The 568976-nt window shown below is 37.6% G+C and overlaps 8 protein-coding genes and 3 long non-coding RNA genes across 46 annotated transcripts; 8 read left to right on the forward strand and 3 right to left on the reverse strand.

Annotated features, from left to right (window-relative positions):
• Nucleotides 1-588: 588 nt before the first annotated feature.
• AADAT (aminoadipate aminotransferase) lies at nt 589-17074 on the forward strand. 4 transcript variants are annotated; one of them, XM_068187109.1, is made up of 14 exons: nt 589-652; nt 1535-1603; nt 3252-3420; nt 4433-4565; nt 5251-5325; nt 6640-6849; nt 7357-7422; nt 8585-8667; nt 9900-9996; nt 10814-10875; nt 13566-13630; nt 14121-14227; nt 14861-14962; nt 16152-17074. In XM_068187109.1, the coding sequence occupies exons 2-14, from the start codon at nt 1537-1539 to the stop codon at nt 16191-16193; spliced, it is 1278 nt and encodes a 425-aa protein (XP_068043210.1). In that variant the 5' UTR covers nt 589-652; nt 1535-1536; the 3' UTR covers nt 16194-17074. The 4 variants fall into 4 exon arrangements, with proteins under 4 accessions (XP_068043210.1, XP_068043213.1, XP_068043212.1 ...); XM_068187111.1 differs by lacking the exon at nt 589-652 and adding an exon at nt 802-900; XM_068187110.1 differs by lacking the exon at nt 589-652 and adding an exon at nt 880-962.
• LOC137472230 (uncharacterized) lies at nt 6646-114187 on the reverse strand. Its single transcript, XR_010998080.1, has 3 exons — nt 114017-114187; nt 45937-46050; nt 6646-8913 (listed from the first exon to the last, which is right to left on the reverse strand). It is a non-coding gene; the product is annotated as an uncharacterized lncRNA (long non-coding RNA).
• Nucleotides 59343-67753, forward strand: MFAP3L (microfibril associated protein 3 like). Its single transcript, XM_068187113.1, has 2 exons — nt 59343-59738; nt 62545-67753. The coding sequence occupies exons 1-2, from the start codon at nt 59456-59458 to the stop codon at nt 63405-63407; spliced, it is 1146 nt and encodes a 381-aa protein (XP_068043214.1). The 5' UTR covers nt 59343-59455; the 3' UTR covers nt 63408-67753.
• On the forward strand, nt 86179-137566 carry HPF1 (histone PARylation factor 1). Of its 2 annotated transcripts, XM_068187114.1 has the most exons (9): nt 86179-86191; nt 117328-117367; nt 127004-127163; nt 129052-129238; nt 129724-129822; nt 130846-130996; nt 131716-131803; nt 132461-132633; nt 134452-137566. In XM_068187114.1, the coding sequence occupies exons 2-9, from the start codon at nt 117365-117367 to the stop codon at nt 134581-134583; spliced, it is 993 nt and encodes a 330-aa protein (XP_068043215.1). In that variant the 5' UTR covers nt 86179-86191; nt 117328-117364; the 3' UTR covers nt 134584-137566. The 2 variants fall into 2 exon arrangements, with proteins under 2 accessions (XP_068043215.1, XP_068043218.1); XM_068187117.1 differs by lacking the exons at nt 86179-86191; nt 117328-117367 and adding an exon at nt 125829-125902.
• CLCN3 (chloride voltage-gated channel 3) lies at nt 136627-195910 on the reverse strand. 5 transcript variants are annotated; one of them, XM_068187101.1, is made up of 15 exons: nt 195773-195897; nt 194418-194477; nt 185529-185704; nt 158542-158699; nt 157464-157563; nt 155662-155849; nt 154886-155008; nt 153360-153566; nt 152235-152315; nt 150508-151053; nt 146344-146530; nt 144674-145072; nt 143701-143917; nt 141350-141425; nt 136627-139695 (listed from the first exon to the last, which is right to left on the reverse strand). In XM_068187101.1, the coding sequence occupies exons 3-15, from the start codon at nt 185686-185688 to the stop codon at nt 139537-139539; spliced, it is 2601 nt and encodes an 866-aa protein (XP_068043202.1). In that variant the 5' UTR covers nt 185689-185704; nt 194418-194477; nt 195773-195897; the 3' UTR covers nt 136627-139536. The 5 variants fall into 5 exon arrangements, with proteins under 5 accessions (XP_068043202.1, XP_068043201.1, XP_068043204.1 ...); XM_068187100.1 differs by lacking the exon at nt 194418-194477 and having other exon boundaries at nt 195773-195910; XM_068187103.1 differs by lacking the exons at nt 141350-141425; nt 194418-194477 and having other exon boundaries at nt 195773-195908.
• LOC137472231 (uncharacterized) lies at nt 146526-155789 on the forward strand. Its single transcript, XR_010998081.1, has 2 exons — nt 146526-146998; nt 148206-155789. It is a non-coding gene; the product is annotated as an uncharacterized lncRNA (long non-coding RNA).
• A 106-nt stretch (nt 195911-196016) lies between the features above and the next one.
• NEK1 (NIMA related kinase 1) lies at nt 196017-239874 on the forward strand. 19 transcript variants are annotated; one of them, XM_068187080.1, is made up of 35 exons: nt 196017-196156; nt 196535-196599; nt 198983-199131; nt 199208-199304; nt 201257-201354; nt 202919-203002; nt 203421-203488; nt 203611-203697; nt 204745-204799; nt 206163-206363; nt 208778-208838; nt 210292-210449; nt 212700-212759; nt 212900-212947; nt 213040-213111; nt 216098-216279; nt 216362-216493; nt 219801-219903; nt 222862-222945; nt 223474-223557; nt 224051-224143; nt 225145-225240; nt 225732-225905; nt 227360-227428; nt 227516-227750; nt 228829-228981; nt 229656-229841; nt 230424-230544; nt 230749-230831; nt 231747-231964; nt 232532-232686; nt 233529-233740; nt 235786-235919; nt 236197-236329; nt 238311-238588. In XM_068187080.1, exons 3-35 carry the CDS (start codon nt 199015-199017, stop codon nt 238322-238324), a joined length of 3867 nt encoding a protein of 1288 aa, XP_068043181.1. In that variant the 5' UTR covers nt 196017-196156; nt 196535-196599; nt 198983-199014; the 3' UTR covers nt 238325-238588. The 19 variants fall into 19 exon arrangements, 18 of the variants coding, with proteins under 18 accessions (XP_068043181.1, XP_068043183.1, XP_068043185.1 ...); XR_010998072.1 differs by lacking the exons at nt 196017-196156; nt 196535-196599 and adding exons at nt 196891-196949; nt 239251-239874 and having other exon boundaries at nt 238311-238390; XM_068187082.1 differs by lacking the exon at nt 196535-196599.
• Nucleotides 239875-255085: 15211 nt separating this feature from the next.
• Nucleotides 255086-338486, forward strand: SH3RF1 (SH3 domain containing ring finger 1). 2 transcript variants are annotated; one of them, XM_068187098.1, is made up of 12 exons: nt 255086-255218; nt 256503-256991; nt 306085-306360; nt 307080-307175; nt 313010-313312; nt 314148-314258; nt 321699-321853; nt 324198-324368; nt 324532-324791; nt 328299-328657; nt 330276-330595; nt 335848-338486. In XM_068187098.1, exons 2-12 carry the CDS (start codon nt 256605-256607, stop codon nt 336014-336016), a joined length of 2607 nt encoding a protein of 868 aa, XP_068043199.1. In that variant the 5' UTR covers nt 255086-255218; nt 256503-256604; the 3' UTR covers nt 336017-338486. The 2 variants fall into 2 exon arrangements, with proteins under 2 accessions (XP_068043199.1, XP_068043200.1); XM_068187099.1 differs by lacking the exon at nt 255086-255218 and adding an exon at nt 255252-255550.
• A 17445-nt stretch (nt 338487-355931) lies between these two features.
• CBR4 (carbonyl reductase 4) lies at nt 355932-362650 on the forward strand. 4 transcript variants are annotated; one of them, XM_068187069.1, is made up of 6 exons: nt 355932-356045; nt 358017-358158; nt 358693-358813; nt 359289-359425; nt 360020-360154; nt 361514-362650. In XM_068187069.1, exons 2-6 carry the CDS (start codon nt 358017-358019, stop codon nt 361690-361692), a joined length of 714 nt encoding a protein of 237 aa, XP_068043170.1. In that variant the 5' UTR covers nt 355932-356045; the 3' UTR covers nt 361693-362650. The 4 variants fall into 4 exon arrangements, with proteins under 4 accessions (XP_068043170.1, XP_068043172.1, XP_068043173.1 ...); XM_068187071.1 differs by having other exon boundaries at nt 358696-358813; XM_068187070.1 differs by having other exon boundaries at nt 355974-356045; nt 357921-358158.
• Nucleotides 362651-371724: 9074 nt separating this feature from the next.
• Nucleotides 371725-562761, reverse strand: PALLD (palladin, cytoskeletal associated protein). 6 transcript variants are annotated; one of them, XM_068187073.1, is made up of 22 exons: nt 562578-562736; nt 555886-556926; nt 497931-498109; nt 495539-495605; nt 494854-494959; nt 493829-493903; nt 491160-491301; nt 489563-489586; nt 481014-481133; nt 479922-480234; nt 410858-411553; nt 396680-396815; nt 394216-394317; nt 393608-393658; nt 391994-392215; nt 386733-386882; nt 382875-382969; nt 377741-377866; nt 376550-376764; nt 375681-375846; nt 374802-374935; nt 371725-373813 (listed from the first exon to the last, which is right to left on the reverse strand). In XM_068187073.1, the coding sequence occupies exons 2-22, from the start codon at nt 556923-556925 to the stop codon at nt 373641-373643; spliced, it is 4332 nt and encodes a 1443-aa protein (XP_068043174.1). In that variant the 5' UTR covers nt 556926; nt 562578-562736; the 3' UTR covers nt 371725-373640. The 6 variants fall into 6 exon arrangements, with proteins under 6 accessions (XP_068043174.1, XP_068043175.1, XP_068043176.1 ...); XM_068187074.1 differs by lacking the exon at nt 393608-393658; XM_068187075.1 differs by lacking the exons at nt 393608-393658; nt 410858-411553 and having other exon boundaries at nt 562578-562761.
• LOC137472228 (uncharacterized) lies at nt 376623-378893 on the forward strand. The gene is made up of 2 exons (XR_010998078.1): nt 376623-376764; nt 377741-378893. It is a non-coding gene; the product is annotated as an uncharacterized lncRNA (long non-coding RNA).
• Nucleotides 562762-568976: the final 6215 nt, after the last annotated feature.

A 568976-nucleotide genomic window follows, 5' to 3' on the forward strand; every position in this document is an offset into this window, starting at 1 on the left:
CTGCCGCTGCCCGGCACGCACACCCACAGCGGGGCTGCCGCTGCCCGGCACACACACACCCACAGCGGGGCTGCCGCTGCCCGGCACACGCACGCCCGCAGCGGGGCTGCCGCGGCCCGGCACACACACGCCCACAGCGGGGCTGCCGCTGCCCGGCACGCACACCCACAGCGGGGCTGCCGCTGCCCGGCACACACACACCCGCAGCGGGGCTGCAGCTGCCCGGCACACACACACCCGCAGCGGGGCTGCCGCTGCCCGGCACGCACACGCCCACAGTGGGGCTGCCGCTGCCCGGCACACACACACGCCCACAGCGGGGCTGCCGCTGCCCGGCACACACACACGCCCACAGCGGGGCCGGCCCGGCCCGGCACACGCACGCCCACAGCGGGGCCGGCCCGGCCAAACACACGCACGCCCACAGCGGGGCTGCCGCTGCCCGGCACACGCACGCCCACAGCGGGGCCGGCCCGGCCCGGCACACGCACGCCCACAGCGGGGCTGCCGCTGCCCGGCCCGGCACACGCACGCCCACAGCGGGGCCGGCCCGGCCCGGCACACACACGCCCACAGCGGGGCCGGCCCGGCCCGGCACACGCACGCCCACAGCGGGGCTGCCGCTGCCCGGCCTGCCCCGCGCCCTCCGCCGGTAGGTGTCCGCGGCCGCCACCGCACCCTCCACACAGCGGGACGCCGCTGAGCTCGGGATGGCCCTGGGGGCTCGGTGTCCCCTGGGGAGCTGGGGATGGGTGGGCAATAGGGGGGCGTCTCGGGATCGCCTCGGGGAGGGCGGCGAAGCGGCGCTCAGCTATCCCTTAAAACACAGCCCCAGCCCGCCCCTGTGCACAGGCAGCACCGCGCCTGGGCCGGGCTGCTGGGGGAGCGAAGTTAAGGGAGGTATTTTTAGGAAGCACGAGGTGTGTTTTTTCAAAGCGGCCTTGCTCGGTAGATCGTTTCTAGTGACTGCCGGCACATGCGTGTTGCTGTGGCTGCTCTTCACCCTTCCATTTCATTTCTCTGCTTGCTTTCCCTTCGAAGCAGATGCCTTCTTGTGGCCTTTCCAGGCCTTCGGGCTTCCTGCTGGACTGTAGTTCACTAGCCACTGGATAGTAAACTCTATGGGCACCAGGGAAAAGGAGGAAAACACTCATCAGATACATTTGAAAGACGTTCTTAATTATCCTTTCCAAAAAAAACCCCACCTCTAACTTGACAAGTGTTGTGACTTATAATCATGGCTTGCAATCCTAAAAGCACTTCAAATGCAGTGCTTAATACAGCTAAATAAAGCTGGATTCTCATTAAATAAAAAGAGCTGATGGGTGTTTAAGTTCCATCAAATCTTCAGATTTGTAATTTGCTGTTAAACCTCCAGAGCTGACAGTAAAGGGGCTTTTTTCCTGCTCAGTGGCATACTACAAATTACCCAGATCAAAAGCATTACTTGTGGGAGATGCACATACTAAAATCATATTGCAGATCTTACTCCCTTTTCTAGCTTCATGTCCAACTAATTAGTCTTTCTCCATAGATATGAATTACTCTAGGTTCATCACCACTGTGAGTGCAGCAAGAAAAGCATCTCCAATAAGACTGCTGAGTGAGTACATGTCCCTTCTTCCCAGTTTCTCTGAAAATCATTCTGCGTTCTGGTCTGTGCTGGAGTATCATGGCTTAAGACTTCAAAAGGTTTGAAAGAAAACCATGCTGTAAGCTGACAAAGCAACATGACTTTGGTCAAGCAGAGATGCCAAGCAGGTATAAAGAAAAATAAAGTGAATAGCCTTGAACCATTTCAGAAACCCATCCAGACAAACAAATTAGTATTACCCCTTTAACAAGCGTCTGAAAAGTCTCTGCCACTGTCTCTGAACCCAGGCTTTTGGCACTGTTTGCAACTGAGTTTATGTTGTGTGTCCAGGAACAAGCAAGTGCTAGTTGACTTGAAATTCAGTCCCAGAATGTTTATTTCCACCTGATTTTCCAGTATCCTGTTCATATCCATAAATGCCTCAGCACCCCCGCTCTCTCAGTATTACTACACTTTCCTTTTCCATATTAATCTATCTTTAGGCTACAACATTACATTGTCTTCCATGTGACAGATGAAGAAGTTTAACTGCCTACTTGTTTACTCAATTGAAACCCACAGAGACCTGACAGAATCCAAGCATTAGACATACATAACTAGTTAAGCCTTCAGGGGTCAATTTCCCCTCTTGGTAAGGGGCTGGCATTTGCTGTACTGCTTAAAATGCTTCATAGAGGTACAGCTCAGTCATGCAGTTCACTCTAGGCAGCCTCTTTTTCAAGTGATACGTTAATATGCATCATAACAAAAGTATTAAGCAGCACAGTTCCTGTAGAAAGACATACTGAGCCTACAGTTTTGATGACAAAGTAAATCTCTCTTTACCAGGCCAAAAGTCACAGGCATAACACAAACTGGTGAAATAACTGATAAGAATTAACTCGCCATGTTCAAGTCTGCTAATAATACTGGAAAATAAACTCAGTAACAGGCCACTTTTAAGTCAGATATTCTGTCATCTGTCCTCTCATATCTGATGTAAAACTGCCAAGCCAGCATGAATGCCACATTGTGAGTTCTTAGATTTAAGGCAAGCAAGTGCCCTTGCTGGATTAAGTCTGGTCTGCACTACATAGATTGGATCTGAATGGTTGTGAAACTGTGACTTAAAAGCAGGAATTAAGATTTTCTTCATATCAAATTACTTACACAGTGCCTTTACCACTAAAACTGGGCTGCCAGAAATCTTTCCATTCCCTTATAGAAAAGCTATAATCGTCTGTCAGTATAGCTGCCAGATCAGCTGAAGTGAAACTGAATGAAAAACAGAACAAAAAACAAAGCCATTCATTTCAAGTCAGTCTAAACAGAATATCATTTAGATTTTAAATTCTTGAAGCTCAAAAGACATCAGTCATGACAGTTTTTATAATAGAACTGTCCAGATTGTTTCAAAATAAATTCCAAGCAGCTTTTTTAACTTAAAATTATTTTTTAGTCTGTCCTAACAGTATCTCCTTCCTGGGCCCCCAAACACCTGTTTAATCCAAACGGAAAGCTGAGTTTAAGAAAAGTTATCCTTTTTAATTCATGATAGCTAAACAAGTAAATTGAAAAATAGAACAAGTTTTCTGGGCCATTATTAAATATTGATTAAAGGATATGATCACCATTATAATAATAAAATTGTAACCAAAGTGTTTTCCTTTTACTCTAGCTGAATTGATGCAGAAGTCTCCTCCATCTCTCATCTCTCTGGCTGGAGGGGCACCAAATCCTAATCTTTTTCCATTTAAGAGGGCAACTGTTGACATTGGACATGGAACACCTATTGAGATTGGAGAAGATCTGATGAAGAGAGCTCTCCAGTACTCAGCCTCAGCAGGGTATCTGTCACAGCTGCTTGCACTTCAAGATGCCAGAAGCTAAGGATCATAATATCCTTTATTGCATTAAGTCACCTGTGTTTTTAAAACCTGTTCATAAAGCCTTTTTTTTTTTTCAAAAAATAGGCTCTTCCCAAAACCCATAGGTTTTTTTTTTTTTTCAATTTGCCTTACTATTTACATTTGAGTTCCAGTGGAAAAGTTTGCAATGAGTTTTGTAAAAAGAAAAAAAAAAATCACTTAAATCACTTAAAATCCTAATCTTAGTATTTCTTAAGCCAGAGTATTTCCTAGCTATTCGTATTTGAGAATCCAGACACCCAAAACCGATATGTTTGTTTTCTATGTTTTGGAGTATTTCTTTTCATTTGACACCATATACTAAACTCAGTATGTAGAACTTGTGGTAGTTGAGTGGAGGTATTTATAGAATTGTCATTTTTGGTACAAAAATTGCATATTATTATATTGCTTTAGCGCTCATGTAAACTTCTCAGCAGACAGCACTGAGTCAGGTGAGGACAGGTTTGCAAAAATACTTGGGTACCTACAGAGACACATGGGGCATCAGTTAAAACTTTTCTTAATATTTAAATCAACCAGCCATTTGTGAACTTCCTACAAGATCTTACGACATTTTTTGGAAAACATGTTTTAGAAATCCTTGTAATCTGCAGCAGGTTACAAGCAGCATTAAGAACTTTGTCACACTGCCACATTCGAGTACAGAATGATAATTTCTAGGAGTGAGTATTGGTCAGCCTCCACCCTGTTTCATCCTTGGCAAATAATTTCTGCCCAGATTTCACTATGATGATTTGATGTATGGACCACAGGTGCCCATCTCATTTTCTTAATTTGAGAAGCAGTCATAACAATTGCATCTAAATGTATCTGTGTGACTGCTGAAATCAGACTCAGGACTGCATGCTAGATTTGGCAGGGATTTGGAGGAACAGGCTAGCTTTGGCCTATATAAGGTCTTAGATATGCCTTCTTGTTCATGTTTCAGGATTCCAGAGCTGTTGTCTTGGCTAAAAGATTTCCAGCGGAACTTACATGATCCTCCCACAGCCAATTACAGTCCTGAGCAAGGACAGATGGAAGTGTGTGTCACAACTGGCAGCCAGGAAGGCTTGTGTAAAGTAAGACCAAAAGATTCATGTGTTAGAACCATTTCATTCAGACAGATGTTTATTCTTCCATCAGTTCAGCTATATTCAGCATTTAGTGCCCTCTATAACTATATGCAGGGTACCATTTCATGTACTCTTCCTCCATAGATATGAATTACTCTAGGTTCATGTACAAGATAAAGGAAATTAAATAAAATTGGAGTGGCATTCTAGACTGTCAGGACTGCATGGAAGTTCAGGTAACCAAAGAGCCTGTGTAGAAAACATGCTGTAAGGTAACATATCATGTTACTCAAGTAGTGCAATAATAAGTGCATAGATGTTTTACCACAATTCTATTTTAAATATGTTTCTTCTCGTTTTTACTCCCTGATTTTTTGGGGTTTTTACTTTCCGAAATAATGACCCTTTCCAGTCCACTCTCACTGCTGTTTAGTTGTTTCTTTCTATAACTTATACGGTAAAACGGGTGGTTCAGAACACTGTCTTTCCATGTCAAGTTGGTAACCTATCTTAATGTGGCTCTAAAGCAGATTTTTCATCTGTTTGTTGCCTTTCTCAAAGACAGGATAATTATAGGGTTAGGGAATTACTAGTATCTAATCAAGATTTTTAATCCCATTAAGAAGTCAAAAGTACGAAGCACATGTCCAAAAACTGAACAGTCTTTAAAATAGAATCTTTTCTTTTGCAGGTATTTGAAATGCTCATTAATCCTGGAGACAACATCCTTTTGGATGCACCCACATACGCGGGCACACTAGCAGCTGTAAGTTATTCCTTAGCTACAAAACATTGTGAATGTTACATTTGAACTAAACAGCAGTTTAAGCACTACTCAGTGCCTGTTCTGCAGTCTTATAAAAACTGTCTATTTTTGCCATAAAAACATATCAAAGACTCAAGATTTTCGTGTCCAGCCAGTTAAGTTCATAAATATTAACTCATGGAAGGTTTTCTACTAAAAGTTCTATGAAAGCTATTTGAAGTTCCTCTTCCAAACACTAGTTCATTCAAGGGCTAAGATCACATATGGCACTGGAAAGAAAGCCATCAGGACTTAGTTTGGTTGAATTAAATTTATAACAAGTGGGTTGTGTTAACATGTCAGCATGTTTACCTGAAATATTTCATGATCAGAGTATACGATAGCTATAAATAGTATAATATTGGAATATATACTGAAACACCCATACATGAGTACGAAGATATTAATTAGTGAGAACTATACAAAAGCAGCAAAGTTTACTTCTGAAAAGTAGTTAAATCAGTATAAAATTAAATGTCAGCTCAAAATATATAAGACCTGCAAGAAGGGTTAGAATAAATGCACCACAAATTCAGTTGTCCCCCCTTGCATCAAAATAAATTGTTATTGCTTACTGTCCTAAATTTGAATATATAGTCTAATCAACTTCTTTAGGAGTATATTTTGACAATGCAGCAGCTTGCAGTTTTACCTAAAAATGCAGAGCACTTCATGGTACAAATTGAAATTCCACAGAGGAGAGACAGCAAGAATTTTCATTGGTATTTTACCTATATTTTTTCATACTGCTGTCAACATGTCACTGAAGTAGCATCATTTCATTCTCCTTTATATTGCTGAATATATCTGTTGAGAGAACAGATTCTTTGCCCTTTGTCAGGGAAGAGTAGCTTAAAGCTCTGACATTTCCACCAAAGTAGAGCATAAATTGTCAGTAGGAAACAAAGGTGCTGTGACCTTAACTGTCTGTGGTGAGAGCATGAGAAGCCCTGAGAGAACAGTTCAGATTTACAAACTACCTTTCCACTTGAAAACCTAAATCTGATTTCCTAGAGAAGAGCAGCAATTGAACATAGGACTCACCCATTTCCTCTAAGTTGACTTAGTAGAACAAATAAAGAGTAATGTGCTAAGTTTGACTAGCCTTACAGCAAATTCAGGCAAACTTTTCTTTTGCTCATGAGCAAATGGAGCTTGAGATATCTATAAAATCAAAAAGAAAGACTTTGTATTGATGAAATGTTATGGTGCCAGTGACAAAAGGAAGGCCTTTGAATTACACAATTATGACAGTTTTGTTCCTTCTATCAACAGCTGAGACCCTTGGGTTGTAATATAATTAATATTCCTAGTGACCAACATGGCATTATTCCAAAAGCTTTAAAAGAAATTCTGTCTGCTTGGAGCCCAGAGGATGTAAAAAATCATAGCAATCACCTCCCCAAATTCCTGTACACTATTCCAAATGGATGCAACCCAACTGGCAATTCGCTGACCACAGAGCGCAAAAAGGAGATTTACCAGGTACGGAGCTATGCTCTTGTGAACCTTGTAGGTGGAAGTAGATAAATATCAGCCTCATTTCAGTTGAAGGTATTCCATGTTTGGTATTTGGGCCCATTATTGGTCCAGTAGACATTCCTCCTAGAACTTGTTTCTAGCAGAATCTCTATCACAGCATCTCTTTAGAGGTAGACTATGCCTTACATAAATTATTTTTCAATGGTAGCCCATTGGCAGGTGATACCTTTGCCATGGGCTTCTAACTGGGGTTATTGCATGTTGCCTGCACAGTTTGAATGCCACATAGAACAGAGCTTCAGTTGCATACAAGGGTCCGTATACTACAAGTAACATGATGACTCTTAAAATTTTTTGATATCTAAATCGGGCACTTGAAGACTTCTCATCATTCTATGTAATTAATGTTTAATCAATAGAATCATAATATGATGCTGGTTAAAAAAAACACCTGACTGAATTTGCCATGTGTTTAACTTTTATTCCTTTTGTTACTTTTTATTTATTTAGCTTGCAAGACAATATGATTTTCTCATAATAGAAGATGATCCTTACTACTTTCTCCAATTTGAAAAGGTAGTTTTTCTTCCATAATCCTTAGTAACACCTTATTTTCTGGGGAGAAACTAAGGTTTCATAAGAGAACTAAGGTTTGAGCCCTGGATCTTACTGCATGCCTCTTCTTCATGTCCTACCAAGGCAGTTGTAGGCCTCACAGTCTGTACTTTTTCAGTAATTTTCCCCTTTTGTGGTATTTTATATCCTGTTAATTAGTGGTTGAAATTTCTAAAGCTTCATACAGGATAGAATTTTTCAGTAATCAGAAAATGATGAAGACTGCATTCAGAGCAAAGCAAGTATGTCACTGAAGCAGCACTTGAAATTTGCGGTCTCTTAATGTTCCTTTCTCCCTGTCTCTCCTTTCATTCAGCAGAAGACTGCCTACTCTGCATCTATTATACCCCATTTTTATCCTTTTGCCTTTTGGAGAAACTGGGAGTTCTCCCAGGTACCACATATAGTGCTACTGGATAGGCAGCTTCCCTTCGTGTAAATTTTCTGCAAATTTCATATGTGAATCTAAAGTTAATCAGTCTTTAAAAGTACCTAACTTCAGAAATCAAAACAGGTCTTACAAAGCACTAGAACATTGGTAGAAGATAAAGGTCACCATTTTCCCTTTTTAGATATATTTTTATGGAAGGAGGCAATAAAACTGCCTCACTTACCCATTGAATAGTATCGTGAAGCTTTGTAAGAAAATGCAGGGGAGGTGGTGTAAAAACAGAATTCTTGATAAGGAAAAAGTATGCTGGAATCAGATCTTCACAATTTGGTCATATCTTCTGATTTCATTTTTAATATAGCAAGGCAAAATGCTACAAGGCTCCATTTTAGAAATTGCAGTACCTCTTTACTCCACAAGAAATCTTGGCAGAAAAATCATTATTTCTCTGTCCTTCTTATAGCATCATACCAATACTTAAACACTTGTGTGCTGAACAGTGGGCTAAGTAATCATCAAAAACTAACAAAGCTGATTTCTTGAAGATATTCACAGAATATTGTAATCACATGTCAGAAAGCTAGGCTGAGCAATCACTTGTCAGCAAGTTACTGCAATGTTTTCCTTTGAATATGCATTTGAGAAATGAATTGTGTCTTCCTAGTAAAGAAAAGAATTCCATTACAATACTTACTAGCACCTTGAATTTTATATTTTATTTTTTATTCCAAGCCATGGGCTCCAACTTTCCTCTCAATGGATGTGGATGGCCGAGTTATCAGGACCGACTCTTTCTCTAAAATTCTCTCATCTGGGTAAGGCCAGCTGCAGACCACTTAACTATTGCCTATTCAGTTAAGATGCAAGACTTCATATGAAGTGATGAGACATGTCAGTGTTTTCTCATTTACTAACTATCCACTTCTGGAATGAATGGCTTTTCACAGTCCGCTCACTTTTCATATCATCTCTCAGCAGTCATTTTACTCCAGGTTCTGTTTCCCTTCTGATGCAGATTCTGAAGCCTCTCCCCCCAGGAAGCCCATTCTTGCAGGCACCATCTAGGCAGAAAGACAGATGCTGGATTCCAGCTCTGTTCCTGGAACTATTAGGAGCTTTTCTCTCTTCTTTTTTCCATTTCCCTTTTTATCTATCTATCTATCTCTTAGTATTCCTGTAAGCTCCCTGAACTTGTAATACAGAAAAGAAACTATCATTCTTCACAAACTGCTCATAGGGTTGTACTGAAATCTAGCCTTCCAGTTCTTTCAGTTTGTTTCCACCTGCCAGAAAAAGAACCAACTTGGCTGTTTTCCATTTCACACAAGTCAATGTATTTTTGTTTTTTTCTGTTAACCTAATAGATATAAAACATTAATGTGAATTCTGCATTGGCAGCCAGTGGATTATAACCCATCCTAGAGAAAGTGAGGAGACAACATAACGCTAAGTGTGATTGCATTTTCAGAAGTGACACCACAAAATGGCATGACACAGTATTATCTTTTCCAAAGACACATATGAGTTTACTGGTTCCATTTTTCTTCAAATAAAAACTTCAGCCAATCTGTAAAGACGGGTAATAAGAATTGAAGCATAAGTAACCATCTAGTTTATCAATCTATATTCCATTCCTTCTGCAGTACTGAAAGGGAGTGAAAGAGTAAAGCCATTTGCCACTTACCTGTTTGTCATAAAACCTAAGCATTCATGATCTTTTATTATGGGAAAACTTGTCTTTCCTTCCCTTTGATTCATGTTACCTTTATGGTTGCAGAGGACAGCTTCCAAACATAGATTTTGTCCTGAAGCCTCATAACTAAGAAGCTACTATAAGCATTAAAACCTCTTAAATATTTTCATTTAATGACTTTGATATTCAGCTTCTAAATTGTATAACCTGCGGGCAGTATTACGATATAAATAAATTTGAATGCATAAGCGATCCTTACACTATCAATAAAATCATTGCATGTTTTCCCACATATAACTAAGACAAAGTATTAGTACATTGCATTTTTGTAGTAACTTTTTGTTTGGTTTCCAGTTTACGAATAGGTTTTCTGACAGGTCCCAAGCCTCTCATCGACAGAGTTGTTCTACACATTCAGGTGTCAACAATGCACACCAGCACTTTCACACAGGCAAGTACCAAGCCACCAAATGAGTTGCATTTAGAGAAGACAACATATCCAAGTTATAGATACCACAAGCAAACAGCTTTGTACTTTCACGGTTGCTCTGAACTTTTGCAGTTTTGTTTATGTACATTCATTGTCAACTCTACCAAAGGAAGAGAGACCATCATAGAACTCGGAACCAGAGCTAAAGGGTTGTCTCAGTGCATGGATAGTACAGCTGATATCCCTTAACCCTCAGATTTCAAGAAACAAGTTTTGAAATATTTTATCTCTTCCTGGTAGGTTTTTTTACAACTCCAGTATAAACCACAGTATGGAAAAAAACACTCATTTATTATTTTTTATTCTATTTTTCAATTAAAACAATATTGGCAGCCCACAAAGACATTTCAAAGCAAGCTGACAACTACAGCCCCTTTATGGTTAGTAATAAGGAAAGGAGACACTGAACACATCTAAATATGGCTTCCGTCTTCCAGCTCCGTTAGTTTGCCACTGTTAAAGCGGAGAGGCCAATGTGGACAGGAAGGTAAAGCAATATACATTGCCTTCCTCTTTCTCCCCATTTATCATGTTTAGCTCTTCATCCATTTTTCCCTCCCCCCACCTCAGCTTCCAAAAACTGCCATGATCCTAGGAGACACCAGTAACATGGACTGTAATAACCTTGGCACCTCTGTTTATAAGGGGCTCCAAGAGACACTGCATGCAATTTCACGTCTGGGGGATGTTGAATACTTCATCTGGCTATGGATCTTTTGATGATTGTGGAGCAGTCCTGCTTAAAACATGGTACTGATGATGTGCTTTATTTCTTTAGATTATGATATCACAGCTGCTTCAGCAATGGGGACAAAAGGGTTTCTTGGAGCATATAGACAGGTAGGGTTATGTCCTGTGCTGAATCCCATCATCTGTCATTCTGCTACTTGTTACCTACATCAAGCATTCTTTGTAGTAAACAAGTCAGAGGAGGTGCACCAGTATAAGCCAAGTAGGTCAGACAGATCACCAAGACTGTTGGGTTCACACAAGAGCCCTGAAGAGAAACAGTGTGAAGTTGCAGACAAGCAGGTCAGGGCATGTCACCTTCCACTCCAGGCAGACAATCTGCCAGTCAATTGGCACAGACATCATGTGAAAACAGGGACTAATAATAAAAGGGCAGCTGGACAGGAACAAACACAGATCTAAACCAATGTGGTTAATCCTATGTTCTCCCTTTATTGTTTACAGACAGTAGTTTTTATACACTTCTAGATAGCTTACAATCGTGAGCACACTCATTGGCAAGCAAACATTGTTTGTTCCTGTCTTAAGGTGGCTAAAGTTTCACACTGCAGACCTATACTAATTCACACCTAGATAGCTCAGTAAATTGTGTTATACCTTTACATAATTTCTGACTGCGCCACAAACTTACTCAACTGCTCCACAGGCTTCCAGGCCTCCGAGACCCACTTCTGAGGCCTAGGCTGGGGTAGCTCAACCTTCACTTTAAACATATAAATCACACACATCCAGATCATGACCCATTGCTCAGAAATTCCTCTACAATCATGCAGCTCCCACTTGAAGGGAACTTCAGAGGATCCTGGAAGTTTCAAGCCAGTGAATTAAGTTTAGATCCCTGCTAAAGAGTTAGGCCCTATAGCAAAAGCTGAGATCTCTGAGCACAGAATCTATTGAGAAAGAGTCAGCATAGCCTTTATAAAGGCAGTTCACTAAGTTAGCACGAATTTACACTCTTGCCATCTTTGATCTCCTGATTGTGGATACTGATGGAAAAACAGTGAAGTTCATCTACACACACTAAACATTGCCTGAACGATGCCTCTCACTGTTAGAGAGAGAGCACTGCACTACCATCTAACTCACAAGACATTTCTTGTATACTGACTGACACACATTTAGTTTTCATTTATTATGCAGGAGCAGCATAGTTTCTCTTGACAGTCAGTGCCTCGTTTTATATGCTCTACTTGGATATCATTAGAGCCCCAAATTTCTCACTTCAGTAGGAGTGTGCTACACTCTGCAAAGGCCTGTAACAGCAACATGAGCAAAACATGCAAAAAGTTCTTACATCTCACTGTAACAGCCACTTGTGTCCCCTTGATGTTCATACTGTAAACAGCAATATTTGAAAAAAAAAAAAACTAAACCAGACACACCAGCTTTAGCATTGCTTTGTTTTAAGATTTAAGAATATAAAAATAAGTCTCACAGAGGAACTTGGACCACGCTTTAGCTCAACTTTCAGCAGTTCCCAAAAAATAAATCCCATATGTATCTCTTCACTTACCTCTTTCTTGTAGGTCAAAAAGCAGCCTTATCAAGCCTGAAGACTGTTCTTCCACTTAAACTAATGAAAATAGGGCTTCAGTGGGACAGCTGCAATGCTTTATAACCTTACTGATGAGGCCCCCACAGCTGACTGCAGTCTCTTCCAGCTGATTTCATTTGTATGAGAGTGAGGTGTTAGATCAGGTTTTGGAGTAGAAGATGGTCTGGTTTTTTGGAGTAGTTACATTTTTGGGTTTTGTCTTAGTAATCATTATGATTTCGGCATGTAATTAAAATGGTAACAGGATTTGCAATTTTAGCAAAAACTGCACAAAGGAGATTTATTCTTTCATGTAGAATGTAGCAATAGATATAGCTGAGCCCCAAAACTGTTTAAGTCTCTGTAGGTTTTGGTGTTTGTGTGTCAGATATAATAAAATACATCCAGAAATCAAAACTATTGGTTCAGAAAGTATTTTAAAAAATACAAATGTAAAATTATGTAAATTATGCAAATTACTAAGGATGTTTTCTCAAGACATGGGAACATATTTGCATTTGAATTATGAACTCAGTATCAGGCATTTCTCTTGTGTCTTCCATTGCACAGCTGTGTCATTTTATGTTGACAAAAGCCACTGCACATGACTTGTCTATGGTGAAACTTGGGTTAGGGTCCTTTTTCCCAAGAAGCGATTAAATTATTTGAAAGTTTTACTTACAGTATGAAGGAGATAGGTTCAAAAGTTTAGGAAAGTGGTAGCTGTCAAATAGCTTTAACAGGTTTATCATATGATTTGCTTTTTACCTTGTGAAATGTCATTTCCATGTATACCTGTTACACAAATTCAACCCAAATGCACAAATATTAAGTCTGTGCTTTTGCATATGTTAAAGTCCCTAATTTTCTTCAATGTGTGTGGCTTTGTGCAGTAAATACTGTTAACAGGACGTATATCCACTGCCATAATAGACAGAATGGAAGTAATATGTAAAAGGTTTCTATGATATGTGTAAAGCTGAAGAAGCAGCCACAAAGGGACTTCCTCTGTCTGGTTGATCAGTGCTCTGTTGGAGATGCAGTGAAGCAGTAAAAATTTCTTGGATATGTATACAAATATTTGTACACACAGTATACTGTGTTGTGCCCATCTAGGATATTCTTGTGTTTCTATTAAATGTGCGCTTGAGTTGTTAAAGTAGAAAGGCTTTGTTTCTACCTTCAGAAACAAATAGACTCTGAAAGGATATGAGTTCATGACTTTCAATTGATAATTTGCTTTCAGAGTGGTGGACTTCTACAGGACCCAGCGGGATGCAATGCTCACTGCTGCTGACAAGTGGTTAAAAGGTCAGAGTGCAGTACAAATAATCACTTTTTTTTACCAGCTATTTATCACCTTTGTGCTCAAGAAAAATCTCTTAAGTTCATCTCTTGACTGAAGTGACAGATAAGCACTATAAGCAAATCCATTGCATTAAATATTAAGCTCAGGACAAATTCTCTATTGCTGCATTCTTATGCTTTCTGGTAGGACAGGGAGATAGATGATGATGATGAAAAAAAGCTCACATTACTATTTAAAGCAATTTTACAAAGAAGCTATGTTTCACTTCATTATGTCCTTATACTTTCAGTGTTTAAAATCTCTGTCTTTAATAAATCTCTGAAATAGTGACCTTAATTTAAAAGAAGATACAAAAAATCACTATAGCAATAGTGATAATAATGCTTGTATCAGCAAATCTAAAACATCAATGAATCTATGATGTATCCATTAGAAGGGGGGCATAAGTTTCTTACTTGATTCCATTTTCTCTCTCTCTCTCTCTTTCTCCAGACTTGGCAGAATGGTACCCTCCTGCTGCTGGCATGTTCTTATGGATCAAAATAAAGGGTATTTCTGATACACAGCAGCTGATAATGGAAAAGGCTTTGGAGAAAGAAGTATGACATGTGATTTAATGATTTATGATCTTAAAATGAAAAAAGGGAGGGATAAAATATCTGTATCTATCCACATGTGCACATATAAAAAAGCAGGTGGACTTGCTGTGCACCATCATTAAGTCTGCAAGTCAGGCACTATGGTGTAGTTACTGATTAACAAAATATTTTCATGACTCTGTTCAAATGTTGATATTTCACCAGTTTACTTAAATTGAAACCAATATAACATATGGTACAATATGTTATTGTGTATGACACATATATATATAATACATATATACCTATATGGTGGCTGTTGACCAATTTTTTTTTAATGAGATAAATTAAATTTGGTTTTATTTCTCTAATTTATAAGATCCAGCACTGAGTAAGCTACACCCTAGATGCTTCTAAGCATTGTGATGATACGAATGAAACCTGGTAACCAAAACTGAAGACTCTTTGGTTTTATTATGAAAAGTCTGGTTACACTTTGCATATTTTTGTCTTCTCATTTAGAAAAAAACAAGATGGTACACCATGTTCACACTTATAAGTGTGTAAGCATTGAGTTTTCTCAAATTTAATTTAACATAGTGTTTTAAAAATGTGGAAGTGGTAATAACTGTGTGGTTATTCACTTTTTTGTAGGTATTACTGGTTCCTGGAGGAGCATTCAATATTGATAGTTCAGAGACTAGTTCTTATGTCAGAGCCTCCTTCTCTCTGCCTTCTCCTGCCCAGATGGATCTGGTGAGATTTTTTTACATTCTTATCAAGACGGTTTCTCACGCAGTAATTCTTTATTTTTTACATCCTTCTCCTTATATTTTTTCTTGATTGTTAGAGGTTTTAGTCTGTAGGTGATTGAGCAGTACTTTCACAGCAGTGTTAGCTGTTCTTTGAGCAAGATACTCATCCAAATGATCTGCAAGTTACCAAATTTTTAGGACCACTTAGAATTTTTCTGTGTATCTCATACATACAGTGTCTCACACTTAAACCTCCCAGACATTATTTATAAATGTTTTACTGAAGCCAAAGTATTTGCTTAAGCATTAGCAGGCATCATGTATTTTTCAGACTCCAGATTCCTGAAATTCTGAGATTGAATTACCTGTGCTGTTTTTTTTTTTTGTGTGTTGGTAATTCTTTGTAAGAAAAACTATTGTTTTCTTTTCATACAATTTACATATATGTTTTATTTATTTATTTATTTATTGTTTTATTTATTTTATTTATTTATTATTATTCCTGATATTATCAGGAACTAATATTTTATGTGTTTTAGGAGCATTTTTCATGTTATTTGGCTCTATCTATAAAATCAGTAGGAGAAAAGATAGGAGACATTTATTTGTGCAGATTTAATACTGATTTAATTGGGGTGCTTGAAACAGTTCATTATTTGTAGTTATACTTTTATGCATTTGTGAAGGCTTATAACAGATAAGTGCTTCTATTACCTTTTGAGTTCTTCTGTATTTTTTCTATTTTTTCCTTTTTCTTTATTAAAGTAATTCATAACCATACTATTGACTGTCAAGCTGTATTTTCATATGCTTCCCCACTCAACTGTTCTTTCTTTTTTTCACTTTTGGAGTCCCCAGACAGTAATATTAAGTTAAAAGAGATACTCTTTCAGGGATCACTAGTTTGTTAGAAGTTACATCTGAACTCCAAAAACCTTTGAACATCAATATATGCATTTTTCTGTTGCAGAAATATCTGCCTTTTATTTTCTATCAGAGAATTGGAAGCTTTGTGCAGTCAAAGCCCGTACATGATTTTATAAAAGGAAAAGAGAGAATATCAGCAGAACTTTACATTATAAAATATTGATTCTATATGGTTAGGGAAATTTTAGTAGCTTTACAGGTTTCATGTGTTCCCTATTCATGTAATGCTGAAATATAAATGTGAACCATATTTTTCATTGCAGGCCTTCAAGAGACTGGCTGACCTTATAAAAGAATCTTTGTGAAAAAGCTAAATAGAGCTCTTGCAGTAATAAAAATCATCTCCAGAAAATATTTATTAACATTTGGATTTCATCAGAACACTTTATAAGCAAGCACAATACAGTGGATGCTGCCTTAGATCTTTTCAGCTAAAAGAAAAGACAGAAAATTAAAGTGAAAAAAAATTTGCCTAATTTTTTTTTGACAGGGCATTGCATTACTAAATTTATCCAATTCAGAAACATTTAAAATACTCAAAACCAAAATGTTCTATTTCCTGTAAAATCTGTGGTTTTGTTAGATTTGAATTGATTTTGTTCTGACTTTTGTTTTCCATTTGAGTTGGGAAACAAAAATCATTTACTTAGAAAGTTGCACTTGAGGTGGTGTTAGCCACTATTACTCCTCACTATTAATCTCAACTCATACATTCCTTCAAAATTTTATGCTGGAATTCTCTCATGTGTCACTTCCATTCTTGTCCTACTGTATGACATCTAGTTTTAATGATTTGAGGATTAGTATTTAATTTTACTGAAGTTTTGTCAGATAAAGCTGATGTAACTCTGTTAATAAAATTGAAACTGATCCAGCAAAATGAGGCTTTGATTACAAATAAACTGAAGTGCCTTGCAATTTGCAAGGGTATTCTTGAATTTGTAAAAGGTATTCTGATTGCTGGCTTTTACTTCAGTCTGTGAATAATTACTCTGTACCTGTAGAAAATCTCTGGTATGCCAAGGCATGTGGATGTACTAAAGGAACTACTCTTGGCTATTCATTCAGATGTGGCTTTGAATGGAGAGTGTAAGTAAATGAACAGGGGACATGGCAGAATGGACACTACCCTGACACTGCCAGATGCAAACAAAATGAAAAAATAAAGAAATGTTTCAGTCTCTTATCCCTTGGTTATTGTCATTGTCATCCCAAACATTTGATACTCAGCAACAGGTACAAAATCTTCAGAAAGTTTCAACTGAACTAATTCTCCAAGGCTTCCCATTTGGATTGGTGACTTCAGTTTTACTTACTGTTTGAATGAAAGCACTGTGATTTTCCACCAATATCAGATGGCTGTTTCTTTATGTGCAACTGTTCAGAATTTCAGAGTAAAACATTGTTCAAGGACCTAGTTAACCATTCAGCAGCCCAGGCAACCCAAGCAAAACTTTCTTCATTGGAAGTTTCACAACAGAAATTATTACTATAAATTATTATTATTATTATTACAAATTATTGTAATACAATAATTTTCATTCCCTCTTTTCCCCCTAAATAGCATGTATCACAACAAACTAGCAGAGATGTATGCCTTTCCCAGCATCCCTCCCATTGGCAGGATCATTCCAGTGCCTCCAGCCCAGCATCAACTTTTCATCTCTGTCTCAAGCCTTTTAATTTAGTCACACATCCACACCATCTTGAGCAGCATATCTAAAATCAATCCTTTGCTCAATTCCCAGATTATTGCAGCTTTTAGGTAAATCCACTGGAGAGGGACCGGCATAGGTGGGTAAGGCAGTGCAGTGGATGGGGCTGGCTCCTCCAGAGTCAGGCTGTGCTGGGGCAGCCAGGACCCATGGAGTGACAAAGGGTAGGGAGAGCCTGCAGTCCCAAATCTGCTCTCAGGGTGCCAGCACTGTCTTTGAAGACAAACTTGTTCCATTTTACATGGTTTAATGGTGCTAATGGGGGATCCAAACTAGCACTGCCTCCTGTGCAGTGCCACTCAACAGGAAGTATTCACATCTCAACTCACTTTCATAAGCATGTGTAGAAATGATGAAAACTCTAATATTGCTATCAGGCAATTTTTATCTTGGGCTCAATTGCAAAAATTATTTTATACAACAACAAATTGATATGTCTTTTCGATTAGGTTTTTTTTTTAGAGGAATAAGTGTAAATATAATTTAAGACTGATTTTAGCTCTCAGGTAAATGCGATTGTCACATATTTTGGTCATATTGTCATTCATCCAAACCTGAATTTGATAAACATAATCAAAATACCATTATTAAGTTAGCCTTAAATTGGTGATGTGTTGAATAAAAGACCTCTTAATTTTCAGAGATCTAAATGTTCATTTGGTTGATTGTAAGCAAAATGCAATTCCATTTGTGCATTACATGGTCTTGCTATCAGCTAATTTAATTTAGAGGGAGGTTTTTTTTTTTTCCCCAACTGTATTGAAGCCTCTGTAATTAAATTAATATCCTGAACAATGCAAATTGAACAATGGCAGTGAAATCCTATATGCACATGCTGTTTCCATGAACCTCTTAATGCACATTTTCTGGTTTCCTGGGAGAGAGCTTTCACTGTTATTAAATGGTCATGGAGGAAGCCACTTGAGACAAATGGAAAAGGGTGGGCAACATGTTCGCGTAGGAAGAAGTGACATGGCAAATGAAAGTTTTGGGTTTCCCTTCTCATTTCATCTATCCACAAGCAAATAACCCCTCTCATTCTTAGCTGGGTTTAAGCCATCTGATGCAAGTGACACAATCTGGCACTGGGGAAGAGAGGAGACAGAGGAAGGGAAGGGCAGGGCTCGATGTGGGGAGTGCAGCCCCAGTGCTGCCCTGGTGGGGCAGTTGAGGAGGAGGAGGTTGCTGCAGTGCTGGAGAGAGCTGCCTGGCACGGGCAGCCCCCTGCAGCCTGGCTCTTACTTCTGAGTGAGCATTTAGCTGCGCATTCTCGTGTACCTGCACTCTGGTTCCACTGCATTTTCATGCTTTTGGCAGATGAAAATCACCTAGAAATTCTGGGCAAACTCTGGATATTTACAAATTCTATTTGTATTTTAAATGCAAATCAGTTCTACTTGTGTTTTAAAATCTTGTGACCTACAGATCTGCTGTTCTTTCGGTCCTGCCTTTGCAATCTGGACTGTGACCCACCGGGGTAAACATGTAAAAGAACTCCACTGAGCTGTGCTGTGCATGGCCTAATTGGTCTTGTTTTCTTTATTCTTCAATAACAGGTTTTGAGCAGCCCACTCTAGACCGTCTTATATGGGCATAGAACAGTTGCAGTATTTGAACTGTAATTATTCTGAATAAAAATGCAAAGAATGCATTTTCATTCATCTAATACTGTTCCCAGGAATAACATAGTGTACCTCACTTTTCTCCTAATGATTATGGAAACTATTGTGCAACCCTGCAAAGCACAGAAGTCACAAGGAGAGAAGAATAAGGGTCTTGCTGATTCTTTTCAAGAACTGATATCCCAGAAACATATTAACAAATCTGGCTACAGCTAGAAGATTCTCTATAGATGTATAGAATGTGGAGAATACCTTCAGAATTATATTTTCTTTTTATTTTCAAATTATAATATATCAGATCAGGATTTACATAACAAGTGGATATGCTGTAATGTGGTCTAGGAAAAATTAACATGAAAGTGTTTCTGTTCCTTGATGTACACAGAACTTTGACCTTTTTCTACATTTGGCTAATAATAAACTTAAGATACTTTCTTGCCATTTCATACAATAAATCAAGTATTAACAGAGGTGGATGAAGTTCTTCTGACAATATCAAATCATTTTATTGCCTTATATAGAATGTATAATTTAATAAACTCTCTGAGTGTCTGCCTCTCCAGAAAAACTACTAATAAAGTGGAAGAATGGAAAGACCACTTCAGTTTTCTTGGTGTATTATATGAAATCTTATTTTCAACACAGTTCCAAGAACTTGGAAGGTGTTACTTAATAAGAAAATAGGCTTGTTTCTTCTGTGAGGAAGACTGGCAAGAGTTACTGTCATAGTACAAGCCTAGCCAGGTAAATTGTAAACATTTTAGGCAACCCACTGACATGAAAGCAAACAGCTAAAAGCTTTTTAGTAATGCCTAAGAAAAAAGATGCTTTATCACCCAAAAAAATAGAAAACAGCCTTGATTTTTACAGAATTAACCAACACTTTAGCATCTTTGTTTTTTTTCTTTTCTTTTTTCTTTCCTAGATTTCTTTGTTCAGATATTTTTAAGGATGTTTCTAATCCACAGGGGCCTCAGGTGACATAATTTTTCAGTAATTAAAGCCAATTATTTTTTTACAATTGCCACCATATCTTTTTTTATCCTTTACAGATATGCTATTACCTTATTCTCTGTATTTGTTGTAGGTCACATGATACATAATCCCATCAATAATCTCTGGCTGGTGGCAAGTCTGACCCTAACACTTTTTCTTTTAAACAATCCAGCATCACTTTAGGAGATCAGCACTAATTTTAGGGAGATGTAACTCAGAAGGGTAACTATCTGAAATATAATATTGCCCCGTTCTTCAAGTAACAGCAGTTATGCCAAATGAATAAATGTGTTATTTCTTTCTGCCTTCTAATTGGCATAATGTTTCCCATTTGTATCTTTTTATTTCTTTTTATTTAGCTATTCTTGCTAAGTCTGTGATAAGCCACAGATGTTAGATTAGTTCCCACATAATAGATGTGAAGAGAAGGCTTTTAGAAAGCAACATGCACAGATGATTCAAACTCTGTGGGTATCAGTCACGCTTGCAAGGGCTGTTTCCTGTGAACAAGAATCCCAGGGACACATGAGTTTCAAAGCCAAAGGAAATCATCATCAGCTTTATAAGAAAGGCTATGTATTTTCATTTCTTCTGAGAAGGATATACTATCTTTTTATCCTGTCTTGGTTTTAAGACTTGAAATAATGGAAGACACACCAGCATAATCTGTTGGATTAAACAGCCCTTCATTTACCTGGCATTCTCTCCAGTCATGTCACTCGTATTAAAGCTGAAATTAAAGGATAAAAAGGATATATTTCAAAAGTCTGGAGCTTCATTCCTAATTAATGTTTCCAAAAGATTTTCCATAAATCTCCTCAAAATCTACCCTAATCAGGGTTATGATAATTCCCTTTAAGACAGGAAGGTTTTGTAAAGTGGATAAAACAGTGGATAGGAAAGACACCAGTGGAAATATTTCTGTACTGGCAAATCACTCTTTGTTCTCTTGTGTCAAAAATAAGGAAATCAAATTTTAGCCACTTATGATTATCATATTATCATAAACAACATAGACATCTGATGTCAGGAGCATTTTATTTTAAAAGGCCATTGGATCTGCCTTGCTTTGAATCCTGGCAATTCAGGTCTTGGGCTTCTTTGAAAAAGTGGCATTCAGGAAACTAATTTGGAGCTCCTTATCTGTAGTACCAAAGCCATGAAGGTGGCATGGGGTAAAAAGTTTATACAATCCCCTCACTGTTTCTAAAAGTAAAACTGGCTTTCAGAGTGGGTGAAGTATTTAGGGAGGGGAATTCCTATTGATTTTTTTAATATTATACTCTTGAATGATGAAGTTAGTTTTTAAAACAGAACTACAATTTCTAAGACAATTACATTGTTTTGATAAATCCCATATAAAAAGTTCCATGATTCAAACCTGTAAGAGCAAGAGGAAATCTTTGCCACATTCTTGAAAGTTTCCTGAATGAAATTTTGCAAAGCTGTGACTACATATACACCCACACATTGCATCTGAGGTCTAATAAGAGTGCAAAATATATTTACAAATTGATTACTAGTATGCACTGACCTTTCTTTCACTGTTTAAAATAAAATATCGGTGATGCTCAGGACAACTAAAGAAAGAAGGATAACACTGGAGCTAAGTTCTATAGCAGAGGAGGAAAGAGAGTAGGACAAAGCATGTAAAAAAAGTCTAGTGACAAAAGACAAGCAGAAATCTTCCCCAGAGCCAGACACAAATTGTTGAGGCTTGCTCTGTTAGACATGGTTCTAATACTCATTCACAGTTCTACCCACACTTTCTGATTATGAAATGGCCTTCTTTGTCAAGGGACAAAAATATTTTACTTCTTTAAAATTTGTATCAAATTGTATATTAAGGATGATAAACACCAAGCTAAAACAACCATATATTACTATGTAACTTCTGGCACTTTGAAGAATCTCATAGAAAATTTGGCTTACTCTGTTTGTTCCCGAGGCTGTAACAGAATTCTTCTAATAGCTTTGCTAACATCTTTGCCTCCAAACTAGGCATTCAATAGCTGTCACAGCTTGCTTCCAGTAGCAGCTTCACAGATGACAGAAAATACAATATGCTGTGATAAATGAGCTGCACAAATGTTTTGCCCCTGCCAAAAACTGAAACTCACAACAAAGCCTTGCTCTTGCACCTTAACATTACATAGGATTTAATGCAGGCCAAATATATAAATGGATCTGAAAAAGGGATTAAACACAATGATTTGGAACAGGACCATAAAAGACTTTTGAACACAATGATCTGTGTGGTCCATTACAGGATTTCCTAATCCAATGATTGCCTGAATGAGAAAGGTTATCAAGGAATCAATTAGTTCCCCATTTTTATGCTCTTGCTTTGGCCATTGAGAAAAACATTACACTGGACAAAAGAAAATTGGTCTTAACTAACACAACAATACAGATGTTGAAGTTCGTCTCTGATTTAGCAAGGACTGTTCAGGTAAGACATATTATTGTGTAGGAATATTGTGAGAATTTGAATTTAGGGCCAAGCTATAGAGCAATCTGCAATTCATGCATAGGCACTGAGTCAGTTTACTGATAAGTTCAAGCTTTTCTTAAGGCCACATCTTTTTTCCAGTCTTGTGCTCAGCTCAATGCAGTGGCTACATTATCATGCAGAGTCTATATACAATATCTCATTTCCCCATTGTAACTGAGGTTGAATACAGATGTACTGATCAGCTGCATTGGAACAACATGTTGGTTATGTACCAAAGAGAAAAAAAATCCTGATGGTGTCACCACATGGGCAGAGGACTGTAAAAGGGTTTTGCTTGAATTTCCTACTCCTTTCTGAGTAACACCAAATAAGTCCCTTTAGTCTCTGTATCCTCATGGTGATGATGATAGTTAACATCTTTTGTAAAGGACTTTGATATACAATGATGCTATTGACATTTCCAGGTACTCACATCATCAAATTACATAGCAGAATGTGACAAAGAATGCAAATTCATGTGCCATTATCTTTTGACTGCAAAGAGGAATATTATCCATTTCAGCTTTTGTGATTCAAAGAGGTAAAAATTCTTTTCTGAATGTCCTAGTGTTTGGGGGAAGGGGAGAAGACAGCAAAGATAACAGTGCACATCCCATCTTTAAGAATCTAAGCTTGTAGCCCTGATATCACTTCCATGCTAGCAGAGTTATCTCTCCAGTCACTCTGAGGGCAGTGGAGAAAGAGAGGTGCATCTGGATCAGGAGGTTTCACTGCTCTGGGTCACTCTAGCTGCACTCAAGGCCCCATCTCTCCCCAGCAAGGAGACAGAGGCCTGGGAGGACAACCTGCTGACCCAGACTCCCACACTGCCCCAGCCTCCTGTGCTGCACAGGTCTGAACACAGAAACTGTGGCATGCATTTAGGTGACCCTGTGCTAAATAAGGCAGCTGCATACTACATGCTTTCTAACCTGGCATAGTGGTTCTCACATGCTTAAGCAGACCAGCTTTGAAGTGGCATTTGCCTTAAAAGTCTTACCACGGCAGAGCATCAGAGCTGTCATTGAATCATAGTGCCTGTCATAGATACTTCCTATAAACATCTCCCACACTGGAGCTACTGCAAGAACTGGTCCTGTGTTTTCATTTCAATTCCATTTGAAGCATAGGGCAGGAAATGGGGAAAACCCATCAATATAGTACCCCTCATAACAGTAATTATGAGGGGTTATTAATATTTATAAAGCTTTTTAAACTGGCTTATTTACTAGATATGGCTCTGGGAACTCATCTACAAAAATGTCAATTTATGAAGGCCACAATGTACATATCTTCATCTGAATTATTAACATTGGTTGATACAATTAATCTTTTCTCTAGCTGAGGTTTAAAATTGGGTCAGATGAATTGTATTACTAAGGTTCCTTTTTCCTTCTGTTGCCAGTGACTCACTTCAGTACAGAGGACTTCATTTTAGTTATCAAAAGGTCTGTGAGCAGAAGCTCATCTTTTAAAGTTCTTTTCATGACCTTACATTCTTCTTCTTTCATGTCATGATGGATCTTCTGCTAGAGATGTGTGTTAGTGGCAGTCTAGTGGAAGTTTTTAGAAATTCATGCAATTTTTTTTCTTCATTAATGACAGCAGATAATAGTAGGTTTGGTGTTAATACAACTCACTCATTTATAACTTTATTTTTCCCTTCATGCCTTAAGCACTAATATTTCTGTTAGTGGAAGCTGAGGGCCTGATACATCTGCTATTTTTCCTCCTGGATAAGCACTGCTCCAGAATAGTGATGAAGAAATAACTCCACAGTGTGCAGATGGCTGTGGTTCCCAGCACTCTGTAATATCCTTCTCATGGTACAAGGTTATTCTAGTCACATTGTTAAGCTCATTTAAGCTCACTCAACCCATTATCTTTGCTACTAAGGGTACCTTTTTACTTCAGGCTAAAGAGTTCTCTTTTCTACTTAGCTGAGATTTATTAAAAATAAAATTGGGCCTTTTAGCTTACCCCAACATTCTGATTATCAGCACAGTTCTTTGAATGCAGATCTCACTTTCACATAAATGAATACCAATGTGCCCTTCCTTTCCACATATTCCAGCTTCACTTTCTTGCACGAGATTAAACAGCAGCAGGGTTACAGTGTGTAGAAACAACATTTTGCTAACAAAGGAAAATTTTAAAGGAGAAAAGCTTTTATGTTAAGTCTTATCAACATTAAGAATATGGTCCACATGGCTGTGTTAGAAGAGCAGGAATATGCAGAACCTTGGTGTGCTCATGAAAGCAATGAGTGGTCTCAAACTAGAGTGTCATTCACCACTCCATCGAAGAAGTGGAAAGATGAAATATTTTAGCAAGTCTCCAAGTGAAAAATATTTAGGTAGATCTTATCCTGTAAAACTGCTGGCCTGCCTCTCAAACTGTAGACAAGATCACTGAGTGAGAAAGCAGCATTCCAATTATTCAACAGTTATAATGATGTTTCCTGCTTGGGTACCATTATTCCAACCTTTTTGTACATGAAAAGAGTCTTCCTGAAGCAGGTGATGGGTTTATATAACTACATAAGATTTTAATTTTCCATTGCCAAAACTTAGGTACATAAAAGTCAAAGCAGCAATAAACATGGCATAGTGCTGCTGAACATGAACTGCCCTGGGTGAACAGATGCATCTGATAATGTTTTTCAGGAGAAGTTGTTTGGATTTATATTGTATTCTAGGGCCCTATTTCTCCACTCAGTCTTATCACCAAAATAAGATTTTATTTTCTCCACCAGATAGCATTAAACCAAGTCTGGATTGCTTTGGTTTGAGGTGGTAATAAGTCAATTGCTGAAACAGCTATGACTTCAGGAAGGTGGTTTTACACACGTGTATTTATTGCCTTTATTATTCACTGAAGTTATGCACTGACCTACTAGAAGAACCACCTTACACGGGGCTTTTCAAGTGAATTTACAAGCAACTGCCAACTTTTTTTTTTATTCTTGTCATTGTCTGATTTTTGATGCTAAGCTCTGGTAAGTATCATCTGTTAATATCTAACAGTATGGGTTTTTAACCAGCATGCATTTCAGGACCCGGGTTCAATAGTTACAAAATCAGTGGTCCTTTATCAGCACATATCTCTGTTTCCAGCCCAAGGGTTACGCCACTTTGCTATCTAGTTTATACAGTCAGGTGCAGCAGCCAGGAAAAATGATCGAGATAAGAGTGAAGCTAATCATGGAAAGAGAAAACATAATTAAATGCTTTATGGGAAAGGTTCCAAAACATGGAGCAGGACACTAGCATCCACTGCAGTATTTCTACAGCAGAAACAGATAGGATTTTTTTTGCCAATTGATTTGCGAGCAATATGTCAGGTTTATTGAAAACAAAGGAGCAGTCGTCCTGTTAACAACAGAGGAATTATCTTATTGAGAAAGAAAAAGAACAGAACAGTGAGAGCACAGAGCATCCAGGCAATGGGAAGATTTAGAAACCCCATCAGTAAGACATAGCTAACTTCATGAAGCCTGAAGTGAGGCCATATGGGATCTATTTCATTAGACTGTTGAAGTGAAAAGATATGCACTGTCTGGGCTGTGAAACAAATGAATACAAATTTAAGTTCCAGTTTTAATTCTCCAGAATATTTTCAGAAAATTTAGCTCATGCCTTCATGAACTTAAGGACTGGGCTCATAATAACATAATGAAATTTATTCCGTCTAGAAAGAAACACACAGGATGTCCAGAAAAATAAGCTAGATTTCTGCGCCCTATAAGTGTTGCAGAAATGAAAATTATCCTTTTTTGAAGTTCTTATGGAGAGCTTTTGCCTTACAGACCTTGATAAAGGAAGATGGAGAGACGAATTCAGCACATGGTGGGTCTATAAGGCATAATCTAGTTCAAATTGTACCACATCATAAGACTAGAATTTAAAATGTCATGAAAATTCATCTTTTTCCTCCTGTAGAAAATTTTAGACAAAAACCACAGTGAAGACAACCTCTGAACACTGAGAGACAGTAGCTGACACTGCTGAATGCAGAACTTTCTCCAGCAAGGTCATGGCCATGCTGGAAAATTTTGCTTCTATAAATTTTATTGACTTTCAGTTTCTGATAACACTAAGTGAAAGCACACTGAACTCTGGCATTGTGCCACAAGAGACTATTTAATTCTGACAGCCAAACCCCACAGTTTGCTGATTCACAGAAAACTCACAGTAGTAAGTAAATGAAAGGCACCTTTTGTCAAAGACAACTTCGTCATGTAACTTTGACCAGACATCAATTTATTTTCTGTCCCTCCTACAGGGGAATATATTCGGAATATAACTTTGAGAGAAAAATGCAGGTTCTGCATGTGAAATTGTTTGAAAACCCTCCAGCTCACCTGGCTTATAACCATTCCTTAGTTTCCCTACTGTCTGTATGGTGAAAGGAATAAAACAGCTCCAGGAGTAATACAATTTAATTCCACTTGTTCTTGTTGCATGGTCACAGGTCACACACTGTCTGTCGGTACACTTTGGTGGAATGAAGAAAATGTAGAATATAGCGACTTTATAATACATTTTCCTTTTTGCTTGCACAACTTTGATTTCCTTATGACAGAGGGTGACCCAAATTGTATTCCTCAGTAGGAATAGGCAAGTACTTGCTTCTGGTTTTTAGTATTCCTGTCACATACAATTTTTCTATCAAAATGAGCAATGCATTTTCATCTGCCCCAGTTAAAACATGCAAATAGTAAAACATGTCAAAATAATCCTTTGCTTTAAATATATTTTGGCAGTTAGAGGTGAATGACCCAGGCTGTCATTCACTACTGGTCAAATCTGATCTTACAAAACCTACTTACACTAAACCAAGAATGAACTGTATTCAATTATATATATCATAGAACCATTGAATGCTTTGGGTTGGAAGGGACCTTCAAAATCATCTAGTTCCAACCCCCCTGCCTTGGCAGGGACACCTTCCACTAGACCAAGTTGTTCATAGCCCCACCCAACCTGGCTTTGAACACTTCCAGGGATGGGAGAGCTTCAGCTTCTCTGGGCAACCTGTCCCCAGTGCCCCACCACCCTCACAGTAAAGAAGTTTTTCCTAATTTTATTTCTAAATCCACTGTCTTTCAGTTTGAAGCCTTTCCCCTATGTCCTGTCACTCCATATCTTTGTAAAATGTCCCTCTCCAGCTTCTTGCAGGCCACCTTCAGGTACTGGAAGGATGCTTAGAGGTGTCCCTGGAAGCTTCTCTTCTCCAGGCTGAACAACATCAACACTCTGAGCCTTTCTTCATAGGAGAGGTGCTCTGATCAGCTCCTCACCTTAAAACTCAGTTTCTCTGGATCTCTGTTCCCACAAAAATTAGCTTAGCATAGTGAAGTTCTTCAATGTTTCAATTGACCATCCACAAAGATACAAAGTCAAACATGCTGTCTCCTAACACCATCCCAGAAAAGCTATCCAGGCTATTTTTGTGCCATCTGGGCAATTTTTAAAAGAATATTAAAAGCCTAACATGCTTTCTTTTCTCTCCATGAACATTAATGGTAAAGAAGTTGTGTTTAATTTTTTTTTCTAAAATCATCTCTGCTGGACAAGCACAACTTAAAAATGTTTTCTCGTACTATCAACTTCCAGAATATGCTCAAGATTTCTGTACTATTCAAAAGAGCAAAAAGCCTCAAGTCTTCAATAGTCTTGTTGAAAAATTATATAAAAGCTGGAATCTCATGTTCTGTATAAAGCAAGCCTCTCATTACACAGTTGAGATCAGTGGAGAAGCAGTACTTCATTACACAGGTCTGAGAATATCTGCCTTCTCTCCCTGACACGGTGCTCCTGAGCAGTATGCTCTTTGTGGGGCTTCAAAGTACAGTGGCTGATTTCAATAGTGCTTCTCCTTTACAAGTCCTTGGGGAACCAAGCTCTTCCTCGATTCGCCTATGAGTGACCACAGAATGGCCTCTTACTGATTGTACTTTAAAAAAGCAAATCGTAGATTTGTGATTTCTTTGGAGCTTGTCCTTGCCAAGCTGGTTTTATATTATTTAGCAAAGGCAAACATTAAACCGACATCCCCTCTCAGTCTTACACTCCATGTTCATGAAAACTCCTTCTTAACTCTCCCTTAATTTTTACTTGTAATGACTAATGATAAAGCAAATTAAGGCAGAGCTACTTTACATTATGTGCGAAGTGCACGTGATGAAATAGGAGACAATCATTTAACCCACAAAGATCCACTCATCACAAGTACAGAGACTTATCAACTTCCCAAAACTATGATGAAATCTAGCTAACAGATTCTAACAAAGCAAAATCACAGCCTAATATAAACTGCTGCAGATTTGACATATTGGTTTTGATGCTTTTTCTTTATGTATAAGCACACCATCAGAGCAAAAGTAGGGGAAAGTATCTGTTTTCAGGTAAGCAAGTGAACAATCCCATGCCACAGCCCACAACTCCAGATGGATGCAACATGTTGGCAACCCAGAAAAAACATTTTATTCTAAGATCTTCTTTTAAAAAAATATATTTATGTCAAAGCATAAATATTTTTATTCTGTAGTTTGGAACACTGAGACACAAACATAATGAGTTGTCTGAAGTTCCTGAGGAAGCCTTCAACAAAGATGAAAACCTAGACCTTCTGACTTCCCATTCACTGATTCAGCCATGAGACTTTCCTTTGCCATGTAATAAAAGTGGTTTTACAGACCCAAGTCTACCAAGAGTTACACTTATAGCACACATGTAATGTACAACAGAATTTTACATTTCCCTTTATTTTACTTATTTTATTTAGGTAACATTGTGAGAAACAGCCATCGCCCAGAGGTGTACAGCTCCATCACCAGATGCAAGCAGGCTGGACAGTTTCTCCAGTGACCAGGTAATAGTTAGCTACACTTTTTTTACTTCTCCTCAAAGCCAGGCATTCCATTAACTCATCAACTACCACTAGTCAGCCATCAACTTTGTTCTTTTTCTAAAGCTTTCATGAAAAAAAAATCAAAGGACTTGTGAAAAACACAGTCAGAAGAAGTCCCATCTAGGCATCTAGGATAGCACTTAAAATTTATTTCCAATGAAATCATGGCTGGCATGACAAGGAGGGTAGTAAGGGATTCTCTCTCTGTGACTGACTCATGTGTTATGCTGTTCTTTGAAATCAAGAGCATCGATTTTTTTTATAGTTTTACTTGGGTTTGCTTCCAGCATCCTGTGATTCCCCAGGGCCCAGAAAGATACAATGCTTGACACACAGGGAAGTTGCTGAAAGGTCAGTGTGCTCAGTACACCTTGGTAGCATCTGTACTGCTGCTATATTTGCCAAGATCCAAGCAAATTCAAGGAAGAAAATTATATTTGAAGAGAATTTTACCTGAAGTTTTTCAGCCTCCTGAAAAATACTCATAATTTCTAACCTTTATTTATATATTTGTGCACAGACAGTCCACACAAGTTAAAACAGGCTGGCATCTGAGTTTTGACACAATTAGTTTAGCAAACTCACTCTCAAGTACAAGCCCAGCTTTTCCCTCTAAATTAGTGAGACCATCCAGATCCACATGTACAAACATCACAGGAACACAAACTGGCACTGACACTCAGCACAGTCTGGCCAGCTCTGTGTCACCAGCTTGTCAGCAGCATTTACTGGCACTGGCAATGGCAAATCCTAGCTTGTATCCCAACACTGATTGATCTTTTCCCCAGCCTTGCAGTTAAGCCCCAGAGCAAATGGTGGCTCAGAAACCAAATGTGGAATAATTTCTAAAGTCAATCTGAAACAAGTCATGGCTTTAGCATTGACTGAACATATCTTCCAATCCAACCTCTGCCCTTTCACAGTGAGATATCCTTGTCTGCCACTGACCTGACAGAAAAGCATCTCTATCTTCCTTGCAGACACGCTCCTTTGCCCTGGAGCTCTGTGAATTCAAGCCCCAATTTGAGCTCAAGCCTTTGCACCCCACTTCTTTTCCCCAGAGAGGGTTTTGCCCCATTTTTGTTCCAGGCCAGCTAGAAATTAGAATGTGGTGGAGTTTGGATTACTTTGTAGGTTTGCATAAATCATGGTTTTACTCAGTGTAGCTTCTCAACTTCATCCCAGCCAAAGCTGTTCATAACCTAAAAACTGCTTTAGGATCAACTTTTTGCCTGAACTCTGAAAAGCTTCCCCAGTATACTGCAATGAACTCAAGCTTTGCCTTTTTTCTTTTATGTCTTGAGGTCAAACACTACTTTATCCACCATGTTACCTAGTGATCCAGCCTCCCATTTCAGAGCTTATTTCCCCATGACACTGGTTCACATCAGCTCTCAGCTTAGTTTAACAGGCCCTGTTAATTGTTATATGACTTTATAAATTTACATAAACAACCTCCAATTCCATGCATAACCATTTGCTTCCAGAAGGCTACATAGCCTTAATTTGGAAGTAAATATACAGCCATGAGCACCAGCCTTTCATATCTGCCTACCTTGCTGAAAACTGAGACTTTTATTAAGGCAGCAGTGCCAAGAGAACTTCAAATACGTTAAGAGCTTGACAAGAATCAGAGATTTTATTGGAATTTCTATGAAAATTAACTTATTTTTCTTGTAGTAGGGATACAGTGATGTTTTGGACATGACACAATGTCTGCTGTGCACATGTACTCTCTCATATTACTCTGGATGCCACGTTTCCACTTACATTATAGCCTCAGAAGGCATTATTGACTAACTTAAAAGTAATGATTGGAGAGGTTTTGTGTGGCAAGACTATTACAATCTGATGACAAATTGACCTATTTTGTTTTATTTTATTCCTACATCTAACAAGACTAAATTATATCTAAGAGTAATTGGTAATAGCTGAAATTGTAATCTGTTAGCTGCAGCAGTGAGACACATAATCAAAGGAGGGAAAGAGGTGAGGCAGCCTCTGCCTGTCTTTGGAAATGTGAATTTGCATATGAACACTTAGACACACATGGAGCCAAACAGAAAAGGTTTAAATTAGCATCATCATCTCTGGATTTAAACTTAAAGGTCACACTAACAGTAACACCTCACCAGGCTACCAGAAATCAGCCTGTCAGAGAAGTCCCTCTTCACCTGGAGCACAAGGTCACTCCAGAAGAACAGAAGGACACTACAGAAGGACTACACACAGATGAACTCCAGGACAATTTTCACACCTTTCTGAACATGACAGTTAGAGAGAATTCAGCTGGGAGCCTATCCTGAAAGGGACACCCTGCCATGCATATTCAGTAAACTTCTCACAGGAAAATGTAGGCTGGTCAGAGGCAAAGAGCAGAGAGCCTCAGTCACTCAAGTGTTCATAGATTGTAAGTGATACCTGCAGTTTTACCAGAAGCTCTCAGAGAAATCTGCAAGCAGGAGCCAGGTATGTAAACACAGGCATGCAAAATCAGTCTGCAGTGCTCACAAGGCTAGCAATTCATCTGCAGCAGAAACGTCACGGGGATCGGAAGGCAAATCACCCTCGGCTCTGCCAAGGGTTGTCCTACTGTCTCTTAGCTTAGTGAGGAAATAAAACACTGCAAACAGCAGGAGCATCACAGAGAGAGCAGCAGCTGAAGGGACCAAACTTCGGGGTCACTCAGGTGATGGGAAGTGACTGTGCTCTGCTACATTCACCTCTTTGTAGGTAAGTCATGGCTTTCAGATAAAGCACAAAACATGAGCTAATTAGACCTTTATTTTATTTCAAATCCAGATTACGGCTTTGTCAGAGAAAACCATCAGTAACTCAGCACCCTCTCAGCTCTTGCAGTGAAGAAATTTTGTGCCTGTCCTGCTGCCTCTGGGCCAACAGCTGCTTCACTCAGAGTTGTTCTGTGTGATAAACAGTATCTCAAGTGCACAGTTAAGGGAATAGCCTGCTGTCTTACAGACTGTGAGCTTGCATATAAGTAGTAAAGACTAAACTGGCTTTATTTCCTTTAGGGAAATATTTTTTCACCTGATAAACTGTAGAGGTGGTCACTAATTGTGGAGTAAAAAAGTTCTGCAAGGTATTTGTTGCTAAAAATGCTGTCCTTTCCTTTTTAAGAACTGCAATAAATATTAAAGCAATTTAGAAATATTTCTAACTGCATCAAACAACTCTGCAGTTCAGATTTATGTTCACAGCATAATTTTATTGAGGCAATTATACAAGACATGTATGTTCCCAGGAAGTTTTTTTGCAATGCCATCTGTTTTATTTAAACAATAATTGCCATGCAAAATTGACTTGGGAAGCTGGGCTTTCCACTAAACACTTTAGCTTCTTTGACAATAAGCAGAAAATGGACAAGAATGAGGGCATAGTAAGTATTCAAACAGCTGCATATGCTGATAATGAAAAAATTGATCTGTCAATGAGCCTACAGTCCATCACTTCTGTAAAAGCAGACAATAGCTAATTAAGTTAGCAGGCCCCCGCTGAAAAGTGCCAGTTGCAAATAGGCTGTCTGGCTGTCTGGAAGGATGGAGGATTCAAGAGGGTTACAGCTTTCACAGCGAAATACAAGGCAAAGCAGTACCACGATTTGCTGCAAATATAATGACTTAGCAGCAGGCACAGATCTTGTCATGCTATGATGGAAAGAGCCAATATACCAAGCTGCTGGACTCTGAGTATATGTCCAGAGGGTCTACACACACTCCCTTGCATACACACATGCACATGCTGTGGAGAAAAGGGTGCAATTAGCATGACTAATACCAGTTCAAATGAGGACAGCATTGCTGCATTTCTCTGCATTTTCTGCCAGTATACATCTGGTAGTAATAGAAGATAAATATGCTTTTTCAGCTATTTTTAAACATTTACTTTAAAACAAACATTGATTAAGTTATGCTGAACTGTGTACATCACTGATTTGTAATATCATGGACTGACAAAAGGAAACCTAGCCCAGAGTCCAGAAAAAGACAATTGCTTGGTCATCTCATAAAACATTAGGGCAAAAATTCTGTAGTAATATACCCATGGTATTGCAGATGAGATCTTGTCCATCTTGAATCTACTTTCAGTATGACAGTGTTGGAGACCTGCAGGATCAATAAACTATTGATTTTATATCTTTTTGGTTTTTGTCAGGCTTGGCAAAGAAAAACTGCCCTTCCATTGGAATGGTTTCAAGGATTACAAATAAGGAGACATTCAAAACACCCCAGCTGATCATGAAAGAAGCTGCAGAGACAGGGGTGAGTAAAAACTGTCCCCTCGGGGGAAAAATTATTCTTCATGTAGTTTTACCTATATTGTGAATTTCTGATGTTCTGAATATGCTATGAGTCAAGTGACGTTTTCTTTCAGAAGACAAAAAAATTTCAAGGGCTCTGAAGGGGAAATCACATGGTTACTATGATGGTTTGGAACCATCATCTGATCCATTATTTGCATGTAATTTCCCTTGGGAATGTAATATAATAAAATTCAATTAAATGTGATGGACATGGAAAATGTCCACAAAGACAAATGCTTGTCTCCCCAGAATGTGTAAAACACCAGGATGGGTGAATCTCTGCATCAATCTCTTTCACCTTCAAGATTAGCAAGACTAGAGTGTGAACTTTTAGCAGTTTTACAGTTTCTACACTAAATATGTGAAACTCAAGAAGAAGCTTGAATATATTAACAGGACACCAGGAACCAGTAAAATTTGAGTAACCACACTCTTATATTCAAAAATGCTGTTTCCAACACAGTATTTCCACCAGTTTCTTTTAGCCCCAGTGAAACCTGGCCTGTACCTAGGTATGAGAAATATATTTACCCAAACCATAGAGAATTTTAAGTGGTGTAATCTTGTTGTTTTTTGTAATCCACAAAATTGATTTACTTATTACTTTTTCTTTATGAAAAAATGTGCACATTATGCAGTTTACAACTATTATGGAAAAAAAAACCCAAAGGAAACTAAGAAAATCCCTTTAGAGTAGAGGAAAAGTACAGATGTTCTAAAGGCTAGGAAGAATTCTGATGATAGTCTTAGTTTTCTTTCCATCTTTAATTTTTGTTCTAACAGCAATTATACAACTCACTTATCTTTCCAGAACAAAACACATTTCTGGTCCTATAGTCACTGTGGACCACTTTTCAATTAACAGAAAGGACTTTAGAAGAGTATTCTAGGTCTGCAGTATATTCTCTTTCACTAGAGTATTGGCAAGAGACATCCATGCAATATCCAAAGCTACACCTAATTTTTTTTCCATTATGGACCAGGAATCATTTTCAAGACCATTCAGGCAGCTGTTACAGAACACATGAGCACATAGTCACCTTTCCACTGTCAAAGAAATACTCTGAAAATACTTACCGGCCTTCAGCCTGTTGTCAGAAAGTCCATGGAATGTTAGGGTGTGAGAACCAAAGTGGTCAGTAGTAGCCAAGTCAAGGCACTGGAGATCTCAGTAGTTCCAGCCGTGGTAGCAAAAGGACTATGGATATTCCCACAGTCAGCTCAGGCAGACAAGGGATTTGTCTACACTGACCAACACCAGCTTCAGTATCAAAAAGCAAGATAACAGCACATGGTTAGATTTTTGTCTACTTAATGGGCCCATACAAAAAGACACACATCTTTAAACCCTGACTAACATGCCATTATTTTCATTATCTGTAAGCAGTCAAATGAATTTTTATCATACTGGTAAATTCATAATTGTTAATGCCTGGAGACTTTGACCTATACACATTATAATTACAAAGTTCTCTGAGCTGTTTTGGTGCAAAGCATACAGTGCAGGTGAGAAGAGTGGGACAGAATGAGCACTGGGTGTCAGAAGTGCCAAGCTCCTTTGCTCAGAATGTGCAGAGCAAAATCATGCATCTGCCCAAAAGAAGGGAGCAAATGCAATATGACTAATCAGTGCAGTTTTCCTGATATACTTTAGCATTTCCATATGCTTTTCTCTAGAGCTGAACAATCAATCTCTCACTCATATATGATTTGTGTATCTCACCAAACAGCTTTCAGAGACACTGTTGCTGTGTTTCCTGATTACAGATGTGGGAGACTGTCTCAGGCAAGTAGAAGAGCTGCCTGTTTCTCCCCCATTCCCATTCGGTTCATTTCAGAGCAGTTATTTCTGACACTGACAAGTTGCTGCATTAAAGAAATAATTCTGAAGCTTAAGACATCAGTCTATGTGCCATACTAAACCAGTGAGTCAAGTCAATTGTGACTTGAGAGAGTGAAGGCTCAAAGTCAAGTGGAACAGTGTGGAGGGAAGCAAAATGGAATGTTTGCCTGGGGCTTTTAAAATGCATTATGACTCTACTGCCTGAAGTTCCTTACCAGCACAGTATTCCAGCTTGATATTAGTGGTAAATGTGTTAGTTGCTGATATTCAGATTAAGTTAACTCCAGCTTCTCTTTTAGGACACTTGTTTTATCTGTTTTTTTTTCCTGTATTTTCAACAGCAGTATTTTAGGACACTATGGGAAACTGTGGAAGAAATTGTATGAAGTGATCAAAACAAAATTCTCTTGCAAACTGACACTTTTTGAAACCTGCATTTCTTGATGCATGGAAATTATGTATCTAATTTTACTCTGACACCAAAAAAAGTAACAATCTTACCTTCAGTAACTATGAAGAATTGCACAATAACTCTTAATAATAATACTTTGCACAGTACATGCAAACAACAGAATATCCAGCAAAGATCTCCTGAAAGTATCCCTGTAACCTGTAATGGATATACAAACCCTTCTGTTGGAGGTGTGTAAGCTGTATCTCAGAGCAAAGACTTTAAGCAATTTGGTGAGGGATACACCATACCCTCCTGAGAACCCATGAGCTGAGAGCATCCAGCCCCTTGGACATGTAACTTAAGACTATTATTGGCTCTTTGTGTGACCAAAGTGCACAATTATTTTTTTGCCTTTTAAATAAGTTTGTTTATGCTCATCAACAAAAGGCCCAGGAAGATACATTTTTTGCTCACCAGTGTCACTTCCTTGTCAGCCATAAGGTTTGTCACACCAAAGAACATAGCTGCATAAACCCAATGGCTTCATATCCTTTATATATAACTATGAGATCCTGAAATTTTGAGAGTAGATTCAAAATGATGAATTCTATATTCTCTGTGTAAAATCTGAAAGCAGCCTGAAGCCATCCAGCAGCACCTCTACATAACTCCACACAGGACCTAAGCAAGTCTGATGCATTAGCCTTACATTCCATAAAGAATTGTTGTCAAAGTTAAATCTCTTTCAAAGCATAGAAAGTGCTTCAAAAGAAAATGTAGTTTTGAAAATGTCTTCATAAACTATTTACAAATCAAACAAATAATAGGAAACCCATTCAGATAAACTGAGTTTGCTTGATGAGAATGAATGGCATTTGAGTGATAACCATTTCATTTTTATATTTTAAAAGTCTCAGTAGACTTTAAAATCAATAGATTTTTACAGCTAATTCATTTTTCTACCAATTTATATTTTCCAAATAAAATAAGAACACTGTTGATTTCTAATACATCTTCATTTCCTCTCTTTATTTTTTTAATAGTAGACAGCCTATCAAATAATTATCTCACTTTTTATTTTTAAATACTGTTCTATTTTATAAGCCATGTTGTACACATGTTAAGTTACTCTATAGACTATGATATTTTACAGCAGTTTCATAAATTCACCTTCTAAAGTGATTAAGCTGTTCTCTGGACTCCAGAAATAAACTCCTCAAACAAAATGATGTATTTTTCATCAGACGATAAACATCCACAGTGGAAGCACTTTATTTCTCCAGAGCTGCAAATATTTTGAACAACTACTTGTCATCAGTACATGAACTATATATATATCATGCAAAGAAAAACCAATTACCCACATACTAAGTGCAGTGAAGAGAAAGCCACGTGCCCCTGTTGCTGTTTCAATTATCTTGAATTACTTATGTCCTTGAAATGCACAGTTACATCTCCCACCAAATACCTGATGTGGATATCTTGAATATATTTGCCTGACTAGACCTGTGAGGTAGCTGGACATGCCTCACACCACCTGGGTTTACCCAAGATGACTTCTGGCTTCTAAATGCATTAGGAATAGGGGAAAGAGCATCTCATGGTGAACTGCCCCTGCCATGGCATTTGTCCCCTCCAAGGTGTCTTTCTCGTAAGCAAGAACTGACACCATCCCCCTGCTCAGAGTGGAGGGACAATTCATTGCTACTCAGCATAAGTGCTAAAGATGATGGGTATTTGGCACCAATGAAAGTAAGAGACAGAATAAAATTCTACAGAACACATAAGAAACACCAAATACACCCTGTTTGTTCTGCCAACTGGAATTACTGTGGTTACCCTTTCCTGACCATGCTCAATGTATTCACAGCAGCCATGCCCAGTTTGGAGCAGGAAGCGGTACTGGTGGAAGGCTGGGCAGATAGTTACTCTACTTTGTTCTTCCTGTTTTTCAAAAATGTTTAGTAAGTCTGTCTGTTCTGAAAAGTCCATAGACAGCTTTCTGCAAACAAGAATAATACTATTTAACTTTGGCAGTTTATGAGTCTTAGAATTTCTTGCAAGTTTACTTATTCTAGTAGATCATACCATTTTCTCTCTTCTAGGCAATCTATCTGTTAAGATTTCTCCTGGAGTATCTCATTAATGTAGGCTTGGGAACAATGAAAGTAGGCAGTAAAATCAACCTGTATTATAGACAAAAGGGAAGTTTTTAATGCATAAATATCTGAGTCCTGTGAAAGCGAAGAAGCAGTTTTTATGAGCTCTTAAAAGCTACCAGAAGAAAAAAGGAGGTACATATGTGAAAAAATAATGTGTTCTGACTAGAGTAGACAGGAGCTGCTCCTTCAGGATAAGAAATGCAGGGTAGGTGGAAGAGACTTTTCCTATTACTGCCACATACTCTCTGATAATGTGACAGGAGAAGCTAAACCAGAATATTTTTCATTCCCTTTAGGATTCAGCCATTACTGAAATTGTCCTTCTTTTGTTCAAGAAACACTTCAGTTTAATATGCAGAGATATATTGTAGCTGAAGGAAAAAAATAACCCAACCCACACCATTTGGTTAACTGTGAGACAGACATGGTGTTCACAGGAGGGTAGAGCAACATCACAGTAACTTGTCCCCTTCCATCCCACCCATCTCCTATCCTAAGGACAAGCAGTTCAAGTTCAGTGCTGGAGCAGAAAATTAGAACTTATTTCATTGGCAGTCACCCAAAATATCCTTCTTTCTTGTCTTCTGATCATGAACAGCTCAAGCATTTCCTGTGCCCTCTCCCTCTAAAACTATCCCCATTTATGCCTAGTGCAAAGATTCTTCTCCTAAGACCAGAGTCTGACTCCACAAGTCCCAATTGTGGTGCAGTACCTTCTGCAGCTCATCCGATTTCAGTCTAGGTAAGTCATATCCTGTATCTGGGGCTTTAAAATCTTGCCATCTATTATAGTGTAGGAGACAAGCCTCCATAAAACTAAATAACCTAAAATGGTTTTGAGCTTAAATGCAAGTGTAACACATAATCACAGTAAGCCTATGAATGTGCCAAATCTCCTCCCTTCTAATATATGGTGGGAATAAATTATTTTTTCAACAAGGTAAAACTGAAATATTATTAACATTCAGACAATGTGCTGTTACCAATTACTTTTTTTCCTCTTGATATCTGGAAGTAATATGAACCCTTATTCAAGGTCTTTCTGTGGGGAGGTGAACTGTAAAATGACAATTTTAACGGAGAGTAGATAACAATTTTGGTCTTTTCTCCTATCAAAGAGAAAGTTACGTAATTTCCTCCATAATAGAAAGGTCTTCTATCAAGGAATATAATTTCTTTTGAAAACTAGTACATGGAGGAAAGAAAGCATTAATGAGACTTTGATTGCATCTCTGCTATTGTGCGATAATCTTTAAAATTACTCACCTGTTGTATCTTTCTGTTTAATCTATTCTTAAAATGAAGACTGAATCAGATATTTAATATACTTCGTTTGCAAAGCAGTTTCGACTGAAAAGTCATTCTGGAGAAACTTCTGCTTGCAAGGGGGGGAGTTGTCACGGTTGCTACACTAGCTGTCAATAGGCACAGCTGCATTGCTGGCACACCTAACCTAGCTCCTGCTGCAGGCAGCCACATCCGCTGACGAAACCCCAGATACCTGGGAATGAGGCTGACCAAGCACTGTGTCCTGCTCAGCACAGCTGAAGTTGCTGTTGGATTTATTTGCTGGGACTGAACATGTGTTAACATGTGTTATGCAACACAAATGGCTGTACCTGAGCTGGTGAAGTTGTCTGTACTGTGTTAAGGAGTACAGACCCCTGTATGGGCAGCTTTGGCTGTGAATCAATGCACAGCAGTTCATTAAACAGGGACACAGCTTCCAGTCCTTGCAAACCAATGCAAGATGACTTATTGAATTCCTTCAACTCTTTTATGAAGCAAATTTTGCTTTACTGTTTTGCATTGTGCTTTCTCTCCCTGTCTTTCAGAGGAGATAATGTTTTGTTGAACAACTAAAGCAAAACTCATCCACAAAGAGGGTATAGGAAGGGTAAAGGAAAAAAGGGTAGAGAAAGAACATGACATGGAGTGATAATTAGAGATTGTTAGAGATATCACCTCTGATGCCTTTGAGGCAAGAGGCTCCCAGAACCACAGTGTATGTCTGACTATATTACATTAACTTCTTTGCACCTCTCAGCTACACAAATGCACAAAGCAAGAAAAACAGGAGTTCTGCAAACCAAGAAGAGCCTTTCTCTTCTACTAAGCCCAGTATTTCCAGATGCCAGCAGCTACCAGTAACTTACAGAGAAGAAGACAAAATAGGACCAAGTAGCTCCAGAGCCTATTCCACAGCATAACCTGCAAGCAGATTGGCAACACAGACACGTGCATATATCCTCTAGCACAGCTGGTCTACTACACTTGGTCTCTCCAAATGCTTGCTTCTTTTGTCCCTCCACATGAAAACCTTGTGATCTTGAGGCTACAGCTGCCTGCTCAACTAGAAATCAGACTTACACACACAAAATCTCTGAGCCATCAAAGAAGCTATGCAACCCCTGACTGCTGACTCCCAAGCTTTCTGATCATGCAGAGAACTGTGAGGCCAGGGGATTACCCAGCCAACTTCCCTAGTCCTGAGACACCACCCAAAAAGTAGTAGGAGGAGAGGATGAGAGATCTGATAACTTTTGATGGCAAAAATGTTGACTGTCTGAGAGTGAAAAGCATTTGTTTACGACATATTTGATCCCTTTCCATGTAAATCCATGTATTTCAGGTGCATATTTCCACAGAACAACAGGGAATCAGCCTGTGTGTTTCAGAGTAAAGGTGGCCTTTTCTATACATAAAACTTGTAGACATAACTACCCCAATTTTAACAACAAAAAACATTACTAAATACTTTCCAGTAGATGGCAGGGTTACGTTGTGACAATGCTGAAAGTCTGAAGTTGAAAGTGCTTCTGGATAAATGTTCAAGTACTGGTTAATTAAATTTAATTAGCAGAATGATCCAATATCTGAAAAGACATAAATATACATTGGATTAACTGATAGAATGTAGATGCTGGAAATGTAGAAGCTATATTTTAAGGCAGTGAAAGCTTAAAGCTCAACATAGTATTAAAAATGAACTTTGTTAAAAATTAGCTTCATTGAGATAACCGCTTATACCACAGGACTGACATGACACAAACCACAGTATTTAAAGTGAGAATCCCCTCAAGTTACCAGCCATAGAATACAGTCAGGAGAAAATAAAAAGGCCCTTGAAAACTACTGAAAATGATCAGCAAAAGTGGTTTTCAGGACTAAAAACAATTCAGCTGGACAGTGTAGTGTTTGTCTTTTTTCAGGGACTGTGCAAAAATGAGCACCCCATTGAGGGAATTCAGTACTGCTTTTTTCAGTTTGAGAAATCATGACCTCAGCAGGGTAGAGAACAGCTTCACAGGTTGGGACGCCCCTCAGAAACAGCCAGGAGAAAAAGCCTCTTGCACCCTGAGCATCTCAGAAATGGTTTTTCACTTGTCAGGAACCAGAAAACAAAGCCAGGATGACTGGCTGCAAATAGATGAGGTTTCAGTTTCTTAAAACTACAGTTATCTGAATCTACTTTTCCAGCCATGGCTGGAAGATGTGCCCCACTGAATTTCAAACACAATTATTCTAGTGAATGATTTCCCTTGTAAGTGTCCCAAGGTTGTATGGTTTTATCCGCCTCAAAGGACAGATGATTTACATGAGATCACTCTGTTTGTGTCAACACTGGTCTGAGAACATTTGTGGGCAACTGCTAATGTCAAACCTCTGTACACTGCAGGCAAAATGAAATGGCTGCAGTGAAAAAATACCACCCTTCTTTTTATATGTTTTCTTTGGCAGAAAATATTTAGACATCAGACACCCAAACACTTTTATTTCTCATTTGGTGTATGCCAGTTTTGACTTAATTTCACTATTCTACTGTGGAATTATAAGATTAGTTGAAATACTCTATTTATTCATAAAAATAAGTTACTTTTGTGAATATCTAATAAGAAAACAGAGGGGCTGATGACACGTGATGTCTGAATGTAAAAAGGCCCAACCTAGCACACCATCTCTGTCAGGATGTAGTCTGCATTTATTGCACTAGTGCCTCTGTGCTACTTAACTGCAGACCATGCTGAAAAGCAGAATTCTCATTCCTAATGATACACCTTTTATCTTCAAAGACACATTTCCTATTATTTCCTGTAATAATATACTCAACTTCCTCTGGTAAGTGTATAGCACTTATAAAGAACATAGCTACATCACTGAAAACAGTTTTGAGTTTTGCTTTTATTTTACCAAGTCCTTAATATTTTGTTGTCTTTTTTTTTTTTTTGTTTTGTTTTGTTTTCACATATTAATGCCTGATTATATTATATTCTTTAAAAGTTTAATCTTATAGCCACCTTATTGATAATTCACACCTATTGATTCATCTTGTTTCTGAAAGCATTTGCTTCGTAAAAAAATACAAACAAAAAAGAAATAAAACCAGTATTGACTGATGCTCAAAAATCCTATTGTATTTTTGCAGTTGGATAAAACACACAGAGCTTGACACATTCCTGAAACTCTGACTCTGGTGAGAGTGTAATATAAATGGTAATATTAACATAATCATCTTGATCTTTTCCCCCAAGAATAACATAACTCTAACTGTTCTAAGGTCACATGTCACATGTCACATTCAGCCTCATGAATAATTTGGTTCATCTTTCTCACTGACATAAACCTAGAATCTTGCTGAAGGTCATGCAACATGCCTTATCTTTTCATTCACTCACAATTCAGCCCTGTACTCTGCCTTGTATTATTTTAGACTCATGACATGCAGTTGTAGATTGTTTTCATGGTGGTGTAATGCCTGATAGTCAGCTCACGCAGTGAATGGTAAACATTGATGTTTCAAAAGCTAATTAGTGGTGAAGATTTGTTTTTTGTTGCCCTATCTCTGTTTATTCAGCTGGAAAGCCATGGGCCAGGTGAGGTCAGCAAAGGCGATTAGAGAAATGATCTTTGTTTCATACAACACAAAATTGAATTAAATAAGATTATTTGGTAAGAAAAGAAAATAATTAAAGAGTCTGATGCATCTGACATTATTAAGGTAACAGTTCTTAGGCCTTTGGCTCATCCAGCATCCCCACTAATCCATTTGTGAGCCAATATAATTGTCTAAAGACAAAAGCTCTCTCAAGTTTGACAGAGAACTGAAATTCTTCTATGTCTGGCTCAGCAACTCCATTTCCAGCCTTGAGCTTCATCTCATCAGTGTTCTCTGAAGCAATACTCTGTCTCCAGTTTTCAGTAGCTAGAAGGAAATGCACAGGAAATCATGGGGCAGGGAAGTGGTACAGGATGCAGAAAAAGAAAGGAACCAAAACTCTTTTATCTGTATGAAGTGTTCTCACTTAACCTCAGCTTATACATGGAAAGTTTTGTGCTGGGGGGAGGGATGGGGATAGAGAGGTTCTCACAAGACCTTCTTTTATTTCTTCATGTCCTAAAAATTTGGTAGCTTTTTAACAGTGGTGCCAAACCCTCTGAATCTAGTTTTCTGTAACATCACTGTGGAATTTTCCCTTCAGATCACAAGAGGTGTGGATTTCACCCTTTCCTCAGCTGCCAATAATTTATGCAGACATATCTGCCCTTGTCTTAGCACATCAGCACAGCTGGACTTTCTGCAGCACACATCACTGTAGAGCCTGAGCAACAACATTTTCAACTCAGCTACAAGCGCATGCAGAAATGGTCCCCACACATGGTGTACGACAGGGAGAGACCTTTCCATCAAGAGAATATACTGCAAAGCCAGGAGAACCTCAAAAAGAAAATTCAACCACAATAAGCTGTTAATTTCAAGAAGAATCATATATGCATTTACATAAGATAATGTTATAGTGATCACATAATCAGTGGGTTTGTTTCATTTACAGACTGTCTATGACACATTTCAGGAAAGAATTCTCCCCAGAAATGAATGACAAAAGTGGATCACTGCAGAAAATGTCATCTTCAAACAAGCTGAGAATTTTTCCTCCTCTGGGAGGAGCAAAGGAGGGAATCACAGTAAAGGTATAAAACAATTTACTTTTGTAACCCCATGTCCTAAAAAATAAAGCATAAGGAGGAATAAAATGTAACTGGTCATTCCTTTTGACTTGTAGAGGATAAAAAAGGAACCACCCCAGGAAAACAACAAATCCAGAAATGCAGAAGAGAAATAGTTAGCATTACATGTTATTATGAGGTACAAATAAAAACCACCAAAAGTTCATGAGCTTCAGGCCTAATATTTTTTAATTTATTTTGAGTTGTTTCAAAAGGTAGGGAGGAGAAACAAGAACTAAACATAACCCACAGTGCTCTGGGACGCATCAGACTAAGATATTCCTGAAAGGACTAATACAAATCTAGGTACCAAAAGAAGGGTGTTCTTGCTGCGAGAATGTATGCTGGTTAAAAGAAATGAATGAATCAAGTGCTTTGAACTAACAGCCAAGGTGTCTCTTTCAAGGTAGGAATACCTATTCCCCCCTGTGACACCTCCTCCCACACCATTCTGGCATGTTTGGCGCAGGCCAGGAGTTCCCAGGACCATATGATTTCTCCATCTCCATCCCATGATCACTTGCAAGCCTTTCAGTTGTCCATATCTTTCCCAAAAAATGGGATCATACTCAAGAAAGAAAGCAGTGTTGGTCTAGCTTGGAATTTCAGTCTTTCAGATGGGAAAAATGTGATTACAGATTATAGAGACTAAAGTACCAGTCTTGGGTAACAGATATAACTAAAACACTGTTGGTATTTCAGAAAACAATTTAAATGAGGTAAAATAGCATGCTGAAGATATGTATCCTAACAAATAAAGTTATTATTATCTCATCAGTATTCATGCAATATCTAATTACACTTGGGGCTAGAAATTTTTAAAAATAAACAAAAGAGTAACATCACCATACTGAAACAAGATATTTCTCATAATCAAAATTTCCTTTCTACTTTATGAGAAATATGGCAAGCTAATTTCTAAATGGAATATTCCCTCGTGTATTTATGTTGACTGGCATATTAATACGGCTGATTTGCTGAATACTATTTAAAAACTTCCTTTTTCTTTAGTCTCTCTGCTGTTGCCTTTCACTGTGTGGCATACAAGCTTGTCTCAGCCATTCCTGTATGCCACTCCGCCTGGTGGATGGAGGGACTATAACCACACAAAATGTACAATTTAATCTTATCTTAGATTTTTAACTGCATGATTACAAGGCTTCCCTGATTACACTGTTCAGATAAAAGTATTAGCAATACCAAAGCAGAACCAAAGTTCTGTTTGCTCTAAGGTAAAAGGCTGCCTTTAATCAAATGATGTTATAGTTTTATAGGAATAGAATCTGGTCACTGTAGCACTAAGTACGAAATGTCAGGGTTTACCTACAGCAGGCATTATAAAAAAAAATTGCCAATTCTATCATTCATGCATTTTCATGTATCTAGAATAATATTAAATAATTATTTAATCACAGGTAAATTAGGGAGCTTTTTATAGCTTAACCAGAGCTAGGGTACACATCCAGAAGATCTTGCATAGCTCCTGCACAAATCAGTGGGCCAGTCCTCTGCATGTAGCTGGTGCAAGTACTATTGGAAGTTGGGTTGGAAAAAATGCCTCACTAAATCCACATGCTCACCTGACAGATGATAGTGATCTCCCAGGAAAGGGCATGGAGCAAGTAATGTGGTGGCTGGCTCCAGCAACACAGGCTTATGTTCACCGAAACCTGAGGAGCCTGAAAGGATAGACCCTTCCAGAAGGAAAGATGTGTGACTTTTCCAAATATAAAAACTCAGCCTCATATCACACATAGATCTGACAGGCAGTGGCAGAGTGTTACCTGACTTAAAGGAGTTTGTAAGAATGGGGACTCAAGTATCTGATTTGCTCCATCATTAACTGATAAATAAATTCTACTCAATTGTGTTCAAAACCAGTACTTCAAGATAGGAAGAGGGAAATACAAGTTCATAATTAATGTGGTCACGCTGGCACAAATCACAAGTCAGTGACCAATAAGGACCTATGACTTAAACAGCTCCTCCCACCAAGTAAATGCTTTGCTGGAAGAGTTAGTAAGAAGCACATTCCTTGACTTATTCCCTCAGCTGCCAAGTTTGAAAACACCAAACATATCTCCCCCATTGTCTTCAATTTTCTCCATTCTGGAGACACTGAACACAAGAAGCCCTGGCTGTCAACAGCCTGATCTCACCAGCGCCTGCACCACTCCCAAGCACTGGATGCATCCTTGTTCAACCCCCGCACTTCTTTCACGCAAGGTGGTGGGACCAGGAGCCCAGGCCCTTGACATAACTAGCCCAGCTCCCTGGAATGGGTCTGCCTCCCTCTTTCTGAAGCCTTTGTTGCTATTCCTCTTCAGTTTCCCCTGGGCAGACTAGAGACCTGCTTTGATGTATACCACAGTTTACTTCACATACACCTCCCCCTGCAATGAAATGCAGTCGTAACCCAAGCTTTTCTGGCAGTTTCAGCAAATGCTCTCTCATCTGATTACTCCTCCATGAGCAGAGGAGCTCCAGCTACTGCTCCCCAGAAGCAATCAGAAGAGGTTCGTAAGACCAAGGTCCAAGCCTGGCTGTAAAAGTACTACAAACATCTGGAAATACAGACCTCCATGGTTTAACCCACTGCTCCTGCCACTCAGCTGAAGGTCGCTCTGCATCCTCCTCTTCTGATACCACAAGGCCAGGGACAGTGGCACAGGACAGCATCGGCACAGGTCCCTGCCAGATTCCTGCCTGCAGCTGGCCACCTACATCGTAATCCCTTTTTTTGGCAGCTGCACAGCCTGCACGAATAGCACCAACCAAATTCTAGCACTTTTGCTCAAGCTAAAAGACAGCTTTACCCTCTGCTGACAGAGCACTTAGACATCTGTAGTCAGTATCAGCTTCCCACAGGCTGGGACCTCCTCAGACTGAGCTTAAACTGGAGCTGGGTGCTGCAATCCCGCTAGGAACACAGCCCTTGGGGCAAAGCACGTGTGCCATTTCTCTGAAGCGCAGCATTTTGGTTATCAAGATTATCTAGCCGTGCTGGGGTGTTACCCCTTTCCCGCAGCGCTTGCTCCGGCAAGAAGGGATGCCATGACCAGCGGCTGCTCCGGACTGCCGGCCCCGCGCAGGCAGAGGGGGCTCGCACCCCCCGCACCCCCTGCCTTCCCCACAGCGGCCCCGCCGCCGCCGCCGCAGGGCCCCGGCCTCGTCTCAACCCCGCGGCCGAAGGTTCTGCCGCCCCCTGCGCCCCCCGCGGGCCCCGGGGCCGCCCCCCGGCCCGGCTCCGAGCATGCTCAGTGCCGCCCTGACCTACTTTCCCTGCCGGAGCCGGCAGCCGCGGGAGCGCACGGCGCGGCACGGGCACGGCACGGCGCGGCACGGGCACGGCGCGGCACTGCGGCAGCGCCGCGCTCCGCCCGCCCCGGCCCCGGCCCCGGCCGCGGCCGCGGGCCCGGCCCCGGCATGGTGCTGCGCGGGGCGCGCTGAGGGGCGCGGCGGCGGCGGGCTTTGCCGCGGGGCGGCGGCAGCAGCGGCGGCAGCGGCGCAGCGGCAGCGAGCGAGCGAGCGGGAGCAGCGGGCGGGCAGGTGAGCGGCGCGGGGGGCGCGGGCCGCGGTTCCCCAGCGGGCGGGCGGCGGCCCCGGGGAGGCGCTGCCCGCCGCCGCCTCCATCGCCTGCGCCGCCGGCACCTGCCGCGGCTGCCGGTGACCTGCGAGCTGGCCGCGGTGTCAGCGTGGCTGCGGAGCTCCGCGGTGAGCCCCGGACGCGCTGTCCCGCCGGCGGCCCCGAGGGAGCCTGGAGGGCCGGAGCAGGGTCCGGTGGCCGTGCCGGGGGAGCGCTGCAGCTCGGCCAGGAGGGCACGGCGCTTCTCCCGGGGCGGCTGTCGCTCGCGGCCAGCCCGGCGTGGAGCGCGGTATCTCCCCGCGCAATGGGAGCGCAGTAATGCTGTGTTCAGCATGAAAGTTCAGGAGATTATTTCAAATCAGCACCGAGTCTTGAAGGAAAGTGGGTTTCGTTAGGCAAAAAAAAAAAAAAAAAAAAAAAAAAAAGCTAATGAGCCCAAGGCTTTACTGGAGCCTTCCAGCTCCTGCGCGCAGGATGCTCGCTGCTGTCCCGCCCTGGGAAGGGGAATCGGAGGTGACACCTCAGTGCAGAGACCTCTTCGTTGGAGCTGACTTCAGAGAGAGGTGACATTGTGCCGCTTAAAATTTAAAATAAAGGATGCCTCCTAATATTTTTCTTTAATTACCCATTTACTTCACAGCCTAGCCTCATAAGATAACACTCAATTTCATAAGTGAACTGAGAGAACTAGAATCTAACACTTCAGAGTGGTCTTGAAATTATCTTTCGAATCCTGTTTCTTAACAGGGCCAATTGCAGCAGTATCGGACAAGGGAGCTTAAGAGAACACAGAGCGCTACTGAGCAGGCACTTTTCTAATGCATTTGTCTGGAGAGTCTTCTAAGAGACTACGCTTCCTAACAGCTCTCTTTCATTTGTTAAATTGAAGCATCTCAAATGGAGCTACCCTGATAACCCCGCTTGAGGAAATAAAAGTACTAACTGTGGCAAAATCCTAAATGCGACCTCATTTGATACATGTTTGTCTGAAGGACTGTAGAATTATTTCAAAAGGAGGAGCACAAAGGATATAAGGCGAGGGGAAATGTAGAATTTTCGTTCTTTAGAGACATGATATTGTGAAAGAGTTCCTCTTTTCACTGCAGTAGGACAAACTATGGCAGATCTTTTTTCAGTGGAGATGATGTTTTGCATGGCAGGAATCCTTTGTCTGGCTTAGCATGTACAGTAGCAAATGCACCATTGATATACTTGTGGTTGCTATACTAGAAATCCTTTTTTATTAGAAATCTGTCTCATTCAGATTGCAGCATATCAGCATCAGTTGGTGCTAAGTGCAGCTTACACAGCTGGAGTGCACATTGTACACCCATTTTTTTTTTCTGAAGAATTTGGAGTTTTCAGAGGACTGGACAAACAGCACAACAAACAAAAAAATATGTTTTGTATCCACTGCATATTTCCTGTCCTGAAGGTTCATAAAGTTTAGAGATAAAATCAGTTACTCTTAAAACATTTAACACATGGTGGGAGTGTGGGAGTGAATTCTGAAGTGATCGATACTGTACAGCTCTAGTTGTCTTCCTGCCCCATCCCATCCCCTTTCCCTCCCTGCAGTTAGACAGGTCCTGCATGAATTTGGAGGAGGAGGATGGAGTTGGCACAGAACCTGGCTAAAGTGCATTCATTGCTTTAACCAGGGGAGCAAAACCCAAATCCAGCCAACAGAGGGTCACATTTGTGACACAATGACAGGGGCTTCTGGGGAATGATTTAAATGGAAAAAAACCCAGTATCCATTTCAGTTCTTGTCTACAGAGTTTGGAATGTGGGGCTGGCATTTCTTTTATAGTTTAAGCTTCTTGCCCAGCGTAAGGCACCAGTGAGATGTGGATGCAATTTACAACAGGGAGAGTGAGCTTGCCAGCAGCTAAAACAACCTGTACCAAGCTCTGCTAGCAAGTTCTTCTTTCTCTCTCAGCAAATTGCACCTGTACTAGAAGTCTTTGCAGGCACAAGTGCCTATGATCCTACTTTGAAATGTCCTGAGTTGTAATAATATGTCACCAGAAGAATGGCATAAGACCAAGGTCTTAGATATTTCCTGGTATTATTCATTCCTGCAATTCTGAGCTGCCATCCATTCATGCAGACTTGTGTGCTTTTGCAAATATCTCTCTGTATCCTTAATTTTGTTATTTAGTTTTGACAATTGGCATTTGACAGTGGCATTTTCTGCCCATATACAGATCCACCTTAGAAACATCATTTCCAAGACAATGGAGAGGTTACCACTTTTCACCAGTTACTGTGATTAAAATCATCCATAGCAGAATTTTAAAGCATTTATCAGAAATAAAAACCTCTATACAGATATGTATAAATAACTTTATTTTGTAAAAGGGCCATTGTATGTGAAGGAATTTCTTATTGCATTAAGGATAACCTACTTAGCCCAGACCTAATATTTAATTGACATGTGTCTGCCACACTGAGAGTTTTATTCCAAGAAAAGATACTTGCTGATATTTTTATATCATTGTCATGCAGGGGCCAGGGCACTGCAGCTTCATGTGTGTGTGTGGTTCCCAGTCCTATGTGTGTGACTGTGTGGTACACACACAGTACTGGATGATGAGAAAGTTATGTGCCTTTACTATTACACTTTTCCATGTGGCATAGACATAACCGGCACACAAGTCTGAAATTACAGAGGTTCTTCAGTAAGCTCTTGAGGGCCTTCAGCTAAATTATTGCATACACACGGCAATATGCAGTCATGCTTGGGGAGGGCTAAATTGATCATGTTTGGGTACAAGCAAGACAAGCTGCTGCGTGGTGCAGGGCAAATTTGTTTCAATCCATCTTCTGTCCCCTTTGTTACTTGTGGAGGAAGGAGGCACGGACACCTTTAACCTGAAATAATCACTTTCAATTGCAATCAGTCATGAGCACTTAGATTCATTTAAATTCCCCCTCTGACAAGGTTAATCCTGTCCTAATCATGGCATCTATGTGTAACCTCTTTGCCCTGTATCCCAGCAACCAATAAACATGAAAGCCAGTCATTAAAAATTATATCCATCTTACAGTTCTGTAAGGATAGGGAAGAATAGTCATACTTAAATCTGTTTTCTCCTTTTTTCTTTTATGTTCCAAATATTATGTGAGTCTTTTGTTAAGATAGCATAATATAAGCTATATGAGTGCATCGAAAACATTCAGTTGATCAAAATTCAGAGTTTAGATAGAATTTTTAGCCTGCAAGGTTTTTCATATCTTTGTTTAAGCAAAACTTAGTTTTTAATTTTGTGTTATATTTAAATGTCCTACATCTGGAATTTTCCTTCTTCCTTTGGACAAAGAAAACCACTAGACATACTTAAGGGATGGTTAGCTTTGGCAAGCAGAGCGCAAAGGAGGAAGTGGAAGGAAGTGAGCTGGGCCACATTCTGCATTGCTATGTTCTAAGCAGAGTCTCATAAGCCTTGCCAAGAGCATATGAGATCTGTTGCATTTGCTGACTTTGGTTATTTAAACTACTGGCAGAATAATGCTTACAGAGTGCTGGAATAAATAAAAGATACAAGGTACATAAAGAAAATGAAAGATATGTAGAACTTGGTGAGGACAGGCAGAGCTCAGATGTACAAGGAAGTGTGGGAGGGATTCTCTGTGCGTCTCCATTGTTCCTCCTTTCCCAACAGGGGGAACTCTTAAACATTGATGCATCTGCATTTACTGCAGCAGCAAACCAGCAGCAATGCTGAAAGTTTGCAAGGAGTTAAGCAAGGGACTCTTAAAGCCATACAATGTTTGTGGAATAAGAGCTTTGTATACAAAACTATGTTGAATGGTACAGCCTCCATATAAATACAAACACAGAATAAATCTAGATAATCTATATAAACAAAGTTTTTATTTCTAAGAATAAAATTCCTCAAAGCATTTATGCCTAATCGAACATAAGCTGGGCCTTGAAAATCTCCACTATTGATAGTGTTGAATTTGCTCTATGATCTGGGTAACGTACAACTCAGTAGGGCATTTTCATGACAGTACCTGCCTTGATGAAAAACAGCAAGCTTCTCCACTAAATGCAGAGCTTTGCTTTTGCTGCAGTCATTAAAATACCACATAGAAAGAAAACTCTGATTTCTCAGTCCTTATAAGAGTGCATATCTGAATTACAACTTTTTAATGAGAAGTTAAACATCCAAGTTGCCTGAGTGCTTTTGTTGCTTCAGTGTATTTTGTGAAAAGCTGATTTGATACAGCAAGATACTAGAATTGCAGGAGCTGTGGCATCAAAAGGGGATTTTCCAGAGGTTTGGCATTCTTAAGGTACTTTTAAATAACCTCTCCAATAATTACCCACCGACAGTCTTCATTCTTTTTTAGGTTAATGGATTAGCATCTCTTGAGTGTTCATTGACATCAGGAGAGTGCACATCAGACCATTCCAAGACATGGTTAAATCAATGGGTCCATTCGAATATTTAAAGTGAAGCTCTAGGATCCTGTGTGCTTGCTAGTTTTGCAATATAGAGACATGAAGTAGATAAAGAGAAGCAGAGGAGAAAATTACAGTAAAAAAATTCTAAAACAGTTAAACACAGATAAAGGCAACATGAAAACTCTTCCATTGTACAGCTGCTGAATAGAAAGGCATATGCTTCTTTCCCTAAATGAAAAGTCTGGGTATAACATTAATTTTCAATTACACTTTATTGCTTGCTGCTGTCTTGCTGCAGTGTCTTATTACACTATGGAACCCTGAAACTAAGACAATAGTACCCTTATGATGCTTCTTTCCTTTGTTACCCCCTACAGTGCTGCGTGTGTTCAGACCAAAATAATTTTAGAACTCAAGAACTGATAATGACTAAGTTTTGATCAGGTTCTGCCATTAATGGTAGAATAAGCTACAGCCCTTGATTTTTAAATTTTCTTTTTTTTTTTTTTTTTGTTATTTATCATTTGTCACCTTACAAAACAGATTGAAAAATGTTTGCCTGTAAGAACTTAACCAATGCCTACAAAACAAACAATTCATTTATAGGCTTCTTTGTTGTAATTTTTTTAAGACAGGAGTGCTAGGAAAGATCTCCAGGTTGCCATACTAACAGCCCTTCCTGTTCACTGCCCAGGGTCATGCACTCAGAGGATAATGCATATACAGAAGTTAAGTTCCCACATTCATCATAGGCTGTCATAATCTATGAATCTGTACTTGTAAAGTATATACAGTCTTTCTTGAATCTTCATAGATTCTCAGCCCTTATATTACCCTGTGTCAAGAAATGGAGACAACCACTTTGAGGGAGATGATTCTCCCCCTGTCCTCTGTCTTGTGAGACCCCACCTGGAGTACTGCATCCAGGTCTGGGATCTTCAGCACAAGAAAGATGTGGACAGGGTGAAGCAAGTCCAGCGGAGGGTAACGAAGATGCTCAGAGTTCCCTTGACTGGAAATAAGTCTCTATATGGTAAAGAGGAGATGTACTGTTCTTACCACATAAATACAATGCAGAAGGCCAAATACTTTTTTTTCAGGCTGTAGTCAACACTCTCAGCCTGACTTATTCTAAAATACTGCTACTCAAAAAATTGTGAAGGAGCTCATTAAGAAAATTTCCCAGCATCCCATATAGCAATTTTTAAGATCAGACATATTTTTTCCCATTGTCTTCCCCAAGGCAATTCCTGTATTTGTGTTTCAGGAGTATTAGAGTTTCTTTAGGTTGGGGGACCACCTCTGGGGGCCATCTGATTCAACAGCCTTTTCAAAGTAGGGCCAGTGTATACCAGCTCAGTCAAGTTTTGAACTTCTCAAAGGATGGGGATTCCATAGCCCATCTGGGCAACCTATTGCAGGGCTTGACTGACCTCCTGCATAAATGTTTTTTTCATATTCATAATTTCTGTTGTTGCAGCATGTGTCCCGTGTCTCATGCCCTTTCACAGCACATCTCTCAGAGGAGCCCATGTCTGTCTTCTCTATACCCTCCCATCAGGTGGCTGAAGACAGCAAGTGTGACACCAGGTGTCTGAGCAGACATGGCCAGGGCTCAGCCCCTCAGCCATGTTGAGAGGTTTCCTAAAGTTCCCAGGCAGCTGAAGAGACTAAATAAGCATATAGCTGGGGGCTGCTGCCCAGCTGAGAAGCCCCAGTCTAGATGTGCAGAAGGAAGCTCTTCATCTTACAAACACCACCAGCAGGTCACTTATTCAACATAGCCAGGGAAACAGAAAGCCATGAAACTACAAAGGACTGAAATCCCCCACTCCAGGAGAATGAAGGGTAACTCTTCTGGAACCAAGCATTAATATTTTATCAACTGACAAATGAGTAGAAAAATAAGTCAGAAATTTTCTGCTAGTTGTAAATGAGTGACATTTCTTTTCATCTGCATGTCTGGATCCTAATAATTAGACCTTTTCAGTAGGTGGTTCTCACTCATAAGCCTATGAACTGGCAGTGAGTTTCTCACCTGTGTGGCATAAGTTCCTTCATTCGCATTCCTGTTTCACTAACCCCTGTTAACTTTTACTTTTGCCCACTCTTAAAAGACATTGCCTATGGAAACTAAGAAAAGTATCAGGTAGATTTTGAATAATAAAAAACTAGCCTTAATTTTGTTTTGTAGCATCAGCCTTTATACTTCTTTTAGACAAGGGAGAACTAGAATTAAAATAATTTCATTTTCTTGGTCACTTACAAGCCAATGAATTGGCTTTGGGATGTTAAAGCTATAGGAGCACAATTTATGCATTATGCAGTAAGCTGGCTTCTTGTGCTTCATTTATGAATTGAATAACCTCACAGTTAATAGGATTACACATTATTCCAAGAACAAGAACAGGCCAGTCTTACAGATGTGAGCAAGCCAGGAAAAGGTATGCATCACTGCCTTCCTTTTCTATTCTTTTGTGCTCTGTCGTCGTGTTGTTCTGCACAAAGGCAGCACTTACAACCATGACCCCCCACCCATAGTCATTTTCTTTGGTGGCAGTAGTATGGGAAGCAAACACATCTATGACATGAAAAAATAAATGGTCATTCAGAACTTGTCTCTGATTAATGTTCCGAGATGTGTCTGTCAGTTCTAGATGTGTCTTCTGTTTAGACTGATGCCTGATCTTGGACACAGAAGTTGTAACTGCAGCTTTTGTCCACTTTTTCACACTAATTAGGATTAAAATTATCATGCTGCAGCTCTGCTTTTTCTGGACCACATTCCAGGGGACTTCTCTGGATAGCAATACATAGAGAGCGTGCTAGAGCTGGCTGGCATGTAATTTAAAAGAAAAGATTATCATGTGGCTCAAGTCTTCTCATGTGGCTCAAGTCTTTCCTTGGAAGTTAATCTCACAAGCAGTAAATGTGTTACTTTAATATTTTCAATTTACACCATTTGGGTTGGGGAATTGAAAACCAGAATTATTTAATCTATGGACCACTGGCAAGTATTGTTGAGTGGTAAATGTTGCTCCAGATACAATACAGCAGGAAAGTTTCTTGTATGCATGTTCTAGGTGCTGGAGGAGAATTTGGGGATTCCTTTCATTCCATCTTTGGAGGCAAGCCTGAATAACTCAGAACAGTCAGAGGTGTTCTTTTGCCATTTCATGCACCACAAATTTAAAAGTAAAAAAAAAAAAAAAAAAGTTATTAATTATATTATATAGAGTTGTGTTTTTTTAAAGTATTTTAGCAGTAGCTCATATGCTTTGGTGATTACATTCTTTTCATGACCAGAAATTAGCTCTTTGTTTATAGTGTCCTTTTCATGGCAAAAATGCTCCGAGACTCAATCTGTTCCTACAAAGCGAGTCTCGGGATTGCAGATGTCCTCCTCCTTTAGAGTACTGTGTTACTCAGTCTCAAGGAGTTATTACAGGAATCTTTTTTTGTCCAGTCAATCCAGCTTTCTCTGATTTAGGTCAGATTAAAAGGTTACAGTTTTGTCTGCCTTCATCAGGTTTATCATGGGTCACAGCTAATTGCTGCCTCTCGTGGCCAAGATCCTGGGTGACACTGTACTCACTTCTCCAATACTCTGGATTCTCATGCTGCTTTGCCAGATACCACTAGCAGTCCTATTTTGTTCTCAGTCTTCTCCCCATTTTGTTGTGGTTAAACCATAACTCGTTACATCACTTACGTTTAGCAAAACAGCTGACTCCCAGATCTGTGGCCCCTGATATACTCAGGCTGCTCTTGCACCTATGGCAAAGCAGGAGGACAGGAACTCTTAGCAAATCTTCCTTTGAATCAGCATCTGGTGTGAGCACATTTTCTACCCTTTCAGTTCTCTGCTTCTTCCTGCTTTCCTAATCTGACTCTAGCATTTTCGGTCATGCCCAGCAGGTTTGCAGAGGGTCCTGGACATTCAGGTCCCAGCATGGCCACCCTGTAACTTTGTTGTGTCCACTGGGGCTAAGAAAACCTTCTTTGCTTCCTTCCATCTCTTTTTGTTTCCTGATAACATTGGAGAGGATGCACACCTAAGGAAAGATTGCCTACTGCTTCCTAGTTGTCCTGGGAGCATTTGTCTAAACTTGTATCTTAAAGCACCATTCTTCAGAGAGATCTTTTCCTTTCTCCTCAGACATACTCAGGCACTTCCCTGGATGGCATATGAAAGCAGCAACCTTCATTTCCAAACATTCTGCTTTAAACCTACTGCCCCTGATTATTCCTCATATTAGCCACCAAAGTGTAGTTACTTCAAATAGAAATGTATCTACATAGGTATTTAGTATTTTCTTAATATTCTACATTCCATGAGAGAGTACATTCCCAGGAGTAAGAAGAATGAGTAGGTAAGAACCTTACACAGTAGGCCTAAATTATTCATCTCTGTTTCCTAAGATTTACTGCAGCTATTTATGGTTCACTTCTGGGCCAGAATGAAGGAGTCACTGTTACATTCGGACAAGGAACCGACCCTTTGGCCATATTGTGGACCAATCACACTTGCTATCACTACACAAAGGTACTGTTTCTGCTTCCATATGCTCTGTGTTCAAAACAAGTAAACATATGGAATAGGCAATGCCTTTCTGCCCTTACACCTTCTAAACCTCTGCCCACATCCCTGTGCTGTGCAGAATCAGTGGGCCATCAGCTACCTTGATCAGCTTCCTAATACACTGTTGGTCCCTTCCTTACAGGTTTTCTGTACAGCTACTGTGAAGATGCTATTTCATTTCCTTCTGGAATGCAAATTGCTTTCCACAATAAACACCTTTTTTGATTGCTACTGGTTTTTCTGCTGTAAAAATATATGATAGACCCAAATACAGTAAAAGAAACCCCAGTCAGCAATTGGAACACACAGCTCAATCAGTTTGTATTGTTATGTTTTGCCCTTCCCATTGTCTTAATCCAGCCAGTCTCTGTTCCTGCTCCTTTGCCAGGAAGTGTGATTTTGGCTTTCCTGTATGGCGCAATGCAGATCTGTGACACTGTACAGAAACATTTTATAGACTGAATATGTGTAATCATGAAGAATGTCAGTCTCCAAGGTTAATGGAGTAGTAGAAATGAGATGTAAATAGTTACTGAAGTGAATAGGCAGAACTGAAGGTTTTTTCCCAAACTGCTGACTCAGACAGAGTGTACTTTCAAAAGCACAGACTCTACATGCTTTGCATAATTGGAAGTAGATTTCTGAAGTCATTGTTTGTATAGCTTTATATGACAAATGAGATTTGCTTATTAATTTAAAGTTAAAAATTATTCTGTCTCTTCAAGAGAAATACTTCCACATTTAGTATAAAAGCAGAGAAAAAACAAGGACAGGCTTGAAGCTGGGGCAGACCTCTACATCATGCCAGCAGTTTATCAAAAAAAAACATAGGTTTTCATTCTAGTAATGATTCATCCTGTAAAATGGAAGAATTCATTTGCTTTTTCAATAACACCCATATGTATTTGTATGAAAGCAAGTTCATTGCTTTACAGAGAAGAGAGGATGCATAACAAAATGACCTAAATCAGGTATTACCAATGAAAGATGGTAATGTTGCTTTCTTTCCTTTTTGAATACAAAAGAAAATAAGGATGGGGATTTTTCATTGGTTTCTTTGTATATTAGTGTTTCATTTATATATAGAACTGATCTAGGAAACTGATCTTGTCAGCAGTTACTATGTGTGCTAAGGCAAATGAGTTACCTTGAGTCAAGTGTATATTTAAGAAAATATAAACTTTTTTGAAATGGAATTTTTCATTTGGGGAAAGTTCATTAGATAGTTTCCTATATTCAGATTCCAGATAGATTCTTCTATCTAATAAATTTCACTAAGTTTCAGTTATTTACCTTAGAAACACGTGAGTAAAGCCAATATAATTGGTTACTCTGTGATTTTAACATGATTTGTGGCCTTTAGACTCTTAAGTGAAATTTTCCAAGGTGCTTTTTTGAGGCCAGCACTGTGCCTTCAGTCAGTACTGAATGCCAATTGTGTTCACTGGGAGCATAATGAAGCCAATAGAGAGCACTTTTGTAACCCCCCCCCCCCCCCCCCCCCCCCCCCCCCCCCCCCCCCCCTCTGTCCAGAAACAGAAATCACTGCTTCAGAAAGGCCTCATTGTGGGTGATTAGTTGAGGGAAAATACTGAGGGAGAATGTGCAAAAAGTACACAGGCAAAATGCTTAATGCCCCATAAGGAACAGAAAAGTCCTAACTTCATTTGTATCTCAAAGGAACATTAACCATAATTATGTTACTAGCAAGTACTCTACGAATTAGTTCTAAAAATAACAACACTGAATTTACTTTATCAAGCATGAAATACCCTCTTTTAACAATAATGTTCCATGCTAAGTTTTATCTCAGACAGCAGTAGCTTAAGAAAAGTGAATGGTCTGAGATGTTTTGCTGCTGTGATGTGATGTGATGTGATGTGATATGCTGCTGTGTTTGAGAAAAAATGTGTATATCAAAGATTCCGGCATTAGAACCAAAAGCCCTTCCTGGAATTGTTTTTCTTACACAATGTTTCACAGTTCATCTAAGACCATGCATGTGATTGAGTTGCAGCACCAAACTGGTAGTGACAGCTTTTAATGTGCTGTACCTCAGTTTTTCCTGTTGATTTTGCAAATGGTTAAAAAAAAAAAAAAAAGGAAAAAAATCTTTTGAACTTGTGGCATAAAACTGTAGCTTCTACTGTAGCTAAACTGCTGCTAAGTGTCTGGGTGATAAAAGCTTTCTCCTACGTCTGTCACTCTGAACACCATTGTCAGGAAAATGTATGCATCTTTTTCCAGTAAGGATAAGGACTGTGATAACATTAGCATTTAGACAAGACACTGCGCTGATGATTGTGAAATGCATTAATGGATGTGTCACTATTTTAAAAGAGCATATCTAATGGACTGTTTATATATGCCATCTCACTGTACTTATTTATTTGTTTTATAGGATATTTTAAGTATAAAATTGCACAGATCAAAGTAGAACTCTCCTGTGACCTGCTCACCTCAAGGACTCAACAGAATTAGTTCCCAGCCAGTCGTGTACACCACTGAAGGAAAATGGACATACTGAACAGCCGCCACTTTTTGTACTTTCTGCCTACCACACGCCTTGTCATCTTATTAGCAGCTTTGACCACTGCTGAGGATGTGAGTAACAGCACTTTCAACCGCACTGACACACACACGGGGGCCGCGCCTGTGGTCATCTCCCGCATCGACCACATCATAGTCAAGGAGGGCAGAAGTGCCTTGATCGACTGCAATGTCCAAGGGAGCCCCAGCCCACGTTACAGATGGTACAATTCCAATGGCCGCCTGCTCCAAGAGGAGGAGAATAAAGGTAGGATTTTAGTACAGCACTGATGTAGCCTGTCCAGAGACACTTCTGATTTTAGCAAGTTGACAAATAACCTGAATTTAATGGCCTGGCTGTGGTATTTTCCTGTGCGAAAATAAATGAAAGCTTAGTGGCACTTATAAATTTTTTATGCACACCGTAGAAGAAAACAGTAATGTTTTATGTGTTATTTATAGCAACACATAGCAAGAAGCTGAAGCAATTAACAGAAGGTGCAGACAGGCCTCTTTTCATTGGAAGACTTCAGGTTTGTTCTGTTTCTCATTCTGTCCTCCTTTGTTCTTCTCTGGCACCAAAAAAAGATTAAAAAGCTATTTCCCAACTCAAAGGAGGATTCTCATGACATATGAATAGTTTGTTGGCGTGAACTCAACACAGCTAACTCCCTGATAATGCCTGCTGTCTTTATGTGCAGTGCCATGGTAGTGTGAGAAAAAGGAGATGCCCCAAACTACCAACTGCAAAACCTATATAGGGGAGCAGTCAGAAGGACAGGCCAAATTTGAGCCTTCCTGGCTTTAGTTAAGACTCTTCAGTGGCATTTGCCGGAGACCATAATTACACATGAGCTTATTTTCCTTAAATGGAAAGTTTGGGTGATAATCCTAGTTATACTTCTAGGGAGCGTTTGAGGAGAGTGTGGGTATATGAAAGGTGTTTTTCTCATGTAATCCTTCCATAGTGACTGCTTTGTTCACAGAATGATGAAATAAACTGTTAGTTGTAAAATAGTGTGCCTAACTAATGATTGACCTGACAGCAAACTCTGCTGCGACAGGAGTAACAATTGACTCAGCTTGATGTGAAAGAGCAGTGTGTATCTGTAAGAGCTTGCTGCATAACTGGTTATGTTTTACAGTACAGCATGTACTCATTTTTTGAGTTAAGCTAGAGAAAGGAACTACTTGAGCTACTAAGCAGACTTTTGAACATGATTTGTGTGGGTGTGGCAACATACAGAGATTAGTGTGCTAGAGTGCTTTGCTAAGGGTCACTAATAGAAAATTTCCCCTTTAGTTAGGCATCTAATTTAGGTCTTTTTATAGTCAGCTGAGACAGGCAGCTAAAACAAACATTTAGGTAGATGAGCAAAAACTTTGACCAAATCAGTAAAAAGTGCAGATGTAGTATTATGACAACATCACTTTGACTTAGAATTTCAGCAGTGCAATACCTCCTTTAAGAGACTGTCTTTCTGTAAGCAATGTTTCCTAGCTTGAGACCTTTCTTTGTGGTGCTAAGTATGGCATTGAATTGGTATCAAAACTCAGCAATGATACCTTTTCTAATAGTTGTTTTCTTATGTGGGTCAATATGTCTGTCAGGATCCACTAGCGTAGACCCAGTCATTGAGTTCAATGCCATTATGTCATTTATAACAGCTGGAGCCAGGATACATCACAAGGCATCTTTTTATTTCACAATTAATTGAAACCTACTTTGCAAAAAGGACCAGCATTCAAATTCAAACAAATACCGAGCAGTGAATACTCTGCATTTTTTGTTATGCTGGAGGTGGAGGAAGAAGTGTCATCTGTTACAGATGCTAATATTTCCTCTGTAAAGGAGTTTTCCTCTGAATTTGCCTAACTTTAGCTGATTGGGGTGATTTTTTTTTATGTGAAGGTCTGATTTAGACTGAGCTTTTATTTGTTCTGCATTTCTTAATTTCAGGCAAAATGATTCAGCTGTTTTCAAGAATTATGCTAGGGTAAAAAAAATATGGTTTCATTTAAGTTAAAACTTCTAAGAGGATAAAAAGATGTAATTAAGAGCTGTCTGTACACATGAACTGAGGCAGGGATCTTGTGGGAATACTTTCTACATAGGCTTCATAAGCTTCTACTGGAGATAATGTAAAACAATTTGGGTAAGCCATGTTTAACTAGAAAAACTTTGAGGAACTAAAAATCCTAATTCAATACCAATGAATTAAGTGGCAAATCTTGAATCACTTTAGCAGTGAGAGGAGTAATGGCTTTTTAACATGTTGTTTCAAATGCAGTTTCATACCTAAACTGTTCTACTGTGCCAGGTTCAAAGAATATGAAGTGTTCATGTATATGAAATGTGTATTTCCATGCAGCAGACAAAGTTATCAATTATATTATCTTGATGGAAATTACTTTTAAAGGTAAAAGAAGTTCTATCGTGGTGTGTAGAGGTTCTTACCGACAAACAAGGCATTCCCTGTCATGGGTCTTCTCCTTTCCATCTATTTTACTCCTCCTATCCTATTTCACTCTCGTTAAAATTATACTTCAAAATCAATTTCTCAGTTGGGTAGGCAATGTAGTATATGATGTCTGCAATGTTACGGTTTTTAAAGGTTAACATAAGTATATAAGAAACACCAAACATAACCCAATTGTAAGCAAATGCCTTGTCAGGGAACAAAACAAGGAGAGTTTAAGTAGGTTTTTTTGCCTCACAATCCCATTGATCCTGTTCTTTGAGGAAGTGTGACCTGTGTTTGGGAGGTTCTCTGGGGTAGTCCTATCTTTTTAGCTTAACTGACCACAAGATTGAGATAGATGGGATGCATATTACCATTTTCTATGAGACCCTTTTAGGACATGCTCTGACTATCCAGAGTTGATGTCAGGGATTTGACAGTAGTAGTAACACTTCTAGGATCTCAGGCCTTTATGAAGGTAAATTCTTTGTCTTCTTGTGAACATTATTTCCTTCTTCCCAAACCTGAAGCCAGTTTGATAAAGCTGATGTTTAAGACTGTGCTGATCATGTCACAAAATACTTCTAAGTTACTCTGTTTCCTCTCCAACAGGAAAATGGTGGTTTCTTGACAATGGGCTACTAAACATTACCCGCGTATCATTTGAAGACAGAGGTAAATACACATGTGTCGCATCTAATACGTATGGCAGTGTTAACAATACTGTGACGCTGAGGGTTGTTTTTACCTCTGGAGATATGGGAATCTATTACATGATTGTCTGCCTTGTCGCTTTTACCATTGTTATGATACTGAACATTACTCGGTTATGTATGATGAGCAGTCATCTGAAGAAAACCGAGAAAGCAATCAATGAATTCTTCAGAACAGAAGGGGCAGAGAAACTTCAGAAGGCCTTTGAGATTGCAAAGCGTATCCCAATTATCACATCAGCCAAAACGCTTGAGCTTGCCAAAGTAACCCAGTTCAAGACCATGGAATTTGCTCGCTATATTGAAGAGCTTGCTCGGAGTGTACCTTTGCCACCTCTCATCATGAACTGCAGGACTATAATGGAAGAAATTATGGAGGTTGTTGGTCTAGAGGAGCAAGGACAGAATTTTGTACGGCAGGCGGCAGAAGGCCAGGAGACAACTGAAACAGATGAGCTTTATATGATCCCAAATGCTTTGACGCGCAGTGAATCTCCCACAGCTGACTCGGACGCATCGTCACTGCATGAGCCACCTCAACAGATTGCAATAAAAGTGTCAGTTCACCCATTGTCCAAAAAGGACTGCATGGATGGTCAGTCACAGGAAAGCATGCAGCTGGACGCCAAGGAAGAAGACACTCCTCAAACACCAGCACTTCCTGCAGAGCCCCCTCCTGAGCCTTCTGCTGAACTCAATTCTGATGACACAGCATTGGCAAATGACAAAAATACATGCGTTATATATGAAAGCCATGTATGATAGTTACTCCTGAATCTATGCATAGCAGGAAAATCAGGTGGAGCTCTTTTAAAAATACATATTGTACTTGCCGCTAAGCCTTACCTGGAGACTATCATAGCAAAAGCATGTAAGTGGATTATTTGGCACTTTCTTCTCAGTTTGAGTTTATTTTACCATGATGTATGGCAGAGTAATTGCTATTACACTAATATTAATTGCTCTTTTTGATTAGGAGTATTTCCAAGAAACATTTACCTCAGCATTTTCTAGGTTGGAGTCACCTGTAGTGGCTCCTGGAAGTCACTGGTAGTCTTTGGTGTAGGACACTTGAACCTACTAAACAGAAAACTGGTTTCCATTTTCCTCCTTGACTCTCATTATTTCCATCTACTGCATTTTTGCAAATATTAACTTGTGAATTTGAAATATTGCCCAATAGGCAGCACTCCAGTAGCCAAATAAAATCCTAATAGATCCCATTTACAAAGCCTGTTTGCTCAGCTGCATTGTGATTTAGAGGGCTATAAAAGAAAGTTAGAATGTTTCCATTTCATTTGAGACCACACTGCGTAGCCACACGGGAAATAGTTTTCCCTTTTTCATGGAATGAGGATGCCAGCAATTGTTTGTTTGTATGAAGAAACAGCTTTGAGGTGTATATTACAGATGGGAAAGCCATCAGAAAGTTGCAGTTCAACAGCTCTGCTGGGGCTTTTTGCATACATTTGAGTATTTTCATGTTGCCAGAAGTTTATATGGCAAACAGCTGCAAATATGCAAGATGGCAAGATGTGTTGTTTTGAAGTAATTTGGAAGCAGTAACTATGTACCACCTTACCAGAAGATATGCAGGTTCCATAACAGTCCTGCAAATGCCAGTAATCTGTTGATAACAAGGCTGAAATGGCAAAATACCCTTTTATTTGGCTTCTTAATTTTGATATTCTGAAGATCAATCCTAAATTCATATATAAGCATCTGTTTGAGAGTGTTGTATCCAAACTGAAAAAAATATAATCAAGTGTCCTATAAAATTACAAAGGCAGTCATGCAAACTGTTAAATGTGATATAATTGCATTGAGATTTTGGGAACCTCCTACATGTAGGATGTTCACTGCTCAAGTGCATGTGACTCTACCCCAGTAAAGCTTTAATGATCGTAGCAATTGTGGCGTTAAAAAGGATCGACATCTCTGACAGGAAATGCCAGGAGTGGAAGGGAAGTAATAATTTCTCTTGCAGATAGACAATAAAAAGTACCTTCTCTGCAGTGAGTCTGGAAAGAAAGCACTTACAAGGAGTTTGTGTAGGGTTAATAGCATATTACTGAATTAACCGACACATTTAGTTTGGAACTAATGAACAAACTATCACCCTATAGTGTTTAAGAAGGATTGTAGTGTAAATACAGACACTTAAATCTGGAATCAAGTATACTGTAGAAAAAGAAGTCTCTTAGGTCTATGGGGAGATGATGCATGGATGACTCTGGACATTTTAACAAAGCAGCCACATCTCCATAAGGTGTCTGTTGAAGGCAATCAGTTATATTAACTGCACAGGTAATCAAGACCAGACAAGGTCAATGTTTCAGGTACATAAAAGAACCCTTGATAATGAACTGAGGTCTTGTGTCAACTTCCTCATGTTAAAATGCAGAGCCTCACCAGCAGTGCAATACAGGAATACCCCATGACTTGCATAGGTGATGCAGAGATGGCTCCATATTTTTCTTTCTGTAGTTATTTAAAAAAATTACATGTTTAATAATGAACTTCAGATTTTACAACCAATTTGTGAGAAATTACAGCATTCAGACGTCTCATATTTTTTTGGGCTCACCACAGTGGCAGGTTTCTACACAAAATGCATTTGCACATGCCCAAAAGGAAACATGCAAGGGCAAAGTCCCATTAAGAATGTGACTGGAAATATTTGAGTTCCAACAAAGCAATATAAATGTAAGACAGAAGTTAGTTTAAAAGAACACCATAAAGAACCTCACTTCTGACCAGTGTGATTGACAGTAGTATGATGCAAATTGTTAACTTCTTGTCTCAATCCAAAGGACATTTCTGTTAAGTGTTCACATCAGTTTTTCAAGTTACTTTATTTGCTTCTGATATGAAGAAGGACAAGGGCAGAAACAAAAGCAAGAACTTGCACTAAACTCCTTTAATTCACCTTAACCTCCTGAGAAGAGGTACATTGATGTTTCTGCCTGTCCAGCATTTACAAAAACTGCCCATGCATTCTAAAGTTACCTACCTGGTGCCCAACTAAGATTGCACAGATAAGCAAGGATATTCTCCTTGAAAGCATAAAAAGAACTTTAAAATTACACTTTATATATATATATTTAAGTTATAAAAATATTTATTACAGTATTTTAATTTTAATCTTTTTAAACAACTAAGTTTTTACAGTAGAGATCAGACCCCTTCATGTATTTCTATAGTGTTCTGACCCTGACTGCTTCACTCAGGCTGTCCTCCAGCCTCTTTATTATTTATTTATTGAGAAACATTTGAGAGCAAACAATCCCCATGGATTTCTTCAGTATCACTGTGTAAACTTCCTTGAAGATACAAATGATGTTTTTCCCTAGAGGTTGCCCACAAAGGGCACATTTGAAGCACACACAAACGCACATTCCAAACCACATATAAGCAACCGGTACTTGGATTAGATTCATGCAATACCTGGAGTGCTGGATTCCTGCTGTTGCAAGGTCAGAGGGAACCCTGAATTTTCTAGAACTGGAGTCATTCAGAGATGAGAGCTCACAGGTAGGACTGCTCCATCCAGTCTGAACATTTAGCTTTGTGTTATTATCAGAATAAAAACTAAACAGCAATGTAGCTGAAGAAAATACAGATTTTATACAGAACCAATGGTTCTGGTTTATGTGGGTTTTTGGTGGTTTTGTATCTGCTGCTCAGTGTCTTATGCACCCATTATATGACACTACTAAGCCTAAAGTTTTTTATACGCTTTCAGGAACTTCCTTTGTGGAAGACAGATGGGAAGCAAGACCCAAACCTGTCTTTCCTGTTCCAAACTTTCTGGCTGTGCTATTATAAAGTATGCAATTGTGTCTTGTGGTATTTCTTAGCAAATGGCTATTTTATGGTCCAAAACCACAATTAACAAACATAAAATTAATAATGGCTCTAAGAAAATATTAATGTTTGCATTGTTATGTATTTCCATGCACCTTAAGCACTTCAGGGGCATTAACCTGTTCCCATCACTGGACTATGCACACTTTTTGTTACATTTTTCTATTTATTGTACCACCAAACACTAATGGTTCTTAAAACACTCAGAATCTGGAAAATCCATTCCAACTGAAATTGCATTCTAAAAGCAAAGGAACACCAAGCCAGGCTTAATAAGGAAAAGAGATTTACATGATTATATTTACACCATTTTCAAACAATTTTGCCAAACTTCATGAAAGATGACTAGATTTCTGCAGCAGAAGAAATCAGTGTTGGATTTGAATTTCACACATTCTTTTTTTTGGTAAATGTAAGACCATACTAATCCGACCACTTAAACATAGTATTCACTATCTATTTTCTCAACATTTTCTTTTTGAGCAGCATTTGTTTCCTGCTGATCCTTTTTTTGTTCTCTGATTTGAGCATGTTTGTGATGAAACCTACCCTTCAGGGGCTTTTTTGTCTGTCATATAAAAAATTTAAAAGAACCCACAGACCAGCATTTTGTGCAGGTTTGTTGGTACTTGGTAAGGCACAGAAGTACACTCCTGTGCTTAAAAATTACTGTATAATCATAAGACTTGTGAAATGGCATATACAGGCAGATGTTGATTTTTTTCTAAATCAATGCCTGTTTTATTCTAATGTAGATAACTATGTCAGTTCCTTGATTTGCAGTTACCTTTTGACAAAAGTACTGTAACATTTAACCAGGGCTTTCTGACTTTCATTTTGGTCAGATTAACTAATTCTAGAAAGTGTTAACAGTGTCAGATTTTCAAAGTTCTCATGGGATATCTTGGCAGCATGCTATTTTAAGAGTTGGCCTTTTGAGTATGCCATATTTAGTGGGACAACTGAAAGCTTCTTAGATGCAAAGGAAATGCTTGCACTAAAGTCTCATAAGTTATATTTCATTTATTATGAAATCCTTTTTGATTTTACAAGAAATGTAAGACAAATATGAATGTGTTCTTTTGAGAAGCAGTTGCTGTATTTTGATTTAAATAACTGTTATGATTTTATAGCTCACAGCCGTAAACCACAAAGAGAAAAGTTCATGCTGAAGTGGCAAAATGAAATGTGATGTAGCTTGTACATTGATCATTCTTTCAATAAAGAATTTGCACAGAGAATGCTGAGTTTGTATACATTCAACAAGATGTTTACAGTGCCACAACATCACTTTCCCACAGAAATGGGGACTTAATAGCCTACATCCTACACTAATTTTTGGAATAACCAGCTCAAACCTTTCCTATGTCCATTTTTTTCTCTCCCTGTCTTACCTTCCTATACCTTCTTCTGTCCCCAGCAGCTCTGCTGTGCCACTTCTCAAATAGGAACAGAATGAATTTAGTTGTCAGGGCAAGTGTTTCTGCACCCCAGGCACCTCTGTTCCAAACTGACCTTTTATAAGTTCCCAAATGGATTTTTTCCCCCCAGCTGGACCAGGCTCTAATGCTGTGTACTATATTTAGCTCTCTGGCTCCCAAGCCCAAACTGAGTCATTTTACTCTTCCAGTAAAGGCTGACTTGTGAGTCTGTGGTATGATATGTAAGTCTGTAAATTGGGCAAAGACAGTAATATTACTGATTTCTTATTCAAAATCATAATATATTGCAACAAATTATAAATGTGGCAGACTTAGGACACTCAAGTTATGGTATGAGAAGCTGTTTCATACCACAAGGCAAGGCAAAAATGAGAAAAGAAAATCCAGTTTTGCATAGCATAAAGAACACATGTAAAACCTGGCTTATGATTGAGTAGAAATTCAGCATCACTATCAAGTCATTTTGCCATTCTATAGCCAGTTTCTATTTTGAGAACAGATTCCTGCTATATCTACTTTAACCAGAACCTTGCCTATGTGGCTAAGGACCTTAAGCATGACAATAGTACCAGAATTATCTAAAAAAGGAGCCTCCTTTCCCTTAGCTGCCATTCAAAAATTATTTTCAGGACTATTTAGCTATGCATCAAATGCCATTCACGGACTACCACCCTGTCCTGTTGTGGAGACACAGAGTTTGAGATCTCATGTTGAAGATGCAGAAGCTGGACCTTCTGAAATGTATTTGCCTTCTTTTGTACAGGTTTTGATTTTACCACACAATTAACCATTTGTATTTATTAACAATTCAGGCCCAGCCATTCTCAATTGATAAAAACAGAGAAGCAAAATAAATGCCAGAAAAACTTCCTTCTTTCTGAAGCCTCTTAATGCTTCTGCCTCAAGATTAGCCCTGATTGACAGACATCTCCTGAGTTGTTTGGGTGTCATTTAATTTCTTCCTGCTGGTGAACACTACCTTAGTCAGAAAACAGAATTCCAAAAAAAAAAAAAAAAAAACTGGAAAAAGAAGCTCCCTTCTAAGGAGACACACACAGATCTTGCCTATTAAAAATGCTTTGATATCCTTCTCTCTAATATGTGCAGAGTAAACAGCCTCAGGAAAAAGCAGTAAAAAATATAGAGAGAACTTTAAGAAGATTAAGATGGAAATTTTTTTTGCTCTGAAAACATCCAGAGGTGATTTATCTTCAAAGTATATTAAACTCTAACTTGTTTTACCATAAACATACTCAAGTGAAGAAAAAAGAGATTCCTAAGAACAATGACATTTTCATTCCCATTATTGAAATAAATTATCACAAAACTATGAAACATATTTCCCAGTCCTTCTCTTAGAATGCCTTTTATCAGAGAAGATATTTTCAGTGTTTTTTATGGTTCTGCCTAGGTGACTGCAGCTTCTTTATGGCTTTAGTGGAAGTGCATTTCTTTTCTGCTGTCTTCATGGTTAAATATTCTCTACCCTGTGTGATCTCCTTTTGTGAGATCCGAAAAGAAATCAATATTCCATTGAAGATTTATCTTTTTGTTCCATTTTCCCAGTCCAAAACCTTATTTTGTGTTTTGTTCTACTGCTTGGATTTTGTTTCATTTACCCTACAATTCCTCACATTTTAAAATAAATTAGAGGATTCTAGTGTTTTTTTTCAGTTGCCTGTTTTGGGCAGGATCGCTCACCTATCTGTATCACCTATCACTATACCTATTTGTATAATTCAATTTTAATTATACAGACATAAAAAATTCCCAAGTTGGTGCAGGATAAACTAATCAAAAGACTGCAGCAGATTTTTTGACGAATGCCACCAAGAGAACAGGTAAATCCATAATTCCCAAGACGCAAGTGAAATAAATGTCATCATTCATTTGTGAGTCTATAGGCATGTTAGGTTCTTTTGTATGTTCATTTGAAAAAAGTCATATATGATACACCTCTGCCTTAAAACATTTCTTTTCCCATCATGGATGGAATAGCACATTTTGATCATCCCTACATCATTATCCACTACCTTCATTGGTTTGTCTTATTCATTGGATAGGGCCTCTCTAAATCTGGTATTTCTAAAAAGACTGCAGACAGTTTCAGGACACAGGAGGCAAATGTCGTAGATCATGTAAATTAGCAGCATCCAGGAGACTATGGACAGTGTTCCAAGATGGAATTCCCAGACAGCCCAGGTGATTGTGCTGCATCTGAAGCTCAACCCTTTTTCCTGACTAGAGATGGGCACTGGGAGCATGACCAAAGACTTTGTGCTGTGATGGCAGAACCAGACCCTTGCATGAGAACCCTATTCTTTCCTTCTGGCTTGATGTTGTGATCAAAATACCCACACCTTCTTTTTTTGCTGTAGAACTACACTGTAGTTGTTTTTCAAGAGGGACTAAACATGGGCTCTTCAGTGAGGCAACTGCTGAAGACCCTGTGAATGCATGAGGAAAGAGCTGTACTGGCAGGTGTGAGCTTACTTTTTTACTGCACCAGATAAAGACTCTCCCAGAGGCCTGCCAGCATTCAAGTTGAAAAGGACTGTGATGCTGTGCATCTGGACAAACTTGGTGCAGACAAGAACAGGTGGGTGGGAGTGAGTGATCTGGAGGCAGCCTAGGACAGTCCAATAGACATGGAATTAAGATGACCATCTCACGCTTATTACTGGAAAACACCTCCAGCAAAATCAACTCCCTGGCCCTATCCTCTACTCTAAAGAAGTATGTCATACTTTGGCAGCTCAGCAACAGCTCCTTGTCCTACCTATTCTATCTCTGACCAACCAGTTTTCACTTCTTATTGAGCAGCTACAAGGTTGTCTAATCCTAATAGATGTTTGCTGTGGTTCTTCTTGCCCTGTCTCTCACTATTACTAATTAACAAGAAGGCATGAGATTCACTTGCCAGCACACATGTAAAAAGCTGGTCCTCAGAGATCTAACAGACTGACTATTTTGTTTCAAAGGAGGATGTGCACAAGCTAGGCACATAAAGATGAATTAATAGATTTAAAGCCTCTGTCTGGTTAAGCCCTGTGTGTTTATTCATCTTCTCATTCAGTATGAAATGTGGACAAAAAATTAAAACTTTACAATTCTTATAAAGATTTGTAGGGATGGTATGTTTATTACAGCGCTGGACACATGTGGGGATTGTTTTCTTTTAAAGGACATGCGTGCCCCTGAGAACTCCTGATCTCTTTTTATTTTTCTTCACTAGTTTATATATGCATAGAATTTTACAATAGGTTCATGTATATTCATTTTGTTGATTTTGCATTACACTTACAGCTAGTTACACTTGTAGCTAGTTTTTTATCAGAAAGTACAGAAAGAACTCCTGGGTCACCCTGCCCTGTCTGCTTCAAGGTTCGAGGAGCTTCTCTTATCTCTGATTTCTTCAGCTTGGAAATTCACATTCTTTCTCTTCAGTTGGGGTAGTTCTACTAGTGCTGCAGAGTTACTAGACTAAACAGCATATCTTACTTATGCTAGTAAGCTCAAAGTGGCACATTTTACTTAAATCTAAATGGATTTCTACCCTGTTAAATTTTCACTCTGTTTCATGTAATGGAAGAATGCTGGCCAGACTAACAAAGTACAACATGACCTATTGCTGTGTTTTAACAGTGTTCTGTATTTTTTCTTTTAACCTGTAAAAATTGAGTCCTGAAAGGTTAAGAGAACACAGATTCCAGACTTAATCACAACATTTTCTTCTCACCATGACATAAGCTCCATTCTGTATCTGTTCACTATTTGCGGAACAAAGACAGGATATCCTGGAAAAATCAATATTTTCTCAGTGATGGTGGTTGTCCTCAGCTTGCCTCCAGGTAACACAATAAAGGGTTTTAAGAAGCTGTCAGTTAGCAGAATTGATAGCAAATGCTTTTGATCAGGTACCTTGTTTGGAAAGTGACTACAGTAAGGATTCCCATTTTGTAAATGAGGTCTGTTGACTTTATATTGAGTTACCGTATAATGGATTGTAAAAAGCCAATTTTACTGGAGCAAATTACACAATCTTGGCCTGCTGATGCACACTTTTTCTTTTCTTGTAACAGTATGCTATAGGATATAATATGTACTACAAAACTTTATTGCTCTACCCATGCAATTAGAGAAATTTTATTGAAATACAGAATCATAAAAAGAGAAGTCACCCCTCATATTTTTTCTTTCAAAGGCTATCATCAATAACTCTGTAGTTTGTGTCATGTTGTAGCCACAAAAAAATGAGACAGATGCTGATAACTTTTCTGTCCACTTCAGCCTGGGCCATGCCACTTCATAAGTGTTGACAATTTGCTGGCTTTGGAAAGGCTAAAGCATGCATTCTCAAGGGGCTGAAAGGAAAATGTTCCACAAATGCCAAGCTGGAACTTGGCACCATAATCATTTGGCAGACGAACAGCACTGTACATAAACAAGTAGAGAGAGGGAGCTTAAATTCTAAATACCCTCTTGAGAAAAGATAAAAAACAGTTCCTTGGAACAGTGAACAGAAGCTGTCAGAAAAACTAAGATCATTGATTTTTGTCAGGAATGACTTATGTATATAGCTGTGTGGTTGGGGTGGGAATGGAAGATTATGTAGTACAAAGTACCATGTTCTCCAGTCTCATGAGAGATTCCACTTACACTCATTAGATAACGCACCATGTCACATCTGTTAGATCTTAGGGCTTAAATTCTGTATTTTACTCATTAATCCAATTATCTTCCCATTTCACCACATCTTTAGACGACGTTCATATATCATCATCAATTAATACAAACTTTTGCTATTTCTGTGCATATCGGTGTACAGGAAAACACACAGGCTGTAGAATAGCCATTGATTTTCCACTTGAATGACCTGCTTCAAAATTAAGCTGACCAAGCTGCAGTTTTATTTCCACACCTCTCATATCTTTATTATATAAGAATATATATGGTTCAGAGTTTAGACTGCCAGCTGGCTATCTGACAAAAGAACAGATTAAGCAAGGTAGCAGGATCTCTGATCCAGCAGATGAACAGGCTGTATTCTGCCTTCTGCATATTAACACTGTTCAGATCCGAAGGGAATCTGCTGTGACCCATGTGCACTTCAGCTCTGCACTGCACAGCACTTAGGATATTCAGTAATATGTTACCACAGCCCACATCCTTGATATCTTTCGCAGTCACCATCCAATACCAAGTCAGGGTTTCTTAATGCACTCTTACAAAAGCTTTCGAAACCTTACTGTGCACTGAAACAGTAGGCATCCTTCTCAGAGACCAAAGCATAGCCTTGGTCTTTACCTCAGAAGGTCTTTAGTCCACATCCAGTCCCCCTCTCTTAAAATACAACCAAAGATTAACAGAAGGTGGGAAACGAACCTTTAAACTCACCAAATACGCATATTCAGTTTTAAATACTAACACTAAATTACTACTGTGCAAAGTGACATTCTTCTCTCTTCTCTTTTTCATGTCTTTTGCAGCTTTCCTTTACAGTCCATGACTTTCTCTATGTGGGCCTGAGCTACACCCTCCACCAAAAAAAAATCTATGCTTGTATTCTGCTTTTTCCTGCACTTACTTGGGGTTTAAAAGAAATCCAGTTGTGCAGTTAGGCCCAGATCCAGAAAAACACATGAGCACGTGATTTATATATATGAATAGTACCATTGTGCAGGATGCAGGCTCTTTCCCAATATTTGCCATCAATCTTTTCCCTGCTATTGCCTCTTTGTTCCCCATTACTGCATGTGGCCCTTCTGTTTTTTCCAAGATTTTCCTGTAAATTCAAAACAAGGTACAGTCTATGTATATAATCATGCTCAGAATGGAGGGGAGTGGGGTCTCAGATGAGCTGAGACATGAAATACACATGCAACTGCATTTAAAATGAGGTGTCAGACAGTTCTCAGCACTGCTTTCCATCTCAACCAATTAACATGTATCAGAAAAACTGTTGGATATCCTGCTTGTTCAACTTGAACTTTGGGAAGCTCATTCTGGTAGCTCATTTAGTTAGGGAAATACCATTAGAGAAGAAATAGTGAAGGTTTATGAGTTACAATATAGTTGGGACATTAAGCACTAAATATTCTAAAACAAAACTACTTAAAAACTAAATAGTGTGGGTTCTGTGATATTGTGAACCTTTAAATATTCTTTCACCTATTAGAAGTGGTGTATATTTTGAGGTGAGATAGCAATATGTTTCAAACAGTCTCCTAAGTAAAATAAACTTTTACAGTCAGGTATTAACTGATACTGATCACTAACATGAATTCTCCTGTAAATAATTTCATATACTCAAGTCATTTCAGTTATCATGCTTTTGGCTTAGGAATACCTCTTGGAGATTCCCACATGTTGAACCAGGTATTTATAAGTGCTGCTGCAATATTTACTCTAGAATGCCAGATGTGAACTCTGCAGATGTGCCCAACATGGTGAAAGTTCACTCTGGATGATTTCAGTGTGAAGGTGCACCATGGCCTGCTATACTTCTTATAGTATAACTGTAGCAGAAATACCAGTGCTGGTCAAACACTTTCATAAACCCTAATGGGAGTTAACAGCATAACTCAAGGAGGTATTTACAACCTTGCAAAGTCAAAATGCTGGCATCACATAGCAGATTTCTCAGCTTTCTGAGAAATAATCAGGAAAGAAATTTGAAAGTTGAAATACCAATTTAAAAAATAGTTGTATTGCATTAGTTGACTTGTAATGCATGCAACACCATCAGTCTGGTTCTCAGAGAAAGGGATAATGGTTTTGGTGAGAAATTTTGGTTCAGCAAGGCATACAAGGTCAAAACCAAGAAGTTGATATTACTGTAAAAGTACATTCAATACTGTTATCCTAATAAAATTAATTTCTATTTGCTCAAAAAGCCCTTTAATTCGATATTGCTGGGATATTTTGAAAACACAGATGATAAGCTTTTGTGTTAGAGCTCATTCGAGTTGAATCTTAAATCAGCTAATGCTTTGGCACTAACAACTTACTAAATGTTTCCAGGCAACAGAAAGAAAGTAGCAAAAGGTAAACAATTCAAATATGCTAAAGAGGAACAAACTGATACAAAAATAAAATCTCCTTCTGTATGAAAATCCTCACTTCTAAGCAATGTTTACTTCTTCTCTGTTTCATGCATTAAGAGGAAGTACAGAGTCCCACAATTTAAGGGTCACTGTTTTTCAGTTTTATCACTGTGGTTTTTCCTCAAAAGTTCCACTGATTATTTTCAACACTTCAGCAGAAAATTGCTTCAACCCATGAAAACCACTACAGAGTCTCCAAAGACTTGATAAAGTCACTGAGGTTGACTGAATGTCTCCCTGTGCTTTACATACCACTGTTGTGTGTATTGGAGGTTAAGTGTTTCCCTACAACTACGCTTGTGAGGCCTGCATACTGGGGTGTGGAGTCTGTATTTTGTGCCTTGTGATACTTATATTTTTTACAGCTCTGGCAAACCAGAGGTGCTGAAATTGCAGTTTGTGCCAGCTGACAGCAGTTGCTGACTGTAGTGAACTCCCCTTGGGCCAGCCAGGGTCTAAAATGCTCTCCAGTATTTTTCTGATTGTCATTGAGTTCTGCCATTAACTCTAACCCATCACCAGAAAACCCTTCTTCTCTAGACACCAATAATCCATGCTCTAAACCTGCTGCCCTTTGGATACACTGCAAAACACACAGGCACTTGCTCCAATGTCTCTGATGCCCAGGCGTATAGGTGTGATGGCTTTAGAGGTACCACAGTTCTGAGTGTGGAATGTCTCCTTATTACACAGCTACTTCAGAATCACTCTTAGCACAAAGCAAGTTAAAGATGCACATAAAAGCATCTTTCTACCTACACCTCTTTTGTCATTGTACAGTTGAATAGTTTGCAGATTTTTCTTGCAAATGGTTCCCTTGTTTAGAGACACAGACATCTCAGGTAACAATCATTAAAAAGTATCTTATCATGCTGGAGAATGATAGCCTCTATAAGCCACCTCCCATATAAAATCCAGCCAGTCATCCTAAGTCATATTTTTCCACCTTATCAGTTGACCATTTCCTCTTTGTTAAAATAAGCACTGTTTGACTCCCTTGGAGTGGAAAAAGACCTGCTTGCTAGACAAGGTATCATGTTCTTTGCTTGATGGCCTTTACCTAACAGCATGTATTGGGTTACAGGGCAAGATTTTGATAGCAGGGGGGTACAGGGATGGCTTTCTGCATGAAGCTGCTAGAAATGTCTCCTGTGTCCCATGGAGCCAAGGCTAGCCAACTCCAAGATGGGCTCGCTGCTGGCCAGAGTCAAGCCCATTGGTGATGGCAGTAGTGCCTGTGAGACAGCAAATTTAAGGGAGAAAGTTACTGTGCAATTTTAACCAGAGAGGGGACAGAGAATATGTGAGGGCAACAGCCCTGCAGACATTGAGGTCAGGGGAAAAGGAGAGGGAGGAGGTGGTCCACGTGCCAGAGCAGAGGTTCTCTTGCAGCCCATGGTGCAGCCCATGGTGAGGCAGCTCTGCTGCTGTAGCCCATGGAGGACCCCATGCTGGAGCAGGCAGATGTCCAGAAGAGGCTGTGATGCCGTGGAGAGACTGTTGGCTCCTGGCAGGAGTAGCAGAGACAATGTGTGATGAGCTGACAACAATCCCCACTCCCCCTCCATCTGCACTGCTAGTAGGGTGGAGGTAGAGAAAATTGGAAGTGAAGCTGAGCCTCGGATGCAAGAATGAGTGGCAGCGAGGTTTTTGAAGATTTGGCTTTATTTCGTATTACTCTACTATGATTTGATTGCCAATAAAGTAAATTAATTTCCCCTGAGTCTGCTCAGTCTACCATCTGAGACCCAGACAGTAGTTGCTGAGATCTCTCCCTTTCCTTATCTCAACCCAGGAAACTTTCATCATATTTTCTCTTCCCTGTTCAGCTGAGGAGGGGAGTGACACAGCCATTTTGATGGGTATCTGGCATCCAGGTAGGGTCAACCCACCATACAGCCCCTTCTATCAGCAAGGGGTAGAATTTTTCCTTTTCCCTGTTGATGACTCACTATATGGTTTAGTTTAAAGCATTTCTCAAATGAACTTTATGGTCCATGCAAATATTTGTAGATTTTTATTATAAAAAATAACTATGTATTTCATTACTAGCTCGACAGGGCAACCATGAAAATAATGTCACCACTTGGGGTTCACAGTGGGCTTGGTATGATCTTTCCCATCTTCAAACATCCAGTAAACTTATTACACTAAGACAGGAAGGCATTTTTCAGGAGGCTGATTTTACTTTACCAAATGGATATGCTCTTACTCAACTTAATGCACTTTGGAAAGGAGTTAAGCCAAAAATGAGAGTCGTTCTAAATATAGAACAGGGATACCTACATATGGAGTTACTCAGAAATAGCCATTCTTGAATAGCATTTTATAACCAAGCATGGGACATATTTTTAAGTTTTTCTTGACAATCATGGTAAACAGAGCTTTAAGAATTTAGGGTTTTTTATTTTACTTTGTGTTCCTTTCCAATTTTTTTTTTTAATTGGGTTAGCATGGCCTCATTTTTGGTAATGAGGGGTTGAATGGGGGGAACAGAGGTGGCTTCTGTGAAAAGTTGCTGGAAGCTTCCACCATGTCTGGAAGAGCCAGTCCATAGTGGTTCCACAGACATGCCTCTGGCCAAAACTGGGCCAACTGGAAACGGTGGTAATGTCTCTGTGATAGCATATTTAAGAAGAAATCAAAACAAAGGTTGTGGTGCAGTAATCTTCCAGAAAGAGAAGAGTAGAGTGAGAATATTTGAGAAGAACAACTCTGCAAACACCCAGGTCAGTGAAGAAGGAGGGGGAGGAAGTGCTCCAGGTGCCTGAGCCCAGATTCCTCTACAGCCCACAGTGAAGACCATGGTGAAGCAAACAAAATCAAAAAGTAGCAAACCTCTGGAACCTGTGGCAAAAAAATTTACTTCAGATAAATTGTTGAAAAAGCACAAGAGTATTTGTATGTCCAAGTTCTATCCAAAATTTCAGTAAAAGACACCCATTACCGTGCAACTAGGAACCCAAAGTCTTACAAAAAAATTAGGTTTACAAAAATTTTCCACATCCTTAATAACAGAAAAAGTGATAAAATTTTAATTATATCAGGACATATTAATTCAGTATGCAATGGGAAAAAGATTCTTGTCTCTTATGTTAGCTTGGTGACTCAGGCACATGGCAGGATTTCCTTGCTATAAAAATTCTTTAATTGGAGTGGATGATGAGGCATCTGTTGCCACTCCTTTGGACCCAGTACAGCTGTCTACAGAAAGACACAACTGTTTTCGTAAACGGACAATGGAAAAAATCTTTTTGACAGAGTACAAAAGGCCAACAAGCAATGGAGCCAAATCCATTCCTGAGATCCCTGAAGAATATCAGTGGCATCATGGCAGAGATTATTATAGCCTACATGCTGGATGCTCTGCAGGAAATGGAAAGCACTGGAATAAGCTCCCAAACCTGATCCACAGAAACTAGCTGTTGGGACCTCTGGCTGTGGGTTAATATTCTGCTTCTTCTAGCTAATGTTGCTAACTTTTTTCCTTAGGAAGACAATTGACTATTTTGCCTTTCTCCTTCTTCCCCTGGCCCTTCAGAAAATCTGGGTGCATGTCTAAGGAACAGGATTATATTGTTGCAGCGATATCATAATATAGTTATTATTTCTGGCAAAAATAGGAAATATTTTTAAAGAAAGATAACTTCAATTGCATAACTTTTGTCCCTCTGTATGTGCACAGAGTAACATAGGAGAGAGAGCAGGACAGGCATCTTTGAAAACACTAAGGAGCACAGAAACAATTTGACCACATGTTTAGAGGCTGCTTATTAAGAATTTTTATTAAAGGATGAAGCCTTTTAACTTCCACATATTCATAGTCCAGTGCTGAACTAACTGAATCTAAGGAGGAAAAGCTCTCCATGCAAGTGCAGGCACACACCCCCATCCCCATGTACAAGCACAGAAGAGGGGAATAGTTCTAAGGAAGGAGGAGACACACTGCAGGAGCTGCCTTCCATTACCTACCACACACTGCAGTGTGACACACTGACCTTGCCAGGAACTGCTGCAGCACCCAATTTAGCAGCTCAGGAATCACTGAAGTGTTATTTTGCCAAGGACTCTGAAGCATTTTAAGGAAAGGTAAAATTCTTCTGTTGTCTTGTGTTCAGAAGAGTCAAGAATTCACACACACACACACATTATGAGGCCCCCCAACAGAGACTATTAAATCACCTCCCTGAGATGATCAAAGGTATCTGTGTTAAAGATATCATGTATTTTTGTGTACTAAAATAGGGAAAAGTATGCATTCTAGTGAAATCTTGCGTTGAAATTGGCAATAAAAAGGTAGGTGGGAGTGTTGTAAGTCAGACACATTTTCAGACTGATTTGCTCCACATTAGCTTTTTTTCTGAACATAACAGTGCTGTTTGAAAACTGTATTAAAATTATTTCAGTAAGAATTTACTCTCAAGCATTTATTGGGAACTTTTATAATCACAAAATGCATGAGAAATATACATAATATTCAGGATCCTGAGGTCATAATACTAAGGATAAATAATTTTGAAAATTCCTGTGAAAGCCTAATTTTAGCCAATATTTCAATAAAAATAGATAAACAGAGTAAAGTAGAAGACAAAAAAAAGCATAGTTTTCCATCACTACTATTATAAATACACTGAGGGATTAGACTGCATGGAATGTCAAGCAGGAGAGGATCTGCAATATTATTCTCCACAACCCTCATTAGGAATTAACGATGCTTCAAGTAGGATTAACTCTTACAAATTTTGTCCTTCTGCTGCTGCTGTACAACTATGGCAACATCATGGCTTCTGCCCAGGCTGTGCTCTTAGGGGAAGAGATCTGCAGCAGAAACAGGGAAGCACCAATTCCTTGGGGATATCTTACTGATCTGCACATCACTCAACTCCATTAACCACATAACTGGGATTCCCAGATTTTAATGTTCCCACAGAGTGCTCCATCATCCCTAAAGCTCTGAGAGGACAGCAAATATCATCTGAACCTCATGAAAACTCCTTCTCTGTTTCCCTTCTTGTGGGATGTTGCTTTTGGGGTACAATGATAAATATGTATTTGCAAACACCTTTAACTGAGCCTATATTAATCCTGTCAGCAAAATATTGGACTTATCAGAATAAACGAGTGTGAAAACACTGCAGAATTAATGGAAGCACTCAACCTTTTCTAATTATACAGTGCATTAAACTTTTATGAAAGAAATCATATAAAGATGTTTTGCTATGAGTGTCTTCTCAGACAAGCTGATTTAGTTTGGTCAGTTGAACTGATCAGTCAAACATAAGTTTAACCCAACAAAGTAAAAATATTCATGCAAGGGTGGAATCCCTCATTAATCTCTGAACAGTACAGAAACCAAGCTGAAAACTCATTGCCCACTTCAAAAGGTAATAAAGAAATGGTTCTGTATCACAAAAAACCATCCCAAGTCTACAGCAAAAGGTTGATCTAAGGCACTGTTTCCAAACATACATGTTTGTCTTTTGTTCATTTTATTTATCTGCCTTTGATGCATCAGCTGATGCTGGATTTTATTTATATTACACCATTTATTTCTTCAGCTCCAACTCAGATGCATATCCCTGCTGTGCAGTACAAACATTCACATATTAAAACATCATCTTTGTTTCAGAAAGCAACGAACTTAAGGGCTAAACAGACAAGACAAGAAAATTGGCAGGGAAAAGGAAAACTCAGAACACCCATTTCACATTGTGCACTTGAGGCACAAGATTATGATGTTCCACTGGTAAATGGCAGCAATGTTATGTTACTGGCATACATAGGGATAGGGTTACATTTTACATGTCCCCAGGGAGATATGGAACATACATGGCAGAAGGGAGGACTGAGGCCCAGTCTCCTGCATGTCGTTCAGAGGTGCTGACATTCTTTCTTTGACTGTTTACCAACACAAAATACTTTTCATAGAATCGTGGACTCACAGAATGGTTTCAGTTAGAAGGGTCCTTAAATATCCTTTAGTTCCAATTCCCTGCCATGATGAGTAGGGACACCTTTCACTAGGCCAGGTTGCTCAAAGCCCTGTCCAACCTGGCCTTCAACATTACCAAGGATGGGACTGACACAACTTCTCTGGGCAACCTGTTCAGGGAGAAGTGCCTCACCTCTCTTACAGTAAAGAATTTCTTCCTAATATCTAAACCATTTCTTCCTAATATCTAAACCTACCCTCTGTCAGTTTAAAGACATTTCCCTTGTCCTATGACTACATACCCTCTCCAGCTCTGCTGTAGGTCCCCTTTAGATACTGGAAGGCTGCGTCTCTTCTCTAGGCTGAACAACCCTGGTTCTCTCAGCCTGTCTTCACAGGAGAGGTGCTCCAGCCCTCTGATCATCTTCATGGATGTTTTCTGGACTCATTCCAAGAGGTCCACATTCTTCTTATGTTGGGGACCTCTGGGCTCAACACTGCAGGTGGGGTCTCACAAGAGCAGAGCAGAGGGGTAGAATCCCCTCCCTCACCCTACTGGTGGCACTGCTTTGGATGCAGCCCAGGATAGAGTTGGCCTTTTGGGCTGTAAGTGCACATTTGCTGGCTTATGTCCAGCCTCTCATCCATCAACACCCTCAAGTCCTTCTCCTCAGGGCTGCTCTAAATCCATTCTCCATCCAGCCTGTACTTGTGCTTGGGATTGCCCCAACCCAAATGCAGGACCTTGCATTTGGCCTCATTGAACTTCCTGAGGTTTGCATGGATCTGTTTCTCAAGCCTGTCAAGGTTCCTCTGGATAGCATCCCTTCCCTCCAGCATGTCAACTGCAGCACATAGCTTGGTGGCATCAGCAAACTTGCTGAGGGTGTGCTCAATCTCACAGTCCATGTCACCAACAAGGATGTTAAACAGTGTCAGTCCCAATACTGACCCCTGAAGGACCCTGCTCAGGATTTTATTTTTCCTAATCTTATCCCTGGCTGCTCAGACAATCTCCCTGTGCTCCTCCCAGGCTGCCTGTTCTTGCTTTCCTGCTCTGCAAGGTTTCTTTTTGTGTTTGAGTTTGTCCAGGAGCTCCCTGTTCATACACACAGAACTCCTGGTGTTCTTGCCTGATTTCCTCTGTTTTGGGATGCATATACTTTTGTACAGAATACACGCATTCATTACATATACACCCTATACACGGTATAGAAGAAAACACTATTTATAATAGTGTATCTGTCATTTATACAGTACAATATACATTATTCTTACCTCAAAAAATTAGCCCAACAACCTCAGAGCAGTTTGATGACTGCTTGGTATTTATTAAAAAGAGTCTGTGGCTTTGCCTAGTAATTTGCAGGTGTTAATACCTGCTGGCTGCCTTTTGAGAAAGAGATAATTTCATGTTACTGATTTGTGACAGACACTGACAGGTTGATGGGTGAACAGCCACACCTCCAGGTCTTTGATGTCAGCTTTTGAGAAATAGGAGGTGTGTGCACTAGAAGAGAATATGGGTTAAGCAGACCTGACCTCCATAGCCAAATCTGGCACACAGGGAAGTGGCTGTGGGGTCAAGGAGTGTCCTGCATTACCAGCATGTGTTGTCATGCTGGGCAGATCCTTTCCAAAGTTTCCTTGCTTGGCAGCTATTGGAAGAAGACAGCAATTGCAAGTGTGTAATAAAGACTAGACCTGGATGGAAAACAGAACTTTGCCTAGCAAAATATGGTGAAATTTCAAGTTGGGAAGAAGGCCTTCAACATTTTCAAAATTCTACACAGGACAATTTTATTTAAAGAGAATAATCCCCACATTTCTGCTCCATCATTTTTACTCTTGGGGTTTTTTAATAGAAGATAAGAAAGAAATTGAAATAGATATATGATTCCAAACAACAACACAAAAATTCAACAAAACTTATTATTCTAAATGTGTCAAAACTCTTTTTTTTTTTCAAAATTAACAAAGACAAAACTAACCTTTTAAAGACTTCCAAAATCAATATTATCCCTGACGTCTTGCCAATCAGCTCTAATAAAAATACCTACTGTTGTATAATTCTCTGAAAATCACAAATAAGAGGTGGTATATACACATAATGAATAATAATAATAATAATAATAATAATAATAATAGCTTTTGTAGATAGATATAGATTTCATACTTTTTAATTTTTTAGCTAAGCTATAAATTCATAACAATAAAACAAGAACTCCAGCAAAATATAGCTGACCTCTGTTGTGGGATGAGATTGACAGAATAAAATGGTTACACTAAATACTATGTTAAATGCTGCTAGTCTGAATCAAGATCTTTCACAACATGTTGTAGGGAGTTTTCTCTGATTCTTACTGAATTTTTCTGGGGAAAATACTAATTTGTTTATAGCTTCACTGTATGTATTGCAGCAATAATTTTAAGGGACATATACTGAAACTTCAAATCATATTTTGGAAGAATGTTTTCAGGCTTACATTCCTAGAAATCCCAGATCAACCTCTGATATATTTCTAAAGAGATACACACATTTTCAAAGAGAAATATGGCAGTCAGTGCAGAAACTATGTAAAGATCTTCAGCTGTAGCATGTAGAACCTCAGACCTGATGACCATGTTGTCTTTTTCTTTACTAATATTCTATCTTTTACTCATATATCATGACGGAAATTGCTTAAAATAAAAACAGCTGCTTCCTTATTGCAAACTTTGTGGTATTAGGCACAGTCTGAATTTTGTTTTGCAACAGCATGTGTCATTCTGCTGAGGGCAAGCAATGATTAGCAGTTCTTTCCTGCAAATTTTATCAACTAACTTTAGAAACTTCTTGGTGTGGTTTAAGGCGGGTGGCCATGCAAAATCTAAGAAAACAATCTGTTTCCCTGTTCTGCGCCCCTCAGAAATGTCTGATTTGCCTATGTGCTCAACCTCTATGGCATATTGTGCTTCACACTTCAGATTCGGTGGCTGTGATTACAAGTACATGCTAACCTTGTTCAGGAACAAAGGCAACACTTTACCAGCTGATAAAGTGTAAATTTCTACTTCATGACCAATTCAGACTTTTCCAATGCTACCTGAATACACAAGCACTCAGTTGGAATGCCACAGTTCTAGCAGAGTGGAATACTGAAAAGCACTGAATTGGAATTCAGAAAACCTCAGCCTTGTAATTGGTCTGGTGAATAGACTAAAATCCTCCACTTTTGAAGCCATCATCCACAAAAAAGGAAAAATATGATCTATCCATGAAAAGTGTCATGGAAAGCCAGTTACAACATACTACTAACATGATAATGCAATTCTTTTATGAACTGGAGTTAGGTCCAAGCAACAAAGTCTGGATCCTAATGCTCCATTTGCAAGTCAGACTTTGCCTGCCTAATATTATGTCTAAAAATGTCCTCAGAACAGGCTTTATGTGTGAAAGGTAACAAACATACCATTCCTTTTCTTCCAAGGCTTGTAACATTTTCTCTTATGATTAAAATAATAGCTATTGCTTTTGTTTTTTGTGTTTTTTTCTTGTTGTTGAATTTACTCATTAGAAAGCACTCATGAGTTTAGAGTAAGGGTAGGGTACATCACCCCAAAGGAAAAATTTCTGAGCAGTTATGAGTTCCTAAATTAAAAGCACAGAAAAAGAAGAGTCTGGTTTGTTTTGTTCCTTTGCTAGGCGAATAGTCATAGCAAAACATAAAAGGTACATACTGATCTATGTGACCTGACATTATGTATATAATTCAGTGCCTTTATCTACTAGATTTTCTCCTATAGCTGAGGCACTCATTTCCAGGGACAAACAAGTGTCATTTTGTCACACAGAAAGCATATCAGATATTAAAATATGTTCTGCCTGTATCAAGACAGCAAAAGTTTATCCCAATTTCACATGATGGTATAATTAGAATGGAAAAAGTTTGAAAAAATATTAATCTATCAAATTAAAGAGTTTTCATTAGATCCTGATGGTGCAATACCATTAACAGCGCACACCTCTAGCTTAATCACAGATAAGAATGTGATTTTCCTCTATATCCAAGTTCATAGTTTTAACTGAGTCAGTAAAATCTATTTTTATGCACATAAAAAATTCTATAAGCAAGTATTATTTAAGTTAAAGTGTCATTTAAGTTATTTAAACTTGTACTCTTTTAACATTTCTGGGACTGCAGTCCAGCCTTTAAGAACTTGCCAATGCCAGGAATCAGAGTTTACAAGAGAACAAAATGTACTTTATAGAGAAATTAGTAGTAAAAGCAGATGAACTTGTTCTGAAGGTTTCAGTATGTGCCCTTTGAAAAATACATGCCCCACCATTTACAGCTACAGTGAGTCAGAGAGGAGAACTGGGCAAGGCCAACTCATCTGAGAAAAGAATGACTCACCAAAATGTGTTTAGACTGAGCACCCTCGTCCTGACTTCCTTATAATAAGAAACAACACTATGGAAGACGTGGAGGTGGTCAGATGAAGAAACATTTGTTCCAGTGGGACCACTTTTTCCTAGCCCTTTATCATCTGCCTTAACTTTAATATCATCTTCATATATAGAGCTGTAAGATGAGGAATTCTGACCTCACTGAAAAAGCAGGCACTTTTAGGGGAGGATAGGAATGATTCAAATGCAAGTAAATAAAATACAGATAAAATTAAGGATAAAGTTCCTTGAAAAAAATTAACTATTACTTGATGGTCTTAGAGATGGTCTAACTTAGAAAGAACAGAGTTTCATATGTGCCACTTTTGTAATTATCAATCTTTTACTCTGCATATGATCCTTTTTTCTCAGAAAGGCTAGAAACCCCTCATTGTGCTGCAATCAGAGATGGCCAAGGCTGGTCCTACATTTGTCCCCAACTCAGCAGAGACACACTCGTTGCAAAGAGCCCTTCAAAAGCCTGAATTATCAAAGCACTCAAACATAAAAAAGGAGTCCTTGGGGACTTAGCAGTATCACAGAGTAGGACTGGTAGTGAAATAAAATGAAGAGATAATTCTAATACCCTACTCTGTGGAGCAATGTACGCTAATCTCTGTAAAATGAATACCCAAAAACCTGTGCCCTGGAAAGAGCTCTGGCACTGGTGGGTGGGGTGCTTGATGAAGGGACTGTTGCCCAGGTGGGCCTCTGGCTAAGTATTGTATTGCACAGAGCTGAGCTATCTCTGACATGGCACAGCTTTCTGAGTCAGCACAGGGGCTGCCTACAAGAGCAGAAAGAAAAGGTTCACTCCTTCCCAGGACATCCCACCAGGGCAAACATGACCATCCTCAATATAAGTGGATTTCACCAGTCACTAGGAACAAAAAATGATCCAAGAATTTTTGTTCACACTTTTTAAAAGCTTTCTGTCCTATTCTCTGTCTATAATGAACAAGCTGTTGGATTTAATTAGTTTTATTTTAAACAGTACATGGTAAAAGAGTATCTCACAATTGCATCTTTCTTCATACTAATTTTTTTAATACTTTGGTCTTGGTGAAATCCCATTCATTCCAAATACTTCCCCCAAATATTTCTTTTTTGGGACTTTACCTGTGGGACTATGCTTCTTCTTGATAGAAATGATTTGACAGTAAGCAGAGTGAAATTAATTCTTTCATTATATAAAAGGGAATAAAAGCAAAGTTGTCATTCAATTTAGTGGCAGAATATTATGAAAGGCTTCCATAAGCTCCTGAAACCATGTTCTGCAATGAAATTCAATTTAATTTGATACGATCCTGGTCATCTTGAGAAATGCTGCACCTTTCAAGCGTCCAGTCAGCCCCAGCTAAAACACAAAACTGGCTTTTCAATACACTTGGGTTTTATATATACAAAATATATTTATTTTGGGTGCTCTGAGGTTTCTGTAGGGCTTTTTTTTTTCCCTGAAGCAGTCAAAATTATTTATATGTTGCTTTCAGAGTTGACAGGCAGTTTATTTCATTATTAGCATCAACCATACTTCTTGAATTTCCTGTCATTTAGCAGCATCCTAATTGATTACAAGCAAAGAAAGGAACAGAGTACCTCTGCAGGAGACTGTGAAACTAATGACAGGTATCTGCTGAATTTCAATACTTCTCTAAAGAGGTTCACACAGACAGTGCCTGGGGAGAGCAGAGGTCTGAAATGAAAAGTATTTCTCAGCTTTTTGCCTAGTTAATCCCCTTGTTCAGAGATCACTTTGATCAGAGGTCACCTGTGAAACTTTTAAAGTCACAATTAAAATTTTGTTACATCTCTGTAAATATTTGGGTAGAAACTGAGCCAATTTCAAAACTACAAATCCAATTAAAATATTATTTTTAAAAAATTATCCCCCAGAAATATATGTGACTTTACAATCTATGTGCATGTATCACAATTCAAATGTGCTTTGATGTCCTTTGATGCAGGATATGAATATTGATTGTACCTCTAGAATCCATGTGATTCTTGATCCACTTTTTCCCTGCCCTCTATATGATAAATAGTGGGCATAAATCTATGAAACTAACTGTACCAAATTATCTACCTTCTTGGAAGCTAAGAAGGAAAAAAAAACCACATCAGCCAGTTTATTCAAGTTTTCTCTAGAGAAACCAACAAGGAAGTTCTGCCACCTTGGAAAGGCTATTCTTCCTTACTGTTACACATAAATATGGTTTGATAAAAATGTTCTGAAATGGAAATCTCAAAAATTAAAATAAGAAAATCAACCATTTATCTCTGATAGATATAACAGTTCTGAGTTGAGAGTTGGAGGTGAGAAGTCTTGGAGAGCAAAGTATGTTGTTCTATGATAGAACAAAAGGAAATGGTCTCAAGTTGTGCCATGGGAGGTTTGGATTGGATATTAGAAAAAAGATTCCTCACTGAATGGGCTGTCAAGCACTGAAACAGGCTGGCCAGGGAATCACTGTTCGTGGAAGGAATGAAAAACCATCTGGTTGCGGCACTTAGGGACATGCTTCAGTGGTGAAGGTGACGGCGCTAAGTTAATAGTTGGACTGGACAATTTTAGCGGTCTTTTCCATCCTTAACAATTCTATGATTCTATATATTCTATTGAAGTTGGGTATTGTTTAGTTTTAAAATAAAACATGAAAAATATTCTAATGGGGAAAGGCAAAAAGGGAAAAATGCTTTGTTCCCTTCATTAAAAAAAAGAGGTTCATAGAATAAACTTGAACTTCTTAATTATAAAACAGTTTTATTTAAAAGACAGTATTTTTTGACATTCAAGTGCAGTCTGCTTTTAAAAAAGGTGTGTGTTTCAATTTGTGAGCTCAGCATCTTTACCACCCTCAGAAGAGGATGAAGAGTTGATTCTAGACCTGTTTTTGAAGCTGAGTGCTGTGAGACACATGTGACACATAAGGTGTCTTTATCGCTGTTAGACTTAATGCCAGTGACTCACACCAGGAAGCTGAGCAGGGAACTTGGCTCTTCAAACAGCCAAAGGCTTAAAGGCCAAGCTACAGTCATCATTTCCATGTATTCAGAACAAGAAGAGCTTCAACCAGAGAAAGCATTTTTGTACCATTTGAGATTCTCCTGAAATAGCACTGGGAAAAGCTCCAGGGAAGCCAATGAAATTACACAAGGCGTTCATCTGTTTGACAAGCATCATCATCTCTGCAATGTTTACCATAGCAAACAGAAAGACACCCTTAATAAAAGTAAAAATATATTTCCAAACAGAACTGTAGAAAAAGAAAATATTACCAGTCCATCAAAAAAAAGGATCATGCAACCTCAAACTTAGCAGATTTTTTGATAGTTTTTTAAATGCCCATCCGCTGTCAGGGCATTTACACTCACAAGCTTTTAAGCTTTTATTCACAGAGGAAGCTTCTTTCTTCACAGTTCCTATGGCCAGGAGCTTTCTTTAATTAAAAACAAACACTCCCAGGCTGTATATAAACCAAGTGGATTTTACAGACTGAAACCTCAGCAGTCACCCTGGGGGTGCCTGCCTAATCCACACAGCTGGGTTCACTTTCACTGAAAACTGACAAAGAGAGGAGAGAGTGTGCAATAAAATCTCATCTCAGCATGGAGATAGGGTTCCTACAAGGTCCCAGAATTATGAAGTGCTTCTCTCTATAACTGATAGAAGAACTATTGTATCTGGTAACAAATCAGTTCAAATCTCAGTCTCCAAAGTGACAATTTAAGGAAAATGTGCCAAATTAGATAAGCTGGTGATTTAAGATACAAACTGACAGTACTCAAAATTACTATTTCTTTGCAACATGTTTATGGACTGTACTATATATCTGTAATGTGGAGTCCCTATCTGGGAAAGTGATAGACTTCCATCAAATTTGGGGAAGTAATTCCATGTCAACTCCCATTATAAACATCAGGATTAGAGTAATTGCCTCGATACCACTAACAAAACTGAAATCCAAGGGTGAACAAAAAAGGAACTAATAAATCATTAGGCTGTATCAATTAAGTTCCACGTTCTTTTCTATACTTAGACAAAACTCCAGTCAGCTCCAGTGAAGGATGCAAGACTATACTGTAAACCTTAGGAGATACACTAAAGCTGTGTGAAGAACTTACAGTTCTTCATTGCCAACACTTTCACTGAAATGATTTTTCCAAGCATCAGTTACTGTACTATTGCAGTGAAAAACAGTCTGTTTAAAAACAAAATAAAGCATCTCTGTTTTTCCTTTAGGTGCATTGTTTGCTGTTCTTCATTCAGTAACCCATATCTGTTATTGCTAAGCTTTGTGCATCATTAAGAAAGTTGTTTATGAAAATGGCATTGTACAGCTTTCTGTTTGGTAGAGAATTAAAGTTATTGGAAAGATATGGAAATTTTATTCAATCACAATTTGAGCTATTGGTAACTGAAGAATTGCTTCTATGTGTCCATCTTCTACCACACCTCAATAAAATGTCCAATTAAAATGTTACAGCTTATGCTCTCTCCATCTATCAAGCAGCCTTCACAATTATATTTGCCAATACTGACTGGCCTCCTGAATCATCAGCACTGTAAAATCCCACTTTCTCATACAGACTGTTAGTCAGCTCTGATAATTCTCTTTGCTTCCAAAGATACATCAAAATTTAATGAAAATGTGGAAACTTTTTTGATAAAAAGGACAGCTGCCTATTTTGTTCTGCTCATCTTGTTATATTCTAAAACTGCAGCTTCTTGTCCTGAGGATATGGATGACGTATCTGGTATTACTAAAATTTAGCAAAGTGCTGTCACAATTCACTGTTACTGATCAGAATAATTTGCAAATGTCCAAATAGAACTGAATTTAAAAAATCCTTATCTGAATTCAACACAACTGCAAAGATAAAAGTACAAGATACATAAAAAGAAACATAATTAAAGGAACTAAAGAGAAAAAAGAAATTATTTTCTTCATTGTTTTGTAAACATTTTCCCTAACATTATTGCTCATTTCCCACACTTCCTTTATGTGCAACTACATCAGTGTAGCTGTGTGTGTGGCCGCTCTGGTCTAGTTTGGATCAGCAGCAGCACCATGTGTCATATGGCTGTGGCTGAACACCACAGTATTTGCTTTTATCATTCTGAGTAAAAGCAACTTGACCACCTCAACCCTTTACCTTAGATTTTTGCTCTCATCTTACTCTCAAAAAAAAAATTATTGACTGAGTATTTTTCATATAGGTCTTTAAAACCATATATGCTACCAAGTATTAGAGGTAGAAAAGGTAAGTATAGGAATTGCATATATAAATGCAGGACAGGGATGTTTGTGTCAGTCTAATTTCTGTAGCCATTTAGTGCCACATCTGACAGGCCTAAAACACATCTGAACATTTGAGTTTTACCTACAGAGAGCTGCACTGCATCAAGCAAAGAAAGTTAGTGATGATGACCTTTATTGAAGGGTTTTAGTTGATTGTTTAGCTATAACATAGAAAATGTTGACTACCGGGGCCAAAAGAGTGATATAATTCAAAATCCAGTGAGAATTTTACCCAAGAAAAATGAAGCTTGAATGTGGCACTGGTGATCTGTGAAGCAGAATACATTTCTAAGGAACATTTTGTACTTGGTGGTGCTTAAGTGTGGCAGACATCCCAGATAGACAGCACTGTTGTAACACTACTGCGAAAGTATAAAGGTGAAAATAATTGGTGCCACATTAAAATAATGTGTTTTAGCTACTCTCTGACAATATGGGCTTGCAGATGGGCATAAACTCCTGGTTTCTTGAAGGATCACAAAAACTGCTGTACAAAAAATATAATCCAATTATCTTCCTACACTGAGTCTCTCAGGCTGTGCAATTAGTCTAACACCTCTGCCTCTATTCCAAATAGAGGAATAAAGGAATTTATGCAAACCAAATTACTTAAGTTATTCATAGATCTTAATAATGCAAATAAGAATAAAATTCTACTTTATATGTAAACACCGGTGAACACAAATCTGAACACAGTGCTATGCTATGTATAACCATCTCTCTAGTTACTACAGTTCAGACTCAAAGTGCAGTAATTCTTTTCCCACCGCCCACCAAATGCAAAAAGACACATAAAGGGAGTACATTTTGACCCTCCACCAACAAAACAGCAATAGATGCATAATAGATGCATACTGAAGTAGGAACAATGTGCTTCACTTTTCTGATGGTGTGCCAGTAACACATCAGCTGTGCCATGGAACAAATTCTACAAACCCTGAACATTAACACTGGGAAAAAAAAAAAAAAAAAGATAAACTTGATATTTAGGAAGACAACAATGTGACTGAAATGTTCCATACCAAGCATTAAGCGCCCAGCCCAAGTTTTTCTGAAGTCAATAGCAAAATTCTCATAACTAAATGTTATGAAAAGGGGTGCAATAAGGTACAACCACTTTTAAGTCACAGTCCTCTTTCTGACTTGGGTCCTCAGTGAAAGAGAATAAAATACTATATGAAAATGAAAAAATCCTGTATGAAATAAGTTTTGACAACATTAAATTGTATATTTACACATCAAATAGCTGATACTGCTTTCATCATATTTTGTCAGTCTCTATGCCAGTTAGGACTGATGTGTAAATACTTGCTTAAACATCTTTACTTCAGCACAATGCTTCTATAAAAATGCTTTGGTAGCCAAAAATACCTATTCTAAGCAGATTCCCTTTACTGCTTTTTTTTTATTTCTACTTTTATTTAATGCAAAACTGGCAGTTCTTCAGGACTCCATGCTGCTCCCTCTCATATTCTCATCATTTATTGAAAATCTGCCTGAAGGATGAATTCACAAGCATGGCAGTAGCACTATTTATTTTCTAGCCCCTTTCCTCTGCTAATAGACTTTCAGCAATAGCACAATCTAAACAATTTATAGTAAATGGAGAATCCTAGCTCTTCCAAATAAAATATGTGACTGAAAGCAGGTAGTATAAATGGTTTACAAACCACTTGGGAGGGTGTAGCTAATGAGAGGCTGTACTACTGCCTGTTGCTGGATAGAATTAAAACAGTTTGCTTTATATCTCTGGGCCAGAAACATAGATTTCTCTATGTAATTATTTCAGGGAATCTATCTATCTATCTATCTGGTTTAGGGAGATTTTTTTCCCCCTAGGTTATTGTATTTCGGCATCCAATAATACACAACACTAGATTTGTCCTTTGCCTGGAAAAAGTCAGGGAATAGCTGATTAGGAGTGTTGATATTACTGTGTACAGACACAGGCGCTAAGCACTATCCTCCTACAGAAAACTTCACTTAGGTGGGACTGTAGTGAATTATTTACATCCTGCTTTCTATTTTACAATTCAGCTAATCCTGGGGAGAAATAAAACTCTGCCCACTCAAGCAAAACACTCTGAACACTCTTTTTTTTCCTTTTTCCTATTATTTGAACTGCTCATAAGTCATCACAGAATAACACAATACTCGGAGTTGGAAGGGATCCACAAGGATCATCAAATCCAACTCTTAAGTGAAAAACCCATAGAGGGATCAAACACACAACTTTGGTATTTATCTGCACAATGCTCTAACTAGCTCAGCTAACCTCAGTGGCATATGAAAGTTTCCATATAACATCTATAAATTCCCCTCTATCTATATTCTCTGTGTTGTCTTCTAAAGCAGTACCCAGTTTGAAGTTTCCAGGCAACGTGGATGGTTTTTTCTTCTTTTGTATTCCGTTGACCTTCCATGCATTTCTTTTATTCAGCTGAGAACATGGTGTCACTTCACATATTCAAGGTCGCAACTGGGCCCAACAATCTTCCCACTTTCTAGTTACTGTGTTTTTTCCTTTCCATTAAATAAATGTGATACTGTCTGTATATTTCTTATACTTCCTTTTTCTTTTTCAGTGCTTTATATCAATCAATCCAACTTACAGTTTCTGATGTGGCATGTGAGACATTAGACCTTTGCTTGTTCTTGAAATCACAGGTAGGAATGGGCTGCCTGAATAGCAAATGTCACTAATCTAAACTGCATAAATATATCTGCATTCAAACATCATTTCGCATTCTGTCAGAAACATGAGAAACATGGAGAATGTTTTCACTTAAGAGTCTTAGGTTGTGCTCAAAACTTGCTCATTTCACCTCTTTTGAACACCTAATATCATCAAGACATGCAAACCAAAAGCAGGCTTGGAATCTACTGTCCTTAGTAAATCTAAATAAATATTCCAGTTTTGCCTTAAAGAATGCCTTTCAGGCACTGTCTCCAAGGCTTTAAAGTTCCGATTCAAATGGAGCACATTGTGGACTTTTAGTTCATATTAACCCTTCCTCTGAAGAACATCTGCATACAGCATCATCTAGCAAATTGCTGCAAGCAGATTATTATATATCTTAAATTGCAAAGCATTTATAATAACAAGTCTCTCCAAATAGCCTTTAGACTTTTTAGGTAATAAGATACAATGGAAGGCATTTGTGGAATAGCCAGAATTTCAGCAGCAGTAGATGAAATACTAAAAATCAAATGAGTTATTAAGCAGCAAATGTTCTGTTTCCTGATATCCCATTATAATCTCCCCATCACATTTTCCTTATGTACTTCTGCTTCTTTCATTGCCAACCAGTACTTGCTATTTCAAACACATGAATGTGGGCAGGCAAAGTGGAGGTGTCCTACTATAGGTAAGGGAAAGGTTTGACTATACAGCCCTTATAGTTACGGATGATGTGTCTGCTACTGATTATTTAACCACGATGTAAGCATTTATGAGTGATTCTATAGGCAATTAGAAGAAATTTCTGGATTGGTAGCTTTGGTCCTAATGAGAGATTTCAACTTCCCAGGCATCAGCTGGGAGTATCACACTGCTATGAAGAGCAGGTCTTGGAAATTCTTTAAGTTTGTAGGAGATAAGTTGCCACAAGTACTCGGTGACAACTAGTAAAGATCCCTCCTAGACCTGCCTTCAGGAATACAAAAGGAGGATGAGATTGTATGTGGCTCTTTTGGCCACAGGGAACAGGAAATGGTTGAATGCATGCACAGCAATGGCTATACAGTGGAAAAAGAAGGAATCATTGTTTCTGGGACAGAATAAAATTTTTCTCCATAAATTCATTTTGCCTTACAGAAATCTTTAATTTTTCTTGCAAAGAGCATTTGAGGTTAACAAAAGTGGAAATTAAACGCACAAAAATCACTAAAACCCAACCATATACATCTCTATAGGATGTACAGAGCATGGATATGTATTACAATGCTCAATGGCAGAGTTTGAAAAAGAAAATTAATTACAGGTGACAGCTATTTATATAGTATAAAAAATTATTCTGATGCTCAGGGTTTTTTAGAAATAAAAGCTCTGGTTGTCTTTGGAAGAAAAAAGATGAATTTATAATAGTTCTCATCTTTAAGCTGTATTTGGTAAAAAAATATTCTATCTATAGATGAAAAAATACATAATAAAATATTCTAGTAGGACAGCTGAAGCAGCAAGATAATAATCTGCTCCTTTGTTCAATTTAGATACTTCTTAGATTACATATTAAAAACTTATTGTTCCAAAACTGCACTTAGAACAATCCATTAATAAAAAGAGCATTTATGGCAAATGCCATCTATGTTCCGTTTAAATAATTATTCTTGTTTATAAGTGTATAGGCAATTGTTTTTTCTATTTTATGAAGTTTGAAAGAAACAGTTGCTTCTCTTATATTAGCTCATGAGATAAGAAAATCAGAAAGGGACAATTAATGGTAACGTATTCCATGTTCAGCTCCTTGAGAATGCAGGTTTCACAGTAAGATTCAATTTTTTCACTTAACAGCCAAAGACAAACCCAAATCCAATACAAAATGTAACCAGGTTACAACTTGTTCCACATAATTACATAAACCCGTCACTCTCGCTGAATACTTTATTGTTGTTAATATACTGTCCAAGCTATATATTTGGGCTATTTTTTAATTCTTTTTGACTCCCTAGTCTAGGAAAAAATACTAGACACTAAGAAAGATAGTGTCTCTAGCCCTCCTGAAGACCATTGTGATTATGGCAAAATTTTTCTTCCTGTTTTGTTGAGCAAATTGGATTATTCCCAAAGTCAAATCATATTTTCCCTTCAGTTCATAGTGTCAATACTTCAGGGTAATCCTGCAGATAGTTCTAATATTCCTTTAGACTATTGGATGAGTATTTTAGGTACTGAAGCTTATTCTGAGTGGGTACATTTTAAGGCAATATAGTAGATAATTGTCTTTGCTTTTTGTGATGACTGGCTGTAGAAATATTGGACACATTAACAGATAATATTTATTGGCATTTTTAAACAGTTACCTATTATATTTTTCAGATGGTTAAATTCTATCCAGATCATCTAAGTTAAATTTTAAGAGGATTTCTCATATAAAATCTGCAATGAAATCCTGTCTGACAGTTTTTATGAGCTTCCTTTCAGAAATTCAAAACCACAGAAACACACCTCTGCGAACACAGACTAAGACATTGCTAAAAGCTAACAGTTTGCATTTTGTCTCTTCATGCTCCAACATGAATCTGGCATTCATTAAATTATTCAAATGTATGATAAAAAATATCCATGTGCCAGGCAGTAGAAAACCAGTGACCTGAAACAAAATGGGGAAAAAAGGAGGTAGTCTCAGAAAAAGGGATATGAAAGAAAAAAAAAACAAATTAATAGTTCAAAACCAGTGAGTCATCAAGCCTAAACAGTGTATGTGAGAGCACAGAAGTAGTTTATATATAATAGTACTGAATTACCAGAGAGATTTTGCTGTGCTGTATTAAAAAAAAATTGTAAGGTGGCAAAATGTCATATCATACCAAGTTACTTGAGTTTTCGCTGTCCAGAGAATATTGCTAGAAAGTGCCAAAAGACCTCAGGGCATCATGATAGTATAATTAAGTACTTATTATGCACATTGAAGAGCATATACATAAGAGAAATATATAAGCCACCTATGCAGTTTGACTGTATCCAAAGGAACATACAGAAAGCCAGATTACTACAGAAAGCCAGATAAACAGCATTAAAAAAACCTGGAGACAGTGCCTTTTATGTTTATAAACAGTAAAGTCTTATCTGGTGTATTCTGTGCAGCACTGAACACCTACTCTGTAAAAATATGTATCAGAATGAGAAATGTCTGGCTAGTGACAAAGAAAGATGATGGGATGCTTTAAGGATCTGTAGCTTACATCAGGAAGAGGAATACTAAGTGACATCAAATCTATAACATATATAATGAGTGGAACATTGACTAGCTATTGCCTCTGACTTGTGACAGAATAAGGACATACACAATCAAACAAAAAGAAACTAGACACTCCGCAGATTAATTGTATTTTTACCCAAACAGAAATAAACCCAAATAACTCACTGCCAAAGGCTGGCAGATACCTACCAATGTGCCAAAGTTAGACCAAAAATTTGCATTTTACCAAAGGTGGTAGCGTAAGACTGATAAGGATATTAGAAAGTCATTAAACTGGCAACTTCACAGACTTGGCCAACCTCTAAATAGAGATCAAAAGCCTGGAGTCTGCAAAGCTCTTAACAACTTTTCTTGAAGGATTAGGCCCTGTCCACTCATTTGATAAAGACCTAACTGACATTGTGCCTAAATCTAAATTACAACTCCTGTATTCATTAGAGGACAATCCAACTTGATTAACTCTCTGAAATACTTTCTTCTGTCGGTAAGGCACACCCATGGTCTTGCAGTTTGACCTAAGCAGAGAAGGATTTAAAAAAATGGAAGAGAAAGAAACAGTCACCAAGCAAAGTAGATGGCAGTTTAGAAATTTTGGTCTGAAGAAAGGTATGGTTTAGGTGTACCACCAAGCCTAGAGGCTATTTAATCAGCATTAAATATTCTTCAGTACAAACACAGACAGTGGTCTGGTGACAAGGTTGATCATATCTATGGTCTTAGTATTGCAGCTGAAACCAACACAGTTTTACTCCTCCAAAGACTGAAGGATGAAGTTCTCAGTAATTAAGTACAAATATTATTATCAGAGCACCTACATCAACAGAAGAGGCTGTGAAGTGTAGAAGATGCTTTTACATTGTAGCTGGCATGCTGGGATTATAAAGGAGAAGCAAGGTCAAACTGAGAAGCTGTGTGTCCTTTCCTCCTGGACTAATCCAATCCTCCGGCAATATTGCATAAAGAATTATCACTCTCTGTTCTTCAGATGGTTTGTGTTTTGGTTTGGAATGACCTAAAGAAGCCCAATGGAAAATACTTCAGAAGTACTGAAACTATGAACATTATTTTAATTCCCTGATGAAACTGATTGTAGTCATCAGTTTACAGTCACATCTATCTTGATGTGCTTGTGCACCTCCTTCCAGCTGGCTGCTTGTTTAGTTTGTTTTCCCAGTGGTTTTAGTGCTAATTAACAGAACACTGAATTTCTATGGCCTGTGAATTAATTTGATCTCTTCCCAGGTCTTCAATCAGCCAGAGACACCTCTCTTTTAAATGAGGAAGAGACAGTAAACCAAAGACCTTCAGTGCTCAAGTGGCAAAAAAAACAAAAAACCAAACCTGAAATAAAACCACCAAAATAATTCAACACCAACAGCATCTTCCTAGCAGCAGGCTGGAACTGGCAGCTTTAAGCTGGAAAAGTAAGTAGCGCACATACCTGAGCCTACGCTCACACAATAAAAGGGCAATCTCTTTCAGTGAGGAAATATATTTCAGCTTCAAACTCTCCAAGGATTGCTCCAAGCAAATTCTTATTTTAAATATTAAAAAACTAACTCCTTGATATTATTTTTTGTAACAGCACCTTAGTGCAGCCTGAAAAGACTATGAGAGAAAGTCTCTACAACAGCTTAAGAAGGAGAAGGAAGAAACAACCCTACGGAAAAAAAACCCTCAGAGTAGAAAACTCCCTCATAGTTGAGCCATCAAAGAAGTAGTAGCAGAAAAAGCTGGCAGGGAGAAAAGGAAGTCACTCACATACAGATGCAGAGTACTCATACTACTGTTAAACCAAGAAAATTAGGCACCAACCACTGACTCATCAAGTCCGGTGGATTTTTAATAGTGGTGCTATGGTCTTTGTTGGAGTCAGCCTTGAATTCCAGTGATGCAGGCAAAAGGGATACCCACTATGAGTAGATCTTCAAGTATCTCTGTCACACTGAACACACTTCTTAATCACATGATGGAATTGCATTCTTTAATTTCATTTTACCCTTTGCATTTCACCCTTTTCTTTTAATCACCTTTACTAAGGGCTAAGATGAGGGTTCTCATATTCTCCACATAAATGATCACAACTCAAGTAGGCTGCTATCACTAACCAGTAAGGGAAAAGATCAGAAGAAAGGGAGAAGAAGAGGGCACAGCACTTGGTGTTGGATCCATTCCAGAGGAATCCTCCTGACACAGGTTGTTCTCAATTAGTTTGATAACTGCTCAGTGCAGCATAGAGTGGTCACAACAAAAGGCTACACATAGATTTACAGGACACAGTAAGTTCCCCTCTTTAGAGGTATTTTCCTTCCTTTTCACATTACATCTAGAAAATCAAGTTTTCTTCTTGTTACCTGGGACAGAAGGTACACTTTTTCATGAAAAACATTTAACACATGAAAGTTAGGAATTGTACACTCCTGTGTCAAACAGAGTCAGAATATTTAGTGACAATTAGCAAAGCACGCATGAAATCATACTGACAAAGATATTTTGTCTGTAATCAAAAACTAAAGTTTAACAGCAGAGTCTATTTTCTCCTTTGCCATCAGAAGATGAAGTGCCATTTTTTTCCATGTTGGTATGATGACCAGTTTTCAAACTTAATTTCTTTAAAAGTGTATTTTGAATTTGTGAAATGTGATCTCAGTGTATCAGCCACAAAATACAGAGATGCCATTATCTGCTATTTCATTAAGCACAGCTTTCAATACTAAAAGGAAAAGTGAACCTGACTGCAGGGCAGTAAGATGCATTCGTGTAGAAATTGCTTTGTTCATGTGTTTCATCTTCTCACGTCAGGGAGTGACATCTTTGCAAAGATGGCTGCCATCACCCCGCCCATCTGCATCCTCTTGGATGATTCCCTAGAGACATGCCTGCCAGTTACACACACCCTTTCCAGGAGAGGAGATCTGCACTGGGATATGATCCCATGGTTTCACGTGACAAATTTTATTGTTATCACCTTAGTATCAGATTAAGCAACCAGATATCTGGATGAGTTGATCTAATTTAGAGTAATGTGAAGATCAAACTAAGGCTCCAGGAGAAATAATGAAGAACAGATGCACTCCATGAAACTATTTTTAATACTTTTTAATAAGTAGCTATAAAGTCATGGGCAATCAGAACCCATTACAATTGAGAAACACACAAGATCTCCTTCCAAAAAGTAAATTTTTAAAAAAATTATTGATTTTCACATGTACTATAGATTTTCAGGTTTGAACTTGAATATTTTTCTTATATTGGATAACAAATTATTCATCTTATTTGGGATTGATGATGTTGAAAAACTAGCTAATGGAATGCAAATAGCATCTTTCTAAAAATCTGAAACAGAATGAGATTAGTTATGAATATTCTGCTATTATACCTCAGATTTATTTTTTATTGTTCTTAACACCCACATTCTGTCATTGCTGGTTTTTCTACTTTTCTCTGCATCTACCTATGACTCATTTGTCACTTGCAAATCTGAAGCATTTAATTTTAGACATTTATCTTCTGAGAATCAGTCATAAATACTCTAGGAGCTGACAGTCTTTTAAGACAAAAATGTCACCTCCCTCCAGAGATGTTGAGCCTTTTTCTCCATGCTCTTATCTTCCTATTTTTCCACTTATTTCTGCAGAGGTAGTCTTAAGTCACATCAGCCCCAATGAAGAATTAATTAGATGATTTCAAGACTTAGCAAAGAATACCAGTTAACTAGGAGAAATGGATTCAAAACACTCATTTGGGCTGTAGTAATATATTTTCAGCAAATAATAATTTAAGAGAATTTGCACCTTCTGCAGTAGAAATGAATAAATGTCAGACCAAAGAGAAAATATAAAATTAATATTACCCAGTTTTACTTTTTTAGAAGTAGAAGAAGACTTTTAAGCAGGGATTAAATGTGTATAATGACTGCTCCAACCATTTGCATAATTTGTCTTATATATAATTTTAATTTTTCTATGTTGTTTTCTTTCCCCTGCTTTAAAATTGAGCTAGTGAATTCTTGTTTTGCTGTGATATCCAGGAAAAAAGCTGTTGGGATATCACAGCTATTGTGGAGCTCCGCCAAAGAAGTGAGCCCACACAAACTGGCAGGTGTCAAATGTTACCATATCAAACATTCTTGACACCTTTTAAAAAGGTACATTTAAATCATATTGCTCTTGACAAATTGCACATGGGATTTCTTTTACTGTATATAAAGGTGGTCAGGCTGGGCCTGTCTAGAAGAAATAGAACTCCATGAAAACCAAGCCCAGATCCTATTCACTCCACAGTATCACAGAACCATCTAGGTTGGAAAAGACCTTTGAGGTCATCGAGTCCAACCTTGTCAACTAGACCACACAGTGAGTGCCACATCCAGTCTTTTCTTCAACACTTCCAGGGATTGTGACTCCACCATCTCACTGGGCAGCCTGCTCCAATGCCCAATCAAACTGTCTTGAAGAACTTCTTCCTAATGCCCAGCCAAAACCTCCCCTGGTGCAGGTTAAGACTGTCCTCTTGTCCTGTCACTGGGTGCCTGGGAGAAGAGGCTGACGATCTCTCCTCCCTCCAGCCACAACCTCCTTTTAGGTAATTGTAGAGTGTGATAAGGTCTCACCTGAGCCTTCTCCAAGCTAAACTACCCCAGCTCCCTCAGATGTTCCTCACAGGACTTGTGCTCCAGACCCTTCACCAGCTCCATTGCCTTTCTCTTGACACTCCAGCACCTCAATGTCCTTCCTAAGTTGGGGGTCCCAGAACTGAACACAGTACTCAAGGTGCGGCCTCACCCGAGCTGAGTACAGGGGAAGAATCCCTGCCCTGGTCCTGCTGGCCACACTATTACTGATAGAGGCCAGCATACCACTGGCCTTCTTGGCCATGTGGACACCCTGCAGGCTCATATTCAGTTGCTGTCAACCAGCACCCACAGCTCCCTTTCTGCCTGACTGCTGTCCAGCCACTCCGTCCCCAGCCTGTAGTGCTTAATGGGGTTGTTGTGACCAAAGTGCAGGACTCGGCACTTGATCTGTTAAACCTCATATTGTTGGATTCAACTCATCCATCCAGCCTGTCCAGGTCCCTCTGCAGAACCCTCCTCCAACAGATTGACATTTGCACCCAACTTGGTGTCATCAGCAAATTTGCTACTGGTAAACTTTATCCCTTCATCCAGATCATCAATAAACTAGTGCATCACAGATTATCCTGTCTGATATTATACACATAGATTTTTCTTAAGAAAGCGTCAGTGCCTCCACAATTTTACTTAATAATTAAGTAATAACAATGTTTTGAGACCATAAGAAAAAAGGTTTTTTTTTCAAGTGGATTACCTTAGAAAAAGTTAAGTCTTGAGGGCCATGGAAGACAATAGAGGAAAAAGTACAACATCTGAGGAACTGAGAGAATGGCATCAAAGTGCATCTATTGAGGTGTTTTCCACTATTCCCAGATAGCTACAGATGTGAAGATACTGAATTCAAAGTGTTGACAAAGGAAGATGACGGAGACACAAAAGAATGGGAACAAGGGAATATGGGGAAACCAGCTGTGTGCCTATGCCAGAGTATGTAAACAAGCAAAAGAACTCAAGACAACAGGACTGAAATACCATTAATGAAGGTTAAAGCAAAATTCAGAAAGAAAGGCAAGGAAGGAGAGACTGGGAAGGTCAGAAATTTGCCCCTTCTGTTGAGAGTAGTGGGAAGACACAGGACTCTAGGGATGGACATGAACCAGCTGGCAATTTTTACATTAGGACTGGTAGGCAGACCATCATGGGTGACAATGCAGTGGGCCTCTGCTACAGCTCTCTTGTTCAAGATGTAGATGATGTGTTCTTAATGTAACTGGTTGTTAGCCCATGTGAAAATCTATGAGTTATTCAGAGGCCCTGGGTGTGTAAAATCTTGCAACTAGAGTACACTGACACTTCCATTTCAGTCACCAGTAGTGACTACATTAAAGTTATAAAAGTGATGACTACCAAGTATAAAAATAGGCCTTTTGTTCTTGCACAGTAGTCAGGCACTCTAAAGGCAGACTCAGACCTGCTCCAAATGTCTTTGCAGCCTCATGGGTATCTTTCCACTCACCCCAGCAAGAGCTGAATAATAAATATTGCACCAAAGATGTGCAAGACAAGCACATCTTGCAATATATGCATAACAGTGACATTTGACTGAGCTGCAATGGGCCATGAGTCATGTATTGCTAGATGTAACACTCTGATAATAAAAAAATGCTACCCACATAATAAGGAGAGGGGGTGGGATAGGAATACCGTGCAGGATAAGTAAAGGTTATATGCCTCCAAAAGCCACAGAAACTAAAACATTGTCTGGCCATAAATGCACTCGAAGGTGTGAAAGCAGTGACATTTTAAAGACTCAGTAAATCAAGAATGCAGGAATTGCCCACCTAGCCAGTTGAGGTAGTTATGTGATGCCTAACTGTTCTAAAGTTAAGAAATGACAGCCTGATAAAAGCTTCTTGTTTTGCAATAGATTTGATTATTATCTATACGTTTTCTAAGTACAGTCCCAAACAGATTCAATTCTCTGCTGCCGATGGCCAAGCACAACTCTGTAACAACTCCTTAAGCACAGTCTCTTGAAAGTAATCGTTAAACAAAATCTTTTTAGTTACCAGAACTAAACTACTCTGCCTCAGATTTATTTTTAATATTTCAGAAACTGATTCAACCCATGGTCCCAACATCCATGAGCAACAGCCCTTTGTCCACTGGAACAGAAGCTGAATCCAAGTTTTTCTATCTCTTTCTGTAGACAGTTACAGCAGTGTACAGTAAGGTCTGGTTGCTCCCTAAGGGATGGGAAGATGGAAGCCAAGCATGATGTCCAGCCAACAGATCAGGGGTCTTGCCAGCAATAGCAGCTCCACAGTATCCAGGCAAGGTACAGACAGGACAGACCCAGAGATGGCAGCCAAGCTCAACCAAGAGTGCAGATCGTCAGGAAAATTCCTGGTGATGAGGCAGGTCTGAGGTAAATCCATGAAAGCAGCCTTCAGTTAGGATCTTGATCAAGAGAGCCCATGGCCAGGAAGGGCTGCAGCTGAGCTAGAAACCAGCAAACCAGCTAGAAACCAGCTGATACAGCTCAGACAGGGACTGAAGACCTGGGCTAAGCTGAAATCAGGCTCCCAGGCCCATGGACAGAGGTGTAGACAGAGGTCCAACGGGAGGTTGGTCAGGACAATTAAGGTCTAGTAGTGCCCTGATTATAGAATCATAGAATTATAGAATGTCCTGAGCTGGAAGGGACCCATAAAGATCACTGAAGTCCAAGTCCTATTAAGATCCTTCACCAGCAGTAATCAATTGAATGATTCACCATGCAGTTAAAAATTTTATGTAATGAACATAGATTAATATCTGCTGGAAACTTTTTGGTCAAAGGGCTAAAAATTATCAGTATCACTTCAGTTTTCATTTAGCAATGACAGATGTGGGACCAGCTCTGTGACTAATATGAATTAGGAATGTAGCTGAGACACAATTTATGTTTTACAAAGGTTGTTTTCTTCTGTTTTTTGGGGTTTTTTTGGGTTTTTTTTTTGTTATGTATAATAAAACACTATAAAACATTATGAGCCACTACACATGAGATAATTGCAGGTTTTACAATGATGCTTAAAGGTAATTTTGAATATGTATCCATTTTTATTTTGCTACTTCAGTGGTTCAAATATAAATGCTCCATAAAATGCTGACCCTCTTAAAATCAGTGATGATCATTGTAATTCCCCTTTTTTAGAGTTAGATTTTTAGTTTTCCATTACTCAATACTTTACTGAAAATCAATGGTTAAAATAGGCAACTCTTTCTACATTGACATCTGGCTCAAAGTTTCATTAAAATATTGTTAAAATGTTGGACAGATGGATTAACTGAGACCAAACATTACCCCTTACAAATTAACCCTACAAGTATAATGAAAGCTCTCTTTCACACATGCTACTATAAAGCTTTTGTTAATAAGAGTTCCCCTTCTTGGATACTCAAAATGAAGTATTGTTCATTGCCATGTGGCTCACATTAAATACAAGGAAACAAACAAAACCACAGTAAGTCTTTGACATTTTAATGACTGTGGATCAGCTACTCCTACCAGAAGCTGCTCTATTAGCTAATTACACTCACTGGTAAAAACATTAATTTCAGCTCCTGCATTTTTCTACTAATTTTGGGTTCAAATCTTGGTGCTGGAAAAGGTTATATGTATTATCAATAGCCTGATAATTGAGATGAGAGTCCCTTTGGCATTTCATAATTAGAATATGAAAGAAAACTTTTGAATAAGATTGCTTACACAAGACAGAAATAGAGAAATGCTAAAAGTGAATGGACATACGTGCATCTCCATTTTAGGATAAGGAATTTTCTTCCATGGGGGAAAAGGCTTTTATAGGATCCATGCTGGTGGTCTAGTTGGCTCCAAGGGCCAGTCAATAAAATTTTGCACAAGCACAAGCTTCCCATTAATCTTAACTTTTGGAATTCAGGTGGATTACTGAATGATGCCAGCTCCTACTGCTACCAGAAGCATTTGCAGGTTTGCAGTAGTTCATAGGATCTCCTCTCCATCTGTATTTGAAAAGCAGAGATTTGATATTGAATATAGATGAGACAGAAAATTTCTTTTCAGTACAGTATTGTGTTAAATGTAAATTAGTTCTCTTTAGAAGGAGAGACATAGTGATCAGACTTAGGAATCACCATCTGACCGAAGATGATACTGGCTGACACAGAGTGAGAGTAATTAATTTAAGTATATGAAAGTTAAGTGAAAGACTGATGCATACAATAAGAACCAAGACACCATTGGACTACTGCCTACCACGATGTCAGGGTACTACTTTGTACCAGAAGAGATGTCCAGTGAAAAGAGGACAAACCCACAAAACCAAGTTATTACCTAATTATGAACATTCTCCTGAGATCAGGCCAACCATTGCTGGCACCTTTGCTTGTAGTCAGTCCTATATTTTATGGTGGGAAAATAATAAACCTCTGTGAATGGACAAACTGAGCTTGAGCATCATGGACTTTTGGCAACATATCACAGATACAAGAAATGGAGTACCATTAAAATATTCCTTACACTAAAACACCATTAAAAGATAATATTTTAAGGCCCTAGGTGATCCCATGTAAATATTTGGAAAGATTACAGATTCCAAGAGAAAATATACTGTTTTAAATAACAGAAAGCCATACAAGCACAATGAATTTCCTAAATACCAGTGCTGAGAAAACAAGTAGGAGATATCATGTGAATCTGATAGTGATGAAAACAACTGCACAGATACATGGCTGGGGCTCCTAAAGGCTCAGACTCTGGGTAAAACACCAACAGTAAAACACTTCCACCATGGAAGTTTTCCCCCATCATTCTCTGTACCCACATATTCACACTGATAGCTACACACAGAGACAAAAGGATCTATTACCTGTCTCCTTCTGAAAGATGATTTTGCCTGTTTTTTTCCCTAAATTATTTATAGTATTTTAAATAAAACCAATGGAACTGGAAAAGATTGCATCTGTACTTCAGAAAAGTATAGAAAAGATAAGCATACACCTCCAAGGAACACAATTACTTTCAGCACTGACTTGCTCTGCATGGAATATTACTTAGACATGATGAAGGAAACAAGCACCAGAAATGCCAGGTAGGTAAGAAACGGCCTCAACAGAACATAGTGGTATGTAGAACTACTCATTTGAGGGGCAAGTCTTAAAGGAGATCTTCAAGGATCCATTTGAGGATGAGTCTTTTCTTAATATTTTCACTGATGACCTGGACACAAAAAAATGCATGCATTAATTACTGTTTGCTGATGTAAAACTGTAAAGCAGTAACAGTCTTGGCTGAGAACCAGAATACCATACACAAAGAACTCTATGACCCTGAGAACTGAAGTAATATAAACTGGATTAAATTTTAATACCACAAAATACAGTGTTATGCACTTGAGGGCTGCTATGAAATACAGACAACTGGAGGCAGTACAGAAAAAGGATGGCCATCATAGGATACCCAAGACACCCATTTGATAAAGCTTTGAAAAAGACAACTGACATCATATGATGCATCAGGAAAACTATTTCCAGCAAAGAAAAGAAAATATAAATGCTATTGTATAAAGTATTTTTGGTGTTGCAGCATAAATGCAGTCTATACTTTGGAACACCTATGTTAAAAAAGATACAAACTGGATCAGGCACAGAGAATTCTTCAAAGATAATCAAAGGAATAGACAGCTTCTCTGTCTCTCAAAGGAAGACTTAGAGACACTGACATACACTGGGAAAAATAAAATTAAGCCAATTATGATATCACATATGCATTGGGTTTGCAGGGCAAGATTTTAACAGTTGTAGGGCTGCAAGGGTGGCTCCTGTGAGAGTCTGCCAGAAGACTCCATGTCCAACAGAGTTCTCCATGTCCAACAGAGCCAAGACCAGCCAACTCCAAGACAGACAGGCCACAGGCCAAGGCTGAGCCCGTTAGAGATGGTAGTAGCACATATGGGATAACAGATATAAGAAGGGAAGAAAACAATTCTGCAGAAAAAACAACAGCCAGAGAGAGCAACAGCTCTGCAGACACCAAGGTCAATGGAGAAGGAGGGGTAGAGGTGCTCCAGGTGCCAGAGCTGAGGTTCCTCTGCAACCAGTGATGAAGAGCATGGTGAGGCAGCTGGGCCTCTAAAACCCCTGGAGGTCCATGGTGGAGCAAAAATCCACTTGCAAGATCATGGAAAACCCCATATCAGAGCAAGGGGGATGCCCAAAGAAGGCTGTGGTCCCTTGGGAGGCAGGTTTCTGTCTGGACCTGTGGACCCATGGACAGAGGAGGCCACGCTGAAGCAGTTTTGCTGGGAGGACTTGTAATGCCATGGGGGACCCACATGAAGCAGTCTCCACCTGAAAGACTGCACACTGTGGAGGAGATTCTTGTGGAGAAGTTAATGAAGAACTGCAGTTGCTGGGAGAAACTTATATTGGAGATGATTGAGGAGAGCCTTCTCCTAGGAGGGATCTCCCATCCTCACAGAGGAGGTAAAGAATGTGAGGAGTAACCACACCCCCCATTCCTGGCCCCCCTGCACTGTTTTGGGGGAAGAAGTAAAGGAAATGGGGAGTAAAGGTGAGTCCAAGAAGATGGGGGGTTGGGAGAGCTGTTTTAAGATTTAGTAGGATTTCTCATTATTCTACTCTGATTTTTTTGGCAATAAATTAATTTCCCCAAGTAGAGTCTGTTTTGTCTTGACATTAATTGGTGACTGATCTCTCCCTGCCCTTATCTTTACCCATGAGCTTTTCATTATATTTTCTCTCCCTGTCCAGCTGATGAGAGGAGTGGTAGAGCCCCTTGGTGAGCGCCTAGCATACGGTAAGAGTCAAAACACCACAACATCAGGTAGCAGAGCACCAGCAAGAAAAGATTAATCTAGGCTAAAGAATACTGGCAAACGGACAAATGGATTCATAATGGCCACAAATACTTAGGCCAGAATTAGGAAAAGGTTCCTCGTTTAATCAGTAAAATGCATTTTTGCAAGAGCCTTCCAACAAAAGTAGTGAGCACTAGAAATAATATCACTTCAAAATGCATCTTAAGTTGTCCATGAAAGGAACTCTAATATGTTCTATAATATGATTTCTGAAAACAGCTGGAGGCTAAACCTAGTGACACAGAGATCATTTCACTCCCCTTCCTATTTTCCTATGAATATTCAGCAATTAATCCAATTAATCCATACATACGCACATGCTCCACCTTACAGGAGAGATTATGGACTATGCTTGTCATCACAGTTGGTGTAGCCATGAAAGAAATACCTGTGTTGTTCTTACAACTTCACTTGACTGGTCAGCTAAGTGAGGTAAATGTCACCAGATGACATTTAACACTTTCTTTTTCCCCCACCCAGTAGTCTCAGCCTATTTCAAATCACCTTATTGAATGAATTCACATACATTCATCAGTTACCATCTTCTATAGCTTGGTGACAAAAAACGAAATTACAGGAACACTTTGAAATAAGTAAATTTTGTGTGAAGGCAAACTTTCTAGCCCTGCACTTTGCTCACTGCACAGAAAGCTAGATGACAGAAAAAATACTACCCCAACAGTAAGAATTCATAATGACTCTCAAAATTAAATGACTCTCTTTGTAAATTCAAAGGTCATTTGGAAGGTTTCACCAGAACCTTTTACGATCTTTACTAGTATTTTCATTACTGATGAAAATAATCCAGCCTTTTCAGCATCAGGAAAGAGGGAATGAAAAGGCAGATGAAATGAGTCTAATTTCCATGTATTGCTAGAATATTCTTCACAAATAAAATTATTTCAGTTTAACTTTTTTTATGAAAAAGGAAAAATCAGCTACTTGAGGAACATGCTTTCTTACAGATAATCTGTTATGGATGCAGAATACATTTTTTATTAATCTAAATCTGTTCTGGCCTTTGTGGTTCTGCCTCTGTCATAGGATCTGAGAGTATGTTATTCCCTGGGTACAAGTGCACATGCCTGGGTCCACACTAGCATAAACATTATTCATTTTGCATGTATTGTTTCCAAGGAGTACGACATTTAAGGAAATGGTCTGGAGGACAATCACAGAATACTCCTCTCTCTCTTGGCACCAGAAACCTAAATGTGCTTAACCTGGACTTCCAATTCAGGGACTATTTCCTAATCATGTGAAACTTAGTAGAATCAATGTTTGCAAATTGTGGATTACTATACTGCTACTTCTAACTCAAAAATGTAAAATTTCTGTCATAGGCATTATTGCATACATATATATATATAAAAATACATATATATATTTATATAATACAAGGCAATGCTAAAATAATTTTATTGATGTATTGTGGAAGTGAATTCAGAGAACATTTGCATGACTGTCTTAGTATTGCTATATAAAAGGATAAAAGGAACACAATTTTTTTTTTTGTCACAGTAAAAAGATGATAAGCATGCAAGAGTGAAAAGTGTCACTTCCCAAGACATACCAATAACCCAAATATCTAGAACTGGTGGGTACTAAGAGCTACTAACACTATGAGAATCTAAAAAAAGCACAGACAGACAAGTACAGACAGAGTTGCTGACACCTAGGATCCAGGGTGAGAAACCAAGTACCTACGAAATGCCACTTACACTGTGAGCCATCACATAGCGGAAAGGAATGATAAGCATGGCAACAGTATGTTACCAACAGATTCTAAAAGACACCATTTCATAGGCTGCTTTCAGAGGACGGAATAGAAATGGGAAAAGGTCATTCATATCAGGGATCCAAAGGCACTTGGACTGATCAAATAATTTGTTTCATATGCTGATAGCTACAGAATCTGGTTTGCAGACAGAAAAGGACATTATCATATGGATCTTGACACTGTAAATGTAATCAAGGATTGAAAGGAAAATGGGAAGATAAGAAGTTCTAGAACAAATGAAGTTAAAAGAAAAAGTGCAATTTCACCTACTGTTATTTTAACAACACATATTTTCATCAGACTTTTAACCTTGCATAAGATTTATTTCCCAGCTGGTATGCACCAAGTGTGTTGCAACAGCACAGTCCATGGGAAGAGGACCTGACTGCTGGCATACAAGACAAGCAAGTAAGATGATTTTTACTACAAATGGAGTCAACATTTATTTCTACAATGCAGAAGTGGTAAGGACTAGCACAAAATAGATAAGCAGCAATAGAAGTGTCTATTTCCCCCAACTACTCTACTTTTGGGGAAGGATTTAGCTTAACAATTTATGAATATTCATCAATTCCTTAGATAGTGACTAAAGCTTAGAATATCCATATCTCAGATAATCAAAGTGTCAAAATCTAAGGCTACATTGCTAGCAATTTCCATTGGCAATATTGAATTCAGGTATCACCATAAAGTTACTGCTGCAGAAAGAATAAAATTTTAGCACAGCTTTTTTCAGATATTGACAGAATCTTTCAACTGTACATGATAATTCAGAGCTGCTCTAGTAGTATGAATTTAATTTAGCAAAAGCTAGCCTCTGTGAGATGAATACAATATTTCAAATACAACAACATATCATATTTTAAAACTGAACAAAGTCACAGCTTTTCTACTGATAGGGAGTTCAACAAATACAAAGTATGCTGTATGAAACATGTTTCTTTAGCATCAACTCCCACAGATACTCCTCCAGTGCTTCCTCATTCCTGTATCCAACTCCATAAGCCAAAAGGACATCTCTTCCTAGAACAGTGGTCACTAGAAACTAAGACAGGAATCAGAAAGTGTTGGAGAGCCTGAGTAAATTTTGAATTTATGCACATTCTATTCAGTTACCATATGCCAGAAGAGAGCCATATAAATTCTTACAAACACAATCAAATTTTGCAAGACAAAAGTAAACAAAAGAGATGTCCTCTACACAAATACTGATAGAAGACACAAATACATAAATCTTTTGGACAAATAGACAAGCAATTATGAGAATTATGAGATTATTTTTTTTTTACATTCCCAGCCCATCATAAGTTTTTCTTGAACACATGACACATGATACTTTATGAACACATAAAGATAACATAGGTAATATAAAATCCTGATATCTATAAGACAGCAGCTGATTTCCTGCAATAAACTGACAGGCTACAGTCTAGGACTTGCCACTGTGAAAAACATTTAAGCAGTTCTTTCTTATCACCTAAATAATTTTGACCCGATTTATGCAGAAGTGTCACAACTGCAATGCTTAAAATGTAAACTCAAACTAAATGATTTCTTCATTCTCTCCCAACATTCAGAAAAATTATTCTTTCCCAGTTTGTAAATAGATATGAAATTATCTCAGGCCAACATTGTACTTTTTTGGAAAACAAATCATAAGGCTATCCCTTTTTTTTTTTTAATTGTTGAAGGTTAAAAATACAATAGTGAATACAGGTGGAAGGTTAAAAATACAATAATGAATACAGATAGAACAACATTGTAAAAGGACAGAGTCTCCTTAAGACATGCAAACCAGTGCAGGATATGTGGTAGAAATAGCAGTATAGGTTTCCACAGTAATGATTCAGTCTTTATATGACAGTGAACTGCTACTCTGTTCACATTAGTGAATTATGCTGCAGTTAGAATCATTCAGTGGCTGGATCTCTCTTGGGGGACATTTATTTCAGGGCTGGGCTATTACCACAATTTATATAGAAGACATACGTGCTTTTAGCTCATTCAGATAACAAAGCAGTTTTCAAATAGGTTTGTAACCTGAAACAATTATCCATTCTAACACATAAACCTTTCATGTGTAGGAATAAACACTGTATTGAACTGCTATTTTTAATGCTCTGATGAGAGTAATAAGATACCACCTCACAAACTTTAACTGGTTTGTCCTCTAAGAGGTGTGTATTTGAGTAAGGATAGCAAAAAACAGACTCTACATTGATCCTGAGTTAAGGTTAAACAGCAGGAATCCAATCCATTTGTAGGTGAAGTCAAGACTTGGATTTTCATTTGATTATCTAAGTATCTAGGGGTCTTACAGATGATTTAGACACCCTGTTAGACTACTTGTTCTCCTCAGAGATACAACACATTTGTACACAGACCAATGTTCTCAAAAGAGGAACAACTTGGCTACATTTGTGGTTGCAGAGTTACCTTACACTCAGCCATCACAAAGATTGTTTCATGAATCTTTTACTCTCTGCAGAAAAATTACTTACAGAAGTAAACACAGACTCTTTTCCCACTCTTCCCCAGAACCTGTGCAAAAATGATTCTCCACTCCATTATTTTCTGTTCATACATGATTTTTTTTCCATTCAGTAAATATCTGTTTAAAGGAATAGTATTTAGGGAGACTTAGAGAGTACCAACCACTTGACTGGATCCACTGATTTGTCTCATGCATGCAGATATTTGACCAAAATTGCATAAGAATTAGCTTTGAAAACCAAAGCAAAGTCCCTTCTTTTGGAAGCCCTATATATTTTTAGTATTTTTGCTTTCAGAGGAAGGACATATTTACCAGGGGGCACATAAAGGAGCTACAGTTCCTGCTACAGTTCCATTTGCTCTGCACAGATTGATGTGCTCTCCATGTCATATTACAGAGGATGTGTTATGCTGTTCAACAGCACCCTTATTCACGTCCTGACTGCATCCAGCCTTGCTGTATAGCAGTACTGTGTGAACAGATTGCTTTCATGACAGTTTTGAGACTCAGAGGGAGCTGGTTTGAATTGCAATTTTATTTTTAATCATCCTACAAGGGATGTCTACAATCTAAGACACAATCATCTCCAACATGATGCCAGTGTAAATAAGTGGATGCTTCTGAATGGTTACCTTATATAGCTTTAAAGGGCAAGCCATGATCCTGGAGAGATTCAGAGTCTAGTACCCAGTTTGAAAAAAAAAAAAAAAAAAAAAGCTTTTTTTTTTAGTTCCCATCTTCTTTTTCTTGTAGTAACTACATAAAAACGTGATGAATTTGGAAAACTGCTTCAAAAACTATATGGGAGTATCCATGTTCAGCTTGAATTCCGGATTCCTGGATAACCAGAGTAGTATGACTCAGAGGACTGGATAAGCTTCCCAATCATCTGTTTCACAAGAGTACTTCAAGTACTTTTTAAACATTTTCAACTACAATTGTGTGATTATTTTAGCCATTTGCACTTGCACTGTGAAATGTTCAAATTAAACAAGACCAATTAAGCACATTCTTTTTGTACAGGATAACATTTATCTCAAGTGGTGTAATTGGCACTTTGGTTATGTGTACAGTGTGTAGTGCAGTGCAATACAGAGATATCCAGCCTAACAGGAAAGAACACAATCATGGTAATTACAACAAGAGTGCAGACAATGTGGAAGGGAGGAGAACTTTAAGCAAAATTAACTTCTGGCACAAAAGCTTCTTTAGCATCCACACACTTGGGTTCCTCTAAACAGCTTTAAAATATTTTTACCAGGGGATAAATCCAAGTGCCATGCAGTAATCATCTTTGATAGACAAGAAAAAAAGTCTGTATCTCATTACTGGGTCCTACTACAGCAGATTTCATTTTAATCAACCTATTCTAGTCTCCTTTACTAGACAGAAACCCACATCATCCAGAATAAATGGCCCCCTGATTACATGGTCTCTATGGCCTTACAGCTCTGTCCAGGTAGTTATTATCCTATCAAGGTTTCCATGACAACTTTCTTTGGTCACAATGGCCACCAAGTAAAGCCATTCATTTAAATGAACACATTTTGGTTCAAAGTGAGATGCAATGAACTTTCACTTTCCATCTTACTCTATGTATTCTGAAGGATACTCACAAGGGATTCCCAACTTTTTTAGCTGCATGTTGTATTCTCCAGTGGATTAAGAGTCCTACAAAGTGAAATCCACATTACACTTGTGGAACAGTTCAATGAAATCCAAAGATGTTGTCAGGACCAAATGGGAGAGAGGAAATAAATAAATCACATGGAAATAAGATCACATGCACCAACTACATAAGAAGTGCCAGATACCAGGTAAAAAAAAAAAAAAAAGATACCTCCTTTTTTGAAAAAGCACATGTACTCATTCACCAACTGTGCTGCATCTCTCTTGAGGCACTATCATACAGGCAGAAAGAAAACACCATCCTGGAGAAGGATTTCTGAGAAATGCAAGGAGTTAGCAATTAGCTACAAATTGCTTAATTAATAAAGAACCAAATTATTATGCTAACTAATCTTGTGATTATAGACTGATTTAAGCATTGCTGATAAGTATTATTATTATTCAGCAATGCAGCCATATCATACAGTATTTCATTTGCTTTGGAAAAGATTAAACTGTAAGAGGTTAATGCTCTGATTTATGGAAATTTAATTGCTTGCCTCCTGTTACTGTTAGTAACCATGAGGTTAAATCACCTTTCCTTATTTTAAAGAAAAAAAATGAAGATTTTTAAAAAATTATTTCAGTTCTTAATGTCTCTCATGACAAAACTCTCCATTTTGTTGACATCTTGGGTTTTGTCTCATACTACAAAAACCAGCTGGTTACCAATATCAGGTTATACTAAGATGATGAGCTGTAGGATGATAACAGTGGTCCTTTGTGCTTTATATCTGTTTCCAGGTGTATGTACACACCATAATAACTGCCTACTTAAAATAATATTTCTGCTGGTTCATTTGATTTATCCTGGATTTTAAAATATTTTTCCCCAAAAATGAAGCAAAAATCAAAAACTATTTTACATAGAATGTTAAATGTTGCAAAGATATACTTTCGGAGGGAAGATGAAAAGGAGAAAAACATATTAGTCATATCACAAAGCTAAACTAATATATTAATGGTGTAAATATGAGAGAAGACAATGGCAAAACTAAATGATAGCTTGTTACAAAGTATAAATCAATTTTTATATCATTTTCTTATGACTCTAGCAGATGGTCACCTTTCACATAACTGACTGAGCATGGAGCCTGCTTTGCACTGGAGTCCCTGCCTGCTCTGTGGGATGCTCTATTGAGCACACCCTCAGCAAATTTGCTTGTGACACCAAGCTGTGTGCTGCAGTTAACTGGCTGGTGGGAAGGGATGGTATCCAGAGGGACCTTGGACAGGCTTGAAAGGTGGGCCCGTGAGAACCCAACGAAGTTCAACACAGCCAACTGCAAGGTCCTGCACCTGGTTTGGGGCAATTCAAAGCACAAGTACAGGCTGGGCAAGAATAGATTGAGAGCAGCCCTGAGAAAAAGGACTGGGGAGTGTTTGTAAATGTGGAGCTTGACATGATCAAGTAACATGTGCTTGTAGCCCAGGAAGCCAATAATATTGTGGGCTTCATCAAAAGCAAAGTGGCCTGCAGGTCAAGGGAGTTGATTCTGCCTATTTTGTTCTTCTGAAATGCCATCTGGAGTGCTGCATCCAGCTTGGGGGTCCTCAACATTAGAAGGACATAAGACCTGTTGGAGTAAGTCCAGAGGAAGATACGCTGAGAGAGTTGGAGTTGTTCAGGTTAGAAAACAGAAAGCTCCAGGGAGGCCTTAGAACAGCCTCCAAGTACCTAAAAGGGGCCTAGAAGAGAGACAGAGAGGGACCTTTTACACAGGCATATTGCAATAGGACACGGGGGAATGGCTTCAAATGGACAGAAAGCATGTTTACATTTGGTATTGGGAACAAATGCTTTACTGTGAGGATGATGATCTCTCACACAGGCTGCCTAGAAATGCTGTGGATGCCCCATGCCTGGAAGTCTTCAAGGCCAGGTTGGAAGGGGTTTAAGTCACCTGGCCTTGTGGAAGGCATCCCTGCCCAGGGGGATGGATGCCCCCCCTGGCAGGGGGACTGGAGCTAGGTGATCTTGAAGGTCCTTCCAATACAAACCATTCTGTGATTATATGAAAGAAACACTGTTGACCTTTTCTTTGAGGACATTTTGACAGCAAATGCTTTTCTACAGGGTTTCTGAGATGTTATTCCACAATTATATATAACCAAGGTGTTTGACAAAGACTGTAGCCTATTTCATTCAATAGCTTAATGCCAGCTGGTCGGCTGAAAGCCACAGCACTTGGCACAACTGAACAAAGGTTCTTGCTAGAACCTTCTAGAAGTACAGGTGCCTACAATCTTTCCTAGACAATCAAAATAATTACTGATCACAAAGCTCACATACAGTAATGTATATAATACAATGTCTTAAAATATCAGCTATTTTAACTCAATGTATTTTTCTGGGAAGTCTTATGACATTGTGTAAACTTGAACGTACACAACTGACAACAGAAAATGAGTACCTAATAGATACCAATTTGAAAAAAATCAGTACTGTTTAAGTGGTATATTTAGGTGTTGAAGAGGGTAGGATGCACTCTGAAGACACTGAGACTTTAAAACGTTTGCATTAAAAAGGAGTGGAGTTTAGAACATTTTAGTAGCATCCAAGTTTTTTTTTTCACTATTAATGAACTATGGTCCAATTATAGTGAAAGCACAGTTAGCAGTAATTCAACAAGAGTTTTCACAAATCCTTCTTGCAACATCCATCCCATTTGCAGGTCTTCATTCCTCCCCTTTTCCTGAATTATCTCCCTCTAGTTACACAGAATTATTTGACTGATAGAATCAATGTAAGAAGTTTTGCTATTCTTTTAAGCCAGCCTTGTCACTGTAACAAAACAAAACCAGAGTTGTAACTTCCAAATAAATGAATGAGTTTTCTGTGATGAGGTCCCTGCCTAGCTTCCTCCTTTTCTTATGAACTTTTACACCTGTTGTCTCTTCTGGTAGGCAACAAGTGGGAGAGCAGATAAGTAAAAAAATAAAATGGAACAATTAAGGGAAAAAATAAGAAATTATGCAGGAGAAAAGCAGTTGTGTTATGTTGTATTTTGTGGGGTACTACAAATGCTTTAAGCTATGTCCTGCTGAACAATCCAAAACCTTAAGCATTTTTTTGCATTTAGATCTGTTGAAAACCGGGACCAGAAAGACAGGGGTTAAATAGCCAGGAAGCAGGTACAGCTGAGACCCTGCAACCCAACAGCCAGTGCTGATACCTTGGTACAAGCACACTATATAAGAGAACAAGCCTCCTCTTAAGAGGGAATACAGCTTTTTTCATAGAGTAGCAGCTTTTTGGCCTACTTTGGCTTTGTCTGTGTTTTTTGTGACCTGCAATGGTAAGAATTTTCATTGGGAGTTGTTTGTTTTCTTAATCTGCTGGCACGTGTAATTTAATAAGATGGTTTATTCCCTTTTGCTCTGAAAAAAGTAGAAGAAAAAGGAGTTTGTCTTACAATAGCTGGTGTATTTATCTTTTTGCTGAGAAAGCAACAACTGCTGATTAGCAGAGGTACTAGCTAAGTTGTATTGAGATTGAGTACTATAAAGTATGTTAAAAAAAAAGTCAAATGTAAGGGAGCTGACTGGCAAGATCTGGGTTACTCGGTAGAACCAAAACAAATTGGCTCTAAACAGAACACAAAATTGTTTGTGCCCTGAGGCATCTTGTATGTGGTATTCCCAAGCTTAAAATATATTTTTAAATAGAACAGGTAATTATCAAATTGTTTTCTTGTGTAAATACAGAATAACATGTGAAGGGGGTGAAGAGAGACACTGTCCTATATTTTTTCACCAATGCAACGTGAATATTCTTCTCCTGTTTGTTGAAAAAATGATATTGACAAGCTTAAGACAATTGTTGGTCTCTAAACTGGGAAAGTGATCTCTCTGGATGTGGAAATTTGCATCTGTGTAGTCCTGTATGAGACTCTTGATAACTTTGGCTGTTTGTTTGGGGTTTGTTTTATGGGTTTTTGTGGGGTTTTTGTTTGTTTGTTTTTTGGGGGTTTTGTTGTTGTTTTGGGGGGATTTTGGGTATTTTTTTGTTGTTCTTAGCTGGGGCTGTTTTTTAAGGCTTTTCCTTGTTTTGGGGTATGAAGGATTTTTCTTTGAGGGAGGTATGTGGTATTTTTTAAAAGCCATCTTAGCTAGCCAGTACTACTGAATGTTACCTGAAGAGTTCCTAGGAGGGGTGCCATATGAGCTCACAAGACAGAGGCAATGCCTATGTATTTTTGTCAGTATATTATGAAAAAAAGAGTGCTTAAAGCTTGGATTGTGCAGGTAACTAAGTTAGTGGCATACGAAGCTGTCAGACTACTATAAGTAGGTGACCAAATGTAGATTCATTATACTCAAGAATATCCCTAAGAGTTGTGGGCATTTGTGGCTTGTGAAAAGTAGAATATCTCAACAAAGACAAAGCTTAAATTTATAAAATCTCAACAAGGAACAGTGATGATGCTAAAGACAATATCCTACTGTGAAAGAAGTACTCATTACCTTTTAGGACTATTAAGTAGGCTCCTTGAAGTTGAGGAAGCATGTCAGAACCATCCTGTGGTGTGAAATGTTGGGCATACTGTATTTGCAAATTCCCAGTGGAATCTATCCTAGTTGGGTTACCGCACTAAGAGCAGATTCAGCGCTGTGAAAGGAGCAGAAAGCCCAAGACTACAAGGGGAAATGCCAGGCTCTGTTGTCTCCCACCACCATCCCAGTGAGAGAAGGGTTGTTTCCCAGTAATGGGCATGAGCCTGCCTTAGCCAGAGTCATTGTCTTTGCATATGCTATAACCAAGGGCGAGGGCTTTAGACAGATTTTCCTGCTGTGGTGCTTGTTTATGGTAGCTTATAGTAACAAGGCAGATGAAAGGTAAGTGGGATCACAGAAAACAGAGTAGGATGTTTTCTCAGTGCTCCCTATGCTGTGCAACAGCATGGCACAGCAATTCCAGGTGAGCATCTCAGCTGACTGGTTCCAGACTGGAAAGAGTAGAGCTGTGGCAGCTTCAGTGCTGCACCTGAATTAATTAGTCATGTTTATCGACAGAAAGGGTAACTTATTTGGGAACAGACTGTGCTAATGCTACACAGCCCTAGGCACTAAAGCTGTTAGCTGGGAATGGCACGGTGAGAATATGTGGTGTTTTGTGTTACTAGCTAGCAGAAGTTTACTGTACTGCTACGTTAGAAGCCATATGGAGTGGAAACATCTGAGCAGGTCTGAGGAAAGAATTTTAAATATGAACACAAGTCTAAAGTTGATGTTATACTTTAGTACTTCCTTTAAGACTTACATTAAACCCAGTTTTTGTTGCTTTTAATGTTTTGTGGTTGCTAGGGTGCCCGGAAAAATGCAAGCAGAAAGGTTTCTTACAGAAGTTGCTAAATATAATTGGATTGCTCACCCTAAACCATATACTCAATCCTCAAGTTTAGGGACTCTCACAGCAATAACGGCTATAAAAGTTATGATTTGCAAATGGTTTGTTGGAAAATATAGACAACTGCCCATCAGGATGTTAAAACACAAAACTGGATTTACCCTGCCCTGAAGAATTTTGCTTGTCAGTTACAGCCAGCAATTCTGTGTCTCTCAGATAACAGGATTATGATCAATACACCCAAGTGAGCTGTTAAGTTTCTGACTCACTCTATCCTAAACTGAAGTGACTCAGAGCCACAATTTTCTATCTCCTCACCACATATTTGTCAGGGGAGGAAGCCAAAGCATAGGTGCTTGAGGAAATGTTAATACCATCAGCCAGAACTTAGGGGATGCATATTATTTCATTATTTGTATTAACTGTCACCCTAATATCCAGTTACAGCAGAATGTGACTTGCTTTCAATGTGAGGAAACTGTCCCATGAAAACAGGGCCCTGAGGTTCTGACACTGAAGACTGGGAGGTGATGTGTACTAACACAATATGAAAGACATGTCAGTCTTGGGAGTTATTAATGGTAAAACAATGTATGAAGGGTTTGTATCGCTGGTAAACATGTTTATCAAGCGTTTCTTCTTGCATATCAGAAATATGAAACCTCACAAGGGGTATCTACAAAGTAGCCATTGATTTTAAATGACTTGCTATTTAGATTACTTTTATTTTTATGTATCAGACCAAAATCTTTCCTTTTTCATTTATTGCCTCCAGTGGCACCAACTTGACTTCATACTTTTTTTTTCCCTCATTACCTGAATGCAGTATTTTGTACGTATGCAGGCAAGAGTTTAAAGTCAAAATTATAGATTAAGAGAACTAGAATACCTATATATGACAAAAAACATAACCCCAGAAAAATATAGTACCTAGATTGCCTAGTTCAATCTATCCTGGGTCCAATAGCTGACCAGAAATAAAACTGGATTAGACTTACTAACTCTGTGCTTTACTTTCCCAAGGGAAAACATTGTTTTGGATAGGTATTCAGACTAGCAGCCCTTTTATAGGAGTAGATTCTTACAGGAAAACTCTTAACTTCCTGGGATAATGCATTCAGATGAACTGTGCCTCACTGTGCTTCAAACATACATGGCTGTACTTCCAAGTAAACCAGGCAACTTATAACAGTACGTCTATGGCCATCTGCAAAATTTAACTGGTGCTTGTGGCAAATGGTCCTACATAAATTGCAGTTCTGTACAACCACAGGACTAACAAGTAATTTCAATGCAGAATAGTGTAGATGCTCTGTGTTCCAAGCACTCATAATTTATGCGATCAGAATGGTTTCCCTGTATTCAAATTAGAGCAGAAAGAAAGGGTTTGGCTTGCAGTAAAATACTACTGCCACCATAAAATCAAAGTCTACTGCTAGCTGCCAGATCTAAATAATAGTGGTTCAAATGCTGGATTACAGCAGTATCAAGCTGTCAGTTTACACTCTTGTCAAAAGCAGTTACTGCAAGGCTCACCGACTTGATGCCTAAATAACATTAATTTATATTCTAAAATATTTATCTAACTTCAAGTCCTTCACGGAAAGACTACTGTGAATCTTTACCCATATTCCCTTTTAAACATTTGCAACGCAAAGTATCCTGAAGCCTCTAGGCTGTCTCAGGAAATACATGTCCTGCAGTATTCTGATCAATTTTCTCCCAGTTATGACTCTCCCCCTGCGCGGTAGTCTTTCATTTATCCTGGTGTATGTAGCCTTCCTTGCAGAATTGCAAGGGGGGCTGGCAGGGATCCAGGACAACCTGTCAGCGCAAGCAGCAGTGAGGTGATGAGTCAGCAGAGGCACTGTGTCTTTGCGCTCTGCTGCAGCACCGCCCACTCCAACCCTCCCGGAGACAAGTCTTGGCTTTGACCTTGAAAAGTGCCCACAGCTCCTGCACATCCTTATTTTGATGAAAGGGAGAATGTGTCCTTCAGTGAACCTGAAAATGTGGCGCTGCCCTACAGAAGCTAATAACCCAAGGAACAAGAGGCTCTGTGTGTGATCTGAGGATTATGTGAGGCTTAACCTGAGAACAAGGCTGGCAGTTTTGTAAAGCAATTCATTAAGAACCATCACATAAACTGCTGTGTTAAAGCTATTTTAAAATAGCGTAATTTCACTGCATTTGTGCCACACTGCATTCAGTACATCCCCAATGTGATAGCTGCACACAGAAAAATCCAGCAGGTGCTACATACACTGTGATTACATAGAATAAGACAAAATTATCTAGGGTTCAGAAATAAAAAGTCCACATTGAAAGGACATCAATGTGGCCACTGAATACCTGTATTCAGGTATTTTTGTCTTCATTCTTTATACTGCTTTTTTAATAAAAAGAATTTAAATGGCTCCCTCTTGTGTCAAGAGAAACGCAGCATCATTTTGGGAAAAAACTAGTCCTTGAGCAGAAATTCGATTTTATCTATATTTATACTGCAGAGTCTAGTTACCAGTATGTTGTGGTGCCGGAAGAGACTGAACACAAGTACCCCTTGCTGCTCAGGTACTCTTTGAAGCTACCTAAAATAAGTACCATAAACAGTTACCTTTCAGCTGCACATGATGAAGGGTAGGGAAAAATAGCTTGTCAACCATATGTATTGCATCCCATCTAATTTGCTAATGCAGTCACGACTAGATAGATATCTTGTGTTGGAGATCCCTGTCCTTAAAGATCTTTAACATCTTAGTACAGAATACCCGGATCAGTGTAGCTTAGTTTACTTGTGGTGTTTTTCACAGGTGAGCACATCTTCACCTTGTAAGGGGTGGGAGGAAAGCAATGAACTCTGACAGAAAGCTCTGGGCATGAAAGAATCGGTGAACAGCAATGAGGAAGTAAAAATCTGATTTCAACCCTGCAAGTCTTCTTTCTTTCTTTCTACTACCCGCTAACTTATAAACTTTACTGTTCTGGCTTTTGAATCATGAGAGCTTTTTTCCACAAGAATTAATACTCGTAAAACTCTGAAATTGAAAACTGAGAGGGCTGATTTTAGGTGGGTTTTTTTGTTTGTTTTTGTTTGTTTTGTTGGTTTTTTTAGGTTTTTTTTTTTTTTTTTTTTTTTTTGCATAGCACGGGGCATACTTTGGTAACTTTGGATATTAAGCAATAGTCTTGGAAATTAACATAGCAGAGGAAAAAACTTATAGGACACTAAAGTCTTGATAACCTCAAGAGGCAAATAAAATGTATCAGGAAATATGTGTGTGTGTACACAGGAAGTACCTACATTAGCTTTTGAGGAAGCAGGTCTGAAAAGCTTTGTGTCAGGGAAACATGCTTCAGTTCTGTAGTTTCTACAAAATCTCTTCCTGTAGTTATAAACTAACAGAACAAAAACAATCTAAACAAAAAGAAACTAGGCCCACTTCAGAGTGGGACTAATCATGCTACTGACTGGAGAGCTTGATAAAGCTACTTTGCAGATAATTATCTTGAGATAATCTCAGTTTATCCTGATTCAGAAGTCTGGTGGTACACACAGAGGAGGCTATGTTTTGTGGTTTGAAGGGGAGGCTTTAAAATACCGTATTATAAATTCTGCTGCAGACATTTAACCTTAGTAAAAAGTCTTCCTTGTTTCAGCCTTACAGGTTGTTACCAGAATGAATGAAAATATGACTACTAATATCAAATTATATATTCTTTTCAAATCTAGGACTTTGTATCCTCCTCCAAATAATTTCTTCTTACTTCTCATACTGAAGGAGTTACCACTTGTTCACAGACAGGAAAAAATTACTATGGTGGACAGAATGATCATTCAGTATCTTAGCATTTCTTTTTTAAGGGCCTCTGCAGTGGCATCCCACAATCTATTTCCATGTTTCAGAGAAGAACTTAACTGAGGGTAGACTTAACTGAAGAGAAACTGGAGGGGTTCATTGAATCTAAAGCATGTACTTTGGTTCCAAACTGCTGTTTTGGAAAAGATCTCATCAGCTGCCACCTGGGACTAGATACATCTAAACTAAAAAATACTCTTTTTATGTATCCAGCCATGCAAAGTTACTTTTCTGAACACAACCACCATCACAATCTCAATGGACCTGAGCTACCTGCCTCATATTCCAAGCCTGAAAAGACAGAATGAGGTAACTGGGCATTTCATTACCTATTTCTTTTCAGGTCCTCATTCCAAAATTGTTTGGAAGGTACTTAAAAAAAAAATTGAGTTGTACTATATATGTACACACATAAAAGTATTTTAAAAATCACATTTTATCTTAAGTATGGCCAAACACTGGTACTCTGAACCAATAATCTAGTGGCTGGGGTACCTGCCCGGAAAGTGTAAGAGACCAGGATTCTTAGATGGAGAGCATTTTGTATTCTCCTCCCTGGATTATGCACTTTTTTCTCTCCTGGGTTATTTCCAAACAATGGGCTGTTCTAGAAGAGAGGTGCTCTTGGAGTCTTTAATAGCTTGTGCAGAGAAAAGAATAAAAAGAATTGATTGATCAATAAAGCTCATGAGTTGTATCTTCTGTGGTAAAAATCACTCCAAGTTAGGCTTTAGGCACCTAGCACTAGCATTAAGTCAGTGTAGGAGTATTTTTCTAGTCAGTTTGCATTTTTTCCAGTATAAGTGTGCCTTGTGAGGTATTGGCATATTTTAAATGGGGCCACTACAAATTTATTTGATGCTTACTTTACTTCTGTTTCAATGCTGTAATGCAAAATATTGCAAGAGGCAAAAGTCAATCTCTTTAAAGGTGGAAAACTTTGAAAAGCTGCTGTTTTCTTCTTGACTCAAAGTAAAGGTAGAAGCTTTCATTCTGACCTTATTTACTTGTTTTTCCTTCGGGTGACATTTTCTCTAGCCTCCACTGTGGCTAAGGTTTTGTATACTAGAAATTATGAGTGAGACTCATAATTTAATTTTAGAAAGCATTTCCGAAAGAAACCTCAGGCCAGTACTCTTGACACTTTTCAGAAAGAAAATTAGGTTTGTGGTTTCTTAGTAAGCTTTTGTGCCTCATTTCTGCTTAACCTCAGGCAATGAAATGTAAATCGTTAAACAAGGTTTGGATGTGAAATTTAATAGACCTTCCTTGTGTATGCAGGATTTCGGTAAGCAAACAACAGGTATGCTGATTTAAACAATAATTTTTCCATCTGAGAAAGGAAACTTTGATGCAGACTTCATTCTGCATTTACATCATAGCAAACCTTGCTGTTTTATGTAGAGGCAGTACCATCCATCAGTCACGATCAAGTTTCCTGTGACTTATGTGTAACTCTTAAAAGTGAATGTTGTAACCTGAAGTAACATCATCGAGCTTTTGTGTGAGTCATACAACTGTCAGGTGGCTGAAACGCACTGCAGTTTATTCCTAGACCTAAGTTAACAATCTATACCATAGCAAATACTTACAGCCTTAAAAGACTGCAGGATAAAAAGATCTCACAGTAATTATTTATGCCACACATGCATCTTTCTTTCTGGCAGGCACTGTGAGCTCACCAATTCCTGTAGCGTAACTACATAATGTTTCTTTAGATAAATCCGCTGCGATCTCACTTACTGAAACAAAAAAAGGTGAAGGTTTATATATAACCAGCTTCCCACTGCTGCTTCCCGTGCTGCTGGTTTTCCAGGCCCTCTCCTATGCAAAGCACTCGAGCAGGGCAAGCGCATGTTGCATAACGTGATTATGGGCTGCTCTACACCGAGGAACGCGTCCCACCTGTGGCACCTTACACAGCTGCCTCGGGTCTTTCTCTCAACAGAAGCTGTGATGCTGCTTTTATATTCCTGGCAGCTGTCAATTGCTAAAACAGAGGATTAGGGGATTGGGGTCGGTTTGGTTTTTGGTTTTAGTTTGTTGTTTGGTTTTTTTTGTTTGTTTAATTTGTACTGAAAATCTGTATTGCTTCCTCTCTCTCATGCCTTTAGCTCTGAAGGAGATGATTACAGTTCAGGACATCTCTTCCTCTGTCTGATCCCCGTACACCACCCTAACTCGTATTACAGGAATTTGCACGTACATGTAAGCAGGATTATAAAAACTCAGCTTCGGAAGCGTATCTATGCGGTGTATCTACCGCTGAGGGAACATGGCGGTGAGTTCCCGACTCGTCTCCAGCACCAGCCGCATTCGCCATCCGGGGTGGACGGCGCCCCTAGTGATCCCGGTCGCTGTCCCCTGGGTCGCCGCAGCGGCGGAGGCGCCGCAGCCGGGGCTGCCGGCGGCCCCCGCCCCTCACGGCCCCCGCCCCTCACGGCCCCCGCCCCTCACGGCCCCCGCCCCTCACGGCCCCTCGCGGCAGCCGCGCGGGGCTGGGCCGGCCCGACGCTGGCGCGGGGCCGCGCAGGCGCGGCGGGCGCGCGGGATGCGGGCGGCGGGAGCGCATGGCAGGTGGCGGGAAGCGGCGGCCGCGCGGCGCGGCGGGACCGGCCGGAGAGCAGGTGGGGCGGGGGCCCGCCCCCGAGGGCCGCGGGCCTGCAGCGGCGCGGGTGCCTTCTGTGTCTGTCGGCTCTCCGTCTCCTTGCCCCTCGTTCTGTTTCGCTCGGTGGCTCTGGGGACAGTCACAGGGCCCCGCGTTCTCCTGCGCGGCAGCCGCTCCTCCCCCCGGCCGTCTCGCGGGGACCGCCGCGCTCGAGGTGCGCTGGGCCCGCCGGCCGCCGCATCATCCCGGCGGGACCGCGCTGGGAATGGGGACCCGCGCCGCGACCCGGCTTACCTGGCGGCGGCCCTGCTTCAGAGATCGAGTGTCCGCCGCATTGCCTTCTCTTAAGAACAGGAAAGAAACCCTGTTGTTTATTTATTTATTTTACTTCTTATATTCTTTCAAGTGCGAGGGTAACGATTCCTACCAATTCATGGAGACTTATGTGGGAATGGGGTGGTTGAGGCTACTGCCCCAGTAGATTGTGCCCGTATGGATCATTTCCTAGCCTGCTTCAGCTCACGTTACATCATTTTTAAAAGCAACTTCACCTCTAAGCTGCTTCTCAAATGCTGCACTGAAAGTTCCCGTAGTCGTGATGTTGAATAGCACAGTAGTTAAAATAAGAGACCAGAGGATTTTTGCTGTGTTCTTTAATTTGACAAGACAAAATAGTATTCCTACTTTCAACAGTCTGTAAAACACATAAACATAATGTATGCTGTCTGCAGTGTGATTGGAAATGGTCATTTTAGAACAATAGAATTAGATGAAACTTTAGGATTGCTTGATCCTTTGCTTAATTAACGGAAGTGCTTCGGTTGATTATATTGACCCATTAATATCAAAGTAGCAGTTTGCTACTGCAGACATGTTTAGTACATTTGTCAGACTGCACTTTTAATGGGTTCAGTCCAAAACAGATGTTCTAAGCTGTATATATACTGCTTTAACTAACAAACATGTCCTAATGGATCTAATCCTTGTTACTCCATTAGTATAAAAGCTTTGTAGACTCCTTTGGTAGAGCTGAGAGAAAGTAACTAGACTCTGTTTTGAGTTGTTTTTTTCTGTTTTGTTTTGTTTTTTTTTTTTTTTTTTTTTTTTTTTTAATCTACAGAGTGAAAAAAATGGAGCTGTCAAGAAGAGAAAATCAAACCAGGCAGATATTCCTGATAGTCTTTGCCAAGAGGCAGAAACATGCTATCGGCTTAGACTGCCTGAGGACTTCTACCAGTTTTGGAAGTTTTGTGAGGAACTAGATCCTGAGAAACCAAGTGGTAAGGTTTTAAATTTTGCCTCTTCTAACTTTCACTCCAGAAAGCAGCCTGAAGGCAGGCAAATTGGAGTTGGTCAGATGGATTTTAGTGAAGCTTCAGCTTTTCACTTGAGATGGAGAATATTTACATGAATGTAAACTAAAACACTGGCTATAATCACAAAGATGTACACTTCAGGCTTTATAAAATGTAACTACTGAAGTTGTGCAGTGTAAAGGGACTAAATGTGGTCTAAATATGCCTTTCTCGCAGGTGCATTTAAAATGTTTAGTATGGAACTCAGGTTTCCTCCTGTATCATGTTAAATCCCAATCAAAAACTAAGCACCACACAGGCATTTGCTCACTTCCCCTTGGTGAGACCAGGGAGAGAATCAAAAGGGTGAAAGTGAGGAAAACATGTGGGTTGAGCTAAAGACAGTTTAATAGGGAAAGCAAAAGCCACAAGCAAACCAAAACAAGGAATCACCACCTCCTGTGTGCAGGCAGGTGTTCAGCCGTCTCCAAGAAAGCAGGTCTTCCTCATGCTGAGCATGATGCCACAGGCTGTGGAATATCACTTCGGTCAGCTGGGATCAGCTGCCCCAGCTGCATCTCCTCTCAGCTTCTTGTGTACCCACAGCCTCCTCGCTGGTGGGATGAGAGGTTAAAAAGACTTTAACTCAGTGTAACCACTACTAAATCTGGATTTCAACCTCTTCAAGTTTATTATATAACAGAATGTGGCGTCGCTCTGTGCTCTAGAAATGACCATCTCTTGCAGAGTCAGAATGATTTGGGTTGGAAGGGACCTTTAAAGGTGATCTAGTTGAACCCCCTACACTGAGCAGGGACATCTTCAACAGAGACAGCTTGCTCAGAGCTGGATCCAACCCAGCCTTAAATGTTTCTAGGTCATCCACCGTGTCTCTGGGCAACCCGTTCCACCACCTGCATCATAATGCTTTTTTTTTTCTTGTATTTAGTCTGAATCTACCCTGTTTTAGTTAAGAGCCATTACACCTTGTCCTCTTGCTGCAGGCCCTGCTAAAATGCTTGTCCTTAGCTTCAATACCTAAAGTACTGAAATGCTGCAGTAAAGTCCCTCTTGTTCTCCAGACTGAACAACCTAGCCCTCTCAGCCCATCTTTATAGGAGAGGTGCTCTAGGCCTCTGATCATATTCATGACCCTATTCTGGACCCACTCCAACAGGTCCGTGACCTTGGTGTGCTAAAAACCCTGGAGCTGGATGTAGCACTGCAGGTGGGGTCTGAGCAGAGCGGCAGAATCCCCTCCCTGGCCCTCCTGGCTGCACTGCTTTGGATGCAGCCTAGAACGTGTTTGGCTTTTTGGGCTGGGAGTGCCCGTGGCTGGGTCATGTCCATCCTCTCACCTACCAGCATCCCCAGGCCCTTCTGGGCAGGGCTGCTCTCCATCTGTTCAACCCCAGCCTGTGTTGATACTAGGGGTTGCCCTGACCCAGGTGCAGAGCTTTCCAAGACCACTTGGTCTTGTTAAACCTGAAGACATTCCCATGGGCCCAATTCTTGAGCTTGTCCAGGTCCCTCAGGAAGGCATCCCATCCTTCAGGATTGTCATCTGCACCCCTCAGCTTGGTGTCATCTGCAAATTTGCTGAGGTTTGCTGATCCAATCTTGTGTAATTGATAAAGATGAATATTAAACAATACTGGTCCCGGTACACGGATCTCCATCCTGACATTGGACTGTGGCTGGATGGCTACTTTTTATTAAAATGTAATAACTGTTCAATGAAAACTATCTGGACAAAACAATTCTTAGCTTTCCTTGTCTAGTGAATAGTGTTTGACTGAATTTATCGAAACTTTCGATACCTGAGCAACACCAGAACTTCCCGGTCGAAACGTGCACCTGGTTTGCTTTTCAGATGCACTTGTGTCAAGTGTTGGACTTAAGCTGGTTGGACCATATGATATTCTTGCCGGAAAACACAAAAAAGCAAAATCAACAGATGTGAACTTCAATCTTCATTGGAGATTCTTCTATGACCCCCCAGAATTTCAGACTATACTTGTTGGGGATAGCAGAACACAGTATCACATGGGATATTTCAGGTATTTTATTTCCTGTGTGCTCTTGTTTCACTACAACTATGCATAACTTTTGTCCTCTTTTTCCACAAAACGTAACTTGTGTGCTATCACCAAGCAAGAATCTTTCTTTTTTGTAGTAGAATATTAACAAGTGGCTTTATCTTTTTATTTAAAAAGTTTGCAGGAAGTTCAAGTCTAGATTGAAATATTTATTAATCTACCTCCTCCAGCCATCCAGAGCACCTTCACTCACTAATCTTTTACTTTTGCCGTGATACTGAGAAGAAAATCAGGTTACCAAAAGGAAATGTGTATTCTCTCTGCATGTATGGATACAAGCTGTTTTCAAGGCTTACTGTAAGATTTTAGAGCTTTAAATCTAAGGGCATTTCTTGGTGGGCTTCTGAAGGAGACAGCAGCATAGTGAGGAGGCAAATTTAGTTTTACTTTGAAATAGGAGAAATGGACACAGCTTGACTATTTTGTGTGTATTTTTTCATCAATAGGGATGTGCCAGATGAGCTCCCAGTATGGGTTGGTGCAAATGAAGCGAAGAAGGGTTGTGTGATTTCACAAGTTGGTGATAATATCTTTGCTGCAGTCAAGTAAGGTTCATATTTACTTTTATTTACAAAGAACAGAATAGAAATTGTTAATTGGGAGGTGGGATGTGGAATAATGAAACTAACTTATTATATGTCTTTCTTAAGAAACCCTCACTTATTTTCTGCCCCTGTTGGCAAGTTTTAAGATGCTCTCAAAAACCTTTGTAGGCTTTTTAACGGTGCATTTCAGAACTAAAATAAATAAGTGTTAATTACGTCATTCCTTAAATATATTGGCAGTGACAGGCTCTAAATTGGAAAAAATATCCACTGGGTATGTTAAAATAATTTTGTAAGTAGAGAAAGAGCATCTCAAACAGTGGTGAAGGAAATCTGAGTATCATAGTAGATTAATAGCACCTGGCTCTTCTTGTCTACATAAAAATACATTATTTTCATATATAATTAATATCTACAAGAAGTACCATTTCTGCCCTGTGGCAGGATAACACTGACATGGATATGTAGTTCAGTCTGATCCATGGAACTTTACATGTTCTTGCATCAGGAGTGTAAACAACTGACCTCATCCCTGCTGGTTAAAAACGGAAAGCTCTCTAAGGACAGACACGTGTCAGTCAGTGAAAGCAGACTGAAGAATGGCTTCTGCAAAAGAACCCTTGTGCACTGCAGAGTTAAACGAGGACATTTGTTTTGAAAGTACCATGAGGAGGCTCATAAATATGTATTTGTGTGCATGACTTGGGTGACAAATGGTGTATGTGGCACGGGAACAGCAAACTGAATTCTTAGGATAGAAAGATGAACAGTTACTGAGGCTGGGAGAACCTTCAGCACCTGCAGATTGCATAAGCTAGATTGTAATGCAGGTACAGATAAGAAAAGTCCAAGTACTAGATGTGCCAAACTATTTTCTTGCCTCTTCTTAAGAGGCTTGCATTTTCAAGTCTCTATATAAATAAACGCAGGACTGCTAATCTTTGTGGTTAAGATCTAGAGGTTTAATGTTTAAAAGGCTATTAGTGCTTTTTTGTTTTCTTGACATGTTTCATCTGTTTGCAGATTATTTTTGTCAAAAAAACTTAAGGAAGTGGCTGATAAAAAGAAAAATGCTGTTTTGAAAGACATAGATGAAAAGCTAACAAGAACAGCAAAAGAACTGGGTTATTCTCTGGAACAAAAAACCCTGAAGATGAAACAGAGAGATAAGAAAGTATGACTTTTCTCATCTGCTGGACAGAACTATGTTGTGTTAATTTTTTTCATTTACTTCCTGTTAGTGTTTTTCCATCCTTCTAGTCAGTAAGTATGCTACATTAGGAATTTCCAAAGGCAATCAGCTCTCTATAAAACTTCAAAAGAGGGAAGATTACTACAAGTGTGTTCTGAATAATAGGATTTAATAAAAACACTTCTCTCTTATAAATCATAGCTTGACATTCAATTAAAAACAAAACAACAAGAACAAGCCACCACCGAAAAACTCAGTAAGCACAGTAATCTAAAAACTGGAGCAAATAGAGGCCATGGAGAAAACTGCTTTAAATGGAAGATTGTTCTAAATAGTGGGTTTGGATCTGTTAGAAACAGGACCATTAAGGATAATATGGATGATAATAACAGATTTTTTTGCATACCTATTAAAAATAATTATGGTAGGGGTCTAAACAAATGTGGTACAGTGCAACACAAATGACTGCAAGGGTTCCTAGAATTCAGAATGTCTCTGAAATGGCATTTTCAGTTTTTTCAAACTTCAATGCTTGAAATTAACTGCTATATAATTTGAAACTAAGTTGATGTCCTGGAGCCAGGACACCATGTTAGGTTTGACCACCAGCAGTCAGGTGTTAGTGTTGAATGAGGTGAGTTATTTTTAGGTCACAGTACTGTCTTATGGTGCTCTGTTTCATTTTCTGTCTCTTTATTCAGGTGGTGACCAAAGCATTTCATGGAGCAGGTTTAGTTGTTCCTGTAGACAAAAATGATGTTGGATACAGAGAACTTCCTGAAACAAATGGTAAACATCTTGTTTACTGTATCACTCTGCTTTTTTGGAGTACACAACCCTCAGTAAAAAGCAAACTGCATTCAAGTTTTCTGCTTTAAAAATTTGACTGATGGGAGTAAAGCGTAGAAGTCCTAACCATCACACTTGACCTCAAAGTATTGCCATTAAAGGAACCAGATGAGACTCAGTGAAACATGCTAAATCTGCAAAAAGAATACCTGAAGTAGTAGTTTAGATGATCTTTTCTTTTGTGCTGTCAAAGCCATGCAAGAAGTAGATCAAAAAGCTAATCTACATTCAGGGATGTGTGGGTTTATTTCTTATCCACCCTCTTCTTCCAGTGTCATTTTAAAGCTAATCTACATTCAGGGATGTGTGGGTTTATTTCTTATCCACCCTCTTCTTCCAGTGTCGTTTTAACCAGAACCAGTTCCTTGGTGAAATTTCATCGCACAAGTGCTTGTCTGCCTTTGTGGGGAACTGAGAGGGATGGGCATGGGGCAAAAATGAGCTTCCAAGGAAAAGGGGAACTGCTTCACCAGCAGTTCAGGGTGTGCCCCCTTACCTTACATGTAAGCGTGACACATGAGTGTAGTTTTGACACAGAATACTTGTGCAATATTTAATTATTTAAACATCTAAATATATGCTTTTGGTTTTTTGCAGCTAATCTTAAAAAAATTTGCAAGGTCATTGTTGATGCTCCAACTGATGAGGAGAGAGTGAAGGCCTTTGCACCCATTCAAGAAATGCTAACCTTTGTTCAGTTTGCTAATGATGAATGTGATTATGGAATGGGGTATGAGCTGGGCATGGACCTATTTTGCTATGGATCACATGTGAGTACTACAACAATCAAACTTGACAAAATTATGCATTATTTTATACATGGGCTAGAAGTTGTTCTGCTGTAGATTAATTATCCCTAGGAATCGTAGAGGTCTATGAGAATATTCTTAATTCATGAAGACTGTTAAAAAGTCACCCAACATCATTCCATGATGTTGAATTTAAAACTGTGCTCACGAAGGCCCAATCCTGCAATCCAGAAGTGGAGGGTGAAGGGGCTGATCCAAATACACTGAATAGCTGGAGTCCCCTGTCCCTAGCTACTTGTGTAGGCACCCATATTCAACCAGGTCAAGAAACAGCCTGATGCTTGTAGTAACCCCAGCTGGAAGAACGTGAGCCCGGGTCAGCTGCCTGGCTGTCCTGCACAGGGCACCTCCCACCTGGCGTCTCTGTCTCCCTAGTTCTCTGCTAACAGTGAACATCGTCAGTGAGGGGATTGAATTAATCGCACTTATTGCACATAAAAATTATACTTAATGCTTTTTGTTCTGTATTAGCTACTGGCCTGCTGATGAAAAGGGTCATGGCTATAATTAGTAAATAGCTAGAAAATAACACATGAAGTTTCAACATCAACCGAATATGAAAGGATCATCATAGAAACACCCCTGCAAAACAGCTGCTTCTAGCAAAACTAGTATTGGCTAAGTGGTGCTCCAGAGTGTCATGGGAAAAATAAGTTTTTCAATACTAAATGTAGGCCCAAAAAGCTGTGCTGACCACTGATTAAAATACTTAGCCATTGAAATGTGTGAATACTGACTGCTCTTGCCATATGCTGTTAAATTACTAATGTGTTTCTTAGACTTCATGCCCCGCTCTCTTAAGTTCCTTACAGTATCTGAAAATGTGTGGTATTTTTCTTCAATATCCTATTCATTTAGAACCCTTCTTTCAGAGACTAGGCTGCTTCAGCTGCTTAAGTCTTTTATGTGACTGGAAGGTCAGTGAAGGAAATGGTTCCTCCCATTTTTCTGAGTAGGTGGAGCCAAATACTCATTTTCCAAGCTTTGTGCTTCTCAGCACATGAGCCTAACCACTGACAAAGTCCTGCAGTGAAAAATTGTGTTTACAGTACTGTCATGTGTCTTGTCTGTTTCACGCTGCAGCTTGGAACGCCTGTAACTTTGCAGCTGTTTTCTAGAATTAGAAACCTTCATCTTCTAGTTTAGTAAACAGAAGAATCAGTGGCTTCACACATAAGTTTTGCTCAGTTAGGTCTCTGCCTTTCTTGGAGCTCCTACTTGGAGCTGTTTTCCAGTTTTGACTGGAGCCTTCCTGGCCATTTGCTTACAGAGCCAGAGAAACACTGACACCTTATCTGTAGCCCAAGACAGAGAAAAGAACTTGAATAGTCCCCTTTGTTTGAGAGATACAGTGGAATTACATGTACAATAATGATTGCAAATGCTAAATATGCTCTGATGTTTATACTTTTGAAGTTCTTAAATGGTTACTGTAAATACCACTGTAACACCCTCAAACTGCGGGGTGGGACAAGACATGGGACTGTGACAGGATAGGGGACTTCACCTGCAGGTTCCAGCTTGGAATGCTGTAGTGAGTGGGATCATCATCTCTTGCACTGCTAACACTCGATTTCTCTGTCACTGCGGCGGCTCGGGCATCCCGCCTGCCCTTGCTGAGGCTGTCACGGGTGTAGTAGCGTGAGGATGTGCTCGGCTGTTGTGGGAGGGGTTGAAGGACGCAGTGGAATGGGGCAGAGCCAGGAGCTGGGGCTGCTCCCGGAATTAACAAAGCCACTGAGGCCGAGGGCGGCTCTTGTTTTCGCTTCTCTCCTGCAGTACTTTCACAAGACGGTGGGCCAGCTGCTGCCCCTGGCTTACACCCTGCTGAAGAGGAACCTCTTTGCCGAAATCATCGAGCAGCACCTGGGCAACCGGCGGGAGGAGGACCTGGATCGGCTGGCGCTCTGAGCCGGGCAGGGGGCTGCAGCTGGGGGCGGCCCTGCGCGCCCGGGACTGGGCTTGACTTTGTGTCTGTGGGTGTTTTTTTGTACTCGGTGGCGGTGTCCCCCGCGGTCAGTAAAGGTTTTCTAAGGAACGCGCTGCTTCCCGATGCTGCTGCGCAGGGCGGGCCCGGGACGGGGAGCGGGGCTGAGGCGCTGCGGGGCGGCGCTGCCCACGGGCGGGGCTGTGGGACTGACACGCCCGCCTGGCCCTGCCCTGCAGGCCCCGGGAGCCAAACCCGGGCCGGGGCTGGTGCTGCAGGGCAGCACGGGGAGAGCTGCCCGACACTGCCTGGAGCGCTGCGGGCACCGCGGGGCCCCTGTGCCGTATGCGAACCGATCCCCACGTCCCTGCTCCAGGGGATGGTTCTCCCCAGTTGTGTGCCACCCCTCGGGTAAAGCATTCCCTTCTGTGGCAAAGCACTCTCCCTGCTCCTGCGTTGCTGGAGCTGGTTCAAGTGGGAGGAAACTGATGGGATGAAAGAAATGCTAACTGACATTACAAGGGAAATTAGGAATTCTACTGCAGATGCTACCTTGCTAATAAGAAGCCATCTCCAGTTTTAAGCATTTAAAAATTAAACCTAAGTGATTTTGTGCAAGGTGCAAATTAATTGTTTTCAAGGTCCTTAGCCCCCAATTCTGTGTTCTTGTTACTGCACGTGGAGGTTTATTCTCTGGCGACTGATTAAAGAAACAGTCCAGAAACAATGGAAAATAACATTTGCTCTTACTCGACAGCACTGCCACCATCCAGTGACTTGACTTCCATTGTAACAATTCACATCAGTACTAGTGACAGCAATACTAATTACTGCTGATAAAGATTATAGGCCAGTAGAACCATGCTAAAACATAAGTCGTTCCTACTCTTCAAGCAAAGGATTGTTGGTTATATGTTACTTTATGGTAGAAGGGAGCAGTGGAGGTACAATATAGGTTAGAGTGCTGCAAAAGTATTTTGAGTTTCAAATGCACAACGTAATCACATGCCACAGCTGCTAGTGTAAATTTGACAACTTTACCCCTTTCATTCAGCATATTAATATCCCAACTATTCAAGCACAGATTTACAGGTACTCATTCATAGGCCTAGAGGTTTAATACATAAAAAACAGGTACTTTCCATCTCATTCTTCTTTTTGTTTTAAGTACAGGAGCCCCGAACATCAGGCCCTGTAAATTGCACAAGTACTAAGACAGTAGAATCATGGAAAGGTTTGAGTTGGAGGGGACCTTTCAAAAATTCAACTTTTTAACTGTTATTTAAATATGAACTTAGATCTGCAAAAATGAGGACCTGAGAGGACCTATTCATGTATTAACCCCTGATGGAGAAGGAAATCTGTTTGAGCAGCTGCAACATAACTGATGTGTATCAATAAACTGGGACAGACTTTTTAGCAGGGCGTGCTGCACTAGGAGTAATGGTTTTAACTAAAAAAGAGTAGATTCAGACTAGATGGGGGGAAGATGTTTTTTTATTATGAGAGTGGCGAAATACTGAAATGGGCTGCCCAGAGGGGTGGTACCTGCCCCTCCCTCTATGTATTCAATGGATGGGGCTCTGAGCAACCTGTCTCATGGAAGGTGTCCCTGTCCGTGACAGGAGGGCTGGAATGAGGTGATCTTTAAGCTCCCTTCCAACCCAGGCCATTCTATGAGGTGTATATCATCAACAGATGGTTTTCAGACAATAAAACGATCATCCACTTTTAACTGTTTTAAATAAAATATTTTGTTTTAATTCTGTAATTAAAACAAAATCTTAAATGTTTATTTTGGAAAAATACGCCACCTAAGGCAGATCAGTTTGATGGGGTTGATTTGGCTACTGATTTTTAGCCAAATGCTAGGCAGTGCAAATACTGCATCTCCTAAACTCCATTCTTTTTGTCTTACTAGTTTTGTATGTAAAATTCCTAGCTGTTAATTTTCTCTCAGGGAAAATAAATGCAAAAATCAACACATCTTATTTGTGAAAACAATGAGAAAACATGACAGAACAATAAATGGTCATACAGAAGTTTTTAATGCTTGATTAAATCATCACAGTAATGAGAATTTTTACTGTAATGATATGCAGTTCTACCACACTATTATAAATAAAAACATTAAGATCGATATTAAATACAGCTCTAGGCAACATCACAGATTAACAAAGAATGCATTCTTCATGAACCAGTATCTGAATGATTTAAAAAATAAAAAAATGCTGACACTTTCCCCCTCCCATCCACCTTTTTTGTTTTAATTAGTAATTTGAGTAAGGCGCTGCAAGTTTCACATTAAAAATTTTTTGTTGCACAGCACAGGCACACACACTTCATTAATAGAACCTCTACTGCATGTTTACCAGAAGACATTTCAAATGTCAACAGGGAAAGCTTAGCAGGCTAAGAGTAAACAGAGATGCACAATTTATGTGCAACTCTCGGGATCCACACAGAAATGAAACACAGCAGGAGTGTGAACTGTATTTTAATTCAGACAGCAGTCTCTAGAATTGGATGCACGTTAATACAGTACACACAGCAGTGTTTTACAATAACACCAGACATGGCAGAGATTTCAAACTGATTTAAATTAATTTTTGTATGTGTACTGAGTTTCTATTCTTCCACTGTAGAAAAAAAAAAAAATCAGACAACAGAAATCAGTGTCACAGACAGCTTCCAGAGTTGCCTTCTGTAAATGGGCCTAATCCTGCTCTTTGTGAAACTTCCTCTTCTTCAAGCTTATGTAATGTAGCAGGACAAATTTTTAACAACTAGCACTGACTTCACATGGAAGTGTACAGCTGCTCCTGTTTTTACATAGCCCAATTCACTGTTTCATTTCCAAACCTGTTTTTAATACAAAGCCTGATCACTGTGATCCCCCTGGTACATTTCACTTTCTACCGGTTCCAGTTGGAACAGAAATGATAAAATGTAGATGGCAGTTTTTTACTAAGGAAAATCAGTTTAAATTCAACAGTGCACTTAAGCACAACCATTTTTGTGCAGCTCAGCAAAAGTGCCAGAATTTTGGTTCACTGTGTTATTGTACTTAAGATAAAATCATACTGAGTACTTTGTCAATAAAGATGTTTGAGGTAATTGTGATGAATGCCTTAAGAGATATTTAGGATTATTATGTTAGACTCTTAGTGTTTATATTCTTGCCATTTTTTGCAGTCTTGTGAGCATAATTGTTAAAAGAAAGACATTTTATCCAACCTCATATTACAAAACATGATTTTTATCAGCCAGATTTAGTTTTTTTTCCTTCCTAATTTAGGCTTATAGCATATTGTCATTTTTCCTCTGCATGCAGTTCTGGTGGTGGTCTGATAAAAAGAATAGGAAACAAAACAATGTTCTGTTAAGAAGTTAGGGGTCTGTCAGTTCACCTCTGAGTGTGTGTGTGTTGCTACTGAATTTTAAAGTCCTGCCAAAGTTTCGAGTGCTGGATTCAATTCTGCCCTGCTGCTCAGGTGTGACTACATAAAATTTACACCTTTATATACTTGGGAGAAAAGAAGAGTCAAAAGCAATCTAATAGTTGCTTTCTCCTATTACTTTTAAAACCCTGCAGGTTTCTTTTTTAAATAAAACCCTACTGTTACTGTTCCAGTTATCTGCGTAAAGAAAAAAGGAAATCCAAGGTAACGGCAGTGAAAGTTACATTTGAAAATGCTCTTGTATGTATGTTGGATCATAAAGAAGCCATTTTCTTGAAACCCTTCATCTAGTTGTAAACATTTGCTAATCCTCTGTTACTTGCAGAGGATTATGAATTATTCTATAAAATCACATTAAAAAGGTAATTAGTTATGTGAGATATTAACTGATTCATATTTAATAGAATTTTTAAATCCATACAAATATAAATAAAGAATGGTAAAACTTCAAGAAAAATAATATACATTTAGTGCAAATTATGAGTTACATTTCTTCCTACCATGTCAGCAGTGGAACGTCTTTTGTGAAGAAAAAATAAAAATTACCATTCTCAAATTTTACAGGGGGGGAAAAGATCTCCAGTGTTGAAGCATGCATTTTTTTACCAGATACACGTATACAGAATTGTTCCAGCTCTTAAACTAGTAGAATAGCAGTATTTTTCCTTATACTGCACAACATTGGTATATATCATAGTGTGTTCAATAATACAAAAATTGATTAAGACCAGGTCACATTATTGATATTTTCTGCAGCAAAACCAGTATTTTTCTTTAAAATACTGGTTTCACCTGGTTTTAGTTTTCTCATATCATGACAGCACACGGGTTGAAAGAAGTCTCGCATGGTTCTTGGAATCTATTACCTGTTCAATCTGGTTTTGTTGCAGTGGATCTGCACTGCCCCAAGCATTTTGTGATGTACGAACTTACACATTTAATGGCACAAGAAAACCTCCCTTCTTGTGATCACACCTCAGTAACTCATAGTACATCTCAATATGAGAAACAACTGCTTCAAAAGGGCACACCAATTTTAAAGAGGCTTTGTTACGGCTCAGGAGAGAGAGAAATAAAGCTCTTCTGGAATGTAGAAAGGTGACGAGTAATAGTTAATATGTTTCATGAGTTAACACAACAGTTTTCAATGGTAAAAAGGGCAAGACCTTTCAGTCTCCACAAGATGGCTCAATTCAGAATGATCCCTCCAGAAACAGGGATTAATAACACATCTCTTCAATGCTGAAGTACCAGGCTGGGCTGGAGAATGGCACCACTTTGCATGGCTCACCCACTGCACTATCATGGCAGACCTGATGTCTCGGGACGCATCCAGTGCAGGACAGCAGCTCTCCCTTCCCACACTCCCATCAGCCTTCCCCCTCGCCACATGCTCCCCCAGACTGACTCCTGATTGCCAGCAGCACTGTTACGTAAAAACCCAGCTCGTCTCTGATTTTAGAAGTTTTCCCCAGACTAAAGTGTTGTGCTATTCAACAAATGAACCTCCTCTTCAGTTTCCTCTCTCTCCTCAGCTATGGGTTTCAGTTGAACATTATGGAGGCGGGGTCTTGGTTTGCCGTCTGGGCCATATGACGGAGGATATCTTTTTTTGTTATAATGCCAAGGAGGCGCCTGAAAAGGACAAATGGGAGACTGATATTAATCCAAGCAGGAAAATAATGAAGTAGAACAAATCTGTAGCCAAGTCCTTTTTGTTGACAGGAATAGAGCAAAAGTAAACTGCCTGATTTTCTTATTTAAACAGAAACATTTTATTTATCAAAATGTTGAGGAACCACCAGTTTGATAAAACACAGCAATGCTGAGACACTGTATCAAATGGTCTCTGACAGCTGTAGTCCATTTTAATGAAATACAAGTCATACAAGTAGAGCCCATTACAATTTTTATTAAACTTTTTGTTTCTACAAAAATCAAATTTTCATTAGCATATGCCAACAAAAAAGTAACAAAGAGGGACAAAGAAAAGAGAGGTATGAAAAAAAGTGATAATGATCCCATTTCATAAGGGAGGCATGTTCCAACCTAGCCATCAGAAGTGATGTACTGCTTGATGGCCCCAAATCAAATAAATCAAACTCCCCTTCCCTCCTTTTTTAAACCAGAAGGATCCTTCCAGTCTGACACACTGGCTCAGATTGAATGTATTCATAGGAGCACACTGTACTGGCCATGAAACTTTTGTATGATAAACAACAGTTAATTAGTTTTTGGAATTCACGGCTTTAGAAAAAAATGAACTGTGAATAATAAAATTTTCATTTTCCAGTTTAGATACTGTGCTCTTATGACAGGGTCTTTTAAAACTACAACTGTGAAACATCAAATAGAGTGAGACTGTCCAAAAGGATAATATCACAAGAGAAGCAAAGAGCAGAATGAATGAGCTGCTGCCCTTCTTATTTTGGTTAGTACATTTCAATTTGTCTTATTAAGGATGCATGAAATACTTGTGAAATATTAGCATAAAATGAGAACATAATTAGCATGTTTTGCACATAAGCAGCTAAACATGGTGGGGATGTTTAGTAGACATGGAACTAGCAATCCATGTCCAAATTAAGACAAAGTGTACCACCTATCTAAGGGGTTAGTTCACAACATCACGGTTAAAACCATATCTAGATTCTGAAGTCAACAGTCAACATAGTAGCAGGTGACTGGTATCACTGCACATTTTGTAAGGGATTACACTGACTGCTGTAGGTATCAGCGGCAGAATCACAGATTTTACATAAAATCACAGGACTTTGCTAAAAAATAAGAATATTTTAAAAAATCGTGTTAAAGGGGTATTACAAGGAGGATCTAATGATGCAATTAAAACATGCTTATCTCTGCTTCTCAAAATACGTGATACTGTGCAGGTATTTAACAGCTATTTAAAGCTGTCCAAATCAGAAAAAGAAATTGGCATATACAAAAATCTTAATTTGCATTAGGCAGGGAAAAAGTATTCCTAGCTGCATGCCTTCCCACCTGAGGAATTCAAGAGATCAACCAGCTGGATCGATGTGATCTCATCAACACAAGTATCAGAAAGTTTACTGTTTACTTTCCTTTAATGTTGTGACTAACAGTATGTTCACATTTACAGCTTCTTTTCTACAAAAGGATTTTGCACATGTTGTTTTATGTTTAATACAATTTTTGAGCATAAGAAGATTTCATTGTTCAGCTGATATAAAAGCCCTGAACAGTTCACAAGTTTCATGCTTCCTGACTTCTACTGTGTCTAATTATGAGATCTGATATATCTAATCACCAAGGGTTCGACGTGCTGCTTTAGTTGCTCGAGATGCTCTAATATGTTCTTCTTTGTGATGATCCCCAAGACAATCCTGCAACAGATTATGTTATGCTAATAACTGTGTGTGAAATCAAATGAAAAAAAAAAGTTCTAATCATAATGAAAAAGGCTTAGAGCAAACTAAAAAAAAAAAAAAAAGAATAGAATGGTTGCAGGAAAGCTAATGAGATAATTAAATGAGAATTTAGTACCCTTTCCCAAATTTTGCTTTTTTCCTATTTCTCCCAAAATGCTGTACACAACTGGCTCTTCAACCACCCCAGAGCAGTACGTTTCTTGTATCAGGTACGTATCAGAGTAGCAAACTTTATCCTTTCACCCTAAATTCACATATTTTTGGGTTTTAAAGGTACTGAAACTAAAATCTACTTTGTATTTTCTTTGTTTAATAGTTATTTCTCCTCACACATACAGATAATTATTGACATTTTAACAAGCCACAGTAGATGAACAAAGTAATAATAACTGTGTAAAGTCGTAACAACTGAGGTTCAAAGCTGCCCTACAGAGCTGGGCTATCTGGTGTCCTTAGATACAGAGAAATTCAGACAAATTTCTGGTTTATGACAGGACAAATCAAGAGCAACTCCCTGGAATGGATATTCTGGTACAGATTTGGAGGAGTATGGCTCAGTCTTCTGTCATCTGCACCAATTTCTGTACAATCTAATCTGGACTGGAATCAGTATGTTGATGCAAGTCTTTAAACAGGTATATTCAGTTTGCAGGAAATCTGCCAGCCAAAATATAAAACAGTCCTTGATGTCCACAAGGCTATATGCCATGGCTAAACACCACCAGTACTAGTATTTATGATCTGCTCTTGCTGTAATGGACAGTGTGCTTGTGGAATGTCACAAATTTGTAAACTGAAGCAGGATAAAATAAATATTAAAGACATCCGTACTTCCTGCTACTTTATCATAAAATAGTTTAAAATTTATAGTAGAGCTTAACATAGCTTTGCACGATCAAGGTTTCTTTAGAGAAGATTTTAGTATCAATGTCATGTTTGAGCACTCAGCCACAACAGAAACTATGAAAAAAAAAAAAAATCATAGTAAGTATTTTTCAGTGAAGTTCTATTGATTCCAATTTCCCTCCCCAGAACAAGAATAAGTGCATGCCCACACTAACTTCTAAGTGTCAGATCATTATGTCCTTTCCCTACCAGAGAAAGGCTTCTGGAAACACTACTTGCCATTCCATACAGAGATACATTGAAGAAAAAAAAAATCCAGACAGGAGGACATTTAAATAATTTGTTTTAAAATACATCTGAAAAAAAACCCCAACTTGGAAACCAATGAAATATTTAAATAGTCACCACATACAGCAGCAGTCTTTTTGCCCACAGAAAAACTAAGGAAGTCCTAGTCATTTCAGATTTCTTGTCCCAAGGACATGAATCAATCCTAAACATGTGAATGAGCAGACCACTTCCCAGGTGCCTTAAAAGACATGCTAAAGGGAAAGCAAGATACCATGGTAGGAGCTTCGATGTTGCATGCCAAGTGTTTAATGCAAGAGATACAGGAAAGCAGAATGTTAAAGGAACAGCTGCACAGAAAAAGATCATGTAAAAAAAAACAAGGAGCAGTTTAGATAAGAGGCAATTACAATGAACATTTAGTTTCCATGCCGGGGGCTCAGTTATTTAGTAGATAATCACAGGACAACTCCCAAGAGTCTCATTTACAAACATTTTAAATCTTAAAACTACTTTCCTGAAATATTTTGAATTGTAGAAACAAAAGTTGCAGACTGAAGTTCCAGAACTAGCAGCAGTTTAGTTGTTAGTGTTCCAAAAAACAAAAGCTTGGTGGTAATCGCCATCACTAGACTCCAGAAGAGATACTGACTAGGTCATTTTCTCCTTTACTCTTTATGAACCCAGTACTTGTAGATGTTCAGTAACTGCTGATATGTTGCATGTTGCCAGAACACAGATAATAACCAGGAAGTATAAGCCTTAGACTCTGCAGTGCACAAGACTAAATTTCTGCAAGTTGTATCTCCTCCACAAGCAAGTTGCACAGACCAAGCTTGCTGAATGGCAGTAAATTCTTAACATCATAAAATGACTGAAATCATCTGCCTGCTTACTTGGAATACAAGGAAGGCGTAAGAATTTCAGAGAGGTGCTACAGCACTGCCCGTTCTTAATGAACAGCTGGGGTCCTCAGCTGCAAACTGAGGTTCAAATACCATGATCCTGGTGTATATCCTGGTTCAAATACTCTGACTCTGGAAGTGACAATTACTGTATCTAAAAAAATGCACAGCATTGCTGCCACTTTACTCACCCATTGTGTGTTACAAGGCACTGCCTCAGACCCAGCTTCCGGAAAATATCCACCACTATTTCCATTGGTGTGTGGTCTGTCACGGTGAAAGGGCTCATATCAAGTATGCTTCTGAGCTTCAAAGGTCGAGGGCTTTCTGCTGGAAGCGATGGGGTATGCTGGGCAAAACACACCCTGGAACTGCCAACAATCCCCTCCTGCTTCTTTCTAGCACTTTCTTTAAGAAAGACAGGGAAGGGGGAAAAAAAGCAGAGGAGGAAGAATTTACATTCTTGGAGTAAGATGTTAATGCAGACTTTACAGCTCAACAATACCAGGCTCTTGCATATATTTCCATAGCCACTGCTTTATCCCCAGAAGTGGTTGTGCAAAAATCACAAAAGCCATTTGCCATTCAGCTTTAGTCATTATTCAACTACTTTTCTCACTCAAATAAATGACTTTTATTTACTACAATGAGGTGGAAAGGCTAAAAAACCCTACTCAGCTTCTGAAGAAACTGCCAGGGAAAAGTTAGTCTCAACTGACAGCCCCCTGAACTTTTTCCTAATACCCAACTTAAACCTCCCTCAGTACAACTTCAGGCCATTCCCTCAGGTCTTATCAGTGGGCACCGCAGAGGAGAGATCAGTGCCTGCCCCTCCTCTTGCCCTCATGAGGAAGTTGCAGACTGCAATGAGTTCTCCCCTCAGTCTCCTCCAGGCTGAACAGACCAAGTGATGTCAGCTGCTTCTCATATGGCTTCCCCTCAAGGCCCTTCACCATACTTGTGGCTCTCCTTTGGATGATCTCTCATGGCTTTATAACTCTCTGACAATCTGGCACCAAAAACTGCACACAGGACTTGAGGTGAGGCTGCCCCACTGCAGAGCAGGACAATCCCCTCCCTTGCCCCACTAGCAATGCAAATATAAAATAATATAAAACAATTTAAATTGGTGTATATAATAATGCAATACTGAAAGTTAATTACCTATTGCAATAGTTAAATCTCTTCTTAGAGCAAAACCCACAAGTCTCTGAGATTCCTTTGACATAATAACAGGAAAACCATTATAGCTGGTTTCGTTGATCAAGTTTTCTATGTCTTCAACAGTCATATTATCCTGTGTCAGAACTGCTAATGGTGGGTCGCTCCTCCGAGGTCTCATGACATCAGCAGCCAGTGTGGTGTGAGTGAATTCTTCCTTTGCATCCAAGAAAGGATATCCATTCAGTCGGATGTGTGCTTCATAGATGCCTTCCCTACCAAAGGCATCTCCTACCCACTTACTGGTCATGACTGCAGCCATTAGGGGCACAATATATTCCAACCCTCCTGTTAGCTCAAAGACAATAACTACCAGGGACACAGTCATCCTTGTCACACCACCTGCAAGGAAAATAATAGCCAGTAACATTTGAGTAACAGATAACAATCATTTTAGAATTTTCTGCCTTCCTGCTGAGACCTACAAACATAACTTTGACATGAAAGGCCATCTGACAAACATCCTTCTGCGGAATACCAACAGAAGCAGACAGAAAAGAAACACAAAACTTCTAGAAGTGAAACAGTTTTAGGGAAAATTCATAGAAAGGGAGGTAATAAAGGGAATTGGAAAATATGTACAGTTATTTAATGTAAAATAAGATTAAAACTGTGTATATCTCCATACCACATCAGGGTTAAAAGCACTGTGAAATGCAAGGGAATCCAGTAATATAAGAATCTGAAAAAAGAATGGAACTAATGCAAAAATGTCATAGGTAGCAAATCAACAGCTATGTTGTCCAAAGGATTATAAATTTAATGCTGTTGCTTAATCATATAAGCTAAACAGAATTATGAGCTGATGAAAAGAAATCTCTTTCTTGGACAACAGAAGACAGGGATTGTATTTCTCTTTTGTTACTATTTAAAATAATTTTTTTCTGCTAAGGTTTTTGATGCTGTATCTTCATTCAACAAAATAACAAGAACTGTCTTTCAATTCATTCAAGAGTGATTCAATTTGCACTACTAAAAACCAGAACAACCTCTCCAAAACCTAAATTTGTATCACTAGTTTGATTGCCCAAACATACTTTTTCTTAAAGAAAAGGTCTATTTCTTGCAGAATCTGTCCTAACAGCTTTTAAGTTTAATTTCTAAGGCCACCAAGTTATAAATGAGGACAACTTAAGCCTCTTTCCATGAAGCTGATTTTCAACAATTAGACTTGTTAAAAATACCTTACACACTTCTGAAACTTTTGTTTGGATAATTTCAAGAACAATTTTTTGCAATTCATGTAGATGTGGTAGCTGATCACACCACTTCCTTCTAATAATTTTAACTGTACTTGACACTGTAAGTACTCTACTTCATACATTTCAAGGAACTAATTTTTCTGACCAATGTAGTGATGACATTTCTTGATACCAAAAAGAGAAAGCAAACACTACAAAAGTTTTCCTATTTCTCATCAATTTAGATTTCACATTATTTCTCAGATCACAAGGATTTGAGGGTCTTGTGTAGAGATGTGAATGTATTATTCTGGAGGGAAGACCCTATGAATAGGTGTTCCAAATCTACACAAGTTTATATCTCCTTTCATTTTTTAATAATTATTTTGATATATGAAGAAAACAGATACTTATTTGTTATATTTTATTTACCTAAGCATGCAGCAGCACCAACCATGGCATAAAGTCCAGGTGTAATACAGTCAGCTCCAACTTCACACCACTCCTTGAAAATGAACCAGTCATGATGGTAGTAAGCCAGCTGCTCCACTGCAATTCCTACAATCCTTCCTGCTATTGCTCCAATTGCCATACTAGGTATGAACAACCCAGATGGAACCTGCAACAAAACCAGAAGTGTTGTCATACTGCTGGGAACATACCTGACACATCACTTAACAAGTGATTTTTTGTATTTTTTTTCTGAAAAAGCAGCAAACAGTCAAACTGTCAGGTTAAAACCATTTAAAGTGACCTTGGAAGGTTAGTAGAACTTAACAGAATGCTATTGATATCTCTGATGGACCTGATTAGCAGAAACCATTTTATGAGCATGTTTGTTTATATCTTACTGTGTTTAAGAGAAAATCTACCACCAATACAGGACCAAGAATTAGACTCAGTGCCAAGAGCACAATTCTCTACCATGTGCATGTCCAGTGTGAGCTGTGCTTATCACACTGGAAAGAGTTCTTTACAACTTCCTGTCTCCCCTATTCCTTCACGTTCCTCAGAGTCAACATTCACTTACTAAACAGGACTGCCTTCCTAAACTGCTTCCTGACACTGCTATAAAGTAACTAAACAGGTGAGTTTTTAAAGAGGCTCTGTACTATTTTGCTGTTTCCTATAGAAATGAGTGTATATAGAATGCTAAACACACCAAGAGAGAAAAAGGCAAGATGATCCCCACCGCAAAAAGTAGGTAACACAACAGGTTAAAGAAAAAAGAAGCTCCTACTGTCAGTTTAGTTACTTAAAATGTTTTTCTGCTACTAACTAAAGCCTTGTCACACAGCCATGGCTTAGTAAAATATTAGTGCAAACTTGCTTTTATCAGCAGTTTCATATAAACTGTTGTGTACCTTTTCTTCTCCTTACGAAGCCAATCTTTCCAAAAAACATACTGGTACCTAAATGTCTCATTAAACTGTAAATGCCTGCTGCTTCTCCTCACAGCAGTTGTTAACATCAAAATATCTTATACTGTGACTGAGGTATAGATGTGGCAACAAAAAAGGAGTAGAATTTTTACTTTGTCTAAATGCATCTCATCCCATCTTGTTGAAATAATTAAATATTGCATTCCTGCTGTAACAGGACACATAATGTAATTTTTCTTGTACTGTACAGCTGTGAAATTTAAGTATTGTGGAATTCCAAACTATAGATTCTTGCTGTGGTAGTCAATAGCTGGTGCAGAAATGTATTTCAGAATTGTTGTTGTTAGTATTACTATATTTTGTTTTTATTTATGGTTGCAAAGAAGATTTCTAACAACAAATCAAGGAAAAGCAAACTTTGTGTTAGACAGTCAGCAGCGTGGGTTTTGAGAAAAAGTTTAATAAACCTTAATTCCTATACTGAATTACCTAATATTTCAGTGTTTATAGAGATAATATTCAATGCTAGCATTTTAGTCTAGTATTCAAATTGTGCATTTATACCACTATAACTACCTGTTATTTCCCACAATTAATTATGCATCTAAGCCCCTTCCTAACTGCTAAAATATATTTTTTTTCCTGAGTGAAATTCTTTCTTGGTGAACAGTACAACAGTACCCTGAAAAAATCCCGTATTTCCAATATAAAAGTAAATAAATAAACCTTTGAAACTGCCTCAAATCCTACTGTGCTAGGAGTATGCAACGGAAATTCAGTCTCCTTGTAGAAATTGCATCCAAATTGTTTCTGGTTCTTTGGTAATATAACTTTTTATGCACTAGCTCCTTCTCTTCTTTCCATCATATGTGGATAATGGTTACAAGTCTAACTGTAATTATGATTTTACAGGTCCATTTGTTTGCATAAGCCTGTGAATCACAAATCACAAAGGGGAGAGGAATCTTCCCAGAGAAATATCAAGGGAAAACAGCTAAGTTTTTCCTCTTCTCAGGTTTCTTCTCTGGGGCTTGCTTTTGAGCAAGCTCAAATTACACTCCAGAGGAAAAGATTTGTTGTGTGTCAGATGTGTCATCTTTGGAAGAAGCAAGAATTAGGATATAGGTACAACTTTCCACTTCTTTGGTAGTGCAGCTGTGTACCAATCATGTTCTGAGGCAAAAGTATTACTCCTTCCCCCCTGTTGATCAGCATTTAGACACAGCAATGAGTCTACTGATAATAAGCAATAGAGTTTAAGTACAAAAAAAAACCAAACCAAACCAAAACAAAAAAAAAAAAAAAAAACCCAACAAACCAAAACAAACCAAAAAATGCCAAACCCCTGCCATATCAGCCTCCTGGTAATGCATGTCCACAGCAGTACTAGCAGCAGGAATCACTTTGCCCCACTGGCAGCAGCTGGGTAGCTTTGCTCACCTCACAGGAAAGCAGTTCCTGTGGGGAAGATGTATGTTTGCAGATGGCTACAGCTCCAGGAACAGACCTGAAGAGCCCAGAGGACCTTTCTAATTATTTAAATGACAATGTAATATTATTTCTTCTCCTTTTTTCCCCTTCTATTTTGAATTTGCATCTTTTATAGAGATAAAGCCTAAAGCAAATAAGTATCATTAAAGTAACATCCTCTTCTCCAGATCCTGGCTGACATTCTAACTAACCACATGCTTTAAAGCTTCCAAGAAATTCATGCAGCACAGTTCCATCAATGACAGCAATATGACTCCTTGCCTACTGGCAAAGTAATAAATATATTCTCACAACTTCACAAAAAATATTTCCACATGCTGAAGTTCTGAGAAAATGAACCAAACTCAAATGAGGTATAAGCTCTCCCATTCTGTAAACCAGTGAATTCTATCTAATATGCAGTGTGACACCCCATGTGGTGACAACCCCATGCAAAAGAACCAGATGCACGTAAACACATGAATGGTAAAGTAATGTCCCAGATATAAATGAAACCCAGTAAGTGAATACAAAACTAAACAACGGATTGAAGCGGTCACATCACACAACACTGCCTGTATTACAGACCTAAGGAAGACTAGCTTTTGAAATATACACTCTAAGATTCCTCTTACCCACCAATCAACACAAAGAACATAACTTCAAATAACAACCTGCAACATCTTCTGAAGTTTCGAAACACGAGAAATACAACGTGATTGATGTTATTGTTCTATCAGTTACAGAATAGTCGAGGTTGAAGATGACTGTCCCAGATAGTCTACCCCTGCTCAAGCAGGGTCACCCTCAGCAGGTTGCTCAGGCTTGCAACCAGTCAAGGTATGAGTACTTCCAAGGACGTTCTCTTCCAATGATCAAACACCCTTACAGAAAGGAAGTGTTTTCCTATGCATGCTGTTACATGGAACAGCAACTTACACTGAAAAGTTAAGGCAAATTTAAACACAAATCTTGCTTAGTAAACATTCTACAGGAAGTTTACATTAAGACACATTTGATTATGATGTACTTGCAAAAAACTACGAAGGGAGCCTGACAAGACAGAAAATGATGAAGGTGTGACAGTTATACATCATCATTCAGAAAACAGCCACAGACTGGGGAGAAGCTGAAGCCACTTCCAAAACAGATCTATGAAACAACTGGGAAAACCAAAAATTATGCTGCTTGTAATGGAGAAATTTCCATTACAGTCACATGAACAAAGCCCACTTGCTCATCACAACATGCAATACTGGAAAATACAGCGGAAGAAGTCATCACTGTCTCCTTTTAACATCTGTAGTAATTAGATTTATGTGAACAATAAGGAGAGTAGATATAAGAATTACCACCAATGAATAGTGTAAGGGGTAGAGCCTGTTCTTCTTCCAAGTAACAGAGTAGGGAATCTGTGTGGTTATGCTCGAACTTTGCTCCTGGAAATTTTAGAATCATCCCTTATTGCTGAATCAGGCCCATACAAACAGCTATCCATCCACAGTTACTGCTCCCTACTGCATTTAGCACATTTCTATTCAGCTGAACAAAGGGCTATTCTGAACTTAATTAAAATCCTGTTTGCTACAGGACTTGCTTATTAACCAAAAGTAAAAAGACCTTTTTTTAAAACAAGTAAGATGAAAAAAAGTAAACAAAGCTTCTAGCTTCAAGAGATGGGAAATGAGAAAGGCAATAATTAAATGAAAACAGCAGATAAGAGAGCTACTGCATTCACACTTACCTTGATACCAAAAGTGAAGACTGTCATGATTATTTTAAATATGAGTGCTAAACACAACTGCCATATAGCTGAATAGACTCCAGTGCCTGCTGGGCGGTCCGGAATATCGTCAACAATTTTGCTTGCATTCATATCATTTCTGTAGTCACAGAGTGAGGAGGATTCTAATGGCCCACAGTCTGTGAAGAGCTCCTTAATAAGCTCACTGGTGTTTAGCCTTGTATATGGATTAGGAAACGCAATCACAGCTGTTATTGCTGCAACAATAATAACCTCCAGGACAGGGTACTTCCCAAATTTTGTAGATTTGCGTCGACGACACCATGCAATATTTGCTCGGATGAAAAATGCTCCCCAGAGCCCACCAAATACTCCCAGAAGAATAAAAGGAAGTAGTTCAAAAAGGTACCAAGGAGTGTGATATTCCACATAAAAAAGAACTAGGCGGCTATTACCAAAAGGATTGATGGACCTTAAAACAAATGCAGCTACTAAAGCAGCAAAAAACGATCTCCATAAAGTTTTCAGTGGGAAATAGTAACTGACCTGCAAAAGACAATACATGAGAATTATCAGTGATTCAATTAAAGACTAGGAAAAACAGGTTTATGCATGTGTTAGAATACTGCTGCTCACATGGTGTAAACTAAAAAAATTATTCCTATCACATGGAGGACTGGCACTCCAGCAGATTCTGCATTTTTAACAAGCTCAAAAACTCTGATTTTAAGTCAAGACTACAGTAACGTTGAAACTACTGCTGTTTTAAGACCGTTAGGAAATGATGCACTACAATTTATGCTTAGAAGCTGCTCTGCTTTGTTTCTCTTACTAGCCTTCATGAGAATCAGAATACTAGCTGTAGTCTCAGATTTCCTGCTAATATTTTCATCTCCTTTCAACCTATATTGAAAGGTTTATCACAGATCTGTTATTTTTAAGAAGTATGATTAAAACTAACAAAAAAAATTACAAGGTCTCAGAACATGCAATTTCATTCTTAACCCGCACATAGCCTGATTTGAATTTTAAGACAGTTTTCTTCTGCATTTCCTGGCAACAGAGGAAGTCCTCAAAACACCCTAAGAATATTATAAAATTACATGTGAAAGAGTATCTTCCCTATTTTTCAATTCAGAGATTTTTAGGGCTTTAGTTGTCTTTAAAAATGCCAATGATAGAAATAACATTCTTACATATTTTGAAAATTACAATTCAAACTAATTTAGCATAAAACATTTTTTGGAGAAGAGAATTTGCTTGCTTTGGAGATAAGTTTTATAGTGTATCTTCCCTTTTAATAATTATCATGTAATTGTGTTTAGTGTCTGAAGCTTTAAGTAATGTTTAAAAACTTGCTTTACAAAACTGTCCAGTAAGTATTGAAAGCCTTTCAAAAATTAAGAGCCCCATTTGTTTGTTTTTTTTCAGAATAAACTCCTAGACTGAAAAGCTGCTGTGTCTCCATCTGCATGTAAACTGTAGTTATTAACACTCAGCCCTTTTCCAGAATAAAATAAGTGAGAATAAAGTAAAGCTGACATTCACTAAAAACATATGTATCTTTAGGAGTTTGTTGGTAACAGGACTCTTGGTTTTGAAATATGGGTTAAAAATAATTTCCTTCTTTAGGAGAGACTCCATAGCTTAAAGGAGTCTGAAATTATTTAAACTAAGAGAGATTTTTTAAAACATTTCTTCTTCAAGAGTGCCATCTCTTGACATACCTCCTCCAGACTGAAAAGGACTCCTCCAATTGGGGCACCAAAGGCTACAGAAACTCCTGCTGCTGAGGCAGCTGACAACACCTGGAAAACAAAGGTGGGGGGGTGTGTCAAGGTCTATGTTGTAAACATGAACAACAAAACCTCACCATAGCTATAAGCTAAGTTTGCTGATGATAGAGCAGAGCAGATGCATGGCAGAGGAGATCTTCACCCTGCAGCCCTTGTAAGCTCCTGGGAAGCTCCTAGCAAGAGCCATGGCCTGTGAAAAGGAGCCCAAGCAGGAGCAGGTTTCTTGCAAGCACTGCAGCCTGTGAGTGATCCAGGCTGGGGCACTCCTGAATGGCTGTACCCTGTGGAAAGCACCCATGCTGAAGCTGTTTGTGAAGGACTGTCTCCCATGGGTGGGGCCCCTCACTGGAGCAGAGAAAGAGTATGAAGAGGAAGGAGCAGCAGAGACACAGTATCCCCTTGTGCCACTTTGGGATAGAAGAGTTAGGAGTGAAGCTGAGCCTTTCAAGAAGGGACGGTGAGGGCAAGATACATTTTGTTTTGTTTTCATTTCTTGCTACTCTACTACTGGCAGTCAAGTAACTTTGCTCAAGTCTGGTCAGTTTGGCCTTTAATGGTAACTGGTGAGGAATCTCCCAGTCCTCATCTTGGCCTCTGAGCTTTTCATCTTACTCTCTCCTGCTGTACTGCACAGGACAGGGGTTAGAGAACTGCTTGGCCAGCACCAAGTCTAACCCACCACACTCTCATCAACAACACTGAACTGAAATGGGGCAGAACACACAGTTGTCACCAGGAACACTTTGTTCATGGTTCAGAGTACTCTGCTGCCCTCACAATTAAAGACACTCATCAATGACCAAAATGTAGAGACAAGCACAGAAAGAACTTAAATTAAACCAAATGGCCTCTGAAGTGGAAGAAATACAAACTGACTCTGCCATAGAAATTATTTACCTGTGAGAATGCTGGGGATAATACATTGTTTTTAACATAATAAATAACAATTTATAATCACTAAACATTTTCTAAGAGAACAAAGATCATCTTTTAAACAAATCAGTGTAAATGCATCAATATGCAATACATTCTAGAAATGCTTTTTCAAGAACTTACCTCTCTTTTTTTAGCTTCATTTGTACTGTATTTTGGAAAGAGGTAGGAAAAAATATTCCCACAGCAGCAGGCAACATGTACCAAAGGACCCTCTTTTCCTAAACTCAAACCTGATGCAACAGCCAAGACTAAAGTAATTGTTTTTATCATCAAAGTCCACTTCCCCAAGTAACCTCTGATGATGAAGCCGCTCAAAATAGTTTTTATCTGGAAGAAATAAAAAACTGTATCTGTTACTGCATTCTTCAATTTTCAGAAAATAATTCATCCTTTAATTTTAGCTGCAGAATTCCAAAGCCAGCCTTTTCAAATTACTAACTTTGCCACACTTTAAAACATCTATCATTCAGATGGCCACAGTCTATCTGCTTGCCAGAAGCTTTTCAACTTTGCAAACTTTTTGCAGCTTTGCAACTTACTCTAAAACATTGGGTAATAACGTACAGCTACCGTATCCATTACACTTAGTAGAAAATTAATCTGCAGCACCTTCTAAGACTAGATTCAGTAGTTTATGATGTAAATTATTGAGCAAAAGGCAGAAAAATTCCAAACAAAAAATAAATCTGATAAAACCATACTCAAGATCATCTATTGTAGCAATATTCCAACTTGCACCAAAATCACTCCTGTTTTCTCTTCATGTTTTACCATCACTACATAAAAATCAACAGATTTCTTTACATAAAGATGGAAAAGATCAGCCTATCTCCACCAGGAAAATGTGTCACTTGCCAAAGGTACTGTTGTGCTTAACAATGCTATATTATAAGCCTGGAATATATGCCCGTGCAGAGTAAATAATATACAGCTATCATAGGGCAACATGTCCATAAATAGGATGTACACAAAATACTGGGCAGCTGTGTCTAGAAAGTAAAGACAGCTAAATTTAAAAACCAATTTAAGATGAAATGTCTTCTGGAAAAATGGTACAGAACTACTCCAGACTTAAACAGAGGCGGATTTAAAAACAATATTTACAGAAAAACTGAAGAAGTGAGACTGACCAGAATTGATTTAACTTTGGATTTTTCTCTCCCATTCTGTGGATAGTAGCAGACAGCAATTGTAAACAGTGAGTTTTTGAGGATACTACACATTTCACACTGTGACTGCCCATTGGTTTGTGCTAGTCAAGGCCACTAAAGCCATTGCAACAAAAGATTGACTGCTCTATCAAATGACCTATATTGGGTCAATGAATCACTGCTCTCATATCACCATAGAGGGGGTGTGGATTAGGGGAGGTTTGGAAATCATTCTTCAGAAGTATACTAATCCAAATGCTTCCTTAAAAAGTGGTCCTGACAGAAACAAAATCTACTAACCCAGGAGATTCTTTTAAATTTGGGGCATTTTCTCAGCAACAATTAGCAAAATTACATTCAGTTTCAATGCTTGTATTAATATATTTCTTCAAAGGCAAAGGGAGCTTCCTCTTGCCTTTCCCCTGACCCGCTAAGGCAGCAGTAATCTACACAATATGAAACACCTATAATATATATCTATTAATTAGACCTCACCTCAGGTATCCCTGAGCCACAGGCGTAAGGAGCAAATACCTTCACCAGAGAAACTGCTAAGAAGGCAAAGCTCAAAGCCCAGAAAATGTACATGATGTAGTTCATTATGTATGAACCTGGACCCTAAAAGGAAAAACAAAAAGTCAGAAAATAGATTTGACATAAGAACAAAATCACTACATAAAATAATCCAGAAGTACTCTTGCTGCAAGTACATTTATACACACATTTTGAGGCACAATAATTATTGGTGAGAGAGGTTTGTTTGAAAAGCATAAAGCCATGACACCTGCACATTAGCACAGACTGTGTTAGAAAAGGTAGAAGGTGTTCTAACACTTCATCTTATAAAGAAAAAATAAACATAGAACAAGTGTATTTTAAATAGCTAATAGCTGCTAAAATCTAGTGAATATTGAGTAAATCTTCCTTATTAAAAAAAAAAACTTGGTAGAAAAAATAAAACAAATCTATTAGTTATCAGAGAACACCATACATGGATTTAATTTATATACAGCTATGATCAAGAATAGAAATTCTTGTGTTATTAACAGCTCCATATTCTCATAACTTCCTTACATTTGCAATACTCCAAGCCCCCTTGCAGTTCATGAAATACACATTTATTACACTATAATCTAGTAATCAATTCAAATGCTGAAAAGTGGCACAGACAGTACAACCCAAATTCATGTTTAGAATCCTAACCTTAAGACCATTATTTTTTTTCCCCTATTCAGCCAAGTTGTTGAAGAAGACCATCAAAGAATACTCACTTCTGCTTGCCCAATTATTAATTCTGCCCATGTTTTCCACTGCGGACATTTATCTCTCTCTTCAAATGTGGTCTCATTTGAACCCCAACAACACTGTTCATGGTTAAACCACAAAGCACTAAGGCAAATGCCTTCCTTCAAGTCAGTCATCCAGTCAGCAGCTATGTCAATTAATCCTGCCAATGCCCCTGTTGTAGAAACAGTTTTGTATCAATGTTCTGGTAAACAGAAATAACGCACACAGCTAAAATAAAGGAATGGGCTTGTATTAACTAAAGTATTAAATATTGACTTCATTAAATGGACTTTAATATACTACTGATTTCCAGGATTATATCCTGGTTTTGTTATGGTAAGACTTATTTGCTAATAATTTGAAGAATTAAGTATTTCCTCATATTTCCCAAGTTAAATGAGATTTTTTTCCCCTTATACCACAGTTCTCCAACAGTCCACTGAAACCAAGAAGTTAAAGAGTAAAAAGAGAACTGTTACTTTTTGTGTGATGGAGCAGTTTATATGGCACCAAGCCTGCTGGAAAGAGATGGGATTGACCTGTCTAAAAGGTGGGAAAGGATTCTAGCCCATGTGTTGGCAAGTCAAAAGCAGTACTTCAGTAGAACAGAATTTCAACCAAATTATTAAAATACATAAACATAAGATCTCCTTGTCACTGAACTCAAGGTTGTACCATTTAAGATTGACTAGACATACGAGAGAAAGCATCTGAGACTGAAAAACCTACCAGTGTTCAAAACCAGAATTTGCTCGCTTTGTTACTCAAAAACAGAATAAAGGAATTTTAAAAAACAGCAGCTTAGGGGATTGGAAACACTACACTGCATGTTCCCACTGAAATTATCATAAACAATTTTCAGTAATTATACACTCCTGGTTTGTGCATCCAGAAGTATATAAACATTCTACAAACTCTGTATATGTATTAATTTATATGTGATTTGTGAAAGTGATTATGTATATACCTGAGCAGTAATTATACTGTTACCATGCTTTTTAATAGGCACAGCCTTACTCCACAACTAACTTTCCTAACATTTAATCTAAAATGTCTATTTGAAATACTTATTTTGAAAAACTGGGCACAAAGTTTGTGACCTTTCCTTACTGCAGGTTTTAGTCACTCAAACTATACTAATAGAAAAAGCAACAGCACTGCCTGACCACTGGGCCACAAACTATTGGATAGCTTTAGTTGTAAAATCCATTCGAAAATACGTTAAGAAAGAAAGAGAGAATTGAAGTATAGGTCAACAAACTTTACCTGTTAAAGTCAGTATTTTCTGTGGAAAAACCTCAGTAAACATAACCAAAGTAAACAAAACCAACAGAAAGCAACATAAACATATAGCTAGAATTCACTAATGCATAAACACATGCTTTTCAAGGAAGTGTGCTTACCAAAGGACATATATACCAGAGCTACTTTGACAATCAACACCTTCACAAGAAATCCTACAGGTAAAAACCAAAATTTTACAGAAAGGGAAGATATAAATGTCAATCACAGGATTAAAGAACATGGACAGTTTAGTAGGTGGACGTTCAAAAACACTTGAGAAACTCTCTCTAAATTCAGTAAGGATTTTGGTTCCCACTTGATCAGTAAACCCTCACCTCAAAATGGTGAAACCTGTAAATCAAAATAGTAAAATTTTTCTTCCATTATGGAATTGTTGTAGTAGACTGAACCAGCTCTTAGCTGGGTTGGTGGAGAACAAAGAAAAAACACAACTATACTTGCTGACAAGTATAAGAAAAGAACCCTTTGTGTTTTTATTTACCTGATGCCAAACCAGTTAATGTGACTACCAACCATCCTGACCATGCATCGTACAAACTTTTTGTCATCTCCCATGCTGATTCTTTCTTCTTGCTGTTAATCTGCAAAGAGAAATCGGTATGTAGTGTCGTATGTATTTCTGTAATATGAATAATGAAACAAAAGGAAGTATGATATACAAATTGCATGATGCAAACTGCAGGCAAATAAACTCTCTCTTGAAACCACAAGTGTTCTGCTCATATTTAGTGCTTTACATAGATAAATCAGCTTAATTATTTAGACATCAAGCAGCTGACAAACATATATTTGCTTAATTTAAAGAACTAAAATCCAGGAAATACATTATTAGGATAACTGAATAATTTCTATGGCATACACCTAAAATGTGAATTTTAACATTATTTTCTTCCTATAGAATAAATATTTTTTGAACCTTAATTAAACTGTTAGCATACTAATAATAAGCTATTTCAAACGATTCAAATTCTAAAACTTCTACTTCAAATATAAACATCTTTAATCTTTAGATTAAAAAACACATAAAAGTAAAATTAAAAATTGGCTATCTACTCTATAGTACTTCTAAACAACTATTAGTAATGACATCCGAAGTTACTGTGCTGAAAAAGTAGCTATTCTTATTTTATCCTTATTTACTCTGTGCACTTAGCTGCAGTGGCACAGACATACTTGTGTCAGTACAAAAGCAATATACATCACGCTTCACTTTTCTATACAAGTACCACCAAAACCACTACTCTACTATTACAAATACATCTACACTGGAAAATAGCCTTAAATATACTAGCATGCAATAAATGCAGTACTTTAAAAATTGTATTTGGGTGACAGGGACCTAGTCCCACGCTATTAAATTACTGCTTCCTTTCCAAGTTATAATGCTGCAAGACTGCAGGTATCCAGCTAAGCAGTGCTTTTTAAACAGTATTCAAGCAGTTCTAGCTGATGTAACTATGTACATATCTAAAGGACATGCCATCTCTTTGTATGTGTTACTAAATCAGACCTTAACTCCAACATCCAACGAAAAAAGCACTATTATTTATCTCAAGTACCCGTCTATGCCTTTCTCTGTCTTTGCATTTCTCTCGAACCCAGTCAATGGTATGGAAATCATCATATGTTCCTACTCCAGGAATTGGCTCATCCAGAAGGTCCAGTAAATGTGTTGAACTGTTGATATTTCCTCCATTTGTCATTGTATAATGAGTTCCTGCAGCACAGAAACACAGGAATCAATTAATTCTGCGATAAATTAAGTATTCAAACTATATTCATAGAACATAAATTTTTGAACAGCTAATTAAGACACTTTCCATAATAAGTGTATTGTATTGTCATTTAGGTCTCTCAATGCTGCATACCACTCCTCTTTACTGTCATTCAGCTGTAAGTTAAATTTGTAGATTAGTGACTTTTGTGTTTCCATTGGTTAAATAGGAATGTCCTAGTCATATTATTGTTCTGTTTTGTATGCAGATTCCAGAAAAACTTCAGTAGAAGCAAGTGGAAAAAACAACTTTGACACACATTTAATTTCAAGTTTATTACAGTTTATGAACTATCACTGGAAAATCCGTTTGTAGAAAAATAAAGCAAGGATGATTAGCTAGAAAGTTCACAGTACCTTCATATGTAACCAGTAATTTCTAAATATACATTCTATTGATTACCAATCTCTCCTATATATACAAACCAAACCTAAAATACATTATTAATATATGATATGTGCATCAAAAAAGCAACAAAAACACAAACAAATACTCATATTTTGTTTTTATGTATTTTTTCAGGTAAATCACAGAGCAGTCCTTGGTCATAAAAATTAGAAACACTGTATAAAGAAAATATCTTCTGCTGATTTGTCATCACTAGTTAGTTTCTTCACAAGCAGCTTGCAGAGCAACAGCCCCACAAATACTTACTGCACTGATCAGAATAAGAAGACCAAGGTTGGGTGGTACTGAGAATTTTTCCATTTTCAAAAGTGATTATAGTTTTTTTAAGTTTCTAATGTCATAAATGCCATAATATATTGGGGTTTTTTTCTTAGTTCTCACTTGTTTGACTAAGAACAAAATAATCTGCCCAACAATATACAGCACACCAAGGTAATCTCTATTCAAAAAGACATAGCCTCAAGTTGACCAAGATTTCTATCAGTTCACAGAGACACCAGAATTCATTTCACTAGACTGACACTGGGATGTTTAGACAGATGGAAGGGTTTTTAACCTGGGGTTTTTTGTTGTTCGTTTGTTTATTTCCAGGCTTCTTTAATTGACCTTCTTGGTATTGTCAGCCAAAATTTCCAACGAACCAAAAATCCAAAACTAACAAATAGCTTGTCAAAGGACCTACCTGTAAACTTCCAAATGCTACAAATGCTGAGTTCACCAGCCCAAGCCCTCATCATAACGCACAATTAGATTTTTATGTAAGTAAAACGTGCCTTTTCCCTTTACAAATGTGAATTCTAAGATCTAGAAGAAGCAGTGTGACACCTGGCATTACACTATGACCAAAGTGGTGCCTCAGTCATCTATTGCTTAAGAGGTCATGTTGATGCCTACTATATAACATATTGTTTATTCAGACATTTTCTTAGTGGTGAAAGACAAAACAAGAAAGCAATATAAAATTTACATTAAGACAAAATGCAATCTATAATTTTCAATATACACAAACAACTATTATTACAAATTCTATAAAGATTAAAAGTACAGAAGACAATGCAAATGTAGCAGACAGCTCCCCAATAACACCAATACCTTTCTCTTATGTGAGCCTAGCTGCCATCTTTAGCTTAATACCTTTTTCCCCCATCTATGCCATACTAAATTCACCCTCATCTATTTCCCATAGCTAAGCCCTATAAATCTCTTCCCAAAGCTGCTGCTAGTCTCTCTTAAGGCAGATGTGAGGAAGCATTCCCTGTGCTTCCATTAATAAAAGGCTAACAACAACAATTTAAATCAGATTTGCTAATACAGGTGATTGTGAAAACCTTGCTTTAGGATAAAGGATTCAATTCCCTTGCCATTTCCAATTCTCCTAACTAGAAGTATAAGATACATGCCTGGATGGCTGAAAGGGCAAGGTGATCTTGTGAAAGAGATACTAACAAAATTCACTGTGTGATAACTAGTTTAGCTCTCAGAATTAAGACAGTAACAGAATACATTATTAAAATATTCTTTTCACATGAAATCAGTTTCCTCTGGCAAAGCAAGGGGACATAAATTAATCTCACCCACAGCTTAATTATTAATCTCCTACAACGTTCCAGTGTGATGACACAGTTTCCTGAACCTGAGTGAGTAGGGTTGGGCAAAACCTTGTCTTTGCTCTGGAGGAGTTGGTTTTATGCCCTGCTATAAATGAGGCAGTACCAAACTACAAGCAGCAAGCAATCCTATGCCACAGAAGGCAAAGGAAAGTTGAGACTTATAAATGCATCACAAACAGTAAAAGATTATTTTATGCATATCACAAGGTGCTAAATTGGAATTCTCTCCAGGGGATTATCAGAGATGCCATCATCAGAGATGGCATTATACTAATTGCACCTGACCCACAGCAGAACTTGGAGTAGATTACAAATGATGGTCATTGTCTAGATACAGTAAAAATCCCACTGAAACTATGTCAGGTTTCTACTTTGCCAACAGTTGCTGGCACACCAAATACTGGAATATAAGTAATTATTTTACGATGGAGAAGAGACATAGAAGAAGATATGAAGCTGAAGAGGAGGTCTTGTTGAATGCAGAGCTGCCATGAGTGCCTGATGCAACAGCTGAATAGCCAGAATAGCTGTAATCTTGTACCAAGTGAGAAAACAGGCAGCAGTGAGTGTGGTAGAAAAGCTTCCTTAGAGCACCATGAAGAGGACAACACTACAAAATCTGATGTTCTGCATCTAAGATACAGAACTCTGAGATTACATTCCCCTGCTAGTATTATGATCTATGTAGTATACAACTATTCTAAAAGAGATGCTAGAGAAATATACTTTTACTAAGACTCCACATTTTTCCAAGTTTTTGTTTCCCTTTCTACCCTTCCTTCCCTAGCATTTCACACAGCAAGATGCTCCTTCCAGCTATGAAGATAATGATTCTCATCAGCATAAACACACAAATTCTTACTATTTATTCCCAGTTCCAAAGTGTCATTAAATGTATTTTCAATACAATGTTAAAACCCTTACCAGAATACAAATATTTCATCACAACATTCTAACAATCAGGCAGGAAAGCATCATTACATAGATAAATTGTAGCACTTAGCAAACCTTCAGAATTATTTCCCTTCCGTCCTCTCCCTCTTCCCCAGTCCTGGAGTTTCAAGATGCTTTCTCGGGCTACATGCTTGTCACCACAATAGAAGCAGTTTTGGTCTTAAAAACCACAACAAGCACTTAGCATACAAGATGTATAGGTATAGCCTCTAGCTACGATAAGAGAACACTTCTAAAGTTCATATGAGGACACCTAAGCCATTTTGGAGCTGTAAAGAAAGTAAAGCTTTTTGTTACATATGAATTTGCTTAAGTTTTTATGAGACTGGAAGCTAATGGTAAAAGTGGCATGCAGAACTTTTATTATTTCTGCTATTCCAAACTAACACATATTACTACAGAGAGGGAAACAATATATTGATCTTCTCAGAGGCTTAGTACAACTCATAACAATCCTTATAAAGCAGACACAGTCATGCCACACTTTGCAAAAATAAGGCAAAATCACAGAATAGTTTAGGTTCGAAGGGACTTAAAGATCATCTAGGGCTTGGGCAAAGACACCTCTCACTAGATAGGTTGCTCAAAGTCCCATCCAACCTGGCCCTGAAGACTTTCAGGCATGGGGCATCTACAGCTTATCTGGGCAACCTGTTTTAGTGCCTCACCACCATCATAGTAAAGAATTTCTTTCAGGATCTAATCTAAACCTCCTCTCTGTTTGAAACCATTCCCCCTTGTCTTCTCACTACGCACCCTTATAAATAGTCTTTCTCCATCCTTCTTGTAGGCTCGTTTCAGGTACTGGAAGGTAACAATTCCATCACCTCAAAACCCCTTTTCCAGGCTGAACAAACCCAACCCGCTCAGCCTTTCCCCACAGAAGAGGTGCTCCTGCTCTGTGATCATCGTGGTGTCCCTCTGGTGGACTTGCTCCAACAGGTCAGTGTCCTTCCTGTGCTGGGGACCCAGAGCTGGATGCAGCACTGCAGGTGAGGTCTCACCAGAGTGGAGCAGAGGGAAGAATCCCCTCCCTCACCCTGCTAGCCACACTGCTTTGGATGCAGCCCAGGACACGTTTGGCTTTCTGGACTGGGAGTGCCCATGGCCAGGTCATGTCCAATTTCTAATCCACCAACACCTCGGTCTTGTTAAACATCATGAGATTCCCATGGGCTCACTTCTGGAGCTTGTCCAGGCCTGTCTGGATGGTATCTCATCCTTCAGGAGTGTCAACAGCACCACTCAGCTTGGTGTCATCTACAAATTTGCCAAGCATGCACTCAATCCCTTCATCTATGTCATTAATGAAGATATTGAATAACACCAGACTCAATATGAACTCCTGAGGGACACCACTTGTCACTTATCTCCATCAAGACTCTGAGCCATTTACCCCTACCCTCTCATGTGACCATCCAAGCAACTTCTTATCCATCTAATGACTGGAAAATGGTTCATGAAATTCATCTCTGTCCAGGTGAGAAAGAAGGATGTAGGGGCCCATGTCAAATGCTTTACAGAAGTCCAGATACATGATATCTGTAACCATTCCCTTTTTCACTGATGGAATCACTCTCTCATAGAAGGCCACTGGGTTGGTCAGGCAGGAACCTTGGTGAAGCTTTGCTGGCCGTCCTGAATCTCAACACGTAACTGCTGTGAGCTGCTACAATCACAGACTGCTTCTAGACAGTAAGAGGAACATGCTTTTTCAGAAAAAGGAAACTCTTTTGGGGGAGTCAGTCACTCTAAGTCTTGAATGAACTACCTTCTAGAAAGGCAGCTGACTTTTGTTATCCTTCCATGCATGTAATTCCAAGCCTTGAGCACAATCCTTTCTCAGCATTAAGGTAATGTTTCTCAGCATTAATATAATAAGTATTAAGGTTAGCAGTTAAATGTTGTAGGTGCTTACCACAGTTAAACACTGTACTTTGGGACACCTGATGAGAATGAAGTACAACAAAAATGCTACACAAAAGAAACCACAATAAGAAAAGGGGTTTCCAACAACATTAAAAAAGCTTTTATGTCTGAAGAAGTGAAGGATTTTTTCTTCTTCTATTTTTTTAATTTTAATGAGAGTGTAAAAAATACAATCCAAAACTGTTTGAGAAGATACTATGTCTGACAAAAAACGAACAGTCCTTACCATATTACTCTCCTGCATTTCTCTTTGAACATGAAGTTACACTCAATGGCTGTTGGGTCCCAACACTGATCCAACTTCCTGCTTTGCCTAGCTAGTTTCTGCTGATGGAACCACTAGGTTAAAAAATTACAAATTTTGCTATACTCACAGAAGCTGCTTTATATATCAAGATTCCTCTCTGCCTTTTGTCCCTCGTTAAGGCAAGGAATATCTCTCCTTTCATATTTTACAGATGTACCTCATACAAGCAGTATTCAATCTCAACTGATGTTGGAACTATGATAAACATGACAGAAAGCTGATTTATGTAGATTACACACAGCAATCTTGAGGCCATGCACAGTATTCTTAAAAGCTGTCTCACCTCCTGCAGCAGTAATCCCATAATGCTTTGTCTTTCTGCAACTCAGGAGATTTCTTTCAAATTTGAAAGTAACCCTGGAACACATGCAGCTGATGAAAGATGTGTTTTAAAAGAAAAATACCTGGTAAGTTTATAGCTAATTTATTGCATACAAGAAAGTGGTTTTACAACATACATGCTGCTCCTGATTCATGCATAACTCTTCAACTATCCTCCCCAACTCTTTCACTGCATGCTGTGTTTCTTCTTTTCTCATAAAAATAATGAGAAAAGAAACATCAAGATTTAAGACAAATGCTACATCCTGCGTAGTCAAACAATGCACGACAATTTTTTATGTGGCAATCCACCACGTGATTATCTGAACAGTTACCCAGTATCACCTAGAGAACAAATCCTCACAGCTACACCCCCGCAAGAGAATAAGGTACAGAACTGAGACATGAACAGGCTTCTCAAGAGGGTGCCTATCAGAGTTAACAAGGGACCATAATCTTATGATAAAGTTTAAGACACCTTCTATATGCTACACAGTACATGACATCCATCTTCTGAAGGTACATCACAAAATACACCATTGTCTCAAACTGAGCCCATATTATCTTATTCCATTTTAAGAAATGAGACATACCTCTTGGAACACAATTATACAGTAAGACTGAGCTGATCTAACTGACTGCTGGCACACAAAGAGTAGATCTTGCTCCCCCTATTTCTCCCTACTGTTCTTGGTCACACACTCCCACTGGATCAGCTCTGTCACCCTTGATCTGACTGTACAGTAAACCAAGCCAACACGCTAGTCCAACTAAGCAGACAAACCACCAAAAACAAAACAAAATCTGCCATTATAAGGAACTGGAATCAAGTTTCTGTGGTGTTGGAGAAGAAACAGAGCCAGTGCAAGGGCAAAAACTGAGAGAATAGATGGGGAGCAACAAGTTCACCCCCTTCCATAGCAACGAACTGTCAGACTAGTTATCCTGAAATACATAAATGCACCCTTGGGATCTTGCTAGATTTTAATTATAACTTTCTGCTGGAAACAACAACTATAAATATTAATGTTCAGACACTATACAGTAACATCTATTTCACAGAGCTCAAAATTCCCTAAGGTTTAGAAACATTCCAGAGTTGTGAAAACAAAAACAGATAAACAATGTCAATGCTGTATTCAATGGCAGAGCAATAACAGGACCTAATTTCTCAAAGGTATTTCTCTACAAGCTACGTAATTGTTAAGTCTTACAGCAAGAACAGTTCCTGCTGCTCACCCATCCCTTTTTCTAAACAATGCACAACTACATAGCATTCGCCCCAGCCGCTGTCCTTACGGCTGACAGCAGTGCAACGTGTCTCCTTTGGGCTACTCCCAGCAGTGTGAAAGGAGGAGGGAAAAAAATAAATGCACCTCTGGGAGTGAAAATGAAGTTAAGTCAGATTACAGTAAAGGCTAGAATAAGCTCCCTCTGACATGACCATCCAAATCTGCTGAGTGTTAAAATCAGCAGGGGTTGTAGCTTTCCAGAGGCCAGATTCTAATCCAAGGCTTTGCTTCACCCGTGTGTCCTTGGGTATTAGGTGGCAAGGGGAGTGGAGGCAGGGAAGCACCCTGTGTGCAGCGCACACTGTAAGGATCACTTACGCTTGTAACAAAGAAGATTTGTATACGCGAGGTATGTGCTAGTGCCTCAGCTGCTTTCTGTCGCCATATGCAGACCTCAAAATATGAGGCTTTCAATTAAAAAGACAAGAAACAATCATCAGTTTATTTTAATTTGTCTGTTTGTCATTGACTCAAAAAGAGTCATTAGGCACTATTTCCTTTTCCTGGCTAGATGCAATTTTTAAATTTCAGAATCAGAAGCACAGCACACAATGCCAATCTTATTTGCTACTGTTGATGATTAACAATGTTAAAGTCTTTGTAATCGAGTAATACATTCCACCTGCAACTATGAATTTTCAGCATGTCTCTTCAGTTAGCTCTTCTAACTGCATCAAAGGCTTTCAAAGAAAAACTAGTCTCTGCATTACAATCAAAATACATATAAAATTGACACAACTGTATATACACAAACTTAAAAAAATCAGCTGGAAAAAATCTAATAAATAGGAAACAGGAAGATATGGAACAAGTTTTGAGGAACAAGGATAAGTTGTACTATTTACCAAAGTACTGCATGATACCCTCCATTTCATCTGCCTCCAATAGATCTGGGTTTAAAAATATTGTTTTAAAAAGTAGGAGTGAAATCAAAGTTCTATAGTAGCACCTCTGAGTTAAACCAAGACTTTTGAATATTTGTGTCCACCACAAATGGGCACAGGAAAAAAAACCCAAAACCCTGAGCTTTGGCTTTTCACTTTAGGTGAAACAAACATTTCTGTTTTTGTGATACAGCACTTAAAAAAAAGATTTACTGTTATAGATTTCTTTTCTTGTAGTCATAAAGGCAGATGGACTATGTTTATTTAATTATGTCTATGATGAATAGGGACCTCAGATATGCAAGTGAAAAGTTATTGAGATCCTCCCACTACCAAATTTACAACTTATATTTAAGATGAATAATGAGGAAGGAGATGAGAAAAATAGAAAGTATAAAAATATATAAAGTTAGATAAAGCAAGCATTACAAAAGGGAAGTTATCTATGATCTAACAATGACCAAGGCCATCAGAGTCAGAATGCCAGAAATTTAGATAATTAGATTTCTAAGTGCCGCTGCTGCATGTACATAAGAGCAATTTACTTATATGCTGTTTTAGAGGGCAAAGACAGGATTCAGCAAAAATAATAATTCTGTTAATATGACTATCCCAATCAGACCACATTCAGGCCCAAGGAGGCCATAATCTTGGTCTGTTTAATAGTTTTCTAATATCTCAAAAATGCATCAAAAAATTATTTCCAAAATTGAGAAACAGGCTTCATAGAGAACCTTACCAGTTATACAGCACATGCGGACAGATAACCTGTAACTACCTAAATGAACTGTATTTACATCTGATGGTACTTCATGTTAATCACCAAATATGCTAAACTCATAATTGAAAATCCTTATTCCTCTTTTATACAAGAAACCTTAAAACAAAGCACAGCAGAAATACAGTGCCATAATCATACCAAGTTTCTCCAAGTTAGGTTTTTTTCTCTAAGTATTTAAAGTTAGAGAATGATAATCTTGATCAAATTTTCTGTTATGAGCATGTAATGAATCTAGAAAAATAATTTTTTAACTCTTGCTCTGCAACCAATAAAATTTCAGGGTCAAGCTCTACCTCTGAGCACGTGTACATAACTTTCATACCCATTTATTTTGAAGTCACACTGGTATTGACTTTTGACTTATTACTAATAAGAGGACCTTAAGCAGAAATGCAGTCTAAAATACCAAAGTATAAGTTTTATCACTTAAGAGCATCTGAACTGGCTCGGTATATATCTGAATCAAAGTCTTCCTAGGCTACTACTAAATATTCTCTGCCCCACAGTTTACAGTAACAGGTGAGGCTCCAGATGGCTGAGAGGTTTCCCCTGTTACTATCAGTATTGTCTAAGCAAGAGAAGTTGAAACTTCATGGCTGGTGACTGGTGCACGATAAATGAAATTGTGACTTATTTTATCTCCCAAAAAAATCAGGTTTATAAAAACTAAGTAATCAGTATATCTGGCATGTTCTTTATACACGCAGTTTTCACATCTCCTGGCTACTGACTCTATCAGAGATTATCAGCAAAACAAAATTTCAATAATTTTGCTTGAGGACTTCCAAATCTTTAATAAATCTAAGACAGGACTTTCTTAAATCTAAAACATGTTTATGTATATGCAGAAAATAACTAGGAGTCAACACTGCTTGTGCCTACTAAAGATCAAGTCTTGCTTGATCTGGTAGCCTGGCCACTATACATGTTCTGCTACTGCTCAGATTTCAAATTTTTAAAATGGGGTAAAATGAATGCTTATTTAGGAATAATAAAAAGAGGGTCGGGGTAAAAGAATCAGTGTGAGCATGTATGTGAATTGCTGGAAGATAAGCAAGATACTGACCATTCTGAACTTTCAAAATTGTCAATGTAGTAAAAACGATGCAAAGATAAATCTGAGGACAACACAAGTAATTATTTACATATGTTGCAGTATATGGTTTGTTATATAAAAGTTCTTACAAAAATGTACATGCCAGTTACTTGGGATATATTCAATCCTACATCAGAACTTTTAAACCCTTTCTGAGTAGTAGTATTTTAAACTCTCATTTAGTAGAGAAGAGAGCAGAAGTGAATTGTGTTCCTGAATTTTTATTTGTGTGTCAGGGAGGATAAGTAGGTCTGGAACGATGCATTTAGTATCGCATAAAAAGAAATCTTAGGACAGCACAAGTCAAAGGAGCTCCTAGTAAGAATATTCAATAATATCTCTTTGGCTTTTTTTTTTTTTAAGAGACAGTAGTGAGTAATCAACATAAAATATAAATACAATTAATAAATACGCAATTTTAAATCTTTCCATTTGACGTTTCATAGTGTACTTGCATGGGAAAAAAAAAATCTTAATGCAACGGATCTAAAGCTAACGGATCAGGCCTTTAATAATAATGTATTATAATACTTCCTATTTCATCTCACTGAACATTAGTGAAGGTCGTTAATTAAACCTCATAGACCCCTGCTGATTTAAACAGTCATTTCATAATTGCTGAGGTACAGCTACTTTGGGTGAGCCACTGCAGTCAATTAGTGCAACAAATGCTTTGATATTACAAAGCAATTTTGCATGATGTGAACATTACTCGGCAGGACATGCCAGTTGTGAGTATGTGAATAAGGGAAAAAATTCACCAGCCTTTGACAATTAAGTCTGATTTCTTGGAATATCTTTACCCTATGATCTCTGAGCTTGTTATCACAATGCTGTGAAATCTACATGAGAGGAAAATAAAAATCGTGGTAGTACACAAAGTAATGTGAAGAATTTACTTTCAATTTCTGGTTTTGTCTGCTAGCATTTTGAGCTTTATTTTAATAGCTGTATCACAATAACAGATTACTGTGACGTTGTAAACCAGAAGGAAATATTCACAAATTTTGGTTACATCTATTGGAATAAACTTGTCTGGAGTCATCTTCTTATGAGACTTATTGTTATGGTTTGATAAGTACTTGAAAAATTCAGAATTGCAAAAGATTATGGTGGCACTATTCAGATTTTGTTGTTGGCTGCTTGGATTTTTTTAAATCTAAACTCACTAGAGCAAGCCCAAGAAGCACAAGTAACATTTATTTCGAAATACAGCATTAGAATATGGGAAGCACAAGCCCTAACAGAATTCAGTGGAACTGCAAAAATGACAAATCACAACTGGGAATTGTCTTGCTGGCCCCCAGCAGTGTCACCACAATGGAACTACCTAGCTGAATCCTCCACAGTCTTCATTACAGTATTTGCAAACATTGTGTTTAACAGCAATACTCCAGTGTGCCACACACCACTTTGCACTGCAAATATCTACCTTCTGTATTGTAAAAATTAACAAAAACCTGTTATTTTCCAGGAATATACAGCTTATCACATTTCAATGTCTGACTATAACTGCAGTCTGAAAGTGTCATGTTAGGACTGTTTTGCAGTTCTCATATTTAAATCTATCTACAAATCTAAACTCACTGAATGGTTGAGGTTGGAAGGGATCTCTGGAAGTTACCTCGTCCAAACCCCCTACTCAAGCAGGGCCACCTAGAGCTGTTTTCCCAGGACCATGTCCACAGCTGTTTTCCCAGGACCATGTCCACATGGCTTTTGAATGCCTCTGAGGAAGGAAATTTAACAACCTGCCTGGGTGACCTGTTACAGTGCTCAGTAAAAAACTGTTTCCTGATGTTCAGAAGGCACCTCCCATGTTCAGTCTGTGCCCACTGCCTCTGGTCCTGTCACTGGGCACCGCTGAGAAGTGCCTGTCTCCACCTTCTTTGCATCTTCCCTTCAGGTATTTATATTCAGCCTTTGTAAGATCCCAAATTCACATTTTGCAAATCTTTTAAGAAAATACTCCCCTCAATTTCTCGGAAGAGGTTCTAAAATCTGACTTAGAGAACTATCTAGCACTTGCTAAACTGTGTAAAATTTGCTTGTCTAAAATAAACTGTATTGGAACTTGTTGATGTTCTTAAGATTTGATGAAAAACATTGTAAGAATCACAAAAAGACAACAAATAACCTTCTATGTAAACTTCTAAAAGACAGCTAAAATGTCAGATGAAAATAAATGATGCTCTGATTTATTTACAAAAATAAGAGTTTGCATGGACATGCAAACCAATAAATTACATGGACAGAAGAAAATCATTTTATGTAAATCTTATCTCTGTTCTCAGCCTACCTCCTCTCTAATGCTTACGCCAGCAGCTATAAATGTTCATAACTTTCTAATTTTAGATTGCCCAATTTAAACAAAAGTAGGAATTCACTACATTTATTGTTTTAAATGCCACATTGAGACCATCCAATCCAAACAAGAAAACATACTTATATCTTCAGAATTTGAAGGCATAACTATTATTCTTGCTACAACTCCGCAGAACAAAACCAAATCTTTACAGAACATATTCTGCTTTAAATTTACAGCGAGAAACAGAATGTAAACTCCAAAGAGGATTTTTTCCCCACTCTGAACACTTTTCTTTCTAAATCTGCTTACTTACAAGCAACAGTGTAGAGAGCCTAGAGTACCAGTTCCTTATGAGTTCATGGAGATTTGCTGAGCTGACACATTACCATTGCAGAGCTTTCCCTTGGCATATCAAAGACGGCAACAACCGGTCCAGACTTAAAACCAGGTACGGAAACTTCAAAGCCAGACAAACACTGTCCCTATTCAAGCTAGTGGAAGGCAGGTAAATATTCTATTTAGTAACTCTAGCTAATTTGGTCGTAGTCAAAGACAAACACCGTTTTTGGAGGGTTTCTTTTCCTGCACGAGATGGCTTTATTGATTAGAAAAAACCCACACAAAAAAACCCGAGAGGGAGCGAAAGGCAAGCCTGCCACATATCGAAGATGGAGTCACAGGGCGATGAGACGTGAAGCAGGACTGATCTGCCCGCAGAGAAAACAATCCCTGACAACGCAGGAACCAGCCAGAACTGAATTCTCCTCCCACAGAAGGAACCGGGCAGGCGAAGAAAGGCAGTTCGATAATTAGCAAGCCTTTACGTCCCCGTTTCAAACGTGGACAGCGGTCCCGCACGTACAGCTATGCAAACAAGTAACCAAACGCCAATCCGGCATACCTCGTTTATGCAACTCCCGCAGAGGAATTCCGTCTCCTCCCCCTCCATCGTAGGGCAGATACGGATCAGAAGAGACATCCATGGACGTGACGAACACGAGGCCCGCCTGCCGGCTCAGGAGGGCCGCGGCATTGCTCACGCAAGGGCGGCCGCGGGGGCCGCTGCCATGTTCGGCCGGGCCCGGCCTGCGCCGCCGCCGTGGCTCTGCAGCGCCGGGCTCTGCGGAGCGGGCTCGGCCCCGCCGCTGATGTCAGCGCGGGGCGGCCCCGCCACCTGCGCCTCCCGCCCGCCACACGGACGCGGCTCCGGCCGCACGGCGCGGCGGCGGCACGCACCGAGCGCCCGGCGGGAGAGGGCGGCAAGCGGCCGCGGCAGCTCACGGCAGAGCCGGCCCCGCCGGGCGCGGGGTCCGGCCCCGCCGGGCGCGGGGTCCGGCCCCGCCGGGCGCGGGGTCCCGCCCCGCCCCGCCGGCCGAACGGCGGGAGGGATGCGCTCGCATAGGCGAGCCCGCCAAAGCTGCCACCCTGTCAACAGGTGAGCGGTGGGGCCCGGCTCAGAAAAACAGGCAAACCTGCCGCGAAAGAGCTGCCCGTAGTTCACGCACCTTTCTGGAACCACGCCTGCTGACGCTTCTAAACATCTATAATGGCATTTTATCTGGAAGGGCAGATTCATGCATTGCTGGGGGCTGGGGAGAAGCCTCCTTCCTAGGCATTTTATTTACTCTTTTCTAGCATTAAAACGATTACCTCAAAGGAACAACAACATTAACCTGCCAAAAGCCAACCCCTCTGCTCCACAGGATCAGCTCATCCCACTTTTATCAACCTCCTGTCCCCCATTCACGTAGAACTTTCAGTCCTACAGCAGTGACTGACAGATTTGAACGTGTGTCATCAAGAAAATTAAAACAATAATTTAATTACATATCTAGCTAAAATGGAGTAGTGTCTCAATTTGTTTTGGTGTGATTATTCTGGTATTACAACTCTGTAACATCCATACTCACACTACAAAGCTTGGGGTGGGGGTGGAAGAAAATGTAATAAACACAAGTCCACACTTAGCTTGCATTACTCTACACATTGATAAAATGGTCTGAGTCCCTTAAAAGTCACAGGCTCAAAATAGGCAACAACCCACATGAATGCTAACCAAGGCGTTCATGTGATGCATCATCAAGCCGTGGCTGTTACAGCACTGGCAAAGCCCGAGCACTTCAAACAGCCAGGATCTAAAGACAAGAAATCTTACACTGACTACATGCTTCCATTTGAAGCAGATACTATAACATACTGAATCAATATACTATTTTATGTTTAATGTATGATTGTGTCCTGGTCCTATCCTGCAATTGCTAATAAGAACAAATGATAAGAATGCTATTTTCCAGGGGATTTCCATAGTTGGTCCAGTGGTAATGAAATACATACAGAACGTATGCATATTGGTTTTCCTTCTCTTCCCCTTCAGCAGGTAGCAAAGTTAATATATTGCACGCCTACTGCACAAGGCCAGCTTCCATTTCATTCACACAGCAAAAAAGGAATGAATTTCATTGTGTATGCCTGTGCACCTCTGTAAGCATGGCAGAGCTATTTTAGTTTCTAAAAGCATTAGTTTCTTAAATAATTTTCCATATATGTTCTTAGGGAAGTAATTTCTCTTATAAGCCAATGTTACAAGCTATGTACTGCAAATGATCATTTTGAGGACAGAGTAGGACGTAGAGGACAGAGTAGGACGTAGAGAAATGTTACATTTACTTCACAGGCTTGTAAATATACTATATGTTAAAAAATACGGCTCTGATACAAACATTGAGAAAATTCTGGTATCTCTAGAGGTGGAAAAACAAGTGAGAAAAGGCGGGGGAGAATGAGCATATAGCAAAATATATTTCAAAACCTTAAAGACTACCTTATCTCCAAGATGAAGGGAACCCTTGAGCCACAGATACTCAATTCTAAAAAACAGACAACTCCATTTGCTATCACCTATACAAATGCTTTTTAAAGAGTGGCCTCCCACAACCTTTTTAACAAAAAACCCAGAATCTTTAAGATCTTGCACCTGCAAAACTCTCAGAGCCATTATGCATTATCATTATTTATTTTTGCCTGTGAAAAGACAAATCTAAGCACCTCTTAACTTCAAATAATCCATATCCCTTATTTCCAGAGAAACACAACAGAAATCCCTGAGCATTCTTAACTCCTTACCTCAACAGAACCTGGAAGTAGTCTGTAATCTTATTGTAAGGTTCTAAATAAGAAGTCATTCACAGCAGGAAGAAATACAACAGTTTCTGTAACCTGAAGCAAGAATTATTACAGAATGAACCGTTAGTGCATTTATTATATGTAGATTATAGATGACAACACTATAAATTCAACTTCATACTTGAGAGAATATGAAATAAAGGATATAAAGGACTTGCATTAACAAAGTCTGGAAGATCACCTCTATTTCAGGAGTTTGATGTCGTTACTGAAAACCTGGAATGTCTTACAACTGATAATAAAAATCAGTCACAGCAAAGAAATGGCTCGCTTGTTGGCCTAAACCTGTTCATTGGACTAAGGCAAAAGTAAAATTTCTCCCCAAGACTGAAATCCAGTTTGAGCTGGAAAAGGTCAAGGATACAACTTGTTCGAGAGCATATCTGATAAACTGTGGATATGAGGGAAAGTCGTAACAAGAAGTCTGCAGTGTAAAACAGATGACTTAATATTTGCTACGTGAAATTTCAAGAGTCCACCTAATACTAAAAAAGACAGCTTTTCAAAGGTCACTGCTTATAGACTGGCTGCCAAATAAGTCCTTTGTCTACTCTTAAAAAGCAGAGCAGTCATTTTCCCTTCTCAGTTACCAGTAGCTTGTGTTCTCATTGTTCATACCAATCACCACTGTGTGTATTCACTTACCTACAATACCATGAAAGGTGATTTGAGTTTTTGTGTTGTTTTGGTTTTCTTAAGAAAGAAAGATACTATGCATACTAACGTGACAAGCAGTCTTTTTCCTTTGTAAATATCTAAACACCTATGCAATTCAATCTTTCCAAATTACTCTTTTTCTACCTGATCTGAAAAACTTCATGGCTTGAACTGACAACTTTATATTCCAACGAGTGTGTCCGTTATTTCTGTTGTGAAGTTCTGCAAATTCCAAAATTATAGACAGTGAAATGGTGTCTCTAGTACAAAATATTATGAACACTTTTTATGAGGCCTAAAGCAAGTTTAACAATAACCTTATTTTAAATGGCTGAGAGCCCCTTCAAACTGCCAATTTACTACATAGAACAGCTCACGTGTAAACAGCAGGTGTGTATAGAAGCTTGTTTTCCAAATGTCATCACAGTAATTATAGACTAGGTCTCAACCCCAGAAATCCTCCATGCCCAAATAACTTCACACATCTGAGTGCTCCCATTGTTCTCTGCAGGCACAGGCTGTGGTTTACCATAACTTACATGCACCTGTCTTTGCAGAAGTCCATTGTTCTGAAAATACTAGAACATACACAGGTGACACACCTTTAAGGCATACTAAGAATGACAAAAGGCACTTTTATCCTCTCTCCATACTTTGTCTTTTCCAGTTTAGGAAAAGAGAAGAATCGTATTTAAGGCAAAGGATCTGACAATATAAGAACAAGTCAGAGGTTATACAAATCAGTTGCACCCAAGGAAATATGTTTTGAAGGGACAAAACAAGGCCAGTGAAAAGAAGGGAAGTACCACGGAGGTATGATAGCCTGCTTACCCAAAGCTGGAGGGAAGACCTTAACTCTGAAGCACTTCCCACCATTTCATATTAAAAGATAAGCTAGGTTTAAAGAAGACAGCCAAGCACCCTGCTGCATATAAAATAAATATGCTCTCACTTCTCCCAATTACTTGGTTTATTTTGGAGACAGACTATGTATCTTTGTTGCACTAGATAATGAAAATTAAAAACATCTCTTTTATGAAATTACAAATATAAGTTTTGGGATGCTGAATGATTTCATCAGCATAACAACAGATGCCAAAAACGTGACTGATAATTACAAATGTTAGTGTGACTGATGCAGAAGATTTTGGTGACTCTTAACTGTCATTTTCTTTCCTATTATTATTCAAAAAATGCTTCTCTTTCAGCAGAGCTAGAAGATGATGTTCTCCTGAAAAAATGCTACATATAGAGCACTCACCAAAGTAGCTACCATCTCCAACCATTCCAAAAAGAATTTAACTCGTATACATCTTCTCTTTAAGGGGGGGGATGAAAGCATCCGTTTACAACAGAGTGCCCAAAGTATACATAGAATGTCTCAAAACCCTCTGTGCTTCATCATTAGTCTTCCTTCCAGCTTCATTCTCCTACCTTTTCTCCCAGTTTCTTCTTTTATTAACCCTTTTCTCAAACCATGCAGCTAAATTAAGCCCAGGTCTAACCCCTCTACCAGGTTGACTTCTCCTAATGTCTCAGTTTACTATGTTGCATCCCCTTCAACCTGACTTCATTCATTCTGCATAAAATCATACAACTTTCTCCTAAGGGTCACATAGAGCCTGCTGCGAGAATATGAAAGATGATAAAAGGACAAGCACTGTTCTCTCAGTTCTAATTCTCAGACATGGTCCAGGATGATATAACAATGGGGAGGAAGGGAAGAGAGAGAAAAAAAAGTACAGTTATAAATACCTTCTAATTGATACACAGTAAAAAAGAAGGATAAATTATTTTAGAGGCATTGTAAATTAGAGTCTTGAACTTCATTCCTTCATTAGTAGTATACAGAATTCTGTCCTTGATCAGTGTATCAGGCTATATATAGAAGACTCTGTAACCATTGACACCTCATCAAAAGCCTCAATAAGGCAGACAGATATCAACATGAAAAATTTTAGACCAAACACAATGTAAAAGCAGAAGAAAACAAATGTATAGCATATGCTGTTGAGTAGTTTAAGGAAGATGGGGTTTAAGCAACACAGAACTAAAAAAACCACAGAAGAAAGTGCATAGCAGTAATACACAGTAAAATTTTTCCCTAATTGCATTTTATTATACAGAAAAAAATAGCTTCTTAATCACAGTTTCTTTTTTCATAATTGCTTGTTTCCCACAAAGTTGTTACCTAATTTTGCTCACAAACATTTCGCCCACCAGAGAACACTTTAGTTCAGGCTCTCACCTAATAAACTCACTTTTTACTGGCCAACCACAGGTTTTTGTATAATACTCCTAGAGTTTTGTATAACTTCCAATGGTGCTTTTATTCACTCTCTGGACACAGAAGGTGGTAACAGAAGTCAAACCCAACCAGCAAGCAGAATGCAGTAGAACAGGTCATATAGCCAAAAGCATGTTGTGTAATCAATTCTGAGACTGACTTCCCCTCAGGGAAGTTGAACCTTCACTGCCAATCAGGGACACAGCAGTTAAGGTTTCCCACTGCCATGCAAAACTTCAGGGCAGAAGAAAAAATAGACTTTAAAAAGTGGAAATAATAAAATCATGATGCAGCATTAACACCTAAGACCAAAAATAAACTACAGGGAAAAAAAAAAAGTTTGGTCCCTAAAGACTGGTTTGACATCTTCTCACAAAACACTGAAAGCAAGGCTAGTCTCTCCATTTTCTTTCTACTTCTTTCTGGGCCTGCCTATAACACTACTTAATGTGTAACCCAATGAGGCTGGAAGAAAAGACATCAACAGACTACACATAGCTACTAGGTGTGAGAGGTGTGTGTTAGTCTTTGGGTTTTGTTTTGTTTGGGGTTTTTTTTCTTGTTTGTTGGCTGGTTGGTTTTTGGTTTGTTTTTTGGTGCTTTTTTGCAATTGATCTGTTTTACACTGATACTAGAAATATCTACTTCTCTGTATTAATCATGTGAGGAGGAGTTGGAAGAAAAGCAAGCTATTTTCTGCAAACAGGTTGCTCTCTCCAATTCTCTAAGAGCCTCTTAACTACTGCTAAATTTTTTTTCTGTACTTTTTGTTTACAGGATAGGCTTTTACTAAGAAAAAAAAGTACTGCTGCATTTTCACCTTTGTATATGTGTACTCACACTCCAGTTTACTAAAGCTGTAGTTAAAATGCTTCAACAGGAAGATTTGGCATCCTTCTCTGAAGTTCACTTCTCCCCTTTCTCAGACTAGCCAAAATCCTGCTGCAGAGATTGTTCTGTTTTTCCTCATATATAGATGCATACAAGGATATAGGTCTTACCTGCTCCACTGCCCTTACTCTGTTTTAGGGTTGTTTACTGTTGGCCACTATTTCCAACTTGGTGTTCGAAGCATATTGGAAGGGATAAAAATCTAGCACCAAGGCGTATTCCTCCCTAGGCACAGCACTGTCCTGGTTCTGGCCTGGCTTAGCAGGACGGCCACCACCAAGACATTATCTTATTCCACACAACCTCATGTCATTGCCAGGGTAGGGAAATGGGACTCGCTCGAGTTTCCAAGAAGGGTATTCCTTTCCACTTGGGAACACATGGCTGCAGTAGGGTTCAGTCAGGTCAGGCTCTGAGGTGAGAATTTTTGCATGTGAATCATTCTCTTTTTTTGTACACATTTGTTATTACTGTTGTTGCTGTTACTGTTAGTTTCCTTATCTCATTGCTGTTTCCATTAAATTGTTCTTATCTCAAGCTGTGATTTTTGCGTTTTGTTCCTCCAATTCTCCTCTTCATCCACCCACAGGGGTGTAGGAAGGGGGGGAAGGTGGAGCAAGCATTATTGTTTGGAAGGTCTCAGTGGAGAACTAAACTGGGGAGTACAACTCCTAAACCACAACAGCTATATATATACATATATATGTATGTTAAGCTTACCTTCTATCTTTGAGAATATTACATCTTCTTCATAAATAAATAAGCTTTGGGAACAGTGTCAACAGCAATTCTGTACATTGTTAATACATAATACTACACTATGCCAGGCATATTTGAATTCCTTTAAGCTATGACGCAGTACTCAGTAGTGGTCAGAATAAACTTACTCCATTTCTAGGACATGTCCATCCTCTAAATGCTGTGTGAAGTTCTGACCCCTCCCTTAAATTAGTGATATTAGAAAGGGTTCAGAAAGGGGCAGTGAAGAAGATCCAAAGGATGGGATAGCTACAATGTCAAACCAAGCAAATAAGAAGACCTCAACCTGAAAAAGACATAACTGAGGAGAAGAAAAAGTAAGTAGCAATGGAAATAAAATTTTCACTATCTGTTCTAACAACAGTGACAGCACCACGTAATTCATGTGTTAATCCTTGTTAGTTTCTACATGCGTATGGCCACCACATGATAGGCTTATCAGGGTATGTGTATTTGGCACAACAATCAAGTCATCCTAGTTTCAGGTCACCCTGTCCTAGTTTCATATCAAACCTTTTCCTATTAACAGCAGTTTCACTTCAATAAGCTAATAATACCCCCCAAAACTTTTTGTATCAGCAGAAATATTTTCTGCAGTTACAACTGTAGATGAAAACTTAAAAACACAAAAGAGAGCTGAAGCATTTATGCCATACAAGGGTAAGTGACAAGGAGATCCACGTCAGTCCATGCTAACACATGGGCCAGCGCTAACCTAAGTAAGACTGGCACTTATATCTGTTCTCAGCAGTATTTATACCTGGATTTAAGTTCAAAATAAAGAAAAGAAGGTGGTGCTTTACATAAAACATAGCTAAGCTATGAGAGCTTGCAAGGGATGATTTGGGTGCTAAAGAACTGCGTTTGTGAGAAAAGCTCAGTTCAAGAAAAATACACTGAAAAAGACTAAAATTAAAACCCACCACTCAGATGAGAGGGGACATCAGCTACACAAAAACTGCTCTACAAGTACTGTGGCGCTGATCTCTTACCCTGTTATTACTCTTCCTTAAGCACTGACTTTTAACCCCTGCCAGAGACAGGATGCTAAGCTAGGTAGATTTGCGGTTTGACTCAGTACAGCTGTTCTCATTTCAGGGACATCATGATATCCTCTTTCAGAATAATATTTCTGTTTAATCCAAGCAGATGTAAAGCTTTCACTTTAAAATGCTGGTAAGCAAGAATATTCTCAAAAGCAGAAAACAAGAGTACAGCCTGACATCAATTTGGATAAAATCCTATCTGCCTTCTTTGGCTGACTTGAGAGAACAAATCAAAATTAAAATGAATAAATGAAATATTATTAAATCTGTAGAAAAAACTGTCTATTTCCTTCCTAAGGACTTTATAGGCACATTATACTGAATTATTTTATTTTACATTTCAGATTCATCTTTCTACATGTATGCCATCACACTTCCTCTGTTTTCATTCCTTCACTTTACACTATTCACACCATTTGTCTGGGAGAGGGATAAACACATACTAACACTACACCAAGCCATCAAGTTGGGAACAACTTTCTCAGCAACATCTGTTGACAAAGCCAATGTGCTTTAACCATTTCAGGAGAGCTGCAGAGAGGCAAACAAAGTACATAATATCAGAAAGATGGAAAGAATGGATTATTAGTTCTATAATTCATCTTCTTCCAAAGCATCAGGCTCATGTGCTAAATAAATCTTCGGCAGGAAGGACTGGTGAGATCATTCAAGGACTGTTAGTAGGGTTGACAAATAAGTCCTCAAAGAGCTGACCAAGGTATTTATGAGATATTGAAATTATAATTATTTGTTTTCAAACGTTTAACAGAACAAGAAACTACTTGGTTACTAAAACTCTACACACACACTGCTGTAATTTCCATCCCTCGGACAGCCTAATGTCTAAACTAACGCTATATAACATCATTACAGGCTGTTCAACTAAAACAATATCAAGTGAATTTACATTTTTGACAATAACTACAAAGAAAAACAAACATTAGAGTTCAGGAAATCACTAGCATAATAAACAGATACTCACTGAAATTCACTCATTCAATAATGACATCCCATAACTAAGAAAAGATTTTTTTTTCCTTAAACTAAGAAACTTCCTGTCAGCTGGGGAAGGGGGTGGGGGGAGAGAATGACTGTTGACAATAATTTTCAAATCCTTGAAGAAGAACCTTGTTAATTAGCCCAGTTACCCATGTAAACAGAATGTATAACAATTTCTGTTCCAGAGAGGTGGGCAAAATCAACTTTATGCATTACTAATAAAAAAAGTAGAAGAAATCATGGTTTGATACTATCAGATATCCTGTGTTTAGCTGCATTAGTAGTCTGAAACACAAGCAAAATGTCTGCAGCCTAATTACAATCCAACAGGAAAAAAATTGTAACTAGTTACTGACAATTTAATTTAATTTCATTCTGTAAGTTAGCTGTGCCTCGTGCTTGTCCTTGTGATCACAGCAAGTCATGTTATCTCATGCTTTGATCTGTATGGCATCATTTGGGGGTGAATATACTCCTCGCTTAAGAATGGCAATGAGCTCTTTAATTGCCAACTTGGAAAATACGTTATATGTAACTTAGGAAAGTGATATGTCAAACTGTCATAATGACTGTTCAGTCAAGTCAGTTTTGTAACACATGGATGGAATGGATGGATAATAAAAACAATGCCAATGGTGCAAAATTACTTCGAAGGCTCTTCTTCATATCAGCGGTGAACAATAGGAAGAATCCGTTAAGGCAATTTCCACATATAAAGAATACAACAGGAACAGTAAGTATTTCTTTCTTTTCTTTGTATTCTTCCTTCTATTTTTAAAGAGCAATAGTTAAATAGAAATAAGCATACATGTGAAACGATATTCACAAGTTGCTGGAAAAGATAACTAGCTCTTGCTCATCCCCCCTGTGGTACAAATGTCTTGATTACACTGAACTGCCCGCACTTGCTGAAAGTTGCATTCTCTTCCTCAAATAATGCCATAATATTAATTCACTACTATAAGATTTTTTGTGTCAGTATTTAAGGCACTGAAAATGGATTGTTTAGGTCTCTCTCTTTAGGCAAGGGACTCCAAATCATGGTTAAGGAGGGTTTAGGAGAGATGCAGAGTTTTACACTACGACCTGCTGGCCTACTCTTTTCTTTTTCAGCAGCAATGAGATAGTAGCAAGGAAGAGAGTAGCGGCTGTAGCAGCAGCTTTTGAATTACCAGTTTACAGGTTGTCATACTAAGGTTAAGTATTGCCAATTTTATGTTAACACCATATGTCAAATTGTAAGCTGTCTCCACACTGAACTCACAATATAAGCAACTAAGCTCCTTCAATTGAAGCGGGAATCTCTATAGCTACCAAGAAGAATGCAAGCTCATTCCCACAGACAGATCAAAGTACATCAAGATGTAAACACCAATGAGGTCATTTATTTACAAACCATTTTTACTGCAAATAAGGTTTAATCATCTAATTTCAGGAAGTGCCTTGAAAAAAACTGCAGCCTGACAACAGTACAAAAACCCACCTTCTACTGAACTTGCCCTACACTTAAATAAAAAACAGTTGAAACCAATGCAGTTTTCTTTTATCATATAAAAACCCTCAATTCTGAGCAAAATTATGGAGACCTCTGGGATGACAGGATGACAGGCAGCATCCCTTCAAGGCAGGGCTTTGGTACAGGCCATCCAAGCCTCCACATGCATGGCCATGTAATTATTTAGCATGTTAAAATACACTACGTTCAAAGAATCCACAATTTCATAATACCTACTTGTTCTCCATAACACTGCCATTGAAAATCTGTCCTTCATGCTAAGAAAACAGCTACCAGGAAACATAACAGGCATTGTACATACACAATTACTATACATCGATATGTATTTGGTTTACAATGCTACATCATCACAATTTCTGTATTTTCCTCATATGAGGCACCAAAGGACAGGTCACATACATGCTTTTAGATGGTGTTGAGAAAGGCAAGATTGCTGCACAGCATCAGTTTTAAGATAATGGTGATTATCCAACACAGAACTATCCACAGCCTTTCAAATAAGATTATACTAAAAAGACAAATCGCTATCAACTAAATATTAAAGAAACCTAAGAGTCTAGGCGACAGGACTTTCTGATTACTGGTTTCAGTTAATGTTCATTTGTTCAGTTCCATATAGTATCAAGGAAATTCTCACATAAGAAGTATATGAGGTTAGCATTCTTTCCCAACATCATCCAATTTCCACAGCCTTTCAACACAAGGCATATTCACCACTGTGTAAGAGCTCCAATGGCTTTCTAAACCTCAGTTAAGTACTTCAGTATGAGTGGTAACATGAATAGCAGTACAGTGCAGCTTTACAGAATTGCTGTCCTGAGAGCCAAGGGACCGAGCAAGCCTAGTGAAATAAGCAGACTTCTGTTAACTTACTACCCTCTGAATGAGGGGGAAAGACTACAATTACTTTAGAAATTCCATATTGTTAGACATTTATCTGTGTTATGTATATGCAACTTATGTTTCCATTTTCATTAGCTGAAAATAGAAGATAGATAAAGAAAGGCTATTTCTTAATCTTTCGTTTTCCCCTCACTGCATGGTCTTGATTTTTTAAAAAATCTGCAATTCTACATTTTATAATGTAGATAAACTGTAAAATGTTGATGTACACTCTATTGTCCATGGCAACTTATGCAGATTGCATAAATTCACCTCTGTGCTCATTTGTACTACAAGCTTACATTCTGCAGCTATGCAGCTTTGAATTTATCTACATTATTTCCACAATCATTTGAACTGCAGATACACTGTTGCCACTTTGCTAATGTTGCTAAAATACCAGGCTTATAAATTCTTCCAGTCCCACAAACTTAAACCACCATATTTTTAAATAGGGGTCCTGATTTTGGCAGGGTTCACCTGCTAAAGCACAGAGTTAGACCTGAGGCCTCTGCATTCACATCATGCTCTGGAGGGCCTGCAGTGCTGAGAAGCATGTAATCTTCCAGTTACTGGGATGGTCCTGCCCTTCCTCAGGAGGTGAGAAAGGTTCCATATTGAATCCATCTGTACTTACACTTAACAGAACAAAAATACAGCTAAAGGATAAGAGCATTTAAATAATAGTAAGAATAATAATACAAAAAACCCAAACATTTGATGCTAAGTAAGAAAGAATTACAAAATGGGCATGTGCAAGGAAGCCCTTGTTTTGTCTTGCCACTGAGATTTGCTGTATTAAAAACACAGAAGAAAAAACACCTGACTCATTTGGACACCTAAGGAACGAGAAACACAGATGTTCACCTCCTGAATGGAAGTTTATGTGTAACATTTTTCAAAGTATGTTCTTACCACCCTAAAAAGAAAACTAATATCAGATTCTGACCTACTACTCATATACTCTACTACTCATCTACTATAATCATTTATTATGATTTAGTGTACAATAAAACATTTTCCGTGTATGGAGACACATAAATCACCATTCAGTTAAATAAAATAATACAGTTTATTACTCTTGTTGCCTGTTACAGGGAGTCCAGAATTGGGGCATGCAGGTAAGTCATTTGCAAAAAATTAAAGTTCCAAGAAAGAAAATACATTCCTATTTATGTACCAACCCACATTCTGTTACTTCAGTGTTAGAACAAGATGGGAGCTGCTGGCATGTGCAGTAATTAGCACTGATTTTGACAATGCAAACAAAACAACCACCTCATCTGTCTGAACTCAATTTATGGATCTGCTTTCACAACAAGTAAAGGGCAGAACAGTGGCTCTGAAACGATTTATTTTGCTGTAAACTCATTTCTCCTTCATGCTTGAAGTGATGGAAATTATTTATATGAACAATAACCAGAGTAGCTTCAGACTTTCAGTACAGGTTGTAAATACTATGTTAGACAAACAAGGCACTCACTTTATTAGAAGTGCCAGATACTTAGAACAAAGAGTTACATACAGAAGTCAGCTGTTCACTTAATAATTTCCCAACTTTAAGCACTGGACTTTAGCATGCTGGTGTTCTCCAAGTAATGTGCCAGAAGAATATGTAGATTGAAGGTGTGCTGGCTTGTGATACCTGTATTGGTATAGAAGTTAAACAACTGCACATTCAAGATGTATCTAATTAGACAGAAGGAATACAGGTGAGAAGGATGCTTATAATGATATGGCACAACCATCTAGTACAGTGCCAACATCCAACTGATAAGTGCAGCAAAGGCAAAACATATGGAGAAGAGACATTGCAAGGAAGGAAAACAACTAATTGCTAGTGGGAGAAGAAAAGAGGCAAAGGCAGTAAAAAAGCAAAAAATACAGGAAGCAGAGTTTGATTTTAAACAAAGTGAGACTAAGTGACTAGAGTCACATTACATTTAACCAAGTTTAGTATCTTTAACACAAATTACTTTCTTTCCCTCCTTCAGTTCACCTCATTGACTATTGCTAAATGAATGTTAATACTTTCACTACCTGAACTGTTTTCTTAAACTAAAAAAAAAAAAGCTTCCCAGTTTTTTATTCTTCGTATAATTTCAGTGCTTTTATAGTGTTCACTGTAAAAAGTTTTCTTTACAACCTTTTATCTAGTCAAAAATTCAACTCATATTATGCTTTCTGTTGCTTCTAACAACACCCCTAGTTTTGGCTTTTGCCTCTCGTTTACAAAGGTGAAGCTGAATGAAGCAAAACAGATTTATCTCTAGAAGTAATGATTAAAACAGCCTGTTAATTTTTGCATCAAAGAAACATTGGAGACATTGAGACTTCCAAAATCCCACTGCAGAGAAGATAGACCAAGTAGCTGCAGAATAGCCATCCTTTTACTTGAGAACAAGTTTTACGTTTGTCAGCAGCCTGTTAGTGTCTGCCTTGTATCAGAAGTCATCCCACACAATGTAATTGTTAGGCAAGCACACAGAAGACTGTTCAACCCCTTTCAGGTTTAAAGCCTCTCTCTGAAGAACAGAGTAGCTTAACAGAAAAGGATCAGATTTGGTCATATAAAACCAAAACAAAATAAAAACCAACAAAAAACCCTCACGACACATAAAAATACAACCCAGAGAAACTTTTAAGCTGAAATTAACTTACCAATGGATGCATCACCATCCAAGAGATTGTCATCTTCAGAGGTCTGAAAATCCATAATTACACCTGCTCCATCTAAAAGCTCCTCATCACTGCTTGCACTAGTTATGCTGTTGTAACTGTTTCGATAGTAGCCTCTATGAAACAGCTGCTCAGACTCCATTTAGCTGCTTTATAACCTGTATGTATACACAAAAAAAAGTTACTTCCTATTTGAATATTCAAAAAACACTAAGAAATTTGTACTAAAATAAAATGAGTATTTCTTGCTTTGGGGAAAACTTTTTATGGTGACAATATTACAAGTTACAAATGAAAAGCTTTCTGTTCTTCAGAGAGCTAAAGCAGGATATCTTACCTGTTATGACTAGAGAGAGCAAAGAAAGTAATGAGCACTCGGGCACAGCATATAGTGGAAAATCTAATTAAATACAGTGCAGGCAGGAAGGACATTGGCAAAGGAGAACAGTGAACCAACAGCTACATTAATAGCAGAAAAAGCACGTAAGGCTCTGCAGTTTTCTGCAGTCTAGTACCACGGGCATTTTTCTGCTCTCCAACATCAGACATCCTGCTTCTCTTTGAAGCTCTACAATTAAAAGGTCAGGAACAGAAGCGAGTCAGCTGAGGGAACCACTTCCAGTGCAGAGACATGTCTATGGAAATGACAAAATAGGCCAGTAAAAACCCAGTTTTACAAGACATTTGCTGACAGCTGATCCAAGCAATCAGTAAATCTCCAGAATGTGCTCTGTTATACCATAAAAACATTTTTCTGTATCTCAAAGGAAAAACAAAAAAGGCAGCTAAGGCTTGTTATTTCCCCAGAAGGGGGGTAGAGTGAAAACTATACAGTACTCTTCCAGATTCCTAATTTGCTTTAAATAGTTCAAAATCAAAAACAACTAAAAAAAAAAAAAGTAGCAACAACAAAGAAACCAGCAAACACAATTAACACAAAAATCACAAACCAATAAAAACCACAATGATTTATCTTAACAAAAGAGCTCTTTTTCAAACTAAGAATCCTGATTAATTAAAAAATCAGTGTAAAATTCAATTTTTCTGTTCAGTACTAACAACTAAGCTAAAAGGCAGTCATCTGTCCTCTGTCATACATCTTCCAACAAGCCCTACTAGAGAACAGCACTTAGTGAGAATGCTATATGCCCATGAAGCAAACGGAGATGTAATTAAAATTATGAATACAAGCTTTCCACATAAGACTATATTCTACAGTAGAGAAAATACAGTAACAGGAACCAAAGAGTAATTTGCTGAAAATTTTTGAAAACAATATAGAATTTTAAATGGTTTAACTGTTAAGAACTTTCAAAAGTAACTATTTGTTATAAAATAGTCAGGCATTTTATATATAAATATATATAAAAATCTTATTTTTAAGATTTCAACTACTGCGTACTTTAATAATATGACAGAGACACTTTCCATACCCATTCTTAAATCAAAATTTTAACATGTATCCATATAGGTATGGAGATCTATGCCAGAACACCGGCCCAAAAAATGAAAGCAGAATTAAGCTTTTATCACTAAATTCTAAACCTCCCATATTAAATTAATTTAAAATCTTGCATTTTTTAGTTTTTAAATAAACCTGCCCATCAGAAACAAATTTTAAACTCAGAAATTACAAGAATTTTACAATAGTTCTAAAACAAAGGCCATGTTGCAGCCACTCTTTCTCTTAGTCTCACCATCATGAAAATTACATTTCCATTTTTACCACAGACTCAGCATATCTAGCTTTCCTTTATTTATTCTATCTACAACATGAAAATATTTAAGCAAGATGAGAACATCACTCATCTTCCAAACTCTTGGCTTGGAAAATGGGGGAATGAATTGTGAGGAATTTCTCACTGTATTTTTTACACCACTATCAGATTATTTATTTGCAAAAAGGCACAAAAAAATCTTAACACTTCAAGTTAAGCTTCAACCACAAAAAGTCTTAAGGACACTCAATAATTCAAACTGAAAATTTAGGGAATGCTTATGCTAACGTTTACAAAAATACATAGGAAGATCATTCTCTGTAGCACCCAAAAAAAACCACCAAAAATTTTTTTCTTTACTGTGAGGGTGGTGATGCACTGGGACAGCTTGCCCAGAGAAACTGTAGATGCCCCATCCCAGGAAATGTTTAAGACCAGGTTGGATGGGGCTTTGAGCAACATGTCCAGTAGAAGGTATCCCTGCCCATCGCAGGAGGATTGCAACTGGATGATCTTTCAGGTCTCTTTCAACCCAAACCTTTCTGTGATCCTCAGGAAAGGATCTTGGTCAATATTTAAGTCATCTTTGGAAAAACAAAGTTATGAAGAAGCATCGCCAGTTAGCTTATGCTATTTGAGTTTTAAAAACAAAAAAAAACCCTCTTTGAGTTTATGTAGTAGATTCCTAGGTAGCCTTGAAATAGAAGATAAAAAGTCAGTTTCCAAAAATATCCAGAGGTAAAGCTTAGACTAGTTTCATTCACAGCTGCTTCCAAAATATAACTGACACACATGGAGGAAAGAGACCTACTCAAATATGAACAGAACAACATAGACAAAACCACAGGAAAAAATAATATTTGTAAAGCACAGTCTTAGCTTTAAAACTGCAACAAAACCTCTCAGTATTCATATTTATGTTCTACTGAATCTTAACAATCTTAGCTATAACACTTAATATAACACCAGTCTGAAATGTTTCTTCATTTTTATGACAGATACCAGTATAGAATATCATCACTATAGACCTAATCTTCACAAAAGCAGAACCTATAGTAAATACTCATTTTGGTAGTACTTTTTATCACCTTAGCTGTTAAAAAAAAAAACCAGAAAACCAACTAAAACCTGAGAGCCTAATTACTGGATGAATACCAAACTCATGTTTCTGATCATATGATGACAAACATTAAGGGCATTCAGTTTAGTTTGTATAAAGTATTTGAAATCACTGTATCTCCACTCCCAAAAATGTCATAACCAGAGAGATTATGGCTACCCATATTGTGACAGCTAAGAATTATACCCACTGGCACAAAGATAGCAGCCTACCTGATGGAAGGCATTGCTTCTTTCACACCCAGTCACTAATGCGAATACTTTTTAATGCATTTCACATTCACCAAGTTACTAACGGGAATACTTCATAGTATTCAACCAAACTGGCTGGATCAGCTGAAAACTCCAATTTAAGGGTACTAAACTAACCCCATTTATTGATACATTAGGAAAAACTCTGCTATCAAGAGTTGCAGAGTAGTCTCCTGCACAGGCAGAGTAACAAGCAGCTCCATGAGTGGTAAACTCTTGGAGGGGTGTTCAGTCAACAGTTTAAAAAGAAGGAGAGAGAAGAAAAAGAAAAGCTAACAACATAATCCCTTAGCATGAACCTGAACTAAGTATGAAAGCAAGTATGACTCAAAAGTTTTAGCTTCACAGGCAGGTACTGATCCTTAGTCAAATCACAGTAAACAACTGTGTCCATGGCTGCTGCTTTGGAGCAAGCCTAAAATACATGAAAGATACAGTACTAATATCTAAACTAATGGGTCAGTACCTACAGTGCAAATATTCAGTCTAGGAAAGAAAAGATGAAGAGTTCCCTCGACAAAAAAAAAAAAAAAAAAAAAAAAAAAAAAATCTCGGGTGTCCCTTCTCTGATCGTATTTAGATGAGAATTAACATTGCAACTCGTTAAGACAACTGAAAGGTAAAACCCATCCTCCTCTTTTGAAGGGCAGGAACTATGACTGGAGTTTCCATTGTAGACAATGTAACTTCTGTTTGTTGAGTCTTAAGTAATTTTCTGTTTGATGAAAAGACACTAAAACAGTGTCTCTTTACAGTTTTTAAAGGCTTTTGCTCCTTTTTAATGTGGACTTGTGTTGAAGTCATCTCAGAGTTACACAATGGAGCAGAGCTTTTACACATCACCAGAAATCTCGTTAATCATACTACTTTTCTTCAACTTATCAGAAAAATGAACTGAGCGGTCCATAACTATGTGCACAGATTCCTAAGCTCAGGGTCACACCTGAGTGGAGAATCTTTCAAAAAATTTCATTCAAGTTCAATATAGTTTAGGATTGTCAAACTGGAATGTGAAAAAGCACCACTATCCTCAGTTTCACTCCAAGCATCTTCTCAATAACAGCATCAACCTCAATAACATATTTTTAAGGTCTTAATTAAAGTTTATTTAGAGACACACTAAAGCCCCTGAGATCAAGGAAAAAATCCTATAGAGCTCTCCAAAACACAGGACCACTACTTGTGAAATCTTGTGGAGACCCCTGCTGGTTCCTGGTCCTTACTCTCCCTACTAACAAATTTCCAGCTTCGAAGGAGTGAAGAAAACACCAGCTAAAGAGGAACATATCCACTGTACTCTGCTAGAAGTGACAAGCCTTTGGTGACCAGAAACAAAAAAGGCTGGGCTCTCTTCTTGGTATGTGTAACCGTAGAATCCCAGAAGATAAGGGGCTAATGTGTATGTCTCAAACAGTGATCACTGGATGGCTGTGGAGCCAACCAGGGATTGTTGGTAATAACAGACAATTGTTGGTACTAACATGAAAAAGAACAGGATTGGCTGGAGAAGCGGCCATGCAGAGGTAGGGTAGCACTTCCCCAGGACAAACATCCTTGGTCTAGTTCCAAGAGAGAGGCACAACACAGTACAGTGCAAGCACAGGAAGGAGGCCAAGCTGTGGGCACAGACTGTAGAGAGGAATCAAGACTATCCCAGACTCCTGAAGCTCTCTAGCCCATTGCCAGAAAGGTCTGAAAGAATGGACTGCACACGATGGGTAATTTGCACAGAAAACAAGAAACCTACCTTCCTGGTGAGGAAACGTATCTATTAAAAAGTACTCCCAGCAAGCCCAGGAGCGCCCCCAGGACCTTGGACATCTCATCAGCTGTACTGATGCTGCAATCAGGCTAGTGATCTCTTTTTCTCTCTTCCCTTTCACCCTATTCGTTTATTCAAAACCCACTGCCATGCACTTATACAGACTAACATAGCAACTTTCATGCCAAGTGTGTAATGCACTAACAAAACCTTCTGATTGTTTGCAGACCCTCTGACTCTTGTTGTCCCTTTTGACTATGAGCATTTATGAATCTTGTGTGCTTCCTTCCCATTAAAGGGAGAGACATCACAGTAGCACAGTGATAAACTGACAGATGCAGTAAATACAGCCATTTAAACGTCAAGGCCAGGAGTGCTGACAGCAGACTTGCTCTGCTTCTTGCACGGGATCCTCTCAAGGAACAGTGTTAAGGCAGCGAGGTGAGGAAGGACTGATCTGTAATCAACACCTGGATCTTGCTCATGGCTGACATCCTTTGCTCCACTACACAGAAGCCACCTCATTTTTTTAAAAACAGCTCTTCCAACCATTACTGGTGACCATTCTGGTAATTTTCAAAGGATGAAATAAATATATAATTTTTTTCAGAAAGACTTGTGAACCTCTGATGTTAATAAACAAGATTGTTAATTGCCTGTTCCTGCTTTTTAATAAAAACAGATATTCTAACTAAAGGAAATTTAAAAAAATATCAAAGGTAGTGAAGATGCACAAATGGCACCAAAGCAAAGTATTTCGTAAATCAAGTGTGTTAGCAGTTCAGAATGCACAGCAAGTTGCCTTCACTTGAATATTCTTCTCTCCAGCTGTAAAATCTAGTTGAAACATTGGCAAGAGCATTTCCAAAATTATGTGTATTTCATCAGGGTCTACAAATGGTAGATAAGTTTCTGGCAGGAGAGTCCAGAGAGAAACTGCTCAATAGTGGTATCAAGTTAAAAACAAGACTCATGGTGGGTATTTTATGAAGAAAAAATAGAAACTGGGCTCATGTTAGATTTTTAATATTACAAAAAAAAAAAAAAAAATAGAAATATCACCTGTACTTTACTAAAAGGCTTTCAGCTAACAGACAGCAAAGAAGGTGAGTTATCTTAAATGTGTTATATAACCACAGAGATGAAGTCAGTTCATTGAGTTCATAGATCAAATTTATTAAAAATAATCCATCCTCTACCTCTCCAGAGAAAATAAACATTCTTTAAAATCTCTTAGGAATAAAACCAGATTTTTCTAACTGTGGTAATGACATAAGTACTTAGTGCACAGATTGTTAGGTCTTCTCAGGTGTCTTAGCAGCTTTACTGCCCAAGTTAAAAGAATATTTGCGTCTCAGCACAAGATGAAAACTGGTAAGTCTGTAAGATTGATAGTAACTTAAAGATGTCTACAAGACCAGAAGCAAAAAAGTCAAATAACATTTAAAGGAATCTTCCGTTTTCTTTCCTAGATATACTCTGGAAATCTGTAGATTCAGTTTTCAAAATCAGAAAATGAATGTTTGGAAGCATATGGAAAACAGAATTTTTTTCCCCACCATATACATGTGACAAAAGCAGAAAACTCTGGGGAAAAAGCTGCAGTAGATCAAAAACTGCAGATAAAACATCAAAATCCAAGAAATTTGGCAGAGAACACTAATTTGAAGATAAAAGTGGAAGGACCTCAAACACAAACTTATCTTTCAGGAAAACAAGTACTTGAATTTAAACTGGCAGGATGTCAAATATTAAATCACCCCAGTAGCTCTATCTGGAATTTAAACAAAGTACTGAAGTGAAATGCCATTTTTACTATTTCAATTAGGAAACATTTCTTCATTGTACTTACTGCAGTATGAACATGCAAAACACACATTTGAGTACTTCATCTCCTCTGAATTTTTTAGAGAAATTTATCAAAATATATCAAAAATAAGGAGAAAAAATAACAGCAAGGGTTATTTGTATCAAAGGGTCTGTGCTTCAGGACTGAAGTTAATTCACTTTTTCATTTACTATTCCTCCTTAGCCCCACAAAGTAAGCAGAGTTTAATCCTATAACTAGAAAGCCTACGGAAAATAATTAACAAACAAAACAGCTGAATGCCTAGAAAGTTCAAGGGGAAAATACCTGACTAGATGCTCTCCAAGTTATTAAAAGTAACTGCTGGTACCCACTATGGAGTTATAAATTCTGTTCTTTACATTCATTTCCAGGAAAATACACTCAAGACCACCTACTACATAATACAAACTAATAAGGGTACTCCAGATGCAAACAGATTTGTAACCATTTTAGCAGCTTTGTCTAGAATTCTTTCTATTATGCATGTAGCCTATGAATTACTTCATCAACTCCCTTCTCCAGTAATAAAAAATATAAGTTCATTAAGTATAATTACTATCTCAACAATTTACATTTTCCAGTTTCTATGTTTTTAAAGCAGAGCACATTTCCTAGCAGAAAAAAAATCTGTTTACAACCCTCTTATCATAATCAATTTAAATAAGCATTGCTCCATCTAGACTTTATTCTCTCAGATGATCTTTTATAAAGGCTTTCAAAGTTCAAAAACAAGTTTCAAGTTAAACAACTCTAAAAATTTGTAATTGTCAACCTTCTACTATCCTGAACATCTTCAGTTTGCAAAGCATGGCACATAAACAAGCATGAAGCATTGTATTGCAGAGCCTCCTCATCCACAAGCACAGGTAAAAAGCTGACCTGACACCTGAACAGCTTTAGCAAGTCAGACAACACAGAATCTGCGCTTTAAGGTTATGATATAAGGGAACAACTGAAACAAGGAGGGCAGAATTGGGAACTTGCTCACAGGCATAAAACTGAAATCTTAGTTTTGGGAAAATAAGCAGGGAGAGTACAAAAGCAGTTCCATGCACATGATCTACCACTGCTGACAACCTTTGGAGTTTATTGGGTTACTGCTGCTGTCAAGGTGCCAAAGCAAGAAATTTAGGAACGTGCAAAATAATCTGAGAATTAGGAAATTAACTCAAATTGGTACTATCACTTCTGGCACAAATCTCTTCAGCAGTAGAGCTTCCATTCTACTTTTTAAATTTATGACCAAGTTATAAATATCCCTACTGCCAAATTATTATAAGACTTTACCCTGAAACCTTGATCTGTACAGTTACACCTATTCACATGCATATGAAGTCAGCTAAAGAAGAGCAGGAAAAAACTATCTCCATGTTCCTAGAATGCCTTTTGGCAATGACTGTCAACTTGGAACAGCTGTCCCAGCTTTAGTACTTACACTCAAGGAATGCAACTCTGCCTGCTGTTCAAGGTAAGACACACACACAGACCCCAAAGCAAAGTGTGTAGGGGGAGGAAGCCAAATTGTATATTCAGTGAACAGGAGAAGATATATTACACAGCCAGACCCATCTGTTCATAGAGTAACCAGTAGAGTGGGTTTTCACTTGCAGGTTACTCAAACATCAATTTGCTACAAATGTTTGTGTGCAAGAGACCACAATAGGAAGTATGAACATGGTCATAAGAAAAATGATGACAAATTCATAAAATAAAGTGATTCAGAGCAATGCAGTCACAAAGAACAAAGGCCAACAGCTTCAAGTGTCTTTCCTGGTCAAGAGTTTGGATAGGCTTGTTCTTATTACAAGGGGAGAAGAGAAGAGGAAGGGTGGGGGGAATTTTACCCAGGACTACTTTAACTTGCAAGTATGCACCACAGAGAGAACAGTGGAAGAGTAAACCACTCAAAAACGGCATTGTAAAAATTTGGGCATAGAAAACTTTGTAATACAACAAGTAAGATGTGTTTCTAGAAACATTACAATACATATTGTGTATGACTTCTATCATTATCAGGCAAAGAATTTTTAGGACTGACATTCCACATACCAATACTAAACAGAAGCAAACAAGAAACAAGCTCCATTTTTCTGACCATGTAAATTCTGTTTTCACACGTGTTGCAGAGAGATGCAGAGTCATTGTGTTTCAAACTATGAGTTTCAAGCTACCTGTAGTTTTCCCAGAGGAGAACTCCTTCCCACTCTGACAACTTTGCAGCAAGTTTACATCTGCTTGCCAGCCAAAGAGACAAGACATCAAATTTACAGTAGTTAGTGAAAGCCTTATTTTAGCAAAAGTGATAGTGACAGCTGGTGAGTTCTCTTTTATAATTCTTCACAAAGGTATGTTTCCTATAATGCACAAATATTTTTTTAATTTTACATTACAGCATATTGACATTTCCTCAAATAGAGAAACAGCTTTGATGACTGTCTGCTTTCAAATCTGTCATACCAACACATCCTTCATTCAAATAGCTGTATTTGCAAAGAAGTATCTCTGTTGCTAAGGGATACTGAAAATAAACCTCTTCACAGGTCCACCAAAAAGAAAAGCATCTAAAAGCACCAATTCACCTGACAACTTCTTCCACAAACTCCGGAAGAGAAATTTCAGAGGTCCCACAAACTCAAAAATGAGGTTAAAGTCTTCAAACCCAAATGACTACCATTTACCAGTATGTTGTAAAAAATATTTAAGCATCTATTCAAACTTACGTTAGACCCAGAAAAATTTTAAATTTGGTTGTAAAGCCCTATTTTACCTAGTTTAGTACTTTAAAGTGTGACACAGCAAATTTACTACACTACACAGAACACAGTTCACTATCAGCACACAATTTTCCACTGTCACATTCACAGCTATTCATTTTAAGTGAGAATTGATACACACTTGTTTTACAGCCATTTCCACGGTTTTGGCTAGGGCAGGGAACAATTTTGGACAAGTAGGGAAGATAATATGAAAGAATGCACTCAATATTCAGTTTTAACCTCGCTGACCTGCACACCCATATAATTATGAGGCCCATTACCTCTCTCCCTTGTCTAAGAGCGGCCCTACTAGCCGAACCCGTGAGCCAATATAAAGCGAGCAACTCATGCAGAATAATCCTTCCAGCGCGGGTTACATGGGGAGGAGACCCTGGACATTCCCAGGCGCAGAGCCCTCTACTTTCCCTATGAGCACAAGGGCTGCCCCGACAAACACAGGGGTGGGGTGACAGGGTGCAAACATTATGTGTTTACGCTCTGTAAACACGCGGGGCATTTTCCCCCCCGTCCTGGCCTTTCGGGGGAGGCACACGGACGAGGTGAGGGATACGCGAGGAGCCACCACGCCCGTCCGTCCCCGATCCCGGCCGGCCGGAGCCGTTTCGCAGGCGGGGATGCAGCAGCCGCTGGGCGAACGGGGGCTGCCCACTCCGCTCCCCTCCTCCCGCCGCCTCGGCCCCGCTCGCTCCCCTGCCGTGTCGCTGGGCCGCGGGGGATCCCCAGCCTGCCCGCCTCGCCCCTCCCCGTACCTGCGCGGGCGGTGCCGCCCGCGGATCCCCGGGGAGGCGCTGGCTCATCCTCCCTCCGAGCGACAGCGGGACACGGCCGCAGCTCCCGGACCCGCGGCCGCTCCGCCGCCCGGCACCGCCCCCTCGGCCCGGGGAGGGCGGGGATTCCCACCGCGCAGAATCGGCGCCCGTCGGGCCCCCGGGGTCAGCAGCGCCGTCACTGCCGATTCTGCTTCCCGCGGTCCGCCCGGCGCGGGCCCGTCCCCCGCTCCCGCGGAGGGGCGCGGCTTCCCGCAGGCGCGGGAGGGGCCCATGCCGGGCTCCCTCGCTGCGAGGGCGGGTTGAGGGCCCGGGGGGAAGCAGGACAGTCCCGCGCTTCAGAACGGGGTGCAGGCGGTTTCCCAGGTAAAGGAGGCAGAGAGTGCCGGGTACATCGCGGCATCGTTCGGCTTCGGGCTACACTGTGCCGCCTCTAAATTCCAGGCGCTGCGGAACCGAGAGGTTAAGGGTTTTACCTGCAGAGAAAACGCAGGTGTCGGGCTGAGCACGGAGCTCCTGGGTACTGCCAGCCGAGGTGCTGAGGCCAGTGTGGGGTCCACTTAACACACAGCGAATGCAAGTTCCAACAAAACGGGTCAAGTCAAGGGGTGGATTTTTTTCCCCCCTAAGTAAAGTGCCCGCCGGTCCGCTTATGTGCAAGGCTAACAAGCTTGCAAGGCGCCGTGCCCCGTGGCACTCGGACTGGGAAAGCGCGTTGTGAATCACCAGGCTTTTTGCCCATAGGTGCCATTAAGGCGCGCTTTGGACTCGGGAACGGAGGAGCCACAGGTGCGGCCCGACCCTCCCCGGTAAGCGCTGCGCTCAGCCCCGCCGGGTCACGCTTCCCCCTGGGAAGCCCGGCCCGGGGCTGTCCTGGGGCAGACACATACCGCCGGTGCGGGGCTGTACGCCGTTGCGGGTCGCTCGTGGAACACTTGTAGCTGTTTTGGGGGGATTTCCCCCAAAACGCTGACGACCGCGGCCGCGCGTTACCAGGGTGAAGCGCCGCTAACGCGGACCGGGCGGGCAGGGCCGGGGCCCCGCCCCGGTGCGGGCTTGCCCAATGGGAGCCGCGGGGCGGGGCCGCCAATAGGGGCGGAGGGGGCGGGGCCGTGCCCGGCGCGAGGCCAGGTTGGGCAGTCGTGGCCGCGGCGGGCAGGTATGGCGGGGGGGCCGGCGCGGGGAAAGCCGAGGCGGCGTGGGGCCGGGGCGGGCGGGGCCGCCCTTCTGGGAGCCGGGCCGGTAGCGGATGGTCTCTTCCAGCCACCCTGGGGCTGGCGGTTCCCGGCCGCGCCTCTCGCCCCGGTGCTGGGCTTCCTCTGGCTGTGCGGGGGCGGCGGCCTGGCGGGGCCCGCTTGAGGAGCGCGGCCCGGCTCGGCCCCTGCCCTGCCCCGGCCCTCCCCGTACGCGCGGCCCTGGCCTGGCCGTGCGCTTCGGTCGGTCGGGCTGCCTCGGGCTGTGACTTGTGCAGCTCTCCTGTGTGGCCGATGAAATGACTTACTGCCCTGGGCTTGAAAAGACCACGCCCTGTCAGCGCTGATGTCCTTCCTCTGGCCGCCTAATTTTCCCTTGCCACATGTAAAAATAAGCTATGTAACTCATGGAAGATTATATACCCGCTTTGACTGAACTGTAACTTCTCGCCCAAAGGCTGGTTACTGCCCATTTGTATTTGCAAGGGGCAGCATGCAGAAGCAGCCCTCAGCTATGCCTAATGTAGCTGTTTTAACTGTAGAACAGCTGTGTTTTTTTCATAAAGTAGGGTAGGAAGAGAACTTCAGTAGAGTCATGCGAAGTTCAAATTGTGTCACACCTGCTGTGCTTTTACTGTTGCCTGAAAGAGAATATTGAAGTTAATACCAAGACTTTCTTACATTTAGAAGTCCAGCTTTATATTAAACTATCTTTATGTACTGTAAGAAAAAAAAAAAAAACACACCAAGACACTGCAGGCCTGTAATTTTTACTTTTTACTTTCCTGGTAGTTATGCTTAGTCTTAGTAGGCTTTGCATCTCCTCTTTTGCAGAACAGATTACTTTAGATCTCTTCTTTTGTGTTGTTGTGCTTATCAGGCTTATTCATTTTAATCTGCTTTCATGGTATAGGTCCTGTTAAGCAGCATCTGTGTCTAGTACATGGTAATTCTGTAAAAAAAAAAAAAAATTCAAATTGAGCACAGACCCTGATTGTGAAACCTGTGATGTGTGTGAAGTTTGGATCTAATCTACTAGGATCTCCTGTTGGAAGGAAGCTGGATGCAGAAATGCTATTAGCTCTTGCAACTGAGGCTTAAGTGAAGAAAATATTAGGACACTTTTGTCTTTTTCAGCTTATGGAGACTTCCTCAAGGTATGGAAGCTCTTTTTGCTTTAAAAAATATAATCTTTTAGTCTACTGTGAATTTGCTTAGACATTTGTCACTTTGGTCTTTGTTTTGCCCTTTCATTGTGCTGTTCTGACACATCTGTGTATTACCATAGCTTCTGATTTTACCTCTCTAGTGTCCTGTTTTTACCAAAGTAATTTTTACTATAGAACCTTAAACACCATAAAAATTCACCTGAGTACTCCTTTTAATCTGAAAAGGTAGTCTAAATGGTCAGATAGTACATGAAAAATAGGAATTTGTGCCATTTTGTGATTGTTTTATATGCAATGTGAAAAGAGTCAGTCAGGCTTAAGGTCACATCTCTCTATTTTGAATAATGATTTGAAATGTGATGGGGATATGTTGAATTCAGGCCATTTTTGGCTTCATTATAGTGATAAAAAAAAGCTGGATTTAATGCTTCTTAAGAAACAATGCATAGGCATTCCCCTCGCCTCCACTGTGTTTCTTCCAAGTCAAGCTGAATAAAACATTTTTAACCAGGTGCTATAGCTCTATGGTGTTTGTGTGCCAGCTGAATCAGAAGCCTTGGCATGGATTGCACAGTTAAAGACAAAACAGATCCTTTTTAGTCAAAAACAGGTTTTAGTTATGCAGCCCTTGTTGGCTCAAATGAGCCAACTGTACCAAAATAGAACTGAGACTAAAAGTAGATGATTTACAGAAAATCAACTGAAGAGACAAATGGATCAACATTTTGAGTTTAAAAAAAAGTACCATGCCCTGATTAGGCTAAATCACTAAGTACACCTAGTTAAATATACTCATGGGGTTTATTGTGTTTGTTGGTTTGTTTTTCCAGTACTCAAGTAAGGATGCCTTAAGACGAGAACTATGGATAAATACATCAAAGTACGGAAGATTGGAGAAGGATCCTTTGGGAAAGCAATACTTGTCAAAGCTAAAGAGAATGGCCAACAGTATGTCATTAAAGAAATAAACATCTCTAAGGTGATTATTATTAATAAATTCCTGATACATTCTTTCTGTATTTCTGTTCTCACAAATCATTATTTTCATTCTGAAGATGTCAAATAAGGAGAGAGAAGAATCAAGGAGAGAAGTTGCTGTTTTGGCTAACATGAAACACCCAAATATTGTCCTGTATAGGGAGTCATTTGAAGGTAAGATGAACTAATACAGTAGAACCTGAAGTGACATGAGTGACTCTGTGCATTTCTTACTGCATTTGGTCTAAAAGTCAGGGAGTTTTCTCTCTTTGATCAGTATTTTTCATACCTTTATTACTTATTTCAGTTATTTTCCATATTTTTTCAGAATTCCCATCCACATTTAAAAATAATCGTAATTCAAGAAAAAGGGCAACAAATAAACAAATATTCATGACTATAACTTTACATGCATTGGTTTTGGTTGATGCTTAAATGAAAGATATTCTCTTGTTTCTCCAGAGCATAAGTCTCCTTGAATATACCCTAGCAGCTGGAATGCTTGTGTAGGTTAAATTACAGTCTAAATTTGGATATTGATAACCTAGCAAGGGCAGTTTTATGTCCAAGTCTGTTGTCTTAGAGTTCAGTCTCAAGTAGCTGCAACCATATAGTTGCTTTCAGAGCTGGGTAAATTGATGGGACTGTTTACTTCATCAGGCAGTGAAGGAAGGAGAAATATAATTCTACATTGTCTTCACAGCGAATATCTTGGGAAATGGGCAGGACAGAAAAAATATTCCAAAAGCTTATTATAAAAGTTAAAATATTATTTAAAGCCCCTAAATATTATTTGAGCTGCTGTTTAGAGATTTTGGTCTCTTCTCCTTTCCTTCCTTTCTGCTTTCTTATGTTTTCACCTGGGGCTTTCACTTTGTCTTTTCATTAAATTAGATTTTTGTGATATAATCATATTACACAGCCACTCTTCTGGTTTATAAATGCACACTGCTTTCTTCATTGTGGTAGAGGGCTGTTCTTCAAGACTGCTTTTTTCTTACAAGGCAGATCCTGTAATCCATAATTCACAAGACTTTGTGTTGCATCTTTATTGCCAGAACACATTGACTTGAAATACATTGAATATAAAGTTCCTAGAAGAAAATTATTTCAGCAATAGATGTGCAAGAAATCTAGACTTGTAGAATCATCTTTTAAAATAACACAAATTAAATATAATAACAAAATAACCAAACAGAGAAACTTTAAGGGTTTGATGTTTTGAAAGGCAGATTTCAGAAACATTCTATGGGAGTGAAATTTCAGTAACTTAGATGACTCAATTTATTTTAATTCAAAGGTTTTTAAACGTTGTGACTAACTTTTTCATAAAATAGGAGTTCTTTTTCTTTTGAGCAGCATGTGACTGATTTTCTGCAGTTATTCATCTCTTCTCAAAATCATGCCTAGTATGTGAGTAGTGTAGTTCTTACACTTTTGGCAACTTGCAATTTGCTTCTGCCTAATCTGTTTTTTCATCAGTAACTGGGAAAACCGTAACTTTGAATGAAATGTATTATGTTTGTTCATATCTCCTACTGGAAACTTGCATGGAATTTTTTTTAGTCTCATGAGATTTCATGAGAAAATAATTGTTTCCATCTCATTGTCTGCTGGAAGTTCTCTTACTGTTCTTCAGACTGAAATAAACTGCATGTCTAGTACAAAAGCTGATGGCTGTCATGTTCTAGCAAGTTCAAGTAAAATTCCAAGAAAGAAGAAGGCAAATAGAGGCAACTTAAGATCCCTTTAGGGTAGGGGGATCTATAGGATGTTTGAAAGAAGTTTTAAGATTGGTTTTATATTGCATTCATTAAATGGCACCTTTAATTTTTTAGTGGTTTTCAATACCGTGTTGGAGCATTGGTTCAGTAGATGTAATTCTTTTCCCTCCCTATCAAAATAGTCCAGTGTTACCAAAATGGAAAAATCAGGTTTTGAAACTCAAAATAATAAACATATTTTTTGCTTGAAGTTTGAAAAAATGGACTAATAAATTATATCTGAGCTGCATGTGAAAAAGTAAATGTTGCTTTTTCTGTGACTGTGGTAAAGATATTTAGAAAGTTAAGTGAAGAAGGGTCTTGCTTTTGTCCTTTTGAAATACTTTGTCTTTTACTTTACAGAAAATGGCTGTCTGTACATAGTGATGGATTACTGTGAAGGAGGAGACCTGTTTAAAAAGATAAATGCCCAGAAAGGAATCCTGTTCTCTGAAGATCAGGTAACAGCAGACTGTTGTTACAGTGTTTTGTTGCAGGATACTTTTCCATGAATTTGAAATTATTTTTGTTCAGATTATGGATGTGGTTGCTTAATCTAAAAGATGATTCTCAAACAGTCATTCTTGTTGCTCTTGGTCAATGTAGTGTCATTAAAAAGCAAAACCAAACCAAAACACAAACGAAAAAAACAACTGCACAAAAAGAAAAAACCCAGAAAGAAAATACGGTTGAAAGTCCTGGATATGTTACTTGAGATTTTGTTTCTATGTGTAAGATGCTTTTAAAAGTTGGATCTTTAGTGAAGTAAACCAAATCTGAGACATGAAAAATACTGAAAGACAACATAAGTATCCTTAAACCTCTGAAATAATTTTTAAAGTTTTTAAAGATGTAATGGCATAGGATTTTTGTATTGTAATACTGATTTTCATGTGTCATAAGTATAAAATAATACACTTTGTAAGTATAATAGTATGAAATATGGAAATATGGAGTTGGCATCATTCAAAAGTTCATTTTGCCAGTAACAAAAATTTAATATTCTGCTGATATACTTGTAATACATTTTCTTTTGCCACAAAACTGGTTATAAATTAATTTTTAGTGAAAGACAAGTGACATAGTTTGGAATAAATGAGAGGATTTCAAGTACAGATTTGATTAAATTAAATAAAAATAAGTTGTGTAGGATTCAGGATGGGTTTTTTGTTAGGACTGATATGTTTCTTTGTTTATAAATTGTTTCTATGCTTTTGTGTCTGCATCCAGTAGGATCTCAATTTACCTGGGCTCTGAAAGTCTTAGTAGGATATTAAACATTTGGGATATAATTTGTAAAACTTTTTGTTTTCTCATTTGACTTCTCTTTTACAAGAAGGACTTGAAGTGGAAAAGTAAAGTTATGCCTTGCATTATACTATAATTTTGTCATGTATATACTTCCAAGTAGTGAATGTAAAACTACTGTTCACACGGCAAAGTTCTTGTCATTAATCACTCCTTAAATTGTGATTTTTGCAAATTTACCCAAAAAAGGGCATTGTTGGCTTGTTCATAATCTTTAAGTTAGATGTTTGTTGCTTTTCTCATTAAAGTCTACTTTGTATTATTTTTCCTTTTAAGGTGAGACACACGAAATTACTGTACGTAGAATAAGTTTCTGAGAGCATCAGTGGGCTTCCTAGGTCAATTGGTCAATTAACTGAGTGCAAGAAGACTTGTATTGGCTACAGCAAAAGTACAATCTTTTAATTTGCAAGTTCCATATCTCAGGCATCTTAGCCAATCAAATCCATGTGGCATACCTCTGCTAGGTTTATAATTCATAAAGAAAATAGTGGTCTCAAGCTTAATATCAATTTGGGTAATAAGCATCTTTCATTCAAACGTTTGCATTACAGTGACAGTACTATTAAGTGTTTAATTATTCTTTGGTTTAAATGAAGTGGGTAGAGGGGAAGGAAGGTAAAATCCATAGTTAAAGTCTGACTCGATAATATCTTTTAAGTGGGGAAGTTTTCAGATAAATGATGACGTTAATGTTGCATTTTGTTTTATTAATAGATTCTGGATTGGTTTGTACAAATCTGTTTAGCACTAAAACACATACACGATAGAAAAATCTTGCATCGGGACATAAAGTCACAGGTATGTAGGTGGCAATTTTTCAACTGAGTTGTCTTTCAAAGTGATTGCATTCAGATCTTCCTAGTTTGTTTATGGAAACATTTCTAATACTGAAAGCAGTTCTTCAGTCTGCAGGAGAATTATATATTTATGCAAACAGATGAGGCTGTTTGATAAAACTACAAGTGTTACTCATGTATTTATGCGTGGGGACAGACAAGATTGTTTGACAATGTGAAGTAGTGCTTTCTCGTATTAATGAAGTAGAAGTTGTATAAGTCTGGTGTTCCATAGTAGTAAGTAACAATTACTTCAGGGGTATTGAATGGTAGAAAACTTTCTTCTTCTCAAAACATGTAGAGAACAAAAAGTGTGCAATTGTATGAACATTTTAATTAACAGACTTCTTAATGTTTCTGTTATATCTTGTCATATCAAGAATATCTTTTTAACCAAAGATGGAACAATACAGCTGGGAGATTTTGGAATCGCCAGAGTTCTGAACAGGTAACTCCTTTTTGATACTGTTTTTCCTGTGACTTAATTTCAATTGCTTTGATGAAGGAAAACACAATCTGTGCACTTCATGTGAGTTAACCAGTTAACATCCGTCCTTGTTTTTGTCTTAGTACTGCAGAGCTGGCACGCACTTGCATAGGAACACCATACTATTTGTCACCTGAAATATGTCAGAACAAGCCTTACAACAATAAAAGGTACTAATAAGGATTTTATTAAACATTTTTTGATAAAAAGAAGAAAATAAGCTCTTTTAGGAATCTAAAGCTGTTCTAATCAAATGATGGTGAGCATCTGTTAGTTTGTCTCTAACCCAAGTAGGCACTGAGCTTCACTGTAGAGGTGGTACCTTAGTAGGTCTGAAGTAGAAAGCCCTGTCATGGAGAGATGACTTAGCTTAATGCTCCAAGTTCTAGATCTAGTTGTGTCCTTAATTGTGGCTCTACTTTTGCTTATCTGCACAGTGTTTGTACTGCCTTTGCTGATGCACTTCCAATGTGAAACGCTGTTAAGGATGAAACAGTAATTTGATTATCTGAGCACATGATGTGCATAGACCGGTGGCTCAGCTTGCTCCAGATACCTCGCTTATGCCTTGCTGCCCTGGCAGCAGCCTGTACCTGGTAACAGTGTCCCCAGTGTAATTAAATGGTAATAATTAAATGTTAGTAAGTTACCCTTTCACAGCACCAAGCTGTTGCATTCATTGCTGTGAGTGACTTAAACTCATTTCAATGGATTTCTTAGGAGATAAAAATTACTACAATTTTAATTTCTTCTGTATGGGGTTTATTATCCAATGGTGTTCTAACCAAATCCTGTAATGAAGGAGGGCAAGTTTAGTCACTGCTAAACAGAATAAATTGAGTTTGAGAATTGTATGTGCTGAGTTAGGTGATGAAGGTTTTTTTGATTTTATTTGTTTAATTCAAAGACCTCAGGCAAATGTATATATTTAAACAAAAAAGGCTTTGTACATATTTTGTCTGATTTCTGTGGCTGAGATGGTTCTAAATCAGAAGCCAAAATAGCATCATCTGATTTTCAGGGTGGCCTTATTTTGGTTGATGAATTGGGTTTGCTATTTTTGTTTTGTTTCCTTGGGGTTTTGCAGGGTCAAAGAAGTCCATAAAGGGGGGCTTGTGCATACTCAAAAATCCACCCTTTTCTCTTCAGAGATACAAGTTAACTGGCAATGTTAACCTAGAACTAAGTTTTAAAGTAATGTGTTCTCTTTGTTTTAGTGATATCTGGGCCCTTGGTTGTGTTCTCTATGAAATGTGTACGCTTAAACATGCGGTAAGTAGAAACTTTGTCTATAAAAGAACAGTGATTTCAAACAGAATTTATTTCTGATGTTATGCAGATGTATTTTAGTTGATGAAATGCTTTCATGGTAGCTGTTTGAAAATTACCTTCAGCATTTTCATCTCCACTTCCTGTGCCAACCAGGACTTTTCATTGGTGTTTTGTTCCATGCCAATCTCTCAGCTGTCTTGGCACTTTTGTTTTTAATGGATTGTATTAGCTGAAAAAATTGTTAGGTGTAATAGTAAAGGATACTAGGAATAGTGGGGGGCATTTGTGGGTTTTTCTGTTTGGTTGGTTTGCTGTTTTTGTTGGTTTTGTTGTTGTTTGGGGTTTTTGCTTGATTGGGCTGGGTTTTATTCCCAAAAAAGCTTGAATTCACTGAAAGCTTCATCGAAAATCTGAATTTGGATTCTGCTTTTTTGCATATGGATAAATGCATTTCTGTTTAGAATGTAAATAGTGCTTAGAAAAAATTCCCAAGGTGGAAGAGTCGCCTTTTTCCAATTTTTCTTCTTCTGTCTATGTGTGTGTATAGTCTGAAGAGTATGTCTTCATCATCCATTTTTCTGTTAGGAAGGAAAGAAAATGTTTGGGTGTTTTTCTATCCCGTTTTGGATTTTTTTGTGGATTTTGGTTTTTTTTGGAGCTTCTTAGTAGCTATTTTTATTAAAAGAAAAAGATTATAACAACATGAAAATGTAAAGAAATATTTTCAAGGGATAAGAATTTAATTTTATTTCCAGCTTTTGTAATTTCTTCTTGGTCTTTTATGTGGCAACACTTCTGACAAGGTTTAATTTCTGAGAGTTGATGTCAACAATTTGTTTTCTGTAAGCTGGGTGATACATATTGTTTTCTTTTTATTGTACAAAGGAGTTGAAATGGTTCCCTCGGTTACCTGAGCTTAAACTGAAGTCTGAGCATTCCCTTGGATTTCATCCTGAATGAGTGTGAACACTTTACATTCTGTAATTTGAAATGGGGGTTGCTAAAAGAGGCAGAAGGCATGTTGTGGTTCAAAGCCTTTGGAAGAGGAGATCAAGCAGATAATTATTTTTTCCCTAGTTATATATATATCATTGTCAGTCTAGATCTGGAGGGAAGTAATTACTTGTTAGCAATGTTATATCTCCATAATATGAAATACCTGTATTGTGATGTATTTTTAACTGGAATTTTAATTTGGATACTTGGCAACAGATTATTTTGAACTGCTGGTGTTGACCTTGAAAATGTGTGTGTTGAGGGAAAGGAAGGTGCACTGTTAGTTTGGTTTCCTCTTCATCTGTATGTGCAGCCTTGCATGTGGACAGGCGATAAGAATAACTGTTCTGTTCCTTGTGTGATACAGTTTGAAGCCGGTAACATGAAGAACTTGGTCCTGAAGATAATCTCTGGACCTTTTCCTCCTGTGTCTATGCATTACTCCTATGACCTACGTAATCTGCTGTCACAGCTGTTTAAAAGGAATCCTAGGAATAGACCATCAGTAAACTCCATATTGGAGAAAAACTTCATAGCCAAACGGGTTGAAAAATTTCTCACACCAGAGGTATGGAGTTAGTTTTAACTCTAACTTTGCTAAAAACGTCATAGGCCTTTCCTTTTTCTTTATTTTAATGTTAATATATTACATGGAAAACTAGAGTCACGGTATTCCCTAGAACTCTTATAGACAGGTCAGTTGAGGAAAAACTAGTTTTACCATGAACTTTAAAGAAAAGTCTCAAATTATTGTTTGGTAGTTTCCATAAGTAAATCTAAAGTGACATTTTCTGAAGTATCTTGTTTTGTGTGTTTTTCTGTATCACAAGGAATCACGACTGAGATGATTTGTTTAGATATGCATCTTTTCATAAAATGCTGCTGTCAATTATTTCAGCATTGTTGCTGTATAGAATTTCTTCAATTTTTTTTTTTTTTTTTTTGTGATTTGGAATGGCCTGAGAGCCTGTTGTGGAAAATAATGCTAAGTAAAATCATCTTTGAATTTCTTGAGGCTTAAATGTATCATGCTTATATACCCTCAAAGAAGTTGCTTCCTATTCTGCTTGAAGTCTATTCATATAATTTTATATCTAATAATGTCCTTTTGATATGAATCTAGTCAAAAGAGATAAAGATTAACAAGTGAATAATAGTACTGATACAAGATAAATAAATATAGAAGAGAAAGGACATGGAGGAAGTGCAGTATAAATAATTCTTATGGATTCTAACTCACAACTGAAGAAATGTCTTGAAAAGGCCATATATAATTGGAATTTCTGAATTTCTGTGTTGAAATAGACTTTCAGCTTACTTCAGATTGAAGTCCCAAAGGTAAAATTTAGAAGTCTTTACAGATAAGTTTGTTCTGACATTTGCAACAGTAATAGTTTGATCTGATTTTATTTCCAGTAGCTAGAGTGGATATGAAATTTTTATTTGGAGTTAGTCAGTCAAAGTGTAACTAGTAATAGGCTGTCTCTATCGCCACATGGTGATACTAATTTGTCCTAGATGGAGTATGAATACTTAGGTGCAATTTTTCCAACTGTACTACTGCTGTCTTTGACTTAGAGGTGTTATCTAATATTTAAAGCAACCAAAAAAACCCCACACAGAAAGTACCTTTTATGAAATGTATCAGTCTGGTACATTCATATTCAGCAGGCGGTGGTCATTCTGTGATACAACTGTAATGTTTATTTTCTTTCAGTGTCATCCATGGCTAGTGCTGTTGTCCTCTGTTTTCCTTAGTCTAAGCTTAAAAATTATTTCATAGTTGGCATCTTCATGTTGCAACTGTTGCTGAAATCCCATTTTTAAATATCAGGAAATCAGTCTTCCAGTTTTATGTAAATTCTTTCTTTAGCTTCATAGCAACCAAGTTGTATTAAAGAGCAGATCTAAATTAGCATCAATATTTAAAAAGGAGAGGGGGCTCTTTGAAAGATCCTGTTGAGTCAGGTTTCTTTTCTGTTAGTAAAGGTGTTATCATGAAAGTATCATAATACAGTTGCTACAGCTTACCACTCAAATAAAAGCTTCAAGATAATTGAAATACCATTAGTAGGAAACTGTGTAACTTCTGGCTTACAGAATCTTTGATACCAGACTCTACAGATTAAAAATTTGCTTTGCCATCATTTGCAGAGTCCTAAGTTATGCACTTCGGTTCTTGTCTAGGGTTTTTTTCAGGTTTAACTGCTCAGCATCCATTGTAACTGGTTGGTACAAATCAAAGGAATCTGGGTAGTTCAAGATTCTGTGAAGACTATTCCTGAACTGACACTTTTCATTTATCCTTGCTGCTCTTCCTTGAATACTTGTCATTTATACTATATTGGTTTTGAGGTGTTTGGTTCAGAGCTACCTACAATATTTAAGATGATGGCCTATTAATATTTGAATATTCTTTGTCTAGTCTCAAATTTTTCACCCCAGTAAGACTGCTTTCCATATTTTATTATGCTAATTTGATATGCCTGACAGCACACCATATGTTTTTCCAGATATCATATGTGGTCATCTTCCCATCTTGAAAGGGATAGTAACACTTTAAAACTGCAAACATTTTTAAAGAACTATTTTTAACACTAGCTGTATGAAAAATTGAGGTGAACTTTGGCAGCTACTCAACTCTAAAATGAATTATGCATCAAGATTGTGTTGATGCTCACATTAACTTTTTTCTAGCTTGTTAGCTACATCATGAATGAGATAACATGTTCCACCCAAAAGTCAGACTAAATTGCTTTTTAAACTTACTTGAGTAATATGCCAAAAATGTTTGAAAACACTCTAGCTTCATATTGGTGTTAGTAATACTAGATTCAGTGCATAAAGTTGAGTATTCATTTTCATGTAATTTACAGTAAATGCTCTTAGTTAGATGCTTACTGCTAATGGCACACTTGTCTGAAAAGAAGTTATTCCTAGCTTTGGTCACAGGTATATTGACTAACTCTTCAACTTGTTTAGCTTATTGCAGACGAATTCAGTCATAAAATTTTCCACAAGTTTGGACCACATGCTTCACCAGGTAAGCTGGTGTCTACACTGCTTTTGCTTTCAGCTCTGTCAAGATCATGTATGTAGCTTTGTTCTTTTACTAGGGTTTGTTTTTTTTTGGTGTGTTCTCATACCTGACTGTAGAATTTCCAGGAAAAAAGAGAGCAGAAGCAATTTCCTCCCCTCCCCTGGGGAGCTGGACATATGTTGGGTACAAATAATGCAAATACAAGCTATGGGCCTGTAATATATTGTGTACTTTTTCCTCTTGCAGTATGCTACACTTCCGAAATTTAAGGAGACAGTGTAGACTGCCAATAATGGAACTAATTAATATACTATGATTGTATGACTTTTTATCCCTTAGGAATAAAAAATGGTTAATGAGAAGTACGATTTCTTCCAAAAAAATGTGAGACACTTCATTAGAGAGTCCAAGATAAAGCCTGGGTTCAGTCTAATTCAGTAAAATTTCTGCTAGTGGTAACAAAGAAGATTAATTCTGTCAAGACGGTCTTACTTCATTTTACTGCATTAGTTTGCCTTTTTTCCCCCCTAGATTTCCTTCAGAGTTATTTTATTTCCCTGTAATTATTTGATGCTCTGGCAAGAGCTTTGGTACCGTTTGGTAGTGTTGCTGACCTCCTGTTCTGTGGTAAGAGAGCCCTGCTAACCCAGAATCAAACTCACAATATTGGTGTAGATTCAGGAACTCTATGGGGAAAACAATCCCTGAAGGCCACTGAAGCTCTTCTAGATCTCATCTTCTGGTGACATTAGCATTACAGGTTTCAGTTCAGTGTTGTTAGTGGAGAAAGGCCTGTCTCTCCATTCCATTAGAAAACCTCTTCCCTGTGTGCATGAGCACTGTACAGTTAAGCAAGGCAGCTGAATGAAATGCCAGTTATCCAGCTTGAAGAACTAAGATGTAAAAGCACAGGAATTGTTTTCTTCTATTTCTCATCAAACTTAGACAAGCTAGTACATCAGCTTCTGTGAATGAAATGTTAGTGGTTTGTTACAGGTTCAAGAGGATGCCCATGCACAACAAACCAAAACCCAACTGTAACTGCAAAGCGAATTTGCTTTTATTACTAGCAGTAGCAAATAATAGACACTGACCCCTGGCTCCTGCAAAGCTGTTGGGCAGGCAAAGGACATGGAGAGCATGGTGCTCATGCAGGGGGCCAGGCAGGCAGTGCACCTTCAGGGCATCCCCTGGATCCACACAGTGTTCATCCAGTCCTTGTCACCCCTCCACCCCAGACCCACACCTCAAGGCTTCTCCTCAGGAGTGGAATTTTTCCAGATATGACTTCTGGCCGGTGTGTGAGATGAGGCCGCAGCAGCTCGTGATCCCACCTCCATGCTAAGAGCAGCTCCATTGCGCAAAGTCTTAGAAAGAGAAATACCATACACTGGCCAGTCTGGGTAGCTCAAACCCAGGGGTTTTTTATTGTAGGTTTTTTTTTTTTTCTTTTCAGCTCAAAGACCAGTTCAAGAACAAACACTGACTTCAGTTGCACCAGCTCAGAAAATTACCAAACCTGCTGCAAAATATGGAGTGCCTTTAACTATCAGGAAGTCTTGTGGTGCACCTAAAAAGCCTAATGAGAAGAAGTCATTGACTAAAATTAGACAGGTAAGAAGCCAAGTTAGTTGAATTTAGTTGTTTTGTTCATACCTTATCTAAATACTATGCCTTCCTTCTCAAGATGTCTCGGTATGTGGACATGCCTCATGAACCTGCAGAGAAAATAGAACTAGTAGTTTAAATGCTTAGCTTGCTTCATTATTGATTGTTTAGTTGGTTTTAATATAATTTTTGTAAATGCCTACGTTAGGCTTGGGTTTTAATTCCAAGGCTGGATTACATTGGTGTGTTTTCATTTTCTTTGTTGGTGTTAACTGCTCTTAGAAATATTGGACGCCTGTCAGGTATACCAAGATCATTGACACTGGATGGGAGCCTTTGCATCTTTTTTCTTAGTTCCAAAATAATTTCAAATTTTCAAAATAGGCAAACTTTTTCTAGGCATTTTACAAAATACTGTTTGGCAGAGAAACTGTGTAATTGAAAGAGAAATTTCCCAGATTTAATTCCATGAGCTAAAGAGAAAGTTTTCTGTATACTGTCATAGAGTACTTCTGATCTTTCTTCCTGTTGTCTTCTTTGTATTTCTTATTACATAAAATTTTTACTCTCTCTCTCTTTATTCCATTAATTACTGCATGGTCAGGAGTTGTTTTTGCTACAGCTAGTTTTGAGCTATATGGGCTATATGCCAAACTACTAGCAACCAAGGGGCTGCTGCTTCAGCAAGAGAACTAGTTCAGATTTTATCTGAATAAGTAACATGGTTGTTATTGTTGTGGGATTTGTTTTGGGGTTGTTTTTTTCCTTCTCCCGGGGCACTTCAGGAAACATAATACTAAGACCTCTATCCATCTGTCAAAGTTGTAGGTGGATAGGAAATTATCCTTGAGGTGCAAATTATCTGTGAAGTTCAACAGTTATCAGAGGTTTAGAGAAAAGTTCATTGATCACACAAGCCTTGTTGGCTCTTGAAACACAGTTTGAAAAAGCAAGAAGGGAGAGTGCAGACTTCTTGTGTGGCCTTATGAAATCACGAGGTTTATGTGTTTTAAGGCTTGATTGGAAAGCCATCTATGGGTCTTTGTCATGGGTTTCACCAGCCAACACTTATCCAACTTGCCTTGAGACTTAATGTGGCAGGGGAGTGACTTAAGAAACAACCTCTTCCCACATGGAAGGAGTCAGTAATGCTGCTATGGTAAGACAGTCTTTTTGTGAATTGTACCTAGTGATAAGATGCGGGATAGAAACAACAGCTACAACTTAGTATAAATTTTCTTCTCTGAGTCTGAGCTTGCAGATCTTAGCTGGCTTTTCAGAGGAGCATGTAACAATTGTCTCCTTTATTTAGTAATATCTCATTAACATTATATTATTACAAGTCTCTAAAGGTTTCCAACTTTTGCAATACTTGATTTTAAATTACCCATTTGACTGCATGTTGTCAAAACAAAATACTGTGAAGCTCTGTGTGTTCTAGTACGGTCAGGAAAAAATCTTTAAAGGTAGTGATGGCTCTTTTGATAAATTAAACAGCACATTTTGTTAACTATAGCTGCTTCTTTAGCAGGTATTCAGTGGTGACTGTGGTGTCATAGGTAACAAGAACCTTAGTTAAGAGTTGGAACCAAGTGAAATACCAAGCAAAAGAGCCCTAGGATAACCTTCCAAATAAGAGAATCTTAATATCTAGGCCTCCTCAAAGAGTTTCTATAAAGAAAGGGTTGTAATGAAGAGCGATACTACCAAAGAAGAAAAATTAAGACAAAACAGATTTAAAAATCACTGCCTTCAGCTTTTGAAGAACTTTTAGTACAGGATGAACAAGTATCCCTGTATCCTAGCAGTCCTTCTCACTTCAAACCTCCTGAATAATCAAGTATTTTAAACCCATGTAGTGCACACTCAGCTGTGATGTTAAGAATATGTTTTCTGATAGAATTTTTCTCTCATTCTGGCATCATGCTGTCTAATTTGAAATGTCACCTTTCATGCAGGCATTTCCAACCCCATTGATGAAAATTACTCCAGTAGAAAAAAAGAGGAAAATGTTTGAGGTATCATGAAATCATCTGTTTTCAAATTGAGCAAAAGCCAAGTCCACAGCAAGAATGACAACATACAACCTTCAAACCTCTCCTCCTCATCTTTTTTCCCAAACATTATATAGCAATGATTTCTTTTTTTTAACATTCATGGACATACATCAGCAATTGGGTCAGTAACCCATCTTGATAGAGACTTGACAGAGTAATGGCTCAGTAATAAATACCAAATGATATGCTTATTTTTCAGGAACCTTCAAAAAAGAAAAGGTTAGAATTGCCTGAAAAAGAAAAACGCCAGAGAGAGCAGGTAGACAAGAATCTTCAGATTTTTCTTTATTCCCCCATAGAAATTTTAATGACATACCTTGTGGTGTGGTGTGTTGTGTAAGAATATGCAGTAGTTTGATTTCCCAGTTCCTTAACATGTTTAATCCTTACACATTGCAGATCAGTTTACCGAAGACAGATGAAATGAGAAGATTGGAAAAAGAAAGGGTAAAATATGTTTAAAATGTGTTAAGAGTGAAGTTCAATTTTTACTTAGTGGTTCCTTGAATTTTGTTTTCCTGTATTGTTTTCTCCTTCAGATGGAACGAATAAACAGAGCCAGGGAACAAGGATGGAGGAATGTGCTTGGTTCAGGTGGAAGTGGTGTTAAGGTTGGCAGCAGATGCAGAAATGTGGTGCAGTCTGTTCTCCCCACTTTTGATTGTATGAAATGGTCTTCTCTTTTCAGAAGGATTTGCTCTTGGAGGTCAACTCTTGAGGCTGTCCATTATTAATCTGTGGATAATTTGAGATAGACTGTAACAGCTCCTCCCTGGCCTTTTGGAGATTATGTGCAATTTTAATTTTTAATGTTTCTAAATTTCTCTTCTCTTCTGCTAGTAATCTCTTCTCTTTCTGCTAGTAATGGTTTTCATGCACCACTTTCTTATTTCCACATCTGCTTTTGCTACTTTTCCTGTGCTGAGTGTATGCATGAGCAGCTTCTTTCACATTCAAGTTTGTTCTTGAATTTTTTTGTTCCCAGGTTTTCATATTATAGTAATGGACCTCTTTCCCAGTATTAAACACTTGTTTCTAAACATTCCTTGTTATTTAGCAGAGTGTTTCTATATATCAATAAGGTGCTTAGGAAGGGGCGAAAAATTTCTGAGTAAATTAATTCTTTTTTTAATGCAGTGTGCTATTTAGCCATTCACTTTGTATGTAATTTAATCTGATTCCCATGACTGTTTCCTTTTCCCTATTTGTGCATGTCATAGTTTCATGGAAACATAACTGTCCTGGAAAGTAGTCTCATCAAGTTAGTTAATTATAAGGGTCTAGGTACTTTCATCAGAGCCAGTGCAGGAATTTAAGTAGTATTATGGTAAGTCTATCTGACAATAGAAAGTTGATTGAAACACAGGGATTTGTTGTGGTGATAGTGAGTCTTATGAAAATACTGGGCATAAAGATGTTCAGTAGGGTTTTTGTAAGCAAGCTTTGACTGAGCAATAAAGTCAAAATGGATAGAGGTTTTATTGCTATTCCTTGTGCAAAAATGAGGAACACACAAACACCAACCAGGTTTCAGTAGCTGCTTATTAAATATTTCCTTTCAAAATAGATATCATCTTTGGATGTGTGCCACACTTCATATAAGTAAAGCTTAAATATAAATACAGACTTAAGCATACCAGACTTTAAAAACTACAAAGTGCTAATTTAATTTTAAAAAATTGAAAAAATTGAGTTTTCTTCCTATGTTGTCCTCCTCTCCTTCAAGATCAAACTGGCAGGCACCAATACAAGCTCCCATACAACATGATATACATGCATTCTCATATTTGGGTGAGAGCTGCATGTGTTCCTGAACAGTGTTTCTGATTAACTCAGTTTTACTGTGAGCATATGAACTGTTCTATGGTAGGTCCAGCTGCATTGTTATCTGTATTCTCAGTTATCTAGGGAAACTGAGGCCAGTGAGTGTTTCTGTTTTCACCAAGTGTCACTGGTGTAAAACATCATGGTAGGTGGAAAAAATCATTGAGATGTCTTCTTCAAACTGGCTAGTTGAGTACAAATCATACTGCAGGCTGCTAGTTTATCATCATTTCAGGTTTCCATATACTATTATAATATTCTCACTTTATTATTTTTTCCTTTCTCCAGCGTGAAAGCAGTATATCCAGGAACTCCCTGACAGTGCAGTTGCATAGCATTGTTCAAGCTTTCCAATAACACAAGCCATACAGCCTCTTACAAAGGCACAACAGAGTCATGCATTGCATGATTCTGTCCTCCTGTTTTCTTTTCTGTTTGGTTGCTGGCACCTGTTTCTGAGGAAAAGTAGAGGAAGACATGGCAAGTGTTTGGCTTTGGGTTTGTGGTTCCAGCAGGAACTGTAACTGTTCTCCATACTGTTATGAGCACCTGCTTCATTTAATTTGCCTGAAGAATGATGATGATTCTCTAGTTTCTTTAGATTTTGGAAACTGAATTCTAATAATGATACGTGAAACCTTGAATAGTGTCTAAACCAAGACTCTTCCTTCTATTTGTAGAAATCATAGTCTTGTATAGTTATTTTTATTCAGACCAACAATCTACTGTGTATTTGTTTGAATGCCTAGATAAATCCTTAATTTAGCACTCTCATCTGGATTGTGGGGAGCCATTGGTGGCACTGAACAACTGAAACTCAGAATGTAAGATAAATTTTGTTGTCAAATATAGTCTCTTCAGGAACTTCTAAACAGGCAGTCTTAAACCTGTCCCGTCTGTACACACCTGATTGAATTTATATTAAATACTTCAGACCACTCTGGAAGGTAGATTAACACTGTTGTTGAAACAAATTCCATAGATTCACTACCGTGGGCTATTTGACTGCTTCCCCCAGGCATGAAGGAAACATTTTTATGCATGTGCTGACAACCTTAACCTTATTTTGCCAGTTTCACATTTTCTGCATCCATCCTTGGCTACTACTGTACACAGCTGCTTGAAACATTATTTTCTTCATTATTTTCACTTGAAAATTCTGCAGGAATTCTAATGCTTTGAGAATGACAGGTAAAATTTGCACAAAGCAGTACCTTGTGGTAGGTGTTCCCCTGATCTGAGCTTTAGCAGAGAAGCATCTCAAGTCTAGTGAAGGAAATAAAGTGGTAGGTTGGGTGGCAGTGGGAGTTCTCAGATAAATCAGCGCTCAGTGCCATTCAGCAAACTTAAAACTATGTTTGACTGTTTCCAGCTTCATGAAAAAAATGTGTTTGTTACTACTTCAGTTGGTATTGTATCACTTTTTTTGCTAAAACTTTGATTTTGGCCATGTAATATTATCTATCTCTGTTTACACTTCAATGGAGTCATTTTCAGTGACTTCCAAAATGTGTGAGAGATGGCTCATGTGTAACTGGACTATTTTTAAAGGAAGATAAAATGGTGTTTTATTCTAGACTGCTAATAAAAAAAATTAATTTATCTATCTTGTAATTCATTAAAATAGGGGCATGCCAGGGATAAAACTAGGACCAATTTAGAATTGTTGCAGAATATGTTAATATTATTATTACTCTGCTGAAGAGGTAAAAATTGGAAGAGCCTATTAAAAGCAGTATTTGTGGTTTCCACTCTACCCCTTTTGGTTTCCAGGCACCATATTATGTCAGTGGAGGTGGTGTTGGTCCTTTTCCTGTGTCTTCCAGAGGACGCTATGAGCACTATCATGCTATTTTTGACCAGATGCAACAACAAAAGGAAAATGTCTTCAGAGTAGCTGAAGAGAGGGAAGCCAAATTGAGGGCGAAACTACAGGACCGAGGAATTGTTGAAAGGTATGGCTACCTTCCATTAGAAGCTACACGTGTTCTGCTTTAGATGAAAGTAATGAAAGTTACTGTACGTATTTATCTACAGAGGAATTCCACCTGGAACACGTCCAGGAGTTCCTAAGGGGCCTGCAGGTCATCACCATTTACCCGATGTTGGTGCAGTTAGGAAAAAAGTGAAAAGATTGAAGGAGGTGTCTAAACAAGCCAATGCAAACAGGTTGGACTATGATAATCCGTGGATCTGTCCCTCCATGTTAGATTCTTGTTCTGTGTCTGGTTTCATTCAGTAGTTGAGCATGTCTGAAAATCACTTCTATTTCTTGGTATTGTGCTGTCTGTTTGTTTGTCAGACCCTCACAGACTACAATTCTTTTAGAGCCAATGGAGATCTTGGCTTTTCCAAAAATGGAAAAAGTAGTTTAATAAGCAAACCTACCCAAAGTAGATTTCAGACAAAATTGTGCTTAGTGTGGTTGCACATAACAACATAAGCCTCCTCCTTCGCTTTGTTCATCGTTCAGCTTTTTGTGATACCTGACAAGATGCTTCTTTCTCCCATCATCTTATTCTTCCTGCCTTCTCTGCAGTGTTTCTAGTACTGCAAAGCATCTAGAATGATCCCAGAATTGTTGGCTCCTGTTTATTGATTGGTGGAAAACTTCTAGGAGCTTTCTTCATTGAGATACGAATGCCAGATGTTGTAATAGTGTGCAACCTCTAATTTGGTATTCAAATAGTGAATTAGAAGATCTAAGCCTAATTATTGTAAATAGGGTATTTAGATATATAAAAAGATTGTAAGCAAGTACTGATTTTCTTTTTAATGTTTTTGCTCTTTCAAATATCTTCTTCAAAACTTATTTGCTCTCCTTTAGATCTTGTAATATTGCCCAAAGAACTGTGTTTGCAGTTGTGACTAGTAAATGGGAAAATACCATTTTCCTTGAAGTTTAGTACTGTGAACATTACTAACTGACTTTCCAGAGGCACAAATTTTCTCATTCATTATTTAAACTTTTGCAGAGCCAATCATCTGTTTCATGGAGGAAGAAATAAATTGAGTTAATGTGAGAAAAAGGAAGTGGCCAAAGAAACAATTTATTCTTATAAACTAAATTAATTCAATTTTATGTTCTAATATCATATATATTTGCAATTATAGATTTTTTGCTATTTTAAAATTTGCAGCAATAACATCATGCTTAACACTGATATTACAGTTCTGAAAGCTCTGAGGTATATTTTATATTTTTTATAGTAGGTTGGACTGTTGTGAGATAGTTAAAATTTTTCTTTCCAGTACAGGAAGGTATCTTTTGCCAGTTGTAGTTAAATGTATTTCCTCCTCTATTTATTCTCAGTGCTTTGCACGAAATGCACAATCCCTAACTCTTGCCTAGATTAGGAAGCAGTTTGACTCATACATTTGAAAATAGTAGATTATATTTGTCTATAAATGGATAAACTGTTTTAAATGTTTTAAAATGGAGAGAAACGATAGCAGAGTGTTGCAAATTATAAATAACACAGAGACTGGGAAGAGAAACCAATTCAGCATTTCTCAAATACATGAATTTGGAAGCACTCAATGAAAACACTGTCCAGAAGTTTCAAAATAGGTAGAGATGGGGCTTTTTCTGTTTATAAACTGGATTACTGGTGGCTGTAAATTGAGGCGCTGCTTCTTAGCATCTTAAATTTTAAGAATTTGTATGTTACCTAGAAGCAATTTTATTATCATATCCAGCCTAGCTGTATTTCCATCCTGGAATTAATTCTTCCGGCTGAAGACAAGTGTTCATGATGTTTACCTCAAAGAAAGAATTTAAATAACAAGAACTTTGCCAAATATAGTCAAATTTAGTGCATATATTGAAGAACCTGAGAAATCTTCAAGTTTAAGTATTTTTCATTGTACTACCACTATTGTAAAGCTAAGTATATTCAGTGTCAACAATCTTGAAAAATTGTCTCAGGTGGAAGTGCAGCCCAGAAGAAATCTAGTTGAAATGTTGTAGGAAAATGAGTCACTCACCTTTAGTGTAAGAAAAAACATTTTCATGAAATGTTCATAAAATTTTGAGGTAAGATGTTCCTGTGAATTTGGTTTGAGCAAATAGGACTGTCTTGGTTTGAGTTTTTTTGGAAAGACCTCTCCTCCAACACTGTAAGGTTCATGATGTGTGACAAACTTCAGCTGCATGGCAGGGCTTTGCACAGATTTCACTATCCACCAATTGAGTTCATATGTAGTTAAAAGGTAGAGTAAAAATCTTTTATTGAATCAGGTATGTGTACACAAAGATTGGCAAGTGTTTGTTTCTTTACCAGTAACACCTGTGTGGATTGTCTTGCCTTTTCAGAGCAATGTTTGTTTTATTGTATCAAAGTGGTTTTATCTCTGTCTTCCTTTTAACAAATTGTAGCATGTGGGAAAAAATTAATTTCCTTTTTGACTGGGGGGTGAAGGGGCAAAATAATAAAATGCAAGTATTTTAATTAGTGTGCTAATTATTAATTACTGGAGTTTCCTGTATTACAAAATTATTCTTTCTTTAACTGTCTCAGTCTAATGGATTATTGCTATAAGCACATTCCCATTTCTTCCTGACTGTTGGCAAACCCCAATGGTCCTCAGTTAAAGGAGGCTTAGGGAACCTTGGAAATGCCTCATCATTCTACCATTTGTAGAATATCTTAAACCATTTAAACCAATTTTAGTATGAAATGTCTCTGGGTCTATTTCTAAGGAATTTGTCAGAATCTGGTTCCTCTATGATGTTATGAAGGTACTCATGGAGTTGCAGGATGCTCAGTTACGGTCAACTAAATGTAGCCTGCTTATCTTCCCAAGCAGGTCCCTGACCTAGGGTGAAACTTGTTAAAAAACAATCATCTTCTTATGGCTAATTCTAGGGTAGGAAAATTCCTTCACAGACCCTTTGAAAACAAACAAAAAATATCCCCCAAGAGTCCCTAAAAGGAATTGCCAGAACACTCTGAGAATAGTAGCAGTGTAGTAATTCCCTAAGTGGTGGAAGCTCTTACTGCAAATATAGGGCAGTCTTGAAAGGCTGTCACAGTATTGACCTTACATTTTGGCTCATGTGATGAGTTCTTGGTTGTCTCTGAAGGGAAATCTTGAAGGAATCTTCTTTTTCACAAATTATAATAGTAATGAAACAAGCCGAGACATTTCCAGAAACAATCATAGCAAGATTGTCTTTTGACATTTTTTTTCTTTTGATGACAAGGATCTGGAGGAACAACAGTACAGTGTTTTGGATTTATTTTTTTAATAGTTCTTACTTTTACTAAGCCTATTTTCCTCCATTTTGTGGAAGTCTGACTTGTATTTTGGCTGATGAAAGGCATTTTTTAAAGATGTCTTACTCATATAAAGTTACTTTTTTCTCCCCTGTGTGTTCTAGTTAGAATAAGTGCAGGGGGAGGACAGTGGGGGGGGTGGTGCTTACAGTGTCATATTTCAGAGACTTTCATCTTGCTGTGTTGAAATTACTCAGGCAAAAAGGATGGATAGCTGCAGATAGAGCAAAGCAAGTTGAAGAATTCTGGCAACGAAAGAGAGAAGCCATGGAAAATAAAGCTCGAGCTCAGGGGCACATGGTATGAAATCTGGTCTTCCTGTGTGTATTACTGTTTCAGCATGCTTTGTGAGTCTTTGAAGTAGCATCATAAGTAAAATGCTGACTAAATATTTTCCTTAAGTCTTGAAGAGAGAATGGGAGATAAGTTTTCTGCATTTTGTTGCTAATTTTAATAAAATGTAACATAATCATGTAGTATTTTTCTCATTACTTCAAGCTTATTAACAAAGGAAATTATCTTTGTTTGCATGTGTCTAACTTGCTATTGTGAATTTTAGAAGATTCATTTACATTTTTTTTCTGTTTATACTTTGGAGTGTTGTTTAAAGTTAAACTTCTTGTTATACAGTAGCTTGAACTGAAAATGAAGTCTGATTAAACTGATACACTTAATGATCAGACATAGTGGTGCATGCTAGGGAAACACATTCTGCTTATTGAAAAGGTATTATAAAGTCATCCATATCTGTCAGTGTTGACTCTTATAAAACCTTTACTCTTTAGAAATTAAGTAGAAGATAGTGTCATCAAATGTTCTTTATGCTTACGGTTCTAAATTCAGTGTTCTTTCAGGCCGTTTGTTTAAAACATATATTGGAAATTACTATGTGTTTTGATAACGTGGAGGGTTTTACTTTTTGAGTGCTTCTCCACACTATTCATATACAATTCAGTAACAATATCTTTGTCAGCTGCTGAAATTGAACTGACTGTGGTGGAGTAGCAGTGAGATGAGACCAACTGCAGATTTATAGCAGCATCTCCTGAGTTATACCTGATAACCAGATTATGATTTAAAGCCAGGTCTTAATGTCAGGGATTATTTCACTTACAGTAAGGAATTTTTAGGTGCTTTGATTCACTACTTTGATGAAGTATCCTTAGATTAGTATATATGTTGTAAAATATGAGTCTTCCTCTCTAAAACAATGGTTCTGTTTTTTAAAACCTTCAAGACCAGTAAATAATTTTTAAAAAAAATGAGCAATTTTTGTCACTACCTCTTCTTGGACAAGTTGTTGGTAGTACCATGTCTTCTTAGCAGTTAGCAGCATCAGTACTGCTTCCATTTTGTTCTTGACTTTGTTGGCATTGGTATGAATTTGAGATCAGTTAATTTAAGATACCCAGCTATTCATGTTAATGTTTTCCAGTTTTCTCTAATGTGTTCAGTGAGGCTAAATGTTTCAGTCTGTGATGGTTCCCATAATAAAACAGGGAGGTTACTGAACAGTTAAGTAAGTAACTTCCAGATGTTTAAGACTTATAACTTGAAGCCAGAGTACCAAGTCCATTTCTGGATTTGTCATTGAAAGTGTAAGTTAACAACAGCTTCCTTCTGTTTGTGCAGGAAAATAATTTGACTAGCTGGCATTTATTCTCATATAAGGATGGGGCTGTTGTTTGGACAATGTTGATCTGAAAGGAGAAATCAACAGCTAATAGTCAGCCTTTTGTCTGATGACTGGCACTAATTTACCCAACTTCTATAAAATGTAATTGCTGTCAATTTTAATTTTCAACTGACAGTCTAAATTTGACTGAGTAGTTGAGTTGATGGTACTTTCAGACATCTGTTTTTAAGACAGCTGCTGACCTAATTTGCTACTTCACTGTAGCTGTGTGGCATTGCAGAACATGAGTCCTGGTCTTTGAAAATTTAATGTAAGCAGATGAGTAAAATTAACAATCTACAAGGAAAGAAAATCAGTTCTCAGAAATCTTGCTTCCAGTTTCTTTCTTAAAAGCAGTGATATAAATCACCATCAGTGATGGAAATAGCTAAAATAACTTCAATACTAGAACAAAGAACGATGAAATTCCTTCAATAGTGCCAGTAAGCTTTTGTAAAGCTCAGGAACATGTATTAAAAAGTTAAAAATAGAACCAAATGTTTTCTGAAAAGATGAATATGGAAAATATTCTTTTACATTTTGTATGGTTTAATGCTCAAGCTGAAACCAGCATTCATGGAGCCCTTAGGAATGTATAGAAACTACTCTTCCACAAAATTACCTTAATTTATTCTCTGATCCCCTGGTCACTAAACCACTGAAGTGCAGTAATGGGCTATTTCCTTGAGCTATTAATTTTTCTCAGTCTGAGAGATTATTTAACCAGAATTTTTGGATTCAGTCAATAACCTCACTGGAGTATTTACCTACTGGTTGTTCTCTACACACGAGCTTGAGAAAGCCAAAGCCCCAGGCATTTTATAAGGCAGAAGGTCTGTTACATGTATGTGTGCTTCCTGTCTTTATTGTATGTTGCACTAACAAATCAAGGAGTTTTTAAAGTGGTCAGAAAAGAATTGTGGTATATCATTAGTAAAATAATTCAAGTATTCTTTATTTAAACCGAGCAGAAAACATAAAGTCAAATGATTCTTGTACTGTTCTATACAGAACTTTCTTAAAGGTCAAAATCCTTTTGGTGACAAGTCACAGAGTACATCACATGAACCAGCCTATGCACTGCATGTGTATTAGACATTTAGCACAGCTTGTTAGGTGTAATGAGTATATTTAAGTGCTTTTTTAGATTTTTGAGTAATCATTGTTAAAAAAGCTTAATCTAAGAACATAAAAAGATTCCACTTTTTATTTTAAGCTTAACTCAGCAATTGCAGAAATCCCAGCCCTGTGCCACCATTTTTATATAATCCAGATGTACAAAACTCATAGCCATCACAATTTAGGTTTTCTAACCTAAATTTTCTATAGCATGAGATAATTAGAATTGAAGGGAGAGGGCAACTATATTCTTAGAGCTCTTGTCTCTCTCTCTTTGGCTACTCAGAATTTTTAGTTACTGCTGTCATATGTTTCATGTGAGTGAAAAAGGCTTTTTGGTTAAATTCAGAAAATCTGCAGATCTTTGATGTATTGGGTTTCTTATAAGAGAAGAATTATTGGATACAGCAGATAATTTTACTGCCCCAGCCACCTTAAATTTGATACTATTAAATGGCAAACAGGGTACACTGCAAAACCTGGCAGATACCTATGGAGGCAGGTCCATTTCTGCAAGAGGAAGGAAATCCAGAAACAAGGAGGAAGAGGTATGCTTGCTGTGTGTTTGCCACTTTGCTCATCACAAAAATAGTACTATTTTGACCTTGACTGTGCCCAGTTTCCTTGCATGATTCCAGCTGTGTAACAAAATTAAATAACTGTCTTAATTTCTAGGAAATAATTTACTGTTAATGTACTAAAATTTGGGTGTGTTTAATTGTTTTGATTTTTAAAGTAATCAAAATAATAGTTGCTTACATCAATCTGTCTCAGAGAGGTTCTTGAATTTGATGCACCTAGGTATCACTATATCCTAATCCTGTGATAAATGCAACCTTTTCTAGCTTTCAGTAACGTAAAATGTAGTTATAATTAACAATGATAAATTCAAATTTTCTTTATTTTAATTACATGAGAATTTTACTGGAGATTAGTATTTATTAGTGAGACAATAACAATAATGTTGGGGGGTGGTTCACCTGTTTTATTTCTTTATGGAATTTGATATATTTTAAGTTACGCATACTGGAGAGAGTTTCCATAGAGCTGAAACATGTTTCATTCCATTGTGTTAGGAATATTTGGCAAGATTGAGACAGATCCGGCTACAAAACTTTAATGAACGTCAACAGATTAGAGCAAAACTCCGTGGAGATAAGGTTGGTTTAAAAATAATCTTAAATACTTATGGCAATTGAGTGTGGGTGTGTTCTTTCACCCCTGGTGGAAGACTTTTGTTTTAGGCAGTTTTATATAGACATATATTTTATACAGTATATATTGTGAAAAAACCCTGGAATTCTAGAGCATCAAACCTTTGTTGTATGCCTCACCTTCAGAACATGCAGCAGTGATGAGGGGTGGCAGGTGACAGCCCAGCATTGTAGGCTACTTTCAACAAGAGGCACATTACTTTTTTCCTGACTTATTAAAGCTTCACATCTTTTAAAACCAATCCTCGCTGAAAAACCAAACAAATAAACAAAACCCCCACTGATCTCAGAGATGAAGCTCTGTTCAAGTAGACATTGCGTTTAAGCAAGGAGTTAGTGAAACTGCCCCATGTTAGTCATACAGTCGATTAAAATATTCTGACTCGGCACTCGGATCACTTAGCTTTTAAATACATGAACTGATGATAATTCCATGAAGACTTTTACTTTGCAGAATGAAGCTGCCAGTTCTGATGGACAGGAGTCTAGTGAGGAAGCAGAACTGAAACGCAAGAAGATAGAAACACAGAAGGTAAGTGTGGAATGGGAAGAGATGGAAGTTACTGTTGTTAAATGTGTTTTATATGTCATGAGTTTTCTTATATTTCATTTTGCTATCAATAGTTTATTCATGTATCCACTATAAGGGTGATGGGGGAGGGGTGTTTAACTGTACAGAGCAAACAACTCCTTGCCAGTCAAGGTTTTTCCTATCCCAGTCTTTGAGATTTATCTCTAGCTGTAGTCCTAATGGCAATTTGGTATAACTAAAACAGCATTTTGGGACTGAACGGGTAAGGAAGATGTACCTTAGACAACACCTTTATTTTAGTTAAAGAATAAAGGAAGGCAAAACTCCTTAAATAGGCTGACATGGGTGATGTGTGGATTGGAACGTGAGTTATATAACCCTGTGGTGAATTATATTTAAAACAGATGCATTTCACAGAATACAGTGTTTAATTAGAACTTTATTCCATGTGGTGGTTTTCTATCAATAACTACTTCACAATACTATACATAGCAAGTATTGCTCTTATCTATTCTATGATGTTCCCCCACCATCTGCAAAGTACAGTGTAAAAACAAGTTAACCTTATGCCTACCCTGAAAACTAGAGGTGAAACAGCAAGTGAAGCTTTTTGTGTATGAGTAAGTTGGTAAAATTTAAACTGAATATTTAATATTTTTTGATTTAGGCATTTGTGCAAATGATTTATTATTTGATGCAAATGATTTATGATTTATGCAAAAGATAATTTTAAGTAGAGTTTCTCATTTTTTATTAGTCTGTTTAAGATTACTATGTACTCTAAAAATACAACCATCCAAATCAAGAACTGCAATTAAAGTTTGAGGAGTTGCCATTATTTCTACATAGATGATCTGTTATTATACGTGTGGTGATTTTGTCAGTGGAGTCCTCCTTTCACAGTCTGTACAGTAGTATAGAAGAATATTCCTTCTTAAAATGTTCCATGAAATATGCTGCTGATGATTTTAAGTTGATCTTTTTTTGCTTGTTTACTTTAGGCCCAAGCAAATGCTCGTGCAGCAGTTCTGAAAGAACAGTTGGAGCGAAAGAGAAAAGAGGCATATGAAAGAGAGAAAAGAGCCTGGGAAGAACATGTAAGAAAATAAATCTGTTACATGCAATTGAAATATGTAGGGCCATATCTTTGTATAAATAAAACCCTATACTGTGATTTTTTCAAAACAAGTAGTTCTGAAATCGGAGAGAATATCTTGTGTCAGTCAGAATTCCCTAATTAGAATCCTAATCTTAGGAATGCTTGCAGGGAGACTGCTGAACATCATACCTAAGAATCATTAGGATCACCCCAGCTATGTTATTAATCGTCTGTTAATGACCAAAGCTTATTTTATTTTCTTTTACATGTGTGCTATGGAACAAGTCCAGCTAGTAATACTATGCCTATAAAAAAGCAGGATGTGAAGCTGACAAACTGACATGCAATGGGCAGTTGTCCTTTGTATGAATGTGTGGCATTATTGTCCTTTTGTAGGGATTACATGAGCCTAATTGATAATACTGTGTTTAATGTGCAAAGTCTTAAAGTTAATTTTTGATCTAATTTTTTTAAATTGCATCTATACAGCTGATTGCAAAAGGGGTAAAGAATCCTAACGTGCCTTTTCATGTGGAAGCTACAGAGCACAGTCCTATGAATGGACTACAAGAGCCTGGAGCAGCTCTTCCTAAGCCACAACTTCCAGTGAAACCTGGTGTACCTGTCATCTCCATGACTTCTGCTTTGAAGGAAGTGGGTGTGGTAGGTACTTTTGTGAAGGGGGTAAAATGAATGGAAAGGAAATAAATACTGACTGGAAAGTGAATGTTTAGAGAAAATGTATAGGTTAGCTAGAAAAGAAATTGTTAAGGACACTTGTTGCTTCTAATTTCTTTTCTAGGGAAAATAAATTAAAAAAAATAAAAAGAAACCAAAGCTTGGAAGCCATTGAAACACATCTGTATGCTGAAAGGGAAATTCATGATTTGAGCAAAATAGCTTATGATGAGCCCTAGGTGGCAGTTTCCATTTTGATCAGGGCAGTTATGTTTAGTCGAAGACATCAACTTTCCAGCGTTATCATCAGCCCCTTGAAGAGAGGAGTTAATGAGTTGGTTACTTGGTGGAAGTGAGCAGATACATTTTGAATTATAGGACAATGTTATATTAATGATTGATTGTTTTCAGTGAGCTTGCATGTGCTGACTATTACTGAGAAGACAAAGCTTAAGATTCTTGAATCCATTAGTGCTGTCTCTTATTGTCTAAATGAACATCCTAATTTCTGTTCTGCATGCTCTCGGTCCTGATATTGTAAATACTTCCATGTTTAATTCAACTGCTTTATGTTTCAATTGTGAAACTAAGCAATGAGTGTAACTTTGTACAATTTGAATTTTAACACAGTCTGTGTTAAATTGAATGCTAGCTTTTGTACTTTTACCTAAGCTATTTCTAAATTTTAGTGTAGTGTGGTACTTCATACTGTATTCAACACTGAAGGGTGTAACTATGGGAATAAAGTAAAACTTACACTAAAGAATATATATAAAATATAAAATGTAATACACTGAAAGACACCAGTTGATAGCTGGAAAAATAAATCATGTTTTGGACAAATACTTAAATCATTAGCATATTTTTTCCCATTTGTCTCACAGTGATGCAAGACAGTGACTGTAACAGACTAAAAAACAGCACACAGAGCAACTGGAAATTAAGAATACGAGCCTTGTACACAGATTATAAAGTCTACATTTTTGCCTTCAATATGTAGTTTGCTTATTTACTTATCACTAAATTTGTCTCTTTTCCTTTCTGTTTTTTCTTCATAAATTATCCTTGACTCTGTGCTTGCCACTTTTTTGGTTCTCTTGTAGAATTGCTCATTTGTAGCATAGGAATTTGGAGGCATCTTGCTGTAGAGGTCGTGTCTGGCTTTATCTCTACATGTTTCGTCCTCTAAAATCTCATTTGTCTGTTTAAATTGAGTGATTCACTTGCTCATCCCTTTTAGGTAGTGATTGATTCTAAGATGGAAGGTGCTCTTGAAATTCTGTCTTTGGGACAGAATAATACAGAATAATCAAGCATTCTGTTTCAGTCTACCTGCAGTTGTCATTGGAAAGGTTTTATTTTGTCTATTACTATTCTCAAGATAATTTTTTTTCTGACATGTTCTTCTACTTTCTATTTCATGCTTCTGGGACTTCAAGGATGAACATGTAATAACTGTTGTCCAGGAGCCCGAGGAGGACTTTAAAACGCCAGATTTTGCAATACAAGTATGTCAGATTATATAGTTTCATTTTCATTTAGGTATCCTTTCAAGAAAGGCACTATTTTAATAAATATGTTGGTCCTTCTTTCAGAATAAGCGAGAAATTCTCAGAAGATTGAATCAAAATCTTAAAGCTCAAGAAGATGAGAAAGGAAAAAAGGAGGGTAAAAATACTTCTGAATCAGCTGGATCTGAAGATGGTAAGGAACAACAAGGTGACCAGCAGCCACTTCTGGGAGATCGCAAAAAATGGGAATCTGGGGCGTCTGAGTTGGTCGTTCCTCTAGCTCAGCTATCGATGGAAGAATCTTTCTCTGGAACAGAGTGTAAGTTTTTTGGGGTTTTTTTTTTGTCACTGTGGTATTAGTAAATCAGTTTGCCATGTGTAGTGTGTGTTTTTATAAACCAAGTAGTCTTTATTATTATCTTGTTATCAGTTACATGTCATGCACTTCTAAAAAGTGGGTGGTTATGTATTCCCTTAAATAAGGAATAAAGCACAGGCTGAGTAGTTAAACAGCCTGCAGGAGATTTAATAAATAATTTCTTAATTTCAACAACAAACAGTTACCTAATTAAAAGTGTGGTTACTTTCTTTGTGTCTTTTAAATAGGCACTAATTTAACAGAAAGAATAAAAAGCAATTGAAATATATGAAAGTTTCTTATTTAACTTGAAAATCCTGTTGTGTTATCAGTAGAAAAAGAACAACAGAGGGTTTTTCTCAATTTATATCTCTAACTTCTGTTAAGCCTTTTTTAGTTTTGTCCTTTCTTAAATCAAGACTTATTCCAGATTTTCTACTTGCCTTCTCTGGTCTTTTGGTTGGAACCCCTTTTTCCTGGTTTCAGTATATCTTACTAAAAGTCTGTTTCACATTGTAGAAAGAAATAATCATTGAGAATGTGACAGACTTGCATCTTTGCATAGTAGTTTTAAAGTGCTAGAATCAAGAAACTTCTTTTAGTCTGTTTTTCTTTGTCGCTTTTTATCCTGTTTTCCTTGGAGGAAGAATTAACAGAAATAAATGTCAAAGGATAGCAAGACAAGAAACTTTCTAGCTTACCATTTCAAGTAAAGTTCAAGACCATTCCATGCCAATGTTAAACATTTCTCATAATGCTTTCTTTTGGAATGCCTGAATTACTGAAAAGAGCTACTGCTGCTCTTAAGTTGCATATGTCAACTGGTATTGAATAGCTCTGTTATTGGTTGGACTTGGCAGAAGAAAAACTCTAGATAAGCACAGTCTTTAGACTGTCTGGTTTGGGGTGAGGTGACGTGTTCTGGTTTTGTCACGTTTTAAGTTTTGTGGAAATTGTTTGTTTGATTATTTGTTATATAGAAAATGAATAAAAATTTCTAATTTAGAAAAGTTTTATATTTGTGTTTGTGTCCCAACAGGTCAGACTCTGGGAGAAGTAATTAAGTTAGATATTGGTGAACCTCACAGGAAAGTCTGGGGCAAAAGCCCAACTGATTCAGTTTTGAGGATCCTAGGAGAAGCAGAGCTGCAGCTGCAAACTGACATCCTTGAGGAACAAGATGAGATAAATGGTAAGCACAGTGGGTAACTATCTGCACTGCAAGTGTAGTGACAGTTTATCTACTGAGAAAAATTTTGAAGTAATAGAAGCATATTCTTATATTCTCTCTTGCTTTCTACTTCTGGGTGTTGCCTCAGTTCTGAATGTAAGCACAAGCTGATACTGGAGGACACCAAAATATTTCAAACTCAGTGAAGTGGTAAGAAATTAACCAGGGTGTGCTGAAAGGAAAGGATCTTCATTTTGCTGAAAAGTTTTAAACTTTGCCTTTTAATAGAAACAGTCCTATTTTTTGAAAGGATGTCATCATCTGAATATTGCATTAAATGCTTCCTGTAACTTTGTTGGCAGCATGTGACTTACCATATCAGTTGATTTTTTTTTTTTTTTTTTTTCCCCACCCCCCCGCCCCGGTCAGCTCCTGCCCTTAGTTCTTTCTAAGGACAAAAAGACTTACATGGATTCCAAATATAAACTTGTACTAATGACAACGTAACATAAGAAATTAAGATTTTGATATTTCTAGCTTTCTTCTTTATATAGTTGTACTAAAAGCATGCAATTTTTTTTTTCTGTTTTCCTTTTAAGAAACAAAAATTCCTAATTTATCTTATTAGCCACATTGTAGTTTATTATCCAAATATGGTGAAGCCCTGTTTAAATAATATAATCATTTTCTGTTAGGTACTGCAGAGCTTCTTGAAGGAGATCATCAGTCTTCATCAGAGGAGAAGGAAGAGAAGGTTTTTTCTCCCGTTGGAGCTCAGTCTGCAGTACCAGTTGGTGTTACAAAGTCTGTCATGACTGTACCAGAAGAATCTCAAAGAATCGGACCCACCCTGGTGCAGAGCAAACCTATTATGCTGGATGGTAACTCATTTCATCAATAATTCTACTTAAAATCTGTTTATTGAATGCAATAAGTGAAGTAACAATCCTGTAGACTTTTCTGTCTTCCCATAAGTAATGTGCAGTTTTTTATTAAAACATTTTAGGTAGGACCAGGTACTTTCTATGCCTGTATTGTTATCCAATTCAGTAATGTATTTAGTAGATTTCCAGAAACATTTTTTGTGTCCTTGTAGACAACTTTAGAGTACAAGTAGAATTTTAAAGTGCTTCATTTTTTTTGTTGTTAGTTTGGTGGGGTTTTGGTTTGTTTCTCCCCATCAATTGTGCTGGAATCTTTTCTCCTATATGATACCAGCATCCTTTTGATCTCTTGGGGCATGTTACTGAGGTTTTTAGAAGACGTCTTTCATTGGAGCTTTACGATATTCTTCTGGTATCAGAAAAAAACCAAAACTTGAGCTCTGGGATTACAAAACTTCTGCTGTTTCTGCAAAATTATTTAAGCTGAAGGATTTAAGTGTAATCTTAAAATGTATACTCCCCCATCTTCTTGCTTGATTGGAATTAATTTTTAATAAGGTAAATGACTATTAATTTTAGAGCCTGATGATTTGGAAGCAGAGGTGCTGGAAGAAATGGAAGATAAAATGCACCAGAGTAAGGAGAATAAGGAGTTTCCTAGCACTGTTAATGAAGTGTGGGTACAAGAGAAAGAGGATGCGTAAGTACTCTCTTCTGACCTCTCTCTCTCCAGTTCAAACAACTGAGCCTTAACTGAGTTTTTTTTGGACATGTCAGTTAAAATTACACTTAGCTAAAGCTTCATTGCTTGCTGCTGTGTTAGTTTTACTGCACTTGATGACTTCAATAGGCTAATGACCATTTTTTACATGGCATTTCCCCTTGATGTGATGTGCTATAATAGGGCACAACGTGATGGAATAAATGAGGCAGCTTTGGAGAAAGAAGGGCTCAACAAGGTGCAACCACAAAAGGAAGCTCCAGCAGGTCAGTGCAAGTCTCATGTTGCATGGCTTGGCAGTGTGGGGTGCTTAAGCCATCCCTTCTCACTTCATTAACCCCAAAAAAGCAAGTTTTTATTTGCTTCTTCAGTTCTTACTTCTAAAAAGGAAATTTCTGATGGATTAGGAAGAAAAATTGTGGATATTATGTTTGCCACTTTGGAGGAAAACATGTTATGAGAAAGCTACACCGTGTATAGATCAACAGGAGAGTGGCCCATGCTGATGAACGTCAACTTTCTGAATGTTACAGCTTTTTCACATGACTATTTAGGATGTTATGAGATCTGATTATTTATTTAATAGAAGTATTGCTTTGTTTATATACATCTCAAATTAATACTGGGCTGCAGCTCAATGTTATAAGTGGCTGCTAATGACAATCTTTTATCTTTATTGCATAGAAGAATTGCTTGTTCTTGGAGGTCTGAGAAGTAACTTCAGAAAAAACATTGTCAATACTGTCAAGTATCATTGGTGATATTCTTGCATCTAGTTAAGGGTGACTTAAGCAAACTGGATGGGTTTTCCCCCTGTTTGGGCAAATTATATTGAGATAACTTCAAAGAGATCTAGTATAAGGTGATAAGCAGCAGGTAAAAATGGATGACACTGTATCAGACATGGATTGGATAATGAGAAAACAGAAGGCCTGAGAACAGAACAGGCTATAGCTGAGGGTTGTATATTCTCCAAAAGTTAAAATGGGAAAATTTCACATTGTAATTGTATTTAATAAAATAATCAAAAATATTTTAATACTTTTAAAGTGCTATCTACTTTTCCCTCTAACTGTATAACAGAAATTAGTTAGGTATATTCACAGTAGTTACCTTTTCCTTAAGTATCTTGGGGTTTTAATCTGGTTAGATTTGTAACAGGCTTTCTTTTACCACATCAGAAACTTGTTCCAGTGACTCTGGGCAAGCTGAACCCTTATTCCAGAGGGTAATACAGTCCACAGCTGTACCAACAACCTCACCAGCTCTGTCAGCTCAGTCTTCACAGGAAGAGTCTTTTGTACCTCGTTCAAGTTCCATATCACCAGCAAAAAATAAAGGCAAAAGTTCATTGTTGATTGGACTTTCTACAGGACTTTTTGATGCAAACGACCCAAAGGCAAGTTTAAATAACAAATTAGAAATAATTTCTTGTTCTGTAGTATTATTCTTACTTTCTTATTGTAGCTGAATGAGGCCAGAACAGATGGCAAAACTCTTTCAGCAGGTGTATGATTTTGTCAAGCCATGTCTGCTGTGCAGCTCAACTGCACTGTGCTCATGGTATCAGCAAGTCTCATGCAGCAGTGAAAGTCTCTGGTTTCACCATTTAGCATTCTATGTTCCAGGTGTTTTTGGAGGAATTCCACTCTTTCTCTGAGACATTACTGAGGGAGTTCATGAAGACATTCCTAACTTGTCCTATCTGCTTTCTCCCTTTTGTACAGTCTTTTAGAATTTTCACTACCTTGCCATCATAAACAATCACTGAACAGGGCATCAAAGATATCTTGTCATTTCTGCCAACCAAGTGATTTTTTTTTTCCTGTAGGATTTAATCTACTAGCACTGCTTCTGGTTGTGAAGCAGGAAACCTGAAGAACAGTGAAATCTTACTTTAAAGTATTTTGTAAACTCAAACTGTCTTTAATATTGTTACCAAGCAGGCTTTCTATTGCCTTTGTAGATGTTGAGAACATGTTCACTCCCAGATCTTTACAAACTGTACAGAACTTTAGTTGATGTTCCCAGTGTAGCAGACGTGCAGCATCAACATAATCTTGAAACAGATGATACGGAAGATGAGCAAGCCAAAGAAGGACCCTCTGACTCTGAGGACATGTGAGTGTATTAAGTTTATCAAGTATTTTAACAGGCATCTTAGTTCAAGAATGTTTTTGGTTAGACACACTATACCAGCATGGAGTTCTTACCCATATTTTAAAAATTTTCTATTGAATCACCATTTAAATATTTAAAAAAACACTTTAAATCTTGTTCCAGAGAATTGAGAAGCTAATGGGATGTACTGCATACAATAGCTGTCTAAATTTCCTTCCCAAATTCTGTTCAAGCTGTTATTCTGTCTGATGTCTGCAACTTGCATTTTGCTTAAGCAACTCAAAGTTGATTGCTATTGCTTTTCTAGAAATAAAAATTTCTTGAATATTTCCTTTTTTTCTATGTTCTGGTAATCATGCTCACTTATCTCCTCTACTGTTTAATTAGAGTGTTCTTCAAGTCCCCCAGATTCTTTCAGGGGCTTGAAAATCTGACCCTGGAATTGACTGTTCCCCACAGCTTTGATAATCTGTTGTATTTAGTCTGATTAGGTCTAGATCTCTTTGCTCGAGACATTTTTATCTGGATTGAAAATGGTTCTATGATAGTGCACAAATGCAAGAATTTTGAAATTACCATACTAATAAAGTTGAATTGAGGACTTAGTATCTTTTTATGAGACTGTGGGATATCTGTTTATTCCCTGTGTGTTGCATGATACAATGGTATCAATGCTGTAGGTCACAAATAGCTGGGGGAGGAGGGTGGAGGGTGTCTCTTTTTCTTTTCCACTCCAGCTAGACTGACTTTTCAGTTTGCTGGTCACAAAAGAAATGAGCTCTTTCTAGAGGGTTTTTCTTGCAAAGTATTAATTATATAAACTTTATATCACATTCCTTTAGTATGTTTGGAGAGACAGATACAGATTTGCAGGAGCTCCGGGATTCGATGGAACAGTTGCTTAGGGAGCAGCCTAGTGAGGAACTGAGTGAAGAAGAGGAGTCTACTTTAAAGGCTAATGCCATGGAATGCATAACAAATGGTACTGAGCTGGATGAAGGAGATGAAAATAACCCCAGCAGTGAAAGTGCTCTTAATGAAGAATGGCAGTCAGGTATAATTTCTATTATAAGTGTTTTGTAAGTTATTTATTCATGTTAAAAATTCAGATACAGAATAACTTTTTAGCTTCATTAGCTTATAACAAAATAAAGCTCTAATTGATAATTTTTATACATAAGTTATAAAAAATCAGATAATATTCAGACTTTCTGAATGTTAAGGTCAACATCTAAGCAACATTCCATGTTGCAAATTAAAGCTTGCCTGTTTGTTGGGTAGTGATGGTAAGTGCCTTTTTCTCTAAATTGTCTAAAACTTTTTTTCACGGAAGATGAAAGACAGAATGCATTGTATCTCTTGAATAATTCATGGCTGTAAGTGTGAAAAAGAAATAGCAATTGACACGACTGGAGTATCTGGGATTCAGTTTAAATTACAGATAAGGAATTTAACAGGCAATCAGAAGGAACGTGAAATTGTTCACCTTGTCCTTAGCCAAAATTAGGTGTTAATGCAGTTGGACTAAAAGTGAGACAGATAAATTAATTACCTCTTTTAGCATTTTGCATTAGCTATGCACAACTTCCTGAAGTCTCATTTTTGTATTTTAAATTCTTGTGGAAATAGAAGTATTTTACTCTTGCTGTAAAATTAAGTGCAACTAGAAACATAGTTGTGAAAAGATACAGAAAATCAGTAACTCATCTAAAACAAAGCTTTTGTGTAATTTTTATTGAAGAAAATTTTCAACAAATCGAACATACAATAATACATTCCAACCATTATTATAAGGTAAAATAAACTTTGTTGATGTCTTTAATTTTGTGGCAGTGCTGATGTTACACACTGATAACAAGCAATACTATCTGTGTCTGTGATTCTGCTATTGTTGCAAATGCTAGTGTTTAATACCAGTGTCATACTTTCAGATATTCCATAAGAATTTCAAGTTTCCCTTTTGGGACAGGAAGGAAGGCAGGCCAGCCTTCAAAAGGGTAACAGATAGAACTTGAGACAAAATCTGCTCAAGATCTAGATGTTAAATAGAGGATTAGAAATAACCTAATGGGTTTTTAACCCATATACAACTTTTCTTTTTGTTTTATTGATACTTTCTTATTGATTTGACTGTTGATACTTGAATGAAGGATGTGATTTGGTCAGGACTATACCTTAAACTTGTTATATATAAGAATTGTAAGTAATACTACCTCATGAAGTCTGTGATCTACCAGGTAATAGTATTTAATGTTTGATGTTATACACTCTGAAATGTATGAACTTTTTCCCTGGTAGACAAGTTCTCTCCAAATTTGAATGCTTATTTAAGAAAGTATTTTTTCCTGCATTTTACAGTGAAATTTTACATAGCGATTCTGTCTTGTATTTTTTAAGACATCCTTTTTTTGTTAAATTTACCTCCTGTTTTACCATTACAAACCTATTTTCAAGGTTTCTGAAGCCTATAAGCAAAATTATCTTGCTTTCTCTCCTGTATCTTATTGCACCACTTGGCATACTTAATTTGCTACACAAAGGAGATGCACTTATGAAAGAACAAGGAACTCTGTAGCTAAGTTAGTACTGGGTTTTTTAGACTTGCTCCATGGAACAAGATGCATCTCAGGGCAGAAAGCAATGGATGGGTAACATACATGTACTCATTTTTTGCTAGAAGACAGCTGCTTCATTAAGGAACTCCTTTCCCTTGTGTGGGACAGTCACCAAACCCATCATAAGTTTCACCTCAGAAATTTATAGTGTGGTGGTATGGAACTTGACCTACTTTGCTAACTAAAATTCTGCTTTAAGACCATACCTTGTTTTCCTTCAGGCTGAATACCCCTATAGCTAATTGTCAGAGTGGGGATTTAGTGGGGATAGCTGGACGTGTCCCATTTGGATTCAGGATTTTTTTCAAGAAAGGGACTATTTCTATTTTCTTGCGCATTGTCAGAACATCTGCCAACATCATCCAGTGCTCCTGAGCTTACCTGTTTGGTTGCTTTTAAAGGATATTTGTTTTAGAGATTTAGAAACAACATTAAGAGTGTAGGAGAACTGAGGGGGTTTTACTGTTGTTTTCTTTCTTTCTAGATAATAGCGATGGAGAGATTGCCAGCGAATGTGAAGAATGTGATAGTATCTTCAGCCATTTAGAAGAGTTGAGATATAACCTGGAGCAGGAAATAGGCTTTGATAAATTAATTGAAGTTTATGAGAAAATAAAGGTTTGTGGAATAAGCTCAAGTGGAAATATTTGAAGAAACAAGCACCTAGGACTGTTTGCAGTGCCAGTTAACTAATTACTTTGTGTGACTAGAGTAAAAGAGTGACTGTAGTCTTTTAATCTGTTTTGGCACACTAAAATATTATCTGAGAAAATGCCTGGCCAGTGGATTAAAGAGAAAAACTTATGATTTAACCATGAATTGCATTTAATAGATTTGAACTATTTAATTTTATACCCATTTAAATTTTGGCAACATGGTTCGTTCTTTCCACTAGGCTATACTTGAAGATGAAGATGAAAATATTGATGTTTGTTCAACCATAGTTCAGTCTGTTCTTGGAAATGAACACAAGCACCTGTATGCCAAAATACTTCATCTGGTAATGGCAGACGGAGCCTACCAAGAAGGTAATCTCAGTGTATCCTGGCAGTTACAGCTTGTCTTATGTTCTTTCTTGGTCATACACAATATATCTTCTAATATAGTTTTAAAACATCATAATATCACAGACTTTAGAACATGTCTGTGCTTTGGTATATTGATTGACTAAATTAATTAAAATTTTCCACAAAGGTTTTTTTTTATTCCTGCAACAAAATGTGGCAAACTTTGCTGACCTCTCTGATTTAACAGAATTTGCATGTACGGTCAACTGTAACAATAATTGGCGTACAAAAGGTACAATATAATTATTTAATTTCTGTAAAATAGTTTCACAGATGGGGAAAGAAAATCCAGCACAAAACTTGCAGAATCAAAAGCAATTTTATCTTAAGAATTAATGAACTTTTAGCTAAAATAATATTATGCTTTCTATAATGTTAGTTTTAATAAGTTGCACCATCACTCATTTTCTGAAAATTTCATGGAGCTCTATCCTAAAATTAGCATTTTTCAGAAGACCTTGATGTGTATGTACCATCCATCTTATTTGGTGTCTCACTAACACATGACAATAATTTGTTTTACCCTGGAGCCTTGCCCAGCTTAGCACAGGTGACAAGGCAGATGGATGTTGCTCCATCTTTCAGAGTCACGTTTATGAAAAACCACACAGACCACCATCAGTGAGGGAATGCTTTTGCTTTTTTTCATTTCTCTCACATCAAAAGTTTAACTGCAGTTACATATTTTTAGATTTCTAATGGTTAAAGTCTTCACTGGAGAGGGGAAAAATAAGAAAACTAAAATTTTAATTAGTTTTATAGAAATCAGAAGCATCACATATTGGCTTTAGAAGTACGTGCAGTGATCACCATTTAATGCTTTTCAATTTTCAAAAAAATATTCTAATGCGTGTTAACCATTATGTACTTTCTGCATCTTTTAAATTCTTTTCCAAATGTGTTGCATTAGTAGTGCAAGGTCAAGTAAGTGTACGGCTTTCTATGACTTTTATATGTAAATATTTGGGGGGGTGTCTTAAAACTAGTTAGAAAAATATAATAGTTTTTTTTTTTAATTCTAATCCAAATTACATTTTCCCGATTTTTTTTTTTTCTACTGATGTAGAACTGCTAGGTAAGAACAATCATTTCCATGTTGTTTTCATGCTGTGTTAGAGAAGTGTGACAGAGAAATGTCTGAAAAATATTTTTCAGGCACAGTTTCTTGATTTAATGACAGATTTGGAAAGATGCACCATAGTAGTCCATTTTTCAAGTGTCCAAAAGACTGGCAATGTAAAATAACAAGAAAATGGTTACTATGGTGTCACCATTTTCTTTTGCTTGCTACTCTGCTTTAAGCATAGTTTAAAACTAGTACTAAAAGGCTTAAATGAAAATTTGCTGAAATGTTGGCATATAAATTATAAGCTGTTGTCTTGAGTGAATCCTATTAAAATGAGCTGACTTTCATCTGGTAAAATGCTGATTAACAAGTGGCTATTTTTATTAGATTCAGTTGTAATTATGTATTTTACAAATCTGTGGTAGCATCCAAAAAATGATAAGAAAAAGTATTTCTATAAATTTCAGACACTTGAATTAAAAAGTGCTATGCTAATAGGGGTGAATAGAGGACAAGTGACAGACAGAAGGATCTTCATGAGCTTCTGTCTGAAAAGCCTTAAACTCTTCAAATAAGAAATGTTGGGAGAAAATATCTGTTGCTCTTTCTAAGAGGATTGTTCTAACTGAAGTAGGCCACTTGAGGTGCAACTATCTTAAATTCACTAATCCAAGATGACATGATGTTCAATATTTGTGTGTAGCGCTTTAAGGCAGCTTTGGTCATGGTCACCTCATTGGTGACAGACTTGGTGTATTCTTGTGTTATTGCTCACTGAATTGTGGTTTCTAGATGGTTTTGTAACCCTGGCTTGACTTATGTGTATGTATGTCTCTCCTTTTCACACTGTCTCTCCCCCTCTTCTACTTTGTACAGGTAATGATGAATAAACCTGACTCAGGAAATTCCTTAGTGCTTACTACATACCAGTGTCTGAAGTCCGCACAGCTGAACAAGTTGTAGTGGAGAATGTAACATGGGGCGGGAGAGGCAAGACTTCAAAAAAGAATGTTGATTGTATGAAAAAGAGAAAAAACATGCCTTTTAAACTGAGATACCTTTAGAGTTCTCTTGTGTGGATGTGCACACGTGTTCGTTAAATATTAGGTGCCCAAAATTTTAAAAAATCCACACCAACCAGCCAACAACAAAAATCAACAAAACCCAAAAAATTCAACAAACCAAACAAAAAAATCCCAAACCTATAACCTCTCAAATTTCAAAAGAAACAGGGAAAGAAATACCTCTATATATTCTCATACAAAACTGAGACCTATCATTAAAACGGAATTTCTGCCATATGAATGTATAACTGGTATGGTTGAACAGTTGGAAGCATCACTTTGTTGTGGAAGTACTCACATCTAGCTATTCACTTAAATACTTCAAGTAGCTTTTCTTTACACCTACACAAAGAAATTACTTTGTTTTTATTGACCCTCATGGTTATATTTTAATAGTATCTTAATCTAGTGGTCCAGTTCAAGCATTTCACTTTTATTGTATTTTGAAGCTGAAGGCTTCTGTCGTATCTGAAATATCTTGATGTTTTTTCTTAATTAGGTCAAACTGGTACATAAGTCATCATTGAAATGTCTGGCGCGGGGGGGGGGGGTTGGGATTGTAAAATCCATTTGGAGTTGGAATACTCTTTTTTTCCAAATTTTTTTTCTTATTTTTCTTCTTCTTCCCCTTTCCTATCCCCTTCCCAAAAATCCCAGTTGTTTACCTCTCTTGTATTTTTTAATCTGGTCACTGATGATGTACCACGCTGTTGAACTGAGAAGGGGAGGGGGTTTGCAGGTTGGCTTTGAAGTCTGAGTGTTCTAGTCATTGCTTCAGCAGCCACAGGGGAGAATGAAACATTGCAGCCACAAGTGCTGTGTAATACTTCACATTTTCTGGCTCCTGTTTTGTACTGCTGGGTTTCCACCACCCTACAGGGAAAGCCAGGTTTCTTCTGACACACATTTCCTCATTCCTTGTGTTGAAGCAGTACTATACAGGGCAGACATTAGGGATTCTGTTGTTTTCCAGTCATCATCTCTGTGTCAGCTTTACTGGTTTATGCATTACAGTAAGTCTCTTGTTATGAATTTGATGAACTGTCAAACTTCCAAGTGCCCTACTGAAGAAAAACAGGTTTGGTTTATTTTTTTTTTCAGCTACAACCAGACGCAATCTAAAGCTGTCAAAAGTTGCTTTTCCACAAAATAAAAACAAGTATATATATATATATATATTTATTATTTAAACTGTCAAAGTATGTACATGATTTTTGTATAATTGCTTTATGGTGTCATTATTAAAATTTTGCCCACTGAAAAGCATTAAATTTTTTGAGACAGGTATCAAACTTACTCTAGTCCATCAGCATTGTGGGAATCTGCGGTGAGAATAAAATTGTTAATAATAAGAATAAAATATTGCCTTTAATAGATTATTCTTTATATTCTTATATCTTTGATAAACACCTCTTACTTCATCTGGTGAGAAACTATGATTAGTTCTTGGAAACAGTGTTGATTCTGGGCTATGCTGCTTTTCTCATTCCCTTCCTTCTTTATTCCCTTTTTCTTACCACAGTAAATTTTTTCTAGGTTTTTCATCCATTCCACTTTCTACTGCTGCATAATCTATTCAGAGAGATGATCCTCGTGAGCTACATCACTCATGGCTTTTAGTAAATATACCCTAAAGGCTCTGCTAAATATGATTCTGAATTATTTTTATTTTTCAGGTTTGATTGTTCAAATCATACCTGGCCCACCTTTTGGAGAAAGAGAGGACTCAAAACCTCTAGATTTAAGATAATATAGAATAACTGTATGGATACAACAAAATACACAGCTGGTATATTCAATCCTCTATGATTTTGAATCCCCTTAAGATGATAGTCTTACTGAAGTTAAGGATTGGGCTGTGTTCACTTCTTTTAAATTGAAATTGTATCATTATTCACAGTCTTCATTTCTTATGCAGTGTACCAGCTTGTTTCTGATGAGAAACATGGCATAAGCTGCAGACTGCAAGATTTACAAACAGAGCTTTTTACCAATTAACAATTTGAAAAATACATGTAGATTGTGGACAGCTTTTTAAGAATAATCTTCAGACTTGCCACTCAAGATTGAATATCCTTGAAATCCCTCAAAAGCTAACTTAAAACTGACACCATAAATAAGTTTGTCTGCAAAGGAAATGCTTTCATCTGAAATGTTAAATCCTTATTTAATGTATTCTATAATGACATCAAGGACAGTGTGGCTGCAAGATAACTGGTCTGTATGCAGTTTATTGAAATTAGTTGAGCATTTGGCTTGTGTGCATATTACATTCACCTTGAAGAATTTTCTAGCAGCAATTTGATATATGGAATGGTGTTTTTCACACAAAACATATTCTGTGAACTATTTAACACTAATGTCTCTGTCTTCAGCCTTGCTTCTTGACCCTTGAAGCCAACTCTTAAATTCAGTTGAGGAATGTTTAAAAAAAGCCCAAAACAAGCAAAAATCCATCAGCAGAAAGGAGTAAGACCCCCAGCAGTGAGCTGGTTTGAGCTGAACAGGTACAGTACTCTACCCGAAGCACTGATGCCTAAAACCTTCTTTGAAGAACAAAGCCTGAAGAGGCGTTCACTCTTCAATTTGCTGAACTCTGCTGGGTGCATATTTGAATTTACTACTAGAAGAAACTTCATAAAAATGTGTTATCTGGTTGGGCAATGTGAACCAAAGCAGAGCACGGGTTTTTCTGTGGTCTGGTAAGTGAATGGCTGATCTAAATCGAGTTCCAGTCTACCACATTCTCCTAACAAGGCTCTTTGTGCTCTTGAGGAACCTGCATTATTTATTAGTAATTCCTACCTCAGCTTTTACTGCTTCTCTGTCCCTCTTGCTCTCCTGTGAGCATAAATGCTGTCCGTTCAGTGGAGCGCGCGTTCCCGCTCGCCTCTCTTCCCGAGTTCGCAGGAAAGCGGGCTGCGGCTGTTGTGCGGGCCCTTGACCGCCAGGTGGCGGCGTGCGGGCGGCTGCGGTCCTGCGGGGGAGCACGGCGAGGCTGAGCCGGAAAGGAATTCACAAAGCCCTGCAATTTATTTCTTTCCTTGGACAAGGCCATTTTCCGAGAATGCCCATAAATACAATTCTTTGTCTGTTTATAAATCTTTACATTCTTTTTCCTGGAGGACAGGAGGATCATAGACTATCATGAGTTGGAAGGGACATACACGATCATAGAGCCCAACTCCTGGCCCTGAACATCACACCACGAGCCTGAGAACATTGTCCAAACAGTCCTTGAACTCTGGTCACTCTCTAACCACTTCCCTGGGGAGCCTGTTCCAGTGCCCAACCACCCCGTGGGTGAAGAGACTTTCCCTAATATCCAATCTAAACCTCCCCTGACACAGTTTCATACCATTTCTTAGGTTCAACTTGAAAGCTAGAACTACACACAAACTTTTGGATCGCTTCCTTGTTTGAGTTGCAGTTGGCAAGATGAGTAACTGGAACTTAAACATTTGTTTAGCTTTTTCATCACCCATAGACAAGGGGTCTCATTTGATTTAAAAAGAGCAGGCTTTAACTCCTTTTCCCCTCACGAGGAAGTTGTAACTGCAGTGAGGTCTCCCCTCAGTCTCCTTTTCTCCAGGCTGAGCAGACCAAGTGATCTCAGCTGTTCCTCATATGACTTCCCTTCACAGTCCTTCATCATCTTTGTAGCCCTGCTTTGGATGCTTTCTAGTAGCTTTATGATATGGTATGTCCAGTTTCCCCAAATGACTAGATACAAATTTAAATAGAATAGAACACTTTTAGCACATGTGAAATGTATATTTGGGCTCGGTCCAATCTTTCTCTTTGACAGAAGCTGGGGTAGAAGCATGCCCCTGACTAAATTACTGATTTGACTTCTGTCTCCACTAAAAGCACCACATCAAAGCTCAAATAAGACTACACTCTACATAATTTTATTAGCTGTGATAAACCAAAGACGAATACAGAAATTTAACTTTTCAATCCTTTTAAATGTTTTTCTGTTCAAATAACTGTGTGCTTCTCAAATCTTATTTTACCATTTCTTCATTCGTGAACCATGCAGACTCAAATTAAGCGTGATATAGAAATCAATGGTTACCATTCCTAAAGCTTTTTCTTGCCATTTTTATTATAGCAGTTTAAATGGAGCAATTTGTATAGTTTAAATAGTAGTTTCAAAACCCATAAAGAGCTTCCTGTAAATTAAATTTGTGTGTTAATGCAATTTGCACTTCAAATGCATTTCCAAATTGATATGTTTTCCAGCTGAGCTGATGAGTTCATCAATTCAAATTGTAGCACTTAGAATGGTTGGCTTGTGCAAGAGTCTTAAAAACACTTCTTCATCAACTAAAGCCTTAATTGAGCTGCTTCCACAAAGATACATTAATTTGCAGTTACTTGTGAGACATGTATATATACATATATGTGTTTGTGTATATATATGTGTGTGAGTGTGTATATATATATATATATATATGAGTTCAGCTGCTGCTCCTAAATTGCTTGCCTTGAGCATCTCTGATGTGGTGCACTCTTCCAGATTTTATTTCCAAGACATTTTTAAACCAAGATGGGATTTAGCCAATTCCATTCACTCTCTTTTTAACAATACAGTTTAGAGAACTCACAGAGCCAAAGGCTTTTAGAGTTTTTTCACACGAGCTGCACAACACAAGCCAAAGCCATGGGCAGGCTGCAGAGTGGGAATACTCCAGCATTTGCTTAGTTTCAGGATGGCTGTGACAGTTCTTTCCCAAGTCATCCCTGAGGCTGACTGTATCAAGTGTGAGGCTGGAGCGATGTGTGATTCACTTCTGCTTGGCTGATGGATGTTCCCTTAGGGACTGTAGTCAGCCAGGAAAAAATTCAGTTCAGATTGAAATAGGACTGTGGCTTGAGCAGATGCAGACATGCTCTGAGGAGAACCAATAGGGTCTTTGACATTGCCTAACTTTTGCTGTATCTTGCACACAGTTCTGACAGTAATGTCTCCCCTAGGGGAAGGGGTGAAGTATGCATTTTGGCTGTGTCCTTGATATAGAATAAAACTTCCCTAAATTCAAATTGTAGGCTAAAAGACTGTGGTTCTATCTCTCTTGAAAAATTTTAAATCTCAAGCAATACTTCAGGGATACCATACTTTCCTCCTATTGGCTTCCCCATCAGCAGTCAAATGTTCTTATTGTTGTTTGTTTTATTGCTGCTACAACTATTCTGAATGCTGTCAGAGAAATTTTGCAAAATTAGGTTATGTAGCCTTTTTCTGAAGGGATTGATTTGATGTGGATAGAGAAAGGTCAGAAAACCTGAGGTGCATGAGCCACAACTCTCTATTGTGGAGCTCTACTGACTTGAGGCCTGCTTAAAACTGCTTTTTATAAACTGCTATAGCTGTTATATTTTCTCTAAATTCTGTTTCTTCTTTTGTATGGAAGTGTTTAAAAAAGACCAGACATGACTGCCATGTTACTGCCATGGCCTAGCTGACACGGTGATACTCAGTCAAAGGTTGGAGTCAATGATCTCAATAGGTCTTTTCCAACCTCATTTATTCTGTGAATCTGTAACAATTCTTGATAAAGATGTGTGAAAGATAGAAATTAAATGCAATAATTTGCCATAATTATAGCACAAATTAATTGATCCTTTCCCACTGACATTAATTTTGATAACTTACATAGCCATTTCGAGTATTTTAGTTCTTTTCTCTAAACATTGTAAGAGGAGCCTAAAAGATGAAGTCTGTGACAGTTGAGCTTCTCAACAGAGTATATTTGGACATAACATTGGACATATTTTGATGTTTTTTAATTATTAGAAATATGAGCATATTTTATTTTTTTATACTCAGTAGATTTTAGCCTTATTTAGTAGACCTGTATTTATTGTTACATATATGAGAATTATTTGAATGGCACTAAAATATCCCTGATGTGATTTTTAACTTAGTAATATAGCAACTTTTTTCCAGCTATGGAAAAGCCTAATTGCACTAACCTCTATATTCAGTTCCACTGTGGACTTCAGTACATCAGTTAATGATCACAGTGCCCTGAATAGCTTAACTCACTGTATTACCTTAATAGTGCTTTGTCTTTGTCGCCTTTCCTCAGACGACCACTATTGCTTTCTCTACACTGGACAATCCTCTTTGTCCAGAAACTTCAGCAAATTCTGACTCCCCAGACCATGAGGTCAAACATTGCCAGGTGGGAAAGGAAGCACAGTTCAGTCCTGGCCCACAGCCTTTGTTAACCAGGCAGTGATACTGTAGTAATTATTTTGCTCAAATCCATAATGGGCAGACTTTCCACCACAACCCCCAGTATCTCGCTGTACATTACTATAGTGGAGTGTGGACAAGCACTGTTACAAGGCCTCCTTCCTCCCAGTAAAATTAAAGGAAGCTTGAGTCAGATCCCACTGTGATTTGTTAAGCTTCTCCTGTTCACCATAGTCTGTTCTTTCCCTCTGCTGATGATTATCAGGACCAGCAGAAGCAAATGTTCGCCCACCCTCATACTTGGGCACAAAGCAGAGCGTCATTGATTAAACTGCTGAGAAGATGGGTGTGAGCCAAGGCACCAGACTCTGAGCTGCAGTTGGTGAGGATCTGAACACGTCTTCCGTTCTGCTTATTCTGCCACAGTGAACACAATCTCCATCAGAAGGATGGGATATAACAGATGGAGCTATAACTTAAACCACTTTGTAACAGTTCCTAAAGCTCATCTGTCAAGGATGGTGCCAGACTGCTTGTGCAGTGTTAGTAAGAGAAATTTATGTATGAACATACAATGTGAAATAGGCCTGCTGAGGAGCAAAAGCTGTGTAGCATATAGTGTTTATCTTGCATTAATCAAGTTGTAATGTATTGTAACGTATTTACTTAGCACTATTTTTGTTTTCACTTGCTGGTAAAATCCCCACAGATGTTTTATTCTACCTTACAGCAGTTAAAAAAGATGAGAAATGTATAACTGAAATAATTTACGAATTGTGTAATTTCCTGGCTTATCACACAATAAACCATGGGAGCTTGTTAGAGGATCACATTAATCCAAAGTATGACACAGGTCAGATCACTTCCTACAGTCACTAGCTTTAACAAAGCTATCTATGACACTTCAACTCAGGTATTTTCAGCTGAAGTTCAGAAGACTGGCAAGCCTCTAAGATGTGGGGTATCCCCTATCCCTCCATTCTGCATTTCTGTCTTAGTAGTGTCTGAAGAATATTCTGCTCACAGCTACGCTGATGGTCATGGAAATTGCAGGTACCTAATTTCTGGAAATCTTGATGCTTTTGCAACCTTAGGGAACTGTATTTTCTTGCCATAGGATAACAGAGAGGTCAGAAGGCTTTGTGATCGTTGGCCAGAAGACTGTGTAGAATAATAGAATGAACTGGGAGAAAAAATGCACTAAAAGCATCTGGGAGTTCTTGTGCATACTAGACAATATATTCTATACTAATTTTCTGTGGCTAAGTTTGCTGTTACTGAGGCCTAGAAATAGCCAAATAAAACAGCAGGGAGGCCTTTTCTATGTTTCTTGCCTCCATTTCTTACTAACATTTTTACATTTGCTCACTCCCTCTTCCAATGGAAGTGGGGGGAAAGTGCTGAGTACAGCACTAATGACATGAAGAAAAATAGTGAAGGAAGCAGCATGAAGACCATAGTTTCAACCACTCTCCCTCCTTTGCCCAGGAGAATTTCAGTGACCTCTTGACACCTCCCATGGGAAACTTTAAATTGACAAGAGTATTTGCCAAGTAAAAACAAAAAATGGCATTAAAATAGTATTGTTTCTGACTTAATCCTCCTAAAGTCAATGCAAGTGAGTTAAGGTTCCCAGAGCAGCTATAACGCACTAGCCTCAATCTCGATGGCTGGGTATGTGAATGTGTATCAGGACTGATTAAAAAACACTTCTAGGCACTTACTAATAGTCACTGGGGAAACTGAAAATAAAAATGCCAAAAAGTACGTTACAACTTATTTCTGGATTGTGCTGGTATATTGGATAAAACTAATACGGTTCATGTTATGCAACACTACCTAGAGTCAAAACATTAATTTCTCCTTTCAAAACAAAGGAGAAGGCATTTCATGTTCATTGTAAGCTGATTGGTTATTCTACAGTGTTTTTGCTGGGGTAAGTTACTCAAGAATTGTTGTGACTCTTGGAAAATATTCTGGCTTTATTATAAGGCAGTTGCCAATTTTTCCTCTGAAATCTGAAATAGAGAGACATGAGAGTATGTTGCACCTCAAATGTCTCCATAACATACTCCCCCACACCCAGAGAATACATTTGCTGCCCAGTAACACTTGCTGGTCATTATTAACTCTGATCCTGCTTGTTAATAGTAGGATTAATAGTAAGATTAATTCTACTCCAGGAGATAGGTTGCTAAACTGGACATCTGTAGTTTAGTACTTGGAGTTGTTCCTTCACTTCCTCCCCAGCTTATTATTTAATTGAACCTGTAGAGATAAATGCATCTGTGCCAGTCCTTGTCTCATTTGCCTTACCTTCTCTTATCTTTCCAGTCTTTTTTGTCACAAATTGCAGAGTCTTCCATGCATGAGGTAACTGTGCCTTCATGTTCCCCATGCCTGTCATATAGAAGAGGATCAGGACAATAAATCCCATAAATAAGAATGCTTCCAGAAGACAATACCAGAAAAAATACTCACCAATGTGATCTAGTATGCAGGAAAAGACCTAGTACATGCCATTTGCTGACAGTTCTTTAGAGCACAGCTGCCTTAGCTATATGTAAGGACTATGATGTGGATTAAATATACATCAGTTTTTTAGCACAGGTGTGACCTTAGAGAAGAATTGTGGTAGAACTGCATTAGCAGTTTGCAGGTTTTTGGCAGACTTACCCATTGTCAGTGCCCCAGTCCATCCACATACAGAGTTGCTGTTTGCATTTTCTGGGACACGTGGGAAAACATTACTTGAAAATGAGTTTGACTATAGCTCATATAAAGTGTCTTTTTAAGAGGTATTTAAGGGCTGATTCTTAGCTGGGGGATGGAATCCAGCTGCCTGTTTTCTTTGGCCCCAAGAGCCAGTTTCATGTGATTTACATTTTCAAAGCTGACTTCACAATGAAAGAGCTTGAGGCTTGGTTTTGAGGCATGACATGGTTTTTTTGGGATTGGGGTTTCTTTTGGTGGTGGGGGCATGCTAGTGAGTAAATATTTTACAGCCCACATTCCTAGTTCTACTAAATCAGTGGCTCCAGGCTTTGGGACACTATAAGTAAGCACAAAGGCTGGAATTTATTGCTAGCAATGATCTATGAGATAAGATTTTTCAGCTAAGCCAGTGCAGAGTTCTCTTGCCAGATGTGTGGGAGTGAAAGTGACACAAATCTTAAAAAAAAAAGATAAATCTTTGGCAATCCCAGAGTGATTATATAGCTTTGTACCACTAGTGGTCTCAGAGAATTCATTTTGTGTCTCAATGTCCTTATTGACTTAGAAGCCAAGTCTTAAGCTTTATGAAAGGAATCCAAAGTAGTGCCATGAATACTCCATTAATTTATCTCACTTCCTTAATCTTATTTTGAACAAAGAGAGTTTTAGGGTCCTTTTTCCTGCCTTTCTCTGTTTATAAAGAAGTATGGTAGCAGAATGATAGTGATTCTGCAAAAAATTGCTAGGGAACTTGTCCCATTGTTTCCTTACTTTCATCCCAACGTAATAAAAAACTTTCCTTCATAGTAAAGCTATATTATCAATCCTTGGTTGTTGCTTCCGAGATATCACGGATAAAAGCATGGTACATGGCTGGCACACTGATCATGTCCAAACCTCTGCCTCCTTACACAAGTGTACCAGGAAATGCAGAGAACCAAAGCTGCAAAGGAGCTTCTGTACCTTTCATACAACCAAGAGGCCTAATTTGTGCTTAGAGGGCTGCAACTTTCCTTGGAGCTGAGGGTACATTCCAAAAAGGGATACTAATGTCAAAGAAAATGCTTTCCCTTGGTATAAGGATACTGCTTTGACTAGTTTGGAATTAAAATGGTAGTGCACTTTTAATGCTGTAACACATTTTAATTTTTTATATCCTAGTACACAAACTCTTACACAGCCTATCTCATCACTTATGTATGACACCACAGCAGAACTGTTCAAGTGTGGCAGAAATGTTTGAAAAGTAAATATGCTGATAATCCTACTTGCCTGTCACATAGCTCTGCCCAGCAGGCACTTTTAGTAAGAAAATGCTATTTTAGAGAAATAAATCTCTCTTAAAAAAAAATCTAGCTGTGTATGCTTTTAAGAACTAACATGACAACTTTTTTTTTTCTGGTTTTTTTTTTTGCAAACTATCAAACTGTCGCAGCACTTGAAATTCTAAAATAACTTAGTTTAGAATTTAATCTTGTAGATTTTGCTGTAAAAACACATTTATTTAATGAAATTCATGAATCCATGAATCATGAATCCACGTAACAAGGAACGATGTCACGTATTTATCCTGGAGCATCTTACCAGTCCCTGCTCCTAAGTCTGAGAGTGTAACACAGCTACAGACTCTTTTGGGACAAAATCCAAACCAACCCTCTCTGCAAAAGAGATGTAGGTGAAGGGATTATGGTACTTTTCAACAGATTGCCTGATTTGGACAGTAGTAGGAACTGCAGGACTCATCATAAAACAACAGGAACCACACTACAGATACATTATTGCTACACATTTGTCACACTTTAGCTTTCATGACCACAAAAGCATAAGTGGTTTTAAAGAGTTATGCCTCTGTAAATGCACTTGCAATAACTTCTCTAGGAATAAGACACTTTGGTAAGGTGTTTGTTAAGACCTGCAGAAAGTTCTGAATTTTCATTATGTTGTCATGCAGTTACCCAAAGGAGGAATAAAATCCTCTACATCACCTGCTGTAGAGCCTATGCTCTGAGCGGACATGAAAATTTCTCATTTGGAAAGACTGAAAAGAATGCTTAATATGCTCTAAAGATTTATTTGGTGTGAAAATGTGAATAGATCTGAGGTTCCACCCTGTTACTGATTGGAGTACCCCAAGGCTTTGGCCATGGATGTTTGCTCTTGGAAGGTTAATTTGACTGAAGGACCCCTCTAGATAAAATAGCACAGTATTGTGAATTCTTCCCTGTATGTGAACTTACTGACCAGTTTGTCTTCACATAGGATTTTAGAGAGTGAAGCTGTAATGTGTTTCTAGAAATACAAAGTATAACAAAAGGCAGAATCTAGGAATTGTAGATCTTACATAATGGATACAGACATCTAAAACCCACAACCTCCTTCTCTCTCTGCAGCCTACATGCAAAAGTACTGCTAACTCTCCTCAGCAATTCCTTCTGCTACCTAAAATTGCAAATTTAAAATTTTTTTGGTTTTGTTTTTTTGGTCAAAAAATATACATGTCAAGTATCCAGTCTCCAATCATTTGGTTTCTTTCAGACACTTTGGTAATGAGGCGTGGTAATGAAGACTAAGTAAACTTTGATGAATGTTGAACATCCTCCATGATATTTTTGCTTATTTAAAAAGAATTGTTTGGGCCCTGCAACTCATCTTTGTGTTTGGACACACTTGGGTGTCCAAAGCTCCAAACACTTGTCACAGTGTTCCTCAAAGACAAAACTGGACTTTAGTAATTTCAGCTCACTATCACTGAAGTGGTTTATTACAGTTCTGCCTGATCTCAGTGTAGAGTGAGTAACATGATAATTTTAATTCAATATTTATATGTTTAGTGGTTTACTGTTCATATGAAAGAGCTTAACCCTGTGACTGGAATGCAGCCCTTGCAAGTGGGGAAAATACTAATGGCTTTTTAATAGCTTACAATTTGCTAGCAATATAGCAAACTATTAAAACAGCATGTAAACATTCCAAAATGTCTAGGGCAGTCAATAATTCTAACACTACATTCTGAATCACTTACAAATCTTTGGGAGACCAGACCTTAATGGGACTGGGAGATACCAAGAGCAGAACTGAACACATAATCTGGTATGCTCTGTTCCCACCAGAACCTCCCCTGTGGAGACAGCACTAATTCTAGAGGGGCAAAAAAGCATTAGGACCAATTCTGCAGCCTCACAGATTAGGTTTGTAGCTTATCAGCTGTATGCAAGGAAGGAAAAAAAAAACCAAAAAAACCAAGACAGCAAAGCAAAACCAAACTGCAATCCCCTCCTTAGTTCCCTGAAAAAAACCTGAAAACAAAATCACACACACAAGAAAAAAAATAAACAAAACAAAAAAACAAAAACCCCCAACTCTTTCATGAAAAAGGAATGAAGCCACTGAAGAACATCTTTGCTTATTTCCACTGGAGACTGAAGAAGGTTGGCCATGGGCCATCCTTCATGATGTGTTTTACATTGACTTACCAATGTAAAGCCAGCAAGATCAGTGTGACCATCAGCAGTAAACTTTCACTAAAGGGATGTCAGTGGGAATTTTGCATGGCCTTTGAAAGGGAATTGCCACCATATCTCCAGGGGTCATTTTACAAAGAAATAAGATTAACCTTTTTGATCTGTGCTTGAGAGCTGTATTGCATGGGAAAGACAGGCTAATGTGGACATTACAAATGAAAAAACATGATCCTTTCTGATTAAATTAACAACAAAAAAAAAGCTTTCAAAATATTTTAGTACAAAAATGTAGCTCAAAACAAAAAGATGCTTATGAACCTATGAATAAAATGAATTCAGACTATGACTGCTATGTTTTCTTACATAATACATCTTGTTCCATGAGTCTTAATATGTTTGAGTCTTTTGCAGTTATCTGAAGACTTTCAGGATGGAATTCACAAATAAATTAATTGTGCCTTCATATGTTTATTCTTGCAGGCCTGCATTTCTCTATATGGCACTCAGTTTTGTTTTATTACTCTAAATATATATAGTGCTAACATGACTTTTTCAGGCACATGGATTATCCCTGCTGTCAAGGGCAACAATCTTCAGGGACATTTTGTAGGATTAGAAGGAAGATTGGAGCTGGTGTTGTTCTGTAGTGTGTTGGTGTATTTAATGCATTAGTTACCAAATGTCTTTATGTTTAAGAGTTGCATATTGAAAAGCATGCAATTCTGAAATATCCCATACTACTTATCCATACAATTTCCTAAGAAACTAGATGCAGATGACTATAGAGTGCATCTCCTAGACCCTCTTCCCAATAATTCACTGGCAAAACCTGATGGAATATCTAGCAAGATATTAAGATTCTAGAGGTTTTATAGAAAACCTCTAAAAAAAAAACTCTAGAAAAAAGTGGTCATATAAAAAAATAATCTAATATTCAATGTCCCTCCTACAGCAAAGGGTACAGCAGATGTTGTTCTCTCTTCTTGTGAGCTGCCAACTTATCAATTAACCAGTGCTGGTCAAAGCCAGATACAGTAAAGACTGTCTCACATTTTAAAGACAGAGGAAAAACTAAGGGTACCTGGAAAATGTGCCAGAAACAGGAATTATTGCAGTAAGAGTTAGTTAAAATAAAAAGTGTGGCTGTTTCAACAGAGTGGGCTGAAGACATGGGAAGAGGCCTTTAGGCTGTTCGGTTTAGAGAGGAAAAAGAAGGCATTGGTGAAAGAGGAGTGCAGAGATCACAGTGGGTTTATTGCACTAAGGACGCAGACAGAAAAAAGGAAAGAAAAAGGTGTTACCAGTTCTTTCTGACGTTGTCTTTTGCTGTTCTCCCTATTGTCCTTTGCTTTTTCCTTTACTCAACAGCTTCCAGGTGAAGAGAAACAATATACATTGGAGTAAAAAAAAAAGTGTGCCTGAAAGCCAGTGACAAAAGTACAATTCATTACACAAAAATGTGTAAAATACAAATATTAATAGACATTATAATTGTAGAAATCCAGGTGGCTGAGTAACTGAAGGGCCTCATCTTTCAAATCTGTGTTTTTAAGGGATTTCTGCCCTTTGCATCATGTACTTAGTAAAAGCTGTACAAGGAACCTAATGAATTGTGCATAAGGATGGGATGATTTAAAGAAGTGAGGCCTCCTCATGTAAAAATGCCTGAAGAGTGCAATTGTGGCTGGTAGTAAGAAAGAATAAATTCTTCAGTGCAACAGCAATTCTGTTCCCTTCAGTCCTGGCATGAGAATATTGCAACCTCTCTGAGTCAAACACTTCATGTGTAAGAGGGCAGAGGCATACATCTGCACATTCTCCCACATTTTTTTACATGGATCAAAATTGTTTGAAAATTAACTACAGCTACTGCTCAGGAAGTAACAGATTTACCTGATGCTCTTCAGATTTTTTACTGCGTTGGTGTATATTCCACAATGTATTTAATATTTTACAGACTTTACATAAAACACTATCAAAGACCAGCTCTGATAAAGGGGTAATCTTTTTATCCTGCTTCCCTGAACTTTCATCTTGCTTCCCTGGTGCACCACTTGTGTTGTAAATTCCTTTACTGTTTTAATAGATATTTTACATTCCTTAGGCAGCAAACTAAGTTTAGACAACAGTAATTGTCTTGCTTACAAAACTATGCTAGAAAGGCTGGCAAATAATTACCATGAGATCTTTTGAAGAAGCCAAGTCCAAAAGTGAAATCCAACTGTGAGATGAGACTTTGTTTAGATTCAACAAGTCTCTGTTTCAGATGTACTGATTATCCTTTTTCCTGTAGTGACAGCACTGATATGGCAAGATAGAGGAATACTATGACACATAGGAATATTCTTATGTATCACATGTTTATACCCTTCTATTTATGTTACAATACTTCCTGGAAAGCACAGACATAGATCAGAAACCCATCTGTATCAGTTTTCCTAAACTCCAGAATTCATGGGGGAGGAAACCTTATTTCTTAATGAACTGTACATATATAGCAGCTTCAATATTTTCACTACTATGACTGAAAAATAAAATAAAATATTAGAGATGCACTGTGACAGAGTACTTACTTGGAAATCCTAATAATCAGAGAATATCATTACCATTGGAAACAAACAAGTTAGCATATCCAGAAAGTAAGACAGAAAAGACTGTCACACTATCAGCTTATCCAAACCTACACAATCCATGTGCGAAAAAGGAAAAGAAAAAAAAAGAAAAAAAGGCAGCTTTTTATATATATATACAGAATTCAAGTAAGGATGACAGCAAATTTAAAGTTACAGAATATCCTGAATTGGAAGGGACCCACAAGGATCATCAAGTTCAGCTCCTGACCCTGCATGGGACAGCCCCAAGAAGAACACCAAATGCCTGAGAGCCTTATCCAAATGCTTCTTGAACGAAGTCAGTCATTTGCTGTGACAACTTCCCTGGGGAGCCTGTTCCAGTGCCCAACCACCCCGTGGGTGAAGAAACTTTCCCTAATATCCAATCTAAACCTCTCCTGACACAGTTTCATACTGTTTCTTACGGTCAGCTTGAAAGCTAGAACTACACACAAACTTTTGGACTGCTTCCTTTTTTGAGTTGCAGTTGGCAAGATGAGTAACTGGAACTTAAACATTTGTTCAGCTTTTTCATCACCCACAGACAAGGGGTCTCATTTGATTTAAAAAGAGCAGGCTTTAACTTCTTTTTGGTTTATGGTAATTTGTATGTATCTTAGGGTTTACTTCTTCCTTCATTCCCACAGTCTTGCAGAGAAGTATCTCACACAAAACACCCCACAAGCAAGTGCATCATATCCTGAATACAGAGGTGTGTGGTTGTGTGTGGGGGGATTGTGTGAAGAGAGGCACTCACCAATTTTCTAGCATCATTTAATGAAGCAGTCCTATCACAAAACCGTTTAGTTTGGAACAGACCTCCAAGATCAGCGAGTCCAACTGTTAATCTAGCAGTACCAAGTCCAGCACTAACCATGCCCACGAACACGCTGCACTCGACCTTACCACAAGCGTGCCCGAGAGGGCACAGCCGCACCCGAGGGCAGCGATGGACGTGACACGCCAGCCCCGTCTCCTTCCCCGCCCGTGCCCAGCACGGCGGCCCCTGACCCCCCTGGAGCGGGAACGGCCGCGGCTTCACCGCGTCCCACCGAGACGCCGGGAGCTGCGGGCGCACAGCCGGGGGAGGCTCAGGGAGGGTTCCCCGCCCCGCCAAAGGCCGCCCAGCATGAGGAAACTCCTTGGGCGGCCAGCCGCGGGCTCCGGGCACCGCGGCTCCTCCTCCTGTAGGGCCTGGCAGCCGCAGGCCGGCGCTCCGGGTATGACTTACCACAGACAGCGAGCGGGGGCAGCCCTGCGAGGAGCGAGCGAGCGACCACCCACCCTCGTTCCCTCCCTCCGTCCCTCACCCTCGTTCGCCACTGCCTCCATGCCGACAGCGGCAGCCCCAGGTGCCCGTCCGGGCTGCCCCTAACGCACGAGGCAGGGGGGAAGCGCCTGCTCCCCCTGCCTCAGGAAGCCGCCTCCACCGCCGAGGCACCTAGCGAGGTGCGGACGGCCGGGAGGACGAGGCGGCCCCCCGCCCCGTCCCCGCCCGCGAGGGGCGGCGCCGCCGCTGGGCACCCGCCGGGCCCGCCCCCGCTCCCCGCCCGCGGCCCCTCGGCGGGGCGGTGCCGGGCGGGGCGGTGCCGCGCCTCGCGTCAGCGGCCCCTGCGCGGCGGGGCGGGGAGGGCACGGGAGTCTCGGCGCTGCCGCGGCGGGAGAGGCAGCGGTGGGGCCGGCGTCGGCTCCTCACGGGAACAAAGCGGGGGCAGCGCGGCCGCACGGTGAGAGCCGGGTGAGGGACGGGGACGCGGCGGCGCTCGAGCTCCCCTGGGACCCCGGCGCTCCCCGAGGAGCGGCGCGGCGCGGCAGAGGGGCCGCGGGCCCGACCCCTTCCTCCCTCTGCCCAGTGCCTTGGGGCGGGGTGACAGCGCCGTGCCCCCCGCCCGCCCCCGCCTCCCGGGGAGCCGTCCCCGCTCGCCCCGTGTCCCCGCAGGGACCCCTGCGCGCCGCCGCCGCGGTGTCCGCCCGCCTGCGGCTCGCTGTTCCCTCAGGGAGCAGGGGAATATAAAGCAGTGAATCGGGGAGGCGGTCCGGGCGCGGAGCCCGAGAGCAGGTAGGTGCGGGACGAGCGCCCGGGGAGCCGGGGGCGCCGCTCCCGCAGGCGGCTGCGGGGGCTGGGGGCGGCGCTCGGCTACGCCCGGCGCTGGGCACTGCCGAGGTCAGCAAACCTTTTTCTGCCCGCGAAGCATCCTTCTCGCAGAATGTTTTTTTTTAGGGGGGCTCTTTAGTGGTGTTTGGTTTTTATTCCCCCTCCCTTTCCCAGCACGTCGCTACATAGGCTGGAGCTGGCTGGGGGCTCGCCCCTGCCTCTGTGGCTGCAGACGCAGCGCTCGTGTTGTCCTAACGATATGGCAGTAGCACTTCCTGCTGTAAATCACTTCGCGATAGTTTTTGAAGCGCTTCTTAAAGGCGGCAGTGTAATGAACCCTCTTGTCAGTGCTTGCGGTAAGCTTAAAAACCTGTGAGCTGGAGGCTGTTTTCAAGGCTGAGCTATGTAATATGCTGCAGTAGTTTTCATAAAAAGGGTAGAAATGTAGTTCACTGTTGGCTTAGTGTTGGCATAAATGTAATTCCCCTTGCTATGCCCTGTTGGTGTAGGCTGTGTCGTTTTGGACCCCGTTGTAGTTACCTTTGCCATCTTCTTGTGAAAGAAAACTAATCTCAAATGTTCAGAGAGGCTGATGTATTAAGAACTATGAAAAGTAAGCTTTATCGTACAGCTGTACTGGGGATAGCTCTTTGTTCTGGAATAATTTGAGGAAATAAAATCACTCAGACTGAGATTTATGGGGACTTGAATTTAAAAACCTTAGCTGTTAGCATTTGTTAAAATATTTTAAATAAATAGATACATTAATGTAGATTGCTATTACTGTATTCATGTTTCATTTATTGAATTAGTCTAGTGATCTCTTATTTTGCTCTTTGTATGAACATCATCATATAAAATGATCTTGCTGACTTTTTCCAGCTTATTAATGTCTTTTTCCCTCAAAAAATTTTAGAGCACAGTCAGAAGAGGAATGGATGTAACATGATACCCTTGCAGTTCTCAAAACACACAAATTCTGCAAAGATCTGTTTCTTCGTTAAGTAATACAAGGAAAATGGATGAATCGGCTTTGCTGGATCTGTTGGAGTGTCCTGTTTGCTTAGAACGCCTTGATGCTTCTGCAAAAGTCTTGCCTTGCCAGCACACATTTTGTAAACGCTGCCTGCTGGGCATCGTGAGCTCTCGCAATGAGCTGCGATGTCCCGAGTGCCGGACTTTAGTGGACTGCGGTGTTGATGAACTGCCCAGCAATATTTTGCTCGTTAGACTACTGGATGGCATCAAACAGAGGCCTCGGAAGCCCAGCGCCGGCGGTGGGACTGCCGGCACAAATGCTTTGAGAGTCCCTACCAACACTGTAGCTAATTGCGGATCAAAAGACCTGCAGAGCTCGCAAGTTGGACAGCAGCAAAGGGTGCAAGCACGGAGCCCTCCTGTTAGGGTAAGTACCACGTGGTGCCAGTATTTTGTTGCATTCCTGTCTTTTCCTCCACCATTTCAAAACAGTTGATGGCCTCTGCTTTAGGATAAGGGCAGTCAGATAGTTAATACAGCAAAACAATGTAATTTTGAGAATTTCTGTAGATTTCTAGCAAAGTGTGTCAGTGTTCCAATCAGTGTTGGTTTAATGTTATATAAACACTAATAATGCTTCCTGATTGAAACTCTCAGTTTTTGAGGCAAGCAGAAGAAATCCTTAACTGTCCAATTCAAATAGAGCAAGGTAACTTATGTGGAAAGCTTATGTTATTATTAAGGATAGAGATCTTGTGAAGAGCATTTGAAATTGTTTTTAGTTTGTCAACTGCAAGACTAGAGATTTCATTTTGGCTCGTGCACTTTCTGAAATGATTCTTACAATCAGTAAATTTCCCTTAAGTTAGACATAACGAATGTTAAACATGAGCAGAGAAGTTTTGCCACTAGCTTCTGAGTATCTACATTTTTACTTTCTTTCCTTCAAAAAAGCAATTTTTGAATGCCTGCAATCTACTAAGTTGTTTGCAGTCTTAGTTCTCATCATTTCGTTATTAGTTTTTTCTCAGGTATTTTTTCTAGGGGATTTGGAAGATGTTTGTACCATGATGGGAAGACATCGCCTTCTTTGTATATTCTTTGTATATTCCTTAGAGCTATGCGACCTGTGGACTCTGTCATACCTTATAATCAAGACTCAGTGGCTTCATTTATGATTATTCATTCTAGAACCTGTGTCAGGAAATGTAATTTTATGAGATGACAGACCTTGCTCTGTTTTATCTAATGACAAAGAAGGACAGCTTCTCTGAAAGGTTTTGCTGCCCAGTTTGTTTGCGTTCCTGTGTTTGAAGTGGAGTTTCTAAAAGGTTTAGGTGGTTTCCATTTCGTGGAGTTTATTCGATTTTTATGAAATGTCTTAAGGAGTTTCAAGAAGAGGACTTGAATGTATTTTTGGCAGGACTAGTCTTTATTTTGAAGTGTGTCTAAATTATTTAGTTTACTTACCCAGTGAAGGAAGCCCAACACTGATTTTTCTCAGATGTACTTGACATGATTGGAATCTCTCCAAAAGATCTTAGATACACATTTTAAGTTTACGTAAGGATTTAAAATACAGTTGTTTTTCCACTAGGTGATATTGCTTTCTTTGCTTGCTAGAGATCTCATTAGGTTCTTTAGTATATAGAACTTATAATTATCAACTCACTTCCTGCTAATGAGTTTTGTTTTGTATATACATTAATTGGTGAGAAGGTGATCTGTGGGGTTTTTCTGTTAGTGGTTTGTTTTTGTGGTTTTGGTGAGTTTTCTTTCCAGAACATAGAATCCTTAAAAAGTAATGCAAAGAAGCATCAGGAGTATCAAAACCACTCTGGTCTTCTCCAGAACTTTAAGGTGTTTATTGTGATACCTTGCATTTGCAAATGCTCTTCAACTTAAAACAAAAAAACTCTTATAATTTTTTTATGTATTTTTGTGTTGACCTTTGTAAATAACTGTATTTTCAGAGACTGCTTCTCCTCCAAAAAGGTTTCTGGTGCAGCGCTATGCATGAAAGACTGTACTTCAGAGTTTCTCAAAGCCTTATTAGACAAAATAAATTGAATGTGGAATATTTTATCTTTTTTTTTTAATGTTCTATAATATCCTGTTTTGCAACATATGCATTTCCAGATGTTGCTCAGAGTAGAAAGTGATAACACATGGAAGGTTGCTTCAGCTTATCCTGTACCGTGTGCCATTAAAACTGTGACCGTATGCATTCCTCATACAATAACTGATCCTCATTGTATACTAGCGATAGTTTTTAGTGTTTTACAGTAAGTCTTATTCCATCTTTGGTTTTGGAGTTTTACAGGCACTCTTGTGCCTTCTTTTCTTTGGGAGACAGGGAAAGATGATGAGCTCATAATTTGTCCACTTTGCCCAGAGCCTTTTTTACTAGGAAGCCAGTACCTTTAAGAGCATGAACCAACTTTGATGGATAAGAAAGTGGAGATGTGAACTACTTTTCTGTTTTCTATATGAAAAGTGGTTATGGGAAAAAAAAAAAGTCCAGAAAGCAAAATGCCACTTTAATGGACAGTGTTGAAATGAATGCTTATTTGTTTTGCTAACTCTTAACATAAAGATGCTTGCAAATACAGTTCCTCCCTGGGAATTGAAGAGGAAAATCTGTTTCTAGATGAGTAGCAGAGTCAGATTTCCTAAACTAATTTTGGTGAAGGGGAACTAGTAAATGAAAGTTGCTGTTATGTTAAATGAAGTGAATTTGGATGAAGGCTGTCAAGTCATAAACATTCTGCTTATATCCTGAAGTAATACTAAGCTCGTAAATGCCCTTTCAGAGAATGCCTTCATTTTCAGAAAAGGTTAATACAGCATGTACTGCAGCATGATTTCCTGAACTGTATCAATGACTGTGGAGTGGCCAGCCCTGTAATTACACAGTATATTGCATTCTCTGTATGTATGTGGTGACACATGGCAATAAACAAACAAATGGTTCCTTGAGTCTTAAAACTAAAGGAGCTGGGTGGGTGGTGGGGATTAATAAATCTTGTGCCTAGTATGTCCCCCACTAGAGTAACCCTGTTTCTTTCTGTAACCTCTTTAAGCTTTCACTGTTATAACAATGGCAATTTCTCTGTGCAAATTGTTAATCTATTTTGTTCCCCTGCCGTTTGGATGTGTAAAAGCCTCCTGTGCCTTTCCCTGGTACTGGCTGGACTGCACCTGATGGAAAACTTGTGTTTGCTGTCTGCCCAGCAGCTCTGTCCCAGGCAGCCAGCTTGCCAGGGACAACAGTTATACACATACTGCAGCTTCCTCTCTGGTATGGATGCAAATTTAATGCCTTTTTCCTTGTTTTCAAGTGAAAACCTTCAGGTAGGTTGATTGCTTGGAAGAGCTGTAAAAGCCACAGCCTACTGTCAAATGTGCTTGCAACCAGTCATCAGGCATTTGAGGGACTTCATGATCACATGAGCCTTGTTTCCTTCAAAAGAGCATTCAAAAATGTTAGGGTCCATCCTTTTATATTTATGCTCATGTTATTCATTTTTTCATTTTCACAGAGTATGTCAAACAAAAATTATCCTGAGTTCCTTATGGCAGTTTTACAAGGATATGCTTATTTCAGGAGTCTTACATGTAGCTGTGTGTGTAAGTTGCTAGATGTTGGAGAGCTGTTGTCTCCTAGACAGATTTAAGATGATCCATGTTTAACTTTTCCTTGGAATTTGTATTTGCCTAAAACATACTAAGTCTTCTTCTAGTTTGTTTATAGACCAGCTTTCTGAAGTTAGGGCTATCTTTTCCACAGGACCTAGAGAAGAGTTGTCTAGCTAGTCTAAAATCTCATCATTGTTGAAAATATTATGTAATAAGGTTTTCAGCTATTTTCTGGACCAAACGTAGGCAGGAAGAGCTAAGAGAAGAATTCAAATTATCTCCATTAACAAAAAAGCATGAATAGCTCAAAAGTTGGCCATTGCTGATACAGTTGATGCTTTTGCTGAGTAAGAATTGATGGTGTAATTTGAGTATATTACACTGTAATGTCAGTGGAAAATCTTATCAAGAAATGTTACAGTGCAATGTGAAAATCCTGAAGCTTTCCCCTTGTTAGTTATTTTTATTCTGGAAAGCCTGTAGAAACTCTGGAGATATCATTCTCGGTGAAGTCAACTTGAAATGAGGGTAAAGAATCATTACAGGCTATTGGAAAATGCTCCTTTAGGTGTTAAAGGGGGCTAGAGCCACTAGTATCTGAGCATCTGAGTTGTTTGTGATAAATTCTTTTACACTGAGAAGGAAAGAAGGACCCACTAACAGGAGATTGTTTCGTGAGTTTCTGCTAATACTTAGCAGTGGTGCTGTGTATCCATGCATGCATTTTCATGTTTGTTTAACAAGGAAAGCAAAACTAAAATTTTAAACTCCTGTATCTATACTGCTGCAGCAGTGGTCATTTGTGATCCAGTAGGCTTGCCTGGGAACTGCTGAAACAGTTGTAATGTCAGAAGGGAAAAATAAATGGAGCCAGGTTTTCCACCCATAGCCATGGTGTTTGACCTTGGCACATATCTTGGGGCAATAGGGACAGTGGGCCACCTTCTGCTCTGTGTGGACTTAAGCAGGTTGGGCTCCTCTGTCGGGCTCAATGGATGATGTAAGCAATCCATTTTCTTTTTTCCTAACCACCCTGGAGAAGAGAGCTCAGAATGTAGGTCTCACAGTTTGGCTGTTGAGCATGTTGTAAAAATCTGACAGGAGCCAAAACAACTGCTGCTTTTGTAGTCATGGCACTTGCTGGACTAAGAAGATCCTGGCAGAACTTAAGTATCAAAAGAAACCTTTTAGACTAGAAGTTAACAATAGGACAGAAAATGTGCATTCACAGATCAATAACTTTATTACATTATTGTAAATAAATATGGGGATTGCCAAGCATAGCAGCAGGTGTAGATTGGAATGGATGTTTAAATCATCTTGGAACAAGAGTTAGCGGAATACAGTAATACAAAGAAATGTATCAGTAAAAGTCTGCTGGTGGGGTACTCCTAGAGGAAGTTCCCATTGTCAAAATAGATCAGATTGTAAAGTATACCCATTTAAAGGAAAAAGTAGCTATAGAAATATGCAAAAAACAGCAGCTAATGCAGATAGTTTCATGATTGTTATTTGTGATCATAGTCTGGAGAATCATTACTTGATGGTACCTGATTTTGAGCTGACACCCCTGACCAAAAGGTTATTCCATACCATATAGCATCATGCTCAGCATATCAGTCTGGGGAAAGAAGAAGGAATGGGAGGGAATTTCCCAAGTAACATTTGAGTATCTGGAGATAGACACCTATTCATGCTGTGGAGTGTTCGTTAGAAAATATTTTTTAAGTCTTTGCAAATCATATATGCACGCTTTTGTTTCATTTCATGCTTGTTGAGATACCAGATTCTGCTTTTATATGTACAGTTTCAATTACTTCTGTGTAACACTGTTGTATCCTATGTGAAACTAGAGAAAAATTTAATGGAGATCATAAATATAAAAGGAAAGTAGGCTGACTCTCCTGGTGTTAATGTGAGATAAATAATTAGATAGAGAAGGAGGATAAGCACAAGGAAGAGCTGTCTCTGTATCCAAAGGCATTGGGCTAGGATTGAGAGCTTCCGGACTCAGTTCCTGGCTTTGCTACAGACATCCTTTATGACCTTGCACAGAGTCACTCAAAGCTCTTTGTGCCTCTGTTTCCCATCTGCAGATATGACTGATAGTACTTTCTTTGTTTGACTCAGTATTTAGACTTCATGCTCTCCAGGGCAGACACTGACTTTTTTAAAATATTGGATGTATCCATGGTTGTTTCACAATGGTTCCACAGTCTCAGTTGAGGTCAGTATATCCTGCTGTTAACTCTAAATCATTGACTTCCACATTACTGGAGAACTGTTCATAATCCATTTCCTGTCCCAAAGACGGTGCAATGCTTAGTGTCACATTGTTAAGAGGATTTAATTTTGTTTGGATGTTTAATAGGAAATCACATGAATACCTCAGTGAGGAAAAGCCAGACACTTGAAACATCTGTGGAAGTCATAGTCCACTCTTCAGCTAGGGAAATTTGCATCTGACTGGCACACTGGTGTGTAGATTTGAGTGTGTTTTGAAAAGAATAAGAAGAGAAAGAAGAGTGTAAATTATGTTGATAATGCAGAAATGTTTAATTCCATACTTTGAACCTGCATAGCTATCTTGAACCTGCCAATTAACATTAATCTGCTTGATAAAATAGCTTTCAAACTAGTGTAATCCCTTTTAAAAGAAAACAATTAGGTTTTGAAGTAAACTGATCTATGAACTAAAGAAGTCCACATTATTTACATGTGATACTGAAATCTGAAATCCTTTTTAATTTGTTTACAACCTTTTTTTTTTTTGTGTGTGTGTCTTCATGTGGAAGAGGGCTGTCTCTATTTCCCTTCATTTTCCAATTTAATACTCCTCCATTTATGTAGATTTGTTTTAATCTGCCTACATGAAATAAAATGGTGTCTTTTTTCCTCCACTTTAATGTGGCCCGTGAGTTGCTTTACTCAAAAAGCTTTGATCATTCAGAAAATTTAAACTTCTGAATAAAAAGGGAAGTCTCAAGCCGTTACATTTAATGGGCTTGTAAAGGGAAGCAGTTTTTTAGAGAGAATAAAAGTCCTTGAATTTTTTCCCCATATTACCAAAAAAATCAAATACCAATAAAATTGCTTTACGTAGGTGATCCAGGATCTGGTTAGAAAAGTCAGTCAGTAGTGCTGTTGCTGTGTTTCTTTGTGCATAGTGTCTGGCTTTCTGCAAAGCATTTGGTGGCTTAATAGGCATCATGTATGTTATGAGGAGCTGGTTGGGATGGCGTCAGCTAGAAATCCTTCTTCTCTCCTGTTCTTTAACTGAGTGAAATGGTTTTTAATGGAACTTCAGTGTTTGGTGCATGGATAAGAACTGCAGAAAACAGAAAGCCTTTAACTGCAGCTGTGATAATAAAACTGGAAACTTGTTATGATCTGATGTTTGTCTTTCTTTTGGTGAACTTCCCCTTGCAGTGCATTTGGCCTTCTCCTTATGGTATGCTTAACACCTTCCTTGGTCTTTTCTTTGGCTCCACTGTTGTCCTTTATTGAAACAATCTCCGGCCTCTGATCTTACTGTACTACTTCCAAGAAAAATAAAACATCTAGTTTTCTTACTTCTTGTGTCCCATTTGTCCATGACTGTCAGACATAAGGAACAAAAAATAAGCAATAATAAAGCAAATTTTCTATTGAGGTATGTGGACTAAATACAATCTTGTAGTATATACCACTAAGATCTGCCAAATACATGAAGAACATAAAGTATAAGTTAATATTACTGCATTGCCTAACATCCTGGGATTATTCTTCCTTTTTGCTTTTTCTTTTTCTTCATCTCCTTTAAATCAATAACTATATCCTCATTCTAGTGTGGGCAAGAGTGTGTCTCAGTAATTAAAGCTGAATATCATCTGGTCAGCCCTGTTCATGCATACACCTTGTTATTGCCTTCACAGAGGAAAAGTGTGCTTCTGTTAAACCTCATTTCTTGTCAGATCCCTCTGTATTAGAAAAAATCAGCAGTGAATTCTTGGGTCAGTTGAGCTAGATCAAATCCTTTACTTTTCACATCACTAAATCGGAGTATTTTTGAAGAGTAGTTTTTTGGTTTTTTTCTTTTTTTTTTTTTTTGGACTGAGAATTGCTGCTTTGAAGTGAGCTGGATTAAGTTTAGAAAGCAAGTGGTCTTGAGGTAGGATGGTCACATGTCCAAGTGCTCTTTTCTGCACTCCTTATCTCTCTTAGGTATAGAGGGGAAAATGACAGTACTGTCCTCTGACTGTCAGACTGAACACCAGGAGCTTAGAGCTTTGCTGCATTGGGCATGCCACACACAGTCTGTTTTCACATTTGCACCCTCTAAAATGTCAGGAAATCGGTGGGACTCAGAAAGATGCTCTGGAGAGAAGGGAAATCACTCCAAAGAGGGAAATCGAGTCCAGTATTTTGAATTCTTTAGACATGTGATGCCTGTATACGTGCCTTTAAAATGTCATTCAATGTTGCTTAGAAACCTACAGATTTGGATTCTCCAGTTGAAGGAAGAGTGAAGCACAGAAGTCAATGTTTCATTTATGGACACTATTGCCAAAGTGTCTCAGAATCTGAGCCTGCTAGGTACAGGAAAGTCAACTGTGGTGTGTGTGTGTGTGCAATCAGCTGTACCCTTAGAAGCTTTGGGGTGTGAGTCTCGTTTTACACTTGTGGCACTCAAGTATGTGATTTATTGTCCACATAAAGTTTCTATAGTGTAAGAGTGTAAACAGGAATTTTAAGTAATTTCTTGTCTAAGTCTTTTTTGCTACCTTATTTGGTTCTTCATTAATCCCCTCTACCCCCTGCCCCCCTCTTCCCCAGCATAAGCATTTAAATTTTAAGTATTAAAGAGCCAGAACATGCAAGGATGTGTCTGATCTCCTACAAATGAGGACAAGATTCTGTTGTGCGCCATATCTCTCACACAGTAATTCTGTTTGAAATATTGCTGATATGCTTGGCCTTTCACATCTAATTTTTTGAATATGGTGTGAATTTCTGTTTGGGTTTTGTTTGTTTGTGTTTAATTGAACTAAAAGCTGTATCCTGGTGTTAAACTGTTCTTTCTATCTTTCTTGATTTTTCAGAGTCAAATTTAGATAGTCCATTTTTATATTCTGTAAATGTGCAAAGTATAATTTTATAGTTGCTATCTGGGAAGTATGCTATTGATCATAAATGCATTTTGATCAAAGGTAAGCATTTCAGTGTTTAAATATTAATATAGATAGAATTCTCCTCCTCTCTGAAGTGGAGGACTGCTGCCAGTGCTGTTCAGAAGATAAGCTTGGCATCAAGTGTCCTGTTGGACTTCGTAACACCTGAAGTGCTCCTCAGTCTTTAGCATTTCTTTATTAATAAAACTGATTTTATTTCATGGCATTTGTGTTGCAGAAAGATGAGATAACTCTGCTTTCCTTTTCTTGTAAAGGAAAGATGTGCATATTACCTCTCTTGACTTTCTCTTTTCAGCATCTAAGCTTTCAAAATATACATGTGCATTGAAAGCTTTTTAAAGAACTGAACCACTGTTTTACCTTGTGTGAACCACAGTTCTACAAGACAAGCTTTTGAAAAGCTCTGATTAAAGACAAAGGCATGCATTTCCTCCAGACTTTCAAGCTGCTGAACCCAAGAGAAGGAATGTAGTCTTACTTGCACAGGGGTGGCAGAACATCAATACTGAATAATTTGAAGCACGTCTCTTCATTTATTCTTTTTTGGTATGCTATCTTAGCCCTTTAGGTTATAGTCTTTATTTTATTTATATTAAGAAATGGGTAAGAATGAAGCACTTCTGACTTTAAAAATGTTAAAATGAGAAATAGTCAAAGATAATCAGATGACAATCTGAGTTGGCATATATAGGGCATAGCTGTTCTAGAAGCTTATTTTAAACAAATCCAGTAAAGTTGAGTTCACTGCACTGTGGTAAAGTGTCCCTGAGTAGTGAAGGAGCTTTTATTCTGAAGATAAGAGCTTGCTAAAAGAAAATCAATGTCTCATGGACCTTCACTTGTTCATGTGTGCCAGTGCTCTTCTATTTCACATGGTCTTTCTCAGGAGCTAGATAAAGAAAGGAGACTCTTAAATCTTATCCACTCTAGCAGACTTAAGCCATTTTCAAAACCTGTTTAATTTAACACAGTTTTAAATCCACAGCCTTATTAAGTTAACAAGCCTTCAGCCTTGCCATCAGGTTCTGTAATCCTCTTAGGTCTTGGGACTAAGCAGGGCAGGGATAGTCAATAAGCAGATGAATAGATAATCTTTCAGAAGACAGATCTTAAAGTTGAGAAATGCTGATCTGAATTTCCATTCACTATATGCACTACCACTAGTACTTACAACTGGAGGAAAAAGTTGAAATGACTATCACTTTGTTTGGGGAGAGGAGAGTGAATAAAGGATTTTTTAAAAAAATGCATTAATTCCTGGTTTGCAACCCAATAAAATTAGGTTCAATTTTAAATATAGAATAAGGTAGACAAAGTAACAGTTTTGTTTCCTTGCTATTGTGCATATGCAGATTAAAATCTTTTCATGGTTGTTTCACAAGCTATTTTTGCAAATCTTTCAGGCAATCAGAAGTCCAGAATTTAAAGACCACAAAGAACATTATGCTGATAATTTGGCCTTGGCCACCACTGCAGTCTGGATATTGCTTCTCTTCAGTTTTGACTCTTCCAGCACTACTGAGCTAAAGCTGTGTCTGTTTCCTGGGCCTAACTCCTGAGGTAGTGGAGTTGGAGGAATTTAAAAAAAGCCATATGTAGTGGAAGAATTCAGCCTAACAGGAGGATTCTTGCCAGACATTTTCACACAGCACCAGAGTAGGAACATAGGAAGTGGATCATAGAATCATTAATGTTGGAAAAGTCCCCCAGGATCATCAAGTCAAACTTTTGACTGAATATCACTATGACCACTAAACCGTATCATGAAGTGCCACATCTACTTGTTTTTTGAACACTTCCAGGAATGGTGATTCTACCACTTCCCTGGAGATCTTGTTCCAATGTAGGATTCAAAGCAGGTCCAGGAGTTGGAGAGGGTGGCAGAAAAGCTGAACACACATCTAGCCTTGAGGCATGAAAGCAATCACTTACCTCATTGAAAGGGTGGGAGAAGGCTTCTGGGAGGAGAAGGCTGAAAAGCAGAGAAATTTCAGTACTGATGGGTGAGGAAGACCCAAATGCTCAAGTAATAAGGGAGGAGGAGGGACAGTGGTTTTGAAAGAAAACAAACTGTGGTAGTAGGCTTGGAACATAGCAATAGACCAATTAGATTAAATACTAGAGAGGAAATGGGATCAAGCAAATGACTCTTGGCTCACTGGAATTTAATTAGAGACTTGGTGAGGGGGAAGTGCTGCAGGAGCAAGCTGAAGATGTAGCTTGATGTTTGAGGAAGGATTTGGAGAGTATCAAAATAGAAAAGTTGCTATGGAGGTATTGGCTAGACAAGAGGTGAGAAAGAAATGTGAATGTGTTGACTCACATGCCATCTCGTTTGCTTCAGTATGTGTGTATTTGAATACTGTGTATTTTATTTTTCATTGTTTATTTTGTAATAATGTGTCATGTATTATGTGAATTTAGACTAGTACAGTTACAAAATGGTCAAAGACCTTCCATTCAGAGCTTTGAAGATTACTTTTGTTGATTCCTTCAGTTAGTAATAATTGAAAATAAGGATTTAAACATCATGCTAGCATTGCAGAGCATGGTCACAACCTATTCTTTTGAATTCAGTTGTGATGATAAGAAGAATGGATTTTATGGTACATGTTCTTCAAGAAAAACAATGGAATATTTTCAGTATCTTTTCAATCTCTTGGAGCAGCTCACCTTTCAGTAATACCATTAAAAGAACTACCTTTCCAGAACTATGGTTTCAAAATATATTGGTTTCTATAAAGGGGGTTTTGTTTACTTTAACTAATAAGGGAATTGGTTTTTCAGTGCAGAACTAGAATAACTAGTGGGCTGTTTCTGGAAATGGGTTCCCAAGGTAGTTTAAAATTTCAATAAATGTTTATCGTCTTGTACTGAAACCTCTGGACCCAGAAAGAAACATAAGGGGCAAGGAAGACTTATTTCTGACTTCAGCTCCTATTGTGAGTTTATTTTCTTAGGGAATCATACTTTTTCATATATTCAGTTCAGAACTGTGTTGCTTGCAACAGGGAATTGATATCATTTATGCTTTCCTATTTGTTTTTTATCATCCTACAATTTAATGGAACAGCATGAAAGACATAAAAATTTATTTTAAATGGCATAGAAGAGAAACCGATTATCCTCTGCAGTCCATATACAGGAGGTGTGAGTTTTTCCATTTAAAAATAAAATATTAAGTACTATGTCTTAAATAGTTAAATAAGGAATATTCATGATTGCTTGTGTAGTGTTTAATAAGGAGACTTTTTTTTTTAAAGTATCGTACTTGTTTCAAATTTTCTGAGTTTGCACTAAAAGAATCCAGGGAAACCAGGGATATGAGTTAAGCCAGCTCAAGTGTAAGGAAGTGTTTGTTATTTTTTTTCCATGCAGAAATCATAATTTTACGTAAAAAGTGCCATTTTTAAAATATTCTCTGAGTAAAACTTTATGTAATGTGGCATTCTTCTTTCTTTTAGAGATTTTGAAATGTCTGCAGTTAGGCTCTACCACACAGTTCCTTATTTTTTGATGTTATTGGGAGTTACATGAGTTAATGAGATAGATTGGTGGATGAAGTTTGTGCCTGTTTTCTTGGGGTTTGTAGGCTGTGGTTGCCTAGGTGGGTGTATATTTTTGTCTGTAGTATACTGCTCAGTTCACAAGTAAAAGCTTGTATTAGAAATGGTTAAAAAAGAAATAAAATTATTTTAGAGACAGTTTTGTACTTGTAGTCATGGAAGATATGGACTTCCAATATTCAGAGGTACAGTCCCTGGAAAGAAACCTCTCAATGTATGAAATTTTTCGTCTTCTTACAAGGGATTTCAGTGCTGCTTCACTCAGATACAGTCAGATTGGAGCCCAGTTGCACATGGCCAGTTTGAAGTTCAAGGTAATTTATCCGAATCAAACCACATACTAACTTGGTCATTTGTAGTCAGGCATGTCTTACAGCTTGAAAAACCTTTCAGCCCAGTATGCAGTAACCGCAGCATAGTCTCACCTATTGTAAATGGAAAACACAATATTCCAGTATTCCACATTCTGTGTTTCAAGCCAACATTAAAGTTGTTGCTTTCGGGAATTAGTAAGTTTTAAGTGTGTGAGATACCTTGTGATGTTGGAGAACTCCTCTTTGTGCTTAAACAGATAAGTTCACCCTCAGATCTGGACACTGGCTGCAGTTTCGTTTAGGAAGCCATCATGTTCTCTTCTAACTGCTGCTATTTGCACTGTAAGGTTGGCACCCTGCATCTTCCTGAGAACAGCATCTCAGTCTTGGGAAGTCAAGTACCTCTGGTGCTCAAAGCCAGAAGATTAGTAAAAATTTTTAAGATTTCATATAAACCAAAATGAAGTTATGCACTAGTTTTTTAGACTTGAATACATAAATATGTTTAAAAACTGAGATTCATATTCTTTCTGCATGTTTTGTTTTTGGGGAAGAGGTAGAGGGAATGAAATTTTTGTGAGAGTATGGCTTTTTCAACTTAAGGAAAACCCTTTGCTTTTGCAAAAGAAGACCAAACTTGGCACCAAATTGTTGGGGCTTTGTCAGTACCACAGAGCTCTGGTTTTGGGTGTGGATTTCAATTACTGAAGTTTAGGCTGAACATACCATTAGATGCCTAACTGTGCTTTGTTTTTGGAGAAGGTAGTTGATTTTTATAGGCTAAATGAACTTGAATGTCTTAGTAGTGGTACTTGGTGGAATTGATTTGTTCTATGTTGTGAAACAAGAATACTTTTTTGCAGAATTCTTTCTTCTGTTCAGCATATAAAATTTAATGGATGAAATCTGTCCAAAGTGGTCTTATATAAACACTCACTATGTTTATATTTTTCAGGATCTTGTAGCTATAGAAATAAAATTGCAGTTTTGAACTTTGCTATTAAAATGTACATTGGAAAATATTCTGTTGGAATACAGAGGAGTGTTAATGGCTTCCATAAAACCAGATCTGGTAAAAATCAGTAAGTGCAGTAGATATCCTTCATTAGAGGGACACTGGTCTTAGTGTTCCTTTGGTAGCTGAAACAATAAAGCTGCTGCTTAAGGCACCGATCATCAGAATAAGTCTGGAACAAGGAAGACTACACTATGAAGATGATAAAACTGACCATAAATAGCAGAGCTGGTTCACTAGTGTGTGCCTGAAGAAAAATGGAATTTTTGAGAGAGTGTTAACAAGAAGGAAGAAACGCATCAGAGCTTTGCATGAACCATGAAGGCAACAGATGACTCTAGGGAGCACAGTAGTTTCTGATAGCCCCAACAAATTACAGAGGGTGCTGTTTCTTGGTCGTTAGTTTTGGATAAAATCATAACTTTATGAATACTCTTGGTAAATATTATTTTTAATTTCATTTTGTCTTTCTAATGAAGGTGAGTCAGCAAGGACATAGGAATGTTGGCTAGCTGTTTAGATTGAGGGCTAACAGATACTTTGTACTTTATCTCTCTGATTTTTGTTTGTCTTTGCATGCAATGTTTTCAAAAAACATTGGAAAAAATTGTACTGGATATACAAGTCCCATGTTTTCTCTGTTTTGTCATTTTGTCAATATACCTTAAATCTGCATTAAGTGAAAATCACCTTAATTAAGGCAAGTCAGCCTTTGGTTCAGTATTTAATGTGCTATGAAGATTGGTACCAGTGACTGTAGTGGCTTAATTATGTAGACTTTTGGCCCCCTGTCTAAGGGGGAACAACTGAAGTTGTTCTGCTCTGTGAAAATAAAATATTCATTGGAAAAAGGATTAAAACCCGACTGTTCACATCCCAGGTGAGTGCTGGGGTCATTGAGCCAGAGAATTGTTTTGTCATCACTTTCAGTGCTCCAATAGAGGTTAGGGGAAATCTATGCCAAGACGTCTGTGGTTTGGTGGTTAGAGCTCAAGCTGTGTTGGATCATGTATTGCAGGTATGAATGATGCTTTTTATGGAAATAGAACCTTTTTTCTTTTTTTTTTTCTTAATCTCCTTGGTTGTATCCACAGTGAATAATTTGATGAGATAAAATAATTCTGATTGCATATTTTGTCTAGAAAGCACTTAATTAACCATGGCTCTAAGTGTGGTTTTCCTCACTTTTTGACTATCAGATGGGGAACATAACATTTATTGTTTGGGTTGGCTTAGCTGTGATATTTCTCTTCTCATTTTCTTCATGTAAAAATGAGATTAATTTAGGAGAAAATTGTTTGTTTATGACTTCTGTTTTTAATGAGAAAATAGTACCGCTTGGGATAAGCTTTCAGATGTAGGAGCATTATTGTTTTGAAAGAAACTAATATTTGGCAAATCATAAATAAAGGGGTTGTTTTACAAGTTAAATTGCTTTTAAAATGGAAGCATTAGAAGCATACATAACTTTGAATTTTATGTTTAAGGTATGTTGTATCTCTGTGATCCTGTGGGGATTATATGACTGCTATTCGATTTGAAGGAAAAAATAACAGAAGCAGTAATTGTAGTTTACTGTTATTCCCTTAATGCTAGTACCAAATACTAATGTCAAAGTACATTGAGATGTATGTGGACTTCAGTTTTTCATATGACTTTGCACACTATCTAGCCTTTTTCCTATTCAAGTATGTTCTAAGTGGTAGAATAAGAAAAGCTTAAATTTTGTGTGCTTTATGTTACTGCACAAAGTGTTTGAAAGCTTAGTAGTAAATCTGTATTTGAGAAGAATCACTAAGCAGTGTAATATTACTTTCTTTTTTGAAAAAGTGAAGTAGAACCTCAGTCCTCTGCCTCCAAGGAGAGAGAACAACAGAGGTTCTACAAACGTAGTATTATTGAGAAGTACAAGTACATACTCATCATGGCTCTGATGAAGAATAACTGTTCTACTTGATGCCTACAGATGAGGAAATAAAAGGGCCTGTAATGGGCCATATAAGATGTTGGCACTAGAAAGCTGAACTGCTGGTGTGTAGAAACCATCCCTTTGTTCCCTTTGCACATTCTCCATTTGGTCTGTGCAATACTTCAAATAAAATGGAAAACTAGGGTTTTCATGGGTGTATTTTACTGCTTGCCTTGTACTTTTTTATTTATCACTTGATTGTTTTTTATTTATGTGAATTACTTTTATGTATTGCTTTAGTTTGTGTATTTTTAATCTCTTGTAATCAGGTTGCATCAGTGATGATTGTCTTAATGTAACTATAATGATTTTAAAACTCATGGCTTTGTTGCAATTTCTGTTGGTGTGAACCATTTAATATAATTTTGAGTTTGGAAATGCAGTCACCCAGCGAGTGTGCACAGAAAGGACTGCTGGACTTGGCACTCTGTGGTCTAATCTGCTCAGGGATAATTAGTACAAGCATTAGAGATAGTTCCAGCCAGGCAGCATTAACACGAAGTTTCTAAAGAAACCTCTTGTGTCTAGTTTTGTTTCATTAGTATTGGCAGTGCTGGAAGCAGAGGAGAATGCTGCCAAGGTTATTACCAGTGTATGGCCCAGCCTGTTCTTGGCTGGAGGTAGAACCCAAAACATTGGAGTCTAGCTTACATCACTACTCTGCTTTGGATGTTGCTTAGTCCAAAGCTGACAAAATTAGGAGAAATTCTTATTCCAAGTGACATTGTACTGGAAGATTCTCTGAAGTGAATCATCCTTGAACAGACAAGACTGTTAAATGCTAAGCATTTCCACCAGTATTTTCCTGTGTGTGCTTTCAGTGTTTGGATTTTCCAGTTTGTAGCTATAACATTGCAATGAAATGTGCCACCAAGGCACATCAGAGCTGCTGTCACTGTCAAAAGCTAAATTTAGCCTCCAGCATTTTAACAGTAAAAATAAGCTGTTCATGTATCTCTTAAGCTAATATGTTGCTGCGATGAGAAAGATCTGTTAATAAGCAGTAGCCTTTGTGAGTGTAGACTTAATCATAGTAGATTTAATGATAAGGTTTATTAATGGAATCCTTGCCTCACACTTGCTCTTGTTGAAATTCAGTGTGCTTTCTATGACAATTAATTGTGAGAGATCTTAATTTAAATGCTAGTTTCTGGAACTAATTTTAGGCATAGTTTTTGCAGCAGGAAGTGTAATGTATCCCGTAACACTCTTCTGCAGAAACCTGTTTTTGCCATTGGTGGGGCAACAACAAATTTTTTCTCTCTGCCCAATTGTGTTTATATTCTTACTGTCTTTTGCTGGATTGGAAAAGACTTGACTGTTAAGATGTTAGATACTGCAGCTTTGATCACATACATGAATTGTGATTTTGGTTTCCCAGTGACTGGTATTCCACAGGGATCCACTGCAGGTAGCCCATAGGTACCTCTGAAAAACAGTAAGTGTCTGAAATTCTGCCTCTTCACAGCTGAGTGAAACTAATCCTGAACTGCAGAAGACTAGTTCACTGGTATTCACAGTATGAAATTCTCTCTAGAGTGAAATGGTTACTTTGAGGATTTCTTCAAAAGTTGTTTTTTCTTCAAAAACAAACAAAAAAACCCCTCCCCTTAAAATAGGACAGTCAATTAAAATTACAACAGCAAAAACCCCCTACCCATTATTTCAGTGTCTTGAGTACTTTCCAAAATGCATAGGCTTTTTATTCTCAGAATGTGGGGCTGTAGACTCTTCAGCTCTTGTTTGTGGGAAGTGGGCACTATCCACCCAGCTGCAGGCTGAAGAACTGTAAGTCATCTCTACTCTCGTGCAGGCCATGCCAGGAAAAGAAAAATAGTTATTTGAGTCAATTGCAAAAGGTCAGTAGAAAATGAAGAGGGAATAAAACAACTACCAGGGCTACTATGCATCTCTGATTGAAGATCAGCTGCATTTAGTATTACTTTACCACAGATGCCTCCAAATCAGCACGAAGGATGGTCTTTTCTCCTTAATTTCTCAAAGGCAAAATTGCTTTAAATGCTCAATATGCTGAGCAGTGTAAGTGCCACTGGTGGCACTATGCTAAAATTATGCTATAATAGCATCAAAATAGAAATGAAGTAAGTTGAAAGTGAAATTTTTCATTGGGCACAAAAGTCTTTAGCCATAACTAAAGATCATCTCTAAACTGAACTGTAATTATAGGTTAAATGTTTCCAAAATTCCTTGTATGTTAAGCAGGTTTTAACTCACAGTAAGAAAATTATTTTTGTTGAACTTTGAAATTTTTGAGCTTTTTATTGTTCTTGCTTCTTAAAGAGCATCTCAGTGACCTGAGAGGGCACAATTTTAAGAAAATAAATTTTCAATGGATGACTGTTGGTGCTTAGATGAACCTGGATTTCTCAGATGAAGGTCAGTCTATTTCGTTAACTGAAAGAGCAGGTGGAAGGGAAAGCTGTCAGTGTGCTGGCTAGGTGAACAAGTCAGTGCCATGTGGCACTTTGAGTTCCTGTACCATCTTATTTTTTTTTGTTTAAGATGATTTATATTTGCTTTCAGTATTGTGTTTGTATTCCAAAAGAATTTGTAGTTTCAATACTCAAAATTTATTTAAGATTATTTTACTATAAACCTTTTAAAACTCAATACTGGATAGTATCAAATAATATGAAATTAAATATTCATTGACAGATGTGGAGGAGAAATCTTTCTTTTATGAAAACCTGATGTGTCAGACAGGGAGAGCTTAAGATTCCAAGCTACTGTAGAAATTGCTACTTTTGGTAATATTTCTGACTCACAGATTATTTTGGAAATTACTGGGACAGAAGCAATGAGCTATCCTGTAGTTCCTGCCCTTAAATTATTTTCAGGTGTGGCAGTGATTGATGAGACAAATTGCTGCCTTCATCTTGAATGGACTGGTCTTATTTATAAATTAATATGTAGATGAAGAAGGCTGTAAAATAAGTTAAATTGTAGTCTTAAGTGGTATAAATAAGGAAAGAATGGATCCTTCAACATTTCAGGTCTTTGTTATGTGTTAATACATTATTTAAACATGGCTCTTAAAAATGTATGACTTTAGTAGTAGTTGGAAAATATTAAGTACTAATTTCTATTGTGGCAAAATCAGTATTGTTTTCTATAAGTATATAAGTGAAGTGAAGATACTGAAAATTAGTTTCAGTGCACACATTCTATACACAACTGTGGAAAAGGCAAATAAGTTATTATCAAATAAGAATTTTTAGTTTCTTAATAGTCATTTATTTGGTGGACAAACTTATGGCAAATTATATTTCTTTATAAAAAAAGTGATGCAAATATGTATAAGTTTTTGTGGAGAAGAGTGACAACAAATAATATTTTATTAGTTTCCCCATTTTTTCTTTGTGTTTTTTTTCTTGCCATTGAAGTCTGAGCTCTTACTGGAAAGATTATATTATGATACAAAAGTACTTTCTGAAATTCAGTGTATTCAGTGAATTGCATTACCATTTGGATCCTGTTTCCAGCAGACAGCGAGTTGAGGCCTGTAATTCTCAATAAATACATTTGAGTGGATCAGGGAGAGTTGATTGAATCTGATTCACAAGACTGTCTCCTGGAGTCATGATGCATTTTACACGCCGCTCATTTGTTTTTGCCTCCTCTGCTAAAGTTTCTTACTTGAATTGCTTATCCTGCTGTCCATTGGAGTAAGTGTAGCAAGCTGTGAAAATAACATGTTTTCAGTACTGGGATGACACTCGTTTCCTTTCAAACAAGTAATAGGTTGTACTAGGAAGCTGTTTTCACTTCAGCTTGAAGGTGAAGATGGAGGCACAGCAACACCATCAGTATACTGCTATATTTAGTAACCATTGTATTCATACGTTCATAAATATTGATCAGTGTATTTTGTGTTCAGCCAGTGTTACATATGCAAGGTACCTCTGATGAATTAATGCTTTTTAAAAGAAAGGAAAATAAGCATACAACGATGGGTAAAAGAATCAACTCCAACTGAATTTACTGAAAGAGATGAGCTTGTATCAGTGTTCTAGACCAAATCTAGAAGTATTCTTACAGTTCAGGTTCCTGTGGTCAAGGTTGCTCCCCAGCCCAGCCATATGGAAAAATTCTATATTGCAAGAGACAGTATTCTTAGTAAGCTGTGGAGTTTTTCTAATTCTTTGTAGGCTTGGGTGGCGATGGACATTATGGAAAAGAGGGAAGGACTAGAAGCACTCAGAAAATAAATGAAATTTACAGGATGAATGCAGAAACTCCATTTTTTGCTCTCGCTAATGAAGTTAATGAGAGCTGTCTTTTAGTTATGACTGTAAGCTACTGTTAAGTTCCAGCTCTTGAACTGAATATATGACATTGGGCAGATCACTGTGTGTGCTGAGTCACAATCTTTGATAGGTTTATCTGTAGCAATTCCAACTGTTACCACTCCTGTCTTCTGCTGAAGGTTACTGATAAAGTCAGCTCAGGCTAATGGGCAGGTTATGAACTGTGCGTGCTGTTGAGCTAGCACGTGGGGGTTTTCCTATTGTCCTTGCCAAATGGAATCTTCAGCAGGAAAGTGGAGTAAAAAATAGAAGCAATAACATTTTAGATGCTGTAATAATGTCTTCCAGAGAGCTTGAATTAGTCTTTAGTTCTTGGTCTGTGAAATTAATATACTAATATTATTTTCCTTTAAAAAATAAAATTGTCCGCTGCTTTTTTACTTGGTACCTAAGACTAAGGGGAATCAGAAATTGTCTTGTGCTCATTTAGATATTGGAATGAGGAAACATCCATGTACCCTAAAAAAGAAATAATACATTTCTCTAGTTTGTGCAACTAGATAACTCAGTTGTTGTAATTTACAGAAAGCTTGCCAAAGCAAATTATTTTTCATTTATTAAATACATTAAATAGTATTTATTTCATGCTGAACTTTTAGCAAAAAATTACTACACCTGAAACAAGGATTAAAAGAAGTAGTTTTACACAAGCAGGTATTTATTTTTTTTTATTATCAGAGGGCTGAAAGACCTTTCCTGTGAGGACAAGCTGAGAGAATTGTAGTTGTTCAGTCTGAAGAAGAGATGGCTCCAGGGAGACATTACAGCAACCTTTCAGTACCTGAAGGAAGCCTACAAGAGAGCTGGAGAGGGACATTTTACAAGGATGTGGAGTGACAGGACATGGGGGAGTGGCTTCAGAGTGTAAGAAGGTCAATTTACATTAGATGTTAGGAAGAAATTCTCTACTGTGGGGGTGGTGAGACGCTGGAACAGGTTTCCCAGAAAAGCTGTAGATGACCCAGCACTGGAAGTGTTCAGGGACCGGTTGGGATGGGGCTTTGAGCAATCTGGTCTAGTGAAAGAGGGGTTGTAGGTAAATGATCTTGAAGGTCTCTTCTAACCTAAACCATTCTGTGATTCCTTATGGAAGTTACAGATTACTGATTTCAGTCGTGGACTTGCATTGCTATGAGTTAGCAAGTAGTAGCAAACAGAGCTGTTTTTCAGAAGTGCTATATCTAACTGTGTTTTGAGGCCCAATTTGATTTTAAAAATATAATTTTTTAAGTAGTGAGTGGAGCAGGTCTTTTCTCCATTGTATTTCTGTCTTTCCAGAAACCCTGCATATCTCTTTTTAGTGAAATGAGCATGTATAATTTGTGTACTTACAAAACATTTGGTTTCTAACACATTTGGTTTCTAACACATTTAGGTCTTCTGGGTATGATAAGAAATCTCAAACATGGAAGTACTGCATAGCGATGGCGTTTACACTAGAATATTGTGTGCTATTTTTAAAATTATATATGTTGCTCTCGAACTCTGGAATACAAGAAATTAAGGTTGCTTACTCATAAATGAGTTTTTTTAATTGTACCTCCACACTTGTTGAAATGGAAATAATTGTACTGATAAAATGGAATGAATAGAAATTTTCCAATGGCAAACAGAATTTTAAAAAAACATAGACAAATCTTGGCAAAATTGGCTACAAACTCCCTGTAGATTACAGCAATATAAATCAGATATTTTTTAGCATAAACTAGATCACCTGTATAGCATGCTGTGTTTGTGATTTTTTCTTCTAATGTTTAAGTATTTCTATTATGCATTCAGTAAACAGAAAAATGGTCTTTTGCTTATTCTAGCTGTATGTATACAGTTTTAGTAATACACAGTTGAGTATTCACTTCAGAAAGCTGTAATTAAACTAGCATAGAGTCTTGTCTTTAGCCTTTTTCATGTGCAGTCCTTAATTACTTGCATTATACGATCTTATAATACAATTTTTAAAACCTCAGATACATGTGTATTTCAGTTGACTCTGCTGAGATGGATAAAAGCTTAGAGAAGTACATACTAAATCACTACATACCATGCTGTGAGTGAAGTATAGTAACTACAGTTTTAACATTAGGTGTTCTGTTATAATGCAATTAGAATAAAATCAAACTCCTGTTTAATTTCTTAATGATTTTAAAAAATTTATTTTATGAATTTCACTTTATAATGACTGTTTCCTAAGATTTGTGTTATATTTATAGGTTTCTTCTGACTGGTTTGCTGCCATGTACCCAAATAGGACTTTTTTCTCTTTAGCGTGGTTCTTCTTTTGAAGTGTAGCTATCCTTGAATTATCGTTAATAAACATGATATCCCCACAGAGCTCAATGCTTTACTTTGGGCTAATTGGTGATATCTGGAGGTTAAGTGTAGAAAGTCTTATCCTGTGGAATAGAAAGAGTTGAATTAACCAATTGTGTACATTAGCCCCCTAGTTGTTAAAATCCTGTAGTATGATATTTGCTAAAATTCAGTGAGTATGCATCATTTCAGAGTGTGATGTTAAACATCCTGTCAAGTTTTGTTCAAGTGATCAGAGAAGTGGCATTATGTTCTGGTGCTACTAATAGTCGCAACTGTTAAAATTCAGTTTTGCACTTCTTGTTTGAAATCTATTAGCATCTCAAGCTGTTATGAGTTACTACAATTATCTAAAATAGGAATAGAACATGTTTTGGGTTGCTTTAGGCAAATTTTGATACAGCAAATGTAAACCATGAACTGTGGCATCTATTATTTTTGTTTAAAACTGAGGAGTTTTTTTAAAGTGGATTTCCTACTTGAAATAAAGCCCCATAATAACCAAAATGCACAACTTTTTCAATGGCTGCTACATTTGACTACATTTTAAGGTAAATATCACTTTTAAATTATGAAAATTAAATATTTAGAGGGTTTTTTGTAAAATTTATTCTTATTTTTATTGAAACATGGGAAAAGTGTATGATCTATCATGTATGCATGATGCTATCATCTTGGCCTTTAAAAGCAGACTTGTTTTGTACCTTTTGGAGACTTGTAGTGAGAACGTCTAAAATACATTGACTTTTTCAATTGTTTTTTCAAGTTTCAATTTGTTAGTTATTGTAAAGTATTGTGACACAGTAAATTTAATTTTTATTTCTCTCTGATGTTTTACTTTTAAAAATTGCCTATTTTAATAAAAGAGTAAGGCAAACTGAAATTGATTTCATCATTTTCCAGTTCTTCTTAATTAGACATTCTTGTGGTTTTAGTTTACATTTGTCATCTGGTGTTAGCCAGAAACCTTTAATTATATCTAGTTAGAATAGATGGGACATTTTAATGAGAAAATTGTCTACAGCCAATACAGTTGAAAAATTGAGTGGCATTTAAATCACACTAAATATGATTGGAATTGCTGTTTGTCTGATAGATGGTGCATAACTTACCTCACATGTTGAGTTGTGCAAAAATGAATTTATAATATTTTTAAGCACTGATACCTGTGCATATCTAATCCTAAATGATCATGCATGAATGTAAAATTTAAGACAGTAATTGTAAAATGTAAAATTATTTCCCCCCCTTTTAATCTGAAATGAAACCATGCTTTAAATAGAGTGACTCACATTATTGTGTTCCAGCATTGAAATGCTGAACAGTTTTCCAGAAAGAAAACTCACGGTAGAGCAGTTTTGTGTGCTGCCAGCAGCTGGGCTTTGGAGAAGATACTCACTGTTAGGCTGTTGACTGCTTCTCCTCTGAAGTGGCTGGAGATTTTCACTGCTGCATCTAAAAGATTAAAGCTGCTCTTAACATTGAGTTTTGGTGAGTACGTGGGAGGCTATTTGAATTTTTTCCCTGAAGACAGTAGTTCAAATACTCCTGCAGGAATGGGAATTGGTCCCCTTTTAACTCATGCTGTTATTTGTTGCCCTCTGATTGAAGAGAAAGATGGTAAATATTGCTCATCCCAGCAGGCAGCTGGAAGGTAGACAAGGGCATCTCTGCCAAACTGCCAAGGATTTCAGCCTGAGGAATGAGGAGCCAGTTGGCGAAGTAGTAAATTATTTGGGCTGATCTTTGCACTTATTTTTTGCCAAAGTTGAGATGTTCTGAATTGAGGGATGGATTGCAGGAGGGTCCATTTTAAATCTTGATGTTAGGCAGGAACTGGTTATCATGGCTGTGGGAAACTGGTTACTGGCATGGTGACTGGCAGCTGGGTTATTAAATGGGATTGAAAAAAATCAGAAAAGAAAAAAATATAAAAAGTGAAATACCATATGCAACATATCAGCTCTCCTTTTATAGGAGAGAGCTCTGGTTTTCCAAGTTGGGCGTGATGTGGAAGTAACTGTGATTTGACACGATGTCGCAATGTTTCCAGTGGCAGTTTTCATTGCGTGAGGCTGTGAGCTCTGGGAGGCACAGAACTATAAATGAAAGGCAAACTGGAAACAAAGACTTCATTTTTCTTGCTGGTGTGTAGCACCAGCATGGGGAGAAATAATCTGGTAAATTAAGACAAAAGGAGATTTTTTTTTTCCTGCCGGGTTGCTGGTTCACAGTAGATAGTTGTAATTTTGAATCATTTTAGTGTCGCCCCAACCATATGCTCTAGAAACCTTTCTTGTTTTGGCAATGGTTTAAATTGTGCCTATCTCATTGGGTTAACTAAATGGTCAATGTGTTGTTTATAATGTTCTGTATCATTTATGTAACAGTAAATTTTTGTAAAGGTTTCCTTGTAATGCTTGTTTTTTAGAAGAATTATTCAAGCTGCTTATTTTAAGCTTTGTTTTCCCTCTTTATGTATTTCTGGAAGTTAGCTTTGATTGCCAAAGTATATTTCAGTATGTAGGAGTTCTAAAGTAGTTCAAAATTTTGCACTTTTGCAGCTGCCATTTTCCTGTAATCTTTGGATACTTTTGGTTTTTATTACCAGTATTTTTACTACTCCTAAGCAAAGAACTGTGGTCAAGGAAAATGTTATTAGTCTGTATGCTGACTGTGAAAATGATGTTCTGGTATAGTTGTTGAGGAAGTCGAGTCATTTATGCTTTTGACTCAAGCTGAAATTTTTCTTTTCAGGTAGTTTTTCAAAGAAATTTTCAAAGAAACATACTGTACCTCTATATACGTGAGGAGTGGTTATTAAAAGAATTTCAGTCTTTTCTGATATTCAGCTGCACAGGTGTGTAACAAAAGCAGGAGGTCTGCCTTTGTTCCTCCATGTCTGTGTATCAGAAGAAGCAATAGCAACAGTGAGAATATGTTGTGAAAACTATTTGTGTAGATAAGGATTATACCTCTCCTAAACAAATTCAGCTTTTCTAAGGAACGTGTGAGTATATGAAGATCACATATAGACTGTTTTGAGATGGGTGAGGTTGCAACCTCTTTTCTCTTACAAATGCATGATGAAATGTTGATGAAGATATGGTAGCAATGAGAGTGAATAGATAATTCTATTAATTAGAAAAACAGAGGAAAAATAGAAATATCCTTAAATTTTGTATTTAATGTGGTAATTAATTGTGTCTACAGATAGTTCACTAACTATTTTTGGTAAATTTATGGATAAAAACTCAGATTACATGGAAGTACAACATGAATATTTGTCTCTGGACATTCTCCCAAGTACTAATGATTTCCTTTTCTTTTTTTTTCCCTTAGACTGAAACAGTGTATATGTTCTCTTTTAAAGACCAGAACAAAAGTGGCAGGAAAAAGTAAGGCAATAATGAGTTGCAAAGTGTTACAAAAGGATGAATGACATTCCTAAGGGAAACAAAGTAGGAGGGCAGGGCAAAGGTCATTTAAACGCTGGACAGTAGCAGCTATTGTCTGCTGGGAAAAATGAGGGCCAACAGAAAAGCATATTTTTTCTCAAGAGCCTGTATTCCCTGCAACAAATATTCAGAGAAAACAAAAAAAAAAAATCTAACCTTCAGCATTCTCCAAAGTGCTTCCTTCTAAGACTCAAAGCCTTCAATGCATCTGCAAAAGAGAAAGCTATTCCCAAGGAAATTAGTTCTACTCTCTCTGTGTATGTTTGTTTATCTAATGCATTCAACTGCATGTTTAGAGGCATCATAAGGAAAAATTGTCATATGTTTTAATATTCCCCTTTTTTTTTCTTTCTTCTGTGTCCAAAACACGCTTCATATTAAATTAACACAGTAGTCATTATTGCAGAAAGCTGCTGTTCTGCTTTAATGTCAAGCTGCTAATGAACAAGCTTGTGCCAAAATATGAATGGGTACTAGCAGTTATTTACCCAGAAGAGAATATTCTGCCTGGCTTCTGGTAACACTGGCTAACTAAACTGTAACTTTACATTGCTGACTGGTTTTGGGAAACAGAAGAATAAGATATTAATTTTTTTTGTGTTACAGGTGTGAAAACATGCACAAAACCTGCCATAGTATGGATACTGACTACCAATGTAATAAGCAGTTCCTAAGAGGAGCCTGTGTGCATTGCCATAAGTGTGTTTGTGTGAGCATTTTAAAATCATCACTTGTGATTTTAAAAAGCATTTTGCAAGCTATAATAACGTAATCATTAACAGTGCATTAATTAATTTGGAAGTGCTGATTACCTTTTCGTGGATTTCCTGACATAATTAGTGAGGTTTTTTGGAGTAACTGGAGTCCCACTGCACATCTGGAGACAGCTGATTATCTAATTCATAGATCCTTTGAAATGCTAAAACAAAAGCGGTATGTAGAAAATAGCTAGGCTGATAGACATTAGCATTTCCATTTGCCTGCCTCACATACTGTAATCCAAACTATGAGTCAGGCTTCAAAATGCTCTGGCAGAATGAGAAAGTATTGAGCACAGTGAATTGAAATGGTGCATTTAATAGTTTGGAGGGGTTTTTTCTAATGTTAACTGCAGTAGTTTTCTGGAGTTTGTTGATTACTTAACACTGGAAAATACATTTGCGGAACATAGTTTTTCAATAATATTCACTTTCAAGTAGGATGTGGAGGATGACAAGAGAGATGTGCACATTCACTTTTTGTATCAGTTATTCTTTTTGACAACTAGGACGGGTCCACAGTTGAAGGCTTTAAGTCTTAGTGCTTCGACTTTAAAGTTGAGTTTGCGCCTGAGTTTTTTACCGTTGAAAGTCCAATGATGTGTGTATGCCCGCTCATGGTATTTTAATCAAGTCTCAGTTACTCACACGAGCAAGTGCAGCTCAGTCCATCTTGAGGAAGGAATGAGGGAGACTCTCTGGGAAGGGGAAGCTAGAAAATGATCCCCCAAATGTTTTCCATTCAGTAAAATTTGCACGTTGCATCTGGTTTCTCCAGGGCCAGATGTATTTATATGAGATTATCTCTCGCTAACTAAAAATAAAAGTCCAAGGAGAGAACAGATGTTGTAGGTCTTAAAGCAAGGGACATTTGATTTGTGCCCATGGGATAAAAATGATGCTTTGTTCTAAAAATTTGGTTTTGAGTTACTTTATTGCTAAAATTGCTTGTAAGCTTTCTTCTCTCCTTCTCCAAGGTATTTAAGTGGTAATTTAGCTGATCCACTCAAGTAGGCAGGGCCAGAAAAGTGCTGTGAACCAGAAATGCAAGGAAGGGACTGGTTTGGGTTTTTTTCCTGCAAAAACCAATACTTTCATCTCTTTACATTGTGAAAGAAGATTGAGCTAAATAGCTCACATTTGACAAACACAGTGCAAATCTTGGTATGGCAATGCTACTTTTTGTGATTCCATCAATATACTGTCTCAAGCATTCTTGATAAATTTGCTCTCCTTATCTGTTTTTGCATGTGAGTGTTTGGAAAGGAAGTGTTCCTCATGTTTACATACAGATAGAGCATCATTTGGTCTCTTGTCTAGCTGAGTACTTCAGATGTTCTGACTTAGTGGTTGCATGATGTCTTCTCCAGATTTCTTAGATGTTTCAATATTAAATCATAACACGTTATCCATTTGTAAGTCTGCAGGAGTTTCCTATATGGAAAAGTCCATGTTTGTGTTTCTTACCATGTTGCTACTTGCCCTCACTGGTACCTCTTGTATGAAACTCTGAAGTACAAAACAGAGTGTTCTACATTTTGGAAAGGAAAGCTAGAGAGAACGGAGCAAAGCAAGTTTCTGCTAGAGGGAATGAGGACTTTAGGTTGTTAATTTTTTTGTCTCTGCAAAATGGAAGTTACACCACTCTTATCTCATTGAAACAATTTTGAATATTCATGAATAACTTAATTTTGTTTAATTTAATTAAAACTTAAGTAAGAGAAACTAAAAACTGAGTATTCTGGACTAGTCAAATGAGTAAGACATGGATATTTATTATCACTGATTAATGATAAGAAAATAATGTCATGCAGGCTCCTCTCAAGAAATTTAAAACAGTGACCATATAATATGATCAGTGATCACAATAGAGACTGTTATGATAGGGGGATTATGTGAAATTCTGCAAGCATTCTCTGTATTTACTAACTTGGAAGACTTGAGTATGTAATGTTACTGGCTTTTAATCTAAATTGCATTTGAAAGGGTGAGACAGTAGAACTACCTCGTGTCTAAATGTAAGTTGGTTCCAGTAATGAGGTAATGAGACCAGCTTTTCTGTATTGCTGGAGGGGTTGCTTTGTTGTTCAACTGTAATGCTTTTCTTCTTCAGATCCCAGTATGACACCAGTAGATAAAATACAATCCCTGTGTTATATGCATTTCCTCTGTCTTAAAAGAGAGGACTTTTTTTGCATTATTAGTTTTCCCCTGTTGCCTGAACAGATGAAGTTAAGCATGATACCTTACAGATTTCTGTTGGGTTTTTTATCCCTTTGGTAAAAAGGGAGTGTGTATGTGGGTGGGAAAAGATACTGAGATGATCTGTGGGATGACACTTTTTGAGCCAGTTACTTGGCTGTGAGAAATTGGGGTTCTTATCAGTCCGGTTAATGAAATTTATTAAGTCTTTGTATGATTTTCCAGTCTGAAACCAAGGCGAAATACTAACACTTCCTGAAGTTAGAGGAGTTTTCTTTAGATTCAAATCCTGATTTTTGTTGAAATGTGTCTTAGCAATACCCTTTCTCTTAAATATAAAATCAGTGTATTAACTCTGCGGAGGGATCTCCTAACTTGTCCAGGGCATGCCTTTCCTATTGACACTCTCTCATTTTTCCTACTAACTTCTCCATCCTTCATTTCTTCAAGTTCTGGACTAAGTTCCTTATTTTGTAAACAAATAAAATAAATTCAAATGTGTTTTGGCATAAAGCTTTCTCTGTTCATAGTGCAGTTTTCTGTGGCTCTGTGACATCACTTCACCTTTGGACAAAACACAACAAAACTGAGCTTTTGATGCTTCTGGAAGGGACTAGTTGAGCAGATTGTTATCTATTGTTTTGTCAGAGCAATTACTGAACTCTGAGGAGATGGATTGCTGCTCAGCTGGTCTGGGTATGGAGTTCTGCTATGGAAGTCTCTTCTGGTCTCAGACAGATTCTTCAAAGCCTTTCCCCACTCCACTTAGCTTGATCTACCTGTGTACCTGGAAACAATCAAGGTTCCAAGGTTCCAATACTTGTATGTAGTAATAAATGCAAGGCAGTAGCAAATATTTGGAGTGTTATTGATGCAAACCTATTGTCTTTGCTGGAATAAACTAATTGCTGGATATAGTAAAAAACAAAACAAAACAAAAACAAACAAAAAAAAAAAATAAAACCACAAAACCAAAAACCTACACCTAAATCCAAAATATCACTTTATTTGTTTGGCAAGTGTTTAAAAGAAACAAACCCAAAAAGGAAGTTAATACACATCCTTAAAAAGTAAAGGGTTAAACTAACCGCTTTAGAAGTTTAATAGAGCTTTGCTTAGTTTTTGGGGTTTTTTTAATAATACTGCATTTTTTGAATCCTTTTTTCAGAATGGGGTATAAAGAAAAGTTGTTCTTCCTCAAAGACTGGAAGTGAGCAGGTTGAAGTTTATGGAGAGCAGAAGATAAAATTGAAGGCAGGAGAAGCATAAAACTCTTAACCTGTAAAGTATTTTACTATTCCAGGGGTGACTGTTTGTAGCAAAGATGTGAAGAGAGCTAATTTGGCAAGTCCTTGCAGTCACAGTGATAGTACTTAAATAGAGTTAGAGATTTATATATTTTTTTAATCTACTAAGCACCAAACAACCACATAAAAAGGATCTTGTTGCTTGAAATAATTTGTGGAGGTCTAAAACTCTTGGAAAACTGTAGGTTTCTTCAGCTTCTAATGTTAAAAGGTGAAATTTCATTTCTCTGTTACTAAATCAGATTTTCAAGCCAATTTTTGTATTATAACCTCTGTGTATGCATAACTATATAAAAACCCAACAAAAGCCCCCTGGGCAAAGTGTTATGTAGAGGTTATGTTATGTTTTATTTTATACAGTCCAAATATATTAAAATTTGTTCTGACTAATTTTTCTTTTGACTTGATATTTTACTGATATAATCTCAGAGGACTAAAGCTATATTAGCATTCTATATATTAGCATAATTTAATTTGTTAATTTAATTTAATAATGTACAGTAAAAAAGGCTTAATATTTAAACTTTGAGTTGTTACTTACTGCACTAACTTGGGTATCAAAATCTCATCTAAGGAGAAAAAAGCTAACTTCTAGGAGGCCTTTTAGTTGAACCTTTGTTAATGAAGTATCATCACAATGACCTTTGGGAGTGATGTAATGGGAGAATAATTTCTCTATGGTTATGTAAAACTAGTAATTTAATACATTCTGTGTTCCAAAACATCAGCTTCATTTCTGGAAAATCTGAAATTTATCTTTTGGATGAACCAATAGATTATCACTTCTTTGAAGAGAAACTAGACTGGGATCCTTTGCCTTCCTGCTTTTGATGTGAGATCGTTCTCTAGAGGGGCATTTTGAGTGCAGGAAACAGTCCATTCTTGTAGAAGACTTTAGGTATGTCATGTAGATAAGATTTTAAGTACTGTATTTCTGTGTTTGTTCTTGAATTTCATTGGTGTGATAAGACATGATGTTTCAGAAACCATTACAGCCTGTCTGGTGTTTTTAGAACATCACCCTGCTTCACTGACTGTGAAGCCACACTGATGTAATTGAAGGTAACAGATCAGAAGAAACATTAAATTATTTCAGGTGAATGACTGACAGATTTGAAGACTTTAGCTACAGTTTGAGAATACAAACCAAGCTAAAGTCAAAATGATGTCATTTGTACCAGAAGCTAAGGTGCGCTTTTACTTAGGAGTATGTAGGTTGTCCTGGTCCTTACTAAGAGCCAGCTAAATAATGAGTTGCTCCTAGTTTTTCTGATCTGCAGGTGTTGAGTGGTCACCCTGTAACATGTTTCACAAACTGAGACTTTCTTTATTGAGGAGAGGAGAGGAAGAGGAGAGGAAGAGGAGAGGAGAGGTTTTCCCCTTTGTAGGCAAGTGGAGCAGTCTCTGCTCTAGGAGCTGCATGGTAGCTGTAGTCTGGATTTTGATGGCTGTCCTGCACAGTAGGCTCTGCCTGCTACTGTCCTCTCAGCTAGGAGCTTTTTCATTAGGAAGTCTAAATTTGTAACTCCCTATTAAGGCAGATAATTTTATTTAACAAAGAGAATATAAGATAATGGATATTTGTCAGTAAATGAAGTGGTTGGTCTGTGTGGGCTGATCTGAAAGCACAGGCAGAGAACTTTCTTCCCTAGGAAGACCAGGTGAATCCCATTATCTCAGTTTGTGTGTTGCTGAAGCTGTGATTATACTGTAATTTTTAGTTTGGTACCATGCCTGTATGTTTGCTTTCTAGCAATTTTCCCTTTACTGGCTGATTGGTCTTTGTTCAACAGTTGAATATTAGCTAGTGATAAACTGCAAAAGTCAAACCACTGAACCCCAGCAAAGGAAAAAACTGATCCTGTTCCTTTGGCTGGGGAAGAGTAGAAGACCACCTACCTTATTTCTCCAATTCATGCACTTGTAACTTTCTTAAAAGGCATTTCAGCTTTCAGTCTCCTTTTTAAGGAGGTTGTTAACTTTCATTAGATTAAGATTTAGGCCTGTACCAATACTAGAGCGACCTGTGATTCCTCTTCCATGTCCTCTGTATTGACTGGTTCCATAGTGTTTGGGGTTTGCCAGTGTCCCTTACCACTCTTATGTCCCCTAGCAGCCATCTGGAACAGGGATGCTTGGAGCTAGTGTCAGATTATCCATGTGCTCAGTGAGCAGCCAGCAGCCACAGAGAACCAGGCAGAGGATGGCACTAATGTGGCACTCTGCCTTTTTTTTGTTCCTGCTTGTTTTAATGCAGCTTGATAGAGAGGGGAGTGGAGCCAGCCAAGACCGCAGGGATTCCTATTCAAATGTAACCAAGCTAAAAATTGCCTTTGGCTCTATGAGAGATATGGAACATTTCATACAAATCAGGGTTTTTTTCTGTAAAGTCGTATCGGATCTTGGAATTTTCATCCACATTATTAAGGTTTATATTCTCGCTCATGTTTAGAGCAGATGCTAACAATAACTGTTGCTGTTGAGAGCAAGATTCCAAAGTTTGTGTGGCTTTTTTATTGTTGTCTTTAATATTTTGAAAGAAAACCAATTACACACTTTTAAAATACATCCTGATTCGTAATGATGACAATGTTGATTTCTAAAATGCTGTTCAATTTTAGATATGTTTTTATGCTAAACTCCTCTGTACAGTGTTCAAAGACTCAGGTTGAAGTTAACAGAAAACATTTGAGTATGGGTAATTTTCAGGACGATGTTAGAGATATAAGTAAAGGAAATTTAGGAAATCAATCTGTACTACATTTTACAAATCTGGAGAAGCTTTTACTTGTACTAGTTAGCAGTGTATTTGCAAGGGCAATTTAATACAGTGCTTTGTTTACTTGCACCAAGCAATGTAAGTGCATTCCAGAAATGTCTTTTTTGTTCGGTTGGTTTGTTGGTTTTGGTTTTTGGTTTTTTTTTTTATTTTTTGTTTTTGTGGGGGTTTTTTTTGGTTTTTTTTTTTTTTGGGAAGGGAGAGGAGAGGCCATGTCTGACGTTTCATAACATCTAAATGATTTAATTGGAACACCCAGCAGTCAAACCTTATGTTACCAAAGTCTTGAGCAGTATAGCTCTGCAAAAGCAATTAGAAAGATATATTAAGCACTCCCAGCTGAAAGTTTGAAAACTACAAAAACAGCGTGATGCAAGGAGCACAGGAGATACTCTCTTGCCATTTTTATGAAGAGCTAATTATTTACTGTTTATCTGGAAGTTTAAACTAAATGCAAGCTGCTAATGTAGACTTTAAAACTGAAAGGAAATTAAATTTGAACACCTGAATAATGAGATAATGTGTTTTATTTCCTTTAGGCAATGTAATAAATTTGCAGTGTATTTTGCCTGATGTGTGGATGATAAATGAGGTTTGCAGAAGTGTGTGCACGTACACAGCGGAATCCTTAGGAGCACCATGGTGTCACACCAATTTTTTCTGTAGGGTAGAATTTTGTTTGTGCTGCGGGATGATCATGTTCATGTCTAACCAAAAGGGAGACATTATACAAGAAATACCTTGGTATGTGCTACAAGAAACTTTTCTTGGTGTTCCCCAAAAATGTAAATAAAAAAATGAAGACATGCTTAAGACACTATTTTGGGTATTTTTACTAGCTAGACCTTATGTATTCTTAATTTTTTTAACACTGTCAGGAATTTATGATAATCAACATAATATTAAAGAAATTTCCTCTGTTTTTTGTATTTTAACTGATATTATGGAAAAAGAACAGTAGTAGCCTTGCTTTTGTATCTTAACATGTGTTTAAATAGAGAATCTGTGGCTTCTTTTTTGTGTTTAGATTTCCTCCTCAGCCTACAAAGTTTACAGGTTGAATCTAGGGTACTGAAAAATTGGAGAGCCTTACAGTTTTAGTAAATAAGTACTCCTGTTACAATTATCACAGAAAGTTATTCCCTTGGCCTTTCCTTCCTAAATTATAAAATGACTGTTAAGGGATCCAGAGAAGACTTCAGCCAAGCTTACTAATAGGGAAGATTTGAGTTGCCTGTAGAGGAGACAAAGCTTTGAAAGGTTGTTTTTCTGGTTTCTTCTTGCACTTCAAGTCTCATAAATAATGTTAAAGACTACTCAGTCATTGTTTCCAGCAACTCAGAAAATTCAGAATGATAGGGGGAGGCCTTACAAACTCAGGTTTAAAGAAAAGAAAATAGCAAGATTGGAGATAACCTTATTTTCATTTCCACATTTTGAAACTTTATTTGTTCTAGAACTAAAAGAGTTTTGAATGTATTTGTGAATATGTCGGGGCATATGTAAAGCCTAGAGTTTTGAAATAAAGACTAAAATCTGTATCAGAATCAGAAGACTTCTCACAGAAACTGGAGTTATGTGACTGAATTATGAAAGCACATGAAAATTGGATGCCATTTCTGTGTTGATATTGCACAGCTGCAGAACTTGTGTTCATGTGACTTGATTCCTCTTTGGTATTGAGATCTTACTTTGTGTGGTACAGAGGCATTAATGGTATTATTAATGTAACCATTCTGATTTGGCGAACCCTAGATTTCCAATTACCTTCTTGGAGTTTGCTTCTGGTATAGGGAATATTAGAAATTTTTTTTTTCACTGAAAGTATCTGCAGATAGATGTAAACAATACCTTGTTGTATTGGAAGGATTTTGAATGCATTTAGGAATAGCACCGCACATACTCCGTATATGTATTCTTACAGTCTGGATGCTGTTGTCCAGGATTAATAACTGTTAGAGATTATGGAACAGGACCAGTGTGACTTTGTACTTGGGTAAACTTAATCTATTGGGAAAGGTGAGAAGAACTTAAATAGCATCAGAAGGAGAAGAGAGCAAAGAGAAAGATTATATGTAATTAGTTTTCAACTCTTTAAATAATTTTTTAAAAAAAGTTTTAAAATGGAAAAAATTATTTACTGCTTAAGCTTTTAATGTGATATCAAGGAAGAAGTGCATCAGACTGAAATTCTTCAGTACATTAGTCTTATTCTGAAGATCTCATGCAGGTTGTATTAACATAATGTTCATTTCTAAAATATAGATGTTTTATTTTAATTTTCTGTAATGTGTTGAACCTTATAAATTATGATTGAAGTATAATTTCTTAGTCCAGGAATCCAGTAATTTTGGACTGTCATAATGAAGTTCAAGGCAAAATATTGGTTGCTTGTAAAAAAGGAACAATTTGTTCAGTATAAGCAACCCCTGATATATATGTTTGGTGATTCAAAAAGGACTACTTTTCCAAAGCTTAAAAAAAAAATAGCAGTACTAGTTTCATATAGTGAGTGACAGAATGAAGGAATAGCAACATTAATACAAATGACAGCTTTTTGTAATCAGAAGAGTGATAGTAAGTTACCATGAGTGCACAAGTGCATTAAGAAGCATCTAAATCATTGTTGCATGGGATGCCAGTGAAAATCTCCTAATGGATAAATTATTTGTCTATCATTTTTTTCAGTTAAAGACTTGGTGCCTCTCTGGAAGATGGGTTCTTCTGCATCATAGCGTTAATAGGCTCTTTAAAAAAACCTTAAATGCCAGTTTTGAGGCAGTTTGGGTACAGACTTGCAAGTCAACTCTGTTAAAGGCTGCTGATTTTGGACAGAATGTCATTATATACATTGGTATTGCTGTACAATACTTTCCAAAACTGTGTCTAGGATCATAAAAAATCCTAAGCCTCAGCCATCCTAAAACTACAGAACAGAGTTGAGTGAATAGAAAAAAACTGGAATGTCAAGAAAACTTGACAGGAAGGTTAGTTAGGAGAAACACGGAGGGGGGTTTTGCTTATAAGATAATTTGTTTCACTTTGAGCTTAAGTCAGTGGCTGAAGAATATTTACCTTGCAGGATCACTGAAAGAGTATAATGACAGCGTGTAGGAATACCCAATATAAGTGTTGTTTCACCATATGCAGGTTTTGTACCTACCGGAATAAATATTCAGGGCCTTATTCAGGTCTGTATTTCTGTGTCAGCACCAATTCACATAAACGGGCTGAGTGCAACAGTTACAAAGGTGAGGACTGTGTTCATGTTGTTGTGATTCGTAGGGCTTTTCCTGTATATTTGTGTTTCTTTTAAGAGTAGTTGATCCATTTGATTCTGTATGAATAAGCTACAGTCTCATGCAAGAGCTGAACAAAACCAGCTCCATTAGAGGTGGGCCTCAAGGTGCAGGCTGTCCTACCATAGTGACAAAAAGAGGTGGAGTTTCACTTTATTTATATATGAGAGTCCTGCTCCAGGAGTTGTCTTTCCATCAGTCCTTAGTGGAGTCTGAGTCAGAGAACGCTGAAGCAGGATGACTGAATTCTGCTTTCCAAATATATCTCAACCAGTTGAGTAGCATGAATAGTTAAGAGAGAGAATTAAAGAGCTGTCAGCCTTTCATTATCCTATCTGGTTCTTAACTCTTGGCTCCAGAGCAGTCCTTTCCCATAATAATGCATTATGGTTGCACTTGCTTAATTAAAATACCTTTTATTTAAATGAAAAAGTTGTACTTCTTGTAAGCTGTTCTTGAGTATTTATTTATGGAACATAACTATTCTGTGCAATCCCTGTTAATGTAAGTACATGGTTATTAATTTGCTTACTGTAGAGTCTCAAAGACAGAAAGCCCTTGTACAGTGGAAGAATATAATGAAATCAACTTCCATGGAATAAACTTTTAATGAGATTTGCCTGGTTGGAGTAAGAACTGCTTTAATTTTTTCAAAGAAAACATTAAGATCATGCCATGTATCACATTTTACAACCACAGGACTAAAAACTTCTTTAGGTTGGCAAAACGTTGGCTGGATCTATATTACAAGTAATCTGTAGTGGGAATGGATCCATAGAAGAAATATTCAGTGGATGCTGAGGACTTGGTGGCCACAGGTTGTATTTTTTTAGAGGTAATACTTTGAGTGAATTCTGCTCTGATTCCAGGGAATGTTTGGATGAGTAGACCACTGCTGGAGAACACCTTCCATTTTAATTTCATCAAAAAAGCAGTGTAGTTCATTTGCATTATGTTAAGGCTGCTCCAAAATTAAAAAATAGAAAAATGTACCAGAATATGCTACTTACTAAATATTTTCATTCATACAGCTATTTGATTAAAATCATTATATAGAAGCATAAATTTTCATTTATGGCATGAACACAAATGGAAACTATAAGTAGATCTGAAACAGTTCATAGTATAAAATATAAACCCTCTTTGCTGTGGAAGTAATAGTCATTTTTCTTCAACTGGATGAAAAAATGGATTGTTTCCTTTATGTTTGTATCATAGAAAAATGGAAAAAAATTACTTTCCTTTTTCAAATACTTGAGAGTAAAAAAAGCCCAACTCTTGTATAAACTTGTTTTTTATAGATAAAGAGACTCATGAATTGTGGTCTAAGTCCAAGAGATACTTCAGATGTTGGTTTACAAAGTGACTACAAAATTCTCATAACATTTGGAGAGGTGAAGGGCTTTTAGTAAAATGCATATGAAAATAGAGCAGAATTGCTAATGAATTGTTTCTTGAAGTAGAAAGGATGTGTATTTTGAAGTAGAGCACTACCTGCAAGAAGCAGCTTTGTGCGTGTAAGACTCAAAGGTTGCAATCGGCAGTGTCTACCAAATACAGAAGAAAGATGGTGGAAGATTTCCTGATGAAATCGTATGTAAACACAGAGGTTTAATCTGTGTTATGACAGCATAGTAATGATCAACCTGTTAGTGTCAAATTTCCTCTTCCTTCCACAGTGAAAGCAGACACAGTTGCTGGAACATCCTTCATTTAAGTAGTTTAACAGTTTCTAGTTTCTGTGTCGCAGTGCAATCTGTTCTGTTTATTGTAATCAGCTATTAATAAAATGGTAACAGTGCAAGTGGACTAGAGGAGCAGAACTGGTGTAAGCAAATTCTGATACTTTTTCTGCAGTAAAAGACTGAGAGGTAAACAAGTTATCCTTGCAATGTAAGCCTTCTATTGCCTAGCATTTCTAACACTTCCTTACCTGTCATACTTAAAACCACAATAAACCTTTTGGAAAAACAATTGCATTGAAAAGCAAAATGGAAAATGCTTATCTGTCTACCCTGAATTATCTAGTTATTCTTTGTGTGTTGCTTAGGCAACTCTCCCTGTCTTTAATGGTGGAGTTAGAGTACAGAGAGATTTTGCTTCATTTGAGCTGATAGTTTTTGTAAGAATTAGGCACTCCAATACAGTGAAGGACAGTCTAGGCTTGAGCAGCTTGGGAGAAAGCCTGGCCAGGCTGTGCTGGAGTTCATCATCTTGCTTCATTACTAGCTGCCATGTGAAACCAGTGTCAACTTTTAATGGAATAAGGGGTTAATTAAGATAAACACCTGGAATATGGCTTTCTGCACTACTGACAGAGCAGAGCCAGTTCATCTCCAGGGACAGGGAGAGCGGGGGCAGTGGGATAGGCTTGCAGAAGGGCTTGGTGAGCCGAGTGCGGAGCTCCTCACTGACCTCCCCTGCAGAAAGGAAGCCTGGGGAAGGTGGAAGTGAGGGTGAAGGATGCTGAAGGAATTGAGAAACACTGAGCATGAAGGTACAGGATAAAAAAGCCAGAACTCAGGGAGGGCTTTTACAGGTACAGTGACAGCAGATGGGAGTGTGGTGATGCAATGTACCAATTCAGACCTCATAACTCAAGACATGCAGATCGGTTTGGGTTTTTATAGTAATACTTTTATGCTGAAACAGATCCATTTGAACAGTATGAAGTGTGAAGCATAATCCTTTCTTGTAGGCACTATGTGTTCAAACCTGTTTAACTAGTACTAAACTGAGCAGAAGGCTCGTTTGCTTTTTGTCTACTTCTACAGACTGGATGAAATAATCAGGAAGTGCAAACTCCAGCTTGTCACTGCACAAGAGATAAATGTTAATGTAGCATTCTTCTGGCTCTTTTGTTATAATAAAAAGCATACAGGAACTTTATCTTAAAAAAATATGCATAATTTCAGCTAGGATTAGTTGCCTTTTCAAAATGCTGACCAGCTGCTTCAAGTAGAGTACCATAAAAATCTTTTGCTTTGAAGCATGAAAAATTTAAAAGATGAATAATAGTAAAAAGCAAATAGTTTGTTATTTACTCTGTGCATGCAGTGAATGTATATTTGTGTGTACTACAGTGACAGCTAAGATTAGCACCTTTTCTGCAATAGGCAAGAAGCTGTTTGAAGTCAGGATATTAAAGGAATCAAATTGATTCCAAATGAATTTCAAGAGAGTGAGGGGGTTTTAGGAGAAAGAGGACATGATACCAGTCCTAAATCAAGCTTAGCAAAAGTCACTCCAGTTTCTGGCAACAAAAGTTTGCAGGGAATACTTGAGAAGGATGTGTGATGGTGATGTTGGGTTCATTCAAAAGGTTGAACAAGCACCTGAGCATTTGCAAAATAGTTGACGTGATGGTAAATAAATCTAGAAACACTCTCAGAAGGTAATGGAATGTCAGATGCTATCTCAGGACTGTAAAATCAAATTCAGACAGAAGAGATGCCTGTGGTTACTCTCATTTTAAATACTATTAACAGTGCCTTTGTAATTTTAGAGCTTGTACTGTTTTAGTGGGGAGCAAATTCACACTAGATCATAGTGGAAAGCAAAGCATGCTCAGATAAAAAGTCAGGCCTGTCAGCCTTGATAGGTTTTCATAAAAAAAAATGCAGCAACCTCTTAATTTGCAGCTCTGTGTTTTCCCATTGCCCATGTTTTGGCAGCAAAGTATTTGAGAGATTAAAGGAACATTTCTTCATGCTGATCTCACCAAGAGTAATCTCACCAAGTCACTTATTCAGAGTCATTTGCCCGCTTTGCTCCTCCTGTATCATGTTCTAACTCCTCACCTTCAAAGCTCAGTATGATTTTGCTTTTGGCAATCTCATTTCTCATTTATTCTTCCCAGATTTTTTTTTATTTTCATTCTGTCCTCTCATCTGGAATTCCCTCACCTTTTCTTGGTGCAAGAGGTAAACATATTCATTTGCACATCACATTGAGGGAAGATTCTTTATGTGCATTTTCAAAGTGTAAAACCTTTAGAACAATACAGAGCTTTACTCTTAAATTTTTACATTGCTGGTAAGCCTTCTGGAACTTCTGAAGCTTGTGTTAAAATATCAGCTCCCTGAAATAGGGACAAGGGCCTCCTGTGTCCCAGGGATTTGTTGAGAAACTGAGTGTTCCAATCTTCTACACTAAGTAGATTAACGGGTTTTTTTTCCTTGTAAAGTAAGCAAGCAGAATGTGTTTTGTAAAGTGATTTGTAAAGTGCTGCTGTAAAGTTCAGTTTCTGAGAGAATTTCATATGTGGTTGGTAAAATGCATATACTTTTCCAGTATCTATGGCTTCTGTTAAATGCAAAAAATTAAAGAAGCTAATGTATTCTGATTAGCCATGCAAAGACTGGCAGATGACATAGTTCAATTTGCTACCACTACTCCAGCATAGCACAGCCTCGTAGTACGGCATTAATCATGGAATCTTTTCTAGGTGTTAGCAATGCCCTATGGCTTTATGTAATTCCCTTTTATTTCTTCTAATGTGGTGAGCTTTTGTGTTAATATATTAAAAAAAAAAAAAGATTGTATTAAACCAAATGGAGATATTTCTAAGCATTGCAAGATGATTTCTTTCTCTGAGATTGCTGTTGACTGTATCCCTTTAACTACTACATATGACACAGAAATCTCATCAGCTGTCATGTTTGATGTGTCTGCCCCACTGACTGTGTAGATTACAGAACTATATTTTCTGGATGTTTAGGTGATTTTTTTTCCCTTTCTGGTGACTGATAGAAGTTGTTATAAGGTTAGATGGCAGTTCAGTTAGTAGGGCAGATTTGAAATTATAACAGTTGCAGTTATTGATGCTTTATTTGTGGAAGGGCGTATGAAGGTCTGTGGCTTTTCTAGCTGCCTCCCATTAAGCCAAAAGGAAAGAAAAGCATTCTGAGTTTACGTGAAAATTTTTCTTTGTTCTGGACTTGGAGCTCAGAATGGCACACGTCTTGCTTGGGAATTAATTATTTGGCTGTTTAAGCAATTGCATTTATGGCTTTTGACAGTGAAAGTAAATCCTAAATGACTGTATTAGAAGGATAAGTATGAATTTAGGCAGCAGCAAAAGAATGCCAAAGATGTGTAATTTCCAGTTTATGTGGAAACTAAAATGAGTGAAAGGAAGAGCTATGTATTAGCTGTGTAAAAAGGAATTTGGGGAAAGAGTTTCACACTGAGATGTGGTCTGTATTTTGGTAATGGTCAGAAGGGTTTTCTTTTCTCTTGTTTTGTGATTTTATGTTCGTATAATAAACAAAAAAAGGAAGTTATATTTAAGAAACTCTTCACACCAGAAAGCTGTCACATTTTCTGTGACAGATTTTGGATGGGAGTGAGTAGTTGTGAAAGGCATTTACTAGATAACTATGCAAAATGAGGCTTCTTGATAAACACAAAAGTACTATCTTGTAATTAGGTATTTTGAACAGGCAAATAGTTCTGTACTCTGAGTTTCAAGGATATATGTATCTTGGAAAAGTACTCGAGACCTATTATTTCAAAGTCTTTTGTTAGGTCTTTGTCAGGCTCTTGACCTTCATAGACTTTATCCTGATATTTTTAGATTTGTTTGCTTCTTTTCTCACTACATTCTTCCAGTTCGCTTTCTTCTTTTCTCCCCTACCAAAAAAAGTTTGTCTTACCATTATAAAGACACTTTTTTCAAAAGTGTCTAGCGGCTTGAAAATAATCAAAGTACATTAGTGGATTAGTAATCAACAGCATCTATTTTCTTTTTCCAAACTGTTCTTCAAAAGGATGAAATTAATAACTGGGCGGTAATTTTCTGCAGTTTTATAGGGGTAGAGGAATTTGGAACAACAAAACTTTCAAAGCAATCTGTGTTCCTGCCTTTCTAACTTTGGATATTCATGGGGGTTTTAATAATGAGAAATTGGATATGATTGGGGAGCATTAGATATATTCTAACATCCCATGCTGAGACTTCTCCGGGGATGTACAGAAGTTAGTGGCACTTCAGAGTAGCACTAGTAACTCCCACTATCCAGTCTCAGAGTTGTAGATATATCCTTGCCAAGAGGGGTGGATGTCTTTCTCTTTCCTTCTTCTTGGAGTATGCATTGTTCTTTTCTTAGAAGCCATGGATGATATTACCTGAAACGAAAGCACATTGGAAGTTACACTGCTAGGAGAATCTAAGTGCAGAGTGAACCTGTGCTGCTGTGCTGATACTGACTTGATGTGCTAGAAGAGATTAGGAGATCCATGCTGCTGTATGGTGGCACTGGGACAATAAAAATGAAGTTTGATGGAGACATCAAATACCCATGAGTCAGACCATACCAAGAGAAAACCAATGAAGATAGTGGCACTTTCAGTTTGAGCATTGGTGTTGGTATAACAGCTTATAAGAGCAAATCTTTCAAACAAATCATTGCTTTTGGAAATAGTTATTTATATAAACATCCTAGCTCTAGGCATTGCGCAGTTTAAGGTTTTGTTTAGATTCTGACAAGGATCTGGGGTTTTTCAAAGCAAAAATCTTTCGTAGTAAACAATTAGTCAAAAGGTTTTTTAAGATTCAGAATGGAATTGTTTAATATGCAAATCAACAGCAATACAGATCTGCATTCTCTTCTGCATCTTGAAAGTTACCTCCTCAGTCTTTCCTGTGCCGACAGTTTTCTCATCATTCATTTTGTTTGCTTGTGGAAGAAGCAATCTTGAACATATCAAGTGCATACAGTTAAACTATTTGGGGACTTGCTGTGTGCAGGATATAATTATTTTCTCCTCCACTTTCTCCTATTTTTTTACTTACTTATTTTATTAACTTAGGAGTTTACTTCAGTGGAAAGTGTTAAGAATTTTCTTTACTTAACAAAATTTGGGAAAGGAAGTAGCTGAGAACTTTGTATTTTGACTAGGCAAAGAAAAAAAGGCAGTATTCTGAAGACACTTTTGTTTAATTTGAAAAGAAGCGTTTACAAAGGTGTGACACAGAAAGGGACTGGGAGAAGTGCATTTGGAAAGTTTTGTAAATGTCCCTTCCTAACCTTCCATATTATTAGTGTGATTGCTTAGGCCTTAAGGCAACATCTTTAAATTCCTTTCATTCTCCTGTATTCCAGCTTTTAATTTCAAAACAACTCTGTGGAAAAGAGTTGCTCATACTTACATTAAACAATCTTATATTTATTTCTGAACATCAGACAAGAAAAAAAAAGCCAAAATGTTTTCTTCAAAAAGCTGTTAAGACAGAGGAAGCAAAAAGTGCTTTCATAAAATGGCTACGTTGAGTAGGCCATTGAGAATTTACCTCAGAAGAGCACATAAGAATTGCTTACATGAATAAAGGAACTACCCATCTGCTATAAAATATAGATTTCTCTGAGTCTGTGCTGTGAAATTCTTCTGCAAGTTAGAGCAAAGTTAGCTGGTAAAATCCTCAAAAGAGTCAGGCAAAGGGCTCTAGGAGCGATTGGTATGTCAACCTGCATTAGATGGATGAAATCTTGAAAATTAGTAATGTCTACTAAAGAATTTTTAACTTCAGTTAATTAAGCAACAATAAAAATGTAATCCAATTTCCTCATTTATCAAGATCCTAAAATTTTTACTGATTGCAGTTAGTCAGCTTTTCCAAAAGTATATAATAAATGTGTTGGCTTGATTATATTTATATTGTATTTTTATTATATTTTTTTTTGTCCTTGGTATTTTTCCTAAAGTAATCTTTCTTCAAAATTATGATTGTTATATGGGTTAAGTTACACACAGTTGAGTTTCAAACCCTGATCTCTTTGATCAGGGTAACCTGGCTAGCTAGTTTCCTCTTGATGCTAAACTTCTACTTTCATTAAAATCAAAAGCTGTATAGTGAGTAACTATATTTGAATATAGCATTTCAAAACAACTACAAATTTGCACTGTTTTAAGTCAGATGTTTGGTCTTTTGCTTTATGTGTTTAGAGAAAAATGAGATTTAGTACAACTGCATCATAGGAAACCAGTAGAAATGAATATACTTACCAAAATTAACATTGCTCACTTCTTTAATCTAGTGAACTATTATATAAAAAACCCCAAACCCTGGTTTACTGTATTCAGTACAGCAATAGTAATTTATATCAGATGTTACCAAAGGCTTGTTTTTATGGTTATTTCAGTATACTGGCAGCTTGATACAGCCTTCTGACATAAAATATCTTACTTTTTTGTCATCCAGATAGCAGGACCTCAGAGACACATTATCTGAAAAAACTTCATATATATTTATGACCTCTGCAGGCTTCTGAGATAGTTCTGATGGCAGAAGTACGTAAAGTTGATTTCTCTAACAAGTTAGTGTTGGGTACAGATGAATAACACTCAAGTCAGCCTTTCTTTGCACAAATCTGGACTTGTTTGAATTGTTCCTTAGATGACAAAAGTAAATGCAGGGAGCCAGCTTTTAACATTCTTCTTGGATTATGGAAACACTTTGTGTTCTGGAGCTCAAAAAGAAACAGAGAGATTTAGTTTCAAATGTTATCGTCTCTAGGTTGCTCTGTCCTACAAAACTGAGTATTTAATTTTTTCAGGTCAAAGCAATATACCTGTATCTTAACACAGGGAATGTGTTTTCTTCCTTTAGAAGGAAATCCAACTTGAGAAAACACATTTTTTAATATAATCAGTTTATAAAGGTCTTTGGTAAGGTATTTTCATATGCTCTATGTCTCAAAATACATGAAAAGTTAAATGCAAGCAGAGAAGGAAGAAAGGAGGCTGAAACAAAGAAAATTGAATTACACAGATCAGGTAGCTATAAATTAAGACTTGAAACTACTTATTGGAGCCAGTGAGATGAAAGAGACATAAAAAATAGAGATGCAAAAGGGGATGTTCTAGCATGCAGGACTGGACTGCACAGTAAAGCCAAAGAAGGCAAGAAAGCAAAAATATAAAAAAAGTAATAGAAAGGATGCATTTGAAAGATCTGAATCAAGAAAGCAGTAATATAAAATACAATAGACCAGAAGATTAAAAGAAGTAATATTGTCCTTCAAAAGGTTTGAACGACTAGGAGTCTGAAGAGAAAATCTCAGGTTTACCTGTACCTACTGGAGAATGTACACATTAAGAACTCACTTGACCCAAATCTGCCTTGCAAACAAGTTTTGGCTGCAGACATTTGCGTTATGTTATCCTTATGTAAAAGCACCTTCTACTGGCAATCAAGTATGTCTTACTGGTTTTTTTGGGGAAAAAAAAAAGAGTTGACTGAAAAAAGTACCTCTGTATCACTAGACTTACTGTACTTCTAATTGATGTGTAATTTGAAGTTTTTTGTGGTAGCTTCTCATCTTGTCATGGTCATTAATGTGACTCTTGGTTTGGTTTAGGAATTGCATGGAAAGAAACCAAATTTGTTGGTGAAAAAAAAAATTCTGTCTTTCCTTGTAAGAAAGTTGCAAATAATGAATGTTAAAGATCCTCTTGTGACATGGATCAACTTCCAGTTTTTAGATTTTCTGTGACGAAAGGCCTAAAAACTGCTGCTGAGGTATCTGAGCAAGCTGGATTTTTCTGGAAGCTGATAGAGCATGTAGCCGGTGTCAGAAAAGTGTTTTTGTCTAACTACCAACATAGGTAGTACTCCTTTAAAAGGTATTACCTCCTGGCCTCTTGAAAACATCCAGTGTCTAAGAAGCTCAGACAGGTGAAACCAGTGTAATTATTCTGGGTAAATTCAACTGGCTCATGGGGAAGCCCAGCCACTTCCCAATCTTGCAGCCAGAGAACAGGGAATGCCTTGCTTGCTTGGAAAAGTGACAGCCAGCAGCACCGTGTCTGGGAGGCCTCAAGAGAAACAGAGATGCAGATGATCCGCTATCTGTTCCATTCATTTCCTTGAGACATGGTTTACTATTTTTTGCTACTTAAGCTAATGTTGGTTCTTCAAGTGCAGTATGTACAGACTGAACACTGTTTTGTGCCAGTGTAAGCATATTTACATTTGGGCTTCTGCCATTAAAACTCCTTTTTTAAAGGAAATCAGATCTCGTGTTTCTCCGCAGGCATAAGTTTCTCTTGGCTTAAGCTTATGAAAAATACATACAGTTGCATATTTCCCATTAAAAAATAAAAGTAAAGTTCGAAATAAGGTGAATGAAAACTAAAGTATAAATCCAAAGAGCAAAATTGTGCATTCTGTAGGTTTCTGAGACAAAATATCTGGGTTAGGAGAAGAAAACCTGAGCCTCATATATATGAATGCATATGCATTTTTTCATATTCTTTTTAAGCCATTTGTTTTGATGTCATCATGTATTATTTTCATTAAAGGAATCTGGCATTTGAAATCTATGTATATATCCATGCCTTTTCTAAAAATTAATTTAAACAGTTTGTCTAGCATCAGTAGCACTAGAAGTTCAGATGTTTTTGCATAAGGACTAAAGAAATAATTTTAAGAACCTGTCATCTGGAATCTTTCTGAATTTTATATTTTAACTTCCTAAAAGGATTTTGTCTTTGTTTTGTGCTATTGTTGTTGCTTACTCAAAGAGCTGGCGGGGTAAGTGGCAGCTGTAAACTTAAGGGTAGGCTGCAAAGTTTTTCTTGCAAAGCCTTTCTTTCATGTTTAGCCAAGCGAGAGACATGGAGTGAAATGTAAACTCTGGCTTGGCATGTCCTCATGGCCATCTCTGCTGGTGAGCAGCCAGAGGGACAGAAGAGGGGCTGAAGCTGCCTAGCCACAAGGGCCCGGAAGGCGCCGGCCATGAGCCGCCACTCCAGGTTGCTCAGAGGAGGAGGAATGTGAAGATGGTGCTTGAGGGCTCTTGATCCTGTACCCCTGAAAGCAGCCCTCCCCATTGCACCCGCTCTTTCTCACTTCATCCTCCCTCTGGGACAGAAGGGAAAGTCATCCACTTCTCCACCCAGTCATTTACTACTTCTCTTTAATCCCTGGGAGTCCAACTGGGAACTGTGTGTTTTGTTGAACTTTGTTTTATTTGGAATTATGGACTGGAACCATGTCTGTTTAATGTGGGAAACAAGCTTTGCAGAAACTCAACCTTTACACTGGAAAAGGAACTTCCCGTAAAGCATTAACAGATGTTTGTACTTTTGTATGCAGATTTGTTTGTGGGAGCCTTTGTGATAAACTGCATAAATGCAAGATGGAGTTCTAAAAATTAAATGATGACAAATGAGTTTGATTGCCTTGACATGATCTGCACTGGTACTTCTGGCTTGTTTTGTTTGTTTTAAAAAAGATTTTTCTCCAACTGTATTTTATATAAAAAGCTGATCTAAAAACCTATTCCTCAGCGTGGGGACATAGAAAGCTTTCTCCCAGGACAATGGGGAGATTCCTGGGAGAAGTGAAACTACTTCCTCCAGTGCAAGAGAGATTTCTATATCCTGTAATAGTCATAATTGCTTGGGGCCCACTTTCTGTCAAGTAAATCTTGGCTCCTAATCCTTTTGTTTGGGTGTTTGTTTGCTTGTTTGTTATTGTGATGGAAAGAGATAAGCAAGCTGTGTTTCCTCTCTTGTTCAGAGGTGTGTTTCTTTTTGCTTCCTCTCCCTCGAAGTTCTCTCTTTGCACTTGTTCGTACTTCGTCTACACTCACTGCTTCCTTCTTTCTGTCTCTGTACTCTGCAGAGAACATAAAACTAAAAAATACACACACACACTTTATATATATATATATATATATATATATATGATTTTTAAATTATTCTATTCTGACCATTAATTCTCCCCTCACTTGGCTGAGGCCCACAGGTTCCCTCCTTGGTGTCTTTTTCCATATCCAGGTTTGATTAGAGTGTGTCATCATAGTGCACTGAGGCAATTCAGTGTGATCATAAAGAAAAATATTATTTGCTTCAGTTTGGAGATCACCAATTGTGAACAATTGTTTGGATCCTACTAATATAATATTTTTCATATTCATCCTGGAGACAATAGAAAGAAGTTGGATTTTCCTGTATTCATATGTAAATCGTAACTCCTCTGTACCTATGTATATACACACATGCTTTTCCTTTGACTGTTTGGCATAGAAAAAAGGTTACTAGAGAAATTAATCTTTGAGATATTATTTATACATTTGAGACATGAATATACATGTACAAAAATTAAAGCTGTCCAAACAAATTGGATTATATTGAAAGATAAAATTTTGTTAAATGTGATATACTTATCAAAACTCTGTCTTCTGCCCAATGGACAGACTCAAAATGATAATTCCTTCTGAGAATTTTCTTACATTGTATGTGATTTCTTGAGATATTGCAAGTGCAGCTCCAGTTTACAATCTGAACTGGTGAAAGACTTGAGAGGAGAGACATACCATAGGGTAGATGTGGCAAATCATATTGGCAACATTGAATTTCATTAAATTTTGCCTTTTCCGTATGGGAAAATTTTTGCATCTAAGATGTGAAATACTGTGCGCTGTGTGACCAAAAAGGCTGCCTTTGCTTTGGAAAGACTATATTAGTAATGCAAGTTACTGCTGTTTGCATCATTAAGAGGATAAGCACCCCTCCGGGTATTTAAATTTGGAAAAAAGAGAGTTTTGAAGACAGTAGCCCTAACACTAGAGTTGTAGAGTTTTACATCTCTCTCTTGCAAAATTAGGAGGTACAGGCTGAGCAATTAAAAAATACCTGCAATGTATATAAGGAATGGTGACAGTGTTAAATTCCAATTCTTCTGATCTGCATTTAAGAGTAGCACCAATGATCTACACTTTTCACATATTATGGAGGAATCAAGTGAAGGAAACACAAGGATGCACACCTTCAACAGATCTTTTCCTGTAATTCTTATTAGCTTATTTAATTGAATTAAAAGAGTTGCTCCAGGATGAAATTTTTCATTTTTAATAAACTGAAATTTGTTTTTCAAGCTGGAAAACACCTCCTTTATGTCCTCATCTTTATTATTCTCTGCCCATGAAGTAAATAAGGTGAAGAAGATAACAAGAAAATCACGCAGGAAAACTGCTTTAAAGGTCTTATAGCAATTTTTTATTCCAGTGTTATATTTTCTTGCAGCATTTTTCTGCCAGTGGTCTCTCAAGTGATCAGGTTGCTTTCCAAGTTGCTTGCTTTGTTTTTTTAATGTTTAATCTTATTGAATTAGTACATAAGGGTTAAAGCATTATGTTTTTCTGCCTTTCCTCTGTCTAGCAACTTTGTATGATTAAAAATCATAATGAAACTTAGAGGGATCTTGAGACTGCAGAGAACTGAAACTCTTCCCACTTGTATGGGTAAAAATCAGTAGAATCATTGCAATAAAATATGTGTATAATTTTACTTTGCAATTTCATACTTTGCAGCTTCATACATACTCTCCAAAAAGATAATCTAAATTCTATTTAGTAATGCTCATCTAATTCTAATGATCTATTTTTTTTTTCTTTAGGGTGTACCTCAGTTACCATGTGCCAAAGCATTGTATAACTACGAGGGAAAAGAACCTGGAGATCTTAAATTCAGTAAAGGAGACATCATCATTTTACGTCGACAGGTGGATGAAAATTGGTATCATGGAGAAGTCAATGGCATCCATGGCTTTTTTCCTACCAATTTTGTTCAGATTATTAAACCTTTACCTCAACCTCCGCCTCAGTGCAAAGCACTTTATGATTTTGAAGTAAAAGACAAGGAAGCAGATAAAGACTGTTTACCATTTGCAAAGGTAAAAAGAGAATACAATTACTATTTGCTTCTAATAATTTCATTCACTTGGATAAGAAATAATACAACTGTTTTGTAGTCTTATCTGCATTTCTCTTTGGAGCTGCACACATATAAAAAGGACAAGTAATTCTGCAAGTATTTCTCCTATATTGATTAGTTTTGCATTCTCTTTCTAAATTACAAATAATTTCTCTGATGTTTTATTTCTGAGAATGAATTTTTCATACTTGCAGTAGTGATGTTCCTAATTTATGAGAAATAACCTAGGTTGTGAATTAAAAAGATTCCATCTTCTAAAGAAAGACTCAAATTGCAGCAATGTGAAAGAAGTCATATCACTAGCAATGTTCTTAAGTAGAAAAACAACATCTAGGGAAGGTTAGCTAATGAGTCAGCTAAGAAGGTTGTGGTTCTGTTGATTAATGCCAAGGAAATACAGGGGGGCTGTGAGTAACATGGGACTGAACATGACAGGAAGACTGGCACTAAGGACAAAGATCACTCAGATGTGGGCAGTTAGTTGAGCTTTGACAAAATAGGAAAAAGAACAGCTTGAACTGACTTCAACCCCAAAAGCAGCATGTTCCTCTTACAGAGTGCCTTCTCTGTGGTTCTTGTCCATGTCCTGCCTTCTCTGATTACTCCTGTGTTATGGAGGAAAATTAAATGAGAAGTTAAATTAGATCTGGGAGATATAACCACTGCATGTTCACACAGGATGATGTTCTGACTGTGATTCGCCGTGTGGATGAAAACTGGGCAGAAGGAATGCTGGCTGACAAGATAGGAATATTTCCAATTTCATATGTTGAGGTGAGTAAAGCTGGGTCCTCAGTAAGGCTGTGCCCACTGTATGTTTAATTTTCTGAAAGGAAAAATAATCAGTACTGGTGATGATTCTAAAATAACCTGAGATATAAATAATCTGAGACCTAAAATGCTCTTTGGGAGTTAATGGCTTCAGCAGTTGAACCAGTGATTTTCACTTAGCTATTTGATACCTATTTTTAGTGAATGGAATTGAAATGAGTATAATTGGAGGCAGTCACTATGTTTTCTTGTCAATACTGGAGTCATGCAGTCAATCCAAACCCCACTTAGTCACAAAGTCAGCAAGTCAGAGAAATAGTTAGCTTTGCACTGTCCCTAATATCCACCTCTCAAAACCAAATTAGCACAACTAGGATGTCAAAGGATATAGTTTGTTGTTAAACAGGTAAAGGATTGGCTTTTTCATCAACAGAGCATATATAAAATCTTCTCCATCTTCCTGCATTTGTCATACGTTACAACAATTTACAGTAAGAGGTAGCAGTTGAGAAAATTTCCCCAACCTTTTAAATTTTAAGAGTTGAAAGCTGTATCTTTTATATAGAAAGACATCAGTGATTAGGAACAGTAAGTACAGCCACAATGATTATTCAAATTTGCATTGCATTACAGAAAGATGCAAAGGTTTGGAATAGTGTTTGTCCTTTTCTGATAGGTATGCTGTGAATATTTGGTATGATACACTTCCCTGCACTGACAGTATTTGATTTAAATAATTGAAACAGAATGATGAAAGAAAAAAGTATTTTCACATTATCTCTGGGATGAGAAATATGTACTTCAGGTCACAGAAGAAATGTGTAACCATACTAAGAATCAAGTCAGGTTTTATTAATTCAATTTCTGAATCCTATAATGAGATGGGAACTTCAAAAAACATTACTGCTTTCAACCAAAATAGAATTTATTATTTTTAAAAGGGAAAAGATATATTTCTTTTTATAGCTTGATGTAAGGATCTGTATATCTGGGGATAGAAAATTTCACATGACTGTAAAACAAGACGACCAAAAAAAGTTTCAACTTGCTTATTGCAATTTTGGCTTCAGTTTAAGATGTTTTTAAAAGCCAATTTAACAATTTCTTGCCCTTGGGTATTCTTTCCTAGCTCCTTGCAATTAAGTGCCCCTTCAATTCTGCCAGTAAAGCTTTTTGTAGTGTTTTTTCAAACTAAATTACTTAGCCTTGTTAGAAAAAATCCTTTCCTAGGGCTGCCACTTGAGCTATTTAGCTAACAACTATATTCCTATCTCTACAAAAGTTTCAAAAAGGGGATACAGCCTTGAAAAAAATATGTAAAAATGAAAGCCACAAAATATATTTCTGTTAATGTTTTAAACTGATTCCATCAACTAAGAAAATGAATTTTCAATAAACCCTTTTAGAACAGGCACCGGCACTTAAGTAAGTATACATTCTCAAATCCCCACTAAAATGGAAAGGAAAGTTTAGAATGATAAATTATACCCTGCGAGTTACTTCAAATCAGAGAGGTGGGTTTTTTCAGTATATACTAAACTGAAATGCATGCTGTAGTGGAGGGCAGTGAGATGTGCAGTAAAGTATGGGTTTGAATTTTGAAATGCCTGGTTTCTGTACATAACTGTTGTTCTGGAAAATATACAGACAACTGATAGAAACAAGTATAGCAAACCATTCTTACCTATTTTATGAAAGACAATGAAGATGAAAAGTAATTAATATTTTTGAAAGATTTTTAGATGGTAATTTTCATTGCATTTCCCAATCCTGTAATCATTGCCTATTTTGGGGGAATTCTATCATGTTATAATGACAGACATACCTTTTACCTTGTGTATGTTAGTCCATATCCTTTTATTTAAACATGTGAATTAGTAGCTGCTAGAGATTTTTTTAATAGAGATTATTTAAGTCATTAAGCATAAAATGGGCATAGTCTGTGATGTTTATTCTGTAGTATAGGTGTAATAATTGAGATATTTCTTGTGCAGTGAGGATAAGTCCATGAAAATCTCTGATTATATTTGAGGACAAATTTTGCCCTATTATGATTCAATGTGCACTAATCTGATCCTTTCTTTTGGAACTTTCACATATTAAATTTATAGTAATAATAAAAGTGAGACTGAACACATTTTGAGGAAATTTTGAGAGTGATTCTGTTAAATCAAGTTAACACTTATAGTTATCTCTGTTCCAAAAAGAAAGATTATTCATAACTAAACAGATATTAGTAGATTTTTTTCTGAAAAATTGCAGTTCTGGGTACAATATACATTTCTTAGACCTCAAATTGGATGTTTTGACCTAGTTTAACACTTCATAAACAAATACAAATGCCCAGAATAGAACAAAAGTCAGGGAAAAGAAATTGTTCTCCAGTCAAATTGTCAGTAGAAAATAATGTCAGCTTTTGTTTACTTTTGTGTGAGTAAAGAGCACCGGAATTAATTTTTAAAATAAGTGTAGCAAAGAACAACTCTTAGAGACCTTGCGGTAGGGGTAATTCCTGCAGACATGTGCAGGCAGAAGAAAGCTGTGTGCTGACCTCAGCCCTGCTGCGGCACCAAGACGTGGCTCAGCCAGCTGCCTCTGTCCTGCCCTGCTTGGAAAGTTCTTCAGTTTCCTGGAGTTTGGTGGGAAAGGGAATTTGATTTCAGGGTTCCTGTTACAGCAAAGGTGTTGTTGAATGGGAAAAAAAGAAAAAAGGGAATGTAAAGATTGAAGTAAAGAAGCCTCAATGAAAACATGTCCGCTAAGGAAAACAACTGATGTAGGAACTGTGGGCCTAGGTACATAGGTATTTGCAGCAGAAAGGAATGCTGGATTGAAATACTTCATAGCATGACTGAGGTTCAGTCCCTTGGTGACCTTGAATATCTGCTAGCCATTTCATTGGAGAATGCATGCAGGTTCTTAATTTCTCTTCTCAAGGAAGAGAAGTAAACTGAACTCTGCAAAATATTTTGCAGCTATTGGTGTCCCCAGGTTACTTCAAAGAGGAGGCCAGTAATCAGTTCTCTTCCATTTTCAGATTCATGCAACTGTCATTTGCTTGCTTCTCTGCATAAAAAAGCACAGTATGCTGCTTTTATTTGAATCCATCTTGAATTGATCCCATGGGCAAGCCTTAACTTTTCCCTAATAGGTTGTTCACTGTGTAGAGTAATCAGATTCTGCAGGCATTGATAGCTCCTGGAAGTAAACAAATATAATTAGGTGTAAAAGGTATCTTGGGGTGCTGTTAGCAAAGTGGCTTTTGGTTTTCTTTTTCATTCCTCTGTGATCCCTTAACTTCTCTGATTAGGTAGTTCTTTGCAAATAAGGATGTAGATTATATGAGAATAGAAACAGTTACAGCCATTGTATCAACAGTATGGAATACCTAGATTCTCAGGAAGGACGTAAAGAATTTCAATCTGACTTGAAAAAAAATAAAATGTGCAAAATTGATTAAATTATTAGACTGTGAAAAGCCTGCATGTTTGTCATGATGACAGATAAGACCCTGACAAGCTGAACAGCAGAGTAGGCTTTTTTTGGTCTTATTTTCTACTTGTTTCATATCCTTCAGCCTCAATGTTTTGTAATGAAATAATGTTTTCACTGGTCTGTTTAAAGTATGTTTGATCTAACTTTAAAATTCAATAATCATCTAAATAATGGGCTTCATTGGAGAAAACGGTATGTTTCTATCTTCTTTTATACACAAGTAATACAACATTATTTTGATCCATATGATCCATCTTGAGTAATAGCAGGAAGGAAAATCTAGCATCCACCTTTTTTGTAGGATTGTTTATTGCTCTGACATTGTCTTTCATGTTCTTCCTTCTTATAAGAAAGATGGAGAGGGACTTCTTAAAAGAGTATGTAGTGACAGGACATGGGGGAATGAACTCAAACTGGAAGAAGTTAGGTTATGATTTGATATTAGGAAGAAATTCTTTACTGTGAAGGTTCTGAGGCACTGGAACAGGGTACCCAGGGAGGTTGTGGATGCCCCATCCCTGGAAGTGTTCAAGACCAGGTTGGATGGGACTCAGAGCAACCTGGTCTAGTGGGAGATGTCCCTGTCCATGGCAGACGGTTTGTAACTTGATGATCTTGAAGGCCCCTTCCAACCCAAATGATTCTATGATTCTGTGGTTCCAGTTCTCTTCAGTAGCATTCTAAACAGTAAGAACATTTAGGAAAAGATTCTATGTTCTTGAATTAATATCCTGTTTCAAAGCCCCCATTATGCTCTTCCTCCACTGCAGTATGTTCCATATAGTTCTTCCTCTTCTGTAGAAGGTTTTTATGTCAACTCCTCCTTGTTCCAGTAGTTCTGGTTTTGAACTTCATCTTATTTTTTCTGTATATATATGAAATTTCCTTCCAGATGACATCTTTCAAATATCACTTGCCAACCTCTTCTATATTAAAAAAAAAATCTTATTTCTTTTACACTACCTTATATATCTGTAGATATCTGCTTGTGTTCAGAATATAAGCTGGTCATCTGTGGGAGTTGCATTTAAATCAGTGTTGATGCTATCATCATTAATGGATTGTTGTTTGTCTAGTAAAGTTTTGATGGGGTAAAATACTACTTTAAAACTCTTCATAAGCATAGTAGGTATCTCAAGACTTGCAGGAAAATGGTAAAATAAATAGAAGAAATAATATGCTGAATAGAAATAGAAATTCCACAGTGACTAATTTCATGCTTTCGTCCTGATGTTCTTCAGAAAAAATCTTTCCTTTCTTCATAATCACCTACACTTTTCAAGTAACAGTGTTCATATTTAGTGGTACATGTTCAGAAAACTGGTGCTGGTGTTATTTCAGCTCATGATTACATGAGAGTTCTGACATTATTATTTCTAATAGTGCTAAGATTTTCTGAAAATAAAGAGGGTTTGAAAAGTGTAGAGGGTTTGTTTGTTGGTTTTACTCTCTTCCTCCCCATTATATAGCTTACATTTTATTGTAAGAAGAAAATGTGTGGGATTCCTCATTTCTTCACTGGAAAGGAAGGATTTGTTTGCATTTAATGTAGTATTGTTGTTACAAATTCCCAGATAGAAAATCTCATTGTGAATAAAAATTCTTTAGCTAAGCTTAAAAAAGAGAGGGAAGATGGCACAGAGACCATGCCTCTACATTAGAAAATTCAGAAGCTGAGAAGATATTTCCACAAAATTACCTGTATATGTTTCTTTTCTCTTTATGCCATCTTATGCCTGTATAGGTGCCTGTTGCCAGGCAGCATACAGATATAGTTGGGTATTTAGACTGGCCTACCGTGTTCTTAAACCTGCATTGTGGAAGCCTGTGTTTTCATTGCTGGTAGTGTTAAAGATGTGCACAAGTACCAAGGGATACTAGGAGGAATATCTTCAAGAGCCCACATGCAAATGTATGGCATTGTGTCATACACAAAACAAAAACATGGCTGAAAATGACAGAAACATCCAAGAAGTTTTGTAAGACAGATTTTTCTGCTTTAAGGTCAAAGGGGACCAGTGTGTTTTAGTCTGACTTCTAGATGATACAGGCAGTGGTTATTGCTGAATGAATCCATGTCTGGACTATGGCACTGTGTCGTTTATTGATGAAATTTTACCTCTGATGGTAAAATTTCATACCAGCCCAACAGTAAGTGTGTTGAGTTTGTAAATAATTATTTTTCACTCTCTACTGACAGATTTTTAGACTAGGTTGGTATGCCACAGTTTTAAGTTGCATGGTTGAGATTATTTTATGAATAAAAGGAAAAGAGATGGTTTTTTTACATTCAGGTGACTTTTATAAATTAAAAAATACTAACATGTTACTGATTTTTGTAGTTTAACACAGCAGCCAAACAGTTGATAGAATTGGACAAGCCCTCAGGTTCTGCTGTTGACTCTGGTGAAGGTACCTCTGGGGCAGCCCACAACAATTCAACCCAAAAGCACACCGACACTAAGAAAAACACCAAAAAACGACACTCTTTTACCTCCCTCACCATGTCCAACAAGGCTTCTCAGTCTTCTCAGAATCGCCACTCCATGGAAATCAGTCCTCCTGTCCTCATCAGCTCCAGCAACCCAACAGCAGCAGCCCGCATAAGTGAGCTGACGGGGCTGTCCTGTAGTGCCCCCTCTCAGGTAATTCACATAACATCAGCTAGAGCTATAAAGGCTTCTGATCTTGTCAGTTTACTTATGTCAAGGTATTAATTATGTCTAATTAATAATAAATATACACTTTCAAAAAACTTATCTTCCAACATGAAAACATCTAAGGAAAAGGTTTTCTAATACTTCTTATATGATAGCAAAGTTTTGGTCTTGTAGACTAGGTTTCTTTTTGAAGTTGTTATGTTCTAAAGTGCCACAAAGATTTTTTTTAAACTGTGGAAACTAGAAACTAGAGTGATTTAATTTCTTGATTTCTTTTTTCTCAATTGAATATAATAATGAATATTAATAAAGTGCATGCTTTAAAAGTAAAATATTCAACTTGAAGATTATACAAATTTCAGAAATTTAGCATATTAATCTCATTGTGGTAAGTAGAACTATTTATCTGACTTTATTTATTTGTTCATCAGTTTATGAAAAATTGGCTGTTTCATATAGAGATTACAAAGAGAGCGATGGAGGTATATTGGTGATGTTTTACCTGAGCACGTAAATGTGCTTTATTTGCATGTCTTAGGGATCTGGTAGCCTTTTATGGAAAAAAAAAAAAGAAAGCTGACACTGGTTAAAAGTGTGTTTCACATAGCTGGTCAGTGTAACTCCAAAGATTGAGAAATGTTAGCAAAAAATAGTGAGCAGTGTGATCCAACACTGTTTATGTGAGTATCTAACTAAAAATTAGGTTTAGTTTAAGGTTACAAGGAGTAGAATACTGGTGATTTTGACCATGAAGCTTACAGCCCTGTCAAAGCCAGCTGTTACTGAACTACACAGAACTGACCTTTTTTCTCTCTCTCAGGTTCATATTGGCACTACAGGGCTGATTGTGACTCCACCCCCCAGCAGCCCAGTCACCACAGGGCCTTCCTTCACCTTCCCCTCGGAAGTTACCTACCAAGCTGCTCTTGGTGTAAGTACTGCTTAAGAAAACTCAGCCTTCCCATTTTTCTTTGGTCTTGTACAGTATTTTTTTTTTTCTCAAGTTCCAATATACTGATTTGAAATGATGGTTCAATGGGAATTGTGCCTATGTGATAGATAATGGTATGAGTTTAACTATAGCAAAAGCCCTATTGCTAAAATGTTTATATCTTGTCATGTATATCCATTTCTCCAGCTTTCCTCTGTAATTTATCCTTAGTAAACATGAGAAGCACACTTCCTTCCAGAACAGTCTTTCTTTTAAGCATGAAAAGAGCTTATGCTGGGGGGAAAGTTTGGGAAAGCAAGCAAGTTCGTACGAAAAAAATCAACTTGGGACCACAGCTGCCAGGTGTTTCTCTCTTACTTAAGATTTTCAAGATTATCTGAAATAACTTCAAAAGTCTGCTGTCTCCTCATTAAATAAGGTGATTTTAGTTGCATGTACGCCTGTGGCAGATGAAGAACGTGTCTAGAATTTTGAAGTTAGGTTCTTGGGGATCAATAGGAAAACATGTAGCAAATGGCCATCTTTTAAAGGAAGAAATACATTGCAATACTTTGAACAAATAACATGACATTTCCTTCAAAAAGTGCAGGATTTCATTCCAAAACCTGCTGGAATTCCTTAGTTTCCTATGCTTATGTTAGAAAAACTGTGGAATGCCATATATCATACTGTACTCATCAGAGCCTTACTGCAATAAAGATTGTGGATACCAGTTTTCAGAGATCTTCAAGGGATCTTAATGTGACTTTATTTAAAGTTCTTGAAATTAAGTTTGTTCAGTCTAAAATTGTGCCCTTAATTTTTAAGGGGGTGGGGCACAGTTGAATAATAGATCTTCACTTCAAAAAACCAAACAAATAAGCCAAACAAAAAACCCAGAGACTTGATCTTGTTCGGGTGTCTATCCTTGAAGTCTTTAAGCCAAGTAAAATATGATGAATAGCCCTGCTGCTAGATAGGTCTAATTTTGTTTTCAACTTATAGCATTTGCATAATTTTACACATTTGTCTGCAAAATTTAAGGCACATTTGTCTGTTTTCTGGTATGAACTTTCTGTTGTTTACGAAAACGCTTAGCTGTGGCTTGGTCGCTTTTTTGACATCTTTCTTTGGAACTCTTAAGTTACAGTTTTCAGTCCTTTCAATTATGATGCTGTTGTTTTCTGAATTATCTCCAGTACTTCCTTTTGGCATAGTACATACATGGTGGCACATGTCAGAAGTGTGGGCAATACTGCACAGTCTTTTTCAGTGAAGAAGATATTGATAGTATAACCCTTTTACCTGTTCAGCCTGATTCTTATATCTTGAAAATTTGCCTGAATGTAGCATAAAGTTTATGTCTAGCTAAATATCCAGCCTGATGCCACAAATTTTCATCATCTTTTGTGAACTAGTAACTGCTCTTACTGAAGTAAATGTATTTCACATTCTTTGCTCTTCAGAGAGATGACTTTATTATTGACAGTTATATGGACTGTGTGCTTTTGCCCTGCCTTACTGAGTAAGGCAGATTGAGCTGTAGCTATGCTTTATCTTACTGTGGTTAAATTGTTGACTCCTTCAGTCTGTGGATTATCTGTGTAATCCTTCTGTTAAATGAATGCTAATATGGAAACAGTTAATAATCTCGTTATATTTAGGTTCATATTTTAATGTCATGGAGCAGATGAGTTTAGAAAGGCCTCTTGAGGTTGTCTAGTGTAACCTCCCCTGCTCAAGCAAGGCCACCTAGAGCCAGTTGCCCAGGACTGTGTCCAAATAGCTTTTGAATATCTCCAAGGATGGAGACTTCGTAACCTGTGTACATTGTGGGCTCTTGTTTAAGTTTGTGTCCACCAGGAAGAACCCTCAGGTATTTTTTTGCCTATAAGGTGTACATCTTATACTAGAAACAATTAGCTGCTTATATACTAATCCACTTAGTCTTTTATACTTCTTTCATCCTATCCTTCAGAAAATACCTGTGAGAACTGAGCAAAGAGAATCACCCTAGGTGCTGTTTAGCAGAATGCAAGTCCAGCTAACATATATGCTGCAAACACTGAGTAATTTATTTGATTTATGAGATAAGTTTTGGAGAGGATTGAGCAGACAGCATTCAATGCATAATTTCAGAAGTTCTGTCAGAAGCTGCTTTTTTCTTTTGCTCTCAATAACAAACACTTCTGTTTGTTATTAAGAGTCAGGAGTTCTTTATTTGATGCCAACATGGAAAAATACTTTAGTTTGGTGGTGGTGCAAAGTCACTAAACCACCTCGGGTGCTTTATTTGCTTAAGCTTGTTCAAAGGCGATCTCACCATGGGCATTCACAGGAATTAAATTGCAGTGCTAAATGCAGCGTGGAAAGAAACTACTGCCATTGATTGTCCCGTATCTTGGGGTGCTACTTTCTTTTTGTGATAACCATGTTCCTGCTTATTTTTCCAATTAGGCATATAATTCCCATTGGGAACCTGAATTATTCTCTGCCCCCCTCTTTAAAAGTCAATAGCCTTCTGTACATCATGTTCTATTTCTTCTTGACTTGTTTTCAGCATGACTAAAATGCAAGCTGGCAGCTCAGGTTAGAGTCAGGTTATTCCTGTGTTCTTTTATGATAGATGATATTAGATGATGATGCAGTTTGTAAAGTCACAGACTATGAGGTATATCTTTTACTTACACTTCTCCTCTTGCTTCATCAGCTCTTGTTTTCATTTGAGAAATGTGCAAAATAGTTCTGACCAGTCAAGAGAGAAAGTGATGTTCTTGTTTCTCTAGATGTTTTCCTTCTGGAAATACCCTTGCTGACATTCTGAGTGTTAATTTTAAGCTGTGGAACAATTGTGATTTTATATTTAATACATTACTAGTGGTTGGCTTGAGTCCTTTTGTTCTTGTATTTTTTTGCTTTTGTAAGTAGAAATTCCTGTATTTCTTTAAGTTTCTTCCTTTAGCTTTTTTCTAAATTTCTGAATACTAAGCAACTGAGGAGGAAATTGTATGGGAACGGGATGAGTTTCTCTTTAGATGTGTAGGTAGTTTATTTGATGTCCTTCCTATGAGTCGTTTTTGTGTTTATAACACCATTGAAAGTAATTGTTCCTTGAAAGCCAGGTGTTTATACACTTCTTTTATATAATGCTAAACTCAGATTAAGGGAGAAAAAAGAAATCTGAGAGGATAAGCATGACTACCCATCACTGAAGAAGAGAATAATATATTCCTTTACAGTAAGTTTGAATTTGTGCATCTTTGCTACATTTATCTGTCCTGAATCTCAAAGCAAGGAAAAGCTAGTGTCTTCTCTTTTCTCCTGTAAGAAAGATGGCATTTTTATTGTCAGCAGGAGATTAATTTTGAGCTGTCTTGCTCTCTGACAAATTTCTCTAAAGCAGTTGGGATTAATTCCTAGCCCAAGGGAGTCTGTGACTCTTTTATCTGTATACATGTATATGATTGTATCTTAGTTTTTTATGTTGCTCTGGTGGTTCAAAAATGCCAATTTTATTAATTTTATTTTGTCCATAATAATGTCTTGTAGATGCTCTTTGGTACCCAGTACTGTATGAAGTAAATAATTTACAACGTTTCAGCCAAAATTGACACAAATAAACTTTAGGAATGAGAGTGTTCTTCTCAAGTGACCATATATGCTCTCTACTGCTTGTATCATTTAAGCAAATTTTAGTTTTCCCTCAGAAAACTTGTGATAATTTATTTCAAAATTTTATTTTGCATCAGCAGTTCTTTAGACAACAGCATTAATTCTTGGCCTGTGTTTTGAGGTTTGATTCTTTGAAATTGAAGAAGCTATGAACTGAGACAGACTTCTCACAGCCAGAGCTTTTGGCTGTGATATTATCTCTTGCACTGTTCTTTGGGACTTCCATCCACAACTTTACCCTTAATTAGGGCATTAATTGGTCTGCTTATCTTGGCCACTGGCATTTTTGAACCTGTAGGTGTTTAGTATATTTAAAGTTCTTTGCAAAATATAAATAACAGATGTCAAGTTCAGTGGTTGTTGGGTGAAAATATGCACATACAATTATGTAAGGCTCATCCACTTGGAAGGAAATTCTTGGATGTAATTTACAAGGTAGTTCTCTAATGGAGGAGATTGCCATAGATTTTACTGGAAATAATCTTAAAGTATGTGATTTGAACCATGACACGGGAAAAACAAACGAAATGTACCACAGCAAAGTTAGAATTACATTCAAAAGCAGAAGCAGAAAAACAATCTAGCAACAAGAGATAACTTATCTTCCTTTCAGTCTGCCTTTACAGTCTCTTGAGAAGTGAAATGTGTTTTGGATTGCAGTCAATCTCCATACTGCTACTTCTACAGATTGGAAATGTTGACTTTGAAATGTTGTCTTGGTGTGTGCACTTAGCTAGCAGAAAGAGTTGGTCTATATTTGGATGATTTGCGTTCACTTACGTGCTGAAGGTTTCAAAAATTTAAAGATACCTAATTTTTCTGGTCTTGTTCTCTCATGCACAAAAGAGAAATTGCTCTTTATGTTGATGAATATAAGGTAGTTTGAATTATTATTAATGAGGCACGAGCTGTGGGGGTTATATAATACACTGATGACATTTAGCTCTTTTATGTAGTTCCAGTGTAAGTTCAATAGTGTAAGTCAGGAGGTTTTAATAAGAATTTTCCTAATTTTAATCAACTAAAATTCAAATTAGTGTTTGTTGTGAAGAGGAAGCAGCAGGAAGAAACAATGAGGTTTTGTATGAGAGACCTGTTTTTGATAACGCATAGTTTAGGAATTTTGTTAAACATAAGCCTTAATTTGTTAGCCCTCAGGGAATTTTGCAAACCATATATTCTTTCCTAGACACTGTGGGAGTGAAGACTGTTAATAAATGTTCTTTTACACTGCTGTGCCTTTTATTATTCTTGGAGTGAGATGATTACTGATCTTCAATTAACTGATATGGGAATGCAGCCTAATTATATTTAAGTTCAGTAATATGCATGTGTTTCTAGAGCATGACTATAGATACTTTTTGAAGTTGAAACATACATTAATTATCAAATAATGTAATTTTTCATCTTCCAATAAAAAAAAAAACAATTTATCACTTATTTGCTGGTTTATATGCTGAAAAGTACACCTGGTGTCTGAAAAGTAGTTGCAGAAACATTCAATTTTTCCCCTCACCTACCTAAAATTCTCTTAATTATTGCTGAGCATACTTCATTGAATCACACGTGGTTTGTGTACATTCTTTCACAGAATGTTGACTATGAGAACCATCAAAACTAGCAAGTGCCCTGGAGGTAGGTGTGTTTCTCAACAGCTAGAAAAATGGTTACATGCCAGAAAACTTGTTGAAAACTTGGCTAGATCATTTGGATCCATTTTAACAAGTTGTAGAAGTGCGAGCTGTGGAGTGCTGGTCCTCTAAAGTCCATCAAGTAGTTTATTCAGATTTCTTGCCAAGTCTTTGGGAGTTTAATTGTGCTGTGGCTCACTGCTGGTCTCATTACCGTATTGATAGACATGGTGAGGGGAGCAGAACCTGAATAAAGCAGAATAAAATAGAGCTGTGAAGGTGCCTTTATTGCAGCAAAAGCTTCAATGTATATTATGTGTTCAAATGAATTAAATGCAATTCTCAGCAAGTATGGAACCGTGACAGCCTTGGTATTGCACATGAATAGATTTGATTTTAAAGAATTCCAACTAACCATCTCCTAATGTGGATTTACAAGTTCTACCATATATAAAGAAATCTAGATGCCTAAAAAAAAGATTTAAATTGATATTCTATTGATAGTTTGCATGAAAGTTAGGTGCTCACATTCAGCTTGGATTCAACTAAGACATTTGTTGAATGTCTTAACTGGGAGGGACAAGTAACTTCAGCTGTAAAACAGCTGAGAGAGAAATGTAGGTATTTCAGTGTGAATTATCTGGATACTTTAAAAATTGTTGGGTAGAATGTGAAGCAAATGCAATTGTCATTTTTTGAAAAAAACCTATAGGTATCAAAGCTCTCAGTGATGTTTCTCCAGCAGGTCATTTCTGTTTAGTGTTGGATACAAAAGGCCTATTTGATCTTAAAAACATGTTAATATATGACCAGGAAAAAAGCTTAAATAAAATAGGAATATTTCATGATATAATATGCAATTTATACCATAGCTAAGCGTAACAATTTTGATTGAAACACTGTAAGAGTTGATCAGTTTTCTCTAGATTTGAAACTTTAATTATGCAGTTCTTTACTGATGACATGGCAGTGTAAAACTTGTTTAAAGAGCTGTCTTTTTATTAACATTTTCACCAAATGCAGCAAAGTAATAATCACACTGTGTAGAATAAAACTCAGTTTCCAAATAGGTTTTTGTTTGGAAAAACAGAAAAAAAAGGGCAAAACCCTTTAGAAGTGAAGTGTTTGAGGGCAATTAAAATGACTTTCAATTATATATTTTCCAAACTGATAATGTAATGCTGTGCATTTATGTGCTGATGTATTAGAAGTGCCAGGCACTACTGAAGGATATTTTGTTAATTAATATCCTAGTTCTGTAGGTTTTAGGAAGATTTTGTTTGAAATTAATTCAGTTTCACTTTTTCAAAGGTAGGGTTTTTTTATTACTCTTTTTGTGTGTGTTGTAACACAAATAGTTATTTTTGGAAGGGGGGAAGGAAGGGCTCTCCTTTTGTGAGTGCCTTTTCCCAGGAGTGTCGGTACACAAGGTCCTGAAGAATTGTCTGAGGCCTTACAGAGCAGAAGGTAACAATTGCTCCATTGATTCTAAAACGCACAGAAGTCTGTAGGCAGGACCCCCATTACGATCTGTGGTGCCTTTTTACTGGGGTATTTGTTAAAGATTACCAGTCTTGATAATACTGAATTTCAAAAGCTAACTCTTTCAACTAGAATAATAGGAGAAAGAGGTAACAATAGCTCAGTGATTATGGTCTCATATTGTGCTTGCTTTTGTAACCCATGCATCAAAAGAAAATTTTCCCCAGAAGGGGTGCTTTTGGGTGCACTGCAGCTGAATTGTATATTATGTTTCAGCTTCAGGTTCCAAAAACCGTCATGTTATGAAGTACAGTCAGCAGCAGGATGCAAAATCTACCTCCTGGAAGGCTTCTGAATTTTTGTTGCGCCCTATCCTAAACATGTTATAACTAGAAACACCATTTTTTCCTGTGCTGAGAAATTGCTTGTCATTTGCTTAATTAGCTGCCAAAACTTCAAGATTTCAAACTGAAAAAAGAGAAATAGAGACAAAGCTAACTCTCCAGTTATATTGTAACAGTAGGTAAAGCAATACTGGACTCAGTTGCTTTTTTCCACTTCTTTAGAATATCATGCGCTTTTTTTCCCAGCTAATTGAACTCATCAAACAATATTGATCATCTGTTGCTATTTTTTTTTGTTCTTATAAAATCAGAATATGAATCCCCCACTTCCGCCACCACCTCTCTTGTCTGCTGCAATCATTGCATCGGCCGCTTCTGGACCTCAGTCTACAAGTGTCATACAAAGGTCTGCATCAGGATCAACTGACCAAGTGGCACATTTACGACAGCAAACTCGTCCCAGTGTGTGAGTAAAATTGAAACTTTTCTCCAGTCAGAAAAATGGAACGAGATCACTAACTTCACCTGTACGTTTAGCATGGCAGCTGACTCTGTTCTGCTGGAATTCCCAAAAAGCCCAGCATGCAACTTAGAAAAAACCATGCAGAAAGGTGATATCCCCAAACAGGCCCCATACTGAACATTGTTTATGTCTTAGCTAAATATAATCAGCTGTTGCTGTGTATAGAAAGAACTCGCTTCAAAAATATAAAGTATTTATCACTCAGAAGATGAATGAATCCTTGCGTTAGCACTGAATACTGGATAACTCAAAAGTGTCATTTCACTGGAGTGAATTTATTCAATGTTTTCCATTATGTATGGTATGAAAAGGCTATTCTCATATGGAATAATTTATGCCAAAACACAGAAAATGCTGTATTTAATTTATACTGTTAAACGTGTTACTGTCAGACTGCTTGTGTCAGTTGCAATTGAAATTTGATTGAAGATTCTACAGTGCACTTAATTAGTGGGTGGCAATTGGGAATGAAGGCAGAAAGCTGCTAGTTGGCATTATGTCTTCACACTTGCAATACAAGCAAATGTGCGTCATCCTTTTGGGGGAAAATATTTGGTATATTAACATGTGTTGCTAGCAACATCTTTCTTCTTGAAAACTTCTTTGTGTGCAGCTTGGGGAATAAGAATGATAAAAGAAAATGTAAAATTCAGGAGATGCTGAACTATCTAATGGGACAAGTTTGAATAAGGACTGCTTTTGTTCTGTTCTTTTATGTTGTACCACCAGGTTTCCTCCCACTCCAAAAAAGCACCCTTCTTGTATAGCAGGTGCATCTGGATTTGGGCTGTTTCTTGGTATCAGGCATTTTAATATTGCTTCTTATGGATTATTGCACCTAGTGCAGTTAATCAAGTTCCCATCTCATTTACTCCCATCTTACGTCTTCAAAGGGTTGCTCTATATGAGGATACTAATGAAATTTGGAATAAATTAACTAAAAGGGAAGTTAATGAACATCAATTAAAGCAGATCAATTGCTTTTCCATAGAGCTTCAGTGTGTGTGGCTTTGTAGATCACTGCTAAATCACGTACCAGGGAAGCCTTCTCCTGCCAGTGTTGCCTTCATGTGTTGCCTTTAAAGTGAATTTATTGCTTGCTTTGGGTACCTATCTTGCCTTTAAAGGATTTTTTTAGATATTGCAAAGTTTCTTGGGTGGACAGCAAGGAATAAAAATGTAATGCAAAAAGGAGAAGCATGCAATTAATGCTATTGTTACTGTGCACAAGAGAAATATTTTGATTAAAGGATGTTTTCTAAAGCCACTTTTTTGCCCTTGGGGTTATAAGGGGAGTGGAAAAGACTAGCACTGCAAGTAACTGGATCCTTTTTCATAAATGGGGTCTAGCCATCTACTTAATTGTCTGCCTCTTGTGAAAAGTGCATTTTAGAGAAAATGAGATTTATTGGAATACTGTTTTCCATAGGCCTGGGTCAATAATTGTGTATATGGTTCAAATGGGTTTTTTTAGGTTCAAATGTGGCAGAAAATAGTACACTGTGATGGTTAAAACAGTATCGCTTTCCAATAATAGAGAACTGTGCTACCCTATTTGAATATTTCCCTTTGAACATTCCAAGATGCAACTACAGGAGCTTCAGTTTTTTTTAAAACTTTTTTTCCTAAGAATTTTTTTTAAAGAAAAAATGCAAATGTTTCTCAACTCTCAATATGATTCCAAATGCACTGTATTGTGCTTTAGTGTTGCTTAGAAAACATAAAAGAAAATAAAATTTTTTATGGCTAACCACCTTACCCATAGACTTCAATTTCTAGTAACACATTTTTTTCTTTTGCACTGAAGTTTTCACAGGAGCTTCCAGTTTAGCAGTTTGAAATGTAGGTCTGACACTGATCTTTCACTCTCAGCTACCAGAGCTTCTCCATTCTCCCCAACTCTCCAAATAAAAAGGAAATTGATGTGTCACAAAGTGTAAGAGATACGTGAAGCAGGTGTAGGGAAAGAAAAGTGGGATACACTGGGATGTGTAGTTGATAAACACCTACTTAATTAAGATCACTAACTTAATTAAGAGGGTGGACAATTCTATTACAAGTCTTTTACATTCCATTAAAGTGCACTTCAGAGGATATTCCTAACTGTCATTGTTTCCCCATAATATTACCATAACGTCTGTTTTAATATTGTAATGGTGTGATGGATTATCACAGCCATTTTTGCCATGCCTTCTCATCTCTGACTGAACTCTCTGTGCCAGAAAACATGAGTGATGTTTTGAACTGCTTTAGTTTTATCATTTGCATCTCCTTTCCTGTCTTTTAGGTATATTGCTATCTACCCCTACACTCCTCGAAAAGAAGATGAACTGGAACTGCGGAAAGGAGAAATGTTCCTGGTGTTTGAACGCTGCCAAGATGGCTGGTTCAAGGGAACTTCCATGCATACAAGCAAGATTGGTGTTTTTCCTGGAAATTATGTGGCTCCAGTTACAAGGTACAGTATTATACAAGTGTCTAAGTAGTTAAGCTGGTTTCAAATCCAAAATTATTCTGTTCTTGTATTAAATGTTACAATTGCATAATAGAAGACCTGTGGGTTTTAGTAACCAGCTAATTTTTTTCAGTTGTGTTTTATTGTTTGCTTTAAATTTTGGCAGGACAGTGACAAGTGCATCACAAACTAAAGTTCCCATGTCTACTGCTGGCCAAACAGGACGAGTGGTGACTATGGTCAGCCCTTCCACTGCTAGTGGAACATCCCAGAAGCTCCAGGGGAATGGTGTGGCAGTGAACTCCAGCACAGTGCCCACAGCAGTGGTTTCTGCAGCACATATCCAAACCAGTCCACAAACCAAGGTCCTTATGCATGTGACAGGACAAATGACAGTCAACCAGGCCCGAAATGCAGTTAGAACAGGTAAAAAAAAAAAAAAAATCCCCGAAATTTGTTACCTGTGGTAGACAAACTGTAGAGTCCGTCTTGACAAATAACTGGAGTGAGGGTCTGGGTAAGTATATGCTGAGGTTTTTCAAATCTTTTCTTAATGTCATTATTTAGAGTTGAATGTTTTCTGAAATGACAGTCTGACTTATTAGATCTTTTATTCTCCTCTAAGCAACTGTGTGTACGTACATACTCCCACTATTGGGAATTTATATGCAAGTACTTCAGGTGGAATTTTTCTTTTTTTTTTTTTTTTCTGTTGTTCCAGCAGTATCTGGGATGGGGACATTATTTGAGCTTTCCCACTCATATGCAATTCATATAGTAATAAAAGTGATAAGAACATCTGAGTCATAGCTTATTTTTTGTGTATTAACTGCACAAGAGGTACAGAGTGCTCTAATTTAGCATTCACTTTTAAATTATCTTCTAACATATTTGAATACCTTTAGTGTTCCTTTTCAGGTCTCTGGCTCAGGGTTGGTCCTTAGGTATTCCAGTTTGTTCTCTAACCTTGACTGCAACTTCTTTCAGCTTTGAAACGCTAAGGCTATACTGGCTTCATGAACCATATGATCTATGTAATAAAATTCTGTATTTCTGAAAGGTGTAACTCTTCATTTACTGTCTGGGGCAGGCCACATCATAGTGAAACATGCCTTCTTGTTATTTTAAATGCAGATCCAAAAAGATTGATAGTGGTGTTTTTTGTTTGACAAATCTATGCACTCCTCTGTGGATTTGCCAGGCTAAGAAAATACCACACAACTGGAGCTGAATCTGTTCCAGTTGCTTCAAGGGCCTCAAAAGAAGAAGAAAACAAGGAAAACTCCCATTTCAGACTATCCCAATGTTTCCCCATTCAGCCTTGAATTTAGGGTCTATTATATCCTGACTGAGCATCATGACAAAAGGGGTTTTTTTAATCATAGGATTTTTATTGGCAGAGCAAAAGAGAAAGCAAAAAATGGTAATGGTATGCTCTGTTATCCCCATAAGAAGGGTTATTTCTTATGGGCTCAAGATCCATGGATTAGCCCACTTTTCAGAGTCACGCATCTCCAAAAACACCCTGTGCATGTTCAGATGTCAGCACCAGGTTAGCTTTTGAAGGCAGGATATGTACATATGTCTTCAGTTATTTTATTTCCTTAACTGGCCCCATCTTCCTCCAGTCTGATCTGAAGCTGGAGCAGGTGTGTTAGTCCTCTGTAACAACTTTATTCTTTGCCTTTAAATAAAAATAACCAGCTGCTGCTGGCAACTGCTAAGAGAAACTAAGCAAAGCATCTGTACTTTCCTGCCTCTTAGGCACAGGTGGTTTCTACTCTAAAGCCTTCTTTTGAGCTGCCTAGGAGCTTGCAAATGACAACACAAAGGAGAAATCTCCTGTGGGCTCCAGAGGCCTTTCTGTCCCTGCATCTCTGCACTGCTGTCAAGATGAATAAGCTTTTACACTTCCATTCAGCTGAGAATGTGACAACATACTTCCCACTGACTTTTCAGGTCCAAAATGAAAAATCCATAGGGACTGGTCTCTCATCACAGAGAACTTAACATTGAATTGTGCAAAGGTGTGCTCTTAGTACAAATACAGATCTGTCCCTTTTAAGGACCTGAGCACTGAAGCAATAATGGCTGCTTTATGTTCAGACTTTACAGAGAACTTTGTAGTAAACATCTGAAACATGATCCTCTTGAGCTTTCCTTAGCACATTTGCTGAGTGTTAATCTTTGGGTGAGGCTTCACAGGTTAATGCAGGGCTCCAGCTTCAGTTTAGCTCAGGGTTTCAAGGACCATTCTTCAAATGACTATAATGAGACATTGCTTGACATCACCTTTGCTGAGGGAGTATGCATCCTTTGATTGGAAGGACCTATAAAGAAAACGTATATTCTGCCTATTTCATTAGGCAGAAATTTCATTAAAGGATAATCTCTATGAAAACAGGGTGACTTGAAGCACTTTTCCTATCAATTCCATCAGCAATAAGAAAACAAAATCAGAAAGCTCTTCCATGCTTGTCATACATAAATTGCATATGAATGTAGACATATCTTGAAGAGTAGTAGCTACTTCTAGGAAAACAGATGTTGTCTCATGAACAAAAGTCAGCATTAATAACTGTTTTTGACCAAAAAAAGTCTTTCTACAATCTCCTTACCTTTCTTTTAAAATGTTCATGCTACTCAAGAGTTGGGAAGGGTCAGCTACAGAGGAAGATGTTATCAAAAAATTAGACATAGCATATAAGTAATGTGCCTTTTTTAATAAAAAATAAAGAATTTGTGTTTCTCACTGCATAGATTGTAATTGGGTAAAATACTGTAGAATTGTAATATAAAATTTGAGACCTTTAGTCTTCTCTAATACACTGTTGCTTCAATCTAACCAAATTACCAGAGGAATTTGTAGAAAGCAGAATGAAGAGAGCAAGTGCTGGAGGTTTGGTTCCAGGATTTCACTCAAAACAAGTCTGAAACTCTATTAGTATCTGAAAAATCAAAAATTGTTACAGTTGAGATGCACATGCACCAAACTACAGGGATGACCCCTTCTTAGATGTAAAGTTTCAAAGTATTTGAAGGAGAGAGGTTGTGCAGCACTGGGGGCCTAAATTTTGGCTCATATTGTTCAGTACGTCTGCATTTCATACCACCCAGTGGTACAGAGATGCCCAAACTGTTGAAGTGGTCTAACAGCATGCATATATGATTGACCACAAGATTTTAACAGCAGTGTTACTTCTTGGAAGGGATATATTAGTTCATGCAAAGCTCTGTGCTTCCAGCTTTGCACTGCAACCCAGTGCAGTGACTAACATACTCAGCCCTGTGCTGTTCTCCTGCTTCCACTGTAGATGTTCCTTTTATTTCACAGGGGTATGAGTAAATACACTTTCTATATTTAAACATCTCAAGAGACAACAGCTTACATTTTCAGAGAAAGCACTCACAGCAGTAATTGCCACTGTGCTTATTGTTTGAAAGACCCGTGAAATCTATTGTGGATTTTGTGAATAGTTTAGGGAAACAATCTAATTATATTTTAGTGGCTTCTATAAGGTGTGTTTCTTCCTACATGGCTTTATATGTCCTGACAACTACACGTGGTATTAAAAGGAGCAAACAAGTTCCAGGCAGTATTTAGCTAGCTCTTAGGTACTAAAGTGTAATCTTCACTTTGCATCTGTCTGTATGAGAAGCATTTGACTTAGCAGCTTGGATTTCTCCAAAACAGAGCAGCTGCAGTGCTGTTATTCTTCTGTTGCATACTGGTGCAAGAAGGGTAGCATATGCAACTGCTTTATTCAGGTGAAGTAGATGTGGTGGTGTGTATCATGTCATTACAGCAGTATAAATGGAAGTTTAAAAGGTAAGAAAACTTCTCATGATTGATTAGCTGTAACACAGTAATTGTACCTCACTTTGTGTGTCTTGTGAAAAGGTGAACTCTTACATTTCATTCTTTTATTCTAGTTGCCTCACATAGTCAAGAAAGACCTACAGCAGCAGTCACACCCATACAAGCACAAAGTCCATCCTGCCTTATTCCTGCAGCTGTGATCATTCCCCACCACTCTGTTGCCTCCCAGCAGCTCCAGCCCCAGCTTCCAAATACTGCTGCTTTTGTCACAGCTGTGAATGTGAACCGGTCAACCATCCCACTGGCATGTACAGGAGCTTCTCTGAATTCTCCTAACATTGCTGCTTCATCTTTGGAGGGAGATATCAGTGGAAAAACTGCAAACACTCACCCTGGAGCTCCTGCATCTCCAGAGAGTGCTTTAACAGCTGGTGGAAGTGCTGCTGTCAGTAAAACAGACAAGGATGGCAAGGTGGGTAGAGAATAAAATAATTCCCTTGAATTCTCCTATTTTCATCATACAATCTTTTAAGAAATTTAAGAACACAACCTAAAAAGCCCACATGAACTTGCAGGAATGTAAAAATTTCAGTCTAACAAAATAAAATTAAAATCAGAATTCTTTTAGGTTGCCTTTCTTATAAAGCAGGTACACTGAGATACTATGGAAAACGCATTTCCAGCAATGTTTATTGGACAAAGAAAGAATGCACATAACCATCTTTTCTAAATTTAGGACAGTGGAGTCTGTAGTGATTCTGCTTTCTTTCCTTCTATTTGAAGTATTTCCTATGTGTGTCAACTCATTCTCACTGTTCACCAAGCCATGTGATTATATTGTCAGAAAAATTCTCCTAGCTTTGTAATTGATTTTACATAGTTGTGTTGTAGTTTTTCTCCTTGTGACAACTATCTTTATATCTCAAATATTTTAGACTTAACCTTACTACTCTTCAGCCACATATACTCCTTAGTGAAGTTTATGAAGATTTTTATCTTAAACTGTACACTAATGTCAGACACTTTTTAGTTACCTTTTTTTTGTTATTGTTGAATGGATGTGCCTTGAACTTTATTTTAAAATTACTTTAGCCATAGACATTGAAACCAGATTGAGGTGCCCTTAGAGAAAACTTATTTGTAGTTTAAGGTGAATTATGCTAATACAGAATTGTTTTAATTCCTCTGAGTTTCTCTTTGTCTTTGACATTTGCTAGACAGCACATTGTTGCTGAAATGGCTCTAAGTTATTGGAGACTTAGAAAAAGGACGGAAGATTTTTATTCACTAAATCCACTACATCCCAGGCTATCAAAAAAATTTCTCATTGCTCTTGCTTTTCTGTGTCTATGGCTAAATATTATTTTTGTCTCCAGGGCTTACAGTTTGGCACTTCTCATAAGCACTAAATTCACTCAGTCAAAGGGTTGGTAAGAAGAACACTGCCACACCTTTAAAAAAAAAAAGACAAGAAACACAAAAGCTACTTAAATAATTCTCTTCAGGCTAGGTAATAGTCTTCAGGGATTCTTGTCTGGACAAGCAAAAAGAATGTTTACAATCCTCCCCTTTAGCAGAGCAGCAGAACACAATGCATTCCTCTTGGGGCGAATTTTTGTTAGATCATGAAGGTCTTCCATTACTAAAGAAGGATAAATAAAAGAAACTTACCTAAACAGCAGCTTCCAGAGCAGACTTTTCTCCCTGCTTGGTTTGAAATGATTCTTTGTCTTCCCAGAGACATCCATGTTAATGAAATATTTTACTTCATAGATTTCTGTTGTGGTAATATTATCTCCTCACACCTTTTTCTAGACAACCTTTTGTGCCAGAGCCATTTCAATTAAAGTTAAATTTTAACCTAACAAAGTGAAAGAACGTAGCTAGTTTATTATCTAAATTACTTGCTGTTTTTCTCTTTAGAATGTTAATAATTTTCTTTTTCTAATTTTCATCATCTCTCTAATGTCAAGTATGTCCATGTACTTTACCGAGTCCTCTCTGAGCACTGTGTCACCTATCTGAAGGAAGTGTTTGACTCTTTATGGGAGAGCTTTGTTCTAAAATGGGGCACTGCTTTTGGTTTACAGAAAGAAAAAAAAGGTTTGCTGAAACTGCTTTCTGGAGCATCCACTAAACGCAAGCCTCGGCCGTCACCTCCAGCGTCACCCACCCTGGAGGCCGAGCAGGCGGCGGCAGAGCTGGCCCTGCAAGGTGCGGTGGGGCCCGAGCTTCCCTCAGCAGGCGCTCACGGCAAAGCTGGCTCCTGCCCCGGCGACAGCGAGGCCTCTGCGCTGGCCCACAAAGCCGCTGTCCTGGAGGCCTCTGTCCCAATAGCCCCGCCACCTCGGCAGCCTTGCTCGTCGCTGGGGCCGGTCCTCAATGAATCCAGGCCTCTTGTGTGCGAAAGGTAAGTGATCCTGCGCAGCTGGACTTGGGCAAACCGAGGAAAAACCCATTCTCTGGCGCTTGTAGTGTGTGTTAGAACTGCTTCGAAGCGCTGAGATTTTATAGCAAGATGTACCTGATTTTTTAACAATTCTTTATTTACTTATCAACCAACGTTTGTGTTCATATTTGTTTACTTTTCATGTTACTTTTAAAGTTTTTGAATGGACACTCATAGGGTGATCACAGGTTTGGTAGACAGAAGAGGCCTCCTATTTTTCAAAACAGAAGCACATTATGTTCTTGCGCAGCTACAGGATCTTTTATTTTTCCTGGTCGCAGACAAGCAGTATGAGGAGTGTTATAGGATTTATTTTGCAGCAGCTACAGGATTGTGTGGTGTAGAGAGGAAAAGTAGTAGAGTTACAATACGAACAGCTCTGGGACTGAACTGATTGAAGCTGGCTATTGTAGACTTTGTTCTGATGCTATTAACTCATGGTGTGTGGGCATCCTGTTGTACTTCCAGTAGCTCACTATCTTAAGCTATACCCGTGTCTTAAAATCACACAGTGCATAACTTTCTGCTTGTCCTTTAGTTCACTTCTGTCATACCTCTAATATTTTTAAAAGGTTTTATCTGTTCCTACATGACTTCCTTGCAGGAGATTTCTATTTCATACTGAATTGGTGAAGTAGATTTACATTTTTATGCGGAAAATAAAACCTGAAAGACTCTTCTTTTAGAATGACATCATTCATTTTCACATTATCATAAGTCTGTTTGGCACATTAATATGTTTTATGCTTTGAATGTGAAAATAACTTTAAATTCATTTTGAAAATAATATTCATTCTGGCATAACCAGTGCATAATAGTGTAAAGCTCTTTCTATCATCACAAAAAGTAGTTTTTTTCACTTCCATTATGGAATTTTTTTTTCTCAGAACTACTTACAGAAAATGATGCTATATATTTTTATTGATCTAGTGAACAACATATACTCAAACATTCTCTCTATCCTTACTATTATTTAAGTGATGAGTGCTACTGAAGAAGCGTTGCTACGAGATAATTCTCAGTGGCAGTCATGCAGAATTGTTACATTTTTGTTAGAGTATTTAGACAGAATTTCATCTGAGTTCCCTTTATCCTTTTCAGGACAGGGTTAATTTTTTTCCTGCTAATATGCCCTTGCACATTTCCTTTGGCTGAATATCTTAAAATATGATGGTTAATAATACTTAAAATTTACATTGTACTCAATATCTTCAAAGTAATTGGTAAGCATTGATTACTCTTCAGCAGTCTGGAAAATGTGGGGGGTAAGAATCATGTGACTTCTTCAGTGAAAATTTGAGTTGGGGAGGGAAATATTCATGAGGATAAGTTCAACAAAAAGCTGAAGAACAGTGAAATCTCCTGCTAGGATTATTCTGCTCTTACATCTCACAATTCCAGTCACAGATTAACTATAACTGTAGAATTCCAGTTTAGAGAATTCCAGTCACCTGAGACTCTGCAGTGGAACCATTTCAGTGGAGTCACTCTGAGACTTCTGCAGAGAATCTGCAGAAGAATCATTTCTTCTGATTCTCCAGCCAATACCCAGGTTGTTTTGGGGTGATTCCTTGTATTGATTCAGTGCTGACAAGGCCAAGGATCATTATGTTTTCTTTACAAAGATAGACCCAGCTCCCTGCAATTCCCAGAGTGAGACATGCTATGCTAGGATTATACAGGAATTTAGTTATCTGAGGAGTTTACTTTTTCCATATAAGCAAAAAAAAAATTTCAAGCTCTCTTCATGAGCTTTCTCTTTTAGAGGAAATGTTGCTTAAATAGCCTTAAATTTTACAGTAAATATACAGCATTGTAATAATAAACTACCCAGTACTCCACAATGGTGTTAGAGACTTGAAGTTGAACCTAAGTACACATCACTGCATATCCCGAATTATAAAATGAATCTTTCATCCAGTTACAGTGAAAGAAAAGCAATAATTTTGTTCTGTGATTAAAGTGAGCCTAAGTAGTTTCATCTACCACAAAATGACTGGTGTAACATCTGCTCCCAGTGAGCGGGCCAGTGGCTTTACAGGGCAGCAAGCCTTGCCACATCTGGCACCATTTAATGCTGGTAATTAAATGCTGAGGATCACTCTGCCCTCCATGGGCGTTGGTGATCTGTAGGAGTCAAGGCACCCACTCAGAAGACACAAGATCTGCACAACAGCAGGGCACACTTGAGTTGGAAAGTAAAAATTCTAAGGGCAAGGGAAAAAAGCTAAAGCAGGAAGCTGAGTAATAATTATTTGTTTAACTTGTGTAATGGTAGTAATTCTATCTTTCTGTGTTTCTCTCAGCTAAAATTTTCTGCATGTGAGAAAGTATTATTATCCACTTGTTGATCAGGAAAACGACAAATAATTGTCCAAAAATCAACCACAACTAGGTAGGAATAAAAGCAGTATTTTGTGTCCGGGAAACAGAAGCAACAAAGAAATGGAGAAACACATGAAAGATACAATCTTTTCCATCTTATTGAAAAAGTGTGAGAAATGCAAATATTAAAAATAAAAAGCAGAATGGAGAAATGTGAAGACAGACTACCACCCTCTTCAAAATAAAAAATAAATTCACAAATACAAAGCAAAAGCACTGTGGGATATAGCCAGAGACATTAAGAATATCAGCAGACAACCGGTGGCAAATATATTGGCTACTTCTGGGAAGCTAAAGTACCTTTATTTTTTAATACTTACATTTTGTCACTAGCTGATTAAAAATGATTAGGATAATATTTGGAAAATTCGTGAAAAATGTTATAAGACAATCAACGAAAAATAAAAGAAAGGAAAAACCTCATGTTGTACGACTTAGGTGCATGTAAAATATTAAATGACCACAAAAGATCTACAAATTTGACTTTCAGTCATTGAAAATATTTGCAAATACTGAATAGGGAGACAAACAAGGACGTGTTTTGGAAGATTCAAACATGTGGGAATGAACATGTTTTTCCAAAACATAGGCCATGCTCTAGTAAATATGATTATTTTTCTTCAGGGACCTTGCAATGAACTTTTGAGCTGAAGCATAAGCTTTTCATTCTGCATGAAATTGCTAGTTTTGGCAATATGTTGTAGATGATGAAATAAGTAATGGAAAATTAGTTTTTGTTCCATAGTTAATCCAGGGTGATCTGGATAGACAGCTCTGTGAATGTGTGATGGGTCTGGGTCTGATCACCTCTCTTTAAACAAATAGGATTTGTAAAATGTGGTAGAAAATTTGAAGAAGGACACATGATTTACAGGTGCAAAGCCTGATGAGTTTCTTCTCATTAAAATTTGAAAAATACAGTAAAATAACACTTTAAAACCAGGGCTATTGTGCTGTGTTTTAGACACTGGATTTCAAGATGAATATCAAAATAGTTGGGAAACTAAAATTTAACAAGTACCAAATTACTGCAGAGGTTGTTGGATACTGTATAGAAAGCTCAGGACAGTTGTTTCTGTGCTATCTGGTGATCCTCTAGGGAGGACAAAGAGAAGATGGGAGCAAGCAGCAGCAAGGAACAGACTTGTCTGTCAGTTCAAGGGAGCACAGAGGTTACTGACAGACAGAATTAGAAACTAAAAACAAGCATATTTCAAGTCAAACATTTACAAGGCAGTGTTTGACGGACTGCAAGATGAGGCAGGCAGGTATTCTTTCTTGAAACTCATTTTTTTAACAGACTATGAAGTGTGCTGGTTAATTTTCAGCCTGGGAGCAACCTGCTTGTTAACAACAGTAGAAGTTCTTCATAGCTTTATTGCACTTCTTCATGCTTTACTATCTTGCCCTTGTCCTGCCTGAGTAAAGGCTGTTGTTTTAACTCAAACAGTTTACAGTCTCCATTTAACTTACAGTCTATTAAAAATATTTGGTTCTCACTTCCTAAGTCAGCATTAAAACCCAAATTGCCCAAAGCAGAAGTTAGTGCAGGTCTAGGTTGGATGCAGGGCATTCTGGAGCTGCACACTAATAAATCTTGTAATTGGCTTGGTAGCTTTTATGAAGCATGAATCTCATAATTCCTGTGCTCTGAAATCTGGAGATTGCCATCACTGAAACAAAGTCATGGCTTATAAGTCACTAATAAATAACATTTGACAACTAATTAAGTCCAAATATGTTTTGCTATACTTAGATTTCCTAAGAGACTTCAATTATTTACAAAGTGCAGCTACTCTTTTCTGAATATTTTTAGCTGTATGGACAGAGTTAATTTTTGTTTCATAGGTTTTTAAGCAAAACATTCTACTATAACACAGTATCTTTCTCTGCCTCAATATTACGGAATTAGATTATGATGTGTGTATTGAGCTACAACTGCCATTCCATCCTTTACTAGACTATATCCTGTTACTTTGTCTTTTCATCAGATTGTTTGTTTATTTTAATCTATTAAAATAATAAATTATTTTAAGCTTATTAAGATAATAGTTATCTTAATCTATGAAGTAATAGAGTTTTACGTTGCTGTGAAGCTATGGAAGAAGATATTGAGTGGTGTTATGCATGTTAAAAACAGAGAAGTGTAGCCTCTTTTTAATGCACTCTTATTTGAAAAGTGATTTTACTGTGAGAGACTCAAAAAATACACTTCATGCCAAGTGCTTAAGAAAATTGTTGAGTTGAAAATAGTTTTTAACGTAGTAGTACACAAGTTGAGCAGTTGTGTTCAAAGAATATGTTCTAACTAGAAGAGTTTCTAAGGAAAATGAAAATTATTTAAAACAGCAAATCAAATTCATAGGTTTTGTTGGCTACCTCCTTTTGTCCTTTGCCTGTCCTTAAGAGCCATCTCTGGAACAATAAGAAATTAAACAGACATTTGTAAAATTATGCCTAGCTACTGCTGTGAATGCTTTGATTCTTGCTGAGTCCCAATGACTGAAAGAGTCTGCAAATTTATATCGGAAAAAATGTTTACAATTGTCTCCATTGTCTGTATTTTACAGGGATCGTGGTGAAAAAAATCATAGAAGATGCATGAATTTGCCTTGAATTTATTATGTTGCTGTTGTTATTATCTGTTCAATACATACTTTTAAGTAGTTACATACTCAGCAAACAGTTCCAGACAGTTTCCTGTGTTCATAAGCTTCAACAAGCACAGAAATATTTTTAAAGTATTGGGTTAAAAAAACAGAGATGGGGGAGAGGGGTCAAAAAAAAAAAAGAACCTAAATGAAGGTGTTTTTTTTCTAATTGCACAGGTACAGGGTTGTGGTATCCTATCCTCCTCAGAGCGAAGCAGAACTTGAACTTAAGGAAGGTGACATTGTTTTTGTACACAAGAAACGTGAGGATGGCTGGTTCAAAGGCACTCTGCAACGAAATGGAAAGACTGGCCTTTTCCCTGGCAGCTTTGTAGAGAACATTTGAGAAGATTCATTCCAAGAGCTTCAAATCATACTGTACTGTAAAATAGCACAAATATTTTGCCAGAAAAAGCACAGTCATTAAATATTTTCAAATGACTGTAATGTAAACAAAAATCTACATATTTTTACAGTGTCTATAGCACAATTACACCAGCGAACAAAGGAGATGAAGGCATCTGCTGGTTTTATCACTTTGAATTCTTAAGTGTGATGTGTGCCTTGTACTGTCTGATTTATTGTATAGAGGAATTTTTTTCCCCAAGTATGTTACATAAATGAGCAATTGTTTACAAGGCTGTAACTAATTTATTCTTGCTTTTTTTTTTAAACTTGAATTTTGTGTAATAGCTAAAATTCTTGTGACTATGATTTTAACAAATTATTAATTTATGAAAGAATAACAAGGGGGAAGCTGGATTCTCTCCTTATGAGCAAGCAGTTATATCTGATAAAGAGCCTCCCATTTATCCTCTGGACATTTTTCCCCTGCTGTGTCTGACAGTGGAGTAAGTCTCTGTTGTATGAGTTAATGTTGAGTGGTGGTGATGTGGCGTCAAATAGAATTTGCCAAATGGGGAAAAAAATGCGTATTTTCTTCTTTGGACAGAGAAAAAAAAAAAAAGTCAGTGGTGTTCTTGAGTCTAATTTTACTTCTTCACGAATCACCTAAGTAGAGTAATGTTTCCAGGAGGCAAAGATGTACGTGAACAACTGAACAAAACCATCTCAAGGTCAGGATCGTCTCAAGGTTAGGAAAGAAGAAATTTAGGAGTGCCAACAAGAAATTCCCTATATATCCTCTATTCATGTAATAACTTGGCTATTTGAACAAAGGTTAACTTTGTATATTTGGCCAGTTCTTTGGGCATTTATTGCTCAGGATCCAACAAAATTGGAAGGAATGTTAAAGCCCAACACTTAGAATGAATATAACTTGAAAGCATCTGTTTGATAAGACTGACTATAAAAATAAAATTATAAGCTGTACTTAATGTCTAAAAATGCCTAAGATGTGTAATTTGCTGTTTTCTTCTCAAAATGATCTGCATGGCCAAGAGATGTTTTAAAATGTCTGAGCAGTAGTGGTGGTAAGTGATGCACTTGTGTTAAAGGCTGTATGAAACACTGTGAAAACTTTACTAACTTCTTAACCATTGCTTCTTTGCTATGTTCTGACTTTGTCTTGCATGTGTTACTCAATTCCTGCAGTAATGTAACTGTGCATGGTTGGCATTTTCCATTCCAATTTCCTGTTGCTGGGTTATTTTGCTCTGAAAGTTTCCCAAAAGCCACTTGACCAAAACTAGTGAGCAACTCGCCTTCAACTGGAGAAGGTGTCCAGTGTTTGAATCATTAATAGAATTTGTTAATGCCCTTGCAGCTGATGGATAAAAGGATGCAGCCTGCAAGAAATATGTTGTTAGTCTTTCAGGGTTTTTTTTAGAGATTTGACACTGGTGAACACACACACTACTCAGCTGAACTTGGTTTTTTATTTTATTGTTTGATTATAGCAGTTTAATGGTGATGTTTTTTGTGAGACACTGAGCACCATCATCTCCATTTAAATCCATTTAAATCTGATGTAATTTGGCTGTTACGCAGCACTTTACAAAGGGATGCCAGTAAGGTGATTCAGTGTCACAGAGAAACAGTGATCTGTTAAGTCCTTTTAATTTTCTTAAGAGGTTATGCATTGAAAAATATCAAATGTTAATGACAGAGATTTCTTGCAATATCAGGTAGTATCATGATGGTCTTAAAAATAAAAAATATATCTATAAATATATATAGTTGGACATGACAGCATTCCCAAATTAACCATCTCTCTTAAACACTGTATCATTCAGTTTTTTGCATTTTTAAATCTTTTAAATCGTTTACTTGAATATTCATGTAATATATAAAGGTTTTGTGAAATGAATTTTAGTTAGAAAGAAGCTGATACCAGCTTTTGTCAGCATAAATTGGCACTAGTGTGTCGTGAACTTATTTTGGAAAATTTAGTGCATTTTATATTAAAGACTACTAAAGGTTATTTTTTTTCTATCTCTACTCTCCATATTTTAAACTAAGTGACTAAGGTACCTCTATTAATAGAATTTCATGATGTAAAGTCAGTTAAAATTCAGCTGTTAATCCAATAGTTCTGTTAGATGGAATATATTTTTAATTGATTTTTTTTAACATTGAGTAAACATTTGTAAAAAGGGCTTATTACATAGCAGTGCAACAATGACAAAAATGCAGTTTATCATGCCTTTTTTTGTGATCTTTTGGGGGTTATTTTTTGGTTTTGGCTTGGGATTAATTCAGTGTAGAAACAGACAAACCCTGTGCATTTGCTTTGTGTAATTTCATTAAAAATTTTTGTAAGGTATTTTATATCTATGTTTGAAGTCCAGTGAATGTTAAGTGTTTGATTTATTATGTTAAACTTCCAATCCTAATAAATATTTTCTTAGCAAACAGCTATAGCAAATAGTGTATGCAAACATTAAGCATAAATTACTTAAATTTGCCAATAAAATTCCCAGAACTTAATTTCTGAATTCCTAGGAGGGTATTTCTGCTCAAGGAGAAAAAGTCTTCAGATTCCATTCTGTAAGAAGCTTGGAATGATGACTATAATGCAAAAACTATACCGAGAACTGAGGACCTGGCTGATCTTTTCCCAACTCCTTATTTCAGCGAGTAACTTCAGAAAAGGGTAGGTAATCCATCTCAGTCGGTTCGTGATGGAACTAGTCTCATCAACAGCACAGCAGGTGCACAATGTCACTGCTTTCCCTAGAGGAAGAAGTGTCTGGTGTAATGGATATATTGGGAGAGGTTAAAGCATCTGCCTGAACTTCCACTGTGGGCACAAGTGTTGGGTGGCAAGAGACTCGTTTGCCTGAAGAAGTTTTCTGTGCACAGCGGTCAGGCAGCAGCTGGCTAATGAGGAGACCTTGATTTGCATGTGGTTACATGCCTGCTATATGCACATGGCTTCTGGGAAAGTTGGTGGAAATTAATCCTAAAAGTGTTTGCCAATGTTTGAGACTTGCTAAATGTTGCAGCTACTGCGATAAGCTCAGTGTCAGTGTCAGTAAGACTGACGAGCAGAACCTAAATTGTGCTGGCAGTGAATGGTGCAGCACTGGGTGCTCTCTGAAAGAAGGAGCATCTTGTCTAACCTTAATTAATTAAGGGAGATGAGGGGAGGGAGAAAGGCAACATGATTTGTAGAAATGCAGAATGGAGAATATAGAAAAGCAAGATTTATTTGTTTTTTCAGAATTGTAGTCTGACATCAGTGCATCCATAGGAGAAAAGTACGCAAACATCGTGGCTGTGTAGCAGAAGTAAGACTGTTTCTTTGGGTTGTTTTTTTTGTGTTTGCTTGTTTTGTACTGTAATTATTGAGTAATTCTAATAATGTGTTTAACATTTGGCTTGCCAAAGGTATATGAAATCCTATTCACCCTCACTTCATTACCCCTGCCTTAATAGCAGCAATGTCTATTATGATAGTTTTGCATAGGCTTAAAAATATGGCTTCTGAGCATTCTGGCTTTTTTCAGAGAGCTGGCAAAATATTATGTCTGGCTTGTTCTTTCTAGTAGCTTTAAGCAAATGTGTTTGAAGGTGCACATTGACCTTAATGAAACACTAGAATCCACTTGTCTAGTTAAAGAGATTTGTGTCTGGCATTACTAAAACTCCTACAGTGTAGTCACGGCTTTCTGTAGGATATGCCAATATTCTTTGGATTTCTACCATGTTTCTGCAATATGTGTATTTCTCAAATCATGCTCAAATGCTCATTCCCTGCACTTTGTTAATTATGGTAAACCTTAAACAGATTTGAAGCTTGACTTGAACAAAAGCAGTGTCATAAATCTTTTGAATAAAAACACCACCAACACTACTAATAATTATTTTTAATGGCATACTTGCAATATTTGTATATAGGAACAAAAGAGCTGAGAATGCTGATGATGGATGATGAAAACATGGACATTAGATGTGGGGAAAAATGGGAAACAGAAAAGGATTTGGAATACCTGTTTATGGGACCTCAATCTTGACTAACTTATTCGTGATTTTACCTCAGTTACTAGAGTCAAGCGCTGTGACAGGACCTAAGAGGAACTTGGATGTCTAAAGCTGAAGATGCAGCCCTCAGTCTTTATCCAGTCTCTTCAGCTTGTATTTGTTTGGTGCCTGTGTCTAGAACAACTGCTGTTCTCCTGTCAAATACATTTGAAATCCAAAACTAAGCATCTGTATTTATGAATTTAGTTGCAGGTTTGCATTAATAAACAGAGGTAGTGTCCACTTTCTACATATTTTATGCAGTAACACTAACATTAGAGGACTGAATTTCTTGGGAAATGCATACCAAGATGGAATGCATTCTTCTTCCACAGTGTCATCCCAATAGCTGTTATTTTCTGTGAGACAAACTTGTTGACAACCTTGAAGTAAGCACCTGCTCTTGAAAACTTGAGGTGTCACCTTTTTGCATCTGTTTCCTCCTTTGCCAGCTGACAATTCCTGTGCTTCTGAGGTATGTGGTGTAAAATTTGCTTTCAAAGTGAAGGCTGACTGTTTTTTGTGAGTTTGAAGATAGATTCTGATGGATAAGATCTGCCTCCCAATAGATCATCAACATCTAAACCTTTCTAGGAGAAGTCTCCTCAAACCTGCCTTCTGTGGGCGAGAGACTTAACGGATCCATTTTAACAGCTGAAGAGCACTTTGTTCACAATCACCCTGGTACAAGGAACAAAACAAAATGAATTTGCTATACCAAATCTGCAATATGTAAAAGCCATTCAAAATGTTACATAATGAGCATTTCATGTGTGCCTATCAAATCAGAGTGGTTACACTTTATATAATATTCTGAGCAGTCTCAGAAAGTATTATCTATCTGCTCCTTCTACTATTTTCTGTCAGTTGTATTATTTTGCTAAAAAGTGGCAAAATCAGTTCTTAACTGCTCTACTATTCCTACTCAGCAGAGTAAATAAAATTTAGACACAGTGACATTAGCCCCAGATTTCAATTACTCACAGTTCTAACAAGCTTGTAAAAATTCCCTTTAGCACATGTAAATGAGTAGAACTTGGCTGCACTGTGCAGCCAGCTCTAGTGCCCACATAGTTCAGGTTACATGGCCCAGAGGCCTTCTGATGTTTGCATCTAGTAGTCATTCAGATCAAAACCAATTCACAGGATGTCCAAACACTAGCTACAGTCTCATTTCAGAGTGGTTAGAACAGCCTGTACAGGAGTGTAGAGAGTGGAAGTTTGGCTGGCACATCAAGACAAAATACACTTCAATTACAAAGGCAGAAAGAAAAATGTCAGGATTTTAAAATATCTGTGCAGGTGTTTTCTTGTCTCTGCTACCTTAGATAGAACTCCATTTCACAAAGCAAATGGACTTTAATTCCTGACTCCCCCAAGCCCCCCTTCCCCATCCCCCCCTTCCCAGAAAGGAAAGCAATATAAGCCTTTAGAAATATCCAGATTCTTTGGCATTAGAACACATGGTTGGATTCTCAATTACTCCAAATCAGTGCTACTTCATTGATTTCATTAAACTTTGCTGGCATACACTGAATATGCCCCCTACTGTTAAATAGTGAAGGAAAATATCTCATCTGCCCTAAAGGAATGAATATGTTTGAAAGAAACTGAGTTGGATGATTTTCATACTTGGAAAATACAGAGCTATTCTGGCTGTATTATGCTTCTCAAAAATTTGTCCCACTGGTACAGCTGAGGCATTAGATCAAAGATGATGCCTTTTAGCAGCACTGTAAAGCATAGAAGACTTGCTCAGTTTTCAATCAAACCTATAAATTTCCAGATCCACAATTGCATACCGGGCTTTGGTTTGCTAACAGCTGCTAGTCCCAAAATCTTTTGTGGTTAGTTGCTGCTGTATTTTCTCATGCTGTATCTGCAAATGCTTGGGAGTGAAGATGAGTCAGCAGCAGAATAACTTTAAAGTAGTCATCGACTTTGTTCTCCACAACAAGGGATGTGCCCTAGGTCAAATTTCTTATTTCAGCTGGTTGAACTTCTGAATAAGCTGAAGAATGTTAGCTTTAAAAAGTCTGCAGTTCAAACATTTCTCCCCACTCCTCTGGTAGGCAGCCTTAGTGTGTCTTTTGAATACACACAGATCAGGGAAATCTCCTTATTTTCTTGCTTGTCAAAGCATTACTGTACACTGCTACCCAGCTTCTAAGTTTATAGTAAACAAGTAACTAATTGCCCCTACTGTCACTGAAATTCTTTGCATTCAATAATTTAAAATCTGTGATACACAATACAGCTTTTTTACAGGGATAAAGTTTAATAGTTTTTTAAAATAAAGTACTATTGGGCTTTGTAAAGATCAACATTTTAATGAAAAATAAGAACCATGCAAAGAGATAAACATTTTAAAAGTTAAAAAAATGGGTACTCATCCTGCCTAGGCATTCAGCATTCTTGATTACTTGCAACAAATGTGTATTTCTTAATACTGAATGGATTATTTCTGCCACAGACTGTTAAAATTCTCAGAAAGCTGGAGAATTTCTGTTGAGGATGTCTCCAATAAATAGGAAAAAGAGAGCAAGAATGAGATGGCCTTGAAATTCTGTCGGAAGAGCCAGAGACCAGTTCAGGACCAAATTTTAAGTGGTCCAGTTGTACATACCACAACCATATCGCTGTTTGGAAGTCTGCCATAGCTGCTCTCAAGAAAATGGCAGAAGGTATTTCTCATTAGTTCTTTCCCTTACCTAGAATACTCCTTTTAAAGGAAATCCACATAACTTAGTGTCAAATGCAGATAAAATTTGGCCGCAATGGCAAAACACAACAGTGCTCTTGTAATTTGTTTCTCTGATTTGGCAGCATTAGTGAACACTGAGATGATCAAAGAGAAGTTAACTACTAAAATATAAAATTCTCTAGGTGATGTTTCTCAACACCACGTGCTGTTCTCTACAGCACAGGATCAGCAGGCTTGAGCATCAGTTTCTGAGTCTGGGAAAGTTACACAGTTCTCTTTTAAAGACTGTGAATGTGCCAGTGAGGAGTGGGTGGGAGGAGAAGCAGCCCGATAATTACAGAGATCAGTGAAACATTGCCTGCTCCAACCACAGCTATTTTGGGCTTTTTATTTTACAATAGGCTATTCCATAGTAAATGATGCTAACGCTCCTCTCCCACAGTAGGTCAGGGAGGTTTGTTAGTGGATGTGACCGAGTGTTTGGGTGCTGGAAGATGAGGACCACAACAGAACTTAGCTGGTTTCATGCCTGGGGGGCTCTGGAGACCTGGCTGCATTACCAGAGCCTCCAAGTGCAGGCACAGCCGGGGCTGATGGCATAAACTGCTGTCAGAGCTGCACAACAGCTCAGATGGCAAAGCCAGGCTGTGAGAGCTGTCACGTCTCTTCAGAGGTCACACTGATGGGAAATGGTCAATCAGGAGGATGTGTCTCAGTGCTGGGGTGTGTTTGTGCTGGCAAACCTTTGTTGTGTGGACTCCATGTTGTGTGTTTCTGATAAATGAGACAATGTGGGAATTGTTCCATCTGCTCCCTTCCTACTTTTGCCAGTCAGTGTAACAGGTTTGGTTTTGACTACGAAGTATCGCAGTCTCATAGCTGACAGTAATAGAGTGTACTCCTGCAGCTATGATTTAATTAGCCCACGGCTCTGTTTCTATTGAGTAATGGCTAAATCCACCAAGAATTAGAGTTGGTCAAGTGCAGGAAGGAGGTTGAGGAAAAATTGGAAAACCTGTACTTTGGAGCTTCTTGGACTTCATCAGATACTGCCATCAGAGGCTGGAGGTACTGGTAGTTTGTGTCTGTCTGAAGATCTGTCATGTATCTGTCATGTTTTCTCTATTGCAATCCTGTCAAAAGCAACATTTTTAAGGAAATAGGTTTTTTTTCAAGGGCACATATTAGATTCTGGTCAACATCTGGTTAATGTTTATTATTAAATGCTTATTTCTGTCTGGCATTACAGAAGACACAAATAGAAAGCCCATGTTTTTGTAACTAAGAGCACTGTGGACAACTTTACAAAAGCTTATAGAGCTGGCTTATGTTGTGTTTCAGCTATATTTGGTAACACAGTAGAATTCTTTTGGAAGAGATATTAGATGCTGAAATAGTGATTCCAAATATAAACGAGGTCCCTAAGGCATGAATGTAATGTCTTCCTTATAACTTTAAATTACTTTTTTATAGCTAGAACTAGCATGTCTAGTGGCTAATTATAATGTAGCCTGATGTTATACCCAACCACCTCGTTTTCTGTCTTTTTCACATGCACCACTTAACCTCCTAAGCCTTTATTTCATAAAGCATTAAGTGCATTGGAGTATTACTAAGCAAAAAAAAACCCAAAAAACAAACAAAACAAACAAAAAAGAACAAGAGCTTTGCATAACATGAGTAGATATAATGTGATCTTAAATGTATGATGAGGCATTTTGCTGAATCCTAGTGGTTTTTTCTCTCTGGACCATCCTGGAAATATAATGGCATGGTTCTAAGAAAAGAAAAAAACAACGTTACTTACAAAGAAAAGTTACTTATGCTTTTTCTTATTCAGCAAAAATAAATGAAATTGACATTTCAAGTCTGAAACTGATTTCTTGGAAGCTGTAACACATAGGATGGAAAAATACAGCACTTTGGAGAGTTTGAGTTTTTTATATTCTAATTGGAGATACTGTTCCACTGAATTAAAAAAAAAAAAAAATTAAAAATCAAACTGGAAAAAAGAGAAGCAATTTTTACCTGATCAAACTAAATGGGAATTTCAGTACTTACCCTTTTAATCTGGTTTGGCTTTGTGAAGAACAGTGTTTAGCAAGTGTTGGGAGTGTTATTGAGATGGCCAGGCTGAAAAGGTCAATAACTGGCTAGTTCATGTGACAGGCCACTGGTGCTGTGTGCACTTTGGTGGAGGGCAGATTGCTATCCAGTGAGTGTAAAAGGTGGGGGCATAAAAAATCTTGGAATGAGATTCAGGATTATTTTATGTTCACTAACTTGTGAGTGGGAGGAATAGGAAGGGTTCATTTGTTTCTGTGAACCAAAGTAGGAATCTGGAAGCTTCCATTGATGCCTCAGGTTTTAGCTTTTATATTTTTTAGATTTTGTGCTGCTTTAGTTTGTTGATCTGAGTTTCATATTAGGGGATAGTAAGCTCTCTTCACAGAGTAGGTAGACAAAACAATTCCTTCTCTAGCTGGGGACCAAGACAAATGATCCAAATTTCAGGCCCAAGAGCATAAATAGTTATGGACTGAAGAGAGAAAAACAGAAGGATGCAACTTCATAACCTAAAGTTATAACTGGACAATTAACTTCAATATGCAAATGGACCAGAACTTATAAAAGTGAGAGACCCTGTGACTAGTCATCTATTTTGTGACCATTTTGGTTCAGCTTGAGTGTAGCCCTGGCCAGGCTCTTGTACTGCCCAAGGTGGATCCATTGAGGTCTTCTAATAAACACCTACTTTATTCTTTAATTCTGTCTAGCCTCTGTTCTAGGTCTGCCTTCACAAGGCATCACCACAAGAGATCTTCCTTTTATATTTGGGATAAAAACATGTAGTTTCATGCAGACTACAGAAAGAACACCAATTAGTTTGGCAAAAACTCTGCAAATATTTCAGAGGCGAAGCTGGGATGAGGTGGTTTCTCTGCTCCTGTCTTTCCTACCTGTTATGATGGGAGCTATGAAAACCCTGCTGAAGGTAAGGAAGTCTGTCATTCTCAGAGAGGTTTTAAAAGAAACTGAGCTAAAAGCATGAAGATTTCCACCTTCATGAATGAGAATATTTTGTCCTTGTTTAGAAACCTCAACCAGTGCTGTTCATGTGCAGATTAGCTGTAGAATGTCTTGCTCAGGTTTTGGGGACTCTGTGTTTGGGTAACGGGAGAACATATGACAGGACATTTGTAGTCTACCTGGCAGCACAAACTATATGGAACAATCAATTAGTGTAACAAATGGTCTTGTTCTTTTGAACAACAAGAAGGAACATCTTCAGCTTGGTAGGTTTGTGAGTCACAGAATCGTGGAATAGTTTGGGTTGAGAGGGATCTTAAAGACCATCTTGTTCCAACCTCCTGCACAGATACCTTCCACTAGACTAGGTTTCTCAAAGCCCCATCCAGTCAGGCCTGAATCTCTACAACAACTTTGGTTATATCTCAGAACAATATGAAAAAGAAAACAGGACTCCTCATAGTTTCAAAAAAATTATACCTGTAGGCTGCAAATTAAAAATATCCTGAAAATAGTAGCTTTTGTTGCTATAAAAGCTTGATCCCTCCCTGGGCCCCATTCAATAGGCTCTATCTCTTCACTCTTGGTTGCCTCCATCAGAGATTTAGCCAATTCCCCTAATTCAGGAATCCATGGCTGACAAAATCCCACCGCTCTGAGATTAGTTCTGTGAATTCAAAGAAACAGTTAAAGCTATGAAGGATGTTGCAACTGGATGCAGCTTTACAGCCAAAATGAGTTATAAAACATTTTGCAGAGTACTGCTGCTAAAAATAGTTATGCATTGAGTTGAGAAAATGCAGAGAGGCTGGATAAGGTCAGTAAGCACAACATTACCCAGTTCTTACAATGGAGGAAATTGACCTACCATTAGTCCACATGTCATTCTGTAGATGGTGTCCTGCTGTCTTCTGGATAAGGCCTTTCTTGTTTTTTCCTTATCACATTTAGTTATCTGTTGTGCTCCTTCCCTTTACTCCCTGGACTCTTTTCCATAAGATTGCAGCTTGTTCTTTTTCTTGCATCATTGTCATCTGGCAATGGACCAACGTGTCATAAGTAGAATTGCTTAACATGTATTTATCAGATTATTCACATATATTTAACAGCTCTTGAACATAAATGTACAGTACCACAAAAAATGCCTCTGTTTTTGCAAAGTGCTTGCATATTCCAGCAAATGACAGTGTGGCTGTTTTTAGTAAATTTCAGTTAATTTATTTGAAAACTTACATGAAATACAGTGTTAATGTCAAACCTGGGTTGTTTGGGGATTTTTTGAAATTAAACACCTATATCTTTTTGGAAACTCCCCCAACCCTTCCTAATCTACATCCTTTTCAATTTCCCATGAACAAAATTATTGACAACTCCCCTAATATAAGAGAATGCCTTTCCAGAGGGGATATAAATCCTGTGTCTATCCAGCAATTCACTTTTTGCAGGTGCACTCCTCTTTCTACTCTAGGGCCTAAAAGTGCTTCCACAGAAGATGAGAGTAGCTATGTAGCAGCAGATGTCTCCCTAGGGCTGTGCCAATATGGGAAGCTGACAGTCATTAGCCTCAATTAAAGAGAGGAGACCTGACATTTGGAGGGGGAAAGCTAAGTGATTTGGCAAGTCTTAAAAGAAACTTGTAGCATGGTCTCTGAATCTCAGTTCATGGGGGCACATTTCCCCTGAGGAACCTAAATATTCGATGGTGTTAGCATTCCATTCCCCTGCTAGATTTTTTTCTCCTTCTTCATTTGACTTGGAAAATAATCTTGGACCAAAAACTCCTGGGAACAGAAGCTGTCATCTCTCTTTATTCTCTGAAATGGCTGGTATGCTCTTAGTTGAAGGAAATTAAATTGTAAACACATCCTTTTTTTCTTGTTTGTATAATTTCTAAATTCCTTTCCTTTTCCTTTCCCTTTTCTTTTTTCTCTCCTTCTTTATTTCCTTCCTTCTTGTGGGCATCATGTGATGTTAGCTTCCTTAAACACTCATATTCCAATGGATTTAATGAGTGCTTGGGAGCCAGATGGCATGCCATATTTTTTTCAAAACATTTTAAAGCACATGACAGACAATTCATGTTGACAGGAGTGCTTTGCTGAGGTGTCTGTAAAGCAAATGTGTTACTTGTTACTATTAGAGCAGAATAATTGTTTATGAAATGCATCCTCAAATTCAACAATCATTCAATGAAGTAAACAGAAATAAGCTGTGCTATGTAAACACTGCACACTCTGCAGAGATGTTACTCGCTTGTATAAGATAATGATGAGCTGAGTGATGCAGTCTGGTATTACACAGTGATAGTTGCTGGAGTCCAAATTCAGGCAATTTTGTATGAAAATCTCCAGTCTGTGGGCAGTATTAAGGAAAAGACTATGGCTGGAGACAAAAAAGATTCCTCCTTTTCATGTTAGCTGGAAAGAGAGACATGTTCTTCCTTCTTTTGTCTACTAGGAAGAGAGAAAAACACAAAAGCATTATCCACATAGAAGGAAAAGAGATAAAAGCAATGGACATTTATATTGTAGTTTAGATTGGTTGAAATTGTAGGTTCAGCTTAAAATATCATGGCTAATGATCCTAGTGCTGCAGAAAGCCAGCCTGGAGTAGAAGCCAGATATCTGGTTTTGGGAAAATAGCAGAGTCTCTGATAAATGCATGGTCTTCATGTATCCATCTTTTCTGGTTTAGCAGCTACACTGTGAAAATTAGGAGGTAAATACTAGTTCGAATACTCTCTGAACCTCTTTTAAAAAATGTTAAACATGGACAAATCTACTTCATTACTGAATTTTATTAATTATTTTTTTAAGTGCTCTACATTTCTGGCAAATGTAGAGTTCCCTAAGAACTCAAGCAAACAAACAAAACAAAAAGCCACAAACAAACAAAAAACAAACAAAACTAACCAAACAACAACAAAAAAACAGAACAAGACCCAAAACTCACAAAACAAACAATCAAACAATGGTATATGAGTTTTACATCCATAAAAAAAACTTGTATGGGGAGTGTTTCTTTTGTCAAGAAAAAAACCCATGATGGATGAAGAGACGCTGGATTCTGACTGGAAGGAGAGCTTGTCTACAGCAGGCTGTGGATAATCCACCCCTGTGATATGCAGTATACAGTATATTCTCTATGTTCAAATGAGGATAAAACCACAGAAATATATTTAAAATATATATCTAGGAATTACATATATATATATGTATCAATTTTTCCTGTTCTGGAACAAAGAAATCAAACCAGGCTCTTGTATCACCCCTACAGTTGTATCAGCCTGTATTGTGCAGCTTTGAATCAGAATTTTTGTTCATCAATTTTGATGGTAAAATACACACCTTCTAGACTGATCTGAATTGCTCTTCCCCCCTTCTTCAAAAGTATTTCCTAGTAAGTTAATATATGGGATTAATAACAAAATTACCTTCTGGAGTTTAGAGATGGTAGCTTGTGCAATCCTGGGTTTCTGCAAACCACACTATTAACTGTGTGTTGTCAGGCAGACTTTTTAGTGGGAGCTTAGAAAATGTTTGACTTCTAGTAAAATCTCATCATAAACTGTACTCTTACAAATCAAAACCTAGATGAGGGATGAATAAAAAAGCCCAGCTGTTGAAATAAGGTAGGTATGCATTTTATATAATCAAACATTACTTATATGACAGTCTGGTGTGAACAATAGCTAATTTTTTCCAAGGATGCTAATCTCTCCTGATAATTATTGAAAGAAATTATTCACTATGATAGATAAATTAAAACATGGTGTTAGCAATCATCTGAAAATACCTCTTGTCATCTTTAATTACCTAATTCTTACCTCATTAAGCCAGACGATTGGGTATTATTATGATTGACTACATTATTAGAAGGACACACAACAGTAAGGGCTTCTGTATGTCACAAGAAGATGAAGTCTTCAGCTGCTCAGTTAAGTATGAGTGAGATGAAATGACAGCGAAGTATTTCCTCAAGAAGATGTGATAGGAACTCAGATTTATTTAGGACAATCAGATAGAGAAAATTGAATCTTGGGAGTTCCTTGAAAACTCTCTAAGCTTTACTCTAAGTGATTCAGGCTGCAAAATGGTAACAAGCTGTAAAGAATATTGGCTTTGACATTTCCTGTAATACTGGTGAAGATAAAGGAGGTGAGCAGTCTGTGAGATCTGAGTGATTGTCACCAGCACTATCACAGTTGCCATTTATTATGGAGTGTGTTCAACAGTCATTGCTGGCAAACCATCAGCTGAAGTTTTGCCAGTGTAAGTCCTTATGTTTAGGATCACAGCTATTTGCAGCTATGGAGGGATGACTATGCAGTCCCTTGACTTGCTGCTTTCTGTCAGTAAGTGGATGTGCCACATTAAGCTGGTATTCCTGTACTCACTGGATTTGTGCCTCATTAGGGCTACCCTTGAAAACATATTCATGGTCACATATTGGACGTATGCTAATATAAGTGAGGCTATAAAAGCAGTTTGTGCTTGTGGATGTGCCTTTAGCTTCCTGCTTTAAACAGCTTTTGAACTCTTCATAAATGTTATTAATGTCAAGGTAGGTATTGGGGGAATCACTGAAGTATTTCACTTTCATGTATCTCCGATCCGCTATTTCCTGGGTGTTAATTAATGTGTTTATGAAAAAAAGATTTTGCTTTGTATAAGTCCTTAGAACTTCTCATGAGAAGGAAGGTGAAACATCAACTCTTGTTACTTATTAACTATGTTTTTCTATTCTTCCAGCACAGGCCTTTAGATGAATTTTCTCACCCTAATGAGTTCAGTCCAAATCACTCCGTCAAATCTTTCTGTCTTTATTCCCCCACTTCTTTATGACTTTGCCCATTTCTCCCAAAATCCCACCTCCTTCCCACTCCTCGACAAAGCAAAGAGTTTACTGACTGTAAATATGTGTAGATGCAGTAAATTTTCAGAAGACCTGCATCACAGGACCCATATGGGCCACAATTTAGATTTGCCCATACCATTTGTGGAGATTGAACACCTGAGACTATGATTAGTGATATATTATTGTAGGAAAACCTTGACACTTGCACCATCATAACAGGAAGGAAATTTTATCTGGTTAGACAAAACTGTTTTCTGTTAATCCTAGTGTTGAGAGCAGTTTATTGTATGTTCTGGAGTGAAAACCTTTGCTGATGAATACTTCTCAAAAATACTCTTTTTTTTTCACCAGCAATTGTAGTATTAGTTATACATATTTTTACAAGATAAATTAATTCTTGAAATTATTTGCTATGAATCTTACTTTGCAGCATATATAAATGTGTAGTGAATGGGAATATGGATGAGACTATGAAAGGCAAAGTGGGGAAGTTAAGGATGTTCATATGTAAAATAAAAGCAAATTATGCAAGACCTTGAGTAGATGTTTATAAATGGTTTTTAGCTATTTTAAAATGCTGTTCCTGAAACTACTTCATTTTGAGTATATTAGATATAATTAAAAGTAAATTGCCTCTAAGAAAACAGGAGGAGAGGTATTTACTCTGGAGTATTCTGCAAAACTCTTGGATGTTATTGTACCAGACTTTCAGTGATATTCTTAACGCTTATGAAATATGAAATACACAAAAAAATATCCTTTCTATACACAATGGTCAGTGGAGACTGCTGGGAGTGACGGGTCATTCCGTGGTGGTGTCAGCTTTGACTCTTTTCCAGATTGCCTTGCTGGGAGATGCTGACTGCTCTGTGTGATGCACTTCGTAGTTTTGAAAAACTGACTGTCAAAGAGATGTTGTACAGAAAGTGGTGAGTTTACTCACTCGATGGATGAGCTGGTTATTTCTTCCTTGTTCCTAGTCCTGGCTTGGGACTTAGGAGCTAAAAAATGGATACATTCTGTGGCATACATAAGGAGCGGGATGCATGGAGGGAAGCACAAGATTTCAGGACATGCTGAGATCCTAGATTTCATCTCTTTAGTCCAAAGTCCACTGATACACACTGAGAGTGTCCAGTGTCTGTGATCAGACAGGAGTTGTGGACAGAGGCTGAATGTGTGATAAATGTTTCTTGAACATATTTTTGCAGGGGTGGGTGATGTTGGGGTTGTTTTATTTTAACGTGCCAGGTGCCTCAGGGCAGCACTGGAAGTGAGGTGTTCCATTTTAGCAGCAGATGAAGCAGCAATAATACAGGCTCCTCTCTGTTCCCTTCATGGCATGCCTGATTGCTCACTGGGAGCAGCAGCAGTTCAGTGACCATGCTAACTCAAACATGGGCCTCACGCTGACGTGTGAAATAATTCTGGCCGTAGTGGCAAAACCTGTTTAGCCAGGAGGATATGAAAACATCAAGTAATTTGCCAAGGTTCTGATTGCTTTATTTTGTTCTGGGTTTTGGTGCTGTGGTTTGTTTTTAGAGTTTTCACAGAGCTTTTATACCTTTCACAGAGGTACCAGAAAGAAATTTCTTATGAGGAAGAAGTTTTCAATTTTTGAAAAGGTACCTAAACTGTATAAACTGTATAAAACTTTTATCATGTTGGCATGATAAATGTTCACTGTTATCACACAAGAACAAATATTGCAGAGATTTTGCACGGTCTAGAAAAACAAAACAGACTGCAGTGTCATAAAAAAAGATAACTTAAGAGCAAAGGTGTGGCAATTTGGCCACTTAAATATCTGAACTGCTGTGGCTGGGGAAAGTCTGCCAAGTGGCAAAATACTGGGAGGAGAGGGGTGTTTTCTTTCTGTCATACAGTAAGGCTGTTGGATTTTTCCTCAGCAGTTTATGTCAGCTTTGTGTCACTTGCCTAGAGGGCTGAGACCATATCAAAGACATTTGGGAATTGAAACATAAAACCTGTTAGTTCTTTATTTATATATTTTGTATGTGTGTCTATAGTATATATATATATATATATATATATATATATATATATATATATATATATATAAAATTAGTAACTAGGCTGGATTTTTCCCAAGGTAAACAAGTGCATTCCTGAAGAAAGGGGAACAAGAGACAGCAGCCTCAGTGCTGAGCTGTCCAGGCAAGGTGGAAAATTATGAGGAGCCCTGAGAGTTCACCTAAAACAAGGCAACTAGTCCAATTACACCCCTTTTTTTACTGAAAAAGTGCATGGCAATATGTTGACTGTGTGACCTGCCACTGAGTTATCATTTGACCTGGAAAGAAGGAAACCTCTTAAGCTCTTCCCTGGCTTACTTCTATTCTAAGCCCATGACTCCTGTATCCCAGATACATGCCCCCATCATCAGATTTGCTTAAGCTAGGGAGGTCATCTTTAATACGCCAGTTGAAAAGCAAAATAGTTTCTTGAATGTTGATTTCAATTGATGCTTAATCCCCCAGGTTTTACATTTCTGGACAGTGATCATCTGGCTTGAGTGTCACATCTCCTTGGCCCACTTCAATTTTTTGTTCTTGTTCCTATAAACTGAAACCACTTCAGACTGATGGCTATGACAAGCTTGTTCAGTGGTGAAAAACTGAAGTTAGCGACCATGTTTCCAGTAAGGGAGGAGACTTGAAAGCAGGTTTTCTCAGAGCTGAGTGCTCCAACCAGCAGGTGTTTGTTTCCAACAGGACTGAGCGCATGTGCAGCCAGTCCTCCAGTTGCTTTGTCCCAGGCCTTACACAAAACCCATGTAAAGTGGGAGCAGTACAGGGAGCAGTATGAAAATGCTGCTGGACATTCGAGCAGCATTGGTCTTTCATGCGTGACTCTTGGCAGAAATACGAGGCCACAGATTCAGTCACCACTGTGGTTAATGATTAGACTCACGTACCTCTGTAAATCTTGTCTTAAATCAAAATCCAGGAGGAATTTGAAATACCTAATAGAGGGGACCTCAGTTACAGTGGCCCGTTTTGTGCTATTTTGCTCTGATTTGCGTTTTGTGCTTTCAGATACATCAAGTATCCTTTCCTGTTTGCAACTATTCTGTTTTTTCCCATGTTAATAGAGAAATTCGTACTTGAAAGCAGTTTCTCGGTTGTGTGGGAGAATGACTAAAACATTTTAAGAAAGGAAAAAATAACTCTCTATTTTTTTTTAATGCCTGAATGCTTTAGGCTTGAGGAAAGACAGCTGCATCATTTTGTACATTGTGGACAGGTTCCAAGTCTGTGTATACTTGGTCACACAGACAGACATACAAGAATTATTAGCTTAAATGTTCACATTAATAGTAAGCCAGGCATAATAATAACCAGTACTGAACTAGCTGTTACAGATGTGGTCATGATAGACGGAACAGGTCTATCAGATCAAGTTCTTGTATCAGCTACTGTTCCCCCAAAAGGGGAGGTAATCATTATGACACTGATCTGTCTCTTGCACTCCACTAGCTTTAATGGGAAATCAGTGTGAATAAACTGGCTCAGATGAACTCCACTTAATCTGATCTCCTGATTTAACCAGGCATCTGGAAAAAAAAGGCTAATGTCACTTAGGCCAATGAATGAACATACATCTGGTTTTAAACACTAAGTTAATGAACAAGAATTAAACAGAATCTTGTCTGAACTTTTGAAAAGGATATTTAACTTTGTCAACTATAACACACTTTAAAACCCCCACACTAAAGTCATGCTTACTCTGTGTCAGCAAAATAGTACAGGACAGATTAGTCTTTCTTTAACTTTCTTACAAGGGTAGGTCAGCTGTATGGATAAGGACACAGGTCAGAAATAAGGTAAAGTCATAATTATTTATACTTTTTTCACTTAACTATGAGCATCATATTGTATAACGACAGTAGCAGGTAGGTATTACTTTCCCTGTAGTATACACATCTTCAGAAAACATCACTAAGGACCATTTTTTTTTGCATTCTGTATTACTTTGCTTATAAGCTTCACTTGAAGAAAAAGCTGTCCTGGTCCTTAATTATGCTAGGTACCAGAAGGTTTGGTTAGAGACTATTCTGAGTCACAGTCTCATCTGTCAGTGCCTTTGCTTCTTTATCACTGGGACCTCCAGGCTTTCAGAATATGGCATGATCTGAAACGTCATTGTATCACAAAATCTCATTCGCGCTTTTGAAAAGAGCTGCTTGCAATCTAAATATGCTTGCTAAAAGAAACTAATTCTCATAATAGCTTTCCTTCAAAATTTTATTTTTCTTACAGATGTTCACCTGTTTGCCAATGCCGAAATTGGTTTTTCTTCTATATGTAAAGAATAATCTGTGGAAGAAGAATCCCACATGCATAGAACTAATGTTAAATGCTTTACATCTCCCTGGAAACACATATAATCTGAAATTCTGAAAAACACCTTTCAAGTCAAAAGCAAGAACTGTATGCTTACTCATAGAAACACCAGTAGGATTTCAGCATATTACTCTGTGGAAAATAATAATAACTAACAATAACAACAATTTTTCTTAAAAAAATATCTTAAGTGTACTCATGTACAAAATTGTCATAGCTTTTATTAGTATTCCACAGGGGGTTAAAATTTACTCAAGTGTGTGTGACTTAATGAAGAGTCCAGGGAAACCCCTCCAGCACATCATCAGACATAGATCATAACTGTAAACAGCATTACTGTTGTAACAGAATAGTTTTTTTAATATTAGTTTAATTGCATATCATGAAGTTTGCTTCGATTCCTGAATATGAACTCTCACAGATACTTCTGTATTTTGGGCTTATCTACCTCAATGTGTTTGAAATTTAACTCTGGTACAGTGATGCCTCACACAACATCCTTGGATTTTGGGGCAAGGATACATGAAAATGAGAGAAACAACATCCTGATTCATCTAATTGTTTGTATCTATACATGAAGCCCATTTTCCTTCAGGAAGGGGGTAACAAGGGCAGGACCGAGAGCTTCAGCTGCACGCCGGACGCTGTAAAACGGACTGGCAAAGGCGTAAGGTGAAAGCAGACGGGATTCCCGTGGGCGAGCGCGGAGGGCGCGGGCGGTGAGCGCGGGGCGCGGGCGGTGAGCGCGGGGCGCGGGCGGTGAGCGCGGGGCGCGGGCGGTGAGCGCGGGGCCCGGGCGGGGAGCGCGGGGCCCGGGCGGGGAGCGCGGAGCCCGGGCGGGGAGCGCGGGGCCCGGGCGGTGAGCGCAGGGCCCGCGGCCCGGGCGGTGACGTCATGCCGCTCGCCGTGACGCCTGCGCTCAGCGCGGAGCGGAACCCGCCTGCCCGGGAGGGAGCCGCGCTCTGTGACGGAAGCGAGCCGGCGGCCGGGAGGTACCGGAGCGCACGTGGAACGCGTCCTCGCGTCCCGCTCCTGTGCCCGGGGCGGGGCGGCAGGCGCAGCCCGCGCCTGGCTCGGGGCGGGGGGGACACGCCGGCACGGCGCGGAGCGGCCGCGCTGCCGCCGTGGCAGCGGCTGCGCGTCCCGGCGTGCCCCGCGGGCGCGGCCGGCGCCGCTTCCCGCTGTCCGTGCCGAGGGCTCCGCTTCCCGCTGTCCGTGCCGAGGGCTCCGCTTCCCGCTGTCCGTGCCGAGGGCTCCGCTTCCCGCTGTCCGTGCCGAGGGCTCCGCCTGCAGCCGGGCCCGAGCGGGCGCCCGGCTCGGCCGCGCCGCCGGCCCGGACGGAGGAGGGAAGGAGGGAGGCGCCGGGCCGGACACGGCTCCGGGAGCCCCGCTCGCCCTTGTGTAAAGGTGCCCTCCTCCTTGGGCTGGCAGCCGAGAGCCGTGGGTTGGTGCCGTCGGGGCCCCGGCGTCACGCGTTAAACAGTTCGGCTCTGAAAGAAGAGCAGAGGTGATAGAGGTGCCTGCGTGTGCCTGTTGCTCCAAGTACACCTGGTTTTCCCTTCCGTTATTTATCCAGGGAACAGCGGGTTTACTCCTGCTGCAGCTTGTTCCTCTCGAGTCACAGCTCCAGGAAGCCTGTGTGGCGTTTCTGCTGAAGCACAGACTGTGTGTACTGTGCTGCAGGCAGGCCCTATGCCCCACCCGTGAATGCCTGGCTAAGGCACAAGGGGCTTTCTCTGCTCCAGGGAAGGCAGGCACGTGTGAATACTTAGGGGAAAGGACAGACCGTCTGCTTGTTCAGACTCTGCCACAGGAGACCAAAATTACTGTGCCACTGTATGAGTTGGTGGTACGCTTAGTACCATGTGCTTTTGTGATTATCATTCATCCAGAAGGGTTTAATAGACTTCAGTGAGGCCAAGGGTAAAGTCTAAGGACTCGGACACTCTTTAGTGAGGTATTGAATAGCTTCCATATGTGTAGGAGTAACTGAATAGACCTGAAAGAGGATACAGGTGGAGAGTGAAACAGTGAAGGGAAGGTGTGAGAAGAAATGCATAGAATTATCTAATCAGAAAGCAAACTAAGAACAAAAGGAAGTACTTTCCCACAAATAATAAAACTTGTTGCCTCGGGATGAAGACAGTATAATTGGGTTCAAAAAGGATTTATTCAAATGTATGGAAAAAGGATTCATTGTTATTGCTTGGATTCTGCCTCTGTCTCCTCAGGAAATCCCAAAACAGCTGATTTCTAGAGCTTGCAGAATAAAATATCATTCTACAGAAGTACTTTCTGTGTGTACTCCATTCTAAACATCAAAGCTAGCTACTTCAGAATAATTTCGTATTTCAAAAAGCTTTTTTCTTCCTTCAAAAGCAGAAACAAAAATCCCCAGGCTAGTGGTAAAACACAGTCTGACAGTATTAAACCAGTGTAAATACAATAGTTTCAAATCATACTCAGTAACATTTGCACTGCAGTGTCCAACACAGATACTTTGGATGGAGTGAGACCTTGAGGCTAAATGACTTCAGCACAAGAATAGTGGTTACAAGAACAATATAATTACAACCAGTACATTAGCTTTGAATAAGCAGCTGAACAATACATTATGGCCTTTAGGTACGTAAATCACATAATTCATCAATTGAATAAGAGTTACCATAACTCTGGTATTGGGATGCCAGGTTATGTGTGTGATTTAAATTTTTTTTTACTGGTTCAGAAATATTTAATAATTAACTCATTTGTAGAAGTGGTGTCTGATTTAGTTCAGCTGTTTCTTTAGAATGAAAAATTAATACGAATGAATAAAACCCAAATCACTAATTTTGTAACCTGCTATTACAAACTGCTACAAACAGGTAAAGGCTGTGATGTTGACCAGAACAGCAGTTAATGTCTTGCTCTACTGGACATGAAGTTGATGGTTTATTTGCAATTTATGAATTATTTTGAAGATGGGCAAGGTCTGTGCTATTTTTGGAGGATCCCGTGGGATAGGAAAAGCTGTGGCAGAGCTCCTGGCGCAGAAGGGCTGCCGCCTGGCCATCATTGCTAGGAATCTGGACGTGGCCCAGAGCACTGCCCGTAACCTTGGTGGTATGTATGCTGCTGCGCATTTATCTCCTCACTGCTCCGTGCTTGGGTGACTTGTGAAAAGAGCGAGTCGTTAAAAACCCCTCCTTGTTTAACTAGATGGAAAGGAAAATAAAGGCTGAGAAATACTAAAGAACAGCTATATTGGTACAATTGTGTTTTCACAATAGTTGTTGAGAAAGTAGATTAACTTTTTTATCTGCATGATGGGAATTTTAAGATGAATGGAATTGTTTGGGGTCACAATAGAGGTGGTGTGAATTGAGTGATCTTCAGCTCCTGAACAAGCCAGAACTGTGACCAGTCTGGTCATGCTGAACTTCTGACTTCAAAAGGCAAAAAATATAAACCAAGGAATAATCACATAACTAATGAATACAATACTTGAAAATAGTCTTTATTTAATTGCCCGGGGATTAAATAGGTTTCTTAAATTATAGCTAGTTCAGCATCTGTTTTGCAACTGTGTTGATACATTCTGAAGGCTTATGAATTAAATACAGCTTTTATTGTGACTTTATATATATTTCAATACAGCAGGACATCTGGCACTTAGCTGTGATGTATCCAGTGAACAAGAAGTCCATAAGACTTTTGAGGAGATGCAGAGGAATTTGGGTCCTATTAACTACTTGGTTAATGCAGCTGGGATCAACAGGTTGGTTGCTCCTTACAAGACTGTAGGTAATTCTAGATGAAGACAGCTCGCTGTAAGGTGCTCTGGCCCTTTGTGCTTAGTAAGGGTGTTGTTAATGAGCACATCTGAAAACAATATTAAGTGCTTGCCAATATTTTGTTCCTGATGGCAGTAAAATGCTAACAGATGATGCAGCTTTTACTATAGTTTCTGCATTCTGAGTTTGACCTCCCCCTCTATTCTTTCTTCCACTTTTTCCCCCAGAATGGTCCAAAACAGTGCTTGATACCACTCTGCAAAGGAGGCTCTGTGTCCAGAAGCATGGCTAACTTGTTTTTTGCTATGTGTAGTTCTTGCAGTGTTGTCATTTTGAATGCTCGCATGTATGGAACCACATACACCCCCATTAATATTCTGTCCAACAGTCTTTTTATGAGTAATCGTGATCAGGGGGTTGTTCAGTGAATTCTTTGGGGTTTTTTGGTTTGTTTGTCAGGGATGGTTTGCTACTGAGAACCAAGACTGAAGATATGATAGCCCAGATTCACACTAACCTTTTGGGAACAATGTTGACATGCAAGGCTGCTGTAAAGGTCATGATTCAACAGCAGGGAGGTGCTATTGTCAATATAGGTAAGTTGCTTGTGGAGTTCTGTGTACTAGTCTTCTAGAAATGTTTAGCAGGTGTAACGTGTTACATTGCTTGTTACAATTTTCTTTTCTGTTTCCTTGTATTTAGACATTCTGTAATTGGCATTTCTTCATGGATGCTTATTCTTTTGTGTAATTTCAGCAACTTCTAGATAGCTTTTTTTCAGTAATAAACACCTCAGAGTTTATATTTTATTGAAAAAAGAAACTTTGCTATTCTTAAGCAATTCTTTCAATATCTATATACACCAGCTGCTGGCAGTTGACTAAGAATTGATAGGTTCAGTCAGTTTCTTTCTTTCTTTATTTAATCTGGGCAAGGATACTTATTTTAGAAAAGTGTTCTTTTTGCTCTCCTGGTGCCTGTCGGTCAGCATAGATACATGAATTGTACAAAAATCATAGCTAATTAGGAGATTTGCTTATCCTAGCAGGCTAAAGTGCATAAAGTCATGCATATTTTACTCTTTTCTTGTGATCTCATTTTTCCTTCCAAGTTTAAAACTAAAATGATAAAGCTAGTACAATGTTTCAATTTGCCCATTTAATCTTCTCTTTGATGTTTCTTTGTTTTAGGGAGTGTTGTAGGACTTAAAGGCAACTCTGGTCAAAGTGTGTATAGTGCTACCAAAGCAGGATTAGTTGGATTTTCACGCTCTCTTGCTAAAGAAGTAGCAAAAAAGCAAATCCGAGTCAATGTTGTTGCTCCAGGTTAGTTTTTGAGGAATTCCTGCCTCCTTGACTGTTGCAATTCATTAAGACTGTGGATATTTCTTGTACTCTGAAAGTAACTTAAGACTAATTTCTATTATTTTCTTCAGCTTTGTAAGTAAATATTTTTAATAGCTTTTGTTTGTTTGTTTAATGTATAGTACATTATTTTAGAAAACCTTCAGTCTTTTTAAGGGTACACCAAGAAATTTGGAAGAGTGAGTCTACCTATTCCTCTATCCATTATTACATCATAAATGTCTTTTTTTTTTCTTTGGTCCTCCTTCAAAACTTGCTGTCCTTGCAGATGGAAGGATTAGATCTAATTAGAGACGGAGAGCTACCCTTGTCTCCATCTAGAGAATGCTTGTTTGTTATTAGGCAAATGGGAAAGCTGTCATAAAAACACCCCTGTCTCCTTGTAGTAAAATGAGGGAGTCCTGAAAGTTTTTTCTGTGAGTAAAGGCTGTGATTTCGTAAGATGATCTAATTCAAGCAAACTGCCACACTTAAGGAAAAATCCCTTCTGTATTTTCTGAATTTTTTCACTCATAACTGTGTACACTGCTGCTCACCTTCTGCTGCCTCTGATGCCTTTCAGAATTCTACGTGAACCTGTTCAGCTTGTGAGCTAGGCAGGAAAAATACTTTTATTCTTTAGTGAGTTGAGCAGCTCATCCACAGCCATCATAAAGGGGCAGAGTATTACAGTAGAAAGCAAAAGGGAAGCTTTCCCTTCTTGATGGCAGCTAGAAAAGCAGGTAAGATCAGCTCTTTATAAAGCTGCAGCTTTTGTGTAGAGTTGTGCAGCAGTGGGAAAGCCAAATCTCAGATAATGGAAAACTGTAGAAAAGGTCCTTCAAAAATGTCAAGAAATATTCTTCAAATGAGTGCTCTAATAGAAACTATGCAAGCACTGCCATCGATTCTAAAATAGAATGCAAATACTTTAAAGTCTGAGAGGGTTTCTTGCCAGACATTTTGTGCTCATATTTTGATTGAGAACATTTTGGTGAAATGAGTTCAGAAAAGTGATACTAAATGTAGGTTTTGGATTGAATTTTAGTTACCCTTTCTTGTTTGGTTGTTTGGTTTTGTTTGGGTTTTTAAAATGGACTTCTATAGATTTCTGCATTTTGATTATTGCATCACTGCTTCCAAAAATGAAAGATATTTTATTGGTGAGATAAAAAAGTGGTTTTGGCCATCAAATTCTGTGGGCTGCTTTGGGAGACTTTAAGAATGGTAGCTGGTGCTGAATCCTGGTAATAGATTTCACTTTGTAAGATTCAGTGGGAAATCCATTAGATAAATTTAGTCAAAGGTTAGGTAACTTTTCATATATCTCTCTGCTCTTAGGTTTTATTCACACAGAGATGACAGCTCATTTGGAAGAAGATCAGTTGAAGAAAGCAATTCTCCTTGGAAGATTCGGAGAGCCTCATGAAGTTGCACAAGCTGTTGTCTTTCTTCTAGAATCCTCATATGTTACAGGGAGTGTTCTGGTTGTAGATGGAGGCTTGCAGCTTATGACCTAAGTACTACCTTGAATAAATGACTGCTTTAATTTCATGGTGGTAATATATAAATATATACTAAATAAAGGGAGAGGGTTGGAAATCGTTTGATGATTGATGTACATAATTGACTTGGTCTTATTTAGTCAGAGGAGAAATTCAGCAGCAATGAAGTGCAACGTGTGTGTTTAGCTGCCTGAAAGAGTCTGTTTGGTATTACAAAGTCTGTGTATGAAACAATTTGAAAAAGATCTGGTTTTGATACAGTGATAGCTTTAATAATGTGCTGATATGTTTTTAAAGCACTGTATTTTTATAAAGTCCTGTTTGCTAATTTGGGATAGAATGAGATTTTATTTGAATTATCATGTTACACAAAGGTTAATAAAGTGCAGAGACATGTTTATTGGGTGGCAGGTATGATTGCATCAAGTTTTTCAAGTAGGGCAAAGATTGTGAACTGCATAGTTTTGCATTCTTATCAGTTAGTCCCTACAAAGCAGCAAAAAGTTTCCTTTGAGCTTTGTTTGTTTGTACCTAACACTACAAAGCTAGGAACTTCTAGATCTTCAGTATACCTGAATTGCCTTTAGAAGCTTTAATTATATGCAATGTGTTTTGATAAAGACAAAGCCTGCTCGGTTCCATTCCTGAATGTATGTACAACACTCACTCAATCCAGTGGCTCTTGCATGTGCCTATTGAAGGATTGCTACAGCACTGGAGCTGCTAATCCTCTCATACTCTCAGCTTGAGCTGCACATTCATTGCTGAACACTATGGCTGCAGACCTTGCTCTGTAGGACACTTTGCAAGGACTCAGTAGATGTTTAGAACATGTATCACTTCCAGAGCACAAAGTCAAGGTGTTCTGTGTTTTGCTCTGTATCTTCATGAACACTCAGTTCAGCTGTTAAGTTGATGCTCTCTCATATGTATGTATAGTCAATAAAATAGCCATTTATTTTATTCAAAGCAACTTTTGAAGCAGAGTTATTATTCTGCTGTAAATGATTCTGAGTGTTCCTGTCTTGCTGAAAACTTACCAAATGTTTGACCTCAGGCTTTTCTATTGAGCTCAAATAATTTTTGATAATTGATGTTTTTATTATCTCTGAAGAAAACTATGAATGTGGTTCAGGACCTTCACTTCTTAGCTCTGGTGTTCATTGCATCATGATCCAGTTGTTGATTCAGCTTTTGAAATTACTTTCCATCTTGGCACACACCACAATACAGAAAGAACAGATCTTGCTGATGATAACTGAGTCTTTAAAGTTTGAGATTTTCTTCATTTGTGCAGCTGAGAAAATTTGTCTTTGTGCCAGAAAACAATGCATGTTCAAGCTTCTTGCAGGTATGTATTGAGAAATAATACAAGGAGTACTTGTCTGATCAGGAGATTTTACAATTGGTTGTGCTACTCACTTTGGAATATAAAATACCACCAGAGGTAATCCTTCCAGGAGTCCTTATCTTCCTGTTATCGCTGTTATGTGTCATATGTGTCTTTGCACCAAAAATATAATTGCTAATTATCTTTTTCCTTTATAGGAGGAGTTGGCCAGAGATGATGTGAATTTTTTCCAAGGGCACTGAAGGTGATGAAGGACAGCTGGTACATTTTCTTTAGTCAAGTAGGAATATGTCAGTGACTTGGCTGCTGCCCATACCCATCCTTTGTATTTTACAAACCCTGTGTGACATACCTTGACCAAAAGCCAAATCTAAAAAACTAGAAATAATTCTCTTAGTGAGGTCTGACCCAAATTATTATTATAAATTTTTCTGTTGTTGGTTTGTTTTTGTTTTTTGTTGGTTTGGTTTGGTTTGATTTGGTTTTTTTGGGTCAGGGAGCTGTTAAATAAGTTATTAGCAATGGAATTTTTAGTTTACATTTGCAATTAAAACCTGAAATAATGCTGTCAGAAGAATCTCAGCATGCCACAGAGTAATTTCTTTAAAAAGTTCCAGTACATACTATGTTTTTATTATTGCTGTTGCCATAGGGCCAGACTGAAGTGTTGGTAACTTTAAATCGTACTTCTAAAAAGCTTTTGCTCCCTTTTCTTCGAACTGGTAAATTAGAACAGAAAAGTGGTTAACATAATCTTGGTTCGATCTGGCCTGTTGTGATGTCTCGGACAGGGGAAGTAGGGAATGTGCAGAGTAGGTAACAGATCAGGTGTGTGTCTCCTTAGAAGACTGCGGTACCTCCAGCAGTTTGTGACTGGCATATTTGAACCCACCAATGGGTAACTCTGGTTGAGGCCTGCAGGCATTAAAAACTGCCCTCTGGTGCTATCTCTGTTCTGCTTTTGTATTTGTAGTCCTCTATCTTATCCTGCCTGCTTTAGTTGTTTTTGTTTCGTACTGAAGAGTCATATTTCTTTTAATTGCTTGTTGCTGGAGAGCTCTTTTGTGTCTTTGTCTTTGTTGAACTTTGCTTTACTCTTCCAGTTTCTCAAGGAAGGAGCACCAGGTAGAACTTGTTGTAGAATTCACTGTGGATCTATTCAAAAAAATAAAATTGTTTTATGTTTTGTTTTATATTGTTTCCAAAAATGATGCCTAGGTGTTTTGCTTTTTCCTAGTCTTTACACTTATATTTTCAGAACAATAATTCAGTCCTGAATAATTAATGGTCAACTTGGAGTTAATTTACATATATATGTACAAAAATCTGAATTTTTGTATTTTTTTCAGCATGAATTGTTCTCAAATATCTACAATGAGTTTGCTTTGCTGGTTTTAACACCTATTTCCTCAGTGAAATGGTTCTGCAATTTTTAAAATTCCTTAATCCCTTTGTTACTTTGACTAACTGGAATACACCATGGCATGCAGAAGCTGCTGTCTCAGGACCCTTAGAAATAGGTTGTACTTTACCTGCCCCAACAGAGGAACTGTGGTGTTTCATTGCACTGCACATCCTTAGGGGAGAACATCTGCTGATTCATACCCTTTGTCTTCTGTCTTTAAACAATGTACTGATATGACAACTTCTTTTGGCAGCACAGCATCTTTAATAGTTTTTGGCAAGGGAATGTGTCAGATGCCTTTTAGAATTTCAAGTATGCACCATTATTATATCTCCATACTCTCATCTCTTTTAAGTTCTTCTTTAGAAGAACACTAAAATGTTTATCAAACATGACTTTTCTTTGCAAAAGCAACTCTGTATGTTTATCCTGTTGTTTTTTTGGCTTTAGAACAATTTGTGGCACTTTGCTATGTACAGAAAAATATATTTAGGCTTTAGTTCCCTGGATCCCTCTGGAATCTAGACTTAAAAAACAAGTGGTCCTTCCACCCACTAAAATCACAAGAACTTGCTGTCATGTTTGCCAGCTTCCGGTCACTTGAGGCAGGTTTCACTCAGAAGTTTCACACTGCAGTTACTTGGTTTCTTTTAGAATTGGGGAGTGAAAGCCCCCATCTTTCCCCTTTGTCACTCCTTCCTCTATAAGCTCTCCCAGTGTAAAGGAAGGAGTAAAACCTTCAACAAGGTGCCTGTAGAAGTTCTCCTCGAGTTCCTGCATGGTACCAAAAACTGATCATAGGGATTTGTTCAGAGTCTGGGGACTTTTTTCCTCGCTGGATTTTCCTTCCCTGAGCACTTTGCTTTTTACTTTGATCATCTGCTTGCCTTCTTCAGGCATAGTTCCTGTTCCTGAAGTGCCAATGCACTTTTGCATATTATTCCTCTACACTCTGTCTGGCTGTAAATGTTACATTCAGTGACTGATTCCATTTGATTCCTAAAGCTAGACTGCTGGTTTTACAAAGGTTGATGTTTAAATGCTAGGAGCTTCCCCCTCTCCACAAAAATAAGTTTAATTTGATGTGTGTATTTAAAATCATTGTACTGAATTCAATCTTAGTGTTGTCATTGGGCTGCATCTCAATTTTGACTTGTCTTTTTGGCTTCATTTTAATATTTTCTTATTATATGTTGCTTCTTTTTTATGGAAGTCTGTGGTGGTGGACTTCTGTCTTTATTAATAAACTTGGTCAATAGAAATAAAGGGGAAATAAATGCAGAAGTAAAAGTTACCATTAAGAAAAATCACTATTTGAAAATAGCATTTTGGCTCAGGCCGTGTACAGTTGGGGTGACCACAGCCAGAGTTGAGATGGCCCTGATCATTTGCATGAAAAAGAATATATTAAAAAAGTGATCTTGGCCTCTTCAGTGTGACATTTATCCAACTTACTCATGACTGCTGTCTTTTATCACAGTTACATTGCTGGCCTTAGACATCTCAGATGTCATAGCTATGGCTATATATATCCATCTTAATGGTGTGAGTACCAATATCATCTAATAATAGAGTTTACCTTGCTAGGTTTGGAAATTCAATATGTGTTTGATTGGATGATTTTATATGTTGATATCTATTTCTATGACTCTTCTATATATTTTGTATTAATGTCTTACTATTTATCTTACATCATATTTCTCATATGTCTGTTTTGTCACTGTCTTTGATTAAAAGCAGACATTTGGGCTTTACATCTTGTGCTGCGGGCATTTATGCAAGCTGTATATAAATGTTTAGGGTTTTTTGAATATGGGTACTTGTGAGTCAGACTGCACTTGACTGACTTACGATGATTACTCAATTGAATTTTGAAAACTTCAGTGCACTATCATATTAGATATAGTTTCTGTGATTCTATTCCTAATGGAAGTGAGATGTTCATCCATCTGATGTTTCTTTACCCTCTATGTTGCTTAAAACTCTCCTAAAATCTCTTAAATACCAGCATCTTTTTGCCTTTTTGTTTCTCTTTAAGAATAGAGTATTTTATGAATTCCCAGTACTCCATGATTCTGCAGTTTCTAAAGAATCTGCAATCCTCTTCCTACAACTGTTTTTTCAGGCATGCATTGAAACTTTGCCTCATCCACCTAGTTTTGGGAGCATTTAAAGAAGGCTGCAGTGCAAGTCTGGTCTTTAACTTACTCTGTGTTTTATTCCACATCTTTTCTCCTGCCCCACCCCATCTCACTGGTTTGTACATGGCCTTTCACTACCACCACAGAATTTCTAAAGAGACCATCAAGGCAGGTTTTGAGGGTGGCTGCTTTTGCAACTGTCATTTAATTCAGCATGCAGTCCTCTTACACAGCAACACTCTTTCTGACTCACCCATAATGATTGCTTTGAGTTTTTACTCAGTTGAGTTCCTGCTTCAGAGTGGATATCCTTGCTAAAAGAAGTTTGCATACTGCAGTACTTACTCATTTCTATGACCTGCAAGTTAGGAAACCTAGAATTGTTCTTCTGTTGGCTTTGAGTTTGATTCAGTTCAAAGTTCATAGGTAGTGTGATTTGCATGTTCTGGGGTTTAGTTGAAGCACATTGTAGACCTAGAAAGTTAATTGTTTTGTATGTCTTCTCTGCATTTTTCTAATGTTTGGGAAGATGATAGATTACTCTTGTTCATCTTTTGTCCTAGGTAGGACATTGGAGCCTTACTTCTGCTTATCTCTTAAGAAATACGTTTGTAACATAGAATTTGCTGTAGTGAGTCACTGTCTAACACAAATAGTCTTTTCTTACTCTTGAGGCATCTGTTGCAATTGATGGGCTGGATGGGCTCTGAGCAACCTGGTCTAGTAAGAGGTGTCCCTGCCCATGATGGCAGGGGGTTTGGAACTAGATCATCTTTAAGGTTCCTTCCAACCCAAGCCATCTGTGATTCTGTGATTATTGTCAGTAAATTTTGTAGCAGGACACATAAAATGTTCATGAGGTGGTTTTGGTTTGGGATTTTTAAAAAACATTACAGCTGTAAGGAGGAGCTCTGGTGGGGAACAGCTTTTGCAGACTGTGGTAACAGAAGTATACAATGTTGGCTGAGTTGCTGCATGCTGAGTGAGTGAGGGTTGTAGCCCATGAAGAGATTTCACTGTGGCCTCCTGAGGGCAGTCTATCCTAAGGCATTTTTGTATTGGTAATGACTAGGTGAGTAAACCTGTATTGTTTTAGGGAAGTGGAGTTGCCTGTGTAGATGCAAAGCTGTCTGGCATCCCTCTTACTGGTTTTGTAAAATCCTGTTCCATATATCCTGAGCTGCTGGGAGTTGTAAGGCTTTTAAAGATGGAAAGGATTTCATACTGAAATCAGTGAAATATGGATAGGAAGTGGATATCTTAATCCCAGCCTGCAAAATCTTTGTTATATTAGTACCTACAGTTAAAAGATACATTGTAATGATTATTTATTGCTGTAAGACAAATTTTCCTTCTTTCATGTGTTGCACAGTGTGAGGTTGTATTACATGAACCTGAAATATATATTGCCTGTTGCAATTATATGACTTATTTTTTTGGAAGAACAATGTAGTTCATTTAAGTAAAGCAAATGAAAAATGAACTCTTCAAGGCAGGTGCACCCACTTGATTCAGTTAATCAGTGTTTGAAAAGACAGGTCAAGTGTAGTTGTGGAGGGGAGTCATTGGGTGTGCTTAGTGCCTGAAGAAGTAAGAACTCTGCTAAGTCCCAAGTTATATTTGATTTTCACACACACATTGTGTTCAATTTCAGATCATATGCTAAAGGCTTCTTTTTGCTGTAGATACATCTGTTAAAAAAATGCTACCTGTACCTTGCCAGACATCTTTGGATCAGCATGACTATAATCACAACAGGTCTGGTATTTTTATGATTTTATTTTTTATATTAACAGCTCATATCTGTTAAGGTCTGGGATACGTTTAGTTCATGGTATATAACAAAACTGCCAGTTTGGATATGTCTGTATCAAGTGCAGTGAGACAACACCCAAGTAAAAGCCACCATAGCTTCCTTGGTATCATTATACACACATTAGGGCAGTGTCAGTGGGAGCGTGGGGGGCAGATGTCACTGAACAAATGGAGTTGTGTGGATGTTCCTCAACATTTCCCAGGCTGCTGGCTGATGGTACTGAGGTGCCCTTGCATGTCTAGCATGCTGATGGGTTTGAAATTTTGAACAGTTTGTTTAAGAATAACTGCAAAGTGATTATATGGTATTGCTAAAGCTGTTAGTGAAGCAGTTTGATGTTTTAATTCTGACTTGCAGATCTCTCAGCTCTGTATTTCTAATGTTGAATGCACTAAACTGCATGTTCCAGCTCTGTGCTGGAGGCTGTATGGTCAACACGTGGATGCCGATGACCTGTTAAAAGCTCTCAGTTGCAGTGTTTTAATTCTGATCCTCTCAATATGACCTTTTATCCTAGTTTTTCAGATAGTTGGTAAATTTCTACTGCAAACTTCCTGCAACTTCAGAGAAAAGAAGGAATATAGTAATTTCTTGTGTTTTGTTTTGCTATATTTAGTGCACATGTATGATTTTTGATGGTGATATGTCCCTGCCAGCAGCAGACTGGAACTGCATCCGTTCTTTGCAGGCTCTTGTAGCTCTGTTGTTGGAATGCATATATAGAACAGAGAGCAGCTGTAATTTTACAGTTCACCATAATTTTCAGGACACCAACATGGGAGAGATCCTTAATTTGCAATAGATTAGAGTTGCGGTTCCTGTTCTATAGACAGTATTATCTTCTTTACAGCACCTTTTGCAGTAGCTCAGAAAGGTCCTGTTTGGCAGTCTGGGTTTTGTAGCCTCAGTTCTGTACAAATACTCTGTGATGTCTGGGCCTAGAGTTGTCCAAAAAAGCTTGTCAATATGTTTCCCTGAGACTGTGTTGTTAAACACACAGGAGAAAAGTCCTACCATAATCCAATTGGTGTGATGAGATTTGTAGAGCTCCTTCTGTAAGTGTTGTAATCATTCTGTGCAATGGCCATGTACTGTTATTTTTTTTCTGCTTTCTTGTTCTGCAGCTGTTTCTGGACCATTTATGCTACTACAGAACTAGAAAGTGATAGCAGTTAGAAGACTTGGACAGACCCCAGGGTTACCTGTTACACTGCAGTTGTTTTATAAAGCACAAAATTTCTCCTTCTAGGTGGTGTTGAACTGGAGTTCATCTCCATCTGTATGGCTGCTGAAATCATTGCTGTACAGGTACTGCTGCTTGTAGTCTGGCTTTTTTACTCTAGATGGGACTGAGATTGTGTTCCAAACACAGTTTTAGTAGAGATGCAGTGCAGTATAAGATAATTTTATGTTTTAATCACTTCTGTTAAAGAATGCAAAATGGCTTAATTTTGAGTTTAGAGTTGCAAGCTTTAAGACAAGTCAAAGAATATTGTGTACTGTCTGGAATACATTGTAAATTCCTTGGGGCAGGAACTGTGTTTCCATCTGCCTGATGTGTTTCATGTGCTCATATTTCTGTTCAAACATAAAATCTGTGCAGAGGGAAGGCTGTTTCTTTTAGTTCAGGAGAATGAGATAAATGTCAGTAAATTCTACCCCTTGCATGTACATTTGAATGGTGAGGGAGTGAATTAGCCAACATGCATAATCCAAGCAGGCATTTCTAGTCTGTGCATGAATTTACCTATAGTGCACGGTGTGGGTTTGGCAGCTGGGTCATGCAGTCCGAGCATGCAGTTCATCCCCTCAGCATCATGGCATGTTGGATAATGTGACCTCATGAAGTACTTATATATGAAATCTGTTTTGGGCTGCTTGAAGAGGTGAGGATGTAGTGGTCCAGTTGTGGAGGATCAAGGTGTTTCTTAAGATACATCCTAAGTAAATTAAAATAGACCTTGAAAGTGGTGATACAGAAAGAAACAATGATTTATAAGCTGGGTGTTCAAGCTGGACTGGTTTTGATCCCCAACTGCCAGTTAACTGTGATGGAAGCAAATTGTGCTTGTTTAGTAATGGTTGCTGTTGCCTTAAAGCTGTAGGATAAAGGCACTGTGTGCTAAGGTAACACCACCAGCTGGAACAACCTTCGTGCATGTGGAATTTTGCACCTCACTGTTGGTATTCTTGACAGAGGTTTCTGTTGTCATCCTGATGGTTGTTGCATTGGGTCTCTGATTGCTATGAATGTGCTTGGACTGATCAGCTTCCTAAATAATTTTAAGTCTTCCCATACCTAAACTGGAAGTCTTGCAAAAAGTCAAGGCTCATTTTTTTTACTCTTAAAAAATGACAGAAGTACACTGTCAGGTCATACTGTCTATCTTTGGACTATGTGGAATGAGATTAAACTTCTGAAAGTTACTTTGATGCTTCCAAGAATTTTTGCTTTTTGGCTTGAGAAGTTAACTTGCTTATGCCAGGCTTCTATCTCTGACTTTGTAAGCCCAAACAGTGCCGGTAACTAAGTAACAGCACAGATGAATGTTTTCATAAAAACAATGTTGCTGCTTAGAGATGTGATTTACTACTTAAGTGTGTCTGTACATATATACAGAGGCAAAAAGTGATGATGACCTCATCTTCAGGAAGTCTCAGTTTTTTAGTCCCCAAGCCAAAGCCAAACGTAGTGTGAGTGTGAACAGACGCAACTCCAGTGACTTCAGCTGCAGTATCGCCATTAATGTCACTGCTCACTTAATTGCTGACATAAGCCTTTGTTGTGACATAAGCCTTGACATAAGTTTGTAGTGATCACTGCTTGAAACGTAAACCCAAAAGAAAAAATTGATAATGTTGCATCTTTCCTGGTATCTTCACATTGAAAAAAGGAGAAACTCGTTAATAGTCAGGATTTTGTAAGTAAATCTCTTTTTTTTTTTTAAATTTTGATATTGTCTTGTTATTAGGCTCTTAAATGAACTTACCAGTGCTCAGACCATGTCTTTTGCTTAGAATCAGTTATAAGTGATGACATACTGCAATTATTACAAATACAAAACAGACCTGCATACTTTTTAGTCTATTAAAAAAAAAAGTATCTTCCAGTTCTTCTATTTGGCAAAAGTTTCTCAGAATTTATGAGTAACGTTTCTCTGTTCTGTTCAAACAAGACTCCAGGTCACAAGCAGACCATTCTGATAAATTCTAGTAGTTTTTAGATGCTGCATATAGGCCTCATTTAATCTGTATCCATAATATTTAAAATTTCCATATCTTACATTTGAATGCTTGTACTGAAACAGTTATTAATCTTTACCAGAAGGAAAACTTTCTATTTGTGTAATATTTATTGATGCTAAACCCACATTATATCAGCACAACAGTCCAAAGTAACGATAATACATTTTTATAAATACAAATAAAAAGTGGCAAAATAATGCTAGTGGAGCTAAACAAAAATGTAAATTAGCATGTCACAGTTGAGGAAAATTTGGCAAAAGATATGACATACTTCTAGAATAAAATCAGATTATTCCCACCTGACAGACTGATGTTAATCTAGATTAACCATCCCCGTTACTAGTCATATCCTGCACCAAAATAGTACTACCTTGTGTGCTAAAGTTTATTAGTCACTAAAAAACAAAACAAACTTTGTGTACTTACAAAGCAATACATGTATAGCAGTAATGCAATATATGGTGTACACAATTACAAAATTAAAAAAAAAACAACAAACAAACCCCTAAGTACAAGACTTCTGAATAAATGAACTGAGATAAAAGATTTCAACACTTTTATTATAAATAATGAAAGATACCATATAATGTGCTTCATATAAGGAATACAGTGTTTTCCTTTCCTAGCAAAATATCGTAGCTCGTACCATCAAACACTCATTTTCCGTGTCAGGCCTAGTAATTTTTCCATCCATTCTCTCTCCCTCCCATTCAGCTGAAATTCATTTGGTTCCAATTTAAAACTACCTAGTCGGGTGTGACTTAAGTGGGGCTCCACTTCCAAATGGATTTGCCTTGCATTCTGTAAGTAGCCTTCAGGCTTTTCACCTATGGTGCACAGACTCTACCCCTCAAAAGAGTTGACATTTGCCTGCAGTCAGGAGAAGGAAATAATAAAATCTACCAGAGACATGTTATGTTAAGAAGAAAAAACAAAAAGCATTTGCCTATCTTCATTTTCTACTTCCTCAGATTTGCAATCCTATCACCTGTGGTGTAGACTTGTCACTTAAATCCATATTGTAGTTTCAATCCATTTTTCACATACTATACATTTCTAAAATCCTCATACATATTACACAAGCTTTAAACAGTCAGACATTCTATACATACACTCCCTAGTTTTCAGCTCACCTTAGAATTTCAGAATCTTGAATGGGAGTATTACAAAGTTACACACTGCTGTCCAGAAATCCAGAGAGTTTCAACCTCTTGCCCAGTCCCCCTCCCACCCCTTGCAGTAACTCACTGCAGTGGTTTATACTATCAGCATTTTTTCCCATCCAGTTACCAATGTGTAATCTGGAGTAGATTGTTACTATGTGTCAACTCTTCTTTGTTGTCCTGCAGAAGTAAAACTACTGCTGCTTAGACTGCCATTGCTATATGTTTGTAAATAAGCCTCCTCCAAGATGGCAAAAAGGAAAAACACAAATTAATTGAAAATTAGGGTCTTAATGTCCATACCAACAGCATTGAAAGAAAGATTTTTTTTCATTATTGAATAGAAAGCAGTTTGCAGAGATACAACATTTGCTTACATTTCTTTGCTTTGTCCCTTCCTGTTTCATTCTTATAGTATTGCACTTGTTCATCACAGCTGTCAGAATGTGTGTAGCCATTTTAGAACTGTTGATAACCCTTGAAGAAGGCATCTTGCACCATTAAGACTGTGTAGCATCTACTTACTGCTTAAAAACATATTTAGTGAAAAATCTTTCTCTCTGATGTGTTTTGGCCTCTTTGAAAAGGGTTATGAAGCAACATAGGTTAAGGAACTGGTGAATGTGATTTGTTGTGCAATGTGTACATTTCTATTAATAATCTATCTATTCTTCTAATTTGGTATAATGAATAAGGAATATATGGTTACTGTGTTTGTTGTTTATCTTTTGTACATGAAGGTGTCTGCCCTTGCATAAAGTGACATAGGAGTATCATTGGTCAAGGCAATGGCTTTCAGTGTTTCTGCTTTGAAAGAAAATGATGGAAGCGGCAGTTGAATCTACAGATCATCGCTCTCTACCAGGCCAGGCTGCATTGTCAGGTGGACTGGGTTTGCTTCCGGCTGGAAGGCTGCTTTGATGTCTAGTCCTTGGTCACAGAGAGCAGCGTATCGGCTGGCTGAGGGCCGCACCTTCTTTGGCTTGGTCTGCTGAGGGGGTTGTTGCCATTGAGCTATAGATTAAAAAGGAAAGAAAAAGTGTTAGCCTTCCTGAGCGGTGCACCTAAGTGTGCCAGATGCTCAGTCAACCCTTTGTGAAGGAGATAGTAATTTCTGAGAAGCAGGAAACCATTATATCAAAGGTAAATTTGTTTCATTTCTTTGCATTGTTGTTTTTTGGGGTTTTTTCCCTCAGCATCTAGTTTCACCTTCCAATGTGGTAAGTAAATACAACAGTCTGTGTTACTTTTTGGCATTGTTTTCTACATTTCCTTGTGCCACTAAGAAGGGTGACAGCAAGGAGGTTGTTTCTGTGCACTCCTATTATAGTAACAGGCCTGTTCTAGCGTTAGTTGTTGCATATAAAAGGAAATTATCTGTTTGCCATTGCCATCCCTTGTATACTGAAGAATGATGAGCCAAATCTCTTATTCACAATTCCCTCTTCCAGCACCACCCCATAAACCATCCTTTATCAGCCTCTCTCCTTCTCCCTCCCAAGTTAATTCTTGCTTTGAGAAGACTGGTAAGAGATACTTCTTTAAGAAAACTTTCACTATGTATGGGGCTGCTTTGGAACAAACTGAGTAATTAAGCAGAAAGCCATAAAAACATCTACTACACTTTTGGTAGCTGTCACAGGTATATTACAGACTAATGTACAAAAGAATACAAAAGGTTAGGGAAGTGCCAGCAAAACAATAGTAATAATGATCCACAAAAATCATATGATCATGCTGTTATCTGTTGTTAATTAGCTATATTTAAAGTAAAAAGCAAAACCAGAAAGCATGCAAGCTTGTTTTGCTTTAGGTGTCTGAAAGATGGTGAAATATACTTTGATAGAGCATTTGTTGTCTTGAAGTGGATGTTTACTATTGAGGAGAAACTATAAACAAAAGAAAGAGAGACCAATGTAAACCATTCTGTGAACAACCCAAAACTTATAGAACTGTTGCATTTGGGGGGCTTAATATGATCATGAAAAATGAAGCCACTTACTATAAACATCCAACCTGGCAGTGCAAGACACAATCCCAGCCTCATTCTTAGCTGAAACAGTGTACCAGCCAGCATCCTCCTTTGTAGCTCCCTGAATAAGCAGGCAAATGTAGCCGTAGTTATCCTGGTGCATGCTAATCAAAAGAAAAGTAGAAAATTACTATTTAATTCACAAACCAGTGTAAACTATTTTAAAATGGCATTATAAACTGACCCAATCTTAGTTACAGATTGATTATAGTCTAACTTTCATTAAAATTTTAATTAAAATGGAACTTCCTCTGAACTTAGCAAGTAGAAAATAGAGCCTTGAGTATGCGTGACAATTTGTCAGTTTAATATCCTGTATTGAAAACTAAGAAGGAAAAACACATGAAGTAACTTTTCTTTCATGATTATGGATTAAGACATCTGGAGTAGCAGGAACACCAGATCTTACCCAGACTTTTTGTGGAAAGGATAAAGAAACTCAAGGAAGATCTTAAAATATAAAATACTGAATCTTAGTTGCTTAACTGTACAGCAGAATTAATCAGTTTCTGCTGAAAAGCACAGAGTGTTCCTTTGGAACCTTGATTTTCACTAGCAAATATCTGTAGTCTTGATTCAAGAAGATTAAAACTCGTTCTCCTCTTACTTACAGTGCAAAGGTAGTTGTGTAAGTCTAATGATGGAAAACAAGTAACATTTTATTTCTGGTTCAGCCACTAGGCTGGCTGCAAGTTTGAGTAAATATAAATTATTACAATCACTACTTAATATTTATGAGATGCCCTTTACACAAAGTGTTCATGTGACCTTTAAGGTTTTTATTTTAGGTTTTACGGGATAAACCATCATTGAAGTTGCACTGGGGAGGTAATTCTAAGTCAGTCTAACCTCACGCGGTCAGTGTTGTATGTGAGTGACTCATTCTCTTTCTTCCAAAATATCTGAGGAGATGGCTCCCCTGAGATTCGACACTCCAGTCGCACTGGGAATCCCTCAGTCACACCTGTGTTTTGTAGCTTCTCTATAAACACAGGTGCTTTTTGTACTTCCTTAGCTGTGAAAATAAAGATTGCAGTTATGTTGACATTTGTCTATGAAAACATAGCCTTTCTTTCAGCAGTATGCCAAAAACAATTCTGAAAGACCTAAGTGGCAGGAAACCTAAGTATTGTCTTCATTAATCATGAAGTTCAGCCCTGGTTCCTCTGAAGAAAACAGTCCCATCATTATTTTAATAGGGGGAAAAGTGAGTGCTAAAAAGCTGATTCTTTCCTAAAATAATTGAAATGTAGAGCATGACAACTAGATGAACTGGCTGCACTATGCTTGGTAAAAAGTGCTCCCCCACATTCCACAAAAGCATGGACTTTTAACTGAAGAAGGAACTGCTCTACCAGAAGTCTGCATTGGCATTAGTCTGATGTGCTGTGAAACACACAAGGCATTCCCACTGGCTGCCCAATCGACCTGCACAGATTGCTATTACAAAAAAGGCATCCAGGGAAATAGTCTGGTTTGTGGCCTCAAGGCCAGCAGCCCCCTTTTCTTAACTGTATGCACAGACATTTAAATGCCAGACAACTTATGCCACAACATAACATGAATAGCTCACCTATAAATATATCATACTTCTGTTACTGCCAGGTTTCCTTTTTTTACCCTCCAACCCTCAATGTGTCATTTGACATCATTCACGTTTCCTTTTTTCATGCTATCCTGGCAGCGCTCAGTCTGAAAGCTTAGCATGAAGATGTTACCTGCAACAGTGAGCTCCAGGCTGAATGAATTTTCACCAGCTCGATTGCTGGCAATGCACGTGTAGATTCCAGCATCTCTGGATGTGACTGGTTCTATGATCAAGGAGTGCACCCCGTTCTCACGCACCAACATTTTGTGAGAGCTGTCAGGGCGAATTGGTCTGCCATTAAGTTGCCAGCTTAAGTCTGGAGTTGGTAATCCACTAACCTTGAGTGTAAAAAGAACAGTGGGAAATTGTTTTAGCCAGATGAAACACTAGAGGAGTCCTGACGTGTTTCTTCAGGGAAGTTTGGTTTGCTACTGCAAGTGTACCAAAAGATTTAAAGATCTAATTCTGTCCTGATTCACACATTGAATCAAGTTGTAGTCATTTACTTAACTTTCTGGCCAACTCCCTAAATTCCATAATGTCGTATGGGTGCGACTGAAAAAAGATCAGTGTGTAGATAGGCTAGAAGCTAAATAATAATACATTGCAAAACAATAGGCAGGGTGACACCTTTTGTCTTTTTTATTGTTTGCTCTTCAGGTGGAATGAGAAGATACTCCTTTCTAGATTAACTTATTTTTGGAAGACTTGCAGACAAAAAGATGTTAGCTGACTAACTGCTGACCTCTGAAGTTGCATTCCACTGAGGTATGCCCTAGTGACAGCACCATCTGCACTAGTTAATGCTTGGTCTGTGTGGACTAGTCTTGCACTCCTGAAAGCTATGCCACTTGCTGTGGGGACTCCTTCAGAGCAAACAGCTTCTCCCAAATAGGTCAGCATAAAGTAAACAGAAGTCACCCAAGCCTGAATTATTTCTGCTCAGCAGAGGCATAAATCAGGTTTATACTGTTTGAAACTTTTAACGGGGGTTCAAAACTCGTGTAGTAAAAAGACTTAAAATGTAGAAACACATTGTCTTTATAGTGTGTGCTGCTTTCCTCCACACCCCAGTTTAGCTGAATTCTATAAATCAGTTTACTGTGAGCTCTAAGATTTGCCTGAAGCACTTTCATTGGAGGGGAGGGAAACTTTTATTGTCCACTTACTCACTCATAAGCAATGAGATTAATTACCCTGCTAACAGGCGCCGAAACTGCCAATAGGCAAAATTGCTTTGAAAAGAAACCAATGTGGTTTTTGAGTCAGCTGATATTATCAAAAGGCTGCTGCTACCCTTTGCATGACACTTGCCTTGCAGTCCATCCTACATAGTTTTCCTTCTTGAACAGTCAGGTCTCCAGGAGCCTGCAGAAAATGAGGCCGGAAGAATCGTTCCTGAATTGGTTCATTTTCATCACCACTGTCCCTTGATCGAGATCGTGGTCTTAAAATAACATGAAATAAAGGTAAATTATTTTTTTTCTCTGCTAAATCAGAACCATAATCACGTATAAGACTGGTTTGAATTTTAAACCATTTCTCTAACCTGTACCATAATCACCCCACATTTACACACATGCACTAGTAGTATTTGGCACAGACTGTGTTAATTATGACACTGCAGTTATTTAATTACTTTCATTTAATTCCCACCTTGTGACAAACTATGACCTATAAAGCAATATTGCTACAGAATAATAGCTTGTAATATTAAATAATTTTATGAATGATAGCATTTTTGTTTAGTCTTTAAATCATTGAAATACAAATAAAACAAGTTGGCAAGCCTTGGCATGTAGCTTCAGTTCCCCATTTCTAGTGTCCTGTGTATTTAATCCCCTCACTGCTGCTGATTACATCAGAAAGTACATGGACTGTTCATTAATCATGGTTTCCTTTCAGCAAATAACAGCAGTTAAAAGCTAACTCATCTGAATTGACAAGACCTTTCATATCAGACTTATCTTCTCTTGTTCTGCAGTAGTGAAGACTGTACAGAAAATTCTGTGTATTGAATTGTTGTGAATATATTTATTCCTCATTTAACAGTTTTTTTTTGTATGAGATACTCCTGAATATTTTCAACGCCACCAAACTGTAGAATTGAAGCAATGAGAATTTCAATTGTGAGAAGTAGGGCAAATAACTTTGGTTGCTAGTTTTTTGGTTTTTTTTTAATATAAAGGTACCATAAACAGTTTGATAAATAATAAAAAGAAAAGAAAAATAACTCCTGTCCCCATACAGAGTATCAATCACCTTAAGCTTCCATGATATCATTTAATCCATTTTCAGCATTGGCTATTCTTCCCTTTTAATTTAATCCATCAAATCTTTTCTTAAGTGATTTCTCATTTAACTAGATTTTTGTTTCTGTTGAAATTCGATTATTCCATTTGTGTGATTTAGTAATCAAAGAATCTTGAAACAAAATTTTATGTCCATTTTTGTCCTTCCCTGATCAGCTCCAGTGGGCTCCATTCTGGAGTCAGCTGCTGCCTACAGTGACATCCTGTGTAAAGAAGAGGAGCTACTCAAATGTCCTCCAAAGACCTCTTTTATCAATGACACATTACAGCGAAATTCTCTTCTTTGAATCCCACATCCTGTTAACTTTTGCCAGTGTTTCTATTTTGGCTGCTGTTTGCAGTGTCCATGCTGCAGTACAGGTGCCCATATGCATTTTCTACTGCCCAAGGTCATTTCTCCAAGTTAACATAATTCACAATAAAAAAGAGCCTGAAACCCTTAATGGTTACACTTGGAAAACAAGATGCTATTCTACTGCCTGGAAGATAAACACTCCAGCTGCACGCTCTGCTCCGCTGAGGCTGCAGTTAATTAGATTTGCTTGAATTTATTTTGCCTTGCTCTGTTGTTGCCCTTTTCTCTGCTATTGCTGTGTTTGGATTGGCCAGGCATCACCTGTGCTAAGGTATTCTCTTATTAATAGCTCAACGTTGACTTTTTAATGATCATCACAGTTATCCGACAGCTATAACTAAAGGCAAATGGAGGGGCTGGTGGGGGGCTTGTGTGGATATCCAGTCAATACTGCTTAATAATGTAGGACTGGATACTGAAATGGGAACACAGACTGACATCCCTGCACACACTAAGAGCTCACATAACTCTTCAGGTGCCTAAATCCATGTCTGGAGTACCTCATAGTTTTTGCCACTTGAACATGTCTAAAGCTACTTCAGTAGGTCCAGAATTGTAGCTCATAAGCAACTCTAGGCTTTAATTGGTAAGCTCCTGGTAAGTTTTAGAGACATAGATGCCTCGTGCAGATAGATGGGATGGAAGATGGAGAGCAATAAGGAAAAAGTGTACTGATATTGTTTGGTAATGAGTTCTTCAAGACCAGCTAGAAATTAAGGTATCTAGTCAAGTGAGTGCTGCACAGTGCAAGTAACTTTAGCAAAATCTGCCTCCGCATTATTGATAAGCATCCTGTTGGTAAGATGCCAACAAAGGACAAGTAACTGATGCTTTGTACCATTTTGCAAAGATGAGCCAAACAGGTGAACTGGCACCACAGAAGTGTGAAAGCCAGCATCTCACTGCTGCAGCTGCAGGAAAAGGTAGCACTGGTCAAAACTGGGAGGTGTGTGTGGGCAGAATTTATGTTAAATAAAATGGAAAGCAAAGAAGTTAAGAATTTGTGAACACAGATGTTGCTTTTCTACCTCTTTATAAAAATCACAGACTCTTTTTTAAAGCCTTTGCCTTGAGAGGTGAAACTAGGGTCATTTCAATTCTAAAACATTTTATGGTTTTACACAAATAATGAAATGAGTACAGCCAAGTAGCTTCAGATGTTTAAGAATGACAAATTGCAAAAGACTGGAATAACCTGGGTTCATTGTGGGCTCTTCGGAGTTGCAATGCGGCCATCACATTGCAGAGATTAGTTTCAGCAGAGCTGACATCATGTACTAAATGTGTCCAGAGACTCCACGGGTTGGTACAGTACAATGCACTGGGAATTTCAGTGAGTAAGAAGATGAAAAAGACTTTATCATTGACCATATGGTAATGATCACTAATTCGGAATAAAGGAGATTAAGTTCAAATTAATCCCCTAATTGAGAGCAGGGTGATAGGAATGTTTAGTTTTTAAATCTTCTTTAAATCTCATGTATTTTATTATTTATTTTGGACTCTGGCTGCCATGCTTAGGTGACACAATGTTTGTTGAGCACCTTGTCATCTAAGGGATTGAGTCCAAGCTTTGTACACATCAGAAAATTCAAAGGTGGCCTCCCAAATCAAGTGGTACTAAGAAACTGATGTTTGTCAGCTAAGCAAATTTCAGAAAAATACATTAAGAGTGAAATAAAACCCCAGAGTTCTGCCAGAACACATTCTGTAAGAGATTAAATATATTTCAGGATAAAGCCTGTCAACAGTGTAACAAGTCATAAAGTTCATTAAGCTAATAATTACACTTGTAATAAAAGAAGCAAACAAATGGTTTTGTTACTCTCAAGCAGAAAATCTGATAGAAATAATATTGTAGTGCCATAGGAATATTACTTATCAAAAGTCAATGGCAATATACATGACAAATATCACAGTATACGGGGGACAGTAATGTGGGATATGACATTAGAAAAGCCAATGGCAGGAGTCTGTCTTAGGAAGGTTTTATGTGCTCCCATTTCATCGGTCTTGGGTGAACACTCTGGTGGGCGTAGTGACAACTGTCACTAAACAGATTCTGCGCTGAATGCTTACAGAAACTGCTTTTCCAGAGCAATGATAATGGGATGAGCCCGTCACATGGTTATTTTACAGAAAATAAGAATCCCCAATAATTGCCCTAATTTTAATTAAACTTCTGTACAGAAATCTTATTTCTAATTCATTACTCACTGGACACCCAATCCAAAGCAATAGTGGCTGTTTGAGTGCCTGTCTCCATTAGGAAATAAAATACCAGCCAGAAGTAGCCTTGGACTTTGAATGCATTTGGAGAGACTAAAAAGAGCCTCTTCCATTATTACCTGAGGGTTCTGTCCCTCACAAAAAGAGAGACACACACATTTTGTCCTTCAGGAAGCTGCAGGAGTGGCAGCTGCTTGATGCTTTCACCCCTACCTACCTTCCCATCATCTTTGCTTTTAAAAATCTTTCTCCTTTGTCACCCCGTGTGCACTGACTTATTCCGCTGAAACCTGATTCTTCATGGCAGCTTTTCCCTTCAGAGGTTAACTTGGCCTTTCCATTTTTACCCATTACCTGAAGGTGCTAAGTACATTAGTGACTGGAGAGGCTACACCAAGTGGTCCCAGCCTTTTTTGTGCTGTTCTCACAGTGCAGCCTGGCAGGATATTCCCCTCCAGAGGCACTCTGAGCTTTGGGCTTAACACCAGGTGGCACACTGCAGATGGAGTTGGTGGCCATCTCAGAGAAATGCTGGGAAATGCTTTCAGGGTTGCAGTTTGTTCCATGCAGGAGTAAGACTGACAAAATTTTTTAACCAACCAGCCTCACTTCCTAATACTTCATAGCTACCAAAGGGGGGAAGAGAGCCTGTTTTACATGCAGCACTTCTACATTATATACTAGTACCAGTACTAACCGTTACAGAAATCCTTTCCTGGTTGTACACTGACTGTGTAATTGCATGTACTCTGTGTATTAGTTGGGCAATATACTATGCATATTCTATGGCTGTTGGAAGCATTAAGCAAAACACATGCCTTATTACAGCAGAATCCAGAAACCAGAGCCCTCACACTGCCTTAAAACAGTTCTGGTAACCAAAATCAACTTTTTTTGCATCATCTTAAGCTATCTAAGCAGAGCTAAACAGCCTCATAAATGCTTTGGGCAAAGAAAAAAAATATTTGAAGGGAAAATTCCCTTCTATGGTCCAAAAACATAACCCATAGCTTCATATGGGAATAATTGTAGACTCACCAAAGATAAGTTTAATACTTTATTTCTGACTCGTAATTCCTTATAAGAACCTGAACTGAAATATTAAATACTGAAATTCTAAAATACTTCTAATGTAAATCTGATAAACCTCTTTGGCATGCAGTTATTAAATGAACACTTACTAGAAGCTGCAGAAGATGGAGGTTCCTGGCAGAATCCTAATCACATGAAATATTTTTTAAAAGCCTAAGTGACAAGAGCCTTCCCAACAGCTGATAGTGTAATTTGAGATACAGAGTGACTAGTGAATACCACAGAGAAAGAAGGAGGAGACAGGGAAATTTAAAGATATTTAAAGGTCTTGTCATTTCAGAGGTTGCTTATACTTCTGAGTGTGCAAGTTCTGCAGCAATTTTCATACAGCAGAGGTCACATTTCTTCCTGAATGCCATGCTTACCTCACTTCTACCTAACTTATCTGCTTACCTCACATTCTTTACCTTACCATAGTTATTTTGCAAAATCCATATTATTAAAAGAAAAAAAAAAAAATCAAATACCTTCTTATGTGAGGCTGACCTGAAGGTGACCAAGGACTGCGGCCTCTTTGATTTACAGCTTGAACCATCAGCCTGCCCGTGCAACTTACTCTGCCCTGTTAGGATGATAGAGAGAAGGAATATTAAAAGACTTAAAATATGTAATAATAAATGTTCAACCTGATCTGTTCTTTTTTTTTCCTACCCATTTTATCAGCTTCCAGTCTAACACAGAACAGACTGGAATGACTGTGACTATAATACGTTCATTTTTTTTTTTAAAGACTGTTCATACCACTGGCAATCAAGTTCCAAGTTCTTATTGACTGTTATTGATGTGGGCAGGAGGTTTCCTCTGTGTGTGGCAAGTGGGCAGAATGAGAAGTTCAAGGTCCTGAAGATGGCCCATGGTGAGTGCTGGCAGTTAACAACAGAGTTGCTGCCTCCAAAGTAGATTGATCTACTTGATCTGGTGGGCCCAAAACTCAAAAAAACCCTCATTATTGTGAAAGCAAAAAGAATGTGACAGGTACTTAACAGGTCCTCTCTGCAGAGTGAATCTTGTTTGAGGAATTGCACTGAAAGGCACAGCTGTGCTGATGGACATTGGTGATAATTCAGGTTATTTTCAATGAATGAGAAATAAAACATGGCTCTGGTGTATTTGGCCCCTTTTTTCTTTTACTTTGTGTTTTAGAAGACAGGTTCTCCACCACAAGTACTAGTCCTAACAGATTTGGGATGGGACTGCCCTGTAAGGGGTAAAAGCATCTGGTGGTCCTAAAAAATAACTGGGCTGGTAGCAGTGAAGCAACATCCATATTTCAGCTCTAAGCTGTGAGCTCCACACTCAGGTCTGCCAGCATAAAAGTGACAAATATTTTTGTCACAGTACTTGAAGGGCTGCAAATAGCAGTTCTTTAAGAACTGTCCAAAGCCCATCCAAAAACAATTTCACCAGGCTCACAAGCAGCCTTCAAATAGCAACAACTTTTGTGTTCACTTAGAAATGAAGTCTGTGTCCCACTTCTATTCCCATGACCCATTTAGTCCACAAGTAAAATCCCTGCATTAAAATAAGCCATTGTGCAAGACCCACAGCAATTCCTTATGTAAAAGCTTTATTATCCCCATTATGTTACAAGACCATTGAAGACATCTGGAACAAATGAATTTCTATTTTGGGCACCACTACATATTGATATTTTTCTGGCAGGTGATGAATACACATAATTTGGGATCATTTCTGCATATCTCAGTACATGATGGTGTCACAAAGGGAAACAAAGGGCAATGAGGAATTTGGATAGGGAAGATTAAGCAGGAAGCCAAAGATTTCGGAAAAGTCACAGGATGAAGAGGATGGAAGCAATGAGTGGGAAGTAATTAATGAGATGATGTTCTTGAAACTAAGGGAACTCCAGCCTGAGGACTGTGGGTGTGTAATGCAAAGAAGCAGAGGAAATGGGATAAGAAGAAAGAAGGTGAAAAAGAACTCAATGTGAGCCCATACAGTGCATAGAAAGAGCTCAGTTAAGGGATATAATCTCTAACTAAAGGCCTAAACCAGGCAAAGTTTTGTGTTTGTCTAGGCCCAGGGTCCATTTGTTCTGGATTAACTTCTATGGCAAATTTTACAGCAAACCCCAGTGGTGTGTCAGAACTTTAGTTCTATCTCACTGCACTTTATGCGGTGGGCAATGGGGCCTGCCCTGTTAACTACCATGGATGATCTCCAGGGTCTATCAACAAGGCATTTTACACACATAAATCCTATTACGTTAGCCCAGGTCATGAGGTGGCATGGACTGGCAGAGCTTTAATGAACTGAATCCTTTGGTTTAATAAAACCAATTTCTATCAGCTGAGAACACGTCTTTTGCTTTAGAGTTTGGTGATTCCAATAGCAATGACCAAACACAGCAACAGCCTAGCAAATATCTACCAGTCCATCAGAGTTCTGATGTGAGCTCCCTTATATTTACATACTTATTCTTAAGAAAGGTTGCCAAATTTGCTTAAGTTTGTGAGAGCTTTGAGACGTGGATAACTTTCCATTAGAATTGAGAAGACTTTGCCAAAATTATTTCCACTCAGGATGACTTAAAAGAATTGGAATCCAGATCTTTGAGTGTGAAAGGCTAGTACATTAACTCACAGCCCTTCTTTGCCTCCATTGTACTGTTAAATGCATAGTAAAAGCAAGCAAATAGTGGAAGAAATAAGTATGTTTGCTTGGGAATTACACTGTAAAAAGGAGGATGCTTCTGGTTCTGCTCCAAAGAGGGGAAAAAGGCATAAGTACAAGTATTTTATCATTTAACAAAGTTGCTTTTTCAAGCTCCAAGCAGGGAACCACACTAATCCAGCTCATTTTAGTACATCCAAAAACCCACTAACAAAATAGTGCCATCAATGACCAGAACTGGTAACCTGGGTCACTGTTGTTGAATGAGCATTATCCAGAACAACAAATGCTCCAAAGTAGGCTGTAAATATTCAGGGACAGTACAGTGCCCAAACACAAAGGCAATTTGTTCACCAAGTTCTCTAAGACTTTGGATCACACAGTAACACTACACAGTGAAACTCTGTGCATGCACTGAGCACTTAAAGGAAGATGAACAGGAACATTTCTTACCTTGAGCATGCATATATTTTTAAACCTGTTGTGAAATTTCACTGTTTAAATGGTACCAGGTGTTGTAACAATGTCATCTATGTGTAAAAGCTCCCAGTTTGAACAATTCCACGGCTTTACGCTATATTATTAATATTTCTTTTACTTATACATGTAGAAATAACAATTAAACCACCTGTATTTAAGCACTGCAGTTCATAGGATCTACCCAAAAGCTGCTCTCTGTATGTTGCCTGTGTGTACAACCCTTTATATCCACAAGCCCTCTGCAGTATGAGCAGGACTGACAAGCTGAAGAGTGAGACAAAAATGGCAGCGTCGTGCTGAGTAACCTAGCAACGTGCATAACAGAGCACAACACTCCTGCTTAGATTAAACTCTGTCTCAGTGATACAGTTTGTTATTCTACAGTGTGATTCTGCTTGCAGGCCTAGTCTTGGCAAGATATTTGGCACTACAGAAGAAAATAATTCATTACATCCCAAAAGTTATGTTACTGCTTTGGTTTCACACATGCAACTCTTTCCCCTCAATTTGCTGTGGTGTAGGAAAAGTGGATTGAAAAAGCTGCTTCCATAGGATGAGTGACCTGTAAGTTTGGCTATGTCTAATGAACTAGTGGGTTTCTGCTGTGTACCTCAACTCTTGTATTAAATCTGCAAAGAAAAAATGGCATTGCTAAACCAGTAACACTCTTGTATTTCAGAAAAGCACTGTTTAAGATCAACACAGGACTGCTACATAAGAGTGCTAGATTTTTTTTTTTTTGCCTTAGAAACTTGCAATCTGCCTAATGTAAGCATGTTGAGGTGTGATATACTCCCACTCATTTAAAAAAAATTGGCCTCAGTCAGTGAGTAGGGTGAACAAGAGAAAGTTACATCTCTGGACTGGGTTACTTCTGGTAAACTGGATCTTTTTCTCCCTTTATATATGTGTGCTATCTGTGCTTAGTTAGAATACTGAGATATCAGCTGAAACAACTACTGTAAGAGTAATTAGAAAATTATACCACTCCCCCTGAAACCTCAAACCATACAAAAAAAATTACTGTCGAGTTGCTAATCTCTTGGAGATAGAAAGGTCCCACCCTACTGATGCAAGATGAAAACAAATCTAATTTACATACTTTACAGTGACTTCATCATTTAATTAAATCATGCATATGTGAGATGAGATAGTTTTCGGAAGATTTATGTCCAGAAGGATGTTTACTCTAGAGCCAAACCTTCATTTACCTGTGGGTTAGCAGCCATAATAGTGTAATTCCCATCATCATCCAGGGTGGAGGCTGCAGTATGCAGTGAGCAAGTTCCATCAGGTTCTCTTTGAATTCGGTAGTGATCACTTCGTTTAGAAATTTGCTTCCCATCTTTAAACCAATAAATCTGCAGGGAAAAAAAACAAAGCACAGCTGGTAAGAGGTGGGTGCTCATTGCCATAATTTCTCATTTAATAGCACTATCGAAATTAACTGCTGAAAAAACTCTCTGGTAAGTAGTAAAAGGAAACGACTTTGATCAACTCTTCATTCTATGAGTCACTTTCACTAACAGTTACAAGATTATCAGTGGTCCAAAGAGAAACAACAGCCTGAACGATTTCCAAAAAAACAAACAGGTGCATAAGGGCTGAGCATTTCAAGAACTGAAACTAAACGTCATTACAAAGAAGAGATTGTTGATTTCAGAGATTACTAATTTTACATTTATTTTGCTTAAATCTGAAGAAGTTGCAGAAAAACCTTGAGAATGCTTTTTCTCTCTTTTCAGAAAATAAAAACATAAATTAAAAAACCAAGATAATGATAGGCTTAATTAATTCAGTGATGAATAAGATAGAAGCAATGATCTCACTGTTAAAACATCCGTTTTGTCTCATCCATTACGCTGACTGGACTGGACCAAAATGCCAGAGGGGACAGAGCTGCTCCCGCTGGCAGTGTGCAGCTCAGTGTGTGGAGGGGCCAGCTCAGTGTAATGACATGACTGAACCTAACAATGTCACCCCGGTGTGACAGGCCAGCTACGCAAGTGGACAGCTTTGCAAAGTAATAGGAAATACTTCATAGCAAAGCAGCACATCGACATCCATTAATAACTGCATGCCAACAGCAGCACAGTTCCAAGCTGCACAGAGCAGTTACACTGGCTATCAAACAGAGGGCTTTTCCAGTACTTTTGATACATAATTTTATTCTCTGGCTGACCCAAGATATACTTTCAGTGAGCCAAAAAAAATGATGTATGAAGGATAATATCTTACAGTAATCCATGAATTACACACCAAAAAAAAAGTACTTTTAGTGCCTCAGACTTGAAGGGAAAAAAAAATTGACCTAGCTTTCAGGTTTTTTTTTTTTTAATATTATAATAATAAAGTAAAATCCCAAACTGATATCTGCTGGAATCGAAAGTATTGTGTATGCATGAACACACAAAGGAATATCTGAAAAATGTTATACTAGGAAGGCTGTACTCAGCTGCCCAAACCCATATTTAAGTAGAATATTATTTACTTGTTGTTTTTGAAATGTGTACTACACACAACATCAATTGTGTTCAGCATTTGAGATGCTTGTGCAGAAACCTACACCATGGTTACTTGTGCAGAAACCTACACTGTTTTTAGGAGGCCAACTCATTCAAAGTACAACTGTATTTGTCCTGGTCCTGCTGAGACTATTTAGCCTGAGGAAAACACATTTTGCTCCCCCTCATTATTGAAGTGGGAATTTAGGTCTTAAGAGTGAGGAAAGGGTGCTGGCTCTCTAGTAAAAAATGAAGTGACAGAACAATGTGCAATTCCATTCCTGATACAGCTTAATCTGCTGGGTTCTTCATATGTGCCAGCACTTCAAATTTGAAATTCACTCATTCGGGGCAAAGTTAAGGGTATACTTTTGAATTTCACAAAAAAACAATGGAGGTTTTTTTGGTGAAAATCAGTGGAAATTTTCCTTAAAATTTTATTATTGTGTATGATTTTTATATTAACAAGCATTATGCGTAAATTGAAATGATTTCATTTCCTCAATAGCTGGTTATACTTGTTTCCCATTTTGTCTGTCAGCAGCCTTGCAGAGACTCTGTGGCCTGAACAAAAGATTTAGTCATCTTCTTGTCTGCTGACAGAGCACTTACTGGAGATGTAAGAGATATTTGATCACTTATATACACATGCTAATGGGTGTTAAAACAACATTGCTGCAAAAAATGAGTTTTAACTTGCATGCTTTACATGTGTCATAATGTTTCTCGGAAATCTACTGCATTAAGTAGTAACTATTTAATAACAGTACACTTATCAGAAATATCAGGAGACATGCATGGAAATACACACAAATATTAACTGCACCAGCTAGCCAAACATCATGTATCTGTTGTCCAAAACTTATATCAACTAAGTTTAAAAGCATTAGCATCCCATATGAGCAATAAATTCTTAATATTACCTTTATCTTACATGGAGTTAGTAAGTAAAACAGTACCACTGCAGGAGACAATGGCCCTTGCATTGAAGTATTTTCTTTCTAGGATAACTTTCAATAAATGTACCATTACACTACGTAAGCACTGAACACCGCATCTGCATTGCTTTTATTTGCAGCAGATTTTCAGAAACCAGTGTGCAATGACTAGGAATACATGTGTGCACAGTACAAAGGGGGGTTTGATCTTGAGCAGCACAAGCATTTTTAATCACCAAGAATTATATTCAGCCATGTGAAGAGTGAGCAATATGAGAATTATGTAACATTCGTGTCTCAATTAACCTCTAGTATGGCATTGTCTTAATTCTGAGGAGAAATAATCCCTTAAAAAGAAGTATTCCATAGTCCCTCCTGTAGCACCACAGGTTTCTCATTTCAATGAGAAAATAGCTTTACATTACACCAAAGGTTATAAAAAAGAGTAGGCTCAGATTTAAAAAGTCATACATATGAAGACAGAATTTGCACATCAGTATTCAATTTACATGGCATGTTCAGGGGAAAAAATAATCAAGCCAATAACTCCACTTAGAAAAATCCCTTGTAATGAATGCCAGATTTTACAAACACTACAGTCCTTCCCAAAGCCATTCCTTGGCAGACCTGACAGAATACTTAGAAGGGAGGAGCTTCAAGTTAGTAAATTATTTCCAGCTTTTCATTTGCCAGAGTAAAAAAATTATTCACAAGAAACACTTCCAGCTTCAACAAATGACAGCAGAAGGGCAGCCCTCAGCCACTGAGCTTTTCAAAACTGCTGTCTTGGAATGCTCTGGCAGATGAGGGGGAGACACGGCCTTGGACATTTATGAAGCCTGGCTAACAAGTAGCCATACAACATGAGGAGATTGGTTCCATCCCAAGCAACTTAAGGAATTACACAAAGCATCTGCGAGGGAATGGAACAAAGGGCCAGAGTTCCAGGTGCAAGAGCAAATCACTTCTTTATGTGCAGGCTTTGACACTGCAGGGAAACAGAACATCGCTGTGAATCACAGGGCATTCACATCAGCTGCTCCTCTGTAAGGGCATGCTTTAGGGGAAGTGCTAGGAATGCGGTTTCTTGGCTGTGCAATCCTTATCGCCCCAATGAGGGAAAGAAGACATCCCCTTTCATCTGTCTTAAATCAGACAGAGAAACTACACCTTAATTGGAAACTGTGGAAATTAGGGAATGGTGAAGTTGACTAAGGCTGACTCATAATAGGTCATCTAGCAACTTAGTCATAAGCCTCAGGCAGAAAGAATATCTCTGCATAAACCGAACTTCTGTCAGCAACAGACCCATTTGCATTCCACCCTTGCTCAGCACAACAGACTTTTACCTATGGTCATCTCAGAAGTAATCGTAGACATGAAAAGTTTGGTTTCAGTCAGACTGGGCTTATCTTCTCTGTGTGTCTGTCTTCAGTTTGAAGCAGGAGTGCTTTTTTGATATAGGTATACTGATCAATCCCACTTACTCTGCAATGGTTCACATCATGTTGTGCTCTTGGAGCACAGAACTGGATTCCTTTCAGATGAAACTAAGCCAGAAAATGTGCTCTAAAAACTCATCTAGTGTGCATCTGCCTCACTCTGTGGGACGAGATTAGAGCTAGCCTGGAGTAAAACCTTCTGACGTGTGTAGGGTCGGATATCTCATTCTAGAGATTTTCTTCCTCTGCTCTTCACTTCTTGCTGATGTAGATATAGCCCTAGTTCTCTGTTGTTCTTCCTCTGCTACCTCATAAAGTCCTTTTTTTTTTAAATTAACAGCTTGTACAGTATCATACACATATATCATTTGGCATATAAAGTCACTTGCATTTCTCTCTATTTGAAAACCTAAGTACCCATAAAACTTACACTAGATGAGAGATTTGGTTGTGAGTGCTTCCTTGAAGGTCTTATATATCAGATAGGACACGATAGATCTTGTCTAAGAATATAAGAGCCACTGTCCATGAGAGGTCACTGTGAGAGCTGTGAGAACTTCACAGGGAAGACACTGGCTTTGGCAGGGGAGTTGAAGAAGCTGCTGCCGTTTGTCTGCTGCATAATCAGTCAGTTCATTGCCAAGCAATTTTTGAAATGGTTGTATGCAACCTATCCAAGGAGGGCATTCTTCCAGACTACTGACATCATGCAGCTGGTACTTTTACATTTGCTACAAGGAAATGCTTCCCAAGCCCAACCCTCCCTCAGAAGTTCATCATTAAAACCTCACCATCATGTCTCATCTTGCTGTTGGGATATATGGGAGCTTATGGTATTTTATTACGCCTTCTTCTACATTCCAGTAAAATCCAGTCTTGTTAGTGTGTGCAGATGCTGAAGAATGAGAGATATTGGATATTGGTACCTGGAGGTCTGCACAGCACTCCGACCGGAACCGAAGAGAGAGCTCCCCTGGGAGTCCTTGCTTTTAACCCCCTGTGTTCTCAGAGGCGTGTCCATACCTTCAGTGGTCACTCCAGATGCCAATATGCAAACCTGACCACTGATTGGTTTGACCTAACTTCTTGAAAAAATTCACTTCCATGGTCAAACCACGACACTATGCTGGCTTCTGAACTAAAACCCACATATTTTTGCATTAGCATGTTACCATGCCTGAACTAATTACCCGTGCTAGCAAGATGAGGTGGCTTTTAGGACTCCTATGCCAGCTCATGTGGGGTTTTCTAACATTGCACTGCATTCTGTGCCACAAGTGTACCCAGGAGGTAATTCTGAAAATGACAGAAGCTTTCCTTCCAGGTAAAATAATTGAGAAGAACTCTCAGGAGGGAGTAACTGAGAGCAGAAGCCTCATAGTTGCATTTTTTTACTAGATTTTGACTGAATAACTCCAGTTATACCAAAAGAGATTTGGCAGTTTATGCTGGATAGACATCTTTCTTGTCAAGTGTGAATATCTCCTGTTCCTGTAAAATACAGCCCACAGAGTCCAGAGCCTGATGGTAAAGGACCAACATAGAACTCTTCAGAGGAATTCTAGAAATATTTACTGTCTTTTCTTACCTTTGGCTTTGGATTTCCTGCCACTTTGCATGTAAATGTGACTGGCATTCCCTCAAAGATTTTGTAGTGTTTCAGCTTTATCTCAAAATATGGTGATATACTGTTATCAATAGGTTCATCTCCATGTTGCACTTCGTCATCTGATTCTTCCACAGGAGATCTCTCCAGCCTGTATTCAATTTCACTAATTAGCCTTTGCTCAAAGCTGGAGACTTTATATTCCTGTCAAATGAGAGGTAGATATTAGTGTCCAGCTTCAACACATTGCTCAGGAAGATATGTTCTTAATGTTTGAATTTTTTTATTTTACTAATCTTTAACAAGCCATTAAGTTTTTACATATAAAAGGAAACTGTATCTTGTTGAAGAAAAACACTATAATCCATGTCTCCAATAGCTTCCCTATGAAACAATCGAGACATCTGGTATGAGGCAAAAACTGTATTTCATGTTGTCTTAAGGTCTAATTTATAAGGGGAAAGAAAATCATTGGTTGCTTTCTTTCCATTAAAAAAATCCTATAAGAATAAAAGTATTCTGAGACAGTTCATAAAGACAAAAGGAACACAGTAATATTTCCTTGAGGGTACAGACAGATTTAGGGTGGGTTTTGTTTCCAGATGGCTAGAAGACCATATGGTTCACATCTGCTATTTGCATAGAACTCTACCAGAGGCTGAACCAGAAGGATAAAATTATTTTGTTTACAGTTGCCTGTAAAAATGAGGACAAAAATAAGAGAAAATTGCAACAGTGGCAGTCCATGATAGTTGTTTCCCTTTACTCCTGTTGCTATGATGCCCTTTGTGTGGGATCCTCCCATAGAAACAAAATTTACCATAACCGTATTGAAGATATAGCAACAAGAGCAGAAAGGTTCATCAAGTGTCAAACACTCTGACTTGCTTGAATATGTTATGATTTACTGATATGCACTGTTATTTGCTTTCTTGAACTGTTACTTTGCAGAATTGCTGCTTGGAATCTTACTGATAACAGTAATGATGTCAGACTGTAAAATAGCTCAGAAGCAGGAAAAAAAATTAGTCAATGCTCTTCTCAGTCAGCAGAAATTCAGACACTCTTTCAGATTACCTTTGGCCATTGTCTCTGACCCCTGCTGTATTAAAGACAGAACATGCATTGCATGCTAAGTATCCTTTCACATCCCCATCCTCTGTTGCTGCCTCTGGTCTGAGAATGACATGTTTCTGCCATTGGTTACAGAACTAATCATAACCCTCAATAATTGCAAAAAATGGAAGAGCAGAGGAATAACTTGTAAACTGCAGATAGCTTTAAAATTACCTTGTTTCCTGAAGTGTACCATAAAAGTAAAACATGAAGTACATGACACAGTTAGTACCGTATCAGTGTATGTTATTGTTACAGCACAAAGATAGTGGAGCACACAATGATTGCTGTTAAACTGTCTACACTCACACAGGCTTCTAGAACAACTTGAACATCCTCATAAATGGAGTGCAGCCCAATTCTCCACAGTTATTAATGCTAGGTGACCTCTTGTTATTAACCAAGAACAGCAGAATGGAAAGGGGAAAGAAAAAAAAAAAAAACCACACAAAAAAGATAGAAAAAGGTGAAAATTATAACCTTTTGAATATCCATGGGACTCACTACAGAAGCACCAACAGAGCGAGCTTCCTGCAAGGGTAGAAAAAAAGATCAAGAGGCAGAAAGAAGACCAAGAGATATCCCTGACAGTTCCTCAGTTTTTATCAGGAGAATGTACTTTGTGCAGCACCATAAGCAAATGAATGCTACATATTTCTGAGTAGCAGCTCTGGCATCTGAACAATGGAGAGCGTGTACCTGGCCTTTCAAGCAGACTTTCTGTTGTGGTTTTGGTCTGCACCCAAAAAGCGCCTATTACACAAATAAAGAGAAGATGGTTTCAAGATAGTAGATGCATTTCTGCCTTGAGAGACTTAAAGGTCAGGACAGAATAGGATAAACAGAAGAGTTTAAAGCAGAAAGCAGACATTCGAGAAGTCTCAACCTTATGGAAAAACTGAGCAATAGACATGTGATCCTCCACTTTATTTCACTAATAGATAACATATGACTTCTGTAATCAATAACCATCCTATCTTATGTAAATTTATTGTCTTATGTAGGACTTTATTTTAATGACAATCATAGTCTGTAAAACAGAAAAACTGAAAGGCATTTTTTCCTGTGGAATTGCAGTTATGTGGTACCTGTATAGCAGGATCTTCTTCTGGTTCCTGTATATTGAAGACAGTTGCAGCACTGTCTGCTCCCAGCAATCGACGAGCCATTTTTTCCTCATATGTTAATCTCTGAACAAAAAATAAAAAGGAGATGAGGGGGCAGGCAGGCAAAAGAAAAGATATTATTTCTCCAACTGCAGAGCAGTACACAGTAAGCAATGCTCAAAGTAATGTTGATAAAAGAGAGCGGCAATGTTTCTAACAGAAATTTTCTACCACAGTTTGTAATGCATTTTTTTAGTATTACAAGTGGCTCTTTTGGCTTAAGCAACCTTTGCACTTGCTCTGCCATTTGTTTCCATCATCGTGCCAGGAACTTGGGTAGGAATGAGCAATAGGAACTGCTTAAATCCTGGCCATCAGAAGAGGGCATAGCAAATCATCCCAAATCTTATCCAAGTCATTCTGCTCAGTTTTTACATTAGAACCACCAGGCAGAAAACACTGCCAAAAATGATAAGGAGATTGTACTCTAATTGAATATTTTGTCCAAAATACAGAAAAATGTATTCTTCAAGATTTTAAAATTTCTATTTCTTTTTACTCTTTCAGGAATTCAGGAACAGCTTACAAAAGACAATTTACACTAAGAAGGAAAAACAAGTAAAAAGAAAATCTTAATGCATAAATCAATTATTTCATTATTAGTTTTCTTCCTGAATTTACAAATGCATTTCAGACACTTTCTTACAAATCAACCTTGCAAAAAAATGCAAGTTTGTGGAAGACAAACTCATTTCATGGTGAAACATCTCATTTAAAGAGAAAAATGAAAAACTAATGAAGAATGGAAATTGTAAACATTACATCTACTCCATGCTTGCTTTTTAAAAGAATACTAATTGAATTTATTTTTGCCTTAATGTCATGTTGCAGCTAAACCTGCAGGCTAAACTCATGACAACTAGGTAGCAGTGTTGTCTTGTTTACAAGCATCTAAGAAAATAATGAACTTTTCTTCACTTCTGTTTCTTCTACAGTCACTCCAAGTGGCCATTGCCATGATTACACATACAGAATTTACCCAAGACAGGAATCTGCAAGGCAAAAGCCTCAAGGCAAGCTCCAAAACAGAGTTTATTTAGTTCAAGCTCTCACATCATCTGATCACAGTTGGTCTCTTTTTTTTTTTTACCTTCGGCCATGTGGGCATTCTCAGGACATTCCATTCATTTGCCCAGGCCAAACATCTCCCTCACTTTCCAAAATAGGCATTGACAGTCATTCTCAGCCCACTTCCTTGGAAAAAACAGGAACTAATACACTATGACAGTGATTTTGCTTAACTGCTACAGAAAACTGCCAAATGCTGTGCAGTCAATGGAGAAAGGTAACAGAAGCAGCAGACACTGAACATTCTCCCTATTTCACTCCATTGACCTTATTACGAACTAAAATCGAGCAATGTTGACAGACAGTCTGACTCAATGGGCTTTCTTGAACTACACCACCACAGTTCACAGCTCAGACCTAGTAGCAAACTTAGTAAAATTCTGGGCATTGTCCTGAGAAATGTAAAATTCCTCTTCCTTTCAAAGTGACAGAAAGGTATCTCAAGATATTCAGGTTTTTTAAAAAACATTTTATTGACAAAAGAAGGGTGACAGTTTACATTTTTAAAATCACTTTCTCTTTATAAGAAATTCCTGCTTCAAAGATAGTGTCTTAATGACTGTAGAAAATTCTTAGGAAAGTTGCTTCTCATCAACTCTGAGCAGAAAGAATTTGGTATTTTATCTTTCATGTGTATTCTAAGTGCATAAAAAGGAACAGAGATCTTTGTGGCTGTGCATTTCCATTGCTTGATATGCTCATTTTACCTCATTTCTTGACTCTTCAGGCAGGTCATTAACTCTTGAGTCTGTAAGTTAGTACTATGGGTTATTTCTATTCTACTGGTCAAAATTCTACCGGTCAAAAGAAGCCCCCCAGCTGCAGAATCTAATGATGCCTGATTCCAGCTGGGTTGTTTTTCATGATGAACTGCCTTGTACCTCCTCTGATGTCCAGTTACCACCTACTGCTTCCCCCATCATCCAGTGGCTGGGCACAAGGTAGAATGAGACTGGACTGAAAAAGAGCTGTGCATGTTCATCCACTCGGTAATGAATAGTCAAAAGCAAATGGCCCTTGAGGCTCAAAAAGTCGTGGAGGTACAGACTGTGCAGGCTTCTTATGCAAATTCAACAGTTTTGTGACCTCCATTGCTTTGTTAAGTCCAAGTAAAATTGTGAAACAAGAGAAGGAATGACAGAACAAAATGTACACTATCATTCCTTTTGGAAATGCAGCTTTGAAAATTCAATTAAAAATTATAAATGCATAAAAAGCAATCTACAACAATTATTTTATATGCAGCATATGTCAGAAAGTACCAGTGGTGCCCACTGTCACTCACTCCCATTCCCCAGAGTATTTTATGCTTTTATACCGGTTGCCCGTTATTCAAAAGGTCTTCTTTGAAGCGAAGTTTTCTCTCCAGATCCTGAATTACAGCATCTTTTGACCCTTGAATCTCTTCATCTGATGCTATCCTAGCAGTTCTGCCTGTTTTCTTGGGAAATCCCCTGCAAAAAAGTACAAAAAAATTTGTAAGCTTTCCTGAAGTCATTTGTATTTAAGAATGTATCTGGAATCACTGCTATTAATGAAAAAAAACAACACTGTGTCTTTGAAACTAGAGGTCTGACAACTTTCTTTCTATAGTGTCCCTACTAACTCACACTACTGATTAAATGGTTAGTTGAAGGACAAAGATGAAACAATCTTTTATTTGTGCTTTAGTTAAAATAGCCCTCAAGATTGCTTGGCAATGGCTGTAAACACCATACACTCACAGATGAGCAGTCGCAATAAAGCAAAACAAGAGGAAACATGAAAGTGAAAGCATGATTAGATAAGTGGGGATGGGGATGGAAGATAAACTAGGTTCCTATGAAGTACCAGATGAATAAAGATCAGGAAGATGTAAGACAAGGCAGTTAATTATTAATTTCTTATGTTATTTATTAACTTATTCCTTGTAGCAACTTTGCATAACTTCATGTTTATTCTTCATATCTCTCTGAACACATACCCATAATGCAACATATAAATGTTTTTGCTCAAAGAAGAGCCATTCACAGTCTGGGTTACACTGGCAAAAAGAACAATCATCCTTGGTGAAGCAGTTCTCAGCAGCAAGATTTCCCAGTGGAATAGCAGCTATTTAGCAGTTCACATTCACAGGGCTGATTTGTTCCTTTCAACAGCCGACAGGATAAGATTGTACTTTCAGCAATTTTCACTCCCATTTTCTTAAATGGTACAGGAAATTTTATTTTTCCAGACTGCACCAACATTTAGCACTTTTCAGTAATGTTATGATGGCTTTATTGCTGGAAATGTCCAACATGGGTGGTTTCTACTGGAGATCAGCTGTTCTGAACACAGTTGTGAAGAAATCAGCATTGCTATCCTATTTGAAACTTGTAGCACACCCTGTTTCTCCAGTGAAGTCACACAGGATTGTTTAAAACACTGATAACATTAGTTCAACATTAGTTTATAGGGTTTTTATACCTTTGTTGAGTAAATAGGGCTCAGCCCCATTACATGGGAATGGCATGGAAAACATGGAATTGAATCAGATAGATAGACAAACTCAGATGACAGATATAGAAAAAAAATCAGACTAGCGTGTAATTGGCAAATTTATTTCCAATACTCAATAATTTAATTACCAGTGCAAAAATTCAAAAGAAAAATCAAACAGAGATAAATTTTCTTGGATATTATTCAATTCTGTTTCTATGGTTAGAGAAACTTAATTCTTCAGCAAGAGCCTTCAATGGTAATTTCTAGCACTAGAAAAAATGTAAAAATACACATATACTTTCAAAAGCCACAAAGGAACTAAGTGAATAGATGCAGAAGACAATAGTTGGAAACATTCCTAACTAAAACATTTCATATTCAGTTGCTGTAATTAAATGCAAAATGTGAAAACAGTGAAGTTCTTGTAAAAAGGACTGCATATTTACATTAAATCACAGCAGAAGAGCAGACATTTGCCTGATTTTACAAAGAGACAGAACTACATCCCTTGCCCTAAAAATATTCATCTATTATCTGGTGACTACCAAGTAAAATAATTCCCACAGCTTTCAGCTGGGGCTCTTTTTCAGTCACAAATAAGAAAGCAAATCTCCTCCACTCTGGTTTGGGGAAGAGACAGGAAAACTCCCATCTACAGGACGACAAGAGAATTTAAGAGGCAGGGATAAGGTCTCTTCAAGAAAGAGATGCCTCAATAACTCCAGAAATTTGGTAGAGTAAATGTAAAGGAAGATATGGAAGGAAAATGGACAGGAGAAGGTGGGAAGAGTGGATGAGAAGGGTATGTCCCTCAGGAAGGCTCAGCACCTGCTGGAAGGCTAGTGGGCAGGTGCCATCTGTTTCTCCCCTTAGTCTTTCCCTTCACCTCCCAGTCCTTAATCACCTAGGCCAGCATTGCCACGAAACCAAATTTTGTCATGTTTTAGACTACCTCCCCCCAAAAAAATTAAAAAGCCCCAAACAAACAACAAGATCACTCAAACAAAACAAACCCAACCCAAAAATCATCCAACTTCAAGGCAGCAAATTTCAAGTTTGGCTTCACCTTTGGCTTTATCCTGTGCCAGCTCTTAATTGAAACATGCACCCTCCCTTGAAAATTCCAAGCGATACATTAAGAAACGGCTTTCATTTCTCATTCTCACAAATGTTATACTTGACTAATAAACAGAGTTTTACCACAAAAAAGGCCTGCTTATGCTTGGGACTCAATAGGCTGTAAAGGTGAAATGTACAGTTCACTGAAGTAAATCACAACAGTGTTTGAAAAGAAGAATGAACTATGTGCTTGGGAGTGGATTTCAAGTAAAGGATTTTCTGAAGCACTACTGATTATCTTTGAAAACAAAAACCCCATAGCAAATTTTTCACAGGGAAATGAGTACCCAGAGAACTAAAAGTTAGCAAGTTCAACATCCATACTAAACACAGAAAAACAATATCATAGTCTATTTCTAAACAATGTAGGATAATAAGAAAATGAAAATTGAACCATGTCAAACCTCATGTTTATCTCTCTGTCAGGCTGAAGGGCATGCAGATAGACAACAAGTAGCTTTAATATACTTCAGTTTATGGCTTCTGAGTTAGCCTTCAGGAGCTGCAGTAAGTTCCCTAGTAAATCAGGGAAGCAGAGTCTGGCTGAAATTTCTATGGTATGGCTTCGTAAAGCTATTCAGCCAGAAAAGGTTATTCAGAGAAAAACAGTGATTTCCTTTTCTATCAAACTGAAATAATATAGTCCAATGAAGCATTTCAAAGAGCTGTGTATACTAAACTGAGCACTTAGGATTTTGGCCTTAATTGGAAAAGAGAAATAGAGAAATACATTTCTCTAATTGGCTGATGACACTGAATTGGCAAAGGCTGCAATTCGTTAGCAGGTAACAACTCTCACTTACAATATTCTTCATTATTTTCTAGACGTATTCTAATGAATACCTCAGGAAAATGAAACTCAGGAAAATGTTCAAAGTATGATAGCAATGCTAGCATTAACATGTTAAGCATCTCTTGAGAATCTATGAGATTATAACTTGGAAAATAACACTATTATTTCAAAAGGGAAAGAAATATAATTCCTGGACATGTCAGCATAAGACATGAAACTGAGCTCTTTTCCTTTATTCCTTGCTATTAGACACTGAATCCAGTTTTACCACTGCAAGAAAAACACAGCAAACTGGAAAGTTTTAGAACAAGAAAACTACCACATGGTTTTACAGCATAATTTTTGTGACAAACTGTGTCACACACAGAGAGACAAAAAATTCTTGTTTATTTAGTCAGGAAATTAGGAAATGGAAGCTACACAAATCAAATGAAATGTCAGAAATCAGACAACAGCTGACATCAGAAAATAGCTGGTATTTAATCATTCTTCATGTCCATTGAGGATGATAAGTCACAATAACTTGAAGAAGAACAGGCCTAGCTTAGACACAAATAATGTAGAACTCTCCTTCCTCCACCCTACAACAGTGACATTTAAACCCTTGAGCAAGTTATGTAGTGAAGCTACATAGGAATTTTATTTAAGAACAAGGTAGGCAAATATGACAGCAATGGCCTGGGGATCCAGGGTAACTTTTAACAGGAGAGACAGAGTCCTTAACAACCTTCCAGATCTCTGGTTTTGTGTAAGATGATCCCAAGCTCGCACAGTCCATGTGGAAGTGTCACCCAAGACCTAGTGAAGGCAACTTGCCTGAAAAGTAGATTATCTTCCCTTTATTAAGTATTTAAACAAGGAAGCAGTTGGTTCAAAAATTTCGCAATAAAAGTGAGCACTGGTCAAAATTTCTTCAAATACCTTTGGAGAGCTTCTCTCTTCCTCTTTCAGTACTATTTTAAATTGGGACAAAAAACTCAAAGCAGTGCATAAGGAAAGACAGCTCTTCCTGCAGATGCTCTGTTTCCACCCCCTCTTCAGAATCTCTTTCTCTAAATACATACACTTTAAAAACTGTCCAAATAGATATATATGTGTGTGTATATATATATATATATATATATATATATATGCATACATACATACCCCACAGCAAGTTAACTCTTAAGACATACATTCTTGGGATGAATTTCGAAATGTCTACTAAGCAATGATAACAAATAGAAGTACTTTAGTAAATCTATCTTCCAAAGCACAGATCCTTTCAGCCTGAGTAATGGTTTACATGGCAAGACAGCCTGGCAGCAAACTTTCTTCAGCTGCTTTTGCAAATATTTTCCACCATCCTTACATGCCCTTATCTGGATGCATTTAGCTCCAAAGATTTGTGTCCTCTGTGACGCATGAGCTTTCTTTCTGTCTTCTCACAGGGATAATATCAAACAAAAAAATCTGCCAATTCATTTATGTATTCATAAGTTCATTCTTTGCCCAAGGCAAATTTCAGATTTACTGCATTAAGCTAGCAAGAAACAGCATATTTCAGGCTATTGACAGCATCAGTCTTGAGCATACAACCATCAAAAAAATGTGCAGAGAAAAGAATAGCCTTGAGAAATAAGCTGCAACTCATATGGATTTTAAGCACCTCTGAAATAGACATCACCTAAGTCAGTGGGGGCCTGAATCCAGGCGTAGATAAAAGCACAAATGTCTGAATTCTTTTGGTCAGAAAGGTTGCAGTGAAATTGCCAAACTGTCATCTTAATTTGCACAGAAATTTTTGACAGCAAAGATTTTTGCAGCCTTGGCTTGGCTCTCCTTAGTTTTGAATATTTGCCCTGACATTTGTTTAGAAAGAAGGCCAAACCAGCAGTACTTTATGTTTTAATTACACGGAGTGCATGCTAGATGCGATTCCCTCTTTTCCTATGTACCTTTTACAGTGTAAACAAGGGCAACAGGCTGGCTGTTGTTATCCTTCCAAGAACAAATTCCTGTTTGCAGCCAATATGGCTTAGTTTCACAGAAATCCAAATTAATTCTCTGGTACTGAGGTAATGAACAGTAACTTGATTTTTTTTTTCTTTTAAAACTAAAGCCTTCCAAAAATACAGCTAATTCCTGCTCACTTCACACATTTTTCGCTTACTGTAAAAGCAAAGTTACTACAAGCACTGTAAGAGGTCACAAACTTTGAAGCTGCAGCTGCGTAATGAAACTGGTTTAATCTGATCTTGTCATACATGCTGTGGAGACCAGGAGCTTCAGCTCTGTCCAGTAATGTGATGCTACATGTATCTGAATTAAAGGAATGCCTGAGGAACAGACCTGACTAAGGATGACTTCCAGTAAATGGAACAAATGTAACAAAAGTTCAATGATTTCTACCACCCAATGTTCTGGAACCATAGTTGAAAAAAATAAATCATGTCTCAGCATAGGATAGGGTCAAGACTGACATGAATAATACAAATTTTTGAACATGTTTAATCCCTCTTAATGTTTAGATAAAAAATAGTACAACTCACCTACAAAGTACATGACTACTACCTTTTTTTTTTCTCTAAAGCTTATGTTTAAAAATGCATTTCTACTCATGGAAAGAAAAATTACTACTTTTTCATTCCCTGTTCAGTTCCTTCCCCTCCTGAGCAAGCTATCTTTCTGCCTCATGCTGCACTGGTTACTGTAGCTACATAAGCACCATTTGCCTTTCAAAAGATGTGCCTATATTTCAATATCAAATTAAAAATCAAATGCTTATTTTGTAATCTGAATTTCTGATTTGTTACCAGCAGTATGCTAGAACTGATGGTCAAGAAGAAATAACTAAAGCACTAACTGGTCCTGAGTGTAGAAAAGGCTGGCATAATCCTCATAGTCCTGAATTCTTTAGAAGAACAAGTAACTGTGAGAGGTATGTGAAGAAAAAGCTACACTGGACTGAAAAGGTATTATATCCAAAATATAAACCAATTCCAGTTGATGTGGTGTTACTGGTTAAGGTCTCTGCAACTATCCAGCATTGTACCTGGCTTTCATATTCACAGATGTTTTTGTGGCATTCAGATCTGTTTAAAATAAAGAAGTTATAAAATTAAGTCCCCTGAGAAGAAACCTGCAGACCAAAACAAGCATCAAGGCCATGCTGTGAACAGCCTCTCTGTCTTTTCAACAGGGAAATACATGTACTAATTCTCTTAGTCAAGTTCACTGCCATCTTCAATATTCTTAAGTGTCTGCAAATACCATTTTGAAAAAGAACTGGATAAAAAATATCTTGAAAATTAATACTTCCTTATGCAATGATTGTCAAGATACTGTTATTTTGGCTAATGTCTGTGTGTCTCCATGATACATCCTTGAGCTCTACTTTTGCACAGCTTTAATTGATTACATCTGGGGCACAACCTGGATTTCTAAGTTCAAGTGGAACAAACATGCATTCATTGTATTTCAGAAAAGCTGATATGGATATGTATTTTATGATAATCACATGCACATGCCTAATCAAAAGGTGCAAAAACAAAGCCACCAAAATGAGCTGTTTCTTAGTACGACCAACAAGAATTGGTCTAATATCACAGCTAAACACCTCATGTGTTGGTATAACAGCCACAAGTAGTATCCAAGCTATGGGAAAAGAAAATTTTCAAGAAAATGTAAACAAAAAATGGTTTAATGAACAGGAGCAATAGCTCAACAAAATTGGAGGTTGAGAATGAATGCAAACCCTCATGTTTTCTGGAATTTTTCCAGTTACAGCAATACTTGTCTTTAGATATGTCTTCCCAAAATGTTATTTGGGAATACCTGCAGGTATGACTGAATAGGCAGCAAAGAGAGATGAAGTCTCTCTCTCTCAGAAGCATGGAAACACCTGACCTGTCTTCTCAGTTTGATGTTGGAGTTCTTATTCAAGGTACTTCCTCCTACATATCACAATTTTCACATCAATCATACTGTGCATAACCTCCATTTTTAAAAAATTATGACAAGCATAATTTATAGAAACAGGTAAATTGTAAGTCTTATCTACATAGGACAGCAATGCAGTTTACTCTAAAATGAAAGCTGGGAGAGTGTTGAAGGCTGTAAGATAAAAAGATAGAGAAGTGTATTTTTCCTCAGAGTCGTCTGAGGAAAATGTAATTTCCATCATTGCCAGTTGACTAAAGGAACATGACGATTACTAAAATATTTCTTTCAATTCCATTTGAGACAGAATGCAATGGACAAATCACAGTACACAGCTGCAAGAACAGATCAGCAGCTCTGATTCAAAGCAGAAAAAGTGCAATCTCTTTCTGATATTGCTTTTCTCGTGATTCCCACATTATCTCATTTATGATTTGGATTTAATGTTCTAAAGGTCACTGAGACACTAGTTATATTTTGTGCAGAATGATAAAAGCAGTATTTAATTACCTTCTACAAGGTAATTTGAACAATCTTGCATTCAAGTAATGCTTTCTTTTTCATTTTCCATCCTCTTCCAGAAAGCAGTAAATCAATATTCATGTTCTTTCACCAATTCTGTACAGTCATTTTTTTCCCGTTTTTAACAAAGGTAGTATTACTGAAGATATCTACTCTAAAAAAAATTATTAATTTTTAAAGCTGCCTTCAAAAGGATATATGTATAGCTAACAAGATATATTTTTTCTTACTTAGAAAGAGGTTGGATAATTCCATACCCTTTAGTGGCAGGTTTTATACTTTTTAAAAGCAAATATCCACTAAATAAATAGTCAACAAACCCTTATCATGGGATTATTTGTGCTTTCACAAATGCTCATCTAAACATACAATGTATGTGCTGAGCTAGAACTTTAAGGTATACTTATTTCTGTTCCTTCGCATGGAACTTGTTGAGTTTTTTTCTAGGAACAGTGAAGATCATTTTCTAGCTTCTACAAACTTAACTGTGAACTAACCCCCCCTCAATCGTATGTTTCTGTCACATTAACTCTCTAGCCTGAAAGTGTTTTGTAACCAAAAGCTAATCTGAATACAACAGATCCACCCACTCTGGAATTTTCTTTAGGTAAAGAAGGAAAGAACTGAGATTTTTAAGAACACTATTCAACAAACTTACTTCAGCCAAGTTTTACCTCAGAAATTACTGACAAATGCTCTTAATTCCCTTAAGTACTTAATTAGCTATGCAGTTCCACCAGCACTTCTCTTCTGCTTAATAACACAATGCTCTAGCAAGACACAAAGTCTACCAAATCTACTCAATTAATAAAAAAGGTCATTGCCAAAGCTTGTTCGACCAACACCACCATTGCCACAGCTTGAAAATGCGAGTCACTACTAAGAGTCTAGAGCTTACTGGAAAATTGAGGTATAATTTTTTCAAGGGAAACGCTCACCATGTTCTTACAAATAAATGCTTAAAATATTTAAAAATTAATTAGTAGGTATTAATGACACAAAGCTTCTTTTTGTTGTTTTAGATGTTCAAATAAAATGTAGTAAATTCACAAGTAGGTATTCCCATAATACACACAAGACTGTAAGACCACATGCTATTAAGAAAAATCCAAAACAACCAAACCACAAAAAACACCATTGCAAACAAATTAACATTTCCCACTGCAATTTTTCCAAATCTATTCAAATTTAACTGGAAAGAATATTCATTGGTTCAAACTGGTTTAGCTAATGCAGTCACTTCCACAGAATCTAAGGGCTCAAAACCAAGGAAAATGTTGAAACATTACTGTGGTATTTACTGCTCATGGGCCCACAGAATACAGGAATTGAAGAGAGGATTAGAAATGACTTTACAGAATCATAGAATATTCTGAGTTGGAAGGGATCCACAAGAAAAACTGAATCCAACTCCTGGCCCCACGCAGGACACCCCAAGATTTACAATGTGTGCTTGAGAGCATTGTCCACACACTCCTTGGTGTGGACTCCTGATAGGCTTGGTGCTGTGATCACTTCTCTGGGGAGCTGTTCAGGTGCCCAACCACCCTTTGGCTGTAGACCCTTGTCCCAGTATCCAACCTAAGCCTGCCCTGACACAGCATCAGCCCATTCCCTTGGGTCCTGTCACTGGTCGCCACAGAGGAGAGATCAGTGCCTGCCCCCCCTCTTCCTCTCACAAGGAAGCTGCAGACTGCAATGAGGTCTCCCCTCAGCCTCTTTTTCTCCAGGCTGAACAGACCAAGTGACCTCAGCTGTTTCTCATACAGCTTCCCCTCAAGGCCCTCCACCATATTCATTGCCCTCCTCTTGACTCTCTAATGGCTTAATGTCTTTTTTGTATTGTGCTGTCCAAAACTGCACACAGGACTTGAGGTGAGGCCACCTGAGTGGAGAGCAGAGCAGGACAATCCTCTCCTTGCCTGGCTGGGGATGCTGTGCCTGATGCCTGCCAGAGCACGGTTGGGCCGCCTGGCTGCCAGGGCACAATGACTTTCCATCAGTCAGGACCCCCAGTCCCTTTCCAAATGGCTGCTCTCAAGCCTCTCAATCCCCCAGTCCTCTTGTATATCCCAGGTTGCCCTGTCCCAGGTGTAAAATCTAGCACTTGCCTTCATTAAACTTCATACAATGGGTGCTTGCTCAACCCTCTAATTTGTAAAGATCTCTCTGTAGGGCCTCTTTGCCTGTGAGGTAGATGACAGCTCCCCTCAGGTTAGTATCACCAGCAAATTTACATAGTATTCCTTTGAGTTCTGTGTCTAGGTCATTTATGAAGAGCACTGGTCCAACAGTAAAGCTGTGTGGAACCCCACTGGTGACTGTCTGCCAGCCTAATGTAACCCTATTTACTGGAATTCTTTGTGCCAGACCCATAATCCAGTTGCGCACCCATCATATGATGTGCTGATCCAGCTGAATGCTGGACATTTTATCCAGAAGGACACCATGAAAGACAGTATTGGAAGCTCATCTGAAGTCTAAAGAGGTTACATGAACAGGCTTCCTTTGGTCAGCTAGGTGGGTTACATGTCATAAATGGAAATTCAGCTAGTCAAACAGGGCTTTCCCCTGATGAAGCCATTCTGGCCAATGACTGCATTATCCTTCAGGCGTTTTTCAGTAATTCCAAGAGTAATCTTCTCCATAATTCTACCAGGCACTGAAATGAGACCAACAGACCTGTGGTTTCCTTTGTGCTGTTCTTGAAAACTGGAACAACATTAGCCAGCATCCAGTCAAGTGGGACCTCTCCAGATTCCCAAAACTGTTCAAAAAGTCATTGAGAGGAGTCTTGTAATGACATCAGCCAGCTCTTTGAGGATTCTTGGATGAATCCCATCAGGCCCCATAAACTTCCAGGGATCCAGCTGGAGCAGTGATTCACTCAAGTTCAGAGTTGACTCTGAGTTTATAATTCTCAGAATCCTCATCCTTCAGCTAAGGGCACTGGGACCCCCATAGTCCATGACTGGTGCTGAAGACCGAAGAGAGCATTAATCGCCTCCGCCTTGTCTATGTCCCTGTTTGTATGGTGAACACCCTCATAATTTACCAAGGCACTGCTATTTCTGGACTGCCTTTTGCAACTAGCATATTTTTAAAAGTTCTTTTTATTGTGCTACACACTACTGGCTGGCTTCAGCTCTAATTGAGCTTTTCCTTCACAATTTTTTCCCCATGGAGGTGAGCAGCATCTCTGTAATCCTCCCATGTCACCTTGTTTCTGCTGGTCAAATATTTACTTTTTTTTGCCTTACCTCTAGAAGAAGATCCCTGCCTAGCCAAGTTGGCCTTCTGCCTTGCCTGCTTTTCCAACATTTTGGAATCGCCTGCTCCTGTGCCCATAGGAGGAGGTGCTTAAATAAAAGTCACCAGCATTGATGGACCCCAGCACCATCAAAAACATTTTCCCAGGGGACCTTACTCATAGCTCCCTAAGCAGTCTGAAGTTTTAAATCCAATTGCTTTGTGGTTGCTGTGGCAAAGACAACCACCAATTTCCACCTCAGTCATGAGATTATCTCTGTTAATGAGCAGCAGATCAAGGAGGGCATCTTACTGAGTTGGCTCTCTTGTGTCTGCACCATGTAATGATCATCCAGCTGCTTAGGAACCTTCTGGACCTGCTTGTATTAGCAGTGTGGTATTCCCAGTTAACATTTGCCAAGTTGAAGTCCCCCCTAAGGACAAGAGTGGTTAACTTAGAGATGTTCCTTAGTTCCTTAAAGAATAATTTATCAGCATCACTGTTCTGGATAGGAGGTCTATAGTAGACTCCCACGATGGCATCTGCATTACTTGCTTGTCCCTTAATCCTTACCCAGAGGCTTTTGACCATGACATTGCCAACTGTAAGGACCATTCACTCCAGACCCTCCATTACATAAAGTGCCTCATAAACCTCCCTGCCTCTCCTGCCCTGCCTATCCCCTTTGAAGAGCCTGTAACCACCCTTCATGGCACACCAGTCCGAGGAGTCATTGCACCAGTTTTTGCTTATACCAATGATGTCGTATCTCTGGGGCTGGGCCAAAGCTTTGAGCTCCTCTTGCTTTGTCCTGCATCTCCTTGGACTGATTTATCTTTTAAGTAGAACAAATATGATACATGCACAGGAAAGGAAATGACCAAAAAAAAACTGATGAAGGGAAGGTTTGACTCCAAGAGGAGTAACAAAGACTATTGGTTTGTATACAGCCACAGAGAACTTTACTGGTGCTGCCTTTGACCATTTCCAAAAATAACTGCCTCCGCCTGCAATGTTTATTACTTTACCTTTATTCTGGTCCTACCACAACACAAAACTGAAAAAAATTATGCCCACCAAGTTCTGCTTTTGAAGAGCAGATCCATAGTTGTGCCAAGATTTAGCAATGACAAAGTCTTTGAAGATAAATAGCTTAACTAGTATTTCAGCTGCTGAGCAAAACTCTGAATGCTGCAATTTGTTCCTTGCACCCAGTCTGTAAAGCACACTGTCAGGAAACAGTATAATCATTTTCAACCAAGAGATCTTGGAGATCATGGCAAAATGGTAAGACTGCAGGCCAAAGTTACGGAATAGTGTGTGGAGCTCAGAAACTATGTCTCAGATAAACGTGCTGAAGAGGACTTGTAAGGATGAGGTAAAAGACAAAGGAAAAGAAGCAAAACATGAAAGGGGTCAAAAAAAATAACTGAGGCTATAGCAAAAAGCAGAAGAGGCTTAAAGCTGAGGGGGAAATAGAGGCCAGGGGAAGAACTGCTCAGGAGTGGTACTAAGATTATGGGAAACAGAGTGATGTACTCAGCAAGACGCACCAGACATTAACCTACACAGTAACATGAAAAAAGAGAAGCCAGGGAAAAAATGGCATCAAAGATACATAACAATAGATTACGGCTTTTCTGCATCACACAGTACATATTTTACCATGTTTTAATGTTAGAATTCAGATGACAAATGCTCACTGTGTGTGTATATATATATACACACACACATGTATATATATACACACATAAATTATACACACATACATTCTGTATAGTTAACACGATCCAGCTCCCATCTGGACTTTATTTCCTGAGGGAATGCAGAAAAACAGCCAACTACCTCATCCTCAGCTCAGACCCTGAGGTTGTTGCCTTGTAGGGGTGGGGGAGGGAGGAATATGGATAGACACAGTATCATGTGCATACCCAGACTGGCTGCTGCACTTGGGGAAGAGAGTGGCATAGGCAAGGGGGAAGAATTTTTGCAGAGTTGTTTTTCTGTTCAAAGATCAAAGGGAACGAGGAAGAACACAGCTAATGCTTCAAGTGAGAACATGTATCCATAAGCACAGAGTAACAGGGAAAGAGGGACGCAGCAGAGTCCCAAGCTGCTGTTATTACCCTCACAGCACACAGAGGTGAGCTTAAAAATGAATCCTGTTCTTGTCAGAGCTGTATAGCTGGACTAGAGCCTTTTCTTGGAAAATCAAGGGTAATAGCAGGCTTTGGTGGGCTGTGCTTACTGGTCAAGCTGTCAGTAAATTTAGTCATGCAATTTTCAGTGCTCAGTATCAATAGTGAAACTCAGCCAGTGCAAAGGACACAGTCAGACAGAAAATCACAACTATTATGACTGCAAGGGCAAATTGCACTATTTGTTCATTTTTCTCCTAAAAACATTTCATGGCCAGACTCCATAATGAGCTGTATGAAACAAATCAAGATAAAGAAATGCTTTTTAAAGCATGTACATGATTTATTACTTTGATATCTGTCCTCTTTCTTCTTTCTCTTCCTTTTCATATCTTGGACTGAAATAACAGAATTTCCCACTGCAACAGTATGTAGCTGAGCAAGTCACCTAGATACTGTAGATATGTTTAGACAAACTTCTGGACAAAGTTATAAATAAGCCTTGAATACATCTATTCTCATTTTTGTTCTTCAGCATGTCTCTTTGTTCTCTAAGGATGGAATGAGAGTCTAGTGCCAGTGGAAAGAAAAACTGATCTATGATGGGAGCTTACATGCTCCAAAATACTATTTTGGCCTTTAGAGAAGACAAAAGGGGAAAATAAGTGTGCAGAGTTGTTAGGGATAGGGATTCTGTTTGTTTTTATGCACTTCTATTTTAAATCCCTCTCTAAACACTTTCCCAAACTTCCTCAGAACAAAATCTCTAGCCAAATCCAATGAACTGTTATGGCCACTTTGTTATCAGATATGTACTTTAATACCTTGTATTTTCAGTATCACAAAGCTATAGGGACTTCAGAAAGATATTCACTTTACTTGAATTTTCTCTACCTGCAGATGTAATAGGAACACAAACTGCAAATACCACTGAATATGTGACTTTAAAAGAACTGGGCCATGAGAAGTGTTTTCTTGGATCTCCTTCCACTGCCCTGGGCCTGCAAAGCCTATTGCTCCTTCTTTCACATTTTCTTAAACTCCAGTTTAAAGCTTCAGCTTCTCATCTTTTGTGTTCCTACTGTAGGGGTCTTTCAGAACCTCACTTCTGTGAGGGTTAAAAAACTATCTCACATCTCTAGCACAGAAGCATTTGCAATTCATTCACACATCTCTCCCTCTTGGATAACCGCTAACAGCAAAGGACCCTAGAAAAGTATAAATTAAGCAAGTGCAATAATCTTCATTGCAATCTTCAGTACACCAAGGAGCTCATCAGCTGATACTTACGGAGGCGTCACTCCTTTCGGGAGGCCTAATGCGTTGACAGAAATGGGTGGTGGCTGGGATGGCAGCATGGAGCTGAGAAAAGCTGCTGGCGACTGGCTGGAATTAGGAAATCTTGGAGTTGGAGACAGGCTGTGGGAAGGTGAAGAAAGTGAAGGAAGAGGAGGGGGTGGAGGAGGTGGAAGTGGAAAGGAATCACACACTGGGTATGTCGCTGTTGGACTAAAGACAGGTGGAGGTGGGGGTGGAGGGGATGGAGAAGAAGGAGACCAGGCATATTCCCCTTCTGGAGCAAACTGCTGAGAGAAGGGAGGAACTGGCACTCTTCCAAACTGTTTCTGAGAAGCAGTTGGAGACATAGGAGAAGGAAGGCTAGATGTAGATGACCCAGAAGATGGAGTCACATAACCTGAAGCAGGGCTGATGTTCTGGGCAGCAATGAACTGCTTAGGCCGAGCATAGTTGAAGGAGCTGGAAGACTGCATAGTTGGGGAAGTATGAGAGTTAAGAATACTCATTGGCACAGGAGAGGTGGCAGACTGGCTGGACTCAAGCTCCTGGAAGGAGGGGGGAGGAGGAAAGGAAGGAGAAGAGGGAGGGTGCTGATGATGATCAGGTTGCTGTTGGTGACGATACCACTGTCCACTTTCTTGCTCCAGACGAATTTGGTTCTGCAGTTGCTGTATTTTTTGGGGGTCCCTGTGGGAAGGAAAAATAGACAAAAAGATGATCAGATATGCAGTTCTGGCTGGGGAGGAGGTAAAAGTTCCACTGATCTGTGCTCCAGGAAAATTGAAAGAAAGGGAAAGTTTAAAGCATTTACATATGTTGAATAGCCCCATTTCTTCAGAGTTAACACGTTGCTACAAAAGTACATTTTTGGCCTCAAGATGAAGGAAAAAGGATATGCATAACAGAATTTAATAGAACCATCAATTCTTCAAAAAGGTATATTATATAGCAATTTGAAGCAGTTAGGATATTTTAAAGGAACAATCCAGATAATGGAATTAAAGGTAAAAGTACTGGAATTCTTAACAAGGTTTCTTTTTTTTTTCTTGTGATTTTTTTTTTCAATGGCCCTGTTTCAATAATAAGGCTGAAATATTTACCCAGTAACAACTTCAGCCATAGCTGAATTTCTGCTGTAACGTCTGTGGGCCAATCAGACCTAATTACAGCCATACTTTTAATGAGCTACTTGCACAGAAGAGACCAACTTTCGTGTTTGAACCATCCATGTATGTAGATAAGCAAAGACTTCTGAGAAACATCTGTAACCTAGGGAAGCTGTGAACTGAGCTTCCCCAGGTTTTTAGTCCCACTTTTTCTCCCCAGTTTTATTTTCAACTGTAGGTCCTGAGACAAATCTTAGTAGATACTTAATATTGTTCTGAGTATCAGCTCAAATGGAAGTAAGAATTTCATTTAGAAATGCAGAAATTCACTGGAAGAAGAATAGAGACTAAAAAAGTTAATATTCAGGAGCACTCAGATGTCTTAATTGAGGGGAAAAAAAGAAAGAAAAAAGTAAAATGTCCAGCAGTGAAGCAAATTAGAACTGGTTTTTTTTTTTTTTCTCAGTACAGCAGTTTGAAAGACATTAAGCTCAAAATTAACTGTGTGGTCTATCATGTGACAATACATCAGACTGGCTTGCATAAAAATTGTTGTTTTTCAGCTGGAAAACATAACTTTATCTCAATACTCCAGATATCCACAAAGTTTCAGCATATGCTCATATACCTTTTCTGTATATTTAATATATATATACTTTATTGTATAAAAGTATGTCATTGTTTATGTATAATTTAGGTCATCTAAGCAGACATTTTAGAAGCAGCCTGCCTAATGCATGGCATATGAATGTATGATTCTGGCACAACAATATACTTTTGTTGATAGCAACAAAATTGGAAATGGTAATAACATCATATTTTCCACTTGAAGATTAATTTTGATATTGCAACCATCTACATTTCCCAGAAAATGTTTTCTGACAATAATTCTGCTTATGATCTCTGGCCAAAGGAGATTGCTTAGATAAGAAAAAGGGGACCAAGCTGTTTTAGGGCAGAAAACTGAAAAATCAGTTACTTATACTTAACAATTGCCTTTCTTTGGCAAAGATGGTTCAATTCTAGCAATGTCTCACTAACAATACAAATTTCAGCACTTAAAAGGAGATTAATTTTTTCTTTTTAACTTAAATTACCAACCAGAACATCTGAATGTTACAGTTCACTTTGTAAATTTTATAATTAATTTTTTAATGTTGACAATAAAGACTCTAAATCCCTATCAGTTCAACTTTTCATTTCACAGAACACAAGTTGAAACTTATTCTTCTATTTTTTGTGAAATTACTTAACAGTCACTTCTATTTAAATCTGTTAAAACAACAGTTTTAGTTTCCATCAGCATTTGACTTTCTTAGTTGATAACAGAAACAGTTCAGGTCACTTCTGACTGGACAGAGAAAACCCTGCAAGATTACTACTTTCACCTCATTCTGCATCTTTGGCCTGAATATTTGCAGACCTACTGTCCAATACCTCTAAGATTACTAACAAATAATAGTTATTTTATTTTGCATGAGAATTGCCCTCAATTTATTTTTTATTTATTACAGACAGACTAAGGTAAAAAAAAACAAAAAAAGGGGAAAATTTAGCATTGTAAATGAGGTGTTGAATACAGAAGAAACGTAGCTGTTTCCAACACTACTATGTTTATCCAGCATGTGCTGAAAGCAAGTAGGAGTGTCATGTCTTGAGACCTTTTTATTTGCATTTGGCAAATCACATGGCGCTGCGCCCGGCCAGCAGCATCCCACAAATGCCCATCTATGGCCCTGTCAATGCAAGTGCAGCACTGCAGCACTGCCACTGCACTGCTGCTGACCCCGCCAGGCAGAAGCAGAGACCACACTCAGGGTATGTCTACAAAAGGGTGACAGGCAAAAATGAGGTTGCTCAGCTCTCACACTTAGCTTGACTTGAGGCCACAGGAATAGGCATGCCTGTAAATGAGGGTTTATTTGCCCAGGACAGTACTGATTCTGGTTGAACAGCTTTTGGTCAGGTTAGAATCCACCTAAATCAAGTGTTTGTTTGCTTGAAAAATAGCATGCAAACACAACCATTATCACATCAGTCCACAGGGCAAAAAACCCCAAAGACCATCCTAGAGTAAATTTTCATGCCAGTTGTAAAAGTGCACAATCCTTGTCTGCAAAGGAATGCTCTCTACCTCAGAGCTATTCTTTTAACATCAGACACTGCTGTATTATTTTCTTGAGGAAAGGTATTCTAGAGATGTGTCATTATGAAGAAGGAAAGGAGAGGAAAGTATAACAATTCACCAGTGTTTCTTTGGAATGACATCATCAGTGGTGGAAGTTCTACATAGGTAGATCCCTGAAAGATAACACTGCTGTGACAAAGACAGGGAGAGCCCAGCTGCCAAAATGATGAAAATTATTAATTTCTCATTAGCAGGGAAACAAAGAAGGCAATTAAAAGAGTTTAGTTTTTGGACAAGATTACAAGAAAAACTAATTTAATTGTAATTACATCCTCTTTCCAATTAGTTGAAATATGTTTTGTAATTTTAAAGGGCACACATGCATTCAGGGAATGCATCAAGCTTGTCTAAACAATAGAGCATAAATTTATTTTTTCATGTGGAATTTTTTGTTTTGCCAAATAATTAATTGTAACAATATAAGAATGAGCATTAAAAATATTTTTTAGCAAATTCAATCAGTAAATGGTAAAGGTAAACAATTTTAAAAAATCATAGGGTAAAATGAATATTGAGAAATTTCATCAACTCACTGAAAAGCAGGCCTAGTACTACATAAATATGTTTAAAAGTTGTGTTTTAGAATTCATGGTGTTTTTCCAATACCAGATAGTCTTAACCAAAATATTAAAATACATTTTCAGGTGATCTAATAGGTATGCTAAAACAGTTCCAAAATGCAAGCAGTAAGGCAGTAAGATGTTAATGAAAGCAGACACCAGTTACAACACAGGTGAGGTTTCTGAGCCACGCTGCCTGTAAGAGCAGCTTCACGCACAGGTTTGGTACTGTGCCACCGTGCTGCCGTGCCTACTCTGAAGCCCCCTAGCTTCACCTGCCCGGAGAAGCACGGTCAGCAGCGGGGGACACTCCCCTGTTTCACGAGGAGATTTAGGGAGCGGCTAAGACAGAGCGCTGAGCTGTCTGCATTGTATGGAGGAGAGGCGGCGTCCGAGGAGGTAATGAGGGAGTCGACTCAAGGCCGGGAAAAAGTCTCAGGTTAAATCTGAGGTCCGAGGAGCTCTGAATGCCATTGTATCCAGCAGCCGAAAGTGCCCCCGAGGCTTTCACAACAGCTCAAATACAGGGGCGGTAACCAGGGGGAAGACACGCCCACCACCCAATGGGGGGATTTGGGGGAGCGGAAGGCGGAGGGACAGACAGACACACAAACCAATGGGGGAGGTTCAAGGGAGGGGCCCCTGGCCCTCGTCCACTCACTCGATGCCCAAGGTGGAAGATTCTGGGAGAGTGGGATGGGGAGCCGAGTGATGGACAGGGTGCCAGGGAGGGGACAGGGGAATGACTGAGCATTTTCAGGGAGATTGGCATTGAGGGAAAGGTGGGAAAGCTCGGGGTGTAACGACCGGGAGAAAATGGGAGGTGAAGGGGCAAACCATTACAGAACTGTTACAGAGATATAAAAACACAATACAACAGTACTGGGCACTCGGAACATGCTCAGTAAGGTGAAGACTTTCAGAGCTGAGGGATAGCAAGAAACATTTGAAAACAGATGTTAAAAGCAAAGACTAGATACATGAGCCATTAGGTGTCTTGGTGGACAACAGTGGTTGCCAATACACACATGATAGTTTAATAGCTACTTGAATAATAATCATATTGTGAGGTATGGACTTGGTTTAAATTACAATAGACTGGTTTATGTTTTTATCCCATTTTCATAATGCTTCTTCTTTCCGATAACCTCTGATTCACATTGCTCTGAAAACAGAGCAGTCTGTGACTGAGAATTAAACTGGTAACCACCCCCATCAGGAACTGTAACTCCAAGTGCCTCAACACAGCGGAGTAGAGGAGGGGACACAGGTAGTGGTTGCACATTTCTCAAAGTCTCAACAAGACCTGGCTGCTGGATTGCAGAGAACATTACAGCAGATGGCATTTCCAGGAATGCAATAAATCCTTCATACTTCTCTCCTAGGCTTATTCACATATTCCCAGTATTAGGATATGTACCAGCTTTACTTTTATCTTACATTACAAAGCTCATTTAGAGAAATAATGTCCCTCTTCTGGGAAGTATCTTACTGTTTGCAGTTCAATCAGATTTGTGTACCTTTAAACACAAAAGTTCATATGGAAGCCCTTCTATCCAAACTACCTCTCTTGGAAGGGGAAGTTCCCAAACAGTAGAGAAATGCTGTTCAAGCCTTGAAGCCTTTGTACATGAAATGAACCCTATTGAGTTTTGCCTACCTCAAAGTATACAAGGGCATTGAAATTTAGTCAGTGTTTTACAACACAGCATACAAAGTAAAAGGAAATAAATGACACAGGTAAAGAACCAAGATTAAGTGATGTTTTCTATAACTTTTTAAAATTCCAAATTTTGTCCCTCCGGATCTTAATAAAAGAAAATGGAAAGCAGACAAAGAAAGGTAATTTTTGTTTGAAAGAAAGAGTCCTATTTATCTCAGGTATGGAAGAATAACGAGCTCCTTTCTGTCTCAAGTCATTCCTGAGCAAAAGCAGACCAGCCCCTTCACAATCCTATCAGTGACCTGCTCTTTGAGAAACAGATGGTGCAGTTCTACAGAAATATACAAAACATACCACTGAAGTGAAGGTACAGGAATATTTTAAATTAAAAATAATCAGAATTAAGCACAATTTTAAAAGGTTGAGCTATTTTTCTAAAATTCAAAAACAATGCCAGAAAAATGTCTGTATATTTGGGGTAACAACCACTCACCTCCATGAACTCTACTTTCCAAAGAAGCTCTAGCTTCTAACTCAATACTATTGCTTCAGAATTCTGCCAGAGCTCTACCAAAAGGGAGACAGTCACTATCACACTGTATCAAATGGCAGGGGCTCTTCTCACTGAGTTCCATGTCAGCACCTCTCTATTATAGACGTATTTTTTACAAGTGTACATTTAGATATACTTATCTCTAAACTTCGGTATGTATACAATAAAAGCCAGGATGATTTTCTTTCCATAATTTGTTAATTTATTAAAATTGGAAAGTTTTACATATATTTATATCTTTCTAACTCCTAAGCAGCCAAACTGGATACCTGCTTCTGCACCTGTGGCTCCCAGCAGCTGGCAGGACAGATCTGACAGGTAGCTCTTAAAGACATTTATTTTGCTTTCTACCAGTACAACATGGGTATTTTACTGATACAGTACCTGTTGAAAATTAGTAATTTTCTTAACTGCCTCTGATAGTTACTACTTAAGAAACTAAAATATACATATCAACTTATCCAAAATGTGATAGTAATCACTGATATCTGGAATTCTACTCTTGACGAAATTCCTGATGCAATTTAAAATTTTCCACCAAACTTATCAATTACTGAGTTGTTAAAAATGAAAAAATCCCAAAACCTAATTTAATCTGACAGTGAACTAATTAACAGATGTACTGAAAAGAAATATTCAGAATACAAATTAACTCAGACTGAAATATCTACTGAAGAAATATTTGCTTATTTTTAGGAATGTTAAAGATGTACATATATGTCAAGGAAAGAATGTGAAGTAAAGGGAGCAAAGTGCCTCTTTTAACAAAAACTGCTGTGTATTCAACACAGAAAGCCTCCAGGCTGTATCAATACAAATGCATTTAGACAAGCTTTAGGTTTTCTGAAGCTGAACAGTCCCTTACACTGGGGGGGGGGAAGTGGACTGTTTTAAATGCTGCAAGGGTTCATATTTATGTAAGACTAGAATTGTCAGTCAAAATAAAAATGGGGAGGGAGGCAGGTGATGGAGGGGACAGGATGGGGAAATAACAATAACAACACACAGAAATCAGAACAGTTTGGGGTCTAGCATGAAAATATTCAGAGGTGTATTTTGTCCTCACTAACAGATTACGAGGAGGATACAGGTTGTCATTACAATTTAAACCTCATGCTGCGTAAGTATAGCAGAGGAGTATAACTAGGAACCATCTCCAGCAGCTGCAACTCTTTAACATTTTTATTACCTTCCCTTCAAAGTTTAACAATCTGAAAATGCAGATTCATGCAAATATTTTCCATATTTCAGGTTGATATACAGGAGCATTTATAATTAGTTTCAATGTAACCTAACACACTCCTAGAAAAAGAAATACTGTGCAAGAACTAACACAGGGCCTGTGTTATGAGCATTCTGTGAAGCTGAGCTTAACTTTTCATCTAAGAAACATCATACACATAGATGAGAACTGTAAACCATCTGCATTGTTTGTGAACTCTCTTGTAAGGAATTCCTGCTGTAATTTGGCCGTTAAAAACCTTTCTATCTATCGTAAAAAGTGGCTGTTGTAGCTGTGCCCATTTTCCACTCTGGTTTGATTATCTGTCAAAGACATCAAGGTAATTTCTGTGCTAAGGAAACCAACAGTGGAGATGGTGCCAGTATTCAGCAAACACAAGCCATTCTTTCAGAGACAGGAACCATTTTTTACCCCTCAATACCACTACAGGGACATTTTTCAAAACATGCACCAGTGAGATAACACATTTAGCTTGGGTACAGAAAGAGAGGAAATGGTGCTCTTGTGCACATTCATTGTTCCCAAAAGTCATAAAGATACAATACAGCTTTAGCAAAAATACTAAACTTCATATCTCTGGTAGGGTTAGATCATAAGAATTGGTCTGGTAATCAAAAATTTGTCTGGCTTGGTAATTCAATTGTGTTGCATAACTAGTGTACAGGCTATCCAGTGACAGATATAACATTTAAAATATTACACAGGCAACAGGTTTTACTGACAAAGGAAGATAAATGTGTTATGTTATTAAGAGGTAAATTGTACTGAGACACTAATTACAATACAGGTTCCAATCTGCAGCTGAATTGGCCCAAAGTGTAGGAAATCATTACTCGGAAAGCAGGAATGAACTGGCCTGCAAACAGAAAAATAGGTTTTCTGTCTCTGGTTATGCTATACTACATAGAAAGTTATGTTCTCTGCTGATTGGTATATATTCCAAGAAAATAAGGGGTGGAAAAAAACAAAGTATGAAAAACTGTGCTAGCCTAAAACCAAAAGTGAACAGAAGAAAAAGACCTAGTACTATACATTTTCTCACTGGAACAACACATGCACAGTTGTCTTTTTAAATCTACATATTTATTTTAAATTTAATATATTTGATTAATAAGATGCTGTATAAATCATTACATTTGATCTACTACTGACCACCAGAGTTAGGAGATTTGCTTATTTTTATGCCCACTCAATAACTGTTACAGTGGGCTTAAAATTGTACTTCCAGGTCTTCAGTATTGACATTCCAGGATCTGTCAAGTGTGTTCTTTGGGTTACATATAGAGATGACTGCTTTGCACTACTGAAAGAAATACTTTCATGAGGAAGAATGGATAATATATTAAAAAGGGAAAAAAATGAGTAGCTACTGGATGTCCTGACATTAAAGGGAGCACACAGTTGCTCTCATTGTGTTTTTAGGAAAATTTAAATTTCAACTCTCTATGAAAAATACTCACAAAACTAAGGTAGCTTTAGAACCTAAGTTCTGGGCCCTTTTATCAGCTATTCTGTATTCACAAACAGGTCTGACATTTGAGTAGGTAGCTGCCTCATGTAAAGCTGGGATATTACCAGCTGACACATCAGTAGTTTATGTAACAAACTCAGTGGAGGCACCCTATTCTTAAATGACCATAGGAAAAGGAACAACTGAAAAGGAAATAAATACATAAGAACTGGTGTTTACATGAAATAATTATATACTTCTGCAATTATTCCATTATAACCATATGATAGACTTACTTTGGGTGTCAGCCCCATCTTGATGCCATAACAGTTCAGTGCTATACCATTCTTCCTGAAGTCCTTCTGTGCACACAAACATATGCCCCTCAACAACATACACTAACATTTATGGAAGGAAAAGAAGCACCAAGAAGTAAGATCAACTGCTAAAGACAGTAATAATCTTTCAGCCTGGTTGTCAGGAGCATAGGAAACTGAAAATAACATTACAGCATTGCCCAGAACTTTTGTGACATTTACTCAACCAATACAATCCTAACACAACCATAACTTAGGCTTGATACTGCAGAAGATGTTATATCCCCCAAAATAAAATAGTTTACAGGGCACTGTCACACCTTATCTAGCCAGACATGTACTTCAGAAATGTGAGTTTCAAGGTCAAACTTTTTTGTTTGTTTTCAAAAGGCGTCTTCCCTGATGTATAAAGAAACAAGAAAAACTATGGTACCCAAAACATTGCTAAAGCACCCTCAGATATGAAGAGCTGCTACTTTTTGCAAGGGCATTGTAAACATAATTTCCCCATTGCTTGGCTAAAACAAAACAAAAAAATCTTTCAGCAGGATTACTAAACAGAGGCAAAATCCACCTACGGTACACAAATGTCACTGCAGTCAAAATCTGCTTTTAAGTAGTCAGAATATATTATGTGCCTCAATATTTGAACATACCTGAGCAGTACTAATTACATTCCCTGTCATCATAAAGAGAAACAATGCATACTGGAGTTACACAAATTTGGACACTGGCATACAATCTGAATTCGCTTCTTGCAATGGCAACACATAATTTTAAATAAAATTTTGCTTATAAATTGATGTAATGGTGAGGGTTTTTTTTAACTGCTAGCTAAGTGTACAGTATATTGTTCTGGAAAGCTTAAATGGAATACCTTATGCATAAATGACAGAGCAAATAATTTCTTTTGTACTTCAGAGTGAAAATACATTCCATAAAGATGATTCACTTCAGGTACTATTTGTTTTTTACTACAGCAAACAACCTTGAGTACAGGAGACATATAGTAAGGACTTCTTCTCTGAATTAAGCTGCACCTTAAGTGATGTATAATCACATAAAAAAGAAGGAATCATACAGGTAAACATGTAATGATAAACACTTGTTATAGAAAAATACTGTGCCAATGAGTATGAATGGTTGGTTCCCTCCCTAAAATTGTTTGGAATCTTGCTTGGCTCCCAGTGAAAGCAGTCAGCCATCTTATACAGAGAAAACAAAAGGATGAATTATATTTCATTTTTTACCAAATGTAATTGTGACCAGCATAGTGACTAGCCAAAAAAAAGGAACCTGACACTTCTCCTAAGGGAACAGTAAGGACACATGTGCGTTTGGGTTTTTGCTTGGGTCAGAAACATGATTTTAAAACAAATTTCCAACCATTTCCCACTTCCTTTTTCTCCGGTTTGCATCCATGAGAAGCCTCGCGAGAACATGAACTCCTTTCCCATCAGGTGACATGAACTAACCACCTTGAGCCACTAATGATCTTCAGTCCATGGAACAGACTAGAGCTAGTCCAAAAGGAAAAACCAAAATCCCAAGCTCAGTGACCCTGAAGTGTGCAGACACATGCCCTCAGCATGTTTTTTCACTCTATGGAGCCGCCCTTGTTTCTGTGCACTATTTGCTAATGTAGGCTATACACCGAATAAACTACCATGAAATGGTAGCCAAACCATACAGTCTAAGAGGCTTTTCAAACCAAGTGTGTATACCACAAGAGGTTCTGGCTTTATATTTTGTGTGTCAATTTCTGCTAAGTCAAACACATTTCTTTCTAAATGAATACACTGAATATTAATGTCTTTGATGTATATGGCTTTCTTTATAGGATTTCTTTACACTTTCAAAGTGTACAACATACTGATGTGTAATATATGTCAAAAATAGGGTATATCTTGCATATTATTTAACATTTACATATTCAGAGACAATGTATTGACCTATTCTAGTTAGCAATTTTACTATTTCTATGTTGTAGTACAGATATTCCTATTCTATTGCTGGCAGCTGACCTCCAGAAATCAATTCCTCTCCTCTCATCTGCCCTGCAGTAAAAACCTCCCAGACAAAACAAACACGTCTTTTTTTGCTTTCAGTATGATCACAGAGTAGTTTGTAAAAAGCTAGTTACCAAGTGTATTTCTCAGGATTTAAAACCAATTATGAAGATTCTCTCTTTATGGACTCATTATTTTGATGACTCATGCACCTTCTTAGCCTGGAGCTGGACACTCTCAGAGAAAGAATAATAGAAACAGCACTTGTCTGATTTAAGGGTTCCAAGTTTTTCCATATTTTTCCATATTTATTAAGATAAGATTTATGTTAAAATGAACATTCCAGAATGGATGGCAAGAAGAGTGGTTTTCCTACTGCCATAGTAAAGTTCATTTAGTTTATGTTGACCAACAGCAGCTTGCTTTGTCTGTATTGTCTCTGTTGTAAAAGGTTTTTATATTTAATTGTATGTGCACTTTATTCCTGCCTGTATTTCTTGCCCACAGCAGGAAGGTTGGAACTAGATATTCTTTAAGGTCCACTCCTACCCAAAATGTTACACAACTCTATATATAAATTGTTTCCTTCACATAAGTAGACTACTAAAATTACATTTGGAAACTCCTGGTAAATCACTGTTAGTAAACTGAAATTAGAAAAAAGTAACCATGCTTTGTTTCTATCACTCTAAGTGCGAGCAAGATGTAAAAGCTGCAATATGTATCTTTCACAATGAAGCCAACACTAATTGTGTGTAAACATTCTCTACAAGTATCAGAACAGCTTGGACTCCGAGTATCATTTACCTCAAAAACATCTGATATAAAGAAAGAGAAAAATCAGGCTGTGCTTTGATAAACAACCAATAGTTTCATATGAAATATGTCATTTAGGACTTCCAGGTTACTTCAAAGACAGAAGGATATTGACAATAACAACATTGGAAGCACTAAAGTCAGCATCAGTGGGGATCATATGGTTCTTCCTTTTTTCACTATGAGTTTCCACATGATCCTATTCCTCTCAGCAATACTCAGATCATGGTATAATGCTGGTCTGCCTTCTCATCTGTCTCCCTGCCTCTTCCCTTGGGCTACCAGCACGTCTTCACCACCCGCTGTGAGCTTCAGAAGACCTTCCTAGGGTATATGATGCCAAAATCCATGACTTTACCTTCTATCTCTACATATGCTAGCATCTCCAGAAAACTATGCTTCATTCTCTGGAAAACCATGATTCATTCTTGGGAAAACTATGTTTCATTCTCTGGAAAACACTGGTCTACAATAACCTCATCTACTACAGTTTTCTACTGTGAACTCAAGGAAAGTTAATTGAGTGTTTGAACCTGCATGACCCTTGCGTCTCTGGGCCAGTTTACTTAAGCTACTCTGTAGCCACAAATAAAATTTACACAGTACATTGACCTTGTTTCTCTCTTGAAGGATCCTCCTAGTCCTATTCTGTTTCAGGTAGGAATCTCAAGCATAGCACTGAATAAAATTGTACACAATAACAAAAGCATTTGGATGATTTGAGGTCAGCTAACTGATTAGACAATTCATACAAAATATGCAGAAAAATAAGTAAAAAGCCAAAAAGCTAGAAAAACAAAAAGAATTTAAAAAGTTAGTAGTTTTTGTCATAAAGGTACAAAATAAGGCAAGGACATTAAATTTCTCCAACTAGTTGTCCTATATATATATATATATATATATATATATATATATATATATATATATATCAGGGAAAGTGAGCACCCAGAATTGCAGAAAGACTTTGATGCTTAGTATTTCTGTTTGGAGGAAAACAAGTACATTCCCCTACAGTCATCCTCTTTCTCATGCCAAAACTGTAAGAGTCCATGCACTCAGACTTACCACACTAATTACATTCTCACGCCCTAAAGGCAGCATTGTTTGAAGTTGTCCATTTTTTGGTCATTTCATAAACCTTCAGAGACTGCAGTTTTCCAAATGAATTTCAAGACTTCAATATACAAGTTACTTAAATAATCAGTAGTCCAGCAGGCCTTAGTTTAAAAAATGGGGAAACAAACTTTGCTAAGCAAGAATTGATAGCACATAATGCTTGCTGTACACTGTCCAGGCAATACTTCACAGATTAGTTATGTCTGATCTTCTACACTAGGGAGAACATTTGCCTGCAAGAGCCTAATAGTGGAAATAGCATCTCACGATTCAAGATTTTTGCTTGGTTTAAATTTTTCTAATGTTTAAAATCTTACATTTGAAATTAAGAGGAATCAGTAAGGCAAAACTCCTAGTTTGATACAATTCATAATTGCAGGAAATGTTTTTTGACCCTTGGTTGACTCAAAATTTTTTCTCATGATTTTTAGCAGCATGATCTACTTCCCCAATGAATCACTCAGAATGAATGAGAAGAGATCTGCTTACTTGGAAATAGCAACAGAATCTCACAATCATTTTCAAATGTTCTACACATTAGATAGCTTTGTACTTCTGAAGCAAGCTCCAGATGTGTAAAACAGTAACATCTGATTTGTGATATGACTAAAAGATCATTTGCCTTTTTTTACTCCAGTTTGATGTCACGTCACTCTAATTCTTCTAGTCAAAAGGAGATACATAGGCAAATGTTCTCATCACTCCTCTTTGGCATCTCACATAACTAGTAGTACAGCCTCCTGGAGAGTCAGGGAAACCTCCAGGGTACAGTTCAGAGTACGTAAATTTGATGCTAAATGGCAGAATGTATGAAGACTCCCTCGAAGAGCATCTTTAGAAGTCATCCCAATAAACCACAGGCTTCAAAATAAAGAGAGACGATTCAGATTTGAGCAGAAAACACATAAAATGTTCAACGCACCCTCAGTAATGCAGACAAAAATAACACTACCCAAAATTCTTTCCCCCACCCACAACTTAGTAGCTCATGAGACAACTGAAGAACTCATAATACATCACATGGTTTCACCGTCACACTAGACTTAGCATTTCATTTATTAAAGTACCTTTTTTCCATATACGTTATGAGTTAGTTAACTAGTATGACAGCTCTTATTTATCAGTTAACAAATGTACTTAGTACTCTTGATGGGGAATATTCTTTTAGGTGGAATTAGTATCAGGGAGGATCCATAGCTCCAACACTACCACACCCTGCTAGTGTCACCATGGAGGAGTAGAATTAATAGAAAAGGTCAAATTGTTTAACAGCATTATGAAGTAACATTGTTAGAGTCAGGAAGAAATCTTGTGATTATTTATCAACACCATCAGCTGTAGAACAAAGAGTTGAACAAAAGCCAGGAGGAAAAAAATCCACTAGTTTAAAAGGAGACTCATTTACTCATTTTAAAAGCAGTCCTAAAGAAAGTCAGAGAAGGTGATGAACAAAGATATGCCAAACTGATTTTAAACATTGCCAAAAAAGCAGAGTATCACACTGTATTCTGTATGAAGAGGAATGTGAATATTTCAGACCAGAAGATCAGACTGGAACAGGAATGGCAAGCTTGGTTTTAATCATGCCAATCTTGTCAATTGGTTAAAAGTGAGACATCTGCAATGCTTAGACTAAAAAGGCTCAGATCAATGTAATTAACTTCCTTGTACTTTATGTTCCCTAAACAATCAGCAAAATAGTTCAATTAAAATGTTAAACAATGTTTTTCAGCACAGCATTACATATCTTGGAAATACAAATGTAAAAAAATACCCGAGTCGTTTTACGCACCAGGAGCAAATCTAGCATTTACTTTTCCCAAGTTCAACCTCTTTTATTTCTGTAAGATGCCCCCAAATCTTTTTATAATTCTTTCAATTGCATATAAACATAATCTCATGGTATTAGTATATTAGCTTGGCTAAATATAGAAAGGAGCATTCACTCGTGTTTTATGGAGCATTTTCTTTGGTATGCAGCTAATATAAATAAAATGAGCAGAGAGAAGTTGGCAGTGTTCCACTGACATTACATCACTTTTCCTTAATAGGAAACCTCTCTGCAACTTAACATCTTGCTTTAAACACTCAGAAGTGTCCACAAAGTCTTCAGTGAGGATCATCATATAAGGCCAGGAGTTAGCCTCAAAGGGCTAGAACATGAAGCTGGATCCCCAGTACAACATTGAAAAGAAACTCTCTAGTGAAAACTACCTTTTAAATGTCACCAACCAGAGAGCAATGGAATTGCATAATATCTAAGAAAAGACGTGTAAAATGTACATAATTTTAAGAAGAAAAAAAAAAGGGAAAAGAAAAAAATAAAAAGAAAAGGATAGAAAGAAAAAAGAAAAGGATAAAGTTCTAATTTCTATGGTGCTACTTCTGTAGACTCAGAAATTCCTCTAGAAACCAACAAATTAAAAACAGAGGCCTAATCCAACAGATACAAATAGGACAGAGACACAAGTATCTGTCACAGTTTCATTTGCTGCTTACTCTTTGTGTTCCTCAAAAAGAAAAAGTCTTCTATTTTGAAGAAGTTAATTACTGTAAAATATTATATGATATTTATTTACTAAGAGACAGATGTTGCCACCCACATAGGTTGAGCTCTTCACCAAAACAATAGGACTTTTTGACTGTACACAATGAAAAATTATATGTGCATCAAAAGCCAGTGGATCTACAAGATTCTTCTGAGATAAAGACAAGTCCTTGCACTCAGTTTTTCTCATCTATCACTGGGATTTTATTGTGTCATACATTGAGGGATGAAAAGCAACCCACATAGTACAGGAAGAGGAAAAGAGCCCAGAGAAATTTATGTTGATGTTGTAATTAATGTAAACATAAATTCCGGTTATTGTATTTCTAATGTACATATTGCTGAGCAAAAATCCAATTCCCCTTCAAGTCTGCATGCTGTATTTGCTGGCATGGAATTTTATTGAGAACATAATTTATTGAGGCATTGTCACACAGACACACACATAAACACAAAAATGTATTTATCACAGTACAAAAAGTCAGGGTAGGTCATTTCGTCCTCTGCTTTTTCCAAAAAAGTTCGAGAGAAGTTCACTGAGTGGCTCCTACTGCTTTTAGCTGCAGCTGTGCAGCAAACAACCTTAAAAAATTTACAGTAATTGTTGCCATGTTTACATCAGTGGCTCTCAGTAAAGAAAATACTAATCTAGCAAAGGTATGCAAAAAATAAATGTAAGCTGAGCTACACTGAATATCGTTGTGATTGCTCTCACTTAGGAACCACCTGGTCCTACAATGCCATGAATTCTCTATCCCCCTTAGTAAGACATCCCTTAATACTTCTTACATCCATACCTGTTCTTTCACTGCTGTTTGTGATGGCACAACAGCTCAGGACCCTAGCAGAAAGGGCAAGTGAATTAAAAGTTGAAAGTCAACAAAGAATTGGGTAAATTGATGGGTTTGTTTGTTGGTTGGCTATTTTGTGGCTTGGTTTTGAGTGATGGGTTGTTTTGTTTATTTGTTTGCCTTTTTAAAGTCTTGAGTCTGTTCACTCCTTCATACTCAAGAGCAGCCACCCAAAGGGTTCTGCTGGTGAAGCAGCAAAGTGATGCTTGTCCAGAAACAAGCACCTGAAAGCTGGACCTCTCATAGCTCACACTGCCAAGGCAGGGCTTGTAAAGCCTATCTTTAGTTGGCAATTGTGAAGGATAAGAATGAACTTCTACATCCATTCTTCTAAGGATGACTTTGCTGTTTACTTTCTCAATGGCAATGACCAAATAAGATAATGAAGTTTTATATCACATATACATTTTTAATTCAACTGCCCCAAAAATGAATGAAGTCTTTAATGGAGGTAAAGCCAAAGTTTCATTTACAACAAGAGAAAAGTAATTTCAAATGGGTTAGTGTGCCCAATGAATAATTAGAGAAAATTTCACCTCCACTATTTAAAGATTTCAAGTAGGGGTATTTGTGCAATATTACACTCTTACCAAGAAGCCAGTACAGGCCTAAAAATGAGGACATGTAGCTTAAGACTTGATTGCATCAATGACAAAGGTATAAATAACAATATTCACTTAACCCTTTTCACTTTCATGTATTTTTGTTGATCCATGAATTGGCTACTTACTCCATAACTAGGTTTTCTTATTTTCTAAAACAATATTAGAATTATTAGCATCAGCCAGTGTTCGTTTTCCAAACTATCATTTTAGCAGTGATCTCAACTAACGCCTGATTTTGAGAAAACATCAGGAAAAGCAGATGAATGAAGTTAAAACAAAATAGAAAATAATATAGCACTTATATTTATCTAACATTAATTGAATCTTATTACAAGGAAACTTCACCAAAACCAGCTGACTGGACAACAGAGGTCCTCCTAAGTAAGTTGTTATAACTCTTAGTTTTCAACTGTCATACTGTGTTGCTATATCATTTTAGAATCAGAGAAAATATCTGCTAGAATTAGCTGTAATGGAAAAAAAGTCAACTGCAAGTCTCTCACTCATCCATCCCACCACTAATATTATGCAAGTTATCCTACTGTAGATGGCAACCACAGACAGAAGCGATGTGCTAGCTGGGCACATACATGTTGAATCCATTGCCTTTTTGTTTTATCACAGAAAAATCAAGCTACAACTGCTTTCCAAACTTGTGTAAATGAATTGAGGAATTCACACTAGCAGTCTGTGTGTTCAAGCACACAGACATACCATTGAAACCAACAGGAGCAACAGTAATTAGTAGCTCTGGAATTCAGGCAACTTTCATATGAATTTAACTTCATTCAAGTGAATTTGAAAATTTTTGTTTAAAATTCATCCAAGTATTGAAATACATTAAAAAATATATTAGCTTTTCCTCTCAGAGTAATATTTTTTTTTAAGAAGAATGAAGTATCTCAGTAATTTTCTGTCACTTAAATGGCATAGAAATTCTTGGAGATGCAAAAGTTTAATACTCAGGTCCCAGGTAAAGTCCTGTCAGTAGCAACAGAAATGGAAAACACCTGATCAGCATTTGGTAGTGTGACTGAAGTTAATCAGTCTCCATGCTCTTTCCAGAAAACTTGTTACAATGTCTGAATATGCTACCTTTTGCATCAACCTTTATTAACATATTTAAGCAGTGAAAATGCAGAAATCTTTCTTTTGTGCCTGGAAGATGTTCCTACATACAAAGGAATATGAGAATTTTTTTCAGGTGGATATTAAGTCCCTGCCTTTGGTGTCACTCTGGAGTTTTTTCCAAGATTTAATTAAATACTAAGACCACAGAGAAGGCTTACCATGGCATACAAATCCAGGTCGTCTAAATAACAGTGATGAATGACATCATCTGGTTCAAAAATTGGAATAAGTGGTATGGCAGAATTTCTCACAAGCTCAGGAGAACTTTTTTTGTTAAATGACCAAGGTAGCAATAATATATAACTCCTACAAGCTGTAAACTGGAACAGGCTGCCCAGGAAAGCGGTGGAGTCACCAACCCTAGAAGTGTTCAAAAAATGTGTGGATACAGCACCTGAGGACATGTTTAATGGTAAACGTGGTGTTGGTGCTGGGTTAATGGTTGGATTTGATGATCTTAAAGGTCTTTTCTTTGCAATCTTGAGACAGCTCACACAATGAAGTTTCAGAAGAAACAGCAGTTGAATAACAGTTTAAAATACCTAAAAATGTATAAATCAGAAGGCATCTCCTTCAATACCACCTAATTATCACTCAGTTAACTTCAGCTTAGCAACCAGTTGTATTAATTCTATGCAGTACTTTTCACCTACAGTTTAGAAATGTTGCTTTTCCCTCTGTTTTGGGCTAGGAAACATGAAATTAGAACTGAAGGAAGCAGTTGGGCTGGTGAAATTATATCAGATAAATACTCCTACCGCAAGTGCTCCAAAGTACTTAGGCATACATACTTATTATAGAACAGAAAGAGAAAAGTTTAGAGTTAATGAAGCACAACTAAATAAACTTGACAGTTCCTAAAGACTTTTATAGCTTTGAGTTATTCCCAGCCATTGCCTGACTTAGCCTGGATATGATGTACAACACTATTATTTCTGATGGCTTACCTGCCTTTCAGTATTTAGGTCAGTATGTAAATTCACCAACAGCAATAAATGTAATTCTTATTTAACTGAGGAACAAAAAAATCCAAACATGCCACAGATAAATCCTGAGTTAGCACCTTAATGAGAATTTGAGTAGAAAGACAGTTAATCAAAAACACTGGACAATGTGTACTATCATAATAGCAAAACTAATAATATTTTCTGAAAAAAGGCACTGAAATGGTTTCATTAAACCAAAAGCACAGGTTTAGTTTAAACATGTTCCTTTCCACACAACATGCCAATCTGCATGTCAACCTGCAATAGTCATATGACTGGAGTCTGTGCAATGCAAGACCTGATTACAGATAACAGAATTATTAGGCACATTCAGCAATTTACAGGACAAACCATTAATTTAGACCTGAATGGATACATCCAAGACCATCCAAGGAAAACTCTGAAACATTAAACTGCTTCTCAATAAGGAAAACACTTTTTTCATGTGCCCCAGTATCCAAAAAACTCTTTCACTACCTCTTTTCTGTCCTTAATGCAGCATGTTGCAGTACTTAAATTATTCTACAAATCTCACCATTGGTCAGTGATTTTAGCAAACCCTAAAGTTTTCAAAATGAAGGGCAATTAATTGAGAAACTAATAACATTAGTACCTTCCTTTATAAATCTCTCAACAAAGACATTTTCAAATTCATGTAAAGCAGTGAACAACCGATAACACAATTTTTGAGGAATCTGAGGTAATTAAACAGAGGATGCATTTGAGAACAATTTCAAAAACCAACCACAAAAAGTAACATTGGTAACTCAGGAAGCTTGACAGAAAATTTCCGTGATTCTACCTCTGCCAAAAAGACCACCAATGATGACAGAGAGAATTTCCATAATTCAGAAGCACAGTAAATATTATTTAATTAAGAATTTATGAAAATTTTAATCTCTCAGATAAGTAGCTTCTGTCTTGTATCATTCTTTATATGGGCCCTGGCCTTTCCATTAATTAGAAAGGTACTATTCACATGTTTTACAACTCTATCCCAAACATCCCAGTTTTACTCTGATTAGTGAATCCTCCATTACTCTACATAATCGATTAAACTTTGCCCTGCCAGTACTGGAAATTCTGACAGACATAATAAATCTTTCTGGAGAGAAGAGAGGTTACTAAGCAAAAACATTGGGCATCACAGAGCTCTGTATGTTAATACAAATTCACTGAACTCCCCCAGCTTTCATCTACTGCCGATCAGCTTCCTGCTTAAAAGCATTCCAATTCTATTCTGTTCTGCTCTTTATCAATGAGCATGTTCCTTCAAATATTAGCATTGCAAACAGTTCCTCTGATTCAGTACTCTTACAAGAATTCACTCAGTAAACAGGGCCTGTCTCTTGCATTTGTAGACAGTAGTGCTTAAAGCACAAACATCTATCTTCTTAACCCAAAAAAGGATATAATGCAAGTGCTGTGTTTTAGTTACAAAATGACAATTAGCCTCGGCGATCAACAGAGCTTTCTTGTAATTTATTATTATTAACTGTCCCTAGGTCACTTCTCTTTTCTAGTTACAGTCCACCACAAAAAAAAAGTCTAAAGTTTGTGCTCAACAGGAATGTTAGCTCTACAAAGTTTCAAAACAGTTTCAAAGACTGTTAAAAGTGAGGATGCAATACCCCTGTCTGGCAACTTGTAGAAGGAGCAAACTGCAGCCAGAAGATGATGAAACAAGAGGTATTTTATCACCTTTTGCCTAAACAACATGTTAAATCTAACATTAAATATTTTTATACTTTTTCTGAACCAAACATTTCACCACACAGAGCCATGCCCACAGATAATAATCAGATCTGTTAAAAAAGTGCATGAATGGCTTACTTCATCTCAAGACCTGGATACCAAAAAAACCTGAAACTAATTCCTAACATTTGTGCTCACATGTTAATACCCTCATCTATAACTGCAGCCTGTAACAAACAGAATATCCACAACTTCTATATGTGTTTCTGAGGTCTAAATTTCTTGATACTTCTGTCATCCTGCAGGATCCCTGGGATTGTTTGTTGAAGAAAACTTCAGTGAGATACCACCCACCAGCTGGATATGCTGAAACTTAGACAATCACAAACCTCTGCTCCTTTAAGGTATCAGCTCCTGCTCCAAAAAGCACTGCTTCCTTCCCTAAAAGATTCCTCAGAGTTGAAACCAAGTCCTTGATTTTGGGCTAACTGTGATGCACGTGGTCAGTGCTAAGCTTCACCGTGCCGGGAATGGCTCCACCGCACCAGTCCACACAGCGCAGGACGCGCCTTTGACATCAGGACTAGAGGGGTGCAATGGTTCCAGCTAGGGCTACAGAGAAGGCGCATGTGTTGCTTGCAGCTGGTTGCTGATGGCAGCCACATAACTGGTAGGAGAGCAAGGGAAACCTGGCAGAGATTGTGATTCTGGGCCTCCCCCTCCTTTTTCTGGGTATTTAATGTGATTCTGACAAATGTCATTATTTATATTAATTGTCTCTGTATATCTATCCATCAGCATCACCATTAACTTTTGAAACGATGGCAGACATGGGAACCTAGAGTTTTAGAATCAATCTATAATTTTTATTTTTGAAATCACAAAAACACTTAAAGTTGCTGTGGTTTATGGGCCTGAGACAACTGTAGATGTAACCTCAGAGTCAATAGCTGAAAGTTCATCCATTGTTTTAGAAAATGTTGACATATCATTTTAATTTTATCTTAAGAGACACTCAATTTTTCTCTCCATCTATGTGGAAAATGTGCATGCAACAGTCATCTAATTCAGTTGCATATCCATGAAAGCAGCATGTAAGCATAAGTGTTTCTGAAATACAACTGATAGGATTTTTTTTCTCTTTCTTAAAACCAAAAACAAAGAAACAAACAACAACAAAAAAAGAGGCTTAAGTATTTTAATAGAAAGAAGAAAACAGAAGAAACCATTTTCCAGAAATTCCATATGAACCACTTAAGAAAATGTTAAACCATTAATAACTGCAAAATCTCTAGCAGAAACTCCAGAAGTCACTAAAGATAAAGGAATGGAAACCACATGTAACATCCTAGAGGCTCATAAGACAACACAATGTACTTTCAATACGGTGTGAACTTCCACAGTCTCACCTTATGGATTTCATATGCCTACAGACACTGACAGAATAGGTCTCTTTTTTTACATCACATATGGCTCTCCAGATTTTGAAAAAGATAGGAAAACTATGTTTTATAGGAAATCAGGAGCACTTTCTCCTAAAGTACAGCCAAGCAGTATGGCAATCTATTTACTGCCTGAAAAAACTGCCTACAAATGTTATATGTGAAAAAATAAGCATTATTCAACAAGGACATTGATCTCATGCACATGAGAAACGCCATGGATATATGAAAATTATCAGGTAGCATTGGAAACAGAAAAAGAGTAGAATTTGGCCATGTCAGATGATGAAGATATATATTGTGGAAAAGAAAACAATCTGCAGTTTATAGAGAAAAATACAGTTTGGTAGCTTGTCAGCTGAGAAATACACATGAACACTTCTGAAAGTGTTCATTGAAACACTTTCAGAAAAACTTTCAAAAAACACATGAAAAAGACCTCTGAAAGTCTTTTCATTAAAACACCTGAAAGACATTTCTTGATATGCACCAACACCTCTGTAGCTGTAGATGTCAATATTCCCTTTAAATATTCTTTATGTAATTCTGGTTTTAGGTACCTCAGATTTGCACAGAAACAAACAGCATCATCTTGCAACACGCTCACCATCAGTAATGTAATACCAAGTAACTCATGCCTTTGTTAAATCCCCTAAAAGTTTTAACATGAAACACAAACCACACACAATCACAGACTGCATGAAAATACCCCATCCACAAAATATTATGATCACCCCTGGGATTTTCAAAGCTTCACTTGTACTAAAAATTTCACTAGATCTTGGGTCAGAACAACAATAACCATAAATTAGGTTGCCCTCCTGAAACCTTCAAATACTGCAAAGCAAAACTTTGTATTTCAGAGCAAATGTAAGTAGAGTGAAGTGGGCTAAAAAATACAGCACCACTGGGTTTCTGAGCAAGGAAACTCTACTTTCATTTGTGCAAAACTTTCTGTGTTGCCTTGGTGAACCTACTTGCTGGCCAAAGATGGCTATTAAAATAGTTTTTTCACTTTAATAGCTGCTTTAAACAAAGCACCCTCATAAGTCAGATAGAGATTTTATAGATGTGTGTGTGTAAGGACACACACAGACACACACATATATATATATTCACACACCATGAGATTCATATGCACACAGAAACACACACTATCTTCTTTAATAAAAAAATTCTGCATAATCTGCTCTTTGAAGTTAGAAAAATTTTACACACATCTGGATGTACATACACATATGGCACTTAGAACTGAAAGAAACAATTATGTTTCTAGTTAGTGCTTTCATACTGTGATTCAGCCTATTCAGAAGAATGAATTCAAACATAGAGTAAAAATTTAAAAATACTTCAAAATCGAACTACAGAAAAGTAATTACACTATTTTAAGGATAAGTCGTCCAAGCTGTGAGTAAGGTGCAAAAATGGGTAGGAGCAAGCTCAGCTGAAAGCTTGGCCTAAACCCAGCAGGTTGGCTCTCTTGAGAAAAGTTGCTATAACACGTGTGGGTCTTGATTTAAACCAGATTTTTGTATTCATTGTGGCTGGAGAAATACTTTTAAAATGAATCTGTAGCAGAAGAAATACCAAAAAAATCTAAATATTTAATTCTCTTTTTCTGTTCACTAGAGCCCAGGCAGGATCTCCTAATGAAGTTTGTGCTGTGTACCAGATACTGCCTGCATGCATTTCTTGCTCTCTGATGTACATTTCTTTTCATCATAGCAGAGGAATTCATTTTAATCTGCAATTTAAAAATTAAATCCAGCTGACTGAATGTTTATCACAGTTCAATATTTTGGAAGAGACCTTTAAGATCATCAAATCCAACCATCAAGGCAGCACTACCACCGTAACTTCTAAACCACTAAACCATATAATTTTTTTTTCCTGATACCGAATCAGAATCTCCTGCTTCTGAGCTTGAGGCCATTTTCTCTGATCCTCTTACTGCAGGTAAGGTAGAAGAGACTGTGCCCCACCTCAACACGACCTCATTTCAGACACTTGTAAAGAGCAATGAGGTCCCCCTGAGCCTCCTCTTCTCCAGGCTAAACATCCCCAGCTCCCCCAGCCAATCCTCATGTTCTGCAGTACTTTCACAAGCCTTGTTTCCCTTCTCTGGACATGCTGCAACATCAAAATGTCACTTTGAAAGTGAGGGGCTCAAAACTGAATGCAATGCTCGAGGTGTGGCCTTGGCAGTGCAGAGTACAGAGGGACAGTCACAGCCCTGGTCCTGCTGCAACACTATTGCTGATACAGGCCAGGATGTCATCGGCCTTCTTGGCTTTCTGTTTTAGAGCAAACAGAAATTATGCAAATGCTAAGATTGAAACAAATCCACTTGAGACCATAAAAGTCAAATATTAATGTTGGAAATGCAATACCTTTTGTTTTCCCATTAGTTACATGTACACATCAGGTTCTGTGCTGTGATAGATAGAGTAGCACACAAGAAAAGTATCAGCCTTTACTGGGAATTCAATGGAGTAATATGGTTGGTATAAACGTTAACATCACTAAAACAGCCTTTTTTGTGTGCTAATCTATTTTTACATTTAAGCCTGGAAAAAAAATGTAACCACATTGCCAATGAAAACCAAAAAAATATTTTCCTGTACATTTCTGCTGACTGACACATCATGTCTGCAAATAATAGTCTTTTTCTAAAAAACTTTTACTTTAAACAGTCCCAAAAGAACAAATAACGTATGTGCCATCTTACGAACATTGTCCAGGACTTGGACATTTTGGCAATGCAGTATAGAAGCTCCTGATGCATAGACTCAAATCTTCAACTAAATAACTCTTCCATATTATTAAGGAAGAGGTAGGAACTCAACCCCACATTGCCACTTTCTGCTTGAAATACACTACAATGAACTGTGATACCAGATTGGTTTCTCAAAGAGAACAATCAGAAGAATTGTTTTTTTCTTATCCTGTGTTATAGTCTAGCACATACAATGTAGACCATCTTCTGAAATTGGTAACAAACAAAATCTGAAGCCCATTTTAAAGAGAAATTTCACCAGGAACATATTTTGTTGATATGGATGAATACAATTTCTCAGGCTCAGAAGAATGTCCTGGGAAGGACTGGAAAGAATTCTGAGTAACTGCTACAAACAATGGTTTAAGATAATCTAAGGTAATCAAAGATTTCTTACTCAAATTATCACTGGAGAGATATGCACACTATGAAAACCAGGGAAAGCAGATTCAGTTGCTTCTTGGCTCACCTCACACAGGTGAATAAGGCAGAAAAAGACCAGCAAGAAAATGAGCCCACTATATTTATTTATTTATATAAAAGTAAGTGCTGTTTATCTTAAAATTCCTTCCCTTTGTGGAAGGGGGAAGTACTGGGAAGTGCCATACACAATACACTAATTACAATCACTTTCTGCTTCAATAAAGGAAATACAAACTTCCTGCCTTGGCAAAGGTTAGAATGTCTCAAGCAGGTGGGAAAAGGACCATGTAAGTGTCTAGACAGAAATGTGGATGAAAAGTATTTCCTAAATTTTCTATTCATGTGCTAACCCAGGAAGTGGACTACACATGTAAAAAGAACTGCCTTAATTATTGGATCTTCTTCTTTGATAATTTTATCTTTAATTATGATAATTATATTTTTAATATATGAATACTGAAATGTTAAATGATCTATAATGCTCCAATAAGTTCTGACACTTGTGGCCACAAGACTCTTCACCTTCTGCAGGTAAGAGATTAAAATTAGTCTTCTATGCATACTATAATTTGGTTAGTAATTGCTCCATAAGTATTCTTCCAAATGCATCTATAATTGCTATGAAATCATTGCTGAGTATTACTATTACTGAGTGGGCACTTCACTCCAAAGGGAACTTTATTACTTAATCTAGCACTGAAATGCTATGTGTTAAGAAAGCAGGAATGTTTCCAATGGAAGATGATACATGAATACAAAAGTCCACAGGCATATTTTGATTAAATAATATTCCAAGGATAAAAGATTTCCAGTCAATTATTATGTTCTCAAGAATATATCTGGGACTATAAGTCAATTTATATGTTCCACATAATCCTGAAATTTTTATTGGGAAAACAAAACCTTAGGGCCAGCAACTCTTTGAAGATCAGTAAAGGTCCAGCACAACCCCAAATACTTAAAGACTCCTTTCTTGGACAATAAACAGCAAATGAAAGAAATACATAGTAATAATATAAAATATTTTATATTGAAATTATGCAACTAATGTTGCATATGCTATCTTCACCTTTCAGAGTTTCTTTGCACTGTGCTCCATGCACTTATCTACACATTTTCAGATTGGAAACTCAGTTTTTTAAAAGCAAAGGCCTTAATCTTCATGTCTTTCAGGTGTAGTGTCCACAAATATTCATAATCTACAGGAAATGATGCTATACACACAGAGAAAACCTACATATATGACATCACACTCACGGACAGTCTACTCTGCTCCCAGGCACATGGATCCACATGAATGTTGGCATGAGTAAAATTGAAAAGCAGCTAATTTAAGTAGAACTGGATGAGAAATTAGGTTGTTGTTAGAGGAATACAATATTTTCCATCAACTGCACGATTTTTTAAGTATGATTGATTTACTTTGCTCAGCTGAGAACCAGGTAAGTTCAATAAAGTCAGTCTCTAACAGATCATTTTGAAACAGAGTAATAGGAAGAAATTCTGTAGAGGAGAGAAAGAAGAAATTCTCCATATAAGTGGGCTGACCAGCATCCCACAGGTCGAATCCAGGCAGACTGCTTCCTTGGTCTTCCAATGCCTGGAGCCCAACAGCTGAACATTACTCATCAGATTTACCACTGTGTCCTTACCAAAAAGGAGGCATGCTGTTCTAACATAGCTATTAGAAATGGCTGCTGCAGTCACACAGACCACAAAGTGGATGACAAAATTGCAATCACACTCTTGCTTGTGGAGTAGTTGGACTCTCATGCCCTCCACAACCACCATATCAGCTCAAAAAATTCTGCAGTGCAAAGTTTTATATATTGCAATCATCATAGTCTCTGCAAAGAGAAACCAGTAGGCTCAGGCTAGTCAATAGGCCCGCAATAATTGGGGCCTGAGTGTCCAGTAAAATGAGCTTTGCCAGTAAAAAAATCAAAAAGAAAATAACAAAGAAACTTAAGAACACTTTGAAGATAATGGAGAATTTTCTAGGATTTCAGTAACAAAAACATTTATCTTACATCAATGGGTTTTTAATTGCTAGTTAAAACACACCTCAAATTTTCAGGACAGTTTTTTACTGAAAAAAATGTTCTTGACTCAGAAAGATGCAAGAAAAGTTATGTGACATATATCTGCCAGCTGCTAACAAACCTTTACCACATATCCACCGCTACAGTTTTAGGAAAAGTACTACATCAGATTGCAGTGTGTGATAACTTGGTAAATTCTGACTTTGTGATTATCAGATTTCCACTATCTCAAAGATGAGAGAAATCTCATCTCAAAGATGAGATCCACTATCAGATTTACACTATCTCAAAGATGAGGATTTGTTTTATCCAAATGAGACACTCCCAATTCCAACAATATCCTACCTGCATATTCCTATGTGTTTCAAACATTGCAAGAACATCTGTATATCTCCTACCCCACATTTCCAGTTTCTTATATTCAAACTCTTATCCCTCTGCCCCCACTTTTTTTCCCACAGGGTTTCTCCTTCTGGCCAGGAAAATCAGTAAAAGAACATCATTTCACAGACACTTCTTTCAGGTTTTGTTCCCCAACCAAAAGCAGGATGCAACACAATCTCTCTCAGAATCTTGTTCTCACAAGTGTTTGCCCCATTTTCATAGTGAAGTGATTTAGATACAATCAATGGACATGGGCTGAGAGACATTTAACTTTTTCTATGATTTTTTTTTCCATCCTCTTTTTATCAATTCTATATCTTAATCCTTTTATGTCTGGTATGCATTGCGAATCACAGGCCAGCTCTGGATGTCTGGAAACTGCTGGGCTTTCTTAAAGTACATTATCAAAACTTTTCCCACCCCAGAATGCCAGTGTACTTCTGTGCACACAAACCCGTGAAAGAACATAAAACTTTCTGCATAGTATGCAATACAGCTTCCAAAGTTAATTTCAGAAATATAAGGTTTGTTCACAGGAATCATGGTTTTAGTGCAATACAGCCACAGAATACCATGGAAAAACAGTTTCTTGACCTCAAAGCCTAATCAAACATTGACTGTGTCCACTCCTATTTTTAGATGAGTGCTCTGCAGCGCCATATTCCTTAATATAAAGCTGACCCAAATGTTCCAATAGCAGACGTTGGTTTCTCTTTGATAGCCAATGTGTATCTCTGCTTTCCAAGTTTCTGTAAACACATCATTATAAAGAAGGCCAGTCTTACTTTTCCCAGCCTTATTTCTAATTATGTGCCTACTGCCAGGAAACTTTCCTTTTTTTTTTTTCTTTTTTTGTCTTCACTGCTAAAATTTAAACAAATCTCTGATGTGTGCTGTAGACTTGGAAAAGAAGGAAAAAAACTCCAAAGCTGTTACTATTACAAGTTACAAAGTTACTAAGTAACACCAAATTCCTTTCAACAAGCAGTGACAAACATTAGACAAAAAATTTAGCTACAGGACTACATTAAGTGCTAGATGACCAAATATGTCTTGCTTATAGACATATGAATGCCACAGAACAACCCAAAACTCCAATATTTGGTTTCTTTTGGGTAGGAAGCTGTAATAAATCTTCTAAAAGAGCAAGTCCCCTGTCCATTACCAATTCTCTTCCTCCAGAACTACCACTGGGTTCCTACAGAAGTGTCGTACAAAGAAGGCTGGGAAGGCACTCGTAGTTTACTGCCCTATCATATTTGTTAAGGACTGATTTAGCAAGTCGTGGGCTACAGAGACGCACAGAGCCGCTGCCGCCACCAAAGCATCCTTTCTGCCTCTGGAAACACCAGGGGGACGGCCGGGGTCGGCAACTAAAGTGCATCAGCCAAACTCGAATGACTACAGACAATGAGGCAAACTAAAAGATCAAGAAAGAGAAGATCAAAAGTAGAAATACTGGAGAGAAAGGCGGTCAGCCCGGTCCGATTACAGCTTGATTTCATGTGCCCTGACCTTTCGCCTCCCATCACCGCTTTTGCCGTGCGTTAACCTCATCTGAAGAAGACACGTCACCGCGGAATCCTGAAAGTACCCGGGTATCTTACCTGGGCACGGCGGAGCGGGCAGCTCTCACATACCCGAGCGGCGGTGTCCCGGGGACGCGGAGCAGAGCGGAGCGGAGCGGCGCCCGCAGGTACCCGAGGCTATATAGGGCGGGCCCGGGGCGCCGCTCCGCGCCGTGACTCACTGAGGAGCCGCCGCCGGCGCGTCCCACTCCGGCAGCTTCACGTTAAGAGTCCCGCGGCCGCCCCGGGCGCCCCGATGCGTGCGGGAGGCGTTACCAGGCTGCCGGGAACGGCAGGGAGACGTGGTGGGTTTCCCGAAGCGAGTCGCCATCGGGATGTTTCTACCCGCTGCTACAGCCTAAGTCTAAGTTACTCTCCCTCGGAGCTGCAAGAGCTGTAACTCTGTGGTACACTTTTTGCCAAAAAAATGCTCGGGTGCCAGGCTGGAAGTTCACTTTTTTTTTTTCCCCTCCAGGAACATCCATAGCCAGCAGAAATACTTGAGAAGGCGCTGCAACAGCCTAGAGAGACATCCCAGGCTCTCCCATATTGCCATACAGCTGCTACGAGAATTTACATCAGCTCTTCTGCAAGGCAAAAGTTTCCACGATTGCCACATCATTTTTGTCTGCGTGACAGTGGGTGGGATGGCCACACGTATAATGTAAAACTGCAGAAGCAATGGCTCAAGTTGTTCTTCTAAGCCCTTTAACACTTCTGTGTTCTTTTAAATTGACACTTATGCCACTACTCATCACTACCAAGACCCCAAGTGTTCAGTTAAACTGAATTTAAAACTTTTTTCAGAAAAAATATCATGTTTATCATGTTACTGCACGGTAGTCATCTGTTTTGCAAGTACTCTCTTGTGCCTTCTTCATCTGCCAAAGAATAGCATCAGCGATCAGAAAAAAATTACTATATGATATAAAAATCTAGTTGTTTTGTGATCTAATTATGCAAAACCTTCCAGAGTGTCACTTACTCTAAATACATTAATTACTACTACATATTCCACTAAGGTGTTCATTTGAAAGTAGATCATTCTTATTTTTTCCTCCTTTTTTTTTCTTCTTTTTTTCCCATAAGGAGATAAAGAGTGTCAGATTTCTGTTGCTGGTTCATACCCTTCCTACTATAAGCCACTTAGTCTGGATCCAGTGCTTTCTTACAGGTTACATGCCAACATCAGTTTTATAAACAATCCTAGTACACAACTAATGACTAGTAATATCTACTTCAACATCTGCTTAAAACAAGACAGATAATCTCAAAAGATGCATCTATAAAATCACTATTCTCAATTCCATGCTTAGTCCATGGAGGTGATCACTTGCATTTTCTACCTCACGAGCAGCAAGTAAGTGCATGAACATTCTGTGTTTAATCTCAGTTCAACATCCTGGACAACAGTTAAAAAACTTTAGGCCAGGTGAAAGCAAGGGTGATCCTCTTTCTTCTCTGAGCTCCAGTTTCCAATCAGTGTGTGTTATAGATCAGCTCTGGATGGCTGGAAATCTGTTTGGTTTACAAGAATATCACCATATCTATTTTCCCCCAACTGGTATGAACCTCCAAAATGAGCAAGACCTCTATCTGAGAAATACCATTCCACAGTGGACAATGCAGAACAAGGTAGCATTGAAAATTTCTCTGCTTACTCAACCCCTTTCACACATTTCACCATTAACCCCTCTTTAGGACTCCAACTCACTCCACACCACTCAGTCCCTCCAGAATACAACAGAAAGAACAGAGGAATGCTGCCACTTAGGAAAAAGGGTGGGGAAAATGAAGCATCTCCCCACTGGTAGAACAGAGTGGCATGCCAGAGCCTGGCAGTCAGAAGGCTGGCACTGCACTAGCACCCTGTTTCCAATTCTGCTACATGACTCTGGGGAAGAAGCATGGCAGCTCATACACATGGCATTAAGATAGTACAAAGATAAAAAGAGTATCACTCATGGCTGGTCAGGTCTCTCTATGATTTTTGGTAGGTATGCTTGTCAAGAATTTTATCTAAAAAGCAGAACACAGTTCTGTTATGGCCTGTAACAGGTGCAGATAATGTAAAACATACAACAAAGAGCAGAATGATGTACAGTAGGAAAAGTCAGTGATAGAAAAACATTACCTGGACTTCGCAGCTCTTAACTGCACCTTCTCTTTTGTATTTGATTAAAATAGATTGAGATAATACTGCATCAAAGGCATGCATTAAGTTCTCCAACATTTCTTCTGTCACAGCTCTTAAAATTTTTGCACCTAAGAATTTTATGTCTGTGTGTGTATGCGTATGTTCAGTTCACGGCGATGGAAGATGAAAGCAGAGACAACTTGTGCACATCAGCTTAGTTCAAGACGCTTGCTTTTTTCTGACTCCCCAGCATATTCAGGCATGGAAAGTGAAGATGAAGCTCAGCTTACTGGGAAACAAGCATGAGGCACATTGCAAGATAAAGATCCAAAGCGAAAAGATGTAAAACCATATGCTTAACTTAATATGATCTGTGATTCTTTCTTGTAAACAACTTAGCCTATAATTCCAGTCCCAGGAACATTTGTTTCTGGTTTAAGGAGTTTCCAACTATATCTACAGCATGACTGGCAAACCAAAATGAGGGAAACTAATTCACACATAAAAAGACAATTGCCTACAATTCCATTTAAGTCCTAATATTTAAAAGAAATAATTAAAACATAATTATAATGAAAACAAACAGCTTTTGGAAAAATAAAGGAGCCCAACAATTAATTTCTGTGGACCAGGGAAGATAATGGTAAATGTCACTAGTAAAGCAGGCAAACACCAAACTGCCTGAAGTTTTCTTGCTAGCATTCATTCAGACTTTGAAAAGCTTCACAAAATTAAGATTTACTTTTCAAATCACCCCATAAATAAAATGAAATTAGTGTTGTTTGAAGTACAAAAACTAAAAAGGATGCCTTCAGGAAAGAAAAGCTGAAAATGCAGGGAGAAAACCTTTAACAAACTAATCACATCCTCAGTAATGAGTGAAAATAAATGGAAATAACTAATGGATTTCATGAGAGAGTCTGTCAAATTCTTAAACTATTACAGAATAATTTGTAGCATTTAAATACAATCTTTTTGCCTGCAGTGTATCTTCAGCAAAGGAAGTGTATTTTAATAGTGTACCTATATTTTTATAAATAAAAGCAACAGCTGTTCTCCAGGTGCTACTATAATACAAAAAACTACACTTCTGCTTCCTTTCTTATCTTTACCTCCTTGATTTTCCCTCATTATGATATGTAAAAATTTAGCATTGTAGCTGCTGACTTAACTGAGACATTTAAAGCTGTACTGGAATGTGCAATTCTGATCACACTAGTTAAGACCAGAAGTCTCAAATTTTTAAAATCAAAACAGGATGTTTTGACAAAAGAAAAAAAAATCCAACAAATGAAACTTTAAAAATTCTGAAAGCTGGGAAGAAGTTGTGATTGAGATTCAAATGGTGTTTTCTAATGAGGGAGACACATGACATGAGATTCTTTCTGTCTTAAAATCTGGAAATGAATGCGAGGATATAGGCATGCCTGTAAATCAACCCAAATAGTATTCAGCTAGCTACAATGCAGCTTTGCATCATATTACAGTTCAAACATCATTAAACTCAGATGGAAATGTCAGTAAAATAGACCCGAAGGACTGACCAGAAGAGGGAATTGAAAGAGTTTACAAGCTTCCAAACTGATTCATATGCAGCTTACTGAATTCAATGATCTATGGAGTCAGTTCAGCAATTTCCTTGTTTTTCCTACATAAGGGAAATGCATCCCATTTACACTAGCTGTGCAAAATAAGCTTTGGCATGCCAACCATTGCAGATTTTAAATTTTTTTACTTAAAACAAAAAAAAAGTATCTCCATAAAACTATATCACCTCCCATACTGTGGGACAAAACGTTGACAGAAAAGTCAAAGCTTTTCTGCATAGCTTTGAGTGTGGATTCCTAAGCCGGGAACAGGACACTGATTTTCTTGGAATGCATGAGAGTTTGAGATTTCTTCAGAAGGCCAGAATGCAAAATTAGGATTTCCCAAAAACAAAAGTGATTGACTATACCTCTGAAATGGTAGTTACCAAACATGTGCCAGTCCAAAGCATTTCACACTATTTCAAGTATTCTGTACTACCTAACTTGGCTGGTGTTGGCAGACACTGAGGTAGTAACTGTAAATTGATTTGTCTGGTACTATTTCTGTTTGGTGAAATTCACAATGTCTGAACTAGAAGTACCAAGCTGTTTGTGGCTTTTGTTGTTCTTAGCAATTCTGGAAAATAAAAGATCACGTTTGTTGCAAGAAAGAATATTTAGGCAAACATTTCCCATGATTTTCAATTCTGCAAATACACACCATTGAAGCTATGTGCTTTACAAAAAGGAAAACACAGCTAGGGTCAACACTTGATAGCAAATCATACTGCAGTCTCTGATCTAGGAAAACAGGATTCAACAGTAATAACAATGACAAGAAGAATTTTGTCCAAACTCCTAATAATACCAACAGAAAACCAAAGATTAGAAGTTTCTATTACCAAGTCAATTTTCAAAAGGCAGCAGTTACCATTTTTGTGGAAACGCATTTGTGCATACATACATGGTGACAAAGTGACTCACACTCAAGTCTTCTTTGTTATACCACTATTTCACCTTTCAGACTAAAATAGCAAAGGTCCTCAGGCTAAAAAATTAAATTATATTGACCAGACTTATTGTACAACCCCTATGACAGCACAGAGGAAAACTGTGGGTCTGCTATGTAGGCACTTTCTGATAAGGAACTGGAACAGTGATGGTTGAACAACAAGCATATGGAGAAGTCAAGTATCCCAATGACTTCTTTAAAATTTCTAGATACTTCAGTACCCACATGATTGGTCTGTTTTCTCCATGAGTAATCCATGAGATTTCCTGGCCTGCAGAACTACTGATACGGCAATGTGTGAGAGCTCTGGAAATCAAATATAACAAAATGTAACCTAGAAAAAAACCCATTCACTGCTTAGGTTTTACTTCATAGGAAAGCTGACATGACACTTTTCAGCTATGATACTGAAATTCACTTTTACAAACATTGCCATGGATTTATGAGAGGTCTACCTGCACTTCAGATGCTAAAATTGTTAGAAGGCTTAAAAAAAATTGCAGAGGATCACAGCAGTTTGCAAGTCACCTGTAAGTCCTTCCCAGTTCTGAACTCAAATCTCAACACTACATTCCCTTCTTTAATAGCCCCGACACGGCAATAGTGAGTGTGTTGTATCTTTCAATTAGCTACACTTCAGTAACTTACAGCTGCTGTAATTGTAAGGCCTGTCAGGGAAGATAAAGAAGCTGTTTCTTCTGAGCCAGGCTTCCCTACAGTATTTAAAATGTTTTTCAGTAGCTGTTTATGAGCTGATCTTGTCACAATTTCAAGATCAAGGCATAACTTACTTCCTTTCATCAGGATGTCAAGCTCGCAGTGCATGTAATGGTTTGCTATAAAGGCTGTGACTTTAGGACACATTCTGTTGCTAACATTTTGAAACAAGAGCAAACCAGGCCGGTATGTTAAATGTTACTGCTGAAGTTTGTGCCCACAGCTATTTAGTTTTCTCTATTCAAGGTTCCACACACTCAGCAGAGATTATAGCTCTTCCTTCAGAATATTTGTTGTGTGGATTCTTCCTGCTTTGAGTCTGAAGGGAAAAACTGAATGGTGTTCCATGTGTTTTTCCACCAGGAATAAGACCTTTTAACTTCAGCCCATATAAGTAGGTAAAACAACATCCCAAGACACTGGATCACAGGGGATGAATCTTGCACCTATGTTCAAACCAGTACCTAACTTGCATTTCTGAAATCCCATAACATTTTTCCATATTTTATATTGTTATGAAATGCTTTTCTATCCAAATCGTCAGGACAGTTTTAGGGCTTTCTAGTTCTTATTTTCTTTCTTTTCTCTCTTTCTCTACTGCTGTTCTTAACTGCAAAGACACCTCTGACACTCAGGGGTGCCTGTGTACCCTTTCTAGATGAATTTCTAGGTTTTCATTACAACACTACAGTAGACAAAAACTTATAATATGTTTTTGTAATGCCTGGAATTATCTGCAACGGGACTCTTCTTTCCGCCTGGCAGAAGATGACTCATTTATCTTCTGTCTGCTAACCAACAGGGCTGCCAAAGAGCCCTCCTTTCTAAACAAAAATCTGTAGAGAGCTTTCAGAAACATGAGAAAATATGACAAACACAGCTTGAATTCTTAACTTTGCTGGCTGAAGATCACAGAAGGGTATGGACAAGTCCGCCAGCCTCGATCCCCTGCATTCACCGCTCCGGGGGTAACAGGAGAGAGCAGCTCCCTGCACACAGACTGCTTCCCCGGCATCGCCCCCTCTGCTCCTATTCTGAAATCCTCCAGCTCCGACTTCCTTATTTGGCTGCCGGGACTGTTCTTTGTCTGGCTGAGCCCCCCGGGCCGCGCCGCCCCCGGCTCGGCCCGGCCCGGCTCCAGCGGGCCACCCCGCCCGGGCCCCGGGCGAGCCGCGGCCATGCCCATGTAAGGAGCAGCTTCCCGGGCCGGGCGGGCCGCGGCTCCGGCCGGGAGCTGCGGGGAGCGCTGCGGGAGCTGCGGGGAGCGCTGCGGCTCCCTCCGCTCGCCCCTGCAGCGGCCTCGGCTCCCGCCGCACGGCCGCCGCCACTTCCCGAGCAGCAGCGCTCCCGAGCCGCCCTGCCTGCGTCTGCAAACCGCTGGCAACAAGACAAAGGAAAATGAAGCGATGAAGTTCCAGTGTAAAAACTCACAGATTCCTGTCATGTTTTCCATTGTTCTTTAGAACAGGTTACAGCGTGTCCTGTGGGGATTTCACTGATGCTTTCTGCAGAGAAAAGGAATCCCTCAGCACTGCTACCTACTTTTAAAAAAGATACTATTCTGTTATGCTACGTGAGGAAACAAAGCAAGACTAGCTTTACTCTCAAAATATCCTGGAACTGTTAAAAGTAGCGTTTATAAAGAGGAGTTAACCTGCAAGAAGACAGTGAAATGTGCTAGGGGAACGCTCCCTACTGCTGCTACTGTTGCTTGATACTTGGTTTTAGAAGCACTTCAGGTACTTCATGAGAAGGAATTGACAGCAGACTGTATATGTCTATATAAGAGCCACAGCAACCAAGGAAGAGCACTTAAATAAAAACCAAAAACCCAGTCAAAACCCAGTCCTGCTGGTCACTGTATTATTTTTTTTTTTTGTTCACATATTTTAGATTTAGTCTTTTTAAGTCGATTTATGTGATAGCTTTTTTTTTTTTTTTTTTTTTAAAGACCAAAGAATCCTGTAGGAAGTGATTTTTTTTCTTTATATTTAAATGAGAAAATGACAACAGTTCAGGAGAATGTATACTGAGTATGTCCACACTGAGAGCTGAAACAAAAGTTGATCCAGAGAGATCTAGTTATCTGATGAAGGAGCATATTGAGCCGTTACTCCTTAAAAGGAATACCCTTAACAAAGTAGTGATTTAAAATTAGTAAAAGTGTTCTGAGACAGTCCTTTCATGAAGTATGACAAGAAACAACATTTTGAAAAAAATCAAGAAGGTATAGCTAAATTTCAAACTTTCTAATTCTGTCTGGGAATCTGGAAGCATTTCTGTATTTCTCAATATGGTTCCTTAGTATTAAGTTATGAAAACAAGTCCTTAAATAATGCTAAAACTCCTTCCATTCTTGCAAGCTCCCATGGATGTTGGGTGAAGCAGAAAACAAATAGTAAACTGGAACAGAGAGCACTGCTTTAAGTCACTGATATACAGGGAAATAGTGACTGCTCTTGGACACAAATGCACAAGAAAAATAATTACAGAGAATACAAAGGTGCATTTATAACCACCTTCCTGTAAGACTCCAGCTGCACCCAAGTCAGTTGTACTTTCAGATCAACAGAAAACCGACTCTGGTATTTTTATACCACATTCTTGCCCTCAACAGAGGCCTGAACAAGTTTGTTTACTTGTGAGAAACTCTCAAACTAGAAAAACATAAGGAAACAGCTTAATAAAATAACAGAATAAATATATTGATGACATCATAATTGCATTATATATTTAAATTAGCATGCTAAAATTCCCCTCAGGAAAAAACCAAACAAACCAAACAATTTCAGAAAAATAAGAAACATATAGGAACAATTCAGGAGAATTTATGCCCAGAAAGATCAGGTTTCAAGTTGTCTGTTTCAAGATTAATGTAAATAAAACATTCCTAACTGACAAAGGAAATGCTAAAATAAAAATCAAAAATACAGAAATACTTTAAGAATAAATTAAACTAAGGTCACAAAGATATACCATTCTCAAATAGTAATTTAAAACAAAATGCGGTATCTTATGGAGCTCATCCTTTCGACTGCTAAAGTAGAAGTACCAGAAGTACCAGTAGTACCAGTTTATTTCAGAACTGCAGAAGTACCAGTTTATTTCAGAACTACTCCATCATCTTCAGCAGGTGTTCAGGCTACTGACAAATAACTCACTGCTGATTCTGCAAGCAATTTACTGTCCAGGCCCTGTCATCTGACATCAGTTCATCTGAATGGAACAAATGACACTACAAGAGACATGTTCAGGGTAGAAGGACATATCCCTCGACCTTTGAAGTGCTGTTCAGCATTTACTCTTCTTCTGTCTCTGCTGCAACAGAAACTGGCAATGCTCTCAAGAAAGCTATCTAAAGATCTAAGATGAATGCATATGAAAGCTTAGGTTTCTACCCTTGCAGAAAGGGTGACCTCCCAGAGGTCTGGAAGTTACTACTCAACTGACTTTCAATGAAAGTTCCAGTCCTCTCTTTGTCTGGTCAAACAGGTTTCAAAGTACAGGTTTTGTCTCTCTAAATACTCTAGATAGCTTAATTGCTTCCATTGACCCCAGCGGCAATCTTTAATGTGCAAGTTTATTTCCATGCAAGTGGAGCATATCTGCTCCCCGGGCCATCTTCTCTTTTTGGTATCTGCCAGTTTGTGCTTCCTTCACTTCCCCTCCCAGTGAACCCCCTCACTCCAGCTAGTCCACAGCTCACAGTAAATCTACAGCTGCAACTAGACGGAGCCATGGCAGCCTCCGTCTCACAAGTTTGAAGCACTGTCCTCAGAGAAGCACAGCATATCCTGTCTCCTTCACTTCTGCCAGTGGGTGCCCTCATGCTGTCCAGCTCCCCATCCATGTTGTGGCAGTTTCATGTAGTCAAAAACTAGAAGGCTCTTCATGAGCCATGGAACAGAAATATGCCATAAAAGCCCACATCATTAACCCAACAGACTTCAGTAGTTTTATCATCTGAATATGCAAGTATTCCACACCAGTGCAAAACCACTCACCAAGGTTAGAGTACTGGCAACAACTGTTTCAACTTGCTGCTTGAAAATACTGAATTCAAAAATTACAAAATCTGTACTACTATTAAAGGAATTATGAAAACAATGAAAAAAACCTCAGCATTTTATCAGTAAATTAAAACTGATTTTCCATGCCAATGTTCAGCTTTGTAATAAAAACTACTGGCATTGTAGCATAAACATGAAAACATTTAGTGATATTGTAAAACATATTGAATGACACAAAATCATATTTCTCAGACTAAACATCTTAACATATTCTGACTGTATAGATACATACATTGATAATAATACATTTTAATACAGATCTTCAAAAACTTCCCTGCCAAAGTATGAGATAGTGCATTGACTTAACTGATAAAACAGGCCCATTGTACACCAGCCAGATTGTACACTAGCACAACTGTCCAACAATAATTACTACATATCAGTTTGTAGTTTCAACTGAATTATCATTTAATCTTAATGCATGTTTTTATGATTATAGACCCATGGAAGCAACATTAATTATATAAGAAACCAATATAAAAGTAATATTGTCAAAACTTTCAGTGTAGAAGTACTAAAACTTGTGCTGGGAGAGACCTGTATGAAAGCTACTCTGAAATGTAAGGTAGTTATTGAGTGGTCAAAACTCATGCTTTGAGTTATATTTAGAGCAGCAGTCAAGGACAATGAACACGTCTGAGAGAGTTGGGTGCAAATTCTTGGGAAAAGGAAACACTGTTCTCCATATGCATGACTGGCAAGCCCCATTGCATTTAGATCTGGAAAAAAATTACCAACATATTTTCATCAAAATGGAGAAAATACACAGAAACCACTGTCAACTGTAAGTAGATGACTATTTTTCAGTCTGGTTTTACAAAGAAATATATAATGCGTGACTTTGTTACATGATAACTAGTGATATCTGCAAGTGGTAAATAGTAAACAAGCACAGACTGAATGAAAAATTGAAAGAAAATGAAAAAGTGAAAATGAAAAATTGAAATGAAAATGAACATGAAAAATTGAATGAAAGTGAAAAATTGAAGCTGACTATAAATGGAAAACTCAGTCTTATTCCATAGTTTGACTTATCTCAGTCTGTCAGGCAAAACAGAAGATCCACAGATCAGTCAGTGCTAAACAGAGAATAAAGCAGCACCGTAACAAAATTAACAATACAAAATAATTTTAGCTGTCTTGATGCAGTGTTCTAGTAAGATCTTCCTTTGTAGAATCATGTTTGTTGGATGCTCACCAGCTGAACAGAAATTTGAGGAACCAAAATCCACCATTATGTATAACAAAGAAACATACACCATGAAGACTGCGGCTGTCCAAGCACAATCTAAAGACTTAATTTTGGTTTAGAAATCAGATTTCTTCTTCCTAGACATTAAAACATATAAAATCAGAACTAAACAAAACAACCCCCAAAAAACTTCAATAGTAATTTGCAATAACTGATTTTATGGGTAATGTACTCCTTGTGGGAGTTCAGAATTACTTAGAAGATTTGTAGACAAGATTTTTATGCCCTGTTTACATTTTCTGGGAGCTTAAGAGAAAACAGTCTGAAATAAGCTGCATCTAACATGCTACAGGAAATGAAGGAAGAGAACCAGACTTCTCAAGAAAGATTTACATTTATATAATGGTGATGGCTATATTTTGGCTTAGAAAAAGGAATGCAATTGTTCTAAAATACACAGAAAAGCTGTTGACTAGTGTTTCTCCTTACTTAGTGGATCATGAACCACTCCATCACTGTACACTGCAACAAAATGCTTTTTAAGAGAGCTCTTTCACCATTGCACCATACTTTGTTTACAGACCAAAACATCTTGCATCAGCAATTCCTCTCTGTATGGCAACCAAAGAGACACTAAGCCAGCACAACCCTCATCTACTCCAAATGTGTTGATGCAAAGCCCACCAGGACATTTTCCATGGTTTCCATGCAGGAAGCATTCAGTCTGTTGGTAAGCAACAATGTGTTCTTGGAAGTGTAACATCGTCTCTTATGAAAGATGCCCACAGCACATTGACAGAAGAACCTGCAATCAGCTTCTCACTGCTTGGTAACATTTCAATTTGTGGGAATCAGGTGCCTTTGAAATTGAAGTTTAGAAGTTGAAATTAATTAAAGGGCTGTGCTTACTACATCTTAAGGACATTGTAGCATGCGAGCAGTTCTGTAGAGAATTAATTTATTTGACAGATGATCTGAATAGTGCCAGAAATTAGACTTTTTCTCTGCACTAAATGATGCCCATATTTGGCTTGATTACAAGCTCTTTTATTTAAAAAGAAACAAGCAAAACCCCTTGCTACAAAAGATTTAGCTTTGCACATGTTTAGTATGATGTCATCATTCCATCCAGATTTTTTTCCATTGGGTCAGAAGTCCATGAATAACACACATAGAGTGGCCTATGTGAGATCTCTGGGCTGTTCCTGGCTTAGCAGGATGGCTCTAGACATCTTGTTCTGACTCACAGATAAAAGGTGTAAGACCTGAAAGCAAGGAGTTCATCTTGCCTTCATTCCCAAAGTTTGTTCAAGATGACAACAGGGCAACTCGATGAGATGCTGTACGGTGAGAGAACAGAGATTAAAGGAACTCACAGGAGACTAAGAAAGTACCTGACTTTATAAACACATTTTCATGTAATTTTTGAGATATGTTTGGGTAGAAATGGATGTACAAACTTTTCCAAATTAGTTTTAACTTTGGTTTTGACCCAGTCTTACATGTTCAACTTCCACAGAAATCCTTTGAGAGAGTCTACACCATACATCTCTTTCTGGGCTTCTTACTGGTATATTTAGGAAGCATCAAGTTTTGCATACATCAGCTATTCAGCTGAGATGAAAATAAACTGCAATGGGATATAGTATCATAAAACTTCATTTCAAGAAAGTGCTGTAAGACAAATGTGTTTATACTGCAGTAAGCCTGAATATTAAAATGCTACATTTCATTCAAGTAGGATTATGGGAACAGTTTTGCAAAATCTGTGAAGTGTGACATAAGCCTGCAGGTTTGGATGCCTTCCTAAGATGAATTCTTCTTAATCTAAATTACTTCACATTAATCACTTCATTTTTGCTATCTAGTTTCCAGTGAATGCTGCACATTTTTTCCCATTTCTTTTTTTTACCATGACCATAAATGGTAAAAAGATTATGCCATACATATAATTATTTCTGCTGTTTCATCTTAAATTTTGATAAAAACTTTACCACTCTCACTATGCAATTCTATTTAAAAAAAGTGGTTTTCACTTTAAACTCAATTAAAACATGCAATAAAATGTCCATACTTCTGTTGTAGGATAGAAATATTAACCTGCAGATATCCAGAAGATTCTGAAGTATTCAATATGTGTTTCTTCTCTAAAAGAGTATTTTTCATTGTTAAAGTGAAAATTTAAATAAAACTGGAAGTATCTTTAAAAACAAGGCTGAACAGGTATCATGGGGTATCCTGTGGTAAAATATTCTGAAAAATCAATGAAGAAGCAGATACATAGAGTTTCTTAAAAGCACTGAAATTCTATTTATCTGTATAGGTTTTCATTAGGTACAACAACTTTGCAAGTATGCAGTTTCCATGGCTTAAGAAGACCATGCTCTGTAAAAAACCAAAAATCACAATTTTGGTAATTTGTTGGGGTTTTTTGTCTCATATGATTTGTTATGAATGACATTTTGCTTTCACATGGTTCTATTAGTTTTTAAGATCCTACTTGAATTTGCAACTAGGCTTTAAAATTATCAGGGACTAATAAGGGTAATAGAGTAGATAACATAGGTGCTAAGGTGCTTTGATATTTTCCTTTCTACAGTGTTAGACCATAAGAGAGACCTCTCTTTGACAAAGCTAAACAACACACAACACCTGTTTTCAGAACATGACAAGGACTGTGATGTGTGGTTTGATTGAGGAGTACTTCATCCTCAGGGATGCTCTGTGTCAACTACAACTTTGAAAAGTCCAAGTTCCTTTGAGAAGATAAACCCCAAAAGGAATGCTGTAGGCTAGAGCCTTCGGATGCTGAAAGTTTCGTGAACTTCTGCAAGTACCCACTGTGAAGGCAAGTGCAATTACAGCAGTCATTCTTAAGCAGCAAATTCAATTCATGGTATCACAGCTATCCTGGTGATCAATTATTTACACATTCACATTCTACTGATATCAATAGTACAAACAACAATAGAAACTATGCTTAAACAACTCCAGAAATAGAAACCACACCAAAATGAGTCTTGACTTTTCAACGACTAAAGGATCAAAGCTGAACATGGACCTCTGAAGCATTTGCTGCACACAAAGTCCCCTTATTGCTGGTAGGTCTTTTCACCAGCACACAAGGAAGTCAGTATCTCATTATTACCCTAAATTACTTGCTCTTCCTCGCATCTTCTATTATGTGTTTTAAGGACGTTTTGCCCCCCTCAGCCCATCTTAAAGAACTGCAATTCTTTTTTGGATTTTGGATACAGTCAGCTAGGTAACTACACCAATTCACTCTTCAAAACCCTGCCTGTCTGATTTATTTGCATCACTATTTCCTGGCTTGTTCTTCTAAGAAATACTGTACAGCTTCCTTTACTCAAGTACACATTCCAGAGAATACAACACACAGTGAAGTGAGGAAACAGTCCCACATGTATGTAAAAGGCAATACAGTATTTTTATATCTTTTTAAATTTCCCAGTAAGCTATGAGAAAAAGCATGTCCTAAATAATACTGACAGGAGAATGGTATTATCAATAGTATGGTGTGATACATGATCTGGGATGTGATTCTCCAAAAATTAAATAAGTCTGATAAGTCTAATCACTAAATATACTTTTTTATCATACTTTAATCAGACATTGTCTTGACAACATCCCATACATTCTGCAATAAAACAACATATAAGTAAAGGTCTGCGCTTTTGAAACAAGGAGCTGCATTTCTGGTGACTGATCTGGGAAATGAAAACATGAATCATTTCAGAGAATGGTAAAAGAAGAAAACCCAAACCAATAGCCACCAAATAAAAGATGAATCATTTCAGAAAATGGTAAAAGGAAAAAAAAAACCCAAACCAAAAAGAAACCCAACAAACCCAAACAGAAGGGGAAAAAACCCAACTCACACTTCAGTAAAGCCTATAGGAATGAACTAGCTTCTGACCAAAAAAGGCTAATGGTAACAGATCACCTTAGGAGAAGTGAAATAAGTTTCCAAGAGCCATGGAAGTTGTGTAAGACAAATACTCATTGTACAGGGAAAAGAAAACAACTCCACTGGATCATTTTCCAAATGCCTGATCTTGCACTCCTTGCACAGCCTAATTCCCTTTAAAGTTATGAGCGTAGACTATGTGTTGGGGCTATATAACTATGTATTAAAAGACAAATGCAAAGTAGTACAAAGCAAAATTATACACACACCCAGGATTAGGGAAAAAAACCCCATAGCTAGACAAAAAAGCCTAGAAATTTGGAAAGAAAACTATGATGAAAATAGCTAGAGGTGAGGTATATTTCTAATCCCTTTCCCTAGAACTGGAAAAATACTGAGGAGGAGGAAATTCAGAGTAAAGGGGGTGAAGCTGTGAAAGTTAAACAGTCTTGACAAAAAGAGAAATATTTGAGTAACATTTCCTAAACTACTTTAAAAGGGAGTAAACCAACCAAATGCCATCTGAAATTGGCTGTACACCCACCACTTTGGTTGACTTTAGGGTCAGTAAGACAGAGGACAGACATAAGCTAGCATAGCTGAAAAATCAATACAAATATAGTTAAAACACAGATGGAATTTATTATAGAGCAGCTGGAAATGCAAAGAAAGAATTCTGTGGACCCATACCGATAGTGTAACTTTGAAAAATATTCTCCAAGTAGGAAAGTGCTTTACAAAACAAACAACTTTAAGAAGTGGTGTTAGATGTAGTCATACTACAGAAAACAGACTTTTCTACTCTGAATGTCTGGCATAATATTTCTAATCAGTTTAATAATGTTACCTTTCAAATCAGTCCAAACAGACTTGCTAATGAAGATCAATAAATCCTTCACATGATAATATAACGTACATATGACAAAATCCACAAATTGGACAGAAAACAACTGCACAAAATAAAATGGGAAATTCTAAGTGGTTTCTTTCCCCCTTGATTTTTTCCTAATATATATTCTGGTTAAATTTTCAGGTATTTTGCAGTTTTCAAGAATTCCTGTAAACCTTTCAAGATATTCATCAATGTCAAGATTTTTATTCTGCAGGGAGTAATGTCAGAATCAACACAATAAATGTTACCGTGAAGCATTGCTAGTGAGTCGTTGTTCAAGAAAGTTTCCCAAGGTACCACTGCACAGGACAGCCAGTGATATCTTGTAAGTTTTACATTTCAACAACCCCTGTTCTAAAATGCTCTGTACCAGGAGTGACGCATAAAAGATTTTTTTTGGCTTATTTTTCAACTATACCAGCTACTTAATTGATCTAGTCATGTGGCTGCATGATTGCTGGTGCCTTTGCAAGGGAAGAAGTTGTAAGGTGGGGGTTGAGGAATACAAGTTTATCCTTTTTGTGGCAAAGTATGGCCCTTGGTGCAGCATAATCCAGACAAAAAACTACTCACTACAAACAACATGAAGGCACTAAATTCTGCCATGTATCTCCTTAAGGTGTATGCAGCATCTGAGACTTCAGATGAAGAGAATAAAAAACTGTGAACCTTCACACTTAGCGACTGGACAAACAATGCATAAAGAATTTATAAAATACTTAGAGAAAAAAGGATAGCAGAGAAGCAGGTTACAGGTATTTCATTAAGAGGAAGAAACTCCACCTACTTAAGAATGCTAGGTCATTTCTGAATGACAGTATGATTTTATTACCTTTTTTTGTCTCTATTGAGATAAATTCCTTCTGATCCTTCTTTGCAAGGTTAAAAAAAACCCCATCTGACAGCAATGGTTCCATTAGATCTTGCAGTCCCCCTGATATGGTGTAGAATGGTTTACTAAATAAACATTAGAGAATACTAAACGTACGCTGAATTCTCAGATCAAAACTGGAGAGCTAGATAATAATTTTTTGGCTGTTTTTTCTCCAAAACATCTGTGGGATATTAGATATGTGGGCAGAAAGAAGCCCCATTCTCTCTTTAATCCTGCAACAAGCAGTTCAAGGAGCTGTAGTAGATCCCTGCTTGGCAAAACAGCTTGGTTTCTGCATTTCTGCTGCTGGAGGGAGAGGTAATTTACATTACCCTACCTACTCAAGCAAACTTTCCTCACTGAAATGACATTCACCTTGGGAATGCACTGATAACTATACTGGCAGAGAAAAACCTGCCAAGGTACATGCTGCCCAATCTAGCCCCCAGCATCATCAGCTCTGTCCCTCTGCAGTCCCATTGAAAGGTCTGGCAGCATCAGCTGCATAAGGCAACCACAGGTTCCATCTACAAAGAGTCATTATTGAGTTTCTGGTGTCTATAATTCATCTTTACTGAATAATGAATTAAAGCATACAATTTTTTTCTGAAAGTGTTCATCTCAACTCGAAAAAATATTACTCAGTCATGTAACTAAATTCATTTGTGTGCAGTGGCCTTAAATCTAAACCACAGATACATCAGCTTCAAGTCACTGGACCAAGAGATCTGTAGGGCAGTCTGTCTAGCTAAATTTCCACAAGACAGGTTCTTGTCTCACTGCAAGGCAAGGGGGGAAGGGAAGCTATCTTGAAAGGTTTTCAAGAACTTCTCTAAGCCTTTCCAACTACATAGCAACTAGCCCTTCAGGATACACTAATACTAAACTGTAATGCTGGGCCAATTCATGAGAGTAATTCTTACCACAAATAAATTTCAGGAATATTGCTTCATACTTGGTCCAGAACATAGATTGATGTGATGTCAGTCTTGATATTCTGCAGGACCCTTTCAAACAGTTGTCTTGTTTAGAGCCTTCCCTTGGGAGCTTCAGCTCTTGACTTTGATTTGTCTGTCTGATGTAAGCTAAAGCTCTCCTCTCCTCCCATCTCATGGTGGAGGTACATCACTCCAAAATGTTTGTTGGTTTTGGGTTTTTTTTTTTAACCATGAAAAATAACGGTCATTAAAGGATTGTGGTCATTAAAGGATTAAGGTCATTAAAGATTGTGTTATTTCCTAGTTCCCTATTTACCCAGTTTCTCCAATCAGTATTTTGGCATTTTTCCTTATTAAAAACTTCTACCTGTTTTTATAATCTACTAGGTAGTGGGTGAAAGTGAATGACTATGATTCCATTACTGCTTTTACCGAAAAGCAAATTCTCCTCAAGATTTTTAAAACTCCTGCCAATATATTTTCATAACCATGGAAACCAAATAGCCTTGCTTGAAATCTTCATACAAAGATATAAGCAGACATCCACAAGCAAGATAGGCACCAGCTTCCTTTTGAATGAACAAGTCAGATTAATTAGAAAGTAAAAACAAATAAGGAAAAACAGTGGAACTGTCATTCTAGTTGCCTAATACATTTTTCACATAACAGAAGGAGAGCTTTAAGTGAAGAGGGTATATCCCTAAATCCTCAGTATACTCTTGAAAGAACATACAGCAGGACACTTTCCTCATTATGGAAAATGTGATTACATATTCATTATTTCCAGCAATATTTTTGGCTTTTGACATGAAGGAGATGTATAAGCTATGCTGTATTGGTATTTTGGTTTTCAATTCAGAGTTCTAGTAGTGGGAGCTATAAGCAACCTAGCCTAGAAATTAGCAAATGTCCAATAGCACTGATTTCCAGGGACATAAAAAGTAGAAGAAAACCAAGAAAATCAGTCTTCTTAGATGGTAAAACAAAATTTGAGAAGAGCAAATGGTGCACCCTGAGCCTTTTCACGAGATAAAATCATGACATGGATTGATGGGGCACCTGGACCCTGAAGTGCTCTTGGGCTCTGCAGACCAATAATCAAAACAACCACTGTAAGAACTTGCCTCCTCACTAACAACATCAGTGATGTGTGAGCAGGCTCCTAATATAGCTTTCTTTGTGTGCACTGAGCAGTGTGAAGGTCCCGTAGCCTTTGCAAGCAGCCTTTTGCACAGTGACTGGTAAGCATTTGCTTTATGTCAAATGCTGGAACAGTTTTTCCGGTCACAAGGGAAGAGAATTCCAGCAGTTTGTCAGGAGCTGTAATTGCTCTGTGTGCTTGCTAGATAGACCTGTACCCTGTGAAGTACCACAGTTAATATCAGACCTAGCCTGATTTTGAGGCCATAAGGTCATAACTCTAACAAACCAGTAAAGTCTTTCATGAGAAGTTAGCTGTTAAAATATTAAATGTAGCAAGGGAGCCATTAGTTTAAGAACTTTTAATTCTGGAAGCATTTGAAGTTATTGCTAAAGTCCTAGCAATCAGATTACATCTGAAGCGCTTCACGTGTGGTCATTAATGAAAATAAAGTAAAATAGACTGACAGTCAAGAAACTACAAGCAAGTAAAGGTTTCCTGAAATACCTCCCTTAGGGAGCTAGGAGACAGGGAGTTATAGTATGCTTTACTGTTAAACCGGAGCATGGAATTATCTAAAGGAAAGATGAACTAGCAACTCACACTCTGTGAAAATCAGTGGGATGAAGCGCCTTTACTGCCTCTTCCTAGTTTACAGTTAGTGGCTACAATCCTCCCTAGGATGCTTTTTATTCCCCTAATACAATAACCAAAAAAGTTTCATTCAGATTCGTCTCTAAAAGGCAATGCATGAATGTTTCTCATTCTGTTTCCAGGCAGACTGATAAATATATGCAAACAAATATATGCCCAGAGGGAGAAGAGGCTGGTTCAGCAAGTTAGTATAATTCATTCTGAAATGCTCAATTGTTCTGTCTGGAGCACCCAGTGTTTTTAATCTGCCCAGGAAAATCCTTTTTCACATTGCCACTCCAGCAAAAGAAAGCCATTGTAGAAGCAGTTTAATAGTTTTTTGTGGTTTTTTTTGCTTTGTGGAAATAGTTTTAGAGTCATATCTTTAACATGAGAAAAGCCAGCTGCAGCATACAGCTCATATCAATGCACATGGGTCCATGCTGCAGCCACTCACAAATACCCAAACACAGATACCCTACAACCATTTTTATGGATGTTTAGACTAAGTGCGACTATAAACACTACATGCAATTGTACATTTACTTTAAAAAAAAAACGGTTTCCCTTCCCCCCCCCCCCCCCCCCAAAACAGAGCTATGAATAGAAAAACACAGATAGACTCATTTGTCAACATTGGCCTCAAAAGCTCAGACTATGCATACTGGTGTCTGACATCAAAAGTAAAAAAGTCCTTTGGTGATGGAATCTTGACAGCTAACAAAAAAAAAGCTCCAAACATTTTTGCACATGGACCAGACTTTAGATAAGAAGGTGGCATGATTGCATCCTAATTTATCTGATCTAGTTTACTTTTCTCTGATACTGATAAAAACACTTAACTGCAAATATAAGTTGTAGAAAAAGAAATGTAACCATAAAATACAAATTATCTACTTGTTGGGAAATAGAATTTGGCATATTTTCTGATTACTTTAATTATTTTACCTCAGATTGTACTGTTTGATGCAATTTTTGCTTTACAACCTGATGCCTTATATAATTTGGTGAAGTGTCTCTGTGGCTCTAAAATCATCATAATTCTATATTAATTATTATGATGTTCATAGAAGATAAATATTTTCATTACACTGCAAAGAGGTTTCAGTGTCTCAGACATCCACAGTTGGTCTTGGCACAATTTGATGGAGACCAACATGTAGCTGGGGACAAAGAATAGAAATGTTAAGTGGAACAGAAACATTTTCCATCACTAATTTCAGGAATTTGAGTGTTCTCCTCTTATTCAGTCACTTCATCATCCCTCTAGGCACCATTGCTATAGTTTCCCACCTCTCTGTTGATAGAATTGTTTGTGCAATTTGACTGCCATGTAACATAAATAATATTTCTAATAAATGATTATGATTTATCTCTGTCACCTCAGAGAAAAACAATTTATTTTTATTCTTCTCTCTCACATAAATTACTAGTTGACCTATGAAGCAAAATTCACAGTTGCATTGCATACATTTGGAAAAAAGATGCAAGATTCCCAGTAGCACTACAGAAGGAAAGACAAGCTTACCCTGAAGAGGACCTGCATTTGGTCATTTTCATAGTTAGGGTGCTTGTATGGTTATGAGTAAATAGCAAAAAAAAATGAAGGAATTTGGGGAGAGGCTACTATGTTTGAAGAGACAAGAACTGAGGGGAGGGAGACAGGACAGGGGTGGGCAGGAAAAGGTAACAGAGAGTATAAATCAGTTGCAGGTGTTTCTTTGGAGTCTGATTTTCTAGGATACTTCTTACTGCAGCTTTATCTTTTGAGTTACCAAACCTCAACGGACTGTAAATCCTCAATGAGAAATAAAAATCAGCAAGATAAGGAGCAGATGAACTCATGGATAAAAATCCTGGGACAGAAAGCCTTACTCTTAAACTAAAAATCATTTATACTGCACTGTCATGAAACAGAAATATTAAAACAGCAGAACAAAAAAAACCCAAGAGCAACAATAATGTTTGTTGCAGTAGAAGTAGTGAGCAGGAGAGCATCATTACTGGAATGGCAGGAGTTCTGAAGTCACAGCTTCACACAGAGATGTTTAAAGGTGTCACTGTTATTCAGAACCCTCTGCCCACTACCACTCTAGAGCCAGCACAAGCATTTATGTAGGCTTCTGCTGCATTTACAGCTTTTTACCTGGCATGGCACCCTGGGCTACCCTTTATCTGATCCAAGCAAAGAAGATCCATGGAACCAGCCTGGCAGAAGGAAAGGCAGAACAGGGTGATGGCAGCTTTGACTTACGCTTGTTGGAAGTGCATACATGAGACTACAGCCTAAACGAATCCTCTCACATCTTTCTGTACTGGTGTGTTGAAAGTAGGCCAAAGCAGAAGAGGCCTCCTGGAATGCGTATCACTAACATTATCTATTACAGAGAATCCATTAAAAAAACTATGAAAGAAAAAGCAACACAAGCTACAGAAGCCTGGCAATATTTCAGACTCCCATCCATCTAAGAAAACTACGTTTGCTACAACAAGCTTAAAATACCTCCTTCGCTTGCTATGACTGACTTGCTCTGAAATTATTCTTAGCATTAAAAGTTCTTCGAAAGATCACAGCTGTACAGTACACAGTAAAAACGTTCTTCAAACAGAATATTTTTTCTAAGTTTTCCATGGAGTATTTGTGGGTCATTTGGTTATTACAACCACCCACTAAAAACAGTAACCCAAAGTATGTAATTAATTGGTTTAGAAACAACTGCTGTCTTTCCTCTTTCCCAGAGCACATTTGCAGTGATTTGGAGTTAACCTGCCTTGTTTTGGCAGGCTGTCTCTGACTGAGCTGAACAAACCAGTTCTAAAGAGTCAGCTTCACTGTACCTGAAACATCTGGCATTTTGGTAAAACAAGAGCGTATCAAATGTACTTTGCATTTAGAGCTACAGATTTTTTGTTTCATTTAAAAACAGTCACATATAAAAATAACCTTGCAACTATATACTGCCAAGAAACTCAAGTTGTAAATGCACTATCACTGTTTTACATTTTCTGTGCTGCTTCAGCAGTCTTATTTTGTAATAAATAATGCTTATCTACATATATAAGTTGACTTATATATAAAGTTGACTCCAGTTCCAGCAAGCTTAGATTAGATACCTAAAACCTGACTTCTAACAGATTGTGTGAACTCTGCGTGAAGACTGACCTCTAAACGACCATGTGAAATGAGCCTCACCAGTGAGACGCATATTCTTTATACCCCCCTGGAGAGATAGTGGGTTGTTCAGATTTGCTTCTGAAAGACAATGATGTAGAGAAGGCAGTTGTAGACACAGTTCTTGGCAATCAAAACAAAGAGAAAAAGATCCAGTCTTAATAATTTTGAATCTGTGAAGAATTAGAAGCACACAAAGTCCTAATACTCTTGGAGTAGCAATATGCTGTATCTATTCCATCAATAAACATAGAACTAGTTTGAGGGATAAATTTTCAGCACAACTGTCAAATAAGGAAAAATCAGGAGCAACAGCCAAAAAACCCTTACCAAAACTAAAATGAATGTAGAAGTATTTTCCAGGTAAACACCAGAAAATCAAAAGTGAACTCACATTTAGCACGCCTTGCGCAGTGACTATCATACACAGTTTCTGAATTGGAGAGATTGAGGTTTCCTTTTGAGTACTGTAAAATATTTTTAAGTAAAGGAATTCTCAAAAAGGATTATGATAGGAATACACACACGCATGTACATTACTACCCAATATCATAACCAATTACATTTTAGATAATTTTTATACATAGAAGGAAGAATCTGATAACCCTATTATTTCCACATTCTACAAGCTGTGTGTAATATCATTGCTCTGAGGACTGGTAAGGAGTATAGCTGGATTCTTCTCCAAGCAGCGCAAGACTAAATAATCTTTTGGGAGCTTAGAACTTACAAAAATTTACAATGGTTTGCAAACATTCAGAAGAGATGAAATTATTAGTATCTGAAAAACCCATTCTCCTTACTTTTATGTTAATATATACAGCTCATTTCAAAGGGTGTTGTAGAAATCTATACATTTCCAAAAAAATAGAAATTAAAAGGTATTATTTACTTGTATCAAACAAGAACAAAATCCATCAGAATTTTTGCCTAAATTTAACTACAATATTACTGGGGTTTTAGATCTCTTTCCAAGAATCTCCATATACATAGGGTATTAAGTAGATACTCCAGTAAATCCAAAGAAAATCAGAGTCAAGTCATTGCAAATTAAAATGAGGGTCTGGAAGTATATGGTTTTGATATTTGTGATGTTTGACATCCATTACTAAAACAAAATTTACAAAAATACCTTTGGTTTCTCAAAATTGTTTTGGCATTTATATCAGATGTTTTATGTTTATAAGACTTCTGTCTCATTTTAGAGACAATATTTCTCTCATTCATTTTTTCTGAAGTTTTAGTGAATAACCTTCCTTCTAACCACAAATTAAAACTGTAAAATACTTGGGCCAAAAACCAACTGCTTTCTGACAGCTTATGAGAAAGCCTTTGACCATATTAGAAAGAGATTCTAATTTATGGAGGATACTTGGTGGTATAAAGCAATAACTAGAACTGATTACGAAGTTTAAAAGTATATGGATTCCCACACAAATAAGAGCAAATGGGTACAGAGTACTCATAGAATTTGTGCTTATTTTCAACAAGGTTAACAACCAACAGCCAACATCCAAAGCTGACAGAGTTACTGTCTGAAATCTGGAGTCCTAAAAAAGTTATTCTGTCCTTAAATAATGCTATACTGCATTTTCCATTGGCAAAAAGTTAATGTTTTCTCTGAAACATTCCATGGGTGAGTAAGCATGAAATATACAAGTGGTATGTAACAAATTGAGTATAAACAGCTATTTCCTATCCCTAATATTTCCTTTAATAAGTTACATTTATGTTGTCCAAATCCCCAGTCATTGATTTCACAATGTTTTCACTAAAATCATACTCATACTTATCTGCTATTACATATTAACCTCTATCTGAAAGCTTTACAGAATATCATTATCCACAGCACTGATTCTAAATGTTTGAGCTCAAATAATGCCTGGTCAGGCTTGGCAATCCAGTGCTTGCTCTTTCACTGTTTGAGTATAAAATGGGATTTAGATGTGCCATCAGCAGGGGTTCTTAACATGTGCATGCCTTTTCAGAAGAATTAATCTTTCAAAACTGTTCTTTTTGTCCTCATTTTTGTCATAAAAGATATACTATACCAAGATTTATTACAGAGAGTTAAATATTTCCTAAGAATTTACTTATATGCCATTACTAATACCAGTATTAATTGTATGGTTGTAGTATTAGAATATAAAAAACATATTTTACCAGAATATCTCACATTTTACCAGAATATTTGGTTTTTTCAGCTATAAAATCTTATGAATTGCTGAATGAATATTTTCAATATTTTTCCAGAAAAACTAAAGGATGATTTGTGAAATTATCATTTGTTATAGTAACTTGAAAGATTGCTATTTAATCTGAATTGTCCTTATATCATTTTGGAAACAATGCCATCATTTATTTAATGGCTTAAATCAATGTCTATTGTTAGAAACACCATTTCAGTGAGCTACAATCTCTTTCTTTCTCTCAACTTGCATAATATTATACTTTTCTTAAATAAGGGTTAACATTGCCTTGCTTTAGTAAGTCTGGTTCTCTGGAAGAAATCAGAGAGGCTTGTTTAGAAAAGGATTTGACATCCATGCTCTATCCTGGTCAGAACTGGCAGAACAAACCTCTTATAAAAAGCTAGCTACATCAAAGCCTCAGAAACTCATCCACTTGTATATTTAGCTTACTTTAAAAACAAAATCAAACCAATCCCTTTTTCTTTGTCCTTTGGCTACTTTTGATGAACTATACTTTATGTCCCATAGCATTTCTTGCAGATAGTTCAGTTAGTTACCAAGCAAAACACTTATGAGACTGTATTTTCTCTAAGTTCCCATACTCATATTCAAAAGCATGTCTTAAATCTAAAGTTTCCAGCATTTTGAGAGTTTCAGTTTGACAAACTTACATAAAGCAATTAGATACCCTAAACAAAGATGATTGAATTCTGTCTTTCACAGTTTTGTGTCTAGTAACTTTCTAGCAATTTTTCTCATTCTGGCACTAGAACAACACACAGCAAGGCTATTTAGAGATGCCTTCTTTTTAATACTTACAGAGAGAATTGGGAGGATATTAAAAATATCTCCTTACAAGTCAGCACAGAAGATTATCCTGTTTTGGGTAACTTCTATCCCTGACTCAGGTTAAACTGAAATGCTTTCCTGAAAGTCACATACGATTTTTTCTAATGAAATCATCCTGTCATTTGCATATTGATAACTTGTTAGAAATTCATGTGTATCAAGGATAAAACAATTGTCCTATAATGGTCCTAGATTTCTTCACAACCGTCTTTTCTCCACAGAGAGAAGCAGAGAGTCTTGAATGAGGTGTTAATAGCCGCACTATAGGAAGATTCTTATAAAAAATGGAATCTTCTGCCAGATACTGCCTACAACAATGTGATAGCAAACAACAGGGAAATTTGAACAAAAAATTGCTTGTTTATAAACACCATGGGAGATGGACATGCAATATTCTGAGTGAAAGAAGAATCTGGACTACTCATTGTTTTATAGTTTTTACACAGAATCATTAGAATTTAACTAATCACCTTAGCCATGAGAATACCATGGAATAACTTAAATAACTGCTGATAATTCAGCAGCATCTCTAATAACCTGCTTTAGCTGTTTCAACACTAACCAAGAAGAGAGAAGTTGTTTCTCTCCAATTTTCCTCATTCTTAGACTATTGTGAGAATATTATTTACTACTTGCACTAAGGTGACTTTATGACGACTGTTCTGTTTATGCTGGATATTAAGTTCTGCACCTTTAAGACTGGTTCCAAGAGTGAAGAGGGGAAAAGAAGCGCGCAATTTGTTTGCAGAAACTGCAATTGCTCGCCCACATTCTCCTTTACGGACTGTATTGTACGCAGCACAGACAGTGAGAGCAAGCACTCCTTCGCTTTTAGTTAGTGTTTTTCAGTTAGCTGAGGCCAGAAGGTTTTTGGAACTGTTCAACTATTGTCCAATCCGAGAAGACCAGGACTATCATCTGGGGGTGGGGGGCCCAAGCTGCACTGTGGCTGGGACCTGAGCCCCGGAGAGACTGGAAGAGAGCCAAGTTACACCCCATGAAAAGGACTCTCTCTGAATTTGCCATCTCCTCAAAACAATGAAAGGTTCCATTGTTTAATATTACTCATTTTTTTCACGTTTGTGAGTACTTTGATTGTTAAATAAACAGTTTTTTCCACTTTTCTCCAAAGAAATCTTTCCCAAACCAATGAGAAAAAAGGGCCGCTTGAATTTGCTTTCCAAAAAAACCCCATTCAAAAGTTTCCTCCCAAATTTGCCCTAAACCAAGACAAATACTTTTTGGTGCTCAGTGTGTGGCTTGAGAAAATGGAAAAAACCCGTACTGATTGCATTTTAGTTTCATTTAGTCTGTAGTGGGATAAAGCAGTCAGTAGCTATGTTGCTTAAATTCATAATGTCTCTCTGGGTGAAAGCCTTCATGTGTTTCTGGTCCCTAGGCTTTTTAAAAGTTTTAGTACCTTTCTGGTCCTTAGACTTATTTTCTTATCTGGAGATAGCTCCAATATTGTCCCTAACACTAAGCTTTTACAATAGAGGGGCACGGATTTGGGCTGTTATTGTGCTGAGCATAGTAATAATGGTTTATAAGGAATTAAAAACGTACTGAAGTTAGTTCAAGATATGTATGGTTCATGGTTTCTTTGTCCTACCCTGCATCCAAGTTCCAACAGCATATTTTGGGAGTTTATTTGTAATTGCACCCAAAATGTTAGAAGAAGAGGAGGGAATGAGGCTTTCCAGCCTTTCCTTTCCTTCCCCTCTTCTGCCTTGAATCTGTCACATCAATTTTTGACAATGTTCAATTTCACCTGAATATTAAAGAGACCATTTTTTGGGTATTTTATCTAATAAGCTTCCTCTATATAGTTTGCAACTTGTCTAAAATGAGGGCTAATATGTCCAGAGGAGCTAATGAGATACCTGACCCAGGCATGGACCCAAGCATAAAAAAATCTTGAGTGGTGTGGAGAATGGGAGGCTATGGGACAAACTCTGAAATAATTTTCTGACCCTATAACCTGAGACTCCCACGTGAACAAATACAGAACCCAACTGAAAAGGGAAAATATCTGAAAGAAAAGTGCCGTGATGATTCTAATAAAAAAGCTCATTGCAATAAGCTGGCCTATGCTTACCACATGCTGCTAAATACTATAGGGCAGCAGAGAGAGGCAGGGGGGCAGGGAGATAAATCAGCAGCTACCCCAGTCACTCCGGCTGCAGCCAACACTCCAGTCACTCAGGCTGCAGCTAAACCAGACAGTGAGCCCAAGCCCGCAGCTAAACCAGACCATGAGCCTCAACCAGGGGCTGCTGCTCCTACCACAAGGTGTGGGAAACACACAACCAAAACCGATCGGCCAGTGGACAGTGATGATCCAGGGGAAGGACCCTCCAAGCCAGCTCCAGCAACTGACTCAAAATCAGAAGTCATACTGAGTCCTTTTCCCTGAAGGACCTTTGTGGCCTAAAAAAGGATTACACTCAATGACCTGATGAATCTGTAATTAATTGGTTAATCCATCCTTTAAATGCTGCAGGCAAGGCTACAATTCTGGATAATACTGAAGAGAGGCCTTTGGGATCCCTGTCACATAATCCGATTATCAACCAAGGAATCATGAGGGGGGCTAACCCTCACAATCTCTGAGCATGGATCTTAAGAAGTGTGAGACAAAGATATCTGTGTGCAAACGATCTCTATATGCAGCAACTACCACTTCATGAAATTATAAAATATGTTTGGGGAACATAAAATTAAAAAATTTGTATCTGTAGCCTTCTGCAATAAAACACATTACTGCAATGTCAGTCAATTATGAAGCCCTGTGAGATAGTGGTAGAAAAACTCAAATTTTCTTGCACCTCTTGTCTTTCTACTCTAAGAGACAAATATTCACATAGGAAAAATAAACTGGACAGAGCAAAAGTATCAGCATCAAAACTGCAGAGTCCTCTCTCAGGGACCTTCACATTTGTACCATGCTGTTTTTAATTAAGCTAGCAATTCTTGGTCTTTCATTTACACAAACACATAGAAGGGAAAAAAAAGAACATAATATTTTTCTGTACTACAGCAATAGCAGGTTGGACATTTGTATTTCTGGACATTTATAAAGGCTTTTTTTTGCCCCCACCCCCCAGATATTTTGTATTGACTCTTTATACAGGACATACAGTCCCCTGCTGTGACATATCATCAAATTCTTCTGGGACTTTAATAAAGCAAGGAGAAGGCTCATTACATAATCCCAATGGCTGTGGATACTAAAAGGATGCTTCTGCACATTGAGTATTTTTAACATACATTTCTAGGATGTTTGGTCATAACCAGCATCATGTTATGTGTTTTAGTGGAAGCTGAAGGCACACAGCTCTGCCTTCAGGGGCTGACTTGGCAACTTCACTCAGACAAGAATTTACTAGATAACAAAGTCTGGAAATATCACTGAAGTCCATTTTAAAGTTAAGTAAACATGATTAGCAAGGGAACTAAAAGGGTAGTTGTGAATTTCTGCTTCTGACAGAAAACACTGCTTATCTTACATCACTTTAGAGAGGAAGAGTTAATTCCCAGTGAGCATTATAAAAGTAAACAAAAGTTGAAGTGTATCCAAAACTCAGAATTCTAAGCAATTTCTGAGTAACATCTAAGGCAATATAACTATTTCCCTATGTATTTAAAATACTACAGATATTAATTTAAAAAAAAGACAAAATGAAGCACTTCAGAGGACTTCTCACTTCTGTATACTCTCCAATGACAATTTTATCCTGTAAGCAGTTATGAAAATTCATTAATTTTAAAGATGTAATATGCATGTTGGAGCAATTAGTTGTCAGAAAATAAAATCAGACTTTTACAATAATGTCTCCAATTCTATATGTTTCAAATAATTAATTATAAAATAAAAAACATTTTTCACAAAAGTGACAACAGAAAATGTTACTAGTGAATTCTGAAAGCTGGAAAACAAAAATGCCTCCATCCTTTAGGTAAAATCAGAAGCAAACTGCTGCAATAAAGCTGTTGTCACTCGTGACTGCTTGAGCTTTCTCTCTGTGAGTATTAACAGGTCATTTTCTCAAAGGAAGGGTGCTATCTAGCAGACATTAAACTTTCCTTAAACTACCACAGCAGCAACCCATTCCATTATGCTTTACCTTTTGGAATGTGCTGTTGATGCTTCAATTTATTCACCTATCAGGAGAATAGCTACTATTAAACCACTACTGCTACTAAACCACAAAATTGCATTCTTTGACTAGCACTTGCATACCTACTGCTATTGAAACATGGAGAGAGAGATTCTGCAGAAATACAAGGTTTTCTTACACAATTCCTATCATAGAAGCTGAACTAACAAGAGGCGGCATTCAAGTACTCTGAATGCAGGTTCTCATTAGGACTCTACAGGCTTTAAGCTTAGTAACCTTACTTCCCTTGTTCTCTTCCAAACTGAAAAAATAATAATAACACTGCACTGTACTTGCCAGCACAAATAAAAACCAACGAAATCCTTAGTTTAAGAAATCATTTACAGGGGGAAATTAAAAAGGAAACAGGTACAGATAGGAATGGTGAAAAAACGCCAAAGGACTTGCACAATGCATTTACTGGCAAGGTACTTTATGAAAGTGCAGGAGATAAACTTAGATAAATTGCCATAAGATCAGTACCTGTTAAAGTTTGGCACATACACTGCACACACACAACACTATAGAAGAGCATTTACTTCCGAGTTCTATGTCACTCTCTAACAAACAGAATAAGCAGAAAATTATATAATGAGCAAGTATCCTTCTGCAATCAGCGAGAAATTTTAAATATTATCCCATATATCACTGGCAGGTTCAAATATATTTCTAATATTTTTATACTTTATTTAGATATATTTAAAACTGGAACTAAGGTTTAGCATGTTAAACTCACATCTGCCACATTCACAAATTATCATCAGCTTATAATTTGCATGGCAGGTCATTTCATGGCAGAACTAAGGTTTAGCATGTTAAACTCACATCTGCCACATTCACAAATTATCATCAGCTTATAATTTGCATGGCAGGTCATTTCATGGCAGAACTAAGGTTTAGCATGTTAAACTCACATCTGCCACATTCACAAATTATCATCAGCTTATAATTTGCATGGCAGGTCATTGGGTAAAATAGCTGGTTTATCAATAAGAAAATATCTCGCCTAGTAATTGATGAAATAGGAATTGCAAGTATACTTTTGTGTGTGTGCATTGATATCATATCCATTTCTGCGTGAAGTGGAGAGGAAAGTTCTGCTTTTACCAAAATTTTAATACCTACATGTCTGTTCCAAGAAGGCAGTAGAGATTCTAGGTGCTATATGATGGTTTTCATATTGGGAAGCTGTAATGGATTATAAGCAATTCCACAGCTGCATGTACAGGTTGTTTTACATGGTCAACATACTAACTGTTCCACAGCCACATATTAAAAATGTAATATTAAGACATAGAGAAATTATAAGCACTTGCAGAAACCAAGAACATCAGAACAAATCAGAATACGATTATGGAGGAACACCAAACATGAGATTAATAAAGAAACAGAATGGATTTTTCACTCAAATAGGTAAGAAAATGACTTAATGATTCAAACTCTAAGCATACTGTTAACACAGTCATTTCTAGAAAACTAAATACAGGGCCTTGTAATGTCAGTTCTATTAAAGCAAACCAGTAAAAACATTTAATATTACAAAGAACTTACCAGTTCTCAAAAATAATTTTCCATAGTGTCTTTAATGAAACCTCTTTAATCAGAATTTTCACGTTAAAAATTTAGGCTTCTACCCTGTCTTTCTGAACCACTGAGAACTTAAGCAATTTGATCTGCATTTTATCTGTCAGGATCATGCAAGTATTTAAGTCCTTCAAGCAGGAAAATGAATGCAGCTAATTATTTTTCTTACTAAATACACTGCAGAGTTTGGCAAGGATACCTAAAGACTTGCCACAAAGTAACAGGCAGGAGCTCTAGAACATTCCAGATATCAATCAAGTTAGGTTTTCATGAGTTTTTTTTGACAAACACTACATATATACTATATATTATCAAAAGATAAGACACTGATTATATTTCTAGTAAACAACTGCTCTACTTGATACTAAGGCCAGCCCTTCATCATCCCCTGGAGGCACTTCCTATACCAGTGGTGGAATTATTGTGTGTAAATACAGCTATCCTGGCCTTTTGGGGTCAAAAAGCTTTGGGGTCTTTTTTGCCTTCCCTACGACTAATTTCAAACCAAATACTGAACTTCTCCTCTGCAGCCAAATTTTAGACTTGTGCTTCCAGTTTGGTGTTTCTTATAGGATATAAACAAGGCCTCTGAAAGCAGTCCAGCTGCTGTCTCTTACATGGTTTTGTCAGTGTTCTAGAAAGTAGCAATTTATTTCCTTGACATATATCTACTCAAGCAACACCGCTCCCTCCACTGGATAAGCCTTTTCCATTCCTACCTCCATAAAACCTCTAAGAGAGCAATAAGGCTTCTTAGGACAAGAATAAGGCTGACAGAGCAGGACTTGAAGCACTTGCTCAATTCTTAGGTCTTCTTTGGTATATTTAGTTACCTCTATTAATTCTGTTTATGACAGAAAAAATAGCATATAGAAATTCTGTAGCTAAGTTTCATAGCATGCACACTGAACTAGAAAAAAGCAAATGCTACTGAGTTCCAACCTCTTATTTTCGTCACCAGAAAACATTTCGTAACACAGAAAATTTAAACACAGTTAATATAAGTAAATGCAAGAGATAACGGCAGATATACCTGAGAACAAGCATGAAAAATTGAAATGACATACAAGGAAAACTTAGCAGTACAATCACAGATGGAAGAGGCATGGAAACCATCAGACAGTTGCATCACTTTCATTTAAAAAATCTGGCATATGTTAGGAGGGAACAGAAAAATAATAAAATCAAGTAGCTATATAAAGATGTGAGTTTATGATTAAGTTCCATGAGCTAGCACCCTGTCCAGCAAGTCTCCTTACTCAAGGATGGGTTCACACTTCTGCAGAGTTTTTTTTAAAGCATTGGCATGATCATCTGCAGGTAGACGGGCAGAACTAATTGCAGATGGTTTCTATGATAGGGTAAATTCCAAGAACAAGTTTATTAAGGAGTAGGCACTGGGAGTGTGAGGGTAGCCAGCACCTGAACTTTTGTTTAACAACTTGAGCTTGTGTTTAGATAGTTTAGCTACTTTTTTGGCTATATATTAAAAAGCATGCAGCAAATTAGCTATTCAGAAATTATCAGCCATTCAGCAAATTAGCTATTAGCTATTAAAATTAGCTATTAGCTATTTTAGCTATGCTAAAAACATCCTCAAATTACCTTTTTTTTTTTTTTTTTCAAATTTCTTCAAGGAAAGAATAGCAAAACAATTACTAATCAGTCCTCATATTGTTGAAGATTTCAAGCTGAAGTTATGTAGCTTTGAAATCACATTCAAACATAATAACTATTTAACCCAACTACCATTCACATAATTATGCTTGTCTATCATAGAGAACTGTAGTGTCCATAATACTTTGAAATTCATGTTATCAAAAGGAACTTTATATTTATCTATCCAGATTCTACCAAACATATTTTCCAAAGAAAATGAGGACTGGCAGAACAAGCTTTGGCCAGTTCCTCTCTCTGTCTCATAAACTGATATTGATTGATCTTGTATTTCAATTTGTTGACTAATTGAACTTCATAAAAGGTATTGTCAAAACCTGTACAAAAGGAACAAGCAGATTTTCTAAAATAAATATTGCATTTTTTTAATATTAATCATTTTCCATGTCATATTTCAGTTCAGTAAGGATTTCCAGTCTCTCATTTTGGATTAGAATACTAAGTGCTGTATGCAGAAGTTTTTTTTAAATTTCTCAACAGACCTTGGTGCCAAAGGAAGTGTTACTGCAATCTTCTGTTATATTAGTTGTAAGCTCTTTGCCTGAATCAGATGGGACCTTTTTCTAGGAAGTCGCTCAGAAGGTAAAAATGACAGATATACTATTATTGAGTTTTTAAAGTTTAGTTTTTCCTGAAAACCAAATCCGAAACTTTGAACAACATCTGTTTTAGTTTTTCAGCTTCATCTTCTACCTTCTACAGTTGGAGTGAACAGTCCTGGCAAATGGGTTTAGCTGTATCAAGACAGAGTAAACAAAGGTGGTTCAAAACAAAAACTATATCCCTTCTCATTTACCTTCCTCCTCATAAACAGCATAAGATGATATATTTACAATTTCAAAATTATATGTAGACTGGATATTTACATGGTCAGGGATGAAAGAATACCAAGGGAAATGTGGCTGCATGCCATAATCAAAGCCATGTAAAAATTAAGTACATATGATGATTAGACTGCAGGGATTAGCATGCAGGCAAGCATTTAATAATTTTGTTTGAGATTTCTATCCTGTGATACCAAGAGAATCCTTGAATATTTCTGCAGGAACTCCCAATCTAAAAGCACACTGAGAACCTCTCAGAAAATGCTGCATTCTAGAAAAACTGACCACTTCAATTTCCTTTGCTTGATAATTTCCAAGTATTAAATCCACCCAGTTATTTAGGTGAGAAAGAAAGAAAGAAACAAACAAACAAAAAAAAAAAAAAAACCAAAAAAACCCAAAAAACAAAAACCCAGAAATGTTTCATTTCAATGCTTTTAGTTCGTGATTATCAAAAAACTATCCATAAACTGTTTGCAGATGGATAGTACAACATTTCCTGCTATATTTTCTGGTTCAAAGGTGCATCAGAAACTCTTGGCATAGTATTCCACTCAACCTTGTTACATAAAAAACCAAATTGCGTTATTTACATAATCCACCCCCCACCCCCAATATTTGCTATCCTTTTCTTAGAAAAAAGCCCATTCTTGGTACCTTGAGGAGCTGGTGGTGTTGGTAACAAATGTGTGAGAGGGGCAACAGAGCTATAAAGCAACACTCAGGCAGAAAAGAGAAAGAGAACACTCTTGGAGGCACTAAAGATTTTTACAAGTTTAAAGCATGTGTTTAACCAAAAGCTTAAAATGCACAGGCTCAAGCTAGTGGCTGAACTTGTGCACTTGTAGCCCAGAAGACCAACCATATCCTAGGCAGCACCAAAAGAAGCATGACCAGCAGCTTGAGGAAGCTTACTCTCCCTTTCCTACTCCTCTTGTGAGCCCTCACCTGCAGTGTTGGATCCAGCTCTGGGGTCCCCAACATAAGACAGACATGGACCTGTTTGAACAAGTTCAGAGAAGGCCATGAAGAAGCTCAGAGGGCTGGAACACCTCCCCTGTGAAGGTGGGCTAAGAGAGCCAGGTTGCTCAGCCTGGAGAAGAAAAGGTTCTGGGGAGACCTTAGAGCAGGTCTTCCAGTACCTCAAGGGGGCCTGTGGAAGTCTGGAGCAGATAGGACATATAGGAGTAATGATAATGATAGGACAAGGAGTAATGGCTTTAAACTGAAAGAAGGAAGGTTTAGATAAGATATTAGGAAGAAATTCTTTACTATGAGGGTGGTGAGATGCTGGAAAAGGTTGCCCAGAGAAGCTGTTGCATGCCCTATCCCTTGAAGCATTCAAGGCCAGGTTGGACGGGGCTTTGAGCAGCCTGGTGTAGTGCAAGGTGTCCTTGTCCATTACAGGGGGACTGGAACTAGATAAACCTTAAGGGTCCTTCCAACTGAAACCAATCTATGATTCTATTAATTTCCCTCATGTCCCTGCTTGTCCTAGAAACCAGATTACTTTCAGTGTTAAAGTAGAAATCTGAAAAAAATACCAAAGTCCTGTGTGTACACCCTGATGGTGGCACAAACAGTATATGCATTTCATGACTGTTTCAAGGATATTTGACTTTTCTGGTTAAAATTCTGATTAGCTTCTATGTAGGTAGGATGTACACTTAAGTGTCTCCACATACTTGGGTCAGAAAACATCAGTGCCAAAAGGAGAAAAAAACTGAAAAATAAATGTATCACCTTTAACTTCTTGTTTTTCACATCTATTGTTAGAAAGGTATTCAGACTTCTATTGCTGCAGATTTTAAAAGGCTTAAAGTTCATTTGTGATTACCCTTTGACACTATGTTAACAAAGACACAAGTAAAAAGGAAATTTCTCAGCAATAACTGCCACTGTTTTTTGGGTAATGCCATTCCTTGATGTGAAATAGGCAATGAAATGTGACTTTCAACCTATTTTTCATAACATTTCCTATTTCCTCTCTTCTGTCTTCCAGTGGTCTCAGAGATTTTCACACTGATCCAAGATCACAAAAAAAAGACAACTAATGCCTTGTTTTAAAATTACTGTTATCTACTGCATTCAGTCCACAGGTGTACCAGGAGAAATTATAACAGTTCATATTCATTTTCAGGATTTGCAACTTTTGCATAAGAAATGAGTCTGAGAAAATGGGGAAAATTCCTATTTCTTAGTATATTCTCTTATACAACCTCCTCTATTTTCGTATATTATTTGTTATTAGTAAACTATAAACCCTAGTCCAAGTGCCTGTTCATCACTGAAATGGAAATGCTTCACAAGTGTTTTCCTTGTTTTAACTCCATTTTTGTTAAAAATGTATTGGTATAGAGTGAGAGGAAAAAAGCATTACAAATGAAACATCAATGTATTAATTGTGAAAACAGATGCAGAAAATGCTCTGGACTTGTACTATTATCAAGGGATTAACCTTATGTGCAGTTATCCTGCTTTACATTTTAGCAAATTTAGTTAGCATTAGTTATTTTTACTACAGTAGAAAGTATGCGTAGATCAAGGTTTAATTGAAGGTAGGCTTTATCTTTGGATAAAGATCCAAAGGTCCTTATCAACCTTGAAAGAGCAGAGCAGATGAAACAAAAGAAATGAATATGGGTAGACTTTTGCTCATGAATGTAAAGCTACATGAATCATCAAACTGTTGCCTATTCTCACATATTGTTTTTCTATCCAGCTCTTCTAAATGTATTCTAAAAAGTTTCTTACTGTTTGCAGATATCAAATACAATTATTATGGAAATAATAAACTCCCTTTAAGCTCTTTGTGGTCATTGTATATGAAAGACTTGGATAACGCTCCAACATAAAGAGGCTGAACATGAGACAACTGCAGAGAAGCTCTCTGGTCAGGTGTTAGAGTTCTAGACAGTCAGGAAGCTCTGGCACCACACTGTCATTACACTGAGTCTATGAACTTTGAAATGATGGCTTGTTACAAAGCCAACAAATATCACACAGGTACATCCAGTAACCATACGAACACCATCTTTTTTTCTCTTACTGTTTTAACAGACACATGGAAAAATAACAGTGATACCAAGCCAGTTAGATGGAAATTCTTCATTTGAAACCATAGACATGTTATATGAAGTCCTACAGGACAGCCTTGTGTCTTTTTTGCAGACATTCACACTGAGGATTATAAGTGGTTCAAGGCTCATACACAGACTTCACACTGAAATTACTATTAACATAATTTGCCTGATTTTGAGAGATGCAAAATATCTTAAGATAACACACATTGCTGGGGATCTTCTGAAACCTCATCTGTGCATTACAGCATTGTGGGCCAAAAAGTCCAAGGCACAGTATTAGCTCAACCTCCTCAAATAAGTCACTGCAGCAGAGATCAGAATCACAGAGATCAGGGGTTTTTGTCTCAGTTCAACAGTCCTTTCACTCTACAGAAACTCATGTTACAAAACATTGTGCCTTTTAACCATATTTAGAATTATTGTCTTCTAGATTTCACTTTAGCAAAATATCTGCTGTTGACTATTTCCCTAATTAATTCTATATATATTTTTTCCCAGTTTAATATTGTCATATTAAACTCTTTTAAATATTCTTAGCATCACACTGAAGCAACAACTAATGATGCCTTAAGGATTATTAAAGTGTCTGTAACCACAACCTGAATTTTTTTAGGACTTTAAAAACACTCCTCAAGCCTGAAAACACCTACAGTAACTTTCTCTAGCATGTCCACTCTTGCATTAGATTGAATTGTGATAACTCATTTATAGGTGTTGGTTACAGCTACATTGCCAAGATGCAAATTTATTTCATACTTCAAGAAGGTACTCAGTCTCTCCCTCTTGTTAAATTAAAAATAATAATAGCAAACATAAAACCAAAACTAGCCTATCATTCCCAAACTCTTTGCAATTACTTTCAGTGTTGGCTGAAGAAACTGTTTTCAGAGAATTCACAGATAAATCTGTTAAGTAATTTATAATTTATTATAAACTTGAAAAGAAAAGATTGTATTGGAAATTTAAAACCAGTCTTCCTGAAAAATAAACCTATTAATGATTTTCAGAAGCTTAAAGGTCTCTCCATAGTTAACAATTTAAAAGTTTAAATAACTTTTTAGAAAGGTTATAATAAGCGTGCTTGCTCTTATTCACTGCTAGTATGTGCTGATTCTGTCATCTAATACTCTACAGACAGATACAATTCCATAGATGAGTTCTTTTCAAGAGAGCTCATTCTCACTGTTGAGAGAGCTACTTTACTACTCAGCTAATTTTAAAGTCATCATTTTGTTCACTTTTACTAAGGAAGCAGTTTTCCAAATGTTGAAAGCTGATTTCAAATCTCTGCAGTCAGGCATTTCTTTTTCTCCTCTTGTTGGCACTCCTTCCCTTCCTTATGCTATCACTGTGCTTGGGAGCAAAATACTTGGCTGAGGAGAAGGCAAGATTTCAATTTCTAATAGCAACACAGATGTACACAGCCTTTGACCGAGCAAAACATGTATCTTGACTGCAATCAAGATCAGTCTCTTGTGCATCAAGTGTTGTTAATTGCAAAATACAGGAATAAAGTGTAATTACACAAGGGATTTCAAGGTCATCATTTGGACATCAGCAATTGAAGGGACTTTTGCAATAGTATCCCTCTCACGTTACTGTATTTTATGTTGACACTGTCTTTAAAAACAAAACAAATTTTGCATACATAGCAGTGAACGTTATACAAAGAGATGTCTTTTACACCACATTCTTTCCCTTATCTCAGGCAACCTTGCTTCTGGGAAAGAAAGCTCTGGGGTGAAATTTCTTTTTTACTGCTCTGCTGGAGACACTATCTCCTTTCTTCACGAGTGGGTCTTGCCACAGATATGTATGCTGGCTACAGGGCCACTTAGCTTTCTCCATATCACATATCATCTGCAAGTTGCCATTCTCAGCAACCTCCCTCCTATACACGCAACCACCATCATATATACTGTTACTTCACTACTCTGTCTTTCTAGTTCTTCCACTCCTCATTCCCTTGTACAGTTGCCAGAGACTGCTTAGAATGACAAAGAGCAACTGAAAGAAAAAGTGGTGAGAGTGGAAAGGGAATACTGTTGGCTTGCTGCCTCAAATGTGTTTTTGTTTTTGTGCATTTAAATTCAAACATGAGTGCTAAAATAACAGCATTTTTATATTTTGCAAGTTTCATGTGAAAATGTGGAATAAAGCAAACGACCTAGCTAAGCTTGAAAACCATGTTTCATGCTTCTTCTTAAAACACATTTTTATAATTTACAATTTCTTCTAACTATTGATGCAAATGAAATAAAGTAGCATTTTAGTTCATCACATTCCAAATATTCTTGAGGGAGATGGAAAAGAGGAGTCTGTGCAATATTAAAATCTAACTATGAGTTAACAGGGAGCATAATATTGCTTATGCATAAGGTATCACCATTAACAAAAGGTAAAAATGTTACTGTAACTTTTTTACCACTCATTTCTCTGTGTTTTCCTAGAGCTTTGCCTTCTCAGATTTTTAACTATAAGAGAGCTATTGTAATATGGCTGAAAGCAGAGAGAGATATGTGTTATACATAAACATAAGAAATAACAAAAAAATGACACACCTGAATATCCACTGACTACACAAACCCAAGCACATGCAGAAAAAAAAAGACCTAACCAGTGCTGAAAGAAAAATAGCATCCAAAAATCTCAGGCCACTATGATCTTTAGGTAGGGTGACTAGGGAAAAAAGGCGCGGAGCAACAGCCACTATAGTATGTCTCTGTTTGAGACTTTATCTCAAACCTCTCTAAAGGCATTGGGATATAGAATGTACATCCCTTTGATGTAGCACTACATAAAAGAAACAAGTCTCTCCTGTATTCAGCTCTTTGGCACATAAATCACAGCAGCAGCAAGACTGTTCAAAGGACAGACACCCTGACTGTCCATTTGTCTAATGCTAAATCGCTTCAGGCAAAAAATTGCTGTCAACAAATATCAAGTTTATAGGAAACAAAACCACTCAAAAATACTCACAGCTTTGGTTTGGCAAGCACAGGTGGTGGCTCCTTTGTGGGTGAAAGCAAGACAGCTGGAGGTGGGATGGATTTATCACCATTTGGCTTGCTGTTAATCACTCCATTTACTCCATGAAGAGGATGAATGCCATTTGATTTTTCCTCAGATGTATTGAGCTGTTGTTGAAGCTCTATCACACCAGGTCTCAACTCAGTGTTGTTTGCTTGGTGGGTATCTGTAAGTTTCTTAGGAGGCAGCTCAAGAGAGCTAATTTCAACTGGAGAAAGTGGTGAGAAATGATGGAAATCATCACTAGAGCATTCCAAGTTGGCTAAAAGAAATAAAAAAGAATGTCTCTTCAACAAGTCATAGACAAAGTACATGGTAAATACAAGGTGTATTTTCAGTTTTTTAAAGGGGAAATATCTTTGGTTCTATAAAGGTATTTTTCTAGTCTTCCTATTGATAATTTATGATGAATTAGATACATGGGTGGCTATTCCTTTTCTGAGTGTGCCTCATGCAAAAGACTCAACTAGAAACCTTAGGGAATTCTCTAAATCTCTTTCAAGGAATCAAGGCACTGAGATTGATGAGTATGGACAACAACAGCTAAAACAGGACTTCCTCTTCCTGAAATTTCAGTATCACTGAGGAACAAATAATTTCAAAAGGCTGAAGAATGTATGTATACATGCCAAGTTTGCAATGGCAGCTGGGTTAGTGCATCCCACGACAATATATATGGAAACATATCATAAAACTAAACATATTATGTCACAGTGTTTTATTTTACAGAAGGCCACCTTTAGTAGCATAGTTTCATCTCTTTGATTTTGCCTCTGCTGCCATCTAGTCTTGAACCCTAATGCTTAAGATATGCCAGGCTTGTGGCACAACTTTAAGAATGTGTTTCACATTAATAAAAATATTAAACTGGGAAATGAACATAAGAAATATTCAGTTTGCTTTATATGAATGCACTGAGGTTGACAAACCCCATGTCTTACAGCAGCTATTGTCCACAAAGAAAGCAGACTGACAACCTCACAGGTAAATTAATTATGTAAGATTTATGACTAAAAGCTCCTCTTTCTCTTTGTCACATACCTGAGCAGACAGTTAGCTGTGCACTGCTTGTTACTGAACCATGTTCATTTGTTGCTGTGCAAGTGAAAATTCCTGAATCTTCAGGAAAAGTTTCTGCTATTACAAGTGTACATATCTCTTCTGAAAATAAACAGAAAAATAAAGTGCATTATAAACTATTTAAAGTACCATGTAGTGTTTTTTGCACTGTATGTTAAAAGGACAGAAAGTAAATTTTTACCAAGAAATACTGTGAGAACTGCAGAACTTCCAACATAAATGCCTTTAAGGAAAATAATTTTGCATCTGAAAGAAGTAAATTCATCAAGCTAAGTTTTCAAAACTGGCTTGAACAGTAATTTTGCAGTTACAAGTCTGTGCAGTCATTTTACACACTCAATGTTTTTTTAATGCAGGACAGTACTAATTAATACAAATGAATGTAATGGTTTCCAGAAACAATTATCTTTGCAAGCTCTTTTTGCATCTCTAAATAACACCATCAGTACAAATGTCACACAATTCTTTCTTTGTCTGATTTTTTTTTTTATTTAATGCAACATTCATATCCCATTTCCAGTAAAACTAGAAAACATTTTATCACCAATTCCAATTAGCTCTTCTGTATATACTAACCAGAATTAAAAACTCCAGATGCATAAATATTCCCCTTATGCAGAGTTTGGGAAAATAATTTCTGTCATTGTCTGCACAGCAGTGAGAATTGATACATTAAAAATATAATAAGAAACAGTATCCCCAAAATCTCTTCAGAATGCTGTGACAGACAGATTCTGTAACTGTTTTAAATTTGTTCATTCTACTTTGATAAACCATGGTATAGGCTTTGATTATACCACAGCTTCTGTCAGAAAATTTGTGTGAAATATATTAAGTTGGGCCTTACAGTAACGTTTACAAAATCAATTGTATCCATTTATAATAGGCACACTTAACTGTTTAGGCATATTTTTTCCAGTTTCTTCTAAGAAGTCACTTTATTTTATCTCTATTTGTAATGGTACAGTCTTTTTAAAGATGGCACAGTACAGATGATTTAAATAATCCTATTATTTACACAACATACAGATAAAATTTTATATGTGGGACAATGCTATGTTACAGGCCTCCTCAAATAATTCAGAGTTTCTTTTGTTTATGCTGATTTTTTAATCTCAAAACCAAAGCAGAGAAATTTTATAATGTTCAGTTTAATTAAAAAAAAAAAAGAAAAATGCATTTTGCAATTTGGACGCTTACACACACTCCCACATATTATCACATAATCAGCTAAAAAAAAGCATACCGTAAAATGAGGAAAAGTACTTTAGAATCTAATAACTTCCATATGAAAATTATACTATAGAAGAGGTTCACTGAGGTCAACTTCACTTCTTATAGTTCAAATTGGAAAGCATTTTCAAATAGTGGTTGTTTGGTTTTTTCCCCCTGTGGAATGACAGACCGCTGTCTCGTTTAGACAGTTAACAAAAAAGTTATGAGTTTTTTCCAATTATAAATTACAATGAATCCAAAAGCTTCCTGTACTGGAAATGGGCTAAAAATGAATGACTGACTAAATATTTGGCTCAGAGTTGATTTTCAGACAGCAGAACATGCCTTTTTTTTGGCATTGCAAACCAGTCATTCTGTGTAGCTGCAAGAGTCATGTCTGGTAACACTGTAGCACGCTGGATCTTATCTAACACAGATGAAGATTAATGACTCATGAAAGGTCTTATCAGGAAAGTAATGGGTAACACAAGCTAGTTTTTTAACTACTGAGATCAACTTTTTTTAGAGCCTTGGTGTGTCATAAGCAGTTGAAGCTGTATTGTTAACCACACGTGCGTACTCCTGGACTGAACTGACCCTGGGGATGTAATCTTATACAGGCAGCATTCTAGTTTCCTGTTCACTTAACAGCAGAATGCTGAAACCTGGGTCTTTCAGGACTGCAAAAGAAGATCACTCCACCAGGCTGAGAACTGCTCTCTGAAAGAGGTCAAAGGCAATATAAAACATAGCAACCAGCAGAAGTCATATTTTTCAAACAGCAGAGCTAATTAATGCATAACATTCTTCCGGCTTTTTAAGTGTATAAAATGATCACAGGAGAAGAGCCAATCTTCACTCTTCAGTGTCAAAAGAATTCTAATGGATTCTACAATGATGTGCTTTGCTTACTGATGAGGTGTGTTTTAAAATATATTTATTATTATATTACAGAAATCCTTGTAAAAAGTTTCAGAGTAATTTAAGGATGAAAATAATCAGAGATTAAAATTTAGTCTTTTCAACCAGACGAACAAATTGCAACACATTTGTGATCAATCATAAGAAAACTGGCTAAACTGAAAACATGAAAATCCTAAGGACAAATCAAAAGGCAGCATAGGCAAAAAGCACATGTGAACAACACACTGCCATCTTCTTTATCGATTTTCATCCTCCAAGCCAAGAATCACTCACCTCCAGGTCCTTGCTAAAAGGCTTACTACTGTGGAACACATCGAAATGAAATACTAATTTGGCAAAAGAAAGGTTCTTTCAAGATTTCCATAACACACTCTGGATATACTCAGTGTTCTGAGTATTTTTCTACCTGTACATCCTGACTTATGTAATTATTTTACTTTCTGTTACTGTGCTAAGCAGAATCAGAAGATTTGAGGGAAATAATGTCTGTTCTACTTCCTGGCATTCATCAGCTGACAAATAACTTCATCACAGAAATGTGTTCCAGAAAGCAGCTCTGAAATGCTGTTCTCAGGGCCTTAAAACATATTTAACACTTGACTAAATGAATACAAAAGCGTTTTGTTCACTGAAACATGTAAAATGCTTAGGCATGCAAGTATTTGACTGTTTTGTCAGTTATTTAGAAAGAAAGATTACATTTTACACAGCAACTCTTTCCCTTTATGGCTCATGAGTCCATTAGGAAGAATAAACTTTGGTAAGAGAGAAAACTATTGTATTTTAACAAATTTTATTACTGGCAATGTGTTTACTTCAGAATGTTTCTCTGTATTACATTAAAAGTAGAGCAGTTCTTTTATCTGCAACTTCATTTCTGGATGTGACCATTAACTTCCTTCACTGTAATGCACACACAGCTGGGGAAATAAGTACAGTCCCTTGCTGGTAGCTGTTCATTCCCATGCAATGAAAGATCAATTTCCAGAGCTGTAGCTTCAAAGCCGTAAGCTTTCTGATACACAGAGACAGTGGGAAGTCACAGTTGTGGTTTCCTGGTAAAAATCCAACAAAACAGAACTCTGCCAACTTGTAGACAACTTGTGTCTTATTCTCCCTCATGTTCCACAAGTGTTTAACTCCAGTTAAAGCAATAGGCCCATCAGGTTACTTCTCATCTAGGTATATGTGCATTTTTCATATAAAGAGAATAGAGAAGTGTGAAAATAGAGAAGAATATGTAGAGTACCATTATGAATGGTAGTATAGCAGACCTGTAGATGCCTTGGCTTGCAATAACTTAACAAAAAATGTATTCAATTTGCCTGTTTCTAATGATCACTATCGCATATACCTTTATCCAGTCAGACAGCTGTTCTGGCTTATTTAACAGGCTTTATGTCACTCAAGGAATGAACTCAAGGAAGTAAAGTTTTTAGAAGATGCACAAGACTGGCTACAATTGAACATATCTCAAACAGCACTTAAAAAAGACTGGTAAGAAAACTGAACAACAAAAAATGTGATTGTGAGCAATAAAATGCAGTTTTAGGGTGGAGAGCCTAGGTTACACAATATGTAATCAATAACCAAAACGTCTGCTATCTAGCCAGATTGGGTACAATAAATGGGAACACTGCTATGGCAACAAAAACTTTAGCCCCTAAAACATTGTTCAGGTTTGAGGAGAAATTAATCCATTTATCCCTGTCAAGGAAAAGTTTATGCTAAAGCTTACCCTAAGGCAGTTATGATACTGTAGATGCCTACGGCACCTAGTTTGAAGTTAAGTTAGGTATATACATCAAGGCTGGAATGAATGCATTCAGCAGCATAGCTGTGATTATTACTGCACTCCAAAAAGCTTTAAATGTTTACAGTTGGAGAGGAATGACAGTGTTGTTTTTGTTTTTTTTTTTTTTTCAAATCACATAGTACAAAACAGATCAGTTGTTTACTTTGAATTTGGAAGCATTAACAAGCAAGGATAGTTGTAGCAGTCAGACTTAAGATGAGTCCTACTGACAGGGACAGAATTCTGTAGGTACCTTGGGAGCACAGAGTACAGTTGAAAATTTAATTGACAAGCAATAATATGTAAGTTGATCAGACCACCTTAAATGAAGGAGAATTTTAGCCTATTTTCAGTTTTTCTCTTAATCTGACTTCTTGAGATATGGCTCATAGAAGATTGCTGTCTCCAAGCCCTTGTTTGCTTCTCAGCAGTGAAAGAAGAAGACAGATACTTAGTCGGAATTCTCTTGTTTTCACTAAAGAGTGCAAGGATCTGGCATGCATGCTAACCTACCAAGGCTTCTATGTTTTCAATTTCATCAGCTACCAGAAAGGTGATTTTCTTGGTACAGGGAAGCAGTAAGGATTTCTGTTAACATTTGCATTTATTTTCAATTTCAAACGTTATGTAGGAATAGGGGGGGATTTCTAAAGGAGTTACTTAATTAAAGTGGAGACCCTGGAACACAGCAGTTAAACAGGAAACAAGAAAGCACAATCCAAGAGAAGTGATGACTATCTTTTGAGATGTGTTTTGTGAACATACACAGTATTGTGCTTAGAAAAAAAAAAAAAAAAAAGCATGTATATGTGGCAATTCCCTGGCAATTTAAGCAAAATTACTTCATACAGTTTTCTTACATGCTGCTAGACAATCGTTCTAATGTAATTCAATACAGTTTGTGGCTGTCTCCAGACAGCTGAGTAATGGTCAAAATATCAACAGCTGGCAAGTGATTCCATGGGATTTTTCATTCTCAGGCAGACTGTTTTTGAAGGATTCAATCAGTATAAAGTCAAAATGTCCAAGAAAGAAGTAGAGAACAGGTAATTTGACAAACTGTGATGTTGGCTTTGAATAATCTGACTAGCTATTAATTCACAATGCAGTCTGGAGGGATTTGCAATGCAAACTGATTTTTGTCTAGACAGAAAAAGGAGTGCAAAACACATTAGAGTAGATAGAGTGTAACAAAAAAATGTAGCCAAAAAAGACCCTTTGCTTCCTAATTTCTTACTTGTGTGAGTTCATTGAATATTTTTCCTTTAAATCATTAGTACTAACCTATCAAAGGACAACCAATGCTATTGAGTGCTATAGTGTTTATTGATGGTTGGATTTTGGTTGACAAACAGCAATTAAAGTCACACTACAACTTGTTACAATTTATGTAAAATTCCATGGATGTTTTACACTTAGAAAAATTTTTAGAAAACATGTCCATCTTTCACAATTCTGAATACTTATCTAGCCTATGCACGTTTCCATGTCAATCTTGCATATATATTAAACATCTGCATTGAATAGCAGTTATGTGTTTGCTCATGAAAAATTTCCTCTGAAGGCATTGTTTAGTCTGGCTTCTAAGAGTTTGAATTACATCACAAACCAGTACTGCATCTATTACATTTATGATACCCATATCCAGCTTCCTGTTGTACAAATTTTAAGATTTTTCATGACATCCTAAAACCCAGTGTTACTTATTACTAGTGGTACTACTAATATACAAAGCATTGCTCATTATTTATGCCAAAAGGAAATATTTACATTTTGCCCAAACTTTATTTACATTCCCTTTGCATGCACAGTGTCAATTCCTACACAAATAAGCCAGTAAGAGTACTGCCATTAATTTCTGTAGTATGTAAGACACTGCACTATTTAAGATATGACATTATTTAATAAGGCTTAGTAGGAAAAGATAAGTGCCCAAAACTTAAGGGATAGTATAGTACTTAGCTCAATGATTCCAGGGAGAACAAAATACCAAATTGAAATTTATTCATAGACCGAAAGCACAGGAAGGTGCTCATAAATATATATTGCAACATAATTACAAGCATGAAAACAGAAATAATCCAACAACAAATGGACCAGACTGCAGTCAAGCATTCCCTACTGTTATGTCTATAAAACTGCAACAATACAGATACAAAATTGTTTTGAGATATCTTCCTATTCTTGTCTTGCCAACTCCCTTGAGAATGGTATGAGATACCTCGACATTAAATAACTTTTCTGTACTTGAGAAGACTCAAGAAATGCACCTTTCATGTAAGAATCCATTCCCTAGTACCTTTAGAATACTTCAGGGATCTTCTCTCAGGGCCTGCAAGCTACTCAAAAATGGGAAGGAGAATGTTCAGCACTTTCAACATGATAGTGCAGGTATGTGAGAGGGCCGGCAAAGTGATGATCTCTTTGGGCTCAGAATCTCACCTTCTGTTTTCTATTTAAGGCAGCAGTTATGAAAGCAAGTTGATAGTTTCATGAACTAATACCAACATTCTTACTTCTTCCATAGCAATAACTGTCAGAGAGGCTATACAAACCTTGCAACTAACAATATGAAAATTAGTTGTTTATGAAAAAAAAATCTTCTATCACTCAACTATTCACACAAAAGAAACCTGTTCTTTCTAGCAAAACAGTGCTCCTTCTTTCTAGTAGATGATGCTGCATTCCTACTGTAAAATATTTAGTTTATCTAGCAATATATACATTAGATTTATTAAACAGAGTGAAAGGGTAAAAAAGATTACCTAAACTAAGCAAACATTCATGACTATGAGTTTTGACAGAAGAGTCTTAAATTGGATATTAAAAACTCTAAGATAGGCTGGTAAATTTATACTTCTTAGAAATTTTGGTGTAAAATTTCACTCCTTTCAGATACTATCTATCATTTTAAAGGACAAATTGAACACAGTCCAAGTGATTTTGTAGGAAAGAAGCTCCTAGTAAGAATGAACCAGATATACTAAGAATTATTCTGATAATGTTGATAGATTAAATCTAGAAAAGATTTTGCTGCTTTGACAGGAGAAATGTTCCTCTGAGAAGGGGTAAAAAGTCAACCTATTGATCAGATTGTTTTTTCTTTTTAAGACATCAAGAAAACAGCTAAACTGGGAGACTTATTCTGTAATATGTATTACAGGAAAATGTTCTAAGAAAGAGAATTAAACTTATTTCAACACAAACATATTCTTTTAATTATTTTTATATCCAAAGGCTTGATATGATATTGAAACTCTCTTCAAACTATTTTGTACCCTAACTTACAATATTTAAACCCCAAAGTTTGTGTTATGACTATAAAATACTAATAGCACATTGCTAGCTCTTGGACATGTTTTAATTCCTCATTAGAGGTTAACTTGGTTTTCCAATACTCCTCTTTCCTTCCTATGGCTCACATTTCCAGCCTCCACAAATCAAATCATTCAGTCAGACGTGTTCAGGGCATGAGCTAATACTAGAGCTGATGATGCTGCACACCATGATTAATAATATTAACTGTAAGGGTGGAGCAGGCACACGTGTGTGTGTGCAATCTAAATGTATAATGGACATGAGGCTAAATAGGCATATAACAATTTTATGAAGTCACAAGAAAATTAGCAAATAGCTGACAAAGAAAAGATTTGTCCCTCTTTCCTTCCTCTCATTTCCATGAAAATTAAAGGAAAGCTGCATTTTTCCTAGCCTGTACCCTCATAGTCACAATCACTTTAAAAATATCTCTCAGCTGCTAGGTCTGTCCTGCCTATCAATTCAACCCCTCAGAGTTAAAACATCCCTCCACTGCTAGCATCCTTCAGAGACATTCTTTGGAAATGCTCAGATTCGAGAAAGAAAACTTTTTTTGTTTTTTTCAATGTCATGATTAACACTCTCTCCAAATTCAAGAATATTCAAGCACAACTGGCACAACTCTTAAAGCAAAGTTCAGACTGTATTGCTGTTTTCTCTTCTGCATGTTTGCCATAGAAACATTAAAGAACATTCTCAGTCTTCTAGCATTACTTACTATTCAAGAATCTCCCCCAATATATAAGGATGTATAATGGGAAAATGAAGCATACAGATAAAACCTACAGCTGGAAGAATACTTTTTACTTGTTGAAATCTAGGACTTTTATCTTGTGAATAGGCTAGAAAAATGGAATCAGTTGCTCTTTATTTTTTTTTCAGGATCAGGTTTTACTTGTGTTTAAGACACATCGCATCTGCCAAGCTGGATTGGTAAAACTAGCACTTAGTGGTTGGGTGTTATGTAATTCTTATGAGCACCATTTGGGTAATGGAATTTTGTGGGACTTGTCCTTTTTCCCTCAGTAGCAAGCAAACCATTTACTCCCCTTGCTGGTCTAAATGGAATTTACTGTTTAACTAATAAAGGAATTGATGTAAAGGACAGATTACAGTATGGGAGGTGTGATAAAGCAGCATTGTCTTTAAGGGGGTTTCAGTTTACCAGTGTTCAGCAGAAACACTTTGCTATTTATGGCTTCAGTACAAACTCAAAGAGCTAGTGAATCAAGAGATTATTTTTTCATATGATTCTTACCAGGTTCAGTTGCAGATCGTGGCTCTGCATATCACATCATAAGGAAGGAAAACAAACAAGAAAAATTTATTAGAGATTACATTAATAAATATCAGTGTACTAAATGAACATATTATACTGAAATACTGTAAATAAGTAGAGAACCTGTGCAGACACTAAAAATCAACAATATTTAAATTGTTTGTCAGTAGCAGCAGTTTAGTTATTATTTCTAGCCATTAGCACTTAAATGGGAAGAGGAAAGGACTGTGTCCAAAACTAAATCCTGACAGACTAATTTCATGATCTTTTTCCATCCTGTATTAAAAGCAGACACTTCAGATTATTGCCTGAGCTGGTTTTGGCTGAGTGCAGCTGTGCCAGATATGCTAGAACTTCAAGATGAACTGGAGTCAAAGGCAGCCAAGTGGGATGCCACAACTGGCATCACTAATGTGTTTTTCCTCAATCCCTTTGGCAGCAGAGTGCAGGCCAAGTTGGCTTTCAGTTGAAGTGGTGTCTAGTACATCTGGAATTGACTGAGGTGAAGACAGCCAGAACCTCTTGTTGCTAGCCAGGCTAGAAACAAGGAGAGGAGTTAATTGCAACGTTAAGTCCAATGCTAGGGTCCAGTGGGACCACAGGTAAAGATTGTAATGGCAATACCTTTAAATTGTTGTAACCTGGGATTTGAGTTGCATGTTATAGGAATTACTGTACCAGGAACAATGTGAAACAACTGAGGAGAAGCCCTCACAAGAAGCAGTGCAAGAGCAGTGGTGACCTGCCTCTGCTGGCTTTGGTGCTCAGTAAGTCCATGCAACACACCACCTCTTCTGTCCTGAGTATCATCATAACAGACGGAGCCCAAAGACATGGACTAACTGAACTCAAAGTAGGTTTTGTGAAATTTTACAGGGATGATGCATAGACTAAGGGAATGATATCTGTGTACTAGACCAAAGGATGAGAAGTGGTGGTTCATGAGGATCTCTTGGCTAGTATGGGACCTGAGCATGACATAAATGGTATGGAATAAGGGAGTGGAAAATGTCCTGGGTATAAGTGGGATAGAGATAAATTTTTTCACAGTAGCTGGTATTGGGCCGTGTTTAAGACCTGTGTTTAAAACAGTGTTGGTAATACAGAAACTTTTTTTATAAGGGCCTTTTCTGCTACTTGTATCTTGCTGACAGTGAGGAGGCTGGGGATGCACGAAGAATTGGGAGGGAACACAGCCAGGACAAACAAACTGCAGTGATCAAAGTGATATTCCAAACCATATGACATCATGCTCAGCATATAGATCTAGGTGAAGAAGGAGGAAGGGGTAACATTCAGAGTCACGGTGTTTGTCTTCCCAAGCAACTTACAGGTAATGGAACCTTTCTTCCCTCAGAATGGCTAAATACCTGCCTGCCCATGGGAAGGGGTGAAAAAATTCCTTGTTTTGCTTTGCATCTGAGACTTTTGCTTTCCCTATTAAACTGTATCTCAACCCATGAGCTCTCTCACTCTTACTTTTCCAATTCCCTTCCCCAGCACACTGGGAGAGAGTGAATGAGGATCAGTGTGGTCCTCAACTGCCAGCTGAAGTTAAACCATGTCATTGCCTTACTTTTTTGGAGAATCCTGAAGTCTGGAGAATCTTGAATTTCAATGCCCTGTCGAAACCACTTAACATGAATGGGAGGGGGTCCTCTGACCCTGCATTCCAATACTACTACTTGTCCTTCAGATGCTGTGGCATTTTGTAGCTCCTGAAATATAAACATCACAATTAAAATAAACTAGGAGCACTTCACATTCTTAAAAATAGTATTTTCTTCCCTTTGTAATTCAACTTTATTGTGTCATTACATTTTTGCAATAGACATTTTCTTTCATTCTGATTGAATTTAATATATCTATATAGTTAAAAATTATCAAATAGGGTATTTACAAATACATTCTTAAAAAGACCAAAGATTGGAAAACTGTAGAAGTATTTATTTCCTCAAATTAACACAAGCAGATCACTGCAGTTTGAGCTTTCTGTTTTTGTTCTTCTTCCACAAACTGAAATGAAAATTCTGGAACTAACTAAACATTGATTGACTTAATCCTGAGAGAGTAGCTGAGCTGCTTTTGGGGCCAGCTCTGGAAGGTGGATCTGCTTTTCATCTGAGCCATATATAGCAAACCAAGAAAAATTAAATGACACCAATATAATTAGGATATTTTAACTAGTGTATGGATAGCTTCTGGGACAGTACTCTGGCTGTAATCCTTGTAAACATGTGAAAAATTTCAGAAGAGTATAGATCTTTAATGAAGAGCTACACAATATTTTAAATAACAGAACTGACAGGTTATAGCCACTATTTATACCTTTGTTATTTATTTTAAGATTATAAATCAAGGAGTCCTTTTTAATCTGCAGTGGCTGTCTCATTTCCTTTGCAATTTATTGACAAAGTGTTAGACCTTAATGCAGCAAAGCACTTGAAGTTAGGTCTAAGCTCAGAGTTATTCTAGTTTATATTCATAGATCTCTAATCAAATACATAAGAATTTTGTTACATGGAAACCTGAAAATCTTTGAACTGTTCCCTGAACTTTGTATGGGGAAAAATTTATGTCAGGAAGCTGGATTAAGTTTATATTTTGTTGTTCATATCTGGTTTGTTTCTTCTGTAACTAGTTTTTTTGGTTTGGTATGTCCCAGCTGTCTTGAGCAAGTTAGTAAAGAACTTCAGGGACAAGAGATATGAACATTAGGAAGAAACAGCAGAGTTTTGATGGCTTTGGTGGTCTCTGGATGGGGGATGGATTTCTCCTGTTTCCCACTCTTACCTGGAAATTGCCTTCCTCTCAACCTTGCAGTAACCACATTCTCTAATCTCCTGCACCTCCACTATTCACCGTCCTGTGACACCTGCAGTATGGGTGCAGCATTATGAGGGACAGGACCTTTCTTGACATGAGACAGGAATATGCTGGAGCCAAACTAGACAGCTGTAGAGAGCAGGGCTTATGCTTGCTTATTCTTACTCTTACTCTTATCTCTAGGCAAAACTATTTGCTGTCCATATTAATTTTTAATCAAATGTTTTCCTGAAGTAATAACCAGAAATGCTTCATTTTGGCTTCCGCAAGTAGTAATTAAATAATAATTACTACTATGGAAATCATTGTTTGAGGCACAATGAAATAATATTTTCAATTGAAGCTGTATTTTATAGATAGGGAAGCATGCAATCCTTCTTTTTGCTGCTACCTAATTCCTGGTTCTTAAGTTTGATTTGGGATGAAGATGAACATAAATATTGACTTAAGTAATTACCTAAGAAATACTGAATAGAATTTTCTGAAGAGAAACTTCTCTTCTAAAAAGTATGATCAGCAGGAGAAAGGATTGGCTCTTGTACTCAGCATTGGTGAGGCTGCACCTTGAATCCCATGCTGAATTTTGGCCCTCTTGGGAGAAACATTGAAGTGCTGGAGCATGTCCAAAGAAGAGCAACAAAGCTAGTAAATGGTTTAGAGCACAAATCCTATGAGGAGCAGCTGAGAGAGCTGGGGTTGTTTAGTCGTGAGAAACAGAGGCTTAGGGGGATATAATTGCTCTTAAGGAATTTGTAATGAAGTGGGGGTTGGGGTCTTCTCACACGTAATATGCAACTGGACAAGAGGAAATGGCCTCAGGGTGTGACAGGGGAGGTTTAGATTGGATTTTGGAAACATTGTTTTCAGAGAAAGTGTTGCCAAGTACTGGCTACCCAGGGAAGTGGTTGAGTCACCATCTGTGGAGGTATTTAAAAGCCATGTAGATGTGGCTCTTATCAACGTGGTTTAGCAGTGGTCTTAGTCGTGCTGGGTTATGGTTGGGCTTGATGAATTTAAAGGTCTTTTCCAACCTAAATGGTTCTGTGATTTTTAACTTACATTTTTTTTTCTAAATCACAGTTAAAAAGCCTGTGTTATTTGTTCTTATCAGTAGATAAATTATTGTGAATGTGGCTTTGTCAAGACTCTTATTAATAATTTGTACTTGCTATATTTTACAAAGATTTATCAATGGAGAGTAGTCACTGGCATAAGAAAACTCATACAGAGTATTCATTTAAATCCACTAGTAGAATGCATAAGAACTTCATTGTTGCAGTGGAAAAGTATTTTCTTAGAAGTCATTGATACTGAAAAATTTGAACTTGATCAAGCCTTCCTGCATTTGGATACATAATTTTGATATTTTCTTTTGGACTATAAGAGTATGATATAAAAATTTTGATAGATAAAACATACCTTTGTAAAAATAGGTGCAGAATAGATAGGCTTGGGTCCATCCAGATGGTGCAGGTATGAAGTAGGGCTTTGAACCTGCAAAGCAATGGAACAGTGCTGTGAAACGGAAAGAATACTAGTTTCAATGATACAGCCCCAACGTATATGCAAAAATGCAAACTCTCACATGTGCAGTCTTATTATGGTGTTCTCTTTCTACCATACTTCTTGGAAGACATCACTATTTCACATCTGTTATATTCTGAAATCAAAATGGAAGCTTTGAAGTCTTCTATACTTCCATTGAGAATTTTGTATCCAACTGTCCTTGCCTGAAAGTATTTTGAGAATTTGACTTCTGTTAATAGATTCAAGTAAATCTTTTGCACTGAAGCATTTTTGCTTCTCCCACTACTACATCCCTACACTGATGCAGTGATAAATAAATCCAGGTACCTAAAAGCTTATCAAGGTTAGCTCAAGGAAGGGAAAATAATTTACAATGTACAGGATGACAGAGATTTTAATTTTGTTTGTATTTTATGATTTACATGTAAACTCTTAAGTCAGTCACAGCGGCATTAAAGACTTAATACAAATGAATGAATGATAATTTTCTATATTTAATATCTAGATAGTAAAATTTATTTTTCTCTAAAAGGCCCAAAGAAATGACAGCAATATTAAATTTAATAACAAAATGTAAAACTTTTGCTAAAAAATATTGCAGGCATTCATTTGTAGTACATTCTTTTGGGACTAGAACAAGTCACTATTAAGTGATAAACTGTAATTTTCATCATCACCAGATCTGTCTGCTGCTTAAATACTGTGTTGATACATGTTGTATAAGAATCCATATGTATATTTACTTTTAGGTCCCATTCAGTGGATAAATACTTAATAAAAATCATAATTCTAATATAGTAATGTGAGTTTATAGTTTAACAATATAATTCCTCAAAATGACAGAATTTTTCAGATGCTGAAAATCTTGGAAGAAAATTTGAAATATTTTTACTAATTTAAAAATTGTCTAAAAGTACCTGCTGACTGGGCATAGAGATAGGCTGAATTACAGCTGTGGTCACTCCCGATTTTGGTGTAGAAGATCCTATAGTCAAGGAAACAGAAGTGGTTTTCTTTTGGGCCCTGAAAAATAAAAACCCAGGAAGCGCTTTATAGGATCTGAAATGAGAATTTGTTAGTTTTTGATACATAAGCCACCTTGTACTTTCTACATATTTAAATGTGTCATTATCAACTGAAAATATCAACACGACTGCTGAAGATCAAGGTGGATGAATGAAGAGTGAGTAGAACACAACCTTTTGCTAATTTACACTTCCTCACACAATAAAAAGTACTGATTTAAGATGAAACTAAAATGTATTTTGTTTCTTTAATTGTAGTTCTCTACATATTTCTTTGGAGGCACTGGATTGGGTAACTACAAATGAAAACTTGGTTAACTTGAGCTTACTTAATATGAAAAGTTGTTATCAACAAATATGTTGTGAAGGTAAGGTCAGCCTTCTCTGACAGAACAAACAAATTAATATGACTTACAGTTATAATACTACACATTTATATCACATGAAAGAAATAGAAAAGACAAGGCATACACAAGTGTACCCCAGATGCTTATTCAGATTGTAAAACTACTAAAGATTTTCCAGTATCCCTTATTAAGAACATTTACACAATATTGGTAATGCTTTGCACACTTACTGTGGCATAGCTCCAGATTTTAATTGGAAAATTAAACTTTCACTCTCTGAATCTGTAGAACTGGCACCTGGAAAAGAAAGTTTTTTTCAAAAATCTCATATATTTGTATTGATTTATTTAATGTTTAAATTCCAAAGGAAAAACTATGACATTTTGCATTTCACTTCAAGGATTGAGAACCCTCTGTAACAAATTATGGCAGTTTTTTAATCTGATAAGGATTGTAACTATGTACTTTAGACAGTTACAGAAATCATAACCATGCCAATTTAATTGCACACTGCTTTCCCTGGGCTCCGAGCTGTCTCCCTTCATATTGAAACAAATATGGCCAAGACAAAAAAAAAAAATGCTGAGTACTATTGCTCTACGGGAAATGTATAATTTTATTTACTTAAATTTTAAAATTGAAGCTTAAGCAAACATATGGCTTATACAGATAACGAATCTTCAAACTTAAGTAAGAGGAACTCAGTATACCAAGACATTTTCAGACTAAACTTGCTGCCCATGATGTCCGCATTTCAGACTATTTACATTAGCCTACACATAACATTTATGTACTGCTATTTCTTGCCAGTGGAAGTCTTGATATAATGTATGTGTTTGGCAATACCCTGAGCTTACTTAAAAAAATGTGAAAGCATTTATTCCCTTTGTCCTAATTTTTCCTAACAACAGATACTTCACACATTTATTCTAGACATTTATGCAGTACATATTATTCCTCAAGGAATTTGTGCATATATATGGATAGCTGTATGTTTAATACAAACCATAAGCACTTTGTAATCAGTATGCATAGTATAGCATAGGCAGATTCCAATGAAACAGTGCTGGGACTAAAATACCCAAGTACCCTATTGATTTACAAAGTTTATGCTGCAATAAAAAAACCCCAAAAAAAACCAAAGCAGTAAGTAGTGTAAAACAGATGAGAAGAGAGAAGTAAATGTCCAGTCATGAAAGTGGGTCTACAAGAATAGATTTCTTAAGAACACAGAAGAACCAGGTCTTGCATGGCTGGGCCTGCTGCACAAAACAAAGTGTGACGCATCAGTGTCATGAAGGCTATTAATGTACAAAGCAGTGCTTGTGTGACAAACCTGTTTCCCTTAAACATGACAGGGGTTGAACCTTATGACTTGTACAAGTCTCTCTCTTTCAAAGTAACATATTACAAAACTTCAAGATAGGACTTTCATATAGCAAGACGGGCAGATGTCAAAGAATAAATTCTTTTATTCACAGCATCACTCTACCTAGCAGTTTCATCTTTTACTGTTGCTTCTGTCCTTATAACTTCACACAGCAGTATGCATTTGTACTACAACTGAGTATTTCTGAAATCATGATTACTACTGTAGAGAAAACTCCTACTAGAATCCGTAAGACTCAGAAAAGTCTTGGGGATTTTGCTATTATATCCCAATGGCATATTAAAAAGTTCTGAGAATAAAGAGCATAATGAAAGAAATCCTATAAAGGCACATATGTCATGATTTAGCTAATTAACAGTGAAAAGTTTTTTGTTTTGTTAATTAAAATATATTTAATAATTTTGGCATGCCATTATTCAGATTTCTTATGAATATTTCTTATGTTAAATTATTTTATGCTTTCAAATGACCATTTAAATTAACTTTAATGAATTACAAAATGGGTAAAAGAATATATAGCACCCAGTTTTTTGGGAGATGTATGAATTAAAATAAAAAATTCTATTCAGTTAAGAATCTTGCCTGAAATATAGTTCTCTGCTAAAAAAATAACTTTATAATCATACTCATGGTCATCATTAACTTTTCTCAGAGAAAATAATACTTGAGTTATTACTAATTTTGCAGTCAGGAAGTCTTTTGACAATAACTAGCAGCTGTTTGTGGACAAAACCAGTACGACTGACTTTAATCTGACTTAAAATCAGTATGCTAAAGATAATGGATTATAGTACATTTACACATGGCTAAAGATGACTCATTTTTGGCAGCCACATATATTTGCACAGGGTGGCAAATTTACCAAAACTGAGATGGGGATTACTGCTATCACGAAAATCATTATTACTATCACTAGTCAAATCTTTAACTAGTGATTTACAGAGGTACTGCTTAAAAGCTAATGATGTGCCAAAGTTTTTGGTTCCTTCTATTTCATTCTTTATCTCTTTTCTACCCTGAATATATAGCAATCTACTCAGTGATTCCTGATACATTCCTTGAAATATCTGAATTAATATGATGCAATGTTCAAAATGTCTTGCGTTAAAAAAAAGCAGAGGAATACCATAAAAATACCACCATATTGAATGTAATGTTAAGAACCAAAAGTAAACTTCAGCCTTATTATCTTTTCTTATATACAGCAAGGATTTTATTATTTTATCTCTTACCTTCAATAAATATTTCAGCTGATGTGCTATCTGAACCAAAAGAATTTGAAGCCAGACAAGTATAGCGCCCAGTGTCGTCTTCAAAGGCTTCTACTATAATTAGTGAATGAAGTCCTCCACCTTCAGAATGGATCTGAATGTCAGGGGAATTCTGGAGTTCTTTTCCTTCACAGAACCATCTGCAGCCCACACACATTTAGAAAGACAAAGAAAAAAAGAATATAAAGGATTGGTTCAGGCTCATCGCACACAAGAAGACATTACACTCTGCAGCAAAAATCTAAATTGCTACTGAAATCACCACATAGTGGTTTGAAGTGTTTAACAAAGAAAGTATTTTACAAAGAAATAACTTGCTAGAATAAACTTTGTTTAAAAGACATTTCTGAATACTAAGAAAATTGTAAACAACACACCTACATTTTAAAACTATCTCCTGTCCTGGTTTTGGCAAATGAGTTTTTCCTGCATAACTTGTGTATTATCTTGTTTTGACCACAGTCTAATCCATTTTGATATAATTTATCACTCCCATCTACCTAAACCCCACTGATTCTGCACACAAAATATCTCAACTTGTAATCAGTAGCACAGGGTCTAGCTGGAGGCCTGTCACTAGTGGTGTCCCCCAAGGGTCAATATTTGGCCTAGTAATATTCATCAATGGTTTGGCTGGATGAGAAGGTGCGTCCTCTACAAGCTCACTGATGACATAAAGCTGGGAGGGGTAGCTGATACCCCAGAGCTCTGCAGTTCTTCATAGGGACCGTGGTAGGTTGGAGAGATGGGCAGAGAGGAACCAACCAAAATTCAACAAAGGCAAATCAGGGTCCCAAACCTGGGGTGGAATAATCACGCACCAGTATAGGCTGGAGGCTGGTGGACACCAAGCTGTCCATGAGCCAGCAGTGTCCTTGTGGCCAAGAGGCCAATGGTGTCCTGGGGAGCATTAGGAAGCAGGTCAAGGGTGGTGATCTTACACCTCTACTCAGCCCTGGTGAGTCCTCACATGGAGTACTGTGTCCAGTTCTGGGCTCTTCAGGACAAGAGAGACATGGGGCTTCTGGAGCTCGTGTTGAGAGGGCAACAAAGAAAATTAGGAGACAGGAGTGTCTCTCATATAGGAATAGGAGTAGGGCCTGTTCAGCCTTGAGAAGCGACAACTGAGAAGGGACCTGACGAATGTATATAAGTATCTGAAAGGAGGGTATCAAAAGGATGGATCCAGGTTCTGCTCAATGGTGTCAAAAAATAGGACAAGAGATAACAGGCAACTGATTCACAGAAAGTTCCACCAGAATATTAGGAAGAACTTCTGTACTGTGTGGGTGACTGAGCACCAGAAGAGATTGCAGAGAGAGGGTGTGGAGTCTCCCACACTGGAGATACTCAAGAACTATCAGATGCAATCCTGTGCCATGTGCTCTGCTTGAGCAGGGAGGCTGGGACAGATGACCCACTGTGGTCCCTTCCAACCTGACCCATTCTGGGATTCTGAGATTTTTGTCCTTCTTGCCCAGTCAACCTAACATAATCCCATGGCACAGGTTCCATATTGATAAGATTTAAATAGGTTTACTCTTGCTTTAGATCAAGAACATAAACTGGTTTCCTAGGCCTGGATTTTTATGCATGTAAGTAATATATGTTCCACTACCAAAAAGGTATGTCCCAACAAAAGTGCTGGATTTAGGTACAGACAAAACAGACACTTATCTCGGGTGACTTATAAACAGGTAAAAGTGCAGCATCATTTTGTTTACATCAGGTCAATCAAGCATTTGCCAGTGTACTCTCAGCCCATACTGCTGCCAAGAAAGTACCTGTTCCCACCCTTATTCTGTTTGATGCGCTCATATCAGGTAGTCCTATTACCCTAGGCTATGCCTTGATTTATCTCTATCTCTGGCAGCCCAGGAAGTATGAGAAGTCAGTAATTCTTGGTTTATAGTGTCTGATGTGCATTTTTGCAGGGAGCAGAGGCAGATTGGAGAGTCATTAAAAGAAAATCACTCATAAGCAACCATTCTTCTGTTCTCAAATTGTCCCCATATCCTGAAAATAAATTTTGCCAAGCCTTGCCAGGGCTGTTATTCTCATTCCAGTCCTGCAAACCCACTCTGGTCTTTACCACTCTTTCTTCCCTTCTTCTCACCCCATAATCCTAATCTGTATTTTTCCATGTCCTCTTCCTTCCCATATTTCCTTCTTCTTCCTCTGCAACTCCAATAATCAAATCTTGCTCTAACAAGACTAAAGACAAAATGAGCAATTCTCGACACCAAGCTTCAAAAGGGAACTTCCCCCCCAAACTTTTAGTTTTGTACTCTAGTATGGTTTTTTTTTAAATGAACAAATATAATCTCAGAAATTTATGGATGGTCAATGCAAAGTAAAACACAACCAAATTTTAAAATATAATTCTTAAGTACTTAAAATTTGCCACAAAAATTTGGTATTTTTCCTTCAATTTGTGCGTGTTGATGAGAGAATTTTTGCACTTACATTCCAGTAATACTTCAAAATTAATTTTTTTTTCCCCTAACAGATGACTTCCCATTATTCCAAAAATCAAAATAGCCCCAAGGAGTTCCTACCTATTCAGGAAAAGCATGCAACATTACAGGATGACAGATACTATAAAATAACAATCAGTGAGGAGTCTTTAAAATTGAACCACCTCACTTTTATTGTTCTTCTTAATTACAAACTTCATGCAATTAACATGAATAAAAAATGTTTTAAAACATCCTTCTGAAAATATTGCATTGTAAAACTTGAAATGTCATGGTTATTTCAGAATGCTGAGTTAAGAAACCTACCAGGTTTACACATAATTCCCCTTAATAACATCATAATTGTGGGCAAGTTCTCTGTGTTTATGAACAATAGATGTTTTATTCCTGAAGGCAAAACCCTCAGTCTGTAGTGGCATTAAAGCTATATGCAATTGTCTTCAGTAATTAAAATACTAACAAGTTCCTTTTCTGTCTTCTGTTGCCTAGATAGTGCACAGAGAAAGTATCATTTTTGGAAAGAACTAACAAACTTCCATTTGTTTACTCAGCAGACTCCTTTGGCCTACTTTTACAACTATTTGCCTTGGAGACAAATCTATTCTGTCAGCTCTACTGCCAAAATTAACATTTCTTTTTCCCCTCTTCCCCTCCTTTCCTCTTGTCACAAGTTGTCCCTTCTACCAGTGTGAGGACCTCTGCTTCTATTTCTGATTATTAGACCTTTAGTCCTAACCTCTGTGTAGCTTTTCCTAAGCTACATTTTAAACAATATGCACAAGAGAGAAGTTAATTCAATTTCTAGACAATCACAGACAAGAGCCTGTAATATGAGGACCTACATAACCATTTGTTCTATTTTTCTTTCCTTTCCAGAAACATCCTGCAAAGGAAAACCTCTCCTCCAAGCCTAATTATTTTCTCAGACAGATCCCGTTTTAGTTTCATGCAAGCTGTATGGCTTTCTATTGTTTCCTAAATTCTATGTTCACAAAATATTTAAGAAATTTTCATAAGCATGAGAACCTAAACAAAAAAATCAATTTATATATTTTTGTCAGATAATATTTAATAATTAAACTGTTTTCTTAGAAGGACAAGTTCTACATTGTCCCTTGATTTGTGCATACACATGGTCAGTCTCAAGTAGTGGGAGCTATTCCTCAGCACTAGCTGGGATTAAGACTTCTTGTATCATGTCAGTGTCATACTGAAAACGAGTCCTGACCTGCTTCATCAGACACTGTCTGCCCCAGAGGAAAGCACATAAGTAAGCAATTCAATACCAGATTACCTCAGCTATCATTAAGGCAATGTTTGATGCATGGGAAACACACCTGGTGTGGGACTCCACTGTTTATTGTGGAAAGAAGAATTCACCTTCACAATTGGCAAGAGCACAGGAATTTGAAATGATGAACACTGGAAGAGGCTTAATTGTACTCTCTTTCCTTTTCTAATTGTATTTTTTTCCTGTGTACATGTTGATAAAAGAGGAGGATTATTTGTCATGAATTTATTTTGGTCATTACATCAAAATTAGGTCAATAAGAAAATACTCAATTTAAATACTTATTCAGCAATAACTTGCCAGTTGCCAGTTCAGTTCAAGAGAGTTTGTGAATTCAAAAAAGGGTCATCAAATAAAAATAAATGAATCATTTTTTCCCAAACACAGACTGAATTCTGCTTTTTCATCTTTTATATATATATATATTTGTGCAGTCAGCCTTACTTCATTACAATCAGAATAAATGTAGAAGAGAATTTTCTGCTCCTAAGGACTGAAAAAGATTCAAAGATAAATCTTTGAAGCATTCCCTCTTACTGCGAAGGGATTGCTAAAGCAAGCAACAAATCACTATCAAAAGGTAACTGAGCCAAAGAAACCAGGACTCATGGCTAGACACAGAAAAATAACCACAAAGCAAGTCTTACAAGAAAATTCCAGTTTTATGCTTACTAGGGCAGCATTAACTCATGTCCAGTCTATTCAGCCTACTGATCTTCTTGGGGATAAGAGGATTCTTTTCTAGCCCTGAGAAGACAACAATACTTCTGGCAAGTTAAAAAAATTCAAACCAAACCCAACCTGAAAGAAAATAACACAGAGGAACAAATGCATGGCAGACGCTTTGAGGAAAAGAAAATTCTCTACACAGAGACCATTGTTTTAAAAAGATACCTCTTTCATAACTTCTGGATACCAAGTGTAAAAATATCAACTCATTTCCCTATCCTTTTGTTGCAGGTTCTCAGTATGGCATTAAGTGTGCAAATAGACACAAAACAGGCAGAGACACCAACAAAATGGTTTGCAGATATGAGTCCATATCAGTCCCCAGAATAAGTCTTCCAGCTTGCACCGTGGGTGCATTCCTGCAGGCCATGCTACAGTTCATGCAAATTTGTAGAGAACTGTCCCTTTGAAGGAGAACAGAAACTACTGTAAAATGTCAGATAATGGCTGACCAATTAAAAAAAAAAGGAACACTTTATATAACTAAAATCAATTTCATTAGTCATTCTCTATCTTCTCAAATTTTAAACTACACTGAATTTTTCTGCTCTTTCCCACTTTCTTCTTCATTCTCTCTTCACCATTTCTCTTCTTGTGTGCATTTCCACTCTTTGCCTTGCTTTTCTTCAACCATGCTTAGTTTACACCTACATTATATCTCCTGTATATTAAAATTATAGCAATTAAATATTTAATGCAGACAGTGAAATAATCACTAGACTGGAAAGTCAACAGACAAGGAAGAAATATTTTGGTAGCAGGGGAACAATGATTAGGTACTCATTTTTCATGCTTCAAACCCTCTTTGCTTTTCCACTGGCTACACTGCAGCAAAACCGGAACAGCAAACAAAAAAGGACAGTCAGATGCCAGGTAAGCAGCAGTTCATGCACACTGACATCAAGCAGCAAGGCACACAATGTGCCTTTCTATTCACTCGTCTTTTCTTTATGCCCTCACAATCCTCCATCCATGGAAATACATAGGAGCACGTGTGTCTGGGATTTTAATGACCCTGAACAAAATATAAACAGAGTTGAACAGTACACTGACTAAGTAAGCACAAGGGTCTTAAGAAAAACAGTTCAAGGTTCTCTCTAATGCATAATCCTGCTGGAACTTATGTTTTTTGAGAGTCACTGAGGAATAGAGAGGTTTTCCTCCCTGCACACTCTTAAAGTTAATTTAAAATGGCAGCTGAAGTGAAACTTTAAGATATAGCCTTAGGGAGAAATTATAATAGGGAACTCTGACCACTACAGAAAGTGCAAAGAGATAAGTTGTAAATTAAAAAGTAATCTTATCCTTAGTGGTGTTAAGTATGTCCAGCAAGAAAAGTCAAAGTGAAATACTCTGACATTCCCGTACTGGCAGAGTCAGCATTTCCATCACAATACTGTGTAACTCCCATTTTGCTTTTCTCCATTGAAACTAAGCAGTCCAACACTTCCAGACTATAAAACATTACTACCTAAAGAACTTGACCTGATTTCTAAAAGAAATCAGCTTTTTCATAAAAGATTTAGAGTGCACTGCAGGAATCAAATTATTCAGATGCTTATAATTCTCTGTACACTGCCCAATTTTTGCGCAAGAGATATTTCATTATTTGTATAGGTAACTCATAAGAGAGTCACCAATAACAACATACGTACTTTAAATATTTATATACTGTAATTCTAAGGAAAAAAATTCTGAATATAAATGCTGGTGCTTTGGCTGAACCTTCAGTTAAGCAATTAAAAAATGTCTCTATATACTGAAAACCATAGGAGCCAATTTTATAATAAAAAGTGTGTTATATTATAAGGAGTGTACATTAATTTAACTGATTCTTCAGATGTTGCACAGTGTTCTTCCAGGTCTCACAAATTACAGTGAGGACTTGACATCCAGCTGAGTAAATCGCACAATTAGGTACTTGGACACCAAAACTGTCCTCCTAAAGTGCCAAAGAAATGGCAAGAGACTACCAACATTGTTGTATTTTCAAGACATGTATCAACATTTCAGTCTGCCATTTCCTACAGGCTATCTCTGTTTCTTCTGAAGAAAAGCTCTGCATCATGTTTTGTGCAAGGATGCAAAGTGGAGGGGTACAGAAGTAACAGATGACACACGCTGAGCCATGAGCAACAAAGCTTCCAAGAACAGTGAGCAATGGCCTCTGTCACTGATTGCAACCTGCAGCAACTCCAAAGATTACTTTTTTAGCGTATTCCTATCAATAGAAAAATTTCTTCCCTGCACTCTTGTGTAGGTTTTCCAAGCCTCTTTCAGTCCACCTTACCCATGGAACAATGATTCTACTCTGTTTCAGCTGGGGAAATAATCTGAAAGTTAGCTTGAAATTTTGATAGTTTTGGACAAGGTGCTCAGAGTTATAGTCTGTAGCTCATGTCATTCTCTCTGGGTACTGCAATGTTCCACAGCCTTACAGAGATGTGTACAGCTAATTACAAAAGAAACACAGGATTATCAGACTTGTTTAAAAAGTAATTGTTCTGTCTTAAAATCACAGAATCAGCTTAGAAATTCTTAATTTTTTTTCAAGATTGTATCTTGTCATTGACTTTGCAACTGGTGGCCTCACTTCGTAGCTTTTACGTATAGAAGTTTTAAAGAAAATATTCTTGATGGAAGCTTTCAGTTATCTGAATGATACGAAAACACAAAATCAATGCTAGAAGGTATGAAAATTGAACACAACATTGAGCAAAGCAAAGATTTCTGACTCTACAACTTTCCATATACCAAACCTTTTAGAGAATGTTACTTTTTAGATTAAGTGAATTTTAAATTATTTGCTCAACAGTTTACTACTGTTTATTTTGCATTTCTCTGGCAGTGGTATAATGCATGCTGCTGATTTCAATTGTGCTACTGCTAAACTATTCTTAGACACTATAAGAATTTTTGGTACAAAATGTATTTTTCTGGAGTTGCTGCATATTCTGAAATCCACTCCTGTAAGTTTGCAACTGAGGCAACTACATCTTGTTTGCTTAGATCCTTATGTTTAATCTCAGCTTCCTATTATATTTTCAAAGGGAGCATCATAGTCAAAACTACTGTGAGCATTATAATATTAACTGAAATACAAATTAATATTTTTTATTAATTACTTTTTAAAGGAATGCTTGCAACTATATTTAGATTCATTTAGATTCATACTTGGTTTTTGGTTTTTTTTTGGGAGTTTAGAAGTAGTTGCCTTGGTGTGAGAGAAGCACAAACAGTAATTTAAATAAATAAACTGACCTTTTTTTACATTAATCATAATTTGATTATGTACTATAAAAATTAAAGAAAAGAATGAGTTCATAAAACAAACATATTCTAATTTAGTAAAATTTTATCACTATAAATTGCATGTCTCTGTGTTAATCCTGCAGTGTTATAAAAGTTGGAAGATATGTATGCTGTGAGGCAGCAATGAAATACATGGATATAAATGGAAAAATTATGAGATTTAATGAATAAAACTGAATTACACATCATGCCTATAATGCAGAAGTTTAATGCTAATCTTTTCTGTACATAACCAGAGATACTATATCATGTAGAAAAGAGGTAGCTGCTGTATGACTTACATGCAATCCAAATTTATTGATTTCTGATTAATATACATTTCTGTAATAACAAGTTGTGCAGGAAGTTAAAGTAATATTCCCTACTTTCCATTCATTCCTTGCCGGAGTAACTTTTTATAAAACTGGATATGCTCACTGTTTTTTTAGAACCCTGATTATAAGGAATATACATAAATATCGAAGATAAAAACAACGAAAAATATCTAGCAGCTTTGTTGTTGATCTGGCTTCAAAGTCTCATAGGTACATTTATGCCATGCAGCAAAGAAAGCAGGGAAGTGACTCTTGTTGTTGGCTGCACTGTGGGGTTGGTGCAAATGATATTTCGCAAATGTATCAATGGTATGCAAATGAGATACCACATTTCAGGTAATCCTGTTTCATCATGTGGATCAAAGACATTTGTGCAGCTGTTTTTATTCAACAAGAACAGCAGGGAGATCATATTTCCTTAACTGGCCAAAAAGCAGTCAATATTAAAGAGAAAATCTGTATGCTTACCTCTCTAATCAGAATGAACAAATATCTCTTAAAGAAGTTTCTTGTAAAACAGTATTGTTTATGTTATAGTGAACCTTCTGAAATAATGCTGAAATGCATGCTAAATAACTTATTTTCCATTTTTGAAGCCCAAAGCTTAAACTCTACCTCACATCCTGTTTTGATCTATCTTTACCCTTTGCCACAAAAGATTTATCTTTTTTTCCATATCTTTCTCCATTAACAAAACACAAAGTACCTATTATTCTTAATCTTAACTATATGTTTTCTGAAGACAAAAGCATTTCTCAGGTGAAGGTGTAACCTGCAGATTTCACATTTTCAGAAACCTTTCACAGAACTTTATTTTCCCTCTCTTTGGCCACAAGCCTGTGCTATAAAAGTGCCTCTTTCAGAAGAAGCTTCAATTTAAGTGACAAATAGATGTAGGTAGATAATTCACTTTCTTCTATATTTTTGCAATCATCAGGTCAGGAAAGAGTGAAAATTCTGTGCAATTCAAAGACTGCCTGTGTCTTATGAATTGCAAACCACCTTTCCTACAACGGGTATGTTGATTATTTGTGACACATAAGCTATGTATTCAAAAATAATTCATTTCATCTAGCAACTTCTATAACTAGTGAATTTGGATATAAGTATAGATTTAAAAGCTACGTGACCGTGTTCATACATGTGAAAAAAGCATGAATTAAAAATCCAGAAATAAATTACGTGCAATTTAAGATATGAAGCTTTCAACACTTCTATTTGTAAGACATTTTCAAGGGCTGTTGGACTCATTAGATAACTGCAGGCTCTTTACATCAGTTTTCTTCAGAATATTCAGAAAACTTATTGCATTACAAGTAATTTACAATATTTAATGTATCAGTTTCCATACATCATCTCTTCTTGGACAACTTATTCTCACTTCATTTTCTGGAGCACTATTTTGTACTTGACATCTAAATGTTTATAGAAGAGTATTTTATATAATCTATTTGACTAAACCTGAGTTCCTGACACATGTATGCATACTACCACCACTTCCAACTCAGCCATACATTTGGGATAAATCTAAAAAGGGGTTTTGAGATCCAATGCAGTTTGGGCCAACATAGCTAGAGCCTCTTTGTGAGTGCCTAAGCAGTAACTCAGCTGTCTTCCAGGCTAGCTACACTGAAGAAGGATAAATCAGAATAACCGAAGAGAAAACTGCTATTCTCCTGAAAATTCAGAATATGCACTTTCTGGCACAACTGAAGAGTCAAAAAAACTCTTTGCTTTGCTCCAATTACAATTCTGTATTTCAGTAATGAATGCCATCACTCAACAACTTGGATGGCTGCGCTTGACAATATTTAATTTTTTTCAAGCTCCCATTACATGTTGAAAAAAACATTGGCTTCAGAAAAAAAGCCAATATTGTGTCACAACAAAATACTTTCAACTTCAGGTGGCTAAATTCTTTTCCCTTCACTGGAATTTGTTCTTCTCAGCTATAAGACCCCAACATTTAATTATAAAAGTCTGCAAATATAATGCAGAAAAAAGTATTGCATTGAAAATACCTCAAATTTGCAATAACTCAACAGTTTTATTATATATATATCTCCATAATCTACAGTACAGTATCTTTTTTTTCGATATTATTAAATACAAGATATGGCAAAATAATTGAATAGTTGCAAATTTCCACTTGTTTTTAATCCCAAATGATACCATTTACTTTTGGAAAGTGGCTGTTTGCTTCATAAATATAGTTGTAAATGTATCTATAATCTCTCTGGGTTTATTGGTTTCAGACAAAAAAAAATCACGAACTAAGACTTGAGGATTCTAAGGAGTTCCAATCTGGTCTACAATTTCCAAAATGAATTAAAATGCATTGAAAAGGAAACTTCTTTGGTCTTCTGACATCTACAAATGCAATTCTCTATTATGGCTCAGTAAAAACAAAAATACAAATGAGCAGATACAGAAAAATACGGAAGAAAAATGCTCCCATACTAGTTTTGTGATACATTTACCTGTATTTCAGAAGTCTTTACACTGAATTCGGTAGGTGATATGAGCAGGAAGTGATATAAAGAATTAGGCGGAGTAAAAGATCAACTTACATTCATTTGTAACCTTAACATTCCATGTAACTTTCTCATTTTGTATTTTTAGGTTTCATATTTCACAGCAAGTTTTTTTTCCTTCTGAAATATCTTCTACATTTTTATCTCCACTGCAATAGCTTGTCTCCAATGCCAAAAAAACCTGGAAGCCGTTTCCACGTGTCAGAGCACAAAGACAGAACAGTTTATAAATGTGATGAATGAGCAAGTACAGTCATAAAAAGCTTGATAATAGCTGGCTCTGCAGTTCTGTGCTTAATATTACTGTAGATGCTTTCATTAATTTTTAAATGTAATTCAGGTTTAAATGATTACCACGCAAAGCCATTAATTTAACACCCTTTGAGAGTTTTATACTTTCAGAGGATTGTCACAGAACTATGAAACATGTTACACAGAAGAATTCAGCACTGAACAGAAGTAAAACCCCAGCACCTGAAACATGCACTTTTTGCATTCAACTAGTTACTACACAGGAGATCCTATAGTTTTAGGGCATGAAAAGCCAGACACTGAGCAATAATTTCTTTCATTCTGACAGGTAATTAAATCGACTGGTTTTGTACAACTTCCTTCTGGGGCCTGGAACATCTTACCCTGAAGTCAAAGTGTGGTAGACATTATCTGCATTTCAGGTTGTTCCACTAATTCATTTGTAAGTAAGTCAAGCAGACCCCTTCTGCTTGTGTCTCTAGCTGTGCCAGCAAAAAAATTGATTGATCTGCTGCTTTGTTTAATGCAAAGATTATCATCTCTTCTCCCAAAAATCAGAATGTTAGATTTCCAAAGTAGAGAGGCTGCTCTGTATTTTTCACCCTGTAGCTAAAGGATTTTGCTCTGCATGGAAATACACAGACACAAATCTTCTCTCCAAAATGGACTTGAAAGTTAATTCAGGAAATTCTGCCTGGTTCATGTCCCATGAAGCATCCTCAAATATTTGATTAAACAAAGTTACAGAAAGACATTCCAAACATATTAAAAATTGTCCTCAAATGCAGCCCTGTACAGAGAGTACAGAAGTGGTGCATAAAGCATATGAGAACAGAGTTAAAGTTTAGTGCTTCAGAGAAAACACACATATGGTATTAGAGACAACATGCCTGGTTCCATTCAGATTGTTCTCAGCTTCAGAGCATGCTGAAAGAGCCCACTAGAGCAGCATAGGCCTCCCTCATTTTATTCCACCATTTCCTCACCCAAACATTTTTCCCATTCTTTTAGGCTGGGCATAACCTTATGTCTATTTTCAGTAAGAACATTCACCATAATTTTCCACAGTGTCTAGCACATGGCACATCTTATTGAATATAAGCATTGGTCTACCTGTTAACAACAGTCTAGACAGAATTTTGCATTGCACAATGAATGTTTTTGTGTCGCAGCAGCTAAATAAAAATGCTTCTCTAAAGAAAAGCTCAATTAATAGATCTGTAAGCACTGAAACAGTAATTGGATGTGAGATAATTAGGTATGTTTTATTATTGAGAAACTGAGGTTAAACACTTTGTCCATTGTCTCCCAAGAAAGGTAAGAGCCATCTTAGAACTCAATTTCCACTGTCTTAATTCGAAGGCCATATTCTATGTGCTGACTATGTCTCTAAAATAAGAGCAGATTCTGACTTAGCATTACCAGATGTACTAGCCATAAAATTATTCAATCTTTTTGGAAGCTAGCAGATTGGCATGAAGAGATGGATGTAAGGTAGTATACAGCCCTGCATGCCAATGAAATACTGGAATTTCATTCTTAGCGGTCTGCTTACCTGTTGCAGAAGGATATTATGTGACCACTTTCCATGACATGTGAATGCAGTCATGCACCTAAGCACAGTAAATAGCTGTAACTTTGTTCACTTAGACTGAAGATACCATCACTTGGTTTATGTTGACCAATGCTTAAATGAAGTTACTACTTCTGGTATTTGATAGGGAATTAAGAAGATCATATTTTCATTAAGAAGGAAGGAAAATAAAAAAATTAAAGGCAGCAAAGATGGTTAGAGCAGGTTAAAAAATAAGCATTTAATAATCCTGTGTGAAATGCTGAACATTTTTCAGACACAAAGAACTGTCGAGGCTTGTAGGATTAACACGATTCCCTGTCTAGCTGAAATGGAATGCATAGTGCCTATAACTGAAATGCCACTCTTAGCTATCATTTATACTTCTTCAGCCAGAAACGGATTTTCAAAGAGCACGCTGTGGTTATTTTACCTTCATGGGGAAGAGTACCTATTACAGAATTGCCAGGCATAATCTTCCAGTGAAACACCATTTTGAACTTTGAGGGAAGGACTGTAAAGAGTTAGAAGTAAGAAAAAAGATGTAAAGTTATAAGGATGAAATTGCATTTATGCAATTTGAATTCTACACATAAGGTAGATTGCATTTAATATGATTGTGGCAAGTTAGTCAGTGCCAACTCAAGGCTGACAACAGACATATCATGAAGAAGTAATATGTATGACTATGTAATACATAGTCATAATAGTAATAATTCTTCTCAAACCATTATACTTAAAAAGGGGAAGAAGATGAAAACTGTTTGAGACCAGCCACTCTCGTCCACAGAAAACAAAGCAACAATATTAAATTACAAAACCTTAATAACTTGCAAATCAACAATAAGTAAAAGGAAACTTCCATGCAGGATGTATAGTCTTGTTCATACTGAACACATGGAAGTGGTTACCATGGAACTTTTTAGCTTACCTTGAAAACTGGAAAACATCTTTAGATGTTTGGAAAGCTAGAAAGCTATTATATCAACTGTGACATACACTGCCATCACTGTGCATTTAATAGGCACAACTAAATGATGCCTATAGAAGACAGTTATCTACATGATAGTAGCTGAATAGATAAACTTCTAATTGGCACTTGCAACATTATCTAAACTAGATCAAATTAAATACAAAATGAAACCGTACATAGCCAATACAAAAGGATTCCATTTTTATATGGGTACTATTCCTACTATCATCTCCTTTTTTCTTCTCAATTATTTCTAAGCTAGAGAAAGTCAGTATAATTTGCTGTGCAGAGGCTAAAATACTTGATTCATTTGGGTCAGGTCAGCAACTTAGTAACTGACAACAAAGCAAGGAAGCTATCAGCAGTTTTGTCAGTGCCTTGCATTAAATATGACATGTCAAATTTACTCAGTGAGAATTTACTCAGCCTGTAGAGATTGGCATTGCTCAGCAGGGTGCCATAGGATCTAGAGAACAAGCACCTCAGTCCTTCTCTGACCATGGTTTTCAGTACTGGCAACAGGTCTTGGAAGGCTCGGATGTCAATGAAGGAAACTGTCATCATCAAAGAACTCAAGATTAGGATGCCCTATATTCACAGACATTTGCAACTGTTGCTTATTTCATGTATTTATGGATAGAAAAATCACCATTTTAACAAGTTAGTTTTTATGCCTACTGGTCTGTAGGAAACTGAAAGCTTTCTGAATTAATTTCCAACAAACTAGCAAAACAATATTGATAATACCTGTTCTGATTAATAATGTAATATTATCAAAGATCATTTTCACATTGCTTGTGGAAAAAGGCTTGATCTCTATGTAAATTGCCATCATATTTACAAATAACGGTACTTTTTTGTAGCATGCTATTTTCTTATATCCTACTTCAGAGGCAAATATAATCATAGACATAGCAAAAGTTTACCCATTAAAAGAGGTAAAATAAGATTCAAGACTTTGGACTCTGGGATAACATCTATTGTATCCTAGGACAGATTTAGAGTGTGCTGTATAAAAAGGTCTAGTTGAAACAGCAGATAATAGGAAAGAATGGGTGGGGAAGGAAAATTGCCTGTCATGGAGCCTAAGCTCTCCCAAAACTTATGCCAATTTTTCCTCAGCATCCTTCACAAGAGCATTCCTTTACTGAAATTACATTCCGTTGATTTGCTCAGTTTATACAATGAGATACCTGTTGTAACGGTTAACCGCTGCAGTACTGTGCATTTTACAACACTCAAGCAATCTTCCTTAGGGGAGGATTGCATTTGCTTCTGAAGCCTGGTCTGAGGACTAGCCATCACCTTTCTCTAAATAATAATGACTGACTTATACTGTCTGTTCAGGTATCAGTTGAAGTGCCTTTACACACCTCACTAGCTGCAAGACACAGCCCAGCCTTCACTTCAGTCTTTACTTTCAGCTTTATCAGACAAGCTTACATCCATGTTTGACAGCTGTCAATATGGTATAACCCTAAAGCATGCATTTACCCATGTTTTATGATTTGGTGACTATTTGCAGAATTATGACTACTGCCTGCTTGCTCCAAACATTCATTTCAAGATTATTTTCAAATTTTTAAGATACTTCCTATGTACTGACATACACTGGCCTAGGCAGCCATGCCTCAAAGGATACCATGCATGTTTTTCACAACCATTATGAAACTGAAATACGAAACAATATCAAGAGCAGGTTTTAGTGGAAAATCAAAAGTTCCCTAGGAATCCAACAGGTTGAGGGTCAAAACTCAAGGCTGCTTTACGGTCTACTCCTCTTTGCAATGACTCAAGTTTATATATGCTTGCTATGACCCCTGTAAATCTTGAAATTCCTTGATTCTTATTTCCTTTCCCAATTTGCCTCACTCCATTGTTTGAGAAACTGTTTGAAGGGAGGGTGTTTGTTTTACATATTGCACAGTTTACATTTCACAGTGCTATGTAGACTGCACCAGCATTACAATCAGAAAAAAAATATAAGTAGTCACAGTTTAGGAAGAATGACAACTTTCACTCTATTAACAGATGAATAACTGTATATGTACATACCTATGAAAGCTGGCCTAAAGATGCTTCAAAGAACAGGATATTCTGGTATATATGTGAAGACACAGGAATATTCCAATAGTCCCACCTATACAACACAGCAGAATCTTGTCCCCTTGGTTTCACTTGATGTGTACAGCACTGAGGGACTCCAGAATTTGTCAAGGACTTCAGGCACAAGATATGTCTTTTAAGACTGAGCATCTTAAAGGCCAGGCTTTCTTGTGTATTTGTAGAAAGACTGTACTGTTTTATCCACAGTACAATTAGGATTGTGCAGTATAAAGCCAAATCCAGTTGATTCTATGTATTTTATATACATTAGCTCAGTAAAACAGAACACTGACACAACACAGAGGCAGGAATGTCAAGGCACTGTAGTATGTATTTTGACCTCTGATTAATTCTCACAGCAGTTACTCAGAAATAATAATAGCTTTCCCACCTGCATTATGCACTTCAAAGTTACAAAAAAAATCTGCAAATAGCTTTTAAACATTTACGTTGTAGTCTATGTGAGGCAGAAATTAACTAACAGTGATTCATGAACTCTGGTTAATGTTTGGGTTTTGTTGGTTTTTTTTAGTTTTTAGACTTTTTTAAAGTTAAGAACAAAGTTCATGCATGGTCTGTAAATTTGAGAGAGATGTAATGTTAAGCATGGAACTAGTTGAAAGGGATGTACACAGCTACATGACTGATATTTTCTTCTTTGTTCCCATTTTCCTCTAGCTAAATTTATCATCCCAATCCTTAAAGACAGCAAAAAGCTCATAACTATTGCTTATTGGGTTTCCTGTTGTAGAATACTACTTCTGTATATATTATTTCTAGATAAATTACGGTGAATTAGTGTAAGAATTGCCTTTCATCATTACTGCATCTTCTAAACAGATGCAAGAATAAACAGTGTTTTTCAATGCTGTAATTTTTGATTTGCATTCTATGTTTGAAACACCTTGGACTTTTTTACTCATTACAAAAATATCCATATAACATAACAGTCATAATCTAATATTCTCATTTGAGGGAAATTTATTTGGATGAAAGTTTTACATCAAAGGTATGCATCAGGTTATGGGAGAAATGCTATAATTCCAAAGAAAGAAGTGAGACCACTGAGGGAATAAATAAATTTTCAGAATAAATAATATGCATAAAAAGAATATAGATTATTACAATTTCATTCTTCACAGTAAGGATATACTGTAGGTAGATAGTTACAAAAATTAAAGACAGTTTAGTTATATAAACTTTTCAATCCTCTTAAGAGCAGCACAAAATGCGGAGAGTACGCAATTAAATCGTATACAACAAGAAAAGGTCTTTTCTTTTTACTTTTGGTATTTTCCATTATGTATTTGGAGTGGAACATATTTACTGTGATTTATGATAGGGAGATCTTCCCTAATCTCTATTCTTCTCACTCTCAAATCAGGTCACCAATTAGCCTGTAGTGTCCAAAACAATTCCTGAGATACATTTGTTCTCTTTTAAGAGAAGTGTGTTTTCATCCCATGCAAAATATTCAAAGAAGCTATTTTTCATTTATTCAAAGGAACACTAAAAACTATTTGTTTTAACCCTGACCTTACCATTAAATGCTATGACCCAAACTCTCAGCCTCTAGGCAATTAAAAAAAAATAAATCGTTTGAGTACATCCAGCCAATGATTTCCATGTTAAAAGAAAAGTCTAAGTTGGAGCCATGTGGTCTCAATCAGGCAGTAAAAACTCTGTATTTTCTTAAATGCATAACTGCAGTATGCCCATAACCTCTCTTTTAAATCATCTTAACCAGATCTGAATCACTCTCACCACAAATGATTCGGTGGCCCTGGAATGTGCTGGGGTAGACAGAGTTGCTCTGCAATGAACACTGAGATATTTCCCACTTTCCTAGTGTTAAGAGAATAGTCTGCAGAAAAAAAATTCTAAAAGGTTAAAGCCAAGACAAAAAGTGACATCATAGTTCAATCATTCAAGAAAAAAATGCATCTACTGCCTAATAAATCAGTGTTGTGTGCCACAAAGCACAGTGAGCCAACACAGCCAAAGAACAGCTTTTCTTGCTGAGGCAGGGATACCACAAGCAGCTGGCAGATGCATATGTAATTGTATTCACAGAGACCTACTAAATCCATTAAGCTAGCCAGAGTAGGAGAAGCTGATCAATTAAAAAAGCAGAATATACACCATTTCAGCAACAATTTGTGCAGCCTCCTACACCACATTACAGTATTTCTTACTATAGGCCACCACAATTTTTTGCAGTTTAGTATATACATACATGGCACTTCCTTAAAAGCTTATAGGTAGATCACTTAGGATCCAAAACTGTTTTGAGGTATCTGCATTATCTGAATGTATGCCGCTAGCCTTCTTCACCAGTCTCCTTAAGCAAATAGAAAGGACAGGCACAAAACCACCTTAGATTCCTCAGCACATCTCAGAAGGAGTTCCAAAATATTACTTACATCTAAAGTTATAACAGAGGAAAGGGAATGTAGGTCCTTGGGGGCTCCTAAAAGTCACATTTAAACAGCAAATGAGCAAGCTTTGCTTAAATAACTGTAAGATTCTTAAATGCCATTTCCTCTTTAAAACTGTGTCTGGAGCCTGAAAGATTTCTTTCAGTCTTAATCACCTCAAAAAACAATTTAAACTTGTGGCCAAAGCGATGTGCCTTTAAAACAGGAATAGACCAGAGCCAAGACATTTGGATCCAGTTATTAACCTTCTTATACTTCATGGATGTAGGAATCCAGGGATTTTAGTACAGGCCCATCTCTGAACTCAATACTCATTGCCAAATCTCACAGTCAATAGAAAATATGCTTTAACATATCAAAGCAGGAAAAACAGCATAAAGATGTCAGATTTTTCCACCACATCAATGAGAAAAAATGTCATTATAGCACCCATGTAAATTGTGAAACTGAAAGCAGCTGCTGAGGCAACCTGACATGGTGCCATTGGCAGAGGGGGGTCCAACTGAGGAAAACAACATTCCATTTTTAGCTCTGAAAAACAATCTTTGCTAGTTTTAGCGTGTGATTCCCATTCAGTGAATAACTTGCCATAAATAGAGCTAGTAACTACTATAGAATGAAATGCCTTAGTACCTGGCAAGCAAAGTGTACTAAACATCCCCAACATCCTAACTAATTGCACACTGTGCTGCTGAGAACTGTTTCACAGTCAATCCATAGAAACATAATTTAGCAGATCATTTTTAACAATTACCACACTTAAATGAGTATTCTCCCAAATGAAGGGTGAAAGTCAGAATGACAAAGCTTTGGTTTTGAGTTTCTAAATTAGAAAAAACAAACACACAGACCTCAAACAAACAGTTAATTGACTGTGACTGCTATACTTCGCACAATCACATATTTGCTCATTCAGCATATTTTTCATGTGACTAGATTCACCTTCACAAATACTTGATCACCAGCAGTTAATAAATGGGTAGAGGGAAGGGAACTCTCACTTTGTCAACAAAAAACATTTGAATAACTACTTGAAGTAATTGATGGAGCCAGAGTTAAGGCTAGGGAAAGGAATTTTCCCCCCTTTTAAGATCTATTGTCCTAGTAAGGTTTCTTTAGACTTTTGCTTTAAAATTACATAAAAGCAAAGTCAGTCACCTGGTCTTTCCCCCTTTGTCAAATTTATTATACAGTTGACTTTCTGGATTTCAAGGGTTTCTTATTTATCACTTTATTAAGATAACCCACACAGCAAGACATAATAGCATGCTGATAGCAGGGCTTATCAGTACTTTTAAAACAAATGGGTCCCTGCAGTGAACTTTGACAGCTAGATGGCATTTCTGAAAGCAGCGCATTTGGATTAACCTGCCTCTGTTCTGACCATTATAAAACTTTTCCTGAAGACAATACTGAGAGATAAAAAAAAGTCTTTGTGACAAAGCAAACCATTTTGCTAGTAAACTTATAAAACAGCAGTCTTAACACTTTGAAAAAGCAAGAACAGCTAAATCATTTTGCATATGGGAAGAAAGCGGTCTCTTTTGCAGGACTCCTGTCCTCTCTCAGAGTCATTTATTCAAACCTACACTCTTTTTATACTGTACATTAACTCTCAGTTGATGCCCTAAAACAATAGACTCAAAGCTTTTTGTTTTTAAAAAGAGATTCACTTTCTCCTAATAGCAGGGAAAGGAAGGGGGAGGGGATGTGCTCTGAATGAATGCCAGTCATTTAAAACAAACTTATTTTGGGTGCCTATAAACTAGTCCTGGGATGCATATAATCTCTTTACCCTCCCCATCCTCCTGAACTTTAGTTCTACTCATATCCTCTGTGATGGAACACCTTTACTTCCCAGATTCAGCTCTTGCACTTAAAACAAATGAGTTATGCTGCCAGTTAAAGTTACTCTGTACTACACATGGTTCAAAACAAAACAGGTTTGCAGACAACCTAATAATAAAGCCATTTCGTAAAGCTTTCCGAAACTGTACAACACTTATAAATTTTGTTAAAATAGATACATTCTTATAAAGCTTCTTGGAAAGGGAGAAATGAGGAACACTTTACTTTACTGCTAGGCACTGTTCCAAGACCACTATAATAGCACACACTGTGTGATTCACTCTTACTTTCCCCCCCTCTCCTATTGTAGCAAGTTAAAGCCCCCGTATAGTTTCCTGCGCCTTTATACACATTTAATGCTGGCACTTACCGTTGTGGCACGGAGGGACCCCACCCCCGCAAAGAGGCTGAGAACTGATGGTCTCTGGGTCCTTGATTTCTTGACTAGCCCCGGCTCTTAGCTTTGCTGCTCTAAATTCATTCTAGTCCACAGAGGAGCACAGAAAAATTTAAGAGACAGCTGAGCTGCCAAATTCCAACCACCACGACCAGCAATGAAGACGTTCTCCCTAGTTCTGACTGAGTCCAAAGAACAAAGCCTGCTGGCAATGAGGAAGCAGAGTTTAAGTCCTCTGGCTCCAGTCCAACTGTTGCTCTTGCTGCTGCTGCAGAGTACGTGAGAGTGTTTGCATGAGCTTGTAACGCGTGTAAGAGATGGGGGCTGGGGGAAAAGAGGGTGTGTGTAAGGGGAGGAATGCTAGTCATATCCAAAAATAACATGAAGGAAGTCAAGTAGCGATCCGTCTCCCCTCATTCTCTCCCTTATCGCATGTACTGAGAGTGTCGCTAGCCTAAGATTCTGATCTCAAGAGTAGGTAGAGAAAAAATTCCATTGTGACTTGCAGCTCATATGATTGCGCTTTTGAACTGTAACTGGGGAGCTGTGCATGTACAAGAACACGTCACGAAATGTATGATTTAGTAGAAATTTACTTGATGATCCTGCTGCCAGCATGCATTTCACACTGTGTGCATTTGTTTGCAAACTGAAGAGAAAAATCAGAAACTACTAATGTAGTTTACTACATAGCACAAAAAACAGTGTCACATTTGCCTGTCCAGAAGTTCCTAAATTCCAGCCCTAGGTATTTCCAGATACTGTTAGTGTTGATTTTCAAAATAGCAGATGTTGCAAGTTTACAATATAATGCAGAAACAGGCATATGAAAATTTTCCTATAGCTAAATTTGCCCTGTTTTTCTACAATTATTTAAAACAAATTCCATATAGAGAAGAGTATTGTGTAAAAAAGAAAATCGACACCTACGAGTCAACACAAACTAGAAAACTCCACCTAAAAAAAAAATCCTTCCTGAATAATTAGAAAGCTATAATGTAACTATTGTGACTTTTCATATGCTGTTAAAACCCTTTAGAATACTGATTTCAATAATTGTGGGCTTTCAAAAAATCTTAAAACCAGTCATTAACAAATGAAGAACAAATTTAAGGAAAAATAATAATCCATTAATCACAGAATCTTCAGAGTGAGAAAGGACCTATAAGGATCATCAAGTCCAACTCTGAAGTGAGTGGCCCATGGAGGAAATGAACCCACAATCTCAGCATCATTAGCACCATGCTCTGATCAACTGAGCTCATCTCATGATAGCCCCAATATTATTTTTAGTACTTGTATTTAACCTGCTTTCTGTGAAATCAACTTGAGGACCCCTAAAACTCTTAATAAACTCAGGAAGAGTATCTATGATTAGTTAACATTTCTGAAGAATCTTTACTCAGACTAGTAGGACTTCAGTCTCAAGAAACTCCCTTCTATAAAATACAGTAAGATAACACAATGCAAGTCATACTTATACTGTGATACTCTCCGTGAAGCATTTAATTAAGTTTTAATTTAAACATTAAAGTATAAAGAAAGGTCAAAGCAATTTTGGGTTTAATTTAATCTCATGCAGATTAGTTTGGCCCATGATTCTGAGGTGTTTGATGTGGCGCTAGTTATTTAAGAAAAGCAGAATTGGTAAACTTCAACCAATGAAGTTGAGATGAATGGTTTTGAAATACCAATTTTTACAACAGAAATAGCAGTGGTAAAGAAGGCGGAACTAGTTAGAAAATAGGCTCTAGTGTGCTGATTTCAACAATGACAGCATAAACCAGCCACCTGTTTACACAAGACTTTGTTCCTCAGTATGGGAGGTAGTGTAGCTCAGACGCAGTGATTTCCATATCCAGGGTCAGTACTTGTGGACCCACCCCTGTTTTATCCTTTAGTAACAATAATGAAGATTTGGATAGGAGCTTAGTTTTATACAACAGATATAATACATTTTCCTTCATTCCCATTATATTAAAGAAATGACAGTTCTTTTCCAAAGCTACTAGTGGAAAATTTTTTCTGATAAATTTTAAAACTACAAATACACTCTATGTTGCAGGTAAATTTCAGATGCCTATAGAAACCATCTGGAATGTAAGGAAGTTATGATGATTTAAGTTTGCCTTCCTGCATATTCCCTAGTGACTGAATTTCAATATATTAAAAGACCATAAAAGTTACAGTAAATCCAAGTTCTGTATCAGGAAGTTCAGTCCTACTGTGTGATGTACTTTCCTGTGGGTACTTGGTAGCATTACAAAGCTTGGCTTCTTTTGTTGTCTTGAAGTTTGCCAGCCAAAATTTAACCTGACAAATTTCACACGTAAGGAAAGATCAAGAACAGATAAGACTACCTGAGGGCTTTTAGTCTACACCTCATCCTATCTTGAACATCAGCTGCATTAAATTTGCTGAACTGGCTAATTACAGTTCTAACTTGAAAAAAACTCTTCAAGTGGACAACAATAAGCCCACGTTTAGTTAGCTATACAATCCAGTCTCAACACAAGAGAGGTAAGTCCAAAACCCAGTTTTAGTCCAGACATTTGAATTTGTTTTGCTATTATAGAAAAGCAGAGGCCAGAAAGAATATTAATTCAGCAAAATTACACAACATAAAGACAAAAAAAAAAAAAGCAAGCAAACAAAAGAACAATGGGGAGCTGTCACCTTCTTCTCCTCTGTCTGTTATAACCAGACTCAAAGCTGTTTTCTGGAGAGTTTGAATACAGACAACCCAAAATTCCAATATTATAGGATAAATTAAGGTTGAGTATTTCAGTAGCTGATACTCCACAATGTTCATCTAGCCAAAAAATCATTACTAGCATAGATGCCACATTCTTGTTATTCTCCAATGTCTACATAGGTGAAAGACATGAAACATAAAAAAGCCTCAAACCCTGGATTTATTTGTTATTGGGTAATTAGTGAACTAGAATGATTTTTTTGGGGGTCTACTTGCATAAACTATTACAATACTAATATTGTTGTTATTTAACTTAAATATAAGGCAACCCTGTGACATTTAGGAAACTTACAATAACTGTATATTTCTAATTTGCAGCTGATCTGCACCAAGCAAGGTCTTATTTTCTGCCTACAAACAATTTAGTTGCAAGATTCAAATTCTGATGAAGATCTATCAGAATTCAGCTTGTTTTACAACTGTTCTCATTTCTAGTTAAAGAAGGAAGGAAAAAGAAAATATATACATTAAAAATTATTTGATTGAAATGTCATTCTTGTTACATGCAGAAATGAGACACTGTGTTAGAAATGCTTTGACTGGTAGTATATAGCCATCACAAATTGATTGGTGCTCAGACTAGAAGGCTATAGTAATTTTTGAAGCCGTAAATAAATGCAGCTAAATTATAATCGGCAAAAAAGAACAGATTTAAAAAAGTCTTTAAGTGTGATCACCATGTTCTAAGAAAAGTATGAACTGAATGCTGGCAGTAGCATCAAGATTTTCTCTTATTATTGTATGAGAAGGCCCATTTAGAAAGGTTATGGCAGACCCTCCTGGACTATTTGCATCAAGAAGCCATCTTATTTTAGTTTTTAGGTCTCCCAAGAATAAGAGTACAATAAAATAGTAGCCATGTATCTAGAGGAAAACACATTTTACTCTCTTCTTTTGAGCACTTACTAGACACATACTCTGGTAAATAGGGCAATTTAACAACTTCAGTGTCGTGTATTCTGTACACACAAATAAATGTGTTTCCAATATAGCCTATGCAAATTCGGCATTTGGCAGTAAAGGTCACACACTGCTTGGATATAGGGAGCACTTGCAAGACAAGGGCTATAATTTAATAAAAGAGACAAGAGTGGTGAAAAATGCAAAAAGATAGAAGATTGAGGTCAGACAGCCCGTATTTTCCTAAATCAAACATTTTCCTTTCGGTATCTGCATACCTAAATTGTTTAAATGATGACTCAAGCTGAATTTATCTTTGATTATAAAACATTTAAAGGTTTTTCTTTTTCTATCCATACATCCTTTTCATGGTTTCTGTGGCTACTGACCCAAAGCCTGCTTTTTCATCATCTCCTTTTCTCACCCCACTCCTCCTAAAGACTTGTGATCTTTTAAAATGTGAAAAGTGGTTTTGTGGCATAGGTTTATGGAGGAATTTTTTCTCTGTAAAGATAATGTGTGAAGTATTTGCATGTTCTGGAATTATTTAATGTTGAAATTTCATTCTCCAACACTAAAAAGGCCTAAAGAGCATTTAGGCTTTTTTGAAAGTTAGACTTATAACAATAATTTTTAAAGTATTTTTTTGCCTCAGAGGTATATCTTAAGTTATATTTACCTTAAATAAAAACTAATTTCCCTCCTTCCCCATTTTTTTTCAATAAACTTTCACAGATAATATGATTTGAATCAGAGGAAAACAAAATTTTCATAATGTTTGCTTTGCATGAATATTTTCTTATTTTAAAGACAAAAGAATATACATAATTCTGTCTTTGGTTGTCCAGTGTTTCTATTTATAAACACTGTTCATTTGCTTATAAGCCATAGAGATGGAGAAGAACAAGGTATTAGCAGCTGTATAAGGTATGTATAAAAAGGCATGTATTCAGGCATCTCAGAACAAGTTATTTAATGAGATTTCTTCCACACAATCCAAGACCAGAATTAACACCACACCTAAATGAGAATTTTAAAGAAATCACAAGATTTTCAAAGTCAGTAACTATTAAAACAAATGGTACCTATAAGCAAAATGCTCTCCAACTTCATAACTATATCATACTAACAGTATATGATCACACAAGCCTGGTTTTCCAAATGCTCTATAGTTGCATCATAACATAAACTGAGAGAAACACATATTTTCTACAATTACACAAATAAAATCATCCTCATCTGTACTTAGGCCTGAATGTCTGTCAAGTAGCATGACTGATATTTTAGAGCAAGAGAAGAGTGTAGGAATCTGCCATTTAAACGACAAAAGGAATTCCCCGAAGATCAAAATGCCCACTAACTATTTTATTAACCATTAATGATTACTCTCCAAATCAGAAGCTATATCTGATTTCAATGGAAATTCATTTACATTTAAGGGGGATATATGCAGGCATCCCAAGCCCAAACAAGTCAAATGGATGAAGTATTTGTTCCCAGAACCATCTACTTATTTTTCCTTGTTTATGGAATCCATTGTTATCCCAGGATAAGTATATAATAATTAGCCCTGAAAGAGATTCCATTTTAATTGCTTAGTGATTAATTAAAAGCACTTTAAAAGGATGCATGGACTAGGATAATGGTAGGGTGGAGATGAGGGAACCAAACATTTCCAAAACTCAACTCATCTACTTCTTTAATTTATTCACTGTCCATATGACTAACAGAAATCAGATATTCTGCTTGAGATTATTGCTTACAGGAATTATTCTTCTAATTGCTACCTAGTGTGAGAATCTTATGCCTTCTCTGATGCTTCTATTTATCTGCAGTTTTAGTTCACTTTCATTCTCGTATTGAGAGAAAATACAAACCTAGAGTCTGGAAATTGGTAGTGATTCTCCATTATATTCTGTCAGAAAATAAAAAACTACCTCTTTCTGGATAGGGCACATATTCTCAGCTAGAATTGAAGATTTTCACAAATAAGTGAATACTTCAAAAGATGCTAAAGAAAATTACATTACTCCTTCATAAGAAATTATAAACCCACCATAGAAATAGAAAAAGGCATCAGCTTTGATTGTAAAAAATAAGGAGCTACACCTAAAAATTGTTTCTAATCTTACAATATAATTTGCAGTGTTAATGCTCCTTAGTTCTGCCCCTATTTCATTCCTTTTTCCCCCCCTTAATTTTATTTTCTGCCATTATCTGCTACTATTTACTAATGACATTTACTAAGAATGACAGAAAAAGATAGTGCTTGAACAGAGTGTAGAAAATCCATGGTCACATTACTAAAGAAACTGGAACCACAGGCATTTCACAGTCTTTCTTTCCAGGCTGACAAGGCAAATGGTTGGGACAACTGACCAGACTCCATGAAACATCAGTGCAACTCTTGTGTTCTGTGGAAGCTGAGCAACTGCTATCAGTTCTTAAAATAAGGCTTCCAGCACTACCACTACATCCTTCTCTATGCAAACTGATGTCAGTCGATAATGCTGCTGCCAGCTGACCACCAAATCCATTTTAGCTAAGAAACAAGGAGTCAAAATAAGAAGAAATGCATAAAAAATTTCTTTGAGTTTAAACTAAGGGAAAGTAACAAAATTTTCACTAAATCCTCTGCAATGTACTCTTTCCCCCTTGTTCATTTGCAATTGTAAGAATCTTTAAAGAACACAGTCTGTGAAGGAGAACTATTAGTTCTTAGCATAGTTTCTGGGCTTATTTAATGTGTTTTTTGTTTGTTTGTTTTTAATATGAGCAATGCCAAAATCATTATCTTATGATCTAGTAACTGTCAGGAGTTAAATAATTAAATGTAGCAATACAGCAAGAGGTTTGTGAGGACCAAACCCTTCCACTCACCACATATCTCATATTCTGGAGGAATTTTTTTTGCTAGTTTATTTTTAAAATCACAATTATTTTCAAAAGTATAGGCATCATTTTATCCCATTCTGGTTGGTTCTTCAAAGAATATATATCTGCAGTATCTACCAGTGAAAGAAACAGTAAATGAAACAATCCAGCAACTGCTGCATTTCAATTTAAATAAAAGTATATCTAACATTGAAACAGCAAGCATTTTTAAAAAATAGAATTAAATAAAGTGTAGCTGAAGCAAGAAAGGAATCCCCCTATTTTTTCTTGCATCCTAAAGGTTGTGTTCTTGAACTGTGATCAAGGCTTTAACTGACAGCAAGGCATCTGCCATCCCCTGAAAGTCACATAACACCTATTAAAAAATAAGTTGCATTATTTACCACAAACCCATGCAAAATTATAACCATTCTGCCCCTCTCACCATAAAAGAATAAATCATTCTATTATCAGCAAACAGCATATTGACAACCATCAACCAAAAAGCTTTTAATAGGAAGAACAACCACCTTCTAAAGAAACACAGTGATTAGCTTAAGCCACATGAAAAATGCTGCATTTTTCCAAGACGTGTTTACTAAGCAGTAGAAGCATTTAACAGATTTGATGGTTAGCCAGAATTTATAAATTGCCATAAAGAAAGTAGATAAATTGAAGGAAAAAAAAACCCTTTATTGGATTCTGATGTTAAATTTAATCAATATTTGTGGAGTTCTTATAGCCAGAATACCAAGTCTAAGATTTCAAAAAACCCAGTGATTCTTGAGATTACTTTTAACTGAAAACATAAATTGTTTGTACAAATGCTTTTTGTTAGACAAAAGAAGAATCTAAGTAAGCCAAAAATCCATATCCAACTGCTATGGTAAGAGCTGTATTCATTTCTACTTATGTAGAAAAAGAACTATCACTACTGGTCTTTTAAAAGCAATTTACAAAGGTAGCCATAATTTTTCCTTCTCATGATTTTGTGACATTGTATTTTGAGACATATTATATTAAGAAGCTATATTTCCCTTTAAGGTTAGGATATTTTCTATATCAAAGAAACAAAAAACTAGAAATTACATTTGGATATAGAGAATAAGGACTAGAAATAACTTAGGAATTAACATTTGGCATAAAGGAAGCATTAATATCAACAGAAAATGAAATTAAAAGTAAATTTAAATAACATGCCAAAAGTATACCTTATTCATAAAAGTTTTTAAAAATAAAATCTCATTCTTTGCATATTCACTTTAGAGTTGATGCATAATTTTTTTAAACAAACTATGTAATGTCTCAAAGAATGATTTCCAGAAAAGATATTTTGGCACAAACACTAAGGATTAGGTTTGGGTGGGGGGAAAACCTCCCAATAGATCACCTAGCAGAGACTGCTGACGGGATCATAAGGGGGTCCCAGTTCATGCATCGCCTGGAACAGACCTCACTGGAACATCAATCAATACTTTTTATATAGATTCAAGCTTGCTTTGGCTGTCTGGATAGCTGTGGAGTGAAGGCTGAGTTTTACCAGGCTGCTTGCTTCACCTACTTCTGGTACAAATCCCCTTTCATGATTTGAAAAAATCTTAAAAATGCTATTCAGATGGATTAACCATGCAGCAGTAATTCTTCAAAAGTAACTTGAGGTAAACCACATATTTCTATTCTTAAATTCAGAGGAAAATGAGTCAGGAAATTAACTCATAGGTAAATTGAAAAATAAAATTAAAACCCTCCAGAAAAATCATACTGAACACATGATGCTGTTTCCCTTCTAATGCATTGCTTAAACATGGAATAAGAGGATTTTTGGTACATAAATGCTGACAACTGGATTTGATAGTGTTTCTAGCCAGTAGTAGCCAAAGCTGTACTCAATATTTTTTTTGCCATTGTTAATGGGATTTTAACATTAAGGTTTTTCTGTAGTCCCTCAGTATGACCAGCACCAGTAACCAGTATCCAGAAATAAAAGCAAAGAGACTTGTCTGGTAGAACCTGGTCACATTTCCCATCATTTTGCCATGCAAGTTCTGAGCTAATTGCATGGCAAATAGGATTTACAGTGAAAAGTGGATAGTACATGCATACACTATCACAAATTTCTTAATCAGCAGATATCCTGCTGCTCTTCAGTGCAGTATCTGTGATCTTTACATACCTTCAACAATAGCCTCACAAACTGGAGGGCAAACTGCCCAAGCAGTTCTGGAAACACATTCTTTGAGTTTCCCTCTTGCAGCATGGCCAGCTGCTCTATAGCAGCTGATGAACAAATGCAGAAAGCATCCACAAAGCATTCGAACACTCACAAACGCTCTTGTTGCTCTCTCACAGCTTCACTGTGCACAAAAGGGTTAAGCTAGGCTGAAAGGACTAATGAGTAATGCAGCTGGCAAGACTGTTCTCCTTCCCCTCTCAGTGAAAAACTGGCTTTTGTTTCTGCCTTCAGTGAATGAACTCATGCAGCAATACCTGTTGGCAAATCGAGGCATGTTGTATTGTTAAGATACAGACAATGCTGCCAAGTCCTTGATGTCTTCACAGATCTTTGCTACACAGATTGCTGTGCCAGGGACTCATCAGATGATCAAGCCCACACAGTGCCAGAAGTAACATCCAATTGCCACATACCAGTCAGAGCTCTCAGGACACAGATAGATCATCTCTTCTGTATTTTCATAGGCTACTCTCTGGATACTACTGAAAATGCCAAATTCTCATTTAAAATGAAAAACATTTAAATTTATGCATGTAGTGAACTAATGCAAACCTTCTAATTCCTTTTCCTTCTCTTTTCCCCGTACTGTACTGAACATAGATATCATTAATGTTGATTTCTCACTATTTGTTGCAGTGATGCATGCATGTGGGGAATTGGAATAAATTTACACTTACTTGCTTATATATTTACACAATTACAAACACTGAGGCCCTTGACTTGGTGAAGGCAGAAAGATATTGCTATGCTCTAGCCTTACAAAGAAATCAAAGTTGTTAGGTAATAGTGCTCCATTTTCTATAGCCAGTTTACCCACTATGGAAATAGCCAAAAAGCACACAAACCAAGTAAAGTCTGTCCGTGCCACTGTGGTTCCATCAGAAGTTTTTATGTTCCAAGGGCAGTTGCCTCTAGGAGAACTCACACAGTAAGTGCCTTTCAACAGAAGTGTCTTTGGAAGGAAACCTGGGCATTTCTAAATCTGTCAAGCATGTAGCATGCTGAACTGCATTCACCCTTCTAGTCTGGGGAGGAAGGGATGAGCCTGGCTGGTTCTAGATGGTTCACAGACAACCACTTTGTATTCCCTCTTATTTTACTTCTCTTTGGAAGAGTAGCAAGCTGCTGAATGCAAGGAGTCAAGTGAATGTTGCTCCAAATACAAGTTACGGGGGATATGAAGTAATATTCTAATATAAAGGGCAAGCAGGTCAATACACACAAGCATGAACAATATTTCCATTAAAATTGCTAGTACATATCTAAAAGAATTGATATTAAAATGCATTCACTTCAAAATGCAACATTGAATAAACATATGAGAGTAATGACTTGTACAACTGAAGTACTGGACAAGACTATAAAGACTTTGAAATACTTAGAGCTCATGATATGATTCATGTAAAGCACCTCAAACTGCACAATCTCAATTTTGCCAGCATTATATTATCTCTGTACTGAAATATTGAAGATCTTCCCTGTAAATATGCATTCAAAACCAAGAAACTTTTCTGGCTCCCTTTCCATGCCCATCAAATCTGAAAAGAGAGAGAAAAAAAAAAAAAAAAACAACAGATGCCAGCCAATAAATAAGATAAATAGTCCACATCCATATTAAACTCATATCATGAAGTCAGAGGTTCAAGAAGTTGCTTCTCTATAGCAAATTCCTGGTAGCAGCTCATAGTTAATGCTGCATTGCTTTTTAAAAGGAGAGCAAGACTTTTCCTTTAGATATACATTTTAAAATTGCACATAAGATTGAAATATTTCTAAGAAAATAAAGTTACTTGCTTCTGTTCAAATTGCTTATCAGAAACAAAGCTTAAGGACTTTTTCTGATGAGAATTTCAGGTTTTTTTTCCTTTTGCAATCCCTCCTTTTGCTACCTGAAAAAAAAAAATTAGTTAGAACACATAAGTGTATGTTCTGAAGTGTTCACTTGAGAAAAAAACAGGTTTAATTAGGATTTAGTTTATTTATTAACAGCTATTTGTATTCTAGACAGAATTTTATTACATGCACAGGAGCCTGAGTGATTGACACAGACTGTGGGCAGACACAAAACTATCTCCATCAGAGGAGATTAATTTCTTTAGATTTTGGACCCCTTGTGTAAAATGGATTCTCATGCAAATGTTCTGGCTATCCCAGCTCTGTCACCATAAAGCATATCTAGCACCATTGGCACCATTCCTCAGTCAAAGAAATGCAAAGATAAGCTACTCAAAGGTCAGATCCTTTTAAGCCCCTAAGTACAGGCAACGTTAACTCAAAGTTAAGCAGGGAAATATTGAAATCTTCTTCCAGGTGACTCATTCTGAAAAGCTGCACTGGATACCTGAAAGCATCAGAACACAACTGAAAGCAGGCAGTTTGAAGTTCCTCTTGTTAACATAAGGTCACTAAAACATCTTTTTAATAGATGGCAAATCTCAACGGAGGAAGAAACCCACAGTATATTGCATTTTGCTTTAATGTTTGTTATTTTGTATCGAAAAGCACGAGGGGAAAAAAGAACTTTAGACATCCAAAAGTCACGAGAATTTTGGAAGTACCGTGTTCGCATAGGATGGGGGAAATCTCCGGACAATACACTAGAGTGCAGTAGAGAGGCGTCTGAGGGAGCGTCAGCCCGCTGCTGACAAGGAGAGCGTGCAATGAAGGTGTTAGGCTTCGAGTGTTTTAATCTGGCAAAATGGTATCAACTAGTCTCTGAAAGTCAAGTCAAGTGAAATTTAAAAAGGGGATTAGGTATAAACAGCAGTATGCCTACAGATATATTACACAGAACACAAAATCCAGGTTGTAGGAGCATAAGCAATCTGCAAAGGGCTGACAATCCTTCTGCCAAGCACATCCTTTTAAAAGGAACCAAGACGAGATGTCCTACAGCTGACGAAAAAATATAATCTGACATTTCCATTTTTTTAGTTAAAGTTTTGCCCACCACGTTTAGTAACGAATACAAACTAACAGACAGGAGGATAAAACCAAGACTTGAACCACACTTGGAAGTACAGCTGCTTGCAGCTTTCCTTTCTAAGAGTGTGTATTTACATAACATTACCTAATGGCAGTGATAATGCTAGAGACTGGACTATCAGTTTTCAGTTATCACCAGAGAAGACAGGCTGATACCACACCAGCTAGAAGGACAGTCACATGAAATGTAACATTACATAATTCTTCCACCCAATAAAAGGTGATGGAACCTATATCTATTAATTAGTATATTGCACAAGTTTCAGTTTAACATGTGGACTAAACAACAACAGTTTCCTCCAGCATCCTTGAAGTGGTATTTAAAATGGGTGCTGTAATGTTTAAGAAAGAGTAGCAATCTGAGGCTTGCTAGTGTCAATATGTAGTCAACCAAAGAAGTGACCATTGAGAAAGATCTGGCTAACAAATTATTTAGCTCTAAATTAGAATGCTACATGCATCTGCTGCTCTTACACAAAAAAATGCTAATTATACAGTGAGTTGATTTGTCCCTGATAAGCACTCTTCATAAAATTAGACTCTAAGATGTCACCTTCAAGTGTTTGGATCACTGAGCATCCTAAAAATTGTATAGCATTTGCCCTCCCTGGCTGCAGTGGTGTGTAACATGGAGTTGGTGGTAGAGTCAGATGTTTGAGTTTCTTCCTTTACTGCAAGACCATTCCTGCAGAACAAAGTGCATCAAATTAACACTTTTTTTTCAGGTTTCTATTTTTCATTAGGTGAAATTTCAGTATGATTTTCTCAGCTGTGCATACCTAAAATTAAATGCTTCCCTCATAATTTTTAGCTAGATGTGTAGAGAACTGGTATAACAAATCTCTGTGCAAAACCTTATGGAAGATAAAATAGCATTTGCAGTGTCTCCAGGTAATTTGATTTTACCTACACAGTCATTCCCTTGTAGCTTTCATCCACTCTTGATAGAACATATACTTTCACACCCACGTATTTACAAGAAGCAAAACATGTATTTAGTGGTCTGGCCAGGATCACTCTTATGCTATGTGGAAAACAAGGGATTCTGGCTATCAAGCTCTTGTGTTTTCTTGAAGTTTCTTCTTGATCAGCAGCATTTTTTTTTTTTTTTTTTTTTTTGTTATGGAAAGTCTTTTGCTATAAAATTTCTTCTTTTTTGGGCTAACAGAAAAAGAAAAAGCACATACTACAATCTTGTTCCCATCCTTCTGTTATCAAAATGCAAAGTCTTCCACTGACAAAATGCTAAAGACCTATTGAGGCTTCTTTGGTTATGATAGAAGTAACACAGCATTTCATATGATCAGCTGGGAATTACCTTTGTTACTACCATTTGAGGCCATTCTTTTAACACTTACGCTGTTTCTTCTCCTTATATACACATTTTTATTCATGCTTCATTCATAGCAATCTTAAAATTGAATATAAGTCTCTACGGAAGTTATTTCTGTACTGATAATACCAAGTCCCTACCACCTCTTACCCTGTGAGAAAATCCCAGTGCTACATTGCATAGGTCTTTGCCTAGTAGGATTAGTAAAAAACAAAAACAAAATTTGCTTTCAAAATCCTATGGGTATGGTTACTGCTGACTGATAAGTTTCCCAACCAGTCTGTGCAGTATGTTTTCTAAATACTTCTAGCCTTCTTTGCCAGGGCAGGATCAGGAATATAACAGATATCCCATGTGACAACTCACTGTACATAAAAGTACTTACCAGACCAAACTATACATATATCCATACAAAGGAGCACCCAGTTTACTATTAATACATAATGCAAAAGTAACTAACTCCTGCCCAGCACCAGCTTACCAATTCAGCACTCTACCTTACTCCCTGTACTCCTACAGAATGTGACATGGCCTTTCCTCCTTGATGGCTTTCTGAAGGCAGAGCTTTAAACAGTCCCTCAGGCCAGGAATTTCAATACTCTCTGGAAAAAAAGGGATGTATTTATGCAGTGCACATTGCTACTTTTGAAAAGCTAAATACAAAATAGATAATATTCAGCAGAGGTTACTGATGTTGATTGCATCTCTTCCCAATGAATGTAGGCACTTCTAGGAATAAGATCATGGGAGCTCACTAGCACCTGCTACTACTCTAATTTAGAGGGGATATCCAGGAATAATAACAGCTATCTGCCAATTTTCTTTCAAGCTCAAAAACTGCTTCCTCTGCATTTTCAAATATGGCAGTGTGACATATGCTCAAATCATCAAAATGCCCATAACTCCAAAGGACAAGTTGAATTCAAGTATGCTGAGCTTATTTACTGCAATTAGCTTAAAAAATATAAACATTTAATTTGAGATGCTATTGAATACAATACAAATAGTTGTAGTCAGAAAGTGGAAAAAAATAAAAAAGCCAAAGACCTAACCATTTACTATGGAATTTTCATTTTGTACATCTTTCCCAAGACTGAAATTGTTAGTAGGTTCTCCTGAGCCCAGGGTAGATGTTACTTTATAATAGATAACTACCTATTAAAAAGCTGAATCAACTCTTCATGATGCAGTTCTGCAAGCCCTATCTATGCCTTTGGAGCTTAGAAAAAAGCAGATAAGAATATGTCAACTGAAAAAAAAGGAAAGAAAGAAGTATTTAGGTGAAATATTTAGGTATGCAATCACACTTGCCTTCTTTTAGTTTCTGTAGCACTCAAGCTTTCTGCAGCTATGAAACTAAAATGGTTCACAAGTCAAAAATCTAAGTTCCTAATACATCCAAATCCAGAGGTAAACAATTAATAGCTTTAAAGAAGTACTGTGGAAGTTTGTTATTAAGATCTTTAATCTAGGAACATTCCATGATCAAATTCCTGTCTGCTTTTGTAACATTCAGGCTTAATAAAAACAGAACTTTGTCTACCTTTTAATCTTATTTTATCACTCTGCTGGTATGCTAATCTGTCATCAAGATGTGGAAATCAGAGACTACAAATGTTAATTAAAATAACACAATTCAGTTTGGATCCAAAGGAAGCCATATAATTCAGGGCTTGAATTTCTTAAGTGTTCTATGGGAAGCTCAAGATCAAACATGTATAAATGCAATATATAATGACATCATTTTGGTGTTGCCATAGTGAAGAGAGGAAGAATTACTGCTGTAAGATGACACACATTTCATATGAAAGGAAGATCTTGTTATCTTGCTAGAACACAGACTAAATCTATTTTGTGTCCTAATGTGAGATATTTCAAATAAAATTTGTCTTATGGGGACCATATTTATGCAATTCTGGTACAAGTAACCAGCAGCATGATGCTGATTACCACGGGTTGAGTTCCTCCAGGACAGAAAATAGAAACAACTGCTTTGTGACCAGTGCTTTTACTCTACCTGCAAGGAAGCTTACCAATTCCTTTTCTACATATTCTTAATTTGCATAGTCTTTAAACACCCATTTTACTCCTTTGTCTCCACAAAGTCAAGATCATAATAGGGAAACATATGATAGAGAATTAATGTCTAATGATGGAATTGTCATAAATAACAAGCATAAATGTTGGAACTTAAACACCCTAAATTTTATGCCAGTTTTGCTTTCTCTAATAGCATCCAAAAATGCTTCAACCTATGATCTTCTCTTTCACAGAACACATAATATTGCTGGCAAGCCCTTCAGCAAAAATTCTTCTGGATAGGGTAAACATTAACTCACTTTAAATTCAGGAGTAGAACCAACAGAGGCAGAAACCATAGTGTAAAGACAAAACTTCAGGGAAATATTCAAGGCAAGAGAATTAAGTAAAATCAGTGTATTCCTATGCTTAGAAACATTTTCTGCTTAATCTGCTTAATCTTAAAAAATCTGTTTAATATTCCATGTCAACAGTACTTTATGGACATTGGAGTTCTAGACTTTTAGATCCCAACCAATTTTAAATTTAACTGTGCAACTCATGTTTAAGGACTAAGCAGAAACCGTTATATCACTGAGCTTTCTAGTCTGCAGATGAAGTTGACCGATCCATTTAAATGACCTACTAAAATCACTAGGAAATCTGTAAAATCAGCAGCAAGAACATGCTCTATACACAATGCATGAGTTTATGCCATAAGAAATTATTTTGTATTAAAAATTTGCATAAGCACTAATCTTTGTACAGACACTGCACATTTAAACAACTGTTCTTTCTGACTTCAAGAAAAAAATCTGATAGAATATACCTCCACAGTGCTGATTGAAAATGGTCCACAGCAGATAGCTTTTGAGAATATAATCCTACTGGTTTAGAGTCATGTATGAAAAGTGGCAGGGTTTATTTCATGAATTTGAAATCAGACACCTACACTGAATGCTGAAAAATTTAAACTTCAAGTAACTCCTTAGAATCAAAATACCTCAGCTTAAAATTTGACCTTTGGACCTTTGTTTCTACTATTGGCATATACAATCTAATTTTACCTCTCTCCTCAAGTCAGAAACAGTATCTTTAAAACATGAAATAACTGTAATTCTAAAAGAAAAATTAAACTAAAACTAAAGGTAAAATTCTCCCTATTGGCCCCAAAGGACTTAAAACCTAGATTCCATACCATATATGCAAAAAGTACAAGATATTATTCCTTATCCTATTCACTGGTGTAATATATACCTATTAAAACTTCTACTCAAAATACTGGGTTTAAATTAAAATGGAGATGAAAGTCTCTATAATAGAAATTGTTTTTATATAAAGAACACCATTAAATGATTGACACCTATAAAAACGACCTATGTTAAATGTTCCAAATACTTCCTGACTTATATAGTTCATCACTTTGGATACATTAAGTATTTCCTATATAAAGATGAATATTCCATAGTAAGAAAATATAAAAGGAAAATGAGGCAATATAGTATTTCATTGTTTATTCTTCTATCCAGAGTGAAGTAAGGGCATTTCAGCAACAAAATGAAGAATCTCCAAACAAAATGAAAGAGGCGTTACTAGGTGGCAGATGTTAAAATCTCATGAACAATAGTAGTGAAAAGATTTCTTTTTTTCCCAGTCACTGCCTGTTTATGAACAATAAAAAGTAGCTAAGTGCACTTCCACTAAGAGGCCCTAAGGACAGTGAGGACTTGCAAACACTAAATACTGCACACACGAACTCTTACTGAAATTAGGAATAAGTTAGCATAATTATGTTTTTTGGTAAATATTTGTAAGTAATTAATAACAGAAAATTAAAATTGCTTCCTACCTAAATTCTTCATGAAGCAAGCCTCAGCACTTTGTAATACTTTCCTGTCATAAAAGTGCCAAGTAGCTGAGATTTTCAGATGAGATCATACTCAAAAATGTTCACATCCATGAAGTGGGGAGGGGGTTGTCAGGAGGAGGCATTGCAGCACGGTGCTATGGGCATGAGTAAAGCTGCCCCAGCGTGCCCCGCCTCTCACTGGCTGCTCTGGACCACTGGAACAATATTTGCTGGTTGCTATGTAGACAGAAGTCATTGCCAATTCGTCCCATTAACAAGACTGAACCTGGTTCTGGTTGATAAGCATGGGTATTGTTTGAATAAAATGTGTTGTTAAAATACTTCCCACAGGTAAAACTGGTCATTTTTATGTGCTTGGAGAATGTTAAACTCATGCCTCACAGCCACACATTTAGTAGAAACTTTTGTTTTCATATCGTTGTTGTTGGACTTTCTTTTTAGCAGATCTGAAGGAATGATACCTTATGTTTTTTCAAAAGGCACATAGAATTTGTAGTGTATTTTAATCTTTTCCAACCACAGGTTAAACAATCATACTAAAATAATTTTACAGTTTATTGGGTTTTTTTTTAAAGTCAGCTGGAGCAGCTGTCTATCTGACAAGCTGACTTTGTGCATCTCACGAGTAATGATGACAGAGGGTTCTGAGCTTTTGGTATTATATTTGGAAAGAAAAGGCATTGCATACAAGCCTAGTGCATTAAAAAGCATTGCTAGGAGGTTAAGCACTCAGATGCTAGGAAATGCCAAACAGCAAACACCCACTCTGGAGAGAATTAGCTGAGCAGATAATGGTGTTTGGGAAAGAAAAGGATAGGACTGTTCGTTACCAGGTTTTTTCCAACATATATTAATAGCACATGAGGGGCAAGAATAAAGATCTGAGAGACTGAAAGGAGCCTGTTCTCTCTCCATTTTCCTTAACTTTATATATCTGTGCCTATTCCTGTTCCATCTCCTTCAGAACCTTGATTTCATCAAACATTTGGACTTCTTTGCTATATCATGTCTACCTACTTTCAAAACTATTATTAGTATTTGTTGTCTTTTTATTTCCCTCTACATGAACAATTCATAAGCAACTCCTTTTCAATTAACAATGATATAAAAAGTGTTATCACTGCTTAATGAAGGGGATTGCAAAATTCAATATGAAATATTTAGGAGCTGGTTTATTCAGAGAGCAAATAATGTAGTATGTATTTAGAGCAGAATTTCTATTAATTTCAGTTGCAGCTGAAAACATCAACCTCATTACCTAGAATAACATGTGTAATCTTCAGTATTCAATCAATAACTATGCATAGTCATTCAATACCTAGTTTTCCAGCTCCAGCAACAAAAAATAGCTACGAATGCCACAAAATTCCTTTCTTGATTTTACCCCTCTACTGTATCAGCTGAATAAGGTCATGTGGGGGGGGGTGGCAAATGAGGTTATATAACTACATAATGTAGTGTACTGAGTGAGTGAAAACTTGTTTTCTACATTTTAATAACTTCAATAATTATTCAATAACTTCTAACTTCAATAATTATTTAGAACTGAAGGCATTTTTATGCTTCTTGGACCAAGGCAACAAGGTAAGTTCTATCATAAAACATTACAAAAGGCATGAAATCACATCAGAATGTTTTGATCTACCATGAAAAGTTCTTACTAAACAGGAAGTGAGAGTTGGATGCTTTTGTCCCCACCCATCCTGGTCCCATCCTTTACATGGCTTTATCTTTTTGTATAGGCAGCCCTAAACCATGTACTTCACATTTCCCAGGACAGCCTCCTAACCTCTCATTGAGTTTTCTTTGTTTTCCATCCCCTTCCATTTATCCTTACTGGACTGCAATTCAAATATTCTTAACCAAGCACTCTGTCCTTTCCTCTTGCCCTGGTTTTCAAGAGCTTTTATCTGGTCAGTTCCCAGCTTGTTCACAGCTCCTGACAGTGACCTCATGTCATTCAGTGCTGATCCTAAGAGCACCCTGTACTCCTGGGCAAAGCTTCTCTTCAAACTGCCCCAGTCTCTTTAGCCTAATGGAGAGCAGAGAAATCCACCAGCCTGTAAAGGTTTATGCTTCTTGGATTGGGTTCTGAGATGAACATAGCAAGTACAATACATAATCTTTGCTTTAAGGAAAAATTCCTCAATCATGGAACTACATGCAAATCCAGAAAGAACTGCAGGTTGCAACTTGGCCAGCTCTGAGTGGATTTTCATAGGAGTGGCAAAAGGCACATCTCTAGCACAAAGGTTGCCCTATATCAAATTTCAAAATATGCCCTAAAGAATTGGCAGTATAATATATATATTACTGGGCATGATTTTCTTTTAATTCAGGCAAATGAAACACCTAATTTTCTGCTCATTCCTCTCTTAAAAAGAAAAAAACCTAAAAATCCCACACCCTTAGCAGTCACAAAATCCTTCCCAGAACCTTTTAATTGGTTGGGACTTTTGAAGTTATGAAGGGATAACGAAGCTGTAATCAGCAAGTCTTCAAAGGATAGAACCAATTAAGGGAGGTGTGGATGCCCCCAAAGAGATAATTTATAATGTGATGTCATTACAGTATCTGGCATTATGAACCAGAATGCACCAGTCCTGCAGAACTAGCAGGACTGATGCTGATTCTCCTATGTTATCCATGGTAGAACTCCTACACAAGACTGATAAAGAAGGAATCTCATATTCTCTCCAAGACACTTTCTGTTGCAACATCCGTCCTACTTGAGCAAGAGAGGGGATCAGGCTGCCTTGATGGAATAGAATGTTTGTGTCTAAGTCTTAACTCCCTCTACTTCACCATGAAGTACATGAATATTATGATTGTTCAATTATTCACTGCCACCAGAGGACACAAGGAAAAATGACGCACCACAGCTCTGGTCACCACGAAGAGACTAATTTATTTCTTCTGACTCCAATCATTTATAGGTCTCAAAAGGTGGCAATGGATTGGAGAGTGAACGTGCCATCTCTCCAATGACACTGGACAAACTACCAGTACATCAAATTTCTCCGCCTCTATGAAAGAATGCAAAACAATAGGTTGTTTACAGAAAGTTGTGTGAGAAAATTCTCTACATGAATGTAAACTCAGAAGGCTTTAGAAAATAAATCCTAAGAAATCAGGGTGACAATTCACTAAGAAATAATTACTTTCATAATTCATGTAGCAAATGTAATACAGCTAGTGACATTTCAAAAGCATTATAAACTGGTGTGCTTTCTGAAACAGAACTTTTTTAGTACATAATACCATATTGTGGTAGCTTTGTCCCCACAAGTAAAATAGTAATCAACAATTTGAAACTGTCTTGAGCAAAATCCTATTTCACTGTTCAAATTTTAGCAGCGTGAAGTTTTCTGTACAATAAATAACAGTTCTTTTAAAGGTTCAATCAGTAACCAAAATCCTTTCAAGATTGATTTGAAATCCCTCCAACCATCTACAGCCTTCCCCTTTGTCCTTGCTCCTTCTCCAGCCTTAGTTCTGTATAGATTCATTCATGCAATGGTCTTGCCACAAAGACTTTCAAAAAAGTGAATGAACTCACTTGGTACAACCAAACAGGAGAAGCAGAATATAATTGCAGGACCCATCACTGAACTTTTAAGGACTTATTGCTGACATTGACTGTGCCAAGACTGAGTTCTGTTAAGTGAAATACTGCAAATATGGTATTTGAGTGTTTGACTTTATGGTGACACATTTGTACTATAGTCATGAATAATATATGCTGTTCTCTAGCATATTTCCCAGTATACTGCTATTCACTAGTAATAATGTTCTTACTAAGACAATGGTATTCTGTAGTTTCCCCCCTCTTCCCTATCCAATTAAAGCATATTTTAGATAAATACTGAAAAAGAGTTAGACTGCAGTTGACTTTTCAAACAAGAAGTTCTGTTCTTTAAGGTGACAATCTAATTCTAGAAAGCAGTGTGAAATGAATTTAGTGTCTTTAAAAATATATTACTTTTCAAGTTACTCAATACCTTCACTCTCCCAGAGAAAATTTCCTGCTCTGGCTGATGGCCAAAGAGATTATATATTAAGAGGCCTTTTGCCTTTCATTATTTAGGCAATATTTCATACTACTACAATGTAATCAAAACACTTCCTTTCTAGCCAATATTTGGCCCTAACACAGATCAACATTTTTCCATTGGTGTTTTTTAGTAGCTGCTCTGAAGAAAAACATCATTAAATCTTAGCATTTCTTCATTTTGCCTTCATGCTGTGATAAATATCAAAAGTATTCTGTTAGATCTATGATGACTACTCTCAAAGGGTTCTCATGATATAAGGTTTCATGAAACATAAAATTAGAAAAGTGAAAGGGATTCAAATATTAAATGAAAGGATAGTTTTATTTCTTTAAATCCAAAATATAGAAGAGGCACTTACAGAAATAATATAACCACATGCACATAAGAAAAAAGACTCAGATACATTTTAAAAACTTGCAACAATTGTAATTTCATTTGTTTTTCTCATATCAAGTTCCTTTCCTGATTCCTGCAGAAAAGCAACAAAAAAAGTAGTTTTATTTTCAAACCAAGACAAGAGAATCTCTACAGAACTTGCTGTATTGAGTGAAATTACATAGAGCATCTCTAATTTGTCTTCCTGGAAGAAATAGGGTTTTTGATCATCAAGGGGTCAATACAGAGGTTTGCATGAGAGACACAGTGTATTGTGAAAGCATGGTAGACTATCAGCTTTTCATAACTGTGTCTGTTTGTATGTATGGGACTGGTTCACCAGGTACAGGCTGATTTGTTAACAAGGAGCAGAATAAAGGGGTCAGGAGTTCTAAATTCTAATGGTAGCTCTGGAATGGGACTTGATGCTCTTGTAACAACCACCACAGCCTTGTCATAGTCATTCTCTACAAAAGAGTGACTTAATGAAATTCTATATTCCAGATGAGAGGTGGCTATTGTTACGGTGCCGTAGAGCTACAAAAATGCAGTAAAACTCAAGTCCAGTGAAAACTGCAACACTCTTACAAGATTGGGAGTAGTAGTAGTAGTAGTAGAAGCAGTAATAATAATAATAATAATAATAATAATAATAATAATGCAAACCCCAAGCTCCATCCAACCAGATATGCCTAAAGCTTACAGGCCAGAGTGATACTTGCTTTTCTTGCATCACATGATTTTGTTGTGGTCCATTAGGAGAGTAAGTAACTAAGGGACCATGAGGTCTGTTATTCTACAGATTTCTTTAGTTCTGTAAGCTCGTTACATCAGGTAGAAGGCAAAGCTCTTTTCTGTTCACTAGCTTGCCCTGCCCTATAGTTATCTCTCACTGGTGCCATGTTTTATTACAAGAGTTTAAGACTTGAGAAATAAGTGGAAAGTACATTAATCTGTAAGACCCTTGAAATCAGTCTCCTAGCTTTCTATTTATGGCACCATGTTTATGATATGCTTGCTTTGTTGAAGCTTTAAAGTATGAAAGATTGTTAGAATACTGAAATAACAGTCAGGAGCCTTCCTGTCTCTTGCTTGCTCTCTTTAAACACTGATGGGCTTCAAAATCAATCTACCATGCAAATTCCTCTTGCTTTACTTAACTACCAAATGAGAACTGGACACTTCCAAGCCATTGCAAAATATGACTGCAAACTTATCATGGGCCTGAAACAAGTCCCTTTGCAATGGGGTCCTTTTCTACATATTGTGCTTTTCTATTGATTCAGGCTTGGGTTTAAGAGAACTCTTTAGTACAAGAGCTTGCATTAAAGGCAGTACTAAAATAGTGATCTTTCCTCCCCTCCCTGCCAAACTGTGAATAAGTAGCAGTATAACTAGCAGGAATAATTTATAATTTTCCCAGAGCTATTATGTAGAAAAACTGCATCTGTCAGAAATTAATCTCCCTCCAGCCTAAATGGTCAGTCTCAAAGATTTTGTCATTCCATTCTTCAGCAAGCTGAGAAAAGGTTCAGTTTTATTCTATAAGATTCACTAAATAAACCTAGCAGAACATCTGATATAATTGATTTTATAGCTGAAGCTATCCTGCTTCAGCTTATGCAAGAAAGATTAATTTTAGAATACCAGCTGCCTGCAGTATTGTAGAAGCCTCAGAAATTCTCCTCCTCCTTTTCCCTTTTGCCCACAATACAAGGTTTTCTTGGAAGTCAAGATGATATGTGCCAGATTGAATATTTGATACTGTGTGTTAAATAGTTTTTTTTTTTTTTTAAAGAAAAGACAACACAGTAGTTCTTTAAACTGCCTCATAGGATTTCAAATAGATGACAATCTCATGTGCACTTATTCATACATTTTGTTTTCCAGGCATAAAGTTATACACTAAGCACAATATGAAACCTACATTCACTGCAATAAACATGGAAGATGACTAATTAAAGTCCTTACAGAAACATCTAGTCTTAAAACTGAATAAATAGCATCTTCTTAAAATGGACCAGAAATATGCTCATGTATGTCAACCACTACTCCTTTATTTCAATTTCTATAATGTTTGTTTCAGTAATCTTCAATATGCTATGCATTTTGCTCCATTGTTGTTGGGTTTTGCTGTTTCATTTTGGGGGGGAGAGTAGTTTTTTTGGTTTTTTTTTTTCTCTTTTGTTTTTTTATTTTTTTGTTTTTGTTTTGGTGCTTTGTTGTTGTTGTTTTTATTTCTATTAAAGTAAGGAAAAGCAAAACACAGTTCTTTATGGTAAAATAAGTTAATTTCCCTGAGATTTGACAGTCATGTGTCTTCCTCTTGAGAAGATTATGTTAGCCCTTGATATATGGCAGAACAAAGAACCAACAAAGAAACTCCACATTTTAAATAGCCTACTGACACTCCAAACAAAGGTGCAAATAATTATTTTATAGCAAGGAGTACATGTGTGTTACGTCACCTCTGAAATTCCTTCTACTTCAGATGGCAGATGTTAAGAATTATCATTACACTTTTCAAGACTGGAATGAAAAGTTCATTGCCATGTTTACACCTAAGAGATACATGTAATATACATGAAATGGGTAATGGAATAGTGTTAAAAATCCCCCACTAGCTCCCATGCTCCGGTATCTTTGAGAATTTATTTCACATATTCAAAGTTTTTGATGCTTCTATTCTTAATATCTACATAGATCTTTTAATCTTTACTTATTTTTAAGTCAGCCATGAATTTAGTCACAGTTTTTAAATTACCAATGAGGGAAAAAAGCATTTCTGTTCAAAGACTATTATTAGATGCCTCCTATATGACCACCTATTTTGAGGGAGATTATATAACTAAATAGATAGTTTCCATTTTGAGTGCAGGGAAAAGTACTAAGAAACTGTATTTGTGCTGCTCACTAGGAGTAAATGAGCAAGTAAGAAAATAGAACGAGTATAATATGCAAGGCAAAAATAAAATGGTGTGAAGCTATGCCCTGTGCACTACTCACCAAATAGCAATCAAGAAAAATTCAAAGGTTGAAAACTTACTAAGCAACTAAAGAGAGTTCTTCCAAAGAACAACAGAACAGCATTTTGATGAAAGTCTTAACACATTTCATATATCAAGAACTTCATACCGAGGGCGGACTTGCTCTATTTGTGGAAAGACAAGAAAAATCAGCATCACTCTTTGGAAATGGAGGACAGCCTACATTCGATGTATCTAAATGTACTAGCTCAGCTGAGGCAGTTAAAAAGAAACAAAAAGACAGCAAGAGGTTAAAGCAGAGGTACAAGTACTTAAAAGTCTTAATTGTATTCTAGTGGGAGCAGAATTAGTATCTTAGTAAAATACCTTGCAACACATGATGGAGCTTCCTCATTCTAATCAAGACATCTGCAGCTGAGTTTCCATAGCCTGCTTCGATTTTCAAATTATATTTGAAAACCAGACCTAATCTGAGGAAGAAATATCCCTGGATTTAGATTCTGGATCCTATGCATGAGTGAACTATTTTATACTGTGAAAGTGAAAATTTTCTGAATACCTAAAGGAAAAAGTAGGGAGAGATGAAGACTTTTGGTAAACAGACATAAAGGGTTATGAAGGCACTTTATTTCTCAGAGATAACTGACCTTCTGAGAAAAGAAATTGCTGTTACTTGAAGTACAGGTTTTAGGAAAAGCAAAAAAAAGGATAGGCACAGATTGTAGTACTAAATGCTTTTCCACAAAAAAAAAAAAATCTCTTTTTTTTTTTTTTGTAAATTACTAAAATCAATTTCAAAAGCAGGATACTCCATTTGTAATATAGACAAAAATTATACAGTAAAACACTAGGAACTTCATCTGTTCTGTTCTATGTTTATGTATCTTCTTATAATGTTCTACTTGTGGTTTAATTAGTAGAAATAAGTAAAAGATATTTCTATTGAAAGAGAATATCACTGGCAGAAAAGGAGTCAGACTGTAGTCTTCCTTCTAAATCTGCTCCCAGTAACCTCAGCTTCATTACTTATGAGCAGGAGGTAAGATTTTTGATGATAGCAGTGGGAGTCCTACAAGAGAAGTCAAAACCAGATTGCACTAGCAAAGAAAAAGTTCCAGTAAAGGCAGTGCCTTAGGCCTCTCTCTAGCATTCCAAAGCAGTGGCTGTTTCTTCAGTTCTTTCATTTCATTTGCATGCAGTGTAGTTTTCTTGCACTGCCAATTCACAGTATGCCTTAGTCATATATGGGAAGAGCCACACATAGGGTCTGTGGTTCCTCATATCTCCCTCTATTAGATATTTGCATTCCAAGAATCTTTATTAGCTGTGTGGAGAGCCTTTCTAAGGAATCGGGAGTTGCTTATTTAGTCTCTGACATTCCTTATCTAATGAAGCTATTGCATGGGTAAGCACAGATAGCTGCCAAAAGTACAGCTACAGTGTTGCCAGCCACCACTATGCAAATTTCAGTAAAAAAATCAGACATTTCACTTTGAATTGCAGTTAAGTTGGATAAATTGTTCTAATCTACATACCTTGGTATTAGTCCTACAATTCTTGAGGCAGCAAAGGGCAACCTATTTACAGAACAATGGTTTTGCATTCAGCTTGTTTCTCAAAACTCCTGTGGACTGGAAAAGCAAACTTAATAGAACAGTATGTAAACTGGGTGTAAACAGAACTTTAACTTAAGTGAAGACTTCTGTTTCTAGACTGCTGTGCTTTTGTTTGTCCCATGTTTGTTCTTGCAGCTGTATAAACCCTATTGCAACACTGAGTCAGGTTTCAGGTTGTAATAATCCCTGCTGCAAATGTTAAGATTAGTAAGATTAATATTTTTTTAAGAAAAAAAAAAGAAAAGAAGAAAAAAGAAACATACTTAGGTCTACTGCGATTACTGCAACTGCTAGTTTCATTGATGGTGGAGGGTAAGGGGATCTAGCAAGGCTCTGTAGAAAACAGAGTCAATAATAGATTTATCAGGTAGTGTGTTTCAGTTGGAAAAGTGAACTCAAGTTCATAGGAGATTCATCACATGTCCCATAAAAATTGTCTGAATATGGGCCTTTCCCAAAAAAACAGAAATGAATTTGGTTTTCACAAAGATTAGGATAAATTCTCTTAATTTCACTTGAAAATGGGGAACCAGTAGTCTAGATTGAATAATTTGCTCTATGATCAATGTGCTCACATTCTGTGTGATATTAAGAGTTCACAGTTAGCAATAGGTGCCCATCAGTTGTACTATAAATGAGAGAGGGATTCTATTTGTCTAAACTTTTTCCCTTGGCCACCTAAAAATCACAACTTTATCAAATAGGTAAAGATAAAGAAAAGCTGTTCACATATTATACAAACTGATTTTATAAAGTGCTGAAATGCTCACGTGAAAGGCACTGCATAACTGCAAAGTAAGCTATTTTTATAATGCTAATGTATGAATGAAATGCAAGTACATAATATTAATAACATCAAACAATGAATCACTTTGATTTGAAGCAGCATGTTAGCATTAGACTAAAGGAAACATAACAGATATGCCTTCATAACAGATTTGTTGCAGAAAAATTTTAGTCTCCTAAAATCTATCCTGAATCTAATCCTAAACCTCCTAGTCTCTGTTTTGACCTGCAGGTAGCTGAAAAAAAAAGAACCCCAGTATTTTAGGAGTCATTCTATCTGTTAATTACCTCCAATCCCCAGGTATTTTAGCTTATTTCCCTTTCCCACAGGAAGTCAGACCTATTCAAGTTTACACTACTCCCAATCCTAAGCTGTGTACTCATCTATGCTGAGTAGTATCACACCAACTGGTAGCACACTACTTGTAGGCAATAAGGTTCTTGGAGACAGATCAGTAACAAGCACTTTGAACATGCAGTAATTCAGTGCATCAGATGAGATACTTCTGTATAGGCCTTTGGCCCTTCTGCAGCTTTCCCCTTGCAAATACAGATGTAATTATCTAGTTGAATTATTCCTTTTGTTTTATTTAATAAAACTGCACCTTTTCTCTATCCAGATTAGTGACTTATTTAAGAAGTATGCTAATTTCCTGATTATAGAAAGATATCATATGGGTATTGATTCAAATTTTCAATATTTAAACAAGTTCCTCAGTGTTTCAGCTGTTTGCAATTTTTTCCTATTCCTACTGATCAGTTCCCCTTTTGTGAGTCACCTCAGATAAGGCAACTTACAGAAGCACAGAAACAGAAATAAAGTACATTTCTTAAATTAATACATGTGAAGGTTGTTCTTGACCACAAAAGCTATGAAACACTTAAATTTCTAAGGGGACAATATCTTAGTAAAAATTTAGTCTGTACAAAGCTAATCTTCCAAATTTTGTTCATTATCTTAAAGGAAATTCTATCTCCTCACTACATAACTACATCATTTTTAAAAATCCCTAAGTGTAAAAACCCCAAATAATCTTTTAATCTTCACTTTTTTCTAAAGCATGCAGAATGTGTAAACTCATTACAACATAAAATGTCTACTTGATGTTCTTCCCCCACCACACACCTCAAAATGTGAGCAAAATTGTACAAGGTATAAAAACCTCCATAGTTAACTCCTTAACCTTCCTGCTTTCTTGATATCTTTTTGCTCAGGAAATGAAATATGGATACTATGAGAAGGACTTGAACTTGGATGATCCTTGTGGGTCCCTTCCAACTCAGGATATCCTATGATTCCATGACTTACTTGTTTATTTTCCTATGTTACATGGAATAGGAGGACAAGGGAATTTCTTTTACTCCTTTTGCCAATGCATGGGCTGGAAAGGCAAGTCCATTTACTAGTAAATGAACCACATTTCCAGCCCACTAAAAGAGTCCTATCAAACTATAACACTTGTTAGAAAAAACACACTTTCCAGATGGGTCCTAGAACCAATAAAATAAGCTTATTATTTACTACTGTTTAACAATTTTTCTTCTATGTTTGTTCTATTATAAGCTTTTAGTCCATAGCCTTTCCTACCTCCTGCAAAGCCCTGCCAGCTCTTAGAGCCCAAACTGAAGTGGGCTCTACATTGGCTATGCCATTGGCTATGCCATAGCCATTGGCTATGAATGTTTGCAGAGAAGTCCTATTTGTTCGATTTCATTTTCCATATCTTTAAAGGTAGCTTTCCCATTGCCAAGAATGCGTTTACAGAGTATATTTCAGACATGATAGGATTTTATTAGAAAGAATTTTTAAAGCATCAAGTTTCAAAGTTATATTTACTTAAATTATATTTATAAAACAATGTGTTGTGTTTTAAAAGGATATGTCCTGTTTAAGTAACATTAATAAATTGTGATAATTGCCTTTAAGAAGGTTAAAGCAACCCAAGATGTGGTACTGCCTTTAGGCAAAGGGGCAAACATGTCAAAGTGTATTAAGCATGATATCTTAAATGGGGTTTGAATGGCACTTCATACCTGTTGAACACTGATAAGTAATGATGCCAGAATTACTTACTTCAAACACTTCTCTGTGAAAAGCCTCACTACTCTTTTCTTCTATTTCAGTACAAGTAAAATATGCCTAAATCATGTAGGTTCATTCCTGCCTCTGTTCTACTTAGCCTCTACATTTAGTTTTAATTTTCACAGATCACTTTCAATTAGTCCATGACAAGCAGATTGCTGACGTATTTCCTCACTGTCAGACTTCTTGGCAGTTGATGCCTTGCACAATACTGGAAAGGCCCTGAGACAGCATATAAGATTTATACAAATAAATTCTGAAACATGAAGTAAAAGCAGCCTCTTGGAATTCTGCCTCTGGCACCGTTTCAGCCCCACTTTTGTGGAAAATCTGTATTTTAAAACTACTTCAAATAAACTTTGTTTTTAAACTAAAAATGTCTAACATGGAGAAAGCTTGTGTAGTGAAAGAACTTTCTGAAGACATGCGGTGCCACATTATTTTAAAGTTCATCCAAGTCTCATCCAATTCCTATGTAAATACAAGGCAAAAGTCCTTTATGGTTTTTCTACTATGTAGATAGCAGCATAATTTTTATTACTTTACTTTTAAAATTTTCATGTTATCCATCAAGTATTTTGATAACATTTTCACGTAATCTTTGAGTCTTTTTATAAATACTAGTCCATACATTATTTATTTTGGGAGCATTAGCAAGGAACTTTAGATATGCATTCTTTTAATGAGAAGCAGAAAAAGAAGAATAAAAGAATAAAGAAGTGAACTGAAATGTTTTTAAAGTTTCAGTAATACAATCAGAAAAACTAAACCAGAGACACTGGCACTCACAGAGAAAAATAAAGTACCTGAGCTGGAATTCTCTTCCTAATTACAGTTTAAGAGAGTAATTCTAGTTCCAATAACTATCCCTTTGTTTTTACATCTGACTCTTGCAGCACTCATCTTCATGCACTTCACAGGCTTTATTTTTCCAGTTTTCAGGATGAAAAAAACCACACACAAATAACAAAACAAAAGCATGAAACTTCCAAACCCCAAAATTTAAAAGAATTATTTCCACATTCATGAAAAATGACAGCTGCAAAGAAAGAGAGCCTGGTGATGCACAGAGCCTATATAACAAAGATGAGGAAATGCTAACATCATGTAGTCAAAACTGTTCTAGAGAGACAACAAATAAATTAACCATAAGAATAACCCTGGTGTCCAGAATCTACAGTTCCTCTTTGGGGCTGTAACCCAACAAGTAAAGAGTTTGTGTCCCCATAGGCCACCTTCCCAACCACATCCACACATTCTTTTAGATCTTTGAATATTCATTTTGTAACATCAGTGGATTGCTCTGCCTGTTTTCTAGCAATTTGTTTCTTTTGCAAGACCTCTATAAATTATCCTGTTATCACAATCTGAACTTTGTAAAGATCATTTCATACAGAAAAGAGCTGTGCTTTCCAGGTATCTATTTCAAATACTGTACTCAATGTGGTGTTAGACAGGCAAGCAAGGAAAAAAAACCCACCCTTTCAAACAAAACATTTGGTTATCATTATTGTGGGTTAATTCTAGGAGGAAATTAAACTCGAAATAAGCCACTTCCCTTTCCCCTGACCCTTCTGGTGAGGGAGGGACAAAAGCAGAGCCTGTGGGTTGAGACAACAATTTAGTGAAAGATGGTTTTCTTAACGTCTAAAGAGAATGCAAAATTTTCAAAATCTTTTCTAGCAGACATTAAGGAGGAGAAGGGAGTGGAAGGCTGTGGAAATCCTCCTCCTCTGTTCCTCCTATAGGCTGGGTATGATTATTGATGAATACCCAGAGGTATCAGACAAGACCAGGCCAGGTGAACAACACAGAATATACACATCCCTAATGACCCTCATTGCCCTTGACACTACCACGTCAGAAACCAGTATCTTGTGGTACATCAACAAAGCAATCCTAATCCCTCTTCCTACTTGGAAAAACATCTTGACCAGTAGTGCATATGGGCACTAAGCTCTGCCCCCTCTCTGCAACAAGGCAATCATGTACCAGAGTCTCCCAAATGCTGTTCTTAAGGAGCACCATGGCAAATCTTCTTTCCAAGTGGTTCTAAGGTAAAAGAACTATTACTTACAAGTTAAGAATACTGATGCACTACTAGTGTTGCTCCGATAGGTCACACTGTTTTTTTAAGCAGGTGGGTACATGATCTATATTGGCCTTAACCCCACTGTGTGTTTTCCCCAGATGCAGAAAATCCTGAGGGTATGGCCTCTTATTGCCACAAAATGAATGGAGAATGGAAAAGGAAATATCTGAAAGATGCATGCTATCCACCTCATACCTGCAGGTCAGAAATCCCTACAGGCAGCCACTGCAATAGCTTTATCATTTGTGCTGGACTATTACCCCTCGATTCCTCAGCAAAGCCCACTGGTCCAGAGCACTGTTCTAAAACAAGCAGAATTAAGGTGCAGTTTCACAAGTCACTGAGGTGACTTTCAACATTACATTCCAGGTCTGCTTTGAAAGAAAATTCAAACTCCAGGGATGCAAAAGCAAAGAAACAAAAGACACAAATATAGCATGGTATGGTCCAATAAACAAAGAGTGTAAAAGTAAATAAATAAGAAGGAAAGAAGGGCTAAAAGAATAATGAGGTCAATGAGGTCAACTACAAATAGCTATTATTTTGACTTGTAAATGAAAGAAGAAAGAAATGAAGAAAGAAGCCCAACAAAAGTAAAGACATTTTTGATAAAGAGAAATAAAAAAAATTATTGTGACAGAAAAATATTGAGGATGCTGACATATAATTTTCATATTGATATGAAAGGGAATGATATTGAAAATATTTTATCTTCATTTGAGTGTAAATAACATACTAAATGACAACAAATTACTGCAGATTTCTTAAATGAGTGTACTGCCAGAATAAAATGGCTAAAAATATTTTTCTATTTAATCTCAGCAACAAGAATGCTGTTAACACTTTCAGACGGTTGTCAATGCTCCCTCCATATACAGAAAAACATCCAGATCTGCAAACAGCACATTTTTGACCCAAGGAATTCCTTAGGCACAAGAATATTCTTCCATTCTTAACAAGCACCCTCTGTTTGCAAAAGGCTAGTAAGAAGACAGATTAGCAGGATTCTGATCTGGAAAGATTAGTGGAGGACCATGGGAGATTTCTGTATAAAAGTATGTTTATTGGGAAAACATTTTAATAGAGAAAACTATGGAGAGAATATAAGAAAAATGTTTATATTTGTGAGCAATTTGACAACTAATTTCATGAATTATCACCCTTAGGAAATAAATGTAACATATTCTGGAGACACTTATTATTTACAAAAGGTTGCATAATAAATAAACCACTATTTCTTGTTGCACTGTTCTAGATATTAATAAATATTATAACAACACTGAAATAATGGAGCAGAAACAATTGCACGAATTGTGGAAGTATTTTAGATCAATTCTAACTGCAAAATATTGCATTTTGGGACTCAGGTAAGAATCACCTCAAAGCTCAATACAGGACACAGGAGCAGTCAATCCAAGAGGATTTCGGCTGTTAACCGAAAGGTTGGTGGTTCGTGCCCACCCAGGGACACCAGTTCTCAGAACTCCCCCCTGGTTGGGGTGAGCCCGGGAAGGTGGAAAAGTCTCTCCTCCAACCCGTGTTTCCAAAGAAAGACTCAGTAGTCTCCTGTTGTCCGGTCTCAAGGCAGTTTATTACATGTTATCTAAAAGATTTCTCCCTGAGCTGCTGCGGTCCATTCAGCAGTCAGGCAAGGGCACACTCCACCGCCCAGGGGGCTGGTGCCCTCTTTTATATCATACACTACGTATTAGATGTTTACAGTTTTTCCCCAATGCCCATCACTTATATTGAACAGTGACTTTCTACTCTAAACCAATCTGTGAGTGCCAACATCACCAAGAACATGGAGGTTAGGAAGAAGAAGGAAAAAAGGACAGGGCACACCCAAGTCCCTCCATCTTAAAACTTCTGACCCCCATGTACAAAACTCAGACCTCTCTGTACAAGGCTTAAAACCCCCCTGTACAGCACTCAGAAACTCTTCCTCTCACTTTGAGACTACTTCTACTATAATAGCTAAACTTTTGTGATTTCTTGTTCTTCCTGCAAGGTTGGTAAATTGTTCCATGGATCAGGTTCAAAGCCACAGGGGTCTGTGGCTGCATTCCAGGGTCTCAAATGCTTCTGACCTGGGCCCGGAACATCCAAGAATGTCCAAGGGACATTCTGGGTTCTGACATAGGACTTGATTTTTTATTGTATACAAAAAAAATATATATATAGCTGTTACTGATTTTTCAAGTCACAAGAGCCCTTTCCTCCCACACAGAATATATCCTAATCTTTTTCATCTTTTATGAATTATTTCTGCAATCACTGTAGCTACCATAATGCTTGTAATCTACTAAACTCTGTTTTTAAGACAGATTAAACATTTTATTGTTCAGAAGCAGATTTTGGTCGGGGGCAAGTAAACAAGAATGGAATTAGCAAATACTTTAAACAAGTTCATCATATAATATCTTCACTAAAACTTCCATCTTGAAAAACACAAGTATGTATATAAGCGAATGAGAATATTTTAAAAGCAGGACCTGCACCATCTAATTCTAAAGTCTAACATAAATACTTAAGATTCTACAAATAAAAAAGTAACACAACAATTTTGAAGATGAGTAATAAAGAGTTGTTACAAGAAAGCAAGGAACACACTCATGAAACAGGTTTTGTTTTTAAGTAAGGACACCTAGAATGGTCAAGTGTGTCCCATTACCACACATACATAAATAACTATTCACATTTGATGAAAATAAGTAGCACTAAAGCCTTGCCATTACAGAATTAGTAGAACATCTCAATCTCCCACCAAGGCACTGATGTTTTACTACAACTACAAAATCTACCTCATTAGAGGCTTCAAGAAATAAAACTAAATCCTATCTCTAAACCACAGATTTTCCTATCTCAAATCAAGTCCAGCAAAGAAGAAGAAACTACAGCTGGGACACCTCTTACCAAGACTTAAAACTACCAAATTTCCAAGACTTAAAACTACCAACTGCTGTGTAGGTACTTTAATCACTGTTGTCCCGTACACTTGGGTTTTCACACTTCTGTGTAGATTTGTGTTAAGCATGAATTAATCTGATGTTCAATTTTCTTTGCATCTCTTCTTGATGGGAGGACTATGGTGGTGCCACAGTTTATTGCATGTTTTTAGTCTTCAAAGCCTTTAAAACCTGTAAAACTGGGTAAGATTTTGAAGCTGTAGAAGTCAACATAATTTGGTTTTAGTATAAATTTAAGTATTGTACTTTGCATTTGCTTCTTTTCTAAGAACAGTTCTGGGTTACATGCAAGTGATGTTTCTAGGTGGGGATTTTGCGTATTTGTTACAGTCAAATCTAGACAAACAGCACATATGAGAAGAAAAGGATTATGATGAGAGCAAATTATTTCCTTAAAGCAAAGAAACCTTGTTCTTGTCATGTAGTATGTGGAAAGTGCCTTACTTTTAACTTTGATTTGGATTTTTTTTTGCATCAATTTGCTGTGGTAAAAGGAAAAGAATATATTTTGCACAAAAATTTCAATACCCCTTATGCTACAGAAGCTGGGTGAATATCTGTAAATATTTTAATCACAGCTTACAGCTCAGGCTAGACCTCAGAAAATACTTTAATCATGGCTTACAGCTCCAGGCAGACCTGTGAATGCTGAAGAGGTCTAAGTTACACCCAGCTGGGATTTGCTTCAGCTAGCTCAAGGCTAATATGAGTATTTTAAACACAGCATTGCTGATGCACTTTGAAGGACAACTACTGACTGATAAATTCGTTTTGAGAGTAAGAGAAACTTTGTTTCAACTTATATTTTACATGTTTTATACCTTCTTTAGAAGGCAGATATCCTAGAACTTTTCAAATCACTCTGTACCTTCCTAGGTCTTAGGCTGGAATGTGGGTTGCTCACAAATGTAAGAATTCTTCTGACCAGTGACAAAATATTCATTTTAAGAAATCTGATCTTCTGCTAATAGAACTTGTAAGTTAGACATTGAACTTCGAAAAAAAATTTAATGATTCTTGAAATGTAATTGATTATTTTCTTTTGGATTTCAACACTAGGATTCTAATTGTAAGTTCTTCTGTCAAAATATACTTTTTTTCTACTTGTAGTACAAAGATACTTTGGTCAAGTTTTGTCACTCACACCATAACACTTACTGTCTTACTTTCAGCTGTGTATGGCTATGAAAATCTAAGGAACTTAAAATTTAAGAGGCTTTCCTAGTCAAATAACCTTCAAATATATACCACGTCCTTACACTACATTTGATGTTTTCTTCAATTATACTAAGATTCTGCAACATTGTTATCTATATCCTCATAAGAAAAGTAGCAGGATAGAGAAGGATTCTAGCTCAACTTTGTATAGGCTGAGGACTTAGAAAGTTTAGCTACAAAAAGCTATGAAAAGGGAAGAAAGCCAGTTATGAAGATTACTTAGGTCCAGGATAAAATATGAGGCCTAGAAAAGCAGTAGCATGCTAAAAGATCAGAAAAGCCTATGTAGATTCTTTTGAAGGCCTTTTGTTCTGGTGTCAATTGGATGATTTCATAGTTGCCAGTGCTTGATGCAGCTTAAATATCATCTGTATTCATTATTACACTGGACATCTTTTTGAGTGCCTGGTGAAATAAGAACTTAGTGAGTTTCTTGTCACCATTAAACTATTGTTACTTCCTGGTGACTTTAGGAAATGTGGCTTCCAGTTTTCTTCCTAGCTGAGGCAAAAAAAAAAACCCAAAAACTGAACCAAAAAAACCCACAAAAATCCAAACTGCTTTCTACTTTATCTACACTTATCACACAGAGTTCCAAAAACAGCCTTTACAGTGGCTATGTTATTGAAACTGGATTTTCTGGGAAAAACCAGAAGAGCTGCAGCTTGGTTTCTACAGATCGTATTGCTATATGCAAATGTACAGACTATGGCAGCCCTGGCTCCTGCCTGTTTCTGCATCTCCTGTTGAGCAGATTTTGCATAGGCCAAATGGCTCACTCTGACACTTCTCACACCAGGTAACTGTTCAGCTTGTTCCATAGCTCTTCTTTTGGCAACGCAATGCAATACCTTCCTAATATCCATTTCTACTTTCTACCTATTCAGAAATCTTCACAAAAGGCTTAATGTCTTTTACACATTTCTTTTTCTGTCCAGTTACTTCAGAAAACTGGAAATATTTTGAATTCATATGATTATGGTCTGAAGATTGTTTTCCACATATATTACAAACCAGAAACCCAGTCTAATAAAACAGTTGTCTAAGTAAAGTGCTTTAGAAAACTGGATTATTTTCATTACCAAAATACAAGAGAATGGTCAACTATTATTGTATCATTGATGTTTTACTTTATTTTTAAACCATGTAAAACTCACATTTACAGAAAATACTTCTGAAAGTAGCACAGACATTCTTCACTTGCTCTGCAATATGTGGGTGGTTTTAAATATGCTTGTCTTTTTCCACTGCAGCAAATTAACTATTTACTGGATATATATAGGATACACCATAAAACTCCTTTCCATATCCACAAAGAGGGACAGTGATGTGCCTAGATGATACTATGAAACTGTTCAGAAGGTCCCAGTAATGCTTTTATAGATTAAAATCCACTACATATTTTTCTGCATGCCTTCTCATCTGGAAAGAACTCCCTCCTTTCCCCAAGATTCAGACTTTGGAGTCTCACGCTAACATCACTCAAGTGTTTGCTGTCTCTTAACCCCTGAGCGAGCCTTGGTTTTTGCTCTCTTGGCTCCACAGCAGTGCTCACTCGTGGGCTCTGTGCCGCCCGTGCTGTGTGTGAGTGACCTCTTCAGCCAAGTCGGTGTCACTACAGAAAGGACACGCAAAAGAAGGGCACTGACTTCTGAAATGAGCAGTTTTTGAGGTGCAGCAGCCGTCTTGAAAATCCACAATGAAATAGAGACAAAGGGGCAAATTTGCTTTTAGTGGACACTTTGAAAAAGCAATTTTTATTAGTAACTGATATGTCTTCTTTCAGTTGCCAGATGAAGAATTATTAATAATTATTAAATAAAATAAATTCAAGAATGGACCATGAAAGTGTATTAATTTGACTGTCAGGGGCCTTTGCAAGAGCCAGAAAAGTTAGCATGAATCATATTTGCCACAATGCAGTAATTGCTGTATCTACAGACTGCTAACCTAGCACAATTATGTATGTCAAAAGGGAAATAAGATAGAAGTTACAAATTAATTTATACTGATGTGATTACTTAAAAGTATACTTGATTTTACAGTAATCAACTATTATGTCAGCAATGTTTATCATTGCTCATTTCCTCAGTCATTAAGAGCCTTCTTATTTTATGATTCTGCCCAAGTTAAAATTCAGAAAAACAGTTTACATGGATTTTGGAGACATTTTAATTAACCAGCAGCAAAAACTGTATCATCTTCTTGAGATATGCTCTTTAGGAGCAAGTTGTCTCTTCTTTTACCAGGATTGATGAAGTTACAATCATATAGAATGTTGCTAGAGCCAATTCTGTTTCTAATTTTGCCATGTGGCTCTTAAATCAAGCAGATGTTAATTTCCTAAGCAAACAGAGTGAAAAGTTCTAGTGAAATAAGGACATTAGAATGTGTTATTCTTTGTGCTTTGTAAAATTGCATGTGACTGCTCTTATGTGACTGCCTCTAAGCAGGTCACTGTCATACCTGTCCTTAGATATCTTCCACAATCAGGTGACATTATCTGGTGACCTAGCACTTACCTGACATCAGGGACTGGGTTGCCAGCAACTCTGCACTCCAGCAATACTTTGTTTCCTTCGGCAACTTCCTGGCTCCGGAGCTTCTGAGTGAATAGAGGTGGTGAAAGTTCATGCTCTTCCATGTTGATGAAGGGACGGCACAGGACCATTTTGCTCTCCATGATGCTCCCCCTTCCAGAATAGTGTTCTCCATTCAGATGAATTCCAGGTAATTTTTCCTCAGGCTCAGTCTCTTGATGTGGTTTGTCAAATTCCTGGTTCACCAAGGTACTTAAAGCTGGTTGTTTCTTATTAGGTGACAGGTATCCACTGTCTGGAGAAGAAGAGTCCCCATCGGGACTACGGCCTCTTGTCTTAGCTGCCTGTCTAAATATAGATGATAACTCCTCTATGAATGTGGCAGCTTTGTCACACAGCTTGCTCCTGAAAGGAGCTTCTCCCTGTGATGTTGATTCAGAGTTTGGGCTTGTCTTAGGCATACATGGACCACCTTTCTCTGAAAATTTCAGGCTTCTGACAAAGCTGGGACTAGCAGGTAGAAAAGGTGAGGTGCTTGCTTGTCTCCCAGTGACAAAACTATCCTCTGTCTGAGGTGCAGTGGATTGCTCTTTCTGATTCCTTGGGAGAACTGGACTTGCAGCAGATGAAGTCCAACTGCTTGCTTGAGGTGTCTGTAAAGTGTCTTGCTCATGCAGATTGGTGTCCCTGAAAGAAGGGTTTTCTGAAGGGCTAGAAAGAGAGGTGTTAAGATAATGAGCAAAGTCTGGTGCTGTGTTCTCATCTTCCTCCATGGAATTGGCAATGGCTTCTCTAGCTATGTCAAGGCTCTTACTTATCTCCTCCTGGGTAAGGAAGGCAGACAGTTCATTTGAAAATTCACCATTCTGTGTGTCTGACAGGGAATCACAGAAAAAGTCGTGGTAAGATGAAGCTTCTGACATATTTTCGGGATATCCCTTACTGCTGCTTCTTTCTGGAGAGTAAGTCTCCTTCAGCATTAAAGAAAGAGACAATGGCCGGCCACAGCTTCTGTCTTGCATCCTGGAAGACACAAGAACAATTCCTTAATGAAAAAAGTTTTATCCTAGTTCCCATAAGCAAGACACAAAGCTGTAAGATAAGCAGAACATAATGGTGTATGACATACCATAAACCTTGTTTTCTATTAGTAAGAGCCAGGACTGCAAATTGTCTAGGTGGAAATGAGAGCACTTAGGAGTAATTTTCCTCATGAATCTTCCCTCAGAAGTATGAAGACATCCTTTGCCTGTATATTGCCTAGCACAATCTCAATTCCACCGGATCAATATGTATATATGCTGTTATTTCACATCTGATTAGTTATTTTACATCAATTCTATTATGCTTCTTTTTTTTTTTTTTCCTGGTTTTAGCCTTATGAAGATTTTGGGGATATTTTTACTTTTCTCTTTCCCATAACATTGCCTTCTAGACATTAAACCATCAAATTCTGAGAGAAGTGTTCAACCTGAAGCTGTTATGAAGATACACATAAGGATATTTGGATTAGAAATTCCAAGTTATCCTTTCTGTTTAATGTTGATAATGTGTTTAATATTATTTTACTTATTCTGCTAACATTTTTAACTTGTTACCAATTTAGTAGCACTTCCCTCAACACTGAAAAATGAAATATCAAGCTACCATATGCTAGAAGTAAAGCACTGAAGAAATAGATTTCACAACCTATATATCATCCTCCTCAACGGAAGTGTATTGTACCAGTTTCACAAAGCAGAGAAGCATTTATACCTCTTCAGTTTCCCAACATGACTTCAGAATTAGGTTGAGCATTCTCTTTAAAGTCAGCAAGAAACAAGACATCAGGGAAACCACACTTTCCCCAAGGAAAGGACTGGCCTGAAAATCTCCTTGCTGAAATGTATTTGTCTAACTGGTCACTAGATTGTGGCTGATGAGATCTGAAACATAATTATTGCTTCTGCAGAGCATTTAATTGAGTTGAACATCAGTGGTTTTAACTACCCTGAAAAATTCTCTTATTCTAATGATAATTTCTACAAGAAAAATTTTACATAAGATTTAAAAAAAAATTCCTTTCATTCTCTACTGACAGTGGAGAAATGGCTTGACAATCACGCAATGCACTCGGATGTATTTTACATCAGCTTGTGCAGGCTCCAATTACCTGTAGTCACTAAACCAGGGTTTACCCAGCATGTAGTCATTAAATGACTGATAGATTATTGGAATTCTTGTCTTAGCATATGTATCTCTTGATATGCCTGTTTGTCTTGCCAACAGATTACAACTCAATGCATAAAAGAGAAGTCTAAGAAACCAAAAGCATTTAGGGTTATTTAGGGTTTGATAAATGTTTTTATAGAATTCAGTGATAAGTTTATTATTTGCTGGGATTACGTTTTCCTTTCCTGTTATCTGTGTTTACAGGGCAACAAATTTAGCAACCTTGCCAATCTCTTGTCAACAAAATCTAAAAAAGTATATGCAGTATAACTGACTACCACATAGCAGCTTTAAAGAAAGAATCTGAGAAGCCCAGCAAACAGTTGGTCTAGAGGCTCAGCTGTTCAGGCATAAACTGGATGAATGCCAGGGAAACAAGGGTTAAAACTGCAGAGTTTCTGCCTCTTTAAGCTTAGTTATTTTTTAAAACTTTGTATACAAATGAACAAAGGTGCTATGTAGACAACATGTAAATATCTGTGCTTCGAATGATATCTTTATTTAAATCTGACACACACTGGTTCCTAGCTTGTTCACATCTCAAAGTGACACATTACATACTCAGATAAACTTCTCTGACTTCCAGCACTGAGCTGCTCTAATGTTTCAATGGGCTGTTTCATGGGTAGGAGGACAATCTCACTTATTGTTAGCCACCCAACATGATGATTACAATTAGTTTATTATGAATTAACATATTTCTTCCCGATACTCAGCTTTGTCGTTGGAAAAATATAATGGCTACAAATATTGTAATTTTCAAAGCCTGGTGTCTAAATTTAGCTGAATCAGTCTACACCTGGATATTTAGATAAAGTTGATGGTTTTAAATGTGCTGGTTTATTGCTAATTTCTAATGCTGATAAGCCTTCTTGGTGAGAAGGTTCCTGAAAATGGGTTTATATGTCTAGCTTTAGGGAGCTGAATGGAAGCTTCCAGGAGAAAAATGTTTTTCAGCCGTACTGTAACACATAAACTCACTATTCTTTTAGAGAAACTGCAGGTGAAGTATCACTAACCCCATCAAGTAGCTTAAAAGATCATAATTAGAAATTTTGAATGCTATTTCTAGCTTCTCCAAGTTAGACTACAATATATTTATAACAGTTTTCATCATCATTACTCATTAGGTAACCTGTAAAGCTATATACTGTATCATTTAAAGACACAAGCATAAATTACAATGTTGCATGCAGATCAACATTATTACATACAGATTATTTATGGGGTCCTATTTGTATATATTTAAAAATTATGCCCTAGTAAAACCACATTTTTTTATCATGCTGTTTAAATACTTATTCAAATCCCAATACAGATGCTCTAAAGAATCATATGGTAAATATTAAATTTGAAATGTACTGGACTACAATAATTTCAGAAAAATATGGAGTAACTATTCAAATTAAGGTTTTGTAGAGATATATAGTAAAATATGGAAAAACATAGAAAAATAAAGGACTCATTTCAAGACAAATATAAACATCCTGAATTTGCAGAACCTGCCAAATAAGAAATTATGACTTAACATGACCTAATTATTACTTAACATGACCTATCTCTTCAAAAGAATCATATGAAGGATGAAATGTATCTAGTAAGATTTTTTAAAACAAAAAAGGCACATAGTTTTTCTCTCAATTTTGAAATCCTGCAAAATTACTCCACAAACACAACAATTACAATTAGCAGAAAATATAAAACAGATCTTACAATGAGCAGGCCAGTTGAAGAGTTCAAGTATAATTAATAGTAGGTAAAGCTGTTTTTCTCCTTCTCTATCTGAATAGGCTTAAAGTTGCTCCAGCTCTTCACTGAAGCTTGCTTGGTCCTTAGTCGAGAAGACTGTGGCCTGTGCATTACATCCGTCCTCTGTGACTATGAAATTCGTACCCCACTCATCTATATTTGGTAACTGAACTCATGTTTCAGCAGACTGCCACTATCTGGAATTCCAGCAGAAGCAACATTAGGCCTGGAAGTGTCACAAAGTTCTGTGTGCTTACTACTCAGAAATCCAGAGAATTATCCATTCCCTTTCTATACCATTTAATGGTAACAGATTTCTAATTTTTTTCAACAACATTATTTTCATGAAAATAAATAAAATAATTGCCTTTTTCTACTAAGAATAAAATCAATAACTTCCTTGTGTACCTTAAAATCTTGTAGAAAATAAAAAATTAGAATCATTTAGGTTGGAAAAAACCCTTAACATTTTTGGACTTATGAATAGAAATACTTTTTGTAATAATTAATAAATAATCTGTAACCATATACTACACTGTATAAATAAATTAACCTACTGAATTTTCATATCTCAAGTGAAATAATACTATAATCAGAAAATAAGTATCTCCCTCAGAAAAGACACAGAAAATCCCTGGAAAACATGTATGCTTTAAAAATACCCCACAACTCTGACACATGTATTAACACTGAAACAATCAATATACATTTTTGGTTTCTATAGAGTTGTAGAACATAATGTGTAACAGAGTCAATTCTCCCTTACTGTCTCTGTTAAGGAAGTACTTTCACCTCATTAAACTGCTGTGAGAGTTTAGTCCCAGGGAAAAAAAAACAAAAAAACCTGTCCAAAAGCACTTTTTCAAGCACATAATTGCTGTTAAAACTCAGTGAAAGGCAGAAGTAAACATGAAGACAGTTGGTTTAATCTAGAGACTTTATCACATAGTTTCCAGAAATAAAAGCAATGTGTGGGCAACGTGGTTTCTGCCAGATTGCAACCTATTGGGAGTCACATGCTCCAGAGTGGATAGAAGAAATTATAGCTCCAAAGAGATGTTACAGACCTCCGTCCCTTCTGCCAGCATCCATTATATCTGCTCTCAGATTTGAAATCATTTTGTACACTGGCATTTGCTCTTAGCTCAAGGTCTTCTAGATACTGCCTTGCATGCTTTTACTTAAATTTGTCCCTTGGCAACAATGGAAGTGTAGTAGATGTACTCTTGTAACAGAAGAGCACAAGAGACTCAGAGCTCCCCACAGGATCCAGACCATCATTATGGACTAACAAATGCCAGTATCACACATCCTAAATTCAGTGCTTGATAAAGCATCTTGGCATCTTCATACAGGCAATTACTGTCCCCTAATTACAGCTTGAACAGACTCATTACAGGACTGGGAATGCTTCACGATGTATAAAAACCCCATTTTTGCAGCTTGAAATCCTTACCATGTTATAGTGGAATTAGTTAAAAAGATTTTATTTAAGGTCATTTTACAGTGATTTCAGTGTGTCAAATAAGAACAGAACCACGATTCGAAAAATTTCAAGCTGAAAACTGTGCACAAAGAAGGAACTGGTTATCCAAGAGTTAACCACTGTATGCCTAATTTTTAAGCAGTCACCCCACAAAGTAAAATCAAGGTCCTTTTTCAGACACCCAGCATCTCCATTAAATGCCTAAGACTTTGCCACCTTGGAATGGGAGTCAAAAATAGCCTGCATATAAACAGCAACAAGCTGCCTTGGGCTATCTTCAGCATTTTCTAGAGGGAGTGGGTGGATGAAATCCTGGTTCTTGCAATTATGTGTTTAAATTTTCACTTCTGGGAAGAAAATATATCTGTCTGTAGATATCTGCAGAGATATTTTAAAAGAAATTTAGATATCGGAATACAAATAAAGTATTGTTTTGTGTAAATCAAGTACGCCCGATAATTTTTGTACAGCATGATAGAAACATTTGCCCAGAAAGTGAAAGATTTGTGTTCAATTAATTCCTCTTCAACTCTTAATGAAATATTCTTCATAACTTGAAAATAGGGCAAGGTTTTATACAGCTCTACTCTACTATGAATAAATTTTCCCAACATTGTTCTTCTATGATTTAGGGAATGCTTATATCTTTTGATCTGTACTGAATATTTTGGAATCAAGATCTTCCATTTTTATTGCAAAAACAATGTGTATTCTCCTTTATAAAAGTAGTAAAGGCAGTAAATCACTATAAACAAATGGAAAACACCCTAAAACTTTGAAACAGTTACACATTTTGCAAGCTAAACATGCTTTAATGTGCAATGATGTAACAATTTAGCATTTGCATATAATATTTTAAAATTAATAGCATCAAACAAGATTAGAGATATACAGCTAATATGCTCACTCCATTCCTATGCCAGTATTATGGAAAATTCAGCTGCTGAACAGAACTCTACAGAGATAACAGTTTTCACTACCAATAGATTTGATAGAATGCAGCTGCAGTTTCCCTGAAACCTTAATATAATAATAGTTTCTAACACTAGTCAGCTCGAGTCATTCCAAATCTCATGCCAAAAACCATAAAACTATTCTGGTTGTACCAGCTTACCATTTGATCTGACGGAGATGTTACATAATGCAAAAGATTTTCATCTTAAGATTTTCATTATGAAAAACCAAAATACAGTAATAAGCTCTTTACCCTAATGATTAATGTACTTACCTGAGAAAGCAGAACTCCTCTGTTATGGTCCTTGTTATTTTGTTTCTTACTCTAAATAGCAACAAGATAAAATACAAGTAGATAAGCAATCTCCTTTCCAAGACCTGAAGTCAAATACCAGTATGCAAACTTCAAATAGAAATCTCTAAGAACTGCTTCTACTTTAAGCAGCAGAGAGAGATACAACCTCCTTTACCAGTTGCCACAGAAACCTCCAGTTATTTTGAGTTACTAACAGACATTTTTTTCCACCTCTGAAAGAGCAAAAATATAATCTGGTTGCCTGTGCTTAAACAGACTGGGCCAATGTCTTGCTGTAGTTTGATGCATCGCATAGCTTTGTTCTTTAGTTTTCCCTCAGTGTACAAAAAACGTTTAATTTTGCTTGTAAATACATAGTAAATTGATTTTTTATATAGCTAGAGCTAATCTATGTTTTCATAGAGTGCATTGGAAGTATCTACCTGTCATATATGTATGAAAGTGTCAAATGTAGTAAGCAGTGTCAATAGTATTTAAATACAATTTTTCCAAGTTTCTCTGAGGATCTTAGGAGTGCAGTGGGAAAGCTTATACACCTTCAGCTTTTGCTAGAAATTGTATTGGTAATTGGTCTGGAAGAAATACAGCAATTGTTAAAATTAAACTAAGAACAGTAATAAAAAATTCCAGCCTTCTTTTACAGAATATTTCATCAACAAAGACATTGGGGCAAGTAACAACACATCAATGAACTTTGAAAATAGTACAACTTGCTAGAAGTACTACAGCTGTGAATAGGAAAGGAAACCATAAAACAGAAAGGAAGGCTAAGTAACTCACAAACTAATACCATTCTGTAAACTGGGAAAGAGATGAAAACTTCTCAGTCCAAGATTTATAGTCTATCTAAGGTCTTGATGAGGCAAACTAACTCATACTGAGAAACTTGTCATTGTGCTTCCCTTATCTCAAGACTACTAGAACACCTGGAATATCATTCTGTCTCAAGCTGCCGTCTTCTTTATTAGCAACACAAGTAATAATGGAACTCATGTACAAGCAGCTACTTGACTAATGAGTGCCCCCAGCATCCCTTAAAATGCCAAAGGAATTTTGTTAGGAGTTTGCACCCCTGTGCACTGTGATTAATACACTTTTGCATCTGCAGCTGTGAAGCACATTGTGCCCTCACGGATTTATCACACAGGCGAAGACACGCAGGGCAAAGCTGTTTGATCTTTGCCTATCCACACTGTGCCCAGGGTAGAGATGCCTCTGCCCACGTCACCTGGAAGCAGGCGGTGCCCTGGGAAAGGCGGTGCGGTCTGAGCCTGCCTCTAGCCAGAGCCTGTGCTCATCAGACTCCCTTCAGGGCCATGTCACCATGACACGTAGTGCAATACAACGACACGCTGGTTCACCATGACACGTAGTGCAGTACAACAATGACACGCTGGTTCACCGTGACACGTAGTGCAGTACAGCAATGACACGCTGGTTCACCGTGACACGTAGTGCAACACAACAATGACACGCTGGTTCACCATGACACGTAGGACAGGACAACAATGACACGCTGGTTCACCATGACACGTAGTGCAACACAACAATGACACGCTGGTTCACCATGACACGTAGTGCAGTACAACAATGACACGCTGGTTCACCATGACACGTAGTGCAGTACAATGACACGCTGGTTCACCATGACACGTAGTGCAACACAACAATGACACGCTGGTTCACCATGACACGTAGTGCAGCACAACAATGACACGCTGGTTCACCATGACACGTAGTGCAGCACAACAATGACACGCTGGTTCACCATGACACGTAGTGCAGCACAACAATGACACGCTGGTTCACCGTGACACGTAGTGCAGCACAACAATGACATGCTGGTTCACCATGACACGTAGTGCAACACAACAATGATACGCTGGTTCACCGTGACACGTAGTGCACGTAGTGCAGCACAACAATGACACGCTGGTTCACCGTGACACGTAGTGCACGTAGTGCAGTACAACAATGACACGCTGGTTCACCGTGACACGTAGTGCAACACAACAATGACACGCTGGTTCACCATGACACGTAGTGCAGTACAACAATGACACGCTGGTTCACCATGACACCTAGTGCAGTACAATGACACGCTGGTTCACCATGACACCTAGTGCAGTACAATGACACGCTGGTTCACCATGACACGTAGTGCAGTACAATGACACGCTGGTTCACCATGACACGTAGTGCAGTACAATGACACGCTGGTTCACCGTGACACGTAGTGCAGCACAACAATGACATGCTGGTTCACCATGACACGTAGTGCAACACAACAATGACACGCTGGTTCACCGTGACACGTAGTGCACGTAGTGCAGCACAACAATGACACGCTGGTTCACCGTGACACGTAGTGCACGTAGTGCAGTACAACAATGACACGCTGGTTCACCGTGACACGTAGTGCAACACAACAATGACACGCTGGTTCACCATGACACGTAGTGCAGTACAACAATGACACGCTGGTTCACCATGACACCTAGTGCAGTACAATGACACGCTGGTTCACCATGACACCTAGTGCAGTACAATGACACGCTGGTTCACCATGACACGTAGTGCAGTACAATGACACGCTGGTTCCGGAGCCTGCCTCGCGGCCTGGCCAGGCTCTTCACTTACAGCCCCGCGCACACGGGAGGCGCTGAGGGGAAAACGCGGACGGGCTCCGGGTTTGGAGAAGCGAGTGGGCGCCGGTGAATGGCGACGGTGATGGAGGTGAAGAGGTGCCTGCCAGACCCGGCGAGAGCGGCTGCTCAGGCGGGGGAGGCAGGGTGAGGCTCTACGGTGAGGGGCAAGGAGCGTGGAGCCTGCCGGTGTGTGCGGCTGCGGCAGCAGCTGGTGCCCACGGGCCGAGCTCGGCCTGCGGGATAAGTTGCTGTGCAGTGCGTCGTGGAGGTGCGGCCACACCTCACCTCCTGGGCCCACTGCTGTGCCGCGGAGCCGCGGCCGCGGCGCACCGGCGGAGCTCACTGCTGTGCCGTGGAGCGCGGCCGCAGCGCACCGGCGGAGCTCACTGCTGTGCCGTGGAGCCGCGGCCGCAGCGCACCGGCGGAGCTCACAGCTGTGCCGTGGAGCGCGGCCGCGGCGCACCGGCGGAGCTCACTGCTGTGCCGTGGAGCCGCGGCCACACTTCACCTGCTGGGCCCACAGCTGTGCCTTGGAGCCGCGGCCGCAGCGCACCGGCGGAGCTCACTGCTGTGCCGTGGAGCCGCGGCCGCAGCGCACCGGCGGAGCTCACTGCTGTGCCGTGGAGCCGCGGCCGCAGCGCACCGGCGGAGCTCACTGCTGTGCCGTGGAGCCGCGGCCGCAGCGCACCGGCGGAGCTCACAGCTGTGAGATGGCCTGGAGAAAGCCTTCTCACTGCCCGGTTCTACTGAAATACCTAAGGCATGTTATCTAGTGGTATCAAAGAAAAGAAATGAGATGTCCACAAACTCTGAATTGACAGTCTTCTGTGGTTCTAGTGGAAAGGCCGTTCCACATTTTAGCATTTGGGAATGTATACAAATAAGTTAAGCAAGCCTGTTTTACAGCTGCTTTTAGTACAAAAACTTTAAAAAATCAATTTCATGTTGAATAAAGAAAGAAGGGAAATGAGGGAAATGAGGGAAAGTTGAAGAAGGCAGCACCAATGCAATCCATCTCATAAGGATAGAGAAAGCAAGAATGGAATTCGTCAGTGTAGCACATGGCAATATAACAAAGATTGTATAGTCTACCATGTAAAGATTTCAAATTATATGATAAGTTTAAGAAATCTAAGCTGTATCATCTCAGTGTAGTTTTACATAATTTTCTAAAGAAAAAAAAGGGAAATAAATTAGAGTTAAAACACTCTAGTGGAAAATCTATGTCACAACAGTAACACTCAAACAAGCTGTTTGAAAGAAGAAAAGCGGCCCATTAATGTTAGATAGCTAATTTTTGTCCTGACTCTGCAAAGAAGAGTTAACACTAGTCTATTTCTTAAAATTAAGTTTTCTTTTAAGAAGTCCATATACAAGACCTTAGCTCTAATTTTGTCCATTTTTTTTAACTTAAATGCTTCAAGTGTTACTATTCTCTCAGTTGATTTTGTCCTGTATGCTGTACATGTTAGTCATATTCATTATGGCTTTACCAATTATTTTATTTTTAAATTAATTACACTTGTTATAACTACCTGTGCTGTGTCTGAAAAGTTACTCATCCTTCTATGCCCTGTGGATTATGGAACTGCTTAATTCTTAGTGCTGCAATCCTATTCACATTAGATATTACCTGTACCTCTGTGAAGATTATATTTCAAACAGAGCTGATATTTTCTTTCATATAAAAACTACTTGCACTTATGCATATCATAAAATTCCCATAGCTGGGCAGTGAGAAAAATGCTTTATAGCATCAGATGTCATCCTTTAATGTTATACGTGCTAAGATTTAGACTTTCCTCTTTGTGAGGAAAATGATCTCTATTAGATCAATTTTAGCTGCAACCCTATAGTGCATATTTTACATGTTTACATTCACAGCCAGTCATGTATTTGGATTCCTTCTTAGCATGTGAAATGTATTTGATCTGAGCAGGCACAGACAGTGCTGTAGTTCAATACCAGATAAAAGCTTCTTTCTTTACAAGGGGATTAACTTTGAAAAAGGAATGTGCTTCTTTCAACAAAATGTGAGATGCTGATCTGTAGGAAAATAAATATTTACTTCTCTCTCCTTTTATCATAATACAGCTTTACATTGCTTTACCTTTGTAACAGCTATTGCACGCTGTCTTTTGATTATGCCAAATGTATTCCTGTGGCCTGTAGGAAGACTCCACCTGCCACCTAAAAACATGTCTGATGCCAGATGGGGGTAGACAGCTGTGTATTGCTGCCAGAAGTCATAGCACTAACAAAGACAAATGTGCGAGAATGTGACATCCATACTTCTGGAAAGAGGAATGAATGCTGAAGGAGGAACATGGAACAGCTGATTACTTCCCCTGTTAGCTTCAGTAGAACTAAATTAAAAAAAAAAAGTTAAAACACAGCTGGCTATTTAGAATGAACTGCTGAGAGATTTGTCAGTCAGTAGCTCCTATTAGGGAGACACTTAGCTTGGGGATATTTTTGGAAAGAGTTTCCCTGCAGTTGGAGAGACTTCAGGCCTTTTGCTTTTTTCTGATTGGCCAACAGACAGGTGCTGAAAAAGGTGGTGGCAGAAATATTGCAGACGTGGTGAATAACACATAGACAAGCAACAGCAACTTACTTCTTGTTTTATGATAGGCTATACTATGTAAAAACATAACATAATTTTTCCTTTCTTTCAGTTGTTAAATGAAAAAAGATCAGACAAAGAACTGATTCATGTCGGTTGAAAATACAACTGCCAGCATTCAGAGTTTGGGAGGGGCGTGTTCTACTGTAGCAAATGTTTAACACCTTAAAACTAAAACCATGTGGTTTCTGTTGTGTTTAAAGAGTCTGTGTCATTCAAACAGAAAGGTACTATTGCATTATAGATGAATAATTTCCTTTTAGAGAGAAATCATGTAGCAAACAAACTATTTTTAAAAATAGGTGCATTTAGGAATGACATAAAGTAGGCCTCCGAGCTTGTGAGAGAGGAAGGAGCCTTTCAGTGGCAATGACAACTTGTGTGGCAGCACTGAGAATGCTTGTACATCTTCATTTTGGAGTCAGTTCTAGAACTTGGACCTCAAAATCGAATCCGCTGGTTCTATCAAAAGCAAAAATTAGAATTTTGACATAGTATGATCTGGTACTGAGAAGTCCATATCTCTATCTAGGCATTACAGCTTCAGAGCCAATGAATAAATTGGGGTACAATTGATGGGGTACAATCCTGATACTTTGGCATTGCCAGATTGGAAAAAATGACAGTCAGAATTTTTTAAAGTTAAACAAGTTGTCAAACACTATCTCTATTTAGAGAGGATCCAGCTTTTTCTTTTTCCTAAAGAGTGATTATTTCTGGTGAAAAAAATAAATTGCAGAGGCAAATCGAATACATTTGGAAGGCAGTGATGACAAATAGTTTAAAAATATATTTCAGACAAAACATGATAGGTTTCTACTCACCATTAAACATGAAAAGTGCATGATAAGATGTGCACACCTCCTTTCTGTCCTGTTTGATATCTTGATTAGAATTAAGATAAAGAGGCAAAGTTTGCAGTTATTTAAAGATATGTTTTTCTGTGCTTTAAATTCTCCAGCATTAGATGTGGACCCCGTATTGGTTTTTCTGTATCAAAGAAGGAAAAATTCATTGTAAATTAATGTATTTCATACTAGTTCAATGAGATGTCATTTGAGTTTCAGTGGTTCTTTATACAGC

This window comes from Anomalospiza imberbis, chromosome 4 (genome assembly GCF_031753505.1).
Source record: "Anomalospiza imberbis isolate Cuckoo-Finch-1a 21T00152 chromosome 4, ASM3175350v1, whole genome shotgun sequence".
In the NCBI taxonomy this organism is placed as follows: domain Eukaryota; kingdom Metazoa; phylum Chordata; class Aves; order Passeriformes; family Viduidae; genus Anomalospiza; species Anomalospiza imberbis.

Bases quoted from the DNA above. Each gene is read 5' to 3' on its own strand.
- AADAT (XM_068187109.1), top strand. From the start codon at position 1,537: ATGAATTACTCTAGGTTCATCACCACTGTGAGTGCAGCAAGAAAAGCA. The intron at 4,566-5,250 runs GTAAGACCAAAA...TTTCTTTTGCAG, and splicing joins GCCAGGAAGGCTTGTGTAAA to GTATTTGAAATGCTCATTAA. The intron at 6,850-7,356 runs GTACGGAGCTAT...TTATTTATTTAG, and splicing joins GCAAAAAGGAGATTTACCAG to CTTGCAAGACAATATGATTT.
- MFAP3L (XM_068187113.1), top strand. From the start codon at position 59,456: ATGGACATACTGAACAGCCGCCACTTTTTGTACTTTCTGCCTACCACA. The intron at 59,739-62,544 runs GTAGGATTTTAG...CCTCTCCAACAG, and splicing joins CCAAGAGGAGGAGAATAAAG to GAAAATGGTGGTTTCTTGAC.
- HPF1 (XM_068187117.1), top strand. From the start codon at position 125,846: ATGGCAGGTGGCGGGAAGCGGCGGCCGCGCGGCGCGGCGGGACCGGCC. The intron at 129,239-129,723 runs GTATTTTATTTC...TTTCATCAATAG, and splicing joins TATCACATGGGATATTTCAG to GGATGTGCCAGATGAGCTCC. The intron at 132,634-134,451 runs GTGAGTACTACA...TCTCTCCTGCAG, and splicing joins TATTTTGCTATGGATCACAT to TACTTTCACAAGACGGTGGG.
- CLCN3 (XM_068187100.1), bottom strand. From the start codon at position 185,688: ATGGAGTCTGAGCAGCTGTTTCATAGAGGCTACTATCGAAACAGTTAC. The intron at 152,316-153,359 runs GTAAGTTCTTGA...TTTGTTTTCCAG, and splicing joins ATGAAGCTAAAAAAAGAGAG to GTGTTGTCAGCTGCCTCAGC. The intron at 141,426-143,700 runs GTGAGTAAAGTG...AATCTGTTGCAG, and splicing joins TGCCTTGTAACACACAATGG to GATTGTCTTGGGGATCATCA.
- NEK1 (XM_068187080.1), top strand. From the start codon at position 199,015: ATGGATAAATACATCAAAGTACGGAAGATTGGAGAAGGATCCTTTGGG. The intron at 216,494-219,800 runs GTTGGACTATGA...GAAATTACTCAG, and splicing joins AAACAAGCCAATGCAAACAG to GCAAAAAGGATGGATAGCTG. The intron at 222,946-223,473 runs GTATGCTTGCTG...CCATTGTGTTAG, and splicing joins CCAGAAACAAGGAGGAAGAG to GAATATTTGGCAAGATTGAG.
- SH3RF1 (XM_068187098.1), top strand. From the start codon at position 256,605: ATGGATGAATCGGCTTTGCTGGATCTGTTGGAGTGTCCTGTTTGCTTA. The intron at 256,992-306,084 runs GTAAGTACCACG...TTTTTTCTTTAG, and splicing joins CACGGAGCCCTCCTGTTAGG to GGTGTACCTCAGTTACCATG. The intron at 324,792-328,298 runs GTAAAAAAAAAA...CTTTTATTCTAG, and splicing joins CCGAAATGCAGTTAGAACAG to TTGCCTCACATAGTCAAGAA.
- CBR4 (XM_068187069.1), top strand. From the start codon at position 358,017: ATGGGCAAGGTCTGTGCTATTTTTGGAGGATCCCGTGGGATAGGAAAA. The intron at 359,426-360,019 runs GTAAGTTGCTTG...TCTTTGTTTTAG, and splicing joins AGGTGCTATTGTCAATATAG to GGAGTGTTGTAGGACTTAAA. The intron at 360,155-361,513 runs GTTAGTTTTTGA...CTCTGCTCTTAG, and splicing joins AGTCAATGTTGTTGCTCCAG to GTTTTATTCACACAGAGATG.
- PALLD (XM_068187073.1), bottom strand. From the start codon at position 556,925: ATGCAAGACAGAAGCTGTGGCCGGCCATTGTCTCTTTCTTTAATGCTG. The intron at 392,216-393,607 runs GTTATAATTTTC...CTCATTTGACAG, and splicing joins GTCCCATGGATATTCAAAAG to GAATATAAAGTCTCCAGCTT. The intron at 382,970-386,732 runs GTAAATGAAGGT...TCATCCTAACAG, and splicing joins TTATGGCTGCTAACCCACAG to GGCAGAGTAAGTTGCACGGG.